General features: G+C 44.1%; 1 protein-coding gene across 3 annotated transcripts; it reads right to left on the bottom strand.

Moving 5' to 3' along the window:
- Positions 1–181724: 181724 nt before the first annotated feature.
- On the bottom strand, positions 181725–576176 carry col12a1a (collagen, type XII, alpha 1a). Of its 3 annotated transcripts, none has more exons than XM_063055440.1 (65): positions 576047–576176; positions 559200–559307; positions 548151–548267; positions 535415–535558; positions 533135–533191; positions 529364–529627; positions 527891–528055; positions 525446–525619; positions 522378–522668; positions 519896–520498; positions 517562–517834; positions 507862–508134; positions 485512–485781; positions 478279–478545; positions 474418–474610; positions 466561–466685; positions 458554–458703; positions 457818–457937; positions 455940–456104; positions 453187–453333; positions 447782–447921; positions 444392–444521; positions 442101–442246; positions 426838–426967; positions 423393–423532; positions 419123–419252; positions 415483–415622; positions 410984–411116; positions 408660–408686; positions 404619–404761; positions 391362–391491; positions 385495–385637; positions 376455–376584; positions 369100–369242; positions 367743–367872; positions 362781–362923; positions 357934–358063; positions 349962–350081; positions 346833–346979; positions 346084–346200; positions 335897–336049; positions 328030–328104; positions 326636–326775; positions 322876–322999; positions 318217–318360; positions 306720–306884; positions 306159–306197; positions 302906–303044; positions 289649–289791; positions 289172–289281; positions 254178–254336; positions 250095–250172; positions 247339–247425; positions 246802–246855; positions 239867–239962; positions 233578–233631; positions 232962–233015; positions 231102–231155; positions 227405–227476; positions 225672–225707; positions 213991–214057; positions 210655–210843; positions 206948–207025; positions 198675–198839; positions 181725–185148 (listed from the first exon to the last, which is right to left on the bottom strand). In XM_063055440.1, the coding sequence occupies exons 2-65, from the start codon at positions 559270–559272 to the stop codon at positions 185138–185140; spliced, it is 8949 nt and encodes a 2982-aa protein (XP_062911510.1). In that variant the 5' UTR covers positions 559273–559307; positions 576047–576176; the 3' UTR covers positions 181725–185137. The 3 variants fall into 3 exon arrangements, with proteins under 3 accessions (XP_062911510.1, XP_062911509.1, XP_062911511.1); XM_063055439.1 differs by having other exon boundaries at positions 181725–183391; XM_063055441.1 differs by lacking the exons at positions 466561–466685; positions 474418–474610; positions 478279–478545; ... (9 more) ...; positions 535415–535558; positions 548151–548267 and having other exon boundaries at positions 181725–183391.
- Positions 576177–576716: the final 540 nt, after the last annotated feature.

Below are 576716 nucleotides of genomic sequence, written 5' to 3'. Positions count from 1 at the left end.
GTTTGATTCCCACCACTGATTTGACCTATAGTATACATTTTACTTTACATCTTGATGTGCATTGACAAAAAAAAACACTAATCTTTACCTTTAAGTTTTCCCTAAGATTCTCTCTTCATAGCTGCTGCCCGACAGACTTTTTCGGTTTCTAATTTGGATTTCCAGCATTTGGAGGGTTTTTCATGCTTTTTGTGAAAGGGTGAGCATTCTAACTGGTTGCATCACCATCTGGTTTGGAGGGGCCACGGCACAGGATCAGAAAAAGCTGCAGAAAGTTGCTAACTCAGCCAGCTCCATCATGGGCACCAGCCTCCTCAGCTTCAAGGACATCTTCAAAAGCTGATGCCTCAGAAAGGTGGCATCCATCATTAAGAACCCCCATCACCCAGGACATGTCCTCGTGTCAGTACTTCAATCATGGAAGAGGTACAGGAGTCTGAAGGCACACGCTCAACGTTTTAGGAGCAGCTTCTTCCCCTCCACCATCAGATTTCTGTATGGACAATGAACACATGAACACTACTCACTAGTTCTGGCACTCTTCTTGCATTACTTATTCAAGTTAATTTCTTTTTATAATTTATAGCTTTTTTATGCATTGCACTGTACCACTGCCGCAAAACAACAAATTACACAACATCTGCCAGTGATGTTAAACCTGATTCTGACCTTGCAATGTTTAATTGACCTAAAGCCGCCGTAGCATAGCAGCTATCATGACATTATTACAGATTGGTCGTCAGAGTGCAGAGTTCAATTCCAACGTCCTCTGTAAGGAGTCTCCACATCCTCCCTGCAAACCGTGCAGGTTTCCTCCAGGTACTCCAGTTTCCTCCCATTGTCTAAAGATGTACCAGTTAGTAAGCGAATTGGTCATTGTAAATTGCCCTGTGATTAGGTTAGGGTTGAATCAGGCATTGTTGGGATGTTGCAGCTCGAAAGTCTGGAAGTGCCTGCTCTGTGCTGTATCTCTAATTAAATAAATAAAGGCACTAAATAGATTGAAATGTTTGTTGTTATAAATTCGCTTTTACTTTGTACAACTGCATGGAAGACTTCCTGTTGAGTTTTATCTGGCCTGACTCAAAGTTTCCACTCTAGAAGTTATTTGCCAGGTATCACACTCAATTACCGACACAGAGATTCTTTTGCATTTACGTTGTTGTCAATGACTTTGGAATCTGAAAGTTCAAAGTAGTTTTCTGACCCTTAGCTGACTTCAGATACAATTAGAATTTGAGTCTTACAAATGCCTTTAATTATCTGGAATTCCTCAGGAGAATACTGAGAAGTGCCTTTAAAAGAAGTGCCAAGCTAGGAAAGAAATAGAGAGCTGGAAATTCTTCAATGTGTGAAAACATATGTTGAAGTTCATTACTTTGGGACCTGCCTAGTTAACTTTGGGGCAAGGTTGTACAGGCTGATATTTTGTGACAAACAAGGGTCATTTGGAATAGAAGATTGTGTAAGAATACCAAGGGAGGGGATCACTAAGTAAGGGATAATGAGGAACAACGGTTCTGGAGATATGCTTGGTGATGAGGAAAATACTCTGCTATGGGGTGGGTGGCTACTGCACAGGATTGAAGAAAGCTGCAGAGAGTTGTAAACATAATCAGCTCCATCATGGGCACTGGCCTCCGTAGTATCCAGGACATCGTCAAGGAGCAGTGCCTCAAAAACTTACTTAATTTAACTATTTTGCATGTAATACACACACACACACACACACACACACACACACACACTCACACACTTGCACATATGCTTACTGCAATTCACGTTTTTTTTCTCTATTATATTTTGCGATGTACTGCTGCTGCAAACATATGCCAGTAATATTAAACCCGATGCTGATAATTTGGGGTTAGATTTCCAAGTACGTAATTAGAAGTCCTATAGCCACAGATACAAAGAGTGATCAGCTTTAAAATAGGCCCTTTGGCTTGCCACACCCATGCTAATTAATTTGCCAATGTACTCTCATCCTCTTTATCTACATAAAGCCTTTATCCTTCATCATCTCAGCCAGAAGCAGTAACTGTTTATTCGATACTGCCTGACCAGCTGAATTCTTCCAGCATCCTGAGGGCATTGCTCAAGATTTCCTGCATCTGCTGAATCTCTCCTTTTTTCCTTTTATGTATTGCTTATTCAAGTTCCTGTGTAAATATTATCGTATCGGTGTTATCATATAAGGAGCGTTTGATGGCTCTGGGCCTATACTCACTGGAGTTTAGAAGAATGACAAGGGGGATCTCAGTGAAACCTATTGGATGTTGAAAGGACACGATAGAGTGGACATGGAGAGGGTATTTCCTGTAGTGGAGGAGTCTAAGACCAGAGGGTGCAGCCTCAGAATAGAGGGACGTCCATTCAGAACGGAGATGAGGAGGAATTTCTTTAGCCGGAGGGTAGTGAATCTGTGGAATCTGTTTCCACAGGTGGTTGTGAAGGTCAAGTCATTGGGTATATTTAAGGTGGAGGTTGATCAGTTCTTGATTAGCCAGGGGATGAAAGGTTATGGAGAGAAGGCAAGAGAATGGGTTTGAGAGGGTTAATAAATCAGCCATGATGGAATAGCACAGCAGAATTAATGGGCCAAAGAACCTATAAAATATCCTCTTCCTCTGGCAGCAAGTTCTGGATAGCTCTTAATTAATGGCTCCGTCTGTCTAGGTAGACAATGGATGCACCCTCGGGGGGCATGTGTAAAAATAATACTTCCCTTTTCATATCTCCTCAAAACTCCTTCTCACCCTGAAGCCTTTCTTTGATAGGCTTCCTATGGGGAAAAAAAACACTTCTATCTACCTATCTATATTTTTCACCATTTCATATGTCTCTGTCAAGTCAAAGTTGAAAGTTCAAAGTAAATTTATTATCAAAGTACATACAAGTCACCATATAAAACCCTGAGGTTCATTTCCTTGTGGGCATACTCAGGAAGTCCAAGAACCATAATAGAATAAATAAAAGACCACACACCACAGGATGGACAAGCACATAATTGTTCAATAGACAACAAATTGTAAAATAAGCAATAAATATCAAGAATATGAGGTGTAAAGCCTTCATCGTGGGAACAGTTCAGTGATGGGTTAAGTGAAGTTGAATGAAATTATCCCCACTGGTTCAAAAACGTGATGTTTGAGGGGTAATAACTGTTCCTGAACCTGGTGGTGTGAGTCCTGAGGCTCCTGTACGTCCTTCCTGATGGTAGCAGCGAGAAGAGAGCCTGACCTGGGTGGTGGGGGTCCCTGATGATGGTTGCTGCTTTCCTGTGACAGCACTCCATGTAGACAAATGTGGACTATACAATTTCTACCCACAACTAAAATCCTCCAGTCCAGACGCTATACAGATGAACAGGTCGATGGGGCTAGCAGAGTAGCTGGTCAGCATGGACTAGATGGGCCAAAGTACCTGTTAGTGCTATAGTCCTCCTTGACTATGAATCTGCCCTGCACTCTCTCCAGAACAGTCGCATCCACATACAATACTGGGGTTGAGAAGGAAAACGAATCAGCCATGATGGAATGGAAGAGCAGATTCAATCAGCAGAACGGACTAATTCTGCTCCTGTGTCTCTGGTCTTCTGTCTAGTACTCTAAATGCAATTTAACAAGTGTTTCATAACTTTCCACATAATGTCTCGGCTCTTATACTCTGTGCCCCAAACCTATCAAGGCAAGTCCTCATCACATTCTCTACCAAGATGAGGCTACCCTTAAGGTAGAGGAGCAACACCAAATATTCCATCTGGGTAGCCTCCAACCTGGTGGCGTGAATATCAATTCCTCCTTCTAGTAAGAACATTTTCCCTCCCCTCTTCTTTTATTCACTACTCTGGCCTCTTACCTCTTCTCACCCGTCTTTCACCTTCCCCTAGGAATTTTCCTCCTTTTTCTCCTGTGGTTCACTCTCCTTTCCTATCAGATTCCTTCCTCTCCAGCCATTTACCTTTCCCACCCAGCTGGCTTCACCCATCAGCTTCCATCTATCCTCCATCCCTTCCCCCCACCTCTTTACGCTGGCATCTTCCCCCTTCCTTTCCAGTCCTGAAGAAGGGTCTCGGCCTGAAACATTGACTGTTTATTAATTGCCTGACCTGCCCAGTTCCTCGAGCATTTTATGTGTGTTGCTCTACCTTTGCTGTCGTTTTCAGGGAACGATGGAATTCGACTCACCTTGACCCCCTTTCCCCCTCCCCTTATCTTTTTACTCTGGCTTCTTCCCCATTCCTTCGCAGACCCAAGGAAGGGCCTTTTCCTGAAACATCAACGGTTTATTCCCCTCCATCGATTCTGCTTGACATGCTGAGTTCCTTGCATATGCCTCTTCCTCTCTTGTCCCTAATACACTCATTGCAGAAGAATAGTATCTTTCAATGTCCCAACAGCAAAAGACCATGAAGTTGGAAACATTTTAGGAATGAATAATTACTTTCAGTGTTATGGCTGGAAAATAGAGTTGGAAGAGAAATTCATGAAAGCTTCCATATTTTTTTAATGATTTATTCGTTTAAACTCATTCCCTCATCTCTGTTTGTGATTTCTCCTGCAACCAGAAAAGCCAAAGGGCACACAATGCAAGATTTAAAGCTGAAGAGAATGTAGTATTTGTCCGTGGGATAAATATGTTTCTGCATAAACAGTTTCGTTGTGAGCACAGCGATCCAGCTGGTCGGGCTCCCGCCTCACTTTGAACTTTGGATGGACGATAGGGGTATGGAAGGCTATGGTCCCAGTGTGGATCGATGCGCGTGGGCAATTTAAGTAGTTTTGGAATGGACTAGATGGGCTAAAGGGCCTGTTTCTGTGCTGTTCTTCTCTATGTCTCTATGAATCACTTCTCCAGTGACGTAGGTTCGATCTTGAGCACGTGGAGTTTGCACATTCTCCTGATTTCCAACACAATATTCTCCGCAACCTCCGTCACTTCCAAAGGGATCCTACCACTAAACATGTATTTATCTCCCCAACAACACGACTTTCTGCAGGGATCACTCCTGCTATGATTCCTTATGCATTTGTCCCCCCTCACTAATCTCCCTCCTTGTACTTCCTGCAAGCAACTAAAGTGCTACACCTGCCCATACACCTCCTCCCTCACCTCCATTCAGGGCCCAGACGGTCCTTCCGGGTGAGGCAACATTTCACCTGCAAATCTGCTGGGGTCGTCTGTTGTGTCCGGTGCTCCACTACATTGGTGAAACCTGTCGTAAGTTGTCCACTCTCCTCTCCGGTCAGGTCCTTTCTTTTCCAGCCCTTGACCTTTCCCGTCCACTTTACCTGTCACCTTCCAGCTAGTCTCTTTCCCCAACCTCCACCTTTTTATTCAGGCATCTCCTCCCTTACTCCTCAATCCCGAAGAAGGGTCTCAGACCAAGGCATCGACTGTTTACTCTTTTCCATGGATCCTGCCTGGCCAGCTCAGTAACTCCAGCATTTAGTGTGTGCTGCTCCATATTTGTTTATTTACCTGTTTGTTTGTTTGTTTGTTTATTTATTTAGTGATGCAGCACAGAGTAGGTCCTTTCAATCCTTCGAACTGTGCTGCCCCTGAAAACCCCTGACAAGCTCAATTAACCCTAATCTACTCACGGGACAATCCACAATGACCATTGAACCTAACTAGTACACCTTTGGACTGTGGAGGGACACCAGAACAGCAGGAGAAAATCCTCCCATGTCCCATAGAAGGACATATAGACTCCTCACAGAGGGTGCTGAAGATGAACTCCACACTCCAGGACGTTCTGAGTAGGCATGATAACCTTTGTGGTGCGTGGGCTTCTTTCAGGAGCTTCAGTTTGCTTCTGCATCCCAAACGTGTGTGGATTGGTAACTTAACTGTCGAAGCAACAGTTAGTGTGATGCTATTTAGCGTCAGAGTTCAGTGACTGGGGTTCGATTCCTGCCACTGCCTGTAAGCAGTTTGTACATTCTTCCCGTGACGGCGTGGGTTTCCTCCGGGTGCTCTGGTTTCCTCCCCCAGTCCAAAGATGTATGGGTTAAAGTTAGTGAATTTTGCCAGAAGCATGGCAACACTTGGGGGCTGAACCCGGCACAGCCTTGGACTGTGTTGGTCATTGATGCAGCCAATGCATTTCACTGTGAGTCTCCATGTTTCAATGTACATGTGATGAATAAAGCTAATATTGCAAAAGTCAAGATTAGTTGAGAATATCAACTAAATGCGATGAAAAACTTCAGTGCAGCAGCAACACAAGCGCACAGCACCAGATAAACATCATTCACCAAAACATAAATTAAACATCAATGCAATTTTTACAAGAAAGAACACAATTAGAATTAAAAAATGAACACTTCACATCGAAGTGTTCAAACTGGTCGTAGCGTAGCCTAACATAAACACAAAATACTCTGCAGATGCTGGGGTCAAAACAACACTCACAACACTCTGGAGGAACCCAGCAGGTCGGGCAGCATCTGTGGAAAAGATCGGTCGACGTTTCGGGCTGGAACCCTTCGTCAGGACTGAAGGGGGAGGGGGCAGAGGCCCTATAAAGAAGGTGGGGAGAGGGTGGGAAGGAGAAGGCTGGTAGGTTCCAAGTGAAGAACCAGTAAGGGGAAAGATAAAGGAGTGGGGGTGGAGATGCAGGGAGGGGATAGGCAGGAAAGGTGAAGAAGGAATAGGGGAAAAGCACATTGGGTAGTAGAGGGAGGTGGAACCAAGAGGGAGGTGACTGGCAGCTGGGGGAGGGGGCAGAGTGACATAGGGATAGGGGAAGGGAGGGGGAGGGAATTACCAGAAGTTGGAGAATTCTATGTTCATACTAAGGGGCTGGAGACTTCCTAGACAGTATATGAGGTGTTGCTCCTCCAACCTGAGTTTAGCCTCATCATGGCGGTAGAGGAGGCCATGTATGGACATATCTGAATGGGAATGGGAAGCAGAGTTGAAGTGGGTGGCTACTGGGAGATCCTGTCTGTTTTGGCAGACGGAGCGGAGGTGCTCGATGAAGCGGTCCCCCAATCTGCGTCGGGTTTCACCGATGTAGAGGAGGCTGCAGAAGGAACACCGGATGCAATAGATGACCCCAACAGACTCACAATTGAAGTGTTGCCTCACTTGGAAGTACTGTTTGGGGCCCTGAATGGTGGCAAGAGAGGAGGTGTAGGGACAGGTGTAGCACTGCACTTACAGAGATAAGTGCCAGGTGGGAGATCCATGGGGAGGGACGTGTGGACCAGGGAATCACGGAGGGATAGATCCCTGCGGAAGGCAGAAAGGGGTGGAGAGGGAAAGATGTGCTTAGTGGTGGGGACCTGCTGAAGGTGGCGGAAGTTGCGGAGGATAATGTGTTGGATCCGGAGGCTAGTGGGGTGGTAGGTGAGGACAAGGGGAACTCTGTCTCTGTTGTGGTGGCGGAAGGATGGGGTGAGAGCCGAAGTGCGGGAAATGGAGGAGATGCGATCTTTTTATCTCCAACTGTCGCCGAGACATCAACCATCTCAACTTCACCATTCTTCTCTCCTGTTCCAACCTCACTCCCTCTGAACGCACTGCCCTCCACTCTCTCCACACTAATCCCAACCTCACCATCAAACCCGCTAACAAAGGTGGTGCTGTAGTAGTCTGGCCAACGGACCTCTACCTCACTGAGGCCAAACAGCAGCTCTCTGACACCGCCTCTTATTTACCCCTGGAACAGGACCCCAACAAATAACATCAAACCATTGTCTCCCGTACCATCACCGACCTTATCAACTCCGGAGACCTTCCATCCTCAGCCACTAAACTCATCATTCCCACACCCCGCACCGCTCGGTTTTACCTCCTCCCCAAGATCCACAAGCCTGACTGTCCCGGCAGACCCATCGTTTCTGCCTGCTCCTGTCCCACCGAACTTGTATCTGTCTACCTGGACTCCATTTTGTCACCCATAGTTCAGTCTCTTCCCACCTACATCCAGGATACATCCTATGCCCTCCACCTCTTCAATAACTTCCAGTTCCCCGGTCCCAAATGCTTCATTTTCACTATGGGTATCGAATCCCTATACACCTCCATTCCCCATGAAGAAGGCCTCAAAGCCCTCCGCTACTTTCTGGATAATAGACCTCACCAGTTCCCCACCACCACTACCCTCCTCCGGCTGGCAGAACTGGTTCTCACACTTAATAACTTCTCTTTTGGCTCTTCCCACTTTCTTCAGACCAAGGGTGTAGCTGTGGGAAGTCACATGGGCCTTAGCTATGCCTGCCTCTTCGTTGGTTATGTGGAACAGTCTGTGCTCCAAACCTATTCTGGTATGCTCCCCAACTTTTCCTTCAGTACATTGACGACTACATTGGTGCTGCTTCCTGCACCCATGCTGAGCTCGTCAATTTCATCGACTTTACTTCTAACTTCCACCCAGCCCTCAAGTTCACTTGGTCTATCTCGGACACTTCTTTCCCCTTTCTCGATCTCTCGGTCTCCATCTCTGGAGACAGACTGTCCACTGACATCATCTACAAGCCCACTGACTCTCATAACTACCTCGACTATACATCTTCCCACCCTGCCACATGCAAAAATGCCATTCCCTATTCCCAGTTCCTCCGTCTCCACCGTATCTGCTCCAAGGATGAGGTTTTCCATTCCAGGACATCTCAAATGTCCTCTTTCTTTAAGGATCGTGGTTTCCCTTCTGCTGTCATCAATGATGCCCTCACCCACATCTCCTCCATTTCCCGCACTTCCGCTCTCACCCCATCCTCCCGCCACCACAACAGGGACAGAGTTCCCCTTGTCCTCACCTACCACTCCCCTAGCCACTGGATCCAACACATTATCCTCCGCAACTTCCGCCACCTTCAACAGGACCCCACCACTAAGCACATCTTTCCCTCTCCGCCCCTCTCCGCCTTCCGCAGGGATCAGTCCCTCCGCGACTCCCTGGTCCATATGTCCCTCCCCGTGGATCTCCCACCTGGCACTTATCTCTGTAAGCGCAATGCTACACCTGTCCCTACACCTCCTCTCTTGCCACCATTCAGGGCCCCAAACAGTACTTCCAAGTGAGGCAACACTTCACTCGTGAGTCTGTTGGGGTCATCTATTGCATCCGGTGTTCCCGGTGCGGCCTCCTCTACATCGGTGAAACCCGACGCAGATTGTTGGTTCTTGGTATTATCCTAATCACTAGAGTCAGGCTACGCTACACTCACAACACGCTGGAGGAACACAGCAGATCGGGCAGCATCCGTGGAAAAGATCGGTCGACGTTTCGGGCCAGAACCCTTCGTCAGGACTGTAGGGGGAAGGGGCAGAGGCCCTATAAAGAAGGTGGGGGGAGGGTGGGAAGGAGAAGGCTGGTAGGTTCCAGGTGAAAAACCAGTAAGGGTTTTTCGTCGAGCACCTCCGCTCCGTCTGCCAAAACAGACAGGATCTCCCAGTAGCCACCCACTTCAACTCTGCTTCCCATTCTCATTCAGATATGTCCATACATGGCCTCCTCTACTGCCATGATGAGGCTAAACTCAGATTGGAGGAGCAACACCTCATATACCGTCTAGGTAGTCTCCAGCCCCTAGGTATGGACATAGAATTCTCCAACTTCCGGTAATTCTCTCCCCCTCCCTTCCCCTATCCCTATTTCACCCTGCCCCCTTCCCCAGCTGCCTACCACCTCCCTCATGGTTCCGCCTCCTTCTACTACCCATTGTGTTTTCCCCTATCCTTTCTTCACCTTTCCTGCCTTTCCCCTCCCTGCCTTCCTTCCCCCACCCCTTTATCTTTCCCCTTACTGGTTTTTCACCTGGAACCTACCAGCCTTCTCCTTCCCACCCTCCCCCCACCTTCTTTATAGGGCCTCTGCCCCTTCCCCCTACAGTCCTGACGAAGGGTTCTGGCCCGAAACGTCGACCGATCTTTTCCACGGATGCTGCCCGATCTGCTGTGTTCCTCCAGCGTGTTGTGAGTGTAGCGTAGCCTGACTCTAGTGATTAGGATAATACCAAGAACCAACAGGGGGCTGATCCTGAGCCTGGTGGTGTGGGGACTTCAGGCTTCGGGCATAACGGTAACCGTGAGAAGATGGCTTGGCCTGGTTGGCAGAAATGTTTGATGATGCATGTTGCCTTTTGAGACAGTGTCTCCTGCAAGTGTACTGAAAATGGAGAGGCATGTTCAAAGTTCAGATTAAATTTATAATCAAATTGCACATATGTCACCATATACTACCCTGAGATTCATTTTCTTGTGGACATACTCAGTAAATCCAAGAACCAATGAAAGACCACACTCAACAGGGCGGAAGACAACAACTGTGCAAAGTCAACAAACTGCACAAATATAAAAGGGAGTAAAAATATATCAACACATTTTGGATTTTATCAACCGTGGGATTGAGCTCAAGAGCCGAGAGGTAATGTTGCAGCTATATAGGACCCTGGTCAGACCCCACTTGGAGTACTGTGCTCAGTTCTGGTCACCTCACTACAGGAAGGACGTGGAAACCATAGAAAGGGTGCAGAGGAGATTTACAAGGATGTTGCCTGAATTGGGGAGCATGTCTTTTGAGAATAGGTTGAGTGAACTCGGCCTTTTCCCCTTGGAGTGATGCAGGATGAGAGCTGGCCTGATAGAGGTGTGTAAGATGATTAGGAGCATTGATTGTGTGGATAGCCAGACGCTTTTCCCCAGGGCTGAAATGGCTAATTCGAGAGGTTTTAGTTTTAAGGTGCTTGGAAGAAGGTACAGAGGAGATATCAGGGGTAAGTTTTTTACACAGAGAGTGGTGAGTGCGTGGAATGGGCTGCCGGCAACGGTAGTGGAGGCGGAAATGATAAGGTCTTTTAAGAGACTCCTGGATAGGTACATGGAGATTAGAAAAAAAGAGGGCTATGGGTAACCCTATGTAATTTCTAAAGTAAGTACATGTTCGGTACAGCATTGTGGGCTGAAGGGCCTGTATTGTGCTGTAGGTTTTCTATATTTCTACATACATACATATATACATAAAAAAATATATGTGCAATAATGTCAAGAAGACGTGATGAAGAATCCTCGAAAGTGAGTGCACAGTTTGTGGGAAAGTTCAATGTTGGGGTAAGTGAACTTCAGTGAAGTTATCCTCTCTGATTCAAGAGCCTGATGATTGAGGCGTAGTAATTAGCTATGAACCTGGTGGTGTGAGTCGTAAGGCTCCTGTACCTTATTTCTGAATGTCAGCAGTGAGAAGACACAATGAGGAGGGATGTGATACTAAGTTACCCTTTGTGTAGCTGAGTGGTGGAGTTGCTAATGAGAATATAGAGAGAATGAAATATATTTGAGTAGAATAAGATCATTAGGCTATTAGATCGGAGCAGAATTAGGTCATTTGGACTATCGAGTCTTCTCTGCCATTTCACCATGGCTGATCCATTTTTCCTCTCAGCCCTAATCTCCTCCTATCTCCCCAAACCCCTTCATGCCCTGACCAATCAAGAATCTAAAGAACTCTGGACTAAATATACATAAAGACTTAGCCTACACAACTACCCGTGCCACTCCAAAAGGACGACCCTATATTCTGAGGCTGTGTCCTCTATCTTCAACTCTCCCACCAAAGGAAACATCCTCTCCACAACCACTCCAACAAAGCCTATCAATAGGTTTCAACAAGGTCACCCTCAATTTTCTGCGATCTAGTGAATACAGTCCCAGAGCCATCAAACACTCTTCATGTGACAAGCCATTCTATCCTGGAGTAATTTTTGTGAACCTCCTTTGAACCCTCTCCAGTTTCAGCACATCCTTTCTAAGAAAGGTGCTTGATGGTTAGTGCAGACACTGTGGACTCTTTTCTTGCTGTGTCTTTTAATGACTCCATCACTCCCAAGCAGAATAAAAAAGGTAAACAGACTTCTTTATCTTTTGGTCCTCATAAAGGGTCTCGGTCCGAAACATCAGCTCTTTATTCCTTACCATGGAACATATCTCTGGGCCTATGCTCACTGGAGTTTAGAAGAATGTGGGGATAACTCATTGAAACTTATCGAATATTGAAAAGCCTAGATAAAGTGTATGTGGAGAGAGTACTGGGGAGACTAGGGCCAGCGGCCACAGCTTCAAAATTTAAGGATGTCTATTTAGAACAGAGATGGGGAGGAGTTTATTTAGCCAGAGGGTTGTGAATCTGTGGAATCCACTACTGCAAGTAGAGGTTCATAGGTTTTTGATTAGTCAGGGCATCAAAGATTACGGGTGAAGTCAGGAAAATGGAGTTGAGAAGGGTAATAAATCAGCCATGATCAACTGACTGAGCATACTCAAGGAGACGGAAAGTCTAGTTCTGCTCCTACATTTTGTGGTCTTAAGGTTTCTATGTGTGCATCATGTGCAAATAATTAAGTGTATATGGTAATCAAACTCTCATGTATTAGAGCACAATATCAATGAGTTACTTCGAGACTGCAGAGATAAAAAAATAGCTTTATTTGTCACATGTGTATCAAAACATCAGAACAAACAATGAAATGCGTCGTTTTTGATCAACCAACGGAGTCTGGTGATTGCACTGGGGGCAGCCCACAAGTGTTACCACCAACGTAGCACGCCCACAACTGACTAACCCTTATCCCAGTTGTACATCTTTGGGAGGGGAAAAGGGCACCAGAGCACTCAGAGGAGACCCACATGGGAATGGGGAGAACATACACACTCCTTACAGTGGGAACTGAATCCTGGTGGTGAAAAATATTGTGCGTATCACTACAGGTAGGCCTCACAAAAAAATTTTCACTGCTCCTTGCAGCACAACTCTCTAGTCTGTTATTCATTGCTAATTTTACTCACCTCTCCTTGGAATCAGAGATTCTCATCTCTGGGATTAGTTTAACTCTTCCTTCCTTCCAATATTTTCAATATAGTACTAATTATCCAGTCCTTTATGGGTAAAGCCCACCAGAGAATACCGGAGGACAAAACAGGAGGAATTGAAGGATTCACTCTCCATATAACCATATAACAATTACAGCACGAAAACAGGCCATCTCAGCCCTTCTAGTCCATGCCGAGCTCTTACTCTCACCTAGTCCCACCGACCTGCGCTCAGCCCATAACCCTCCATTCCTTTCCTGTCCATATAGCTATCCAATTTACTTTAAATGACAACATCGAACCTGCCTCAACCACTTCTGCTGGAAGCTCGTTCCACACAGCTACCACTCTCTGAGCAAAGAAGTTCCCCCTCATGTTACCCCTAAACTTTTGTCCTTTAACTCTCAACTCACGTCCTCTTGTTTGAATCTCTCCCACTCTCAATGGAAAAAGCCTATCCACGTCAACTCTATCTATCCCCCTCATAATCTTAAATACCTCTATCAAGTCCCCCCTCAACCTTCCACGCTCCAAAGAATAAAGACCTAACTTGTTCAACCTTTCTCTGTAACTTAGGAGATGAAACCCAGGCAACATTTTAGTAAATCTCCTCTGTACTCTCTCAATTTTATTGACATCTTTCCTATAATTCGGTGACCAGAACTGTACTCAATACTCCAAATTTGGCCTCACCAATGCCATATACAATTTCAACATTACATCCCAACTCCTATACTCAATACTCTGATTCATAAAGGTCAGCATACCAAAAGCTTTCTTCACCACCCTATTCACATTAGATTCCACCTTCAGGGAACTATGCACCATTATTCCTAGATCCCTCTGTTCTACTGCATTCTTCAATGCCCTACCATTTACCATGTATGCCCTATTTTGATTAGTCCTACCGAAATGTAGCACCTTTTTGAGACCTCTCCGCCTTTGAGAAGTCAGATCAGTGAGTACAATCCGTTTTCACATTTGAAGCCCCCTTAGCTGATCAAAATGACGTTTAAATGTGCAAGGCGTGAAACAGTAGGTACAATATATCAATCCTCCATGGGATTATAGCCAAGCCTGTTTAAAGCCAACAATTTTCAATGTGTGGGCTTACTGAGGAAGCAAAGCATCTAATTTCATGAGGCACCAAGAATCAGCTGTGTGGGAACTACTGTACTACTCAAGTATTTTGCTGTTTCCAGATGTTTAATAGAAAAAAATGCCAATGAATTAAATGCATGTCTGCCCATTTACCGAGCAGACTAAATTGTATTCAACTATGATTATTTATGATATTTCAGTCTATATGTACAGAACCCTGAATTCTCAGTCAACAATTAAAAAACAGATTCTTCAACTCAGCAATCAGATTTCAGAATGGTCCATAAAGATTTCAAGTTTTGTAAGATGAGCTAGTTTCAATAAAGGGCCTGGGCCCAAAACTTCGACTGTTCATTCTTTTCCATAGTGCTGCCCAGCCTGCTGAGCTGCCCCAATATTTTATGTGTGTTGCTCTGGATTTCCAGCAGCTGCAGAATCTCATCTTAAAGATTAACTTTGTACATCGAAACATTGAAACATACAGTGAAATGCAAGTAAATTGCCAAGGTTGGAGAACAACTCAACCCAACCATCAACCACCCGAGCCACACATTATCCAAATTATTTCCAATTAACACAGAGTGGCGGGCAGCCCACAAGAGTCCGGTGCCAATATAACATGTCCCCAACTAACTAAGACTACTTAGATTAGATTATGAGGACGCGCAGTCCTCTTTTATTGTCATTTAATAATGCATGCATTAAGAAATAATACAATGTTTCTCCAGAACGATATCACAGAAAGGCATGACAAACCGACTGAAAAACTGACAAAAACCACATAATTATAACATATAGTTACAACAGTGCAAAGTAATACTGTAATTTGATAAAGAACAGACCATGGGCACAGTAAGAAGTCTCAAAGTCTCTCGAAAGTCCCGTCATCTCACACAGACGGTGAACCTCCAGCACTGCAAACTTGCCGATGCAGCATCCTGGAAGCATCCGACCACAGTCCGACTCCGAGTCCGTCTGAAAACACTGAGCCTCCGACCAGCTCTCCGACACCGAGCACCGAGCATCATCTCTGCCGAGTGCTTCGACCCCGCCCCCGGCAGCAGGCAATAGGCAAAGCCGAGGATTTTGGGGCCTTCCCCTCCGGAGATTCTCGATCGCACAGTGGCAGCAGCAGCGAAGCGGGCATTTCAGAAGTTTCTCCAGGTGTTCCTCCGTGCTTCTCACGGCTGTCTCCATCAAATCAGGATTGTGCACGGCCCCTAGTTAACACATACGATATCATTCGGAACGGCTGCGCGCGCTGTGTCGCGCCGCCATCTTCTCCTCCCCCCAGGCTACTATATGTCTACTTGTATGTCTTTCTAGAATGTGGGAAGAAAGCAGCACACCTGGACGAATTCCAACTGAACACAGGAAGAAAGCACAGACTCCTTACAGACAGTAGTAGGGATTGAACCCCATCTCACAGCTGGTGCTGTGGAAGTGTTAGGATAACCTCCATTATTTTGCTTCCTTTTCATTTGTACTGTTTATATATTTTGTAGCTTATAGTAATTTTATGTCTTTGCACTGTGCTTTCACCGCATAAGAGTAAATTTCATGTCAGAACACAAGAGATCCTGCAGATTCTGCAGATGCTCAGCCCAAAACATTCACTCTTTATTCCTTTCCATAGGTGCTGCCTGACCTGCTAAGTTCCTCCAGCATTTTGCCTGTGACATTTCATGTCTGCTCGGGATTTCCGACATCTGTAGAATGTCTTGTGTTTAAAATTTCATTTCTTATAAGTCAGCAATAATAAATCTGATTTTGTAATATATACAATCCATTTAGTGAGTTCAAAGAATTCAAAGTAAATTTATTATCAAAGTACTTAAATGTCACCAATACTTTCCTGAGTCCTAATGAAGGGTCTTGGCCCAAAACATTGACTGTTTACTCTTTTCCATAGATGCTGTCTGGCAGGCTGAGTTCCTCCAACATTTTGTGCGTACTGCTCTGGATTTCCAGCATCTGCAGAATTTCCTGTGTTTGCACTCTCCTGAGATTCATTTTCTTGCATGCATTCACAGCAAAATGATGAAATTACAATGGAGTCAATGGAAAACTACACACAAAGTCTGACAGACATCCAATGTGCAGAAGAAGACAAAATGTGCAAATATCAAAACAAGTAATAATAAAAATAAATACAGTATGTAAATAAATAACACTGACAACATGAGTTGTCGGGTCCTTGAAAGTGAGTCCAGAGGTTGTGTTCAGTGATCAGTTCAGCATTGTGTGAGTGAACTTATCCACACTGGGTCAGGAGCCCGACAGTTGAAGGGTAATAATTGTTCCTAAACCTGGATGTGTGGGACCTAAGGCTCCTGTACCTCCTTCGCGATGGCAACAGAGAGAAGAGGGCATGGCATGAATGGTGGGGGTCCGTGATGATGGATGCTGCTATCTTGTTGCAGTGCTCTTTATACAGCAGATGTGTGTGTTGGTGGGAAGGGTTTTTCCTGTGATGGACTAGGCTGCATTGAGAGAAGTATTTTCTTCTGGCAAAACCAGACCAGAGCAAGAAAGCAAATCATATTAATATAGACCATTCAGGGTGATCTGGAAGCACATGTTCATGAAGAGAGTAGAAACCTGAAATCATCTCCCACCAAAAAATGATTGAGTGTTTAGCTGAAAATGTCATCACTGTGCCAGATGGTACTGAAGCAAAATGGAGTGTAAACTGGTGAGAGATGGTCATGAGACCACATATATGTCACTGCAAAATTTAACGGAAGGACAGACTACTGCCTTCTCAGGAGGTTGACAGGGTTGCAAATGTTTTGGATACAGCACACAGCGGTACATGAAACATTTATGTAAGATTTGGATAACTGCATGGATGAAAGGGGACAGAGGGAAATGGTCCAGGTATGGGTTGATGGGACTAGGCCAATTAACAGTTTGGCACATAGGTCGAGGGGCCTGTTTCCGTGCTCTATGACTTTTTGGCTCTAAGTGTGATCATTTTGAAACAACCTTTGCTGCAGACATTGCAGCTCTTCAGGAAGGCATTCGTAGTAATAGTAATTCAAGATCAACTATAGATGAGCAATGAATCATATCAGTGAATAAAAACATACCCCCATCAAACGATGAAAAACATTTATTCAATGATGTTTGCAATTTATCGTGACTCAAGATAATTCATGGGAGAATTATAATTTACCAGTTTTGAAGACTCTATTGTTATGACATGTGAGAAATTACAATAGCATGTAATGCTCTGTTTGGGATTTTTACTGCTAATGTTTTAGGGTATTTCACTTCACAAACACGAGGAATTCTGCAGATGCTGGAAATTCAAGCAACACACATCACAGTTACTGTGTGTTTCATTTCATTTAGTAGCTTTCTGTAAAAGCAGTGTGTCCTGCTGATGGCATGTTTGGGTTTCTAGCTGAAGATAAGGGGCTATGATGTTCAGTTTAGGAACGTTACGTCAGCCAATCAGGATGGCGGAATTGGGAGGAAGCTGGAAAGTTCAAAAGAGATTTGTGATGGATAGTGGGGTTTGCGTTTTTTTTTGGTGGGAGCCGCGGAGAGGACAGGAGGGAAGATGGCTGATAATGGTGTGGGAAGGAGCGTCCCCACTCACAAGGTGCTTTGTGCAGATGAATGGCTCCAAGGAGGACGGGCCCATACTTACAAGAAAGAGCCCGTTGGTTTGAGCTGGATTTCGAGTGAAGTTTGGAATGTGGTGTGTGCCTTCACACAGATTGTAGGTCCAGAGCATGACTAAAAGACAACTTTAGGAGAGCCCCACCGATGTGCACCCATGTAAGTGGGCCCTTTTTTTCCCTTACTTTTTCCTACTAATTGTTCGATAAAGCTGAAATTTGTAAATGTACTTTCTTTATAATTTTATGTGGTATATCATCTGTTATTTTTTGCCAGTCGACAATTGTGTATGGGCAGTATTTGTGCAGCCTTCGACCAAATCAAGGTTTCTTTAATTGGAGAATCATGACATTCCTGTTTAGTTGAACCCCAGACCATACCGATCCTAGATGCCTATGGGTTAGGAAAGGTGGCCTTCTCACCACTCAGTCCTGTGGCTGTTAGCGGGGCTGGCAATGAGCCAAGTTTCCCTATGAGCCTGGTGAGGGGGCTTCAAGCATTAAGTACAATACCATGACCTGCTGATATTTTCTTTAAAAAAATGGGAAAAACCTCAGTGATTTGTCACATTACTGGTCCTTTTGAAAGATATTGAAATGTTTCTCTTTTACCACATTTTAGCCACATTGGATGATAAAGACAGACAAACAGGAATAAAAATATAAAAAGTAAAGGCATCCGTTAGTCTTGTGAGACCATGGATCTGCACTTGGAAAGTCTTCACTCTCCAGGGCGCAGGCCTGGCAAGATTGCCCATGCTGCAAGTCTCCCCTCTCCACGACACCAATATTGTCCAAGGGAAGGGCATTAGGACCCATACAGCTTGGCACCAGTGTCGTCGCAGAGCAATGCGTGATTAACTGCCTTGCTCAAGCACACAACACGTTGCCTCGGCTGGGGCTTGAACTCACGACCTTCAGGTCGCTAGTCCAATGCCTTAACCACTTGACCGTGTGCCCACACAATATAGAAAATATAGGTTTGCTAAATTTGTCTTTTCGATATGTATACAGAGTCTATATATAGAATATATTCTACTATTTTACAGAATCCATGTAGATTGTTTGGGTGGCAGGGTGAAGATATGTCCCTAGCAAAGGAGGTGTAAGGTACTGTACTCCTTCCCTCCACTAGTCTGCAGGTAACCACTGAGCAAGGTGTAGCACCTGCTTACCCCCTCCACCCCCAGCAGGGTCACGTGAAGCCATGGGAGCAGGTGGTGGATGGTCGTATGAGCAGCTGGTGCACATCACAAGTCAGCTATGTGACCACTGACACCAGGGAGTCAATCTCCGCAAAGTATCGATAATTAGTGGCGTCACCCGTCTTTGTAAGGACGCTTCCCAGAAGAAGTCAACGGCAAATCACTTCTGTAAAAAAAATTGCCAAGAACAATCATGGTCACAAGACAATGATTGCCCACGTCCATTGACATGGCAAATAATGACGATGATGATGAATGTACTTCACTTTTGTTGGCGTCTTAAATCTTAACAAAAGAAACTAAGAAGGCATGAGCTGTGAATTCACAATAGTATTTGAAAAACCACATCAAGATGTACTGTATAAATGTTAGCTATCATTTAATCAATAGCTCATAGCAAAAATCTATTTTCTCATTTGGACACGAGAAATGCTATAGGGAATGTGGTCAAACCGTGGCCAACAAGAGAGCTTATAAGATCAAAGAAGGGGCTGAATAATGTTGCCAAAAAGTTGATTCCTGAGGATGTGGACACTATCAAAGTTCAGCAAAAGAGACACAGAACACTGACAAGAGAAGAGCAGTGGAGTTTCAGAGGCACTTAGTGGGAACCATACAGTGTAAAGAGAAAAATCTTAGCAAACGTTCTTGTGAATACAGATTGTGACAGGAGAAATTATATTGGGTAATAAGGAGAAACTGATGGAATTGAAAGACAACTAGCCCTCACACAATACCGATCTGCATCCTAAAAGAGACTCCTGTTGTCCATTGTGACACTGGATGATCTAGAATGGTTCTAGGACATCCAGTGTCACAGTAGGCAATCTAGAATATTCTAGATGTTCTAAAATGCCCTTCACCTCCGCTGGAACATGAAACATTTTATTCAGGCATAAAAGGTTACGGGGAGAATGGGATTGAGAGGGATAATAAATCAGACATGATGAAATGGTGGAGCAGATTCGATGGGATAAATGGCCTAATTCTGCTTCGATTTCTTATGGTCTTACAGTCTTTTCAACACCCCCTTCCCCTCATCATACAGATCAGTTAGACAGTGAGGTAATCACTAGAATCTATTAAATAAGCAGTTATTTATTGCTTATTTATTTAACGATAAAATGCAGAGAGGGCCCTTCTGGTCCTTCAGATCATGTCACCCGAGCAAACTCTGACAAACAGAAATAACTCTAACCTAATCGTGGGACAATTTACAATGAGCAATTAACCCACCCAGTATGTCTTTGGACTGTGGGAGGAAACCAGAGGATCCGGAGAAAACCCAGAGACTCCATACAGAATGGCACAAAAATTGAACACCGATCTCCAGAATGTGGCGAGCTGTAATAGCGCCGCGCTAACCACCACGTTACCAAGGCGCCCAGAGAAGTTTGGAGCGGTACATGGATGAGGGAGGTATGGAGGCCGGAGGTCAAGCTGCAGGTAAATGTGACTAGGCTGCCATGGATTAGATGGACCAAAAGGCCTGCTCCGGTGCTGCAGTTCTCTATGACTCCATCTCCCCGTTCACTTGAGAAAGGAACGTGCAAGGTAACAGGATAGAAAAGAAACTACGCGAGGTTCAGTGGACTGGAAAATATGAAAGGAAACAAGGGAGTCTGCTCCATTTTTCTGATCTTTTTTATTGTTCCTTCGTTGGACAGATTCCTTTTTAAAATGCCCCAAATGTCTCTCTGTCTTACAATGAGTAATGGCTGGATTAACAGTAATAGGAACTCCCAGAAGCAAGGAATGAATCTGGCGTTTAGCTTAGGACTTGCAAGTGGTTAGAGAGTCATGTGTTTTTTGAAAGGATACGAATAGTTGTTACATGTGATATATTTGCCATCTGCTATGTTTCGCTGAACTTTGACTCTGCATTTTGGTGAACTCACTTCTGGCAGTAATCTTCAAAGTAACTGCCTATCAAGAGGCTAAGTCCCCATTAACACATGGACAAGAACATCTCTGAATCAATGATTACCCATCTCTCAAAGTTCAAAATAAAATTTATTGTCAAAGTACATATATTTACCACAGGCAAATTGAGATTCATGTTTTATTTTTAATATTTTCTTTTTATTAAGATACAGTGCAGAACAGACCCTTCCGATCCAATGAGCTGCACTGTGAAGCAGTCCATGTATTTAACCCTAGCATAATCACAGGACTGGTTCCTTAAGGTTGTTATGACTGGTGGTGGTAATGGGAACAAGCTCCCAATTAACTACCTATTAAATGCTCCCAATGGCATACATCTCAAATAGCCTCTGACAAGCAAGCCCAGCTACTGGGCCTCACAGGTGACTTTACTCCTAAACCTTGCAAAGCTGCTTCTACGGACAGAAGAGGGAGCAAAGGTAGGTTTGCTGGCACTTCACAGCCAGTCGCTTCAGGCATACGCGGCTTGTCGGCCGTGGCTGGCAGCTCGTCGAGGAAAAGAAAAATGTTGATCTCAAATCTCTGCTGCTTTGCCGCTATGCCCACTCATGGAGAGGGAAACGTATGGAGCTGGAGTCTCTAAGGCAGTCTTACATTGAGATCAACGCTGACTCGCAACTCTTCCGATGCTGCTGGTGCTAATTGTATTGGTCTCTGCTGTTCCTTTGGGTTCATCAGATGCATGGAGAGGGGGAGCTTGCTACATGAGCAACAGCTTGCTCTCCATATTGTACTGCCCAGGCTTGTGTATCTAGACAGCTAGGACACAACATCCATGGTCAATCCTGACCAAGAGAGGCCTCAATCATAGACGATTATAAATTTACCAACTAACCTACTTACCAGTATGTCTTTGGACTGTGGGAGGAACCCGGAGCACCTGGAGGAACCTACATGGTCAAGGGAAGGACATACAAACTACTTACAGATAGCACTGGGATTGAATTCTGATCTCCAGCACCCTGAGCTGTGATGGCATTGAACTAACTTGCTGCACTACCATGGCGTAATTTTGCAGGGAAATAAAGAAACACAACGGAATTTAAGAAATAACTGAACATAAATAAAGATTGACTTCACCCAATGTGCAAAAGGAGATAAATTTGCAAATAAAAAATAGTACTGGGACAATGAGCTATAAACAGTCCTTGAAAGCGAGTTATACACACAAAATGCTGGAAAATCTCAGCAGGCCATGCTAAATCTGCAGAGAGAAGTAAACAGCCGACGTTTCAGGCCAAGACCATCCATCAGGACAACATGAGACCTGGTGAATGGTCCCAGCCCGAAATATTGAACGTTTATTCCCCTCCATAACATGCTGCCCGACCTGCTGAGTTCTTCCAGCATTTTGTGAATGTTGCTCTGTATTTCCAGAATCTGCAGAATCTCTTGCGCTCTTGAAAATGGAGCTCATTGGTTGTGGAATCAGTTCAGAGTTTAGGTGGGTGAAGTTGTCCATGCTGGTTCAAGAGCCTGATGGTGAAAGGATAATAACTGTTCCTGAACCTGATGGTGTAGGACCTAAGGCTGCTGTACCTCCTTCCTGATGGTAGCAGAGGGAAGAGAGTTTAATCGATTTTCCCACATGGAAAATACATTTGTCCAGGAATTTCATTGCATGTAATAGAAAATGAGTTTTCCATAGATTGGATGGCCATTGTCATATAATTCCAGAAATCTGACCCAGGCACTACAGTCTTCAGTGCACCAAATTATATCAGTGGATGTGCAAAGTGCTCCCAGTATAAACTGAATTTACCAGGTACAAGTATCAACTGTCAGTTCAGAGGCACTAATAACAATCGCAATCATAAGACCATAAACCAATTAGACATAGGAACAAAATTAGGCCACTCAGCCTATCAAGTCTGCTCTGCCATTCTATCATGGATGATTTATTATCCTCTTCAACACCATTCACCTGCCTTCTCCCTTTAACATCTGATGCCCTGACTAATCAAGAACTTATCAAGTTTTTCTTTAAATACACTCAATGACTTGGCCTCCAGGGCCATCTGTGGCAATGAATTCCACAGATTCACCAGCCCAGTGGACTCACAGAGATTCAGATTCAGGTCTCAGGTCGAAGGTTCTCACCTTCCAGATTTCAGGTTCAATACTCAAGCCTCAAAATAGTAACCTTGAACCTAAGCTATTAGCTCCCTTTCTGGGCCCACTGATGCATTATTTTACGTTTGTATTATAGGATGGTAGTGCCGTGGTTAGCGCTAACTATTACTGCTTGGGGGCGTTGGAGTTTGGAGTTCAATCCTGTTGTCCTTTGTAAACAGGCTTGTATGTTCCTTCCTATGTTACATGCTCAATGCATTCCACAAGACATAGGAGCAGAATTAGGCCATTCGACCCATCATGTCTGCCCTACTATTCATTTTCCCTCTCAATCCCATTCTCCTGCTTTCTCCCCGTAACCTTCGACACCCTGACTAATCAAGAACTTATCAACCTCTACATCAGTGACTAGGTCTCCACAGCTGCCCGTGGCAATGAGGTCCACAGATTTACCACCCGCTGGCTAAAGAAGTTGCTCCCTCTAATGTGGGGGGGGGGGTTCCAAAATTTTTTGCGCCATGGACCAACACCATTAAACAAGGAGTCCACGGACCCCAGGTTAGGGACCCCTGCTCTAATGGGACTCCTCCTAGTGTGAGTCTGTGCCCTTTGGTCCTAGACTCACCCACACCAGGAAGCATCCTTTCCACATCCACTCTGTTTAAGCCTTTCAATAACGCTGCATGGTTATTTGGAAGTGTTGTGTATTCAATATTTCAGTAATATTTGAGTAATCTTGTAACTGTGTATTAGTTGAATAAGCATCCTTGCTTGTTTAGATAATTCATTGTGAGCTATATGTATAAATACTTGAACTGCATCGTGCACAGCATGGCACTACCACACGATGCTACATACGTGCCTGGCGTAAAGTAAGCACAAAGTTAGCCTCATATTCCAGACTCCTGTGTCTTCCTTTGAATTAGTTTAATGTTTTGAAGTTACAAAACGTAACAAGTAAGGCCACATATGTTACAATGACAACACTGAGACCTCCCCAGAGCCACTTAGAGTTCCCAAAGCCACTACAGATGCCTTTATTATCTTAAAAAATTGCCATCTGCTGACCATGGGTGCTCTGTGGATTTCACTGTCAGCATGTTTATGAATCGGAACTTCAGGAATTTGGAACAGCCTTCCAGATGCTGTGGTTGGAAACCACATGCACCTAAACACAGGAGATGGCGCAGATGCTGGAAAATCTTGAACAGCACATGCAGAATCCTGAAGGAACTTACCAAGTCAGTCAGCATCCATGGAGGGGAATAAACGGTCGATGTTTCGGGCTGAGACTCTTCATCAGTACTGCAGAGGAAGTGGGTGAAGCAAGACGAAGACGGTGGAGGGAGGGGGAGGAGCACAAGCTAGCAGGCGAGACCAGATATGGGGGGGTGGGGTTGGGGATGGGGGAAGCTGGGAGAGGATAGGTGGAGGAGGTAAAGGGCTGAATAAGAAGGAATTTAATAGGGGAGGATGGTGAACCATTCCGAGAAAGGGAAAGAGGAAGTGAACTAGCAGGAGGCAAGGAGAAGAGCAGTGGTGAGAGGATAACTGTAATGGAGAATAGAAAAAAAAAAGAGGGGGGAGCAGTTATCAGAAATTAGAGAAATTGATGTCACTATTAAATTAACATCTCTTATGAGAGACGGCGCACCACACGATCAAGTTTATCTGTGCCTGCTCATGCTGTTTCTATGCCTGATGCGAGAACCTACACACTGGATAGAAGCTTCCTTCACTGTGCTATCAGAATTTGGAACAGCCTTCCAGATGCTGTGGTTGGAAACATCTGCGCCGATGGGGTCCAAGCCTTCAACAGTCGAGTGCACAAACACCTATCATCTCTGGGAGGGAAGTCACTTGCTTCTTCATAAGCTATCATGAAGGGGACTAGGACGGCAATGCTCGGTTGTTGGTAGGTAGGGTTAATATCTGACTTTCAAGAGCACTTGTGAGTTATGTTCCGGCTGGACTTAGTCCTTAAACTGCTGGAGAACAGTACGGAAAGAACTGGTACTGTTTTCTCCGGGTAGGGATTAGTTTTTAGTTCCAAGTGCTCCTGCTACGTTTTGTCACCCTGCAAACTTATCCTTCAATCTCTTTGAATTATGGAGGACAGCATGTGCATAAATGTCTCTCTCCAGCAGAATTCATCATGATCATCACGACTCCAGTATCTCTACTATTTGTGTTCTATCATTGAGCAGCAGTGAACCATCTGATTGGCCTATCAGAGTTCTCTTTGGGAACTAGTTGACTTGATCAGCGTTTCTGATCTGGCTATTGTTCATGATTGCATTTAATAATAAAAAAAATGGCATCAAGTCGGAGGCTACCAAGATGGACAATAAGCTGTTACTCCTCCAACCTGAGCTTAGACTCATCGTGGCAGTAGAAGGGGTTATGGACAGAAATGTTAGACTAGGACTGGGACATCAAAGTGAAATGAGTGGTCAACGGGGGATCCTGTCTTCCGCTGCAGACAGGGAAAAGGTGCTTGACAAAGCAAGGGAAGAGGCAAAAAAGTCCACGTGGTTGAAGACCCTTTATCAAGAAATCATTGATAAAGTATCAATGATACTTTACCGATTACTAAGCGATCAGTAAAACATCATTTTTACTGATACTTACCTATTATCTATTAGGACTAGTTTTGAAAAGCTTAAGGCCGAGCTTGTCAAACTATTGTGGAGTAAGCTTCTTAAAAATGTCTGACTTTACTGTTTTTTTATTTCAACCTTGCTGACGAGTTCTACTAAATCAGCATTTATCAAATTTGTCAGTGGCTCTCCAGTCACATATGTTTGGATTTCTTTGCTGATTAAGATCAAGGTCATTGTCGCTCCCGGTTTCCCAGTCTGATAGTCAATTCTGGCCCCTCCTGCTGGGTAATTTCACATATTATGGTTTACTGCTCATCACAGCATTAAGGAGATTACTGATGCCTGGCGTGGTGGCTCTGATGCGCAGGATTGCAAGGGGATGCAGGGAAGTCGTAAACTCAGCCAGTTCCACCATGGGCACAATCCTCCTCACCATTCAAAAGATGATGCCTCAGGAAGGCATCGTCCATCATGAAGGAACCACACCTTCCAGTACATGCCGTCTTTTTATTGCTACCATCATGGAGGAGGTACAGGAGTCTGAAGGCACACACTCAACTTTTTGGAAACAACTTCTTCCCCATCACAAAAAAGAGAAAATCTGAAGATGCTGGAAATCCAAGCAGCACACAAAAAATGCTGGTGGAACTCAGCAGGCCAAGCAACATCTATAGAAAAAAGTACAGTCGGTGATTTGGGCCTAGACCCTTCAGCAGGACAGACACAAAATCCCCACCAACATCAGATCTCTGAATGGTCCATGAACCCGTGAGCACTACCTCACTGTTCAGTTCTCTTTTTCCACTACCTATTTTTATGTCATATTTTAACTTTGAGTAATTTTTATATGCATCGCATTGCAAATCAACAAATGTCACATTTGTCAGTGATGATAAACCTGATTGTGATTCTGGTCGTGAAACAACCTCAGAACAGACTCCAGCAATTCTCAATTAAAAGACAGAGGGTTAAATGTACAAAAACACATGATATTCACCTACTACCTTGCATTTCTTCCTTCCCTCCCCTCACCATCTTCTTCTGACTTCAGGAGTGCTCATGAAGGGTCTCGGCCCGAAACGTCAACTGTTTACTCTTTTCCAGAGCCACTGCCTGACCTGCTGAGTTCCTACTGCAATTTTTGTGTGTTGCTTGGATTTCCAGCATCTGCAGATTTTCTCTTGTTTGAGATAGTCCGCAGATGCTGGCAATCCAGAGCAACACACGCAAAATGCTGGAGGAACTCAGCAGGTTAGGCAGCATCTCTGGAAAAGAATAAACGGTTCAGCGTTTCAGGGTGAGACCCTTCATCAGGAGCTCCCCCAGCATCTTGTCTGTGTTGCTCTGTTGAATATGCAATTTGGCCAGTGATTCAGAGCTAAGTGCTTCAAGGGTGATGCAAAATATTTTATAATAGATATGGGCACATGAAGGGAGAGGGCAAGAAGGTTAGAGATGAAGTATAATATGTGAAAATATAAGCTTACTCATGCTGGCATCCAAGAAACAGAACAAAACACATAATGTGCTGGAGGAACTCAGCAGGTCAGGCAGCATCTATGGAAATGAATTAACAGTCGATATTTTTGACCAGAATCCCTCATCAGGACTGGAAGGGAAGAAGGAAGAAGATTGGAGGAGAGGAGGGAGTGATAGATGAAGCCAGGTGAGGAGAAAGGTAAATGAGTGGGGAAGGGCATGAGGTGAGAAGCTGGGAGTTGATAGGTGGAAAAGTAAAGGGCTAGAGAAGAAGGAATCTGATAGGGTAAAAAGGTGGGGGGAGGGGAAGAAGGGCAAGCTACTAGGTAATACATGAGGCCAAGTGGGTGGGAAAGGCAAAGGGCTGGAGAAGGAGGACTCTGACAGGAGAGGAGAGTGGACTATATGAGAAAAGGAAGAAGGAGTGACACCAGGGGGTGGTGACAGGTAATGAGACAAAAAGCTAAGAAGCCATAGTAAGGAATAGAAGAAAAAGGAAGGGGATGGGAAAAATTACCAGGAGGAGAAATCGATGTTCATGTTCTTCAGGACTGAAAAGAAGGAATAGAATACTTTGGCAAGAACGGAAGATTCTCTTAAACAAGAAAAAGCTGATATATGTTACTGTTTAGTGATGCGATGATTCAGAAGAAGCACAAAGTAAATATAAAGGTATCATTAATCATGAAGATGACAATAATGCCATGATGTGAGATGGTTTATTTGCCTCCATTGCAAGACAGCTTGCTGAGACTGTACAGAGCTTTGGGAAAGCCAAATTTGGAATTATATATGTACATTCAGCGGCCAGTTTATTTGATACCTCCTGTACCGTATGAAGTGGCCATGAAGTGTATGTCTGTGGTCTTCTGCTGCTGTACCCCACCCACCTCAAGGTTTGACATGTTGTGCATTTAGAAATGCTCTTTTGCACACCGCTGTTGTAACGTGTGGTTATTTGAGTTACTGTCACCTTCCTGTCAGAATATTTTCCTCTGACCACTCTCATTAACAACGTGTTCTCATCCATATAACTGCTGCTCACTGGATGTTCTTTTTTTGTTTACCTCTCTATTCTCTGTAAACTGTAGAGACTGTCGTGCAAGGACGTCCCAGGAAATCTGCAGTTCCTGAGATGCTCAAACCACCCTGTCTGGCACCAACAATCATTCCACGGTCAAAGTCATTTAGATGACATTTCTTCCTCATTTTGGATGTTTGGCCTGAACACCAACTGAACCCCTGGACCATGTCTGCATGCTTTTATGCATTCAGTTAATGTGATGTGATTGGCTGATTAGATATTCGCATTAACAAGCAGGTGTATAGGTGTACCTAATAAAGTGGCCACTGAGTGAATATTCACTCGAGGGTATAGGCTTCACAGGCAGAGCCAGCATTTAATTGCCAATCGCTAGGTAGCCATAAGAAAGTGGTGGTGAGTTGGCTGCAGTCCTCGAGTCCTTGAGGAAGGGAGTTCCAGGATTTTCCAGGAGGTTCTAGGAGCCGATGCTTTGGCTGTTGCTTGTGTGAAGCGAGGGCGAGGGATAGGCTTCAGCTCTGTGATGTTTCTATCCTTCATTCTATGGATTTTTCTGTTTCATAGCTATCTGTGCAGAGTACAAACTTCACGTTGTATTCAGTATACATACTCTGATATTAAATGAACATTTGAACATTTTTGAACTTTGTTGACCCTGTGACGGCGAAGGAGTGGCGATGTATTTGCTGAGTCAGGAAGTTGATGTGGATACTATAGAAAGGGTGCAGAGGAGATCTACAAGGATGTTACCTAGATTGGAGGGCATGCCATATGAGAATAGGTTGCGTGAACTTGGCTTATTCTCCTTGGAGCGATGGAGGATGAGAGGTGACCTGATAGAGGTGTATAAGCTGATGAGAGGCATTGATCGTGTGAGTAGTCAAAGGTTTTTATCCCCAGGGTGAAATGGCTAGCATGAGGGGGCATAGTTTTAAGGTGCTTGGAAGTAGGTACAAGGGGGATATGAGAGGTAAGTTTTTCACACAGAGAGTGGTGGGTGTGTGGCATAGCTTAAATACCATCTATAAATTTGATGATGATACAACCATCGTTGGTAGAATCTCAGATGGAGATGAGAGGGCATTCAGGAACAAGATATACCAGCTAGTGGAGTAGTGCCCTTTCACTCAACATCAGTAAGACAAAAGAGCTGATTGTGGACTTCAGGAAGGGTAAGATGAAGGAACACATACCAATCCTCATGGAGGTGTCAGAAGTGGAGAGAGTGAGCAGTTTCAAGTTCCTGGGTGTCAAGATCTCTGAGGATCTGACCTGGTCCCAACGTATCGATGCAGCCATAAAGAAGGCAAGACAGCGGCTGTACTTCATTAGGAGTTTGAAGAGATTTGGTATGTCAACAAATACACTCAAAAACTTCTATAGATGTACTGTGGAGAGCATTCTGACAGTCTGCATCGCTGTCTGGTATGGGGGGGCGGGGGCGGCTACTGCACGGGACCGAAAAAAGCTGCAGAGGATCAAAAATTTAGTCGTCTCCATCTTGGGTACTAGCCTACAAAGTACCTAGGACATTGTAAAGGAGCGGTGTCTCAGAAAGATAGCATCCATTATTAAGGAACCCCAGCACACAGGGAGTACACTTTTCTCATCAGGGAGGAGGTGCAGAAGCCTGAAGGCACACACTCAGTGATTCAGGAACAGCTTCTTCCCCTCTGCAACCTGATTCCTAAATGGACATTGAACCTGCGAATCCTACCTCACTTATTAATATATATTATTTCTGTTTTTGCATGATTTTTAATCTATTCAACATACATATACTGTAATTTATTTATTTATTTATTTATTCTTCTATATTATGTATTGCATTGTACTGCTGCTGCCAAGATAACAAATTTCACGACACATGTGGGTGATAATAAACCTGATTCTGATTCTGAATCCATTGCCAGTGAAAGTGGTGGAGGCAGATACAATAGGGTCTTTTAAGAGACTCTTAGACAGATACACGGAGCTTAGAAAAATAGAAATCTATCCAGTAGGGAAAATCTAGGCAGTTTCTAGAGTAGGTTACGTGGTCAGCACAACATTGTAGGCCAAAGCGCCTGTAATGTGCTTTAGGTTTCTATATTTCTATGTTAGGTTTCTATGTTGTGTGGCTTGGATGGCATCTTCCACATGGTGCTGTTCCCCATACTTTTGCTTCCATTACTAGAACATAGAACAGTACGGGCTCTACAGCCCACAAAGTTGTGCTGACCTTTTAATCTACTGCAAGATTAATCTATTCTAACCCTTCCCTCACACGTAACAAACCATTTTTTCTATCATTCATGTGCCTATTAAAAAGTCTCTTAAATGTTCCTAATGTATCTACCTCTACCAACATCCCAGCAATGCATTTCAACACTGTGTAAGAAAATGCCCTCTGACATTCCCCTATACTTTCCTTCAATCACATTAAAATGATTTCCCCTCGTATTAGCCGTTTCCACCCTGGGAAAAAAAATCACTGCCTATCCACTCTATCTATGCCTCCTATTATCTTTCACACCTCTATCAAGCCACCTCTCATACTCCTTCAGTCTAAAGAGAAACGCCCTAGTCCACTCAACCTTTCCTGAGAAGACATGATCTCCCACCCAGGTGATATCCTGGTAAATCTCCTCTGCATATTCAATAAAGTTTCCATTGCCTTCCTATAAGGAAGCAACTATTCAACTCCCACCATGGTCTGTAAGGAATTTGTACATTCTCCCTGTGTCCACATGGGTTTCTTCCAGGTGCTCCTGTTTCCTCCCACATCCCAAAGACATTCCGGTTAATAAGGGTTAGTAAGTTGTGGGCACGTTATGTTGTTGCCAGAAGCCTAGTGACGCTTGTGGGCTGCCCCCAGCACATACTCGGACCGTGTTGGTGGTTGATGCAAACGATGCATTTCACTGTATGTTTCGATGTTTTGATGTACATATGACAAATAACTCTAATCTAATCAACTTGTTGTACAACTTCTTTACCACTCCATCTGTCCATGTGTGTTCTCATTTTCAGGACTATGTACTTACATCTCAAGATCTGTCAGAAACTCCCGGTTTAAAATGGCACTACCGAACACGTGTGACAACTTACTGACAGTTCAAAAGGCAAGAAATTTGACTAAAAACATTACTAGTAACACCTTTCCAAAGTAAATTGTGGTAAATTATCACTGCAGACAATGAAGAGGCGAGCGAAGGTGAAGCGAATTCGAGTGATGAACTGTGCTGGGACGTTGCAGAATCGACACAGAAGAAGTGAGCCATTTGGAGAGGAGAGGTTCCAATGCCTGTACAACTGGCCGAGGCACAAGGTTAGATCGCTCTGGGCACCGAGCCATTTTGGAGAAGTTGAGAGCAGCTTTGGACTGAGTGGTGAAATCTAGGTCCAAACGATTTGCTTCCTGAATACTTTCGGGTGTATCTTATGGATTTGGGCAGCTGAGCATGTAATTTGCCATGAAATTTCCCTATCATGCAACATTTTTTTGAAATTACCTCTATTTGTTACACGGCAGGACAGGTTTTAGAAAGGCTGTAAAAACAACATGCACATAATTTTTTGAGAGCTATTGACTCATTTTTGCCATCTGAGAGATTTTATTTGTATGTTGGGTGTTTCATGTACTCTTTGGGCAGGTTCCATGGTGTTTTCTGTTTTGTGGTTGTCTGCAGGAAGATGAACCACATGGTTGTATTCTGCATACTATAAGACCATAAGATATAGGGGCAGAATTAGGCTATTTGGCCCATCGAGTCTGCTCTGCCATTTCATCATGGCTGATCCAATATTCCTCTCAGCCCCAATCTCTTGCATTCTCCCCATATCCCTTCATGCCCTGACATATCAAGAATCTATCAACATCTGTCTTAAAGAAACATAAAGACTTGCCCTCCACAGCTGCCTGTGGCAACGAATTCCACAGATTCACCATTCCCTGGATAAAGAAATTCCTCCTCATCTCCATTCTGAAAGGACGCCCCTCTATTCTGAGCATATGTCCTCTAGCCTTAGACTCTCCTGCAATAGGAAATATCCTCTCCACATCCACGCTATCAAGTCTTTTCAGCATTTGATAGGTTTCAATGAGGTCATCCCTCATTCTTCTGAATTCCAGTGAATACAGACCCAGAGTCATCATACGCTTTTCATATGATGAGCCATTTAACACTGGAACCATTTGTGTGAACCTCCTTTAAACCCTTCAGCACATCATTTCTAAGATAAGGGTCCCAAACTTCCAAGTGAGGCCTCACTAGTGCTTTAAAAAGTTTCAGGATTACATCCTTGTTTTTATATTCTACTGCTCTTGAAATGAATGCTAACATTGCATTTGTATTCCTCTCCATAGACTCAACTTGCAACTTAACCTTCAGGGAATCCTGCACAAGGACTCCCAAATCTCTTTGCACCTGTTCTTTTTAGTACTTTTGCTCCATTTAGAAAATAGTCAACCCTTTCATTTTTTCTACCAAAGTGCATGACCATACACTTGCCGACACTGTATTCCATCTGCCACTTCTTTGCCCATTTTCCTAATCTATTTAAGTCCTTCTACTTCCTCAGAACTACCAGCCCCTCCACTTATTTTCATATCGCCTGCAAACTTTGCAACAAAACCATCAGTTTTATCACCTAAATCATTGACAGAAAATGTAAAAATAATCGGTGGAACAACATTAGTTACTGGCAGGCAACCAGAAAAGGTTCTCTTTATTCCCATTCTTCGAATTATTCCCTTCTTCCAATCAGCCACTGCTTTATCCAAGTTAGAATCTTTCCTGAGGTACCATAGGCTACAGCTTGCTGAGCAACCTCAAGTGAGGGGCTGTCAAAGGCCTTCTGAAAATCCAAGTACACAATATCAACCAGACGTCCTTTATTTATCCTGCTTGTTATTTCTTCAAAGAATTCCAACAGATTTATCAGTTAAGATTTACTCTTAAGGAAACATGACCTATGTTATCATGAGCCTCCAAGTGCCCTGAGACCTGATCCTTAACAATTAACTCCAACATCTTCCCAGCCACTGAGGTCAGACGAACTGGCCTATAGTTTCTACCTATCTCCCTTCTTGAAGAGTGGAGTGACATTTGTAATTTTCCAGTCTTCCAGAACTATTCCAGAATCTAGTGATTCTCTTGAAAGATCGTTATTAATGCCTCCACAATCTCTTCAGCCACCTCTTTCAGAACACTGGGATGTACACCATTTGGTCCAGGTGATTTATCTACCTTCAGACTTTCCAGTTTCCCAAGAACCTTCTCTCTAATAAAGGTAACTTCACACATTTCATGCCCCCTGGCACCTGGAACTTCCACCACACTGCTAGTGTCTTCCACAATGTAGACTGATGCAAAATACTTATTCAGTTCATCTGCCATTTTCCGGGCACCCATTACTACCTCTCTGGCCTCGATTTCCAAAGGTCCGATATTCACTCTTACCTCTCTTTTACACTTTATGTATCTGAAGAAACTTTTGGTATCCTCTTTAATATTAGTAGCTAGCTTACTTTTGTATTATATCTTTACCTATTTAATGACTTTTTAGTTGCTTTTTGTTGGTTTTTAGTCCTCTAAGTTCCCACTAATTTTTGCTCTATTATATGACCTCTCTGGCTTTACTGTTGGCTTTGACTTCTGTTGCTGTGTCATGTTTCCTTTAGAATACTTTTTCCACTTTGGAATGTATACATCCTGTGCCTTCTGAATTGCTCCTGATAGTCCAGCCATTGCTGCTCTGCCATCATCCCCATCAGTGTACTTTTCCAATCAATTCTGGCCAACTCCTCTCTCATGCCTCTGTGATTCCCTTTACGCCACTGTAATACTGATACATCTGTCTTTAGCCTCTTCTCAAATTTCAGGGTGAATTGGATCATGTAATGGTCAATTGCCCCAAGAACCTAAGCTCTCTAATCAATTCTGATTCATTGCACAACACCCCATCCAGAATAGCTGATCCTCCAATGGGCTCAACCACGAGCTGCTCTGAAAAGCCATCTTGTAGGTAGTCTAGAAATTCCTCCTCCTGGAACCTAAACTAATGTTTCCAATCTATTTGCATATTGACTATTGTTACATTGACTAATGTAACATTGCCCTTTTAGCATGCATTTTCCATCTCCCATTGTAATTTGTAGACCACATTCTTACTATTGTTTGGTCTGTATACAACTCCCATCAGGGTCTTTTTACCCTTGCGTTTCCTAAACTCTGTCCACAACAATTCAACACCTTCCAACCTTATGTCTCCTCTTTCTAATGACTTGATTTCATTTTTTACCATCAGAGCTACATTGCCCCCTCTATCTTCCTACGTGCCCTTTTGATACAATGTGGATCCTTGGACATTAAGCTCCCAGTTGTAATCTTTCAGCCATACTTTGATAATAAATGTATTTTGAATCTTTGAATCCTTATGGACATCTGTACATATCAAAGAGCTGACGATGAATTCTAGACTTGATAAAAATCCTTGAGAAAATTTGAAACAAGTTTTGAAATTTGGAACTCCATCTTCAGTCATGGAAACACTCTTCCATCAACCCCCTCTGTCTTCTATGAGCAAGCTGATTTTAAGTCCAACTTACCATTTCACTGTGTGTCAGAGAAGATTTACCAGAATGTCACCTGGGTTTCAGCACCTGAGTTACAGAGAAAGGTTAAACAAGTTAGGTCTTTACTCCTTGGAGCGTAGAAGGTTGAGGGGGGACTTGATAGAGGTATTTAAAATTATGAGGGGGATAGATAAGAGTTGACGTGGATAGGCTTTTTCCATTGAGAGTAAGGGAGATTCAAATAAGAGGTCATGAGTTGAGAGTTAGGGGGCAAAAGTTTAGGGGTAACATGAGGGGGAACTTCTTTACTCAGAGAGTGGTAGCTGTGTGGAATGAGCTTCCAGCAGAAGTGGTTGAGACAGGTTCGATGTTGTCGTTTAAAGTTAAATTGAATAAGTATATGGAGAGGAGAGGAAAGGAATGGAGGATTATGGGCTGAGTGCAGGTCAGTGGGATTAGGTGAGAGTAAGCGTTCGGCACGGACTAGAAGGGCCGAGATGGCCTGTTTCCGTGCTGTAATTGTTATATGGTTATATCTCATGAGACTGTTTCTTGTAATAGCTGTTCGATCTCTGAAGCAATTAAAGCAGAAAATACTAAAAACACTCAGCAGACCAGGGAATGTTGAAAAAAGAGAAACAGATGTGAAACCTTAAACCTGCTTCACTTTACAAACGTGCTGTCTGACCTGCTGAGCATTTCTCAGTTTAGCACCAGCAACCGATGATCAGGGCTTCCTTCCCTCCGCTGTCTGTAAGGAGCTCGTATATTGTCCCTGTGACGGTGTGGCTTTCCTCTGGGTGCTCCAGCTTCCTCCCACAGTCCAAAGACGTACCGCTTTAGGTTAGTAAGTCATGGGCAGGCTATGCTGGCATCAGAAGAGTGATGGTGCAGGTGGGCTACCCACCACACAATCTTTGATGATTTGCTTTGAAGCAAGTGACGCATTTGCCTGAATGTCATTGTTGTATTTTTTTTTTGTTTATTAGGTTCATAGGGATGGTTTTGCAGACAGAGAGTGACAGGGGCAGGGATGTGGGTGGGTAAGAGTGACAGGCCAGAGTCTAAACCTCTGCTCCGTATTCAAAGGCCAGTGAAGTGGATGTGGCCAATTGTCAGGCCAGCAGTTCATTTGGGGGAAGAGTGTGGGGGGGGGGGCGCAGTTGAAGTCAACCCTAGATACGTGAGTCAGTGAGTCCAGAGGTAGAAGCCTCATGCCTAGTGTCCTGTCATCGGTGAGTCCAGAGTTGAAGGCCTCATGCCTGAGGTCCTGCCATCGGTGAATCCAGAGTTAGAGGCCTCATGCTTAGGGTCCTGTCATCGGTGAGTCCAGAGGTAGAGACCTTGTGCCTTGGGGGTCCTGTCATCGGTTGCCAGAGTTAGAGGCCTCGTGTCTTGGGGTCCTGTCATCGCTGAATCCAGAGTTCAAGGCCTCGTGCCTGGGGTCCTGTCATCGGTGAGTCCAGAATTAGAGGCCTTGTGCCTTGGGGGTCCTGTCACCAGTGAGGCTAGAGTTAGAGGCCTCGTGCTTGGGGTAAAACTGTCAGAAAACCTGTTATTAATTTAATCACTCACTTATTAAGCAAACACAACTGGACTGACTGAGGCAAATGACTTTTGATATGTTACAGTCCAGTGTAAGTAAATGGAAAATAGAAATAATGAAGTAATAATTTTTTAATTTGGATTTTCATTGTATAAAAATCACTAGCAGCTGAGATCTGTATGAGTCCCACCATATGGATAAGCTCCTATCAGATCTTCTTTCCAGTCCTGATGAAGGGTATTGGCCTGAAACATCAACTTTGTATTCCTATCTATCTGGACCTGCAGTTTCTCCAGCGTTTTGTGCCTGTTATATATGGTCCAATTAGCCTTTATTACTTTTGTAAACTTACCTGTCAATTCAATGATTGATTCCTCATAATTAAATACCTTTGAATCCCTTTTACCCTTTCCAGAGACAATCACTCAGTGGCCACTTTATTAGGTACAGCTGCTCATTAATGCGATTATCTAATCAGCCAATCATGTTGTAGCAGCTCAATGCATCAAAGCATGCAGACATGGGCAAGAGGTTCACTTGTAGTTGAAACCAAACAACAGAATGAGGGAAAAATGTGATCTAATTTACTTTGACTGCAGAATGACTGCTGGTGCCAGATGGGGTGGTTTGAGTATCTCAGACACCGCAGACCTCCTGGGACTTTCACAAACAACAGTCTCTAGAGTTTACAGAGAATCGTGCATTAAATAAACACAACCTGTGAGTGGCAGTTCTATGTGTTAAGACACCTTGTAATGAGAGAGATCAGAGAAGAATGGCTAGAATACTTCAAACTGACAGGAAAGTGACAGTAATTCAAATAAACACATGTTACAACAGTGGTGTGCAGAAGAAAACTATGAACACAAAACACGTTGTACTTTGAAGTAGATGGGCTACAGCAGTATAAGACCACAAACGTACTCTCAGTAGAAACTTTATTAGGTACAGGAGGTGTATCTTGTCATATGAAGGTGATTGATGGCTCTGGCTCTGGGCATGTACTTGTTTGAATTCCGAAGAGTGAAGTGCGACCTTATTGAAACCTATTGAACATTGAAAGGCCTCAACAGAGTGGATGTGGAGAGGACGGTTCCTCTGGTGGGGAGTCTAAGACCAGAGGGCACAGCCTCAGAATAGAGGGGAGTCCTTTTAGAACAGAGATGAGGAGGAATTTATTTAGCCAGAGGGTGGTGAATCTATGGAATTTATTGCCACAGTAGGCTATGGAGGTCAAGTCACTGGGGATATTTAAGGCAGAGATCGATAGATACTTGATTAGTCAAGACATGAAGGGATATGAGGAGAAGGCAGGAGATTGGGGCTGAGAGAGATAACGAATTAGCCATGATGAAATAATAGTAATCGATGGGCCAAATGGCCTGATTCCACTCCTATATCTTATCATCTAATGTATATTGAGCATATGTCACTTTGAAGACTCCAGATTTGACTCCTACACATAGCATGTGCAATGTTCCCTTCAATCTGTTTCAAATGTATGATCAAAGGTCTTCAAGATGCTTTCCTGTATTTGATTAGGCTTATCAGTATGAGCTTTTCATTTCAAAGACCCAGTGTGAACAGATGTTTCCTCTTTGTGAGTCCATTACTTCACATTTAACTCCATCTGTTATATCTTAGCCTTATTACCTCGATCAAATTGTTAATACTCTTCCACTTTTCAGCTGGACAAAATAAGTTTGGATCATATGAAAGATAAGTAATTGGATAGTTATTGACTTTTTCTACCATTTGAGAAATGTCTAAGGGATTAGAGCTTGAACCATTAAACCAGGAGATTAAGGCCCATAGTGAGAGAGCAGCAGGTGGAAAGATGGAAATTCATGGAGAAAATAGAGCAGGAAGGCCAAATGGGCAGAAGATACAAGCACAGATCAGGAAGCCCGAGAGAGATGGTGCAGTCATAGAGTCACAGTACACTACAGCACAGAAATAGGCCCTTCGATCCATCTAGTTTGTGCCGAATGGTTATGCTTTCTCTAAATGGACAGAAATTTCAGAAATCTGAGGTGCAATGGGACTTGGGAGCCCTTCTGTAGGATTTCCTAAAGGTTAATTTGCAGGTTGAGTCGGAAGCGAGAAAGACCACCACCGTTCATTTCAAGAGGACTGGAATATAAAAGCAAGGATGTAATGTTAAGGCTTTATGAAGCACTGGTGAGGCCTCTCTTGGAGTATTGTGAGCAGTTTTGGGCTCTTTATCTGAGAAGATATGTGCTGACATTAAAGAAGGTTCAAAGAAGACTCACAAAAATTATTCCAGGATTGAAAGGCTTGTCATGTCAAGAGTGTTTGATGGCTCTGGGCCTCTACTCACTGGAATTCAGAAAAATAAGGGGTTAACTCATTGGAACTTATTGAATGTTGAAAGACCTTGATAGAGTTGAGGTGGAGAGGATGCTTCCGATGGTGAGGAAGTTTAAGACCAGAGGACACATCCTCAGGATAGAGGGGCATCCTTTTATAATGTTGGTGAGGCGGAATTTCTTTAGCCAGAAGGTGTTGAATTTGTGGAATTTGTTGCCATACGCGGATGTGGAGGCCAAAGCAGAGGCTGATAGATTCTTGATTGGTCATGGCATGAAGGGATACAGGGAGAAAGCGGGTGGTTGGGACTGAGAGGGAAAATGGATCAGCCATGATGAAATGGCGGAGCAGACTAGATGGGCCAAATGGCCCAATTCTGCTCCTGTATCTTATGGCCCTAGTGCCATCAACCTGCACCAGGATGGTAACACTCCATACCCCTCCCATCCATGTACCTATCCAAACTCCTCTTAAAGGTTACCATCAAACCCGCATCCACTTCTTCTACTGGTAGCACCCTCTCAGTGAAAAAGTTCCCACTCATGTTCCCCTTAAACATTTCACCTTTCACCCTTAACCCACAACCTCTAGTTTCAGCCTCACCCAACCTCAGTTTAAAAAGCCTGATTGCATTATCCCTATTTCTATACCTCATAATTTTCTATACCTCTAAGAATGATCTTCCCTCATTCTTCTACACACCAGGGAATAAAATCCTGACTAATTCCACTGTACCTTTCCCTATAACTCAGGTCCTCAGTCCTGGCAACTTCCTTGTAATTATTTTTTTCTGTGTTCTTTCAATCTTCTTGCTATCTTTCCTGCCAGTATGAGGCCAGTAATGTCACCAGAGCTGCACTCAATATTCCAAATATAGCGTCACTAAATTTGGAGTATATAATTTCAACATAATGTCCCTACTCCTGTACTCAATACTTCGATTTATGAAGGCCAATGAGCCAAAAGCTCTGTTTATGGCCCTATCAACCTGTAATGCCAGTTTAAAGGAATTATGGATTTGTATTCCTAGATCCCTCTGCTCCACTGCTCTCCCATTCACTATGTAAGATCTACTCTGGTTGGTCCATCCAAACTGCAACACCTCACACTTGTCTGCAGTAAATTCCATCTGCCAATTTTCAGCCAATTTCTACAGCTTACATGCACTTACCTTAATGCAAAGAGCCTTGCAGTCAAGACATTTGCCCTGTGGCATGGATCAGAACAAAGGTTTATGACATAACTGCATTCATAGAAATGTGTCTGAGAGATAGGCAGAACTATCAGGTCAATGTTCTGGAGGATAGAATTTTCCCACATGACAGAGACAGGTACAAAAGTAAGAGGTGTTACGCTACCAATCGGGGAATGCATATGGCAGTAGTCAGGGAGGGTATCACTACCCACATCATGCTCTCTTCTCGCTGCTGTCATTAGGAAGCAGGTACAGGAAGCCTTCGGACTCACACCACCCAGTCCAGGAACAATTATTGCCCCTCATCCATCAGGTTCCCATCAGCCAGAGGGGAAAACGCCACTCATCACAACACTAAAATGTTCTTAAAAACTATGGAATCACTTTCATGGAGTCTTCAACTCATATTCTTGATATTTATTGTTTGTTTGTTTGTTTGTTTATTTATTTTCTCAGCTCAATCTGGTAAATTCTGAGTTCCAGGCGTAGCAAAGCTCACATTTTTCTCAATTGGTTGCAACTTTTGGTCTATTCTAGTGATATTTATTATTGTGGTTTTCTGAAGATTTAGATATTGTAAATATTGCTGTGTAGCCCTAATTGATTAATGCTATTGTGCAGTGACTTTGGGATGACACCAGCTGTAGATATTACTGTTGGGGCAATGTATATATACCTTGTTCATGTCCCAAAATCTTTCAACTTCCTCTTTTAATTCAACATTTTTCTGGTGTTTTTCACATTGATTTCTGGATGTTATGCGTGTTTGGAATGCCTATATCTATGATGTAAGTTGTTCTTGCTTGTTTAGTCTCTAATATTACATCCAGACATTTATTATGAATTATCCTATCTGTACTAATGGATTGGTCATAATATAATTTGTGGGACTCAGACTCTAAACTTGGATCAGGCTTGTATTTACAGTGAAGTATGGTGTTTTTTATGAGTTCGTATTTTAAAGCAAGATTTTGGTGAATGATGTTTGCCACTTGATTATGCCTGTGAGTTAAACTGCTACAGAATCAGATTGAGATAAACTGCTACGGAATCCTATAGTATATTGGATTGTTTCTGATTATGATGATTATTATTACTGTTATTATCTTTTTTCATTTGCACCATTTTTATCTTATGTACATTGGTTGTTTGTCCATCCTGTTGGTGCAGTCTTATATTGATTCTATTGTGTTTCTTGTATTTACTGTGAATGCCCACAAGAAAATGAATATATATATAAAAAATACACACACACACACACACACACACACACACGGTACTGTGCAAATGTCTTAGATATTTAGATATCTAGGGTGCCTAAGGCTTCTGCACAGTACTGCATTTGTCAAGATGGAGCAGAGAGCACGTTTGTAAATCTGGTGGGAGCAAAGGATGTTGGGAATGCTGAGGGTAGGGTAGATGCCATAGGAGGTGTATGGGACAGGTGGCAGAGAAGGAGTGCAGGGAGAGGTGGATGGTGGGGCTACAAACACACCCAGCCTTGAGACACCAGGCAAGGTCATTTGATTCCAAACAACTGGTTTATTGATCATTACAGAACATCGCTCTGATGTTTCGCATTCCCTCCCCTCTCCCTTCCCCTTTTCCCAACTATGATCCCCCTCTCCCTGCCCCCTTCCCACTCTCAGTCCGCAATAGAGACCCATATCAGAATCATGCTTATCATTGCTTACGTGTTATAAAATTTGTTTTTTTGTGGCAGCAGTACAGTGCAATACATAAAATTAATGCAGTACTATGCAAAAGACTTAAACAACCTAGCTGTTATAAGACTTTTTCACAATTCAGTACTTCACTAATAAATTTAACATCATAGGAAAGTACAGCAGAGCCCTTTGAACTTTGATAAGGAAACCCACACAGTCACAGGGAGAACATGCAAACTCCTTACAGACAGGGGTGGGAGTTGAACTGGGATCACTGCTGCTGTAGAGCTTCATGGTAGCCATTACACTACCTTGCCACCCCCTTCGATGAAACAAAAAAGGCTGAGTCATCAGGCAAGAACCAATGATGATAAGGAAAGGGAACCTTGGTTAATAAAAGGAAAATGGAGGTTTGGTCAGGAAAAAGGAGGAAACATATTGGAATCAAATGGGTCCTTTGAAGTGTGTAAGGATTTAGGAGGGCATTAAAGAAAGAAATTAGGAGAGCAAAGAAGGGATGCCAATTGGCTTTGACAAGCAGGGAAGAAATTTAAAGGAGATCTCAGGGACAGGTTTTCACACGGAGGTTATATGAGGTGGTTAGAAACAGAGTAGAGGTTCAAAGCGTGTGGCAGGTGAGAAGTGAGGGATGTAGCCCTAATCCAAGAAAGTGGAATTAGCAGACGTAGATATCACAACCATCATGGACAAATTGGGACCCAAGCTCCTTTGACTCTACACACTCAGCGAGCACTCCTTCTCCTTCTTCTATGGTTTTTTATTGGCGGTTGCCAGACTAACAAAAAAGATACATTAGGACCAGCTTCTGAAGTGGAGGGTAGGAGAATTCAGGAGGTTGGTCCTAACATGCACTTCCATGACTCCCAAGACAAAATAATGCTAATAAAAATAAAATATAAACATTGCTTAAGTTTACCTTAAATATGCTTACCAAGTCTAAACAATATGGCATTTAAACCAGTATTATGGCCAAGTCTAAGGCTAGTAATTCTAACTTTCTCCCTTCCAGGCCCTCCTCTCCTCCAAAGTGCAGTAAACTTTTACTGAATTTCATATAAATGTCTCCTTTTCAATTGTATGTCCCATAGCCCCTTCCAAACAGAGAAACCATGAGTCTTAATTAAAACCTCTGCCCACTGGTCATTTCATTAAGTACACCTGTGTGATTGCTTGTTAATATATAAAGCTAATCAGCCAATCATGTGGCAGCAACTCAATGCATGCAATGCTGATTAAGAGGGTCATATGGATAGGAGTTTGGATGATAATAGCTCCATAAGTTTGTTTTTCTCCCTTTGGGAATTGCAGGAAGCTGTCTAATCAGGTTCAAACACTTCTCCTGGTAGGGATGGACTGTGTTATGAATTGCTTAAGCATTTGGATAACTCTATTAATAGAAATACTAGTATTGTTTCATTCAGTGTGGAAAGAAGGGAAATTACCAGTAGAATGGAAGCATATGGTGGTAGTTCCAGTTTTGAAGCCAGGTAAGGATGGCCTATAGCTTTAATATCAGTGCTTTGTAAGCATATTTAAGGTAAACTTAAGTAATGTTTATATTTTATTATTATTTGTATTGGCCTATAGCTTTAATGTTAGTGCTTTATAAAATGATGGAATGAATGGTTGCTAACAGACTTGTTTATTGTTTGGAAAATAAAAGACATTTTGCTGCCTATCAAAATGGTTTTAGAACTGGAAGATTAACAATGGAATCTATTGACCTTTTAGATATTAAAAAAACATTTCAAAATAGGGAAGTAATGGTAAGTGTGTTTCCAGATAGTGAATCATATGCTCTTTCAATATGAAAGGATGACTTATTAATTAAACTCTGATGTGGGAATTAGAGGTAGAATATTTAATTGGATCAAAGATTTCCTTAAGGAAAGGACAATACAAGTAAGAGTAGGTGGAAAAAGCTCCAAGTCAGTTAAAATACCTAATGGTACCCCTCAAGGAAGTGTCATTAGTCCAGTTCTTTTTAATGTCATGATAAATGATATCTTTGATCAGGTAGGGACAGGATTTGGCAAATCATTGTTTGCAGATGATGGTGCAATCTGGAAAAGAGGAAGAAATGTTAAGTATATATTAAGGTAGGTACAAAAAGCTTCAAGATTAGTTGAAAACTGGGCTAATAAATGGGGTTTCAGGATTTCTGCTTCTAAGTCTAAATATGATTTTTCGTTTTAGAAGAAAGATTCCTGATTGTGAATTGTGTCTATATGATTCTCTACTACAAAAAGTCAAGGTATTCCAGTTTTTAGGTGTCTGGTTTGATGAAAGACTTACTTGGAGGTTTCATATAGATAAAACAATTGGAAAGTCTGAGAAAGTTTTAAATGTTTTGAGAAGTATTGCTGGATGTGACTGGGGAGTAGGGTGGGAAACTATGTACTTGTATATCTAGCTATGATTGGGTCATTATAGATCATGGTTGTATTGCTTATGGTTCTGCTGCTACAGCAGTGCTTGGAAAACTAGACACTGCAGTCCAACACACTTAGACTCTGTTGTGGAGCTTTTAGAACAACATCAGTTCTGGCATTATGTGTGGAGATGGGAGAAGTGCCTCTACATATAAGATGAATTCAGTTGGGCCTGCTATATTGGGCAAAACTAAATGGATTCAATCACAGCTGCCTGCCAGTGTCTTTTGTAGGGGAAGTCAGAGTGCCAAAGTGCAAAGTAAAATTAAAAGATATCCATTTTTAGATTTGGTTAATAACTGGGCTGTGAAATTGAAACTGACTGAGGAAGACATAGTTGACCAAATTTGCTTGCCACTCATCCCTTTTTGGCTCTTGCCGCAACCAGAAGTAGACCTATTCCTCTGTTTTTTCAGCTTCGAGGAAGCAGAGCAATTTCATCAGTGTTGATCACAAATGAATATTTAAATAATAAATGGGGATTTTTATCTGAGGATTTTTACTGATGGCTCAGTGGACCCAGAGAGCAGTAGGGCAGGATTTGGGATGAATGTGTCTTGTCTTGGAGTTAAGATTGGTCACCGGGTTTCAGATGGTGCTTCTGTCTTTGAAACAATTATTAGCAATCCTCTGGGCCTTGTGGATAAAAGCGCTCGACCATGTTGGGTTATCGTCTGTTTGGATTCTGCTGCTGCCTTAGAGGCTATAAAAGGGATTAAATCAAAAGCTCGTCCTGACATAGTTATTGAGATTCGCTTAGTGTTGTTTAGATTAGGGAAGATGGGTTGTGCGGTTAGATCTTCATGGATACCTGGGCTGCTGGGGTGGAGGGGAGTGAAATTGTGGATGGCATCACAGTCTTCCTTGCAGAGCAGGCAAGTAGAAATTGGAGTTCCCCTAGGCAGAGCAGTATTAAGAAGCAAGATTTAAAAAAGTAGAGAAGAAGTGGCAGGAGGATTGGAAAAATGAATTAAAGGACAGGCATTATTTTTCTAGTCATCCACCAATTAAAAAGGTCTCAGACTGTTACCTTTTAAATTGTAGAGATGTGGTGAAATTAACAAGACTTGGGTTGAGGCATTATGGGATAAACTATTATTTAAAGATGATAGGAAAATATCCTACTGGATTATGTGACCGTGGTAGTCCAGAGACAGTCCAGCATGTTTTGCTGAGCTGTAATCGATACAAAATTGAAAGAAGCATGTTGTTCAAGAGGCCATCTGGCTCAAATGTATTTTGGTTTTCTATGAAGTCTTTGGCCATCAAGAGAACCAACATCAGATTGAAGAGTTTATTATTCAGTTTATACATGAGACTAGGTCGTATTCCAGAATTTGAGTTCCTTGAAGTTCTATAATTAATTATACATCCTGTGGAGGGCAGTAATACGCCTAGATGTTTCTAAACTGCCAGAAATAGAAGAAGGAGGTCACATGTTGGTCAGAGCATGCATCAGAATAGGGAAGAAATTTGATCCAAGTGACTTTGCCTGTGTGATGATTGTTGGTTCCAAATGGTATGGTTTGAGTATCGCATAAAACTGCTGATCCCCTGGGATTTTGACACACAACAGCCTGTATAGTTTACAGAGAATGGTGTGAAAAGTGAATAAACATTCAGTGAGCATCAGTTCTGGGAGTGAAAATGACTTGTTAATGAGAGAGGCTAGACTGTTTCAATCTGGTAGGAAGGTGACTAACTCAAATAACCACACATTATGACAATGGTGTGCAGAAGGGCATCTCTGAATGTACAACACATTAAACCTTGAAGAGGATGGGCTACAGCTGCAGATCAGACATGCACTCAGTGGCCACTTTATTGGGTACAGGAGGTATCTAATAAAGTTCTCATTGTGTCGATCAAGTGGACTGCTAAAGATATTTTTCTGAGTCGAAATCGGTAATACGAGGGGGCATACAAGAAGGGAGGTTAGAGGGAAGAATAGTGGGATGTCAGAGGTAAGTTTATTTTACACAGAACGATGGTTGTGTGGAACACTCTGCCAGGGTGGTGGTGGCAGATACATTATGGGCATTCAAGAATCTCTGAGATGGCTCTCCATTTTTCTGTCATCCATGAGCCTATGTGTGAGGGAAGGGCTAGATTGATCTTGCAGTAGGTTAAAAGGTTGGCATAACATTTGTGTGCTGAACTTGCTGTTCTACTTCCTGTGTTCTTTGCATAAATTGCTTCATATCTACTTTACAAATTCTAGGGAGTAATATCACACAAAATGCTGCAATATTAGTTGCAGGCTTTTGGCCCCAATCTCATGCCTCCTCTCCACACCCCCCCCCACCCCCCGGTATTACTTCATGCCCTGACCAATTAAGAATCTATTACCAATCTCTGCCTTAAATATGTTAAGACATGGCCTCCACAGCCACCTGTGGCAACAAATTAACAGATTCACCACTTTATAGCTAAAGAAATTCCTTCTCATCTCTAATCTTAAAAAGATGCCCCTCAATTCTGAGGCTGTGTTCTCTGGTTCTAGACTCTCCCACCACAGGAAACATCCTCTCCACATCCACTCTATCTAGGCCCTTTCACCATTCAATAGGTTTCAATGAGGTCACCCCCTCATTCTTCTGAATTCATAGAAACATAGACAATAGGTGCAGGAGTAGGCCATTCGGCCCTTCGAGCCTGCACCGCCATTTATTATGATCATGGCTGATCATCCAACTCAAACCCCGCCCCAGCCTTCCCTCCAGACCCCCTGACCCCTGTAGCCACAAGGGCCATATCTAACTCCCTCTTAAACATAGCCAATGAACAGGCCTCAACAGTTTGCTGTGGCAGAGAATTCCACAGATTCACCACTCTCTGTGTGAAGAAGTTTTTCCTAATCTCGGTCCTAAAAGGCTTCCCCTCTATCCTCAAACTGTGACCCCTCGTTCTGGACTTCCCCAACATCAGGAACAATCTTCCTGCATCTAGCCTGTCCAATCCCTTTAGGATCTTTTACGTTCAGAGCCATCAAACATTCTTTATACGATAAGCTGTTCAATCCTGGAATAATTTTCGTGAGCCTCCTTTTAACCCTCTCCAATGTCAGCACATCCTTTCTAAGATAAGGAGCCCAAAACTGCTCACAATACTACAAGTGAGGCCTCACCAGTGTTTTATAAAACCTCAACATTACATCCTTGTATGGAAGTTGTCCTGTCCAAGACTGAAAGAAGCTGCAGAAGATCGTGAACATGACACAGCACATCTCACAAACCAATCTTCCATTCGTGGACTCACTTTACACCGCACGCTGTTGGAGCAGTGCTGCCAGGGTAATCAAGGACACGACCCACCCAGTCAATGGACTTTTTGCTCTCCTTCCCTCCGGGAGAAGGTTCAGGAGCTTGAAGACTTGTACGGCCAGATTTGGGAACAGCTTCTTTCCAACTGTGATAAGACTGCTGAACGGATCCTGACCCGGATCTGGGCCGTACCCTTCAAATATCCGGACCTGCCTCTCGGTTTTTTTGCACTACCTTACTTCCCATTTTTCTATTTTCTATTTATGATTTATAATTTTTTAATATCTACTAATTTTAACTTTTTAATAGCTTTAATATTTGTAATCCAGGGAGTGTGAAGTGTAGAATCAAATATCGCTGTGATGATTGTACATTGTAGGACCAATTGTCTGGCGACAGTAAGGTATAATCTAGTCCTCTTGAATCGAATGCTAACATCCCACTTGCCGCCTTCATCTCTAACTCAACCTTCAAATTAACCTTTAGGGAATCCTGCACAATGACTCTCAAACCCTTTTGCATCTGTTTTTTGTATTTTCTCCATTTTGAAATTAGTCAACCCTTCCATTTCTTCTGCCAAAGTGCATAACCATACACTTCCCAACAGTGTATTCCATCTGCTGCTTCTTTGCCCATTCTCCTAATCTAAGTTCTTCTGTATCCTCTGTACTTAAAACTACCTGCCCCTCCACCTATCTTTGTATCATCCATAAACTTGCAAGAAAACTGTCAATTCCATCATCCAAATCATCAACATATAACTTGCGAAGAATTGGTCCCAACACAGATGCCTCTGGAACATCACTAGTCATGTGCAGCCAACCAGAAAAGACTTAAATTCACACTCTTTGCCTCCTGCCAATCAGCCACTGCTTCATCCATAATACTATCTTTTCTGTAATACTATGGGCTCTTAATTTGTTAAGCAGCATCGTATGTCACACCCTGTTACAGGCCTTCTGAAAATCCAAATACAGTTAGAGCCACGGTAGAAAATAGGGTCATGAACAAAAATGAAAATTCGGAAGCTGCTGTGCTTTCTCATTCCCAGGTATTCCTATTCGTAGAGGATGAGGCAGTTTTAATAGTTCAGCTTGAACTAGATGGGCCAAAGGTCCTGTTTCTGTGCTGCAGCTTTCTATGACCCTATATTTGGACATTCCTCTCTATTGCCCAGCAGTTGCAGATGGACAGCTGGTAAGAAAATCAAACCTGTGAACCTCGTAGTGAATCCCAATTATTATTATTTTTTTTTTACTAACAAGTTATTTTTCACGGGTTTTGTTTCATGCGTCCTACTAAAAGTGGTGCTCTACAAGATTCCTTGCAGTAGGGAAGCATGTTCTTTCAGCACTAGGTGGTGCAGTTGATTCAAACTCTGCCCCTGTTGTTTGAATCTGCTCCAAACCAATGAAGTGATGTCATTTTCCTTCCGCTGATTGCAAGAGTTAAGGTTTCTCATAATTATTTTGACCAGATGCAAACCAACTCCTGGGTAGTCTGTAGTATTAACCACAGACCTATGCAAGTTTCTTGGTAGTCCATTATATTTACTGCTAATTGGCTCGCCTTTTCCAATCACGCAGCTGGCCTAAGAATGGAAACTATCTCAATGATGAAGAAGGGAGTGTTCTGAGGAAGATCACACTAAGACAATTTGTTGAGGCTACGTGGAGGAAGTTTTGTGCTCTAACTCATCAGGAATGTACCTGGACTTGCACTATTTGACCTGTGATCAAATCAAGGGCCTTCTATTCCCTGGGTCTGCATAACTCTCATTTTGATTGATGCTTTAAAATAGTTCTATAATTCTGAAGTTTGCTTCTAATTTATGTCGTGACTCCAAAGTGCCATTTCTGCTCTGCTATCAGTTAACAATATGTGAGCTTCTTTGAAGTCTGTGCAATCTGGTGTTGAAAGATCAAAGGAGTCGGTAGAATCCGCGCATCAGAAGAGCTTTGACCAATTTATTGTTTTTCAGCACTTGCATTCTTTCTCTAATTATTTCTATACCACATGTCTGGGCTGCTTGGTGAGGGATGGGTCACCGAGTGCAAATAAATCTTGCAGTGGGTATTGGAGTGCTTTGCAAAAATTCACTTTTAGTTCACTTGCACAGTTATAATAAGCCCTGAGAGTGGAAGCAATGCACGTGGTGTAGGCAATTAAGCTCACATGGTGCACTTCAAATGTTATAATACATCTCTGAGCAATTATTTGGTCACTTGCGTAATATTACTAATACCTAATAGTACTTGAGCAAGGCACTTAACCACACATTGCTCTGTAACAACACTGGTGCAAGGCTGTCTCAGCCCTAGTGCCCTTCCCTTGGACAACATTGGTGGCGTGGAGAGATCACAAGACAAAGGAGCAGAAGTAGGCCATTCAGCCCATCGAGTCTGCTCCGCAGCTCCCCCATGAGCTAAACTATTCATCCATCTAGTTCCAATTTATGGATTTTTCCCCATATCCCTTGATACCCTGACTAATTAGATACCTGTCAATCTCCTCCTTAAACACCCTGAATGATCAGGCCTCCACAGCTGTATGTGGCAACGAATTCCACAAATTCATGACCCTCTGGCTAAAAAAATTCTCATCTGTTTTAATTGGGTACCCTCTAATTCTAAGACTATGGCCTCTTGTCCTGGACTCGCCCACCAAGGGAAACAACTTTTCCACATCTACTCTGTCCAACCCTTTCAACATTGCTGCATGGGCAACTGCCGGTCTTCTATACAACCTTGCCCAGGCCTGCGCCATAGAACCGTAGAAACTACAGCACAGAAACAGGCCCTTTGGCCCTTCTTGGCTGTGCTGAACCATTTTCTGCCTAGTCCCACTGACCTGCACACAGACCATATACCTCCATACAGCTCCCATCCATGTATCTGTCCAATTTATTCTTAAGTGTTAAAGAACCTGCATTTACCACCTTGTCTGGCAGCTCATTCCATACTCCCACCACTCTCTGTGAAGAAGCCCCCCCTAATGTTCCCTTTAAACTTTTCCCCCCTCACCCTTAACCCATGTCCTCTGGTTTTTTTTCTCCCCTTGCCTCAGTGGAAAAAGCCTGCTTGCATTCACTCTATCTATACCCATCATAATTTTATATACCTCTATCAAATCTCCCCTCATTCTTCTACACTCTAGGGAATAAAGTCCTAACCTATTCAACCTTTCTCTGTAACTGAGTTTCTCAAGTCCCGGCAACATCCTTGTAAACCTTCTCTGCACTCTTTCAACCTTAGTTATATCCTTCCTGTAATTTGGTAACCAAAACTGAACACAATACTCCAGATTCGGCCTCACCAATGCCTTATACAACCTTATCATAACATTCCAGCTCTTGTACTCCATACTTTGTACAGTGGTCTTTATTAATCAAAAGCTCTCTTTACGACCCTATCTACCTGTGACGACACTTTTAGGGAATTTTGTATCTGTATTCCCAGATCCCTCTGTTCCACTGCACTCCTCAGTGCCTTACCATTAACCCTGTATGTTCTACCTTGGTTTGTCCTTCCAACGTGCAATACCTCACACTTGTCAGTATTAAACTCCATCTGCCATTTTTCAGCCCATTTTTTCAGCTGGTCCAAGTCCCTCTGCAGGCTCTGAAAACCTTCCTCACTGTCTACTACACCTCCGATCTTTGTATCATCAGCAAACTTGCTGATCCAATTTACCACATTATCATCCAGATCATTGATATAGATGACAACTAACAATGGACCCAGCACTGATCCCTGTGCCACACCACTAGTCACAGGCCTCCACTCAGAGAAGCAATTTTCTACCACCACTCTCTGGCTTCTTCCATCAAGCCAATGTCTAATCCAATTTACCACCTCTCCATGTATACCTAGCGACTGAATTTTCCTAACTAACCTCCCATGCGGGACCTTGTCAAAGGCCTTACTGAAGTCCATGTAGACAATATCCACTGCCTTCCCTTCATCCACTTTCCTGGTAACTTCCTCGAAAAACTCCAACAGGTTGTTCAAACATGGCCTACCACACACAAAGCCATGTTGACTCTCCCTAATAAGCCCCTGTCTATCCAAATGCTTGTAGATTCTGTCTCTTAGTACTCCCTCCAATAAGTTACCTACTACTGACGTTAAACTCACCGGCCTATAATTTCCTGGATTACTTTTCGATCCTTTTTTAAACAACGGAACAACATGAGCCACTCTAATCCTCCGGCACTTCACCCGTAGACAGCAACATTTTAAATATTTCTGCCAGGGCCCCCGCAATTTCAACACTAGTCTCCTTCAAGGTCTGAGGGAACACTCTGTCAGGTCCCAGGGATTTGTCCACTTTAATTTTCCTCAAGACAGCAAGCACCTCCTCCTTTTCAATCTGTACAGTTTCCATGGTCTCACTACCTGATTCCCTCAATTCCATAGGTTTCATGCCAGCTTCCTTAGTAAATACAGATGCAAAAAACCTATTTAAGATCTCTATTTCCTTTGGTTCCGCACAAAGCCGACCTCTCTGATCTTCAAGAGGACCAATTTTATCCCTTGCAATCCTTTTGCTCTTAATATACTTGTAAAAGCTCTTTGGATTATCCTTCACCTTTGACTGCCAAGGCAACCTCATGTCTTCTTTTAGCCCTCCTGTTTCTTTCTTAAGTGTTTTCTTGCACTACTTGTACTCAAGCACCTGATTTACCCCCTGTTTCCTATACATTTCATACAACTCCCTCTTCTTTATCAGAGTTGCAATATCCCTTGAGAACCAAGGTTCCTTATTCCTATTCAATTTGCCTTTAATCCTGACAGGAACATGCAAACTCTGCACTCTCAAAATTTCCCCTTTGAAGGCTTCCCACCTACCAATCACATCTTTGCCAGAGAACAACCTGTCCCAATCCACGCTTTTTAGATCCTTTCTCATTTCTTCAAATTTGGCCGCCTTCCAGTTCAGAACCTCAACCCTGGGACCAGATCTATCCTTGTCCATGATCAAATTGAAACTAATGGTGTTATGATCACTGGAACGAAAGTGCTCCCCTACACAGACTTCTGTCACTTGCCCTAATTTGTTTCCTAACAGGTGATCCAATATTGCATCCCCTCTAGTTGGTCCCTCTATATACTGATTTAGAAAACTTTCCTGAACACATTTTACAAACTCTAAACCATCTAGACCCCTAACAGTATGGGAGTCCCAATCAATGTATGGGAAAAATTAAAATTCTCTACCACCACAACTGTTTCCTGCAGTTGCCTGCTATCTCTCTGCAGATTTGTTCTTCCAAGTCTCGATGACTATTGGGTGGTCTGTAATACAATCCCACTAATGTGGCCATACCTTTCCTGTTTCTCAGCTCCACCCATAGGACTCAGTAGACAAGCCCTCTAATCTGTCCTGCCTGAGCAGTGCTGTAATATTTTCCCTAACAAGCAATGCTACTCCCCCACCTTTCATTGCTCTGCCTCGATCACATCTGAAACATCGGAACCCTGGAATATTAAGCTGCCAGTTCTGCCCCTCCTGTAGCCAAGTTTCACTAATTGCTACAACGTCATAATTCCACGTGTCAATCCACGCCCTCAACTCATCCGCCTTCCCCGCAATACTCCTAGCATTGAAATATATACTCCTCAGAAACCTTCCAAGGCACACATCCATGGTCTCATGAGACTTGATGGATGCCTGAAAATAATAGTACTGAACTGTATTGAAACATGTTTTTACTGTTTCATATATTGTTTCTAATCGTTTTCTTTTTGTTGCTGTTTGTGCCTTTTTTTTGAGCAAGAGGAGAGAGGGGTTGATGTTTTCTTTTGAACAGGTTTCCTTAATGTTTCTTCTTTGTTTCATGAATGTCTGTGGGGAGGCAAATTTCAGGGTTGCATACTGCATACATACTTTGATAGTTAACTTTGAACTATAATATTATCTGGGGACTTGTATTTTAAATGTGCTTAGAAACATTGTCAATGCTTGCTGTTGGAGCTTTGGCTCCAGGATGACGTCCCATGCACCCTCTTCATTAAGGATCCCCATTACCCAGATCATGCCCTCTTCTCATCAGGGAGGAGGTACAGGAGGCAGAAGGCACACACTCAATGATTCATGAACAGTTTCTTCCCCTCTGCCATTGGATTTCTGAATGGACATTGAATCCATGAACACCACCTCTGATTATATTTATTTGTGTGTGTATATATATATTACTGTAATTCTGTTCTTTATATTTCATGTTCTGCTGCAAAACAACAAATTTCACGATGTATGCCAGTGATAGTAAACCTGATTCTGATCAGAAATGCACAAGCCATGACAGTCGAGACCTTGGGCTGTATCTTTTTTATGGCTAGATATTTTACTGCTATTGTAACTGAGTGTACCTTGTGCTGTGTGTGACAGTTGGTGCTGTTTTGCAGCTTGGCTTCAGAGAAATGCCATGTCCCTTGCCTTTACTCATGAGTATGGCTGAATGACAATTGAACTTGAACAGTCAAGATAAAGATTAGCAGGCAATACTTGCAGATGGTATTTGAATATCAGGGGAGAGGGAGCAAGGATACGCAAGAGTCAAAGTGTAATCTAATTAAATGACTGAAAGACGTTCCTGTTTCCATAGTTCAGATTACATAAAGGGAAGCAGAGTGAAAATGTGCCATTTAAAAGAAGTTAAAGATTATAAGAAATAGCTACTCCATGTGGAAGAAATGGTTGTTAAATAATTAATTTTGTTTCTAAAATAATAGTGTTGAAATATTACTTCAGTTGTGAAGCTCTGGAACCAGTGGGCATATCTTCACTCACCCCTATGCTGAACTGTTCCCGCAACCTATGGACACACTTTCAAAGACACTTCATCTCACGTTCTCTAATTTATTTATTGTTATTTTTCTCTTTTTACATTTGCACAGTGTCTTTTGCACATTAGTTTTTTGCCTGTCCTGGTGGGTGTGGTCTTTTATTGATTTTATTGTTTCTTGCATTTACTGTAGATTGCCTGCAAGAGAATAATCTGTATATGATAACGTGTATGTATTTTGATAATAAATTTGAACTTTGGCAAATTGAACTCCACCACAGACTGTGCAAGCCTGGCTGTGTCAGGAGGATTGGGCATGGGCTAGCAACCACATCCAGTTAAAAATCCACTGCTTCAGAAACCAGCAGAAGGTCAAAGACCTCGAGGATTGCAGAGAGCTGCAGTCAGTGACCTATACCCTAGAAGGGGAGATGGGCTGAAGAAAATATAAAGAACGTTTGATAGGTCTAGTCCTGTACACTAGAGCTTAAAACAATTTTGGGGGATATCATTGAAACCCATCAAATATGAAAAGGCCTAGGTAGGGTGTATATGGAGAGGATAGTCTAGGACCAGAGAGCACAGCCTCGGAATAGAAGGATGTCCATTTAGAGCTGAGACAAGGAGGGTTTTTTCAAGCAAAAGGGTAGTGAATCTGAGGAATTCATTATCACAAACAGCTGTGGAGGCCAACTCATTTCATTTATTTAAAGTGGAGGATGATAGGTTCTTGATTAGTCAGGGCAGTGAAAGTTACAAGAAGAAGGCAGGAGAATGAAGTTGAGATGATAAATCAGCCATGAGAGAATAGTGGAGAAGACTTGATGGGCTGAATGGCCTAGTTCTGCTTGTATGCCTTATGGTCTTGGTGTATTTAATGTTTCAGTAATATTGTTTGAGTAAGCATCCTTCATATTTGTAAATAATTCATTACAGGTTGTATGTAGAACTGCATATATCGTGATGCTTCTGTCATACGTGCACCTCACAGAAGTGAAAATACAATATGCAGGTTTATCTCCTGGCTCCTTGTTCATGCTTGCAATTAGATTTAAGTTTTTGAGTTACAAAACTTAAGCCTTATGGTCTTAAACTGTAGAAATTGAGCTTTTACATTCACATTTTTTGCACAACTTAATTTTTATTGTAACATAGTAATATTTGTATTGCACTGTACTGCTGTAAAATAACAAATTTCATAACATGAGCCCTCTGTCAGGGTCAACCATAATGTTGCATCCCAACTATTTAGATACACAGACTAGGGCAGTAGGATGTGAAGGGCAAGCTGTTGCCCACATAGCAAGCTCCTCCTCTCCACGCATCTGCTGAACCCAAAGGAACGACAGAGACCAATACTGTTTTTCACCAGCAACATCACAGGAGTTACCAGTCAGTGTTGAACTCGGCGTAGGAAACCAGCTCCAGATTTTTCCTCGGGGTTTACTCCTGAAGCAAGGCAGCTGAGTTTTGCTGCTCCTAGATGAGCTGCCGACCACGGCTGACGAGCCCCATCTGCCCAAAGCAACTGGTTTTAAGGTGCCAGTAACCCATCTTTGCCCCTTCTGCTGTCAGTAGAAATGGTTCTGCTGGGCTTAGTAACTAAGCCAAGTGTGAAGACCAGGAGCTGGACTTGGCTGTCAGAGGCTATTTGAAGCCCACACTATTGGAGAATTTAGTAGGTAGTGGCAGCATATTTCACCTACCACTTCTGGCTATAACAACCTGAAGGAACATGACATCAGTCAGTGATAATAAGGCCAGTTCTGGTTCTGATTCGGCTTTAGTTCTGGTCATATTATCTGCTGAATGAATCAATACAGGAAGGATGGCAACATTAAAAGAAGCACAGATGTATGGAAGAAATTGTCACGACAGTTTTATAGGGTTGGATGCACGAAACAGCTAAATATTGCCAGAAGTGCTTCTAACTTGTATCTCAGTGTTTCATGCCCAACAATGTACTGTAGTGCATTAGTGCCATATAAAGAAGGATGAAACGAGGAACAAGACATTCTGCAGATGTTGGAAATCCAGAGCAACACATGGAATATGCTGGAGGAACAACATCTGTGGAGAGCAATAAAAGGTCAATGTTTCAGTCCGAGACCCTTCATCAGAACTGGAAGGAAAGTGGCGGGGGGGGGGGGCAGGGAAGAAGCCAGAATAAAAGGATTGGGGAGGGGAAGGAGCACGAGTTAGAAGGTGATGGGTGAACCCCGGTGAGGGGGGAGGTGGGATGAAGTGAGAGGCTGGAAGATAAATGGGAAAGGTAAAGGGTTGGCAAAGAAGCAATCTGAGAGGAGCAGAGAGTAGACCATGGCAGAAAGGACAAGAGGAGGGAATCGAGACTGCGGTGATGGACAGGTGAGAAGAGAACAGATGAGTGGGGAGCTGTAGATGTGGCCTGACCTGCTGGGTTCCTCCAGCATCTTGAGTATGATTCTCAGTCTGATTATGCAAAGTCCTTGCACTTCCTATTTATTTGTTACCGTAAAATCCCTTTTTCACTCTCCTCCACCATGACATCATCAGATTCTCCATCCTCCATCTGCTTCACACCCTTCTTCCCATGGATTCCCTTGGTCAGCTGGTGCTCCAGCCCTTCCCCTCACCTCTTTCTACAGGCAATCTTCCCTCTAAACTTCAGTCTGGTTGAAGTATCTTGAGTTGAAATATCAACTGTTTATTTCATGGTTTTTTTTATCACATGTGCACCAAAACATACAGTGCAATGCGTCATTTGTGTTTGCAACCAACGCACCCAAGGATGTGCTGTCACTACAGACCATAGGTGCTGCCACACATTCCAAAGCCAACATGGCATGACCACAATGCTTGGTAGTAGAACACAGAATGCAACACACAACAATATAATAACTATATAACAACAGTATAATAATAAGTATAATAAAATAAGCCCAGACCCACCCACACACACACACAGTCCTCTAACCGCAAGATAGTCCATCTTGTTCAGCCTCCAGCCTACAGCGGACTCAGATTTGGCCTCGGATTTAGATGCGAGCACACAGATATTGGACCCTCGACCGCCCCAGGGAAGTTGCAGAGATTCTCCTTCAAACTTCCGATTTGACTCGCAAGCCTCAATTATTTGCATCAGCCACAGGACCACCTGATCACCGAACAATGGGGCTCAAACTCCAGACTTGCTGATGATAGGATCCTGAGCACTATGCCTCAAACTCTGTTCTCACTTATTCATGAGCCCAGGGGGTAATCAAAACTCATTCCTCCTGCCCACATAGAATTCTGACTCTGTGACCAGCTGACTACTCTCTAACCCTGGAGTAGCCACCAGCCTTTGTCTGTGCTGGTCTGCCAGCCTGACATCCAGCTTGACCCTTCCAACCCTGTTCATAGATGTCTCTGTCACTGTTCTTCAAACGTGAAATGGAGACTTAAGGCTCTGGCCTGTCAGCTAATTCAACCCCCATCCCTGTACCTAATACCCTAATGTGACCCCCTAACTCCCCTCTTGGTCCCCCAAGACATCCACACAAACCCAACAATGCATTTTTTTTTTTAAAAAAAAGGAAAACTGAGCCACAACCTCAATGGAATTCACAGTTCGACACCACCTTAAGCCATACTTCCACCTATAGATCAATAAGCACAAAATGTTGAAGGAACATTGGAGAGGAATAGCCAGTTGACATTTCAGCCCAAGACATAGAACATAGAACAGTACAGTACAGCACAGTACAGGCCCTTTGGCCCACAATGTTGTGCCAACCCTCAAACCCTGCCTCCCATATAAGACCCCACCTTAGATTCCTCCATATACCTGTCTAGTAGTCTCTTAAACTTCACTAGTGCATCTGCCTCCACCACTGACTCAGGCAGTGCATTCCACGCTCTGAGTATGTTTATATAATAAAAAAAACTTCCTCTAATATTCCCCTTGAACTTCCCACCCCTTACCCTAAAGCCATGTCCTCTTGTATTGAGCAGTGGGGCCCTGGGGAAGAGGTGCTGGCTATCCACTCTATCTATTCCTCTTATTATCTTGTACACCTCTATCATGTCTCCTCTCATCCTCCTCTCCAAAGAGTACAGCCCTAGCTCCCTTAATCTCTGATCATAATGCATACTCTCTAAACTAGGCAGCGTCCTGGTAAATCTCCTCTGTACCCTTTCCAATGCTTCCACATCCTTCCTATAGTGAGGTGACCAGAACTGGACACAATACTACAAGTGTGGCCGAACCAGAGTTTTATAGAGCTGCATCATTACATCGTGACTCTTAAACTCTATTCTTCGACTTATGAAAGCTAACACTCCATAAGCTTTCTTAACTACCCTATCTACCTGTGAGGCAACTTTCAGGGATCTGTGGACATGTACCCCAAGATCCCTCTGCTCCTCCACACTACCAAGTATCCTGCCATTTACTTTGTACTCTGCCTTGGAGTTTGTCCTTCCAAAGTGTACCACCTCACACTTCTCTGGGTTGAACTCCATCTGCCACTTCTCAGCCCACTTCTGCATCCTATCAATGTGTCTCTGCAATCTTTGACAATCCTCTACACTATCTACAACACCACCAACCTTTGTGTCGTCTGCAAACTTGCCAACCCACCCTCCTACCCCCACATCCAGGTCATTAATAAAAATCATGAAAAGTAGAAGTCCCAGAACAGATCCTTGTGGGACACCACTAGTCACAATCCTCCAATCTGAATGTACTCCCTCCTCCACCACCCTCTGCCTTCTGCAGGCAAGCCAATTCTGAATCCACTTGGCCAAACTTCCCCGGATCGCATGCCTTCTAACTTTCTGAATAAGCCTACCATTTGGAACCTTGTCAAAAGCCTTACTAAAATCCATATAGATCACATCCACTGCACTACCCTCATCTATATGCCTGGTCACCTCCTCAGAATTCTATCAGGCTTGTTAGACACGATCTGCCCTTCACAAAGCCATGCTGACTGTCCCTGATCAGACCATGATTCTCTAAATGCCTATAGATCCTATCTCTAAGAATCTTTTCCAACAGCTTTCCCACCACAGATGTAAGGCTCACTGCTCTATAATTACCTGGACTATCCCTACTACCTTTTTTGAATGAGGGAACAACATTCGCCTCCCTCCAATCCTCCGGTACCATTCCCGTGGACAACGAGGACATAAAGATCCTAGCCAGAGGCTCAGCAATCTCTTCTCTCACCTCGTGGAGCAGCCTGGGGAATATTCCGTCAGGTCCTGGGGACTTATCTGTCTTAATGTATTTTAACAACTCCAACACCTCCTCTCCCTTAATATCAACATGCTCCAAAACATCAACCTCACTTATTGTCCTCACCATCATCAAGTTCCCTCTCATTGGTGAATACCGAAGAGAAGTATTCATTGAGGACCTCGCTCACTTCCATAGCCTCCAGGCACATTTTCCCACCTTTATCTCTAATCAGTCCTACCTTCACTCCTGTCATCCTTTTTTTCTTCACATAATTGAAGAATGCCTTGGGGTTTTCCTTTACCCTACTCACCAAGGCCTTCTCATGCCCCCTTCTTGCTCTTCTCAGCCCCTTAAGCTCCTTTCTTGCTTCCCTATATTCCTCAATAGACCCATCTGATCCTTGCTTCCTAAACCTCATGTATGCTGCCTTCTTCCACCTCACTGGTCACCCATGGTTCCTTCACCCTACCATTCTTTATCTTCCTCACTGGGACAAATTTATCCCTTGCATCCCGCAAGCGATCTCTAAACATCGACCACATGTCCATAGTACATTTCCCTGCAAAAACATCATCCCAATTCACACCCGCAAGTTCTAGCCTTATAGCCTCATAATTTGCCTTTCCCCAATTAAAAATTTTCCTGTCCTCTTTGATTCTATCCTTTTCCATGATAATTATAAAGGCTAGGGAGCGGTGGTCACTGTCCCCTAGATGCTCACCCACTGAGAGATCTGTGACCTGACCCGGTTCATTACCTAGTACTAGATCTAGTATGGCATTCCTCTGGGTTGGCCTGTCCACATACTGTGCCAGGAATCCATCCTGGACATACTTAACAAATTCTGCCCCATCTAAATTCTTCATTCTAAGATCCTTTATCAAAAATGAAATTGTATACTGTGTAATACATCATTTGGAGATATGTGGGGACAAATTGCAGAATTTTAACCCAGCCTAAATGTGAAGAGTTGTACCTGAGTAGGTCAAATGTAAAGAGATAATACACTGTTAAGGGCAAAATCCTTAAGTGTTGATAAACAGTTGGATCTTGGGGTCCAAGTTCATAGCTTCCTGAAAGTGGCTACATAGGTTGATAGGGTGTTTGATAAGGCCTATGATATGCTCGCCATTATTAGTTGAGGGACTGAGTTCAAAAGTCAGGAAGTTATGTTGCAGCTTTATAAACTCTAGTTGGGCTACATGCAGTTCTGCTTTCCCCATTACAGGAAGAATGTTGAGCCTTTGGAGAGCGTGCAGAAGAGGTTTACCAGGATGCTGCCTGGATTAGAGGGTATGTACTTTAATGAGAGATTGAACAAAATTGGGTTGTTTTCTCTGTGGTGGAGGCAAAGACAAAAATCTGATAGAGGTTATAAGACTGAGAAGCATAGTTAGAGTAGACAGACAGTATCTGTTTCCCGGGGTTGAAATTTCTAATATCAGAGGGTATACATTTAAGGTGAGAGGGGGTAATTGTAAGGAGTCGTGAAGGGCAAGTTTTTTTTTAGAGTGGTGGCTGCCTTGGATGTGCTCCTTGGGGTGGTGGTAGTGGCAGATACATTAGGGATATTTAAGAGACATCTAGTGAATGTGAGGAGAATGGAAGGATATGGACATTGTGTAGGCAGAAGGGATTAGTTTAGTTGGCCATTTGATTACTAAGTTAATTGGTTCAGCACAACATTGTGAGCTGAAGGGCCTGTTCCTGCCGTACTGTTCTATGTTCTAATGTGTGTTGTAGATACGTTGCAAAAGAACAGCATTTATTGTCCATTTCTCAGTAAGAGGATCAGATGAGCTGCTGCAGAACTTTTGGTGGAAGTGAATGGCTGTTGTGTCTGGACAGTGCTGATGACTGGTTTTGCCTCTGTCTGGAAATGGAGAAGCCACTGCACAGGATCAGAAAAAGCAGCAAAGGGTTGTAAACTCAGCCATGGGTACTAGCCTCCTGAGCATCCAGGAGATCTTCAAAGGATGGTACCTAAAGAAGGCAGCATCCATCATCAAGGACACCCATCACCCAGGACACATCCTCTTCTCATCGCTAACATCAGGGAGAAGGTGCAAAAGCCTGAAGACGCACTCAACATTCTGTGAACAATTCCTTCCCTTCTGCCACCATAATTTATAAACAGACCATGAATCTGTGAACACTTCATCACAATTTGCTCTCTTTGCACCGTTTATCTATGTATCCATTTTATGTATGGTTTTTCTTAAAACATGCTAATTTGTGTTGCACTGTACTGCCAAAAAACAAAAAAAATGTCATGACAATTGTCAGTGATGCTAAACCTGATTCTGGAGGAAAATGTGTAGGAACTATTGCACCTCCTACTGTTGTCACAGGACAGGAGGGTTGAGTGGAGAGGAGGGAAGGAGAAGACGACCAGGGCGTCACAGTTCTTCCTGCAGTAAACAAGAGTGTGTGTTGGGGGTGGGTGTTTGCCACAGAAACACAGTAGTTAATGTGACACTGTAAAAGCTCTAGGCATCGGAGTGGAGTTCAGAGTTCAATTGTAGCACCATCTGTAAAGAGTTTGTACGTCCTCATAGACAGCATGTATTTCCTGTGACTGCCCTGGTTTCCTTCCACAGTCCAAACATGTACCAGTCAGTAGGTTAGTTGGTCACTGTAAATTGTCCTGTGAATAGGCTGGGGTTAAATCGGCAGTGTGGCTTGTTGGGCCCAATGGGCCTGTTCTGCATTGCATCTCTAAATAAACACAAATATGAGACTGGTGTAGTTGCTGGAAATGATGAAGGTTGGTAAGGAAGACAAATGTAATGTTAGTGTTCATTTCAAGACAACTAGAATGAAAAAACAAGGATGTAATACTGAGACTTTATAGGCATAGGTCAGACTGCATGTAGAGTATTGCCAGCAGTTTTGGGGCTCTTGTAAGAAAAGATGTGCTGGAATTGGAGACATATAGCTCCTCTGCACTGAGAATGATCCCGAAAATGAAAAGGTTAATGTATGACTAGTGTCTGTTTGCTCTGGGGACCTATGCTCACTGGAATTTATAATAATGAGTGCAGGTCTCTTTAAATACTATTGAATATCGAAAGGCCTAGAGAGTGTGGATGTGGAGAGGATGTTTCCTATAGTGGGGGAGCCTAGGACCAAAGGGTACAGCCTCAGAATAGAGGGACATCCCTTTAGAACAGAGAGGAGGAGGAATTTCTTTAGCTAGAGGATGGTGAATCTGTGAAATTTGTTGCCAGAGACGGTTATGGAGGCCAAGTCATTAGACGTATCTAAAGTGGAGTTTGGTAGTTTCTTGATTAGTCAGGGCATCAAATGTTACAGGAAGATAGCAGGAGAATAGGGTTGAGAGGGCTAATAAATCAGCCATTATGGAATGGTGGAGCAGAGTCACTGGACCGAATGGCCTAATTTTTTTTTCTGTGTCTTATGGTCTTATCCCAGGCACTCACCATTCTGTCCTCAGTAAGAGGCCTCACCTTAGTCCTCCAGTGCCCATACCTCAGTGAATTCTGCACCCACCAAGACACTCAGCTCTTCTTCCACCAGCTCTGTCTCTGTGCCTAATTTGGCAAGGACTCTCCACCCCACACTAATGACCCCTTCTCCCATCCTCTTCATCTTCCTGCACATGCTGCTCTGGATCTTTTCATTGATAAATGCCAACAGGACATCAACCACCTCCATTCACCATTCCTCTTTCCAATTCCGACCTCACTCATTCTGAATGCGCTACTCTCCACTCTCTCTGCACTGATCCTAACACCATCAAACCTGCAGATAGGGGTGGGGGGGGGGTGTTGCTGGAGTAGTCTGGCCGACTGACTGAGGCCAGGCGATATCTGTCAAACACCACCTCCTACTTACTCCTTGAACAAGACCCTACTAAGAAGCACCAGCCCATTGTCTCCCATACCATCACCAACCTAATTAACTCTGGGGACCTTCCCTCCACTGCTACCAAACTCATAGTTCCCTCACCCCACTCCTCCCATCTGCAGATCCACAAACCTGCATGTCCAGGTAGATCTGTTGTTTCTGCTTGTTCCTTCCCCACCAAACTTGTGTCTGCATACTTCAACTCAGTTTTATCCCCCTGGTTCAGTCCCTTCCTACCTATGTCCATGACACTTCACATGCTCTTGACCTTTTCAATGATTTCAAGTTCTCTGGCCCTGATCATATTTTCACTGTCAATGTTCAGTCCCTATGCACATCCATCCCCCATTAAGAAAGCCTCTAAGCTCTCCATTTCTTTCTGGACACCAGACCCAACTAGTTCTCCTCCACCACCACTCTCCTCTATTTGACAGAACTGGTCCTCACTCTCAATAATTTCTCCTTTGGCACTTCCCACTTCTGTGAAACAAAGGGTTTAGCCATGGCCATTTGCATGGGTCCCAACTATGGCTGCCTGTTTGTCAGCTATGTGGAACAGTTTGTTTCAACCCTACACTGTTAACTATTCCTAACTTTTCCTATGCTGCATTGATGATTGCATTGATGCTGCTTCCTGCACCCATGCAGATCCTGTTGACTTCATCAACTTTGCCTTCAAATTCCACCCTGCGCACAAATTTACCTGGTCCATTTCTGACACCTCCCTTCCCTCTCGGTCTCTCTGCCTCTATCTCTGGAGACAGACATCAGTAAATAAGCTATTATAGACCCACAGACTCTTGCAGCTACCTGGACTATACTTCTTCCTACACTGTTACTTGTAGAAACATCAACCCCTTCTCTCAATTCCTCCATCTCCATCACATCTGCTCTCAGGATGAGGCTTTTCCATTCGAACTAAAGAGATGTCCTCGTTCATCATAGAAAGGGGCTACCTTTTGTCTACCATCAACGCCACCCTCACTGCATCTCTACTATTTCGTACATGTATGCCCTCACCCTATCCTCCCAATATCCCACCAGGGATGTGGTTCCTCTTGTCCTCACCTGTCACCCCACTAGCGTCCACGTCCAGCGCATAATTCTCCATAACTTCTATCTCCAACAAGAACCCACCAAGCACATCTTTCCCTCTTCCCCCACTTTCTGCTTTGGGGATTGCTCCCTATGCAATTCTCTTGTCCATTCATTCCTCTTCTTTCCCCCCCCCCCCCCCCGGACTGATCTCTCTCCTGGCACTTGCATTTGCAAGCAGAACAAGTGCTACACCTGCCCCTACACCACCACCCCTCACTACCATTCAGGGCCCCAAACAGTCCTTCCAGGTGAGGTGACACTTCACCTGCGAGTCTGTTGGGGTCAAACACTGTATCTAGTGCTCCCAGTGTGGCCTCCTGTATGTTGGAGAGACCCAACGTAGATTGGGAGACTGCTTTGCCAAGCACCTACATTCCATCCGCCAGAAATTGTGGGATCTCCCAGTGGCCAGCCATTTTAATTTCACTTCCCCTTCCCATTCCAATATGGCAGTCCATGGCGTCCTCTACTGCCACGATGAGGCCACACTCAGGTTGGAAGAGCAACACTTTGTATTCCATCCGGGTAGCCCCCAACCTGATGATATGAACATCGATTTCTCAAAATTCCAGTAATTTTCCCTTGCCGTTCCCCATTCCTATTTCCCTCTTTCACCTTATCTCCTTACCTGCCCATCACCTCCCCCCTTCTTCCCCCTTCCCTTTATTCCATGGCCTTCTGTCCTCTCCTATCAGGTTCTCTCTTCTCCTGCCCATTAGTTTCACCTATTGACTTCCCAGCTCTTTACTTCACCATTCACCCTCTTCTAGTTTCACCTATCACCTACTACCTTGTATTTGTTTATTTCTCCCTTTTCCCCCACCTTCTTACCCTGACCTCACATCTTTTTTGTCCTGTTTTGATGAAGGGTCTCAGACTGAAACGTTGACTATTTTATTCTTCTCCATAGATGCTGCCTGGCTTGCTGAATTCCTCCAGCATTTTGTGTGTGATGGCTGAACTTGCACCCCCACGTAGCTTTTTCCAGTCCTGTGCAGCGGCCCCTCTGTACCAGATGGTGATGTGACCAGTCAAAATGCTGTCTATAATAGTAGAAATCCATTGGAGTGTCTGGTGACATAACAAATCTCCTCAAACTCCAATGAAATATAGCTGCTGTCATGCCTTCTTTTTCCCATCTCGTGCTGGCACTAGTTTGATCTGTATTTAACTCAAAATAACTATCTATTTTAGTTCCCACAAATTTAACAAAGTCTGGGTTTTGTAGCCATCTCACCTGAAATCGCCAGTTACGGGGACTGTGAATAAATTTCTCTATAAATGCTTAATGAAATAGCATGGTCGCTTATCACTAAGCTACTTTTAATCTTTGATAAGAGCTCTTTCGAGACCAGAAAATAATCAATATGAGAATGAGATTTACATGTACTTCAATGACAAGAGTATTCTATTTTGCCAGGGTTTTGTTCTCTCCATACTTCAACCAAATCTATATCCATGACGTATTGTTTTAGTAATTTTCTAGTTCCTGCCTTATCACAGCAAGTAGAAAGATCCATTGCTGGGTTTAAAGTGCAATTTTTTTTTGAAGTTTTTTCCTGCTGTGTCCACTTTACAAGGCTTTTATATCATTAGAGGCATACCTTGTAATTGCATCAATATGTTCAACCCAGGATAGATCCTCAGAGCGCCAGAGCAGATAGTGAAGTGGTTGTGAGAAAGATGTTGTTCAGCCAACATACAAAATCAGGAATTGGAAGTTTGAACATGATGTAACTAATGTCCTGAGTTGTGTATCTTTCAGTGCAAGGAGTGTGGTAGGAAAGGTGGATGAGTTTAGGGCATGGATCAGCATATGGATTTATGACATTGTAGCCATTAGTGAGACTTGGTTTCAGGAGGAGCAGGACTCTCAGCCCAATGTTCCGGGGTGTTGCTGTTTTAGTTGTGACAGAGCAGGAGGGTTGGCATTGCTATTTAGGGAAAATGTCATGGCAGTCCTCAGTCAGGACAGACTGGAGAACTCGCTTAGTGAGGTGTTGTGGGTGGAAATGAGAAATAAGAAAAGGATAAAACAAGGTTGTGATAATAGATGATTGTAACCTTGCAGATATTGACTGGGAAACCCATACTCTAGAAGGACTAGATGGGATAGAGTTTGTCAAATGCGTCCACACACACTTTTGAATGATATGCAGTTGCACGGACACAACAGATAAGGCTGTAAATAAGGCTTTTGCCATATTGGCATTTATTGAAGTTTTGCATACAGGAGTTGGGATGTTATGTTGAAATTGTATAATAGTGATGAGGCCTAACTTGGAGTATGCATGTGGTTTTGGCCAACTACCTACAAAGAAGATGTCAATAAGATTGAAAGACATTGCCAGGATTTGAGGACCTAAGTTATAGGGAAAGGTTGAATATTTAGGACTTTATTCTATAGAGCATAGAATAATGAGGGGAATTTTGACAGGGTATACAAAACTGAGGAGTTTAGATAAGGTAAATGAAAGCAGCTTTTTCCACTGAGGTGAGACTAGAACTAGAGGTCATGGGTTAAGGGTGAACCATGAAATGTTATGACTCTAGATGTTGGCACCCTTGAACTTGAAGCAGTTCACCCTTTCCTCTGCTGTCCCCTCGATGAGGACTGCTATGAGTTTTCCCAACTTCCTGAGGTCCACAAACAATTCCTTGGTCTTACTGACATTAATTTCAGGGTTGTTGTCACAACACCACTCAACCGTCTGATCTATCTCTCCTGTACATCTCTTCCAGTTCTCTGGTAACATGTCAGAGTCCAATGATTTTTGAAAGATCATTGCTTCTGCCACCACAGTCTAAGGCTTCCTCTTTCAGAGCCCTAGGGTGCAGTTCATCTGGTCTGGGTGACTTGTGTACCTTTAGGTCTTTCAGCTTTTTGAGCACCTGGTAATAGTAACTGCACTCACTTCTGTTCCTTCACATACTACAACATCTGGAACACTGCTGGTGTCTTCCACAGTGTAGACTGATGTAAAATACTTAGTTAGTTCATCTGCCATCTTCTTGCCCCCCTTATTATTTCTCTGGCCTCATTTTCCAGCATCCGATATCCATTCTCATCTCTTTTTAGATACTTAAAAGCTTTTACTATCCATGTTGATAAAGCTTGCTTGCTAGCTTGCTTTCATATTTCACCTTTTCCCTTCTATTGATTCTTCTAGATTCTCTTTGTAGGTTTTTGAAAGCTTCTCAATCCTCTATCTCCCCACTAATTTTTGCTTTGTGTGCCCTCTCTTTTGTTTTTACATTAGCTTTGATTTCACTTGTCAGCCTCAGTTGTGCTATCTTGCCATCTGAGTATCTCTTCATTTTTGGAATACATCTGTCCTGCACCTCCCTCATTTTTCCCAGAAACTCTCACCATTGCTGCTCTGCTGTCATCCCTGCCAAGCAGTTCCTTCCAATTTAATTTGGCCAACTCCTCTCTCATATCACTAACTTTCCTCATTCCACTGAAATACTGCTACGTCGACTTTCTCCCTATCAAATTAAGTTGAACTCGATCACTTTGTGATCACTGTCTCCTAAAGGTTCTTTTACCTTAAGCTACCAAATCACCTCTGGTTCATTACATAACATCCAATGCAGCATTGTTGATCCCCCAGCAGGCTCAACAACAAGCTGCTGTAAAAAGCCACCTTGTAGGCATTCAACAAACTCACTCCCTCCCTTAAGATCCATTACCAACCTGGTTTTCCCAGTTAACCTGCATGTTGAAATCTCCCATGACTATCATAACATTGCCCTTCTGACGCATCTTTTCTATTTTCTGTTGCAATCTGTGGTCCATTACCTAAACAAAGAATACTTCAAATGATATATTTACAATATTACTCAAATATTACTGAAATAAATGAGCAGCACTGTAGTGTACTGGTTAGCACAATGGTTTACAGTTCCAGTGGCCTGGGTTCAATACCTGCAGCTGCCTGTAAGGAGTTTGTATGTTCTCCCCGTGACCACATTGATCTCCAGTTGCTCCAATTTCCTTCAAGAGCCCAAAGACATACCAGTTGCAGGTTAATTGCTTATTTAACTTGTCCCGTGATTGACACTGCAATGCAAAGGGCCTATTCTGTGCTGCATGTCAATAAACAATAATAAAATGAAATATTAAATATACTACAGTTCCCTTCAATTGCAAAACTGAGAGAAAACAATCCAAGTTTCTTCTCCCTCTTATAGCTAGCACACTCATTATGCTGGTGAACCTCTCAAGTCTCTCCAAAGCCCCCAGATTCAAACTGCTGTGTAGCTACAAGATGCACCAAAGTGGCCAAATCAGTGCAATGTAGAATATAGAACAACTAACATTACAGTACAGGCCCTTTTGGTCGGCTGGTGGCTCAGTGAGATCAGCGCCGGGCTCGAGAACAGAGGTTCCCGAGTTCGATCCAGTGACGGACCACCCCCGTGCGCACTCTCTGTCTGTGCCGGGTTGGTGTCGAGCTCACAACTCGGCCTCGTAAAATAATACTGTGAAATGTCTGCGAGGAGTGGAGCCCCAGACAGGCTTTCAAACTGTGCCTTGTAAAGCATGAAAATGCCCGACGTTGGCCTCTCAGGTCTGAGTCGACGTCGACATCATCATCATCACAGGCCCTTTGGCCCACAATGCTGTGCTGACCTTTTAACCTGCTCTAATTTCAATCTACCCCTTCCCTCCCACATAGCCCTCCACTTTTCTATCCTCCCTGTGCCTACTTAAGAATCTCCCAAGTGCCCCCTAATGAATCTGCTTCTACCACCATCCCTGGCAGTGTGCTTCAAGCACCCTCTACTCTGTAATGTGGAGGGTTAGTTTACTTGTTGTTCAAAGGCTGTTTCTGCTGTGAGAGTCATCGATTGGCCCAATCAAAGAATGCAGCAACTCTTTCCCATTGATTAGCTTGTGTGCCACAGCACCGGTGTCTGGTTGCAAGTGTCTCAGGGGTATATGAATAGCATGTGTGAGATGCTGGCCTGCTTTCCTGTATCTCCAGGGGCTGCTTGTCACACTGAGGCTGTGACCAGTGCTGAAGAGCCTTTGGGACCATGTGGTTCAGATATAGGAGAGTCCATCCGCACCACTTATCTGTTGAAAGTTTAGTTTTGTAATTGTGGAACTTAGGGAAAACTTAATAAGGTACCTGTTAAGTTTGAAGTGTTACTGAATGTTTAGTGTTGTTTTTTGTAACTTAGGAAGACTTAGACGTTTGGTTGAATGTTTTACTGTTTGAAAATAAATGGTTAATGTGCTTATTCATAAACTGTGTTCTCTGTGTCACTTACCGAACCTGTGAACCTGCTTCTTCATAGCACACACTGTCAAAAATCTACCTACAGTCTCCACCCCTCCCATACTTTCCTCCAATCACTTTAAAATTATTAAAATAAATTATGATTTCCACCCTGGGAATATGTCTCTGGCTGTCCACCTGATCTATACCTCTTATCGTCTGTTGCACTCTATCTTGTCATCTCTCATGCCCCAATTACTGATGGCACGAATAATGTATGGCTTCTTTACCACATACAGTTGTGTTGCTACTTTCAGGGAATTATGGGCTTGTATCCCAATACCACTCTGTTAATGTATCTAAAGATCCTTCCTTTTGCTCCATCATCTCCTCCTGCATTTGTTCTCCCAAAGTGCAACCTCTTGCATGTGTTTGAGGTGTTCCACAGATGCCATGTTGGAATGTTAACTTGCACAACTTGGATTGTTAGTCCTGGCCTCTCACTTAGCAAATTACCAGGCAGGCCACGGTTCCCTGCTCTTTGCAATATTGAACAAACTTCAAAATATCCTCATTATTTTTGCTGACAAATTTAAATGGAAATGTATACCCCCCATTTAACCTTTCTTTCAAACAGAACCAGCTGCAGGCTTCTTCAATCCATTGTTAAAACCTCTGGATCAGAGCCCAGGAACCAGCCATAATTTTCTTTGATCTGCCTCCTCCAAAACATGCTTTAATGTCTTGTACACATGTCCTCTTGCAATCCCGAACAACAGAGCAATCCAAATTTAAAGTAATTAATTACAGGAAGACCATTTTCAGTGGGATGAAAGTGGATCTGATGGGACTGCTACTAGAATATTGTGCACAGCTTTGGTGTCACAACCTAAGGATTTATTTTCAATAGAAGGACTGTCACGGATGATCATCAAGTTCTCTTTTGCCATGATGAGGCCACTCTCAAAGTGGAGCAGCAATACCTCATATTCCACCTGGGTAGCTTCCAACCCAATAGCATGAACATCAACTTCCCCTTCTAGTAATTTTTTCCCTCACCCTTCCCTCTTCTTTTCCACACTCAGGCCTCTTACCTCTTCTCTGCACCTACCTATCACCTTCCCCTAGTGCCCCTCCTCCTCCCCTTCTCCCATGGTTCACTATCCTCTCCGATCAGATTCCTTCTTCTCCAGCCTCTTTCTTTTTTCACCTATTAAGTACAGTTTCTTATTTCTTTTTCCTCCCCCTCTGCCCCCCACCTTTTCATTCTGGTATGCTCCCCCTTCCTTTCTCTCTTGGTGAAGGGTCTTGACCCGAACTGTTGACTATTTATTCATTGCTGCCTGATCTGCTGAGTTCCTCCATCAAACTTATGGGATAGCATAGCAGAGGGTGGACTGTGATTTGGCCGATGATCAAAAATAAGTGGACTTTTAATAATTAATTATGAATAAATGTCCAGAATCAGGAGCAACAGACTCACTACAAGCTGTTTTAAAAATTCAGGAGAGAGTTGAGAATTAGAACTGGAATTGTTTTATTATTGTCAAGTGTCCAGAGGCTGCCCTCATCATCTCCGGTGACTTTAATCGAGCGTCGCTGATAAAAGTCTCAAGTTTTGTCAGCACATCCAGGTGAGCACTCGTGGAGATAACACACATGACTGCTGTTACACTCCCTTCCGCAACACATACAAAGCTCTCCTCCACTCAGCTTTTGGAAAATCAGATCACTCTTCAATCCTGCTTTTGCCGACGTACAGGCCGAAGCTGAAACAAGAGGCGGCCATAGTTAAAGCCGTCCACTGCTGGTCTGACCAATCGTTCTCCATGCTGCAGGACTGCTTTGATGATGTTGACTGGAATGTCTTCCATGATGAGGATGTCTCCAAGTTTACTGATGGAGTAACGTGCTTCATCGGGAAGTGCATCAACAATGTTGTCCCCCCAAAATCGGTCAGGGTCTTCCCGCACTCCTCCCTTGGAGGGTTAATAGGCTGTCCTGGACTTATTTCATAATTTACAGGCATAATTTACATATTACTATTTATGATTCTATTACTATTATTTATGGAGCAACTGTAATGAAAACCAATTTCTCCTAGGATTAATAAAGTATGACTATGAACCAGAAACCCTGGATCAATAGTTCAGTGCGAGCATCACTTCCAGTGCAACATTGAGCTTACATCACTGGAGATCAACTTGAGCTCAAGAAAAACAGTTATGATCTGTGCAAAGCTATCAAGGCTGCGAAACAACAATATAGGGAGAAGACTGAGTCAAGATTCACAACGAATAGCGCACGTGATTTGTGGCGAGGGCTGCGTACCATCGCAGACTTCAAAGCCAAACGTTGTGGTGCCACCAACTTCGCGGCCTCTCTCCCAGATGAGCTCAGTCACTTTCACGCTCGGTTCGATGTCACTAACTCTGAGTCTCCGAGGAAAGCCACCGCTACAACCTGCAACCTGGTCATCCCTCAGGCTGAGGTACGCAGATGTTTCCAACCAGTGGACAGTCACAAGGCTGCGGGACCAGACGGCTTCCCAGGGCTAGTAGTCAGGATGTGTGCAGCACAACTGGCAGGTGTATTTACAGACATTTTTAATCTCTCCCTCTCCCAGTGTAGAGTGCCCTCCTGCTTCAAATTATCCACCATTGTCCCTGAACCAAAAAAGACCAAGGTAATATGTCTGAACGACTGGCGTCCTGTCGCACTCACCTCAATAATGCTTTGAGAGGCTGGTCAAGGATTACATCTGCAGCTTGTTACCACCCACACTGGACCCCCTACAATTCACCTCCCGACACAACCAATCAGCAGATGACACAATAGCCACAGCTCTACATACTGTCCTTACACATCTGGAGAAGAAGGATGCTTATGTGAAAATTCTGTTCTTGGACTACAGTTCAGCATTCAACACCATAGTTCCATCCAGGCTCTACAAGAAGCTCAGAGACCTTAGTCTTGACCCTGCCTTGTATAGCTGGATCCTGGACTTTGTCAGCTGGCCAGCCCGTTATAAGAGTGGACTCCCTCACCTCCAACCCTCTGATGCAGGAGCCCCTCAGGGCTATGTACTGAGTCCCCTCCTTTACTCCCTGTATATCCATGACTGTATCACCACCCACAGCTCTAATCTGCTAATTAAATTTGCCGACAACACTACATTAATTGGCCTAATCTCAAACAATAATGAGGTGGCCTACAGGGAAGAAGTCATCTCTTTGCACAGTGGTGTCAAGAAAACAACCTCTCCCTCAATGTCATGAAAACAATGGAGCTGGTCGTGGACTACAGGAGGAATGGAGAATGGCTAACCCCTATTGACATCAATGGATCTGGGGTTGAGAGGGTGAACTGCTTTAAGTTCCTCAGCATAAACATCCCTGAGGATCTCACGTGGTCTGTACATACCGGCTGTGTGGTGGAAAAAAGCACAACAGCACCTCTTTCACCTCAGATGGTTGAGGAAGTTTGGTATCGGCCCTGAAATCCTAAGAACTTTCTGCAGGGGCACAACTGAGAGCATCCTGACCGGCTGCATCACTGACTGGTATGGGAACTGTACCTCCCTCAATCGCAGGACTCTGCAGAGAGTGGTGCGGACAGCCCAGCGCATCTATAGATGTGAACTTCCCGTGATTCAGGACATTTACAAGGACAGGTGTGTAAAAAGGGCCTGAAGGATCACTGGGGACCAAAGCCATCCCAACTACAATCTACTCCAGCTGCTACCATCTGGAAAATGGTGCCGCAGCATAAAAGCCAGGACCAACAGGCTCTGGGACAGCTTCTTCCACCAGGCCATCAGACTGATGAACTCACGCTGATTTGAGTGTACTCTATATTACATTGATTGTTCTATTCAGTATAAATCACTATGATTGCACATTTAGATGAAGACGTAATGTAAAGACTTTTACTCCTTGTATCTGAAGGATGTAAGAAATGAAGTTAATTCAATTGAATTCAAGTGTACTCAAAAACAGTGAAAAGCTTCTGTTGTGCACACTGTCCATACAGATCAGATCATTACACAGTGAATGGTAGGGCACTGAGGAGTGTAGTAGAACAAAGGGATCTGGAATCTTACTCGGGTAGGACAATATAAAACAATAATTTGCCTGGATTGGGGAACATGCCTTATGAGAATAGGTTGAGTGAACTTGGCCTTTTCTCCTCGGAGCATCGGAGGATGAGAGGTGACCTGATAGAGGTGTATAAGATGATGAGAGGCATTGATCGTGTGGATAGTCAGAGGCTTTTTCCCAGGGCTGAAGTGGTTGCCACAAGAGGACACGGGTTTAAGATGCTGGGGCAAACATGAGGAAATCTGCAGATACTGGAATTTCAGGCAACACACATCAAAGTTGCTGGTGAACGCAGCAGGCCAGGCAGCATCTCTAGGAAGAGGTACAGTCGACGTTTCAGGCCGAGACCCTTCGTCAGGACTAACTGAAAGAGCTAGTAAGAGATTTGAAAGTGGGAGGGGGAGATCCAAAATAATAGAAGACAGGAGGGGGAGAGATGAAGCCAAGAGCTGGACAGTTGATTTTAATGCCCCACCTCCCCCTCGTACCCCATCTGTTATTTATTTATATACACACATTCTTTTTCTTTTTCTCTCTCTCTTTCTCTCTCTGTCCCTCTCTATACCCCTTGCCCATCCTCTGGGTTTTTCCCCCCTTCCCCCTTTTCCTTCTCCCTGGGCCTCCTGTCCCATGATCCTCTCATATCCCTTTTGCCAATCAACTGTCCAACTCTTGGCTCCATCCCTCCCCCTCCTGTCTTCTATCATTTTGGATCTCCCCCTCCCCCTCCCACTTTCAAATCTCTTACTAGCTCTTCTTTCAGTTAGTCCTGACGAAGGGTCTCAGCCTGAAACATCAACTGTACATCATCCTAGAGATGCTGCCTGGCCTGCTGCGTTCACCAGCAACTTTTATGTGTGTTGCTTAAACAAAAATGGTAACTGTTTTATAAATAGAGCTGTGTGAATATTCAATCGACTGACTGATATTGTCTATGGATACACAACATATTTCCTGGTATCCCCATCTCCGATTGCTGTCTGTTTATCTGTTCACTACGTGTAAGGAGATGAAAATCTTGCACCACTCTGGTTCATTCCAGGAACTCCAGAAGTAAACCAGGTAATTACAGGCCTGTGAGCCTGACATCAGTAGTAGGTAAATTATTGGAAGGTGTTCTGTGAGATCGGATATACAAGTATTTGGACAGCTTTGTGCATGGTAGATTGTGTTTAACAAAACTTAGATTATGAGGACACTCAGTCCTCATTTATTGTCATTTAGAAATGCATGTATTAAAAAATGATACAATGTTGCTCCAGAAAGATATCACAGAAAACACAGGACAAACCAAGACTAAAACTGACAAAATCTTAATTTGATAAAGAGCAGACCATGGGCACGGTTTAGAAAAAAAGTCTCAAGGCCCGATAGCCCCATCATCTCACACAGACGGAAGTGCCGCAAACTTTTAGATAGGTACATGGAGCTTAGTAAAATAGAGGGCTAGGTAAGCCTAGTAATTTCTAAGGCAGGGACATGTTCGGCACAACTCTGTGGGCCAAAGGGCCTGTATTGTGCTGTAGGGTTTCTATGTTTCTATTTCAATAGGTTTCAATAGGTACATTTAATGTCAGAGAAATGTATACAATACAAATCCTGAGATTCTTTTTCTTTGCAAACATCCATGAAAACAGAGGAGTGTCCCAAAGAATGAATGACAGTTAAATATTAGAACCGCAAAGCCCTCCCCTGCCTCCCCCCTTCCCCGCACAAGCAGCAGCAAAGCAATGATCTCCCCCACCACCAACCCCACCAGCAAAAAGCATCCGAACCCTCCAGCAAGTCAAGTGTGCAGCAGGGCATCAGTAAAGACACAGACTTGCAGTACCCCAGAAACTACTCGTTCACCCTGTATTCGACACACCACAGGCTCTCTCTCTCTCTCTCTCCCTAATAAGGGAAAAAGAGATGTCCCCATTTCATAGCGAGAGGGGACACATAACAACTCGCTGATTAAAAAAATAACAATGCAGAGATAAAATTTCTTTATCCAGAGGTTCTGTTGATCAGTATATTAAACCCAAAATTCAAAAGGTTTTTTCTTCTTGGGTACTGATAGAATCTATGAATATGAAGTTAGTGTAGGCTCCAAGTGTGGCCTCACCAGTGTCCTGCCAGCCATATCATGGCTCCTAACATTTAACCTGAGTGCTCTGATTTAGAAAGGCCAGTTTGCCAAAAGCCTCCTTCCCAACCCTGTCTACCTCGGGTGTCACTTTCGAGAAAGCATGTACTTATACTCGTGCGTCTTTCTGTTCTACAACACTCTTCAGGGACTACTGTCCACTGTGAATGTTCTTGCCTGATTTCACTTCCCAAAATGCAATATCTAACACTTATTTGAACTAAACTCCACTTGCCAATCCTCAGTCCACTTAGCTTATCAAGATCTCCCTGTATTTTGTGATAACCTTCTACACTGTCCACAATATCATCTTTTTTATGTTAAAATTGTTCTGTTATTTAAGAGGGGCAGTAGAGGTGGGTTCCTTAAGATTGTCTTAGCCGGGGGAGGTGGTTAGGAAAAGTTCCCACTGCCTATTAAATGCTTCCAATGGCGTTAGTCTCAAACAGACTGAGACAACCAGATAGAGCTCCGGGCCTTCACATGTGGCTTAGCTTCGAAGTCTGGCAGAGCGGTTTCTACCGACAGGAGAACTGGGGCCTTAAAACCAGTCACTTTGGGTAGATGGGGCTCGTCAGCTGTGGTTGGCAACTCATCTAGGAGAAGTAAAGCTCTGATTTCAACCTCCACTGCCTTGTGGCTACAGTCACTCACTGGGGAGGCTTCAAAAGTACACCCTGAGGAAAAATCGAGCTAGTGCCCCCAAGTTCCAGGCTGACTGGCAACTCCTGTAATGTCACTAGTGCCAAACCGTATCAGTCTCTGACATTCCTTTAGATTCATCAACCGTGTGGAGAGGGGGAGCCTGCAGCATGGGCACAGCTTGTTCTTCATATCACACTGCCTTTGCTAGCTTATTGGCTTGTGTACCACGTGGACACATAGGTTGCAATATCCATGGTCAACCCCAACCAACGGAGTGCCACAGTAGAGATACTCTAGGTAACTGGAGGCTCGTGAGCCTTACATTGTGGTAAAGGAATTGTTGGAGAAAACCCAAGGAGATGGGATTTAGTACATTTGGAAAGGCAATGACACTATCTGAAAGTGCAAGGGACATCTTAGTCTGGACAAGCTAGGGTTGAAGGGCCTGTGTCTATGTTGCAAAACTCTATACTCCATAATTGACTAATAATAAGAAATGAGACATCTGCTCAATTTATTCCCATGGGAATTCATCCATCCATCGTTTCACAAGCTCTTGTAGTTCAAAGAATCCAAAGCAACCAAATTAATGGTTATTTTCCCTGTTTGATTATCTGCTCAGAGAAAATTCCATTGAGCTTGTCCTTAAAGGACCTGCATTCTCATTCTGTGATGATGACTGTCAGAATCAAGTTTAATGTCACAGCAGCAGTACAATGCATACTTAAAATATTACTATAAATTATGAAAAAGGTATATAAAAATATTAGTGCAAAATGGAGGCAAGCATACTGAGGTACATGGATTCACACTCCATTCAGAAATCTAATGGTAGAATGAAAGGAGCTGTTCCTGAATCATTGAGTGTGTCTTCAGGCTCCTGTACATCCTCCCTGATGGTAGCAATGAGAAAAGAGCATGATCTGGATGCAGTTCGGGTGGTTTCTTGTGAGGATCTCTGGTCATTTAACTGTACTACAGTAACGCACATTTTAAACCTTTTAAAAGATATGTTCAATCCTACAGAAGGCTAAGATTTTTTATACACATTTCTAGATCAGTTTTTTAACTAAAAATAGAAGTGGAAAAATATTCATTATTATTCAAAGTTACAAGTTAGGGAATACATGAAAAGTGTTTAATTATGTACAGTGGCATGCAAAAGTTTGGGCACCCCTGGTCAAAATTTCTGTTACTGTGAATAGCTAAGCGAGTAAAAGATGAACTGATTTCCAAAAGGCATAAAGTTAAAGATGACACATTTCTTTAATATTTTAAGCAGAACTACTTTTTTATTTCCATCTTTTACAGTTTCAAAATAACAAAAAAGGAAAAGGACCCAAGGCAAAAGTTTGGGCACCCTGCATGGTCAGTACTTAGTAATACCCCCTTTGGCAAGTATCACAGCTTGTAAACACTTTCTGTGGCCAGCTAAGAGTCCTTCAATTCTTGTTTAGGGGATTTTCACCCATTCTTCCTTGCAAAAGGCTTCTAGTTCTGTGAGATTCTTGGGCTGTATGGCATGCTCTGCTGTTTTGAGGTCTATCCACAGATTTTTCGATGCTTTATACTTTATTGTCGCCAAACAATTGATACCAGAGCGTACAATCATCACAACAATATTTGATTCTGTGCTTCCTGCTCAATGATGTACAATGATGGTTAGGTCGGGGGACTGTGAGGGCCATGGTAAAACCTTCAGCTTGCGCCTCTTGAGGTAGTCCATTGTGGATTTTGAGGTGTGTTTAGGATCATTATCCTGTTGTAGAAGCCATCCTCTTTTCATCTTCAGCTTTTTCACAGACGGTGTGATGTTTGCTTTTAGAATTTGCTGGTATTTATTTGAATTCATTCTTCCCTCTACCAGTGAAATGTTCCCTGTGCCACTGGCTCCAACACCAGCCCAAAGCATGATCAACATCCCCGTGCTTAACAGCTGGAGAGGTATTCTTTCCATGAAATTCTGCACCCTTTTTTCTCTAAGCATACCTCTGCTCATTGTGGCCAAAAAGTTCTATTTTAACTTCATCAGTCCACAGGACTTACGGGAAAGTTACACACATGGATAGAGCATTGGCTGATTGGCAGGAAACAGAGTGGGAATAAAGGGATCCTATTCTGGTTGGCTGCTGGTTACCAGTGGTGTTCCACAGGGGTCTGTGTTGGGACCGCTTCTTTTTACATTGTACATAACGATTTGGATTATGGAATAGATGGCTTTGTGGCTAAGTTTGCTGATGATACAAAGATAGGTGGAAGGGCCAGTAGTGCTGAGGAAACAGAGTCTGCAGAGAGACTTGGATAGATTGGGAGAATGGGCAAAAAAGTGGCAAATGAAATAAATGTTGCAAAGTGTATGGTTATGCACTTTGACAGAAGAAACAAATGGGCAGACTATTATTTAAATAGGGAGGGAATTCAAAGTTCTAAGATGCAACGGGACTTGGGAGTCCTCATACAGGATACCCTTAAGGTTAACCTCCAGGTTGAGTCGGTGGTGAAGAAGGCGAATGCAATGTTGGCATTCATTTCTAGAGGAATAGAGTATAGGAGCAGGGACGTGATGTTGAGGCTCTATAAGGCACTGGTGAGACCTCACTTGGAGTACTGTGGGCAGTTTTGGGCTCCTTATTTGAGAAAGGATGTGCTGACGTTGGAGAGAGTACAGAGAAGATTCACTAGAATGATTCCGGGAATGAGGGTTAACATATGAGGAAAGTTTGTCCGCTCTTGGACTGTATTCCTTGGAGTTTAGAAGAATGAGGGGGGACCTCATGGAAACATTTCGAATGATGAAAGGCATGGACAGAGTGGTTGTGGCAAAGTTGTTTCCCATGATGGGGGAGTCTAGTCCGAGAGGGCATGACTTCAGGATTGAAGGGCGACCATTCAGAACAGAAATGCAAAGAAAATGTTTAGTCAGAGGGTGGTGAATCTATGGAATTTGTTGCCACAGGCAGCAGTGGAGGCCAAGTCATTGGGTGTATTTAAGGCAGAGATTGATGGGTATCTGAGTAGCTAGGGCATCAAAGGTTGTGGTGAGAAGGCACGGAGTGGGACTAAATGGGAGAATGGATCAGCTCATGATAAAATGACGGAGCAGACTCAATGGACCAAATGGCCGACTTCTGCTCCTTTGCCTTATGGTCTTATGGACTTGTTTCCAAAATGCATCAGGATTGTTTAGATGTTCCTTTGCAAACCTCTGACGCTGAATTTTGTGGTGAGGATGCAGGAAAGGTTTTCTTCTGATGACTCTTCCATGAAGGTCATATTTGTGCAGGTGTCACTGCACAGTAGACCAGTGCACCACCACTCCAGAGTCTGTTAAATCTTCCTGAAGGTCTTTTGCAGGGGTTTTTGATTTGCCTTTCTAGCAATCCTATGAGCAGTTCTCTCGGAAAGTTTTCTTGGTCTTCCAGACCTTAACTTAACCTCCACTGCTCCTGTTAACTGCCGTTTCTTAATTACATTATGAACTGAGGAAATGACTACCTGAAAACACTTTGCTACCTTCTTATAGCCTTCTCCTGCTTTGTTGGCATCATTTATTTTAATTTTCAGAGTGCTAGGCAGCTACGTAGAGGAGCCCATGGCTGCTGATTGTTGGGACAAGGTTTGAGGAGTCAGGGTATTTGCAAATTTCAAAGCTTTATATCACGTGGCCTTTCCTAACGATGACTATGAACAAGCCATAGCCCTAACAAGCTAATTAAAATCCGAGACCTTGGTAAAAGTTATCTGAGAGCTCAAATCTCTTGGGGTGCCCAAACTTTTGCATGGTGCTCCTTTCCTTTTTTTTTCCACTCTAAAATTGTACAAAACAAAAATAGTACCCTAATTTTGCTTAAAATGTTGAAAAGAATGTTTCACTTTAAATTTATGACTTTTGGAGATCAGTTCATCTTCTACTCACTTAACCATTCACAGTAACAGAAATTTTGACCAGGGGTGCTCAAACTTTTGCATGCCACTGTAGGCAATAATCTCTCAGTAGAACATAAAACATTAAACATTACTGCATAGTGCAGGTGCTTTGGCCTATAGTGTTGTGCTGACATTTTACCATATTCTAAGGTCACTCTAATCCTTTCCTCCTGTATAACCCTCATTTTTCTATCATCCATGAAACTATTTAAGAGTCTCTTAAATGTGTCTAATGAATCTACGTCCACTACCAGCCCAGCAGTGTGTTTCACAGAATCACCACTCTGTGTGTGTGGGGGGGGGGGGGTACTATCTCTGACATACCCCCTACACTTTCTGCCAATTGCCTTAAAATTTTGCCCCTCATATTAGCCATTTCTGCCTATGAAATATCAAAATACTTCACTAAAACCTCAAAAGCAACAAACTATTACAAATAAGAGTAGCTATTAGCTATCTTAGCCCAACCATTCAGAAGTGTTTGGAAGTTATCCTTTTTTTTTAGAGATATAGTAGGGGTGGCCGAGTGGAAAATATGCCTCTACCAAAGGAGGTGTAAGGTGCTCCTTCCATCCATTAGCCTAGAGGTCACCATTGGGCAAGGTGTAGTCCCTGCTTAGCCCCCGATCAGGGTCACGTGAAGCCATGGGAGCAGGCGGTGGATGGTCGTACGAGCAGCTGGTGCATATTGCAAGTCCTGGGTATATGACCACTGACACTGAGCAGACAATCTCTGAATAATATTGATAGTGGCGGGGGTCACCCATCTTGTAAAGAACACTACCCAGAAGAGTGCCATGGCAAGCCACTTCTGTAGAAAAAAACTGTCAAGAGCAATCATGGTAATGGGGCCATGATTGCCCATGTCATATTAGACGGCACATAATGATGATGTCATATGACACGGCACACGATGATGTCATATGACATGGCACACAACGGTACAGTAACAGACCCTTCTGTCTCAATAAGCCCACATCACCCAGTTAAACGCTTGTGACCAATTAAACTACTCTTTGGACTGTAGGAGGAGATTGAAGTACCTGGTGGAAACCCACATGGTCATGGGGAAAGTATATAAACTCCTTACAGACAGCAGTACAAATTGAATCCAGCTCACTGGTGCTACAGTAGCATTGTGCTAACCACCACACTATCAGCCACAACTTGGCAAGAGTTACACACCCAGACCCACGAACAACTATTTGCTGCCTGGGAGCATAGCGAAAGCAGATATGATGGCAACGTTTAAGAGGTGCAAGTCTGAGTGAACCAGCCAATCTCACCCAGTTGCTCCTAACCTTCAGTTACCTTGAGTTAAGTATCTGTTTTCTCTTTTTTTTATATATAGCAATTTGGGGCTTGTTATTTTGCATTTTATTATTACAGTTGTCGCTCACCGCTAAATTGTCTCTGCTGTTCTGTGTTTGTAATGCAAGCCTCCTCTACATTTTCTGACAGGATGAGTGAACCAGGATTGTGAATGAGAACTGGGTTTAAATAGGCTGCGGGTGATCAGTTGGAAGTGAGTGACAGATGACTCCTGTTGGTTTGGTAGAGACTGGGAGGTGCCTGTCTGTGCAGACCTGTCATGTGCAGGCAGATGGAATCAGTTTAAACTAGCATCATGTTTGGTGAAGACAAAGGGGCTTGTTCCTCTTCTCTATTTAATGTTATATACACCTGTTTCTAAACTTATTCCAAATATTATCTCCAGACAGATCTATTCTTTTTTGTTCTTTATAAATGGTGGTAATTTTAATGGTAGATTAAGATGAGTGATATGAAACAATCTACTTCAATAAATAATGCACATATACACAGCCTGTTCTCATATCTGAATGTTATAAATTATGGTAAATATGGCATCCATGGTCAATATCTTCTGAAGAAGTCACACATGCAAAATGATCACAATAACCAAATGTGTGAAGTAATGAAACACATTCTGTTAATTTTTGATTGGAAGGAAACCATGTCAATTGAGATATGAGATTTGTAATATACTGGAGGTCTTTTGTTTTTTTTTGATTCACCATGGAGTGCCACAGTAGCCTAGTGGTTAGCACAGTGAGTTACAGTATCAGCGACTAGGGTTCAAATCCCACTGCTGACTGGGAATTTTTACATTCTTCCCCTGGCACCAGGGGGTTCCTCTGGGTGCTCCAACTTCCTCCCACAGTCCAAAGATGTCACAGTTAATTGGTGATTTAAATTGTCTCATGATTAGGCTAGGGTTAAATTGAGTTTTGCTGTGTGATGCAATTAGTAAGAGCCTGTTCTTCACTCTCTCTCAACTAGTACATAAATTCCATACTATTCAATAAACTGGGGTTACAATCCTACTCAACCATTTTTCCCTGATAAGTTCAAAGTTTAAAAATTCTCAGGAAGTATAATGCAAAATTCAAAAGGAAACCTACCATGGAAAAACAGAACATCACGCTGACCTTTGAATTGAATGACCTTAGAACCCCCACAAAGGATTGCGAGGACTGTGGAGTGGATTATTGGGGTCTCTCTCATCCATCGATTAGAGATACTTATCAGAAGAGATGCATTCACAGTGTCCTTAGCATTATCAATGTTCCCTCCCATCCATCCAACAATCTCTCTGATGCCCTTACTTCAGGCAGGAGGTATCATAGCATTAGGATAAGGACTGTTAAGGTGGGAAGCAGTTTCTTCCCCAGGCTGTAAGGCTACTGAACTACTGCTGTCACTTAAGAATCTCTTTATACAGTCTCATTATGTATGGAACAGTCTTACAGTGTTGGCGTATGGCCAAGTGGTTAAAGCATTCGTCTAGTGATCTGAAGGCCGCTAGTTCGAGCCTTGGCTGAGGCAGCGTGTGTGTCCTTGAGCAAGGCACTTAACCACACATTGTTCTGCGACGACACCAGTACCAATCTGTGTGGGCCCTAATGCCCTTCCCTTGGACAACATCAGTGTCGTGGAGAGGGGAGACTTGCAGCATGGGCAACTGCTGGTCTTCCGTACAACCTTGCCCAGGCCTGCACCCTGGAAACCTTCCAAGGCGCAAATCCATGGTCTCACAAGACTAACGGATGCCTAGATGTATGGAACACCAGTAGTGTTATACAGTTTACTTTTTAATTTGTACCTTACATGCACTTTATGAATTGTTTGTTTATATGTGTTAATATTACTTAATGTGTTGTGTGTGTGAGTTCTATGCACTGTGTTGTGAACCTTGCTCCAGAGGAACATTGTCTTGTTTGGTGGTATATATGTGCACAGTTGAATAACAACATACTGAACTTGAATTTCAGAATGGATGTTAGTCACAATATTGAACGAACATTATTATTTACATCAGAATTTAAACATAAGTTCTGAGTTTCTTCAATGCTTACCTATAATTCAGAACTTTCAAAGAGTAACGTTGCCATATACCTATTAATTCATTTGTTATGTGCCCATGTCATAAGGCCTGGGCAATCATAAGACCATTAGATCATAAGATGTAGGAGCATAATTAGTCAATTTGGCCCATCGAATGTGCACCGCTATCTCATCATGGCTGATGCAATTTTCCGCTCAACCCCAGTCTCCTGCCTTCTCCTCGAATAACTTCGTGCCCTGACCAATTAAGAATCGATCAACCTCTGCCTTAAATATACATAAAGACTTGCCCTCCACAGCTGCCTGTGGCAAAGAATTCACAAGTCTCGAGTTAAAGAAATTCCTCCTCATCTCCATTCTAAATGGACACCCCTCTATTCTCAGACTGTGTCCTCTGGTCTTGGACTCTGCCACCACAGGAAACAACCTCTCCACATCCACTCTATCAAGGCCTTTCACCATTCAATAGGTTTCAATGAGGTAACACCTCATTCTTCTGAATTCCAGCAAATACTGGCCTAGAGCCATCAAACTCTCTACAAGCCATTCAATCCTGGAATCCTTTTCGTCAATTCCTTTTGACCCTCTCCAGTTTTAGCACATCCTATTCTAAGACAAGGGGCCCAAAACTGCTCACAATACTCCATGTGAGGCCTCACCAGTGCTTTATAAAATCTCAACATGTCCTTGCTTTTAAATTCTAGTCCTCTTGAAATCCATACTAACTTTGCATTTGTGTTCCTTGCTTCAGACTCAATCTGAAAATTAACCTTTAGGGAATCCTGCACAAGGTTTCCCAAGTCCCTTTATGTTTCAGTTTTTGTATTTTCTCTCCATTTAGAAAATAGTTAAGCTTTTCATTTCTTCGACCAAACTACATGAACATACACTTCCCAACATGGTATTCCATCTGCCATTTCTTTGTCCATTCTACTAATTTGTCTAAGTCCTTCTACTTCCTCAAAACTACCTGGCCTTCCAGTTATCTTCATATCACCTGCAAACTTTGCAACAATGCCATCAATTCTATCATCCAAATCATTGACTTACAACGTAAAAAAATCGGTCCCAACATAGACCCCTGTGGAACACCGCTAATCACTGGCAGCCAGTCAGAAAACACTCCATTTATTCCCACTTTCTGCCTCCTGCCAATCAGCCACTGCTGTATTAATGCTAGAATCTTTCCTGTAATACCATGGGCTCATAGCTTGTTAAGTAGCCTCATGTGTGGCACATTGTCAATGGCCTTCTGAAAATGCAAGTGCACAACATCAATTGATTCTCCTTTGTCTATTCTGCTTGTTATTTCTTCAAAGAATTCCAACCGATTTATCAGGCAAGATTTTCCCTTGAAGAAACCATGCATTCTGTGGCCTATTTCATCATGTGCCTCCAAATACACTTAGACCTCATCCTTAATAATCGACTCCAATGTCTTCCCAACCAATGAGATCAGACTAACTGGCTTATAGTTTCCTTTCTTCTGCCTCTCTCCCTTCTTGAAGAGTGAAGTGATATTTGAAAATTTCCTGTCTTTCGAAACCATTCCAGAGTCTAGTGATTATTGAAAGATCATGACTAATGTCTCCATGATCTCTTCAGCCATCTCTTTCAGAACACTGATATGTACACCATCTGATCAAGGTGATTTATCTACCTTCAGACCTTTCAGTTTCCCAAGGACCTTTTCTCACACACTTCATGCCATCTGACAACAGGAACTTCCACCATACTGATGGTGTTTCCAACAGTGAAGGCTGATGCAAATTTCTTATTCATTTCTTCTGCATTTCCTTGTCCTCCATTACTACCTCTCCAGCATCATTTTCCAGTGGTCCAAAATCCACTCTTGCCCCTCTTTTACATTTTATGTATCTGAAGAAACTTTTGATATCCTCTTTAATACCACTGGCTAGCTTACTTTCATATTCCATCTTTACGTTCTTAATGATATTTTTACTTGCCTTCTGTTGGTTTTTAAAAGTTTCCCAATCCTCCAACTTCCCACTAATCTACTCTATTATATGCCCTCTCTTTGGCTTTTATGTTGTCTTTGACTTCTCTCATTAGCCACGGTTGTGTCAACTTTCCTTAAGTATACTTCCTCCTCTTTGGGATTTAGATATATCCTGTGCCTTCCAAATTGCTTCCAGAAATTCCAGCCATTGCTGCTCTGCCGTCATCCCAGCCAGTGTTCTTTTCCAATTAATTCTGGCCATCTCCTCTCTCATGTCTCTATAAATCCCTTCACTGTAATACTGATACATAGTCTTTCCGTGACCATGAATGTTCTTGGCAAATTTTTCTACGCAAAAGGTTTGCCTTTGCCTTCTGGGCAGTGTCTTTACAAGAAATGTGACTCCAGCCATTATCAATACTTTTCAGAGATTGTCAACATAGTGTCAGCGCACAACCAGGACTTGAGATACATACCAGCTGCTCATACCACCACCCACTACCTGCTCCCATGTCTTCACATAACCCTGATTCGGGGTGGGGGTGGGTTACTAAGCAGGTACCACACCTTGCCCAAGGATGATCTGCAGGCTAGCAGAAGGAAGGAGCACCTTCCATCTCCTTTGTTAGAGAGGTATCTCCACCCCGCCACCATGTATACCTATTACATCCTCCAAAATTCAGCTCCTACGAATCACAAAATATTTTTCTGAGTGGCGGATATTAAACAAAAAGCGCCTAAAACCAGAGCCACAGGTGCAGGAAAGTTGGTAGTTGTCATGGAGCTTCTAACTTAATTAGAAATAAGGGATATTGTATTTGTTATCAATCTTCATTACCATTATGAGAGTAGTGATGATGTGCCATCTTTTTAAACACTATTGCAAAGGCTTTCTCAGAATGTTCTGAGATCTTGACCCATCAATGATGAAGCAATACACAGTGCCTATCAAAAGTATTCACCCCCTGCCCTTTTGAAGTTTTCATGTTTTATTGATTTACAACATTGAATCACATAGATTTAATTTGGCTTTTTTGACACTGACAGGAAAAAGACACTTTTGTGTCAAAGTAAAAGCAGATTTCTACAAAGTGATCTAAATTAATTACACATATAAAACAAAAAATAATTGATTCACTCCCCTTTTTTAATATGACACATCAAATCATCGCTGGTGCAGCCAATTGGTTTTAGAAGTCACATAAATGGAGATCTGTTCTTGGAGACCTATGTGCTGTCCATTGATTATAGTAAAAGTACACCTGTATCTGGAAAGTCCAACTGTTGGCAAGTCAGAATCATGACAAAAAACTACACCAAAGAGCATTCCAAGCAACTCTACAAAGAGATTATTGAAAAGGACAAGTCAGGAGATGGATACAAGAAAATTTCCAGTTGACTGAATATTCCTTGTACAGTTCAGTCGATCATCAAGAAATGGAAAGAATACAGCACAGCTGGAAATCTGCCTCGAGCAGGAAATGTTGAAAAACAGAGTGACCGTGCGAGAAGGGGACTAGCAAGGGAAGCCACCAAGAGACCTATGACAATTCTGGAGGAGTTATAAGTTTCAGTGGCTGAGATGGAAGAGATTGCACATACAACTGTTGCTGGGTGCTTCATCAGTTTCAGCTTTATGGGAAAATGGGAAAGAGAAAGCTACTGTTTGAAAACAAAAACTTACATGAAATCTCAGCTAGAGTTTGCCAGAAGGCATGTGGGAGACTGAAGTCAGCTGGAAGAAGGTTCTGATGAAATAAAAATTGAGATTTTTGGCCATCAGACTAAACACTGTTTGGCATAAGCCAAGCACCGCACTTCATCAAAAACACACCATCTCTACTGTGAAGCATGGTGATGGCTGCATCATGCTGTGGGAACGCTTCACTGCGGCAGGCCCTGGAAGGCTTGTGAAGGTAGAGGGTAAAATGAAAGCAGCAAAATACAGGGAATTCCTGGAGGAAAACTTGATGCAGTCTGCTAGAGAACTGTGACTTGGGAGATTTTTTTCCCCACCAAGACAATGACCCCAAGCATAAAGCCAAAGCTACACAGAAATGGTTAAGTACAACAAAGTTAACGTCCGGGAGTGGCCAAGTCAGAATCCAGACCTCAATCCCAATTATGAGTTTATGTCTGGATCTGAAAAGGAATGTTCACTCACAATCTCCAGGCAATCTGACAGAGTTTGAGTAGTTTTGTAAAGAAGAATGTGGAAGAATTGCAGTGTCCAGATGTGCAAAGCTGATGGAGACCTATCCATACAGACGAAAGGCTGTAATTACTGCCAAAGTTACATCCACTAAATACTGATTTAAAGGTGGTGAATACTTAAGCAATTAATTATTTTGTGTTTTATATTTGTAATTAATTCAGATCACTTTGTAGAGATCTGTTTGCACTTTGACATGAAAGAGCCTTTTTCTGTTGATCAGTGCAAAAAAAAAGGCCAAATTAAATATACTGTGATTCAATGTTGTAAAACAATAAAACAGGAAAGCTTCCAAGAAGGATGAATGCAGTTCACGGGCACTGTACATCTTGCTCATTTGAGCAAAAGCAATGAAAAAGATCTGAACTTCAACAATGAATAAGACTTTTCCTTCAGATCATAGGGCTGGTATAGGAGGCGTTTAACACTTCCAATCATGTTCTTAAAAAGATCTTGGTCGTCTTTTGCCTACTACATCCAGCTAAAACTCTAGTGTGTTTATGTGACCTCCCTTTCATAAAGAACCATCTTCATGCATCAGTGTGGGCAAGGCCTTCTGGCCACCTGGGAGCATTCTCTGAGCTCACTATAATAACCGTAGTGCTAGTTCCTTCATTTGTCATAGATGGGGGCCGTTATGTGGATAAGTTCACACTACCTGTTAAATGTTCCAAATGACGTGCATCTCAAATAGCCTCTGACAACAAAGTCCAGCTCTTGGCTTTCACGTGTGGCATAGCTACTGACAGGAGAAGGGGCAACAGCAGGTTACTGGCGCCTTAAAACCAGTCGCTTTGGGCAGATGGGGCTCATCAACTATGGTTTGCTGCTCATCTAGGAGAAGGAAAACTCTGATCTCAAACCTCTGCTGCCTTGCGGCTGTACCCACTCATGGGGAAGTCTTTGGGAGTAAATCCCAGGGGAAAAATCCAAGGCTGGAGTCCACTGACTGGCAACTCCTGTCACACAAACCAATCTTCTGTCCTTGGACTCACTTTACACCGCACGCTGTCAGAGCAGTGCTGCCAAGATAATCAAGGGCACGACCCACCCAGCCAACAGACTTTTCATCCCTCTTCCCTCCGGGAAAAGGCTCAGGAGCTTGAAGACTCATACGGCCAGATTTGGGAACAGCTTCTTTCCAACTGTGATAAGACTGCTGAACGGATCCTGACCCGGATCTGGGCCGTACCCTCCAAATATCCAGACCTGCCGCTCGTTTTTTTTGCACTAACTTACTTTCCCTTTTCTATTTTCTACTTATGATTTATAATTTAATTTTTTAATATTTACTAGCGATTTGTAATCCAGGGAGCGGGAAGCACAGAATCAAATATCGCTGTGATGGTTGTACATTCTAGTATCAATTGTTTGGCGACAATGAAGTATAAAGTATGCTGCTATGCCATATTATATCAAACTCTGTGGTTCCTTTGGGTTCATCAGATGCGTGGAGAGGGGGCAGCTTGCTATGTGGACACAGCTTTCTCTCCATATTGTACTGTCCTGGTTTGTGTATCTAGACAGCTAGGACACAACATCCATGGTAGATCCTGGCTTACGAAGGCCTCAGGTTCATTACCAGTTGCAATATTACTGTAGCTTGTTTCATGGTCTGTGCCCTATAATAGATACTGTGAGTCATGGAAGGTTTATAAGTGGAAATGAGGGACCTAGAGGATTGTGGAAAGAATGTTCTCTTTTTTACGCAAATAGGAGCAAACACACCTGATGAAGGGTCTCGGCCTGAAATGCTGACTGTTTATTCCTTTCCAAAAATGCTGCCTGCCCTGCTGAGTTCCTCCAGCATTTTGTGTGTGTACCTCTGAATCTCTTGCTCCTATTTTAAAATAATTCCATAGTCTGCAGGCAATCTAAAGCTGCTGATGTTGGATTATCTCGTTGATGAGGGCGTGTTGGTAATCTGTTGTAACAACATTGAATGTTTACACCAAATCACTAGGGAATGCCATGCTAAAAATGCCAACATCAGTTTTCAATGGTTACTCAGGGAAACCCAACAACACTCTTTTATGGACCTTGCCTGTTAAGTTTCATTTTTAATGTGATGTTCTGCAGACCCACGATGTTGACTTGACACCCAAAAAAAAAAGGAGAAATTTCTTGGCCATGATTTCTTAACCTCAAATAATGCTAGTGACTGGCATGGTTAAAAAAGATGTCGTTAATCCACCAGATGTCAGCAAAGACACAAAAATGATGGTGCAGGTATTTATTTGACAAAGTCAAAGGTCAAAATAAATTTATTATCAAAGTACCTATATGTCACCATGATAAAATTAATTTATTATCAAAGGAACTATATCTCACCTTGCTATTAATTTTCTTGTAGGCATTCACAGTTGAACTGCAACAGTCCATAAAAAGCTATTCACAAAGACTGACAAACATCCAATGTGCAAAATTAGAGAAACTGTGCAAATTAAAAATAATAGTACTATATAATATACTGATAACGGTTGGTTCATAGGTTGTGAAAGCAGTTTGTTTATTTATTTGGAATAGGTTCTTCCAACCCTTCAAGCAGCACCATCCAGCAACCCCTGAAGACCCTAATTTAACCCTAAACTAAGCATGGGTCACTTTACAATGCCCATGTCTTTGAAGTGCAGGAGGAAACGGGAGGACCCGAAGAAAGCCTACGGGGAGGACTTACAGACCTTTTCAGAGGATTCCAAGATTAAACTCTGAATTCCAGAATGCCCCAAGCTGTAATAGCATTGCACGAACCACTTACACTACCACGAAACACAGCCGTGGCATGATGCCCAGTTTAGTGTTGAGCTGAGTGAAGTTATTTGCGCTGGGTCGGGAGCTTGATGGTTGGTGGCTGGATGCATTTAGAGCAATTATAAGAGAAAAAGGTAATTGTAAATGATTATCAGATCATAAGACCATAGGAACAGAATTAAGCCATTTGGCCCGTTGAGTTTGCTCTGCCATTCAAACATGACTGATCCATTTTTCCCCTCCTCAGCCCCACTCCCCAGGTCTTCTCCCCATAACATTCAGTGCCATATCCAATCAAGAATTTATCAAGCTCAGCCTTAAATACACTCAATGACCTGGCCTCCACAGCTGCCTATGGTAATAAATTTCACAAATTGACCACTCTCTGGCTAAAGAAATTTCTTAACATCTCTGTTTTAAATGGATGCTCCTCTATCCTGAGGCTGTGCCGTCTTGTCCCAGACTTCCCCTACCATGGGAAACATCCTTTCTATACCTACACAGTCCAGACCTTTCAGCATTTGAAATGTTTCAGTGAGATCCCCACTCATCCTTCTAAATTCCAGCAAATACAGACACTTGGCAACAAAATAATCTATTCCATCATCTAAATCATTAATATACATCATAAAAAGAAGTGGTCCCAACACTGACCCCGAAGGGCACCACTAGTCACTGGCAGCCAATCAGAAAAGGATCCTTTTATTCCCACTCACTGCCTCCTATCAATCAGCCAATGCTCTAACCATGATAGTAAATTTCCTGTAATACCATGAGTTCTTAACTTGGTAAGCAGCCTCGTGTGGCACCTTGTTAAAGGCCTTCTGAAAGTCCAAATATACAATATCCACGCATTCCCTTTGTCTATCCAACTTGTAATCTCCTCAAAGAATTCCAACAGGTTTGTCTGGCAAGATTTTCCCTGAAGGAAAGCATGCTGATTTTGCCCTATCTTGTCCTGCGTCACCAAGTACTCCATTACCTCATTCTTACCATTTGACTCCAACATCTTCCCAATGACTGAGGTCAGGCTAGCTGGTCTATAATTTCCATTCTGCGGCCTTTGTCCTTTCTTAAAGTGTGGAGTGACTTTTGCAATTTTCCAGTCCTCTGGCACCATGCCAGAGTCTGATAATTTTACTTATTACTTGTGCCTTCACAATCTCTACTGCTGTCTCTTTCAGAACCCTAGGGTGCAGTTCATCTGGTCCAGGTGACTGATGTACCCTCAGGTTTTTCAGCTTTTTTAGCACCTTCTCCCTTTTAATAGTAACTGCACTCACTTCTCTTCCCTCACACCCTGCAACATTTAGCACACTGCTAGTGTCTTCCACAGTGAAGACTAAGGCAAAATACTTATTTAGTTCACCTGCCATCTCCTTGACCCCAGATATTTTTTCTCTGACCTCATTTTTTAGCTGTCCTATATCCACTCTCATCTCTTTTAATTTTTTACATACTTGAAAAACCTTTTACTATTCACTTTAATACTAGCTTGCTTTCATATTTTATCTTTCCCCTTTAATAATTCTTTTAGTTGCTCTCTGCAGGATTTTAAAAGCTTCCCAATCCTTTGTCTTCCCACTAATTTCTGATTTGTTGTATAACGCTCTTTTAATTTTACATTATCTTTGACTTCCTTTGTCAGCCACAGTTGTACTACTTTGTCATTTGAGTATTTCTTTGTGTTTGGAATACATCTATGCTGCACCTTCCTCATTTTTCCCAGAAACTCAAGCCATTGCTGCTCTGCTGTCATCCCTGCCAGCAACTCTTTGCAATTTACTTTAGCCAACTCCTCTCTCATTTCACTGTAATTTTCCTTACTCCATTGAAATACTGCTACATCAACTTTGCTTTCTCCCTATCAAATTTCAAGTTGAACTCAATCATTATTGTGATCACTGGTTCCTAAAGGTTCTTTCCCTTAAGTTCCCTACTCGCCTCCGGTTTATTGCATAATACCCAATCCAGTATAGTTGATCCCCTAGTAGGCTCAATGACAAACTGCTCAAAAAATCTAGCTCTTAGGCATTCAACAAACTCACTCTCTTGAGGTCCATTTCCAAACTGATTTTCCCAATTGACCTGCATGTTGAAATCTCCCATGACTATCACAATATTGCTCTTTTGACACACCTTTTGTATTTCCTGTTGTAATCTGTGGTCCGCATCCCAGCTACTGTTGGGGGGCCTGTATATAACTGCCATCAGGGTCCTTTTACCTTTGCAGTTTCTTAACTCAACCCACAAGGATTCAACATCTTCTGATCCTATGTCACATCTTTCATAGTCATACTTTATTGGTCCCGAGGGAAATTGTGTTTCGTTACAGTTGCACCAACCAAGAATAGAGTATAGATATAGCAATATAAAACCATAAATATTTAAATAGTAATATGTAAATTATGCCAGTAAATTATGAAATAAGTCCAGGACCAGCCTATTGGCTCAGGATGTCTGACCCTCCAAGGGAGGAGTTGTAAAGTTTGATGGCCACAGGCAGGAATGACTTCCTATGACACTCTGTGCTGCATCTCGGTGGAATGAGTCTCTGGCTGAATGTACTCCTGTGCCCACCCAGTACATTATGTAGTGAATGGGAGACATTGTCCAAGATGGCATGTAACTTGGACAGCATCCTCTCTTCAGACCCCACTGTGAGAGAGTCCAGTTCCATCCCCACAAAATCACTGGCCTTATGAATGAGTTTGTTGATGCTGTTGGTGTCTGCTACCCTCAGCCTGCTGCCCCAGCACGCAACAGCAAACATGATACTGATTTGCTGCCATTCTTTACCAGCAGAGCCATGCCACTCTCTCTGCCTACCTTCCTATCCTTTCAAAACAACATGGAACCTTGGACGTTCAGCTCCCAACTTCAACCATCCTTCAGCCGCGATTCAGTGATGGCCACAACATCATACCTGGCAATCTGTCAGTGTGCAACAAGATCATCCATCTTATTTCTTATACTCTGTGCATTGAGGTACAACTCTTTGAGTGCTGCATTTGCTATCCTTTTTGATTCTGTCTCCCTAATGCACTGATACTCATCCTGCTGGCTACAATTTTGTCCTATCATTTGCCTATTCTTCCTGGTAGTCTGACTGCACATCATCTTTGCTTTTTCTTAACCAGACAGCCAGGATGCAACATCCATGGTCATCCCTGACTGACAGAGGCCTCACTCACTTACTCATTTACTCATTTACTCATGCACTATCAATAGGTCTGAAGAGATGTCATAGATTCAACATTGTTTAACGCTAATTCCTGTGCACAAGTGTAAGGAGTACAAAATAATGGTTACTCTGGATCTGACGCAGTACAAAAAAAAACACAATCACAAAGTCACTACACAACAGCATTAAACAACTAGGCCTGCACAGTAGTATTTATATAAATCCCCAGAAAGCCACAATACTAATCACCATAAGAACACTCCAAAAGTTGCTAGCAAATGAGAAATGAGTCTGTATATATATAAGGCCTTAAGACCATAAGATATAGGAACAGAATTAGGGCATTTGGCCCATCGGCTCTGCTCCACCATTTCATCATGGCCGATCCAATTTTCTTTACAGCCCTTCTCCTGCCTTCTCCCCATATCCCTTCATGCCCTGACTAATCAAGAACCTATCAACAAACTGCTTTAAATGTAATTAAGACTTGGCCTCCAGAGCTGCCTGTGGCAAAGAATTCCACAGATTCACCACTGGCAAAAGAAATTCCTCCTCATCTCCATTCTAAAAAGGGCACCCCCCCCCCATTCGAGGCTGTGCCCTCTGATCTTAGACTTTCCCACAATAGGAAATATTCTCTCCACATTACATCCTCGCTTTTATATTCTAGTTCTCTTGAAATGAATGCTAATTTTGCATTTGCCTTCCTCACCACAGACTCAACCTTCAAATTAAACTTTAGGGAATCGTGCACAAGAACTCCCAAATCTCTTTACATCTCATTTTTTGTATTTTCTCTCCATTTAGAAAATACTCATCTTTCATTTCTTCTCCCAAAGTGCATGAGCATACACTTCCCGACACTGTATTCCACCTGCCACTTCTATGCCCATTCTCCTGATCTCTCTAACTCCTTCTGTGGCCTCTTTACTTCCTCAACATTACCTGCCACTCCAGCTTTCTTCATGTCATCTGCAAACTTTGCAACAAAGCCATCAATTCCATCACCTAAATATTTGACATGTAATGTAAAAAGAATCAGTCCCAACACAGACCCCTGTGGAACACCACCAGTCACCGGCAGCCAGTCAGAAAAGGCTCCCTTTATTCCCACTCTCTGCCTCCTGCCAATCAGCCACCGCTTTATCCATGCTAGAATCTTCACTGATATACCAGGGGCTCACAGCTTTTTAAGCGGGCTCATGTGTGGCACCTTGTCAAAGGCCTTCTGAAAATCCAAGCACACAGTGTCAACTGATTCTCCTTTGTCTATCCTGTTTGTTACTTCAAAGAATTCCAATAGATTTGTCAGTCAAAATTTTCCCTTGAGGAAACCATGCTGACTACGGCCTATCTTATCAGATGCTTCCAAGAAAACTGAGACTGAATCCTTAATAATTGACTCCAACGTCTTCCCAACCATGAGGTCAGACTAACTGACCTATAGTTCCCTTTCTTCTGTCTCTCTCCCTTCTTGAAGAGTGGAGTGACACTTGCAATTTTCCAGTCTTCCAGAACCATTCTAGAATCTAGTAATTCTTGAAGGATTATTACTAATGCCTCCACGATCTCTTCATCCATCTCTTTCAAAACTCAAGGGTGTACACCATCTGGTACAGGTGACTTATCTGCTTCCAGATATTTTAGTTTCCCAAGAACTTTCTCTCTAGTTATAGCCCCTGACACCTGAAACTTCCATAGTGAAGACTAATGCAAAATAGTGGCTCTGTTCATCCGCTATTTTGTTGTTCCCCCATTACTACCTCTCCAGCATCATTTTCCAGCAGTCTGATATCCATTCTCACCGCTCTGAAGAAACTTTTGGTATCTATTTTAATATTATTGGCTACCTTATCTTTGTACTTCATCCTTACCTTAATGACTTTTTTAGTTGGCTTCTGCTGGTTTTTAAAAGCTTCCCAGTCCTCTAACTTCCCATTAATTTTTGCCCTATTATATGCCCTCTCTTTGGCTTTTATGTTGTCTTCAGCTTTTCATGTTAGCCACGGTTGTGTCATCTTACCTTCAGAACACTTCTTCCACTTTGGGATGTATATATCCCATGCCTTCCAAATTGCTTCTGGAAATTCCAGCTATTTCTGCTCTGCCATCATCCCTGCCAGTGTTCTTCTCCAAACAATTCTTGCTAACTCCTCTCACACGCCTCTGTAGTTCCCTTTACTCCACTGTATTACTGATACATCTGTCTTTAGTTCCTCTTTCTCAAATTTCACTTATGATTACTTGCCCCTCAGCATTCTTCTACTTTCTTTCTAATCAGTTCTGGCTGACCATTCCAGGGGGTCTCCAAAGGAGAGATTTGTCCTTCAGGACAGATTTATTTACTTATTTTATTGAGATACAGTGCAGAATAGGCCCTTCCAGCCCTTCGAACCACACTGCCCTGATGTAACCCTAGCCTAATCACAGGACAATTTACAAAGACCAATTACCCTACTAACTGGTACGTCTTAGGACAGTGGGAGGAAGCTGGAGCACCCAGAGGAAATGGAAAGAATGTATAAACTCCTTACAGGCAGCAGTAGGAATTGAACCCATGTCCTCTAAACTGTAAATTGTTGTGCTAACCACTACACTACCATGGCACAGTAACTCATCTAACATGAATCACTTCCCCAACAGGAAAGAGATCAGGGACCAAATATACAAGATTTGAAAAGTTATACAATTTTGCAAATCTTTGTCAGGCAATAAATCTAAAGTTCATACTTGTTATGTTTAGTTATATTAAATCATGCAAAATCAAAAATGGTGGTAGAGGCAGATACATTACTGACATGTAGAAACCTGTCAGGTACGTGGGTGGGAGAAAAATGGAGGGCTCCATGGGAATGAAGGGTGAGATGGATCTTGTTGTAGGTTAAAGGGCTGGCACAGCATTGTGGGCCAAAGGGCCCATACTATTCCGTACTGTTCTATGTTAGGGTGTTAGTTTTTTGGGGCAACAGGGATAATTTCCTGTCTTGTGTTTGTTGTTCTCTTTACTGGAGATTCAGCCTCATTAGACCCTCTCACTTTGACATGGCCCTTACCTTCATCCCCTGCTCCAGCCCCACTCGCCTTCATCGAGATCCACGCTTTGTTCTTTATCTTCATTGAGAGGATAGGAGTCGCAAGTGTTGAGGACTGTGGGAGGGGTGGTGAAGATTGGGACCGGGGTGTGCATGTGACGATATGTTTGTGGTGATAGGGTTACGGAATCGTAGACACTTGAATATACAGAGAATGGAAGGATATGGACGTTGTGAAGGCAGAAGTGGTTAGCTTTGTTACTCATTTAATGATGAGTTTCATAGTTCATTGTGTGCTGATGTCCAGCATTGGAACAGGCCCAATGATCTATGTTGTATGTTCTTGCCTCCTCGCTCTCTGCCCCATAACTATGACATTCACTATCCCTTTCCCTCTCACTCTTCCTCCTCCATTTCCTGTTCCTTCTCTCTGCCTCTCGCTCTCCCTTCCTTCCCTAATTCCTATTCCCTCCCTCCCTCTCTCTCCATCTCTGGGATGACCTGTGGGGTGAAGATAGACAATAGGTGCAGGAGATTCGGTCCTTCGAGCCAGCACCGCCATTCACTGTGATCATGACTGATCATCCACTATCAGTATCCAGTTCCTGCCTTATCCCCATAACCTTTGATTCCGCTATCTTTAAGAGCTCTATCCATCTCTTTTTTGAAAGCATCCAGAGACTTGGCCTCCACAGCCTTCTGGGGCAGAGCATTCCATATATCCACCACTCTCTGGGTGAAGATGTTCCAGTCTGGGGCCCAGTTTTTGGGTCTTCATCTCATTGCATTGTAACATTAGTGCCTACTCCATCCATTGGGAATACCCTGGAATGCTGACATTTCTGTCACCACAACGCCTCTCCCTAGTGACCGCAGGAGGGGACTGGATTCTTTTCATAGATATATTTGGTTTCACCGCAATGCTGATTATCTGGGACATATTCATCACCTCAGTTTAGTTCTGCCCCTTTCTCTCTGATCCACTTGGGCATGGGAAGGGGGGGGGGGAGAATTGTCCACTTCCTACCCTCACCCCTCACTTCTCCCTCACTATTTACAGGGGAGAGGGAGGATCACTTAGTGCTTGCCCATGGTTGACTGGTGACCAAGAGGGAAGGAGGAGGAGGGAGGAGGCAGCCAGGAAAGAGGGAGCACCTCAGGAATGACAGGGAGGGAGGTGGGAGTGCCGCGGAAGAAGCTGGATGAAGAAAGGGGTGGGAAAGTTATAAACATTCAACTCTGAGACAAAAGGCAAGGTTTTTTGTTCAAAACAATTACTTTATTGTTTAGTACAGATCTCCCATTCCCATCTCCAACCCACCTTTCTGCCACTTCTTCCCTTCTCCTCGCCCTCCTGTTCCCTCTCCCCTCCATCTCCCTTCTCCCTACCTCTCCAACACCACTGCACCTCTTCCCTCTTCATCCCCGTTGCAGCTCCTTCCCCCTTTCTGCTATATCTTCTGTCTTCATCACTACTACTACTCCCTCCCCTTCCCACTATACCTCCCCGTCCCATTGCTATTACCACTCCCTCTCCCTTCTCGCTGCCTCTCCCCTTTCCATCACCTTCCCACTATATCTCCCCTCTTTATCACCACTACCACCCCCTCTGCCCTCTCCATCCCCCTCTGCTTTATCTTCCCTCTCTAACTCCCCTCTCCCTCCACATTCCTGCTATGTCCTGTTTCTCCATCTCCACTATTGCTCGCTCCCCCTTCCAACCTGGCTTTCAACTCTTTAGATTATGAAGATACACAGTCCTCTTTTATTGTCACTTAGTAATGCATGCATTAAGAAATTATACAGTATTTCCTCCGGTGTGATATCACAAAACACAGGACAGACCAAGACTGGAAAAAAAAGTAACAAAACCACATAATTATAACACATAGTTACAACAGTGCAACAATACCATAACTTGATGAAGAAGTCCATGAGCACAGTAAAAGTTCAAAGTCTCTCCAATGTCCCACATCTCATGCAGACGGGAGAAGGAAGAAAAACTCTCCCCGCCATACCCGACCACGGTCCGACTCTGAGTCATCCGAAAACTTCGAGCTCTGATCAGCTGTCCGGCACAGAGTACTGAGCGCCATCTCTATCCGAGCGATTTGACCTCCATCTCGGTCACCAACAGCAGGCAAAGCCCGGGATTTTGAGGCCTTCCCTCTGGAAGATTCCCGACCTCGCAGTAACGACAGTAGCAAACAAGCGTTTCAGAAATTTTTCCAGATGTTCCTCTGTGCTTTCACGTCCATCTCCATCAAATCAGAATTGTCCATGGCCCCTATTTAATGGATACAATATCATTTTTCACAGGAGGGCTGTGCATGCACAGCATGCTGCTTCTCTCTCCCCTCCCGCCTACAGCATCCGCGCTCTTAAAATCTACACAGGATCACTAGGAATAGAGAGAAGCCTTGTACTAGGCTGGGCCTATAGACTTGGCTGACTCCGGTGTCAGATGGGGCCTGACGCTGGCACTTCATTTCGCCATCCTACATCAGTCCTATTCGTTCTCTGCAACAGCCCCCTAATGACTGGACTCCACGGTGACCTGTGGTTTTGGCAGCCTGCCGGGGGGCTGTGGCCTTCAGCCAGCATTCCCTCAGCGACCTCCACGAAGCCTCCATTCCTCTGGCGAGGTAGAAGATGGCCCAGTATTCAAGATTGTTTTCGGGCACGCAGACCAGCTGAATGTACAGAAGTGGGGAGGGAGAGGAGTTGGATTCAGCCTCCTGGCCCTCCCCCTTGCATTTCAGTAGGACCTCTCCCATTACGTGGCAGGAGTCAAAGACCAGTTCCCATGACAACGGCAGACAGGTATTGGACCTCCAGCAGTATGTGAGTGCACTTTGTAGGGGAATTTGCTGAGGATCATGATGAAGACGAAAGCATACAGAGACTTGGTCTGCCGTATTGTCAATATTGTCCTTACCACCAAGACCTAGGAGCCAATTAGAAACGCTGTCCTCCTCACCACCAGGGCATGGGATGGGATCCCAGCAGCACCACAGTGCGATCCAAAACCATGATCTGGATGCACCCACTGACAAAATAGCCACCCAGCAGCAGCCTGAAGGGAGTGTCAAGTTGAGTTGGAGGATGATCCCACACCGTGGGTCTTGAGGATGGGCCAAGTAGCAATTTCTATCCTGAGGGGGAGGAGAGGACAGCAAGGTTAGAATGTCTAAACAAAAGTAAGTTATTCCAAAACTCCCACAAGTGAATGGTACTCCTGGTGTGGTTTTGACCCAGGGGACATGGAGACAGGATCAGTGTGCAGCACTACAGTGTGGTTCTGAACCAGGGATACAGAGTTGGTAACCATGCAATAGTCTCCCACAAAATACTGGAGGAACTCAACAAGTCAGGCAGCATCAATGGAAATGAATAAACAGTTGACATTTCTGGCTGAGATGCTTCTGGACCAGAAAGGAAGGGGGGAAATGCCAGAATAAAGAGGTGGGAGGAGGGGAAGGAGGCTAGCTAGAAGATGAAAAGGAAGCCGGGGGCGGGGAGAGGTCAAAGGCTGGAGAAGAAGTAATCTGAATCGAGAGAAGAATGGACCATAGGAGAAAGGGAAGGAGAAGAAGACCCGCAGAGAAGGATAGGGAGGTGAGAAGAGGTAAGAGGCCAGAATGGGGAACAGAAGAAGAGGAGAGATGTAGGGATTATTTTTTACCAGAAGAAGAAATCAATATTCATGCTATCAGGTTGGAGGGTACCCAGATGAAATATAAGTTGTTGCTTCTCCACTCTGAAGATGGCCTCGTCTTGGTACACATCAGAATGGGAATGGGAGTCAGAATTAAAATGTTTGGCTTGTTTAAATTAAGTTTAATAAAGATATTAAAATGTTTGGTTCTCTAATGGGTCAGAATCAGGTTTTTGGAGGCTGGAACCATGCATGATACTCACTGTGTTGGAGTGACTGAAGGATTCAGAGATGGGAACTGTGTGTGGTACTCTTGGCATTGGTTTAATCCAGACCTTTCTGGAGTTAGCTCACATTTGACACTCCCACTGTCCAGCTCTCAGTATCTGGAACAGATATGCAATGGGCGTGCACGTTCCTCTGTTCCTCATGATAATACATGTTCCTTGCTCATCCTGGTTAACTGCAGATGGACAACTTACTGGGCAACAGCACTGGGAACCCTGTGGGAAGAGGTTGGAAAGTTTCTGAATCATTACACTGACCGAGACTGTGCTCCTGGCGTGGTCTGACCCAGGGATACGGGGATCAGTGTGCACAGTGTTCTCAGAAGCACAGGTTTGGCATTGGTTGGAGAGCTGGTATTATCTCAAATCTCACAAGGGAAGATTAAAGAGAAAATTGGGGAAATATATAAAAATAGGCAGAAGCCAGAAATGATGTAGTAAAGCAGACTGGTTTTACTGAGTGCTGTTCACTGGATGTCAGAGGGCAGGGCACAATTTCTCAGTGTGTTGAATCTTTGTAGGGAGTTGAGTGGGATCCGGGATCAGTCATGATGGAATGGCAAAGCAGACTCAATGGGCTGAATGGCCTAATTCTGATCCTATGTCTTATGGTTTTATAATTCAATCCCAAATCCCCATCGTAAATTAGGGCACTGCTTCATCGAGCACCTCCGCTCCATCCGCCAAAAGCGGAACTTCATGGTGAACAAACATTTTAATTCTGATTCCTATTACTGTTCCAACATGTCAGTCGATGGCCTCCTCTTGTGCCAAGATGAGACCACCCTCAGGATATAGGAGAAACACCTTATATTCCGTCTGTCAAAGTTGCTGGTGAACGCAGCAGGCCAAGCAGCATCTATAGGAAGAGGCGCAGTCGACGTTTCAGGCCGAGACCCTTCGTCAGGACTAACTGAAGGAAGAGTGAGTAAGGGATTTGAAAGCTGGAGGGGGAGGGGGAGATGCAAAAGGATAGGAGAAGACAGGAGGGGGAGGGATAGAGCCGAGAGCTGGACAGGTGATAGGCAAAAGGGGATACGAGAGGATCATGGGACAGGAGGCCTAGGGAGAAAGACGGGGGGGGGTGACCCAGAGGATGGGCAAGAGGTATATTCAGAGGGACAGAGGGAGAAAAAGGAGAGTGAGAGAAAGAATGTGTGCATAAAAATGAGTAACAGCTGGGGTACGAGGGGGAGGTGGGGCCTAGCGGAAGTTAGAGAAGTCAATGTTCATGCCATCAGGTTGGAGGCTACCCAGACGGAATATAAGGTGTTGTTCCTCCAACCTGAGTGTGGCTTCATCTCTACAGTAGAGGAGGCCGTGGATAGACATGTCAGAATGGGAATGGGATGTGGAATTAAAATGTGTGGCCACTGGGAGATCCTGCTTTCTCTGGCGGACAGAGCGTAGATGTTCAGCAAAGCGGTCTCCCAGTCTGCGTCGGGTCTCACCAATATATAAAAGGCCACATCGGGAGCACCGGATGCAGTATATCACCCCAGTCGACTCACAGGTGAAGTGATGCCTCACCTGGAAGGACTGTTTGGGGCCCTGAATGGTGGTAAGGGAGGAAGTGTAAGGGCATGTGTAGCACTTGTTCCGCTTACACGGATAAGTGCCAGGAGGGAGATCAGTGGGGAGGGATGGGGGGGACGAATGGACAAGGGAGTTGTGTAGGGAGGGATCCCGTAACTTCCGCCACCTCCAACGGGATCCCACCACTAAGCACATCTTTCCCTCCCCCCCTCTCTCTGCATTCCGCAGGGATCGCTCCCTACACAACTCCCTTGTCCATTCGTCCCCCCCATCCCTCCCCACTGATCTCCCTCCTGGCACTTATCCATGTAAGCGGAACAAGTGCTACACATGCCCTTACACTTCCTCCCTTACCACCATTCAGGGCCCCAAACAGTCCTTCCAGGTGAGGCATCACTTCACCTGTGAGTCGACTGGGGTGATATACTGCGTCCAGTGCTCCCGATGTGGCCTTTTATATATTGGTGAGACCCGACGCAGACTGGGAGACCGCTTTGCTGAACATCTACGCTCTGTCCGCCAGAGAAAGCAGGATCTCCCAGTGGCCACACATTTTAATTCCACATCCCATTCCCATTCTGACATGTCTATCCACGGCCTCCTCTACTGTAAAGATGAAGCCACACTCAGGTTGGAGGAACAACACCTTATATTCCGTCTGGGTAGCCTCCAACATGATGGCATGAACATTGACTTCTCTAACTTCCGCTAGGCCCCACCTCCCCCTCGTACCCCAGCTGTTACTCCTTTTTATGCACACATTCTTTCTCTCACTCTCCTTTTTCTCCCTCTGTCCCTCTGAATATACCTCTTGCCCATCCTCTGGGTCACCCCCCCCCGTCTTTCTCCCTAGGCCTCCTGTCCCATGATCCTCTCGTATCCCCTTTTGCCTATCACCTGTCCAGCTCTCGGCTCTATCCCTCCCCCTCCTGTCTTCTCCTATCCTTTTGCATCTCCCCCTCCCCCTCCAGCTTTCAAATCCCTTACTCACTCTTCCTTCAGTTAGTCCTGACGAAGGGTCTCGGCCTGAAACGTCGACTGCGCCTCTTCCTATAGATGCTGCTTGGCCTGCTGCGTTCACCAGCGACTTTGATGTATGTTGCTTGAATTTCCAGCATCTGCAGAATTCCTGTTGTTTATATTCCGTCTGCGTAGCCTCCAATTTGATGGCATGATTATCAATTTCACCTTCCAATAAAAATATTTTTCACTCATTCTTCCTTCTTCTATTCCTCACTCTGGCTTCTTACCTCTTCTCCTCATCCACCTATCACCTCACCCTGGGGTTCCTTTCTCCTGGAGTCCACTCTCCTCACCCATCAGATTCCTTCCTCTGCAGCCCTTTACCTTTCTCACCCACCTGGCTTTACCTATCATCTTCTAGTTAGCCTCCTTCCCCCTCAGCCCACCTGTTTATTCTGGCATTTTCCCCCTTCTTTTCTAGTCCTGATGAAGGGTCTCGGCCCGAAACGTCGAATGTTTATTTCTATGGATGTTACTTGACCTGCTGAGTTCCTCCAGCATTTTGTGTGTGTTAATTTAATCCCAGTGTCCCTTTAGAGGACATCAAACAGCAACAGGGCCCTTCAGCCCATGATGTTATATTGAACTAATTCAACTATAGTAACTGAACAACTAACTAACTAATCCCTTCAGCCTGAACAGTGTCCATATCCCTCCATTCTCTGCACATTCATGTTCATATTTATGAGTTTTCATCACCTGTCATAATCATATAAATTTCTTTCTGGTATCTCCTCAGCCTTCGTCGCTCCAGAGAGAAAACCCAAGTTGTCCAATATTTCCTGATGGATAATACCCTCTAGTCCAGACAGCAACCTGGTGAACCTCTTCCGCACCCTCTCCAAAGCCTCTGCATCCTTCCTACAAAGGGATGGGCAGAAATGAACGATCTGTCCAAGCAGAATTTTCTACCACTGTTCTGTAACTTTTTGGCCTTGGAACAGAACTCAGGTAAGCCTGTAGTAAAGTCAGGCTTTAGAGTGCATGCAAATCAGTCCAGATGTGTTGACAGTTCCTTTGTGGGGTGGAGTTAGTTATCTAGATGAGTTGTGGTTGGGGGAGGATGATTAGAATCGCAAAGAGTGTAGGAGAGGGGATGGGCAATGTCAAGGGGATGAAGTTCTTCCTCCTGCTCTTATTTCCCCACAAAGTTTAGTCTTGGTTGAGAACTCACTGACAAACAGCATGATCAGCAAAAGAGAAATATTCCTTAATGCATTGGAGAATGAGGTGACAGGTGAAGGGATCTGCCGTCCTCCTGAATCACTGGTTCTGTGCGTGGTGTCGTTTTAGTCTAACTGAGATGAGCTTTGTTTGTTGAAGAACGAGGCGACAGGTGAAGGGATCTGTCATCTTCCTGAATGACTACACAGTTTCATATTTGGTCTAATAGAGAGAAGTTTGCTTGCTGTCTAATATGGTGATATCCAAGCTGGGTCCTCAGCTGGATGAAGAGAGGCTCTCAGGTTCTCCTCACTCTCCGGGTTGTCTCTGAAAATGTCTGTCCCGAACTTCACCTCACTGCCAACTGCTAGGGCATGGCAGCTGTGTGACATTGCAGAGAGGTGGACACTCCTTTGTAAATCATCAGCGGTGGGGTTGGCTGAGCTTGTAAGGGGGGGGGAAGGATACCAACAGGAATGCCCAGGAGCCTCAGGACTCACACCACCAGGCTCAGGAACGGTTATTACCCCTCAGCCCTCAGGCTGTTAAACCAAAAAAGGGATATTTTCACTTAATTTCACTTGCCCGATCATTGAAAGTTTCCCAGAACCAATGGACTCACTTTCAAGGGCACTTCATCTTACGTTCTTAATATTTATGTATTACAGTACTATTATGTCTATTTCTATTTGCACCGTTTTTTGTCTTCTGAATCTGGTTGAACACCGAAGTTAGTGTGGCCTTTCATTGATTCTGATACGGTTATTATTCTATAGATTCATTGCGTATGCCCACAAGAAAATGAATCTCAGAATTGTACATGGTAAATTCATAATAAATTTTCTTTGAACTTTGTACACCTCTCCCTCCCCTTAAAATATTGTCTGGACCTGCCCTTTGCTCCCCGACCTCATTCATCACCCCCTCCCCATGTTCTCTGCCTTACTCATCCCAGAACAAAGCAACACACACACACAAAATGCTGAAGGAACTCAGCAGGCCAAGCAGCATCTATAGAAAAAAAGCACAGTTGAAGTTTCAGAGAAAGACCCTTTTTTTTCCCCCCATAGATGCTGCCTGGTGTGCTGAGTTCCTGCAGCATTTTGTGTGGGTTGCTTGGATTTCCAGCATCTGCAGATTTTCTCTGGTTTGTTTCGGAACAAGGGCACATCATTCTCCCTTCTCTCTCCCCCGATGGGCTGAAGATAAAGAACCCTGAAAACACATGCTACAAAGCTCAAGGACAGCCTCTATCCTACTGTTATAACATTATCCAACTGTCCTCAGCACAGTAAGATAGACTTAACCTCACAATCATGACTCTTACAACTCATTGTCTGACTGGGGTGCATTTCATCTCCTTGTCTGTGATAGTAATATTTTATTCTGCATTTTGTTATTGTTTTTCCTTGTACTACCTCAAGGTACTGTTGTAATGAAATGATCTCCATGGATAGTACACACCAAGTTCACTGGACCTCAGTACATGTAACAGTAAGAAGTCATTCTATATGGATGTTGTGTGGGAAGAAGGAACTGGTCTACTGAAGACATTTGGGGTTGAAGAGTCTGTTCCTGCACCATTCGTTTCTGTGTTCAATAACTTGTGTTATATTGCTATTTTACTTGTGAATGCTGCTTATCTGATGCTATGTGCCTTTGATGCAGCTGTAAGTAGGACTTACATTACACTTGTACACTACTGGACCCGGTATAGACCATAATTTCAACTTTGCCCGCCAATGTCCTGTCCAGTTGGAACGGAATATCCTAACTCGTGCACTCTGACACCAGCACCCCTCTTACATCCAGCGTCCAAGAGAACCATCCTTGGAGCAAGACATCCCAGAACATTCCTGAGTGAATCTTGCCCCAGATTATCCAGCTCCCCACTGGAACGTTCTGTCTAGATGGCACATGAACAGGAGTTTGTCCATGTCGGGTGACAATAATAACCAGATTCACAAGTTGTTGGTCACTCCAGGTTCCCTCTTCTGCTGTCACATCTGCTTCCGGATAATTAGCGGTTCTGGGGAAGAGGGGATGGATAGGGAGGTGGAAATGATTGATAAGGATGTGAGAAGTGCGCGGGACTGGCAGATCATAAACAGCCAGAGATTCTGCAGATGCTGGACATCTTTAGCAACACATATCAATTTCTGGAGGAACTCAGCAGATCAGGCAGCATCTATGGAAATGGGTGAACAGTTGACGTTTCCAACTGAGAACCTTTATCGTTGTCAATGGACAGAGTCCAGAGGGTCACAAGGATGAAAGGGTTAACATATGCAGAGCGTTTGGCAGCTTTGGGCCTGTGCTCACTGGAATTTAGAAGAATGTGCAGGGTTGTCGTTGAGACCTAGCGAATGTTGAAAGGACTAGATAGGGTGGATGTGGAGAGAATGTTTCCTATGGTGGGGGTATCCAGAACAAGAGGGCACGGCCTCAAAATTAAGGGGCAACCCTTAGACACTACCTTACTTTTCCAATATATAGTATTTCTGTTTTTGCACAATTTTTAATCTATTCAATATACATATTCTCTATAAAGTATACTGAATAAGATTTATTTATTGCTATTATTAATTTTTCTTCTATATTATGTATTGCATTGAACAGCTGCTGCTAAGTTAACAAATTTCACATCACATGCCAGTGCTAATAAACCGGATTCTGATTCTGATAGAATTGAGGGAAGGAGTAATGAATCTGTGAATGCCCTGCCACAGACTGTGGTGGAGGCCAAGTCCATGGGTCTATTTAAGGTGAATGTTGATCGCTCAGGACATCAGAAGATATGGCGAGAAGGCAGGTGTATGAGGTTGAGTGGGATCTGGGATCAGCCATGATGGAATGGTGGAACAGACTCGAAGGGCTGAATGGCCTAATTCTGTTCCTATGTCTTATGGTCTTGTCAAGATGGGAAAAGAAGGGGTAGAAGCCAGATAAGAAGGTGGAAGGAGGGGGCGGGAAGGAGTACAAGCTGGCTAGAGATGGGTGACACCTGGTGTGGGGAAGGAGAATGCTATGCTCACATTCACTTTGAGGGCTAGAATATAAAAGCAAAGATGTAATGGTGAGGCTTTGGTCAGACCGTACTTGGAGTACTGTGAGCTGTTTTAGGCCCCTTATCTAAGAAAGGATGTGCTGGTGAGAATTATCTTGGGAATGAAATGGTTAACATATGAGGAGCACTTGATAGCTCTGGCCTGTACTTACTGAAGTTTAGAAGAAAGAGGGGGGATCTCATTGAACCCTATCGAATATTGAAAGGTCTCAACAGAGCGGATATGGAGAGAATGCTTCCTATAGTGGGCAGTATAAGACCAGATGGTGCAGCTTCAGAATAGAAGAACAACCCTTTAAAACAGAGATGAGGAGGAATTTCTTAAGCCAGAGGTTGATGAATCTGTGGAATTCATTGCCAGAGATTGCTGTTGAAGCCAAGTGACTGGGCACGTTTAAAGTAGAGCTTGATAGGTTCTTGATTAGTAAATTCATCAAATTTTAGAGGGAGAATGTGGAATGAGTTGATAATGGGATAATAAATGGCCGAATTCTTCTCCCATATCTTATGGTCTAATAACTGTTACCTTTAATGTCCATGATACTAAGAGAGGTACATGTAGATTCAAGAATTGATGTTAGTACAGCCTTCTTTCAAGGATAAGGCCAGTAGGATGCTATTATCTGGATAATAACTATTTTAAAAAGCAAATTGTGCTTAACTTGTTAATAAGACAATGAAGATTGGTGAGGACAATGAAGTTGTTCCAGAAATGGGCAGATCCTGGAAACACAAACACGAGAATATCTGCAGTTACTGGAAATCCAAAGCGGCACACACAAAATGCTGGAGGAACTCAGCAGGTCAGGCAGCGTCTATGGAAATAAATAGGCAGTTGTCATTTTAGGCTGAGGCTCTTCTTCAGGACGTAGAGGGAAGGGGTGAGACCCTTGAATTAGAAGGTGAGGGGAGGGGAAAGGGGATAGCTAGAAGGTGATGGGTGAAGCCAGGTGGATGGGAAAGGTCAAGAGCTACAGAAGAAAGAATCTGCTTGGAGAGGAGAGTGAACAATAGGAGAAAGGCAGTGAGGAAGGGACATGGGGAAAGTAATAGGCAGGTGAGAAGAACTAAAAGGTCGGAGTGGGGAATAGAGGAAGGGGGGGAGTTTTTGTTCATCGGAAGGAGAAATCGATATTCATGCCATCAACCAACACACATCAAAGTTGCTGGTGAACGCAGCAGTCCAGGCAGCAATTCATGCCATCAGTTTGGAGGATACCCAACGGAATATAAGATATTGTTCCTGGAACCTGAGGGTGGCCTCATCTTGGCACAAGAGGAGATCATGGACTGAAAGGTCGGACCTTAGAAACATGAGCATTTCTGCGACTTCTTATCAGAAGTGGCAAATGGAGAAAACCAGCTTTTCTTAATGATAGGAAAAGGCAATGTTTCTGATAAGATAAGTCTGGGTTTGCTGTGGGTTGTAGTTGTTCACTTGCTTTTGAAAGAAGAGCTGGTTGAGGGAAGACAATGGGATCAATTGACCTTTTGTGCTGGAGAAACTCAGCAAGTCAGGCAGCATCTATTGAAGATGTTTGATGTTTGTTTACACAGATTTTCTCCCAGCTTCTCACTTTATCCTTCTAACTCACCTATCACTTGCCTATCTTGTAATCCTCCCCCTCCCCACCCCCCACCTTCCTATTTTGGCTTCTTTCCCCTTCTTTTCCAGTCCTGATGAAGGTTTTCAACATGAAATATCAACTGTTTATTTCCCTCCATAGACGCTGCCTGATCTGCTGGGTTCCTCTAGCAGTATGTGTGTGTTGTTCTGGATTTCCAGCATTTTCAGCACCTCTTCTGTTTGTACTGAAAAATACTTATTGCTGTAGAGAACATTTTGTTGTCTGTCCCTACATCAAGTAGTCAAAACTGCCCAACGCATCACCCGCTATCAAGGACACGTATACAAAAAGGTGTCAGAAAAGGGCCAGTAACATGGGCCACCCACCCTACTCATGGACTGTTTGTCCCACTCCCATCAGGGAGGAGGCTACATAGCATCCACACTAGGACCACCAGAAAACAGGTACTTTCCCCAAGCAGTAAGCCTGATCAACACCTCCACCCATGAACTCCACCACTACTTTATTATTTCCTGTCAGTCACTCAATTTACAGCCTTCCATCTCTTTATGGGCATACAATCAATCTATGTATATAAGCTGTCTTATGTAGTTGTATTTATTATGGGCTTATAAAATTATTATTATTATTGTGTTCTTTATCTTCTGTGTGTGTTTTTTGTGCTGCATCAGATCCAAAGTAACAATTATTTTGTTCTCCTTACATTTATGCACTGGAACTGACATTAAACAATCTTGAATCTCTCGAATTGTTCATGCACTAAATAGTATGTGATACTATCAGGAACATTCTTTAGTGAACAGAACTGCTTGAGATCACAAATTGTGAAGCATCCAACTTCACTTTCCATCAGGTCATGTTCCTCAAGTTCTTTCTGTTTGATTTTTGATCAAAGACAAGCAAACAACTGTAATCACGGCCTCCGGAACCACTAGTGATGCAGAGTAGGAGACCAGCATGTTCTGATGCTTTACTCACAGTTTCCTCAGCTGCAGCTGGAGCAGACTTTTCCGAGTCCCATGGGGGTCAGATGTCAGGGCTGCGTGATCATTTAATAATTTGACAGAATTTCCTGCCCTGGGATTAACGTTCACAGCAGATGAATGAGATTCAGATTTATTTATCCAGTGTGCATGGAAACACACAGTGAAATGTGTTGGTTGTGTTAGCACAACCAACACACCCTGAGGATGTGCTGGGGGCAGCCCGCAAGTGTCGCCGCAGTTTCTGGCGCTAACATAGTGTAGCATGCCCACAAAGCTCAGCAGAACAACACAGAACACAACAAAGCAATATCAGTGAAACAAGCCCCGTTCCTCACTCCCACCCTGCACATCCATGGACAGTTCTCCAACTCTATGGGGGATGGCAGTAGAAGGCTGCCTTTCTGACTGGAGGCCTGTGATGAGTGGAGTGCCACAGGGATCAGTGCTGGGTCCTTCATTCTTTATCATTCAGATCATTGATATAGATGACAATGTGGTTAACTGGATTTGAAGATGACACCAAGACTTCGAGAGTGGGGGGACAACGAGGAAGACTATCACGGCTTGCAGTAGTATCTGGACTGGCTGGAAAAATAGGCTAATAAATGTCAGATGGAAATTAATGCAGGAAAGTGCAAGGTGTTGCAGCTTGGTAGGGCCAATCGGGGTGCATCTTACATAGTGAATCTTAGGGCACTGAGGAGTGCTGTAGGACAAAGGGATCTCGGAATACAGATCTGGGACTCACTTTACACCGCACGCTGTCGGAGCAGTGCTGCCAGGATAATCAAGGACATGACCCACCCAGCCAACACACTTTTCGTCCCTCTTCCCTCCGGGAGAAGGCTCAGGAGCTTGAAGACTCGTGCGGCCAGATTTGGGAACAGCTTCTTTCCAACTGTGATAAGACTGCTGAACGGATCCTGACCCGGATCTGGGCCGTACCCTCCAAATATCCAGACCTGCATCTCGGTTTTTTTGCACTACCTTACTTCCCATTTTTCTATTTTCTATTTATGATTTATAATTTAAATTTTTAATATTTACTACTGATTTGTAATCCAGGGAGCGGGAAGCGCAGAATCAAATATCTATATGATGATTGTGTTCTAGTATCAATTATTTAGCGACTATAAAGAGTAAAGTAATTCATTGAAAGTAGCCTCATAGGTAGATAGGGTCATAAGAAAGCTTTTGGCACATCAGCCTTCATAAATCAAAATACTGAGTACAGGAGATGAGATGTCATGTTGAAGTTGTATAAGATGTTGATGAGGCCTAATTTGGAGTATTGTGTGGCGTTTTGGTCACCTGCCTCGGGAAAAATGTAAGCACGGTTGAAAGAGTACAGAGAAAATCTAAAGTGAAGTTGGTTGGTCTTAAAAAAAGGAGTCTATAAAATTAAGAGGGTGTAAGGGTAAATGCAAGCAGGCTTTTTCCACTGAAGTTAGGTCGGACTACAACTAGAGACCATGAGTTAAGGGTGAAAGGTAAAAAGTTTGAGGGAAACATGAGGAGAAACTTTTTTTCACTCAGGGAATCTTGTGAGTGTGGAATGAGGTGCCAGTGCAAGTGGTGCATACAAGCTTGATTTTAATGGTTAAGAGAAATTTGGAGAGGTACATGTATGGTGGGGGTATGGAGGACTATCGTCCAGTGCAGCTCAATGGGAGCAGTCTAAATGGTTCAGCATGGACTAGATGATCCGAATGGCCTGTTTCTATGCTGTATTTTTCTATGAATCTATGACTCTAGAGCCATCTAGATCCATCTACAGCATTCCTCAGGATCCTACCATTCGCTGTGAATGCCCTATCCTAGTTTGACTTTGCAACAGCTTGTCCCAAATACCCAACAAATCAAAGTCATCCTGTCATTCTTAACAACATTCTTCAAGTCTATGATTCTGACATAAACTGCAAAAATTATTAATCATGACTTATATATTCTCATCCAAATCACAAAACGATGATCTAGACAAAGAACAACAATCACCAAACTTTTATACACACTGTAGTCGAGTAAAGCAGAACAGCAATCTGGCAGTTTATCCAGTTCATACATTATTGAATCCACAAGCAATTTAAACATCTTTAAGAAAAGCAGAATACCAAATAACTGCAAGCGATAATGCAGATGCTGCAAATCCAGAGAAACACGGACAAAAGCTGGAGGAACTCAGACTGCATCTATAAGAAATAATGATATTTCAGGATGAGACTTCTTCAGGACTGGAAGGGAAGGAGGACGAAGCCAGAATAAGAAGATGAGAGAGTGGAAGAAGTACAAGCTAGCAGGTGATAGGTAAGACCAGGTGAGGGGGAAGATGGGTGCGTGACAGGTGATTAAGTGGGAAGCGAGGCAGGAATAGGTGGAAAAAGTAAAGGGCTGAAGAGATTCTACTTCAATTTTCAATCCACTAAAGGTCCTTAAGGTTGCCAAAGCTGGGGGTGGTAGTGGGGATAAGCTTCCACTACCTATTAACTGCTCCCAATGGTATTATCTCACATAAGCTCTGACAACCAAGCCCAGCTCCTGCCCTTCACATTTGGCTTTGCTACTAAACCAGGAAAAACCAGGAGAAGGGGGAAAGGTGGGTTGCTGGCACCTTAAAACCAATTATTAGAGCAGATGGGGCTCATCAGGTGTCACCTAGGAGAAGGAAAGCTCTAATCTCCAATCTCCACTGTGCTACGGATATACTCCACTGATGGGGAAGGTTTCAGGGATAATCCCCAAGGAAAAATCCAGAGCTGAAGTCCATAAACAAGAGAAAATCTGCAGATGCTAGAAATCAAAGTAATTACACAAAATGCTGGAGGAGCTCAGCAGATCGGGCAGCACCTATGGAAAAGAGTAAACAGTTGACGTTTCAGGCTGAGATCCGTAGATGCTGCCTGGCCTGCTGAGTTCCTCCAGCATTTTGTCCAAAGTCCATAAGGCAGTCCTACGTTGAATTCAGTGCTGACAGACAATTCCTGCAGTGTGCCATTGCAAACCGTATTCGTCTCTGCTGTTCCTTTGCGTTCATCAGCTGTGTGGGGAGTGTGAGCCTGCTGCATGGACAACAGCTTGTTCTTCATATTTGACCTGCTGTAGAGATTCAAATTCAGATTACTTATCAATGTATATTAAACCATACGGTGAAATACCTATTGTCTCAGCTTGCTCCTGCCCCACCGAACTCGTTTCTGCATACCTCGACACTGTTTTATCACCCCTTGTTCAATCCCTTCCGACCTATGTTCGTGACACTTCTCACGCTCTTAAACTTTTCGATGATTTTAAGTTCCCTGGCCCCCACCGCTTTATTTTCACCATGGATGTCCAGTCCTTATATACTTCCATCCCCCATCAGGAAGGTCTCAAAGCTCTACGCTTCTTTTTGGATTCCAGACCTAATCAGTTCCCCTCTTCCACCACTCTGCTCCGTCTAGCGGAATTAGTCCTTACTCTTAATAATTTCTCCTTTTGCTCCTCCCATTTCCTCCAAACTAAGGTGTAGCTATGGGCACCCGTATGGGTCCTAGCTATGCCTGCCTTTTTGTTGGGTTTGTGGAACAATCTATGTTCCGTGCCTATTCTGGTATCTGTCCCCCACTTTTCCTTCGCTACATCGACGACTGCATTGGCGCTGCTTCCTGCACGCATGCAGAACTCGTTGACTTTATTAACTTTGCCTCCAACTTTCACCCTGCCCTCAAGTTTACCTGGTCCATTTCCGACACCTCCCTCCCCTTTCTAGATCTTTCTGTCTCTGTCTCTGGAGACAGCTTATCCACTGATGTCTACTATAAGCCTACTGACTCTCACAGCTATCTGGACTATTCCTCTTCTCACCCTGTCTCTTGCAAAAACGCCATCCCCTTCTCCCAATTCCTCCGTCTCCGCCGCATCTGCTCTCAGGATGAGGCTTTTCATTCTAGGACGAGGGAGATGTCTTCATTTTTTAAAGAAAGGGGCTTCCCTTCCTCCACTATCAACTCTGCTCTTAAACGCATCTCCCCCATTTCACGTACATCTGCTCTCACTCCATCCTCCCACCACCCCACTAGGAATAGGGTTCCCCTGGTCCTCACCTACCACCCCACCAGCCTCCGGGTCCAACATATTATTCTCCGTAACTTCCGCCACCTCCAACGGGATCCCACCACTAAGCACATCTTTCCCTCCCCCCCCCCTGCATTCCGCAGGGATCGCTCCCTACACAACTCCCTTGTCCATTCGTCCCCCCCATCCCTTCCTACTGATCTCCCTCCTGGCACTTATCCATGTAAGCGGAACAAGTGCTACACATGCCCTTACACTTCCTCCCTTACCACCATTCAGGGCCCCAAACAGTCCTTCCAGGTGAGGCATCACTTCACCTGTGAGTCGACTGGGGTGATATACTGCGTCCGGTGCTCCCGATGTGGCCTTTTATATATTGGTGAGACCCGACACAGACTGGGAGACCGCTTTGCTGAACATCTACGCTCTGTCCGCCAGAGAAAGCAGGATCTCCCAGTGGCCACACATTTTAATTCCACATCCCATTCCCATTCTGACATGTCTATCCACGGCCTCCTCTACTGTAAAGATGAAGCCACACTCAGGTTGGAGGAACAACACCTTATATTCCGTCTGGGTAGCCTCCAACCTGATGGCATGAACATTGACTTCTCTAACTTCCGCTAGGCCCCACCTCCCCCTCGTACCCCAGCTGTTACTCATTTTTATGCACACATTCTTTCTCTCACTCTCCTTTTTCTCCCTCTGTCCCTCTGAATATACCTCTTGCTCATCCTCTGGGTCACCCCCCCCCCCGTCTTTCTTCCCGGACCTCCTGTCCCATGATCCTCTCGTATCCCCTTTTGCCTATCACCTGTCCAGCTCTCGGCTCTATCCCTCCCCCTCCTGTCTTCTCCTATCATTTTGCATCTCCCCCTCCCCCTCCAGCTTTCAAATCCCTTACTCACTCGTCCTTCAGTTAGTCCTGACGAAGGGTCTCGGCCTGAAACGTCGACTGCACCTCTTCCTACAGATGCTGCCTGGTCTGCTGCGTTCACCAGCAACTTTGATGTGTGTTGGTGAAATACATTGTTGGCATTAACAATTAACACACCCAAGGATGTACTGAGGCAGCCGGCAAATGTTGTCACACATTCTGGCACCAAGATAGCTTAACCATAATGTCACAGCCTCAACCCTACCATTTAGTTCTTTATAGATCTTCAGGCAGAGAACAGTGCAGCACAGGAACCGGCCCTTTGGCCCACAATGCTGTGCTGAAACAAATAAATTAGCAATCAAACTAATCCCTTATGTGTACATAGTGCCATATTGTTGGAAACCACTGTTTTTTTTAATAATACACTTTATAAAATGTGTTCTTTTTAATAAATGCTATGTATTTTTCACACTCACTGGCGGAAAGCAATATGGCAGCTAAGCTAACAGTTTATCACATTTCTAATTTTTCAATGGCTCAGTATTAGCACAATAACCATGAGATGTAATCGTTTTAATTAACTATTAAATAGTGTATTCCTATCTAAGGAATTTCCCTTATCTATAAAAGTGATGGATTTTTCAGAGGCATCTTGTCTTCTTGGCATCTTCTTTATTCTTTTGTCTTCATGTCTATTCAACTCATAGCATCATGACCATAAGACAAAGGAGCAGAAGTCAGCCATTCGGCCCATCGAGTCTGCTCCGCCATTTTATCATGAGATGATCCATTCTCCCATTTAGTCCCACTCCGTGCCTTCTCACCATAACCTTTGATGCCCTGGCTACTCAGATACCTATGAATCTCTGCCTTAAATACACCCAATGACTTGGCCTCCACTGCTGCCCGTGGCAACAAATTCCACAGATTCACCACCCTCTGGCTCAAAAAATTTCTTCCCATTTCTGTTCTGAATGGGCGCCCTTCAATCCTTAAGTCATGCCCTCTCATACTAGACTCCCTCAGCATGGGAAACAATTTTGCCACATCCACTCTGTCCATGCCTTTCAACATTCGAAATGTTTCTATGAGGTCCCCCCTCATTCTTCTAAACTCCAAGGAGTACAATCCAAGAGCGGTCAAACGTTCCTCATATGTTAACTCTCTCATTTCCGAAATCATTCCAGTGAATCTTCTCTGAACCCTCTCCAACGTCAGCACATCCTTTCTTAACTAAGGAGACCAAAACTGCCCACAGTACTCCAAGTGAGGTCTCACCAGCGCCTTATAGAGCCTCAACATCACATCCCTGCTCCTATACTCTATTCCTCTAGAAATGAATGCCAACATTGCATTCGCCTTCTTCACCACTGACTCAACCTGGGGGTTAACCTTAAGGGTATCCTGCACGTGGACTCCCAAGTCCCGTTGCATCTCAGAACTTTGAATTCTCTCCCCATTTAAATAATAGTCTGCACGTTTATTTCTTCTACCAAAGTGCATGACCATACACTTTCCGACATTGTATTTCATTTGCCACTTCTTTGCCCATTCTTCCAATCTATCCAAGTCTCTCTGCAGACTCTCCATTTCCTCAGCACTACCGGCCCCTCCACCTATCTTTGTAGCATCAGCAAACTTAGCCACAAAGCCATCTATTCCATCATGCAAATCGTTGATGTACAATGTAAAAAGAAGCCGCACCAAAATGGACCCCTGTGGAACACAACTGGTAACCAGCAGCCAATCAGAATGGGATCCCTTTATTCCCACTTTCCGTTTCCTGCCAATTAGCCAACACTCTATCCACGTATGTAATTTTCCCGTAATTCCACGGGTTCTTATCTTGTTTAACAGCTTCATGTGCGGCACCTTGTCAAAGGCCTTCTGAAAATCCAAATACACAATATCCACTGTATCTCCCTTGTCTAGCCTACTGGTAAATTTCCTCAAAAAATTGCAATAGGTTTGTCAGGCTGGATTTTCCTTTAAGGAAACCATGCTGAGTTCTGACTATCTTGTCATATGCCTCCAGGTACTCCATAACCTCATCCTTGACAATCGACTCCAACAACTTCCCAACCACCGATGTCAAGCTAACAGGTCTATAATTTCCTTTTTGCTTCCTTGCTCCCTTCTTAAATAGCGGAGTGACGTTTGCAATCTTCCAGTCCTCCGGAACCATGCCAGAATCTATCGACTTTTGAAAGCTCATCGCTAATGCCCCCGCAATCTCCGCAGCTACTTCCTTCAGAACACGAGGGTGCATTCCATCTGTACCGGGAGACTTATCTACCCTTAGACTTATCTACCCTTAGACTATTCGGCCTTCCTGAGTACTTTCTCTGTCATAATTGTAACTGCATGCACCTCTCTTCCCTGACTCCCTTGAGTGTCCGGTATACTGCTGATGTCTTCCTCGGTGAAGATTGATGCAAAATGCTCGTTCAGTTCCTCCGCCATCTCCTTATCTCCCATTACAATTTCTCCAGCATCATTTTCTATTGGTCTTATATCCACTCTCATCTGTCTTTGACTCTTTATATACTTGAGAAAGCTTTTAGTATCCTCTTTGATATTATTTGCCAGCTTCCTTTCATAATTCATCTTTTCCCTCTTAATGACCTTCTTAGTTTCCTTTTGTAAGCTCTTTAAAAACTTCCCAATTCTCTGCCTTCCCACTAATTTTGTTCCCTTGTGTGCCCTCTCCTTTGCTTTTACTTTGGCTTTGACTTCTCGTCAGCCACGGTTGCATCCTTTTTCCATTTGAAAATGTCTTCTTTTTTGGAATATACCTGTCTTGCACCTTCCTCACTTCTCACATAAACTCCAGTCATTGCTGCTCTGCTGTCCTTCCCGCCAGTGTGCTTTTCCAGTCAACCTTGACCAATTCCTCTCTCATGCCACTGTAATTTCCTTTACTCCACTGAAATACCAACACATCAGATTTCGGCTTCTCTTCCTCAAATTTCACAGTGAACTCAATCATGTTATGATCACTGTCTCCGAAGGGTTCCTTCACCTCAATCTCTCTAATCACCTCTGGTTCATTACACAATACCCAATCCAGTACAGCCGATCCCCTAGTGGGCTCAACAACAAGCTGTTCTAAAAAGCCATCTCGCAGACATTCTACAAATTCTCTCTCTTGAGATCCAGTGCCGACCTGATTTTCCCAATCCACTCGCAGGTTAAAATCCCCCACAATTATCATAACACTACCCTTCTGACAAGCCTTTTCTATTTCCTGTTGTAATTTGTAGTCCACATCACTGCAGCTGTTTGGAGGCCTGTATATAACTGCCATCAGGGTCCTTTTACCTCTGCAATTTCTCAGCTCAACCCATGAAGATTTGACACCTTCCGTTCCTATATTACCTTTCTAATGATTTAATATCATTTCTTACCAATAAAGCCACACCTCCCCCTCTGCCTAACTGCCTATCCTTCTGGTACACCGTGCATCCTTGGACGTTCAGCTCCCAGAGACATGCATCCTTTAGCCAGGTCTCAGTGATGGCCACAATATCATACCTGCCAATCTGTGGCTGTATGACAAGGTCATCCACCTTATTCCTTATGCTGCATGCATTTAAGTATAACACCTTAAGTCCAGTATTTGGTACGTTTTGCTTTGATTGCACTGCAACTTTATTGCACTGCAATTCATCCCAACGGCTGCAAATTTGCCCCATCACTTGCCTGTCCTTCCTGACATCTTTACTGCCCACTATCTTAGATTTATTTCTGTTTTCCCCCTCCTACGCTCTGTCATTCCAGTTCCCATCTCCCTGCCAAATTAGTTTAAGCCCTCCCTAACGGCTCTATTAAACCTTCCCACCAGGATATTGGTCCCCTTCGGGTTCAGTTGTTTCCCGTCCTTTTTGAACAGGTCATACTTCCCCCAGAAGAGATCCCAATTATCCAAGAATCTGAAGCCCTGCCCACTACACCAGTCTCTCAGCCACGCATTCATCTGCCTGATCCTACTATACTTGCCCTCGCTGGCACGTGGCACAGGTAGCAATCCCAAGATTATTACCCTGGAGGTCCTGCTTCTCAGCTTCCTTCCTAACTCCCGGAAATCTCTCTTCAGGACCTCTTCCCTTTTCCTATCTATGTCATTGATACCAACATGTACCAAGACAACTGGCTGCTCACCCTCCCCCTTTAGAATATTCTGGACCCCGATCCTAGACATCCCGTACCTTGGCACCTGGGAGGCAACACACCATGTGGGTATCTCTATCAGGCTCTCAGAATCTCCTGTCTGTTCCCCTGACTATGGAATCCCCTATGACTACTGCATTCCTCTTCCTCCTTCCCTCCTGCACAACAGTGCCAGGCTCAGTGCCAGAGACCCGGTCACCGTGGCCATCTCCTGTCAGGTCATCACCATCAACAGCATCCAAAACGAGATACTTGTTACTGAGGGGGGCAGCCACAGGTGTGCTCTCCACTATCCTGGCATTTCCCTTCCCTCTCTTGACAGTCACCCAGTTTTCTGACCCCTGTAGCCTAGGGATGACTACCTCCCTGTAGCTCCTGTCGATCACCTCTTCACTTTCCCTGATAAGCAGTAGGTCATCAAGCTGCAGCTCCAGATCCCTAACACAGTCTCTGAGGAGCTGCATCTCGGTGCACCTGGCGCAGATGTGACCATCAGGGAGGCTGGAGATCTCCCAGGATTCCCACATCTGACACCCTGAACAAAGCACTAACCCTGCAGATATGCTACCTAATTCTACAGAAATGAAACAAGGAAAAATAAATCTACTCAACCACTTACCTTGCCAAACACACGAACTTTTTAAACTGTTAGCTCGTACCATTAGCTGTGTGAGCCCTGCTGTTCTTCTGTCTGTCTGGGCCGATTCGCCAAGGGGAAAAAGAAAGAGTTGGTGCCTCTCTCTTGCCTCTTCCCGTTACCGCCTAAGCCCGTTGAGCCAAAGCCCTACACTCTGCTGCCCTCTCCGACCGCTGCCCGCTATATAAAGTGGTCTCCTTTTTAAACTCTCCACACGGTCCTGTCTATATCACATGCCTGCACAGTCTCATCCTTCTTGTACTCGACAAACTTCTTTATTTAGTTTGCTTAGTATTTGTATGTTTGTTTGTACTCTAAAATAAACTGAAATCTTGGAATTAAGACTGGTTATCATTCCTGACCTGAGGAAGAACCCTAAGAATCAAAAAATAAATGGATCCAACAATATCCTCCCATTTTCCTCACATCCATGTGCCTACTTAAACGTCCCTTAAAAGTCCATAATTTATGTGCCTTCACAACCCGCCAGGCAGTGCATTCCAAGCAATCTCTGTGTAAAAATTCTTACCCCTTGTATCTCTTTAAATTACCCTCTCTCACCTTAAACCATGCCCACTCATATTAGACATTTTAACTCTGGGGAAAAATATATTGTCTTCTGACTCTGTCTGTGCTTCTGATAATCTTATAAAGCTCTATCAGATCTCCCCTCAACCTCTGTCACTCCAGGAAAAGAAATGAAATACATCCATCCTCTGTAGCACAAGTCCTCTAATCTAGGCAACATCTTCTTCTGCATCTTCTCCAAAGCCTGAACATCCTTCCTATTATGGGGTGACCAGAACTGTAATGAAGACCATAAGACAGAGGAGAAGAATTATGCCATTTGGCCCATTGAATCTATTCCACGATTTCATCATGACTGATCTATTTTCCTTTGTAGCTTAAATCTCCCGCCTTCTCTCCGCAGCCCTTCATGCCCCAACTAATCAAAAATCTACCACAGGTCATCAACCTGAAAATTTGTTCCTCACTCCAAATGATGTGTTGAGAATATTTATTTTTCTGTTTTTCCCACATTTTGCTTCTAAATTACGTTTGTAGTTTTTGAGCTGCTCTAAGTCCAAGTTTAGAATTTTCTTCAAGGCTGACAACATTGCAATTAATTAGAGAATCCTAGCAATTATTATAAATTAGAAGCAATAATGGCCTTTGCCATTGAATTCTATGTCAGTCTACTCAGTGCCTGCTCCACCCTGATATAAATAAATCCTTGTTTGTTTTTTCCATTGAGGTTTGTATTTGGATCTGGCTGGCTGTCCTTTCTTCTGCCTTCCTCCCTTCTTAAAGAATGAAATGACATGTGCAATTTTCCATTCCTCTGGAACCATTCCAGAATCTAGTGATTCTTAAGAGATCATTACTGATGTTTCCACAATCTCTTCAGTTGCCTTTTTCAGAGCCCTGGGGTGTAGTCCACTGGTCCCGGTGACTTATCTACCTTTAGATCTTTCAGCTTCCCAAGCACTTTCTCCTTAGTAATAACAACTGCGTTATCCATTTCAATTGTAAGCCTCTTATCATCTTGTACATTTCTACTGTTACCTCTCATGCTCCTGCACTCCAAAGAGTTCATACGACCTACCCTCTCATAAGACAAGCTCTCTAATCCAGGCAGCATCCTGGTAATTCTCCTCTGCACCCTCTCTAAAGCTTCCACATGCTTCCCACAATGGGGCAATCATAACTGAACACAATTCTGAGTAAAGATGCAAGATTAACAGCAGCTTGTTGAATTAAACTTTATTTGTGTTTATCTAAGTCCTGCAGATAGCTTTACAATAGAAGTTTGTGGTTAAATTGTCCCTGAGTTGGTGCTGGTCCTGCCTTTGTTTAAACAACACTTTCTCCTGTTGCCTCAGCTTGCAGTCAATTTAAAATTCCTTTGAAAAGTCATGTGGCTACTCGTGGTGTGCTGGGGTAGTCAAGTTAGTCAATTTTAGGTGTAAAGGTAACAATTGCCAGCTGTAATATTGATTTACATTGAGATAATTTTTTCCTGCAGGTTTAACTACAGTGCATAATTTACAAAAGAATGCTGGTGAGCTGACGTAACCTACCCTGGAAATTAGCTACCCTACTTTCCTAATTTTTAAGATTCCATAAACTGCTGTGTATACAAATATTGTTGTAACCAAGGCAATGGTGTTTCAGACACTACAAAAAAGACAAGTAAACAACTGCATTATCCAGAAAAGTAAATATTTTAATTGAATCATAAGCACTAAATCTCATTTACAATTTTTCATTCTGGATTTTACCAGAGTGAAATCCTATGCTGCAACATTTGCACTGAATGTCGCGTCGTATCTATCATCTCAGATCCAACCCCCACTTACGGCTTTGATCCTTGGTCAAGTGTGCAGAAGTCGTCAGGCTCATGGAAGTTACCAACAGTATCAATAACATAATAAATCATGCTGAGAGAGACATTATCTCAATCTATTATGGTTAGTTGTGGAAGGGAAAATCACTATTCTGCCACTTATACTACTGAGCAGTTAAACATAGCAGCAGGCAAGAACTGAAAAGAATCTTATTTCTGTCTGGAATTCATTTGAGTGATGACATTTAGATAAAGATGCTGGTTTTGGATGTGAGTCAAGTGAAGAGAATTGGAGTGAATATGATGCCCTGTCATTTCGGTCTGCACTCAAATTCTGAGGAACGTTACTAACCCTAGCAATCAGAATAATTTGATGATGTATCTCATTTAATTTTAGGGATACCCTTCATCCCAGTTTTGCTGGATTGCTTTGCTAAATATTTATATAGCTTGAAGGCTACTCCTGAAAGCAGAGAGTTAGCCATATGTTCTCGGCTTGAATTTGTCCAGATAGACTAAGCGGTTGAGAGAATGGTTATTACTATGGTAACACAACAATTAGTGTGAAGCTATTACAGCTTGGGGCACCGGAGTTCAGAGTTCAATTTTGGCACGTTCTGTATGGAGTCTCCGTGCATCCTCCATGTGGAATGCATGGGATTTCCCCAATGCCCCAGTTTTCTTCCACACTCCAAATATTTACCACGTAGGTTAATGGGTCAATGTAAATTGTCCCATGATTAGGCCAGGGCTCAACGGGGTTGTTGGTGGTTGCTTGAAAGGCCAGAAGGGCCTACTCCACACTGTATCACGGCCAAGTCAGTGGGTATATTTAAAGCCGAAGTTGATAGGTTCTTGATTAGTCCAGGCATCAGAGGTTACAGGGAGAAAACAGGAAAATGGGGTTGAAAGGGATAACAGATCAGCCATGATGGAACTGTTGAGCAGATTCGATGGGCTGAATGGCCTAATTCTGCTCCCATGGCTTATGGGCTTGGAGCCTACCTAATTTAATTAATCCCATCTGCCTTTTTTTTTATCCCTCTACCACTATCTTTAAAATTTTCAAATTTACTGAATTAATTTTTATAATTTGGAGACATTTGAAATTAAGAACTTTGGTTTGACTAATCGCTAACAGGATAACCGCACTGCAGGGTAAACTGGAGCATGTTCTGAGAAGCAGCTGCCATCATAATGTCACAGATTCATAGTTATACAACTGGGGCTGTGGGCAGAAAGTGTGGTGTATTCAATAACTTAGTAATATTTGAGTAATACTGTGAATATATTGTTTGATTAAGCATGCTCTGGTTCATTGTTTCACTCTGAGTTATCTGTAAGAAGTACATGCATGGCATACATCATTAACATGGCACTGTGTTATATGGGAGCTCCTGGATTCTGGTTACTCTTTTTGCATTACTGAACTGAACTATACTGAATGTCAATGAACTCCTGGTTTGATGGTTAGAGCCTCCTCTACTGTAAAGATGAAGCCACACTCAGGTTGGAGGAACAACACCTTATATTCCGTCTGGGTAGCCTCCAACCTGATGGCATGAACATCGACTTCTCTAACTTCCGCTAATGCCCCACCTCCCCCTCGTACTCCATCTGTTATTTATTTTTATACACACATTCTTTCTCTCACTCTCCTTTTTCTCCCTCTGTCCCTCTGAATATACCCCTTGCCCATCCTCTGGGTTTTCCTCCCCCCCTTGTCTTTCTTCCTGGACCTCCTGTCCCATGATCCTCTCGTATCCCTTTTGCCAATCACTTGTCCAGCTCTCGGCTCCATCCCTCCCCCTCCTGTCTTCTCCTATCATTTTGCATCTCCCCCTCCCCCTCCAACTTTCAAATCCCTTACTCACTCTTCCTTCAGTTAGTCCTGACGAAGGGTCTCGGCCTGAAACGTCAACCGCACCTCTTCCTAGGGATGCTGCCTGGCCTGCTGCGTTCACCAGCAACTTTTATGTGTGTTCCTGGTTTGATGTTTCATTTACTTTTTGTTTTTGATCTGCTTTGAGCTGTTTGTGCAATTTCTTTTTTCCCACACTTTGGGTGTTTGATGTTTTCTTGAATGGGTACCATGGTGTTCCTTTGTTTCATGGTTGCCAGCAGGGGGACACTTCGCAGGGATGTATACTGTAGACATACCTTGATAATAAATGTGCTTTGAATCACTGAATCTTAAACCATAAGACACTGGAGCAGAATTAGGCTATTCGGCCCATTGAGTCTGCTCCGCAATTTCATTACGCCAAATCCAATTCCCTCTCTGCCCCATTCTCCTGCTTTCTTCCCATAACCTTTCATGTCCTGAGTTACCAGGAATCTATTAAGCTCTGCTTTAAATACACTCAATGACTTGTCCTCCTCGGCCGTCTGTGGCAATGAATTCCACAGATTTACCTCCCTCTGGCTAAAGAAATTCCTCCTCGTCTCTGTTCTAAATGTATGTTCCTCTACTCTATAAGAAATATCCTCTCCACATGCACTCTATCTCAGACTTTTTCAAAACCATCCCCATTCATTCTTCTAAATTCCAGCAAGTAAAGGCCCAGAGCCATCAAACACTCCATATATGAAAAGCCTTTAAATCTTAGAGTCATTTTTGTGAACCTCCTTTGAGTGCTCTCCAATTCTTTCTTAGATACGGGGCCTAAAATTGTTCACAGTACTCTGAGGCCGCACTAGAACCTTACAAAGCCTGAACATCACATCCTTCCTCTTATATCCTAGTCCTCTCAAAATGAATGCTAACATTGAATTTGCCTTCCTCACCACCAACTCAACCTGCAAGTTAACCTTTAGGGAATTCTACACGAGGATTCCTAAGTCCCCTGACACCTCAGGTTTCTTTAATTTTCTCTTCCCCATTTAGAAAATAGTCAATGCTTTTATTCCTTCTACCAAAATGCATGACCACACACTTCCAGACACTGTATTCCATCTGCCACTTCTTTGCCCATTCTCCTAATCTGTCTAAGTGCTTCTGCAGCCTCCCTACTTCCTCAAAGCTCCCTGTCCCTCTACGTATCTTTGTATTGTCCGCGTACTTTGCTGCAAAGCCATCAACGTTGACATCCAAACCATTGACGTACAATATAGTGAGAAGTTTCCAAATGCCATTTAAGTGTTACGAGTGTATTCAGCTTGACAACTTCCTTTGGCAACTTGTTCCAGCTTCTCACTATCCTCTGTGTGAAAAAAAGCTCTCGGGAGTCTTTCAGCTCTCTCCCCTCTTACCTTCTGTTTGGAATGAAGCAGGGTAAGAGGTCTCTTGACAGAGATGTACAAGATGATAAGAAGCATTGAGAAGCAAAGACACTTTCCCAAGCAGGAAAGCCTAATACAAGGGGTCATCATTTTAAGGTGACTGGACAAAAGTATAGAGGTAAGTGTTTTTTTTACACAGAGTATGGTGCTTGTATGGGGACACATTGCCAGGGGAGGTGACAGAGGCAGACACGTTAGGAATATTTATGAAGCTCTTAGATAAGCACATGGATGATAGAAAAATGCAGGCCGATGTAGGAGGGAAGGGTTAGATTGATCTTGGAGAAGATTAGCGTGACGATATTACACTTCAAGGTATCAGTGTACAGAGTTCAATTCTGGCATCCTCCGTAAGACAGTTTGTAATTAAAGGTCAGCACAACATAACAGGTTGAAAGGCCAGCACTGTGCTGTAGTGTTCTGTGTATGTGTGTGGTGTATATGTGGTGTTTGTGTGTGTGCATGCGCACATTTGTGAATGTGTGGGTGTGTGTGCGTGTATATACGTATATATATGTGTGTGCATGCCCGTGTGTTTGTGTGTGTGTATATACATGTCTGTGTGTGTGGATGTGTGCATGTATATATGTGTGTGTGCATGCCCGTGTGTGATTGTGCGCGTGTGTTGGGGGGAGTTTGGAGGGAACAACAGGGTTTCTTTTGCTGATGTTGATTTGTCGCTCAGTATGTTCTGTTTCCTTCTGTTTGGTGCCATTTTCTGAGCATTGTAGACATGCTATGCTGGTGCTGCTTTGTGTGGTGACACTTGCAGGCCACACACAGTACATCCTTGGTTGTATGTGGTGTTAGCGCAAATGACACAGTTCACTGTGTGTTTCGATATACTGTACATGTAATAAATAAATCTGAATCCAAGGATAGATTGGACATGCTCCTTGCATAACCTACAAGGTTTTCAGGAGGATGCCAGCTCAAGTTACTTTGTTAGGACTCTTATTTTAAAATCCAAAGCAAAGAAGTAAAAGGAACTTTGAAGATCTTAAGCCAAAGAAGGTATTGTTTTGTATTCTATCGAAGGACAAAGCACAGCAGCTGGAATTCAACAATAAGTTTCAACAAAATTAAAAGGCAATGTCACTGTGACCTGCTCTTATCCTCCGCATATCTCCTTCAAAAGACATGTATTTAGGAATGTTTGCAATAACAAGGACCAATGTCAACCATCTGCCAGACTATAATATCCGGTTCTCTAGTTCCACTTAAACGAAAAAGTTAAGCATTCAGGAGTTGCTCTCAGTTTGCCAATTATCAAAATAACAAAGTTCAGAATCAGGTTTAATATCGAAGTTCAAAGTACATTTATTATCAAAGTATGCATACTGTGAGCATGATGCCAACAATTAGGTGTAGTCTGGATAGGTACATGGATGGTAAAAGTATGGAGGGCTATGGTCCTGGTGCAGGTCTATGGGAGTAGTCAGTTTAAATGGTTTTGGCACGGACTAGATGGGCCAAAGGGCCTTTTCCTGTGTTGCACCTCTCTATGACTCTAGAACCTTTTTATACAACCTTGAGATTCGTCTCTTTACAGGCAAGCACAAAACAAAGAAACCCAATGTTGTGTTTTTTATATTCATACGTACCGTGGGTTACTAATAAAGAACCATCTTCTGGAAGAAATAGAACTTTTACTTAACAACAATTGCAACGTGCTTTACAATACCATGTTTCTTGATCTTTCTATCTCTCTGCACATGCTCAGAACTCTCTCCAATCACGTTCTTACAGCTCATACCACCACATCTTCCTTTCCTTAAAATAAAAAAAACAATTAGCAACATTGACCAGAGCAAATGCATAAGTTAGCATGTCCCTATCAGTCTCTCTGGGGTTTTACGAACATGAGTAGACCTTCCAAGTGGTTCACACAGTTCTTGTGTTTCATTGTTATTTCCATGTTCTGTCTGATCTGCATCAGTTAACTGAAACTCTGAAATTGGCTCTTTCTTAAGGTCTTTGCGATTTCTTCTTAACACTGTTCCTTCTGTTTGGACCATATATGATCTGGGTTGTATTTCTTCAAATACTGTAGCTTTCTGTGTCCATGTGTTCATTTTGTCTTGTGTCATTACTTCATCTCCTTGTGCAGTTCAGGTCGTGGACGAGAACATCTGTAAAGTGTATTTTCTGCTTTGCTTTGTGTTCATCTTTCCATCTTTTCACTTGTTCACCTCCCTCTGTTCTCAGAAGGCTCTCATCTATTAGCAGATTTGATCTCAAACAGCATCCCATCAAGAGCTGAGCAGATGAAAGTCCACATTCAAGTGGAGTACTGTGATAGGCTAACAAAGCTTTATAAAAATCACCTCCACTATCTTTTGCCTTGTTCATCAGTTTCTTGATAATTCCTACCGACTTCTCAACTCATCCATTGGATTGAGGGAAAAATGGACTAGATGTTGTATGAACAAAGCCCCATTCATGAGCAAAACGACTTGTGCATTCACCATTGAATTGTGGACCACTGTCAGTGAAAACTTCATCAGGTACACCCACGTACACCTACCTTCTGATAAAGTCTCTGAGGACTAGGATGTGGATGCAGTGGCTCCTTAGGGTTGCTAGGTTGGTATTTAAGACATATTTGACAAGAACACACCAGCTCTGCAATTTCTTGATTCACCCTGGGCCAAAACATCACTTCCCGTGCCCTTCTCTTACATTTTTCAATATCTAGGTGGCCTTCATGAATTTTCCCAAGCATTTCTTTTCGGAGACTTTTAGGAATCACAATTCTGCTACCTTTGTACAATACTCCATCCACAACAGAAAGTTCTGATCTGTGGTTCCAATATTCTTGTACTTCTGAGGTACAGTTATGCTTATTATTTGGCCATTCATCCATCACCACGTGTATTACCTGGCTGAGGATTTTGTCCTTCTCTGTCTCAAGATGCAACAGTTCCAACTTTTCGGGAGCAACAAGTACAGTCTGTATGATCATATCAACAGCGTCCATGTGGCTGTCTTTTGTTGCTGGATCCACAGCTCTGGAAAGTGTGTCAGCCGTGTACATGAATTTTCCAGATGTGTATGACACATTCAATACATATCTTTGCAATTTGATCATTATTCACTGATTTCGCAAAGGGCAGTCACTTAAAGGTTTGTGAAACAATGCAATCAAAGGCTTATGATCAGTTTCAATATCAATAGTTTGCCCTGACACAAACTGATGAAATCTATTGCAAGCAAACATAATGCTGAGAAATTCATTTTCTATTAGCTGCCTCAACGGAGCAAGCTGTTCCGAAGGATTGGGTATGAATTTTCCCAGGTGGTTGACCATTCCCATGAACCTTTGAACATCCTTTTTACATTGCGGTCTTGGTATGTTCTCAATAGCAGAAATCTTCAATGGATCAGGGCGCACACCTTCATTGCTGATGATATCACCCACAGAGGTAAGTTCAGTCACTCCTAGCTGACATTTGTCTTTATTCAACTTCAGGTTTGCCTTGTGTGTTGCCTCAAAGACTTGTCCGAGTCTGGCATCATGTCCTTGTTTAGATGATCTCCAAACAATAATATCATCCATGGATGTATCCACGCCCTCAGTGTGCTCATATAACATGTGAATGGTTTCATGGTACACTTCAGGAGCTGACGCAATTCCAAACGGAAGCTGTAGAAAACGGTATCTGGCAAGAGGAGTGTTAAAGGTACACAACTTTGAACCCGGTTCATCTAGTTTAAGTTGCCAGAATCCAGAGGATGCATCTAATTTACTAAAGTACTTTGCATTAGCAAACTGTGACATAATTTCTTCATGAGTAGGCAATTTAAAATGCTCTCTTTTAATGGCTCGATTCAAGTCTCTTGGATCTAAGCAAATCCTCAGTTTTCCATTTTTCTTATCAACAACGACAAGCAAATTGACCCATTCAGTCGGTTCATCAATTTTTTTTACAACTCGTAGCCTTTCCGTTCTGTCAAGCTTTGTTTTCAGCTGATGACATAATGCACTTTTCTACATGGATGTACTACGGGTGGCACTGTGTTGTCAATTTTAATCGTGTGCTGTCCTAGAAGACAACCAAGCCCTTTGAACAAGTCCTCATACTTTTTCATCAAGTCACTGTATTCTGACTCTGTGTCACTGTCCAGGACTAAGACTCTTTTCACCAAATTCAGTCTCTCACAGGCAGATAAACTCAGTATTGACTGTACATTCCTTGGCACTACCACAAATGAAAGTGTGTGCTCAATATCTTTGTGTGATACTTTTGCCACACATGTTCCTTCAACTGGAATGTCTGCACATGAATACCCAGTCACTTTTATATTTGTCTTATGGAACTTTGGTTTTGGCTTTAATGCATTACACTCAGATTCTGCAAGAAAACTTACTTGTGCTCCAGTATCAAGTTTAAACAGAATATTGTTTTGGTTCACTTGCAGTGGAATAGTCCAGTCATTCTTACTTCGTTTGTTTTCACAAAGCACATAAAACTCCTCAAGTTCATCTTCAAGCACTGCATTTACTTGTTTTAGTTTCTTTCTACTTCTGCAACAGCGTTAAAACTGATTACTCTTACCGCAGTTGTTGCACATTTTCCCATACGCTGGACACTGTTTTGGCCGATGTTGCTGCCCACAGCGATCACGTAGCTTTTTTCTCCCAGATGACATTTTGTTCTCTGTTGGTTTTGTTATTGTTTTATTATTTTTTCTAATATGTTCCCGCTTCCTCACAGCGTCTCCCTTGCAGTTCTCAATGAAAAGTTCTTTACCCTGTGACGTCACGGTTTCCGAAGCTTTGCAGACATCAAAGCTTTTTCCAAGTCTAAATCTTGTTCTCTTAACAGTCTTTCTCTCAGACCATTATCCAGAATGCCACAAACAATTCTGTCTTTAATGAGAGAGTCTGTCAGTTCTCCAAACTCGCATGTTTTAATCCAGTGTGTCATCTCAGTAACATATTGATCAATAGTTTCACCAGCTCTCTGCGTACATGTAAAAAAATCTATGCCGCTCATACGTCAGATTACACTTCGGTATACAAAATGCTTCAAATTTGTCCATTATCGATTTTAACTTTAAATTTTTTCCATTTTCAAAAATAAAATGATTATATACGTCAATTGTGTTGTCACCTATTATGTGGAGTAGAAGCGCAGCTTTTGTTTTCTCCGGTTTTCGATCCGCATCGATCACCGATAAATACAATTCAAAATGTTGCTTAAATTTTCTCCAGTTCTCAGCTATGTTCCCAGACAATTGAAGTGTCAATGGAGGCTGCTGCAAACCTTCCATTTGTAAAACTGTTAGCAACACCAAAACAGTTCGAACTCTTTTTTCAGAAAATTATCTTTGATTCTCCCGTGTTAGGAAACGTATTATTCTTCCAGACGGACTTCAGACACCATGTTTTTATAGGCATCCATTAGTCTTGTGAGACAATGGATTTGTGCCTTGGAAGGTTTCCAGGGCACAGGCCTGGGCAAGGTTGTATGGAAGACCGGCAGTTGCCCGTTCTGCAAGTCTCCCCTCTCCATGCCACTGATGTTGTCCAAGGGAAGGGCACTAGGGCCGATACAGCTTGACACCAGTGTCGTCACAGGGTAATATGTGGTTAAGTGCCTTGCTCAAGGACACAACACGTTGCCTCAGCTGAGGCTCCAACTACCGATCTTCAGCTCACCAGACCGACGCCTTAACCACTTGGCCACTTGCCAACACATGTTGTGTTCTTTATACGTACCGTGGGTTACTAATAAAGAACCATCTTCTTGAAGAAATAGAACTTTTATTTAACAACAACCACGACGTGTTTTACAATACCATGTTTTTCAGTCTTTGTATCATCTCTGTGCAGGCTCAGAACTCTCTCCAATCACGTTCTTACATATCATATCACCACACCCAAAAGAGCCCATTTAAAACGAAAGAGCGACAAACACCCAGCGTGCAGAGAGAGAGAAAAACACAAAATCATGCAAACGATAAAAGTAAATAGTATTCAGAAGAAAATTGAGTGCATAGGCACGAAGCCTGCAGCAACCGTGGTAGGCCGCCAGTCATTGCAATACATAATCATAGAAACTATAAATTACAATACTTATATATTTTTAAAAAATTATTTAAATAAGTAGTGCCTAACGGCAGGGAGTCAAAGAGTTATTGGACTGATGGGAGACATTACTGACAATGCTGAGGTCTTTGCGTGTTCTTTTTATATTTATTGTTTTCTTTTATTTTATTAAGATACAACATGGAATAGGCCCTTCCAGCCCTTCAAGCTGTGCTGCCCAGCAACCCCCTGATATTGTCCCTGTCTAATCACAGGACAATTTACAATGACTAATTAACCTACTAACTGGTATGGCTTTGGATTGTGGGAGGAAACCAGAGCACACAGGCGAAACCCACATGGTCACTGGGAGAATTTACAAACTCCTTACAGCAGCAGTGGGAATTGCTGTGGTAACCACTGCGCTATTGTGCCACCTATATGCAGCGCTCCTGGTAAATATCTCCAATGGGACGATCTTTTCAACAGTCCTCACGATCCTTTGTAGGGTCTTGCGGTCCGATGCCTTGCGGTTCCCATACCAGGCAATGATGCAATTTGTCAGGACAACTGACGACGATGCAGCTGGTCACGATATCCTCAATGGTGGTCTTGTAACAATTGGTTAGAAGGTGGAGGGAAAGCCTTGATCACCTCAATCTCCTCAGGAAGTGGAAGTGCTGCTGTGCTTTCTTAACTAACGAAGTGGTGTTGAAGGATCAGGTGATATTGTCCACTATGTGTACTTCCAGGAGTTTCAGGCAGCATCCATGGTAATGAATAAACAGCCAAGACCACTGATACAAGTGGTCTTGGCTGTTTATTCTTTACCATGAATGATGCCTGATATTTAAGCAAGCGGTTAATGTAAGTTATAATGAAGTAGGAATATGATCCTTCTGTTCATCAACACAGCTAAGGATCTTGCCCTTAACAGTGTACTGTCTCTTTACATCTAATCTACCAAGGTGCAACACTTCACATCTGGGTGGGTTAAGTTGCATCTGCCAGTTCTTCACTCATATCTGCAACAGATTTATATCGCACTCTATTCATTGCCAGTCATTTACGCTATTCACACCACCATCAATCTTCATATCATCTGCAAACTTACTAATTCACCCATCTACATTTTCATCCAGGTTATCTACATATATCACAAAAAGCAGAAGTCCCAGTACAGATCCTTGTGATTGCTAATCACAGACCTACAGCTAGAATAAGTCCCTTTGACCACCAACCTCCGTCTTCAATATGTAACCCAGGTCTGGATCCAAGTGCCCAATTCATTAGGAATCCAAAGTATTTCAGTCCTCTGGATGAGCTTCCCATAAGGGACCTTGTCAAACACCTTTGCTACAATTCATGTAGACAACATCTACAGTTCAGCTTTCATCAGTCACCCTCATCACCTCATCAAAAAACTCAATCAAGTTAGTAAGACACAACTTCCCTGCACAAAGCCATGCTGGCTCTCCCTAATTAGGATATGGTTTTCCAAATGCTTATAAATCCTATCCCTAAAAATTGTCTCCAATAGCTTCCTTAGCACTGACTCACTGGTCTGTAGGTTCCAGGATTACTCGTAAATCCCATCATGAATAATTGAACAGCATTAACTACTTGCCTCGATAAAATGGAAGTTAAGAGGATGTTTGTAATATTGGGAGAGTCTGGGAGCAGAGGGCACAGCCTCAGAATAGAACAGCATCCCCATAGAACAGAGATGAGGAATTTCTTTAGCCAGAGGGTGGTGAATCTGTGGAATTCATTCCCACAGACAGCAGTGGAGGCCAATTCATTGAGCGTATTTAAAGCAGAGGTTGATAGGTTCTCAATTAGTCAGAGTGTCAACAGTTACTGGGAGAAGGCAGGAGAATGGGACTGTGAGGGGAAAATAAATCAGCCATGATGGAATGGAGGAACAGACTCCGAGCCAAATGGCCTAATCCTGCTCCATTTCCTTATGGTCTTATGACCTTGAATTTCTGTCTTGATCATAGATCTTGACTTTCCAAAACACATTTGATTTACATCTAGGGCTGTATCTGTTTCCTCACTGTCGACGCTTTCTGTCATCCAGACTTGAAGCTCATGCACGAAACATTTTCCCTAATTGCCTAAATAAAAGCTTCCCTCACAAGATTCAGAAAATATTTTAATGCGCACGCTAGGTGACAATAAACAAGAAAACAGAGAGGCTTGGTAATAAACTGCTTCCAGACTTCAGTAATCCATGCTTCCAAAAATGGAAATACTGTACTGAAGACTGAACTGCGCTTTTCAAAAAAGTCCTTGAATTCATCACTAGATTCCAGCTAGCAAGATTTATTTGAATCCCTGCATTGCAAATGTGTGGACTTGCCCTTGGCATTTTACAATGAAGTTCAGATGGACCTATTATTCACGACGTAAAAGATGGACTTGGACTTTAATCTTATGATTAGAGCGTTTTACTGTTTTGAATTACTAGGCAACTTAATATGACATAGACAGCAGGAGTTCCTGTTTCCCTATGAACTAATGTGAACCAATGGTTTATTCATTTACTTTTTCTGCTTAACTATATAAAGTGGCCTTGTAAGCAGGAAATCATGTTAAACAGTTTTAATAACTAGAAACTTGTTATTTGTTGATCAAATTTATAGTGTGAAACTCAACTGCATTCAGTAGCTGCCTTATTAAGTACCACCTGTATACCTGTTTATTAATAAAAATATTTCATCAGCCAATCATGTGGCAGCAATCAGTCTATAAAAGCATGGTCAAGAAGTTCAGCTGTTGTTCAGCCCAAAGGTCGGAATGGGGAAGAAATGTGATGCATGTGACTTTGACCGTGGACTGGTGCCACACGGGGTGGTGTGAGTATCTCAGAAACTGCTAATCTCCTATGATTTTCACACATAACCCGTTTCTAGAGCAGGGGTTCCCAATCTTTTTTTTATGACATGGAGTATTATCATTAATCGAGTCCATGACCCCTGCTCAGAGAATGGGGTGCGAGAAAACAAAGACATGCAGTGAGTGGCAGTTTGTGGGTCAAAACTCCTTGTTAATGAGAGAGGTCAGAGGACAATGGCCAGACTGGTTCAAGCTGACAGGAAGACGACAGTAACTCAAATAACCACGTGTTACAACAATCATGTACAGAAAGCATCTATGAAACACAACATGTCAAACCTTGAAGTGGATGGGTTACAGCAGCAGAAGACCATGAGCGTACACTCAGTGGCCACTTTATCAGGTACAGATGTCCCTGATAAGCTTAGCCCTTTGATCAGCTTTATGTGAAGCCATGGGAGCAGGTGGTGGATGGTCGTATGAGCAGCTGGTGCATATCACAAGTCCTGATTATGTGACCACTGATACCAGGCAGATGACCTCTGAAGAGTATTGATAATCAATGGGGTCACTCATCTTGTAAAGCTACTGCCCAGAAGAAGGCAATGGCAAATTGGTTCTGTTGGAAAAACTAGCTGTGAACAATCATGGCCATGGAGAGACCATGATCGTACACGTTATATGACACAGCACATAACAAACTAACAAACTGAGTGTAAAACGAACCAATCTGTGGTTCTGAATCAGATGAAGATAAATGCTGTTGGTAATTGTTGCATTTGGATGATCTGCACTACAATTGGCGGTCCCTGACTAAACTATTACATCAATGTTTGCTGAACATGCCTTGACTTGGGTGAAAATCTGACACCCACTAATCCCACAAACCTGTAGCTAAATATTGGCCCTGGAAGGACATTTCCGTATTTTAATTAATTTATTTTTATTTAAAGATAACCATATTTTATATGGTTATACAGCACTGTAACAATCATTTTTGGCCCAACAAGCTGGTGCCAGCCAGTTATATCCATTGAGCAATTAGTCTAGTAACCCGTATGTCTTTGGAATCTAACAAGAATCCAGACCTCCCAGAGGAAACCCACACAGTCACGGGGAGAACACAAAACCTCCTTACGGACAGTGGCAGGAATGGATCAATGGCACTGTAATAGTGTTATGCCAACCACTACACTGCCGATTTCTCCAGAGGTATCTCACCTTACACTACTAGCATGGGTAAAATCTGTTTCTGTCTGTCCTACAAAGTCCAGTGTTATTCTGCTGGGCATTAAGCCACATGATTCAACATGCTTTGCAATCTATTGCAAAACTATGAGTGAAAATTCCGTAGTTGCCTGCAAGGAATTTGTGCATTCTTCCCATGACTGCGTGTTTTCCAAGGACACGTGTTAGAGTTAATGAGTTGTTGGTACTGCTAAGCTGGTGCTGGAAGAGGGGCAAAACTTGTAGGCTGCCCCAGCACAATCCTTGCAATTTGATTTGATGCAAACAACACATTTAGAAACATAGGAACATAGAAAACATACAGCTCAATACAGGTCTTTCGGCTCACAAAGCTGTGCTGAACATGTCCCTACCTTAGAACTACCAAGGCTTTACCCATAGCCCTCTATTTTTCTAAGCTCCATGTACCCATCCAAGAGTCTCTTATAAGACCCTATCGTATCTGCCTCCACCACCACTGCTGGCAGCCCATTCCATGCGCTCACCACTCTCTGTGTAAAAAAAACTTACTCCTGACATCTCCTCTGTACCTACTTCCAAGCACCTTAGAACTATGCCCTCTTATGCTAGCCATTTCAACCCTGGGGAAAAGCCTCTGACTATCCACATGATCAATACCTCTCATTATCTTGTACACCTCTGTCAAGTCACCTCTCAACCTCTGTCACTCCAAGGAGAAAAGGCTGAGTTCACTCAACCTATTCTCATAAGGCATGCTCCCCAATCCAGGCAACATCCTCTCCTCTGCACCCTTTCTATGGTTTCCACATCCTTCCTGTAGTGACGCAACCAGAATTGAGCACAGTACTCCAGGTGGGGTCTGACCAGGGTCCTATATAGCTGCAACATTACCTCTTGGCTCTTAAACTGTGTGTTTTGATGTTCACAAGATAAACAAACCTTATGTTATTCCCTCACTCTTTCTCATAGCATTTCACATTATTTTCCCTTAATGCCAATACAATTTCTTTGATAATCCCTAATGAGCTCTGGTTTCACACCACCAGGTTCAGGAACAGTTATTGTCCTTCAACCATCAGGCTGTTGAACCAGAGGGTATAACTTCACTCAAATTCACTTGCCCCATCATGGAAATGTCCCCATAACCTATGGACTCACTTTCAAGGACTCTTCATCTCATGTTCTTGATATTCAATGCTTACTTATCTATTATTTTTTATTTCTTCTTTTTATATTTGCACAGTTTGCTGTCTTCTGCACTCTGCTTGAAAGCCCTAGTTGGATGACTATTTATTAATTCTGTTATGGTTATTTTTCTATAGATTTATTGAGTATGCCCACAAGAAAATGAACCCCAGGGTTGCATACGGAGACATATACGTATATATATATATATATATACTGTATATATTGATAATACGATTTACTTTGAACTTTGATTTCACAGGCAAGCAGATCTAGAGTTCTTCATCCCTTTGTTAAAACAAGTGTCTTCGTATGTTCTATATATCCACTGTGTTCTAAGCCATCCACTAATGGGAACAGCTTCAATCTAAATTAGTTATGATCTTCTACATCTCTGCTAAATCTCTTCTCAAACTATTTTTCTCCAAGGGAGCAAACCATTTTTTTTTCAGACGAACCTTGCAGCTGAATTCCATCATTCTCTATAAATCTCTTCTTCACCCTCTCTAGGCCCCTCACATACTTCCTCAAGTGTGGTGACCAGAATAGGATGGTTAATCATTGCTTGGTCTGGGTTAACCACTTTACTTTTACACTTGCTCCTTCTGTTATGAGTTCAGGGTTCCATGTGCATTATTAATCACTCACTTTACAGGCCCTGCTGCCTTTGAAGATGTGTGTGAATGCACATCCAGGTTTTTCCGTTCTGGTCCCCTGTTCAGAACTGAGCCAGTTTTGTCAAACTATAAGATATTTATGACTCAGATGTTGAAAAAGTACTATCCAAAATAGTCCCAACACTAGGTCCAATATTCAGAAGAGACTTCGAGTATACATCCAAGTATTGTTTACATGTGGTGTCTCTCCCTTTCAACTTTCCACTTCAATACTCCATACAACCCTTTGCATGAAAACATATTTTCTACATCATTTTTTAATTGTCCTGTGAGTTACATAACATAATACCCCTGGCTATAGCCACATTTTTATGGAAATAGATCCTTCCTATTTAATCTATCAAGGCCTCTAATAATTTTATGCTGCTTTCTAATTTGTTTTAATTTGCAGAGGTTCCCATCCCGGGGTCCATGGAAAATCCAGTCAATGATAAGTGTCCATTGCATAAAAAATGGTTGGGAAACGCTGGTCTAGAGATACAGCATGGCAACAGGCTCTCCACACCCAACAGGCCTATGCCGCCCAATTATACCCATGTGGCCAATTAACCTACTGACTGGTACATGTTTGGGATATGGGAGGAAACCCACCCAATCATAGGGAGAATGTAAATTCTTTGCAGTCAGTGGCAGAATTGAGCATAATAGCATAACACTAATTGCTACGCTACTATACCATCCCAATCTTGATACAGTTGCAGTGACATATTCTTAAGTATCCTCAGTACCCTCTTCTTAAGCTCTTCCTCAGACTGGAGAATGGCCTGATTCCATTCAAGTTCTATGGGTCGTAAGGGGCCAATGAAGCTAATGGGGCACATGGACTGTCACAGGTACATCAGGAGATGTCTGGCAGGGGAAGTGGTTGAGTAGTTTGAGAGAAGATACTCCTCTTTTCTGTGTTTCTGAAGCCGGGACTTGAATTGCTCAAAGCCAACCCAGCAGATCAGAGCTCAAAAACTGTATTCCCTGTAAAGCGGAAGGACAAAAGTTCAAAATAAATTTATGCCTATGTCTATGTCACCATATCTACCCGCAGATTCATTTTCTTACAGGTACTTACAGTAGGACAAGGAAGTAAAATAGAATCAATAAAAAACTATGGCACACAAAAGCTTACATTGTGCAGATTTAAAGAGAAACAAATAATAATAAATAAGTAAGTAAATAGCAACATTTCCATTATTTTTTTACAGCTGCATGGACCAACCATTGGACTGAGCAGGAAATATTTATGTGGCTTGAAATCTGTGTGTATTTTAAATATTTATAAAAAGAAAAATTCCTTAAGATTGTTATAGCCAGGGCTGGTAATGGGGATGATCTCCCACTACATCTCACCTGCCTGCTTGTACCCCTTCCCGTCCTTCAATCCTCCACAAAATTCTGGTTTCTTCCCCATTTCTTTCCAGTCCTGGTGAAGATCTTAGCCCAAAACATTGACTGTTTATTCCCCTCCATATAGGTTTCCTGACCTGCTGAGTTCCTCCAGCATTTTGTATGTGTTCTCAGAATTTCCAGCATCTGCAGAATCTCATGTGCTTGTGTTATCTATCTATCTATAGACTGCACTAAAGTACATTGTTGGGAATGAAACACTTTGAGATACAAGTTAGAAACACTTCTGGTAATATTTAGCTGTTTCATGCATCCAACCCTATAAAACTGTCATGACAATTTCTTCTGTACATCTGTGCTTCTATTCACATTGCATCCTTCCTGTAATGATTTATCTAGCAGATAATATGACCAGAACTAAAGATGAATCTGGACCAGAATTGGCTTTATTATCACTGACTAATGTAGTGTTCCTTAAGATTGTTATAGCCGGGGTGGGGGGGGGGGGTAGTAGGGGTAATCTCCCACTACCTATTAAACAATCTCAATAGCATGCAACTGAAATAACCTTTGACAACCAAGTTCAACTCCTGGCCTTCAAGTGTGGGCTTGCTATTAAGCCCAGCAGAACCGTTTCTGATGACAGGAGAAGGAGCAAAGGTGGGTTTACTGGTGACTTAAAACCAGTCTCTTCGGGCAGATGGGACTCGTCAGCCATGTTTGGCAGCTCATCTAGAAGAAGGATAATGCTGATCTCAAACCTCTGCTACCTTGTGGCTATATCTACTTAACGGGGAAGGCTTCAGGAGTAAAGCCCAAGGGAAAAATCCAGAGTGTGAGTCCCTAAGACAGTCCTACACTGAGTTCAATACTGACTGGTAACTTCTGCGACGCTGCTGGTGTCAAATTGTATCAGTCTCAGTCAACAAGCAGCAATGTCATGGAACATATAGAGATTAAAGAGGAGGAGGTGCTGCCTTACAGCCAATAAAGGTAGATAAATCCCCCGGGACTGGCATGATATTTCCTCAGACCTTGAGAGAGACTAGTGTAGAAATTGCAGGGACCCTGGCAGAAATATTTAAAATATCCTTAGCCACGGGTGCTGTGCCGGAGGATTGGAGGGTAGCTCATGTTGTTCCATTGTTTAAAAAAGGCTCCAAAAGTAAACCAGGTAATTACAGGCCGGTGAGCTTGACATCAGTAGTAGGTAAATTATTGGACGGTGTTCTGAGAGATCGAATATACAAGTATTTGGACAGCCAAGGGCTGATTAAGGATAGTCAGCATGGCTTTGTGTGTGGTAGATTGTGTTTAACAAATCTTGTAGGGTTTTTCAAGGAGGTTACCAAGAAAGTAGATGAAGGAAAGGCTGTGGATGTTGTCTACATGGACTTTAGTAAGGCCTTTGTCAAGGTCCCACATGAGAGGTTAGTTCAGAAGGTTCAGACACTAGGTATCCATGGTTGTAAATTGGATTCAAAATTGACTGTGTGGGAGAAGACAGAGAGTGGTAGTGGATGATTGCTTATCAGACTGGAGGCCTGTGACTAGTGGTGTGCCTCAGGGATCTGTGCTGGGACCATTGTTGTTTGTTGTCTATATCAATGATCTAGATGATAATGTGGTAAATTGGATCAGCAAGTTTGCTGATGACACCAAGATTGGAGGAGTTGTGGACAGCGAGGAAGGCTTTCAAAGCTTGCAGAGGGATCTGGAATTTAATGCAAGTGTGAGGTGTTGCATTTTGGAAGGACAGATTAAGGTAGAACATATACAGTAAATGGTAGGGCACTGAGGAGTGCAGATGCATAATTCCCTGAAAGTGGTGTCACAGGTAGACAGGGTTGTAAAGAAAGCCTTTGGCATCCTTGCATTCATAAATCAAAGTATTGTGTATAGAAGTTGAGATGTTATGGGGAGGTTATATAAGACATTGGTGAGGCCAAATTTGGAGTGTTGTGTACAGTTCTGGTCTTACTGATAGGATATCAGTAAGATTGAAAGAGTGCAGAGAAGATTTACTAGGATGTTGCCGAGTCTTCAGGAGTTTAGTTACAGGAAAAGATTGAACAGGTTAGGACTTTATTCCTTGGAGCATAGAAGAATGAGGGGATATTTGATAGAGGTTTACAAAACTTTCCACTTAGATTAGGAGAGATAAATACGAGAGGATATAGCTTTAGGGTGAAAGGGGAAAGGTTTAGGGGGAACTTCTTCACTCAGAGAGTGGTGGGAGTGTGGAACGAGCTGCCATCTGACATGGTAAATGCAAGCTCACTCAAGTTTTAAGAATAAATTGGATAGGTCATGGATGGGAGAGGTCTGGAGGGTTATGGACTGGATGCAGGTCAATGGGACTAGAAGAATAATGTTTTGCACAGACTAGAAAGGCCGAATGGCCTGTTTTCTGTGCTGTAGTGTTCTATGGTTCTCTGCTATTCCTTTGGTTCTATCATATACATGGAGTGTTACATGCTGAAGGAGATCTGGTTTTTTGTGAGAATGATGTAGTGGTCTTTTGGAGGTCACCTGATGTGATTTTCCTGCCAATGTGAGGTCACGTGATGACGTGCCCCATGACTATATAAGGGTCGACCCAGGTGACGCAGTTAGTTTTTAAGTTTGTAGATTTCCAGGTAGAACATGCTGTATCTCTGTTTCTGTTGCGTGTTTGTTTTTGTGATGCAGTTCCATTTTTAAAATGGGGTGTGCATTCTTTTGAGGGATTCCATATTATTTGGACTGGGAATTTATGGCTGGATGTGCTAATTTACTCAATTCCAACAGTTGAAGGGAGAGTGAAGAATTTATCGAAGGATCGAGAGAAGTCGGCATCGTTTGGCAGTTTAATAAAGAATCGACCTTATTGAGTCTTCATTGGAGGAGTACCTGCATCGAGATAACTCTTGCCAGAAAGAGCAATGAGTTCATGCAAAAAGGTTCGTGTTCTCTCTCTCTCTCTCTCTCCCTCTCTCCCTCTCTCCCTCTCTCCCTCTCTCCCTCTCTCTCTCTCTCCCTCACTCACTCACTCTCTCACTCTCTCACTCTCTCACTCTCACTCACACAACTGTTTAGTTTCGGCATCCTGAATCCTGTGGACAGAACCAGCAGTAAGGGTGCGTCTGTGAAGAAGTCCTTCTCCAGAGAAGTCTCTCCCAATTGAACGTGTAAAACTGTTGGACTTTCCAAGTTATCGCTTTAAGAACTGTTTCGCATTTAACGCTTTAAGAACCAGGATGGCCGAGTGGCGAGTTGGTGAACAACTACATATCTGTTAACTTCCGGCTAAAGTTTTTGTTTGTTTTCTTTTTTCCCGTATCGTTTATCGGTGTTTAATAAATGTTTCATTATTTTTATATAACCTGTCTCGATTGATATTCATTGTTGCCGTTTACGTAACAGGAGAGAGTGCCCTTGATGATGGATGCTGCTTTCTTCTGACAATGTGTTTTGTAGATGTGATTGATGGTGAGGAGGGCTGTTTCTTTTTCTGTTTTTTTTTCTGGCAGTGTGCATGGTCCCAACAGCCACTTCAGGTCTAATCAAAGGTACAATTGTTCGTCCATTATGTCTTTTTTACAATCACAAGACTCTGCTGATTATCAAGAACATCAAGTTCTACTGGTGTACTCTATCAGTGAGTTGTTTGGCAGCGATGAATCTGGACTTGATGCGGACCATTGCTGCGTGCTACAGGAAGGCATGAGAGTTGGTGCACAAAGGTGGTGCGCACACCAGCAAACAGAGCAAGTGCTTGCCTTGGACCCTGTTGGACATTGGTAACGTAGAAGACTGCAAGTCCAATTCAGTGTTTTATTGGCGAGACCGATAGTAAGGGAGCTGCGTGGCTTCAGTTGTAGCACAGACTACAACCCCCCGGGGTCACCTGCTGCACCCACCCAAGGGAGAGATGCTGAAGACGGTGTGGGAGAGACCAGAGATAAGACAGGAGCACTGAAATCCATGGTGGTTGAGGTCTGGCTTCTCCCAAAATTGCTGCTCATTCTACAGAAGACAAGCTGGATTGCATAAGTCTGTGGATTGCTGCAGGCTTGTTCTTGCCGACAACATTGAGGCAACAGCAATCTAAAGGACATGACACTTGGGCAAGAGCTGTACTTTTGAGTGTGACTGAACCTTTCTTTACCGCAATCTTGTATATGCCATATGTGCCTTGTGCTCTGTGTGACTGTTGATACTGTGTTCTGCAGGGTAAAGCGTTTTGGTTTGGCTGTATTCATGGGTGTTTGTGTATGTTTGAAAGACAATTAAATTTGAACTTGAACTTCTCCTGTGATCAATTGGGCCATATCCATGACATTTTTGTAAATGTTTCTGTTCTTGGGCACTGGTGTTTTCATACCCCCCTGTGACCAATTAACTTGCTAACCCATATGTTGTTGGAGTGTGGGAAGAAACTAGAGTCCCAAAAGGAAACCCTTGTGATCACAGGGAGAACACACCGACTTCTTACAGACAGCAACAGGAATTGAACCCTGATCATACAGCAGGGTACGTATTAATGTTACGCTAACTGCTGCGTTTCTGTGCTGCCCATGAAATGTCCTTACTGCCTGCTGGCGTTTAGGGCAGCAGTGAAGGTCCTTCACCTGTCTGTCCTTGGCCACTCCGATGTCAAAGGACTCTTCATTGCTGTTTCCATAACAGTTTTGTTTTTACCAGTCAGGTTGTTCGTCCTGAGCTGAACCCTGAACCCGGAGGACCGGTGGAAACACCTGGATTTTTCCATAATATGACTTCGATGAAAACGTAGACGTGTGCATCAGCAGTTTTGCAGGTGACCCAAAGACTGATGGACTTGTGGGCAGAACGCATGGTCATTAAAGGATATGGCAGGATATAGATCAGTTACAGATATGGGCAGAGAAATGGCAGATGGAGTTTAAACACAAGAAATTCCGCAAATGCTGGAAGTCCAAAGCAACACTTACAAATTGCTGGAGGAACTCAGCAAGTCAGGCAGCATCCATGGAAATGAACAGTCGATGTTGCAGGCCAAGACCTTCATCATGACTGGTATGGAATAGGGAAGATGCCAGAATAAAAAGGTGCAGGTGGGGAGGGGACAGAGGACGTACTAGAAGGTGATAGATGAAGCCAAGAGAGTGGGAAGGGTCAAGGGCTGGAGATGAAGGACTCTAATGGCAGAGGTGGGTGGACCACAGGAGAAAGGAAGGAGGAGGAGACCTAGGGGGCGGTGATAGGTAGATAGAGAAGAGCTAAGAGACAAGAGTGGGAATAGAAGAAGAGGAGAGGGGGAGGGAAAACATTTTTCCCAGCAGGAAAAATTGTTATTCATGCCATCAGGTTGGAGGCTACCCAAATGGAATAAAAGATGTTTCTCCTCTAACTTGAAGGGGGCCTCATCTTCGCACAAGAGGAGCCTGGACCGATATGTCGGAGCAGGACTGGGAACTGGCATTAAAATGTTTGGCTACCAGGAGGTCCTGCTGGTGGCAGATGAAGAGGAGGTGCTCGACGAAGCAGTCCCCCAATTTACAATGAGTCTCACCAGTGCAGAAGAGGCCCCATCAGGAGCATCAGAGACAACAGATGACCCCAACAAATTTGCAAGTGAAACATTGCCTCAGCTGGAAGAAATGATTAGGACCCTGAATGGAGGTGAGGGTGGTGTAACACTTGAACTACTTGCAGGGATAAGTTCCAGGAGGGAGATTAGTGGGGAGGGATGAATGGACAAGGGGATCATGGAAGCAGCAAATCCATTTGGAAAGTGGACGGTGGGGAGTAAATATATGTTTGTTTGAAGGGTTCCTACCCAGATGGCGGAAGTTACAGAGAATGACATGTTGGATGTGGACCCTCATGGGGTGGTAGGTGAGGACAAGAGGAACGATCACTGTACAGACTGGATGGTTTAAACTGTGCAAGGGTAAAGGTATTACTCTTTGGCAAGTCAAATCTAAGCAGAGAGTATAGATTTACCAACAGGACCTTAAGCGACATTAGTGTGCAGTGGGATCTTAAGGTCAAAGTCCGTAGCTGTAAGATGGCCAGACCAACCACTACGTTTAGAAAATCAAATTTTGTGTCATATCTGAGTGCAGATAAACCTGATTCTGAGATGAGCCTCTATTCTGCGACAAGAGAAGGGAGAGTCACCACACTCCCACAACTGACCCTCCTCTACACCCCTTCCACACTCCCACTACTAACCCTCCTCTACACCCCTCCCACAACAACACTACTGACCCTCCTCTACACCCCTCCCATACCCCCACTACACACCCTCCTCTACACCCCTCCCACACCCCCAACATTAACCCTCCTCTACACCCCTCCCACACCCGCACTACTGACCCTCCTCTACGACCCTCCCACACCCCCACTACAGACCCTCCTCTACACCCCTCCCACAACCACACTACTGACCCTCCTCTACACCCCTCACACACCCCACTACACACCCTCCTCTACACCCCTCCCACACCCCCACTACTGACCCTCCTCTACACCCCTCCCACAACCCCACTACAGACCCTCCTCCACACGCCTCCCACACCCCCACTACAGACCCTCCTCTACACCCGTCCCACACCCCCACTACTGACCCTCCTCTACACCGCTCCAACACCCCCACTACAGACCCTCCTCTACACCCCTCCCACACTCCCACTACAGACCCTCCTCTACACCCCTCCCACACCCCCAAAACCGACCCTCCTCGACACCCCTCCCACACCCCCACTGCACACCCTCCTCTACACCCCTCCCACACCCCCACTACTGACCATCCTCTACACCACTCCCACACACCCACTGCACACCCTCCTCTACACCCCTCCCACACCCCCACTACTGACCCTCCTCTACACCCCTCCCACACACCCACCACTGAACCTCCTCTACACCCCTCCCACACCACCACTACAGACCCTCATCTACACCCCTCCCACACCCCAATACAGACCCTCCTCTACACCACTCCCACACCCCTACTACAAATCCTCCTCTACACCCCTCCCACACCCCCAGAACAGAGCACCCTCTACACCCCTCCCACACTCCCACTACTGACCCTCCTCTGCACCCCTCCCAAGCCCCCACTACTGACCCTCATCTACACCCCTCCCTCACCCCCACTAGTGACCCTCCTCTACACCCCTCCCACACCCACACTACTGACCCTCCTCTACACCCCTCCCACACCCCCACTACAAACCCTCCTCTACACCCCTCCCACACCCCCACTACAAACCCTCCTCTACACTCCTCCCACACCCCCACTACGGACCCACCTCTACACCCCTCCCACACCCCCACTACTGACCCTCCTCTACACCCCTCCCACACCCCCATTACTGACCCTCCTCTGCACCCCTCCAACACCCCTAGTACAGATCCTCCTCTACACCCCTCCCACACACCCAGAAAAGACCATCCTCTACACCCCTCCCACACTCCCACGACTGACACTCCTCTACACCCCTCCCATACCCCCACTACTGACCCTCCTCTACACCCCTCCCACACCCCCACTACTGACCCTCCTCTACACCCCTCCATCACCCCCACTAGTAACCCTCCTCTACACCCCTCCCACACCCCCACTACTGACCCTCCTCTGCACCCCTCCAACACCCCTAGTACAGATCCTCCTCACCCCCACTACAGACCATCCTCTACACCATACTGACCTTCCTCTGCACCCCACCCACACCCCCACTACAGACCCTCCTCTACACCCCTCCCACACCCCGACTACAGAGCCTCCTCTACACCCCTCCCACACCCCCACTACGGACCCTCCTCTACACCACTCCCACACCCCCACTACAGACCATCCTCTACACCACTCCCACACCCCCACTACTGACCTTCCTCTGCACCCCACCCACACCCCTACTACAAACACTCCTCTGCACCCCTCCCACACCTGCACTACAGACCCTCCTCTACACCCCTCCCACACCCCTACTACAAATTCTCCTCTATACCCCTCCCACACCCCCAGAACAGACCATCCTCTACACCCCTCCCACACTCCCACTACTGACCCTCCTCTGCACCCCTCCCAAACCCCCACTACTGACCCTCCTCTACAATCCTCCCACACCCCCACGACTGACCCTCCTCTACACCCCGCCCTCACCCCCACTAGTAACCCTCCTCTACACCCCTCCCACACCCCTACTACAAACCCTCCTCTGCACCCCTCCCACACCCCTACTACAGACCCTCCTCTACACCCCTCCCACACCCCCACTACTGACCCTCCTCTACACCCCTCCAACACCCCCACTACAGACCCTCCTCTACACCCCTCGCACACCCCCACTACAGACCCTCCTCTACACCCCTCCCACACCCCCACTACAGACCCTCCTCTACACCCCTCCCACACCCCCACTGCACACCCTCCTCGACACCCCTCCCACACCCCCAGTACTGACGCTCCTCTACACCCCTCCCACACTCCCACCACTGACCCTCCACTGCACCCCTCCCACACCCCCACTACTGACACTCCTCTACACCCCTCCCACACCCCCACTACTGACCCTCCTCTACACCCCTCCAACACCCCCACTACAGACCCTCCTCTACACCCCTCCCACACCCCCACTACTGACCCTCCTCTACACCGCTCCCACACCCCCACTACAGACCCTCCTCCACACCCCTCCCACACCCCCACTACACACCCTCCTCTACACCCCTCCCACACCCCCACTACTGACCCTCCTCTACACCCCTCCCACACCCCCACTACTGACCCTCCTCTACACCCCTCCCACACCCCCACTGCACAACCTCCTCTACACCCCTCCCTCACCCCCACTAGTAACCCTCCTCTACACCCCTCCCACACCAACACTACTGACCCTCCTCTACACCCCTCCCACACCCCCACTACAAACCCTCCTCTACACACCTCCCACACCCCCACTACAGACCCTCCTCTACACCCCTCCCACACCCCCACTATAGACCCTCCTCTACACACCTCCCACACCTCCACTACGGACCCTCCTCTACACCCCTCCCACACCCCCACTACTGAACCTCCTCAGCACCCCTCCAACACCCCTAGTACAGATCCTCCTCTACACCCCTCCCACACACCCAGAACAGACCATCCTCTACACCCCTCCCACACTCCCACGACTAACACTCCTCTGCACCCCTCCCAAAGCCCCACGACTGACCCTCCTCTACACCCCTCCCATACCCCCACTACTGACCCTCTACACCCCTCCCACACCCCCACTACTGACCCTCCTCTACACACCTCCCACACCCCCACTACGGACCCTCCTCTACACCCCTCCCACACCCCCACTACTGACCCTCCTCTGCACCCCACCCACACCCCTACTACAAATCCTCCTCTACACCCCTCCCACACCCACAGAACAGACCATCCTCTACACCCCTCCCAAACCCCCACGACTGACCCTCCTCTACACCCCTCCCACACCCCCACTACTGACCCTCCTCTACACCCCTCCCTCACCCCCACTAGTAACCCTCCTCTACACCTCTCAGACACCCCTACTACGAACCCTCCTCTGCACCCCTCCCACACCCCCACTACAGACCCTCCTCTACACCCCTCCCACGCCCCCACTAGAGACCATCCTCTACGCCCCTCCCACACTCCCACTACTGACCTTCCTCTGTACCCCTCCCACACCCCCACTACTGACCCTCCTCTACACCCCTCGCACATCCCCACTACAGACCCTCCTCTACACACCTCCCACACCCCCACTAATAACCCTCCTCTACACCACTCCCACACCCCCACTACTAACACCTCTCGACACTCCTCCCACACCCCCACTACTGACCCTCCTCTACACCCCTCCCACACCCCCACTACTTACCCTCCTCTACAACCCTCCGACACCCCAATACAGACCCTCCACTGCACCCCTCCCACACCCCCACTACTAACACCTCTCGACACCCCTCCCACACCCCCACTACTGACCCTCCTCTACACCCCTCCCACACCCCCACTACTGACCATCCTCTACACCCCTCCCACACCCCCACAACAGACGCTTCTCTACACCACTCCCACACACCCACTACTGACTGTCCTCTACACCCCTCCCACACGCCCCCACATCAGACCGTCCTCTACACCCCTCCCACACCCCCACAACTGACCCTCCTCTACACCCCTCCCACACCCCAACTACTGACCCTCCTCTACACCCCTCCCACACCCCCACTACTGACCCTCCTCTACACCCCTCCCACACACCCACGACTGACACTCCTCCACACCCCTCCCACACCCCCACTACGGACCGTCCTCTACACCCCTCCCACACGCCCCCACTACAGACCCTCCTCTACACCCCTCTCACACCCGCACTACAGACCCTCCCCTACACCTCTCCCACACCCCCACTACAGACCCTCTTCTACACCCCTCCCACACCCCCACTACGGACCCTCCTCTACATCCCTCCCACACCCCCACTACTGACCCTCCTCTACACCCCTCCCACATACCCACTACTGTCCCTCCTCTGCACCCCTCCCACACCGCCACGACTGACCCTCGTCTACACCCCTGCCAAGCCACCACTACTGACCCTCCTCTACACCCCTCCCACACTCCTACTAACCTTCCTCTACACCTCTCCCACACCCCCACTACAGACCCTCCTCTACACACCTCCCCCACCCCCACTACTAACCCTCCTCTACACACCCCCACACCCCCACTACAGACCCTCCTCTACACCCCTCCCACACCCCCACTACTGACCCTCCTCTACACCCCTCCCACACCCCCACTACTGACCCTCCTCTACACCCCTCCCACACCCCCACTACTGACCCTCCTCTACACTCCTCCCACACCCCCATGACTGACACTCCTCTACACCCCTCCCACACACCCACTACTGACCCCCTCTACACCCCTCCCACACCCCCACTACTAACCCTCCTCTACACCCCTCCCACACCCCCACTGCAGAACCTCCTCTACACCCCTCCCACACCCCCACGACGGACCCTCCTCTACACCACTCCCACACCCCCACTACAGAACCTCCTCTACACCCCTCCCACACTCCTACAACTGACCCTCCTCTACACCCCTCCCACACCCCCACTACAGACCCTCCTCTACACCCCTCGCACACCCCCACTACAGACCCTCCTCTACACCCCTCGCACACCCCCACTACAGACACTCCTCTACACCCCTCCCAATCCCCATGACGGACCCTCCTCTACACCTCTCCCACACCCCCACGACTGACACTCCTCTACACCCCTCACACAGCCCCACTACTGACTCTCCTGTGCACCCCTCCCACACCCCCACTACTGACCCTCCTCTGCACCCCTCCCACACCCCCACTTCTGAGCCTGCTCTACACCCCTCCCACACCCCCATTACTGACCCTCCTCTGCATCCGTCCCACACCCCCACTACTAACCCTCCTCTGTACCCCTCCCAGACCCCCACTACTAATCCTACTCTACATCCCTCCCACACCCCCAATACTGACCCTCCTCTACACCCCTCCCACAGCTCCACTACTGACCCTCCTCGACACCCCTCCAATAGCCCCACGACTGACCCTCCTCTACACCCCTCCCACACCACCACTACAGACCCTCATCTACACCCCTCCCACACCCTGAATACAGACCCTCCTCTACACCCCTCCCACACCCCTACTACAAATCCTCCTCTACACCCCTCCCACACCCCCAGAACAGACTATCCTCTACACCCCTCCCAAAACCCCACTACTGACCCTCCTCTACACCCCTCCCAAAACCCCACTACTGACCCTCCTCTACACCCCTCCCTCACCCCCACTAGTAACCCTCCTCTACACCCCTCCCACACCCACACTACTTACCCTCCTCTACACACCTCCCACACCCCCACTACTGACCCTCTTCTACACCCCTCCCACACCCCCACTACGGACCCTCCTCTACATCCCTCCCACACCCCCCCTACTGACCCTCCTCTACACCCCTCCCACACCCCCACTACTGACCCTCCTCTACACCCTTCCCACATACCCACTACTGTCCCTCCTCTGCACCCCTCCCACACCCCCACTACAGACCCTCCTCTACACCCCTCCCACACCCCCACTACTGACCCTCCTCTACACCCTTCCCACATACCCACTACTGTCCCTCCTCTGCACCCCTCCCACACCGCCACAACTGACCCTCGTCTACACCCCTGCCAAGCCACCACTACTGACCCTCCTCTACACCCCTCCCACACTCCTACTAACCTTCCTCTGCACCTCTCCCAGACCCCCACTACTGACCCTCCTCTACACACCTCCCCCACCCCCACTACTAACCCTCCTCTACACACGCCCACACCCCCACTACAGACCCTCCTCTACACCCCTCCCACACCCCCACTACTGACCCTCCTCTACACCCCTCCCACACTCCTACTAACCTTCCTCTACACCATTCCCACACCCCCACTACTGACCCTCCTCTACACACCTCCCACACCCCCACTACTGACCCTCCTCTACACCCCTCCCACACCCCCACTACTGACCCTCCTCTACACCCCTCCCACACCCCCACTACTGACCCTCCTCTACACCCCTCCCACAGCCCCACTACTGACCCTCCTCTACACCCCTCCCACACCCCCACTACTGACCCTCCTCGACACCCCTCCCACACACCCACTACTGACCCTCCTCTACACTCCTCCCACACCCCCACTACTGAACCCTCCTCTGCACCCCTCCCACACCCCCACTACGGACCCTCCTCTACACCCCTCCCACACCCCAACTACAAACCCTCCTCTGCAGCCCTCCCACACCCCCACTACTGACCCTCCTCTGCACCCTCCAACACCCCTAGTACATATCCTCCTCTACACCCCTCCCTCACACCCAGAACAGACCATCCTCTACACTCCTCCCACACTCCCACGACTGACACTCCTCTGCACCCCTCCCAAACCCCCACGACTGACCCTCCTCTACACCCCTCCCAAACCCCCACGACTGACCCTCCTCTACACCCCTCCCACACCCCCACTACTGACCCTCCTCTACACCCCTCCCACACCCCCACTACTGACCCTCCTCTACACCCCTCCCACACCCCCACTACTGACCCTCCTCTACACTCCTCCCACACCCCCATGACTGACACTCCTCTACACCCCTCCCACACACCCACTACTGACCCCCTCTACACCCCTCCCACACCCCCACTACTAACCCTCCTCTACACCCCTCCCACACCCCCACTACAGAACCTCCTCTACCCCCCTCCCACACCCCCACGACGGACCCTCCTCTACACCACTCCCACACCCCCACTACAGAACCTCCTCTACACCCCTCCCACACTCCTACAACTGACCCTCCTCTACACCCCTCCCACACCCCCACGACAGACCCTCCTCTACACCCCTCGCACACCCCCACTACAGACCCTCCTCTACACCCCTCGCACACCCCCACTACAGACACTCCTCTACACCCCTCCCAATCCCCATGACGGACCCTCCTCTACACCTCTCCCACACCCCCACGACTGACACTCCTCTACACCCCTCACACAGCCCCACTACTGACTCTCCTGTGCACCCCTCCCACACCCCCACTACTGACCCTCCTCTGCACCCCTCCCACACCCCCACTTCTGAGCCTGCTCTACACCCCTCCCACACCCCCATTACTGACCCTCCTCTGCATCCGTCCCACACCCCCACTACTAACCCTCCTCTGTACCCCTCCCAGACCCCCACTACTAATCCTACTCTACATCCCTCCCACACCCCCAATACTGACCCTCCTCTACACCCCTCCCACAGCTCCACTACTAACCCTCCTCGACACCCCTCCAATAGCCCCACGACTGACCCTCCTCTACACCCCTCCCACACCACCACTACAGACCCTCATCTACACCCCTCCCACACCCTGAATACAGACCCTCCTCTACACCCCTCCCACACCCCCACTACAAATCCTCCTCTACACCCCTCCCACACCCCCAGAACAGACTATCCTCTACACCCCTCCCAAAACCCCACTACTGACCCTCCTCTACACCCCTCCCAAAACCCCACTACTGACCCTCCTCTACACCCCTCCCTCACCCCCACTAGTAACCCTCCTCTACACCCCTCCCACACCCACACTACTTACCCTCCTCTACACACCTCCCACACCCCCACTACTGACCCTCTTCTACACCCCTCCCACACCCCCACTACGGACCCTCCTCTACATCCCTCCCACACCCCCCCTACTGACCCTCCTCTACACCCCTCCCACACCCCCACTACTGACCCTCCTCTACACCCTTCCCACATACCCACTACTGTCCCTCCTCTGCACCCCTCCCACACCCCCACTACTGACCCTCCTCTACACCCCTCCCACACCCCCACTACTGACCCTCCTCTACACCCTTCCCACATACCCACTACTGTCCCTCCTCTGCACCCCTCCCACACCGCCACGACTGACCCTCGTCTACACCCCTGCCAAGCCACCACTACTGACCCTCCTCTACACCCCTCCCACACTCCTACTAACCTTCCTCTGCACCTCTCCCAGACCCCCACTACTGACCCTCCTCTACACACCTCCCCCACCCCCACTACTAACCCTCCTCTACACACGCCCACACCCCCACTACTGACCCTCCTCTACACCCCTCCCACACCCCCACTACTGACCCTCCTCTACACCCCTCCCACACTCCTACTAACCTTCCTCTACACCATTCCCACACCCCCACTACTGACCCTCCTCTACACACCTCCCACACCCCCACTACTGACCCTCCTCTACACCCCTCCCACACCCCCACTACTGACCCTCCTCTACACCCCTCCCACACCCCCACTACTGACCCTCCTCTACACCCCTCCCACACCCCCACTACTGACCCTCCTCGACACCCCTCCCACACACCCACTACTGACCCTCCTCTACACTCCTCCCACACCCCCACTACTGAACCCTCCTCTGCACCCCTCCCACACCCCCACTACGGACCCTCCTCTACACCCCTCCCACACCCCAACTACAAACCCTCCTCTGCAGCCCTCCCACACCCCCACTACTGACCCTCCTCTGCACCCTTCAACACCCCTAGTACATATCCTCCTCTACACCCCTCCCTCACACCCAGAACAGACCATCCTCTACACTCCTCCCACACTCCCACGACTGACACTCCTCTGCACCCCTCCCAAACCCCCACGACTGACCCTCCTCTACACCCCTCCTAAACCCCCACGACTGACCCTCCTCTACACCCCTCCCACACCCCCACTACTGACCCTCCTCTACACACCTCCCACACCCCCACAACAGACCCTCCTCTACACCACTCCCACACCCCCACTACTGACCGTCCTCTACACCCCTCCCACACGCCCCCACCTCAGACCGTCCTCTACACTCCTCCCACACCCCCACAAATGACCCTCCTCTACACCCCTCCCACACCCCAACTACTGACCCTCCTCTACACCCCTCCCACACCCCCACTACTGACCCTCCTCTACACCCCTCCCACACCCCCACTACAGACCCTCCTCTACACCTCTCCCACACCCCCACTACAGACCCTCTTCTACACCTCTCCCACACCCCAACTACTGACCCTCCTCTACACCCCTCCCACACCCCCACTACTGACCCTCCTCTACACCCCTCCCACACCCCCACTACAGACCCTCCTCTACACCTCTCCCACACCCCCACTACAGACCCTCTTCTACACCCCTCCCACACCCCCACTACGGACCCTCCTCTACACCCCTCCCACACCCCCACTACTGACCCTCCTCTACACCCCTGCCAAGCCACGACTACTGAACCTCCTCTACACCCCTCCCACACCCCCACGACGGACCCTCCTCTACACCCCTCCCACACTCCTACTAACCTTCCTCTACACCTCTCCCAGACCCCCACTACAGACCCTCCTCTACACACCTCCCCCACCCCCACTACTGACCCTCCTCTACACACCCCCACACCCCCACTACTGAACCTCTTCTACACCCCTCCCACTCCCCCACTACTGACCCTCCTCTACACACCTCCCCCACCCCCACTACTAACCCTCCTCTACACACCTCCCCCACCCCCACTACTAACCCTCCTCTACACACCCCCACACCCCCCCTACTGAACCTCTTCTACACCCCTCCCACACCCCCACTACTGACCCTCCTCTACACCCCTCCCACACCCCCACGACTGAACCCACCTCTGCACCACTCCCACACCCCCACTGCTGACCCTCATCTGCACCCTAGCACACCCCCACTACTGACCCTCCTCTACACCCCTCCCACACCCCCACTACTGACCCTCCTCTACACCCCTCCCACACCCCCACTAATGACCTTGCTCTACACACTTCCCCCACCCCCACTACTAACCCTCCTCTACACACCCCCACACCCCCACTACTGACCCTCCTCTACACCCCTCCCACATCCCCACGACTGAACCCACCTCTGCACCCCTCCCACACCCCCACTGCTGACCCTGCTCTACACACCTCCCCCACCCCCACTACTAACCCTCCTCTACACACCCCCACACCCCCACTACTGACCCTCCTCTACACCCCTCCCACATCCCCACGACTAAACCCACCTCTGCACCCCTCCCACACCCCCACTGCTGACCCTCATCTGCACCCCTCCCACACCCCCACTACTGACCCCCTCTACACCCCTCCCACACCCCCACTACTAACCCTCTTCTACACCCCTCCCACACCCCAACTAGAGACCATCCTCTACACCCCTCCCACACTCCCACTACTGAAATTCCTCTGCACCCCCCCACACCCCTACTACTGACCCTCCTCTACACCCCTCCCACACCCCCACTACGGACCCTCCTCTACACCCCTCCCACACCCCAACTACAAACCCTCCTCTGCAGCCCTCCCACACCCCCACTACTGACCCTCCTCTGCACCCCTCCAACACCCCTAGTACATATCCTCCTCTACACCCCTCCCTAACACCCAGAACAGACCATCCTCTACACTCCTCCCACACTCCCACGACTGACACTCCTCTGCACCCCTCCCAAACCCCCACGACTGACCCTCCTCTACACCCCTCCCACACCCCCACGACTGACCCTCCTCTACACCCCTCCCACACCCCCACTACTGACCCTCCTCTACACACCTCCCACACCCCCACAACAGACCCTCCTCTACACCACTCCCACACCCCCACTACAGACCGTCCTCTACACCCCTCCCACACGCCCCCACCTCAGACCGTCCTCTACACTCCTCCCACACCCCCACAACTGACCCTCCTCTACACCCCTCCCACACCCCAACTACTGACCCTCCTCTACACCCCTCCCACACCCCCACTACTGACCCTCCTCTACACCCCTCCCACACCCCCACTACTGACCCTCCTCTACACCCCTCCCACACCCCCACTACGGACCGTCCTCTACACCCCTCCAACACGCCCCCACTACAGACCCTCTTCTACACCCCTCCCACACCCCCACTACGGACCCTCCTCTACACCCCTCGCACACCCCCACTACAGACACCCCTCTACACCCCTCGCACACCCCCACTACAGACCCTCCTCTACACCCCTCCCACACCCCCACGACGGACCCTCCTCTACACACCTCCCACACCCCCACTACAGACCCTCCTCTACACACCCCCACACCCCCACTACTGAACCTCTTCTACACCCCTCCCACACCCCCACTACTGACCCTCCTCTACACACCTCCCCCACCCCCACTACTAACCCTCCTCTACACACCACCCCCACCCCCACTACTAACCCTCCTCTACACACCCCCACACCCCCCCACTGAACCTCTTCTACACCCCTCCCACACCCCCACTACTGACCCTCCTCTACACCCCTCCCACACCCCCACGACTGAACCCACCTCTGCACCACTCCCACACCCCCACTGCTGACCCTCATCTGCACCCCTAGCACACCCCCACTACTGACCCTCCTCTACACCCCACCCACACCCCCACTACTGACCCTCCGCTACACCCCTCCCACACACTTACTAACCTTCCTCTACACCTGTCCCACACCCCCACTACAGACCCTCCTCTACACACCTCCCACACCCCCACTGCAGACCCTCCTCTACACCCCTCCCACACCCCCACTACTGACCTTGCTCTACACACCTCCCCCACCCCCACTACTAACCCTCCTCTACACACCCCCACACCCCCACTACTGACCCTCCTCTACACCCCTCCCACATCCCCACGACTGAACCCACCTCTGCACCCCTCCCACACCCCCACTGCTGACCCTGCTCTACACACCTCCCCCACCCCCACTACTAACCCTCCTCTACACACCCCCACACCCCCACTACTGACCCTCCTCTACACCCCTCCCACATCCCCACGACTAAACCCACCTCTGCACCCCTCCCACACCCCCACTGCTGACCCTCATCTGCACCCCTCCCACACCCCCACTACTGACCCCCTCTACACCCCTCCCACACCCCCACTACTAACCCTCTTCTACACCCCTCCCACACCCCAACTAGAGACCATCCTCTACACCCCTCCCACACTCCCACTACTGAAATTCCTCTGCACCCCCCCACACCCCCACTACTGACCCTCCTCTACACCCCTCCCACACACCCACTACAGACCCCCCTCTACACCCCTCGCACACCCCCACTACAGACACCCCTCTACACCCCTCGCACACCCCCACTACAGACCCTCCTCTACACCCCTCCCACACCCCCATGACGGACCCTCCTCTACACCTCTCCCACACCCCCACTACTGACCCTCCTCTACACCCTTCCCGTACCCCCACTACAGACCCTCCTCTACACCCCTCGCACACCCCCACTACAGACCCTCCTCTACACCCCTCGCACACCCCCACTACAGACCCTCCTCTACACTCCTACCACACCCCCACTACTAACCCTGGTCTACACCCGTCACACACCCCCACTACAGACCCTCCTCTACAACCCTCCCACACCCCCACGACTGACACTCCTCTACACCCCTCCCACACCCCCACTACTAACCCTCCTCTACACCCCTCCCACACCCCCACTACTGACCCTCCTCTGCACCCGTCCCACACCCCCACTACTGATCATCCTCTACACCCCTCCCACACCCCCACTACTGACCCTCCTCTACACTCCTCGCACTGCCCCACTACTGACCCTCCTGTGCACCCCTCCCACACCCCCACTACTAACCCTCCTCTGCACCCCTCCCACACCCCCACTACTAATCCTACTCTACATCCCTCCCACACCCCCAATACTGACCCTCCTCTACACCCCTCCGACGCCCCTACTACTGACCCTCCTCTACACCCCTCCCACAGCTCCACTACTGACCCTCCTCTACACCCCTCCAATAGCCCCACGACTGACCCTCCTCTACACCCCTCCCACACACCCACTACTGACCCCCTTCTGCACCCCTCCCACACCCCCACTACTGACCCTCCTTTGCACCCCTCCTACACCCCCACTACTAACCCTCCTCTGCACCCCTCCCTCACCCCCACTACTAATCCTACTCTACATGCCTCCCACACCCCCAATACTGACCCTCCTCTACACCCCTCCGACGCCCCTACTACTGACCCTCCTCTACACCCCTCCCACAGCTCCACTACTGACCCTCCTCTACACCCCTCCAATAGCCCCACGACTGACGCTCCTCTACACCCCTCCCACACACCCACTACTGACCCCCTCTGCACCCCTTCCACACCCCCACTACTGACCCTCCTCTGCACCCCTCCCACACCCGCACTACTGACACTCCTCTGCACCCCTCCCACACCCCCACTTCTGACCCTGCTCTACACCCCTCCCACACCCCCACGGCTGACCCTCCTCTACACCCCTCCCACACTCCCACCACTGACCCTCCACTGCACCCCTCCCACACCCCCACTACTGACCCTCCTCTACACCCCTCCCACACCACCACTACAGACCCTCATCTACACCCCTCCCACACCCCCAATACAGACCCTCTTCTACACCCCTCCCACACCCCTACTACAAATCCTCCTCTACACCCCTCCCACACCCCCAGAACAGACCATCCTCTACACCCCTCCCACACTCCCACTACTGACCCTCCTCTGCACCCCTCCCAAACCCGCACTGCTGACCCTCCTCTACACCCCTCCCTCACCCCCACTAGTAACCCTCCTCTGCACCCCTCCCACACCCACACTACTGACCCTCCTCTACACCCCTCCCACACCCCCACTACAAACCCTCCTCTACACACCTCCCACACCCCCAGTACAGACCCACCCTCTACACCCCTCCCACACCCCCTCTATAGACCCTCCTCTACACCCCTCCCACACCCCCACTACTGACCCTCCTCTGCACCCCTCCAACACCCCTAGTACAGATCCTCCTCTACACCCCTCCCACACACCCAGAACAGACCATCCTCTACACCCCTCCCACACTCCGACGACTGACACTCCTCTGCACCCCTCCCAAACCCCCACGACTGACCCTGCTCTACACCCCTCCCATACCCCCACTACTGACCCTCCTCTACACCCCTCCCACACCCCCACTATTGACCCTCCTCTACACACCTCCCACACCCCTACTACGGACCCTCCTCTACACCCCTCCCACACCCCCACTACGGACCCTCCTCTACACCCCTCCCACACCCCAACTACAAACCCTCCTCTGCAGCCCTCCCACACCCCCACTACTGACCCTCCTCTGCACCCCTCCAACACCCCTAGTACATATCCTCCTCTACACCCCTCCCTAACACCCAGAACAGACCATCCTCTACACTCCTCCCACACCCCCACTACTGACTGTCCTCTACTCGCCTCCCACACACCCCCACCTCAGACCGTCCTCTACACCCCTCCCACACCCCCACAACTGACCCTCCTCTACACCCCTCCCACACCCCCACTACTGACCCTCCTCTACACCCCTCCCACACCCCCACTACGGACCGTCCTCTACACCCCTCCCACACGCCCCCACTACAGACCCTCCTCTACACCCCTCCCACACCCCCACTACTGACTCTCCTCTACACACCTCCCACACCCCCACTACCGACCCTCCTCTACACACCTCCCCCACCCCCACTACAGACCCTCCTCTACACCCCTCGCACACCCCCACTACAGACCCTCCTCTACACTCCTCCCACACCCCCACTACTAACCCTGCTCTACACCCGTCACACACCCCCACTACAGACCCTGCTCTACACCCCTCCCACACCCCCACGACTGACACTCCTCTGCACCCCTCCCACACCCCCACTACTAACCCTCCTCTTCACCCCTCCCACACCCCCACTACTGACCCTCCTCTGCACCCGTCCCACACCCCCACTACTGATCCTCCTCTACACCCCTCCCACACCCCCACTACTGACCCTCCTCTACACTCCTCGCACAGCCCCACTACTGACCCTCCTGTGCACCCCTCCCACACCCCCACTACTGACCCTCCTCTACACCCCTCCCACACCCCCACTACTGACCCTCCTCTGCACCCCTCCCACACCCCCACTTCTGACCCTCCTCTACACCCCTCCCACACCCCCACTACTGACCCTCCTCTACACCCCTCCCACACCCCCACTACTGACCCTCCTCTACACCCCTCCCACACCCCCACTACTAACCCTCCTCTACACCCCTCCCACACCCCCACTATTGACCATCCTCTACACTCCTCCCACACCCCCACTACTGACCCTCCTCTACACCCCTCCCACACCCCCACAACAGACCCTCCTCTACACCACTCCCACACCCCCACTACTGACCGTCCTCTACACCCCTCCCACACGCCCCCACCTCAGACCGTCCTCTACACCCCTCCCACACCCCCCACAACTGACCCTCCTCTACACCCCTCCCACACCCCAACTACTGACCCTCCTCTACACCCCTCCCACACCCCCACTACTGACCCTCCTCTACACCCCTCCCACACCCCATTACTGACCCTCCTCTGCACCCGTCCTACACCCCCACTACTGATCCTTCTCTACACCCCTCCCACACCCCAACTACTGACCCTCCTCTACACCCCTCCCACATCCCCACTACTAACCCTCCTCTGCACCCCTCCCACACCCCCACTACTAACCCTCCTCTGCACCCCTCCCACACCCCCAATACTGACCCTCGTCTACACCCCTCCCACACCCCAACTACTGACCGTCCTCTACACCCCTCCCACACGCCCCCACCTCAGACCGTCCTCTACACCCCTCCCACACCCCCACAACCTACCCTCCTCTACACCCCTCCCACACCCTCACTACTGACCCTCCTCTCCAGCCTTCCCACACCCCCACTACTGACCCTCCTCTACACCCCTCCCACACCCCCACTACAGACCCTCCTCTGCACCCCTCCCACACCCGCACTACTGACCCTCCTCTACACCCCTCCCACACCTCCACTACTGACCCCCTCTACACCCCTCTCACACCCCCACTACAGACCCTCCTCTGCACCCGTCCTGCACCCCCACTACTTATCCTTCTCTGCACCCCTCCCACACCCCAACTACTAACCCTCCTCTGCACCCCTCCCACACCCCCATTACTAATCCTAATCTACATCCCTCCCACACCCCCAATACTGACTCTCCTCTACACCCCTCCCACGCCCCCACCCCTGACCCTCCTCTACACCCCTCCAATAGCCCCACTACTGACCCTCCTCTACACCCCTCCTGCACCCCCACTACTGACCCTCCTCTACACCCCTCCCACATCCCCACTACTGACCCTCCTCTACACCCCTCCCACACCCCGACTTCTGACCCTCCTCTGCACCTGTCCCACACCCCCACTACAGACCCTCCCCTACACCCCTCCCACACCCCCACTACAGACCCTCCTCTACACCCCTCCCACACCCCCACTACTGACCCTCCTCTACACCCCTCCCACTCCCCCACTACTGACCCTCCTCTACACCCCTCCCACATCCCCACTACTGACCCTCCTCTACACCCCTCCCACACCCCGACTTCTGACCCTCCTCTGCACCTGTCCCACACCCCCACTACAGATCCTCCCCTACACCCCCCCACACCCCCACTACAGACCCTCCTCTACACCCCTCCCACACCCCCACTACTGACCCTCCTCTACACCCCTCCCACTCCCCCACTACTGTTCCTCCTCTGTACCTGTCCCACACTCCTCCCACAGCGCTCAACCTTGCAGTTCCCAACATTCTTTCCTCCCACCACATTTACAAATTCGCTCACTGCTGCAAGCTGACAAATACAGGGCAGAAGTCTTAGGCACCTTAGTGATCTATATGTGCCTGAGAGTTGAACACAGTTCTGTGTATTTAGTGATTTAAGTGATAATGCGAGAAACGGGATCAGCAAATTTGTTGATGGTGAGCTCACAGTATGAACTTGACCAACTGGGATAATGAGCTGAAATATGGTGGATGGAATTTAATGCAGGCCAGCGTGCGGTGTTACACTTCCGCAAAACAGACAGGGGTGAGTGAAAGAGATGAGAGGGGACTAGTTTAGTTATGCTAGTTTAATTAGTTTGGCATAATATCATACAAACATAGAAACATAGAAAATAGGTGCAGGAGTAGGCCATTCGGCCCTTCGAGCCTGCACCGCCATTTATTATGATCATGGCTGATCATCCAACTCAGAACCCCGCCCCAGCCTTCCCTCCATACCCCTTGACCCCTGTAACCACAAGGGCCATATCTAACTCCCTCTTAAACATAGCCAATGAACCGGCCTCAACAGTTTGCTGTGGCAGAGAATTCCACAGATTCACCACTCTCTGTGTGAAGAAGTTTTTCCTAATCTCGGTCCTAAAAGGCTTCCCCTCTATCCTCAAACTGTGACCCCTCGTTCTGGACTTCCCCAACATCGGGAACAATCTTCCTGCATCTAGCCTGTCCAATTCCTTTAGGATCTTATACGTTTCAATCAGATCCCCCCTCAATCTTCTAAATTCCAACGAGTACAAGCCCAGTTCATCCAGTCTTTCTTCATATGAAAGTCCTGCCATCCCAGGAATCAATCTGGTGAACCTTCTTTGTACTCCCTCTATGGCAAAGATGTCTTTCCTCAGATTAGGGGACCAAAACTGCACACAATACTCCAGTTGTGGTCTCACCAAGGCCTTGTACAACTGCAGTAGTACCTCCCTGCTCCTGTACTCGAATCCTCTCGCTATAAATGCCAGCATACCATTCGCCTTTTTCACCGCCTGCTGTACCTGCATGCCCACTTTCAATGACTGGTGTATAATAACACCCAGGTCTCGTTGCACCTCCCCTTTTCCTAATCGGCCACCATTCAGATAATAATCTGTTTTCCTATTTTTGCCACCAAAGTGGATAACTTCACATTTATCCACATTAAATTGCATCTGCCATGAGTTTGCCCACTCACCCAACCTATCCAAGTCACCCTGCATCCTCTTAGCATCCTCCTCACTGCTAACACTGCCACCCAGCTTCGTGTCATCCGCAAACTTGGAGATGCTGCATTTAATTCCCTCATCCAAGTCATTAATATATATTGTAAACAACTGGGGTCCCAGCACTGAGCCTTGCGGTACCCCACTAGTCACCGCCTGCCATTCTGAAAAGGTCCCGTTTATTCCCACTCTTTGCTTCCTGTCTGCTAACCAATTCTCCACCCACACCAATACCTTACCCCCAATACCGTGTGCTTTAAGTTTGCACACTAATCTCCTGTGTGGGACCTTGTCAAAAGCCTTTTGAAAATCCAAATATACCACATCCACTGGTTCTCCCCTATCCACTCTACTAGTTACATCCTCAAAAAATTCTATGAGATTCGTCAGACATGATTTTCCTTTCACAAATCCATGCTGACTTTGTCTGATCATTTCTCCGCTTTCCAAATGTGCTGTTATCACATCCTTGATAACTGACTCCAGCAGTTTCCCCACCACCGACGTTAGGCTAACCGGTCTATAATTCCCCGGTTTCTCTCTCCCTCCTTTTTTAAAAAGTGGGGTTACATTAGCCACCCTCCAATCCTCAGGAACTCGTCCAGAATCTAACGAGTTTTGAAAAATTATCACTAATGCATCCACTATTTCTTGGGCTACTTCCTTAAGCACTCTGGATGCAGACCATCTGGCCTTGGGGATTTATCTGCCTTCAATCCCTTCAATTTACCTAACACCACTTCCCTACTAACATGTATTTCACTCAGTTCCTCCATCTCACTGGACCCTCTGTCCCTTACTATTTCTGGAAGATTATTTATGTCCTCCTTAGTGAAGACAGAACCAAAGTAATTATTCAATTGGTCTGCCATGTCCTTGCTCCCCATAATCAATTCACCTGTTTCTGTCTGCAGGGGACCTACATTTGTCTTTACCAGTCTTTTCCTTTTTACATATCTATAAAAGCTTTTACAGTCCGTTTTTATGTTCTCTGCCAGTTTTCTCTCATAATCTTTTTCCCCTTTCCTAATTAAGCCCTTTGTCCTCCTCTGCTGAACTCTGAATTTCTCCCAGTCCTCAGGTGAGCCACTTTCTCTGGCTAATTTGTATGCTACTTCTTTGGAATTGATACTATCCCTAATTTCTCTTGTCAGCCACGGGTGCACTACCTTCCTTGATTTATTCTTTTGCCAAACTGGGATGAACAATTGTTGTAGTTCATCCATGCAACCTTTAAATGCTTGCCATTGCAATCCACCGTCAATTCATGTGCCAAAGGTGTGTGGTGGAACAAAGGGATCCATAATTCAGTGAGAGTTGCATCACAGGTAAATAGGGTCATAAATAGAGGTTCTGGCACTGTGGGTTTCATAATTCTAAGTATTGAGTGTAGGAGATGAGATGTTATGCTGAAATTGTACAAAACGTTGATGAGGCTGAATTTGGAGTATTGTGTGCAGTTCCGTTCACTTCCCTACGGGAAAGGTATCAATAAGCTTGAAAGATCGCAGAGAAAATTTAGTCATAGTCATACTTTATAGATCCCAGGGGAAATTGGTTTTTGTTACAGTTGCACCATAAATAATAAATAGTAATAGAACCATAAATAGTTAAATAATAATATGTAAATTATACCAGTAAATTATGAAATAAGTCCAGGACCAGCCTATTGGCTCAGGGTGTCTGACCCTCCAAGGGAGGAGTTGTAAAGTTTGATGGCCACAGGCAGGAATGACTTCCTATGATGCTCTGTGTTGCATCTCGGTGGAATGAATCTCTGGCTGAATGTACTCCTGTACCCACCCAGTACATTATGTAGTGGATGGGAGAGATTGTCCAAGATGGCATGCAACTTAGACAGCATCCTCTTTTCAAACACCACCGTCAGAGAGTCCAGTTCCATCCCAACAACATCACTGGCCTTACGAATGAGTTTGTTGATTCTGTTGGTGTCATTTGCTATGATGTGGCCGGGACCCAAGGACTGAATATGGGGAAGGGTTGATTAGGTTAGGACTTTATTTTCTAGAGCACAGGGGAATGAGAGGAGATATCGAAATATACAAAATTATGAGGGAGAATAGACAGAATGAATGCATACAGGTATTTTCCCCTCGGGTTGGGTGAGAAATGAACTACAGGTTTCAGGTGAAGGTGAAAGGTAAGGTGTTTAAAGGTAACATGAGGGGAGTTTCTTCACTCAGAGGGTGATGAGAGTGCAGAATGAGCTGCCAGGGGAAGTGGTGAATTTGAGTTCAATTGTAAAATTTAAGAGAAGTGTGGATCAGTACGTGGATGGGAAAGGTTTGTTGGGATATGGTTTGGTGCAGATGGAACGGTCAAGGCAAAAGATAGGTCAGCAAGTATATATGGACTGAAGGTCTAGTTTCTGTGCTGTTGACACTATGAAAGAAACAAGGAAGGAGTAGTTTAGTTATGCTAGTTTAATTAGTTTGGAATAACCTTATGAGCCAAAGGGTCTGTTCTTATGCAGGTGTTTTTCTGTTTTAAGACCATAGACCATAAGACATAGGAGCAGAATTAGGCCATCTGGCCCATCGAGTCTGCTCTGCCATTCAATCATGGCTGATCCTTCTCTTTCTCTCCTCCTCAATCCCAGTTCCCGGCCTTCTCCCTGTAACCTTTGATGCCATGTCCAATCAAGAAACTATCAATCTCTGCCTTAAATACACCCAAAGACCTGGCCTCCACAGCTGCATGTGGCAAAAAATTCCACATATTTACCACCCTCTGGCTAAAGAAATTTCTCTACATCGCTGTTTTGCAAGGGTGCCCCACTATCCTGAGGCTGTGCCCTCTTGTCCTAGACTCTCCCACCATGGGAAATATCCTTTCCACATCTACTCGGTCTAGGCCTTTCAACATTCAAAAAGTTTCAATGAGATCCCCTTCATCCTTCTAAATTCCAGCAAGTACGGATCCAGAGCCATCAAATGTTCCTCATACGATAACCCTTCCATTCCTGGAATCATCCTTGTGAACCTCCTCTGGACCCTGTCCAATGCCAGCACATCTTTACTAAGATGAGGGGCCCAAAACTGTTACTCAAGGTGAGGACTCACCAGTGCCTTTTAAAGCCTCAGCATCGCATCCTTGCTCTTGTATTCTAGACCTCTTGAAATGAATACTAACATGGCATTTGCCTTCCTCACCACTGACTCAACATGCAAGTTAACCTTCAGGGAGTTCTGCACAAAGACTCCCAAGTCCCTCTGCATCTGAGATTCCTGGATTTTCTCCCCATTTAGAAAATAGTTCTTTGAGCTGCAGCAAACTTGATCTATTTGTGTTTATTTATTTATAGGTTCAGCACCCTAACAGGCACTTCCCGCCCAACGAGCCCACACCCAAGTGACTAATTAACCTAATAACCCATATGCAACTGGAATGTGGGAGGAAACCAGAGCACCCACAGAAACCCCACATGGTCACTTTTTGAAATTGCTGACGAATAAAAAGGTAAGAGTTTCCTTAAGGTTGTTAGAGCCGGGATCGTACAGAAAACAAGATCCCACTATCTATTAAATGTTCCCAATAGCATGCGTCTCAAATAGCCTCTGCCAACCAAGCCCAACTCCTGGCTGTAGAAACAGTTCAGCTTGGCTTAGTAACTAAGGTGTGTTTCTGGTGCCTTAAAACCAGTCACCAGGCAGATGGGGCTTGGTGACTCTGATCTCAACCTCTGTGACATTGTGGCTATGCCCACTGATGGGGAAGGTTTTGGGAGTAAACGCTGAGGAACAAAGTTTGGACCTGGGTCCCCAAGGCCGTCCTATGTTGAGTTCAGTGTTGACTGGCAACTCCTGTGACATTGCTGGTGCCAAACTGCATCAAACACTGCTGTCCCTTTGGGTTCATCAGATGCATGCAGAGGGGAGCTTGCTCCAAGGACAATACCATGTTCTCCACTTTGTCCTGCCCAGGCGTGTGTAGGTAGACAGCTAAACACAACAGCCATAGTCGACCCTGACAATTTGAGGCATCAAAGTGAGTTGATGAGCTGGTGACAAATGCAATATAATATAGGAAAAATCTGAGGTAATTCACTTGAAAAGGTGAATGAAAAAAACAGCTTTTACAGAAATGGATGTCGTCTATGAAAATGAATCCAATCAGATGCAATGTCCTGCAGGTGCAGTGATAAATTAGGAAGGCAATTAAATGTTGAATATGTAGTATATTGGAGAGAATGTTTTGAAGTTGAATATGTAGTGTATTCGAGTGGATGTTTTGATGATATATATGTAGTGTATTGGAGGGGATGTTTTGATTTTCGATATGTAATTGGATATTAAAAAACTCCAGTTTAAGACGAGGCTGGCAAAGACTCGTGACTACTTACTGACAGCAAACTAAACAACAAATACAACTAAATACATTATTATCAACACTTTTTCTTGGAAAATTTATGGTAAATAACTACCAAATGGTGGAGAGGTGAGCGAATGCGTGGCTGAGTCAAGGGTTGAAGCATGCAGGTGCGAGACGAGGTTGAAGCAAGGTAACGGACTATTCGAGGCAAAGTCAAGACGGGGTCAAGGCATATCAAGGAAAAGTTGTGGCGAACGGAATGGAGGTAAGGCAGATTTAAGGCATGTCCACCTAAACCGAGCACGAGGTTTGATTTATTTAAGTGCCAGGCTGATTTGGAGAGTTCAGATACAGGCCTACAAGTGGAAGCTGTATCCAGGCCTAGAGCTTATCGACGCGACAGGGCCCAGGTCCTAGTGAAAGGAATGACCCAATGTTTGGTCGATTTAAACACGGAGCCAGAATACTTGTAAAGGCATGTTGAGGGTCTGGTTGGTTCTAATAGCTGCTCCGCGATGTTTACTTGGCTCTGCGCTGAATTGAAGCTGAGGCTTTAGGCCTGCTCCAGCTGCTCCAGGATTCATGTCTGTGGATTCACTTCTGTTCTAAATGCTATTTGTTTACTTTTATTATTTGCATGATTTGTACTTTCTCTCTACACATTCTGGGTTTGGCAATCTTTTTTTGTTTTTAATGGGTTCTTTTGGGTTCCTTTGATTATGGCTGCCTGTAAGGAGATGAATCTCAAGTTTGTGTGATGTATACATACTGTGATGATAAATACAATTTGACCTTAGTGTATTGGTGGGAATCTTTTGATGTTGTCTTACCGATGGAAAATGGCTGCACCTGGAGTACTGTGGACAGGTTTGGTTTCTACCTTCATGGATGAATAAATTTTCATTGAGGGAAAGTAAAGAAGGTTTAATTAGTTGATTCCTAAGCTGAAAAGAGAATGAGAAGGATGATCAAATGGCAGTGGAAACTTGATGGGCCGAATGGCATAATTCTGCTTCTGCGTCTTATGGTATTAAGGTTGGGGGGTATTTACATTGGAGTTTAGGAGAATGATGTGATCTTCTTGAAAGTTATCTTCTGAAGATCCCAAGGTAGATTCAAAGATTCAAAGTACAGTTATTATCAAAGTATGAATAGGGAATACAACTCTGCGATTCATCCTCCTGCAGGAAGCCATAAAACAAAGAAACAGCATGGAACCCGTTCAAGAAAACATCAAAAACCAAATGTGCGAGAAAAAGAACTAATTGCGCAAACAGCAAAAAGTGATTGAAGACAGATAGAATCTCAAACATCAAACCAGGAGCCGAGTAGCATTCAATTTAGTTCAGTTCAGTGCCATGCTACTTACCAATGTAGGCCACACGCAGAGCCATTCTTCACTGAAGCACCCCAGTCTGCATTAAGCTGCACAAAAACAGCAAAAAAAGTAACCACAAGGAGTTCATAGCCTCACTGTTCATTCCTGGCATCGTGGATCCCAAGATCCAAAGGCTAGAAGCTAACAGGATGTTTCCTCTATTAACTATACATTCAATGGCCAGTTTTTGTTAGGTACAAGAATGTAACCCAGTCTGGTCTTCTGTTGCTAAAGCCCCTCCACCTCAGTGTTTGAGGTGTTGTGCATTCATCGATGCTCTTCTGGAATGTGTGCTTATTTCAGTTACTGTTGCCTTCCTATCAGCTTGAATCAGTCCGGCCATTCTCCTTGGACCACCCCATCAACAAGGCATTTTTACCCACTGAACTGTTGCCCACTGGATTTTTTTTTGTTTATCGCACCATTCTTTATAAATTCTGAACATTGTTGTGGGTGAAAATCCCAGGAGTTCAACAGTTTCCTAGATAAACAAACCACCCCGTCTGGTGCCAACTATCATTCCAGGTGAAAGTTACTTAATCACATTTCTTTCCCATCCTAATGCTTGGTCTGAACAACAACTGAACCTCTTGACCATGTCTGCATGCTTTGATGTGTTGAGTTGCTGCCACGTGATTGGCTAATTAGATATTTTCATTAGTGAGCAGGCATTAAGGTGTACCTAATAAAGTGACCACTAAGTATTTGTAGAGCTTGAGAGCATATTTACAGAATATAAAGTGGAGTTAAGGAGAATTTTGTCTTTCAGAGTTGTGTCTTAGAATTCTCCATCCCATAGGGTTGTGCGGGTGGAATCACTGAATTTATTCAAGGCAAAGTTGGAGGCAGCCATCGATCCCAGGGGATCACCTTGTGATCTGGTGGTGCAAGCCTGGGTGGGAAGATCTGAAGAACCAGCTGTTGCCCATGCAGCGGGTTCCCCCTCTCCACATCACTGACCCAAGGGAAGGGCAAGTGCCAGTACAGCTTAGCACCAGTGTCATCGCAGAGGTTGCCAGAGTGAAGTTGTAAACAACATCAAACTGCCTTAGGGACCCCGGCTCCAGATTCCTTCTTCGAGGTTTACTCCTGAAGTCTTTCCCATGGGTGGGTATGGCCGCTAGGCAGCAGAGGTTTAAAATCAGAGTTTTCCTTCTAGGCGGGCTGCTGTCTAAGGCTGATGAGCCCCACCTGCCCAAAGCAACTGGTTTTGAGGCACCAGTGGTCTGCCTTTGCCCCTTCTCTTGTCAGTGGAAACAGTTCCACCAGGTCTAGTAGCTAAGCCACACGTGAAGCCCAAGGGTTGGACATGGTCGTCAGAGGCTGTTAGAGATACAGGCCATTTGGAGCACTTTATAGATACTGGGAGCTTATCCCCACTACCACCCCCGGCTATGACAACCTTAGGAACCTGGAGCAATATATGGAGTTTAATTTTGTACATCTTCAAAGCAGCACACACAAAATGCTGGAGGAACTCAGCAGATCAGGCAGCACCGATGTAAATAAATCAACAGGCAATGTTTGTTTATTATTTATTATGATGGGAAGCATTGATCATGTGGATAGTCAGAGGCTTTTTCCCAGGGCTGAAATGGCTAGCACAAGAGGGCACAATTTTAAGGTGCTTGGAAGCAGGTACAGAGGAGATGTCAGGGGTAAGTTTTTTACATGGAGAGTGCTGAGTGTGTGGAATGGGCTGCTGGCGACGGTGGTGGAGGCAGACTTGATAGGGTCTTTTAAGAGACTCCTGGACAGGTACATGGAGCTCAGAAAAATAGAGGACTATGGGTAATTTCTAAGGTAAGGACATGTTCGGCACAGCTTTGTGGGCCGAAGGGCCTGTATTGTGCTGTAGGTTTGCTATGTTTCGGGCCAAGACCCTTCATTAGGATTAGAAAGGAAGCGGGATGACCCCAAAATAGAAATGTGGGGGGGGAGAAGATGATAGGTAAAGCCAGATGGGTGGAAAAGATAAAGGGCTAGAGAGGAAGGAATCTGATAGGAGAGGAGAGTGGACCATAGGGGAAAGGGAAGGAGGAATACATACATCTTCACTTTATTCCTTCACCATATTTTCAAATGAGGTTTTGTCTGTTTACTGGATTATATTTAAACAAGTTTAGAAAAAGTGCTAGAAAATTTGGCTTGAAATTTCTCAAAGGGATTTAAATAATCAATCCAGACAGTTTTCAGTTCTTTTCTCATAAAAGGTATTGAAGTGAAACCGTGGCATTGTTGCTTTCAAAAGGAGATGACCTCATTTTTTCTCATTATATTCCATCTGCCTTGTCCTCGCCTATTCTCACAGCCTGTATATACGCGCCTGATGTCTCTTTGGATCATATTCACAACTTCCAGTGCCAACCAACTTTCTGTCATCAGCAACAGATATATTACTTCTAGTCCCTGTATTCAAATCATTAATAGAGATTGTGAACAATCAGTTTCACAGCAGTGATCCCTGCAACACCCAACATCCGAGCCTCCCAAACCAAAAATGACTCCGCAGTGGATTCCGGTGAACTGAACCATAGAGAAACTAGCTGGGATTTCCTTGTTTATTTGGGACACTATACCACTTAATTGGGACTGGCAGCTGTTGCCGAACAGTTTCTGACATGTGTCAGGCACGTGCAGTTGTGTGGCCATTAGCCACTGCAGCGTGCTTAGAGTAAAGAGTTTTTAAATTGTGCCAGTTGCATGCGCTCTTATTCAAAGAGTAGTGATTTTTGTCACTGATTTTAGGCAAGAAATAACCAGTAAGATAATTGTGAACTGTATTCTTCACTGCGTTTTCAAACATTCAGGCTTGGAGATGACAGAAATGACCAGGAGTGAAAATAAAACAATTTCACTGCTTCAACAAGTTGGGAACTAATAATTTGAAGGGGTTGACAATCATCCTAAATGTTACTGTGAAGATGATGACTTGGAGGGTGCAGTTGTTTAAAGCATTATGTGAAGGAAGTCCATTATCTACACTAGGTGTCTGCATTAATTTTGTTCATTTACAGTTAAACAAAAGAACACTTGCACTGCATGAATTCCTCCGTCAATAACTATAAGGCATTGATAGAGTTCTGTATTTCATTTAAATACTTAATTTGTTACTCAGTTAAATGGTAGCTTTTCTTTTTTATACCTTTTTAATTATTTCCATGAAACTTCCATTAATTGGGGCAGCCACTTAATTGGGCCAAAATGTATTAGTCCCAACATGTCCCAATTAGCTGGCTTCCACTGAATTCTGTTTTGGCCTGGCAAGCTATCAGTAGATGCAAATTCATTACTATCAGTTCCATGTGCCTATTTTGTTTTCTAACCAAGTATGTACCACCTTTGCAAAGGTCTTCATATGATTACTTAACTTTTAAAGGATTTCCTTTATGCCAAGGTTTAATAGATCACTCGACCCTTGTTTCCTACCCTCAAATAAATGTTAAAATTAGAAATGTTTGAAGCACAGATGTAAACTCTTAATCTAGATCATATTGATTGGATACTTGTGGAAATTTGTTGTATTGCAATGTACTGTGGCCACATAACAGCAAATTTCACAACACATGCCAGTGATATTAATTCTGATTTGAACCTTGAAATGTTGCTTAACTAAAATGGATGCTTTGACTGTGTTCAAAAGATCAACTCGGTATGAGTTTAGATGGAAAATTATTTGTAAGAAACTGAACTGAAATTCAGATGCACAAGCAAGGAGCATCTGGTTGCTTGTGTTGAATTTAGGAACGGCATTGGCAGGAGTACAGTGATGCCCCAAGTGCAGAGAGAGAAATAGAGATGGAATGAACAGTTTGCTGAGATTTAATTAGAATTGTACAGAACAAAGGAAAATAATAAACATTAGGCCTACAGAGCAGCTAACTAAATTCTTTGAAAACTAACACCATCACTGCGGCTTGAAAGCAGTAACCAAGAATTAAATTAATACCGCTCCTTTAGCAGTGTCTATCTGAATCACTAATCTTGGTTCCTGGAACGTGGATGAAGGTAAGCAGTGAGTGTTGTTCTTGGTGAGCTTCAACGAAGACTTGACAAGATTGAAATAAAAGGAAGGAAGTAAATGCAATTACAAAGAAACTCTATTTGGCTGGAATGTGGTCATTCTCACGTGTGGGATTGCCATCTTCTTTCAGCTGCCCGCCTGCGAGGGTGCCCTGTCTCCGCGGCAGTGTCAACGGTTGTGACAAGCGTAGATCAAATTGTACTCTTGCATTAAGTATTGAATTTAACTGACCTGGTCTTGATGGCTTGTTTGCTTTAATCAATTACTTGTTATTTAGAGATATAGCATGGAACGAGCCAGTCTGCCCCTTCGAACCTCACATTCCAGCAACGCCTGATTTAACCCTCGCCTAATCACGGGACAATTTACAATGATCAATTAACTTTACCAACCGCTATGTGTTTTGACTGTGGAAGGAAACTGGAAGACCTGGAGAAAACCCACACATTCCACGGGGATGACGTACAGACTCCTTACAGGTGAGCAAAATTGAACTCTGAACTCTGACGCCTCGACCTGTAATAATGACATGCTAACTGCTGCATGACTGTGTGTTGGTGTTTGACTGCTGGGCCTGACAATGTCAGGAAAGCTGTGCGGGGGAGTGTTTCAAGAGGGAAAGCTGTTGTACTGGGGCAGTTCTGCTCTGTTGACCACTGAAGTACAAGTACAGTGGTACGAGCAAGCATCACAACTGAGGTCTTCCTTGGTTGCCGTGGATGACCATGACGTATTCTGTGCCTTCTCATGCCCTTCGCTCTCCACGGAGTGCTGCAGAACCATCTTCTTGGTCATTGGATCTCACTGTAGATCCCAGCCGCCCAGTCGGCTAGAGCTGACTTCTCAATCTGGGTCATAGTCATACTTTATTGATCCCGGGGGAAATTGGTTTTCGTTACAGTTGCACCATAACTAATAAGTAGTAATAGAACCATAAATAGTTAAATAGTAATATATAAATTATGCCAGTAAATTGTGAAATAAGTCCAGGACCAGCCTATTGGCTCAGGGTGTCTGACCCTCCAAGGGAGGAGTTGTAAAGTTCGATGGCCATAGGCAGGAATGACTTCCTATGACGCTCTGTGCTGCATCTCAGTGGAATGAGTCTCTGGCTGAATGTACTCCTGTGCCCACTCAGTACATTATGTAGTGGATGGGAAACATCAGATATGTCTCTAACTTTATGAGGGTTGCCAGCCAACTTCACCTGGTTTAGCCAGCCTGTCAAATCGGTGCACCAGGGTATAGCTGCTACTTGGAGCTGCAGGTGAGAACTGAGTATCCAGTGGGGAAACAAAACTATTGCGTGTAAGGAAATATTAAATAGATGGAAAGTTCAGAGTGAGAGACAGTGATGCTCTAGAGCAGGGGTTCCCAACTTTTCTTAATCCATGGATTCTTACCATTGTAAGACCCTGGGAAAGGTTTCATTGCTAATGTAATGGACTTTCTGTAGGAGCAGTGTTTGGGTTATGGTTAGAGATAACGGGTGCTTTGGAATGTGAGGAGGGTGTTTTCGTGCCACGTGCCTGACAGCAGGGTGATCTGGTCTTTGGTTCGGTGGGAGAAGAAGAGAGAAGATGCCGGAGCGGAGCCGAGACCCGACGAAGGCCGGGGAGATCAAAGGAAGATCGGCGAAGGGGAAGCCGTGAGCTCCAACTTGTGCACACTAGACTGTTCCATTAAAATGGGCCCTTTTCTTTTTTTGCTTTTTCTTCACTAACCTTGTAGTCAAATTAAGAATTATAAAGCTAAATCCTTTAGTGTGTGATGTACCATCTGTTATTTTGTGGTACTGATTTGTAACAGGGTAACAAATCACACAGCATCCACACAGACAGGGGGTTTCAGGGTGGACTTGCATCTCAATCTCACCCGTTTGGCGGGGCCAGAGATTGTCCTCCCTAGACTCACACAGCCGGCGGAACCTGAGGTTTACACCATTAACCAGGTGCTCCATGTCTGTGTTGGGAACCCCTGTTTGACAGCATATTAGCAAAAAAAGAGGAGATGGTAGATGCTTTTGAACCCTAAAGATAGATAAATCACTAAGGACCTGATGAGACATGTCCTGAGCTTCTGTGGGTAGCAAGAGTTGGGGCTCTGGAGATTTTTACATCTACATTAACCGCACATGATTGGAGAGAGTAAACTGGTTCACTTATTCAAGAGGGCAGCAGGGATAAGCCATATGATTGTAGACCTGTATACCCTACCTCAATGGTTAACGGGCTATTGTAAAATGGTGATCACATAACCAGGACTTGTGTTATATACCTGCTGCTCGTACGACCATCCACCTCCTGCTCCCATGGCTTCACGTGACCCTGATCGGGGGCTAAGTAGGTCTACTCCTTGCCCAAGGGTGGCCTAAGGCTAGCAGAGGGAAGGAGTGCCTTACACCTCCCTTGGTAGAGACATATCCCCACCCCACTACCCAAAAGAACAAATAATAATAAATTTTGAAACTACAATATATATAAATACATAGCAGTGAGTGGCCCACTCAGAGGAGAAGATCATTATCTGACAGCTACTGACATTAAAAGACCTGTTCATTGCCAGAGGCAGGAAAATTGGAACATCACTGCTGACTCCACCCACCTTAGCAGTCACCTATTCGCCAAGTTGCCTACAGTCCATCGCCACCAGGACTACACGTCATCTCCAGTCGCTATCCAGCTTCTGAACAAAACTCACTCAGGTGTGATACCCTCACTGTCCCTGCAGAACATCCGTTAGGTGGTCTTTCCTGCTCTCCTTGTTCTGTGATAGTTACTGAGTCTGTTCATATGTTCTCATTTATTTAAGTTTGATTATTGATGTTGGCAATGTGAATTGTTGATTGCTCATGGCTGTTTGCACTATTGTCTTGTAAATTGTCGGGTGCTATTGTGTTGTCTGTTATGATATTGTCCTGTGTTTTATGCTTGGCACCGAACCACAGTCAGTTCTGCTATGTTTCACACATTGGCAATAGAGTGATTCTGATTTCTGTCCATAGGCTGCACATAGGGTGACTGACAGGAAATAATAAAGTAGTACTGGAGGTGTTGATCAGCCTTACTGCTTGGGGAAAGTACTTGTTTTTAAGTCTGGTGGTCCTGGCATCGATGTGGTGTAGCCCCCTCCCTGATGGGAGTGGGACAAACAGTCCGTAAGCAGGGTGGGTGGGATCCTTCATACCGGCCCTTTTCTATATAGATGTCCTTGGTGGCAGGTGGACTGGTGCCAGTGATGCGTGTGTGGTTTTGACTACCCATTGCAGAGCTGTCCTGTCTGCCACAGTGCAGCTTCCATACCAAGCAGTGGTGCAGCTTGTGAAGATGCTCTCTGATTCATTAATTCACACTTGGACTATGGCACGCTATTTTTTTGGGCCATCGCATAGGGAGGATGTGATAGTACAGGAGCGGGTGCAGAGAAGATCTGCCAGAACGTTGCCTGGGCTGGAGCATTTCAGTTATGAGAAATTGGTTAGACTGTGTTACTTTGCACAAGACGGGAGGTTATTAGTCAATATCTCATCCCTGGGTCCCTGTGCCAGGGTCAGTTGGGTACTTGGTCTGAGGCCTGTCTTTGAATGAACACTGAGGCCCTTGTCAGGAGAGCCCGATGATCCAGATTTGGCATGGAGAGGGTTCCCAGGACCAAGCTCAGATATGTTTAGGCATTGTGGATGTCCCGAGCACCAGGGAGATCGTGGTAGGAAGTCAATCTGCACTGTACCTTGAATTTTCAGCCTTCTCGTCCCCTAATAATGATATCATGGCCTGTCCCTCTTAAAAAGTTATGGCCTTCTTCATGGATTCCCAGAGACTATTGCCAAGCCTTTGGGTCTCATTGGAATCCCATCAGGTGAAAATAAGCCTCATTCCATACGATTGACATTCCAAAAATGTAACCGGAGTAAGAGTATCTGTCCTAGATTAATTATTTGACTATCTATCTACCTCTACCTACAGTGTGAAACAGGTCCTTCTGGTCCTTGAAGCCACGCCACCCGGCAACCCCCAATTTAACCCTAGCCTAATCACAGGACAATTTACAATGGCCAATTAACTTACTAACTATCTTTGGACTGTGGGAAGAAACCAGAGCACCCAGAAAAAGCTCACACGTTGCAGAGGGAGAATGTACAGACTCCTTACGGATGACATCAGAATTGTACTCTGAACTCCAACGCCTCGCTCTGTTAGAGTGTCACGCTAACTGCTACGCAACCATGGCAACCAGTTAGCTGATTGGTTCATTTAAGTGCCACACTGGCCTCTTCATTATTAACAAAATAGTTATATGGGGGAGGGCGCTCAATGAAAAGTTTATAATTCTCTTCCACCATATTACTTGGCATGGCCCATTAACACACAATAACCAAGAGATCTTGACTTCCTTTCATGCCATTGTTGTTTGAAAAAGTCTGTTCCATGTTTGCTACGCAAAATAAAATTGAACACTCTTAAAGGATCTTCCCATTGGAACAAATAGCTTCTGTAGCAATAATTTCTGTTGGAGCTACTTCAATGTTTGGTATTTGTTCTAAAGTTTAGAAGCTAAAACCTGTTTTTTTATTTATTTAATGATACAGCTCAGAGTAGGCCCTTAAGGCCCTTCAAGTCATACTACCCCAGCAACCCCTCACACCCCTGATTAATACTAACCTAATCATGGGACAATTTACAACGACCAATTAACCCACCAGGTACTCTGGATTGTGGGCGGAAACTGGAGGACCTGGAGAAAACCTACACATTCCACAGGGTGTATGTACAGACTCCTTAGTGAGGACATAGAACATAGAATAGTACAGCACAGTACAGGCACCAACCACTCTCTGAGTAAAAAAACCTTCCTCTCATATCCCCCTTGAACTTCCCACCCCTTACCTTAAAGCCATGTCCTCTTGTATTGAGCAGTGGTGCCCTGGGGAAGAGGCGCTGGCTATCCACTCTATCTATTCCTCTTATTATCTTGTACACCTCTATCATGTCTCCTCTCATCCTCCTTCTCTCCAAAGAGTAAAGTCCTAGCTCCCTTAATCTCTGATCATAATGCATACTCTCTAAACCAGGCAGCATCCTGGTAAATCTCCTCTGTACCCTTTTCAATGCTTCCACATCCTTCCTATAGTGAGGTGACCAGAACTGGACACAGTACTCCAAGTGTGGCCTAACCTGAGTTTTATAGAGCTGCATCATTACATCGCGACTCTTACACTCTATCCCTCGACTTATGAAACCTAACACCCCATACGCTTTCTTAACTACCCTATCTGATGTAAGGCAACTTTCAGGGATCTGTGGACATGTACCCCGAGATCCCTCTGCTCCTTCACACTACCAAATATCCTGCCATTTACTTTGTACTCTGCCTTGGAGTTTGTCCTTCCAAAGTGTACCACCTCACACTTCTCCAGGTTGAACTCCATCTGCCACTTCTCAGCCCACTTCTGCATTGGAAATGAACTCCAAGCTCCAATACCCCGACCTGTAATAGTGTTGCACTAACTACTTTGCTGCCCAGTTGTGCAGAATGAAGGCGAAATTTAGAGAAGACAAATGAGGAGATTATATCTGACCATAGGCTTGAATCAGAAGATGTTTTATAAAGAGGGTTAACTGAATGATGATTTACCCAATGTAAATAGTGGGGCGTTTTGTCAAACACCTCCACTCCATCTGCCGAAACTGGAATTTTCTGGTGGGCAAACATATTAATGCCAGTCCCCACAATGAGGCCACCCTCAGAGTGGAGGAGTAACACTTCATATTTTGTCTAGGTAGCCTTAAACCTGATAGCATGAACTTTGATTTCTCCTTCCTGTATTTTTCCCTACCTCTTTCCTCTTCTTCTATTCCCCTCTTTGGCCCCTTACCTCTTCTCCTCACCCATCTATCACCTCCCTCTGGTGCCCCTCCTCTTTCCATAGAAACCATAGGAACTACAGCACAGAAACAGGCCTTTTGGCCCTTCTTGACTGTGCCGAACCATTTTCTGCCTAGTCCCACTGACCTGCACGTGGACCATGTCCCTCCACACACCTCCCATCCATGTATCTGTCCAATTTATTCTTAAATGTTAAAAAAGAACCTGCATTTATCGCCTTGTCTGGCAGCTCATTCCATACTCCCACCACTGTGGGAAGAATCCCCCCTAATGTTCCCTTTAAACTTTTCCCCCCTCACCCTTAACCCATGTCCTCTGGTTTTTTTCTCCCCTTACCTCAGTGGAAAAAGCCTGCTTGCATTCACTCTATCTATACCCATCATAATTTTATATACCTCTATCAAATCTTCCCTCATTCTTCTACGCTCCAGGGAATAAAGTCCTCACCTATTCAACCTTTCTCTGTAACTGAGTTTCTCAATTCCCGGCAACATCCTTGTAAACTTTCTTTGCACTCTTTCAACCTTATCTATATCCTTCCTGTAATTTGGTAACCAAAACTGAACACAATACTCCAGATTCGGCCTCACCAATGCCTTATACAACCTCATCATAACATTCCAGCTCTTATACTCAATACTTTCATTAATAAAGGCCAATGATTAATAAAGACCTTTCTCCTATGGTCCACTCTCCTCTCTTATCTGATTAATTCTTCTCCAGCCTTTTACCTTTCCCACCTACTTGGCTTTATCTATCACTTTTCAGCTATCCTCCTTCCCCTCCACCCCACCTTTTTATTCTGGCATCTTCCCCCTTCTTCCCCAGTTCTGAAGAAGGGTGTTGGCCAAAACATCGGTCGTTCGTTCCCATAGGTACTGCCTGACCTGCTGAGCTCCTCCACCATTTTCTGTGCGTTGCTCTGGATTTCCAGCATCTGCAGATTTTGTGTCTTTATAAGGTGTATTCGACCAGCTTTTTGGAACTTTCTGAAGATGTGATGGGCAGAATAGATAAGGTAAAACCACACAAACTGCTGGAGGAACAGAGCAGGTCAGACAGCACCCAAGGTAAGGAATAGAGAGTTGATGTTTCAGGCCGAGATGCTTCATCTGGACTAGAGAACCAGTGCACATGATCCAGGTCTTTGATAAAAATCCCATCTGCAAGTTAATATCTAAAATTAAAGCATATGGGATTGAAGATAATTTCCTGACACAGATTGTACATTATTCTTGTCTATTTATAGATAAAGCATGGAACAGGCCCTTCTGCACCCCCCAGCAACCCACCTATTTAACCCTAGCCTAATCATAGGACAATTTTCAATGATCTTTGGACCAAGGGATTGAAACCAGAACAGCTGGAGGAAACCCACAAGCAGAAGGGAAGAACATACAAACTTACTTACAGAGGAAGCTGAATTGAACTCTGAACTGTGGCTCCCCCAGGCTGCAATAGCATTGCACTAACTGTTATGCCGCCAAGGCACCCCATTAATTATTAGACATGATAGTCATGAAGAGAAGAATAGAAATGAATGTTTTTTTTTTAAATCGCAGGTTACAACTCACCATTTGGGAAAAAAAAAATCACCTTTCTTCTGATCATTTTCCCAGGTTTTCCCAAAATCCTAACTGGCACTCCACTCTTTAGGAAGGGATGGAGGCAAAAGACAGGAAATTGTAGGCCAGTTAGCCTGACTTCCGTGATTGGGATGGGGTTAGATTAAGGATGAGGTTACAGGGGTACTTGGAGGCACATGATAAAATAAGCCAAATTCAGCATGGTTTCCTTTAGGAATTTTTCCTGTCATTGGAACTCACTGAAGAAATAACAGGCAGGATAGACAAAGGGGTCAGTGGATGTGTTTACTTGGATTTTCAAAAGATGCTGCACTTGAGGCTGCGAAAGAAGCTAAGAGCCCATGGTTTTATAGGAAAGATACAAGCATGGATAAAAGATTAGGTGACTGGCAGAAAGCAAAGAGTGGGAATAAAGTGGGGGGGTCATTTCTGGTTGCCTACTGGTGATAAAGGGGTCAGTGTTAGGCCTGCTACCTTGTGCATTTTTTTGCTAATGGTCTGGCTTTGTGGTCACGTTTGTGGATGAAACAAAGATAAGTAGAGGGCAGGTAATGTTGAGAAAGCAGGAGTCTGCAGAAGGACTTAAACAGATTAGGAGAATGGGCAAAGAAATGGCAAATGGAATATAGCACATCTTTTCTTAGATATGTAGTAGGAAAGTGTATCTCATACATTTTGGTAGAAGAAATAAAGGCTTAGACCATTTTCTAAACAGGGAGTGAATTTTAAATCAGAGGTGCAAAGAAACTTGGGAGTCCCAATGCAGGATTTTCTAAAGGTTAACTTGCAGGTTGAGTTGGTGGTCAGGAACGCAAATGCAATATTAGCATTTTGAGAGGACTAGAATATAAAAGCAAGGATGTAATGCTGAGACCTTGTAAGGCACTGGTGAGACTGCACTTGGAGCATTGTGAGCAGTTTTGGGCCCCGTATCTAGGAAAGGATGTGCTGGCATTGGAGAGGGTCCAGAGGAGGTTCACAAGAATGATTTGGGGATGGAAAAGGTTAACACACAAGGAGCTCTAGGCCTGTACTCTCTAGAGTTTAGAAGAATGAGGGAGAAAGTTATTGAAACCTATTGCATATTGAACGGCCTAGACAGAGTGGACGTAGAGAGAATGTTTCCGGTAGTGGGGGAGTCTAGAACCGGAGATGAGGAGGAATTCCTTTAGCCAAAGGGTGGTGAATCTGTGGAACTCAATGCCACAGACAGTTGTGGAGGTCAAGACATTGGGTATATTTAGAAGGGAGGTTGGTAGGTTAGTAAGGTAATCAAAAGTTATGGGGAGAAGGCAGGAGAGCGGTGTTGAGGGTGAAAATAAATCAGCCATGATAGAGTAGTGGAGCAGATTCTGTGGCTGAATTACTTAATTCTGCTCCTTTGTCTTATTTCTGATTAGTGCTGCTTGGGTCAGCAAAAGTAGTTTCTCCCTATTCCTAGCAAAACCCCTGATAATGTAATAACTTTGAATAAGTCTCTTAATCTCCTCTTGAGCTTTGATCTTCAAGGATGATCGGACCGTCCTGACATGGCTTTAGCCTCTCATCCTCCTAATTACCTCTTCAAGAAAAAGCGTTAAAAGAAAACTAGAGACCAATTAGTTTAATTTCAGTAGTTTTATTGAAAAATGCCTCTTTTGTTTCAGAAATAAATAGGAAATTTAGGCTGTGAAATTCACAATCTGCAGTTACAAATACGAAGCAGCAAATCTATATCCATAGGCTTGCAAAGATTCCAACTGCATTCTAGTTTCCGAAAACACTATATTCTGGTAGAAGTTCCATACTAAATATACATCAGACATGCTTTTCCATCATCTTTTGTAACAATTCTGCTGAGAACCAGCACATTTACACTTAAAAGTATTAAAGTCTTAATGTAACAAATAGTTGTAAGCAGTGTTAAGTACTGTGTCTGGTAGGTACAATGAATCTATTAGTACCCTCTTTAAGAGTGTGTTGCTCTTAACTTTTGATGTAACCAGCCGATACACTTGTAAGATAAAGTAAAATATTCCTATAAGCTTATAACTTAAAATACAGGTGCACTATATAATTACTGGAATGTATTGACAAGCTTGTCTTTAGCTAATTGTCGCTATTGTTCGAACAGCACTTGAGAAGTGCTAACAGTGGGGTAAAGGCTCATAGTAACCATTGTGGATGTGGGCATAATGGGGGCAGTTGAAAATGGGAAAGAGACTATGGCGTGGATTGATGAGGGAAAATGCTTTGGATTTTTAAAAAATATTTTGAGAAAACTTTTTTGGGGTGTTTTTGGGTGATTTAGAATGAACGGGGATGCAGTTAAAATCAATCTATGTAGACTGAGAATAACAGCAAGGATGTGTTAGAAGGCAAAAGCATATACACAGTTAGATGAAAGTAACAGGTGAGTGTGCAAAAAGTGTGTTTGTTTGCTAGTCTTGTGTATAGGAATGCCGCTTTACAAATGATGACAAGGAGGATAGGGAGGGCTAATATCATTGCCATAGTTACAACATAATAAGAAAGCTTACCATTGTTTTTAACAATATGATTTTTAGAGTAAGCTTTAATGCATTTTATGTAGTGGAAATTATTGTGTGGATTCCAACTACTCCAACGCCATAATGTTACATGATGTCACGTAAAACAGTCCCATATTTGACATATAGGGTGATATATATGTCACATGATGCTGATAACAACACGTTGGTCCGTAGTTCTGGAGGCCACATCATTGGGTACATTTAAAGCGGAGATTGATAGGTACTTGGTTAGTCAGGGTGTCAAAGGTTACCGTGAGAGGGCAGAGAAGTGGAGTCAAAAGGGATAATAAATCAGCCATGATGGAATGGCAGGGAAGACTTGATGGGCTGAAGGGACTAATTCTGCTCCTATACCTTATGGTCTTATGATTTATGATGTATCTACTATTTTCAATAAGGCAGAATTCTTTCCTTTCTTTGTGAAATAATTTTATGTCAGATATAAACCTATTACTGAACATTCATAAATCAAGCCATGAATACTCTCTAGCTAATCATTCAAAAATTAAATGATCAAAAACACAGAAGCTTCTGCAGATGTGGTTGTGGTAATAAGGCACAGATTGTAAATTCAACCAGATTTAATGCCTCTTCATGCCTCTCCCTTCTTTTGGAACAAAGATGAACGGTCCTCATGATTGCATTCGACTAAATCCAGGCGACTGAATTTCACTTTCAATTTGGTCGATCTCTTCATCCTCTCCCCTTGCTATGGGAACAACATGGGTTTCTGGACGGTAAGGTTGTCCGTATTGTCCTGGTTGGAAATATGGGTCTCATATATCAAACACTATAATTGGCAGCCTACCAGTCCTCACACTTACATGTGTACACAACATGTTGGATACAAAATCTTACAACACATTCATTTTTTTATATATATATGTTTACATTTTTTTGCACATTTTGATTTACATCCCTTGAAAATGAGTCTTTTGCACAATTATACTATTTTCTCACAAAACACTGGGGAATAATAGAATTGCTTTTTAAAAAATCATCGGTAAGATTTGTTAAGACATTTCTTTCTTGCAGGATAAATGAATTTGTGGAAACAGGAACTGAACATGAAGCATAACCAATGCTACACTTTTAAGCTAGGGCAGCTTAAATCATGCAATGCAGTATTAGATCTTGGAAGTTAACCATTTTACATACGTCTCAGCATAGTCAATGCTAATAACAAATAGTCTGATTTGAACTGCCCAAAGCTATTGAAGAAGACCCAATAACAGCAACATGAAAATGATAGCACTTTTAAATAATGACTCTCATGGGGAAAATGGTTGGGGGGGGGAGGGAGGTGGAAAGAAACGCGAGGTAGCTGTGAAAAAAGAGCGGACAGAAAGTAGGAACAGTGTTGGATCCTTTGCTAAAATCTGGGGGTATAAATTCACAAATCCTGCTATCCAGTGAGAACTTGGCTCAACTGGAACATAGATGAGAGGAAGGAGTGACTGCGGATGGCTCCCTACCAGCAAGCAGGAATTGAAAATTCAGACTGAGGATTTGTGGTACGTTGCTAGATTATTACCAACTGTGCAGCTGGAAAAACCACAACAGCAAAGCCACCTGATTTCTTTTCCCTGTTGATCTTGTGAGCGGCACCTACAAGTATGCAAACTTTATCTAGCTAAACCATAACATTTTAAATACATATATATATATAGTGACGTTCATGAAGTCTGAAATAAGTTATTTTTACCTCACTCCCACTGCACCCCCACCCCCTTGTGCCCCCAGGTCCATCATCCACTCACAGAAAGATTTTGATACGAAATTTGTCTAGGCCAGGAACGAATACTGACATTAACTGATCGGCTGACTGTTTTATATTCCATCCAAAGTTCTCTTGCACCAGAACCGACAGCCGATATGCGATTGCGCATCATGGACTACCAAAGACAAATTTCACAAACCCTCTATAGTTCTATGATTCTTTCCATTTTTGCATCATTTTTTGGGCGATGTCCTTTAATACAAAAGATGGTTACTTTCTAAAGCTGATAGCATGTAGTAGGCCTAAACATTTAATACACGACACAGCTCGTGTTGGACGTGATTCAGTTTGAACCATTTAAATGCCACAATTAGTTATTTACAGAAACAATACGACAAAATAGTTTGAACATTCCGAGCTAAGAAACTGTGTTTTTTTTGTTTGTTGCTTGGAAAATAATACAACCCCCATTGGGTTAGTTGTAAGTTTAAGCCTTGTTCGTGTGTGAAATTTCTTTGTTTTTTGTTTGCTTCACGATGAAACAGTCTTAAATGGGCAGGCATCTCTGGCGTCTGTTTCATGTATAGGACTGCGAGCTCGCTTAGTTTAGTAGGTGTGTTTTTCTCTCTCTCTCCTTATGAAGAACTGGTGGTCAACAGAGTTCGTTAAATCAACTCCTGGTGAATTTTCCAAAAAGGCTCATTTCTTATTAAGATCGGGAACAAATATTTCAGAAACAGGACTTTTCGGTTTTTTGTAAGCATCATGAGTATCTAGTAAAATTTATCCGGAACCTGAAACAGGTTAAGAATGAAGTTAGTTTTGGGAAAAAGAACTAGATATATATCCATATATTGTTTTCTCTTTTTATTTTGCAGTGGTGAATAAACAAGCTATTTCTAATTTATTATTCAGAAAAAAATGAAACACATCACTTTCACAACATTTAGACCTTTATCACATTTGGGAGGAGGATTAATTTTCTCTGTGGGTGATAATTCCAGTCAGTCCTTTATCTGCACTGATTGGGTTGTATCACAAAACTCAGTAGAAGTACTGCACTGAGAAAATTAAAATCCCTTTTATTGATGTTTTAATTGTATTTATTTCCTAAATTGCAATCTTTTTTTTGTTATTGATATTACATGAAAAAGTTGCCAACTTGGTTAGATCTATTTTTAGTGAAATTATAGAATTAATTTGTTTTCAATATCTGGTTATATTTTAGTTATACTTTTAAAAACACAGACTTTGCTACTTCTGTGTTAAATTTATTATTCTTAGGAGTGATTATAGTTGTAAGGCGAATATATTTTAATGTCTGTTTGGGGATTTACCTGCAAAGTTTCATAATATAGTACCATTTATTTTTTCACAATGAATGTGGCTTTCTTTGATGAATAGATCACATTCAGCCCAATCTATCAATCTGTCTATCTACATGTCTGTCTATCTATTTACAGATACAGTGCAGAATAGGTCCCTCTGGCCATGTCACCCAGCAACCACCGATTTAACCCTAACATAACTACAAGACGATTTCAATGACCAATTAGCCTACCAGCTCTTATGTTTTTTGGACTGTGGGCCAAAACCAGAGCACAGAAGAAAACCCATGCCTTCATTGGGGAGAATTTACAAACTCCTTACAGGGGACACAGGGACTGAACTCTGACGCCCCGAGCTGTAAGAGCTTCACGCTACAGTGGTGCCCTCTTTGACCTAGAGCATCACCATTTGTCTGCTTGAGGGAGGTCAGGCATCGGGGAAACAAAAGTCCTGAACTGAGTGGACAGGGAAGGGAAAATTCTTAACATGTTTAAGTCTGTGGGTCCAGGCTTTTAGAATTGAGGAGAGGAGAACTGCTTTCACTCAGAGGGTTGTCAGTTCTGGAATTTTCTACTCCAGGGAATATTCCTCTTACAGAACCAACATCAAGAGCCCCTTGGACCCTAAGGGAAACCAAGTTATTTGGGAAAGACTGCTTGAAGAATCTGCCATGCTCATATAGAAAGAGGACTGCTACCTCTTACATATTTACTTCTAAAGCCTTAACAGGAAATTAATTGAATCTTAATTTGGAGATAGGATGATGAGAAACAGAAAGACCTATTTGGATAGTAGTGTAAGGAAGTCCTTTATGCATAGAATTAGCAGGGGAGGAGACGCTCTGTATACAAATATTTTGCGGTGAGGGAAACTTTGTACCCATGGAACTTGCAGGGGAGGAGCACATGGTCAGTAGGAGTAAGGTAGCAATGAGAAAGTACTGCACTGAGTTGATGATGGGAAGATATTAAGTTGTCACCTATTTTCACTTTCTATCATTGACTTAAAGGAACAAGATAGCTGAAACCCATTATCGTTGGAGCTTGGGAAAAAGAGAGGTGACCTTATTGAATCGTAGTGGGGCTGCTGGTAAGTGGATGCGGCTGGAACGAGCTGACAGCACAAGTGGTGCATGTGAGCACAATTTCAATGTTTGAAAGAAGTTTGGATAGGTACATGGATAGTAGGTTTAAGGAGGTCTCTGGTCTGGGTGCAGGTCAATAGAGTAGGCACAGGCTAGATGGGCCAAAGGGCCTGTTTCAGAGCTGTACTTTTCTATGATTCTAAATCTGAAACCTGCTGTTGGAAGTTGATGTAGTACAGCATTTCAGACGCATCTATACAGATACTTGGGTAAATAAGAGAGAGGCATAGAAGGATATGTAACTTGCACAAGCAAATGGGATTAGCGAAGATGTACACAAAGGTCAGTAGGGATCTATTGAGCTGAAAAGCCTGTTTCTGTGCTGGCTAACTTTATAACTCTATCAATCGCTGATGCTTCACTTCATCAGGGAATCTAGAATTAGGGAGCATAGTTTCCAAACTGTATGGGGAAAGGCTAACTTTGACTCCTAATATTAAAAAGAGATAGCAAAAATTCAGGGCCACCATGTTCTGGTAAGGGTGCAAGTTTAGGGAACTTTGGTAAGCAAACGTTATTGACCTGGGAAAAAGTTTTAAAGAGCTTGGAAGTAGGTACAGAGGAGATGTTTTTTTACACAGAGAGTGGTGAGTGCGTGGAATGGGCTGCCGGCAACGGTGGTGGAGGTGGATACGATAGGGTCATTTAAGAGACTCCTGGATAGGTAGATGGAGCTTAGAAAAACAGGGCTGTGGGTAACACTAGGTAATTTCTAAAGTAAGTACATGTTCAGCACAGCATTGTGGGCCGAAGGGCCTGTAATGTGCTGTAGGCTTTCTATGTTTCTATATGACATTGATAGGCAAATACAACCATGAGATTCTCTTGATGAGGAAAGATGGTGGACATTAGGAAGAAATCAGAAGGACAAAAGGAGACCTCAACAGGTGGGGCATTGTGTGGTAAGTAAATTTATGAGCGGCAGATAAAAGGTGGACAGCCAAAATTCCTTTTTTCTCTCAGAATGGGTGCATCTAAAACAAGAGCCCCTTGGTTTATTGTGAGATTTAAGGAGATTCTGAGAGAAAAGGTGTTTCTTCTCCCCCCCCCACCCCCACACACAATTTGTGGTTGATCTGGAACACGTCAGAGGAAGTAATAAGGACCATTTAGATCAAGTTCCAACCCCCTTTCTCTATTCCTACTCTAACCTTTCACCTCTTCTTACCTGCCTATCACTTCCCCTTGGGTTCCCTCCTCCTTCCTTTGCTCCTATCGTCCACTCTTTGGTCCTATCAGATTCTTTCTTCTCCGGCCCTTGACCTTTCTCACCCACCTGGCTTCACCTATCACCTTCCAGCTAGCCTCCTTCCCCTCCCCCTACCTTTTTAGTCGGGCTTCTTCCCCCTTCCTCCTTGGTCCTGAAGAAGGGTCTCAGCCCAAAATGTCGAATGTTTATTCTTTTTCATAGATGCTGCCTGACCTGCTGAGTTTCTCCAGCTTTTGTGCGTGTTGCCCTGGATTTCCAGCCTCTGCAGGCTTTCTCATGTTTGTCATTTAGATCAGGCATTCCCAACCTTTTATTATGCCATGGAGTTTTACCATTAACCAAGGGGTCCATAGAGCAGAAGTTGGGAACTCCTGATTTAGACCGACACTTAAAAAGGCAGTTACAGAAGGAACACACACAAAAAGTTCAGCAGGACAGGCGGTATCTATGGAAATGAATAAACAGTTCATGTTTCAGGACAAGCCCCTTCATCAGGACAGGACAGGAGGAAGACGCCAGAATAAAAAGATGGTGGGGGGGGTGGAGGAAAAAGAGAAAGAGGGTAGACAGAATGTGATAGGTGATGTCAGGTGGCTAGGATCTAAAAGGATATGAATGTAATGTGGGCAATGGGGATTACTGTAAATGGGGAAAAAAAGACTGGTACAGATACACCTTATATTCATTGGATAGGGGCATTGGGGCAAGGGGAGTCAAGAATGAAATATATTGATTTCACCGAAAGCACAATTTATGTTACTTAATAATGCACTTGTATACCAAAGCGGGTGGGGGTGGAGATGCCAAGCATTTACTTTAGAAAGCCACTCCTGTCCTAATCATAAAGTTAAATACATATCAGATTTGGTGTAATGAGCATTTTATTAGCTCAAAGAAGCAATACAGATTAACTTGTTAAGTTGCTGTGGTGTGATCTCTTGTTGGTCCTCCCTCTAATTTGCTAAAAATAATAAATTATTGTTTAAATGAATTTAAGTTAGGCTCAGTTTAAACCAGTATTTATATTTCATTAAATTTAGTAAGGTTAGAATTATTTCTGGTTAAGGAATATGAAATCTGCATTTCTGAAAATATTTAATTGAGGCTTTGGTTAAAAGAATTTTAACATTACAATTAAATCTTTACTAATTTGGGAGCAATCAAAAACAAATACGGGATGTGAAAAATCAGAAATAAAAACAAACTGTTGGAAATAAGAACAGAAAAGATTGTGTAGTTGCTGGAAATCCAAAACAGCACACACAAAATGCTGGAGGAACTCAGCAGCTCAGGCAGCGTCTATGGAGATGAATAACCAGTCCTGATAAAGGATCTCAGCCAAAAACGTCAACTTTATTCATTGCCATAGATGTTGACTGACCTTCTGAGTTCCTCCAGCATTTTGTGGGTGTTGTCAGAAGTAAGGTGATGCACGTGTAGAAGAGGAGGATGCTTTGGTTTGATGGGGTACTTAAGACCAACAGAATTTGGAAAAGTTAGAAATCAAGTTGTCTTAAGTTACAGGAAAATAAAAACACTGCAGAGGACAAAAGTAATGGGAGGAGAGCAGGTGATGGTGCCAGCTGAGAGCAAGTATAGGAAGCAATAAAAATAGAAAATGAATGAGAATGGAAGATAATAGAAAATAAATGTTTAATCTTTGAGGTGCAAAACACTGCAGTTGTTAGAAATTTGAAACCAAAGAGAATATTGCATGTACTCAGCAGGTCAGACAACAACACTGTTAAAGTTGGTTAATGTCCTTTCAGCAAGACTGGCCAGTTATGTTACAGACTGGACAGACTTTCTCTACGAAAGGGGTTCCCAACCTTTTTTTATGCCATGGATCAATACCATTAAGCAAGGGGTCCATGGACCCCATGTTGAAATCCCTGATGGCTAGAACGAGATGCTTGGTATTTTAATTTTCCATCCATTCCCACTTTATGGCTTGGACCTCTCATTTTTATAATGAAACCTACCATGACCTTGAGGAGCATCGCCACATCATTTGATTAGGCATATTACAACTCCCCAGGCTCAATTCTCAGATCTTCAGAATCAGATCTGCCTGTATCCTTCCATTCCCTGTCTGTGCATGCACCTTCATGTCTGGTTCAGTGTATTCTTAAAACGATGGGCCCTCATTCTTGACATTTCAACCCGTCTCGCAATTTTATATACTTCTATCACATTGTCACCATAGCCTCTGGCACTTCAGTAAAAACAGTCCAAGTTCGTATGGTTGTTCACTGAGCTTGGAAGTTAGATCTCAGGTGTTTCATCACCAGCTGAGGTGATATCATCAGTGCACAAATTGAGTGTTGTTTCTGCAAAGAGCTCATGTTTATGTTGGTCTGACTCATCCAATATAAACACAAGCTCTCTGCAGAAACCACACTCCACTGATAATGGCACCTCAACTGGTGATGAATGTTCGCAATAATCTTCAGGCTCTGTGAACAACTCTAAAAATAAGCAGCCAACCTGAGCAACCAGTCTTCCCTTTCACGTCAAACAATCCAAGCTTATGCAACCTCTCATTGTACTTAGTAGCCTGCAATCCAAGCAGCCTCCTGGTGAACCTCTTCTGCACCTTCTCCAAAGCCTCAACATCTTCCTTACAGTGACCAGGATGCTTTGGGGATCATCTCTCTGGCCAGCATGAAGAGATGGTTGAGAGGAACCAGTGGCAGACAGCAAAGAGACTACTCTGCAGATACTTCATTTGGATTGGTCCCTTTTCTTGAAGGCAGTAATGATTCTGACATTTATGAGGCCCTCTGATATATCCTCCTCATGGGAGAATAGGTTGTAAAATAATGCCACTTCCCATCTCTCATGTTTTAGAACTTCAAGGAATACCATCTACTCCCAAGACCCTCTATTTCTGTTGGCACCTTACTTCAATCATGTTTTGCTGGTCTGTTTTGGGAATGTGGCTAGTGTTTGTTATCGAACAGACTCAAGGACACTCATGTCCAGCAGCTTGAAGTGCGCCTTTCACTCTTATTGACTCATTTTCTGTTCCTGTTTTTCAACAGAGTTGGCGTCTTGTGTGTTTGGGCAGTAGATATTTTTGTTATGGCGTGCATACGAGTCTGCAATGTATTGCAGGTTATTAGGAAGTTGCTAGATTTTACATATTATTTTCATCAACTATCTGTTCCTTGGGTCACGAAAGATGATATCTGTAACAAGAACATGCTCCAAGCATTTTATCAGCAGGAAGAGACCTGTTGGAGTTCACTTCCCCTATTCCCATCTTGCCAGTCATCTCTTTCCAGAGATTACATCTTTTTTTGTCCTTGGCTTTGAAGTCACGCATGAGGGCCAGTTTGCCTTTCTCTTGGGTAAAAGTCAAAAGGTTTTTCAAAGTTGAGGTAGGTATCCTCCTTTGCGTTAGCCCTGCCTTTCAGCAGTTAAGCACATACACTGATAAACATAGTCTGCCGGGTCCACGTTAGAGTAAGTCACAACTTGTCCAATAGGAGAGTCACTAAGGTGCTAGACAGGGGTTCACAACCTTTTTTTATGCCATGGACCAATACCATTAAGCAAGGAGTCTGTGGACCCCAGGCTGGTAACCCCTGTGCTGGACAAACCACAGCAAGCCCCTCCCACACCAATCCATGAAGATGGAATTCCTCTTTCAGTTCATCCTTACAGAAGAAGGGTTACCCTCCAGCATTTAGTGTGTTGTTCATGGGATACCCCAGCCTTGTTCATTAACCTGGCCATAAACTATCCATCATGGCTTATTTAGGGCAGAATTGTCAACACTAAATCATTTGACTTCCCAGGCTGGTTACCAGAGGAATAATGATTCTGTTCATTTTTGAAATGACCATAAATGTCCCAATATTCTAGTTTCCAAACTTCATATTGTGAAAGGAGATTACCGGTCCCAAATGTCCCAATACTCTAGTTCCCGAACTTCATAATGAGGAATGGAGATTACCTGGGCGGTATAAAAATCTAAATAAAGCTCTGCAAGTAATTTATAAGATTTAGATTACTAAAGCTTCTAGCTTACCTGAAACGCGATGATTGTTTCTGAAACTATTTCATTCTTGATGCAAACTACAAATGTAAAGATCCTGAATGCTGCCAAAAGGCTGGATTTGAAAAAGTGCCTCTCAGAATAAGACCCCATCCAGGAATGGGAAGGGAGTGAGGATTAATGAGTAACCACAAGTTAGCAGATAAGATAGGTAACTGAAGTTTGTGGGAGTATCTTTGATGCAAGTTGTGGCAGCGCAGAGACCAGGAGGGATTTCTGGCACAAAGAATGTTACCAGGAGACCTTTTCAGGTGGCTAAACAGGGCAGCGGTAAGGTGTGTCACTGTGCAGCAGTTTGAAAATCAGATCAGTAGTCAGGACATTGCCTAAGTGAGGCATGGGTTTTATGTGGCTACCGAGGGGTGCGGAGGGCAGTCAGTGGATTGGAGGATTGAAAGCATTGTTGTATCTGGGTGGTCACTGGATCAGGATTCAGTATGTTAAGGACCAGAGCCTTGGGACAAGATAGTAAGGGTTGGGGGTAAGTCAAGTAGGGAAGGAGTGGGTGCAGCCTGAAGAATCAAAGGAATTACTAAGACCTTAATGAGAAAGTAGAAGTGGAGAGCGTGTCTCCTACAGTGGGAGAGTCTAGCACCAGAGGGCACAGCCTCAGAATACAAAGCTTTCCCTTTAGACCACAGAAGAGAAGGAATTTCTTTAGCAGAGGGTGTTGAATCTACTGAATTCATTGTCGTAGACGATTGTGGATGTCATGTCATTAAGTATATTCAGAGGGAGGTTGATAAGTTCTTGATTAGTAAGGTCACTAAAGGTTACTTTGAGAAGACAGGACAATAGGGTTTAGTTAATAAATCAGCCATTATGGAATGGGGGAACAGACTCAATGGGCCAAATAGCCTAATTTCTGCTTCTATGTCTTATGGTCTTATGAATTGTTGCTCATCAGTAGCTGACTGACACCTTTTTTCACACAAGGAATGTTCTGTAGGTGAACTCTTATGCAGAACAGGTCGAGAGGAGATTGGTGGGTCAGTGGAATTAAAAATCTGTGATGCCACTGCAAGCAACCAAGGAGCAAAATCAACCATTCTCCTTTGTAAACATTTTACTCCTCTGGAGTATTTAGTTTACAACGAAACAACAAGCTCTTTAGTTCTTACTGCCTTGGTAGTCAGGGTTGGCACTGAATTACTTTAGCCCTGATGAGACTTCTCATACACAACCCTCGATTCGGTAGTGCATTGCTTCATCCTGATTGACCTGGAAATACTCAACAATAGTTTCTACCAACACCTTGCTCCAGTTTTGTACATGGTGTTCCCAAAAAGGTGCACTGCATTCACAATGAGATCATTGCTTGCAAAAGTGCTCTGGAAATCATGAATGGAGCTACAGACTGAATCACTCCAGGAAGTGCCTGGTTCAGTTTCGAGACTGACCTGATATGATCCTGAAATGAATGACGTCACTTTTTATACTAATCATCTTTCAGTCACATACTCTAAAGTAAAAGCCCACAATAATGTGATTGAATTTCTAGTGTAGAATTCTTTGCCATGACACTCTTGTAGCACAGCCCTTTGTGTCATTGGAGAGGTACAAAGGAATATACAATCGATTCCGGTTAATTGGGCCATCACTTCGTTATGGCAACAGCTTATTTGGGATAATTCTTAAAGAACAAAAATTAATCAAAAAAATAGCTGGGATTTCCTTTGTTTATTTGGGACATTATGTCTCTTAATTAGAAGAGTGGACTGCGACCGAACAACTTCTAACTGGCTTCAGACATGTGCACTTGTGTGGCTGTTAGACACTTCACCATGCTTAGACCTAACAGTTTTTAAATAGTGCCATTCGTGTGCATTTCTGTTCAAAGATCAGTGATTTTTGTCACTGACAGGTGGCAAGAAATAAGCATGAAGACAATTCAGAACTGTTTTGCTCACTGCAGTTTCAAGCATTCAGGCTTGGAGATGCACAAAGCAGCCAGAAGTGAAAATTAAACAATTTCACACCTTCGACAAGTTAGGCACTATGAGGAATTTGAAGGTATCGATAATCATTTTGAATCTCAAAATGAAAATAAAAATTTGGAGGATGCAATTATAAACATAGAAATATAGAAAACCTACAGCACAATACAGGCCCTTCAGCCCACAATGCTGTGCTGAACACGTACTTACTTTAGAAATTACCTGGGGTTACACATAGCCCTCCATTTTTCTAAGCTCCATGTACCTACCCAGTAGCCTCTTAAAAGACCCTATCATATCTGCCTCCACCAGCATTGCCGGCAACCCATTCCACGCACTCACCACTCTCTGCATAAAAAAACTTAACCCTGACATCTCCTCTGTACCTACTTCCAAGCACCTTAAAACTGTGCCCTCTCACGTTAGCCATTTCAGCCCTGGGAAAAAGCCTCTGACTATCCACACGATCAATGCCTCTCATCATCTTATACACCTCTACCAGGTCACCTCTCATCCTCTGTCGCTTCAAGGAGAAAAAGGCCAAGTTCAGTAAACCTATTCTCATAAGGCATGCTCCCCAATCCAGGTACCATCCTTGTAAATCTCCTCTGCACCTTTTCGATAGTTTCCACATCTTTCCTGTAGTGAGGTGACCAGAAATAAGCACAGTACTCCGAGTGGGGTCTGACCAAGGTCCTATATAGCTGCAACATTACCTCTTGGCTAAAACTCAATTCCACAATTGTCTTCTTAACCACAGAGTCAACCTGCGTAGCAGCTTTGAGTGTCCTATGGACTCGGACCCCAAGATCCCTCTGATCCTCCACACCGCCAAGAGTTTTACCATTAATACTATATTCTGCCATCATATTTGACCTACCAAAATGTACCACTTCACACTTAATTGGGTTGAACTTCTCAGCTCAGTTTTGCATTCTATCAATGTCCCGATGTAACCTCTGACAGCCCTCCACACTATCCACAACACCTCCAACCTTTGTGTCATCAGCAAACTTACTAACCCGTCATTCAGGTCATTTATAAAAATCACAAAGAGAAGGGGTCCCAGCACAGATACCTGAGGCACACCACTGGTCACCATCCTCCATGCAGAATATGACCCGTCTACAACCACTTCTGTGGGCAAGCCAATTCTGGATCTACAAAGCAATGTCCCCTTGGATCCCATGCCTTACTTTCTCTATAAGCCTTGCATGGGGTACCTTATCAAATGCCTTGCTGAAATCCATATACACTACATCTACGGCTCTACCTTCATCAATGTTGTTTAGTCACATCCTCAAAAAAAATTCAATCAGGCTTGTAAGGCACGACCTGCCTTTGACAAAGCCATGCTGACTATTCCTAATCATATTATGCCTCTCCAAACATTCATAAATCCTGCCTTTCAGGATCTTTTCCATCAACTTACCAACCACTGAAGTAAGACTCACTGGTTTATAATTTCCTGGGCTATCCCTACTCCCCTTCTAGAAAAAGGGAACAACATCTGCAACCCTCCAATCCTCTGGAACCTCTCCCGACCCCATTGATGATGCAAAGATCATTGCCAGAGGCTCAGCAATCTCCTTCCTCGCCTCCCACAGTAGCCTGTGGTACATCTCGTCCAGTCGCAGAGACTTATCCAACTTGATGCCTTCCAAAAGCTGCAGCACACCCTCTTTCTTAATGTCTATATTTTCAAGCTTTTCAATCCGCTGTAAGTTACCCCTACAATCGCCAAGATCCTTTTAGTATAGTGAATACTGCAGCAGAGTATTCATTAAGTACCTCTGCTACCTCCTCCGGTTCCATACACACTTTTCCACTGTCACACTTGACTGGTCCTATTCTTTCATGTCTTATCCTCTTGCTCTTCACATTCTTGTAGAATGCCTTGGGGTTTCCTTTAATCCTTCTCGCCATGGCTTTCTCATTTGTTGATAGCATTGTATGAAGGCAATCCAATATCTACCCTAGGTGCCTGTGCTGACTTTCTTCATTTACAGTCAATCATAAGAATGCACCAGTGTACACTGGACGAATTCCTCATCGATAACTATTAGGAACTAATACACAGTCTTGTAGTACTGTAGTAGTATTGGTAGTGTTCTCATTTGTTCTGTATTTCCTTTCACTATTTCATTTAAATACGTAATCTGTTACTCAGCTAAATGGTCTTTTTTCTACCTTTTTGAAAATTTGGCTAATTGGGGCAACTGCTTAATTATACATATAAAATAACAGAGCATCAATCCTTACTGAATGGTACAGATACACCTCAGTCCCTCAGTCAGAGTAAGATCCCTGCACTACTATATTCTGTCTTCCCTGGCCAAGCCAGTTTGATCCAATCTACCAAGTCACCATGGATTCCAAGTACCTTAATCTTCTGAATCATCCTAGTTTGAGCGACCTTGTGAAAATGTTTACTACAGTCTATATAAGCATCATCTACTACCTGCCTTAGTTCATTATCTTTGTTACCTGCTCAAAAATATCAGGTTTTGACGATGTGATTCCCCCGCAAACAAACATGTTGATTATCCACAATAAGTCAATGCTTCTCCAGATGTGAGTAAATCCTGTCTCTAAGAGGTTTCTCCAATAATTCCTCCACCACTGAACTGAGTCCCACTGGCCTATAATTTCCTGATCAATCTACAATATACTGCTCCTTTTAAACAGAGGAACAACATTGGCTATTCTGCAGACCAATGAGTCTTGCCTGTCACTAAAGAGGATGCAAACATCTCAGTCAGGGCCTCAGAAATCTCTTTCTTCTCTCTCTAACCTGGGTCCCATCAGGGGCCTTGATGCTCTTCACCGGACCCAACAACATCTCCTCTGTCTTAATATCAACTTGCCCTAGAATACCAACATATTTGATTATGGACATGTGATAATCATTTCACCAAACAGACCAGTACAGACCAGTTTAGACCCTTTGGCACACAACGTTGTGCTGACCTTTTAACCCTTCCCTGCTACATAACCGTCCATTTTATATCGCCATGGTTACTGAATTATGATAAATGTAAATTTGAAGTACATTTACTATAGTTGTGTGAATGTATCCAAGGTATAACTACTTAAAGTTGTTACAGCCAGCGGTGGTAGTGGGGATAACTCCCAATGGAGTGCATCTCAAATGTCCTCTAACGGCCAAGTCCAACTCTTGGCCTTTATGTGTGTCTAACTACTAAGCCTGGCAGAACCCTTTCTACTGACAGCAGAAGGGGCAAACGCAGATTACTGGCGCCTTAAAACCAGTCGCCTCAGGCAGGTGGGACACATCAGCTGTGTTAGGCAGTGCATCCAGAAGAAGGAAAACTCTGATCTCAAATCTCCACTGCCTAGCGGCTATACTCACTCATGGGGAAGGCTTCGAGGGTAAACTCCAAGGGAAAATCCGGAGCTGGAGTCCCTGAGGCAGTCCTACATTGAGTTCAACGCTGACTGACAACTCCCGTGACACTGCTGGTGCCAAACTGTAACAGTCTCTGCTACTCCATTGGATTGATCATCTGCATGGAGAGGGGAGCCTGTTGTGTGGGCAACAGTTTGCACTCCATATTACAGTGCCCTGGCTTGTGTATCACATTTATTTATTTATTGAGAATAGGCGTGGAATAGGCTCTTCAAACTATGCCACCCAGCAATCTCCTGATTTAATCCTAGCATAATCACAGGACAATTTACAATGCCAGTCCGCGTCGAGAATTGGGACGCAGCCTCCATGGTCAGCACCGACCAACAAAGGGCCCAATAATAATCCAAGCTACAGTACATTGCACTAACATTTATTAATATTACTAGATATAGACATACCAGTAGCTAGTCTATACTTTCAACTGAATAATACTGACTTAACCACACATTTCCTTATCAAAAGAAAACAGTATATTCAGCTGGGCATTTTGATTTTTATTCCTCCACTATTCGCCCTCAAGCAATCTGAGAGCCATAATCAATTTTAAAACCTACGTGGTCACAGGGAGAATATACAAACTCCTTACAGGCAGCGGTGGGAATCCAACCCATGTCACTGGTGCTGTAAAGTGATGTGCTAACCGTGAGGCTACCATGTCACCATGGCAACCCTCACTGTGGTCTGCATTCTCCCTCAGGCCGTATAATCAACCCTGGTATAAAAGTAACTTACGGTATGTGTTGCTTCATTTACTTATTGGTTTAGTCATCTGTTTAAACTCAGAAATGGAGTATTTAGAAAATAGTTCAGTCATTTCTTATGTTTAAAAAATTGTTATTGATCTTATAGCACTTTGCAATGGATATTTGTACGTTCTGACCAACTAACATTAAATACATTGCAAAGTACAAGACAGAAGGTAAACGTTAATTTGTCAACTGAATGGTTAGTTTACAAGCTACACAAGCAGCTGATTAGTTTTTAGCACCTTCATTTAAATCATGTTAATTACTATGTTAAAATTATTTTAATATAAAAGATATATTTTAAAATTGTTTATAATATAATTATAAAAGCAGTTAAAAAGGTCTAAATGTACCACAACAGCAGGGATTTATCACTTTAGCAGATGTTTAAAATATGTCAGTTATATGATGTTAAAACTCAGTAAACTGCACAATTGATTCTGGAAAGTATAACCTACTTGGATATCCGTTGTAAGGTATGCCTGCACACATTGAGGTATCGCAGTAACCAGGAGGGCCAACTGGACCTCGGCTCCCATAATGTCCTTGACGACCAGGTGGCCCTAGTGGTCCCCTTGGACCTGGGGCTCCTGCTGGGCCAGTCCTTGATTCCCCTGGCGGGCCTGTAAAGTGAAGATAAAGAAATTACGTATTAATATTAATTCCAGTGCACAGGTTCGCAAAAGGCTGCAGTGGGTTGTCGACTCAACTGGTTCAGTCAGAGGCATAATCCTCCCTGCCACTGAGGACATCCTCAAGAGGCAGTTCCTTAGAAGGTGGCGTCCATCAGCATCCAAGACATGCCCTATTTGTGCTTCTACCATCAAGGAAGAGGTACAAGAGCCTGAAGACCCACACTCAATGTTTTAAGAACTGCTTCTTCCCCACTGCTATAGATTTCTGAACTGCCATGAACCTGGGAACAATATTTATTCATCTTTTCTGCTATTCATATTTGTAACTTAAAGACATTTCTTTTTAGTCTTGCACTGAACTACTGCTGCAAAAGATAAACAGATTTCACAACATTTATCGGTGATAGTAAAACTGATTACGATTGTGATTTTTTAAATTCCGATTTCATTTGATCGCTGTTTTAACTCGCCCCTTAATAGCTCTGCAAGTACACCACACCCATGTTGCCTTTCCCTCTATAAGAACCTGGATTTTGAGAGACTGCTGGACACTGCACAGGAGGAAAGATTGTTGTATGCCTGTCCTCAGACACGCCTTACTCTATCCACTGTCACACACTCAGAAACATATGAATGCTAGGGTGCCTAAGACCTTTGCACAGAACTATAGCAATTTTATGCATTGCACTGTACTGCTGTGCAAAACAAACAAATTTCATGATGTATGGGAGCGTTGATAAACCTGATTCTGATCTGGGTCTCTATTGTGGACTGAGAGTGGGAAGGGGACAGGGAGAGGGAAATCATGGTTAGGAAAAGGGGAGGGGAGCGGGGAGCACCAGAGAGGCATTTGGCAATGATCAATAAATCAATGGTTTCAAATCAAATGATTTTGCCTGGTGTCTCAGGGCTGAGTGCATCTATCCCTCACCCCTTGCACTCCTTCTCCGCCACCTGTCCCACACACCCTCGCCATTCCTAACATCCTTTGCTCCCGCCAGATTTACAAATCTGCTCTCTGTTCCACGTTGGCAAATACAGTACTGTGCAAAGGACTTAGGAACCCTAGCTATACATATGCACCTAGGACTTTTGTGCAGTACTATACAGAATAACTCACTTCTTAATATAGCACTGTAATGTTATTAATTGAGTACTTATGTACAGGTCGCAAACTCACACGTAACCTGTAATATTCCTGATTAAGCACTGGATAGAATACAAGAGCCACTAACAATAATGATCTTATTTTAACCTGTTAAAGCAAATCATCATTCTCTTAAACTTTTGCCGTAAAGGGTAATGTCAAATCCAGAACAGCAAACGAAATCTATGGTCGTGTGCATTGAAACTGCAGTGGTTTGCAATATTTTCTCTTCCTCTTTTGTTCACTAACTTGAAAAACTCATATCTAACCCCAGAACTGTTTGGCAGCTGTTACTTTTAGTGTCTAGACTGTCTCCATGTAATTCAAGAACTGTCTTCTGTCACTTTCCACACGTGTTTCAAATGAAACCACAAAATTAGCAAACCTTCCCCCGACCCCCCATGGGGACTCCCCCTACGGCATTGCTTCTGAAAAGAAAAGTGATTTTTGTTAACACCGGTTTTAAGGTGACTCATTGTTTGCTTTTCTTCCTTTCTTGAGATCAAATGACTCCCACTTAATGATCAAATTGTTCTCCCTGGGCATGGAAGCTTGGTGCTACTAATTAATACCTGCCAAACCGAAATCTCTTAATAGCTGGAAGGTGCAAGCAAATTAAAGTGTGCACTATGGCCCGAAGGAGTCTTCATTGCTGTTTCTGTAACAATTTTTTTTTGACCATTCAGGGTAGTTAGCGCTGAGCTGAACGGCAAGAGAGACTTACAGGAAGATGTTGTTTCCTGCTTGGCATTGCTGCTTGCTGCACCTCCAACAGTGCCCTTAAGTCCGCTGCAGGGTCGTCAGTCAGGGAGCATCAGTCATTGATGTTTCCCCCCCTTAGCCCCGCTACATCTCCTGGTGGCAGGGACGTCTCCCTGTCACCCCTTGCCGCTTTCAGTGGGTTTAGTCAGTACCCCGAAATCTGTCCTTCCTGCTCAGCCAGAAACAAACCTGCCCTCTTCTGCCTCTTAAGCCAGCTCTCTGGTGGTAGGCAAGTGTGGCCTGAGAGCACACCATCAACATCTCAGGAACGTTTCTGAATGGACAATGAACCTACAAACCAGCTGCAGTGCTGTCCACAAAAAAAGCCTTGCAGAGGGTGGTTAGGGGAGCAGAGAAGGTTATTGGGGTCTCCCTACCTTCTGTCCAAGACCTCTTTCAGAGTCGATGCCTCCAGAAGACACGGTACATCATTAAAGACCCCTCACACCCTCTCCGTGAACTGTTTGCTCTTCTGCCATCAGGCAAACATTACAGGAGCATCAAAACTAAAACCACAAGGCTACTAAACGGCTTCCTCCCACAGGCAGTCAGACTGCTAAATAGCTGCTCTACCTGACTCTGCTTTGGACACTTTTAACTTGCACTGGACACTTATAACTTGATTTTAACTGACATGTGGCTGTTGTGTTTTACTATTTATTGTTATGTTTATTATTTAGTGTTGCGTTTGTTAATGTTATGATTGCACTGCTCCTGAGGAACGCTGTCTCATTCTGCCCTGCAGAGCTGATGTAGGTTAGAATGACAATAAAGATTTTTGATTCTTGAATCTTGAACACCAGTTCAGTATTTTCCCTCTCGTTGCACGACTTATTTAATTTAATTTTCTTTTTTATATATACTTGTTTTAATGTATAGTTTTTATTATTATGTATTGTAATGTATGGCTGCCACAAAACAACAAATTTCTTGACATATGCCAGTGACATTAAACCCAATTCTGATACTTTAGTTGATGGGCCAATTTAAATAAGTACACCAAGCTGCTACTGCTGCCATCCAAGAGTCAAAAGGGGTGATGTAATATTTGTGTTGGACTCATGGATAACTTAATGAATAACTCAACTTCTTCCTGCTGAAGACTGAGCAAGCCATATGGATTATAGATCTTGTGTTCTCATCACAAAGAATAACTCCAGGATTGAAAGGCTTGTCATATGAGGAGAGTTTGATGGCTCTGAGCCTCTACTCAATGGAATTCAGAGGATTAAGGGGGTGATCTCATTGAAACCTATTGAGTGTTGAAAGGCCTTGATAGAGTGGATGTGGAGAGGATGTTTCCTATGGTGTGAGAGTCTAAGACCAGAGGGACCAGCCTCGGTAGAGAGGGGGGTGTTTTTAGAATGGAAATGAGGAGGAATTTCTTTAGCCAGAGAGTGGTGAATCTGTGCAATTTGTTGCCACAGGTGGCTGTGGAGGGCAAAGGCATTGGGTACATTTAAGGCAGACGTTGATAGATTCTTGATTGGTTAAGGGATGAAGGGACACAGGGTGGAAGGCAGGAGATTGGGTCTGAGGGGGAAATTGGATCAGCCATGATGAAATGGCGGATCAGACTCCATGCACCAAATGGCCTATTTCAGCTCCTGTATCTTATGGTCTGACCAAGAGAATTAGAACTCCGAATTCACAGTGTGCTTCATTGCTGTATTGAGGGGTGATCTCATTGAAACCTATCAAATATTGAAAGGTCTAGATAGAGTAGAGACTGAGAAGATATTTCTTACAGTGGAGGAATCTAGGATCAGAGAACGCAGCCTAAGAATAGAAGGGTGTCCCTTCAGAACAGAAATGAGGAGGAATACTCTCATGGAATATGAATCCTCCTCAGCTGTCGAGAACAAGTCATTGGGTTTATTAAAGGTGAGGTTGATAAGTTCACATTTCATATTTCAAATTTAATTGTCATTCAACCATATATGAATACCCATGAATACAGCCAGATGAAATAGCATTACTCTGGGGCCAAGGTGTAAATCATACTACAACAGTCACATGCAGACCACATGTAAGATAGCAAGCACACTTAATGTATCAGTAAAACACTGTCACACAAAAAATATAGTCCAAATCCGAGGTTCTTGATTAGTCAGGGTGTCAGAGGTTATGAGGGAAGGCAGGAGAATGGGGTTGAGAAGGATAATAAATCAGTCATGATGGAACAGTGGAGCAGACTTAATGGGCCAAATGCCTACTTTTGCTCCTATGTCTTGTGGTCTTATGAATTGTTGCTCATCAGTGCACAATCCTTCCTTCCCACAAGGAACGTTGCGCAGGTGAAGTTTTATGAAGAACAGATTGACAGGGGATTGGAGGGTCAGTGGAATTAAACATTTGTATGAGGGGAAGGATAGGCAGGTGATAGAGAAGGGTTGCGCTCAGACTGATGGTTTGAGATGTGTCTATTTTGATGCAAGGAGTATCATGAACCAGCAGATGAGCCTAGAGCGTGGATCAGTACTTGGAGCTGTGATGTTGTGGCCATTACAGAGACTTGGATGGCTCAGGGGCAGAAATGGCTACTTAGAGTACCAGTCTTAGATGTTTCAGAAAGGACGGGGAGGGAGGCAAAAGAGGTGGGGGCGTGGCACTGATCAGAGATAGTGTCACAGCTGCAGAAAAGGAGGAAGTCATGGAGGGGTTGTCTACTGAGTCTCTGTGGGTAGAAGTTAGAAACAGGAAGGGGTCAATCATTCTACTGAGTGTTTTTTTATAGACCACCCAATAGTAACAGGGACATCGAAGAACAGATAGGGAGAGAAATTCTGGAATAGTGCAAGAATAACAGGGTTGTTGTGCTGGGAGATTTCAATTTCCCCGATATTGATTAGCATCTCCCTAGAGCAAAGGGTTTAGATGGGATGGAGTTTGTTAGGTGTGCTCAGGAAGGATTCCTGACACAATATGTAGATAAGCCTACAAGAGGAGAGGCTGTACTTGATCTGGTATTGGGAAATGAACCTGGTCAGGTGTCAGGTCTCTCAGTGGGAGAGCATTTTGGAGATAGTGATCACAATTCTATCTCCTTTACCATAGCATTCGAGAGGGATGGGAGCAGACAAGTTAGGAAAACATTTAATTGGAGTAAGGGGAGATATGAAGCCACCAGGCAGGAACTTGGAGGTACAAATTGAGAGCAGATGTTCTCAGGGAAATGTACGGCAGAAATGTGGCAAATGTTCAGGGGAGATTTGTATGGTGTTCTGCATAGGTATGTTCCAATGAGATGGTAGGGTACAGGAACTATGGTGTACAAAGGCTGTTAAAAATCTAGTCAAGAAGAAAAGAAAAGCTTGCGAAAGGTTCAAAAAACTAGGTAATGATAGAGTTCTAGAAAATTATAAGGCTAGCAGGAAGGAACTTAAGAATGAAACGAGGAGAGCCAGAAGGGACCATGAGAAGGCCTTGGTGGACAGGATTAAGGAAAACCCCAAGGCATTCTACAAGTATGTGAAGAGCAAGAGGATAAGATGTGAGAGAATAGGACATACCGAGTGTGACAGTGGAGAAATGTGTACGGAACCCGAGGAGATAGCAGAGGTACTCAATGAATTCTTGCTTCAATATTCACTACAGAAAAGGACCTTGGCAATTGTAGGGATGACTTACAGCGGACTGAAAAGTTTGAGCATATAGACATTAAGAAAGATGATGTGCTGGAGCTTTTGGAAAGCATCACGTTGGATAAGTCACCAGGACCGGATGAGATGTAACCCAGGCTACTGTGGGAGGTGAGGGAGGAGATTGCTGAGCCTCTGGCAATGATCTTTGCATCATCAATGGGGACAGGAAAGTTTCTGGAGGATTGGAGGTTTGCAGATGTAGTTCCCTTATTCAGGAAAAGGAATAGAGATAGCCCTGAAAAGTATAGACCAGTGAGTCTTACTTCAGTGGTTGGTAAGTTGATGGAGAAGATCCTGAGAGGCAGGGTTTAGGAACATTTGGAGAGGCATATCATGATTAGGAATAGTCAGCATGGCTTTGTCAAAGGCAGGTCATGCCTTACGAGCCTGATTGAATTTTTTGAGGATGTGAATAAACACATTGAAGGTAGTGCTGTAGATGCAGTGTATATGGATTTCAGCAAGGCATTAGCTAAGGTACCCCATGCAAGGCTTATTGAGAAAGTAAGAAGGCGTGGGATCCAAGGGGACCTTGCTTTGTGGATCCAGAATTGGCTTGCCCACAGAAGGTAAGGAGTGGTTGTAGACAGGTCATATTCTACATGGAGGTCGGTGACCAGTGCTGTGCCTCAGGGATCTGTTCTGGGACCCCTTCTCTTCGTGATTTTTATAAATGACCTGGATGAGGAAGTGGAGGGATGTGTTAGTAAATTTGCTGATGACACAAAGGTTGGGGTGTTGTGGATAGTGTGGAGGGCTGTCAGAGGTTACAGCGGGACATTGAGCTGAGAAGTGGCAGATGGATTTCAACCCAGATAAGTGTGAGGTGGTTCATTTTGGCAGGTGAAATATGATGGCAGAATATAGTATTAATGATAAGACCCTTGGCAGTGTGGAGGATCAGAGGGCTCTTGGGATCTGATTCCATAGCATACGCAAAACTGCTGGGCAGGTTGACTGTGTGGTTAAGAAGTCATACAGTGTATTGGCATTAATTAACCGTGGGATTGAGTCAAGAGCCAAGAGGTAATGTTACAGCTATATAGGACCCTGGTCAGACCCCACTTGGAGTACTGTGCTCAATTCTGGTCACCTCACTATAGGAAGGATGTGGAAACTATAGGAAGGGTGCAGAGAGTTACAAGGATGTTGTCTGGATTGGGGAGCATGTGAAAATAGGTTGAGTGAACTTAGCCTTTTCTCCTTGGAGTGATGGAGGATCAGAGGTGACCTGATAGAGGTGTATAAGATGATGAGAGGCATTTATCATGTGCATGGTCTAAGGCTTTATCCTAGGGCTGAAATGGCTAACATGAGAGGACACAGTTTTAAGGTGCTTGGATGTAGGTACAGAGGAGATGTCAGGGGTAAGGTTTTTATGCAGAAAGTGGTGAGTGAGTGGAATGGGCTGCTGGCGATGGTGGTGGAGGCGGATACGATAGGGTCTTTTAAGAGACTGCTGGATAGGTACATGGAGCTTAGAAAAATGGAGGGCTATGGGTAATCCTAGGTAATTTGTAAAGTAAGTACATGTTTGGCACAGCATTGTGGGCCGAAGGGCCAGTATTGTGTTGTAGGTTTTCTATGTTTCTATCTGGGAAGCTGCTGAAAGCATCCAAGGAGAAAAATCAGGTAAATACCATTCTCCTTTGTAAACATTCTACTCCTTTGGAGAAGTTAGTTTTCAGTGAAACAACAAGCTCTTTAGTTTTTTTTTAACTACCTCGATGGTCAAGACTGGCACTGAGTTGTTTCGGTCTTGACAAAATGAATCTTTGTTAATTATGAGGTGGGAAATATTCAGATAGGAATTTAGGGCTAACTGCAGCGGTTACTTCAAAAACAAGACAAAACTGCTGACAGACTGAATGAGAGACTGGGCACTGTATGACACACTTCCGAACAACTGAGTTCCAAGTTGAAAAAAGTACGTTCCAACCTGATCCTTTATTACAAGACCAGCAAAGTCGAATGATCTTGTAGTGATAATAAACTAACAAAACTAGCAATACTGAAATCAGTGAAACAAGTGAAATAAGCAAAGTTAGTGGCCCACATCCCTGCCAAGTCTCTCTCAAACTAAAACTAGCAGCGCAAAGTATGAATACGTAACTATACTCATTTGTTTCTACCACATGACAAATTTCCATTATCCATAGTAAAAACACGCAACACAAAATACAATACAGACAGATAGAAAATAGATACATGGCTCCTACACTATCGTTAGGAAAAATGGGAATACCATGCCAAAAGTTCCTTGTGCAATGGCTCTAAACTGAAAATAAAATTTTCCAAAATTTAATTGATGTTGAATCAGATTCATACAGGGCACATGAAGGCAAGCCAAATCACTGTTACCCATTTTACACAAACTCCCAAAGTAGAGGCAATTCGATGATATTGGCACCAGAATCAAGTCCGGTAGAACAATCTGATTTTAATTCTCGATTCCCCAACCAATGTGGAGCAGTAAAATCTGCATTATGTGAACTGCATTCCTTCCTCAATGAAAATATTTGCAAAAGAATAAAACCACATACCAGGAGGTCCAGGTAAACCTGGTGATCCTTGCTTCCCAATACCAGGACTACCTCGTTCGCCCTTTTCTCCTGGAGGTCCTGTCAAAGAGAAAAGGCTCGGTTTTACACCACTGCAAGATTCAGACACACATTAAATTATTACACAGTAGAAATGTATATTTCACTCAATGATTCCTTCCTTGACATGTTCTTTGGCATGGACTAGATGGGCAGAAGGGCCTGCTTTTGTGCTGTACTCTTCTATGACTCTATACTACCAAAAAAGCTGAAAACACTATCAGCAACACCCAGAAAATGCTGGAGGAACTCAGCAAGTCAGGCAGTATGTATGGAGGGAGATAAACAGTCAATCTTTGTAGGACGAGGACATAGATTGCGAATCGTCTGATGTGTGTAGCTAGGATTGACCATAGGGCAACATAGTGACCAAGTACATGGGTACATGACCTTCAGCACGTACCACCATATAGTATATATGACCTTGAACATGTAACCATCTAACCACACCCCTTCACTGAGAGGTATAAACCCCCCCCGAGCGATGAGCAGTGGTGGGGGTTGGGCAGTGTTGGGGGGATTGTTTGGGTTTCCCCTCTAGGCTGGGCTGCAGCCAGCTCCATGGATCAGAACAAAAGGACAGACATGCTGATGTATAGAAAGCTCTAGCTGTATTCATCTATCTAGATGAGTATTATACATATTTTTGTCACTCAATAAACTTTGAATTGATTCTACACTGATAATGTTAGTATCTTTCTGCAATACCCCTTGCACCCTCGAAACATGAGTCTAACAAAGTTTCAGGCTGAGACCCATCTTCAGGGCTCCGTCTGAAATTCTGACTGTTTAGTCCTCTCCTTCGATGCTCCCTGACCTGAAGAGTTCCTCCAGCATTTTTGTGGATGTTGCTTTAGATTTCCAGCATCTATAGAATCTTCTGTGTTGATAATACGATCAGCAACTGGACCAAAGTGTCATGGCAAAAGGTGAAATGTTTAAAGGGAACATGAGGGTGAACGTCTTCACTCAGGGAGTGGTGACAGTGTGGAACGAGCTGCGGGGGAAGTGGTATACGTGGGTTTGATTGCAACACTGAAGAGAAGTTTGGATAAGTACATGGATGGGAGGGGTGTGGAGAGCTGTGCTCCAGGTGTGTGTCAGTGGTACTAGAATAATAGCTCATCACAGACGAGATAGGTCAAAAGGCCTTTTTTTCTGTGGTGTAATGCTCTATCATTCAATACAATAAAATGTTCTCAACAAGTTCCTATTTTACCGTAAAAATGTTATCGTTGACTCTGGATCAATGGATTCTTTAGTGCTTGTGCGGCTGTTTGCACGGAGTGCTTTAAAGTGTTGGTGCTTGGGCTGGGGCTGGTGTGGGTGAGGGGGGAGGGTCAAAGCTTATGCTGCTACTTCTGCTTTGGGGTTTTGATGTTTCTATTGTTCTATGGGGTTTCTTTGTGTAGTGGGTCTTTCTTTTTTTGTATGTTAAATTTAAAATGGCTTCTTTGTTATGTTATACTGGGGAATGCTGAGAAAGTCTCTAGCTAGACGTTTGCTTGGGTTAATACAGAGAGCAGGGTGCTGTTAACCAATGGGTGGTCATGTATCGTTTTGTTTTCGGATAAATGCTGTCTCATATGACTGAGGACGGTGGAGAGACGGGGAGGACGGTGGAGAGACGGGGAGTCGGAGGAGAGACGGGGAGGAAGGTGGACGTGCGGGGGTTTTTGGGGGGAGTTGGAGGAGAGACGGGGAGGACGGAGGAGAGACGGGGAGGACGGTGGACTGTGGACGGGGATTTTGGCGGGGAGTCGGAGGAGAGACGGGGAGGACGGTGGAGAGACAGGGAGTCGGAGGAGAGATGGGGAGTCGGTGGAGAGACGGAGAGGACGGAGGAGAGACGGGGAGGACGGTGGAGAGACGGGGAGGACGGTGGAGAGACAGGGAGTCGGAGGAGAGATGGGGAGTCGGTGGAGAGACGGGGAGGACGGTGGACTGTGGACGGGGATTTTGGCGGGGAGTCGGAGGAGAGACAGGGAGGACGGCGGACTGTGGATGGGGTTTTTGGCGGGGAGTCGGAGGAGAGACGGGAAGGACGGTGGAGAGACGGGGAGGATGGCAGACATGCGAAAGGCTCCGGTCGATCACTCCGGGTGGTCCCGAGCCGTGAGCCGACAGGATCCAGGTGGTCGGCAGGAATCAACTGAGCTCCAACGGTTGTGCACGAAGACTTGGACTTTGATAAGTCTGGCGCCTCTTTTTTTTCCATTACTTCCTTTTCTGTATCGAATTTATATTAATTTCATAGACTTAGTAATATCTACAAAGTGTACTTGTTAAAACGTACTGGGTGTGCTGGCTGATGATTGATGTTTGGGATTGATTCGGGCAGCAACCGACTCCGTGGGAAGTGTTGAGGCAGGTGCTGGGTGGGATTTCCCCTAGACATATATGAGCCAATATAACTGAGCATTACATTTGTTTTGTGGATGTCCGAAGAAGACGAATTTTAGGTTGTATACTGTATACATACTCTGATCTTAACTGTGGTTTGGAATGTACTTTGAAACTTTAAGTTTAAAGTTAAAGGCCCATCAAAGGGTTCATGTGTTATATAATCATTGTCTTTTGAAAGCTAGAGGTCCACAAATTCTCCTTGTTATCATGTAACCCAAAATCTCAGCAGCACTAATGGGTCATGCTCTTGCTGGTACTGTTGTATGCATGGGAGTCTGTGCATTTTGCTGCCTCTGAGCTCTGGGATATGCACATCTTGAAACCCTCATGAACCCAGGCACTATAACTCTTGGCGTGAGATGATAATGCATGTCAGAGGATTTGTGTTTCTAGTCAAGGATTAACAGATGGAAGTTCCAGTTGGAGACACTTGTCAGCTACAGCCTAAGACATTTAATGCTGAACAGTATTGACATTGTGGTTTATTGGAAATATTCCAAAGAAGATGGACAGCCTCACAGCTGTCAACAAATATAGAAAGTGAGCTGGAGTGCCTCAGGCTCAGAGTGATCCAACCCAACTCCTGTAGGTAGTTAGCAACATTGCAGGAGGTGTCAAATAGGACAAAGAAAAGCAGAGCCCTTTGTTCAAGCTTATTGTATATTTTTCAAATTCCTATCAGTAGTTTGGAAGAAACTTGGTACGTTCTTTTTGTGTGCGTGTGAGTTTCCTCTAGGTCCGCTGGTTTCCTCCCACATTCCAAAGACATGTCGATCAATAGGTTAACTGGCCATTGTAAATCGTCCCGTAATTGGGCTAAGGTTAAATAGACGGGTTGCTGGGCAGCATGGCTCGTTGAGCTGGAAGGGCCTGTTCCATGCTATATCTCTAAATAAAACAAGTGATCGTACCAGCTTCCACTCATTTCAAGACCCAGCAACCAACTGTCACACAAATGAAGGCCTTCTCCTGCCCACCCTCCCCCCACCTTCTTTATAGGGCCTCTGCTCCTTCCCCCTACAGTCCTGACGGAGGGTTCCGGCCCGAAACGTCGACCGATCTTCTCCACGGATGCTGCCCGACCTGCTGAGTTCCTCCAGCGTGTTGTGAGTGTTACACAAATGAAATGTTGAGTCTTTTAACGCTCATCCCTAAATTATGACCATCTGTTATATTAACTGGAATATGCTGAAATGGGAAAGACATTGAGTGCAATTGAAAAGTACAGAAATAACAATCCATACCTCTTTCACCAACTCTTCCTTGAACTCCAGGTGAGCCTGGGAAACCTGCTGGACCAGGGGGTCCTCTTTCTCCTACTGCTCCAGGGTTACCTGGTGGTCCGGGTGGGCCAGGTGGTCCAGGTTCTGCACGGTTACTCTGGTAACCATTAGGAATCTGGTTTATCAGTGAGTTCACTCTTCTCATTTGGTCTGTAAAAAAAAAAAGACATTTTTTTCATAGTAGTATATATATTGTTTATATTATCTCCAATATTCCTGATAGCTTAGACAGCAATTGTGTAGAATCAGTCTCAAGATATCAGACTACCAGGATGGGTTGTGCCGTTAATCCAGTTAAGGCTTATAAAAGCAAAATACTTCTCATACCGTCATGTCTCCAGTCCAGTGTTAGAAGAGAGAAAACTCAATATTAAACTAAACATAACATTACTATCTGTTTTTTTCTCACAATAATCATTAGATTATTATTGTCCAAAATTGGCACTTACCTCAAATATACTTCATAATTAATTTATGAACCTTTATCAATATAGAGTCATAGAAACATAGAAAAGTACAGCACTAAAACAGGCCCATTAGCCTATCTAATGCATGCTGAACCACTTAATTTGCCTAGTCCCATTAACCTGCACCGGGACCATAGCCCTCCATACCCCTACCATAAATGTACCTATCTAAACTTCTCTTAAACATTGAAGCACTACTTGTGCTGGCAGCTCATTCCAAACTCAACACCCTCTGAGTGAAGAAGTTTCTCCTCATGTTCCCCTTAAACCTTTCACCTTTCACCGTTAACCCATGACCTTTGGTCGTAGTTCCACCCAACCTCAGTGGAAAAAGTGTGCTTGCATTTACCTTCATAATTTTCTATACCTCTATTAAATCTTCCCTCAATCTTCTACGTTCTAAGGAATAAAGTCCTAACCTGTTCAATCTTTTCTTGTAACTCAGGTCCTCCAGACCCAGCAACATTCTTCTAAATTTTCTCTATACTCTTTCAACCTTATTTACATCTTTCCTGTAAGTAGGTGACCAAAACTGCACACAATACTCCAAATTAGGCCACACCAATGTCCTACACAACTTCTGCATGACATCCCATCTCCTGTACCCAATAGACTGATTTATGAAGGGTGTGCCAAAAACTTTCTTTATGAGCTTATCTACTTGTCACCCCACTTTCAATGAATTATGAACCTGTATTCCCAGATCCCTTTATATGGTACATGGATAGCCCTTTTCAACATTAAAATGTTCTCTTTTGAAGTTCTACAATGGACTGACTGCAGAAATACTTTGAAGAGTTGTACAATAAAATGTGTTTAGATTGGGTTTCTATCTTTCCAGCAGGTCTTTGGTTTTGCTTAGGAATGTTGTTAGTAGCGTCAACAATGCAGGGATGGTGACCGACCCGCTGGCATTACAGCAAGGTTGAGGTTAGGAGGTACAGGAGCCTCAGGTCCCACATCCCCAGGTTCAGGAATAGTTATTATCCCTCAACTATCAGGCTCTTAAACCAGTGCGGATTACTTCACTTAACTTAATTTGCCCCATCATTGAACTGTTCCCAAAACCACTATGAGCTTCCTTTTAAGGATTCTTCATCTCATGTTCTTGATATTGATGGTTTATTTATTTCCTATTATTATTTTATTGAATGTTACAATGAAAAAGACTTGGAGGATGCAATCATTGATAGCATTGTATGAAGGCAATCTGTTATCCACACCATGTCTATGCTGATTTTGTAAATTTAATCAACCAAATGAACATGCCAACGTACAACTGGAAGAATTGCTCTCTTGATGACTATTAGGAACTAATTATAGGCATCCGTTAGTCTCGTGAAACCATGGATTTGTGCCTTGGAAGGTTTCCAGGGCGCAGGCCTGGGCAAGGTTGTATGGAAGACCAGCAGTTGCCCATGCTGCAAGTCTCCCCTCTCCACGCCACTGATGTTGTCCAAGGGAAGGCCATTAGGACCTATACAGCTTGGCACTGGTGTCATCGCAGAGCAATGTGGTTAAGTGCCTTGCTCAAAGACACAACATGTTTCCTCAGCCAAGGCTCGAACTAGCCACCTTCAAATCACTAGACGAACGCCTTAACCACTTGGCTACGTGCCAACACTAGGAACTAATACACAGTTTTATAGTACTGTAGTAGTATTGGTAGTGTTGTAATTTGTTCTGTATTTCATTCAAATACATAATTTGTTATTCAGTTAAATGATAACTTGTCTTTTTTACTATTTCCTTGCAACTTTGGCTAATAGGGAGAGCCGCTTAATTGAACAAAAATGTATTGGTCCCAATGTGTACCAATTAATCAGAATCCACCGTACTTTTCAAAAGTACAATGTATGCATTTTTTCACCTCTTCCCTAGTATAGCTGTTGACAATGTACAATATCAATCTGCACATGGAAAAACAAAAATTACCCCTGACCTATCAGGTGCTGGCATTGGAGAGGGTCCAGAGGAGGTTCACAAGGATGATTCAAGAAATGAAAGGATTATCATACAAGGAATGTTTGATGGCTGTGGGTCTGTACTCGCTGGAATTCAGAAGGATGAGCGGGGGATCTCATTGAAACCTTTTGAATGTTGAAAGGCCTAGACAGAGCAGATGTAGAAAAGATGTTTCTCATGGTGGGAGAGTCTAGTACAAGAGGGCACAGCCTCAGGATAGAGGGGCTCCCTTTCAAAACAGAGATGCGGAGAAATTTCTTTAGCTGAAGGGTGGTGAATTTGTAGAATTTGTTGCCACATGCAGCTGTGGAGGACAGGTCATTGGGTGTATTAAAGGCAGAGATTGATTGGTTCTTGATTGGACATGGCATCGAAGCTTACGGGGAGAAAGCCAGGAACTGGGGTTGAGGAGGAGAAAGAAAAAGGATCAGCCATGATCGAATGGTGGAGCAGGCTTGATGGGCCAGATGGCCTAATTCTGCTCCTATGTCTTATCGTAATTGCTTTCAGGGAAGGGTTCCCACCATTGAACTCTGGTCGGAAAAGCTTCAGCCATTAGCAAGAATGACATAACTGGTTTGAGTGGCGTCAGTTTAGTAAGATTACTGCCAATGTTCCCTTTAGAAGACCAGCAGTAAATCTTTGTCACATGGCAATGAAGGTGGAAAGTCTGAGCCCAACTGGTGATTGATGTATACTTCACTGCTTCCCCCACTCCAATCAGTCAAGCATGAGAAAGTGCATCAAATAGGAGACTTAATACTCATTGCTGTCTCAAATGCAGGAACCTAAGAGCACTGCAAATCACTCGCTTCCCACTACCAAAGTCCTATATTTGCCCATGGTAACTTGCAGGCTTACTCACTGTTCATCATCTGTTCACAGACTTGTCTTGAAATTGCTCTCATCATGTTCTGAGAGGCAAAGTCTCCCTGGAAAGATAGAACAAAATGTTAATAATTTACTTAAATAAAGGCAAAAATCAAAGGAAGGCATCTGTATCTATAAAATCTTCCAAAACCTAAAAGAAAATCACAAGTGTTTTGCTGCCAGGATGTACTTCTGCAATAAAGTCATGGTTGGTCGTAATACAAGATTGAAGATTATTTAATGCCATTTCCAGTACACAAGTGTAAAGGAGAATAGAGTAAATGTTACCCTGGATGCAATGCAGAACAAAAAAAGAAACACAAGATAAAGAACATGGTAGTGGATAGGAAGGCTCTACAATGGGAAGCCAAAACAGCCCAATGCATCTTTGGCATCAGCCCACATGCCATAAAGGACATGTATACAGAAGGGTGCCAGAGAAGGGCCAGTATCATCATGAAGGATCCCACTCACCCTGCTCATGGACTGTTGTCCCACTCCCGTCGGGGAGGAGTCTATATAGCATCCATGCCAGGACCACCAGAATCAAAAGCAGTTACTTTCCCCAAGCAATATGGCCAATCAACACCCCCGCCCACTATCTCCACCACTACTTTATTTCCCGTCAGTCACCTTATGTCCAGTCTAGTGTCACTTTATGGACATACAATAAATCTATGTATAGAAGTAATATTATGTATTTCTTAATTTTGTGTTTTTTTCATTATTGTGTTATTTATCGTCTGTTATTTTCTAGAGTAATAATTATTTCATTCTCCTTTACACCTGTGTACTGGAAATGACATTACACAATCGTAAACAATCTTGAATTTGTGCTCCGGGTCTCCTTTTTCTTATTGGTTGAAAGATAAATTTAAATTCCAGCAAGAAGTCCAGTACTATTGTTCAATAATATTCTGAGATGTTTTACATCCTCCTGAGAGAATTAAGAAATAATAACTGAATGCTCTGGATGCAGCCGTCTTCAGTTATTTCATCAATGTTATTCCTTCCTTGATATCACACTGTTATTGCATAACTCCTACCTACTGTGCATTGGCTTCCTGTAACTTTTAGAATTGATTTTAAAGTTCTCTTACTTATTTTTAAAGCTCCCAATGGCCTGGGACCAGACATTACGGAATCAAGCAACACACATAAAAGTTGCTGGTGAACGCAGCAGGCCAGGCAGCATCTCTAGGACGAGGTACAGTTGACGTTTCAGGCTGAGACCCTTTGTCAGGACTAACTGAAGGAAGAGCTAGTAAGAGATTTGAAAGTAGGAGGGGGAGGGGGAGATCCGAAATGATAGGAGAAGACAGGAGGGGGAGGGATGGAGCCAAGAGCTGGACAGGTGATTGGCAAAAGGGATATGAGAGGATCATGGGACAGGAGACCCAGGGAGAAAGAAAAGGGGGAAGGGGGGGAAAACCCAGAGGATGGGCATGGGGTATAGTGAGAAAAAGGAGAGAGAGAAAAAGAATGTGTATATAAATAAGTAACGGATGGGGTACGAGGGGGAGGTGGGGCATTAGCGGAAGTTTGAGAAGTCAATGTTCATGCCATCAGGCTGGAGGCTACCCAGACAGAATATAAGGTGTTGTTCCTCCAACTTGAGTGTGGCTCAAAACAAAAATCATTTTTGTTTTATAAGCCTGCTCGAGCTCTCAGGTCTTCCTCTACCAGTCTCTTAAATTTAAACAATCGCCCCCAAAAGATAATTGGCAGGTCAGCTTTTTTAAACTACGCTCCTAAACTATGGAATTCAATACCTGAAACTATAAGGGATGCGGACTCAGTCGACACTTTTAAAAGCCAGCTCAGAACCTATTTATTTAAACTTGCTTTTAATTAATGTCCTTTTGTCTTTTATTTTCATGTTTATTTTTATTTTTAATTTTATTTTCATGTTTGTCCTTTATCCCATTGTGAAGCATTTTGAACTGCATCATCAGTCCAAAAAGAACTCTATGAGTAAATTATTATTATGTCCATTTGCCACTAGTCCTATGTGGATAGGAAGAAGGAGGAGGTCCTGCAAAGAGAGTTTAGGGAGTTAGGTGCAAAGTTGAAGGACAGGACCTCCAGGGTTGCAATCTCAGGATTGCTACCCGTGCCACGTACTAGTGAGGCTAGAAACAGGAAAATAATACAGCTAAGTAGATGGCTAAGGAGTTGGTGCAGGACGGAGGGCTTCATGTTTCTGGACATTTGAGCCTTGTTCCAGGGAAGGTGGGACCTGTTCTGACAGGACAGGTTGCACCTGAACTGTGGGGGGACTAACATCCTTGCGGGAAGGTTTGCTAGTGCTGCTCCGGGGGGGTGGGGGTGGGGGAGAGGTTAAACTAGATTTGCAGGGGGAGGGGAACCAGAGCGTTAGGGCAGATAGTGAGGTGGAGGAGAATAAAGGTCATGTGAGAACTGCAAGTATAGTGCATGGAGTAAAGCCAGATCTAACACATAGAGAGGCTTTGAGGAAAGAGAAGCAGAATAAAGGGTGTAAAGACAGCAAGGTAGAAGGGCTAAAGTGTGTGTACTTCAATGCAAGAAGCATCAGGAACAAAGGTGATGAACTGAGAGCTTGGATACATAAATGGAATTATGATGTAGTGGTCATTACAGGGACTTGCCTGGCACCAGGGCAGGAATGGATTCTCAATATTCCTGGATTTCAGTGCTTTAAAAGGGATGGGGGGGGCGGTGGAAGGGGATGAGGGGTGGCATTACTGGTCAGGGATACTATTACAACTACAGAAAGGGTGGGTAATGTAACAGGATCCTCTTTTGAGTTAGTATGGGTGGAAGTCAGGAGCAGGAAGGTGGATTCAGAATTGGCTTGCCTGCAGAAGGCAGAGGGTCATGGTGGAGGGAGTACATTCGGATTGGAGGATTGTGACTAGTGGTGTCCCACAAGGATCGGTTCTGGGACCTCTGCATTTCATGATTTTTATTAACGACCTGGATGTGGGGGTAGAAGGGTGGGTTGGCAAGTTTGCAGATGACACAAAGGTTGGTGGTGTTGTGGATAGTGTAAAGGATTGTCGAAGATTGTAGAGAGACATTGATAGGATGCAGAAGTGGGCTGAGGAGTGGCAGATGGAGTTCAACCCGGAGAAGTGTGAGGTGGTACACTTTGGAAGGACAAACTCCAAGGCAGAGTACAAAGTAAATGGCAGGATACTTGGTAGTGTGGAGGAGCAGAGGTATCTGGGGGTACATGTCCACAGATCCCTGAAAGTTGCCTCACAGGTAGATAGGGTAGTTAAGAAAGCTTATGGGGTGTTAGCTTTCATAAGTTGAGGGATAGAGTTTAAGAGTCGCGGGGTAATGATGCAGCTGTATAAAACTCTGGTTAGGCCACACTTGGAGTACTGTGTCCAGCTCTGGTCGCCTCACTATAGGAAGGATGTGGAAGCATTGGAAAGGGTTCAGAGGGGATTTACCAGGATGCTGCCTGGTTTAGAGAGTATGCATTATGATCAGAGATTAAGGGAGCTAGGGCTTTACTCTTTGGAGAGAAGGAGGATGAGAGGAGACATGATAGAGGTGTATAAGATATTAAGAGGAATAGATAGAGTGGATAGCCAGCGCCTCTTCCCCAGGGCACCACTGCTCAATACAAGAGGACCTGGCTTTAAGGTAAGGGGTGGGAATTTCAAGGGGGATATTAGAGGAAGGTTTTTTACTCAGAGAGTGGTAGGTGCATGGAATGCACTGCCTGAGTCAGTGGTGGAGGCAGATACACTAGTGAAATTTAAGAGACTACTAGACAGGTATATGGAGGAATTTAAGGTGGGGGGTCATATGGGAGGCAGGGTTTGAAGGTCGGCACAACATTGTGGGCCGAAGGGCCTGTACTGTGCTGTACTATTCTATGTTCTATTCACATAGTAAATCAGCTCAATAAGACACAAGAGACTGCAGATGCTGGAAATCTGGAGCAAGCGTCCTGATGAAAGGTCTCAATGGGAAAAATTGACAGTCCATTTCCCTCTGTAGATTGCCTCATGGCCTGCTGATTGTCCATTTCCCTCTGTAGATTGCCTCATGGCCTGCTGACTGTCTATTTCCCTCTGTAGATTGCCTCATGGCCTGCTGATTGTCCATTTCCCTCTGTAGATTGCCTCTTGGTCTGCTGATTGTCTATTTCCCTCTGTAGATTGCCTCATGGCCTGCTGATTGTCCATTTCCCTCTGTAGATTGCCTCATGGCCTGCTGATTGTCTATTTCTCTCCATAGATAATTCCATGTCTTACGGATTGTCTATTTCTCTCCCCAGATGGTTCCATGACCTGCTGACAGTCCATTTCCCTCCTCAGATAGATCCATGACCTGTTGATTTTTCATTTCTCTCCACAGATAGTTCCAATACATGCTGAATGTCGATTCTTCTCCACTGATAGCCCATGATCTTCTGACTGGCCATTTCTCTCTATAGATAGTTCCATGACCTGCTGATTCTCTACTTCTCTCCATAGATGTGTGGATGATTTGCTGGCTGCCCATTTCCTTCCATTGACAGTTTCATGACCTGTCCATTTCTCTTCATAGATAATTCCATGACCTACTGACTGCCCATTTCTCTCCATAGAAAGTTCATGACCTGTCCATTTCCCTCTGCAGATATTTCCATGAACTGCTGATTGTCCATTTCGCTCTTCAGATAGTTTCATGACCTATCCATTTCAGTCCATACAAAGTTCCACTTCTCTCCGTGCGTAGTTCCATGACCTGCCCATCGCTCTGTCTCGATCATACCATGTCCTGGTAACTGTCCATTTCCTTCCATAAGTAGATTTTGACCATATCACTTTCCATTTCTCTCCACAGTGAGTTCCAAGACATGTCCATTTCTCTCAATATAAAGTTCCATGACCTACTAACTGCACATTTCTCTCCACAGATAGTCATGATCTGTCCAATTCCTTCCACAGTTAGATCTATTACTTCTGATCTTTAATTTCTCTCAACAGATGGTTCCAATGACATGCTGACTGTCCATTTCCTTCCATAGAAAGTTTCATGACCTTGTCATTTCTTGCCATAGAAATTTACAAGACCTATCAATTTCTCTCCTTAGAAATAGACCTGTCCATTTCCGTGCATAGATAGATCCATGAACTACTGACAGTCCATTTCCCTCCATAGATAGCTGCATTAACCTTTTGACTCTCCACTTCTCTCCATGACCTGTCCATTTCTCTTCACCAATAGTCCCATGACCCGCTGACAGTTTATATCTCCATAGATAGTTCCTTGGCCTGTACACTTTTCTTGATGGATAGTTCCATGACCTGTATATTTCCCTCCATAGATAGCTCCATCATCTGTCCATTTTCATGCATAGATAGATCCATGAACTATTGACAGTCTATTTCTCTCCATAGATAGTTCCATAACTTATCTATTTTCATGCACAGATAGATCCATAACCTGCTGACAGTCCATTTCCCTCCACAGATAGTTCCATGACTTGTTGACAATCCATTTCTCTCCATAAGTAGTTGGATGACTCATCGATAGTCTATTTCCCTCCATAGTTAGTTCCATGACTTATCCATTTCCATGCATTGTTAGATCCATCACCTGCTGACTCTCCATTTCTCACAACAGATAGTTCCATCACTTGCAGAAAGTCCATTTCTCTCCATAGGTGATTCCATGATCTGCTGACTCTCCATTTCCCTCCATAGATTGTTCCATAACTTCCTGACAGTCCATTTCTCTCCATCGATAGGTAGATCCATGACCTATCCAAGAGAACCTCTCCAAGATAATATGTAGTTCACTCAGGTTCACCAATTGAGTACATAATGCTTCTATTTGTAGCAGTTTGGTGTTTTGTATCGCAGCAAACCAGTGACCTGAAGCATGAGAAGCTCGCTGAAGTTCACCACTTGAGTATATAAGGCATCAGTTCACGGCATTTTCCTGTTTTGAGCAGCGGCCAACCAGTGATTGGGTTTGATTGGCAAGAACAAATTGAAACAAGGCAGCGACAAGCCGAACAAGCTTTGTTGGAGTGGGCATTACAAGAAGTGGACAGATCTATCATGAAGATGTTGAGGCTTCAGTCAGAGAAGTTGAAAAAGCTGTAGGTAGAATTTTTTCCCTACAGTTTATTTATTGTTTTCTTCCTTATACGTGCACAGTTAGAGCAACTAACATGTCAGGCAGGACAGACGAATGCTCTCTTTACGGGATGTGGTAAGGCAGGGAGACCTCCAGTTTGCCCAGCGACTACAACTGTGAGAAGTGCATCCAGCTGCAGCTTCTAACAATCAACAGTAAGGAGTTGGATGAACTCTGGATCATTTGGGAGGCTGAGGGGGTAATAGATAGGAAATATAGAGAGGTAGTTACACCCAAGGTGCAGGATACAGGAAACTGGGTGACATTCAGGAAGGGGAAAGGGGCCAGTGTAGAGTACCTGTGGCCATCCCCCTCAACAGGTATGCCACTTTGGATGCTTTTGGGGGTGATGACCCAGCACTGAAAGGTCACAGCAGTCAGGCCCCTGGTACTGAGTCTGGCTCTGTGACTGAGAAGGAAAGGGGAGAAATGTTGAGCTGAGGTGATAGGGGATTCGTTAGTTAGGGGAGTAGAAGGGAGGTTCTGTGGATAAGAATGAGATTCCTGGATAGTATGATGTTTCACAGGTGCTGGGGTCCGAGACATCTCAGATGGAGTCCTCAGCATTCTTAGGTGGGAGGGTGAACAGCCAGAGTTCATGGTCCATGTATGTATTCGTTAGGGAGGAAGAGTATCGAGGTTCTGCAAAGGGAATTAGGGGCTAAGTTAAAGGGCAGACACTGCAGGGTTGTGATCTCAGGATGCCATGTGCAAGCGAGGCTAGAACTGGAAGAATCATGCAGTTTAACACGTAGTTAAGGAGTTGTAGGAGGGAGATTTTTGGATTTTTGGATCATTGTGCTCTCCTCTAAGGAAGGTGGGACTTGTACAAAGGAGACAAGTTTGCACCTGATCTGGAAGGGGACTAATATCTTAGCGGGAAGGTTTGCTGGTGCTGCACAGGGGTGGGGAGGTGTTTAAACTGGAGTTGCAGGGGGTTGGGAACCAGAGTTGCAGAACAGAAAGTGGAGAGACTGTGGAGACAGATGTTGTTAAGACCTCAAATAAAGTCAGGAATGAAAAGATTGAGTGTGGTGTGACTGATGTCCTGAGTTGCTGATTGTCCATAGGTAGTTCCATTACCTGCTGACTTCTTTACCCGTGTGTTGTAGTGAGTCAGCCTATCATCCCCTCTTGTTGATTGATAACTCCGCTATGGGAAAAAAATGTTTTGACTACCTACCCTATCTATCTATGCCAGTCATGATCTTTTATACTTTATCTGGTCACCCTCAGCATCCTTCACTCCAGGGAAAATGAGGTATGGACAGAAAAGCTGTGAATGTATTTTCTTTCTGACTGAAAATCAGTACTCCTCTGCAACAAGGGAATGTCTCCCTCCCCATCCATGATGTTCATCATTTACAAGTTCTCCACCACCAACATCCTGCTTCATATTTGTAAGCACTGTGTGCCCTTCCAAATTGTTTCGTTTGTTTGTTTGTTTATTTGTTTATTGATTGATTCATCGGCCAGCAATACACCAATTTAACACTAGGCTAACTACAGGACAATTTACAATGACTAGTTAACTTGCTAACCAGTATTGTCCATGGAATGTGCGATGAAACCGGAGCACCTGGAGGAAAACTTGTTCGGTCACAGGGAGAAGGTGCAAACTCCTCACAGAGGGTGCTGGAACTAACCTCTGACCTTCGCCGGCCGAGCTGTAATGGTGTCACGCTAATTATTATGCCCTCATGACACGAGTGCACTGGAGAAGATGCAGAGGAGATTGGGGGACTTTAGTTCTGAGGAGAGACTGGACAGGCTGGCTTTGTTTTGCCTAGCGTGAGGGGGCTGAGGGATGACCAGACCGAAGTATACAGGCTCAATTTGCCAGGGAGGCGATGACTGATACAAAGGGGCATAACTTTAATTTATAGGGCGGCTGTCAGGGGTCTCTGGGGTGTGACTTTGTGCTGAAGAGTGCCCCAGCACCGGCAGAGGTTGAATGCCTTGTGGTGAAGGGTGATTCTGCTCCGCTTACAGATTGGGGTGGGTGGAATGTCCTGCCAGGGATGGTGGTAGAGGCAGATACCATAGGGGTATTTAAGAAATCTTAGATAGGCATGTTGGTGATGCAGGGCTACGTAGGTGAGATTGACCTTAGAGTAGGTTAGATTCGACAGAGTTTTGTCGGCCAAATGGCCGGTAATGTGCCTTCATGTTCTTTGTCAGTGTTTTGCCATGACTGGCACAAGGGTAATCAAAACCCTTTATCCCATGACAGGGATATCAATAAACAAGAGCACAGGTTTAAGGTGAGAGCTAAATCGAATCTGAGGGCAACTTCTTCATTTACACAGATTGCGATTGGTCACTGGAGATGATGGAATCAGATACAACCCATAAGATTGCGCACTTCTTCCAATTTCCAATGAGCGAGCAGTGCAATCGGGTGCAGTAGTTTCTCTGGGGCCAACCCAAGGTGTTTTTGTCTTCTTTAAACATCTTCTTTATGATAGTAGGACAATGCTGGACGTTAAGAACTGGTACTGCAGGTCAACCTCATCAGTGAGCTGCTCGATCGTGGAGGGGCTGGGTGCGGTCCTTGTTACTGCCTGCTACAGGAGTTGGAATCGGTGTGCAAAAGCCTGGTGTAGTCTAACAGTAAGTGAACGTCTTTGATGCTTCTCTTGTGATCGCAAGACCCTGTTGGACATTGATAATGTAAAATCCTGTAAATCTGTTTCCCCTTCTTTACTGGCGCAAGGGACAGCGGGGAAGCTGTATGGCCTCGGTTGTAGTGGGCTTGCTTGTTGCAGCAGTTCAGGGGAAGAGATGCCAGTGGCAGTGTAGCAATGCATCCACTCTCAGCTGGGAGCTGGTCCCATCAGTGCTGCCCTCTGCTGTTCGATCACATCCAGAAGCCATCAATTTTCAGATATGTCACTCAGGGACTTGGGTTATACAGTACATTTTTTTTGCCTGACTTTATGTTTACTTGCTGCCTTGTCTGTGCTATATGTGCCTCGTGCTGTGTGCTGTTGGTACTGTGTTTTGCACCTTGGCCCCGGAGAAAAACTATTTCATTGGGCTGTATTTGTGTATGGTTGAATGATGATTAAACTTGAATTTGAACTACTACATTTCAGCAAACGTTTAAACAGACACAACACAGCTGAATGTGGTCCTAATGCCAGCAAACCAAGTAGACGGGCAAAGGACATAATGGGCTAAGTTGTACAAGGCCATGACTTTAAATAAGCATTCACAATTACCAAGAGATGCAAAGCTTCACAAACAGTTACTTTCTCCAAGCAGTAAGGCTGATCAATACCTCCACCCACTAAGCTACTTCATCCCCCACCACCACTACTTTGCTATCTTATGTATATGTATTTATTGTGTTTTTATTATTAATATGATTTTTATCTTATTGTTTTTTGTGCTGCATCCCATCTGGAGTAACAATTATTTCATTCTCCATTTGTGTACGGGAAATTACATTAAACGATCTTGATCCTTGAATCTTTTTACTCTGGAATTATTCATCTTGGGAGATGAATTTTGCCGTGGATAAACATTTGGTTTTATCCCTGATTTACTTCGCTTTTGTCCCTGAGTCAGTGGTTGAGATTTCAAAGCCTGCTTGGGAGATCTGGGAAATTACTTAATGCTGACACTATTTCTCAAATTTATTAACGAGGTGTGGGGACATCGGCAAAGTTAATGTTCTTTACTTGCCCCTCATAATTTTGAGACGTTGTTGAGCTGCCATTCAGTTTATGTGTTTTCTTCTAGTAAAAGCATTCTGAACTGCTTTGGGACAGCAAGTTTCAAATTTTTAACCTGGCAGCAAAGGCTTTCTCTCACTGAGGGAAAATAGAGTGACCAGCTGACAAACAGAAAACAGCTGTCATTATAAACACGAGAGATTTTGCAGATGCTGGAAGTCCAGAGCAACATGTACAAAATGCTGGAGGAACAGTCAACATTTTGGGCTGAGACCCTTCATCCGGACTGGAGAGGAAAGGGGAAAATCTAGAAGGAGAAGGTGGCGGGAGTGGAAGGAGGAGATGCTAGAAGATGATAGGTGAAGCCAGGTGGGTGGAGGGAGGGATGAAGTAAGAAGCTGGGAGGTGAGATGTGGAAAAGCAGAGGGCAGGAGAGGAGAAGAGGTGAGAGGCTGTGATTAGTGTGTTACCACACGGATGTCAAGGGAACCTGTGTGGGAGGGTTTTTAACATTGAAAGGCCAATGCACTGCAGCAGTTCCATTCTCCAGGTCTCAGGAGTCTGAGGCCAGTGGTACAAACAAGAGTCACTAACTGGTGTTTTCCTTGCTTGCAGTGGATGCCCATGACGTCTTCTGTGTCTTGTCCTGCTCTTTGCTTTGCATGGAGCATTGCAGCACCACATTCCTGGCCATTGGGTCTCACTTGAGATGTGATCCACCCAGTCTACTAGGGCTGACTTCACGTGCTAGGACAGGTATGTCCCCATCTCACTGGGGTATGAGGCCTGCCGGCTACCCTCACCTGGTTTAGCGTGCCTGTCAAAGCAGTTTACAGGGATGTGGGCACTATTGCATGCAAACCGCTTACTTGGAGACATAGGTGAGAGCTGCACATGAGTGAGAACCAAAGGTGGGTGAGCTGCCCCAGAATGGACATGACAAGCCCCTTCACCAGAGGTGCTCCCCTCCCTGGACGCTCCGTTCGGATCCCAACCTATTGACGTAGCTATAAAGAAGGCAAGACAGTGGCTATACTTCATTAGCAGTTTGAGGAGATTTGATATGTCAACAAATGCACTTAAAAACTTCTATGGATGTACCGTGGAGAGCATTCTGACAGGCTGCATCACTGTCTGGTATGGGGGAGCTACTGCACAGGACCGAAAGAAGCTGCAGAGGGTTGTAAATTTAGTCGGCTCCATCTTGGGTACTAGCCTACAAAGTACCCAGGACATCCTCAGGGAGCGGCGTCTCAGAAAGGCAGCGTCCATTATTAAGGACCTCCAGCATCCAGGGTATGCCCTTTTCTCACTGTTGCCATCAGGTAGGAGATACAGAAGCCTGGAGGCACACACTCAGTGATTCAGGAACAGCTTCTTCCCCTCTGCCATCCGATTCCTAAATGGACATTGAACCCTTGGACACTACCTCACTTTTTTAATATATATTCTGTTTTTTGCACAATTTTTAATCTCTTCAATATACAGATACTGTAATTTATTTATTATTATTATTTTGTTTTTTTTTCTTCTATATATTATGAATTGCATTGAACTGCTGCTGCTAAGTTATCTCCACGTCACATGCCGGAGATAATAATTCTGATTCTGATCAGTGTTGGGACTAATAACAACTATTAACATATGGCTTTCAATAGCTCTTGTGATGAGGCAACACAATGTTTAAGCTTACAGCTCATCCCAGCCTATCCTTTTCATTAAGATATTGCCCATAACCACGTTCTGAGGTACTCTACTCATAAAGCTGTGTCAGACGCTGCAGCAGACTCAGTAGAAATGAGCAGTCAGCTTTCAAGATGTTGCAATTTAAATGTTTGAGATACAATACTCAGTTGGCACTTACCCGGTCGCCTTTATCGCCCTTTGGTCCCATTTTTCCCTGAAAGGCAAAGAGAAACTCATTTGAAGGTCATTATATGAGGTACAGAGGAAACATAGAGAGGACAGCCAGAGCAGAGATGGCTAATACGATGGGGCATAATTGGGAAGAAAGTATAGCAGGGATGTCGGAGGTAGATTTTTTACACTGAGAGTGGTGGATCCGTGGAACACGCTGCTAGGGGTAGTGGTACAGGCAGATACATTAGGGAAATTTAAGAGACTCTTAGACTGTCTGCGATTTCTCTTCAAACTTGTTCATCTAAATCCTGTGGACTATTAGATGGTCTATAATATAGCCCCATTAATGTGGTCATACCTTTCTGATTCCTCACTTCCACCCACAACATCTCACTAGACAAGTTCTCCAGACTGTCCTGTTGAGCACTGCCATGATATTTTCCCCAACTAATAATGCCACCCCTCCTCCTTTAATCCCTCCCGGCTTGTCTTGTCTAAAGCAATGGAATTCCAGAATATTGAGCTGCCAGCCCTGCCCTCCTGCAACCAAGTCTCACTAGTGGTTACAATATCATAATTCCAGGTGTTGATCCATGCCCTGAGCTCATCCACCTTTCCTACGATACTTCTTGCACTGAAATATATGCAGCTCAGGGCACTTGTCACAACATGCTCAACCTTTTGATTCCTGACTTCGAATGAGGTATTACCAACGTCTGTTTCCATAACCTCTCCACTATCTCTGGTTCCCATTCCCCTGCAACTCTAATTTAAACCCCACCGTGCAGCATTAGCAAACCTTCCCACTAGGATATTAGTTCCCTTCCAGTTCAGGTGCAAACTGCCACTTTCGTACAGGTCCCACCTTCCCTGGAAAAGAGTGCAATGATCCAACCATGTCAAGCTACCAAGAATAACTTGAAACAGTTTGAAAACACACACACACACACACACACACACATATGTTGAAACTGTGAAAGGCGAGAATCATAAAGGCTTTGGAATTATTTTCAGTATTGGAGTGGAGCCTTTAGTGAATTGGTCCAACATTTCCACATATATAGAAATCTAAAGCTAACACCCAGACTGAAATACCAGGCAGTGAAAATACATGGAGAATATTTAACTATTTGAACAGATCGGGTTTAATGTTCTATTTCAAAATGATTTCCCCTTTATTGTACTTAACATTAAATATTAAGCTTTTAAATCATTATAATCACAGAATTATAGCTAAATATTTAATTTGGGAGAAATGCATATTAGAAAATGTTTAAATGTCAGCAGGGACTTTGAGAATTTCAAATAAAATACCACAGAGGTTAGTGGGAGAAGGCAGGAGAATGGGGTTGAAAGGGAAAATGAATCAGCCACGATGGAATGGCAGAGCGGACTCAATTATCTAAATGACCCAATTCTGTTCCTTTGTCTTCTGAACACACAACAAATATCTGAATGTCCACAAAATACCTTGAACTCCGTGTTAAGTTCAATCTCTTGCCACTTGACACAAGAAAAGACTAAATCAATAATTCTTTCATGTCTGTCTGCTACAAGTACAGAGAGCTCTGGGATGTTTGTAAGATGTTACCTATGCTTAGGTCTCCACTTTAAGCATAGAATTTGAGTAAAGTTGTTGAAGACAGAAGATTCACAGTTCCTATATAGCAAGCCTGCTGCAAATGAGTTAGGCTTAGTCTGGGCCAGGATATTGAATTACTTAAGAGGACCACTTACCGGCACTCCTGTGACACCTTGCTTTCCTTGAATACCAGGTTGACCAGGGGGACCTTGGTTACCTGGAGTTCCCTGAAATACAAAGAAGCAGTGAACTTTAGCAGTCTGGAATGAAGATGGTTGCTCTGTTCAAGGTAGTTCAGTATGTGCAAGTAATTAGAATGTGAAGTTATGAACAGCAAAATCACAGATTTAAAGATTATCCTAACTGATAGCATCACGGTCCGGTATGGACACTCCAATGCCCAGGAATGGAAACGTCTACAGAGAGTGGTAGATAAAGCCCAGTCCATCACAGGCAAAGCCCACCCCTTCATTGAGCAGATCGACAAGGGGTGCTGCCACAAGAAAGGAGCATTCATCATCAAAGAACCTCACTATCCAGGCCATGCTCTCTTCTCACTACTACGATCAGGCAGGAGATACTGGAACCTCAGTCCCACAGCACCAGAGCACCAGGTAGAGGAGCAGTAACTAGCCTACAACCATCAGCCTCCTGAATGGGCATGGATAACTTCACTCACCTCAACACTGAACTGAACCCACAAGCTACAGACTCACTTTCGAGGACTCTACAACTCATGCTCTCAGTATTATTTATTTATTATTAAATTTCCACAACGTATCTTCTTTTGCACATATGTTGTCCATCAGTCTCTGTTTATGTACAGTTTTTAATACGTTCCATTGTATCTCTTTACTTTCCTGTAAATGTCGACACAAAAATAAATCTCAGGGCAGTATATGGTAAATATAATTTGACTTTTACTTTCAAAATTTATTATCAGATCATAGAGGGTCTAGTGAGGCATAGCTGGCTGCATTTCTTAATGGAAAATTGAATAGATATTTGAGGTTTAATTGAGAGCCGTGGGAATAATGTGGTACAGAATGGTTAATCATGGATTTTGCTTGGCAGATTGGTTCAGTCAGGATATTCTATATAGATACCAGAGAAAGACTGCAGATGGAGTAACCCAGAGCAAAGAGAAATGGTAGGGCTTCAACCCAAAATATTAACCATCCCTCTGCCTCCACAGATACTGCCTTATCTGCTGAGTTCTTCCAGTGGTACGATATGCTCAAAACTTCTTTTTTTTCTGTAGACTTACTGTGTTCGAGATTCTACCAAGCAGCGAGGCATTTTATGGATATTAATGAAAAGGAAATTGGCTTCCATCTGGAAGCAATCAGAGGTTGAAGGCCTGCTCCTGCATTAAAGTGTCGGCCCTACCTGGACTATTCCTGAGGAGAGCAGCGGTGAAGATGTGTCCAAGTTCACACTTTGAAAAATTAGCTTGTTTTCTTTGGTAGAGGCTGATACATGACAGACGTTTAAGGGACTCTTAGATATCCACATGGATGTAAGAAAAGTGGAGGGGTTTGTAGGAGGGAAAGGTTAGGTTAATCTTGGAGCAGGTTAAGGGACAGCACAACATCATGGCCAAAGGGCCTGTATTGAAATGTTTTAAGGTAGAAGATAGGAGGTCAACAGTGGATCAACATACTTCCCTGGAAATTGGATCATGTAGTTTATTTTCTACGCTGCAGGGGGTGGTGGAAGAATCTGATACAATAAGGACGTTGAACAGACTCTTAGATATGTACATAGATGAAAGAGAAGTGGAGGGTTTTGGGCTGTGTCAGAGAGAAAGATTAGATTGATTGTGGAGTAGGTTAAAAGCACAGCACCACACTGTGGGCCAAAAGGCCTGTACCGTACAGTTCTATATGTCCTATGTTCTTTACCTCTTTGTGTGTGTGGTGGGTGGTACCATTTCCTGACAGAAGTGCATGGTGCACCAGCATTCCCGTGCCCAGATTCCTCACTCTCCCACCAGTACTACACAGGTTTTTCCATTGACTCTTCCAGCTCCAACAGCAAATTGCACTATCTGAGAGCCAAGCCGCCTTTAGCAATCCCACTCATTTCACATGCAAATTTCCGAACAAGATTCAGGATTCCTGATATCAACACATGCACTGGATTTTGAGAATGCTAGAGGATCATTTATTCCCTTGGTGTTAAATAAAACTGGTGTGGATTCACCCACAGTATGGCACAAGGAAAGGTTTCCAGACCATTGTCCTCACAAACTACCTCCATTTCCTGAGGAGGCTGAAGACAGTTCGACTTTGCACATCCATACTCACATCATTCTATAGATAGGCAGTAGAGAGCATCCTAACAAACTGCATCGCTGCTTGGTACGGAAGCTACAATGTGGCAGACAGAAAGGCTCTCCAATGGGTATTCAAAACTGCCCAACGCATCCCTGGTGCCAGCCTACCTGCCATCAAGGACAGGTACACAGAGAGATACTGGACAGGGGCAGTAACATCATGAAGGCTCCCACCCACCCTGCTCATGGACTTTTTATCTCACTTCCATCAAAGAAATGGTTGTGTAGCATCCATGCTAGAACCACCAGACTCAAGAAGTTCCTTTCCCCAAGCAGTAAGACTGGTCAACACCTCCACCCACTAACTCACTCTTCCATACCCCCAGCCACCACTACTTTATCATTTCCTGTCAGTCACGGTAAGTACAAACACTCCTGTGTCTGGTCTCATTTTATGGACATATAATTAATCTATGTATATAAGCTATCTCATGGATTTATACTTACTGTGTTTTTGGTATTATTATTCTGTTGTTTATATTTTCTGCTGCATCAGATCCAAAGGAAACAAGTGTTTCCTTTACACTTATGTACAGGGAATGATATTAAACAATTTTGAAATACCATCAAACAACACACACAAAATGCTGGAGGAACTCAGCAGGCCAGGCAGCATCTATGGAAAAGAGTAAACAGTCGACATTTAGGGCCCAGACCCTTCATCAGGACTGCAAAGGAAGGGGGAAGTTGCCTGAGTAAAACGATAGGGGGGAGGACAAGGAGGATAGCTAGCACGTGATAGGTGAAGCCAGGTGGGTGGGAAAGGTAAAGGGTTGTAGAAGAAGGAATCTGAAGGCAAAGGAGAGTGGACCATAGGAGAAAGAGAAGGAGAAAAGGACCCAGGGGGAAGTGGCTGGCAAGCGAGGAGGTAAGAGGCCAGCATGGGAAATAGAAGAAGAGGGGAGGGGGGATTTTTTTTTAACTGGAAGGAGAAATTGATATTCATGCCATTAGGACAGAGGCTATCCAGACAGAATATAAGGTGTTACTCCTCCACCCTGAGGGTGGCCTCATCTTGGCACAAGAGGCAGCCAAGGACCCACATATCAGAATGGGAATAGGAAACAGAATTAAAATGTTTGGCCACTGGGAAATTCTGCTTTTGGTGAAGTACTGCAACCATTTATTCTACTCGTTGCTCACTGCCACATTCTGAACTGCCCGGACGAACATCTCTACTGCCAATCACATGAACAATCTTTGATCAGAAACACAGCTTCACCTTCTATGGATGCTGCCTGACCTGCTGAGGTTTTCCAGCACTTTCTGTTTTTGTTTCCTATTTTCAGCATCTGCGACTTTGTTTTAACTTACTTTTCACCAAAACAATTCACCATATGTCTCCAATGTACGTAGAGGTATGGGCTGTGGATTTACATGGATGGATTGAGGTAAGGCAGACACACTTGGCTAACTGTTCATTACAACATGAAATGTTTTAATGTGAACCACATTGTCAGTGTGTAATGTAAAGACATTAAACAACTGTAGTTAATTCTTAAGGCATGACTTACGATTGGCCCTGGTGGTCCACGTGGACCAATTGGTCCGTCTTTACCTGGGAAGCCCTAAGGAATAGAAATATATATAATTTGAATAATACCAAAATAAGATCTTTCACCATTTTAGCATCAAGTACCCACTAAAAGTAGAGTCACAGGGAATTACAGCACAGAAACAGGTCCTTTGGCTCATTTAGTCCATGCCAAACTGTTTTTCTGCCTAACTCATCAACCCGCTCTTGGAGAATCACCCTCCATCCACTTCCCATCCATGTACTTATCCAAGTTTCTCTTAAATTTAGCAATGAAACCCAGATCCACAACTTCTGCTGGTGGCTCGGTCCACATACGCACCACCCTCTGAGTGAAGAAGTTGCCCCTAAAAATTACACCCTTCACCCTTAACCCATGATCTCTAGTTCTCCTTTCACCCAACCTCAGCAGAAAAAGCCTGCTTATATTTACTCTATCTACAACCCTCATAATCCTGTATTTAGTAAAGGCACAAAAATTTATTTTTTTGGTGAAATTGGATATACATTAAAAAGAACCACGATTTTTTTGAAGAATTGTATTGGATCTTATAGCTACTTGTCTTATTACCCAAGACAAAGGAAAGGGATAGACTTAGGCAGACAGGGTCAGTTAGCAGGTGGACACATACTTAGATAGGTTTAGTAAATCTATTACTTCAGTGGGAACTACGAAGGCCACCTGTAGATTGCTGACATAGAGATCCAATCAAAATCAGAGCAACAACACTTCTTCATGATGCTGAGATACATCCTAGGATGTGTTGGGATACAACTTCAGTGATGCAACCTTGGGTCATTGGGGGTTTAGGGTCTTTCACCATCAGAAACCATCGCCCATGCGACTCAGCCATGGTTGATCAGACCCTGGCATGTGTCCCAGCAGCACTGATCCACGGGTAACACTTCTTGATCCATGGCCGTCTGGAGGCTCACTCAGCAGCTCTGTAATGGTCCTGACACTCTTTTCTTTGCAGCCTCCGTAGTACTAGGGAGAGAGTAGGTTCTGCACAGCCAGCAGCTAGCAAAAACTCCACACTCCACCTCTCGATAGAGTGGACATGGAGCAGATACTTCCTATTGTGGGGGAGTCTATGACCAGAGGATATAGCCTCAGAGTAGAGGGGCATCCTTTTAGAACAGAGATGAGGAGGAATTTCTTTAACAATATGAATCTGTGGAATTCATTGCTGCAGGCAGCTTTGGAGGCCAAGATATTTGGGTGCATTTAAGGCAGAGGTTGATAGATTCTTGATTACTCGGGGCATGAAGGGATACGGGGAGAAGGCAGGAGACTGGGGCTGAGAGGAATAATGGATCAGCCATGATGAAATGGCAGAGCTGATTCAATGGGCCGAATGGCCTAATTCAGCTCCTGTATCTAATGGTCTGATGGTCTATAGGCCCGCACTGTCCCCTCCACCCCATCATAGCTTGTTCTTGAAGCCAAATGGCCCCATTCAAAAGCAACTCCTTTAGTCCCTCTTCTTCCCAGCCTCCCTTGATTGATGCCTAGAAACTAGCATTGAAGTGATTAAGCTTTCCATCATTAATACCATTCAGATCTACTTTGACCAGAAGTTCAGATGTGTTGGAAGCACCTAGGATGTTGGCAGTAATGTGCAGATGCAGAAACGATGCAGGAGCAAATAAAGAAATCTGAGACCCTTATTTGCCTCATGGCTGTCTCTTCTTTCCTGGTCAGTGCCTCTTACACTTATCAATTGGATTAAATCCTGGAGAAAATCTGAGCACTCCCATTATGTAATGACTTCAACAAATAATCTGGAACAGCGAGTTAACATTCGGAGTGTTTTTAATGAACTGCAGAGGTACGTACCCGTGGGCCGTCTGATCCTGGTGTACCTGCTGGGCCGGACCGGCCAGTTAATCCCTATTAACAAACAAATGCTTCAATCAATCTTTGCCAGTAAAGTAAACCCTAATTTTTTTTAAAAAGTAGTTCCTGTACTCCCTATTATTCATCTGATATAAAGCATAAGACTATAGAAGTAATACAGTGCATTATACCTTCCTTCTTCAACACTGACACCACCTTTTCTCACAAACTGAATGCCTGAGGATATGGTCCCTTTGTATTGTTCCACCTCCAACCTTCACAGGTGTACAGTGAGTGGTCAATAAACTTATTTAAAATATTCTAGTGCTCTCTATGTTGTGTACAATGCATTTCAAGCTGTTTCATGAACTCAGCTTTGCAATGGATTGTAATATGTTAGGGGATGTGTGGATGTAAGAGTTCAGCAATAACTTAGACTGTGGCTGTTGAGCAATACTGAACTATTGCACCCGCTAGGCCGTACAGAAGTTCTTAACTTGAAATAACTTCATGCAAAGATTACTAAGTACTTCTATTTTGTCAGTGGTCCTGTGTTACAGGCTCACCAGCTTTTGCATAATTAGGACCAAATGAAGGAGAGATAGAAAATACTCACTGGTCGTCCTGCCAACCCTGGTTCACCTGCGTCTCCTTTCATTCCAGGACGTCCCTGTTACAGATAGAAAATCACATCAGTAAGAAAAACAAAATCGCCCTGAATTGGTCCTTGCAGTCACTGTGTTCCCACTAGTAAACACTATAGGAAGGGGTTTGATAGAATTAACAAGGATGAGATTCACCCAATCAAATCTGTCCCTTCATTCAGTTTGACCATGGCTGGTCTCTATCTACAATCCGTTTATTTGACTTGCCTTTAAACCTCTTACTAAGATTACAATTCTCATCATGAAAGTTTAGTACAACACTGCTCAAGCAACTCAGCACATCTCAGGAATCAGCCTCCCCTCAACGGACTCTGCCTACACTTGTCACTGCCTCAGTGAAGCAGCCAGCATGATCAAAGACCCCACCCACCTAGGACGCTCTCTCTTCTCCCGTCTCCCATCGGGCAGAAGATACAAAAACCCGAAAGCACGTACCATCAGGCTCAAGGGCAGATTCAATCCCACTGTTATCATTCTCTTAAACAGACCTCTTCTACAATAAGATGTACTCTTTGGTTCACAATCTACCTCATTATAATCTTGCACCTTATTGTCTAGCTGCACTGCACTTTCTCTGTAACACGTCATTCTGTATTGTTTTTGTTTAACCTTGTTCTGCCTCGAAGGACTGTGTAATGATCTGATCTGTATGAACACTATGCAAGACAAACTTTTCACTCTATCTCAGTACATATGACAATAATAAACCAATTCCAATACCAATACCAATCCCAAATGTTTCAGTATTGTCACTAGTTTTTGGAGATAAGAGCTCTGAATTGCCTTATTGTTTCCAGAATTGCTTCTAAAATTGCTTCCAAATGCCTTATGCGAATTTTAATATTCTGTATCCTGCCTTGGGATTTTATCATCAGAAAAAAATAATTCAATTTAATAAAGGCTACATAATAAGTTTTGTTTAGTTGCTAATCATGCAGTCAGTCAATATATTATCTACTATCATTCTGTCATATCCTTTTGAAACATCTGGCAATGGTTTACAAACTTAAAGACACTTTCCAAATGCGAGTTTGCTGCTTCTATTTACATAATGGTTTAAACTATGATCATATTTACAGTTTGAGTGCTGCTTCCCCCGCCATCAAATTTCTGAACAGACAATGAACCCATGAACGCTACCTTGGTATTTGTCTCCCTCCCTTTTTGCACAGCTTAAGTATTTTACTTTTCTTTTTTTTTGATATAAGCTTCTTAATGTATTTTTTTTATTATTCTATATTGCAATGTACTGCTGCTACAAAGCAACAAATTTCATGACATCGAGTATGCCAATGATATTAAACCTGATTCTGCCTTGCTTTACAAGAGACATTGAAAAGTACAGCTTTTGTTGTAAAATGCTATGTCAACATTTTAACCTACTCTAAGATCTTCCCTCCTACATAACCCTCCATTTTTCTATCATCCATGTGCCTAAGAGTCTCTCCAATGTCCCTAATGTACCTGCCTCGAACACCAGCTCAGCAGCAGGTGCCACCACTTTCTGTGTGAAGAACTTAATGATTGAAGAAATTCCTCCTCATGTTCCCCTTAAATATTTCACCTTTCACGCTTAACCTCTGGCTTCTAGTTCTAGTCTCACCCATTCGTAGTGGAAAAAGCCTGCTTGCATTTACCCGAGCTATGCGCACGTAATTTTGTATACAATCTCCCCTCATTCTCCTATGCTCCAGAGAATAACGTCCTAACCTACTCAACTTTTCCCAAAAAATCAAGTCCTCAAGATCCAACAACATCCTTGTAAATTTTCTCTCTACAGTTTCAGTCTTATTGATTCACTATCTTTCCTGGAGCTAGGTGACCAGAACTCCACACAGTACTCCAAATTCGGCCTTACCAATATCTTCAACATTAACACCCCAACTCCTGTACTCAATATTTCGAATTGTAGAGGAGACTAAAATAATCCGTTCTATAAAGTTGAAAGTTCAAAGTAAATTTATTATGAAAAGTACTTGCTGTATATGTCACCATTTACTTCCCTGAGATTTGCTTTCAGGTGGTCACTCAAAGATTCAAAGTACATTTCTTATCAAATGCATGCAGTGTACAACCCTGAGATTCCCCTGCCCGCAGACAGCCATCAAACAAAGTACTACCATGGAGCCCGTCCAAAGAAAACATCAAACATCCAATGAGCAAAATATAGATCAAGTTGCACATTTATAGTAAATACAAAGAAACATAATAGAATCAATGAAAAACTGCACATAGCAAAGACAGACAAGCAACCAATGTGCAAAAGGCAAACTGTACAAATAAAAATACAAACAAAATAATAATATAAATAACTGATATGTAAATATTGAGAATGTGTTGTAGAGTCCTTTAAAGTGAGTCCATACTGAAGGTTGTGGGAAGAGTACTTTAAAATAAATGGTGGAGGCCATAACGTTTTGAACATACTTGTTATGATTTCTCAGATAAAAAGCTTCTCTGCTTGTGAATGCACTATTCCCTTTATTCTATTCTTGCCTGTTCAAATGGCCTCATACGGTAACATCCCAAAGTTGGTATAAAGACAAATCTGTTCCAGATTGTTAGAAATGATTCTGTTTAAAGAGAAGGAGGGTTGATAATGCTGGGGTAAAGATAAGTATTACGACCTTTAAAAATAATGTTGTATATCAAATTTCTTAAGATTGATTTCAGGACTGCTTGCATCACCGTCTGGTATGGAGGGAGGGGCCACTGCACAGGTCGGGAAAAGATGCAGAAAGCTGTACACTCAGTCGGCTCCATCACTGCACGAGCCTCCCCAACATCCAGGACATCTTCAAAAGGCAATGTCTCAAAAAGGCAACATCCATCATTAAGGAACCCCACTGGCCGGAAGATGCCCTTTTCTCATTGCTACCATCAAGGAAGAGGTGCAGAAGCCTGAAGGTACACACTCAATACTTTAGGAACAGCTTCTTCTGAGTGGACAATGAACCCATGTACACTACCTCACTATTTTTCCTCTGTTTTAGCAGCACTTATTTAACTTAATTTTTACACACACATATTTACTTGTATTTATTTATTTATTACTGTAACTTATAGTGCTCATTATTATGCATTGCAATGTATTTCTGCTGCAAAACAGATTTCATGACATATACCAGTGATATTGAGCCTGATTCTAGTTAACATGTATGGTCACTTTAGGCAAGCCAGTCAGTCTCTACCTAACTTATTATTGCTACACTTGTGAGAAGTTAGCAATCAGAATAAGCCGCTCTGATCTTTGAGATTAGCTTGTTGGCTTGGCTCACTTGTGTCTTTCATTGCCAACAGATCTTGTCTCACTAAAGCCTCAAAGCCCATGGAGCAGAGCCATGGATGAAGTAGCAGATTGTTGAAAGATTAACTGAAGCTCTGGGGTAAATTAGTCAAGACTCAGCCAAGCTCTACCTTACAAAGTTGCTAAAAAGCCAAAGGCAGCAGAACATTTTCTTCTGCAGGGGATGGAGCGAAGACTTGACATACTGTAAAATCCACCCTGAAGTCAATCTTTCTTTTAAAATTTATTTGCAACTCACTACATTCAAGGTACATAGGGAAAGGTTGACTAGGTTAAGAGTGACACAAGAAATTCTGTAGATGCTGGAAATCCAGAGGAACACACACAGAATGCTGAAGGAACGCAGCAGGCCAGGCAGCATCTATGGAAAAGAGTGAACAGTTGACATTTTGGGTTGAGACCCTTCATCAGGACTGGAAAGAAAGGATGAGGAGGAAGGTGGGGGGGAGGGGTGGAAGAAGAACAAGGTGGCAGGTAATAGGTGAAACTGGAAGGAGTGACGTAGAGGTGGGAGGTTGATTGGTGAAAGAGATAAAGGGCTGGAGAAGGAGGAATCTGATAGGCAAGGGTAGAAGACCATGGAAGAAAGGGACAGGGAGGAGCACCAGAGGGAGATGAGGGTAGGACTGTATTCCCTGGAGGTATACGGAATGAAGGGAGATTTGACAGATGGAAACACCAATGCCCTTGAATGGAAAACTCTTACAAATTTGTGGACATGGTCCAATCCATTGCAGGTAAATCCCTCCCCACCACTGAGCACATCTACATGAAGCATTGTTGCAGGAAAGCAGATCATCAGAAATCCCCACCACCCAGGACATGCTCTCTTCTCGCTGCTGCCATCAGGAAGAAGGTACAGGAACCTCAGAACTCAGAGCACCAGGTCCAGAAACAGTTATTACTCCTATACCATCAAGCTCTTAAACCAAAGGGGATATAGTCACTCAATTTCACTTGCCCCATCATTGAAAGTTTTCCAGAAACAATGGACTCACTTTCAAGGACTCTTCATCTCACATCCTCAATATTTATCACTTATCTATCTATCTATTTATTTATGTATTTATTATTTATTTATTTTTGTATTTGCACAATTTTTTGAATTTTGCACACTGGTTGAACACCCAGGTTGGTGCGGTCTTTCATTGATTCTATTATGGTTATTATTCCATTGTGGATTTATTGCGTAAGCCCACATGACAATGACTTTCAGGGTTGTATCTGGTGACATATATGTAATTTGATAATAAATTTACTTTGAACTTTGAGCTATCTTAGTTTGGCTGGTGGCATCATGCCAGCTGCTGGTTGGGGAAATCCCCTTTTAAGTCAGGTGGACTTCAGAGGAATCAAACTTCTTTGGCAACTCCAGTGCAAGTACAGAGTATCTTCTCCTCGGCCATCAGATTTCCAAACGGTCCATGTACACCACTGCACTATTTTGCTCTCTTTTTGCACAACCTTATACATACATACACACACACACACACACACATACATATATATATATATATATATACACACACACACACACACACACATACACATATATATTATACACACACACACACACACACACACACACATACATACCCACACACACACACATATATAATTGTAGGAAGGATTTCTACAGAATAGGGCTTTTCTCTTTGGAGCAGAGGAGGATGAAAGATATCTTGATAGAGTTTGCAGGACAATAAGAGAATAAGATCCATGGATTGAGTCGACAGCCAGAGACTTTTATCCAGGGTGGAAATGGCTAACAGAAGGGGGTCATAATCTTAAGGAGAGTGGAGGGAAGCACAGGGGGACGTCAGCAGCAAGTTCATTGTACAGAGTGGTGGGTGTGTCGAACACCTTGTCAGGGTGGTGTTAGAGGCAAATATATTAGCGGCATTTCGGCACATGGTTGATAGAAAAATGGAGGACTATGTAGCGGGGAATGGTTAGATTGACGTTAGAGTTCATTAAAAGTTCTCAAAGCATTGTGGATTGAAGGGTCTATTCTGTGCTGTACTGTATTCTTTGTAGCTTACAGTAACACAATACATTTCACATAATATTCAAGATTCGAAACTGTTTAATGTCATTTCCAGTACACCAGTGTAAAGGAGAATGAAATAACTGTTACTCTGGATCCAAAGCAGAACAGAAAAAAACATAATAAGGTAAAGAACAGAATAATAAAAAGACAGAATAAATATAAATACATAAGGTAGCTTCTATATGTAGACTAATTGTATGTCCACAAACTGAATGCAGGCACAGGAGTGTGTATATAAGGTGAGGGGCAGGAAATGATAAAGTAGTGGTGGTTGGGGTGTGGAGGGGTGGGTTAGTGAATGGGGATGTTAATCAGCCTCATTGCTTGGGGGAAGTAACTATTTTTGAATCGGGTAGCCCTGGTGTAGATACTACTCAGCTGCTTCTCTGATGGGAATGGAACAAGCTGTCCATGGGCAGGGTGGGTGGGATCCTTTATGATGTTACTGGCTTTTTTCTGGCACTGTTCTGTATATACTGTAGATCTTTGATGGTAGATAGGCTAGTTCTGATTCTGAATGCCCCTGTGTATGGTTGTAATTCTTCACTCGTTAGTCACCATGTAAATGAACTAATCCAAAATTGAAATTGTGGTCTTCACAAGTCACACGATAAGTCCACGATTTTCATTCCAAATTTATATTTTATCAACATTTTATCACAGAAAAATGTGCAGTCACACATTTGAATTTCTGGACAATATTTCAATTTGAACATTTGCGACATCAACAAAGATTGTAATATCTTTCCAAGGCTGGTGAGTTTTGAAAGCAAACTCTATTACAAGTAATGGCATTGATACAATAATGCAGATTTAATCAGTTTACAACATTATAAGCTGCCAAAAATCTCTAAATGAGGTGGGAATAGGAAAGAAGACTTACTGGTTCTCCTGGGAGTGACAGTCCATTAGGACCCTGAGGACCTGGCAGCCCTTGTGGACCTGGAGGGCCTGGCTCACCACGAGGACCTAATGGACCCTGTGGAAAGATAGACAAGAATTTTATTATTTTTGAATTCTGAATGGCAAACAAAAATAAATCTGTTGTTGTTATTGCAGCCATCTGTATCCATTACATAATTGCATAAATTGATCCAAAGCAAACAGGCATAAATTTCACCCAGCTATCCATCAGGCGCATAGAAATTCTAATGGCTCAGGAGGAAAATATGTCAATCAATGCAGAACAGAACCAGCTAACCAGAATCAATCCATGATCTGTGTTGAGTTCACTGATTGGCTTATATTGTTGGAAAATGCATAAAGAAACTCAGGAGCATCAATTTTCTGGGGGTACACGTCACAGATGATTTCACCTGGTCCCTCAATGCCACTTCTTTAGTCAAGAAAGCCCAGCAGCATCTCCCTCCACTTCCTGAGTAGATTGAGGCTCCAACACCCTCCCCAACCAATCTTTACAGGAGCACCATAGAGCTGCAGCTGCATCACCACTTGGCATGGGAATTCAAGACATCTAAGTGCAAGACTCTACTAAGGATTGCAAGGACTGCAGGGTCTCTCTTCCACCCTTCCGAGATATTTATCAGTAGTGCAGCATACACAGGGTCCTTAGCATTGTCAAGTATCCCTTCCCACCCATCCAACAATCTCTTTGACCCCCTACCGCCAGGTAGGAGGTACCGTAGCATTAGAACAAAACTATTAAGATGGGAAATAGCTTCTTCCCCAGTCTGTGAGACTACTGAACTCCCTGCCACATCAGGTATGAAGCACCAGACTACTGTATACATTTTGACTTGCGTCACAAATGCACCTTATGCTATTTGTCAATCTTCCACAATATCATTTTTTGTTAGTTTATTCATGGTAATATAATTTTAAATGTTGTGTGCGATGTTTATATGTACTGTGTTGTTCACCATGGCCCAGAAGAATGTTATCTCATTCAGTGGTATTCATGTGGACAGTTGAATGACAATAAACTTGAACTTGTTCTACTACAAGCAAACAGTTGTTTTGTTTTCATGACTTAATTAGGGAATAAATATCAGCCAAGCCACCAAAGGGAATAGCTGGCTTTCCTTTGGACAGCATTGTGAAATCTCTTACATCTCACTGAGAGAGATTCAGATTTATTTATTACACATAAGACCATAAGATATTGAAGCAGAATCAGGCCATTCAGCCCATCGAGTCTACTCCGCCATTTCATCATGGCTCACACATTTCCCTCTCAACCTCATTCTCCTACCTTTTCCCCATAACATTTCATGCCCTCTGCTTTTTATCTACCTTTGCTTTAAATATACCCAATGTCTTGCCCTCCACAGCTGCCTGTGGCAACGAATTCCGCAGATTCGCCAGCTTCCGACCAAGGAAATTCCTCCTCATCTCTGTTTTAAATGGACGCCTCTCTATTTTACAGCTGTGCCCTCTGGTCCAAGACTCTTTGACCCAAGGAAACATCCTCTGACTAGCCTTTCAACATTCAAGAGGTTTCAATGAGATCCCCCCTCAGTACATTGAAACTTACAGTGAAATGTGTCTGTGTGAACAACCAAGGATGTGATCGGGGCAGCCCGAAAGTGTCAGTACGCAATCCGGTGCCAACGTAGCACACCAAAATGCTCGGCAGAACAACACGGAGCACAACAACAGCAAAACAAGACCCATTCCTCCCTCCCACCACCTAAATATGCACGCACATACGCAGAGCTCCAAACCCCAGGACAGCTGTATTCAGCCTCCAGCCTCCAGTGAAGACAGCAGCCTTAGATTGGCCTAATGCCTCAACCAATGATCTAATTAGTGGCACTTCCAGCAGCGTGGTATTAATTTGTTCTTCTGTTCTCCCGATGATGTCAAGAGAAACCGATGATGAACTTCCACTTTCTCCCAGGGCAGAAATGGTTAACACAAGGGGCATAATTTTAGGGTGATTGGAGGAAAGTGTCCGGTGGATATCAGAGTTAAGTACTTTTTACACAGAGTGGTGGGTGTGCGGAACACCCTGCAGGGGGTGCTGGTAGAGGTAGAGACATTTAAGTAACTCTTAGACTGGCATATGCATGATATAAAATGGAGGGCTATGTAGGAGGGAAGGGTTATATTGCTCGTGAAGTAGGCTATAATGTTGGCACAACATCTTGGGCCAAAGGGCCAGTACTGTTCTACACTCAGGAGCCACTTTATTAGGTATATCTCTACACCTGCTCGTTAATGCAAATATTTAATCAGCCAATCATGTGGCAGCATCTCAATGAATAAAAGCACGCAGGCATGGTCAAGAGGTTCAGTTATTGTTCAGACAAAACATCAGAATGGGGAAGAAATGTGATCCAAGTGACTTTGATCATGGATGGAATGATTGTTGGTGCCAGATGGGGTGGTCTGAGTATTTAAGGAACTGCTGATCTCCTGGGATTTGCACACACAACAGTCTCTAGAGTTTAGAGAGAATGGTGTGAGAAATGAAAATCATCCCGTAAGCAGCAGTTCTGTGGGTAAAAATGCCCTGTTAACCAGAGAGGTCAGGAAAATGGCCAGAGTGGTTCAAGCTGACAGGAAGACAACAGTAACTCAGATAACCACGTATTATAGCAGTGGTGTGCCGAAAAGCATCTCTGAACACACGGCACGTTAAGCCTTGAAGTGGATGGGCTACAACAGCAGAAGTCCATGAACATATGTCCAATGGCCCCTTTATTAGGTTTAGGAGTATTCTAATAAAGTGGCTACTGAGTGTAATTTGTGATTTGGTCTTCACTGCCTTCTGTGGTAGAGAGTTCAAAGGGTTCACCATATTCTGGGTGAAGACATTTCTCCTGATCTTAGTTCTAGGTTCAATGACTGGGGAAGATAGCCGCCTTAACCGCAGATTACACTCCATGGATCATGTAAAAAAATATGTTGCTTATTAACTTATTCCTGATTGCTGGTGCTAATCATGGAATTATATAATTCCTTGGCATCACAAGTAGATAGGGTCATCAAGAGAGCTTTTGGAACACTGGCCTTCATAAATCAATGTACTGAGTACAGAAGTTGGGATATTATGCTGAAGTTGTATAAGACATTGGCGAGGCCTAATTTGCAGTACTGTGTCCAGTTCTGGTCGGCTAGCTACAGGAAAAATATCAATCAGGTTGAAAGAGTATTGAGAAAATTTACAAGGATATTGCCAGGACTTGAGGATATGAGTAATAGGAAACTGTTAGGAACTTATTCCTTGGAGCATAGGAGAATGAGGGGAGGTTTGACAGAGGTATACAAAAATATGAGGGGTATAAATAGGGAAAATGCATGCTTTTCCCACTGAAAAGTTGGATGAGTCTAGAACCAGGGGTTAAGAGTGAAAGGTGAAATGTTTGAGGGAAACATGAGAAGTTCACTCAGAGGATGATGGAAGTGCGGAATGAACTGCCAGCAGAAGTGGTGGACGCAGGTTTGATTTTTAACATTTGAGACAAATTTGGATAAGTATATGGATGGAGGGGGTATGGAGGGCTATGGGGTTGGGGTGAGTCAGTGGGACTAGGTAGAAGAGGAGTTCGGTATGAATTTGATGCCCTATGACAATGACTCTATGGAGTCAATTTTGGACAACACTGAGGCAGGCCCTTCAGCCCATCATGTCAATCTGACCATCACACCTATCTTTTCCAATCCTACTTTCCATCTTTAATTCCACATCCCTCTATGCCCTGATCATGCAAGTACCTGTCTAGATGCCTCTTAAATGTGGTTACTGTTCCTACCTCCACCATGTCTGAAACTTTACACCATTGAATTATGGAGGAAGACTAGAAACCACATCTGCCTCTGTATAACATTAATAGACCTACTGGTTCAGTTCAAGCCCGAGCTTATTGTTGTCTAATTGTTCATATATACAACCAAATGAAACCATGGTGTACCCACACAACATACACCACACACAGTACATAAAACAAAATATTATACCACAAATAGATTAATAAAATATAATTCAAAATGCATGGAGCAAAGTGAACTCATCGGTACAGTGAACAGCTCGCTGTCCTAGTGACGAGTCGTCAGTGGTGACAGGATATTCATTAGACTCACAGCCTGAGGGAGGAAGCTGTCACCGAGTCTGGTAGTCCCTGTCCTGATGCTCGGCTTCTTCCTTCCTGACAGTAGTGGGTCAAAGAGATTGCGGGATAGGTGGTAGAGATCCTCAAAAATGTTTTAGGCTCTTCCTACTAAAATCTGAATCTTGGCTGGGTTGGAATTTGTATTTTTGGTATTCACTCTGCAGGATTTGGCCTTTGCTGACAAGGCTGGTAGTCGCTGGTCATATCTATTCGCAGTTGAGAAGGTGGTGGTATGTCACCCACAACTGAATAGTGTACTCAGCTATATTCAGGAGGCAGGTCGAAGTTAATCATGGCAGTGGATCTGGAGTCACATATAGGACAGATAACATAAGATCCAAAGACACAGGGAGTTAGGTTTAGTAAGTTGTGGGTATGCTTAGTCGGTGCCAAAACACGGCAACACTTGGACATCCTCAGTGGACTCAAAAAGCACACTCTACTGTATATTTCGATGTTTCGATGTACATATGGTCATAGAGTACCACAGCACAGAAACAGGCCCTTCAGTTTGGTCTGTGCCACACTGTTACTCTGCCTCGTCCCATTGACCCACACTTAAACCACGGCCCTCCACACCTCTCCCATACATGCATCTATCCAACTTCTCCTAAATGTTGAAATCAAACCGGCATCCAATACTTTTGCTCATTCCACACTCTCACCACCCTCTGGGTGAAGAAGCTCCCCCTCATGTTCCCCTTTAGCATTTTTCCTTTTACCCTTAACCTATCACCTCTAGATCCAGTCTCACCCAACCTCAGTGAAAAAAAAACTGTTTGCATTTACCCGATCAATGCCCCTCGTTATTTTGTATACCTTCCCCTCATTCTCCTGTGCTCCAGGGAATAAGGTCTTAATCCTACCCAACCTTTCCCTATAACCCGGCAACATCTTTGTAAATTTTTTCTGCTCCCTTACAATCTTATTGCTATCCTTCCTGAGGGTAGCTGATCAAAACTGCACGTGACAAATAAAGCTGGTCTTTAATATTTGTGGAGGATAATGAACCAGATGGGTTCTCACGAAAGCGCCACAGACAGCATCTTCCAACCCAACCAGCTCTAATAGCTCGAAGGATAAGGATAGCCAAAGCCCCCTAGAAGTTGCCTTCCGAGCCATAGAGATATACCATCAGAAATATACCATCATTCCTTCACTGTTACCGGGTCAAGACACTGGAATTCCCTCCCTAACCAAATGTAATCTGTACTCTTTCAATCTGATCGATATCTTTCTTGCAGATTTTACCACTATTTTCTACTAGTATAATTTCTTTTTCATAACTTATCCTATGATTAGTACCATCTACCTGGGATAAATTTCTAGGCAATGTACATAGTTTCTATCCGGTCCAGCAGACAGGGATCTGGATTGGAATCTGCAGTTGGGGCTCCCATCTTCCCCACAATGACTGCAGTGGCCGAAGAAAGCAGATCACCACTACCTTATCAATGGGAACTAGGAATGAGCAATTAAACACTGGCTCAGGCTGTAAAGCCTTCATCCTTTAAAGGAATAATAAGACCATTTGACCGAATGATTGTGTTCTGCCATCCCATCATGGCTGATTTGTTATCCCTCTCACCCCATTTTCCAGCTTTCTCCCCATAACATTTGAACTGCTGACTAATTATGAACCTATCATTCTCTTCTTTAAATATACTCAAAGACATGTCCTTCACAGCTGCCCATGGGAATGAATTCCACAGATTCATCACCCTCTTGCTAAAGAACTTCCTCCTCTTACACTTTTATTTGGAGGCTGTGTCACCTGGTCCTTGACTTCCTCAGTATTGCAAACCTCCTCTCCACATCCACTCCATCTGGGCATTTCATATTTGACACGTTTCATTGAGATCCTCCATCATTTTTCTAAACTCTAGCAAATACAGGCCCAGAGCCATCAAACGCTCCTCATATTTTAATCATCTAATAAAAAATGAGAATCTGTGACATTATGTGGTCATGGTTACTCAAATTAGTGGCTGTTTCCCCAAAATCCAGATTATTGGCTGAAGTTAAATTCACAGCTATCGTAAAGGGATTGGGATTTGCATCTAGATTATTAAACCAAATTCTTAGATTATCAGTGATATCAATCAACCACAGTTACATGGAGCTAGGTGGTAAAGTAATGGTCTGTTGATGCCCAGGGTCAAGATACCAGATGCCTGAATCTGATGTTTTTAATCCCAGGTTGTTTCAGAAGTCAGGAGAGAGGCACAAAACCTGTTGCTTTATAAATGTTTTATTAAGGGCTAATAGAACAAAAAGAATTGGATTAGGGGAATAATGGGATCATCTTTTCTTATACCCCATAGATAAGAGACATTCTGTTCAACTTTTCAGATAAGAGTTAACCAATTAGTTAGCCCCTATTCAAATTTTGCAGCACCAGAGAAGCTCCCAGAATCACACAAAGAACTGTAACCACAAGAGGACACACTGAGCAATTGTGTGTGTGTGTGTGTGTATATATATATATATATATATATATATATATACATATACATACTGTGATACTGTGACCACTAAGGAACATACTAAACAGTTATATGTATATTGGTAGTTATATAAAATACATGCAGGAATAAATTGTTAATCTGCAAAGAAAATAACAATGACGCATTCTAATACAACACAGAAGACTCTTGAGTGCCCTGGAACTAAAGTCAGGCATCATTTGATATCTGAAGCAGAGAGTTGAAAAGAAAGATAGAAGTTTTTTTTTAATACCTACAGGTAATCCATTTAAGCCTCTTTCTCCTCTTGGTCCTTTGCTACCAACTTGACCCTGTCAATGAGAGAAAACATAACAAAATAATTCATCTTTTATTTTTCTCTCTTAGAATCTCTATTAGATTCCCAGTAAAGGGAACACTTGAAATAGTAAGTTTGATATGTTAGATGAAAGTCTATTTCTTTACACAGCAGGACAATTAATAACTGCAGACATACTGTATATCTAAAACTGCTGTATCAATATATTCATTTTATTTAACTATAGAATTATTATGGTTAATACTCTCCCCATTTAAATTTAAGTTAAGTTCAATGCTGTATCTATTTTTCTCTAGAAATTCTTACAAGATATTTCTCGTGATAATTCTGTTGGAAATCTCTCCGCACTCTCTTTGCCCCATGTGCTCTCTCTCTCTCTCTCTCCCCTCTTCCCCCCCCCCTCCACCCCCTCTCTTTGTCTTCCCATGTATCGTCAGGATTACGTGAGATTTTCTGATATGTAAGGAGGACAGGAAATGAACAAATATTTTCTTACAGATGGTCCGGGCGGTCCTGGAGGCCCAATGCTATCTTGAGAACACGTGCAGGCATGAGGAAGGGGCGGGCACTTTGCCTCATCTCGCTGTAAAATAAAATAGACACCATTCAAATATGGTATTAAGCATTGCAAAACAATAAGTTTCACAAAAATAATCAAGTTGATGGTGACCATTTGGTTGTGAAACTTTGAAAATAATTTGGAGTGCAGTATGACTGAAAATAAATAAAGTATTGATGTTCAGGTACGTTCAGATACATTCCTGAGCATTTTCTGATCGTTCTTAATCAGTAGTTTCATTTGCACATGCACTTGTTGACAAAATAAGTGATGATAAACCTCTAATTTAACCATGGCCTAATCACGGGACAATCGACGATGACAAATTAACCTATCAACTGGTACGTCTTTGGACCTTGGGACGAAATACCTTGTGGTCACGGGGAGAACATACAAGATCTTTACAGACAACTCCTTACAGATACATTAAGGACATATGAGATTGACATTCATGTGTCAATCTTCTATGTCCCTAATGCATCTGTTTCTATCACCATCCCGGTAGCGCATGTTACCAGCACCAGAAGAAAATCTTACAGCAACAAAGTGCAGAAGCAGGCCATTCAGCCCATCTAGTCTGTGCTAAACTTTTATTCTGCTTAGTCCTATTGACCCAGACTTGGTCCATAGCCCCTCATAACCCTCCCATTCATATATCTTTCAAAACTTCTCTTCAATGTTGTAATTGAACCCACATCCTTCAATTCTGCTGGCAGCTCTTCCTGCACTTGCACCACCTTCTGAGTTCCCTTAAATATTTCACCTTTCACCCTTAACCTGTGACCTCTAGTTCTAGCTAACAGACCTATAATAGCATAAAATGGACTAAATCCACCAGCAAGATTAACATCCAAGGTCAAAATACTTTCTGATGTAGACCATCATCTCTGAGGAACGGACCACATATCTGAATGCCTGACACCAAACTCACAAAACACGCAGCCCACTCAAAGGTAACCACAAAGTCCCACTGAAAAACTATTATGTCATCACAGGAATTCCTGGCCCAGGACTGCTCATACTGATGTAGAAGTATGCAGGAATTTCTTCACATTGATTTGCATTCTCTTACTGTTTTCCCTTGTACGACCTCAATGCACCATTGTAATGAATTGACCTGTATGCACTGTAGGTGAGACAAATTTTTCACTGAACCTTGGTACAAAGATCAAGTTTAAAAGTCATTCACTTATACACATGAATACAGCTAAACGAAACAGCATTCCTCCAGGGCCATAGGACCATAAGGCCATAAGACATTGGAAGCAGGATTAGGCCATTCAGTCCATCAAGTCTGCTCCACCATTTCATCATGGCTGATTTATTACCCCTGTCAATTCCATTCTCCACGTAATCTTTGCCACCCTGACTAATCAAGAACCTATAAATCTCTGCTTTAAATATACCTAATGACTTGGCCTTCACAGCCATCTGTGGCAATGAATTCCACAGATTCACCACCCTCTGGCTAAAGAAACTCCTCCTCATCTCTGTTCTAAATGGATGTCCCTCCATTCTGGGGTTGTGCCCTCTGATCCTAGATTCACCCACTACAGGAAATATTCTCTCCACATCTGCTCTATCTAGTCCTTTCAATATTCGCTAAGTTTCAGTAAGATATTCCCAATTCTTCTAAACCCCAGTGAGTACAGTGAAAATAATAAGCCAACAGCAGTTTAAGAAGGTACCGGGCATGGGATCATGAGTGAATCAAACAGCCACTTGAAGAAGCGTGCACAATGCTGGACGACACATCAGTTAGCTTCACCCCCGCCCTGCCTGTGGCTAAGCTTGTGGATCCTCCATAATGCTTTAATCACTTACAAAACCACAGAACCAAGTCATCCTTAACCACAATGAAAATACTAAGGTCAACACTATCACAGAACCAACGACAATTATGCCATTGTCAGCTAATTCCTCCTCTAGATTCTATTCAAGATGGCGCCAAGACGGTGGTCTCCATCAACATTGTGCTTCACAATTAGTACACAGGGAAGCTTCCTTATGGGTGTTATAGCTGAGATAGGGGGTGGCTGTGAGGATAAGCTCTCTCTACCTATTAAACGCTCCCAGTGGCATGTAACTTAAATAGCCTCTGACAACCAAGTCCAGCTCCTGGCCTTCGCGAGTGGCTTAGCTACTAAGCCTGGTTGGAACAGTTTCTACTGACAGGAGAAGGGGCAAAGGCAGGTTACTGGCACCTTATAACCAGTTGCTTCAGGCAGATGGGTCTCATCAGCTGTGGTTGGCAGCTCACCTAGGAAATGGAAAACTCTGATCTCAAATCTCTGCTGGCTTGCGGCCAGACACTCCCATGGGGAAAACTTTGGGAATAAACCGGGAGGAAAAGCCCAGAGCTGGAGTCCCTAAGGCACTCCTATGTTGAGTTCAATTCTGACTGGCAACTCCTGTGACGCTGCTACTGCCAGAATGTGCTGGCCTCTGCTGTTCCCTTGGATTCATCAGCCGTGTGGAGAGGGGGAGCCCGCTACATGGGCAACGGCTGGCTCTCCATATCGTACTGCCCTCGCTTCAGGGATGGTTTCAGGGACAGAGAGGGGAATTAGGTATTAGGTTGGGGTTTAGGGACAGGGATGTGGGCGAGTTAGAGATCAGATTAGGATAATGTTGGTCTGTAGAAATCAGAAGTGGCAGCAAGCAACCATGCTTGTATGTTAGCAGCTACTTACCATAGATGGGATGTCACAGCATTTGTCTCTCATGGCCCAACCCAGACTGCAGATGATGTCAAAACTTTGGATCTCAAACTAGAATTTAGAGAGATAAAAATTATTTTTAATGACATCAAACACAGTTGTTATAGCTCTATAAAATGTGTTTATTTATACAAAGTAGATACAGTGCAGAATAACCCTTTCCAGGCCAAGGAGCTGTGCTGCCCAGCAACCCACCTATTTAAACCTAGCCTAATCACAGGTCAATTTACAATTCTTGTAGGTGAATTAACTTACTAAACCATAGGTTCTTGGACTGCGTGGAAGGAAACTCGATCTCCTGGAGAAAACCCACGCAGTCAGGGGGAGAACACACAGACTCCTTACAGATGATGGAAATGAACTCCAAACTCTGACACCGTGAGCTGTAATAACATCCAGCTAACCTCTACACTGTGTTGTAGAGCCAAAACACTGTGTTGGCGCGTGGCCAAGTGGTTAAGGCGTTCGTCTAGTGATCTGAAGGTTGCTAGTTCGAGCCTTGGCTGAGGCAGCGTGTTGTGTCACTTAACCACACGTTGCTCTGCGACGACACCGGTGCCAAGCTGAATGGGTCCTAATGCTCTTCCCTTGCACAACATCGGTGGTGTGGAAAGGGGAGACTTGCAGCATGGGCAACTGCCAGTCTTCCAGACAACCTTGCCCAGGCCTGCGCCCTGGAAAACTTCCAAGGCACAAATCCATGGTCTCATGAGACTAACAGATGCCTATATAAAAAACCTCTACACTGCTGTGGTGCCCCAAATTGCAGCTTTGCTTAGTCCACCTTTGGAGTATTGTGTGCAGCTCTGATCACAACGTTATAAAACGTTGAATGTGGACGTTGGTGGGGAGTTCAGGAAAGGAACATTTTCTGCTGTGAAATAAAAGGACGTCATGGTAACATAACGGCTAGCGTAATGCTGCACAGCGCTGACGATTAGGGTTCAATTCCTGTTGCTCTCTGTGAGGAGTTTGTACGTTTTCCCCATGGGTTTTTTCCGGGTGCTCGGCTTTGTCCCATATTGAAAAGACATACGCTTTGGTAAGGTGAGGACAGGTGTACAAGTTGATATGTGCCATAGATCAAGTTCCCCAGGGCAAAAATGGCTAAGACGAACGGCAGAGTTTGAAGGTGATTGGAGGAAAGTATAAGGGGGATGTCAGAGATAAGTGAGTGATGGGCCGGTGGAACTCCCTGCCATGGGTGGTGGCAGAGGCAGGCACATTAGCAGCATTTAGGAGACTCTTGAATAGGCACATGAATAATAGAAAATCACAGGGCTAGGTGGGAAGGGTTAGATTCCCCTTAGAGTAGGTTTAAAGGTTGGCACTACATTGTGGGCTGAAGGGCCTGTGTTGTACTGTTCTATGTTCTATGTCAGCACTGGAAGCACAGTGCCCCAGCGTCTCAGACTGTGTTAGTGATTGATGCAAATGACGATTTCATTATATGTTTCGGTGTGACAAATGAAGATAATCTAATCTAAAAAAATTTCTACACATATAATATGACCACCCATTACCACTAATGCATAGAGGCACATTGTAAGTCTGCTCCATCACCTCTTGGTTTTATCTGTGGATATTGAGTAAGCTAACAGCAAAGAGATAAGGCAAGAAAGCTTTGACAGAAAGAGTAGAGAGTTGTAGAGTTGTGTTGCATCCTGATACCTATACGAAGAATGAGGCAGAAAACTTGTTGCTTAAGATGAAGTGATACAGAGCAGCAAATGAAGAAGAAAAGGGAGCCAAGAGAACAAAGAAAAAGAAAGAAAAAGCTATCCTGGTCGTCTCATACGCAAACTTGAGATAACAAAAATTCCTCTGATAACAACCAACCTATAAGAAGAGTCAGATTCAAGTGGTATGACTTGGGGGGATCTTATTGAAACATATAAAATCCTAAAGGGATTGGTCAGTCTAGATGCAGGAAGATTGTTCCCGATGTTGGGGAAGTCCAGAACGAGGGGTCACAGTTTGAGGATAAGGGGGAAGCCTTTTAGGACCGAGATTAGGAAAAACTTCTTCACACAGAGAGTGGTGAATCTGTGGAATTCTCTGCCACAGGAAACAGTTGAGGCCAGTTCATTGGCTATGTTTAAGAGGGAGTTAGATATGGCCCTTGTGGCTAAAGGGATCAGAGGGTATGGAGAAAAGGCAGGTACAGGGTTCTGAGTTGGATGATCAGCCATGATCATACTGAATGGCGGTGCAGGCTCGAAGGGCCAAATGGCCTACTCCTGCACCTATTTTCTATGTTTCTATGAATATTGGAAACTAAGAAGCTTCTAGTAAAATAAATACAGAAGCAACTATACCTTAATTGTTCACCGGCATCTTGGTGATGAAATAAAAGTACAAGCAAGAGAATGAAGTTTAAACTATAGGGAAAATAACAATTCCAAACCCCAATCCAGCCTTTATTTTTATTCTAGATGTCCCAATTTTCTGAAAGTAACATCTCAAATTCTTGGTCAACACACACAAACTGCTGGAGGAACCCAGCAGGTCAGGCAGCATCTATGGAGGGGAATAAACAGTCGACATATTGTGCGGAGAACCTTCATCAGAAATGAAAAGGAAGGGAGAAGGTGCCAGAATAAGAAGCTGGTGAAGGGGATGGAGACAAGATTGGGGGTGGGGGGTGGGGGTTGGGGTCAAGCAGAAAGAAGTAAGAAACTGGGAAGCGATAATTGGAAAAGGTAAAGGGCTGGAAAAGAAGGAATCTGATCGGAGAGGAGAGTGGAACACGGGAGAAAGGGGAGAGGAGGGGCAACAGGGAGTGGTGACAGGCAAGTGAGTTAAGAACCAGGTTGGAGAATAGAAGAGAGAAAGGGGGAAAACTACAGGAAGGTAAAACTGATATTCATGCCATCAGGTTGGAGGCTACCTCGAAGGAATATGAGCTGTTGCTCCTCCACCCTGAGGGTGGCCTCATCGTGGGAGAAGAGATGGTTATGGACTGACATTTCACAACTGGTATGGGGATAGGAATTAAAATAGTTGGCCGCCAGGAATTCTAGGCTAATACAGTGTGAGCCACAGGGAGAAATGAGAGTGATGAAGAAGACATGAGTGATCATGGTCCTTGACCATGATTGTTCTTGGCAAATTTTTCTAAAAATGTTTTGCCGTTGTCTTTTTCTGGGCAGTGTCTGCACAAAACGGGTGACCCCAGCCATTATCAATACTCTTCAAAGATTCACACGCAAATTGCTGGAGGAACCCAGCAGGTCAAGCAGCATCTATGGAAATGACAAAACAGTTTTGGGCCGATACTTTCTTCAGGACTGAGAAGGAAGGGGGACGATGCGCATTAAAATGATGGGGAAAGGGGAAAGGGACTAGCTGGAAGGTGATTGGTGAAGCCAGTTGAGTGGGAAAGGCCAAGGGCTGAGAACAGAGAATCTGATAGGAGAGGAGAGCTAACAATAGGAGAATTGGAAAGAGGAGGGAAGCCAGGGTGAAGTAATAGGCAGGTGAGAAGAAGTGAAAGGTCAGAGTGGGGAATAGAGGAAGGGGCAGGGATTGTTCACTGGAAGGAGAAATCGATCAGGTTGGAGGGTACCCAGACAGAAGATAAGTTGTTGCTCCTCCACCCTGGGGCTGGCCTCATCTTGGCACAAGAGGAGGCCATGGATTGACATGTCGGAACATCTTCAGAGATTGTCTGACTTCTGTCAGTGGTCGCATATCCTGGTCTTGTGATGTGCACCAGCTGCTCATCCGACTCCCAAGGCTTCCTGTGACCCTGACTTGGGGGCTAAGCAGGCAAGTGGGGGGAAGGAGCACCTTACACATCCTTCAGTAGAGGTGCACTGCATCTTCATCCTACCACCCAGTGCTTTTAACACTGAAATTTACATTACATTACAGCAGCAGCACAAACTAAAGACAGGAGGTTTGGAATGATCAGTCAATGTGTCAGGTCGAGACCCTTCATCAGGATTCGGCCCAAAGGTTTGCCTGTTTATTTCCCTGCCTGAACTGCTGGGACGCTCCAGTATTTTGTTGCGTATTTTTCTGAATTTCTAGCTTGGTGTGATTGTGACTTACAGCAGCAGACTTGCCCTTTGGACCTCTGGCTTTAGCCATTTTCCCGAGGTTTTCATATCCACTGATTGATATATTGCCGGGAGGATTTGCCAGTTTCTCTTCGATCTCTTGACAGTCCACAACCAATTTAACGCTGTTTTGATTTACCAGAATATGAACCTGTGCAGGAGATATTAAAGAATAAAGTTAGTTGGGTACATCATCCACATTGTTAATTGGAAAATTTTCTTGCAGTTACAAGATGACAGATTAATTGAAGTCTAAGTTCCTTTCATCCCATGGGCTTTTAATTTTCAGCAGCTAATCATTCTTTGCCCTGAGCTCTGCAATTACAATATCATATTTCGCTTTTGTAGCCACAGATTTCTTTTGCTCCACCACTGGTAAATTTATTTTATTTTTAAAATTTTATTCAGAGATTCAGAGCGGCAACAGCCCTTTTGGCCTGACAATCCCACACAGCCCAATTGCAGCCATGTGACCAATTCACCTTCTAACCTATAAGACATCAGGCACTGGAGCACAACTGGGCCATTCAGGCCATCGAGTTGGCTCCACTGTTTGATCGTGGCTGATCCATTTCCCTCTCAACCTCACTCCCCAGCCTTATCTCCCTAAACTTTCATGCCCTGACTCATCAAGAACCTATTAACCTCTACCTTCGATACAGTCAATAACTTGGCAACGAATTCCACCTATTTACCACCCTCTGGCTAACAAAACTCTTCCTCATCTCCATTCTAAATGAACATCCCTCTATTCAGAGGCTGTGCCCTTTGATGCCAGACTCCTCCACTATAGGAGACATCCTCTGCACATTTGCTCTATAGAGGCCTTTCAAAGTCTGATAGGTTTCAATGAGGTCCCCCCATTCTTCTAAATTCCAATGAGTACAGGCCCAGAGCCATCAATCATTCACATGATAAGCCTACCAATCCCAGAATAATTTTCCTGAACCTCCATTGAACCCCCTCCAATATCAACACATCCTTAGTTAGATAAAGTACCCAAAACCGCTCACAATACTCCAAGTGAGGCCCCACCAGTGACTTTAAAAACTTAAGCATTACATCCTTGCTTTTCTATTCCAGTCCTCTAGAAATGAATGCTAACTTTGCATTTGCCTTCATCACCACAGACTCAATTTGCAAATTAACCTTTAGGGAATCCTGCACAAGAACTCCCAGTCCTTTTGTACCTTGGAGTTTTGAATTTTCTCCCCATTCAGAAAATAGTTAATGCTTTTATTCCTTCTTCCAAAGTGCATGACCGTACACTTCCTGACGCTGTATTCCATCTGCCACTTCTGTGCCCAGTCCCCTAATCTGTCTAATTCCTTCTGTAGCCTCCTTGCTTCCTCAACACTACCTGCCCCTCCACCTATTTTCATATTGTCTTCAAACCTGGCCACAAAGCCATCAATTCCATCATTTAAATCATTGACATACATTGTAATAAGAAACGATTCCAACACTGACCCCTGTGGAATGCCACCTGTCACCAGCAGCAAACCAGAGGGGCTCCTTTTATTCCCACTCTTTGCTTCATGCCAATCAGCCAATGCTCTGTCCATGCTAGTATATTTCTTATAATACCACAGGCTGTTATCTAACTAAACAGCCTCATGTGCAGCACCTTGTCAAGGGGCTTTTGAATTATCTATTGCCTATCCTGCTTATTATTTCCTTAAAGCCCAAAGATCTTCAGACTATGGGAGGTAACCAGAGCACCTGGAGGAAACCCACACAGTCACGGGGAGAATGTACAAACTCCTTACGGACAATGGCGGGAATTGAACCTGGGTTGTTGGTGTTGTAACAGTGTTACAGTGTTACACGAACATACTGCCCCAAATCTGCTTTTACTTCTCGTTTCTGAATGTGTTTAAGATCATTATTCTTAACCCAACAGTCGTTGAACAACTTTTTTTAGACCATAAGACCACAGGAGGAGAATTAGGCCATTTGGCCCATCGAGTCTGCTCTGCCATGTCATCATGGCTGATCCATTTCCCTCTCAGCCCTAATCTCCTGCCTTCTCCCTGTATCCTTTCATGTTCGTGCTGTGACCAATCAAGAATCTGTCAATCTCTGCCTTAAATATCTGTAAAGACTTGGCCTCCACAGCTGCCTGTGGCAACGAATTCCACAGATTCACCACTCTCCTCATCTCTGTTCTAAAAGGATGCCCCTCTATTCTGGTCTTAGACTCACCCACCAGAGGAAACTTTCTCTCCAAATCCGCTCTATCAAGTCCTCTCAGCATATGATCGGTTCCAATTAGGCCATCCCTCATTCTTCTGAATTCCAGTGAACACAGGCCCAGAGCCATCAAACGTTCTTCATATGTCAAGCTATTCAATCCTGGAATCATTTTCCTGAGCCTTTACATCCTTTCTAAGATAAGGGGCCCAAAACTGCACACAGTACTTCAAGTGAGCTTCACCAGTGTTTTACAAAGTCTCAAAGTTACATCCTTGCTTTTATCATCTAGTCCCTTTGAAATGAATCCTAACATTACATTTGCCTTCCTCCCCACAGACTTTTCCTTACTTGCTTTTTCAAGTTTATCTCCCTTTGCCCTTGGTTCATGAAAGTTCTCATAGCCAAGGGGTGTGAGATAACTTCACACTACCCATTAAATGTTCCCAATGGCATGTGGGTCAAATAGCCTTTGACAGCCAAGTCCATTTCCTGGCTTTCAAATGTGGCTTAGCTACTGAGCCTAGCGGAACCATTTCTACTGACAGGAGAAGGGGCAATGGTGGGTTACTGGCACCTTAAAACCAGTTGTTCAGGCAGATGGGCCTCATCAGCTGTGGTCCACAGCTCAGCTGGGAGAAGAAAACCTCTGATCTCAGAACTCCACTGCCTTGTGAATATACCAACTCGTTGAGAAGGCTTTGGGAGTAAATCCAGGGGACAAGTCCCGAAGGCAGTGCTATGTTGAGTTCAAAGCTGACTGGCACATCAAGCGACATTATTGGTGCCAAACTGTATCGGTCTCTGCCGTTCCTTTTGATTCATCAGCTGTGTGGAGAGGAGGAGGTTACTGCGTGGGCAACAGCTTGCTCTCCATATCATACTGCCTGGGCTTGTGTACTAGTTTGCGTATAAACTGTATAGAGAGAGCTAGGGTGTAACATCCATGGTCGACCCTGACCAGTGGAATATCTCTCTCTCTCTCTCTCTCCCTTAAGACCATAAGACATAGGAGCAGAATGAGGCAATTTGGCCATCAGGCCCATCAAATCTGCTCCACCATTCAATCATCGCTGATCCCTTTTTCCCCTCCTCAGCCCCAGTCTCTGGGCTTCTGCCTATAAAATACCTTTGATGCCATGTCCAGTGAAGAACCTATCAATCTCTGTCTTAAATACTCTCAACAACCTGGCCTCCACTAGCTGCCTGTGGTAACAAATTCCACAGATTCTCCACCCTCTGGCTAAAGAAACTTCTCCACATCTCTGTTTTAGATGGACGACCTTCTATCCCCCTCATCCTTCTAAATTCCAGCAAGTTCAGACCCAGAGCCATAACCAATGATAATCCCTTCATTCCCAGAATCATCCTTGAGGACTTCCTCTGAATCCTCTCCAATGCAAGCACATCCTTTCTTAGATCAGGAGCCCAAATCTGTTCATGATACTCAAGGTGAGGCTTCACCAGTGCCTTATAAAGCTTTCGCATCACAGCCCTGCTCTTATATTTTAGACCTCTTGAAATGAATGCTACATGAACACTGCAGTTGCCTTCCTCACCACTGACTCAACCTGCAAGCTAACCTTCAGGGTGTTCTGTACAAGGACTCCCAAGTCTCTTTGCATCTCAGATTTTTGGATTTTCTCCCCATTTAGAAAATAGTCTGCACATTTATTTTTATTACCAAAGTGTATGACCGTGCATTTTGCAACATTGTATTTGGCACTTTCTTGCCCATTCATCTAATCTAAGTCCCGCTGCAGCCTATCTGTTTCCTCAATACTGTACTCTCTGCCCCTCCACCAATCTTTGTATCAGCTGCAAACGTGGCAGCAAAGCCATCTATTCCATCACCTAAATCAGTAATATACAGCATAAAAAGAAGTGGTCCCAGCACTAACCCCCGAGGAACACCACTAGTCACTGGCAGCCAACCAGAAAAGGGTTCTTTTATTCCCACTCGCTGCCTTCTACCAAGCAGCCAATGCTCTCACCATGTTTAGTAACTTTCCTGTAAACCCTGGTCCCTTATATTGGTAAGCAGCCTCATTTGTGGCACCTTGTCAAATGCCTTCTGAAAGTCCAAATATACAACATCCATTACATCCTCTTTATCTATCCCACTTGTAATCTCCTCAAAGGATTCCAACAAGCTCATCAGGCAAGATAATTCTTTAAGGAAAACATGCTGATGTCCTATATTTTCCTGTGTCACCAAGTACTCCATAACCTCATCTTTAACAATTGACTCCAACATCTTCCCAACCACTGAGGTCAGGCTAGCTGGTCTATAATTCCCTTTCTGCGGCCTTCGTCCTTTCTACAGAGTGGACTGACATTTGCAATTTTCCAGTCCTCTGGCACCATGCAAGAGTCCAATGATTTTTGAAGGAACATTACTAATTCTCCCACAATCTCCACTGCTACCTCTTTCAGAACCCTAGCATGCAGTTCATCTGGTCCAAGGGACTTATGTACCCTCAGGTCTATCAGCTTTTTGAACATCTTCTCCCTTGTAATAGTAACTGCACTCACTTATCCTCCCTCACACCCTTCAATATCTGGCTCACTGCTGGTGTCTTCCACAGTGAAGTCTGATGCTAAATATAGTTCATCTGCTATCTCCTCGTCACCTGTTATTATTTCTCTGACCTCATTTTCTAGCAATACTATATCCACTCTCATCTCTGGAAAAAACTTTTACTGTCCAGTTTGATATTTGCTAGCTTGCTTTCATATTTCATCTTTTCCATCCTAATGATTCATTTAATTGCTCTCTGTAGGTTTTAAAAACTTCCCAATCCTCTTATGTTCCCACTAAGTTTTGCTTTGTTGTATGCTGTAAACACCCTCAATGGGTGACTTCAATCTACATGTAGACTGGGTGAACCAAATTGGTAAAGGTGCTGAGGAAGAGGATTTCTTGGAATGTATACAGGATGGTTTTTTGAACCAACATGTCGAGGAACCGACTAGAGAGCAGGCTATTCTAGACTGGGTTTTGAGCAATGAGGAAGGATTAATTAGCAATCTTGTCGTGAGAGGCCTCTTGGGTAAGAGTGACCATAATATGGTGGAATTCTTCATTAAGATGGAGAGTGACATAGTTAATTCAGAAACAAAGGTTCTGAACTTAAAGAGGGGTAACTTTGAAGGTATGAGACATGAATTAGCTAAGATAGACTGGCAAATGACACTTAAAGGATTGACGGTGGATATGCAATGGCAAGCATTTAAAGGTTGCATGGATGAACTACAACAATTGTTCATCCCAGTTTGGCAAAAGAATAAATCAAGGAAGGTAGTGCACCCGTGGCTGACAAGAGAAATTAGGGATAGTATCAATTCCAAAGAAGAAACATACAAATTAGCCAGAAAAAGTGGCTCACCTGAGGACTGGGAGAAATTCAGAGTTCAGCAGAGGAGGACAAAGGGCTTAATTAGGAAGGGGAGAAAAGATTATGAGAGAAAACTGGCAGGGAACATAAAAACAGACTGTAAAAGCTTTTATAGATATGTAAAAAGGAAAAGACTGGTAAAGACAAATGTAGGTCCCCTGCAGACAGAAACAGGTGAATTGATTATGGGGAGCAAGGACATGGCAGACCAATTGAATAATTACTTTGGTTCTGTCTTCACTAAGGAGGACATAAATAATCTTCCAGAAATAGTAAGGGACAGAGGGTCCAGTGAGATGGAGGAACTGAGCGAAATACATGTTAGTAGGGAAGTGGTGTTAGGTAAATTGAAGGGATTGAAGGCAGATAAATCCCCAGGGCCAGATGGTCTGCATCCTAGAGTGCTTAAGGAAGTAGCCCAAGAAATAGTGGATGCATTAGTGATAATTTTTCAAAACTCGTTAGATTCTGGGCTAGTTCCTGAGGATTGGAGGGTGGCTAATGTAACCCCACTTTTTAAAAAAGGAGGGAGAGAGAAACCGGGGAATTATAGACCGGTTGTCTATAACGTCGGAGGTGGGGAAACTGCTGGAGTCAGTTATCAAGGATGTGATAACAGCACATTTGGAAAGCGGTGAAATGATCGGACAAAGTCAGCATGGATTTGTGAAAGGAAAATCATGTCTGACGAATCTCATAGAATTTTTTGAGGATGTAACTAGTAGAGTGGATAGGGGAGAACCAGTGGATGTGGTATATTTAGATTTTCAAAAGGCTTTTGACAAGGTCCCACACAGGAGATTAGTGTGCAAACTTAAAGCACACGGTATTGGGGGTAAGGTATTGGTGTGGGTGGAGAATTGGTTAGCAGACAGGAAGCAAAGAGTGGGAATAAACGGGACCTTTTCAGAATGGCAGGCGGTGACTAGTGGGGTACTGCAAGGCTCAGTGCTGGGACCCCAGTTGTTTACAATATATATTAATGACTTGGATGAGGGAATTAAATGCAGCATCTCCAAGTTTGCGGATGACACAAAGCTGGGTGGCAGTGTTAGCAGTGAGGAGGATGCTAAGAGGATGCAGGGTGACTTGGATAGGTTGGGTGAGTGGGCAAATTCATGGCAGATGCAATTTAATGTGGATAAATGTGAAGTTATCCACTTCGGTGGCAAAAATAGGAAAACAGATTATTATCTGAATGGTGGCCGATTAGGAAAAGGGGAGGTGCAACGAGACCTGGGTGTCATTATACAGTCATTGAAAGTGGGCATGCAGGTACAGCAGGCGGTGAAAAAGGCGAATGGTATGCTGGCATTTATAGCGAGAGGATTCGAGTACAGGAGCAGGGAGGTACTACTGCAGTTGTACAAGGCCTTGGTGAGACCACACCTGGAGTATTGTGTGCAGTTTTGGTCCCCTAATCTGAGGAAAGACATCTTTGCCATAGAGGGAGTACAAAGAAGGTTCACCAGATTGATTCCTGGGATGGCAGGACTTTCATATGAAGAAAGACTGGATGAACTGGGCTTGTACTCGTTGGAATTTAGAAGATTGAGGGGGGATCTGATTGAAACGTATAAGATCCTAAAGGGATTGGACAGGCTAGATGCAGGAAGATTGTTCCCTATGTTGGTGAAGTCCAGAATGAGGGGCCACCGTTTGAGGATAGAGGGGAAGCCTTTTAGGACCGAGATTAGGAAAAACTTCTTCACACAGAGAGTGGTGAATCTGTGGAATTCTCTGCCACAGGAAACTGTTGAGGCCAGTTCATTGGCTATATTTAAGAGGGAGTTAGATATGGCCCTTGTGGCTACGGGGGTCAGGGGGTATGGAGGGAAGGCTGGTGCGGGGTTCTGAGTTGGATGATCAGCCATGATCATAATAAATGGCGGTGCAGGCTTGAAGGGCCGAATGGCCTACTCCTGCACCTATTTTCTATGTTTCTATGTCTCTTTTGATTTTACGTTAGATTTGACCTTCTTCGTCAGCCACGGTTGTACTATTTTCCCATTTGAGTATTTCTTCATTTTTGGAATACATCTATTCTGCACCATCCTCATTTTTTCCAGAAGCTCACGCTATTGCTGCTCTTCTGTCATCCCAGTCAGCATCTGCTTCCAAATGACTTTGGTCAACTACCTTCTCATACCACTGTAATTTTCTTTACTCCACTGAAATACTGCTATGTCAGACTTTACTTTCTCCTTATCAAATTTCAAGTTGAATTTCAAATTTCAATCATATTGCGATCTCTGGCTCCCAAAGGTTTCTTTTCCTTAAAGACCAAATCACAAGATCACAAGACAAAGGAGCAGAAGTCGGCCATTCGGCCCATCAAGTCTGCTTCGCCACTCCACCATGAGCTAAACTATTCTCCCATCTAGTTCCAATTTCCGGCTTTTTCCCCATATCCCTTGATACTCTGACTAATTAGATACGTATCAATCTCCTCCTTAAACACCCTCAATGATCGGGCCTCCACAGCTCTATGTGGCAACGAATTCCATAAATCCACAACCCTCTGGCTAAAAAAAATTCTCCTCATCTCTGTTTTATATGGGTACCCTTTAATTCTAAGACTATGGCCTCTTGTCCTGGACTCACCCACCAAGGAAAACAACCTTTCCACATCTACTCTGTCCAACCCTTTCAACATTCAAAATGTTTCTATGAGATCCCCTATCATTCTTCTATACTCTAATGAATACAGTCCAAGAGCTGACAAACGCTCCTCATAAGTTAGCCCCTGCATTCCAGGAATCATCCTCGTAAATCTTCTCTGAACTCTCTCCAACATCAGAACATCCCTTCTAAGATAGGGGGCCCAAAACTGCACACAGTATTCCAAATGAGGTTTCACTAATACCCCATAGAGCCTCAGCAACACCTCCTTACTCTTATACACTAATCCTCTTGAAATGAAAGCTAACATAGCATTCGCTTTCCTTACTGCCGATCCAACCTGGTGGTTAACCTTTAGGGTATCCTGCTCGAGGACCCCCAAGTCCCTTTGCACTTCCGATTTTTGAATTTTCTCCCCATCTAAATAATAATCTGCCTGATTATTTCTTCTTCCAAAATGTACAACCGTATATTTCTCAACATTGTATCTCATTTGCCATTTCTTTGCCCATTCTCCTAAACTGACCAAGTCTCTTTGCAACCTTTCTGTTTCTTCAACACTTCAGTGAAATGTTACATTTTACTGCAAGTTCACGTTTAGGGAATCCTGCACTAGGATTCACAAGTCCATTTCTGAATTTTGCCCCCATTTAGAAAATAATCCACTCTTTCATCTCTTCTATCAAAGTGCATGACACTATACGACACCGTATTCCACCTGCTACTTCTTTACCCTTTCTCCTAATCTGTCTACGTGCTTCTGCAGACTCCCTGCTTCCTCAGAAATACCAGCCCCACTGCTTATCTTGGTATCATCTGTTAGCTTGACCACAGATCCATCCATAATGTCTGGATGCAAGGCAAACAAAACCGTTCACTCTACCTTGGTACATGCAAAAAGAACAAAGAAATTCCAAAACCAATTCCACAGAGTGAACAAAGTTGGCTGAGCTTTGACAAAAGTAGAAACAATTAACAGATCAACAACCATATCACAGCAATCTGGTATGGAAACACCAACAGCCTTAAACAGAAAATCCTACAAAAAGTTGTAGATATGACCCAGTCCATCGTGGGTAAAGTCCTCCCAACCACTGAGCACATCTATGTGAAATACTGTTGCAGAAAAGCAGCAACCATCATCAAGGACCCCCACCACACACAGGTCATGCTCTCTTCTTGCTGCTGCCTTCAGGAAGAAGGTACAGGAGCCCCAGAACTCACACCACCAGGTTCAGGTACAGTTATTACCCCTCAACACTGAAACATACCCTTTCACTTTCAAGGAGGCTTTATTTCATGTTCTCAATATTTTATTGCTTATTTATTGATATTATTGCTGCTTCTTTTTGCATTTGCACAATTTGTTTTCTTCTTCACTCTGGATGAGTACCCTAGTTGGGTGCTCTTTCATTGTTACTATTTTAAAGATTTGCTGAGTATTCCCACAGGAAAATGAATCTCATGGTTGTATATGGTGACATACTGCATATGGACTTTGATAATAAATTTTCTTTGCCCCTGAAGAAAAGCAAGGTAAACAGGATGCAGAATCTGGCATTTATGCTTACAGAGAAAGTGCAGAGCACGTGGGGAAATAAAGTACAAGTGTCACGGAGAGGTTGAACAAGGTAAAATGTCCCTTCTGAAGCCCTCAAAGCACAACACAAAAGACAACGCCAAAGACAGAATGCTAAAGAGATGATGGAGAAAAATTGCAAAGAATTGGACCAAGAGACCAAAACATCTTCTTGTTAACACCATTGGGGAGGGGGAACAGGAGCATAAAGGCCCACACTCGTTTTGCCCCTCCATCTGAGTGGTTCATGAATTCAGGAACACTACAACATGATTCCTCCTTCTGTACAGTCTATCTATCAGTTTAATTATTTGTAACTCTAAGTAATTTTTATGTCTGCCACAAAACAACAAATTTCACAACATATACTCAGTGGCCACTTTATCTCCTGTACATCAAAAGTGGGCACAGAATGTATATTGGTCCTCTTCTGCTGTTGTAACCCATTCACTTCAAGGTTTGAGAGATGCTGTTCTGCACATCACTGTTGTAATCTGTGGATATTCGAGTTACTGCCACCTTTCTGTCAGCTGAACCAAGCTGGCCATTCTCCTCTGACCTCTCTCATTAACCAGGCATTTTTATGCACAGTGCTGCCAATCACTGAACATTTTTTTTATTTTTCACACCATTCTCTGTACATTCTTGAGATAGTTGTGCATGAAAACCCTAGGAGATCAGCAGTTTCTGATACTCAAACCACCCCATCTGGCACCTACAATTATACTGAGTTCGAAGTCACTTAGATCATATTTCTTCCCCATTCTGATGTTTGGTCTGAATAACAACTGAACCACTTGACCATGTCTGCATGATTTTATGCATTAATTGCTGCCACATGAGTTACTGATTAGGCATTTACATTAGCGAGCAGCTGTACAGGTGTAACTAAAAAGGTTGCTACAGAGTGCATGCGGGTGCCATGGTAGTGTAGTGATTAGTGTGACACTACTACAGCTCCTGGTGTTCCAGAGTTCAGAGCTTAATTCTAGTGTCATTCTGTATGTAGTCCCTGTATGCAATGCATGTGTTTTCTGTATGTAGTCCCTGTATGGAATGCACGTGTTTTCCGTATGTAGTCCCTGTATGGAATGCATGTGTTTTCTGTATGTAGTCCCTGTATGGAATGCATGTGTTTTCCGTATATAGTCCCCGTATGGAATGCGTGTATTTTCTGTATGTAGTCCCTGTATGGAATGCGTGTATTTTCCGTATGTAGTCCCTGTATGGAATGCGTGTATTTTCCGTATGTAGTCCCTGTATGGAATGCATGCATTTTCCATATGTAGTCCCTGTATAGAATGCATGTGTTTTCTGTATGTACTCCCTGTATGGAATGCCTGTGTTTTCCATATGTAGTCCCTGTATGGAATGCATGTGTTTTCTGTATGTAGTCCCTGTATGGAATGCATGTGTTTTCCGTATATAGTCCCCATATGGAATGCGTGTATTTTCTGTATGTAGTCCCTGTATGGAATGCGTGTATTTTCCGTATGTAGTCCCTGTATGGAATGCATGTGTTTTCCATATGTAGTCCCTGTATGGAATGCGTGTATTTTCTGTATGTAGTCCCTGTATGGAATGCATGTGTTTTCCGTATGTAGTCCCTGTATGGAATGCATGTGTTTTGTCTGGGTGCTCTGGATTCCTCCTATAGGCTAAATTAACCGGGCAGATGAATTGGTCATTGTAAATTGTCCTGTGATTATGTTCGGGTTAATTGGGGTGGTGTGGCTTAAAGGGTTGGAAGAGCCTACTCCATGTTGTATCACAAAATAAATTAATTATCAGTGATCCTGATTCTGAATGTGATTGAACAGACCTTGTGGAAGTTCTCTGAAAGCAGCCAACAGGGCATTGGGTGAATTGGATTAGTCACAGGCCATAAGTATTAGGTCTGTTCAAAGGTCATGTAACAACTCTGTTTAAGAAAAGTAGAGCCTGAATTCAGACCCCATCAAAGTCAGTCACTGATGAAACATCAGCCAGTTTGTGTTAATCACAGAGGCTGCAGAAGGAAAATTATCCGTGGGCATTGAGGGAAAAAGATGGCGAAATTAATCATTGTTTATTGTTTGTTTTCTGAGGAGTGCCATCAGAATACATCCCTATTCTTTCCAATTCTACAAAGGAATGATTAACCAACTTTATTCTTCTGGCTTCAATCCTGAAGGCTGTTAAAGCCGGTGGGGTGGGGGGGGGGGGGTGGTGGTGGTGGTGGTGGTGTAATGGGGATAAGCGCTTTATTAACTGCTCCCAGTGGTGTGCATCTTAAGTAGCCTCTGACAACCAAGCTCAGCTCCTGGCCTTCACGTGTGGCTTAGCTACTAAACCAGGCGGAACCGTTTCTACTGACAGAAGAAGGGCAAAAGCATGTTACTGGCACCTTAAAACCAGTTGCTTCGGGTCAACGGGGCTTGTCAACCATGGCTGGCAGCACATCCAGAAGGAAAACTCCGATCACTGCCTTCCGACTACACCCATTCATGGCGAAAGCATCAGGAGTAAATCCTGGGGGAGAAATCTGCAGCTGGAGCCCCTAAGGCTGTCCTTAGTTGAGTTCAATTCTAACTGATAACTCATGCACTGCTGCTAGTGCCAAACTGTTGTGGTCTCTGCTGTTCCGTGGGGTTCATCAAATGAGTGGGAGAGGGGGAGCACCACCTTGCTCTTCATATCGTACAGCACAGGCTTGCATATTTAGACAGTTAGGATGCAACATCCATGGTCGACTCTAACTGATGGAGGCCTCATCATTTTTCTGGCTTGAAGCCTCTTAATCAAAGTCAAAATCCAGGAATAAATGAACGGTTAATCCTGGGATTTGGTTTAAGACCGCAATGGGTGAAGGAGCCTGCAATTTTCAAAACTCTCAAAAAACAAAATGCCTCACAGGCACTGAATTTGTTTAACCAGTCCACTAGCTTGACTATTTCAACACTCCACACTCACATTCTCTTATCGACATTACTATTAGTCTTTTTATGTTCTCTGCTTTTCAACTAAGCCTTCTTCAAACAATTCTTTACCCAATATGTTCTCATTGTTTTTCCTCAGCAGTTTTTGTTTGTTTAAACTTCAATTTTTTTTTAACTAACTTTGGCTAGTTTTTCAATATGTGAATGCTTTAAATGTTTCACAGCTGATGACTTCTTAATCCGCTCTGTCAGCACTCAGACAACGAGGGTTTTTAAGTCATTGCTTTTATCTAGCTCGTCCTCAACAAGATGCTTATTCGATTGGCTTCCAACCGTCACAACGTCCTTTTAAGCTTGAGAGCCTTGAAACGCCAGCAGGTCTTGCCAAAGGGCTTGTACTGTGCTGTATTGTTCTGTGTTCTATGTTCTATGTTCTTATCACTTGCTGTCTCCTGAAAACTTCAGGACCTATGATCAGCATTATTCACCATATACATTTACATGTATTAGGAATTTGCTGAGGTGTGTTGGTCAGGGTGTGACATTCAACAAAGAGCAGCACATTCAGCAATTATAACAAATGTAGAATTATACTAAAATACAGTTAGGCATGGTTCCTTAAGGTTGTCATAGCTGGGGGGGGGGGGGGGAGTAATGGGAACTGGTTCCCACTACCTATTAAATGCTTCCAGTGGTGTGTGCCTCTGACGACCAAGTCCAGCTCCTGGCCTTCATGTGTGACCTAGTTACTAAGCCTGGCAAACTCACATCGACTGATGGGAGATGGGGCAAGGCGAGTTACTGGTGTCTTAAAACCAGTCACTTTGGTCAGATGGGGCTTGTCAGCTGTGTTTGACAGCTCATCTAGGAGAAGGAAGAGTCTGATCTCAAACCAACCTCCACTGCCTTAAGAGTATACCCACTCATGGGGAAGGCTTTGGGAGTAAACCCCAAGGAAAAATCTGGAGCTGGAGTCCCTAAGGCAGTCTTACGTTGAGTTCAACGCTGACTGGCGACTCCTACGATGCCGCTGGTGCCGCACTGGATCGGTCTCTGCCGTTCCGTTGGGTTCATCAAATGTGTGAAGTTGGGGAGCCTGCTACATAGGCAACAGCTTGCTCTCCATTTCGTACTGCCCAGGCTTGTGGCTCGTGTACCTAGGCAGATAGGATGCAACATCTATGGTTGACCCTGACCAGTGCAGCACGGTGATAGAGGTAATAGACAGATGGGGTGGGGAGGGGTCCAACGAGAATCGTTGATCAGATTAACAGCCTGCTGGTTGGAATGGTGTGATGTTTTTGTTTTAATAGCCCTATAGCAATTTCCAGAAGCCAGCTTTTGGAAAAGGCTTTCTGCAGGGTGGATAGAGTCTGCAATTACTTTTTTTTTCCTGTCCTCATTCATTTATTTCCTGCCAGCCTTTTTTGTCCCGGACACATGCAGGCCCTGGATTGAAGGTCTTCCTTTCCTGAAGGACTGAGGAAATGTGTAGCTTTTGGATACTGTGAGAGGCTGCTGGCCCAAAGTAGACAGTAATGGCCGATGTGAGGTTATTTATGATTCCTCATTCATTATGTGCTGTGTCGTATGACATGGGCCATCGTGGTCTTGACAATCTCTAGACTGTCTCTACAGTGCAGTGCAGAATTACATCAATATATTCTGGAAGCCTTAGAACTTTACCAACTCCCTCAAGAAGTTCATCCTCTGCTGAGATCTTTTGTTAATGAGTGAGATATAGGAAGAGGAATAATGAAAAATAAACAAGAACATTCAGACAAAGTAGTTTCTATCTGAAGTGGATTTCCCGTTGATGTTGTTTTGCAGACTGTTGCTGAGTTTCATAGCTCTCGACCTGATTCCCTGAAGCAACCCCTCATTAAAATGCAAATATCAGGACTGCCAGCGCACAATTTGGCAGCTTCGCTCCCTACAGCTAGAACAGTCACTGCACTTCCACTGCAGGACTTCGTTGAGGCAACCTGAGGTTGTCAGAGAGTCGTAGAGCACTGCAGCACAGTAACAGGCCATTCAGCCCATCTGATCCATGCTGAACTGTTATTCTGCTTAGTCCCATTGGCCCACACCTGGACCACAGCCCTCGACCTCCCTCCCATCCAGGTACAGTACTTATCCAAACTTCACTTAAATGTTGCATTCAAACCCACACCCACTACTTCTGCTGGCAGCTTGTTCCGTACTCTCACCACCCCCTAAGTGAAGCTCCCCCTCATGTTCCCTTAAATATTTCACCTTTCACCCTTAACCAACGACAGTTCTAGTCTCACCCAACCTCAGTGGAAAAAGCCTGTTTGCATTTACCCTATCCAGACCCCCCAAAATTGAGAGGGACTCTATGTAAATACTGTTAGGTATCCATAGAGCAAGAATGATAACTGAGCAGTAAGACGACATTTTTAGTGAGTCGTGTTGGCCACTGTACACGCTGGGCAACTTCCACTGTACCAGGCCCACCAAGATGGAAAACATGCATACACAACAGCTGGCACAAAAAGTGAGGGCCCACGGCACGTAGGTGGCCTAACTGCTTCGCTGCACAGTCAATCAGCCCACATGCGCAAGTGACATAGTTTTGCGATCGATCTGATACAGCTCAAAGGCAACTCCTTCTTTTAAGGTGTTATCGCACTGAACCATAAAATGAAAACAGAAGCAGCTGATTAGCTTTGTTCTAGAGTAGAAATCTGTAACACATTTTCAAGCTGCTCCTCAGTAATTTTCTGTCCATCTCTGACACACAATCTTATAAAATCCCATCGGGAACATTTGGAAATGATTCCAAAGACATCATTACTCATACAGGCATAAATCCATGGTATCTCCAATCTCCAAACAAACAATTAATGTTTCCCTCCATTCTACCCATTCTGCCAAGACTTACTGCATTGGTGACATAATGTTTGGAATGAAACCAACAGGGATATAACATTTTTTCTTAAAACAAATATTTCCTATGATGTCTATCACGAGTGGCCTGATGAGCAAACACAAAGTTTGCCACTGAACCTATAAACACTGAATCTATAAACATCTTTGGGGATGAGGGTGACTTCATCCAATTCAGCTCTGTGGGATCCAGGCTGGATCCAATGAGTTAGTAATTTGGTTTATTATTGTCACATGTACCGAGATTAAGGGGAAAATCTATCTTGCATGCTGTTCATACTCACCAATCCATCACAACAGTGAATTGAGTTAGGACGAGGTGAAAGGTTAGACACATAAGTGTGAGGGAAATGGAAGGATATGGACAGTGTGTAGGCAGAAGGAATTAGTTTAGTTGGTCATTTGATAATTAATTTAGTTCGTTCAGCACGACAAAGGGCCTGTTCCTGTGCTGTTATGTTCTATGATGCAAAATAATAATAGAATGCAGAATAAAGTGTTACGGCTGCAGAGAAAGGGCAGTGTTCTATGTTTTATGTTCTGAAAGTTTGGCAAAACATTATGGGCCAAAGGTCCTGCTCCTGAGCTGTCATGTTCTATGTTGTAAAATAATAGCAGAATGCAGGATAAAGTGTTAGAGCTGCACAGAAAGGGCAGTGCAGGTAGCCAGTAAGGTGCAAGATCATAATGAGGTAGATTGCAAAGTAAAGATTCCACCTTATTGATCGAAGGAACCATTCAATAGTCTTACAACAGTGGAACAGAAGATGATCTACAGCCTGTTGGTACATGCTTCATGTTTTTCTTATCTTCTGGAAGATGGAAGAAGAGCAGATATCTGGGCAGGCTGGGGGGGCTGCTTTATCCAGACATGGAGACGTGCAGGTAAGAGTAGTATATGGACACAATGAACTTGTTTCCACATCTACAACCCTCTGCAGCTTTTTTTGCAATCAGTTGCCATATCAAGCTGTGATGTACCCGGATCAGATTGATAAAACTTGGTGAAGGACAGAGTGCTGAATTTCTTTAGCCTCCTGGTGAAGTAGAGGTGCTGGTCAGCTTTCTTGGCCATGGCATCTAGGTGGTTGGGCCAGGACAGAGCTTAGCTGGATATATTGAGTGTAAGGGCAGTTTGGGAGGTAGGACTTTTTCAGGCAGGCTTTGAGAGCATCCTTGAAGCATTACCACCTTGGAGCAAATTTTAGTGCTGGACATGAGAATGAGCAGCCAACCCACTGGAGAAATTCTCAAGAATGAGAATGTTGGCATGGGAAAGGATGCTAGTTTATCCTGGTAGTGGATTTGTGGGATTTTACAGAGACAGCATTGGTAGTAATGTTGTAGAGCTTTAAGATGCTTTTGTTGGCATCCTTATCTCTGAGGTGCACAGGACAGAGTCACTTCTTCTACCTGGTAACCATGGGCTTTGTGGCAGGTTTAATGAAACAAATACAGAATAACACTAGTACTGAGACAGTCAGCTTCACCTGTGACTCAGTTAGGGTTGTCTACTGTATGCAGTGCTCCCAATGCAGCCTCCTCTACAGTGGTTGAGACCTGACGTAAACTGGGGGACCGCTTCATCAGGCACCTTTGCTCCATCCATCAAAAGCGGAATTTCATGGTGACCAACCATTTTAATTCTAATCCCCATTCCCATTCTGACAGGTCCATGGCCTCCTCTTTTACCCCAATAAGGCCACTCTTAGGATGGAGGAACAACACTTCATATTCCGTCCAGGTAGCCTCCAACCTAATGGCACGAACATTGATTTCTCCTGGTATTTTTCAACTTTTCTCCTTTTTTAACTTTTCCATCCCCCTTCCCTCCTTTTCTATTCTTCACTCCAGACTTTCATCCTTTCTTATCGCCTGCCTGTCACCTTTCTTTGGTGCCCCTCCTTCTTCCCTTTCTCTCATGGACCACTATCCTCTCCCATCAGATTCCTTCTTCTCCAGCCCTTTACCTTTCTCGCCCTCCTGGCTTCACCTATCACCTTCCAGCTGCCCTCCTTCCCCTTTTCCACACTGTATTCTGGCATCTTCCCCCTTCCTTTCCTGTCCAGATGAAGGGTCTCGGCCTGAAAATTCAACTGTTTATTGATTTTCATAGATGCTGCCTGACCTGCTGAGTTCCTCCAGCATTTAGAGTGTGACTCTGAGACAAACATTTATACATATTTGGACCTTGAGAGCTAGTTTAGTTTTAATTTGTTTTATTACTTAAGTTCAATAGTTTTCTGATAAGTTTATAGGACAGTTGAAGTTACATCAGCTCCAAGTCTGGCTACTGTAACTGACAAAGTTGAGAATTCTGTAACCTTCCTGATTCTTGGAAAATTATTGGATAGCACTTGACCAAACCGGGAGCCTTGGGTTCATAAATATTGTTTTCCTTGACAGATAAATAATAGCAATTTACTGAGTGTTTATAATGTACAGAATAAAAATTATTAACCTCAAGCATTTGTGCTCAAGCACCATTGAAAGAGCCCTGACGAGCTGCATCTGAAATCTAGTCCCTTTAACGGTTTGGAGGACTGCTGAGAGGATCATCGAAGTCTCTCTCCCACCCATTAGGGATAGCAATGCATAAGCAGGGCCATTAGTATTGTCAATAATGAAACAGGAGCAGGAGTAGGCCATCTAGCCCGTCAATACAACAATCTCTTTTACCACCACCCCCCCCACCCTACCATCAGGCAAGAGGTACCCAAAGCATCAGTACAAGGCTGTTAAGATGGGAAACAGCTTCTTCCCCCAGGTACTAAGACTACTGAACTCAATGCCAGCACCCAGTTCTCGTCACTTTTGAAGACCAGTAGCATTATACTGTTCACTTTTTAACTTGTATTGTATGTGCACTTTATTAATTGCTGATTTATTTGTGGTAACACTACTTTATGTGTTGTGTGTCAGTTAGGATTGTTGTTTCCTTTGGCTGTACACACATGTACAGTTGAATGACAATGAACTGAACTTGAACCGTAGCTTGTGCTGGTTCTACTGAAGAAGGAGCATTCTAAACAGGCAGACCCACAAAAGCTTTCAGACACTGCTAAAGGGATTCCAGATCTGACAAAATTTTATTGACCTGAGTTTCTGCTGAACCCCTTCCATCATCAAAGACCACACCATCCAGGCTATTCTCTCTTCTCACTGCAGCCATCAAGGAGAAAGTACAGGAGTGTCAAATCCCTCATCACCAGTTTCAGGAACTGTTACTACTCCTCAACCATCAGGCTTTTGAACCAGAGAGGATAACTTCACTCATCCCAACACTATGGACAACCTATGCATTCCACAACTGATGGACTCACTTTTTTTAAGAACTCTACAACTCGTGTTCTCAATATATATTTTTTGTTTGTTTATTTATTGTACTTGCAGTTTGTTGTCTTTTGTACATTGGTTGTTTGTTTGTCTCTGCTATGTGTTGTTTTTTTTATTGATTCTATTGTGTTTCTTTGTATTTACTATGAATGCCCACAAGAAGATGAGTCTCAGGGGTGCATGTGGTGGCAAATATGTACTTTGAACTTGGAACTTTTTACAAGAGCAACACTCACAAAATGCTGGAGGAACTCAGCAGGTCAGGCAGCATCTATAGGGGGAAATAAATAGTCCACATTTCAGTCCAAGGCCCCTTATCGGGACTGTAAAGAAAGTGGGGCAGAAGCCAGAAAAAGGTAGTGAGGCAGGGGAAGGCAAAGAGTCAGAGAGCAGCAGAGATGACAGTGGGGGAGCAGTGAGAGAGGGGCTCACTGAACTCATGTTGAAGCGAGGAGTTACACGGTAGCACACACAGAATGCTAGAGTCACTCAGAAGGTCAGGCAGCGTCTTCGGAGGGGAACGAACAGTTGACATTTTGGGCAAAGGCACTTCATTCGCACCGGGGGCAGAAGTCTGAATAAGCAGGTGGTAGTATGGGAAGAAGCACACGCTGGAAGGTGAGAGCAGGTGAGGGGGGATGCGGATTGGCGGGGGAGGCGGGGATGAAGTGAGAAGCTGGGACGTGATGGGTGGAAGAGGTAAAAGGGTTGAAGAAGAGGGAATCTGATCAGAGAGAAAAGTGTACTGTACTATGGGAGAAAGGGGAGGGAGAGGGGCACCAGACTGAGGTGACGGGCAGGTGAGGAGAAGGGAAGCAGTAAAGGGGGGGGGGCCATAATGAGGAAAGGAAAAGAGAGAAGAGGAGGGTGAAAAATTGCCTGAAGTTGGAGGAATCGATGTTCATGCTGTCAGGTTGGAGACTATCCAGACAGAATATGAAGTGTTGTGCCAGTCTGAGAGTGGACTCATTGCAGCAGTAGAGGTGGGTGTGGATCGACACGTCAGAATCGGGATGAAAAGCAGAATTAAAATGGGTGATCACTGGGAAATCCTGCCTGTTGTGGCTGATGGGAGAGAAGGTGCTTGACGAAGTGGATCCCAATGTATTTGTGTTATTTATTTATATAGAGAAAGAGTGAGGAACAGGTTCTACCAGCCCAATGAGCCGCACTGTTCAGCTACCCACCGATTTAACCCTAGCCTAATCACTGGACGATTTACAATGACCAAATAACATACTAACCGGTATGTCTTTGGACTGTGGGAGGAAACCGGAGCACCCGTTAAAACCCACACACTCACAGGAAGGAACGTACAAACTCCTTACAGAGGGCTGCATAACTAAACTCCGAGCTCCGATGCCCCGAGCTGTAATAGCATCACATAACCGCTACGTTACTCTGGCGTCCCGTTAATTCGTCAGTTTGCTTTTCAGTTTCGCACAACTATCTGAATAAGTTCAACTTGTTGTGGCAAATCATGTCTGTGATTCAAGTGTGCTTTTGAAGAAATAGAGGGAAAATGAGTCAGAGAGAAAAAAGAGCAAACTTTCATTCACATCTCCTTCATCAATCTGCAATAGTTCTTACAATGAACATTCCAGGCTGATTCCCCATGCAACTTGCTCCCTGCAGGCATTCACAAATAACAATGAGTTAATGGTCATCACATCTGTTTTGATATTTCTACAGGTACAATGTACCTCCTTAAGGTTGTTACAACTGGGGGTGATGGTGGAGATAAGCTCCCACTACTTATTAGATGCTCCCAATGATGTGCGTCTGAAATAGCCTCTGACAACTAAGTCCAGCTCCTGGCCTTCACATGTAGTTTAGCCACTAAGCCCAGCAGAACTGTTTCTTCTGAAGGGGCAAAGGTGGGTTACTGCTGCCTTAAAATCAGTCATTTCAGGCTGGTGGGGCCCATCAGCCGTGGTTGGCAGCTCATCTAGGAGAAGGAAAACTCTGATCCCAAACCTCCACTGCCTTGCGGCTGTACCTATTTATGGGGGAAGCTTTGGGAATAAACCCTGAAGAATAATCCGGAGCTGGAGTGCCAAAGGCACTCCTATATTGAGTTCAACGACGACTGGCAACTGCAACGCCACTGGAGCCGTATTGTATCAGTCTCTGCCATTCGTTTGGGTTCATCAGCTATGTGGAGGAAGGCAGTTTGCTGCATGGGCAACAGCTTGCACGCCATATTGTACTGCTCGGGCTTGCACATCATGTAGACAGCTAGGACACAATACCCCCAGCCGGCCTGACCAATGGAGGGCCTCAAGAGGTAGGCGTATTGACAGAGACGGTTGGAAATCATTCCTGTTCTTGTTCAGACAGTGTTGTGGGATCTTTTGCTAAGGAGGGATACTTTAATGTCTCATCCAAAAGACAGTCAGTCTGGCTTTGCACTCTCCTCTCTGCACAACTGTCATCAGGTCCATGGAGAAGGACAAACCCATAACCCTCAAAGTGTTCTCTCCACGATCCTCGATTGGCACATGGATTTAACATGCAGTAGGGGCAGATACCATCAGAAAATACAAAGTAACTAATTATTTTCTGAATCCCCTCAGTTGGCACCATGTGCTGTTAATCAATTCTTGGCAATCCATTATTCAAAACAGAAAATATTGGACGCATGTATTACAAGCTCTTAAATCTTTTATACTTAAATGCAACAGACTTTCCTGCACACAACTTGATAGATTCCCTGTTAATACCACAAAATATTGTAGTTGAATTAGGCCATTCAGCCCATCAAGTCTGCTCTGCCATTCAAGCCCAATACATGTACATCGAGGTGAGTTATCCACGATGGCTCAGGAGCCTGAAGGTTGAAGGGTAATAGCTATTCCTGAACCTGGTGGTGTGGGTCCTAAGGCTCCTGTACCTCCTGCCCAATGGTAGTAGTGAGGAGAGAGCCTGGCCTGGATTGTGGAGATCCGTGATGATGGATGCTGCTTTCCTGTGACAGCGCTACATGTAAATGCGCTCAGTGGAGGGAGGGCTTTGTCTTGGATGGACTGGGCTGTGTCGACACTTTTTAGTAATCTTTCTCAGATGTTGATCACTCTTTGTGTAAAGAAACTACACAGTTGTGAGCTTCAAATGATGTAGTAACTAGACTAAGCTTGGCTTAAGAGTATACTTTCAGGGTTCCTACAAAGCCAGCAACACCCTACTGATCTGAGAAGGTTTGAAAAGCAAATGTATTACATTTTATTGCTCACATATTTGAAAGGCACGGCCAAGTTTCAGAATAAAAGTTAAACCGCATCGATATTTTCCAACTACGGATCTTCCAGGAAAACAATAACATGGAATTTGTCTCCAACTACAAGAATGATGGAATTAGTAATTCATAATCAGCCGATAAAGGTAATGTCTGCTTATTGCCCTAGCAGATAAGGTGAAGGAGAATCCTATAGTGAGAGAAAATGGATTTCAAGGGTCAAAATTGGTCCGAGGAAGATCAGAATGGTAAGCTACGCATGGAGCCTAAAGAGATGGAGGAGATCTTAAATGGATTGTTTGCATCTGTAATTACTTGGAAGATGATCACAGAGACTACAGAAGTGAGACAAAGGCACTGGACAAGGTCCCGCATGAGTGGTTGATTAAAAAGGTTCAGTTGCTTGGCATTCAAGATGAGGTAGCAATTGAAGTAGATATTGGCTTTGCGGGAAAAGCCAGAGAGTGGTAGGAGATGGTTGCCTCTCTGACTGGAGGCCTGTGGCTAGTGGTGTTCTGCAGGGATCAGTGCTGGGTCCTTTGTTATTTGTCATCGATATCGATGATCTGGATGATAATGTGTTTTTATGGATCAGCAAATCTGCAGATGACACCAAGCCTAGGGGTGCAATGGACAGCTGGAAAAATGGGTTGAAAAATGGCAGACAGAATTTAATGCAGGCGAGTGCAAGTTTTTGCACGTCAGTAAGACCAACCAGGGTAGGTCTTACACAGTGAAAGGGAGAGCACTGGGGAGCAGTAGAGCAAAGGGATCATTGAAAAGGACATCACAGGTAGACAGGATCATAAAGAAAGCTTTTAGCACATTGGCCTCAAGTATTGGTACAGAAAATGGGGTGCTATGTTGAAGTTGTTTAAGATGTTGATGCGGCCTAATGTGGATAATTTTATGCAGTTTTGGTCACCTACCTACAGGAAAAAGTACAGAGAAAATATGCAAGGGTGTTGCCAGGATTGGAGGGCATGAGTTAGAAGGAAGATTGTATAGGTTAGGAAATTATTCCTCGGAATGTAGAAGATTCAGGGGAGATTTGATAGAGATATACAAAATTATGAGTGGCATACATAGGGTAAATGCAAGCAGGCTTTTTCCACTGAGGTTGTGTGGGACTAAAACCAAAGGTTATGGGTTGTGAAAGGTGAGATGTTTAAAGGAACATGAGGGAAACTTCTTCACTAGAGGGTCGTGAGAGTGTGGAATGAGCTGCCAACACAAGTGGTGTATACAAGCTCGATTTCAACATTTAAGGAAAGTTTGGATAGGTACATGGATGATAGGGGCATGGAGATTTATTGTCTGGGTGCAAGTTGATGGGACTAGGGAGTTGAAATGCGTTAGCGTGGTACAGATAGACCAAAGGGCCTGTTCCTGTGCTGTACTTCTCTATGATTCTATGACTCACTTCTCAAATTTTAAAATTTCCAGCTCAAATTTCCACCTATTCCAATAGGAATTGTTTCATCTTAATGTTTAAACTTGCTTCATATGTACCATGCACTCAGAAACCCTGATTCTGTTTCTGAATTCTGCACTGTGTTTCTGTCACTCACATTATATCCGTAGACTTCTGTTGAGTTTGTGAACTTGCACAGCATCTGCGAGCAAGATTCACAAGTCAGGAATGAAGTCCAGGACCAGAGGGCATAGCCTCAGAATACAAGGACATCCCTTTGGAACAGAGATGAGGCATTTGACAAGGAACCCCATGCAAGGCTTATTGAGAAAGTAAGGAGGAATGGCATCCAAGGAGAAATTGTTTTGCGGATCCAGAACTGGCTTGCCCACAGAAGGCAAAGAGTGGTTGTAGATGGGTCATATTCTGCTTGGAGTTTTGTCACCAGTGGTGTGTCTCAGGGATCTGTTCTGGGACCCCTTCTCTTTGTGATTTTTATAAATGACTTGGATGAAGAAGTGGAGGGATGGGTTAGTAATTTTGCTGATGACACAAAGGTTGGGGGTGTTTTGGATAGTGTGGAGAGCTGTCAGAAGTTACAGTGGGACATTGATAGAATGCAAAACTGGGCTGAGAAGGGGCAGATAGAGTTCAACCCAGATAAATGTGAGGTGGTTCATTTTGGTAGGTCAAATATGATGACAGATTATAGTATTAATGGAAAGACTCTCGACAGTGTGGAAGATCAGAGGGATCTTGGGGTCCAAGTCCTTAGGACACACAAAGCTGCTGCACAGGTTGACTCTGTGGTTGAGAAGGCGTACGGTGCATTGGTCTTCATCAACCATGGGACTGAGTTTAGGAGCCGAGAGGTAATGCTACAGCTATAAAGGACCCTCGTCAGACTCCACTTGGAGTACTGTGCTCAGTTCTGGTCACCTCACTACAGGAAGGATGTGGAAACTATAGAAAGGGTGCAGAGGAGATTTACAAGGATGTTGCCTGGATTGGGGAGCATGCCTCTTCTCCTGGACAGACTGGTCAAGTTATAGGATCAGCAACCAGATGTTAGCCTGACCCTCGATCTGCCCTCTCAGATGGACATAAAAGAGAAAGTTCTCCTTGATATTAAAGTATCTTGATTGTCCCTGAAGAAAATGACTTGAACATAAAGCAAACGAGCCGTGTACAGCCCACGATGCTGTGCCAGTGGGAACGTGGAGAGGATTTTTCCAATAGTGGGGCGTCGAGGACCAGAGGGCACAACCTTGGGATAGAAGGGCATCCACAGGTTCACCACTTTCTTTAGCCAGAGGTGGTGAACCTGTTGAATGCATTGGGTATATTTAAAGCAGAGTTTGATGGGTTCTTGATTAGTGAAGGTGTCAAAAGTTACAAGGAAGATGGGGATTGAGAGGAATAATAAATCAGCCATGATAGAATGGTGGAGCAGATTCGATGGGTTAAATCGCCCAATTCTGCTCCCATGTCTTATGATCTCTTTGGGACTCAATAATGCAGAATCTGATACAATAAGGAGAGCTTTGAGTAAATATCTCATGCAGATTTGATGGCCCCTGGCATTAGCTTTTTCTGCTCTGGAGGAAAGTCTCTGTCTTTTTATTCAATGTACACCTTTTATCATCTTGTATACTTGGTCAGCAGCATGCAGAGTTTGTAGAAGCTTGCTGTGTCTGAATCTGCGGCTTCTAGTAGTGACTATATTTCAGAAATGTTTCATTACTTGGGATCAACTGAAGAAATGAATGGTCCTATTTATTGTGTATCTAATTAATACCTTGACAAATATTGTGGGTTTCAGGAAGGGGAACGCAAGGGAACACACACCAGTTCTCATCGAAGGGTCAGCAGTGGAAAGTTTCAAGTTGCTGGGCATCAACATCCCTGAAGAACTACCCTGAGCCCAACGTACTGATGCAATCATGAAGAAGGCATGACAGTGGCTATATTTCATTGGGAGATTGAAGAGACTTGGTATATCACCAAAGGCTCCTGAAAATTTTTACAGCTGTACCGTGGAGAGCATTTCAGTTGGTTGCAGCACCGTCTGGTATTGTGGTGCCACTACACAGTATCAGAAAAAGTAGCAGAGGACTGTAAACTCAGCCAGCTTCATCATGGGCATTAGCCTCCCCACCATCAAGGACATCTTCAGAAGGCGATGCCTTGAAAAAGTAGCACCTATCATTAAGAACCTCCATCAGCCATGACATGTCCTCTTCTCATTGTAAGATCAAGAAGGAGGTACAGGAGCCTCAGGACCCACACTCAACATTTTGGGAACAGCTTCTTGAACCTATGAACACTATCTCACTATATTTACACGATTTTATATATAGGCACAATAATGTAGACTTCAGCACAACGCTTTACAGGGGGAGGACAAACCTCAGGGTTGCATACTGCATACAGGGTACTAATAGATTCCGAATCAGAATCAGGTTTATTGTCACCAGCATGTGTTGTGAAATTTGTTAACTTAGCAGCAGCAGTAAAAAGCAATAAGGGATAACATAGAAAAATAAATAAGTAAATAACTCAGTTATAGCAATTTATATATGTATATTGAATAGATTATAAAATAGTGCAAAACAGAAATAATATGTATTAAAAAAGTGAGGTAGTGTTCATGGATTCAATGCCCACTTAGGAATCGTATGGCAGAGGGGAAGAAGCTGTTCCTGAATTGCTGAGTGTGTGCCAATGGAATTGTGCAAACAAGTAGTTAATATATTGCCACAACTGTCTTTCTACATAATATATACAGCAATACCTGTGCTATTAATTTACATTTGGCATTGTAAGTGTCCAGTGGGAGGAAAATCAAGTAACCGTATAAAGATTGGTATTAAAACTTCGAAAGATGCATAACAGTGGGCTCTTTGTTTTGCAAGTAGTGTGTCCAAAATTCACAGCTACTTAATAACATTGATTCCTGATCCTTGTTCTGAAGACTACATGGGGGATTAATTCGTCTCTGAGCTATTTCTAGCGAAAATGCAAGCCCATATTAATACTCTTTTATATTTCATCATCAGCTTGTAAGTGAGAGTTTACAAAGTCAGCCAGAATTTTTTTGGTTCAGTGGGGATGAAGGAAGCTGTTTGCTGGGGGGAGCTGGACAGGGGCCAGAGATCTGAGCTTGAGGACCAGGAAATGACATGAAGTTAAATTCAGTCAGCTGCTCAACTGTTTCATAAGACCATAAGATCGTACGATATAGGAGCAGAGTGAGGCCATTCAGCCCACTGAGTCTGTTCCACCATTCCATCATGGCTGATTTATTATTCCTCCAAATCCCATTCCCCTGCCTTCTCCCCATAACGTTTGACACCCTAACTAATCAGGAACCTTAAACCTGCGCTTTAAACCTGCACTTTAAATATACCCAATGACTTGGCCTCCACAGTCATCCGTGGTCATGTATTCCACAAATTCACACATTCTGCTAAAGAAATTCTTCCTCAACTCTATTCTAAACAGATGTCCTTTTACTCTGAGGCTGTGCCATCTGCTCCTAAGCTCCTCCATTACAGGAAGCATCCTCTCCATATCCACTCTATCAAGGCCTTTCCGTGTTCGATAGGTTTCAATGAGATCCCTGCGCACCCCCCCCCCCCCGCCTCCGCTATGCTTCTAAACTCTAGCGAGTACAGGCCTAGAGTAATCAAATACTCTTCATATGTTAATCCTTTCACCTTTGGAATTATTCTAGTGAACCTCCCCGGACTGGGGGTTCACAACCTGGGTCCATGGACCCCTCGGTTAATGGCAGGGGTCCATTGCACAAGAAAGTTTGGGCACCCCTGGTCTGGACCATCTCCAATGCCAGCATATGATTTCTTAGGTAAGGGACCTAAAACTGCTCACAATACTCCAGATGCAGTCTGACCAATGCCCTATAAAGCCTCAGCCAATAGGTCAATTTTAATTCCTGTTAGGACTGTGTAGACGTATATTAAGGGAAGCATTTCCATTAATGACACTAGATACAGTGGAAGAGTGGAGATGGAAATGTTTATATCGCACGTTATTCCATGATGGGTTTGAATCTGTAACAAGGAGAGAAGTATTTGTGAACTTTAACCTGAGGCAGGGTTTTGGACAGCCAAAGAAGAGGCAAGTCTGAAATCCACTCCCTGGTATTATAGTGTTCAATTACACTTCCAAAGGACAAGGTCTACAGAGGGATCTGGAAAGTAGAACAAAGGGTTTGATGGCTCTGGGCCTGTTCTCCAGGAGTTTACAGGAATGGGGGAGGGGGATCTCAATTATACTTAATGAATATTAAAAGATCTAGATAGAGTGGATGTGGAGAGGATGTTTCCTGTAAGTGGGAGAGTCTAAGAGCAGAATGCACAGCCTCAGAATACAAGTCCCTTTAGAACAGAGTGAGGAGGAAAATCTTAAGCCAGAATGTGGTGAATCTATGGAATTCATTACCACAGACAGCTGTGGAAGCCAAGCCATCGGGTATATTTAAGGTGGAGGTTGATAGGCTCTTAATTAGTCAGGGCATGGAAAAAGCGAATGGAGTTGAGAGAGATAATAAATCAGCCATGATAGAATGGCAGAGCAGACTTGGTGGATCAAATGGCCTAATTCTACTACTATATCCAATGGCCTTATTGATCTGGGAATACAGATCTATAATACCTTGAATGTGGTGCCACAGGCAAAGAGAGCTTTTGGCACATCGGCCTTCATAAGTCAAAGTATTGAGTACAGGAGTTGGGATGTTATGTTGAAGTTGTATAAAGTGTTGTTGAGGCCTAATTTGGAGTATTATGTGCAGTTCTGGTCACCTACCTGCAGGAAAGATACCAATAAATTTTAAAGAATGTAGAGAAAATTTACAAGGATGTCGTCAGATGCAAGTAACTGAGTTATAGGGAAATGCTGAGTGAGTTAGGATTTTATTCCCTGGAGCATAGGAGAATTGATAGAGGTATACAAAATCAAGAGGGGTTTAGATAGGGTAAATGCATGAAGGCTTTTTCCAGAGGTTGGGTGAGAATGGAACTAGAGGTCCTATGTTGAGAGTGAAAGGTGAAATATTTAAGAGGAACCTGAGGGGGAACTTCACTCAGAGGGTGATGTGAAAGTGGAATGAGTTGCCACTGGAAGCAGTGGATGCAGGTATGATTTCATTAGTTAAGGGAAGTTTGGGTAGGTACACCGATGCGAGGTATAGAGGGGTATGGTCCGGGTACAGGTTGATGGGAATAACAGCAGATTCAGCATGGACTAGATGGGCCTACAGGCCTATTTCTATATTGTAGTGCTTTGTGTCTCGTATGGTGACCTATCTTCTTTTGACTATGAGTCATGATGTCAAAGCCAGTGTAATAATTCTCTGATCTAATGCCTGTTCCTGGATGTCACTTGGATATTCTGGCAAATAAATTGGAATATGTGTCCATCACCTTTGAGTTCTGACAGTTGGCCGTTGGCATGAAATGTTAGTCTTACTTCTCACTCCACAGGCAGTGTGTATGTTTATGCCAATGTCCTCAGTCAGTATTTAAAGTTTTCAACAGCCACAATACTTAGCTTTGTTTGTGATCAATGACAATCCTATATCTTACTTTTTGAGAGCTCATTCAACTGTTGATAAGAACCACAAGTAGAAGCAAAGGGGAAGCAAAAGTATTAACAGTAAACTGCCCAACAGAGAAGAGTTTGAAGAGATTTAGTATGTCACCAAAGGTGCTCACAAATTTCCATAACTGTACCACGAAGACCGTTCTGACTGGTTGCATCACAATCTTGTGCAGAGTGGCCACTGCACACGATCAAAAATAGCTGCAGAAAATTGAAAAGTGAGCCAGCTCCATCCCCAGCCTCGAGAACATCTTCAAAAGGCAATGTCTCAAGATGGTAGCATCCATCATTAAGGACCATCTATCATCCAGGGAATACCCTCTTCTAATTGCTACCATTGGAAAGGAAGTACAAGATTCTGAAGACACACACTCAATATTTCAGGAACAGCTTCTTCCTCTCCACCATCAGATTTCTGAATGGACACTGAACCTATGTACACGACCTCAACATAATTTTATTTGCTCTCTTTTTGTGCTACTTATTTAATTATATATCGAGAGAGATTGTAAGTCATGGAATGATAGGAAAGTACAGTGCAGAAACTGGCCCATCAACCCATCTAGTCCATGTCAAACCATTTAAAATGCCCAGTCCCATCGACTTGTACCCAAGCCACAGCCCTCATTACCCCTACCATCCATGTACCTATCTGAACCTCTCTTAAACATTAAAATCAAGGTCACATGCACACTTGCACTAGCAGTTTGTTCCACACTCTAATGATTCTCTGAGTGAAGTTTCCCATCCTGTTCCCCTTAAAGATACAACCATTGTTGGTACAATCTCAGGTGGTGACGAGAGGGCATACAGGAGTGAGATATGCCAACTAGTGGAATGGTGCTGTAGCAACAACCTGGCACTCAACGTTAGTAAGACGAAATAGCTGATTGTGGACTTCTGGAAGGGTAAGACGAAGGGGCACATACCAATCCTCATAGAGGGATCAGAAGTGCAGAGAGTGAGCAGCTTAAAGTTCCTGGGAGTCTGAGGATCTAACCTGGTCCCAACATATTGATGCACTTATAAAGGAGGCAAGACAGCGGCTATACTTCATTAGGAGTATGAAGAGATTTGGTATGTCAACAAGTACATTGACAAACCTCTATAGGTGTACCATGGAGAGCATTCTGACAGGCTGCATCACTGTCTGGTGGGGGGGGGGTGCAACTGCACAGGACTGAAAGAAGCTGTAGAGAGTTGTAAATTTAGTCAGCTCCATCTTGGGTACTAGCCTACAAAGTACCCAGAACATGTTCAAGGAACAGTGTCTCAGAAAGGGAGCGTCCATTATTAAGGACCTCCAGCACCCAGGGCATGCCCTTTTCTCACTGTTATCATCAGGTCGGAGGTACAGAAGCCTGAAGGCACACACTCAGAGATTCAGGAACAGCTCCTTCCCCTCTGTCATCCGATTCCTAAATGGACATTGAACCCTTGGACACCACCTCACTTTTGTTTAATATTTTATTTATTTCTGCTTTTTTTTGCACTATTTTTAATCTATTCAATATATGTATACTGTAATTGATTGACTTCTTTATTTATTATTAATATTAATTAATTTTGTTTTTTTTCTTCTATACCTGTCTTATGTATTGTATTGAACTGCTGCTGCGAAGGTAACAAATTTCATGTCACATGCCGGTGACATTTTGACCTTGTGTCCTTAACCAGGACCTCTAATTGTCCCACCCAATCTCAATGGAAAAAGCCTGCTTGCATTTACCTTATCTGTACCCCTCATAATTTTGTATACCTTTATCAAATCACCCCGAAAAGACCATAAGACATAGGAGCAGAATTGGCCATCTGGCCCATCGAGTCTGCTCTGCCATTCCATCATGACTGATCCTTCTTTTTTCACCTCCTCAACCCCAGTTCCCAGCCTTCTTCCCGTAACCTTTGATGCCATGTCCAATCAAGAATATATCAATCTCCGCCTTAAATACACCCAGTGACCTGGCCTCCACAGCTGCACGTGGCAACAAACTCCACAAATTCACCACCATTTGGCAAAAGAAATTTCTCCGCATCTCTGTTTTGAAAGGGCGCCCCTCTATCCTGAGGCTGTGTCCTCTTCTCCTAGACTCTCCCACCATGGGAAACATCCTTTCCACTTCTATTCTGTCTAGGCCTTTCAACATTCGAAAGGTTTCAATGAGATCCCGCCTCGGATTGAGGACATGATTTTAAGTTTTTTTAACTCTGCTTGGTTCCAAGTTAGCTCATTGCTTTGCTTTGCTTTTAGTTAGTTGCACGGTGGTTTTTTTGGGTTTTTTTTTTTTTCCTTTCTCTATTGATATATATATATATATATAAATTAGTATACTATTATGTTACCTTAGTATGTTATGTTTAAATTACATTGTTTGTATCATTTTTTTTTGTATTAATATCTCCTGTAATTTTATTATATTCTAACAGTGTATTAGTGCCTATATGGCTTACCTTTTTGTATACTTATTCAATAAAAAGATTTAAAAAGAAAGAGATCCCGCCTCATCCTTATGAATTCCAGCGAGTACAGACCCAGAGCCATCAAACATTCCTTGTATGATAACTCTTTCATTCCTTGAATCATCCTTGTGAACCTCCTCTGGACCCTCTCCAATGCCAGCACATCTCTTCTAAGGTGAGTAATTGAGTTACTCGTTATGTAATTGATTTACTTGTTTATTCATTATTATTATGTTGTATTTTATTTATTTTTCCCTCTGCTAGATTATGCATTGCATTGAACCGCTTCTGCTAAGTTAACAAATTTATGTCACATGCCAGTGATAATAAACCTGATTCTGATTCAAAACTGTTCACGATACTCAAGGTGAGGCCTCACCAGTGCCTTATAAAGACTCAGCATCACATCCTTGCTCTTGTATTCTAGACCTCTTGAAATGAATGATAACATTGCAGTTGCCTTCCTCACCACTGACTCAACCTGCAAGTTAACCTTCTGGGTGTTCTGCACAAGGACTCCCAAGTCCCTTTGCTTCTCAGATTCCTGGATTTTCTCCTCGGTTAGGAAATAGACCACACATTTATTTCTACTGCCAAAGTGCATGGCCATGCATTTTCAAACATTGTATTTCATTTGCCACTTTCTTGCCTCTTCTCTTAATCTGTCTAAGTACTTCTGCACCCTACCTGTTTCCTCAACACTACCTAACCCTCTACCAATTTTCATATCAACTGCAAACTTGGCAACAAAGCCATCTATTCAATCATCTAACTCATTGATATACAGCATAAAAATAAGTGGGCCCAACACCGACCCCTGCGGAACACCACTAGTCACTGGTAGCCAGCCAGACAAGGATCCTTTTATTCCCACTCGCTGCCTCCTACCAATGAGCCAACGCTCTAACCACGTTAGTAACTTTCCTGTAATACCATGGGCTCTTAACTCGGTAAGCAGCCCATGTGTGGCACCATCTACATTCTTCTACCATCTTCTACATTCCAAGGACTAATATCCTAACCTGTTCAGTCTTTCCTCATACTTGTTCTCCAGTCCTTGCAATATTCTTGTTCTTGTAAATTTTCTGTGTACTCTTTCAAAGTTATTTGCATCTTTCCTGCAGGTAGGTGGCCAAAACTATACAGAATACTCCAGTGCTGCAGTACTAGCCGGAGCACACCGGAGCGTGTCGGGCACATCTTTAAGAAAAAAGCCGAAATAAACAAGCTAGTTAATTAGGTGCTGCCCAGGGTGATTTGAGTATCTCAGAAACAGCTGATCTTCTGGGATTTTTACGCACAACAGACTCTGGAGTTTACAAAGAATGGTGCCAAAAACAAAAAACATCCAGCGAGTGGCTGTTCTGTGAGCGAAAACATCTTGTTAAATCCATTCATTGGATTTTTTTTTTGTTTTTGGCACCATTCTTTGTAAATTCCAGAGTCTGTTATGCATGAAAATCCCAGGAGATCAGCAGTTTCTGAGATGCTCAGATCACCCTGGGCGGCACCTAATTAATTATCTTCTTTATTTCAGCTTTTTTCTTAAAGATGCGCCAGACGCACTCCAGTGCACTCCAGCTAGCACTGCACCACTGGAATAGTCGAAGTTAGGCCTCACCATACAAAATACAATATATTTCTCATTATAATTTATACTTCTTTTTATTATGTATTGCAATATACGGCTGCCACAAAACAACAGATTTCATGACATATGCCAGTAATATTAAAGCTGATTTGGACATAACGGTGTTCACTTGCATGAAACAGATCAGGCCTTTGGGTAAAAAGCAGGTTGCACCTCTTTACTACATGTCTACGTCTGTATAACTGGTTGTTAAACTGAGGTGTCATTGTAGTTGATCAGGATTCCTTCACCCATTGTGACCCTGTACTGGTGCTTGATGTCTCTGACAGGACATAATGAGAACTTCCTCACTGACAGGTAGATTGAAAGTCAAAGAAATCAAGTCAAACATCCTTCAAAGTTACTGTGCTAGTTGATAGGGTTGTTATTAAGGCGGCTTATGGTGTGCTGGCCTTCATTAGTCAGGGGATTGCGCTCAAGAGCTGCAAGATAGTATTGCAACTCTATAAAACCCTGGCAAGACCACACTTGGAGTTTTGTGTTCAGTTCTGGTCGCCTCTTTATAGGAAGGATGTGGAAGCTTTAGAGAGAGTGCAGAGGAGATCTACCAGGATGTTGCTTGGATTCGAGAGCACGACTGAGCAAGCAAGTCCTTTTCTCTTTGGAGTAAAGGAGGATGAGAGGTGACTTGATAGAGGTGTTCAAAATAATATGAGTTTCAAACAGAGTGGACAGCCAGAGACTTCTCCCAGGGCAGAAATGACTAATTCAAGGGAACATAATTTTAAAATGATTGGAGGAGTGTACAGGGGGATGTTAGAGATAAGTTCTTTATGCAGAGACTAGTGAGTGTGCAGAAGGTTATTGGGGTCTCCCTACCTTCTGTCTAAGACCTCTTTCAGAGTCGATGCCTCCAGAAGACACGGTACATCATTAAAGACCCCTCACACCCTCTCCATGAACTGTTTGTTCTTCTACCATCAGGCAAACATTACAGGAGCATCAAAACTAAAACCACAAGGCTACTAAACAGCTTCCTCCCACAGGCAGTCAGACTGCGAAATAGCTACTCTACCTGACTCTGCTTTGGACACTTATAACTTGATTTTAACTGACATGTGGCTGTTGTGTTTTACTATTTATCGTTATGTTTATTATTTAGTGTTGCATTTGTTATGTTATGATTGCACTGCTCCTGGGAAACGTCGTCTCATTCTGCCCTGCAGAGCTGATGTACGGTTAGAATGACAATAACGTTTTTTGAATCTTTGAATCTTGAATGGACTGTAGGGGATGGTGAAAGAGCCACATACATTAGGAGCACTTAAGAGACTCTAAGATAGGCACATGGATGATAGAAAATGGAGGGCTATGTAGGAAGGAAGGGTTAGTCTGATCTTAGAGTAGGTTAAAGGTTGGCATAACAACGTGAGCCAATGGCCCTAATGTATTATGTTCTATTAAAGTATAACCTTGAAATGGCCTATGCCATTGCTCTAGAGCAGGGGTTTGTAACATAGGATCTACGGACCCCTCTGTTAATGGATAAGCGTCCATGGCATAAAAAGTGATGAGAATCCCTGCCCGAGAGGCTGCATTCCTGCAAACACTGCCTTCCCAACGTCTCAAGGACCAAGTAGCCCAACAAGAGACATGTTTTATCCACGAGGAAATAAAAATCCATTAAAAATAAAACAACACTGACCTTATGGAAGTTTCCATAAAATAGTTTCTTTACATCTTCGTTATCAAATGTGATAGTCTGAGATTCTCCTCTCTCATCCTTGTTAAAGTATGATAGTGTTTGGCTGTTACCTGTAACATGAGGAATCAAATGATTACTAGGTGTAGTTCATTGATGAAATACACAGTACACTCCATTAATTTGGAGTGTCAAAATCATCAGGACTAGCCTCACCAGCAAAAGGTGATGCCTCAAAAAGGCGGCATCCATCATTAAGGACCACTATCACCCAGAATATGCTCTCTTCTCATTGCTGCCATCAAGGAGGTGGTACAGGAGCCTGAATACACACACTCAAATGCTTTAGGAACAGCTGCTGCCCCCGTGCCATCAGATTTCTGAATGGCCAATGAACCTATGTACACTACCTTACTAATTTTCCCCCTCTCTTGCTCTTACAGGTTATTCTTGCAACTTACAATGAGAAATGCAACTTACCATCTAGAAGAACTCCAACTTCTGGCTTGTAGTCTTCGTCGACTATCTGCCAGATGAGAAAGGGCTCAGAAGAGGTGGTTGGGAGAATGCGGAAAAGCATCATAATGGTGTAGGTTGATGGCAAACCACTCGGATGGATGTCTCTGTTGGACAATAAACAGAGTTAATTGGCCATCCAGAACCTAACTGATCAAAAGGAAGCATGGTTGCCCTCTGATGTTTGCTTTATGTTGCCTTCCAGTGTTTACTCAGTGGAAGATCAAACTGGACCACAACAACATACCATCAATCTACTCGTGTCTCACAGGGACTCGAGCCATGTTATTATTTTTTTCTCTCTTTGTGACTGTGTATTTTTTTTCTGAAATTGGATACCAGATGTTCTACTTGTCCTACGTGCAGTGTGCTCTGTGCCTTTGGTAATGTATTTTGCAGCTTGGCTCCAGAGGAAAGATATTTCATTTGGCTATAGTTCTGAATGGTTGCATAGTAATTAAACTTGAACTTGAATTTGGATAAAACCAGCACAGAAGACACTGAAAATGCACTGCATAACACAGCTGGAGTCCATTCATTCCATCTTATTTCTTCTGACCAAAAAAATATTCTTCAACCTAAATCATACATCCAGCAATAGAACAATAGATGCACAGGTTACAGGCCCTTCAGGTATGCCCATGTATTGTTTAAACATAATGAAAGTTTCTGTCTTCTTCTCCTTCTCAGGTAATGAGATCCAGACCTCATCAATCCCCAAGCTGAAAACACAGTTTTTCATCTCCACTCTAACTTTTTTCCAAAACAGTTTTTGGCCCTTCTGCTGAAGGAAAAATATACTTCCTGCTTACTTTATTAAGGCTCCTCTAAGTTGAGAAAAGTCAATTAAATTCTCCCTTAAGCCTCCTCTCTTCTAAAGAAAATAATCCATAAACTGCAAGTTTATGTAGAGCGAGCGGGTGAATGAGACCAGCTGGATCACTGATCTTACTCAAGAAATACTTGGAAGATTGCAGCACAGTGGTTATGGCAAAGTGGCACAGAAGAGTGAAGAGGTTAGCTATGATTATATTTAACAGTGTCTTGACGGGCCGAGCACCTAATCATGCTCCTACTTTCTTATGAAGACATACTGGTCACAGTGGTATTACCATTCTGTGATTCTGCTTGCTGATGTATCTCAAGGATTGCAAGCAAATGCTTCTACTATCCCTCAGTGATGGAAGAGGCACAAGGGATTGCAGAGGCTGCAGTCTGATCTAACAGTCCTCTGGGAAAGGAGCAGCCTTCATGGAGGAAGGGAAATGTCAATGTTTTGGACTGAAACCCTGGAAGGTGCACCTTTGCTCCCTCAAATACTGCTCAACCCATTGATTCTGTTTTGCCATTCAATCATGGCTGATTAGTTATCCCTCTCAACCCCCTTCTCCCCATAACCTTTGATTCCCTGACTAATCAAGAACCTATCAAATTCTGCTTTAAATACAATGGATTACAGTTAATTGGGGCATAGCGGGACCAGCACAATTAAGTGGCTGCCCCAATTAGCCAAAATTTCATGGAAATAGTTAAAAATGTATAAAAAAAAGATAAACCACCATTTAACTGAGTAACAAATTGTGTATTAAAAATTAAATACTATACAGAACAAATTAGAACACTGCTAATAACATTACAGTACCATAAAACTATGTATTAGTTCCTGATTGTTAACAGAGGAACTCATCTAAAGTACACTGTTGTGTTCTTTTGATACTGTAAATGAACAAAATCAGTGCAGATAATCGATTGCCTTCATACAATGCTATCAAAGATTACATTTTCCAAATCTTCATTCAAGATGAGTTACGATATCTTCAAATTCTTTGTAATTTCTAACTCGTTGAAGTAGTGAAATCATTTCATTTTCATTCCCGGCCATTTCAGGCAACTCCAAGCCTGAATGCTCAAAGCCATAGTGAGCAAAACAGTTCTGAATTGTCTTACTGCTTATTTCTTGCCAACATCTGTGACAAAAATCAGTGCTTTTTGAACAGAAACACAGACAACTGACGCTATTTAAAAACTATTCACTCTAAGCACGGTGTGGTGTCTAACAGCCACACAAATGCACGTGACTGATGCTCATTAGAAGCTGCTCAGCAACAGCCTCTTGTCCCAATTACGTGTTATAGTGTCCCTAACAAAGGAAATCCCAGCTATTTTGTTGAATAGGTTTTGTTCTTTAAGAGCTGTCTCAACTTAGTGGAGGCCCTGATTAACAGATGGCCCAATTAACCAAATTCACTGTGTCCCAGTGACTAGGTTCTCCACATGCAATCCGTGGCAATGAATTCCACAGATTCACCACTCTAAAGAAATTCCTCCTCATATGTGTTCTAAAGGGATGTCCTTGTATTCTGAGGCTGTACCCTCTGGTCCTAGGCTCACCCACTTCAGGAAACGTCTAGGCCTCCAGGAGATTGTTTGATGTAGACACCTTCATTTCCCTTCAGAAAAAAACTGACATCACCTGATTGAGTTCCCAGTCTGTCTTGCTTTGCTCTTTGTAGTTTACCTTTCCAAGTTTGAACTGGAGGTTAAAGTTAGACAGTAATACTACACTGACCAAGATCCATTTTAAGTACTGTTCACATCTACAAAATGTAAATTCAGTTCTCTATAAACAGCTCAGAAATTTAACCCTTCATTTCATCACACCTTTTCCATCGATTTTGCCAAAGTTCCCTGATATCCAGATGAAAGTTGGAAAGTTTAAGGGTAACCTGAGGGAAAACTTTTTCACTCAGAGGGTTGTGAGAGTGTGGAACGAGCTGCCAGAACAAGTGGTGCATACAAGCTTGATTTCAATGTTTGGAAGTTTGGATAGGTAAACTGATGGGAGGGGAATGGAGGCTATGGTCCAGGTGCAGGTCGATGGGAGTAGGCAGTTTAAATAGATCACTATGGACTAGATGGGCTGAAGGGCCTGCTTCTTTCCTGTACTTTTCTGTGACTCTAGTCATGTTTGGACTCGCATTGTACTACAGACTAGTTTTAAACAAATTATTCTACACCTAGATTTAGAAAAAATTGTAATGAGATAGAACCTCTCTTTTCATTAGGAGCGTGAAGTGTGCTTGCATTGGAGAGCATCCAGAGGAGGTTCGTGAAAATGATCTCAGGAATGAAAAAGTTAATTTATGAGGAGAATTTGGTGGTTCTACACCTGTACTTGCTCAAGTTCAGAAGAAAGAGGAAGGCTCTTATTGAAATCTATCAAATGTTGAAAGGTCTAGATAGAATGGATGTGGAGAGATTTTTCATCTAGTGATATAGCAGGTGTTCTGCATGTCACCGTAAGAAACTGCTCAGAGTTGTGGACAAGCTCAGCACATCACAAGAACCAGCCTTCCCTCCATGGTCTCTGTTCTCAGTAAATCACCCAGACATTCCCTCTTATACCTCCTCCCACAGCCAGAAGCTACAAAGGCCTGAAATCCCATACCAACAGGCTCAAAGACAGTTTTCATCTCGCAGTCATCAGACTCTTGAAAGGACTTCTTGTACAAAAAGGGAGATTTTTGGCCTCACAGCCTACCTCGTTATGATCTTACACCTTATTGTTTACCTGCACAGCACCCTCTCCGTATCTGTCTCACTTTAGTCTGCACTATTACTATTTTACCTTCTTCTACCTCAATGCACTGTGTAATGATCTGATCTGTATGAACAGTATGCGAGACAAGTTTTTCATGGTATCTCGGAACATGTCACAATAATAAACCAGTTCCAATTCTAATACCAAATGTTGGAAAGACTGAGAAAGGCACCATTATTAGTATCTATAAAACATTCAGTGTTTGTGCCAGTACTCTGAAAGAGATTTCAGTTAATCCTGACTCCCCACTTCACCAAGTATGACAATTTTTCCTTTTGAATTCCTTCGCCAACTCTCTCAGAAAGTTTGTATTTCATCTGTGTCCACTCTCCTTTCAGTTCACAACAAACAAGTTATTTATGTCCTTTTTATCTGAAACCTCCTCTGTTGGATAGAGCACCATCCAGCACTACAGAGCTTTGAATAGCCTCCTCTCTTTTTTTTTTACTTTAAAAAAGCGTCGTGATTTCCAGCACATCTGTCCATAAGACCGTAAGACGCATCTGTCCATAAGACTGTAAGTCAAAAGAGCAGAACTTGGCCGTTTGCCCATCAGTCTGCTCCACCATTCCACCATGGCTGATTTATTTTCCCTCTCAAATCCTGCCTTCTCCCTGTAACCTTTAACACCCTGACTGATCAGCAACTATCATCCTCTGCTTTAAATATACCCAACAGCTTGGTCTCCAGAGCCGTTTATGGCAATGAATTCCACAGATTTAGCACTCTCATGCTAAAAAAATTCCTCCTCATCTCTGTTCCAAAGGGACATCCTTCTATTCTGAGACTGCAGCCTCTGGACCTAGCCTCCCTCACTATAGAAAACATCCTCTGCACATCCACTCTATCTGAGCCTTTCAATATTTAATAGGTTTCAATGACATCCCCCTCATTCTTCTAAACTCTGGCAACTGTAGCCATCAAATGCTCCTCATACATTAACCATTTCATTCCCAGGATCATTCTCGAGAATCTCCTCTGGACCCTCTCTTGTCACCTGCTTTTTACACTCTCTCCTCTGGTAGATAACGGTCTTTCACAAAACGATCTTCGTGAAGGAGGTCAGCAGAACCTGACGGACTGAAGGCCCATACTGTGCTGTACTGTTCTATAATCCTCGTACTATGTTCACTTAAATAACATATGGCTTGCTGGGTCACTTTGGAGGGAAGGTATGAATTAGCCATTTTAGTTTTAATTTATTTAGAGCTACAGCATGTAACAATCCCATCCAGCCCAAGCCCGCACCTAACCGGTTGCACACGTGACTAATTAGCCTACTAACCCGTATGTCTTTGGAATGTGGGAGGAGACCAGAGCACTTGGAAGAAACACACAGGGTCACAGGGAAAATATACAAACACTGAGCAGGCAGTGGTGGAAATTGAATTCTGATCTTAGAGCTAATGCTATAAAGTACCGTGCTAGCCGCTATGCTACCACGCCACCATGTGAACTTGTATTTGCTTCCTCCTAATATATGAGGCCTGACCTGAGAATCCATGATTGGTTGAAAGCAGAGCCGTGATTGGTGGTTTAGAAATCAACCAATGCGGTTCTACTGGTGGTGGATGTCCTTCCCTCACAGACGTCGGTGCCTCAGTTGGGTCTTTACAACACCCAATACCTTCACTGTCACTGATCTTGTCATTCCGATTCAAATTCCAGATCATCCTCATCATCAGAACTTAGCTCCTGACAGGACACGACCTAATGTCTCCAGATCAATAGTCCAGACAGTTGAATATCAATCCAGTAATCTGAAGAGAATCACAGAGCACCACAGCAATAGAAACAGGCCCTTTGGCCCATCTAGTCCATGCCAAACTATTTATCTGCCTATTCCCATCAACCTGCATCCAAGACCATAGCCCTTCATCTCCCTTCCATTCATGTACTTATCCAAATTTTTCTGAAATCTTGAAATCAAATCCACATTTCACAGGCATTTCGTTTTCGTTCCACTCTCTCACCACCCTACGAGTGAAGAAGCTTCCCTTCATGTCCCCCCCTAAATATTTCACCTTTCACCCTTAATCCATGACCAGTAGTCCTAGTCTCACCCAAACTCAGTGGAAAAAGCCTGCTTGCACTTACTCTATCTATACCCCTCATAATTTTGTATGCGTCTATCAAATCTCTCCTTAACTTCCTACACACTAGTGAATTAAGTCCTAACCTTATCAACCTTGCCTTATACCGTAACTCCGGTCCGCAAGTCTTGGTAACATCCTTTTAAATTTTCCCTGTTTTCTTTCAACCTTACTGATTTAGCTACCACTTCCCAAGTGGGATCAATAATCAGCTTTATTCACCATATACATTTAGCTGCATTGGGAATTTGCTGTGAAATGTTGGTGCAACATACAACTAAAAACAACATCCAATAAATAGAAAGAATGAAGAACTTTATAAAAATAAGTTAGATGTTGAAGTATAGGTATCACCGGAGACTGGAAAAAAAACCTCTTCCCTGACACAACTCCAATCAATCTTCTCTGTAGCTTTTTCTGTGAGTGGACATAGTTCAAAGTAAATTTATTATCTAAGTCCACATATAGAACCCTGTGAACACTTTCTTGCGAGTATTTTGAACACAACAGATTCTGTAGATGCTGGAAATCCAGAGCAACACACACAAAGTGCTGGAGGAACTCAGCAGATCAAGCAGCCTCTATGGAGGGGAATAAAGAGCTGACGTTACAGGCTGATACTCTTCGACAGGATTGGAAAAGAAGGGCCAAAAGCCAGAAAAATGGTGGGGCGGAGGGGAAGGAGGAGTTTGGATGAGTACTATAGTCAAAGAGTTAGAGAGCAGCAGAGACTCTCTGACGGTGGTGTCTGAAAAGAGGATGCTGTCCAAGTTGCATGCCATCTTGGACAATGTCTCCTATCCACTACATAATGGACTGGTCGGGCACAGGAGTACATTCAGCCAGAGACTCATTCCACCGAGATGCAACACAGAGCGTCATAGGAAGTCATTCCTGCCTGTGGCCATCAAACTTTACAACTGCTCCCTTGGAGGGTCAGACACCCTGAGCCAATAGGCTGGTCCTGGACTTATTTCCTGGCATAACATTACTATTTAATTATTTATGGTGCAACTGTAACGAAAACCAATTTCCCCCCGGATAAATAAAGTATGACTATGACTAAGACCACAGAGGGGGAAGCAATGAGAGGGGCTGTCACTGAACCCCTGTCATAGAGAAGACTTAAACTTCTTCAGGGAGCAGAAAATCATAAACACAAGAGATTCTTTCTTGGGAAATGTGGAAAATGCAAGCTCCTGGGGTGGATTGGGCTCCAGAGTTCTAGTTTGTCAGATCCTGTTAGAATTTTATGTTTCTACTTGATTCGCTCTTGTTTTCTTGCAGTTCTAATAATATAGAAAATCTGTCAGTTCAGTGGGAGGGCAAGATGTAAACTTTGGGCAATAAACTCTCATTTGTTGAAAAACCACGTTGAAACTACAAAGTCTCCCAACTATATTTGGAAAAAACTGTAGCCCATTCTGATATACTCTTTTTACACAGTTAAATTAAGTCATCGAATGGAAATATAAATCAGTCACTGGAAAATGAGAACATGTCTTGCTGCCGAAATAAATCAGAAAAGGCACTTCCTTCAGGCAGTCAGCAAAGTGAGTGAAAATTTAATTTTGTGTGCCTACCAGTAGCATTTACTAATGGTCTGTATTGCCTTAAAACTCAGTAACTGTATCTGTCTCCACCCATTCTCTGGCAGCACGTTCCAGGTAGTCATCGTGAAAAATGGGCCCCTCAGAGCTCCTTCTTCTGTTATGGAAGGTGCACTGTGACGGTCAGGAAGGCTCTACAACCAGTAGTCAAAACAGCCCAACACATCACCGGCACTAGTCTACCCACCACCAAGAACATATATACAGACAGGTACCAGGAAAGGACCAGTAACTTCTCAAAGGATCCCAGCCAGCCCGCTGATGGACTGTTTGTCCCATTCCCATCAGGGAGGGAGGAAGGAAGCTACGTAGCTTCCACACCCAGATCACCAGACTCCAAAACAGTTACTTTCCCCAGGCAGTAAGGCTGATCAACACCTCCACTAACTAACTCACCCCTCCACAAGCCCAACCACCACTACTTTATCGTTTCCTATCAGAGTCACCTTATGTATAGACACTCCCGTGCCTAGTGTCACTTTATGGGCATACAATCAACCAGTGAATATAAGCTAACTTAAGTATTTATATTTATTGTGTTTTTATCATTATTATGTGTGGGCACGTGGCCAAGTGGTTAAGGCATTGGACTAGCAACCTGAAGGTCGTGAGTTCAAGCCCCAGCCAAGCGAACGTGTTGTGTACTTGAGCAAGGCACTTAACCACACATTGCTCTGCGACGACGCTGGTGCCAAGCTGTATGGGTCCTAATGCCCTTCCCTTGGACAACATTGGTGTCGTGGAGAGGGGAGAATGGCAGCATGGGCAACTGTTGGTCTTCCATACAGCCTGGCCCAGGCCTGCGCCCTGGAGAGTGAAGACTTTCCAGGTGCAGATCCATGGTCTCGCAAGAATAACGGATGCCTTTTATGTGCTTTATATTATGTGGTCTTTTTTGTGCTGCATCGAATCAAGAGTAACAATTATTTTGTTCTCCTTTACACTTGTGTATTGGAAATTACATTAAACAATCTTGGATCTTGAATCTCACCTTGAAAATGCCCTAAAAATTTTAGGCTTGAAGAACTCAGCAGGTCAGGCAGCATCTAAGGAGGGGAATAAACGGACACTGCTTCAGATCGACTGTTTATTGCCCTCCATAGATGCTGCTTGACCTGCTCAGTTTTTTGTGTGTGTTGCAGGCTAATCCAGCTGCTTCACTTTCAAGGAAGCTTATGTTATAGTTTTACTTGCTAGACAACTACTTTTCGGTACAGCAGATAATACTGGAATTCAGACTTGAGTTTATAACTCCCTCAGGGATCTCAACATTGCACCAAGGTGCCATCTTTAATTCTTTATTCCAGTCTCTGAGGTGGTTCCTGAATCCACAACTTTCACATACAGAGACAGAAGCTTCACTGCTGAACTATGGCCAACAGGGATTTCAAACAGTGATATCAATTTCCAACCAAGGGATATCTATTTGGGCCGCACGTCTAAGGAGGGATATGCTGGCATTGGAGAGGATCCAAAGGAGGTTCATAAGAATGATTCTGGGAATGAAAGGATTAATGCATGAGAAGTGTTTGAAGGCTATGGGCCTGTACTCGCTGGAGTTTAGAAGAATGGCCTAATGATTCCACAGGATAGATACAGAAAGAGGTTTTCTCAGGACCAACTACAAAATAGAGCTTTGACCAGTGGCCAACCCTGGGCTTCCTTTAATTTTCACTAATTAATCCCAAACACTGACTGACACTGGTCAAAGCTCTATCACGCTGCCGTGAACTGCTCCCGCATTTTATCCTCGGGGCCTTTTTGATGTCCCCTCCTCTTCAAACTTTCAATCAGCGTTTGGGATTAATTAGAAAAAGAAAATTAAAGGAGACCAGGAGCAAGCCCAGCAGCCATCGCCTGAGTGGACACATTCAGAGTGGTAATCTTAAGGCTTTAGCTCTTTTGAGACTTTGGCAAAGAGAGGCTTCACTCAGGGAAAGCAAAGGAAAGAAAAGCTCAAGTTTTTTTTCCTTCTCTTCTTTATATCTGCACAGCTAGGATAGCAGAGATGCCAGATAGGATTAGTGCAATGTTCCTCTCGCGGGATGTGGGAAGGCAGGGAGATCTCCAGTGTCCCTGACCACGACAACTGCAAGAAGTGCATCCAGCTGCAGCTTCTAACAGTCCACATTAAGGAGTTGGAACTGGCATCGGATGAACTCCAGATCATTCAGGAGGCTAAAAGAGTGATAGATAACACATACAGGGAGGTAGTTACATCTAAGGTGCAGGACACGGGAAACTGGGTGAGTTAGGAAGGGGAAAGGGGTTAAGGAGCCAGTGCAGAGTAGCCCTGTGGCCATCCCCCTCAACAACAGGTATATCACATTTGGACACTGTCGGCGGGGGGTGGGGGGTGGGGGAACCTAACAGAGGAAAGTCACAGTGGTCTGGTCTCTGGCACTGAGTCTACCTCTGTAAACCAGAAGCGAAGGGGGAAGAAGAGGAACGTTGTGCTGATAGTGGATTCATTAGTTAGGGGAACGGAGAAGAGGTTCTGTGGGTCAGAATGAGATTCCCGGAGGGAATGTTGCCTCCTGGTTGCTAGGATCCGGGAAATCCTGGATCAAGTCCTCAGCATTCTTAAGTGGGAGGGTAAACAGCTGGAAGTGGTGGTCCACGTAAGTACCAATGATGTGGGTAGGACAAATGATGAAGTTCTGAATAGGGAGTTTGGAGCTAAGTTAAAGAGCAGCACATCCAGGGTTGTGATCTCAGGATTGCTACATGTGCCATATGCTAGTGAGGCTACAACTAGGAAGATTATATGTGGCTAAGGAGTTGGTGTAGGAGGGAGGGCATAAGAATTTTGGATCATTGGGCTCTCTTCCAGGAAAAGCAGGAGCTGCACAGAAGGGATGGCTTGCACCCGAACTGAACGGGGACTAATATCCTAGCAGGAAGGTTTGTTAATGCTCACAATTGTGTTTAAACTAAAGATGCAGAGGGATGGGAATCACAGCGCCAGAACAGTTGGCGGAGAGGTTGTGCAGGTGGATGTTGGTAAGACTTCAGGCAAAGCAGGAATCAAAAGGTTGAGCACGGTGCGACAAAATGGAAATAGGTGAATACAGGACTGAATTTGAATGCGGGCACCATATGGAATAAGGTAGATGAACTTGCAACATAGTTGCAGATTGGCAGGTATTATGTTGTGGAAATCACGAAATCATGGCTGAGAGATTAGAGCTGGGAGCTTAATATCCAAGAATACACATCGTATCGAAAGAATAGACAGGAAGGCAGAGGGGGCGGGATTGCTCTGTTGGCATAAAATGAAATTAAATCATTACAAAGAGGTGACTTCGGGTCAGAAGGTGTTGAATCATTGTGGATTGAGCTAAGGAACTGCAAGGGTAAAAAGACACTGATGGGAGTTGCATACAGACTCACAGACAGCAGTAAGGATGTAGCCTACAAATTACAATGGGAAATAGAAAATGCATACCAAAAGGGCAATGTCATGGGGGATTTCAATATGCAGGTAGATTGGGGAAATCAGGTTGGTGCGGGATTTCAAGAGGGAGAATTTCTAGGATGCCTACGAGATGGCTTTTAGAGCAGCTCATGGTTGAGCTGATGAAAGGATCAGGTATTCTGGATTGGGTGTTGTGCAATGAACCAGAATTGATTAGAGAGCTTAAGGTAAAGAACCCTTAGGGGCAAGTGATCCTAATATGATCAAATTCACCTGGAAATTTGAGAAGGAGAAGCTAAAGTCAGAGGTACCAGTATTGCAATGGACTAAAGAGGCATGAGAGAATTGGCCAGAATTGACTGGCAGGGATGACGGCAGAGTAGCAATGGCTGGAATTTCTGAAAGCAATTCAGAAGGGACAGGATACATACATCCCAAAGAGAAAGAAATATTCTAAAGGCAAAATGACACAACCGTGGCGAACAAGAGTAGTCAAAGCCAACATAAAAGCCAAAGAGAGGGTATATAATGGAGCAAAAATTAGTGGGAAGTTAGAGGATTGGGAAGCATTTAAAAACCAACAGAAGACAATAATAAAAGTCATTAAAAAGGTAAAAATGGAATATGAAAGTAAGCTAGTCAATAATATTAAAGAGGTTACCACAGGTTTCTTCAGGTACATAAAGTGTAAAAGAAAGGTGGGAGTGGATATCAGACTGCTGGAAAATGATGCTGGAGAGGTAGTAGTGGGGGATAATGAAATGACAGACGAACTGAATAAGTATTTTCATCAATCTTCACTATCGAGGTTCGAGGCGCCAGGGAATTAAGTGCCTGAAATTGCCATAACTATACAGAAGGTTCTTGGGAAACTGAAAGGTCTGAAGGTAGATAAGTCAACTGGAGCAGATGGTGAACATTCCAAAGTTTTGAAAGAGGTGGCTGAAGAGATCATGGAGGCATTAGCAATGATCTTTCAAGAATTACTTGATTCTGGAATGGTTCCAGAAGATTGGAAAATTGCAAATGTCACTCCACTCTTCAAGAAGGGAGAGAGGCAGAAGAACTGAAAATATAGGCCAGTTAGTCTGACCTCAGTGGTTGGGAAGATGTTGGATTCAATTATTAAGGATGAGGTCCCAGGGTTCTTGGAGGCACATGATAAAATAAGCCGTAGTCAGCATGGTTTCCTCAAGGGAAAATCTTGTCTGACAAATCTGCTGGAATTACTTGAAGAAATAACAAAAAGAATAGACAAAGAAGAATTGCTTGATGTTGTGTACTTGGATTTTCAGAAAGCCTTTGACAAGGTGCCACACATGAGGCTGCTTAACAAGCTACGAGCCCACTGTATTATGGGAGAGATTCTAATATGGAGAAAACTGTGGCTGATTGGCTGGAGGCACAAAGAGTGAGAATAAAGGGAAACCTTTCAGGCTGGCTGCTGGTGACTAGTGGTGTGCCACAGGGGTCTGTGTTGGGGCTGATTTTTTTTATGTTATATGTCAATGTTTTGGATGATGGAATTGATGGCTTTGTTACGAAGTTTGCATGAGATACGAAGATAGGTGGAGGGGCAGGCGACTTTGAAGATGTAGGTCTTAGACAGATTGGGAGAACAGGCAAAAAAATGGCAGATGGAATATAGTGTTGGGAAGTGTGTGGTCATGCACTTTGGTGGAAGAAATGAAAGGGTTGACTATTTTCTAAATGGAGAGAAAATACAAAATAAAAATGAAGTGCTAAGGGATTTGGGAGTCCTTGTGCAGGATTCCCTAAAGGTTAATTTTCAGGTTGAGTCCGTGGCGAGGAAGGTTAATGCAATGTTAGCATTCATTTCAAGAGGACTGGAATGTAAAGGCAAGGATGTAATGTTGAGACATTATAAAACACTGGTGAGGCCTTACTTGGAGTATTGTGAGCAGGTTTGGGCCCCACAATTTAGAATGGATATGTTGAAACTGGAGAGGGCTCAAAGGAAGTTCATGAAAATGATTCCAGGATTGAATGACTTGTCATATGAAGAGCGTTTGACAGCTCTGAGCCTGTACTCACTGGAATTCAGAAGAATGAGGAGTGACCTCATTGAAACCCATCAAATGTTGAAAGGCCTTGATAGGTGGATGTGGAGAGGATGTTTCCTGTGGTGGGAGAGTCTACCAGAGCACCCAGCCTCCTAATAGATGGGTGTCTTTTTAGAGCGGAGATAAGAAGGAATTTCTTTAGCCAGAGAGTGGTGAATCTATGGAATTCTTTACCACAGGCAGCTGTTGAGGCCAAGTCTTTATGTATATTTAAGGCAGTGGTTGATAGATTTTTGACTGGTCAGGGCACAAAGGGACGCGGGGAGAAGCAGGAGATTGCGGCTGAGAGGAAAATTGGATCAGCCTTGATGAGATTGCACAGCAGACTCGATGGGCCAAACGGCCTAATCCTGCTCTTCCATCTTATGGTCTTATAGTCTAAAATGTAACCAAGCTGTGAGCACTGATAACTTACACTGTAGGTTGCTGAAGGTTTGCATCCTTATGAATCCTGTAAGACGTAAAGCTGTTGAAAGACCCTGGCTCCATAGACACTCCAGGGACAGCTGCGGCATCTCTCACTGTCATATTGAACGCCTCCAGCATTCTGAAACCTTCAAAAAAGACCATAAAAACTTTATATTAGACATCCAGTCTCCTATGTAATGTAAACTCTATCATATAATGGCAGAGTATTGAAATCCTGTTGGATTTGCATTCTGTGTTCTTATGCCAAGCTTTGCGGGCACACTTTGTTGACACCGGAATGTGTGTTATTTATTATTTATTTACTATTCAAATCTTCAGCCAGAGGGTGGCGAATCTGTGGAATTCGGTGCCACAGTCAGTTGTGGAGGCGAAGTCACTGCTTTTATTTAAGGCAGAGGTTGATAGATTCTTGATTCATCAGGGCATGAAGGGATACGGGGCGAAGGCAGGAGATTGGGGCTGAGAGGGAAAATGGATCAGCCATGATGAAATGGCAGAACAGACTCGATGGGCCAAATGGCCTATTTTACTATGGTCTTATGGTCTGTCAGTTGAGTGACATGCTGACTCAAGTTGACTGCTCTTCCTGTGCAGTAAAAGGAGTTAACTGCCACCTGGGGTAAGTGACAGGATTCAAACTCAGATTTATTTAACACAGGTACATAAAAGGAATACAACATCTCTATTAACAACCAACAAGACCTACTAACAAACAATCAGCACAAACTGGGTGGGTCTACAACCAGAAGTCAGAGGTTAAGGACGAAAGATGAAAAGTTTAAGGGGAACACAAGGGGGGATTTCTTCACTCAGGGTGTCGTGAGAGTGTGGAATGAGCTGTAGCACAACTTTTAAGAGAAGTTTGGATTGGTACATGGACGGTAGGGGTATGGAAGGCTCTGGTCCTGGTGCAGGTTGATGGGAGTAGGCAGTTTAAATGGTTTCAGCATGGACTAGATGGGCCGAAGTGCCTGTGTCTGTGCTGTACTTCTCTATGACTGTATGACCCAAGGAAATCCTGGGGGCAGCCCACATGTGTCACCACACATTCCGATGCCAACTTAACATGTGTACGGTGCCTGGTAGGACCGCAGAGAACACAGCAGGCAACAAAGCGACAGTGAAACAAACCCCATTCCTCCCTCCATTTGCTCTCATTTCACTGTAAGTTTCGATGTAGATGTGATAAGTAAATCTGTATCCGGATCTTCCACCCTCCCACACACATTGACACAGAGCCCAAAGACACATATACACGCAACAGTTTAGGAACAGTTTCTTCCCCTCCGCTATCAGATTTCTGAGTGGTCCATGAACACTACCTTGCCATTTCGCTCTCTTTTTGCACGGTTTATTTATTTACTTTATTGTATATTTTTATTGTACCTTCGAGCATAATTTTATCCTTCCACTGTGCTGGTATCACAAAAGAACAATTTTTATGACACAGACCAGTGAGAATGAACGTGATTCTGATCAATTCACTGAGCTGCCAGACCATGTCTGGAAATGATCACACACATCTTAAACTTTTTCATTCTGGAGGGTAGAAAGGGAGAGGAAGAGGAAGCGGGGGGGAGGGGGAGAGGGGAGAGGGGGGGAGAGAGGGGAGGGGGAGAGAGGGGGAGAGGGGAGAGAGGGGGAGAGGGGAGAGAGGGGGAGAGGGGAGAGAGGGGGAGAGGGAGTGGGGAGAGAGGGGAAGGGGAGAGGGCAAGAGGGAGGGGGGACAGTGGAGAGAGCGGGGATACGGTGAGATGGAAGGGGAGAGTGGGAGATGGAGGGGAGAGGGGAGATGGAGGGAAGAGGGGAGATGGAGGGAAGAGGGGAGATGGAGGGAAGGGGAGATGGAGGGAAGGGGGAGATGGAGGGAAGAGGAGGAGATGGAGGGAAGAGGAGGAGATGGAGGGAAGAGGAGGAGGAGAAGGAGGGAAGAGGGGGAGAAGGAGGGAAGAGGGGAGAAGGAGAGAAGAGGGGAGAAGGAGAGAAGAGGGGGAGAAGGAGAGAAGAGGGGGAGAAGGAGAGAAGAGGGGGAGAAGGAGAGAAGAGGGGGAGAAGGAGAGAAGAGGGGGAGAAGGAGAGAAGAGGGGGAGAAGGAGAGAAGAGGGGGGAAGGAGAGAAGAGGGGAGAAGGAGAGAAGAGGGGAGAAGGAGAGAAGAGGGGAGGAGGAGGGAAGAGGGGGAGATGGAGGGGAAGAGGAGTGAGGGGAAAGAGGGAGGGAGGGGAGCTGGAAGGGAGAAAGGGAGGAGAGCAGGGAGGGAGGAAGGGTTAGAGGTGCAGATGGGGAGAGGAGGAGGAAGTAAGAGAGGGTGAGGGACGGGGGAGATGGAGGGAGAGAAGGGGAGACAAGGAAAGAGGGAGGGAGGGGGAGGAGAGAGGGAGACAAGGAAAAAGAGGGAAGGGGAGAGGGGATAGAGGGGAGGGGGAGAGGGGATAGAGGGGAGGGGGAGAGGGGATAGAGGGGAGGGAGGGGAGGGGGAGGGGGAGGAGGAGAGGAAGGGAGGAGGGATTGGGTGGGAGAAGGAGGGGAGAGAAGGGGTGTGAGGGACAGAGGGAGGGAGAAGGGCAGGGGAGAGAGAGGGAGAAAGTGAGAGTGGGAGAGTGGGAGGGAGAGAAAAAAATAGGAAGGGGTGCAGGGATGGGTAGTTGATCAATATGACTAATATGCAAGAGGAGCTTTTCACTGAAATATGTGACAACAATAACGATAATGAGGAAGACTCTTGAGGGGTAGTTCCAATGTGCAGTGGAAAGATGACCTCTGATGACAGCCTTACAAGGCTTTAATTTTAAGAAGAATATTATATAAACAATAATTTAACCAAATTTTGAAAGCCGCACTCCAGTATCAGATCACATTTACCTCGAGATACAGCACGGTAATATACACTTCTCATCCAATGAGCCCTCATCGCCAATTACAACCCTATGACTCATTAACCTACTAACTTGTGCATCTTTGGAATGTGGCCAGAGGAAACCTTAACGATCACGGAGAGGATACACAAACTCCTTATTGACAGTGGCAGGAATTGCACCCAGCTTGTTGGAACCACACGGAACTGCTACATTACCTTGTCACCCCCCTTCTCAGTAATGGCGGTCTCATAGTACATAAGACAGAGGAACAGAATTAGGCCACTCGGCTCATCGAGTCTGCACTGCCTTTCCACCATGACTGATTTATTATCCATCTCAACCTTTTCGGTGAGGAAACAAAAATCAAACCAATGTCCCCTTACCTGGTGTTGTGAATCCATTGAGATATATCAGTGGGCAAGCTGCAATAAGACAAAAAAAATGGACGTTAATAGGAAACGAAATACACAAGAGATTCTGCAGATGATGGAAATCGAGAGCAACATGCACAAAATGCTGAAGGAACCCAGCAGGTCAGGCAACATCTTTAGGTCAGGACCCTTCTTCAGGTCTCCTTCCTGTGAAGGGTCTCAGCCTGAAATTCCAACTCATTTTCATAGATACTATCTGACCTACTGAATTAATAGGAAAATTTCACTCTTACACCAGCATTGTCTGCGTCATCTAGCATTTTTGGACATCCCTTTAGAGACATCCCCTTTGTCCACACCAACCTGTTCATCTGCAGTCTTCCTTCCCCACATTTTCCAGTTATAAATGTCACTGAACTGAAATGTTAACTCTGTTTCTCTCTCCACAGATGCTGCCTGACCTGCTAAATATCTCTGGGATTTTGTGTTTTCATTTCATATCTCCAGCATCCGAAGTATTTCATCAGAAGAGGGAAGTGATGACCGTCAGTGACAGGGAGAGGAACAACTCACTTGAAGTTGCTGTTTCACAAAGGAAGGTGATGAGCTGATCCTGAATCTTCGCGAAGGCATCAAAGTCATCCACAAAGAGGAGATGCCTCTCACTGGGCTTGCTGCCAATGTTTTTCAACTCATTGATGTCAATGTCAGCGACCCCCACGACAAACACACTGTAACCTGCATGGAAAAGACAACATTGTGAGAAAGATGTCAAGGGAAATGGGAAATGAGCCAAACTCAGGCAAATAGGACAAGATTAGATGGCTATCTCGGTCAGTGCGGACAATTTGAGATGACAGGCCTGTTTCCATGGAGTATTGCTTTTTTTCCCTCACCCTCTCCCTCCCCCTCTCTCTCTCTCCCTCTCTCTCTCCCTCTCCCCAGTTTAAAAACACTGCCAGCATTTGTCAGAAACAGAATCAAAATCCAGTTTAATACCACCAGCACACATTGTGAAGTGTCTTTTCTTTGTGGCAGTCGTACAATGTAATGCATAATAATAGAGAAAAAAGCTGTGAATTACAGTAAGTATATACGTATAAAATAGTTACATTAAATAAATAGTGCAAAAAGAGAAAAAAAAAAGTCGTGAGGTAGTGTCCATGGGTCCAATGACCATTCAGAAATCTGATGGCAGAGCGGAAGAACCTGCTCCTCAATTGTTGAGTGTGTGTCTTCAGGCTCCTGTACTTCCTCCCTGATGGTAGCAATGAGAAGAGGGCACGTCCCGGGTGATGGGGGTCCTTAATGACGGACGCAGCCATTTTGCGCCATTGCTTCTTGAAGATGTCTGGACACTTACCCAGCAGTCCTCAACGGGGAACAACTTGTATAACAAAACACCCATTTCAAATCACACGCAGTGCTCCATCACAGACACAACCCTCTCCCACTGAGGACATCTTCAGTAGGTGATACATCCAGAATCTAGTTTCCATCAATAAAGACCCTCACCATCCAGGTCATGACTTGTTCTCATTGTTACTATCAAGGAGGAAGTACAGGAGCCTGAAGACACACACTCAACCCTTTAGGAACAGTTTCTTTTCCTCTGCAATCAGATTGCTGACTGGACAATCAACCCATGCACACTATGTTGTTATTCTCTTTTTTGCAACATTTATTTATTTTCTAACTTATTGCAAAGGTATCCCTTTGTACTGTACTGCTGCTGCAGAATAAGAAATTTCATATCCTAAAAGATAGTAATAATAAACTTGATTCTGATCAGAGATCCTCACCACCTAGGTCAGTGTCTTTTCTCGCTGCTGCCATCACGTAGATTGCACAGGTACCACCTCTCAACCATCAGTCTCTTGAACAAAGGGGTTAACTACACTCACTTGCCCATCCATTCAGATGTTCCCACAATCAATGATCTCACTTTAAGGACTCTATCACGTTATCTCATGTTCTCATTATTTATTGCTTCTTATTATTTGCATTTGCAGTCTGTTGTCTTCTGCACTCTGGCTGATCTTTCACTGGTCCTGCTATAGTTGCTATTCTATAGATTTGCTGAGTACGCCCACAGGAAAATGAATCTCAGAGTTTAATAAGGTGACAAATATGTACTTTGATAATAAAATTTACTTTGAACTTTGACAGCTGTGTTCTTAACTATAATGAATTACTGATTGATCCGTTCAATAAATCTTCACATCTGATCTCTGAGAACTGAGACGAGGCTGAGAATGTTCTCAGTGGTAGAGACACTGGTCAGCCATGAACCTGGTACTAAGTAGCTTGTGTAAACTAATCAACGTCGGTAGCTCAATATGTTTAAATAAAACTCATGAGCTACAACATGGGTTGTATCCACACTAGACTTGAAGGTAGAATAAAGGGTTAATGGCAGAATTCTTGGCAGTGTGGAGGGATCTTGGGGTCCCCGTTCAGAGATCCCTTAAAGCTGCTGGGCAATTTGATAGGATTGTTACGAAGGTGTATGGTGTGTTGGCCCTCATTGTCAGAAGACTGAGTTCAAGAGCCGTGAGGTAATTTTACAGCTCTTTCAAACCCTGCTTCGACCACACTTGGAATATAGTGTCCGATTCAGATTGCCTCATTATAAATAAGATGCTTTCGAGAGGGTGCAGAGAAGATTTACCAGGATGCTGCCTGGATTAGAGAATGTGTCTTATGAGGATAGGCTGACTGAGCTAGGGCTTTTTTCTTGGGAGTGAAGGAGAATGAGAGGTAACTTGACAGAGGTGTACAAGATAATAAGAGGAGTATACAGAGTAGACACTTTCTAACGGCAGAAATGGCTAATATGAGGCAACTTAATTTTGTGATTGGAGCAAAGTATGGGGGGGGAGGTCAGAGGTAAGTTTTTGACAGAAAGTTGTGGGTGAATGGAATGCTTTGATGGGGATGGGGACATTTAAGAGACCCTTAGGTAGGTGCACGATTGAAAAGAATGGAAGGCTCTGTAGGAAGGAAGGGTTAGGTTGATCTTAGAGACAGTTAAAAAGTCAGCACAACATCATGGGCTGTACTGTGCCATACTGTTCTGTGTTCAATACTCTGTAGTCATTGGATCAATGTGGATGAGTCAGTGCTCTATGTTGTTTGACTTGGTCAGGAATGTGGTATCCCACACTAACAGAGCATTTACACTGTGGTGACTGCGGGAAACTACGTGTATCATTGTGCATAAATGGACTCACCATGGATCACTTCAACCCATGAACCACTGATGTGGGAAGAATGTTGGTAATGGCTAAATTGGCCCTCCCATGTTCGTAATTTAATTGCGGTTAAATAATGACATCTTTCAGTAGAGACCTGGCAACATAATTAAATGGAAAGTCTGGAAATCCAAGGTCAGTCTTCTGAGACAGAATGCACTAAAATAGGTTAAGGCACACAACTTGGAAATCCCTACAATTTTTTCCTGAATTCTATTGCGTTTCTTTGTTTTCCTGAATGTCCCCACAAGTAAATGAAACTGAAGGTATAATTTCAAGGTGACATAGACTCAGTGGCCACTTTATTAGGTACGCTTGTGGTCTTCTGCTGCTGTAGCCCATCCACTTCAAGGTTTGACACGTTATGCATTCAAAGATGTTCTTCTGCCCATTACTCTTGTATTGCATGGTTATTTGAGTTACTGTCACCTTCCAATCAGCTTAAACCAGTCTGGCTGTTCTCCTCTGACCTCTCTCATTAACAAGGTGTTTTCTCCCACAGAACTGATGCTCACTGGATGTTGTTTTTTTTATTTTTCGCACCATTCTCTGTAAAGTCTGATAAAATCCCAGAAGATAAGCAGTTGCTAAGATTCTCGAACCACCCCATCTGGCACCAGCAATCATTCCACGGTCAAAGTTACTTAGATTACATTTTTTCCCACTCTTATATTTGGGCTATACAATAAACGAACCTCTTGGTCACATCTGTTTTTATGCATTGACTTGCTGGCACATGATTGACTGATTAGATATTCGCACTAACGAGCAGGTATACAGCATACCTAATAAAGTGATCACTGAATATAATCTGAGTTTACCAGACTGTAGTTGGAGACTGCTTTTGTTCATTCTACCAAAGTGCACAACCACACACTGCCACTTCTTTGCCCATTCTCCCAATCTATGTCTTTCTCAAAACTCCAGGTTTGCGGACGATGCAAAGCCATCAATTACATCATCTGAGGGGCTCTTGGGGAGCCTAAACGGTAGTGAGGGAGGAGGTGTAAGGCCAGGCAGTCTCCCGATTCAATCCTAGCACAATCATGGGACAATGGCCAACTGGAATGCCTTTGGATTGTGGGAGGAAACTGGAGCACCTGCAGGAAACCCACATGGTCGTGGGCAGCAGTGGCAAATGAACTTCGGTTGCTGGTGTTGTAAAGTGTTGTGCTAACCACTATGCTACTGTGCCGCCCCCTTGCCTTGCTTAGCAGCTTCACGTGCAGCTCTTTGTCAGAGGACTTCTTAATATACAAGTAAACAACATCCACTGCCTCTCCTTTGTCTATCCTGTCTGTCCTTTCCTCAAAGAATTCCAACAGATTTGTCGGGCAGATTTCCCCTCTCGGAATCCAAACTGACTATAGCCTATTTTACCATACGTCTCTAAGTACCCCAAAACCTTAATAATGAACTCCAAAATCTTTCCAACCACTGAAGTCAGACGAACTAGCCAGTAATTTCCTTTCTTCTGCCTCTCTCTCAAAGAGTGGAATGATATTTTTAATTTAGTTAAGTTATTGATCATGTGATTTATTCATCAGTATGCAATCTGATGCTTAGTTATTTATCACACTGTATTTAACCTCACCACACCTCCAGTTTAATACACACCATCCCATCGTCTGAGAATAATCAGTGGATCAAAGTCTGTTTGTGAAGGACTTGCCAGCAGACCGGGCTTAAATTTGACTCCTCATACTCAGGCAGCCATTTGATACCCATTGCCAAGAATGCTTCAGCATTTTAGTCCATTTGCTATTGTCTGTTTGCTGATTGGAGTGAATGGTAATTCAATGATTATAAGTCAGACTGAATAATTTAGGAAAATAGACATTCTAATTCCCAGCTCCAACTTCTTGTGTGGGAGCTGAGAAGCAGGTTTGTGATCAAATTTAGCACACAAACCTCCCACGATGATAAACAGTTAACCCTTGTCCAAGAGTGCATGAAATGGGAATGACCTGAGCTACATAGATGATCAGTGTTGCCCATGTGGCCCGACAGTAAAAATATGTTTCATTTCACTGCTGTGGTTACAGGGCATGGTCTGCAACAGTCAATCACATCACAAACCAGGAACTCTGCCAGAGCACAATCAATTCCAGTGGCTGTGAAAGGGTGGACACATAGAGTCATAGGGCACCACAGCACAGAAACAGGCCCTTCAGCCCATCTAATCCAGGCCAAAACTGCTATCCTGCCTAGTCCCGTCAACCTGCACCTAGACCATACCCCTCCCATTCATGTACTTATCCAAACTATTCTTCAAAGTTGACATTGAAACTTCATCCACGGCATCTGCAGGCTACTCATTCCACAGTCGCACCACCCTCTGATTCAATAAGTTCTTCCTCATGTTCACCTTTCACCCTTGACCCATGGCCTCTACATCCAGTCTCACCCATCCTTAGTGGAGAAAGCCAGTTTGCATTCACCGTATCTATACCTGTGTCAGGATGATAGGACATTTCACTCATGTTTTCAGAGAAATTAGTTTGGCCAGTAAATTTTAACATATCTATTGTGATTCAGGGAGGGGCAGGGAGACCTAATTTGGAGTATTGTGTGCAGTTATGGTTACCTACCTACTGGAGTGTTATCAATAGGATTGAAAGAATGCAGAGAAAATTTACAAGGATGTTGCCAAAACTTGAGGACATGAGTAATAGGGAAAGGTAGAATAGGTTAGGACTTAATTCCCTGGAATGTTGGAGGATGATGAGTCATTTGATAGAGGTATGCAAAATTATAAGGGAGATAGATAGGGTAAATGCAAGCAGGCTTTATCCACTGAGGTTGAGTAAGACCACAACTAAAGGTTACAGTTTAAGGGTAAAAGGTGAAATGTCTCAGAAGAACATGAAGGTGAATTTCTTTACTCAGAGGGTAGTGAGAGTGTGGAACAAGCTGTCAGTGGAAGTGGTGGATGTGGGTTCGATTGCAACATTTAAGAGAAGTGATGGGGGTATAGAGGTCTACGGTTCAGATGTAGGCCAATGGGACTAGGCAGATTAATAGTTCAGTACAGGCTAGATGGGCTGAAGGGTCTGCTTCTGTACCGTAGTGTTCTATGACTATGACATTTTGGCCCATCAGATCCATGCTCAGTAATCACGTCTGTTCCATTACTTCTCTTATTATTTCCTTGATGGTTGGTTGCAGACAACCATCACTGCAGGACAATTCTTTATTCTTTTTAACTGTTGAATGCTGCTTCTTGTTACATGTGCACTGACTAAGACACTGCAGCAAATTCCAAACACATGGATAGGTACCATACCGTGAATAAAATTAGAACAGACTAAAGAACAGTGCAGCGCAGTACAGGCCCTTCAGCCCATGATGTTGTGCTGACCCTTTAATCTACTATAAAATCAATCTAACCCTCCCCTCCCACACAGCCCTCCATTTTCCGATCATCTATGTGCTGATCTAAGAATGTGTTATATGACCTTAACGTATCTACCTCTCCCACCACCCCTGGCAGGCTGTTCCATCTCCCCCCCACCCCCCACTGTTCTCTATGAGAACTAATTACCTCTGACAACATTCTCCAGAGTGAAGGCAGTTTTACTACTCGGGGTGAAAGAGAGGCAAGACTGCACAGGCGCATGATGCCAACCAGTAGAGTGGGAAAAATTTAAAAAGGCAAGAAGTCTTCAGCAGTTTTTGAATCGGAGCAAGAAGGCTGCGGGTGAACGGCTAAGGATTTCCGGAGCGAAGGCAGTTTTACTACTCGGGGTAAAAGAGAGGGAAGACTGCGCAGGCGCATGACATCAGCCAGTAGAACGGGAAAAGTTTAAAAAGACAGCCATGTCCAGCGGGCAGCCGAGTGTGAGGTGGCAGAGTGATAGGGCTTTGGCTCAATGGGCTTAGGCGGTAATGGGACGAGGCAAGGTAGGTTTACCTGTATTAATTGCGGAAAGGAGGAAGTATGTGTGTGAGGCTAGTTTTCTGTGCTCGGTGTCAGATGTGGGAGGTCCTGGAGTCTGCCAGCCTCCCGGATGGCCATATCTGCACCAGGTGTGTCGAGCTGCAGCTCCTAAGGGACCGAGTTAGGGAACTGGAGGTGCAGCTCGATGACCTTCGTCTGGTCAGGGAGAGCAAGGAGGTGATAGAAAGGAGTTACAGGCAGGTGGTCACACCAGGGCCAGGGGAGACAGACAAGTGGGTCACAGTCAGGAGGGGGAAGGGGAAGAGTCAGGTACTAGAGAGTACCCCTGTGGCTGTACCCCTTGACAATAAGTACTCCTGTTTGAGTACTGTGGGGGGGGGGGGAACAGCCTACCTGGGGAAGCGACAGTGTCCATGCTTCTGGCACAGAGTCCGGCCCTGTGGCTCAGAAGGGTAGGGACAGGAAGAGGAAGACAGTAGTAATAGGGGACTCTATAGTTAGGGGGTCAGACAGGCGATTTGTGGATGCAGGAAATAAACTCGGATGGTAGTTTGCCTCCCAGATGTCAGGGTCCGGGATGTTTCAGATCGCGTCCAAGATATCCTGGAGTGGGAGGGAGAACAGCCAGAGCTCATGGTACGTATTGGTACCAATGACATAGGTAGGAAAAGGGAAGAAGTCCTGAAAAAAGACAACCAGGAGTTAGGAAGGAAGTTGAAAAGCAGGACCTCAAAGGTAGTAATCTCGGGATTACTGCCTGTGCCATGTGACAGTGAGTATAGGAATAGAATGAGGTGGAGGATAAATGCGTGGCTGAGGGATTGGAGCAGGGGGCAGGAATTCTGATTTCTGGATCATTGGAAACTCTTCAGGTGTGACCTGTACAAAAAGGACGGGTTGCACTTGAATCCCAGAGGGACCAATATCCTGGCAGGGAGGTTTGCTAAGGCTACTGGGGAAAGTTTAAACTAGAGATGTTGGGGAGTGGGAACTGAACTGAAGAGACTGGGAAGAGGCCTTTGGCTCACAAATGGAGAAAACTTGTAGACAGTGCAAGAGGGAGGATAGGCAGGTGATAGAGAAGGGACGCGCTCAGACGGAAGGTTTGAGATGTGTCTATTTTAATGCAAGGAGTATTGTGAACAAAGCGGATGAGCTTAGAGCGTGGATCAGAACTTGGAGCCATGATGTGGTGGCCATTACAGAGACTTGGATGGCTCAGGGACAGGAATGGTTACTTCATGCCGGGTTTTTGATGTTTCAGAAAGGAAGGGAAGGAGGCAAAAGAGGTGGGGGCATGGCACTGTTTATCAGAGATAGTGTCACGGCTGCAGAAAAGGTGGACTTGGTGGAGGGATTGTCTACGGAGTCTCTCTGGGTGGAGGTTAGGACGGGAGGGGGTCAATAACTTTACTGGGTGTTTTTTATAGGCCGCCCAATAGTAACAGGGATATCGAGGAGCAGATAGGGAAACAGATCCTGGAAAGGTGTAATAATAACAGAGCTGTCATGACGGGAGATTTTAATTTCCCAAATATCGATTGGTGTCTCCCTACAGCAAGGGGTTTCGATGGGGTGGAGTTTGTTTGGTGTGTTCAGGAAGGTTTCTTGACACAATATGTAGACAAGCATACAAGAGGAGAGGCTGTACTTGATTTGGTATTGGGAAATGAACCTGGTCAGGTGTCAGATCTCTCAGTGGGAGAGCGTTTTGGAGATAGTCATCATAATTCTATCTCCTTTGCAATAGCATTGGAGAGAGATAGGAACAGACAAGTTAGAAAAGCGTTTAACTGGAGTAAGGGGAATTATGAGGCTATCAGGCAGGAAATTGGAAGCTTAAATTGGGAACAGATGTTCTTAGGGAAAAGTACGGAAGAAATGTGGCAAATGATCGGGGGTATTTGTGTGCAGTTCTGCTGCATAGATACATTCCAATGAGACAGGAAAGTTATGGTAGGGTACAGGAACCATGGTGTACAAAGGCTGTAGTAAATCTAGTCAAGAAGAAAAGAAAAGTTTACAAAAGGTTCAGAAAGCTAGGTAATGTTAGAGATCTAGAAGATTATAAGACTAACAGGAAGGAGTACAGTAGATGTAGTGTATATGGATTTCAGCAAGGCATTTGATAAGGTATTGAGAAAGTAAGGAGGCATGGGATCTAAGGGGACATTGCTTTGTGGATCCAGAACTGGCTTGCCCACAGAAGGCAAAGAGTGGTTGTAGATGGGTCATTTTCTGCATTGAGGTTGGTGATCAGTAGTGTGCCTCAGGGATCTGTTCTGGGACCCTTATTCTTCATAATTTTTATAAATGACCTGGATGAGGAAGTGGAGGGATGGGTTAGTAAGTTTACTAATGACACAAAGGTTGGAGGTTTTCCAGATAGTGTGGAGGGCTGTCAGAAGTTACAGCGGGACATTGATAGGATGCAAAACTGGGCTGAGAAGTGGCAGATGGAGTTCAACCCAGATAAGTGTGAGGTGGTTTAGTTTGGTAGATCAAATACGATGGCAGAATATAGTATGAATGGTAAGACTCTTGGCAGTGTGGAGGATCAGAGGGATCTTGTGATCCATAGGACGCTCAAAGCAGCTGTGCAGGTTGACTCTGTGGTTAAGAAGGTATACGGTGTATTGGCTTTCATCAATCATGGAACTGAATTTAGGAGCCGAGAGGTAATGTTGCAGCTATATAGGACCTTGGTCAGACCTCACTTGGAATACTGTGCTCAGTTCTGGTCGCCTCACTACAGGAAGAATGTGGAAGCCATAGAAAGGGTGCAGAGGAGAATTACAAGAATGTTGCCTGGATTGGGGAGCATGCCTTATGAAAACAGGTTGAGTGAACTCGGCCTTTTCTCCTTGGAGCGATGGAAGATGAGAGGTGACCTGATAGAGGTGTATAAGACGATGAGAGGCATTGATCATGAGGATAGTCAGAGGCTTTTTCCCAGGGCTGAAATGGTTGCCACTAGAGGACACAGGTTTAAGGTGCTGGGGAGGAGATGTCAGGGGTAAGTTTTTTATTCAGAGGGTAGTGAGTGTATGTAATGGGCTACCGGCAATGGTGGTGGAGGCGGATACGATAGGTTCTTTTAAGAGACTTTTGGATAGGTACATGGAGCTTAGAAAAATAGAGGGCTATGGGTAACCCTAGTAATTTCTAAGGTAAGAACATGTTCAGCACAACTTTGCGGGCCAAAGGGCCTGTATTGTGCTGTAGGTTTTCTCTGTTTCTAACCTCCCTATACTTCCTTCCAAACACCTTAAAATTATGCCCCCCCTGCATTAACCATCGCCACCCTGAGAAAATGTCTCTGGATAGGTATTCAATCTGTTCCTCTTTTCACCTTGTTCAGCTCCAACAAATCATCTCTCATCCTCCTTTGCCCCAAAGGGAAAAGCTCTGGGTCACTCAACCTGTCCTTAAATCCTACATAAGCTATCCTCAGCCTAACCCTGTGCACCACACGGATGTGTGCTTCGCCCCCCTGCTTTACACCTATGTCTGTGTGGCTAAGTACATCTCTAACACCATATACAAGTTTGCTGATGACACCACTGTTGTGGGCCATATCAAGGGTGGTGTTGAATCAGCATACAGGAGGGAGATTGGCTAATAACAACAAACTCTCACTCAGTGTCAATGAGACCAAGGAAACAATGTAGACTTCAGGGGAGGGAAACCAGCGGTCTATGAGCCAGTACTCATCGGAGGAGCAGAGATAAAGCAGGTCAGTACTTCAAACTCCTGTGTGTCACTATCTCAGAAGACCTGTCCTGGACCCTTCATATAAATGCGGTTACAAACAAAGCACAACAGAGGCTCTACTTCCTCAGGGGTCAGCAGAGATTCAACATAACATCAAAAACCTCGACAAACTTCTATAGATGTGTGGCGGAAAGTGTGCTGACTGGCTGCATAATGGCCTGGTATCAGATCACCAATGCCTTTGAGGGTAAACTCCTACAAAAGTAGTATGTTGGGCCCATACATCACGGGTAAAGCCTTCCCACCCACTGAGCCGACCTACATGAAACATTAGTATAGAAAAGCAGCATCCATCATCAGTGACCCTCACCACCCAGGTCATGCTCCTTTCTCGCTACTGCCGTCAGCAAGAAGGTACAAGAGCCTCAGGACTCACACCACCAGGTTCAAGAACAGTTACCTCCCTTCAGCCATCTGGCTTTTCAACAAAAGAGGATAACTACCTGGTAGAGGCAGAGACATCAGGCATTTCTTTAGCCAGAGGGCAGTGAATCTGTGGAATTCATTGCCACAGACAGCTGTGGAGGTCAAGTTATTGGGTATATTTAAAGCAGAGGTTGATAAGTTCACGATTAATCAGGGCATCAAAGGTTACTGGGAGAAGGCAGGAGAATGGGGATGAGAGGGATAAATCAGGCATGATGGAATGGCAGAGCCGATTCGATGGACAGAATGGCTTAATTCTGCTCCTATGTCTTGTGGCATTTCAGAAAGTCTTCAATAGGCACAAGGCTGAAAGACGGATTGAGCAAGGTTTGAGGTTTGTGAGTTCTGTTCATTTTTCTTTTTTGTGGAGGGGGGGTTGATGTCTATTCTTTCAAAGACTTCATGCTTTTTCTGTATTTCATGGCTATCCGGTGAAGACGAATCTCAGAGTTGTATTCTGCGTGCATACTTTGAACCTTTGAAAGGAAAATGGAGGACTATGTGTGAGGGAAAGGCCAGATTGACCTTGAAGTAAGTTAAAAGTTCACAAGAACATTGTGAGCCGGAGGGCCTGTACTTCGCTGTAATATTCTATGTCCTATGTTTTAAAGTGGAAGGAAACTTTCTATTGAGATGGGAACATGCAAATTTAGCTGACACACGGTAAAATGAAGTAAAACCTTTACCATGAAGATCCTCTAAATGTGGTACTCACCAGCTTCCTGCAACGCAAGTGCAGGTTTCTTAACCTCATCCTGTGAACGTCCGTCGGTCACCGCAACAATCACCTTGGGCACACCCTTCCTCATGCCATTCGAGCGAATCAAGACGTTGTCGTTCATATATTTGAGAGCTCGGCCTGGAATATAAAAGGTAAATCTAGTGAGTCTGTACCTTGCTAAACCAAACAGCAAGTTTCCTCAGCGCTTCGTCTCATTGTGCGGGTCACAGATGAGATGTGATGGGAAAGCCTACAGAGAGTAGTGGATATAGCGCGGCCCATCACAGGAAAAGACCTTCCCACCATAGAGCACCTCCACAAGAAGTGCTACCACAGGAAAGCAGCATCCATCATCGAGGACCCTACCATCCAGGCCATGCTCACTTATTGCCATTACCAGCAGGCAGGAGGTTTAGAAGCCTTAGGTCCCACACCACCAAGTTCAGGAACAATTATTACTCTTCAACCATCGGGTTCCTGAACTTCCTGGATAACTTCACTCACCACAACACTGAAGTGACTCCACAAACTATGGATTCACTTTCAACAACATGTTCTCAGTGTTATTTATTCATCTACCTGCTTTATTTATTTATTTATGTGCTTGTTTGTTTGTTTATTATTTATCCAATATTTTGTAGCTGCACTGTTTGTCCTCTTTTGCACATTGACTGTTGTCTGTCTTTGTGCGTGGTTTTTCAATTAATTTTATTGTACTTCTTTGATCTGCTGTGAATGCCCACAAGAAAATGAATCTCAGGGTTGCGTACAGTGACACATACATACTCCGAAAATAAACTTACTGTGAAATTCGAACCCAAAGTTGACATCAAAGCACACTGCTGAGGTCAGAGGTTAAAGGAGAGATTGAGTATGGATTAGAGAGTGTTGATTGTTTTCTGGCCTGTATATTAGTACAGAAGGTCTATGACCCTCTGAGGCCTTTTGAAATCCTGTGCATTGGAGCCTCCATACCAATCTGTTGTACAGAATACTCTCCACATAAAAGGTCTGTCTATATATTATTTATTAAGGTCTGTTGCCCAGATTGAAGAGCATACTTTATGAGGATAGGTGGAGCAAGCTTGTGTTTTCCCTTCGAAGCTGAGGAGGACAAGAGGTGACTTGATAGAGGTGTACGAAGATGCCAAGAGGCATAGATAGAGTGGACAGCCAGTGTGTTTTTCCAAAGGTGGAAACAGCTAATACGAGACAGCATATTTTTAATGTAATTGGAGGAAGGCAGACAGATAGGTTCTTTACAAAGAGAGTGGCAGGTGTGTAGCGTGTCCTGCCAGGGGTGGAGGTAGAGGCAGGTACATTAGGGGCATTTAAAAGACTCTTAGATAGACTCACAGGTGATAGAAAAATAGAGGGCTGTGTAAGAGGGAAGGGTCAGATTGGTCTCGGAGGAGGGTAAAATGTCAGCACTAAATTTATTTTATTTTATTTTATTTTATTTGGGGATACAGCTCAAAATAGGCCCTTCCAGCCCTTCATGCCACATATCCCCCAGAAACCCCCAACAACCCTGATGGAACCCAAAGCTCTTCACGGGACAATATATGATGACCAGTTAAACTACTAGATATGCCTTTGGACTGTGGGAGAAAACCCACACATTCTACAGAGAGGGCATACAGAGACTCCTGACAGAAGACGCTGGGATGGAACTCTGTCACCCCAAGCTCTAACAGCATTGCGCTGACTGCTACATTATCATAATTTAAATGATATCAGTAATTTCATCCAGAAAAATAGACATTTGCAGCTGCCAGCATTTGATAAATTTCAACATACAAACGTTTGTAGATAAGATCTCACTTTGGAAACATTAGAGGAAGTGACTAAGAGATTCTGTCTTTGCAAATGCCTCCATGGATACCAAGTATGCTCTGTTTTGAATAGTGTCTTTCAAAAGAGGATTACCCTCAAGATATGAATGAAAAGACTGTTTTCATTGTTGGCAAAATCAGGTTAAAACAACAGGTTCATTATTTTAAAAATTATGGTACCAGAGGACATTTTGTATACAGTATGTGTACTCTGATAAAGCCATGTGGCAGTCTAAGGCGCTACATTAAGGCTCCAGTCTCCATGGACCCCACCACTGTCTTCATGTGTATACCCCACCACTGTCTTCGTGTGCATACCCCACCACCGTCTTCATGTATCTACCCCACCACTGTCTCTGTGTATCTACCCCACCACTGTCTTCGTGTGCATACCCCACCACTGTCTTCATGTATCTACCCCACCACTGTCTTCGTGTGTATACCCCACCACTGTCTTCGTGTATCTACCCCACCACTGTCTTCGTGTGTATACCCCACCACTGTCTTCATGTATCTACCCCACCACTGTCTTCGTGTGTATACCCCACCACTGTCTTCATGTATCTACCCCACCACTGTCTTCATGTATCTACCCCACCACTGTCTTCGTGTGTATACCCCACCACTGGCTCTGTGTATCTACCCCATCACTGTCTTCCTGTGTATACCCCACCACTGCCTTCGTGTGTATACCCCACCACTGCCTTCGTGTGTATACCCCACCACTGCCTTCGTGTGTATACCCCACCACTGCCTTCGTGTGTATACCCCATCACTGTCTTCGTGTGTATGCCCCACCACTGTCTTCATGTATCTACCCCACCACTGTCTTCGTGTGTATACCCCACCACTGCCTTCGTGTGTATACCCCACCACTGTCTTCGTGTGTATACCCCACCACTGTCTTCGTGTGTATATCTGCCATTCCCCTTTGTACAGCGGCACAGTAGAATAGTGGTTTGCATCACATTTCACTGCGCCAGTGATGGGGGTTCAAGTCCCACCGTTACCTGTAAGGTGTTTGTATGTTCACCCTGTGACTGTGCGGCTTCCCTCCCACATTCCATAGACGTACAGATTAGGCTTAATCAATTGTAGGCTTGCTATGTTGGCGCTGGAAGCATGGCGACACCTGGGGGCTGCCGCCATCACACCTCGGACTGGGTTGTTTGTTGATACAAACACCACATTTCACTGTATGTTTCAATGTCCTAATGTACTTAAAGGACTGAGAAAGAAGTGGGGAGATGAGGCTTTGATCTTTCCCACGCACCTGTCTTCATCTATCACCTTCCAGCTAGCCTCTTTCACCTCTCCCCACACTTTATTTTGGCATCTTCCCCGTTCCTTTCCTGCACTAAAGAAGTGTCTCTGCCTGAAACGTCGACTGTTTATTCACTTCCATAGATGCTGCCTGATCTGCTGTTCCTCCAGCATTTTATGTGTATTACTTTAGATTTCCAGCCTCTGCAGAATCTCTTGTGTTTATAATCTTGATTTCATACTTTTTAAAAAATATATACATTTTCCCTTTAACAGTAGCATTGGAGAAACAGTCTGTTTAATGAGACCCATGTTCCCAGGCCAGAAATTCTCCACTTGCAGGATGTGGAAAGTAAACTCAAAGCCCATGGGGAGTTGGTGTTTCTAGTCTGCCACACAAATATTCAGACATAATACTTTGGTGACTCACTCTACAAAGGGCGGGATATGTGAGCCCTAATACTAATGACCTCCATTCAGATTACATGAGAGCTCTGTGACTGGTTGCAAACACACATGAAGACTTGTATCCCTGTGTCTCCTTAAGATAGGAAAGTTGATGTAATTTGTCAGTGGAGCACTGGAAATAATGGATAATTGTCCCTTGACACCCCCTGCTCAGTGTTGACATTTCCGCTTGATATTATGCTGGACAAAGACGTGCATCGTGAATGTTTTCAAGAATGGTTACAATCAAAGGAGGTGGAACACACATTACAGAACAGATACCTTGAATTTCGAAAGGCCGAGATACAGCAGATGTGGAAATGATGGGAGAAACTTGGACCAGAGGGCACTGCTTCAGATTAGATCAATTTAGAACAGAGATGAAAAGGAATTTCTTTAGCAGCTGGTAATGAATCTGTGGAATTCATTGCTACAGATTGCTGTGGAGGCCAAGTTATTGATTATGTTTTAAGTAGAGGTTGATAGGTTCTTGATTAGTAAAGGTGTCAAAGTTTATGGGGAGAAGACTGGGGAACTGGGGCGGTTGAGCAGACTTAATGACCCAAATGGCCTCATTCTGCTCCAATACCTTGTAGTCTTATACAAAACTGGGAAGGGGTCTTTGACTGGGCTGGCTGCTTTACTGAAGCAGTGAGAAGTGTAGACAGAGTCCATGAAGGAGAGGCTGGCTTCTGCAAGGTAAAAACAGGAAATTCAGCAGATGTTCGAAATCCAGAGTAACACACACACACAATGTGCTGGAGGAACTCAACAGGTCAGGTAGCATCTATGGAGGGGAATAAACAGTCAACATTTCAGACAGAGACTCTTCAATGGGACCAGGCATTTCTGCAACATGCCTTCTTCAGACTTGATAGATGCTGCGGCACTTGCTGAGTTCCTCCAGCTGTGTGTGTGTGTGTGTGTGTTGCTCAAGATTTCAGATATCTACAGAATCTCCTGTGTTTACAAAGCAGGGAGCTCTGAACCTGTTGCCATCCTTGCCCCACTCCAATCATAACCCAGGTTTAAAAACAATGTAAACCTCAATACACATGCATAATGCAGAAAGCTCTTGAGAAAAATAAAGAGCAGTGTTAATCTGTACCTGTCCTTGTGTTTCCTCCTTTGTACTGGATCATCTGCAGAGCAGCAAGAACTGTTCCTTTGTCATGGTAAGTGTTCAATTTAAACTCCGCTTTCGCATCATCACTGAACTGAACAAGTGAAATCTGTACAGAGAGAGAAACCATATTTTAAATTGCCAGGAATGCACAATAAAGGCCAGTATCATCATGAAGGCTCCTGCCCACCCTGCTCATGGACTGTTTGTCCAACTCCCATCAGGGAGAAAATGGTGTAGCATCCACACCAGGACCACCAGTCTCAAAAACAGTTACTTTCCCTAAATAGTAAGGCTGATCAACACCTCCACCCACTAATCCACCACTACTTTATTATTCCCTGTCAGTCACCTTATGTACAGCCTGGAGTCACTTTATGGATATACAATCGATCCATGAATATAAACTATCTTACCTTTTATATTTTTGTGTGTTTTTAATTATTATTGTGTTCTTTATCTTTTGTAATTTTTTTGTGCTGCATCAGATCTACAGCAACAATTATTTTGTTCTCCTTCACACTCGGGAAAATACATTAAACAATCCTGAGTCTTGACCAATGTATTTTACACAAATATTTTAAAACATCTTTCAGAACATCTCATATTTAATGATGTGCACTGCTGTTGCATGATTATAATGTGGTGACCACTTCATACAAGCTAGCTTATAAAACACTAGTGACTTACCACCTACATTAGAAACTACAAGACACCCAGAACGTATACAGACAGAGCACATAGAATAGTACTGTGCAGCACTGGCCCTTTGGCCCTCAAAATTGTGCCAGGCATTTTAGAATATAGAAACATAGAAACATAGAAACATAGAAAATAGGTGCAGGAGTAGGCCATTCGGCCCTTCGAGCCTGCACCGCCATTTATTATGATCATGGCTGATCATCCAACTCAGAACCCAGCCTTCCCTCCATACCCCGTGACCCCTGTAGCCACAAGGGCCATATCTAACTTCCTTTTAAACATAGCTAATGAACTGGCCTCAACAGTTTGCTGTGGCAGAGAATTCCACAGATTCACCACTCTCTGTGTGAAGAAGTTTTTCCTAACCTCGGTCCTAAAAGGCTTCCCCTCTATCCTCAAACTGTGACCCCTCGTTCTAGACCTCCCCAACATCGGGAACAATCTTCCCGCATCTAGCCTGTCCAATCCCTTTAGGATCTTATACGTTTCAATCAGATCCCCCCTCAATCTTCTAAATTCCAACGAGTACAAGCCCAGTTCATCCAGTCTTTCTTCATATGAAAGACCTGCCATCCCAGGAATCAATCTGGTGAACCTTCTTTGTACTCCCTCTATGGCAAGGATGTCTTTCCTCAGATTAGGGGACCAAAACTGCACACAATACTCCAGGTGTGGTCTCACCAAGGCCTTGTACAACTGCAGTAGTACCTCCCTGCTCCTGTACTCGAATCCTCTCGCTATAAATGCCAGCATACCGTTCGCCTTTTTCACCGCCTGCTGTACCTGCATGCCCACTTTCAATGACTGGTGTATAATGACACCCAGGTCTCGTTGCACCTCCCCTTTTCCTAATCGGCCACCATTCAGATAATAATCTGTTTTCCTATTTTTGCCACCAAAGTGGATAACTTCACATTTATCCACATTAAATTGCAAATAAAACAGTACAGCACAAGAACAAACCTTTGGCCCACAATATTGTGTCAGACCTCGTAAATTAGTAATCAAGTTATTATTGCAACTTACTTTCTCTCAGCTCAAGCTGGTAAAACCTGAGGCACGGGCACAGCCAAGCACACTAAATTACTAGGCACTTTCGGACTATTCTAGTTTCTGCAGTTTTGCATCGATATTGCTATGTAGGCCTAATTGTTTAATGTTGTTATGTAGTGACTTTGGGATTGTAATGGTTGTCAATATTACTATCAGGAGAATGTGTACTCTTTCAATTTCCTCTTTTAATTCAGCATATTTCTGGTGTTTTCACTTATTAATTTCTGTAAGATGTGTGTTTCGAATTATTATCATTATTGCCACCCAGCAATCCCGCAATTTAAACCTGGCCTAATCATGAGATAATTTACAATAACCAATTAACCTACCTACAAGTACACCCAGAGGAAACCCATGTGGTCACGGGGAGAACATACAAACTCCTCACAGGCAGTGGCTGGAATTGAACCCCGGTCGCTGGTACTGTAAACCATTGTGCTAACCACTACACTACTGTGCTGCCCATTTTCCTCACATTCTTGTGCCTATCTAAATGCCTGTCAAAATCTCTAATAAAGGGGTTCCCAACCTGGTTCATAGACCCCTTGGCTTAATGGTATTGGTCTAAGGCATAAAAGAACAGTTGGGAACTCCTGCTTTAATATTTCTGCCTCTACCCTCTCCCCAGGCAGCACATTTCAGGCACCTACCTGTGTAGAAAACTTGCCCCTCACATCTCGTTTGCAATTAATCCCCTCACCTTAAAGGTACTTTTAACCTACTCTGAGATCAATCTTATTCTTCACTCCCACATAGCCTTATATAATCATCTCTTAAAAGTCCCTAATATATTTGTGTCTGTCTCAATTACCACCATGGCAGTGCATTCTAATCACCCACCACCCCCATCGTCTTCATTATCATCAGGTGCCTTTTCATGATCTCATACATTATTTCTCTTTTTGTGCTTGCTCTGTTCATGACATCCTCGTTAGATATTCGTTTCGTCCAAGATCTTCTTTGCATCCTCCTCAAAAACCACATCTCTGCTGCTACAATTTGTTTCCTCATGTTACTAGATATTGTCCAACATTCTAGGCCATATAACATAACTGAATAAATCATCCACCACTCTCTGTATAAAAAACCTACCTCTGACATACCCCTATGCTTTCCTTCAATCACCTGAAAATCATGTTTTCTCATATTAGCTATTTCCACTCTGCTGAGGGCTGTCCCCTCTACTTCTGCCTCTTATCATCTTGTACATCTCTATCAAGTCACCTAACATCCTCCTTCAGTCCAGAGAGGCAAAGGCCTATCTTGTTCACCCTATAGTCATAAGATATGCTCTCTAACCCAGGAAGCAAACTTTAATAAATAATATGCATGCAGGCCTCTTACGTGAAGAGTATTCTGACTGTTTGCATCACAGCCTAGAATGGAGACTCCAATACACAGGATTGCACGAGGCTGCAGAGGGTCTGGACTCAGTCATCTCCATTAAGGGCACTTCAAGGACATCTTCAAGGGCTGATGTCTCAGGAAGACACCATCCATCATGAAGTATCCTCGCTGTCCGGGACATACCCTCTTCTCATTACTACAAATAGCATGGAACTACAGGAGCTTGGAGAGACACACTCAACAATTCAGGAACAGCTTCTTCCCCTCACCAGCAGATTTCTGAATGGTCCATGGCCACTCCTCCCAATAGATAACATCTCTAATGGGGAAATATTTCAATGTCTCATTCCTGTCCAGCATTAAGTCTTGAATCTATTCTTGACTTTTTTTTTAATGTTCACTCCTCTCTTATGTATGCTATATGTGCCTTGTGCTGTGTGTGACTGCTGGCATTACGTTTTGCCCCTTGGCCCCAGAGTAACACTGTTTCATTTGGCTGTAATCATGGGTATGGTTGAATGACAAACTTGAACTTGAACATGAAGTTACCATCTCTTACACAATGGTGGTAGTACTTGACTGAATGAGAAACAAAGTCAATTTTGTTTTTCAAGACAGTGATGGAGTGAAGTCTCACACGCACCTGCATTCCATTTGGGCTGATCTCATCGAGAGCCCCAATAGTGTCGAAACAGAATTGCAAGACCTTGTGGAAGTTTTCGTCCCCAATACTCCAAGAGCCGTCAACCAAGAACACCAGGTCGGCCTTTGCACCCAGGCAGACTGATGGTTAAACAAAAAAAGCACAACAAAAAATCAACATTAGCTCTTCCCCCCATCGTCCTCTGTACAAATATTTTAAAGGTTCATTGGAAAATTTCTATTGAAAGATACGTGCTTCAAAAAACAGATGGTGAAGATGCTCATTGGAAATAGAACCTGTAGCTTGGCAAACGGCCAAGGGAGTACACAACATCAGTAAAACCGAAGAGCAGATTATTGACTACAGGTTGAAGAAACCACGGTCCATGAGCCAATCCTCATATGGGGATCAGAGGTGAAGAAGGTCAATAACTTTAAATCCAAGGCATTATTATATCAGAATGGCTGCTTTGGGACCAGCATGCAAGAAGGCACAACAGCGCATCTAGTTTCTTAGAAGTTTGTGCAGATTTGGCATGTCAGCTAAAACTTTGACAAATTTCTATCAATGCACAGCGGAGATGATCCGAACAGGTTACTTCATGGCCTGGTAAGGAAACACCAATGTCCAGGAATGGAAATGTCTACAGAAGTTGGTGGATACAGCCCAGTCCATCATAGGGAATGCCCTCCCCACTTTGGAGCACATTTACAAGAAGAGCTGTCACAAGAAAATAGCATCCACCATCAAGGATTCCCACCATCCAGGGCATGCTCTCTTCTTGCTACTACCACCAGGAAGGAGGTACAGGAACCTTAGGTCCCACACCACCATGTTCAGGAACCACTATTACCCTACAAACATCAGTATCCTGAATCAGTGTGGATAATTTCACTCACCTCAATGCTCAACTAACTCCACAACACATGGACTCATTTTCAAGGACTCTACAACACATGTTCTCAGTATTATTTATTTACTTTTTAAAAATTATTTGCATGATTTGTCTTCTTTTGCACATTGGCTGTTTGCCAGTCTTTATTATATATAGATTTTCATAAACTCTATCACATTTCTTTATTTTCCTGTAAAAGCCTGCACAAAAATGAATCCCTAAGCACCAAACTCAATGGTAGGTCCTGTTGTAAATGGTCTGGAACGTGTCTTGTAATATAATATCCAGAATAAAGTCTAACCAGAGTTAACAAGCTTTTTGTCTTGGAAGCTTGAACCTATTTTTCTTTGTTCAGATATTTTTGACCTGTTGTATTTTTGTCTGGACAAAATACAGAATTCAATATCTCTCCTCCATGATCAGCCACTGAAATACAATCTTTTGCTTTTGCATGTGTACATGGGCTGCCGGTACAGACAAAGTTGAAAAAAAAACTCACCTTCCTGAGCAGGTGGGATAGTCGGTGGTGGGGGAGGAGAAGGTGGTTCTGTTGGAGGAGTTGTTGGACGGATCACTGCAAAGGAATCAGATAGGCGTTTGTGAATTATATTAAACTTAAACAGGTCATAAAATGAACAGTTTTACATGGCAGTTTCTGGGTCGAGTCACAAAGTCCAGAGAGACACCAAGTACAAACGATGAAGTACCATGTAATGGCCACTCGGAGTTGGAGGAGATGCTCTTTCCTTCTACCGGTCGTCAACAGTGGTTTCAGTAGCAGAAGATCATTATGGAAAACATGGCATTCTTTCTCCGTAAGATCATACAGAAAATACCAGTCATTTCAAGAAAGTATATTCACAGTCATACCTACATCTGCCCTTCTGTAAGGGAAACCAGAAACCCTAAGGATAGGGTTAACATATAGAGGACAAGTTATTGGGTATTTTTAAAGTGGAGGTTGCTAGGTTCTTGGTGAGACAGAGCATCAAAAGTTATGAGGGATTGACACGGATAATAAATCAGATATGATGGAATGGCGGAACAAAAACAATGGGCTGAATGGCCTAATTCTGTTCTGATGTGTTATGGGCTTATAGTGTCCTCCAATAGGAATATTTTCTTTTTTTCAGTACATTGGTGGGTTGGTAGAAGACCCAACTACACCCCTTATTCTTGGACCAGTGGGACAGATTTACATCGGTACAGGAACGTTTCCACCCCTCCAGCCCCCTGTTACCTCCCCTCCTCCACTCACTCTATCTTGCCCATCACGCATATACCCTTCCCACTGGGTCCCCATTCCCCACTGTTCCTATTTGCCCACCCCACCTCCCTCACTCGTTTCCATGCTGCACCTCCTCTCCCATCAGATTTCTCCATCTGCAGCCTCTTGTCACCATCATTCTCACTTCCTGACCTCCTTCATTATTTATACTCCTCCCTCCTTCACCTTTCCTCACCAAGTTCATCTTTTTGCTTGCCAGCTCTTGCTCCATCCCTTCATCCCACCTCATTATAGACTGGCCACCTTCCCTCTACCATAAAACTATAAGACATAAGAGCAGAATTAAGCCATTTGGCTCATTGAATCTGCTTTGCCATTCCATCATGGCTGATTTATTATCTCTCCAAACCCCATTTTCCTGCCTTCCCATAGCCTTTGATGCCCTGATAGATCAAGAACCTATACCTTCTGCCATAAATATACCCAACGATTTGGCCTTCACAGCCATCTGTGGTAATGAATTTTACAGATTCACTGACTAAAGAATTCCTCATCTCTGTTCAAAAGGAATGTCCCTCTATTCTGAGGTTGTGCCCTGTGGTCCTAGAATCATCCACTATAGGAAAGAATCTCTCCACATCCACTCTATCTAGTCCTTTCTATATTCAATAGGTTTCAGTGAGATCCCATTCATTCTTCTAAAATCCAGCGAGTACAGGCCCAGAGCTAACAAGAGCTCCTCATACATACATTAACACTTTTATTCCTGGAATAATTCTTTAACCATTGCCAGCATAGCCCTTTTTTAGATAAGGAGCTCAAAACCCCTCTCTGTTCCAGATGACGTGAAGGGTCTCAACTCGAAACGTTGACCGTCCATTCCTCTCCACACTTGTTGCCCGATATGTAGAGTTCTTCCAACTGCTTGTTGCCTAGTTCAAACTTCATCACCTGCTCACTCCTCTGACTCTAAAGATGTAAAGCTGGATCTTCTCAATTCAATAGCGACTGATCTGTCCCTTCACTCTGGAGACACAGGAGACTGCAGATGCTGGATCTTGCAGTGAAACATCAGACTGCTGGAGAAACTCAGCAGGTTTAGCAATGGGCGAAATATCCTACATCTATTTACTAGTTTCATTCCTAAATCATGATACTTCCATAATCCATTAGGAAGGCACAGTTCAACCACTCTTGGTGGTGAGGAAGGAGAATGCGTTGTTAGCATTCATTTCAAAAGAACTGCAATGTAAAAGCAAGGATATATTGTTGAGGCTTTATAAAGCACTGGAGAGACCTTACTTGAAGTATTGTGAGCAGTTTTTGGCTCCTTATTTAGCTAATAAGGGATGTGCTGACATTGGAGAGGGTTCAGAAGAGATTTGTGAGAATGATTCTGTGAATGAAAGGGTTATCATTTGAGCATTGATGGAAGGCTCTGGGCCTGTACTCGCTGTAATTTAGAAGATTGAGGGGGGATCTCATTGAAACCTATTGAATATTGAAAGGCCTAGATAGAGTGGATGTGAAGAGGATGTTTCCTATTGTAGGTGAGCCTAGGACCAGAGGGCACAGCCTCAGAATAGAGGGATGTCCATTTAGAACAGAAATGAGGCGGAATTTTTTTAGCCAGTGGGTGGTGAACATGGAGAATCCATTGTCTCTGATGACTATAGAGCCCAAGTTACTGGGTGCATTTAAGGTGGAGGTTGATAGGTTCTTGATCAGTCAGGGCATGAAAGGTCATGGGGAGAAGGCAGGACAATGGGGTTGAGAGGGAAATGGATCAGCCATGATGAAATGGTAAAGCAGACTCAGTAGGCCAAAGGGCCGAATTCTGCTCCTGTGTCTCGTGGATTTTGGTGTCTCCATTGCACATCAATGACTCCGCTGTGAAGAACACAAGTCACTTTGGTGTACTAATAATGGAAATTGTCACCTGGGCCCACAACACCTCCTCATTAGTCATGAAAGCCCTGCACTGTCTATCCTTTCTGAGGAGACTGAGACTTGCAAGGCTCCCTGCCCCCATTCTAACAACTTGCTACAGGAGCACCATTGAGAGTGCCTTGTCTGGCTACATCATTGTGTGGTATGGAAGCAGCAAGGCATCAAGCCACAGGACCCTACTGAGGACAGTAAAAGTCACCGAGAGGATCACCAGTGTCTCTTCCCCACCCCCACCTATTTGTGATATTTACTGGGACCATTGTAGATGAAGGGTCTAAAGCATGGTTAAGGATCCCGACCACCCATCCCACAATCTCTCTGACCCACTGCTGTCAGGCAGGAGATACAGGAGGATCAGGTCTGCAACTCCACACTGGGAAACAGCTTCTTCCTTCAGGCTGTGAGACTAATGAGTACCCTGCCACCACCGAGGTCTCATCACTGGGACTCGGATCTGTTTACCTGTGCTGCACATTTCACATGCATTTTGAATTATATTAACTTATTTGATGCCCTCTTTTCATTACTACCATCAGGGAGGAGGTACAGGAGCCTGAAGGCACTCTCTGAATGAGTCAGGAACAGCTGAATCTGATTTCTGAATGGACATTGAATCCATGAACACTATTCTTTTTTTCGCACTACTTATTTAATTTAACTATATATATGTATATATTTACTGTAATCCATGTTTTTCTCTACATTATTATTATTAATTGCCTTGTACAGCTGCTGCTAAGTTAACAGATTTCATGACATATGCCGGTGATATTAAACTTGATTCTGATTTTATGTGCTGTGTCGTATTTATTCTAAGTGCACATGATCTGCAGGAATGTTGTTTCATTTGGTTGTAAATATGTACAGTCGGATGACAATAAGCTTGAACTTGAATACAAACAAAATCCAGTTTTGAAATATTCAGCTGACCCCAGCCTGAATAACTGATTTGACCCGTGAGTTTGACTTCATTACCTTCTGCTCATCTCATACAAAGTTGGCTGCTGTCCAGCTCCCTGTAGCTACACATTTACATACAGTCACAGTGTCATAGAACACTTCAGTGCAAAAACAGGCCCTTCAACCCATTTAGTCAGTGCTGAACTCTTAATCTGCTGAGTACCATTGACAGCCCCCGGACTATAGCCCTCTATACCCCTTCCATCCATGTATTTACCCAAACTACTCTTAAATGTTGAACTCAAACCCATATCCACCACTTCCACTGGCAGTTCATTTACAACTGTACCACCTTCTGAGTAAAGAAGTTTCCCTTCATGTTCCCTGACAACATTTCACCTTTCACCCTTAACCCATGCTATCTAGTTATAGTCTCACCCAACATCTGGATGCTTACATCCAACTCATTGACCCCGACTGACACATCCAGACAAAGACAACAACACGCACAAAACGCTGGAGGGACTCAGCAGGTCGGGCAGCATCCGTGGAAATGAACAGTCAACGTTTCGGGCTGAGACCCTTCGTCAGGACATACGAAGGGTCTCGGCTCGAAACGTTGGCTGTTCATTTCCACAGATGCTGCCCGACCTGCTGAGTTCCTCCAGCGTTTTGTGCGTGTTGCTTTGACCCCAGCCTCTGCAGAATATTTTGTGTTCAGATAAAGACAGCACTAGGCAAGGTCGAGCATGAGAATGCAATAGCAAATCTGGTAGCCCGAACACTTGACAGTCCAGTTCTTCTACCTCAGAGAAAAGTCTCACTCCCACCACTTAATGTGCCAGACCATTTGGCTGTCTTTGAATCAGCAATGCAAAGGTGCAAAGTGTCATGGCTGGTAGATCAATGCTGGAAGTCCTACACTGATGACTCCATAAAATGTCTCCATATCTTTGATATAGTACAGTTCTTAAACTATTTGCTGATAGACATAGAACACCAAGGGAACCACAACTGCGCCATGGTTTGGAGGCTTGCATACCTCAATGACCTGGAGAGCTGTGTTAGCCGAAGTCAGGGCTTTATCCTCTGGCTCTTGGTCACGTCACTCGTGCCAAACAGGTCAAAGGTAGAGGCCAGACCCAGAGTGATCCAACGGTTCTCCAGGTTCAGGGGTTCAGCTCAGGGCTAACAACCCTGACTGGAAAAACAAAACTGTTATGGAAACTGCAATGAAGAATCCTTCTACATCTCAGTGTGACAGTATTCCTGAGACTCCACTATTGTGCGCAGTTTTGGTCTCCAAATTTGAGGAAGGACATTCTAGCTGTTGAGGGAGTGCAGTGTAGGTTCACGAGGTTAATTCCCGGGATGGCGGGACTGTCATATTTTGAAAGATTGGAGCAATTGGGCTTGTATACACTGAAATTTAGAAGGCTGAGAGGGGATCTGATTGAAACATATAAGATTATTAAGGGATTGGACACGCTAGAGGCAGGAAACATGTTCCCGATGTTGGGGGAGTCCAGAACCAGAGGCCACAATTTGAGAATAAGGGATAGGCCATTTAGAACGGAGTTGAGGAAAAACTTTTTCACCCAGAGACTTGTGGATCTGTGGAATGCTCTGCTTCAGAAGGCAGTGGAGGCCAATTATCTGGATGCTTTCAAGAAAGAATTAAATAGAGCTCTTAAAGATAGTGGAGTCAAGGGATATGGGGAGAAGGCAGGAACGGGGTACTGATTGTGAATGATCAGCCATGATCACAGTGAATGGCGGAGCTGGCTCAAAGGGCCGAATGGCCTACTCCTGCACCTATTGTCTATTGTCTTGCATGACTCACAGTAGTGAAAACCAAGCCACTGACACAATAAAGGAAGTCCTGGGCTCCACCAGAGATGATAGACCTTTATTGTTGCCCTAAATGCCAGTGACGTAATGGACAGTAGGTAGGTTGTGCCAAACCTGCTCCAAGATCAATCTAACCCTTCCCTCCTACATAACCCTCTATTTCTCTTTCACCAATGCACCTATCGAAGAGAATCTTAAATGCTCGTAATATATCTGCCTCTACCACCACCGATGTCAGGGCATTTCATATACCAACCATTCTCTGTGTGGAAGATCTACCTCTAACATCCCTTCTATACTTTCCTCCAATCACCTTGTATTAGCTGTTACCACCCTGGCTGTCATCTCGATCTATGCCTCTTATCATCTTATCAACCCTTGACAAGTCGCTTCTTATTCTCCTTTGCTCAAATCATGCGACGTTCAGATTGGGATGCCACAGTAATGCCTGTTGCAAATGTGCAATGGTCCAGACCGTGTATCAGGAGCAGTTTATTGCTCAGGGGCTAGTTGACAGGACTAAGCATCAAGCCTGTTTTCATTTCAACATGGAGGGGCCACTACTGTCTGGTATGGAGGGGCCACTGCACAGGATTGAAAAAAGCTGCAGAAAGCTTTGAACACTGCCAGCTGTGTCATGGGCACTAGCCTCCCAGCGTCAAGGACTTATTCAAAAGACAATGCCTTAAGATGTGGCATCTTTCATTACAGAACCCCATCACCCAGGACATGCCCTCTTCTTATTGCTACCATCAAGGAGGAAGTACAGGAGCCTGAAGACACACATGCAAAGTTTTAGAAACAGCTTCTTCCTCACTGCCTTCAGATTTCTGAATGGACAATGAACACATCTACACTACCCCACTATTTTTGTTACTTTTCCTTGCTCTCTTTTTGCACTAGTTATTGTAATATATACATCTTACTGAAATTTATAGGGCTTTTTTATTTTTATGTATTGCATTGTAATACTACCGCAAAGTAACAAAATCATGACATATGCCAGTGATATTTAACCTGATTCTGATTCCGATTACCCACTCTGATAGAGAAATGCTTCCTACCACCACCGTTGCTTTGTCCCGTTCTGAATTTGTCTGGTCTCTTTATTTTGGGACAGCCCTTCGAGAGCTCAGTCGTGGAGAACTCCCATCCTTTTTTTTTTAAACAAAATTATAAAATGTATTCACACAGAAAACACACAAAATACAAGCATCACGGATTTACAAATTTCAAATTAAAATATAGTTGGTATTACCTATAAAACACTTAAATCCCTTGGGGGTAGGGTACCACCGTTCCTGGAAATCCTCCACTGTATCAAAGTGACCACATGCTCCCTCGCTAAGGACACCCGGGCATGAATGAGAAAACCCCACCCTTGCACACACCATGCTGGCTGCTACAATAACTGATCTAGGAAGCCATGGTAGTGCAAGGCTACGCAACAAATGCAAGTTGTCCGGTACCACACGTCAAAATATTAATAAGTACTCAAGCAAAAGGGCTGCAGTCTCAGCCAGCTCCACCACCACGTAGCCCTCCCTACCATCGAGGACTTTTCGAAAGGAAATGCCTCAAGAAGGTGGCATCCTTCAGTAAAGACCCTCACCATCCAACACGTTGTCTTTTCTCATTACCACCATCACAGCGGAGGTGCAGGAGCCTGAAGACACACATTCAGTGCTTTAGAAACAACTTCTCCCCTCTGCTATCAGGTTTTTGAATGGACCATGAATACTATCTCACCATCTTACCATTCCTCTTTCCGTCTATTTATTTATTTTAATTTTTATTTCAAGTTGTAGTAAGTTTTTATATACTTCTGCCCCAATACGGTTTCTGCAGATGCTGGAAATCCAGAGTAACACACAGAAAATACTTGAGGAACTCAGCAGGTCAGGCAGCATCCATGGAGGCATCATAAAGGGTCTCTGTTTATTTATCTATAAACAAAGACATTTTTATGAGGTCTTGTTGAGTTATAAGAACTTCATGACATATGTCAGTGATGATGAATCTGATTCTTATTCTGAATGGAGTCCTTTGTACAGATCATAACTTTACTGACAGTGGTCCATTGTTTTCATACTGTCAATCAGTAATCACTTTCCCTTTGCAGCAAGTATCCAAGTTCAAGTTTATCGTTATCTGACTGTTAATATATACAATCAATGTGCTTCCAAACCACAGTGCAACTTTAATGCATAAATCACACAAAGTAATCAAACAAAATAATACCACAAATAAGTTAATAAAATTTGATTCAAATTTCATGTGAAGTGCACAGCACAATTAAACAGTAATCAGTTCGCTGTCCTAGTGATACCCCTTACTGAATCTTTACTGACACTAATCCAATTCCCACCTTTAACCTGATAGCTTATTGGCTCATCCGTTCGCTGACGTCTGCTGAACTATGCATCCGTGTACTCACATGTACGCTCTTGCACATTGACTCCAGGACCCTCCAGGTTTGGAAGCTGAGTGTATACGACGGCATCGTAGAGAGTGTACGGGGAGAGACCAGTGAAGCAGTAACTAGAATCAGCACCATTGATCGTAATGTCCTGATGTCCACCAGCGTAAACTGCAGAAACAAAATGGAGCAAAGAATGATCACTCACTGTATCAGGAGTGCAAAAGCACTCAAGACAGCAAGAATTGATAAGGATGCTGCCAGGACTCGTGGACCTAAGTTGTAGGGAAGGATTGAACAGGTTTGGACTTCATTCCCCGAAGCACAGGAAAATTAGAGGAGATTAGACAGAGGTATACAAAATTAATAAGGGATATAGAGCGGGCAAGTGTATGTAGGTTTTTTCCATTGAGGTTAGGTGAGACTAGAACTAATGGTCATATGTCAAGGGTGAAAGGTGAAATACTTAAGGGGAACCTGAGTTGGAACTTGTTCAACTAGATTGTGGTGCAAGTGTGGAACAAGATACCTGTGAAAGTGATGGAAAGTTAGGGAGAGTCAACATGGCTTTGTGCGTGGTAGGTCATGTTTGACCAATTTGTTGGAGTTTTTCACGAGGTTACCAGGAAAGTGGATGAAGGGAAGGCAGTGGATATTGTCTACATGGTTTTCAGTAAGGCCTTTGACAAGGTTCCGCATGGGAGGTTAGTTAGGAAAATTCAGTCGCTAGGTATACATGGAGAGGTGGTAAATTGGATTAGACATTGGCTCAATGGAAGAAGCCAAAGAGTGGTGGTAGAGAATTGCTTCTCCAAGTGGAGGCCTGTGACTAGTGGTGTGCCACAGGGATCAGTGCTGGGTCCATTGTTATTTGTCATCTATATCAATGATCTGGATGATAATATGGTAAATTGGATCAGCAAATTTGCTGATGATACAAAGATTGGAGGTGTAGTAGACGGTGAGGAAGGTTTTCAGAGCCTGCAGAGGGACTTGAACCAGCTGGAAAAATGGGTTGAAAAATGGCAGATGGAGCTTAATACAGACAAGTGTGAGGTATTGCACGTTGCAAGGACAAACCAAGGTAGAACATACAGGGTTAATGGTAAGGCACTGAGGAGTGCAGTAGGACAGAGGGATCTGGGAATACAGATACAAAATTCCCTAAAGGTGGCGTCACAGGTAGATAGGGTCGTAAAGGGAGCTTTTGGTACATTGGCCTTTATTAATCAAAGTATTGAGTATAAGAGCTGGAATGTTATGATGAGGTTGTATAAGGCATTGGTGAGGCCAAATCTGGAGTATTGTGTTCAGTTTTGGTCACCAAATTACAGGAAGGATATAAATAAGGTTGAAAGAGTGCAGAGAAGGTTTACAAGGATGTTGCCAGGACTTGAGAAACTCAGTTACAGAGAAAGGTTGAATAGGTTAGAACTTTATTCCCTGGAGCGTAGAAGGATGAGGGGAGATTTGATAGAGGTATATAAAATTATGATGGGTATAGGTAGAGTGAATGCAAGCAGGCTTTTTCCACTGAGGCAAGGGGAGAAAAAAACCAGAGGACATGGGTTAACTGTGAGGGGGGAAAAGTTTAAATGGAGGGGGGGCTTCTTCACACAGAGTGTGGTGGGAGTATGGAATGAGCTGCCAGACAAGGTGGTAAATGCGGGTTCTTTTTTAACATTTAAGAATAAATTGGACAGATACATGGATGGGAGGTGTATGGAGGGATATGGTCCGTGTGCAGGTCAGTAGGACTAGGCAGAAAATGGTTCGGCACAGCCAAGAAGGGCCAAAAGGCCTGTTTCTGTGCTGTAGTTTTTCTATGGTTTCTATATGGGTTTGGATAAGTACATGGATGGGAGGGGTGCAGAGGACTATATTCCAGGTGTGGGCTGATGAGACTAGGCAAACTGAGAGTTCAACATGGACTAGATTATCCAAAGGGCCTATTTCTGTGCTCTGGTACTCCGTGACTCTACACGTTATGGTAAAATATATCTGCTTCTTAACAAATCCATAATCAATGACAAGGAGAGGACTGGTCCAGTTTTCTTTCATGTGACAAGACTGCAGGCTCATAATTGTATGTAGTATCCTATATCAAATCCACAGGGTTGTATATATTAGTTACAAAATTGGGTCTTTATTACTTTGCAGTCAGTCCTTAGTCAATGGTGAGGTGCCGGAGGACTGGAGGATGGCTAATATTCCCTTTATCGTGTAAGGCTCTGAAAGTATGCTGGGAAATTATAGGCCGCTGAGCCTGAAGTTAGTACCGGGTAAATTATTGGAAAGCGTTCTAAGGGACAGGACGTATAGGTATTTGGTTTGACAGGGATTGACTTGGGAAAGTCAACATGGCTTTATGTATGGGAGGCTGTGTTTAACCAAGCTTATAGTTATTTTTCGTGGAGTTTACCAGGAAAGCAGATAAAGGAAAGGCAGTGGATATTGTCTATATGGACTTTAACATGGCCTTTGATGGTCCCAAATGGAAGGCTGATCAAGAATGTTCAGTTGCTTGGCATTCAGGACTAGTTAGTAAATTGGATTAGACCAGGGGTTCCCAACCTGGGGTGCTCAGACTCCTCGATTAAAGGTGGGATTCCAGGGCAGAAAAAAGGTTGGGAACCCTTGCAATAGACATTTGCTTCACGGGAGAAGCCGGAGAGTGGCCTCTCTGACTGGAGACCTGTGACGAATAGTGTACTGCGGGAATCAGCGCTGGGTCCTTTGTTGTTTGTCATTTATATCAACAAACTGAATCAGCAAATCTGCAGCTTTTTTTTGAATCACATTTAAGTCAGGGTATGAAGATATATATATATAAAATAAATACTCTAAGATCATTAGGTATATTTGGCACACTTTGAGAAAGCTGGGTTATGAATCCAGGGCTCCAGATAACTGTTCTACAACATACTCCATGAATCATCTCTGTATATACAGGTATTTGTTACTAAACATTCTGTGTAATTGTATGTGTACTTGGAGAGATGTCTGCTTCATCTGCATGTAAATCCTTGTAAATTTTCTCTGTACTCTTAAACTTTATATGGATCCTTCTTGCAGGCAGGTGACCAAAACTGCACACAGTACTCCAAATTAGGCTTCACCAATGTCTTGCACAAATTCAACATAACATCCGAAGTCTATTTACACCTCGGACTTCAACTACTGCACAGAGTCTTCTCATCTTCAGAATTTTTCTGATTACTCTGCCATAGTTGGATGCACTAGCAAGGGAGATGAGGCTGAGTACAGGGCTACGGTAGGAAACTCTGTTCCATGGTGTGAGCAGAATTATCTGCAGCTTAATGTGAAAAAGACTAAGGAGCTGGTGGTAGACCTGAGGAGGGCTAAGGCACCGGTGACCCCTGTTTCCATCCAGGGGGTCAGTGTGGACATGGTGGAGGATACGAATTGACAATAAACTGGACTGGTCGAAGAACACTGAGGCTGTCTACAAGAAGGGTCAGAGCCGTCTCTATTTCCTGAGGAGACTGAGGTCCTTTAACATCTGTCGGACGATGCTGAGGATGTCCTACGAGTCTGTGGAGGCCAGTGCGATCATGTTTGCTGTTGTGTGCTGGGGCAGCAGGCTGAGGGTAGCAGACACCAACAGAATCAATAAACTCATTCGTAAGGCCAGTGATGTTGTGGGGATGGAACTGGACTCTCTCACGGTGGTGTCTGAAAAGAGGATGCTGTCCAAGTTGCATGCCATCTTGGACAATGTCTCCCATCCACTACATAATGTACTGGGTGGGCACAGGAGTACATTCAGCCAGAGACTCATTCCACTGAGATGCAACACAGAGCGTCATAGGAAGTCATTCCTGCCTGTGGCCATCAAACTTTACAACTCTTCCCTTGGAGGGTCAGACACCCTGAGCCAATAGGCTGGTCCTGGACTTATTTCCTGGCATAATTTACATATTACTATTTAATTATTTATGAGCAACTGTGACGAAAACCAATTTCCCCCAGGATCAATAAAATATGACTATGACTATTCCTGATATCCTGGGATTTTCACATATGAAAGTCTCTAGGGCTCACAGAGAACTGATCAAAAAACAGAATAACATCCAGTGAGCAGCAGTTCAGTTGGCAAAAACACATTAATGAGAACGGCCAGACTGTTGGCGCTGACAGGAAGGCGACATTAACTCCAATAACCACGTGTGACACTGGTGATGCGCAGAAGAGCATCTCTGAATGCACAACATGTCATACCTTGAAGTGGATAGGCTACAACAGCAGAAGATCTTGAACATACATCCAGTGGCCACTTTATTAGGTACATGAGGTAACTGATAAAGTCTCCACTGAGTATATATGTCCACACATGTTAATTGATTGTTTCAGATGGAAGCCCAAAATGAAACATTCTTTTCTGATACTATTAGAATTTTTCCTTTATATTGGTTAACAAGTTAGTTGGCAAAAGTCAAAAAACTACGTAAATGAAAGCTAATATAATTATAGCTTTCAGGGAACAGTTCATCTTCCTGTTTGGAATGTTCCATAGGCTTTTTTGTAAATTGAGACCATATGGAAATAACATAACTCTCCAGACATTCCAAGTGCATATGAAGATAATATAGGTTTATTGAAGTTTGAGTTTCCATTTACTGCCTGAGAGTTACATCTTCGTCCAGGTCATTTTCAGTTTAGCATACAAATACTAAACAGCCAATTATTTGGAATGGAGTGTATGGGATGTCTAGAGAGGGGCTAGTACCTCTGGTTAAAGGGTTTGTCGTGTCGCCATCAGGATTTCTCATCCGTTTTTGGCCCTCACATGCATGCCACAGCAGTCACACCCCGGTACATAGCTTTGACAGGCATGCTAAACCAGCTGAAGGTAGAAACTTAGAAACATAGAAACCTAGAAAACCTACAGCACAATACAGGCTCTTCAGCCCACAAAGCTGTGCCGAACGTGTCCTTGCTTTTGAGATTACCTAGGGATATCTATAGCCCTCTATTTTTCTGAGCTCCATGTACCTGTCCAGGAGTCTCTTAAAAGACCCTATTGTATCCGCCTCCACCACCGTCGCCAGCAGCCCATTCCACGCACTCACCACTCTCCATGTAAAAAACTTACCCCTGACATCTCCTCTGTACCCATTTCCAAGCACCTTAAACCTGTGCCCTTTCAGCCCTGGGAAAAAGCCTCTGACTATTTACACGATCAATGCCTCTCATCATGCTATACACCTCTATCAGGTCACCTCTCATCCTCCAGGGACAGTAAACTTCATACCCCAGTGAGATAGGAACATGCCTCAGCTAATCTGGTCTCGTAAAACAATTTTAATGCACTGGAACAAAGATGCTGCAGAGAGTGGTGGACTTTGCCTAATGCACATCACTCTCCAACAATGGTGGTACTCTACAGGAGGTGCTGCTTCAAGAGGACAACATCCATCTTCAAAGACCCCTGCCATCTGGGCCATGCCACCATCTCACAGCTTCCTTTGGGCAGGAGGCGCAGAAGCCTGAAGTCTCACACCACCAGGTTCAAAAACAGCTACTTCCCCTCAACCACTTGGATCCTCACTGGAGGTTTGAGGCCCGCACGTAGCTTGACTGAAGCCCACCGAAAACTTTACTGCCTGAGTTCTAACATTCACCGAATCCCAATTAATGTCATTCTGCTCAAACACTCTTTGTGGCCACTTTATTAGGTACAGGGAAAGTAAAGTAAAGGCATCCGTTAGTCTTGCGAGACCATGGATCTGCGCCTAGAAAGTCTTCACTCTCCAGGGCACAGGCCTGGGCAAGGTTGTATGGAAGACCAACAGTCGCCCATGTTGCAAGTCTCCCCTCTCCACGACACCAATGTTGTCCAAGGGAAGGGCATTAGGACCCATACAGCTTGGCACCAGTGTCATCGCAGAGCAATGTGTGATTAAGTGCCTTGCTCAAGGACACAACACGTAGCCTCGGCTGGGGCTCGGACTCACGACCTTCAGGTCGCTAGTCCAATGCCTTAACCACGGCCACGTGCCCACACTAGGTACAGGAGATACTTAATAAAGTGGTCAGGGGGTATGTCTATGGTCTCCTGCTGTTGTAGCCCATCCATTTCAAGGTTTAACATGTTGTGCATTCATTGGTGCTCTTCTGCACGCCACTGTTGTAACGCGTGGTTATTTGAGTTACTGTCGCCCTCCTGTCAGCCTGAACCAGACAGTCAATTCTCCTCTGCCCTCTCTCATTAACAAGGCATTTTCACCCACAGACCTGCTGCTCACTGGATTTTTTTTTTTTTGTTTCTTTTTTGCACCATTCTCTGTAAACTCTGGAGACTGTTATTCATGAGAATCGCAGGAGATCAGCAGTTTCTGAGGTACTAACACCTCCCCGTCTAGCATCAGCAATCAACCCACAGTTAAAGTCACATAGATCACATTTCTTCCTCATTCTGTTGTTTGGCCTGAAGAGTAACTGAACCTCTTGACCACACCTGCCTGCTTTTATGTTTCATGTTGCCGCTACATGATTGGCTGATTAGGTATTTGTATTAACAAGCAGATTTACAGGTATGCCCAAATAAAGTGGCCGCTGATTGGTCACTAGTCGTGTAGCATAAATTTGATCTCAGAAGAACTGTTCAAGTTGTATCCGTGAAATTCTGTGGCACTGTCTGTTTAATACTAATTCAGGACACATTTAACACAATCATTTAAGGCGCATCAGAGGCCGAACAAATTTTTCCAGACTGGTTTCACGTCGAAGGGTACGCACAGAAAAAAACAAAGTTAACTGGCCCAGTGTTTAGCCTTGCTCTTGGAACAGTATCTTCAATTTGTCCTACTCCCCAGTCCTTCCCCAGGGGCCAACAGACTTATTCTGCTAGAACATGGAAACAGTCTACTTGACCCAACAAAATCTGTGGTTCTGATTACTCGCACGTAATTATTTTGATCCAATTGAATTCCTCAACCTCCTCCCAAATTATTTGTGGTTTTCTTTTATTTATGTATTTAATTTAATAAACTTTGATTCGGTTTCCACAAATCCATCTGCGTAAGCTGATCATTTATAACTTCGCTGACAGTTTAATGCCTTTAAAGCTCCGTACTGGGCAGGAACTAATTTTAATGTCAAACTCTTAGTTGCAGGAACAAGGTTAAGTTATTCAGGCACTTTAAACTAGATGAAAAAGGTTAAGGGTGAAAGATGAAATATTTAAGTGGGAGCTGAGGGGGAACTTCTTCACTCAGCAGGTGGGTGAGAGTGTTGATCAAGTTGCCAGCAGAAATGATGGAAGCAGGTTCAATTTCAATATTTGAAAGGCATTTGTATAAGTACAAGGATGAGAGGGGTAAAGAGATCTGTGGTCCGGGTGCAGGTTGATGGGACTGGACAGAATAATAGGCACGGTAGTGTAGTGGTTAGCACAATGCTTTAATTCCTTGCTGCTGCCTGTAAGGTGTTTTCATGCTGTCCCCGTGACCACATGGTTTCCTCCGGATGCTCTGGTTTCCTCCCACGGTCCAAAGATGTGCCAGTTGGTAGGTTCATTGGTAGTTGTAATTTATCTCATGATTAGACTAGGATTAAGCTGGTGGCGCGGCTCAAGGGGCTGGAAGGGCCTGTTCCACACCATATCTCAATACAGATAACAGTTTGACATTAATTAGACGTGCCAAAGGACCTGTTTCTCTGCTGTTGCTCTGAATGACTCTACGATTCTACCTCATATGGTAATATTTATTGAGCATTTCAATGGATGCAACATTTCTCATGGTCTGTGACTCAACAATTAATTGCCATAACATCCACACGATTCCGAAGTGGACCCACTTATGTGAGTCACCACCTTAGCCTTCAAATTTTGTACGATCCTCTTGATGGACTCAAAGGTTGGAAGTCTTTCTAGCGCAGAATTTTTATATTTATTCCTTGTCAGTCGTGGTGACTGGACTTGGACAGGTGCCAGCAGTAACTGTCCTATGGGTGGTTGAGATAGCATTGAGAGAGGAGATGCTAAAATTAGTTGCATGCTGGAATTTCTTTTATTTAAGTATACTTAATTTTTCTCTTGTGAAAGTGGCTACTGTGATGGAGTGAGTCCAGATGCACAGGCATCCAAACTGCCCATGGGACTTCACCCAGCTAAGGAACATATCATATATGGGCAAAGAAGATTTTCAGCTGGTTTGGAGTCAAGCCATGGTCCCTGGGAATGAAAAGTGGCACCAGAACTTAATCTATTTGATCCTCTTTCTTTTACTTCCACTATAGGAATATTTTATTAGTCTGTTTCAGTTATGTTGAGTCACTGTCAAAACATAATGCTCAGCTTGAGCAAAATGATAAAAATAATGATTGTCATTTTATGACATTAGATCGCACAATGATTTATGGTGGAGCAGCAAATCATAAACACAAAAGGTTCTGCAGATACCAGAGATCAAGACCAAAACCCACACACACACAAAATGCTCAAAGAGCACAGCAGGTCAGGTGGCAAGTTTGGATAGGTAAGTGGATGGAAGGGGTGTGGAAGGCTATGATTTGTGTATAGGTCAATAGACCGAGGTTGAGTAACTGTTCAGCACAGACTAAATGGGCTGAAGGGCCGTTTCTGTGCTGCTGTAATGCTCTAGGATTCTATGACAAAGAAGGAAGGTGAGGTCTAGAATAAAAGAGCAGGAATGTGATGCTGAGGCTTTATAAGGCACTGGTGAGGCCTCACCTTGAGTATTGTGAACAGATTTGGGAAGATGTGCTGGTATTACAGAGGGTCCAGAGGAGGTTAACAAGCATGATTCCAGGAATTAAAGGATTATCATACGAGGAACTTTTGGTAGCTCTGGGTCTGTACTTGCTGGAACTTAGAAGGATGAGGGGGGGATCTCATTGAAACCTTTTGAACGTTGAAAGGCCTAGACAGAGTAGATGTGGAAAGGATGTTTCCCATGGTGGGAGAGTCTAGAACAAGGGGGCACAGCCTCAGGATAAAGGGGCGTCCATTCAAAACAAAGATGTAGAGAAATTTCTTTAGCCGGAGGGTGGTGAATTTGTGGGATCTGTTGCCACATGCAGCTGTGGAAGCCAGGTCTTTGGGTGTATTTAAGGCAGAGATTGATATGTTCTTGATTGGACACGGCATCAAAGGTTACGGGGAGAAGGCTGGGAACTGGGTTGAGGAGATGAAAAAAGAAGGATCAGCTGTGATTGAATGGTGGAGCAGACTTGATGGGCTAGATGGCCTAATTCTGCTCCTATGTCTTATGGTGAGTTCAAAGATCCAACGCTTTCCCTGCAGTGAGAGGCAATGTCTGCTGCAGGATGATCACAGACCATGAGAACTGGATAAGTAAAAATATGCAGGGTTGTGAGTGGGGGAGTGAGATCCATGGATTCCTTTTATATCAGGTTAGTGCAGGCTGAACAATCAAAAATTGTCTCTATTCTATTCTGTACCCTTCCTGCCAGTCTGCTCATTTGGCTGTAGTAGGGGGATCCATGGCACTTACACTCCGACTGTGTCTCCATATGCCCTGCTGCTACCTAGAGGAGTTCCTCTTATCAAGAGTCACTTTTTCACTTTATCAGTTCCTGTCAGAGTCACTTTATGTAGATACTCCCACATCCAGTGTCACCTTACTTAGATAAAATCAGTCTATGGATATAAGCTAATCTGATGTATATACGGCTACACTCAATTACTTTATATTGAATTTTATAGGATTGCTTCTATATTCATACTTACTTTGTTTTTCCATGCTTATAGTGTTTTTTTAATGCTGTCTGAGATCCAGAGTAACAATCATTTCATTCTCCTTTACGCTTGTGCACGAAAGAATGACAATAAAGAATCTTGAATCAAAAACACAAGCAAGAATTTTCAACAGAATTTTTCACTGGGTCAAGACACTGTACAGTTCAGATTGTTGGAGATAATTCGGAAGATGTGTAACTCGGGCGGTTGATGGTTGGGTTGAGTTGTTCTCCAATCTTGGCAAATTATTTGCAAACTTATCGTAGTGACAATGTCTACTCGTATGGTGATGAAATGATTGCAAGTAATTTGGCAAGATCAGAGCACAACTCAACCCAGGCCAGAATGTATTCTTCTACTGAATGGTTGTACATCCAGGGGAGCTCTTGATACTGTAGAATTCGACTTTTAAATAATTGTTAAAATTAAGAATACTTTCATGTTTGGTTATAATTACCATCGACAGGTCGCAGCTTTATTCGGTAGGAAGTAGCTTCCCTGTGAGGGTTCCACCGGATACAGAAGGAGTCCCAGTCGGTATTGTACGTATTTATTCCTGTCACGTTCAGGTACACTAGTCAAAGAGAGAAAGATTTTTTTTTATAAAATTCATCATTTTCTTCCTTGTCAAGGCAAAATCAAATGCAGTTGATGTATTACCGACCAGATGAAGATTTGTATTGAAGCCTTGTTGGACGTTTTGAAAAAGGCAGTGGCTGGAGGAAGCTGTGTTCTGTATTGTTCTGCTGAGCACTGTGTGCATGCTACGTTGGAGTAGGAATGTGTGGTGACACGTGCAGGCTGTCTCCATCACATCTTCACCAAACTTCACCAAAATATTGCATCATTTCTTAATGCATGCATTACTAAATGACAATAAAAGAGGACTGCGTGTCTTTATAATCTAATCTAATACATGTAAATGTATTTGCAAATAAACTTGATCTTTGAATCCTTGCAACCCACCCTTGTGATATTAATCACCTTTAACTTTACAAGGTGAAGCCCTAGACCCATGAGACCCTTGCTGAAAACTGTTAATGTGGCTGCAACCAGCCTTGTATACATCACCTTCCAATCTTCAATGTCAAAGTACTTCACTGTTATTGAGCAGTACTGTATAAAACACAGAAAGTGAACATGGACCTAGATGGAATAAAGCCAAGGGATCCGCTGGCTGTTGTCAGTAAAATGTTATCAACTCACAGGTAGTTCCTTGGCCTGTCAAAGCTTCACTGGTTCCAGATTCATAGGTGGCATAGACCTTGACATCATACGTTGTGCCAGGCTTCAGGTTTTGTGGTGTGTAGGATGTCATGTCTCCCACAAACACTTCCATTTTCTCGTTGGTGCCTGAAAGAGTCAATTGTTGCCCATGTCAAATTTCACTTCACATCTGTCTGCCTTGCTTTTATTACCTTTCTCCACTGTGTCTCAGAACAGACTTTGCAAGCAATCGAGAAGGTGTAGGATAGATTCTGGGAGCAATTTGAAAGGTGCAGGATAGATTCATCCCAAAGAAGTATTCTAAAGGGAGGACGCGGCAACTGTGGGTGACAAGGGAAGTTAAGGGCACCATAAAACACAGCAATAAGAATATCAATAAGGAGGGTAAAGTAAGCATAAGGAAGCTTATTCAGTATATTTGGTTGAAATAGAATTACCATGCAGGGAAACAACTGTTTGAATTTGCTGAAAATCTATGTTACAACCTTGGACTGGTGAAAATTAGTCTAGGTGCATCTACAGGAAGCTTAAAGGTCAGCCTCAAACCGAACCTAAACTTATACTGTGATGGATATTCACTTTATGGGTCAAGGACATCCTCCTCTTTTGCTCAGCTCAGCTTTCACTTCTAATCAGCTGACACTTTTAGAGATCAAAAGATTGCATTTGAATAAGATAAACTTCAAGCTCATATTCTTTGTTTAGTTTCTGGTTGTAAGTGGGAGCCAGTCTTCAGGTTTTTAATGTAAATGACAAGCAATAATCCATTTGAAGTTGAAAGCACAGTTTTGCAAATAGGTGCACTGCCTAGAGAAAGCAGGATGTTGGGTTATAGCACCTGGACTGGTTTCTCAAGAGGTGCAGTCTAAGACAACTCGTATGTTAACTGGGCTAGTTTCAAGTAGGGTGGCATGGTAGCATAGTTGTTAGCACAACGTTTTACAGTACCAGCGACCCACCGGTCAATTCCCACCGCTGTCTGTAAGGAGTTCGTACGTTCTTCCTGTGACCGTGTGGGTTTCTTCTGGGTGCTCCAGTTTCCATCTACAGTCCAAAAACGTACTGGTTCACAGGTTAATTGTTCATTATAAACTTCCCATGATTAGGCTAGGGTTAAATCGGGGGGGGGGGCTGAATTAATGGGCCTGTTCCACGCTGTATCTCGATAATTAAATTAAATAAAACAGACAATGCTGGCTAAGTCATTTAGTTCAAGGAAGCTTGCAGACCATTTGGACAATATCACTCAGTATATCAAATGGCTGATGCTTTAATAGTTGGAATGTTCACAGCATTAGCTGTTGGCGCCCGGGAGCTATGTATCCAAGAAGGTTTTAGACCACTTGTGTAAATAAGGGCATCTGAGGAAATGTATATCTGTGAAGTCAGCCAAGTGTAGAAAAATAAGGTACATATGTAAGGAGAAGCTCAGGCTTTTTAAGAATAGTTAAAGAACTCCAAGAAAAATGATAGAAACATGGGGTGAACTAGAATCCATTCCTCTAGCTTCAGTTTCTGTGCTGGCAATTCATTCACCTGTACCATTGTTATGTCCTTTTAACTTATAGAATTGCACCTGCATTTTGGAAATCCTCTGTGTTTTATAAATGCTTTGTTATTTGGAAATTTGTTTGGATTTTTTTATTTAAGAAATGTATAACTGAAGATAAATGAACTGTGATTGATATCTTCTCCTTGGTAGCAAGGGGACCCACCACTCAAATTGTGAGTATTGGCAGCTAAATTCACTGTGGTCATTAAATAGTGAAGTGAACTAGTCTTTGAAGATTGGGTAGTTACAGTATAGCCCCCCTTTAGTGAGGGCACTCATGGCTATTAATATCCAATAGGGCTAAGGTCTTCGTTTGAATTTATAACTTTGCAGACAACAAACCCAATTCCATCACGGTGCTTGATGTATTAGCTCTATTTCATTGGAAATTGCACTGAATGTGGTACCACATCCCTTCAATTTTCCTTAATGAATCCTCCAACATCCCATTCAGTTGCAAGCACAGGAGATTCTGCAGATTCTGGAAATCTTGAGCAACACAGTAATCAGTCCCATTCCCATTCTGACATGTCTATCCACAGCCTCCTCTGCTGCCACGATGAGAACACATTCAGGTTAGGGGAGCAACATCTGGGTAGCTTCCAAACTGATGGCATAAACATGGAGCTCTCTAACTTCTGATCATTTCTCCTCCCTTTCTCTTCCCTCTTTTTTCCATTCCCCATTTTCCTCTTTTACATCTTCTCTTCTCCTCACCTACCCATAATTCCCTCTGGTGGCCACACCCCTTCCCCTTTTCTCCATGGTCCACTGTCCTCTCCTATTAGACTCCTCCTTCTCCAGCCATTTACCTCTTCCACCAATCACCTTCAGGCTTCATCGCCTCCACCTCACCCATCCACCTGCCCCCTCACCTGGTTTCACCTATCACCTGTCAGCCTGTGCTCCTTCCCCTCTCCCACCTTCTTTATTCTGAAATTTGCCACTTCACTTTCAGTCCAATGAAGGGTCTCGGCCCAAAACGGCGACTGTCTATTTTCCTCCACAGCCGCTGTCTGACATGTTCAGGTCCTCCAGTATAACATTTCTGTATACAAGACTTGCTACAACAACTGTTGGGTAGGCACAGGAGAGGGATAAAAATGAAAAGACAGACACAGGAGAGGGACAAAAATGCATTTAAAAGGTATAAGGATAAATTGAATACATTGAGGGGACACAATGGTAGTGTAGTGGTTAGCACAACGCTCTTACAGCTCGGGGCATCAGAGTTTGGAGTTCAATTCCAGCGTCCTCTCTAGAAAAGATTGTACATACATCCTGAGTGCATATGGGTTTCCCCCGAATGCTCCGGTTTCCTCCTACGGTCCAAAGATGTCCCGGTTAGTAGGTCAATTGGTCATTGTAAATTGCCCTGTGATTAGGCTAGGGTTAAATCAGTGCGTTGCAGGGTGGTTGGACTAGGTAGTGGTGCCTTAAGGGCCTGTTCTGCACTGTAAATCTAAATAAATGGATAGGTAGGTAGATAGACAAATAGGTGCCACAACTCTGAGGAGCTTGAGGTGCATAGAGCACAGAAGTTCTCATTTACTTACCTGTGGGCTGGTAAACAAGTTTGTACCCCAGGACTGGTGATGGTGCAGGGTCCCATGTGACGCGGAAACGTGTGTACCACTCGTCGGACACCCGAAGATTGCGAGGTTCCAGCAGGCCCACTGAAGAGCAGAAGCAAATTAGATTAATTCATTTTGAGCATTCATTTCAAGAGGACTTGAAGTTAAAGGCAAAGCCCTAATGCCAAGGCTTTGTAAGGCATTAGGTTCTGCACTTGGAGTAGTGTGAGCAATTTTGGGCCCGTTATCTAAGAAAGGATGTGCTGACATTGGAAAGGGTTCGGGGAGGTTCAGGAAAATTATCCTGCAAATGAAGGGGTTAATATATGAGGAGCATTTGATGGTCCTGGGCCTGAACTGGCTTGATTTTAGAAGTATGAGGGAAAATCTCATTAAAACCTATCACATACTGAAAGGCCTAGAGACAGAGGACATGCGGATGATGTTTAGAACAGAGATATGGAGGAATTTCTTTAGCCAGAGGACAGTGAATCTGGGAAATTGATTGTCACAGATGGCTGTGGAGACCAAGTCTTTGGGTATATTCAAGTGGAGGTTGATAGGCTCCTGATTAGTCAGGGTGTCAAAGGTTACAGGGAGAAGGCGGGAGAATGTGGTTGAGAGGGATAATAAATCAATCTCGTTGAAATGTCAGAGCAGACTCGACAGGCAAAATGGCTGTATACTGCTCCAAATGTCTTAGAGTGGGTGGACATCCTGGCAAGAAAGTATCACCCCTTACACAGAAAGTGATCTGTATCTCAATATTTATTGATCTACATTTGTTAAACATTTAAAATCACAAAACAGGAAGACAAAATGACACATAGAATCCAACAAACCTAGAAAACATATTCCACCTATGTCTTAACACTGGAAAATATTGCTATGGTTACCATAACAGAGGTTATGAGATCAAAAGCTTCCTTGCACCGAAGAGGCTGCCTACGAGAACTAACTCGGGATCTTCTAACCTCACCTGAGAGGACTGAGTAAGCCACATTTTGACATCACATCCAAAAGATCAAAGTCTGAAATAAACAATATCAAAGTACATGTACAACCCTGAGGTTCATTTTCTTGCAGGCATTCACAGCAAATACAAAGAAACAAAAAAAAAACAAAGAAGTAATAATAAAAATTAAGCAGTAAATATCAAGAATATGAGGTGAAGAGCCCTTGAAAGTGCATCCATAGTTTGTGGGAACAGTTCAGTGTTGGGGTGAGTGAAATTGAGTGAAGATATCCCCCTCTGGTTCAAAAACCTGATAGCTGAGGAGGAACAATTGTTCTTGAACCTGGTGGTGTAGGTCCTGAGGCTCTTGTACCTCCTTCCTGATGGCAGCTGCATGGCCAGAATGATGGGGGAGTTTAATGATGGATGCAGCTTTCCTGTGACAGAGCTTCATGTAGAGATGCTCAATGGTGGGGAGGCCTTTGCCCACGACGGACTGGGACCTATCCACTACTCTTTGTAGGCTTTCCCATTCAAGGGCATTGGTATTTTGGTATTTTCATACCAGCCCATGATGCAGAGAGCCTCTGAACTGCATCTTGAATCTTTGACGTTCTGCTCTAGGGCGAAGACAAATTGGCTTGAGGCAGGACTCATAACTAGCTACAATGTGGATGGATTCATCTACATGTTTTCTTGATCACTGAAATTAAACTAATCCTCTGCAAGTAAGCTTACAGATTTGAGGTTTGGTGATAGAGGCCAATTCCTGATTTTCTTTTCTTGGCCAGATTTTAAAACGTAGGACTGTACTACTTATTGGCTATAAACTAATAGAAATAATCCTAGAAGATCTGGGTTAATGAAAAGTCAACTGCCAGCAGTTAGTTGATCTCAACAGAAGGCAGCTTTTGGAGACTTTACAATTAACTTCAATGCCAACAGGCTCAGCAGGACAATGTGGTATTGAAGTAGTTATGTAACTGGCCTGGTAATCCAGACCTGTAGATTTACACTCACTGGCCACTTTATTAGGTACAGAAGGTACTTAATAAAATGGCCAGAGTGTATGCTTATGGTCTGCTGCTGTAGACCATCTACTTCAAGTTTCGACATGTTATGCATTAACGGAAGCTCTTCTGTACACCACTGTTGTAACACATGGTTATATGAGTTATTGTTGCCTTCCTGTCAGCTTGAACCACACTGGTTATTCTCCTCTGACCTCTCTCATTAACAAAGCATTTTTGCCTACAGAACTGCCACTCACTGGATGTTTTTTGTTTCTCTCACCATTCTCTGTAAATTCTAGAGACTGTTGTGCATGAAAATCCCAGGAAGATCAGCAGACTCTGATACTCAAACCATCCCATCTGGCACCAATAATCATTCCAGAGTCACATTTCTTCCCTATTCTTCAGTTTGGTCTGAACAACAAGTGATCCTCTTGACCACGACAGCACACTTTTATGCCTTGAAGTGCTGCCACATGATTAGCTGAAGAAATATTTGCATTAATGAGCAAGTACACTAGTGTACCAAATAAAGTGGCTGCTGAATGTGTCATCCAGTTCTGATGCAAGCTCTGAATCTATTAAAGCAATATGAGAAATCACACTTCATCATGATATATGGATTTCTTGCAGAGCCAGAGATATCGCTCTAAAACCAAATTCACCCATGGTCTTAAGCAAAGGGCACTTAAGCAGCTCTATCCATGTGGAAAAGCTTCAATAGAGTGGATGTGCAAATGATGTTTCCTAGGGTTGAGGAGTCTAAGACCAAAGGGCACAGACTCAGAACAGAGGGACAACCATTTAGAACGGAGCTAAGGAGGAATTTCTTTAGCCAGAGAGTGGTGAATCTGTGGAATTTGTTGCCACAGGCAGCAGTGGAGGCCAAGTCATTGGGTATATTTAAAGAATAGTTTGATAGATTCTTGATTAGGCAGGGCATGAAGGCATTTACGGAGAAGGAAGGAGATTAGAGCTGAGATAGAAATGGATTAGCCGCAATAAAACTGCAGAGAAGACTTGATGGGCCGAATGGCTTAATTCTGTTCCTATATCTTCTGGTCTTATGGTTCTCTAGTATCACTGCGATAATTGTATGTTCTAGTATCAATTCTTTGGTGACAATAAAGTATAAAGTATCTGCTTCACTTTTATCAGCTCTGGGTCACGTCCAACTTGAGCCCTATTCAATTAGGCTGTAAACTTGTTATTTACTTTACAGCCTAACTTTTATGCCTGCTTGCATTTTGTATTACTATCTATGTACATGAATCTGCTTAGTATGTTTCCTAGTGGTCACAGTATGTATATGCAGTTGTTCAATGTGTCCCATTGTGGTTCCAATTCTGTACGATTCTAGAAAGTTCTCTAGTATTGCATTATTTGAATGGGAGCTGCATATAAAAAGAGCTGAACATATTGCCCAGCCATCTTTCTTTATTCTATTTTTGTTATTAGCTACTGGACTTTTGTAGTTCTATGTTTACAATTCCCTTTGTTCTATTAGCACTTATTAAAATGATCATGAAGCAACAAGTTCTGTGCCTCTTTCTTGACTTCCAAAAGAACCCAGTCCGTTTGCAGTTCAGCACTGCAAAGTATGAACAGAATTTTCACCTCAAGCAAAAGTGGTAGATGCAAGTTCAATGGTAATATCTAAATGAAGTTTGGATAGGTACATGGATGAGACCATAAGACATAAGACACAGCAGCAGAATTCTTCTCATGTCGCCTGGGCTGGCGTACCCCGCAACTCAACAGTGACTGTACCCAAATGGACAATCACATGGGCACCATCTCACCAACTCTTCCCAACTTTTAATGATGCACCATAAAAAACCATTCCATATGGATGCAACTGCCCTGCCCATGACCACAAGAATCTGTGCTCAGCACAACACAGAAACCAGCCTCCCTCCATGCACTCTATCTATACTTCGTATTGCCTCAGTTAAGTAGCCAGCATAATCGAAGACCCCACCCATCCCAGGCATTCTCTCTTATCCCCTCCTCCATTTGGCAAAAGATACAAAAGCTTGAAAGCATTTACCATCAGGATCCAGGGCAGCTTCTACCCCACTGTTACAAGATGACTGAATGGTCGCCAAGTACGAAAGAATAGACACGGTCTCCCACTAAACCTTGTTCTGATCTTGCACCTCATCATCTGTCTGCACTGTACTGTCTCTGTAGCTGCTACACTTTATTCTGCATTGTCATTGTTTTCCCTTGTTCTACTTCAATGTACTGTGTAATGAAATGATCTGTATGAATAGTATGTAAGACAAATTTTTCACGGTAACTTGGTATATCTGACAATAATAAACCAATTCCATTCCCAGCATGTTTTGAGACAAAAGCAGTGCAATTGCAAGGACTGCGGAGTAGACTTGATGGGCTCAATGGCCTAATTCTGCTCCTATGCCTTATGGTCTTGAAGAGGCAGTAAGGAGAAAAGTCAGGTTCGGGATAACATTGGAGAAGTTCTTCAATGCTCTGGCAAAGGGGCTGTGAGCTGAATGTCCCCTCCTATGCTGGATGTGTTCATGCTGCATAATTCTGCGGAGGAGACCTTTTACATAGAGAGCCTTGATACTTATGAAACATACCGCAGGAAAGAGACCTTCAAAAGGAAATTGCATAAGTACTTGGAAAAAGTACAGGAAGGAGCAGAATGTGGAAGTAATTGAGTTGTTCTTTCAAAGAACCAAACAAGTGGCCTCTTCCCATGGTTCACTGATACGATGATTAAATACACATGCATCTTGACAAGAGGAATAAATAACAAAAGCAAAAGAAAATTTTGCACTCAACGTTTTAGGAACAGTTTCTTCCCCTCTGCCACCAGATTTCCAATCAGTCACAGAGTCATAGAACACTGCAGCACAGAAGCACGCCATTCAGCATATCTAGTCTAGTCCCATTGGCTTGCACCCAGACTGTACCCCTCCCATCCATGTACCTGTGTAATAATTCCATGCTCTAAGCTCATCCATCTTTCCCACAATACTCCTTGCGTTGAAATATACACAACTCCGATCGTTAGTCCTACCATGCTCGACTTTTTGACTCCTGACTTTGCATGTAGGCTTACAACGCCTTTCCCCCAACCACTGGCCCTCTGGACCCCATCCCCCTGCAACTCTAGTTTAAACCCCTGCGCAGCACAAACAAACTTTCTTACAAGGATACTGTATTAGTTTCCCCCCAGTCCATGCGCAAACCGTCCCTTCGGTACAAGTCCCACCTTCCCTGGAAGAGAGTCCAATCATCCAAAACACTGCAGCCCTCCCTCCTACACCAACTGCTTAGCCACGTGTCAAACTGTATACTCTTCCTATTTATGGCCTCACGAGCACGTGGCATGGGTAGCAATCCTGAGATCACAGCCCTGGAGGTCCTGTCCTTTAACTTAGCGCCTAACTCGCTGAATTCACGTTGCAGGACCTCGTCACCCTTCCTACCCATGTCATTTGTACTGACTTGGACCACTACCTCTGGCTGCTCACCCTCCCACTTAAGAATGTGTGGATTCAATCCAAGATGTCACGGGCCCCAACACCTGAGAGTTCATTAACACCATCTCACTATCTTAATCTCTTTTTGCACTAATTTAATTATTTGATACATATTTCTTAAGATAATATATAGCATTGCACTATTTTTTGCTGCAAAACAAAAAACTTCACGACATATGTCAGTGGCAATAAACCCGATTATGATATGTTAAGCTACAAAAGTAAGGAATGCAATGAAATATCAGTAGAACTAAAGAGGGCGAATGAGGAAGACAGTTTATCCCCAACATATATACTGTTTATCCCGCATAAACTGGGGGACTACTTTGTCGAGCACCTCTCTCCTTGCCCTGACTAATCCAGAATCTATCAACCTCTGCCTTAAATATAAACAATGACTTGGCCTCCACAGCCTCTGTTGCAACAAATTCCACAGATTCAATACTCTCTTTTCTGAGGCTGTGTCCTCTGGACTTTGACTCCCCCACAATTTATAACCTAACAACTGACAAAGACCTATCATTCATTTCTCCTGATCAGAGGATTAGAAGCAAAACTGCAAGACAGATCAGAGAATCTATCCTGGACCCAATCACAAAGACGTGGCTCTACTTCGTTAGGAGTTTGAGTTTATGTCAGTGGTCCCCAACCTCCGGGCCGCGGACCGATACCGGGCCGCGAAGCATGCAGGGGGGCAGTTGTAGACGGAGCGCGCCCAGCACATCTTCAAGAAAAAAGCCGAAATAAACAAGCTAATTAATTAGGTGCCGCCCAGAAGCCAGTCTTCATTAGAGAAACTGAGGTGGAGAGGGTCAATAACTTTAAATTCTTCGGCATTAAGGATCAACGTTTCTCTTTCTGAAAAGTGTCAGAGGATCTGTCCTGGGACCAGCATGTAACTGTCATTACAAAGAAAGCACAGCAGTGCCTATACTTTATTAGAAGTTTGTGTAGATTCAACATGTCACCTCGATCCTGACAGCCCCGTCTTTTCAGCCTGTCTGGGCTGGAGTTTAAATTGACCAAACAATGGAACGAAGAGCAAGTGAAATCGGCAATCGCCTCTGATCTGGGCCAACATTTACGTGCCGGGCGGCACCTAATTAATTAGCTTGTTTACTTCGGCTTTTTTCTTAAAGATGTGCTGGGTGCGCTCCAGCTACCGCTGCACCCCTGCACTCTTCGCGGCCCGGTATCGGTCCGCGGCCTGGAGGTTGGGGACTACAGGTTTATGTCATCAAAGAGTCTTGCAAATTTCTATGGATGTATGGTGGTTGCATCATCGCCTGGGATGGTGGGCCACTGCACAGGATCGGAAAAAGCTGCAGCAGGTTACAAGCTCAGCCACCTCCAACATGGGCACGAGCTTCCGCACCGTCAAGGGCAGCTTCAAAAGCTGACACCTCAAGAAACTGGGATCCATTAAGGACCCAGGCAACCCGGGATATGCCCTCTTCTCTTTTAAATTTCTAGAGATGTACCATGGAGAGCATTCTGAGTGGTTGCATCAGCACCTGGCATGGAGAATCCAATATGCATGATCAAAAGAGGCCAAAGAGGCTGGTAGACTCAGCCAATTCCATCACAGGAACAACCCTCTCCTCCATCGAGGACAACTCCAGGAAGTAGTGATCAAGAAAGCACGCATCTGTCACTCAGCACCGAGGAGGTGACCTCTTATTAGGGGAAAGGTACAAGAGCCCAAAGAACCACACTGAAAGATCCAAGATCCAAGGATTGTGTGCAGTTTTGATCACCAAATTACAGCAAGGATATTAATAAGGTTGAAAGAGTGCAAAGAAGGTTTACAAGGGACTTGTTGCTGGGACTTGAGAAACTGAGTTACAGAGAAAGGTTGAATAATTTAGGACTTTATTCCCTGGAGCGTAGAAGAATGAGGGGAGATTTGATAGAGGTATATAAAATTATGATGGGTATAGATAGAGTGAATACAAGCAGGCTTTTTCCACTGAGGCTAGGGGAGAAAAAAACCAGAGGACATGGGTTAAGGGTGAAGGGAGAAACGTTTAAAGGGAACATTAGGGGGGCTTCTTCACACAGAGAGTGGTGGGAGTGTGGAATGAGCTGCCAGATGAAGTGGTAAATGCGGGCTCACTTTTAACATTTAAGAAAAACTTGGACAGGTACATGGATGGGAGGTGTATGGAGGGATATGGTCCAGGTGCGGGTCCATGGGGCTAGGCAGAAAAATGGTTCGGCACAGCCAAGAAGGGCCAAAAGGCCTGTTTCTGTGCTGTAATGTACTATGGTTCTATAGTTCTAATAGTTTCTTCCCCTCAGCCATCAGATTTCAGACTGGTACCTCACTACCTCATTATTCCTCTCCCATACAATTGAAACATTCTTGTCTTGAAACTGAACTGCTGTAACATAATAACAAAGTCACAGCATATGTCAGTGATGATACACTGGTTCTGGCTCTGCACCATTAAATAGAAGGTGATCACCTGTCCTGCCATCTCCTGTCAGCTGTCCTCCATCCCCATCATCGTACATGGCCACCACATTGATTCTGTATGGAGTGTCAGGCATGAGAGAGTGTAGGATCACGTTGTTTCTTCTTCCAGGAACATAGGTCTGAAACAAGAACAGAGCAAGACTTTTCTTTAACAAACAACAAGGCAGATCAGAGTCACAACCTCTTAGTGAATACAGAGGCTCATTGGCAGGAGGCAAAGAGTGGGAATGTAGGGAGCCTTTTCTGACTGACTGCCAGCAACTAGTATTATATATCAATGATTTGGCTGATGGAATTAGTGGCTTTGTTGCAAAGTTTGCAAACGAAATGAAGATGGATGGAGAGAAAGATAGTTTTGAGGAAGTAGAGAGGCTACAGAAGGGCAGACATTTTAGGAGAATGGGCAATAAAATGGCAGATGGAACACAGTGCATGGTCATGCACTTTGGTAGAAGAAATGAAAGGCTTGACTATTCTCTAAATGAAGAGAAAATACAAAAAAATGAGGTGCAAAAGGACTTGGGGGTCCTTGTGCAGGATTCCCTAAAGGTTAATTTGCAGGTTGAGTCTACAGTGAGGAAGGCAAATGCAATGTTAGCATTCATTGCAAGAGTACATTGTGAGGTAATGTTGGAGATCTAGAAGATTATCAGGCTAACAGGAAGTAGTTTAAGAAGGAAATTAGGAGAGGCAGAAGGGGCCATGAGAAGGCCTTGGTAGGCAGGATTAAGGAAAACCCCAAGGCATTCTACAAGTATGTGAAGAGCAAGAGGATAAGACATGAAAGAACAGGACCTATCAAGTGTGACAGTGGGAAAGTGTGTATGGAACCGGAGGGAATAGCAGAGGTACTTAATGAATACTTTAATTCAGTGTTCACTACCAAAAAGGATCTTGGTGATTGTAGTAATGACTTGCAGCGGATTGAAAAGCTTGAGCATTAGATATTAAGAAAGAGAATGCGTGGGAGCTTTTGGAAAGTATCAAGTTGGATAAGTCGCCAGGACCGGATGGGATGTACTCCAGGCTATTGTAGGAGGCGAGGGAAGAGATTGCTGAGCCTCTGGCAATGATCTTTGCACCATCAATGGGGATGGGAGAGGTTCCGGAGGATTGGAAGGTTGCGGATGTTGTTCCCTTATTCAAGAAAGGGAGTAGAGATAGCCCAGGAAATTATAGACCAGTGAGTCTTACTTCAGGGGTTGGTAAGTTGATGGAGAAGATGCTTAGAGGCAGGATTTATGAACATTTGGAGAGGTATAATATGATTAGGAATAGTCAGCATGGCTTTGTCAAGGGCAGGTTGTGCCTTACAAGCCTGATTGAATTTTTTGAGGATGGGACTAAACACATTGATGAAGGAAGAGCAGTAGATCTAGTGTATATGGATTGTAGCAAGGCATTTGATAAGGTACCCCATTCCAGGCTTATTGAGAAAGTAAGGAGGCATGGGATCCAAGGAGAAACTGCTTTGTGAATCCAGAACTGGCTTGCCCACAGAAAGCAAAGAGTGGTTGTAGATGGGTCATACTCTGCATGGAGGTCAGTGACCAGTGGTGTGCCACATGGATCTGTTCTGGGACCCTTACTCTTCATGATTTTTATAAATGACCTGGATGAGGAAGTGGAGGGATGGGTTAGTAAGTTTGCTGATGACACAAAGGTTGGAGATGTTGTGGATAGTGTGGAGGGTTGTCAGAGGTTACAGTGGGACATTGATAGGTTGCAAAACTGGGCTGAGAAGTCGCAGATGGAGTTCAACCCAGATAAGTGTGAAGTGGTTCATTTTGGTAGGTCAAATATTATGGCAGAATACAGTATTAAGGGTAAGATTCTTGGTAGTGTAGAGGATCAGAGGGATCTTGGGGTCTGAGTCCACAGGACGCTCAAAGCAGCTGCACAGGTTGACTCTGTGGTTAAGAAGGCATATGGTGCATTGGCCTTCATCAATCATTGGATTGAGTTTAAGAGCTGAGAGGTAATTTTGCAGCTATATAGGACCCTGATCAGACCCCACTTGGAGTACTGTGCTCAGTTCTGGTCACCTCACCACAGGAAGAATGTGGAAACCATAGAAAGGGTGCAGAGGAGATTTACAAGGATGTTGCCTGGATTGGGGAGCATGCCTTATAAAAACAGGTTGAGTGAACTCGGCCTTTTCTCCTTGAAGCGACGGAGGATGAGAGGTGACCTGATAGACGTGTATTAGATGATGAGAGGCATTGATCATGTGGATAGTCAGAGGCCTTTTCCCAGGGCTGAAATGGCTGCCACAAGAGGACACAGGTTTAAGGTGCTGGGGAGTAGGTACAGAGGAGATGTCAGGGGTAAGTTTTTTACTCAGAGAGTGGTGAGTGCGTGAAACGGGCTGCCGGCAATGGTGGTGGAGGCAGATACCATAGGGTCTTCTAAGAGACTTTTGGATAGGTACATGGAGCTTAAAAAATAGAGGGCTGTGGGTAAGCCTAGTAATTTCTAAGGTAGGGACATGTTCAGCACAACTTTCTGGGCCAAAAGGACCGTATTGTGCTGTAGGTTTTCTATGTTTCTATGTTAGTACTAGAATATAAAAGCAAGGATGTAATGCTGAGACTTTTAAAGCACTGGTGATGTCTCACTTGAAGTACTGTGGGCAGGTTTGGGCCCCTTATCTTAGAAAGGATGTGTTGAAACTGGAGCGGGTTCAAAGGAGGTTCATGAAAATGATGCTAGGTTTGATGGGTTGTGATATGAAGTGCACTTGATGGTTCTGGGCCTGTATTCACTCGAATCCAGGAGAACGAGGGGTGACCTCAATGAAACCTATCAAATGGTGAAAGGTCTTGATAGAGTGGATGTGGAGAGGACGTCTCCTTTGTTGGGAGGGTGTAAGAACAGAGGACACAGCCTCAGAATAGTGAGGCATCCTTTTAGAATGGAGATGAGAAGGAATTTCTTTAGCCAGAGAGTGGTATGTCTGTGGAATTCATTGCTACAGGCAGCTGTGGAGACCAACTCCTCATGTACATTCAAGGCAGCGGTTGATAGATTCCTGATTGGTCATGGCATGAAGGGATACAGGGAGAGAGCAGGAGATTGGGGTTGAGAGGAAAATTGGATCAGCCATGATGAAATGGTGGAGCAACTTGACGGGCCAAATGGCCTAATTCTGCTCCTATATCTAATAATCTTATGGTCTAATACCAAGCACTGCAAGCAAATAATAAGGTGCAAGGATATTACGAGGTAAAAGAGTCCATCTTATCAAACTAGAGGACGTCAATGCTCTTGTAACAGCAGGATAGAAGCTGCCCTTGAGCCTAGCGATCATGATCTCAGGATTTTGTTTTTCCTGCCTGTTGGGAATGGGGAAGAAGAGAGGACGTCCAAGGTGGATTGGGCCCTTGTTTAAGTTGGCTGCTTTACTCAGACAGCTGGAAGTATATACAGAGATCACATTGAGATAACTTGAGAAATTTAAGGTTCGACTCATCTATAAAAAGTCAGTTCGGGTCTCTGATCACAGGATAGAAGCTGTCCTTGACCTTGAACATGTTATATTCCATCTGTCACATCTTTGCCCTTTCCCTTAGCCTGTTAATATGACCCTTGAAGCACCTCCAAATTCCCCTCACAGAGCTAGTTGCCACCTAGCTTTATAATGGCAGCAAACATCAGTATATTACCCATAACTTCCCCTTAATAATTAACAGTATTGACTAAGAATAGATATAGCCCAAATATTGATCCCAATAATATCCTGCTGTTCACTGCCTCAGACTACTCTTTCTGTCTGTAAGTATATAAACATGAATTTACGCCAGTATCTTACCCCTAACACAGTCAGTCATCGAGCTACAGAATAATGCATGCTAGTCAGCTCAATTTACCATGCCAATCATTGCAAGCTCCGATTGCCCACTTCTGCCCAGAACTCTACAAGCCCCTGCTCTCCATGCATCTCTTCAAATGTCTCTTAACTGTGCAATTGTACCAGCCGCAAACACTTCCTACAGCAGCTTGTTCCAAGTACTCAACACCCTCTGGGTAAAGAAGCTACCTCTCAGCACCCTTTCAAATCTCTCTGCTCTTATCTTGTATCTGTGCCCACTCAATTTTGACTCCCCAACCCTGGGGAATACACTATGACCATTCACCTTATCCATACCCCTCATGATTTTATGAATTCCTTTGAGAATGTTGTGCTGGATGCAGAAGGTTATGGGGTGGTAGGTGAGGACAAGAGAAACTCTATCCCTTTTGAGGTGGCACTAAAATTGGATGAGGGTGAATGCCTGGGGAATGGAAGACAGCATCAATAGTGGAAGTCTGTTCTTTGAAGAAGGCATCTCAGATGTTCTGGGAAAAAAAAAATCTCATCCTATTAACAGATGCAGTGAAGATAAAGGAACTGAGAAAAAGGAATAACTTTTTTACAGGAGAAGAAGTGGGAAGAGTCCAGATAGTTGTGGCAGTCAGTAGGTTTATAAAAGATATCGGTAGACAGAGATTGAGAAAGGGAACGGAGGTGTCAGAAATGGACCAAGTGAATTTAATGGCAGGGTGCAAGTTGGAGGCAAAGTTGATGAGATTGATGAGCTTGGCATGGATGCATTGTCAAAGTAGATATATATGTATCTCTCTCTCTCTCTCACACACACACTTCTCCAACTTGGGGTCTGCCATCGCTGGTCCTCAGGGGACTCATAGATTCACAGACATTGTGTTTCAACTTCCTCAGTGCACTCACAGAGACTCACAGAGCCCTGTTTCTGCAGACATTCAAGCAATGGAATTTAAGCAGTCGAATTTTTATTTACAACTGAGGCTATATGCCAGATGAAAATTGATACTTACAAACTCCTCAATTGGGTCTCCGACTGTTGGGGCGTATACGATCCTGTACTGTTGGACTGGCCCTTCCGCATGGTCCCAGCTCACACTTAGGGTATTGGTGGTCGCATCATACACCCTCATGTTTCTTGGTCCACTCCGGCTTACTGCAGAGAAATAAAAATATCCATAAAACATAGAAGCAGAATTAGGTCATTGGGACTATCGAGTCTGTTCCACTGTTCCATCATAGCTGATTTCTTATCCCCTTCAACTCCATTCTCCTGTGTTCTCTCTGTAATTTCTGATGCCCTGACTAACCAAGAACCTGTTAACCTCTGCTCTAAATATACCCATTGTCATGTCCAGCACAGCTGTCCATGACAATGAATTCCACAGACTCATGACCCTCTGGCTAAAGAAATTCCATCTCATCTCTGTTCTAAAAGGGCATCCCTCTATTCTGATCTGTGCCCTCTGGTCCTAGACTCATCCACTATGAGGAAACATCCTCTCCACATCCACTCTATCTAGGCTTTTCAATATTTAGCAGGTTTCAATGAGATCCCTCATCATTATTCTAAGCTCCAGCGGATACAGGGTCAGAGTTATTAAACATTTCTCATACATTAACTCTTTCATTCCCAAAACTATTCTCCTGAGCATCCCCCGCCCCTCCAGTTCACATCAAATGCTCTCACACGGGGGACATTACGCAGAATAAACCATGTCGAAGAATTCTAACTCATCAGAGAAATATGCTGCATATTAAGTAGGAATTAGGTCTGGAAGACGCAGTCAGGCTGAATAGTTTCTTTGCAAGCATAAAAGCATCACTGGTTGAATTTTCGATGTCCACAGGTAATGACACTGCTCCCAATCAATCTCAGCCTGCTTCATCATCTCTTGGAAATAGCATCGATCGAGTGGACAGCCAGAGACTCTTCTCTAGGGCAGAAATGGCTTATGCAAGGGGGACATAACTTCAAGGTGATTGTAGGAAAGTCTAGGATGGTGGGACGTCAGAGGTAATCCTTTTACACTGAGAGTTGTGGTCAATGGAGCACACTCCCAGGGTAGTGGTAAAGGCAGATACGTCAGAGGTATTTAAGACATGAGAAGGTGGGGGAAGGGGGAAGATGGAAGGGTGAAGCCAGGCAGGTGAGAAAGCTGAATGGCAGGAGAGGAAGGAATCTGATAGGAGAGGAGAGTGGACAACAGGAGGAAGAGAAGGAGGGGGGGACCCAGGGGGAAGTAATAGATAGGTGAGAAGAAGTGAAAGGTCAGAGAGGGAAATAGAGGAGGGGGGGGAATTTGTTCACTGGAAGGAGAAGTCGATATCCATTGTGCTATGCTGCTGAGTTTTTTGTGTTCTATGTATTAACATCCACGTCCTTGTCTGAGTGAAAGATATTTCTTTGATCCACGAAGATTCAACCCCTAACTATCATCACATCAGGGTGTCTTTTGTATAGTAATTGCAGGGGATGATGCTCTTTCCATGACGTGACAATCTATTGGTTTATTATTTCAGATTTATTATATTATTGTCTCACGCACTGAGTACAGTGAAAAACTATTTTGGATAGTGATCAATAACTCGGGTTCAATTCCCGCCACTGCAAGAGCTTGTAGGTTCTCCCCACGATGGCACGGCTTTCCCGGGTGCTCCAGTTCCTCCCACGTTCCAAAGATGTACGGTTAGGGCAAGTGAGTTATGGGCATGCAGTGTTGGTGCTGGAAGCATGGCAACGTATGCGGGCTGGCCACCAGCCACGATCCTCGTAGATTTGATTTTATTGTCAACAAAGTATTTCACTATACTGTGTATTTCAATGTATATGTATCAAAAAAAGGTAATCTTTTATTTTTTATCTCTAATTTTCATCAGGACTCTGAGGATATATACTAGATGTGGGTGGGTGGGTGGGTGGGGGTGTGTGTGTGTATATATATATATATATATATATATATAAAAAAGTATGAAGACCCTTCACTTTAAATAAACTAACAGCTCAGATATATTTACCACATACCCAGACAGATTCAGAACGTGATAGGAATATTAGTCCTGAGCTCACCAATACTAACCACACCATCAGACACGCACACAAAGAGGTACTAAATTGTTTAATTGCATATGGTGTACCGTTTGTTATTTCATGGTACTGATTTGTAACAGGGTAACACATCACACAACATCCACACAAACAGGAGGTTTTGCACCTCAATCTCATATATTTGGTGGGGCCAGAGATTGTCTGATTGTCTTCCCTAATTAAGTAAGTTGCACAAAGAGAGGAAAAAATATACTGTGGTACTTTTCATGGGTTCATTGTCCATTAAGAAATCTGATGGCGGAAGGGAAGAAGCTATTCCTGAAATGTTGAGTGTGCCTCTTCAGGCTTTTGTACCTTCTCCTTGATGGTAGCAATGAGAGGAGGGCATGTCCTGGGTGACGGGGGCCCTTAATTGTGGATAACCCCTTCCTGAGGCATCACCTGTTGAAAGTACACTGATGCTGGGGAACTCAGTGCCTGAGATGGAGCTGGCTGAGTTTACAACCATCTTTCTGATCCTGCACAGTGGTCCCTCCATACCAGATGGTGAGGCAACCAGTCAGAATGGTACATCTGTAGAGATATGCGAGTGTCTTTGGTGACATACCAATTCTCCTCAAACTCCTAATGAGGTATAGCCACTGTCAAGCCTTCCTTGTAATCGCTTCAGACCATTACCCCCTGCTATTTGACCACTCAAGAGTCCTTGAGCAGTGGGGTAGAAGCTGTCCTAGAGCCTGGTGGTACATGCTTTTAGGCTTTGGTATCTTCTGCCCGACGGGAGGGGGGAGAAGAGAGCATGTCGAGGGTGGGTGGGGCCTTTGATTATGTTGGCTCTTTTACCAAGGCACTGAGAAGCACACACAGCATAACATTACCATGAAAATCCTCCCGGGCTCCGAGACCCTCCACTTTAAATAAACTAACAGCCCAGATATATTTACCACATACCCAGACAGATTCAGAATGTGATAGGAATATTAGTCCTGAGCTCGCCAATACTAACTGCACCATCAGGCATTTGGCACCTAACTGGAGACATGGAGAAGTACAGTTGGCCTGCCTAGCCACATAGACAGAGGAGAAGAGACCTGCTTGGCAGAAGTGAAACAATCACTTGCTCCCGGATATTATGAGTGCAGGTAGGGTGCAGAGAAAGCTCTCGCTATGTCTGTACTAATCTCTCTCTTAGCTCCAAGAGAGAGATTTATAGTCTGCCTGCATTTGACTGGTCTCCCTCTCCCTCTGCTGCCAGAGGAAGGTGCAGGAGTCTTGGGTCTTGGGCAAGGTTTAATCAGCTCGATTTGTGGACTGGGCTCATTTTTAGAGGACTCTGCAGTTCACCTTACCATGTGTTTCTGGTTACTCCTATTTTGTGTGATTTTTGATCAGGTCGGATTGGCTCTGCAGCCAACGAATGACAGCGCTACAATGAACTGAATTGAGCCGAACTGGATATTCCTTGACTGTCTAAAGTACCCTGCGGTTTGATATTTAATATCCTGTGTGCTACTCGCTCGCTTTTTGCCGTTTGTGATATCTGTTCTTTTTCTCGCGCGTTGGGTGTGAGATGTTTTCGTTGAACTGGTTTCCACGGTGTTTCTTTGTTCTGCGGCTGTCTGTGGGAAGTCAAATCTCAGGGTTGTATACTGCAGGCATACTTTGATAATAAACACACTTTGAATCTTTTATTTGTTCTGTTGGTCACTGGGCAAAAGTAGAAATGCACTACCTTTATTGAAAGTGAAGGGAGGACTGCGGAAATTGTACACTCTGTGCCTATTTAGATACCTCCTCTTAGATACTCCCATCTGCCAATTGTACATCGGTAACCAAGAGATTGAACAAAAGACCAGCTTTAATTACTTTGGTAGCTTTATATCACAAGATTCTAGAAGTAAAGTAGAAATAAAAAGAAGAATTGCCATTGCCGAAACCAACTTACTAACTTCCAAAAAATGAAACCCATTTTTACCAACAGACACATTTCTATAACGACAAGGCTTAGGCTACTAAAATGTTACATCTGGTCAATCTTGCTGTATGCTTCCGAAACATGGACTATAACACCAGAACTCCATAAGACCGTAAGACAAAGGAGCAGAAGTCGGCCATTCGGCCCATCGAGTCTGCTCTGCCATTTTATCATGAGCTGATCCATTCTCCCATTTAGTACCACTCCCCCGCCTTCTCACCATAACCTTTGATGCCCTGGCTACTCAGATACCTATCAATCTCTGCCTTAAATACACCCAATGACTTGGCCTCCACTGCTGCCCGTGGCAACAAATTCCATAGATTCACCACCCTCTGACTAAAAAAATTTCTTCGTATTTCTGTTCTGAATGGGCGCCTTAACAATCCTTAAGTCATGCCGTCTCGTACTAGACTCCCCTATCATGGGAAACAACTTTGCCACATCCATTCTGTCCATGCCTTTCAACATTCGAAATGTTTCTATGAGATCTCCCCTCACTCTTCTAAACTCCAAAGAATACAGTCCAGAGCGGACAAACGTTCCTCACATGTTAACCCTCTCATCCCCAGAATCATTCTAGTGAATCTTCTCTGAACTCTTTCCAACGTCAGCACATATATAAAAATTCATGATCTATGTGAGTGATGATAAACTTGATTCTGATATGGGTCTCTATTGTGGACTGAGAGTGGGATGGGGCAAGCTGAAAGTAATCATAGTTTGGAAAAGGGAAGGGAAAGAGGAGGGAGCAGAAAGCATCAGAAAGACATTCTGTAATAATCAATAAACCATTTAGAATCAAATATATATATATGTGTGTGTGTGTGTGTGTGTATACCTAAGAATTTTGCACAGTCTGCCCGTCAGTGATAATAAACCAGAATCCTGATGTTCGCACATTAGTGCAGACCCTGCACTCACACATTCTATTACTGGTACTCAACCTACATGTTCGGCCATCGCTGGAGAGCTGGCCTCCTTCCCCGTCCGAGTACAGGGCCACCACGTTCACAGAGTATGGCGTGTCTGGCTGCAGGCGTTCCAGAAGCACGTTGTTGGCATTCCCTGGTACCACCATCTGCTCGACAGAAAAATGCATCCACGTCAGCACGTTCAAGATTTTTTTTTTGATTTTGAGATACAGTGCAGAATAGGTCCTCCCAACCCTCCGAGCCATTCTGGCCACTAACCCCTAGCCGAATCACAGGACAATTTGCAATGACCATTTAACACACTAACCAATATGTCTTGGGACTGTGAAGAAACCGGAACACTCAGCAGAGGCCAGCATGCACACAGTAAAGGACGTATGAAATTGCTTACAGAGGATGCTGGAATTGAACTACAAACTCCAATGCCCCAAGCTGTAACAGCATCACAGTAACCGCTACACTACTATGAACCCTTTTTCTTGTTGGCCAGCCTGTGGGTGAAATTACTTGCAATTTACAATAAAAACTGAAGACTACTTCCTGCTTGAATTAATATCTGCTATATTTAAATAACTCCAGAGTGCTCTCTATAGCAGGCCTCTTCACCCTATTGCCTGTACTGTGCTGTACTGACCTGCTATGTTCCTTCACTCAGCAGATCAAGCAACAGCTATGGCGGGGAATAAATAGACGATGCTTTGGGTTGAGACCCCTCATCAGGATGGAAAAGGGAAAGAAGCCAGAATAAGAGGGAGGAGGGGAAGGAGTACAAGCTGGCAGATGATGGGTGAGACCAGGTAAGGGGGAAGGTGGGTGGGTGGGGCAGGGCAATGGAGTGAGAAGCTGACAGGCGATAGATGGAAAAAATAAACGGCTGAAGAAGGAGAAATCTGATAGAAGAGGGACCATGGGAGAAAGGGAAGGAGGAGAGTCAACTGAGAGAGGTGATGGGCAGATGAGGAAAAGGGGTGAGAGAAGAGCCAGTGGATGACAGATGTTATGTTTTAATCTCAAGAGATTCTGCAATGCTGGAAATCCAGAGCAACATACAAAATGCAGAAGGAGCTCAGCAGGTCAGGTAGCATCTACAGAAATGAATAAACGTTCGATGTGTTAGGCCAAAATCCTCCATCAGGACTGGAAAGTGAGGTGGGAGCTCTTTACCCTTTTCCTTTCTAGTCTTGAAGGGTCTCAGCCCAAAACGTCAACTGTTTATTAAATTCCATAGATGTTGCCTGACCTGCTGAGTTCCTCCAGATGTTATGTTTTGTGTAGATACACTTCAGTTAGCCAAAGCTTTCCATAAAGCTACAAGATAATCAGTTGGAAGTATTTATTACAGGATCGATATAGGCTGGAATATAGAGACTTACGTATTGTGAGGGTCGAGTCCCAGTCAGAGGTGCATAAACCACCCTATACTGCTGAACGGGACCTGGAGCGCTGGTCCAGCGGACGTTCAGGCTGTTCGGTGATGGGTTGTAGACTTGAACGTTACCAGGTGACCCACGGATTACTGAGCATGGAACACAAGGAGAGACTCCATTACGTTCTCAGAGAAAGCGACAGATAGATGCAACAAAGCCAGCATTCACACCCCCCATCCCAACAAAACCTTCTGAATACAACGCTTGGTGTAGAGTTAATTGACGCATCAGATTGAAGAATATTTGGAGGACAAATCAATTCAGCAAAAGTGTTATATAGTAGAGTAAGATAACGAAATTATGGTTATATGTCACAGGTACATCAAAACATGTAGTGAAACGTGCAATTTGCATCAACAAGCAGCATAGTCCGAGGATGTGCTGAGGGCAGCCCATGATTGTCTCATTGTTTCTGGGCTAGCTTCGCAGGCCCATATGATAGTAACGGGAGGTGATTTTTTTGGGGGGACATGGGAGGAAACCAGTGCACCCGGATGAATCCCACATGGTCATGGGGAGAATGTACAAACTCGTTACAGATAGCAACAGGAATTGAACCCAGGTCACTGATACTGTCGAATGTTACACAACTGTGCCAGATCAGAGATCTCGACACCCAAGAACTTGAAATTGAGCACTCTCTCCACTTCTGAGTCCCTTATGAGGATTGGTTTATGTTCCCTTGTCCTACCATTTCTGAAAGCCCACAATCAGCACTTTGGTCTTACTGATATTGAGCGCAAGATTGTTACTGCAACATCAGTCAACTAGCTGATATATCTCACTCCCGTACGCCCTCTCATCTCCATCTGAGATTCTGCCAACAATGGATGTATCATCAGCAAGTGTATAGATGACACTTCAGCTGTGCCTAGCCACACAGTCATGGGTGTAGACAGAGTAGAGCAGTGGGCTAAGCGCACACCCGAGGTGCCCCAGTACTAATCATCAGCAAGGAGCAGATATTATTACCAATCTGCACAGACTGTGGTCTTCCAGTTAGGAAGTCAAGGATCCAATTGCAGAGGGTGGTACAGAGGCTCAAATTCTGTAGCTTATCAATCAGGACTGTAGGAATGATGGTATTAAATGCTGAGCTATAGTCAACTAACAGCATCCTAACACTGGTGTTTGTATTGGTTAAGGGTGAACGGTGAAAAGTTTAAGGGGAACACAAGGGGAAACTTCTTCACTCAGAGGGTCGTGAGAGTGTGAAACGATTAGCCAGCACAAAAGGTACATGCGAGCTTGATCTCAATATTTCAGAGAAGTTTGGATAGGTACATGGATGATAGTGTTATGGAGGGCTATGGTCCTGGTGCAGTTGATGGGAGTCGGCAGTTTAAATGCTTTGGCATGGACTAGATGGGCAAAGGGTATGTTCCTGTGCTATATTTTTCTATGATTCAAAGAACAGAATGCAGAACAACAAGTTACAGAGAAAGTACACTGCAGGCAGACAGTAAGGTCACAATGTCAAAATTCCATTTTATTTAACTAGGAGACAGTCCAAGAGTCTGCTAACAATGGGATAGAAGCTGTCCTTCGGCCAGGTGGTAAGTGCTTTCAGGCTTTTGTATCTTCTGCCTGATGGGGACCTCTTTTGGGGCAGGCAAGACCTGTAGAAAAAGGACGGGTTGTACTTGAATCTGAGGGGGACCAATATCCTGGCAGGGAGGTTTGCTGAGGCAATCGGAGAGAGTTTAAACTAGAATTGCTGGGGGTGGGAATCGAACTGAAGAGACGGAGGAAGGGGTGGTTGGCTCACAAATAGAGAAAGCTCGGAGACAGAGCAAGAGGGAGGATAGGTAGGTGACAGAGAAGGGATATGCTTAGAGCAATGGTTTGAGGTGTGTCCATTTTAATGCAAGAAGCATCATGAACAAAACAGATGAGCAGAGAGCATGGATCAGTACTTTGAGCTATGATGTTGTGGCCATTACAGAGACTTGGATGACTCAGGGGCAGGAATGCTTATTTTGAGTGCCAGGCTTCAGATGTTTCAGCAAGGACAGGGAGGGAGGCAAAAGAGGTGGGGGCATAGCACTGCTGATCAGAGATAGTGTCACGGCTGCAGAAAAGGAGGAAGTCTTGGAGGAATTGTCTACCGAGTCTCTGTGGGTGGAAATTTGAAACAGGAGGGATCAATGACTCTACTGGGTGTTTTTTATAGATCACCCAATAGTAACAGGGACATCAAGGAACAGATAGGGAGACAAGTTCTGGAAAGGTGTAATAATAACAAGGTTGACATGGTGGAAGATTTTAATTTCCCAAATATTGATTGGCATCTCCCTAAAGCAAGGGGTTTAGATGGGGAGGAGTTTGTTAGGTGTGTTCAGGAAGGTTTCCTGACACAATATATAGATAAGCCTACAAGAGGAGAAGCTGTACTTGATCTGGTATTGGGAAATGAACCTGGTCAGGTGTCAGGTCTCTCAGTGGGAGAGCATTCTGGAGATAGTGATCACAATTCTATCTCCTTTACTATAGCATTGAAGAGGGATAGGAACAGACAAGTTAGGAAAAAGCATTTAACTGGAGTAAAGGGAAATATGAAGCTATCGGGCAGGAACTTGGAAGCATAAATTGGGAACAGATGTTCTCAAGGAAATGAACGGCAGAAATGTGGCAAATTTTCAGAGGATATTTGAGTGGCATTCTGCATAGGTACGATCTAATGAGACAGGGAAAGGATGGTAGGATACAGGAACCATGGTGTACAAAGGCTGTTGTAAGTCTAGTCAAGAAGAAAAGTTTACAGAAGGTTCAAAAAGCTACATAATGATAGAGATCTAGAAGATTATAAGGCTAGCAGGAAGGAGCTTAAAAATGAAATTAGGAGAGCCAGAAGAGGCCATGAGAAGGCCTTGGTGAGCTGGATTAAGGAAAACCCCAAGGCATTCTACAAGAATGTGAAGAGCAAGAGGATAATACATGAGAGAATAGGACCAGTCAAGTGTGACAGTGGAAAGGTGTGTATGGAACCGGAGGAGATAGCAGAGGTACTTAATGAATACTTTGCTTCAGTATTCACCACAGAAAAGGACCTTGGTGATTGTAGGGATGACTTACAGCGGACTGAAAAGCTTGAGCATATAGACATAAAGAAAGAGGATGCGCTTGAGCTTTTGGAGAGCATCAATTTGGATCAGTCTCCAGGATCGGACGAGATGTAAAGATGCACCCCAGGCTACCGTGGAAGATGAGGGAGGAGATTGCTGAGCCTCTGGCGATGATCTTTGCATTATCAATGGGGTTGGAAGAGGTTCCGGAGGATTGGAAGGTTGGCAGATTTTGTTCCCTTATTCAAGAAAGGGAGTAGAGATAGCCCAGGAAATTATAGACCAGTGAGCCTTACTTCAGTGGTTGGTATATTGACGGAAAAGTTCTCAATAGGCAAGATTTATGAACATTTGGTTCATTTTGGTAGGTCAAATATAATGGCAGAATATCGTATTAATGGTAAGACTCTTGGCAGTGTGGAGGATCAGAGGGATCTTGGAGTCCGAGTTCATAGGACACTCAAAGCTGCTGCGCAGGTGGACTCCATGGTTAAGAAGGCATACGGTGCACTAGCCTTTATCAACCGTGGGATTGAGTTTACGAGCCAAGAGGTAATGTTGAAGCTATAAAGGATGCTGGTCTGACCCCACTTGGAGTACTATGCTCAGTTCTGGTCACCTCACTACAGGAAGGATGTGGAAACCATAGAAAGGGTGCAGAGGAGATTTACAAAGATGTTGCCTGGATTGGGGAGCATGCCTTATGAGATTAGGTTGAGTGAACTTGGCCTTTTGTCCTAAGAGCAGCGGAGGATGAGAGGTGACCTGATAGAGGTGTATATGATGATGAGAGGCATTGATCGTGTGGATAGTCAGAGGCTTTTTCCTAGGGCTGAAACAGCTAATGTGAGAGGGCACAGTTTTAAGGTACTTGGTAGTAGGTACAGAGGAAATGTCAGGGGTAAGTTTTTTACGCAGAGAATGGTGAGTGTGTGGAATGGGCTGCCAGTAACGGTGGTGGAGGTGAATACGATAGGGTCTTTTAAGAGACTTCTGGATAGGTACATGGAGCATAGAAAAATAGAGGGCTATGGGTAATCCTAGGTAATTTCTACAGTAAGTTCATTTTCGGCACAGTATTGTGGGCCAAGTGCCTGTATTGTGTTGCAAGGTTTCTATGATTCGATGATGGGATGGGGTTAAAAAGAAAATGTTAGGAGTGGGTGGGGTCCTTGATTATGCATCAAAGTTTAAAGCAAATTTATTATCAAGCTACATATATGACCATAGGATATAGGGAAAGAAGTAGGCCATTTGGCCCATCAAGTCTGCTCCACCATTCAATCATGGCTGATCCAATTCTTCCAGTCATCCCCACTCCCCTGCCCTCTCCCCAGACCCTTTGATGCCCTGGCTAATCAAGAACGTATCAATCTCTGCCTTAAATGCACCCAATGACTTGGCCTCCACAGCTGCTTGTGGCAACAAATTCCACAGATTTACCACCCTCTGACTAAAGTAATTTCTCCGCATCTTTGGTCTAAATGGACGTCCTTCAATCCTAAAGTTGTGCCCTCGTTTCCTAGACTCACCTAACATGGGAAATAACTTTGCCATATCCAACCTGTTCAGGCCTTTTAACATTCAGAATGTTTCTATGAGATCCTCCCTCATTCTCCTGAACTCCAGGAAATACAGCCCAAGAGCTGTCAGACGTTCCTCATACGGTAATCCTTTCACTCCTGGAATCGTGCTCATGAATCTTCTCTGAATCCTCTCCAATGTCAGTATATCCTTTCTAAAATAAGGAGCCCAAAACTGCACACAATACTCCAAGTGTGGTCTCATGAGTGCCTTACAGAGCCTCAACATCACATCCCTGCTCTTATATTCTATACCTCTAGAAATGAATGCCAACATTGCATTCGCCTTCTTCACCACTGACTCAACCTGGAGGTTAACATTTAGGGTATCCTGCACAAGGACTCCCAAGTCCCTTTGCATCTCTACATTTTGAATTCTCTCCCCATCTAAATAATAGTATTCCCATTTATTTCTTCCACCAAAGAGCATGACCATACACTTTCCAACACTGTATTTCATTTGCCACTTCTTTGCCCATTTCCCTAAACTATCTAAGTCTCTCTGCAGGCTCGCTGTTTCCTCAACAGTACCCGCTCCTCCACCTATCTTTGTATCTTCGGCAAATTTAGCCACAAATCCATTAATCCCATCGTCCAATCATTGACATACGTCGTAAAAGGCAGCGGTCCCAATACCGAACCCTGTGGAACTCCACTGGTAACTGGCAGCCAGCTAGGATAGGATCCCTTTATTCCCACTCTCTGGTTTCTTCCAATTAGTCAATGCTCCACCCATGCTAGTAACTCCCCTGTAATTCCACGGGGTCTTATCTTGCTAAGTAGCCTCATGTGTGGCACCTTGTCAAAGGCCTTCTGCAATTCCAAGTTCACCACATCTACTGCATCTCCTTTGTCTACCCTGCTCATAATTTCCTCAAAAACTTGCAGTACATTTGTCAGGCAGGATCTTCCTTTCAGGAAATCATGCTGGCTTTGGCCTATCTTATCATGTGCCTCCAGGTACTCTATAATCTTATCCCTAACAATTGATTGCAACAGCTTGCTAACCACTGATGTCAGGATAACTGGTCTATAGTTTCCTTTCTGCTTCCTCCCACCCTTCTTAAATAGCAGAGTAATATTTGCAATTCTCCATTCATCCAGTACAATGCCAGAATCTATCGATTCTTGGAAGATCATTGTTAATGCCTCCGCAATTGTGCCAGCTACTTCCTTCAGAACCCAGGGTGCATTCCATCAGGTCCAAGACATTTATCCACCCTCAGACCATTAAACTTCCTGAGCACCTTCTCATTTTGTTCCCTGCCATCTGTGTCTCTCATTACAATATCTCCAGCATCATTTTCTATTCGTTGCATATCTGCCTTCAACTCTCTTTTATCCTTTATATACTTAAAAAAGATTTTAGTATCTTCTTTGATATTAGTCACCAGTTTCCTTTCATAATTCATCTTTTCCTTCCTAATGACCTTCTTAGTTTCCTTCTGCAAGTTTTTAAAAGATTCCCAATCCTCTACCTTCCCACTTATTTTGGTTTCCTTGTATACCTCTCTTTTGCTTTTACTTTGGCTCTGACTTCACTTGTCAGCTACAGTAGTGACCTTCTTCCATTCGAAAATTTCTTCTTATTTGGAATATATCTGTCTTGCACTTCCCTCATTTTTCGCAGAAACTCCAGTTATTGTTGCTCTGCTGACCTTCCTACTAGTGTCCCTTTCCAATCAATTTGTAATTTCCTTTATTCCACTGAAATACTGACAACATTGGAATTTAGTTTCTCCTCAAATTTCAAAGTGAACTCGATCATATTGTGATCTCTGTTCCCCAAGGGTTCCTTAATCTTAAACTCTCTTATCACCTCCGGTTCATTACATAATACCCAATCCAGTACAGCCGATCCCCTAGTGGGCTCAACAACAAGCTGTTCTAAAAAGCCATCCCTTAGACATTCTACAAATACTCGCCCTTGAGGTCCAGTACTGGCCTTGTTTTCCCAATCCACTTTCATGTTAAAATCTCCAACGATTATCATGACATTGCCGTTCTGACACGCCTTTTCTATCTCCTGGTGTAATTTATAATCCACATCCCAAATGCTGTTTAGCTGCCATTAGGGTCCTTTTACCCTTGCCATTTCTTGACTCAACCCATAGAGACTCTACACCTTCCGATCCTATGTCATCCCTTTGTAATGATTTAATATTATTTCTTATACACAGAGCCACACCACCCCCTCTGCCTACTAACCTATCTTTCCGATACACTGTATATCCTTGGACTTTCATCTCCCAATGGCAGCCATCCTTTATCCAAGTTTCAGAGATGGCTACAACGTCATACTTGCCCAATTTGTAGCTGAATTTCAAGATCATCACCACATTTCAAGCTGTCACCAAATGCTACTCTGAGATTCATTTTCTTACGGGCATTCACAGTAGAACAAAGAAATACAATCGAGTCAATGAAAACCTACGCACAAAGACTGACAAGCAGCCAGTGTTCAAAAGAAGACAAACTGTGCAAATACAAAAAAAAATAATAATAGCAACAAATAAATGAATAAATAACCTGCTGGCTGCTTTACCATGTAGACGAGAAGTTGAGATGGAGTTCTTTGGATTAAAATAGCTTTGATTCTTATGGAGCTAATGAAGACCCTATAATTTAAATGCTCTTCTTACTGAGGACTTACATGTTCTTCCACTGCTGGACTTTGGAGCCCCATCACCTTCCCGGAACACAGGGACCACTGAAATATCATAAGGCGTATCAGGATGCAGACTCTTGAGGACTGTATGGTGTGTGTTTCCTGAGACCATGACCTGTCAATAAAAATCCAAAACATCTCATTATCTGGCAATCCTTTGAGATGGACTACAATATCACACTGGTAAAGATATCGGTAAAGATAGTGAGCACGTGGCCAAGTGGTTAAGGCATCGGACGAGCTACCTGAAGGTCATGAGTTCGAGCCCCAGCCAAGGGAACGTGTTGTGTCCTTGAGCAAGGCACTTAATCACACATCGCTCTGCGACGACACTGGTGCCAAGCTGTATGGGTCCTAATGCCCTCCCCTTGGACAACGTTGGTGTCATGGAGAGGGGAGACTTGCAGCATGGGCAACTGCTGGTCTTCCATACAACCTTGCCCAGGCCTGTGCCCTGGAGAGTGAAGACTTTCCAGGCACAGATCCATGGTCTCACAAGACTAACGGATGCCTTTATTATTATTATTAAAGATATTGGTTCAATAATCTGATGGTCTGGACTGAGCATCTACTTGAGCACAAGTTCAAATACCACAATGAATTATTTCACAACCACTTAAAGCTAAAATCTGGTGGACTGCTGGAGACCAGAGGTTTCCTCCAGAGGTTGGTATTGGGACTTCTACTTCTCACGGAATATGTCAATGACTTGGGTGGTGGAATTGATGGCTTTATAGCCAGGTTTGTGGACGATACTAAGTTAAGTAGAGGGGCAGGTAGTTTTGAGGAAGAAGGACCAAGACAGATTAGGAGAATGGGCAAAGAAATGGAAGATAGTGTGGGGAAGGAATAAAGGCATAGGGTATTTTCTAAACAGGGGGGAAAATTCAGAAATCAGAAGTGCAAAGGGACTTGGGGGTCCTTGTGTGAGATTCCCGAAAGGTTTACTTGCAGATTGAGTTGGTGGTGAGGAAGGCAAATGCAATGTTGGTATTCATTTCGAGATGGCTAAAATATAAAAGGAAGGATGTAATGTTGAGACTTTATAAGGCATTGGTCAGACTGTACTTGGAGTATTATGAGCAGTTTTAGGCCCTTATCTGAGAAAATATGTGCTAGAATTAGAGAGAGTACAGAGGAGGATCACAAGAATGATTCTGGGAATTAAGGGATAATATACGAGGAGCATTTAATGGGCCTGGACTTGCTGGAGTTTAGAAGAATGAAGGGGGATGTCATTGAAACCTATCAAATATTGAATGGCCTAGAGAGTGGATGTGGAGAGGATGTTTCCTATCATGGGGGAGTCTAGGATTAGAGGGCATAGCCTCAGAATACAGGAGGAGTGTGGTGAATCTGTGGAATTCATTGTGGAGGCCGTCATTGAGTATACTTAAAATTATATATATACATATATACACACACACACATACATATAAGGTTCTTGATTAGTAAGGGCATCAAATATTATGGGGAGAAGGCAAGAGAACGTGCTTCTGAGGGATAACAAATTAGCTATGATAGAATGGTGGACCAGACTCAATGGGCCAAATAGCTTAATTCTGCTCCTATGTCTTAAGGTCTTATGGTGTAAAAATGGAAATTAGAAGGTTGTGTCAGTAAAATTGATCATGTCAGTGTCATATTATCATCAGGCATCCCAAACAGCTCACTAAAGCGTTTTGGAAAGAACCCCATCGTTATGTAGTAGGAGTGTGGTCACTCAAGTCAAGTATGACATTCTCCTGAGGGGTTGTCTATGGTGGGTCCTCAGTTGGCTGTAGAAGCTGATCCGAGATCCACAAATTCAGCTGCAATGTGGGTACAAGTAAGTGGTTAGTGGTCGGGTCTTTTGGTTGTTCAGTCTTTCCTTTTGCAGCTGCTGCTTGTTCTCTGCAGTAAAGCGGAGCTCAGTCTCACGCAGTGCAGCTCCCGCTCAAACAGATTTCCTCCAAGCGTATGCATTGAGTACAATATCTTCCCAGTTTTTACAGGTGATGTTGAATTTCTTCAGGCTGATTTTGATGTTATCTTTGAGCCACTTCTTTTCTCCTGTACAGACTCGATGACCTTTCTTCAACTGGGAGTGACGGATTTCTTTAGCGAGATGTGCGTTAGGCATCGGGCTGACATGAGCTATCCGTCAACGTTGGTGTTGCTTTATCATGGTGGAGATGCTCTTCATGTTGGTCTCATCCAGTATGCTTGCGTTAGTGCATCTTTCCTTCCAGCTGATCCTCAAAATCTTTCATAAGATTCTTTGGTGTTATTTTTCCAGGGCTTTCAGCTGTCTCCTGTAAGTGGTCCATGATTCAGCTCCACACAGCAATGCAGCAAGATTGGCTGCTCTATACACCAAAAGGTTTGCTCGTACCTGTTAGGTCACAGTCTTCAAATGTAACTCCTGTCATCTTGCTTCATTCTTAATTACTCTCTAAGGCAACGCTGCTTACCAACTAGCTCCATTGTTCAGAATCAAAATTAAATACCAGCCTCTCCAGCGATAGGTGCAGAGCCAAGTGGAAAGCAAGCCTTTCTGATAGAGAAGAGCTTTCAAATAAAGTAAACAAATAAAGCAAGGTGGCAGATCAAATGCAGTTGGGAACAGGAAAGAGCCTGCATTCAATCTTCAGGAGGTTCAGGATTGTTTCACGTCATTACCAGTACTCAAGTGTAAAGGAGAACGAAATAATTGTAACTCCAGGATATTTTGGAAAAAATTTGAGGTTTAGATCCTTGTCAGAAAAGTGTAATAGCAAACATTTATAATATAATTATGAGAATACGTCCAGACGTATCTAATATAGTTAAAACCGATTGGGAAAGGGAACTTAAGATTACTTTACCTAGTGAAAAATGGGAAAAAATTCTTCAATTAGTTAATTCATCCTCTATATGTGCTAAACATGTGTTGATACAGTTTAAAGTAGTGCATAAGGCTCATATGTCCAAGGATAAATTAGCTCATTATTACTCTCATGTGTGGGCACGTGGCCAAGTGGTTAAGGCATTGGACTAGCTACCTGAAGGTTGTGAGTTCGAGTCCCAGCCAAGGCAGCGTGTTGTATCCTTGAGCAAGGCACTTAATCACACATTGCTCTGCGACGACACCGTTGCCAAGCTGTATGGGTCCTAATGCCCTTCCCTTGGACAGCATCAGTGTCGTGGAGAGGGGAAATATGCAGCATGGACAACTGCTGGTCTTTCATATAACCTTGCCCAGGCCTGCGCCCTGGAGAGGGAAGACTTTCCAGGCGCAGATCCATGGTCTCGCATCACTAACGGATGCCTTTATTTTTATTATTACTCTCATATAAATCCTATATGTGATAGATGTCATTCCGAGATATTTTCTTTAACTCACATGTTTTGGTCTTTTAAAAAAATACTGGAAAGATACCTTTGATATTATTTCAACTGTTTTGAGTATTGATTTACAACCCCACCCTATTACTGCAATTTTTGGTTTGCCGATGATAGAACCAAATCTTTTAATATCTTCAGCTTGTCAGATGATTGCATTCCTTACACTAAAGGCCAGAAGATCCATTTTGCTGAATTGGAAAAAGATCAATCCCCCACCACATTTCACTGGTTCTCTCAAACTACGTTGTGTTTAAATTTAGAAAAAAAATAGAAGTGTTATTTATGATCCCTCTATTAAACTTGAAAAGATTTGGAGGCCATTTATTCAATACTTCCATATGATGTAATTTGACCTTTTCCAAACTTCTATTTCTTTTTAGTTCATGTTGAGAGGAGTGGAGTCAACAACACTAATAGTTCTTTTTTTAATATATTTCACAACAGCCCATGTCTTTTTCTTTTCTGTAGTTTAGTTGGTCTATTTTGTAGATTAGTTTTTTTTGGGGTATATATATTTTTTTCCTTTTTCATGTTAATTTTCTATGTATAATATTTGTATCCTGTAAGATTGGATGTTAATATCCATGTATTAACTGGGTTTATACTTATATATAATTACAACAATATAATCTCAATAACTTTGTATGATTACTATGTTATGTTAATCTTTATCATTATGATACTAATAAAAAGATTGAAAAAGAAATAATTGTTACTCCAAAAACACAATAAGATAAAAACACAATAAAAAAAATACAATCATAAATGTAATTCCTCTGATCGTATGCAGTGTGCTGTCTGTTGTTCCATGAGTTGTAACAGGGTTGCAAACTACACAAACCAGGGTTTGGGGTGGGATGCTGTCTCACTCCCTCGGTTTGACAGGACCAGAGTGTGTCTTCCCCAGGCTTATGCAGCCGAGGAAGCCAGTGGGGTTTCACTTTCATGTAACACAAAAGGATTTTTTGACTGTTTATTTAGAGATACAGCAGAGTAACAAGCCCTTCCAGCCCAATGAGCCTGTGCTGCCCAATTACACCATGTGACCAATTAACCTACTAAACCTGCACGTCCCTGGAATGTGTGAGGAAGACCATGTGGTCACGGGGAGACTGTAAAATCTCCTCACAGACTGCAGCGGGAATTGAACCTGGGTCACTGGTGCTGTAATAGCGTTAACGTTAACTGTAACGCTACTTGTGCCACCCATAGCTTCTTTCATACTACACAGTAAGTTTCTTCTATCTTACCTTTGTGAATCAAAACCTGTGGGGCATAATTTCTCTTCAAGATTCAAGATTCAAAAAACTTTATTGTCATTCTAACCGTACATCAGCTCTGCAGGGCAGAATGAGACAGCGTTTCTCAGGGGCAGTGCAATCATAACATAACAAACGCAACACTAAATAATGAACATAACAATAAATAGTAAAACACAACAGCCACATGTCAGTTAAAATCAGTAATAAGTGTCCAGTGCAAGTTAAAAGTGTCCAAAGCAGAGTCAGGTAGAGCAGCTATTTAGCAGTCTGACTGCCTGTGGGAGGAAGCTGTTTAGTAACCTTGTGGTTTTAGTTTTGATGCTCCTGTAACGTTTGCCTGATGGCAGAAGAACAAACAGTTCATGGAGAGAGTGTGAGGGGTCTTTACTGATGTACCGTGTCTTCTGGAGGCATCAACTCTGAATTCCAACTAGCCTGGCTGCAGTCTAATTGAGGTCTAGAGGAGCAGGTGGGCAACAGCTGGATAAACACAAAGTCTGCAGATGCTGCAAATCCAAATCAACACACACAAAATGCTGGAGGAACTCAGAGATCGATATGAACACTGCCTGAATATATCTCCTAACCAGAGAACTGGTGTTGATATGGCCTGAATGTAGCACTCTGTCTGAACCCAACACTTAAAACTATTTCAAAAGAATATAACATTTTTAAGTTTCTGTCACCTTAGCGTTAATTACCTGGGGAAGCCTGTGCTGTCAGTGTAATGTTGACTTAATTCACATATGCCGTGGACAGTAGTGGGCTATTTCTCATTGCTTACTGCTTTATTTCTTTGCAACTCTCAATTATTGGCACAAGGGTAGGCTTTAGCCGCAAGTAGAAACCTCAACGGCAATTTCTATTCCGCTGATATTAGACATCCTTGCTCCAACCCAATTGTTTTTTAAATTAACACAGTGTTGCTGGTGGTGCGCCTTCAGTCAATTTAACCCTGACTTCTAAATTCTCTCCGAAACCCTGATCAAAACACACACAAAATGCTGGAGCCAACTGAGCAGCTCAGGCTTCTCTGGAGGGGAAGACACAGTCAATGTTTTGGGCCAAGACTCTTCATCAGGACCAGAAAGGAAAGAGGGCAGAAGCCTGAATGAGTAGGCTGGGGGAGGGGAAGGAGGACAGAAGGTGATAGGTGAAGTCAGATTGGTGGAGGAAGGGTATGAAGTAAGAAGCTGGGAGGTGATAAGTGGAAAAGGTAAAAGGCTGAAGAAAAAGGAATCTGACAGGAGTAGAGAATTGGATCATGAAAGGAAAGGAGGAAGGGCACCGGGGAAGGTGACAGGCATCTGGTTAGAAGAGAAGAGGTAAAAGTCGAGGCAGAGTGGGAAATGGAAGTAAAGGAAAGGGGAAGGGGGAAAAATACTAAGAAATCGATATTCATGTCATCAGGTCAGAGGCTACCCAGACGGAATATGAAGTGTTGCCCATCCAGCCTGAGAGTAGCCTTATCAGGGCAGAAGAAGACACCATGGACTGACATGTCTGGATGGGAATGGAGATTGGAATTAAAATGGCTGGCCACCAGGAAATCTTGCTGGTTGCAAACAGAGCAAAAATCCCTTAACCTACATCAGGTCTCACCAATGTAGAGGAGGTTGCATCGGAAGCACTGGATATAGAAGGTGACTCCAACAGACTCGCAGGTGGAGTTTTGCCTCACTCAGAAGAACTGATTGGGCCCTGAATAGAGGTGAGGGAGGAGGTGAATGGGCAAGTGTAGCACTTCTTCGACCTGCAGGGATAAGAGCTAGGTGGATTAGTGGGGAAGGACGAGTGGACAAGAGAATCACAGACAGAGCAATCCCTGTGGAAAGTGGGGAGAGTGGAAGAGAGGTAAAACTTGTCTGCTCCTACATATTTTCCTTCTCCTTCAGGGCAACCCCTAAAAATGACCATTTTCCCACATTTTAATCACCTCCCCAAAAACTCTAAGTCTCTCCACATCAATAGGGTGCTGGATCTCTATTCTTTGGGGCATAAAAGAATGAGGGTGATCTCTAAAAAAAAACATGAGATCCTCAGGGGCACAGTAGAGTAGACGTTGTGATCTGTCCACTAGTGAGAAGGTCTCAGACAAGGAGACATGGCTGTAACTAATAGGGACTGTCATTTTAAAACTGAAGTGTGTAGGGACGTCTGGTGAATCTCAGGAAGTCTCTACCCCAGAGGTTGGGGGTATTTAACGAGGAGGTAGAAACATCTTTGAAAGATCAGGAAATGGATAATTTCACTCAGCTTCACTTGCCTCATCATTGGGGTGTCCCTGCAACCTGCAGACTCACTTCCAAAGAATCTTCATCTCATGTTGTCGATATTTATTGCTTGCTTATTTATTATTATTATTTCTTTCTTTCTGTGTGTGTTTGCACACTGGTTGAACGCCCAGTTTAGTGTGATCTTTCATTGATTCTATTATGGATTTATTGAGTATGCCCACAAAAAATTAATCTCAGGGTTGTATAAGGTGATATGTGTACTTTGGTAATAAATTTACTTTGAATATGTTTTTGTAGGGGAAACAATAGTGAGGGCTACTATGTGATAAATAGGGAGTAGATAGAACTAGTAAGTAGTCCTGATGAAGGGTTTCGGCACGAAATGTCAACTGTTTATTCCTTTGCATAGATGCTGACTGATCTACTGAGTTCCCTCAGCATTTTGTAAGTGTTCCTCCAGATTTCCAGCATCTGCAGAATCTCTTGTGTTCAATAAAGAGGAATGTGGATTTTGGAACCGCAGTCGAAGGCTAGAAGTGGAGAAATGGAATGCAGCAGCAACGACTCCCAAGAACACAGAACATTGAACACTACAATACAGTACAGGCCCTTCTGCCAGTAATGCTGTGCCAAACTTTTAACCTAATCTAGCCCTTCCCTCCCACCTAGCCCTCAATTTTTCTATCATCCATATGCCTAACTAAGAGTTTCTTAAATCCCCCTAATGCATCTGCCTCTACCACCACCCCTGGCAGGGCATTCCATGGACCCACCTCTCTCTGTATAAAAAAACTTACCTCTGACATTCCCCACTCCCCATATGCTTCTTCAATAAACTTAAAATTATGCCTCCTAGTATTAGCCATTTCCACCCTAGGAAAAAGCCTCTGGCTGTCCACTTGATCTATGCCTCTGATCAACCTTCATCAAGTCACCTCTCATCCTACTTCGGTCTAAAGAGAAAAGCCCTGGCTCACTCTATCTGTCCTTATAAGACATGTCCACGTTTCAGTAACTTCTTAAATTATGTTTTAGCATGCACCCACTGTTGTAATGGAAAATTGGATTTGCTGTTAGACCTAGTCTTTTACTAAATTAAGTCTTTCTAAAAACAAAGTTCATCAACTGAGACTGTAAAAGCTGTACCAAATTCATGCTCAGGTAGATCAGATTTTGCTGTTCTCCTGGTGTGCAACAGTGTTTGAATAAATTGCCCTCTATTTTGAACACCAACTCTGTGTAATCGTTTAGCTTGCTCCCACAAAGAACTGGCGCAGAAGAGATGTTTACAAAAAGTAGTGGATACAGCCCAGACCATGACAAAAAAAAAGCCCTCCCCACCATTGAATACATCTATATGGAGTGCAGTCATCAGAAAGCAACATCCCTCATCAAGGACCCCTACCATCCAGGCCAGGCTCTCTTGTAGCTGCTGCCATCAGGACCCATAGGACACCCACCGCCAGGTTTAGGAACGATTATTACCTTTCAACCATCAAGCTCTTGAACCAAATGGGATAACTTCACTCACCCCAAACAAACTGTTCCCATTTCCCACAGCCTCTGGATTCACCTTCAAGGATTTGACAACTCATGTTCTCGATATTTATTACTTATATATATATTTTTTTCATTTTGTATTTGCACAGCTTGCTGTTTTTTGCACATTGTTTGCTGTGTGTAGTTTCTCACTGATTCTGTTGTACTTCTTTGTATTTACTGTGAATGCCCACAAGAAAGTGAATCTCAGGGTAGTATGGGATGACTACTCATAATCATCACATGTTCTATGTTCTTGTGAGTCGTCACTGTTGCACTCCATGACTCCACATCTAGGCTTTGACTGCAGTTCCAAAATCCACATTTCTATTTCCTGTACACAAGAGATTCTGCAGATGTTGGAAATCCAGAGGAACACACGCAGAATTTGGTTTGAACTTTGAAAAGTACATTGAGATTAGACCCACAGCAGATCACCCATGACAAGATGAAACGGTGAGGCAGGCTTGTTGAGCCCAATGGCCTGCTCTTAGCTTTGCATTTTTGCGCACATTCCTTGGGACATCGTTGCGTAACTACAAGCTGCTGTTGTTGGCTCCCACTGCACCAAATCTCAGGTAACACTGGATTTCGTTCAAGAGCAAATGCAGGAAAACTCACCTCTTCCTCATTTCCAGGCCCTGTGGATGGAACGTAACGAATCTTGTAGCGTCGTACGATACCTTCGGCGGGATCCCAGCTCACAGTCAGTGAACTAGTTGTTGGGTTGTACACCCTTAGATTGCGGACCGAAGCAAGTGGCTCTGGAAGACAATAAGCAGAAAGCTCTATTAAATGCTGTCTCAGTGGTCACCACGCAGGCTCAACTCCTGATCAGTTAGTACATTTTCCAAACCCAACTTTACCCTCTGAATCAGGTTTTTTTTTTAAACCACTGAGTGTATGTTCATGGTCTTCTGCTGCTGTAGACCATCTACTTCAAGGTTTGAGATGCTCTTCTGCACACCACTGTTGTAACACATACTTATCTGAGTTATTGTCACCTTCCTGTCAGCTAGAACCAGTCTGTCTGTTCCCCTCTGACCTCCTTCATTAATAAGGAATTGTTCGCCATAGAACTGAAATATTAGACATTTTTTGTTGCTCCCCATATTCTCTGTAAACTCTAGTTTTGCATGAAAGTTCAGAAGATCAGCAGTTTCTGAGACATTCAGACCACCCCGTCAAACCACCAACAACCATTCCATGGTCAAAGTCACTTGGATTACATTTCTTCTCCATTTTGATGTTTGGTCTGAACAACAACTGAACCTCTAGACCATGTCTGCATGCTTTTATGCATTGAGTTGTTGTCACATGATTGGCTGATTAGATATTTGTCATTCCGCTCCTTAAGAAGAGAAGGAGATAACAGACAAGACATTATAGGCCAGATAGTCCAACCTCAGTGGTTGGGAAGATGTTGGAATCCATTATTAAGGACGAGGTTTTGGAGTACTTGGAGGCACATGGTAAAAATGGGCCAAAGTCAGTATGTCTCACTTAAGGAGAAATCTTGCCTGACATATCTGTTGGAATTATTTGAGAAAATAACAGGCTGAGGGTAGCAGATGCCAACAGAATCAACAAACTCATTCATAAGGCCAGTGATGTTGTGGGGATGGAACTGGACTCTCTGATGGTAGTGTCTGAAAAGAGGATGCTGTCCAAGTTGCATGCCATCTTGGACAATGTCTCCCATCCACTACATAATGGACTGGCTGGGCACAGGAGTACATTCAGCCAGAGACTCATTCCACCAAGATGCAACACAGAGCATCATAAAAAGTCATTCCTACCTGTGGCCATCAAACTTTACAACTCCTCCCTTGGAGGGTCAGACACCTTGAGCCAATAGGCTGGTCCTGGAATTATTTCCTGGCATAATTCACATATTATTATTTAATTTTTTATGGTTTTATGTTGCTATACTTATACTCTATTCTTGGTTGGTGCAACTGTAACGAAACCCAATTTCCCTCGGGATCAATAAAGTATGACTATGACTATGAGAGTCAGTGAATGTTGTTTACCTAGATTTTCTAAAGGCCTTTGAAAAGGTGCCACAAGGTTGCTTAGCAAGGTAGGAGCCCATGGTATTATAGGAAAGATGCTAGCATGGATAGAACATCAGCTGATTGGCAGGAGGCAAAGAATGGGGAATAAAAGGAGCTTTTTCTGATTGGCTGCCAGTGACTGGTGGTGTTCTACAGGGGTCACTATTGGGTCCAATTCTTTTCACATGTTTGTCAATGATTTGAATGATGGAATTGACGGCTTTGTGGCCAAGTTTGCAGATGATATGAAAATGGGTAGAGGGGCAGGTAGTGTTGAGGAAGCAGAGTGTGTGCAGAAAGACTTAGACAGATTAGGAGAATGGGTAAAGAAGTGCCAGATGGAATACAGTGTCGGGAAATGCACAGTCCTTCACCTGCTAGGAGGAACAAAGGGATAGACTATTTTATAAATAGGGAGAAAATTCAGAAATCTGAGTTGGATAGGGACTTGGGAATCCTCATACAGGATTCCCTCAATGTTAATTTACATGCTGAGTAAGGAAAACAAATGCAAAGTTAGCAGTCATTTCAAGAGGACTAGAATATAAGAGCAAGAATGTAATGCTGAGGCTTTATAAGGCAATGTTCCTGCTAAGGTGTACATGTGTGTACATTTTTAGCTATTAGCACACAAATGAATTTAAACTGCACACAAAAGGTTGTCACCCGCTTCCTTGTCGGCATGTTAAGTATATTTCATGACGGTACACAATCACATTTCCTTTTCCAATTTCTGATGCAGACAGTGTTGGCATTGTGGATTTTGCAATGATTTGTCTTCAGATATTGGAACTGGCTTATTTATACTGCTTTATTGAAGAAATTATTCAGTGCACATGTTGCTGTCACTGGGCAAAAAACTGCATAGCACAAGATTTTTCTGCAAACTGGTCATTACAAATTTAAGGGAACATTGTTGGCCAGACTGTATTTGGAGTACTGTGAGTAGTTTTAGGACCATATCTAAGAAAGGACGTGTTGGGATTGAAAAGGGTCCAGAGGAGGTTCATAAGAATGATCCCAAGGAATGAAAGTGTTAATGTATAAGGAGCATCTCTGCATACGCATTATGGCCTGTACTCACTGGAACTTAGAAGAACAATGGAAGATCTCATTGAAACCTACTGAATTTTGATAGGCCTAAACAGCGTAGATGTGAAAAGTGTGCTTCCAGTGATGAAGCTGCGGAATTCTTTTCCACAGATTGCTGTGCAGGCCAAGTCATTGAAGCATGGGTTGATTAATGAGGGCATCAAATTTACATGGAGAAGGCAGGAGAATGGGATTGAGGGAGTAATAAATCAGCCATGATGGAATGGTGGAGCAGACTGATAGACTGAATCACCTAATACTGCTCCTGTCTTATGGTCTTATGTTTTTTTTTTGAGGTCGTGATACTGTTGAGGAATGTTGTTTCTTTCCTCTCTGAAAGCAACCGAGCGGCAAGCGAGTGATTTCAAAGCCTTTTCCACAATAATCCCTGAATCCCTTTCCCAATCAGTTCACTCAACCACTGAACTTTTCAAAGTACATTCTGGTTTTCTTCTATTTTCCTTCTTGCTCCCAAGCCAATCAGTTCTGCATTTTTCAAATAAATTATTTTCTTGTTGTCTCTTTGAAGGAGGTTGAGATGTTCAGGCCAAATTACTAATTGTATGATGGATTTCCACCCTGTTGGAAGTATATTTCAACAGTTCCAAACTCAGTGCACTGGCGGACAATAGAGAAAGGGGAATTGCATTTTGCTAGCCTACTTTGAACTAAAAGCTAAAACAGACATTTTTGGAAACACTCAACAGGTCCAAACCAAATTGAATGGGTTACATTAACATTGGGTTAAAGGTAAATTGACACATTGGTTTATTCTGGGCACAAGTACCAAGGTACAATGAAATTTATCTCGCACGCATTCCATACAGATAATGTCATTCCACCGTACATTGATGTAGCACAAGGGAAAACAATAACAGAATGCAGAATAAAGTGAACAAAAACAGCTGCAGAAGGTTGTAGACCTGGCCCGTTCCATCATAGCAAGAACATTCTCTACCATCAGGATATCTTCAAAAGGCAGACCCTCAAAAAGGCAGCATCCATCATCAATAGAGACATGCCCTCTTCTCTTTATGATTGTTCCCGATGTTGGGGAGGTCCAGAACGAGGGGTCACAGTTTGAGGATAGAGGGTAAGCCTTTTAGGACCGAGATTAGGAAAAACTTCTTCACACAGAGAGTGGTGAATCTGTGGAATTCTCTGCCACAGCAAACTGTTGAGGCCAGTTCATTAGCTATGTTTAAAAGGAAGTTAGATATGGCCCTTGTGGCTACAGGGGTCAGGGGGTATGGAGGGAAGGCTGGGTTCTGAGTTGGATGATCAGCCATGATCATAATAAATGGCGGTGCAGGCTCGAAGGGCCGAATGGCCTACTCCTGCACCTATTTTCTATGTTTCTATGTTTACTACCTCAGAGGAGGTTTCTTAAGGTTGTTATAGCCAGGGCTGGTAGTGGGGATATGCTCCCACTACCGCTGAATGCTCCTAATGATGTGCATCTGATATAGCCTCTGACAACCAAGTCCAGCTCCTGGCCTTCGTATGCGGCTTAGCTACTAAGCCCAGTGAAAGTTTTGACTGACAGGAAAATGGGCAAAGGTGGGTTACTAGCACCTTAAAAACCACTTGCTTTCAGCAGATGGGCTCGTCAGCTGTGGTTGGCAGCTCTTCTAGGTGAAGGAAAATTCTGATCTCAAACCTCTGCTGCCTTGTGGCTACCCACTCACGGGGAATGCTTCGGGAGTAAACCACAAGGAAAAATCTGGAGCTGGAGTCCCAAAGGCAGTCCTTCATTGAGTTCAACGCTGACTGGCGACTCCTGTGAAGCCTTTGGTGCCGAACTGTATCGGTCTCTGCCGTTCCTTTGGGTTCATCAGATGGGTGGAGAGCGGGAGCTTGCTACATGGGTAACAGCTTGCTCTCCATATCATACTGCCCTGGCTTGCTTATCGTGTAGACTGCTGGGACACATCCACGGTCAACCCCAACCAACGGAAAGCCTCAGCATAGGGGAGGAGATGGGGGAAAGTGATGACACACACTCAGCATTTTAGGAACACCTCATCAGACATCAGAACGGACATGAACCCATCAACACTTCCTCACAATTTGATGCCTACACCGAAGAAGTTTAGATCCTCTCTTCGACGGGAGTTCAGTGAAACCATCTCTCACTGCTCCCCATCTGTAATTTCTTCGGCTCTTCAACTTTTCGACCACAAGTTAGTCCTGACGAAGGGTCTCGGCCTGAAACGTCGACTGTGCCTCTTCCTATAGATGCTGCTTGGCCTGCTGCGTTCACCAGCAACTTTGATGTATGTTGCTCACAATTTTGCTCTATTTTTGCACTTCTTATTTATTTTCATATTTCTTACTGTAACTTACAGCATTTTTATTCACTACATTATACCGCTACTACAAAGAGACATGATATATGTCAGGGATAATAAAGCTGATTCTGATTCCATTGTTAGGGGCATTTAGAGCATCTTTTGGGCTATTATGTGAGGCCAAGAGTCTAGAAATGATTACCAAGGCTAACAAAGAGGTGGAGCAGGACTGGCAGCTTGTACGGCTTCCGTGTCTAGGCCGCCCTACCAAGCAGTGTAACTGCAGGAGAGTCGTGGACACAGCCCAGCGTGACACGGAAACCAGCCCCCCCTACACTTGTCACCGCCTCAGTAAAACAGCTGGCATAATCAACAACCACACCCACCCCCAAGATGCTCTCTTCTCCCATCTCCCATCAGGCTGAAGGTACAAAAGTCTCGGAGCACGGAACACCAGGCTTTTAAGCTTTAATACACTGTTATAAGATTATTGAATGGTTCCCTAGAAGATTGACTTCGACTTCAAATCTACCTCATAATGATCTTGCATCTAATTGCTCTACATTTCTGTGTAACTGTGACACTTTATTCTGCATTCTGTTATTGCTTTATTTTCTTGTACTACCTCAATGCAGTGCTGTAATGAACTGATTGTTATAAAAGGAATGAAAGATGTTTTTGACTGTAATCAATGCGTGACAATAATAAATTAGTTGACCATGTCGTTCAGAATTCATTCATTTAGAGATACAGCATGGAGTAGGCGATTCCAAACCTTCCAGCAACCCACCAATTTAGCCCCAGCCTAACCATGGAACAATTTACCATGATCAATTAGCCTACCAACTGGTATGCCTTTGCACTGAGGGAGGAAACCCACGCATTCCACCGGGAGGGCGTACGGACTCTTCACAGACAATGCCAGGATTGAACTCCGAAGTCCACCAGCCCGACCTGTAATGGCATCACGCTCACCGCTACTCTACTGCAATGCTCCACAATCACAATTAATAACGTTAACAAAAACAGAACGGGACATCAAACCTACTTGTTCTGCCATTGCCAGTTATCTGTCCACCATCTCCGGTTCTGGAAACGGACACAACTCTGATTAAGTACGGTGTATCGGGATCCAGCTTCTGCAACACCACACTGTTCATTCTTGAGCCCACTGTGACCTTGAAGGAAAAAAAGCATTTTGTTAAGTAATAGGTGGACAGAACCAGATAAAGATTTGCATTTCCAGAGCATCAATCCTTTCCCTATTGATATAAACCTATAAGACATTTATTTATTGAGCATGAGGAAGCCCTTCCAGCCCTTTGAGCCGTACAGCTCAGCAATCCCACCAAATCATGGGGCAATTAACACTGACCAATTAACTTGCTGGTACATCTTTAGACTTTGGGCAGAAACCAGAGCACCCAGAGGAAACCCACATGTGCCAGGGGAGGACATATAAATGACATGGGAATTAAACTCCAAACTCTGATGCCCCTTGCTATAACGGCATTGCGCCAACTGCTATACTACTATAGTGCCCTTGGTAGCAGAGATAGGCCATTCAGCCCATCAAGTCTGCTCTTCCTTTCCATAATGGCCGATTCATTACCCCTCTCAACCCTATTCTGACTTCTCCACGTAGCCTCCTCGCCCTTACCAATCAAGTACCTAGTAAGATCATTAGAGATAGGAGCAGTACCCAGTAAGACCATTAGAAATAGGGGCAGAATTAGGCCATTCAGCCTATCAAGTCAATTCTCAACTTTATAGCTAATAAGGTGACTTTGCAGACTTGCTACAGATGTGATGTCAGAAACAGAGTAAATTGGCTGGGAAAGCTCACAACAAGAGCAATGTGATCAGTTAATCATAATAAAATGATTGAATAATCCTCACGAAATATATTTTGTCTGCGTCTGAAAGGAAGAGTTGGTTGGAGTGGAAGAAATTTGGTTACTGATTTTTTTTAATATACTAGTTTCACTGGTACATCCAAAAAAAAAACAGAGAAATGTGTCATTTGAATCAACACAATGCAATTGTTGTCCCGAGGGATGCTCACAAGTGTCGTCATGCCTCTGGCACCAATGTACAATGTTCACAACTTACTCACCTTAACCTGTAGGTCTTTAGAATGTGGGAGAAAGCAAAGCACGTGGAGGAAACCCGCGTGGTCAGGGGAGAACTCCTTCCACACAGCCACAGTAATTGAACCCACAGGAACTTCATTAGCCTTCAACCATCAGGCTCCTGAACCAGTGTGGATAACTTCACTCACCTCAACTCCAAACTGATTCCACAACCTGTAGACTCACTTTTCAACTCATGCTCTTATTATTTATTTACTTGGTGATTTATTATGATTATTATTTATTTTTTTGTATTTTCACATTTTGTCTTCTTTTACACATTGGTTGTCCATCTTTGTGTGCATTTTTTCATTGATTCTACTGTATCTCTTTGCTCTACTCTGAATGCCGGCGAGAAAATGAATCTCAGGGTACATAAACATACCTTGATAATAAATTTATTTTGAATATAGAACTAATTGATGGTGGTGTTAAGCGTTATGTTAACCGCTGCACTACGGTGCCGCACATAAGCTGAGTATAGACCAGAACGCATGCGATAACCGCCTGCTCTTCTGCTGTGGATTGCAAAGACTGCCTTGCACTGTCCATATTCTCTTAGGACTTCGAGAATGCTTAAGAGAAGAACTCATGACAGCAGGTGCAGGAATCATCTTCATTATGTGTTTTGTCATATGACATCATCATTATGTGCCCTGTCATATGACATCATCATTATGTGCTGTGTCATATGACATGGGCAATCCTGGACTTTAACCATGATTGACCATGGCAAACCTTTCGACAGAAGTAGCTTGCCATTGCCTTCTTCTGGGCAGTGTCTTTACCAGACGGGTGACCCCCAGCCATTATCAATCCTCTTCAGAGATTGTCTTCCTGGTGTTAGTGGTCCCATAACCAGAACTTGTGATATGCACTGGCTGCTCGTAGGACCATCCACCACCTGCTCCCATGGATTCACATGGCCCTGAAGCTAAGTAGGGGGGAGCTAAGCAGGTGCTACACCTTGCCTAAGGGTGACCTACAGGCTAGTGGAGGGAAGAAGCACCTTACATCTCCTTTGGTGGAGGTATATCTCGACCCCACCATCTGGAATCTACAGAGCAAAATAAGATACTGCAAGGACTCAGTGGGTCAGGCAGCCCCTGTGGAAGCAAAAGCTGAACTCTATATTTCAAGGTGCAGAAGATGGCCATGTGGCCTATTAATGCTCTGAGGGTATTCCCTGGTATCCTTCCCCACACTATTTTACATGATCTCTCTCATGTGCCTATCAGCTCTCCCTGGTCATCCAAATACATGAGGGGCAACTTACAAAATGAAAGGGTTAATGTACAAGAAACATTTGATGACCCTAGGCCTGTACTCACTGGCGTTTAGAAGAATGAGGAAGAGGATCTCATTGAAATCTATCAAATATTGAAAGGCCTAAATAGAGTGGAAGTGGAAAGGATGTTTCTGATAATGGAGGACTCTAGGACAGCCTCAGAATAGAAGACATCCCTTTAGAACAGAGATGAGGAGAAATTTCTTCAGCCGGAGGGTGGAGAACCTGTGGAATTTATTGTCACAGGCAGCTGTGGAGGCCAAGTGATTGATTATATTTAAGGCAGAGATTGACAGGTTCTTGGTTAATAAGGGCATCAAACGTTACATTGAGAAAACTGGAGAATGGGGTTGAGAGGGATAATAAATCAGCCATAATCAATATCTATGCTTCTATGTCTTATTAAACCAAACTTGGGAGGATATCAGAGTACCCACAGGAAAAAGGGTTCTTTGATTAGATTGACTTGACTGCCACAGTTGTCTATGGCAATGAATTCCACAGATTCACAATCCTCTGACTAAAGAAATTCTCCTCATCTCTGTTCTAAATGGATGTCTTACTCAGAGACTTGCCCTCTGATTCTAGACTCTCTCACTTTAGGAAACATCCTCTCTGTTGACGCCTTTCAATATTTGGTAGGTTTCAATGAGATCCCCTTTCATTCATCTAAACAGTGAATACAGGCCCAGCGCCATCAAATACTCCTCATACATTAACCTTTCATTCCCGGGATAAGGTACAAGTGAAAGGTCGGAAATGGTTTTTGATGAAATAAGAACTTAAGAAATAGGAGCAGGAGTAGGCCATCCGACCCATTGAGCCTGCCCCGCCATTCAATAGGATTATGGGTGATCTGTCTGTAAATTCAGCTCCACCTATCTACCTTTTCCCCATAACCCTTAATTCCCTTACTATGTAAAAACCTATCTAACTATTTCTTAAATATATTTAGTAAAGAAGCCTCAACTGCTTCCCTGGGCAGAGAATTCCATAGATTCACCACTCTCTGGGAGAAACAGTTTCTCCTCATCTCCATCCTAAATCTTCTCCCCTGAACCTTGAGGCAATGTCCCCTAGTTCTAGTCTCACCTACCAATGGAAACAACTTTCCTACTTCTAACTTATCTATCCCTTTCAAAATTTTGTATGTTTCTATAAGATCCCCTCTCATACTTCTGAACTCCAGAGAGTATAGTCCCAGGCGACTCAATCTCTCCTCATAGGTTAACCCCTTCATACTTGGAATCAAACTGGTGAACCTCCTCTGCACTGCCTCCAAAGCCAGTATATTCTTCCTCAAGTATGGAGAGCAGAACTGCACGCAGTACTCCAGGTGCAGCCTCACCAGTACCCTGTATAGTTGCTGCATGACCTCCCTGCTCTTGAATTCAATCCCTCTAGCAATGAAGGCCAACATTCCGTTTGCCTTCTTAATAACCTGTTGTACCTGCAAGCCAACTTTTTGCGATTCATGAACAAGCACTTCCAAGTCCCTCTGCACAACAGCATGTTGCAATCTTTCACCATTTAAATAATAATAAGACTTAGAACAAAGAATAGTATAGCACAGTACAGGCCGTTCGGCCCGCATTGTTGTGCCAACCCTCAAATCTTGCCTCCCATATAAGCTCCCACCTTAAATTCCTCCATATACCTGTCTAGCAGTCTCTTAAATTTCACTAGTGTATCTGCCTCCACCACTAACTCAGGCAGGGCATTCCACGCACCAACCACTCTCTGAGTAAAAAACCTTCCTCTAATATCCCCCTTGAATTTCCCACCCCTTACCTTACAGCCATGTTCCCTTGTATTGAGCAGTGGTGCCCTGGGGAAGAGGCGCTGGCTATCCACTCTATTCCTCTTAATATCTTGTATACCTCTATCATGTCTCCTCTCATCCTCCTCCTCTCCAAAGAGTACAGCCCTAGCTCCCTTAATCTCTGAACATAATGCATACTTTCTAAACCAGGCAGCATCCTGGTAAATCTCCTCTGTACCCTTTCCAATGCTTCCACATCCTTCCTATAGTGAGGCGACCAGAACTGGACACAGTACTCCAAGTGTGGCCTAACCAGAGTTTTATAGAGCTGCATCCAAAGTGGATGATCTCGCATTTACCAACACTGTATTCCATCTGCCAGACTTTGGCCCACTCGCTTAACCTATCTCTATCCCTCTGCAAACTCTCCACATCCTCTGTACAATTTGCTTTCCCACTCAGTTTAGTGATATCAGCATATTTTGCTACGCTACACTCAGTCCCCTCTTCCAAATCATCAGTGTAAATGGTAAACAGCTGCGGACCAGCACCGACCCCTGCGGTTCCCCGCTCACCACTGACTACCGACCACAGAAACACCCATTTACACCAACTCTCTGCCTTCTATTGGTTAACCAATCCACTATCCATGCCAATACACTTCCTCCGACTCTATGCAACCGTATCTTATTTATAAGTCTCTTGTGCAGCACCTTATCAAATGCCTTCTGGAAATCTAAGTATACGACATCCACCTATTCCCCTCTATCCACTGCACTCATTACATCCTCAAAGATCTCCAGCATGTTTGTCAAACAGGACCTGCCCTTTCTGAATCCAAATAGAATATTAAGACAAAAACTCCAGAGGAGGGGCAAAAGTATTTAGGGTGGGATTGTAGCATAGCTCCTAACGTAACACTATTACAACACCAGCAACCTGGGTTTACTTCCGCTGTTGCACGTAAGGAGTTTGTACATTCTCCCCATGACCACCTGGGTTTCCTTGGGTGCTCCAGTTTCATCCCACATTCCAAAGATGTACCAGTTAGTGCAACACTTTAAAGTACCACTGATCAGAACATTTGGGTTCAATCCCTGTCACAGTCTGAGAGGAGTTTGTACATTCTCCCCATGACCATGCGGGTTTCCTCCAGTTGCTACGGTTTCCCCCCCACAGTCCAGAGTTGTACGGAGCAGTGTTCGTGAGTTGTGGGCATGTCACATTACCGCCGGAAGCATGGCGACACTTGTGAGCTACCCCCAGCACAATCCTTGCACTCTCAGATAAATCACTCTGCTGGTCAAGCCACATCTGGCCATAAGCCGCTAAGATGTAGGAGCAGAATTAGGCCATTTGGCCCATCGAGTCTGCTTCACCATTTCATCATGGCTGATCCATTTCCCTCCCAGCCCCAGTCTCCTCTATTCTTCCGTAACCCCTTATGGCCTGGCCAACCAAGAATCTATCAGCCTCTGCTAAATCAATACCAATGACTCAGCCTCCTGTGAAAATGAACTCCACAGATTCTCCACTCTCTAGTGCAAGAGATTCCTCCTCACTTCCGTTCTATAGAAACCTCTACTCTGAGGCTGTCCCCTCTGGTTTTAGACTCCCCCTGCCCCAATTCTTCTGAATTCCAGTGAGTACAGGCCCAGAGCCATCAAACGATCCTCACATGACAAGCCTTTTTATCCTGGAATCAGTTTCATGAACCTCTTTTGCAGCCTCACCAATGTCAGCACATCTTTTCTTAGATAAGGGGCCCAAAACGGCTCACAGTACTCCAAATAAGGCATAGTCAGTGCCTTATAAAGCCTCAATATTGACAAATAAAGCTAAGCATTAAAGATCTTGAATTGGTCACATGTGTGTCATAGGGTGGGGCAGGCTTGTTAGGCCAGTAGGACCTGTAACCATGAGGAATCTCTAAAGAAAATTTGAGATATATCTGACCTGAGGACTATCCATTGCAATATTAATACTGAAATCATTTGTATTCTTCATTTTTCAGTCCAGGTGCAGGTCACCAACCTGGGGCGTGAACTATCGACTTCTGACAGATGTGGCTTGAGTACCTACAGCCACCTTTGCTTTATCTCGGATTGCCAGCAATGTTTTGCTTTTATATTTATTTAACATCATAAATATTTATGAAGAAATGAGTTTCTCAAAGGCTGAGCAGAAATATATTAATCAGTTTAATGGCAATTACAGAAGATTTTAAACAAATATTTTGGATGGGTTTACTTACAACAAAAGTAGTCTGCTTCTAATTTATAGCTTTCATTTGTTTAGAAATACAGCACTGTAGCAGGTCCTTCTGACCCAATGAGCCTTTGCAACCCAATTAAATCCCTGAGACCAATTAAACTAATTGCACTATGGGAACAAACCAGAGCACCCAGAGGAGAACCTGGGTCATGGGGAGAACATACACTCTCCTTACAGATGGTAGCAGAACTGAGCCCAGTTTTCTGGTGATGTAATAGCATTACATTAACCGCTACGGTACTATGCCACTTGTACTTTCTTCGTATACTTTTAATTGTGGCGCCTTATCCAGGAGAAGGAAAACTTTTACTTCAAACCTCTGCCGCCTTGCAGCTATACCCCCTCATCAGTCTCCCTGGGTTCCTCTGGGTTCATCAGATGTGTGGCGAGGGGGAGCTTGCTCTCAATAGACAATAGGTGCAGGAGTAGGCCATTCAGCCCTTCGAGTCAGCACCGCCATTCACTGTGATCATGGCTGATCATCCACAATCAGTACCCTTTTCCTGCTTTCTCCCCATATCCCTTCACTCCGCTATCTTTAAGAGCTCTTTCTAACTCTTTTGAAAGAATCCAGAGAATTGGCCTCCACTGCCTTCTGAGGCAGAGCATTCCACAGAACCACAACCCTCTGTGCGAAGATGTTTTTCCTCAACTCCGTTCTAAATTGTCTACTCCTTATTCTTAAACTGTTGCCTCTGGTTCTGGACTCCCCCAACATTGGGAACATGTTTCCTGCCTCTAGCTTCTCCAATCCCCTAATAATCTTATATATTTCAATCAGATCCCCTCTCATCCTTCTAAATTCCAGTGTCTACAACCCCAGTTGCTCCAATCTTTCAAAATATGACAGTCCCGCCATCCCGGGAATTAACCTTGTGAACCTACGCTGCACTCCCTCAATAGCTAGAATGTCCTTCCTCAAATTTGGAGACCACAACTGTACACAATATTCCAGGTGTGGTCTCGCCAGGGCCCTGTACAGCTGCAGAAGGACCTCTTTGCTCCTATACTCAATTCCCCTTGTTATGAAGGGGAAGAACATATTGTACTGCCCTGGCTTGCATATCTAGACAGCTTGGTCACAACATCTACAGTCAACCCTGACCGATGGAGGCATCAGTTCCTCCACAGAAAGGACGTGTTTAAATGCAGCTCAGAATATTCCTCCTTTGTCCTAAATGTGTGGAATTAAATTTTCACCAACAATGGCAGAATACAATAAAAGTACATTGTAAATATTTTCAAAGAAATAAGTTTTTCAATTAGCAGTGCAGATACATTTTTATAGCAATTGGCGATTACAAAACTTTTGGATGACTTTGTTTACAACAAAAAAAGTCTGTTTCTGATAAAGTAACAGAAACCAGGACAAAAGATCAATGAAAATCAATAAAAATGTCTCTATTCATCTTCACAGATTAGGCACTGGTTAAAGGAACTTGCCAAAAGGGTCAACCACAGCAAAGGAACTACTATTTAATTTAATCAAAAATATTTTATTGGCAGGCAGCAGGTGTTTTGTATTCTTAGTGTGAGCCGACTTAAACTGCAACCAAGAAATGCAATTTTTTTAATGTTAGAACACAGAGCGTTACAGCACAGTAAAGGCCCTTCAGCCCACAAAGTTGTGCCAAACTTTTAACCTACTCTAAAATCCATCTAACTCTTGCCTTCCAAATAGCTCTCCATTTGTCCACCATCCATGTGCATATCTAAGAGTTTCTAATGTACCATCACCCCAGCAGGGTGTTCCATGCACCCACCACTCTCTGCGTAAAGAACATACCTCTGACATTGCCCCCTCCCCCCATACTTGCGTCCAATCACTTAAAATTATGTCCCCTGGTGTTAGCCATTTCTGCCCTGGGAAATAAGTCTCTGGCTGTCCAGTCGATCTTTGCCTTTTACCATCTCTACAAATTTCTTCTCTGTACTGTAATGGATAGAATAAAATCCCACTTTCCATTCATATTGGACTCCTTCCAGTTTACCTATCATTCAAGCTGGTCTATTGATATTCCCATAGCCTCGGCCCTCTACTCCATCCTGTTCCACCTAGAAACCCAGAATGTTGTTCGTCAGCTTCAGCTCAGCGTTTAATATGATCATCCCTCAGAGGCAGGTGGGTCAACTGTCCTCGCTCTGATTCAGCACCCCTCTCTAAAGCTGGATATTGGGCTTCTGGACGGTAAGACCCAGTTAGTCCGAATTGGCAGCAACATCTCAAGCTCCATCACGCTGAGCACTGGCACCAACCTCAGGGCTGACGGTGGCCACACTGCTGGCTCACGACTGCACTGCCACATCCAGCTCAAACCACATCATCAAGTTCGCTGATGACACTACAGTGGCTGGCCTCATCAGCAACAACGACGAGTCGGCATACAGCGAGGAGGGTGAGTGTCTTGTCAAACGGTGTGACCTTGTCACGACAGTGCAGGGGGCCATGGATGGACGTATTGGAATGGGAATGGGAAGTGGCGTTAAAACGGGTGGTCACTGGGTTTGTGGGGGTGTGGGGGGGGGGGCTGGAGAATGGAGAATGATGTACTGAAGCAAGATCCAGTCTGGATGTTTGCAGTCTGATTTGAAATGTGTTCTGGCAGCAAAGAGTTAAAGCTTGCAGTCGGATACCCCCTCACTCAAATATCCCCACAGGGCATGAGTGCGTGTGTGAATGGACGTGAGCACATTACACTCATGGAAACAGTTTCACTCTCAAAACTATCTGCAGCTGCTTTAACGTTCAAAAAAAAACAACAACTCTTGCCACTGCTTGGAATTTTTAACCTGACCTTCAGTACAGACCTCATTGTGAAATTCTGGAGTTTGTTAATGGTCTGCTAATATAAGGTTTCAATGTAATTACTCAAAAATATTCAAAGCAAAACTGTTGGCACTATTGTTGAGTGGATACTTAACACATCTGCATCAGGTTTCTGTATTTTCACAGATGTTCCCGTCTCGGTTAACAAAGCAGAAAAGGTTGCTGTAAGCATGTTGCATGAGAGTCCTATTTGACAGACCACATTTCCAGCCACCTCTCTTAATTTATATGGCTTTGTGGGGGATATTAACAACATCAAGATACCCAGTAGATGTAAACTTACGAGTTATGGATTTTTTTTTTAAGATTGGCTTTATTTGTCACACACACATCGAAACGTACAGTGAAACACTTCGTTGCATCAATGACCAACGCAGTCCGAGGATGTGCCAGGGGCAACCTGCAAGTGTCACCACACTTCCTGCATCAACATAGCATGCCCACGACTCACTAGCCCTGACCTGTACACCTTTGAAACGTGGGAGGAAACCAGAGCACCTGGAGGAAATCCACAGGGTCATGAAAAGAAAGCTTTTGCCACGTTGGGCCTCATAAATCAAAATACTGAGTGCAGGAGGCGGGATGTTATGTTGAAGTTGTCCAAGCCATTTGAGAGGCCTAATTTGGATTATCATGTGCAGTTTTGGTCATCTACCTACAGGAAAGATGTAAATAAGTTTAAAAGAGTACAGAGAAAATTTACAAGGATGTTGCTGGGACTGGAGGACCAGAGTTACAAGGAAAGAATGAATAGGTTAGTACTTTATTCCTTGAAATGTAGAATATTGAGAGGAGATTTGATCGAGGTATACAAAATTATGAGGGTTATAGGTAGAGTAAATGCAAGCAGGCTTTTTCCACTGAAGTGGGGTGGGACTACCATCAGAGGTTATGGGTTAAAGGTGAATGGTGAAATGTTTAAGCAGAACCTGAGGGGAAATTTCATCACTCAGAAGGTCGGAAGAGGGTGGAACAAGCTGCCAGCACAAATGATGCATGCGAGGCTGATTTCAACGTTTAAGAGAAGTTTGTATAGGTACATGGATGGTAGGGGTGTTGGACAGCTGGTCATTTATATGTTTCAGTATGCACGGGATGGGCCGAGTGGCCTGTTTCTGTGCTGTACTTTTCTATGACTCTATGATCCTACATACAAATTCTTTACATACAGCAGTGGGAAGTGAACCTAGATCTTACGAATGGAGCAAGTTTTTTCTATCCTCCTATCCAATGAGTTCTCACCATCAACTAACAAAATATTGTGATCAAAAAGAATCAGATGGTGAAATCTGTAGTTAACTAAGGAAATGCTGAAAATAGCCAGCAGGTCAGGCAGCATCTGTGGAGGGAGAGACTGTGTTTATAATAATGAGAGCAAGAGATTCTGCAGATGCTGGAAATCCAGAGCGAGACACATAAAATGCTGGAGGTCAGGTAGTATCTGATGAAGGGGCTGATGTCCTGATGAAAGGTCTCAGCCCAAAATAGCAACTGTTTATTCCCCTCCATGGACGCTGCCTGATCTGCTAAGTTCCTCCAGCACTTTGTGTGTGCTGCTCTGAAAAAGTTCTGAGCTGTCATCAGTATCATTCTGTGGAAAGGTTAGTAACTCCGTTTATCTCTTCACAGAAGTTGCCTGAAGTTTGTGACAATTTTTCTGATATTACTTTAAAAAACAATTCTGCGGCTCACCTCTCTATCCGGTGATGATTCCGTGCAGAAATGCCCGGATCTTTTGATGATATAGATCTACTGGTCTGTCAACTGAGAAAACCAAAACAGAAAAATAGGACAGAATGTTGGGGAGCGAGTTTTACTATGGGAGAGACCAGGACTCGAAGACACAGCCTCAGGAACAGAAGGACATAGCATTAGAAAAAAGATGAGGAGGAATTTCTTCAGCCAGGGGGTGGCAAATCTGTGGAATTTATTGTCACAGATGGTAGCGGAGGCCAAATCACTGGGTATATTTAAAGTGCAATCGCTTTATACAGCCAGTGATAACCACCCAGGGTTTCACCCCCGTCACTGTTCTCCCCCATAATCATATGGGTTTTCTCTAGGTGCCCTGGCTTCCTATCGTATTCCCAAAAAGACGTATGGATCAGGGTTAGTACGCTGGTGCTGGGAGCATGGCGACACTTGCAGGCTGCCCCCAGCACCTCCTCAGACTGTGCTGGTCATTAATGCAAACAGCACATTTCACCATACATTTCAATGTACTTGTGACAAATAAAGATCATCTTTTTAAAAAAAAAAATCTACAACTCATTATTTGACATCTGTTGGGTATCTTGAAGCTGTTTTTATCTCCCACAAAGCCGTGTAACTTAAGAGAGGAGGCTGGAGACATGGTCTGACGGAAATGGCTCTCACGCAACATGATTACAGCAACCCTTTCTGTACCAGTCTTTGACGCAAATGATCCATTTCACTGTATTTTTCAATATACACATGACAATTAAATTTAATCTTTAAAACATTAAGTATTCCATGGGTCTGTTTCAAAGAGAGGTGGGATAGTGCTTATCAGCATCCTGGCTGATACCAGTCCTTCAATAAACATCAGTAAAATGCGTTATCGTATTTATCACACTTTGCCGACAGCCAGTTGCCCCAGCACATGTCAGACTGTGTTGGTTTTTGATGCAAATAATGCATTTGTTCGTATGTTTCGATGCACTTGTGACAAGTAAAGCTAATCCTTAATCTTCATCTTTGGCATGAACATTCACTGTTCTTCCCACCGATGTCGCCTGGCTTGCTGATTGTTTCTGGCATTTTCTGTTATTGTTTACAAATTTCTGTGCCCTGATAATCAACTTAGAAAAACAGTAAAAGGGCTGCTGATCAACTCTAACATTCCAGTTCTGATGGAGAAACAACACTTCATATTCCATCAGGGTAGCCATCAATCTGATTTCTCTAACTTCTGGTAATTTCTCCCACTCCCCTTTTCTCTCTCTCCATTCACCATTCTTAGTTATCCTCTCACCACATCCCTACTCCTCACCAGCTGATCACCTCCCTCTGGTCCTCAGCCCAAAACATTGACGGCTTATCCCCTTCCATAGGGGTGTCTGACCTGCTGAATTTCTCAACTATTTTTTGTGTGTGTTTCTGTCTCTGGTTTCCCTCCTCCTTCCCTTTCTTCCATGATCCACGTTCCTCTCCTAACACATTCTTTCTTCTGCCCTTCACCTCTTTCATCTATCTCCTCCCAACCTCTTCTGTCATTGCTCCCCCACACACCCACCTTCCCCCTTACCTGATCTCAGCTATCACATGCCATCTTGGACCCTTCCCCCTCTCTCACGTTGAATCTCTGCCTTCTGCTTCCTTTCCTTCAAGTCCTGGGGAAGGGTCTCGGCCTGAAACATCAACTGTTTATTCCCCTCCATAGATGCTGCCTGACGTAGGTACATTTAAAGTGGAGCCTGATAGATTCTTGATCAGAAAGGGCTTTACACATTGCAGAGAGAAAGCAAGAGAATGGGTTTGGGAGGGATTGAATGGTGAAGACTCAATGGGCTGAATGGCTTGATTCTGCTCCGATCTTATGGACTTGCTGAGTTCCTCCAGCATTTCCATGCATCCACCTGTGTGAGCTGGTCTACAGTGGAGCCAGGCCAAGTGTCTAGTTGGGATTGTACGCTTCTTGTTCCTCATTGGCGCTTACAGACATATTGCAAACGACCCCAATCCTTGATCTTGGTAACTTTTATCGATGCACACCTAATAAGCAGGTTAAAATATTCTAAAACGAGATATGACTAAACACACTGATGAGGGTAGAGCAATGGCTGTGGATGTGGTATATATGGATTTTCATAAGCCATTTGTTAAGATTCCCCATGGTAGGGCCATTCAGAAGATCAAGAGGCATCGGATGCAGGGAAACTTGGCTGTGTGGATTCAGAACTCGCTAAACATTTTAAAGAAACCAGATCCGGACACTGGCTTCTGTTAAATATGTACAACAGTACAAGATAAAACAGTGGCTTCAAAATAATTTAGATTACCGTTTCTTCGATGGGGTCCCCGGTCATTGGAGCATAGATAACCCTGTATCCTCGGACTCGACCACTGGCGGGATCCCATTTCACAGTTAGGCTGTGTGAGGTGGCATTGTACACTTGGAGGTTGCGAGGAGGTGTCAAGGGAACTGAAGATTAAAGAACATTATCAGAAGAGCCAATTCCTTCTAATAAGGCATGCACAGAAAGTAGATTCCACTTCTATATAATATCTCTTGCTTAATTTTTTTTCAGGGTCAGAATATCATTACTATTTCAAAAGGCAGAGCCTCAAGAAGGCAGCATCCATCACTAAGGACCCTCACTATCCTGGATACACTCTCCTCTCATTACTACCATCGGGGAGGGGTACAAGAACCTGAAGACCCAAACTCAACATTTAGAAACAGCTTCTCCCCCCCCCCTCCACCATCAGATTACTAAATGGTCCGTGAACCTGCAAATACTATGTTGGTGTTTATTCTCACACTCTAGCTTATTTTTGTAACTTGGAGTAATTTTTATGTCTTGCTCGTACTGCTGCTGCAAAAGAATAAATTTTACAGCAAATGTCAGAGACAGTAAACCCAATCACCGCTGCAGTCCTGATCACCTACCAACAGGAAAGATGTCAACAAGACTGAAGAAGTACACAGATATTTTACAAGGAATTTGCCAGGATTTGAGAACTTGACTTATAGGGAATGCGATAATGTTAACACTGCGACAGTGTGGTGCTCCTTCATTCTAGTTGTTTTGTTAACGTCAGTTGGATTAAGGGCACAGTGACGAAGCACTATTTCTCATTGCCAGCTCTGTCTCAAGGCAGGCCTCATCAGCAATTTTTCCATGCTGCCATCATCATGGGGACACTGAAGAGATGACATCTGATCTACCTACCCTGGATGGTAGGGCGATACAGTACTTTGGTCCAAGTGTAGGTCAATGGGACTGAGTAAAAATAATAGCTCAGCATGGACGGTGGGCTGAAAGGCCTTTTCTGTACTGTAGGGCTCTATGGCTCCATGATCATCTCAAAACTGATCCATGCAAATCTTATGCCTCCTTAAGCAGCATCATTCACAGAGTCAGAGCTCCTTCATTCCACTGGATGGTGTCAGCACTGACTCAGATCTCCCTCATTCTATTGGACAATGTCCTCACTGACGGTCAAAGCTCCTTCATTCTATTGGACGGTGTCATCACTGATGGTCAGAGCTCCTTCATTCTATTGGACAATGTCCTCACTGACGGTCAAAGCTCCTTCATTCTATTGGACGGTGTCATCACTGATGGTCAGAGCTCCCTCATTCTATTGGACAGTGCCATCACTGACAGAGCTCCCTCAATCCATGGCTTTATTAACACCACTCTATGTGCTCCACGATGGCGATTTCCAATCACATCTGTCAGTTTCCACGGGTCATCAGCAGTTCCTCCGTTGTGCCATCATAGCACTCCACCCATCTCTGTGGCACATCTAATAGTCTGTGGCTGAATTTTGTGCCAAACTAAAAGGATTTATTATGCAAGAGGATCGTGCTCATTGGCAACAAGACTGCAGCCAGATGAACTTACTTGCATTAGCCTTTCTCATCCAACAGATCCCTGGCTACCTCTCAACCCACCAAACCATTCCCTCCCCTAGAGACCACTAGTAATAAAATTTCAGCAATAACTGTTATTAAGAGCATTTGAGGGATTTGAATATTTAAATTCATGGAGGGCAACTTAATAAAGTTTAATTTTGGTTCTGGAAGGCCGATGTGATATCGTTCGTTCACTCATTACGTGCCGCATTGTATGGCGTTGGCAATCGTGGTCTTCCCATGACCACAAATGTTCATGGAAAATGTTTCTAAAGAAGTGGTTTGTCTTTGCTTCCTTCTGGGCAGCATCTCTACAAGATGGGTCACCCCAGGCATTATCAATACTCTTCCGAGATTGTCTGTCTGGCAACAGTGGTCGCAAAACCAGGAATTGTGATCTGCACCAGCTGCTCATACGACCATCTACCAGCTGTTCCCATGGTTTCACAAAGCTCTGATTGAGGGGCTAAGCAGGGGCTACACCTTGCCCAAGGGTGACCTGCTGGCTAGCGGACAGAGGAATGCCTCACACCTCCCTTGATAGTGACGCATCTCCACCTCTCCACCCAAATGTGATACATTGAGCTCATAACAAATAGGTAGAGGCTCTTTGAGTTGTTAAGACAACTTTGTTATTTTGCTAGAATATTTTATGCATTTAAAATTGCCTAGATATCTAAAGGATAGAACATTGAAAGCTATATACAGACAAATACAGAAATGGGAACATCTTACAAAGGTCTTTAAAACAGCTGATGAAGGCAAAATAATCCAAATGATGCTCCAAATGTCCATGACTTTAGAATCAGATTTATTATAATGACAGACAGTATGTTGTGAAATTTGTTGTTTTGTGGGAGCAGTACAGTGCAATAAAATAACAATAAATTCTAATAATAAATTACAAAATGTGAGATACTGTGAGGAGTGAAAATGTGAGATACTGTTCATGGACCATTCAGAAACCTGATGGCAGAAGGGAAAAAGCTGTTCCTAAAACTTTGACTGTGCGTCTTCAGGCTTCTGTATCTCTTCCTTGATGGTATTAATTGGGCGGTATGAGTGTAGTGGTTAGCATAACACTTTACAGTACCAGCGACCCAGGTTCAATTCCCACTGCTGTCTGTCTGGAGTTTGTACATTCTCCCTGTCACCGTGTGGGTTTCTTCCAGATGCTCTGGGTTCCTCCCATAGTCCAAAAATGTACCAGTAGGTAAGTTAATTGGCCATTGTCTACTGCCCCATGATTAGGCTAGGGTTAAATCAGGGATTGCTGGGGTGGGGGGTGGGGCAGAGGTCAAAGGATTAGGAGGGCATGTCCCAGATGGCAAGGGTCCTTAATGATGAATGCTGCCTTTATGAGGCATTGCTTTTGAAGGTGTCCTTGGTGGTGGGGAAGCTATTGCCATGATGGAGCTGATTGAGTTTACAACCCTCTGCAGACTTTTCCGATGCTGCATATTGGAGACCCTATACCAGACAGTGATGTAACCAGTCAGAATGCTCTCCACATATATCAGAAGAAATTTGCCACAGTTGTTGGTTATTCCCTCTCACTGGCAGTTCCATCATGTACTGCGTACTTACTGAAGGAAAGGTTGCAAATACTTCCGCACAATGTCAGAGCCTCCATTTTGAGAAGGGCTTCTCTTGGTCAACACATTCAATCGAAGGGTGAAGTTAAGTTTTTTTTAAGATAGAGCACAGTATCAGGCCCCAGCAGGCCCACACTGCCCAATTACACCCGTGTGACCAATTAACTACTAACTGGTATGCCTTTGGAATGTGGGAGGAAACCAGAGCACCCGGAGGAAACTCACACGGTCATGGGAAGAACATCAGAATCAGGCTCATCATCACCGGCATGAAATTTGTTTACTTAGCAGCAGCAGTTCAATGCAATACATAATATAGAAGAAAATAATAATAAATAAATTGCAGTATACATATATTGACTAAATTAAAAATTATGCAAAAAACAGAAATAATATATTTAAAAAGTGAGGTCGACTCTTTCGACGGAGGTGGGAATTGCAGATAGGTCACTGGCATTGTACTAGGGTGACGCTAACTGCTATATCACCGTGTCGCCCAGGGTGAACCCAAGAAGGCACTCAAAATTCAGAGAAAGAATAGGGGTAGGTCAGAGGTATACAGAGAGTGGTGGGTGCATAGAATGCCCCGACAGGGGTGGTGGTAAAGGTAGATACAGTAGGGACATTTAAGAGATAAGCACATGGATGATAGAAAAATGGAGACTTATGTGGAAGGTAAGGGTTGGATTAATCTGAGAATAGGTTAAAAGGACGGCACAACATCATGGGCCACTGTGCGCTGTAATTTTCTATGTTCCATGTTCCTTATAGCAGTATGCATAAATACTGGAAACAGCAAAGTCTAACCTCATTTATTTATGCGTAGGGATTTCCCACAAGGAATATCAGAAGCATACACTTACCTGGAGTGGTCGGAACTACCTTGGCCACTGGAAAATTAAAACAAGAGAAGCATTAGTAGAGAAGATTGACTAAAGTGGATTCCTTCACAGACTCAAATTCATGCATATACAAAGTTGAAAGTAAATTTATTATAAAAGTACATGCATATCACCATATACAACCCTGAGATTCATTTTCTTGTGGGCATACTCAAGAAATCATATAGAATAATTACCAAAACAGAGTCAATGAAAGACCACCAACTTGGGAGCTCAACTCAACCAGTGTGCAAAGGACAATAAACTATGCAACTACAAAAAGAAACAAATAATAATAATAAAATATAAGCAATAAATATGGAGAACATGAGATGAAGAGTCCATAGGTTGTGGGAACATTTCAGTGATGAGGTGTGTGAAGATGAGTGAAGTTATCACCTTTTATTCAAGAGCCTGATGGTTGAGGGGTAATTACTGTTCCTGAACCTGGTGGTGTGAGTCCTGAGGCTCCTATATCTTCTTATTGAAGGCACCAGCGACAACAGACCATGTCCTGGGTAGTGGGAGTCCCTGATCATGGATGCTGGTTTTCTGCAGCAGTGTTTCATGTAGATGCACTCAGTGATGGGGAGGGCTTTACCCATGATGGACTGTTTGCTTTTTGACTTGCACCTTGTTATTTGTTAATTTATTTGTGGTAATATTATTTTACGTGCTGTGTGTGAGTTATATGCACTGTGTTGTGCACCTTGGCCCAGATGAATGTTGTCTCACTTGGCACTATACATGTATATGGTTAAGTGACAATAAATTTGAACGACTTTTGACTTGGAGTGAATTTCTGCTGCTGTTTGTTTAGTTGAGACAAGGATTGATTCAACATTCATCCCCAACAAAGATAGGGAAAAAACTTGATCAAGCTGTGGATTTTGAACCAGGAACGTAAGCACAGGTTTGAGGGGGGACGCTGTGATTCAGTGGGTACACAAAATTTCAAAGAAGTTTAGCAATTTAAGAAATAGCTGAAAAAAACTTATCAGGTTAGGAAGCAGCTGTGGAGAGAGAAGCAGAGTCTTCAGCTTGAACCCTTATCTGTTTCTCTCATCATGGATGCTGACTGACCTGCTGAGTGTTCCCAGCAATTTCTCGCCTTAATAAGAAACATAAAACTATGGAAAGGGTAGATAACATAGAGGCAGGAAAGTCATTTCCACTGGTATGTGAGACTGGAACTAAGGGACAAAGCCTCAGGATTTGGGGGAGTAGATTTAGGATGGAGATGAGGAGAACCTGCTTTTCCCAGAGAGCAGTGAATCAAATATATTTAAGACATGGTTAGATAGGTGTTTGCATAGCAGAGGAATTAAGAGTTATGGGGAAATAGTAAATAGGTGGAATTGAGTCCACGGCCATATCAGTCATGATCTTATGAGTGGTGGACCAGGCTCGCTGGGCCAGATGGTCGAATGGTGTTCCTGGTTCTTAGGTTCTGTGAGATGTGATCCAAAAACACTATAATTCTCATCACTTCTGATTACCTTATTTTATGATTGAGTATATTCTTCAACGTTTAAGAACAAAAAAATCTATTACACTTGTTTCAATAATCAGCAGGCATCCCGCACTACCTACAAGAGAGGTTCCATTATTCAGTCAATTTCATTTATATTGCAGGCAGTTTACAAAACAGGTGTGAATGGCATTCCCAACACTAGCATAATATCGTCAGTTCCGTGTAGAAGAGTGAGTGGGTATCTTAACTAAATCTACCGAGTATTGGAAGGTCCCGGTAGTAAGGACATGGAGAGGATGCTTTCTGTCGTGGGGCAGTCTCACAGACTCAGAATGCAAGGACGTACCTTTAGAACAGAGCTGAAGAGGAATTTCTTTAGCCAGAGGGCGGTGAATCTGTGGATTTTTTGCTGCAGACGGCTGTAGAGGCCAAGTCATTGGGTATATTTAAAGCAGAGCTCGGGTAGGTCCTTGCTTAGTCAGAGTGTAAAAAGTTATGCGGAGAAGCCAGGAGAATAGGGTTGAGAGGGAAAATAAATCTGTTATGATGAAATGGCAGAGTAGATTTGACGGGCCAAATGGCATAATTCTGCTCCTGCGTCTGATGCCTTATTTGATCTTGTTGTCCAATATAGACTCAGCTAACAGTACATCTTGAAATTGTACAACATTGGAAAGTCCCCAAGACCCAATCCTCAGAAGGACACATAAATCTACTGCATATTCAGAATGTAAGTTTTTCATTGGATTTCAGCGTTCTTTCAACGTTTAAAGACAATGGAGTTTGGGTTGGGAAAGAAAAGATTGATGGAATGAAGCAAATATACACTCACATGTACGCTGGGAACCGAAGAGATCTTCACTTTCCATTTCATCTGGATAAATGGCTGTCACAGATACATCATAAACTGTGTCGGGATTCAGGCCCTCTAACAGATGGTTGGTATCTTGGCCATTTAAGATCACCTGAGTAGAATACGCATAAAGCTGTGGTCAAAGAGGGGTTAGTGCCCGAAATCAGACTGTATTCTTAAACAAAAATATTATCTAAGAAAATTGTAAACCTTGAACAATGTAGCGAGCAATTGGCATGAAATAAGTGTTTTCACAAAAATGATTCCAAAATTAAACGGCTTGTCATATGAAGAGCATTTGGCAGCTCTGGGCCTGTGTTCACTGGAACTCAGAAGAATGAGGGGTGACCTCATTGAGACCTATTGACTGGATAGAGTAGATGTGGGGAGGATGTTTCCTCTCGTGGTAAAGTCTGAGACCAGAAAACACAATTGAGAATAGAGGGGCATCCTTATAGAACAGAGATGAGGAGGAATTTCTTTAGCCAGACAGTGGTGACTCTGTGGAACTCTTTACCACAGGCAGCTGTGGAGGCCAAGTCTTTAAGCATATTTAAGGCAGAGGTTGATAGATTCTTGATTGGTCAGGGCATGAAGGGATCCGGGAAAAAGGCTGAGATTTGGACTGAGAGGAAAATTGGATCAACCATGATGAAATGGTAGAGAAGACTCGATGGGCCAAATGGCCAAATTCTGCTCCTATCTTACTGTCTACGTGCTGAGCTGACAGTTAAATTGTTATTTTCTTTGCAGTTTAACAATTAATTATCCACTTGTTTCTTATGCAAGTTTAATGTGCCTCTAGTGATTATAGGGTATAATTTTGGAAAGCTCTGGAAGCTCCTATGTTCTGCATTTCTTGATTTATGCTTTCTCATTAATCAAATTAGTAATTCAGTACTGAATAAGTACTTTCTAATTGGTTAATTCTTATCCATAGATTTGAATGGAATTTTTCATATCTCTGTGGGTATAAAATAACACCATCTTAATCTTCTTAGTTCTTTAATCTTAGAGTTCTCTATCACTGTCTATTCAACTTTACTCTGTTCTGTCAACACTTAATAAAACTATCATGAAGCAACAAGTTTTATGCCTCTTTCCTGATTTCTGAAAGAACCTTATATCAAAAACAACAAAATCCAACACAAGAAAACTCAATCCCACAAGTTCAACACCGGCTAGCTATAGTCACACTTGCTTGTGTCATTTCTTGATGCCCGTGTTGAATGTTTCTGCAGTAAATTTAATAAAAGGTATCTAATCATGATTGAATGTCACTATAGGAAGGACGCAAGGCTTTGGAGAAGGTGCAAAGAGGTTTACTCTTTGCCTGGATTAGAGTGCATGTGCTATAATGACAAACTTGGGTTGTTTACTTTGGAGCAGTGGAGGTTGAAGGGGAGGTCTGATAGAGGTTTGTAAGATTATAGAATAGACCTTTTTTTCCCCCAGGGTTTAAATGTACAATACCAGAGAGCATACATTTAAGTTGAGAGGGGGCAATTTCAAAGGAGCTGTTATTTTTTTTTCCACAAAGTAGTGGGTGCCTGGACTGCATGGCCTGGAATGGTGGTAACGGCAGAAAAATTAAGCACTTTTAAGGGACGTTCAGATAGGCACATGAATGTGAGGAAAATGGAAGGATATGGACATTGTGTAGGCAAAGGGTATTAATTTAGTTGGCCATTTGATTACTAATTTAATTGATTCTGCACAACACTGTGGGCCCAAGGGCCTGTTGCTGTGCTGTACTGTTCTATGTTCTCTCTCTATTTTGGAATAGCAGTGTTGTGCTTCAATTGGGTTAATTAATTAATCCCAGCAGCTCAATACCATGTGTTTGAATTGCCAGTCCTCATTAGGGGAAAGGAGGTGACGAGGTCAGTAGGTTTAAATTTTTTGGCGTCAGTGTATGACAGGATCTGCCCTGGGAGCAACAGGCAAGTGCCGTCACAAAGGAGGCACAACAGCACCTCTAATTTCTTACAGGCTTGCACATATTCAGCACTTCACCTAAAACTTTGACAAACTTCTGTGGATGTGTGTTGGAGATGATCCTGACTGGTTGTATCATCACCTGGTATGGAAACACCAATGCCCAGGGATGGAAAAGGCTACTGAAAGTGGTGGATACAGCCTGGTCCTTCACAGGCAAAGTCCTCCCCACCATTGGGACATTTACAAGGAGCACTGCCACTAATAAACAGAATCCACCATCAAACAACGCCCACCATCTTTCTTCTCACTGCTACCATTCACACAGGAGGTACAGAGCCTTAGGTCCCACACCACCAGGTTGAGGAACAGTTACCAGGCTCCTGAACTGGCATGGATAACTTCACTCATAACTACTCTGAACTGAAGAAGTACTTTAATCAACATCTACCATCTACCTACAAGGGGAGACCAGGCCAGACATATGGCCTACAGTTTGGACGAAGCACTTTTCCTTGAGGGAGGAGAAGCGAAGGGTGAGGTGGAGGAGAGACAGTGGACCACATCATAATTAGAATGTCTACAGCAAAAATATTGGTTCTTAAAACTACTCATCATGTTTTACCACCTTGGTGAGGCTATATTTGGATTTTGCAGTTCTGACTTCCCGACTACGGGAAAAACATGCAGAGGCTTTGGAGAGAGTTCACCAGGGCATTGCTGGGATTAGAGCGTATGAGAGACAGGGAGAGTTTGGATACACTTGGGTTGTTTTCTCTGGAGTGTCGAAGGCCAAGGGGAGATTGGATAGAAGTTTATAAAAATCTGAGAGGTATCTAACAGTCAGAGTCTTCTTCCCAGGGTTGAAAAATTTTAACAGCACAGTTGAGGGGAGAAAGTTGAAGGAGATGTGTGGGCCCAGATTTTTTAAAATACAGAGGGACGTGAGTGCCTGAAAGGTGGAAACAGCATTTAAGAAGTTAGTCAGGCACATGAATATAAGGTATAGACATAGGAACAGAATTAGGCCATTCAGCCCATTCAGTTTGCTCTGCAGGGGAAGATACAGAGCATTTGTAGTTTAATCTGGCATCCTGAGCTATTGGGCTGTTTGCAATCAAATGATCTGAAGAAGGGTCTCGGCCTGAAACATCTCCATAGATGCTGCCTGACCTGCTGAGCTCCTCCAGCATTTTGTGTGTGTTACTCTGGATTTCCAGCATCTGCAGAACCTCTTGTATATATGATGTTGCACTGAACTTTACTTTTGCTCTGATTGTGCTTTCTTTCTTGGAGAAATTGTGTGTGCATAATTTATGTTTTTTTTCTTGTTATCTGATGCTGTGTGCCTGTGATGATGGTGCAGTGAGCTTTTCATTGCCAATATCGACAATCAAAGCCCAAAGGCCAATTGGTTGTCTGGAAATTGGCAGTTGAATAAGGACTGTGGGGAATAATAAATTAGGCATAATGGAATGGGGGAGCAGACTCAATGGGCCACATGGCCTAATCCTGCTCCAAATGTCATATGGCCTACATCAAGGCCCAATGGCAGAAGCCTGGAAACTGGAGGCTCAGATGCCTGTTGTGTGTGTAAGTGCACGCGAGTGTGAGTCAGAGTGTGGAGAGGGTCTTGTTTGTTGTGTACTGTGTTGTGTTCTGTTTCATTATGTTTTGTGTTATTCTGCCAGACTCATCTCACTGGATGTTTCAATGTCATCGTTATCATCATGTGCCATGTCGTATGACATGGGCAATCATGGTTTTTCTCATGACTATGATTGTTCTTGGCAAATTTTTTCTACAGAAGTGGTTTATCATTGCCTTCTTCTGGGCCATGTCTTCACAAGACGGGTGACCCCAGCCATTATCAATACTCTTCAGAGATTGTCTGCCTGGCATCAGTATTCATATAAGCAGGACTGGTGATATTCACCACCATCCACCACCTGCTCCCATGGCTTCACATGACCCTAACTGAGGGGGCTAACCTTGCCCAAGGGTGACCTGGAGATTACTGGAGCGAAGGAGCACCTTACACCTCCTTTGATAGAGACGTATCTCCAGCCTGCCACCCTATATGATAAATAAAGCTGAAAATAATTCTGAATCTGACAGCAAACCTGACTTTGATTGTTTCTGTGTTCTGTGTTCTAATATCATCTGAGATGCTATGATGGTTTAAAAATTAAAGCCATTGGCTTTTTTCCAAAGCTCCAGTGAGATTCCGTGTATACCAGAAATCCATCTTGGCCTCTGCTGGATACCAACTAATCTCAGAGAATGAAAGAGGAGGGGATTTCCCATTCTTAATCTTGTCAGAAATCTAGGGATGTGGACTTGAAGTAGAAAAATCATTCAAATACATCATAATATCATCTATTTAAGTGGACCAATTAGCAATGTCAGCAAGAGGTGGAAGGGATGACAGTTGAATTGGAAGACAAAGAAAATATCAGATTCCATATAGGCAGGTCAGTTTGACAATGACATGCTTCACATGCTCTTTTTACAAGAATTAAAATGGCAGTTTCCTGTACCTCCTCTTTGTTGCTTCTACCCGATGGAACCCAGGTCAGTCTGTAGAGGGCCACATCTTGTGCTCCATGTTTCCAGTGGACACGGAACCGCGTCTCCCCGACGTTACTGAAGCGAAGATCCGTTGGTGCTGGGACCACCTCTGCAGAAGGAGAAGGAAGAAAGCAGAATGAAGCTACTGTACACAGAAACACGTCATTAACACCACAGCACACTGCCCTGCAGAAATAGTGGGGAAAATCTCAGACAGATACCAGATCCAATTGACGTATGAGGAGTGCTTGATGGCTCTGGGCCTACACTCATTGGAGTTCAGAGGAATGAAGGATGACCTCATTGAAACCTATCCAATATTGAAAGGTTTCAATAGAGTGCATGTGTAGAGGATGTTTCCTACGGTGGGGGAGTCTAGAACCAAAATAGAGGAGTGCCCTTTTAGAACGGAGATCAGGAGGAATTTCTTTAGCCAGAGAGTGTGGAATTGGTTTCCACAAGAGGCCGTGGAGGCCAAGTCTTTTCATATGTATTTAGGGCAGAGGTTAATAGATTCTTGATTATCCAGGGCATGAAGGGATATTGGAGAGAAGGCAGGAGAGTAGGGCTGAGAGGGAAAATTGATCAGGCATGATTAAATGGTGGAGCAGATTCAATGGGCCGAATGGCCAAATTCTGCTCTGATGTCTTATGGCCTTATATACAAGAAGTAACAGAATGAGGGATTCTGAGTGGTCTCCCTTCCCACATCCCAGATGGTTGATGCGCAGAGCACTTTTTCTGAAGTCATTGACTGTGCCTGAGTTGAATGAGTGGGCTTTTCCCAGATTAACAGCAAGTTCCATCGGAAGGAGCAGACCTCTTATCAGAATCGCCAGATTTCAATGACCAGATCACTGCCATTTTGAGTATTGTGTAAAGTGAAATATTTTGGGCCCCATATCTAAGAAAAGACTTGCTATCACTAGAGAGGGTACAGAGGAGGTTAATGAGACTGAGTCCAGGAACAAAATGGTTAATGTATTAAGAGTGTTAGATGGCTCAGAGCCTGTACTCACTGGAGGAAAATATAACTCTTCCTTACTACAGAGCCCTCCATTTTTCTTTTATCCATGTGCCATTTAATCAAATTGATTTATAATTGTGCATTGCTGAACCATCCGAGGCAATTCTTAATCTCTGTAGGAAAGGCTACACTATCCTCTCTTAGCTGGCCCGCAAGACATCGTAAGCAATTAAATACTGTGTTTCATCTCTTGCCTTGACTCTTTGCAGACCGTCTGGCAAGCTTTTTAGGGTCTGGTTCCGGTCTCCATCTTACACTTTATTTCCTAGCTGTAGTGAATCTGATATCACCACATATCTGGATGAATACCAAAACCTTTAATGGACATCTTTATTGCGTTTAATGCCCTTCAGGGATAGACACAATGTCACACACATCATACAGTTACTCTGCACCCTCTTTGCTCTGAATACTTTCCATTCTCTGTTGGGAAAGTCTGCATGTTTGCTTAAAGCAGGGAATTATTTTTCCTGAAAGCACTGTCATCTCAGCGTTTATTTTGCATAACTCGAAAGAAATGATGGTTGAAACAGGAAAATGGAATCGTTAGACATTCCAAGCACCTAATTTAAACCGTGTGTATTTCTTTTGGCGCTGAGATGGAGTACAGATGTGGTTTGAAACTTGCTGTGCTGCACCAACTTGCACAGAATATTACCTGCTGAGTCAGTGAAGCAGGCTCCAAGAGACAAAACAGATCACAGAATCAGTAACTCTCAAAAGGTATGCCGTTAAATGCAATTAAAAAGAGAGTTGCGTATAATAATTCATTTTTTTTTTAAATACAAGACATTCTGCACACGCTGGAATCATTGAACAACGACACACACAAAATGCTGGAGGAACCGAGCAAGTCAGACAGCATCTGCGGAGGGGATGTTGTGGGCCGAGACCCTTCATCGGGACTGAAAAGGAAGAGGGAAGGTGTAAGAATAAGAAGGGGGAAGGGAAGGAGTAAGAGGGTGAGACCAGCTGAGGGGGAAGATGGGTGGGCGGGGGAGAGGGGATGGAGCTGGCAAAAGGTAAGGGGCTAAGGAAGGAGGAATATGAATAGAGAGGACAGTGGACCATGGGAGAAAGGGAAGGAGGAAATCAACCAAAGTTCAAAGTAAATTTATTATCAATGAACATATACGTCACCATATACTACCCAAAGGTTTAGTTTTTGCATAGATTCTCAGTAGAACAAAGGAATGCAATAACATTTATGAAAAACTATAATGGAAGTGTGTCAGTACCTCCAGTTGAACTGTCTTCTTGTGTGCTTCCCCCTAGCAGTCTGTCTGTGGTTTTGTATTGCCATGTATTCTGTCCCCACTCCTACTCTGCTCCAGCCCCTGTATTACTGAGTACTCCGTCTCTCACCTGTTTCTCATTGTTACCTGTATTGCTGCCACCTGTGTCTCATTGTGCTCCTCCTATCATCTGCCTCTCGGTTTATTGCTCAGTCCTGTGTTTTCACTTGTTTGTTGCCAGATTGTGCCAATGAATTTTCAGCATTTGTATCTGTACTCTGTCCGTCTGAATATCAACTCTACCTGTTTCCCAATTCTGGTTTTTTGGATTTCTCTGGATGTTTTGATCTCTGCCTGAACTTTGACACCGACTTTGTTTGCACCTCGGGATTTGTTACTCAATTAATATCACTGTGTGCACGGTACTGGGTCTGCGATTGGATCCCTGCTCCAGTGTCCTGAGATACTGACAGTAGGCCAGATGGTACTGTCGGGACAGAGCACAGATACGAATGCTGGAAGGGCTCAGGGAAAATTCACTGGCAGAATCTGGCAACAAACAGGTGAAAACAGAGGACTGAAATACACTGAGCAATAAACAGAGAAGCAGATGATGGGTGGAGCACAATGAGACACAGGTGCAGCAATACAGGTAACAATGAGAAACAGGTGAGAGACGGGGTACTCAGTAATACAGGGGCCAGCGTAGAGCAGGAGCAGGGACAGGAGCACATGGCAATACAAAACCACAGACTGACTGCTCGGGGAAAACACACAAAAAGACAGAGTTCAACTGGAAGCACTGACAAAGTGAGTGTATAGGCTGTGGAATCAGTTGTGGTGAGTGAACCTACCCACGCTGGTTCAGGAACATGATGGGTGAGGGATAACAACTGATCCTGAAGCTGGTGGTATGGGACTTAAGGCCCCTGTACCTCCTGCTGAATAGTAGAAGTGAGAGGAGAACAGGGCCTGGATGGTGGGGGTCACTAGAGGGAGGTGATGGGCAGGTGAAGAGAGGATAATCAGAATGGGGATTGGAAAAAGAGGTTAGAGCAATCAATGTTCATGCCATCAGGTAGGAGGCTACCTGAATATGAAGTCATTCCAAATTACATATTATTATGACTCTACATCTAGTTCCATGCTGCCCCGCATGGAAATCATGGAATATTACAGTATAGAAGGGGGCCATTTTGCCCACCGAGGGCAGGCAGACAGCACTTCGCTTCATCCATTTCACCATTATTTCTCCAGGCTCTGCAATCTCTCCACATTACCACGGTTTTGAGGTTGAGTGACACACAAAAGTGAAGCAGTGAACACAAGATGAAACATCCTACTTACTGGTGCTTTCCCGGCCAGTCAGAGGAATGGACACCCCTTCATCGTACACGGCTGACACTGAAATATCATACTCTGTCTGGGACACCAGCCCTGTGAGGGGGACCGAGGTATCGCTGCCAGGCACCTCCAGCTGTCAAGTTAGAAAAAAAAGTATAGTTTGTATGGATAATGAAGTATATTTCTTCTAAACTATAATAGTAAGATTAAAGATTCTGGAATGGTTCCAGAGGCCTGGAAATTTGCAAATATCTCTCCACTTTAAATAAGAGAGAAGCAAAAGACAGGAAATTATAGGCTAGCTGGCTTGACTTTGTTTGGAAGACATTGGAATCCATTATTAAAGATGAGGTTTCAGGGTACTTGGAGGCACATGATGAACAGGGCACAGTCACCATGGTTTCCTTAAGGAGAAATCTTGCCTGATAAATCTCTTGGATTGCTTTGTGGAAATTTCAGGCAGGATAGACAAAGGAGAGTCTGTGGATGTTGTTTACTTGGATTTTCAGAAGGCCTTCACAAGGTGCCCCTCATGAGATTGCTAAACAAGACAAAAGCCCATGGTATTCCAGGAAAGATACTAGCATAGATAGAAGATGACGGTGGAGTCCTAGTCATTGAGTGTATTTAAATTGGAGGTTGAGGGGTTCTTGATTCATAAGATTACAGAGAGAAGGAGGAGAATGAGTAGGAAAGGGATAAAAGTTCAGCCTTAATGGAACAGCAGAGCAGAATTAGAGTGGTCTAATTCTGCTCCTATGTCTTATTGTCTCACCATTCTATTGCCATTCATCATTGCACAACAAAATAAGGGGTAGGCCATTTAGAACGGAGTTGAAGAAAAACTTTTTCACCCAGAGAGTGGTGGATATATGGAATGCTCTGCCCCAGAAGGCTGTCGAGGCCAAGTCTCTGGATGCTTTCAAGAAAGAGATGGATAGAGCTCTTAAAGATAGCGGAATCAAAGGTTATGGGGATAAGGCAGGAACTGGATACTGATTGTGGATGATCAGCCATGATCACAGTGAATGGCGGTGCTGGCTCGAAGGGCCGAATGGCCTACTCCTGCACCAATTGTCTATAAAATGATTGTTACTCCAGATCTGAAGCAGCACAATAACAAAAGATGTCAATAAGACAGAAAGAGTGCAGAGAAAATTTACAAGGATGTTGCCAGGACACAGCAGATTGAGGGCAGATTTGATAGAGGTATACAAAATTCTGAGGGGTATAGATAGGGCTTTTTCCACTGAGATTGGGTGGGAGGTCATGGGTTGAGGGTGAAAGGGAAAATGTTTAATGGGAACCTGAGGGGAAACCTCTTCACTCAGAGGATGGTAGGAGTATGGAACGAGCTGCCAGCTCTACTGGCAGATGCAATTTCAATACTTACGATAAGTTTGGATGGGTACTTGGATGAGAGGAGTATGGAGGGCTACGGTCTGCATGCTGGTCAATGGGACTAGGCAGATCAATTGGTTCAGCACAAACTAGATGTTTCTGTGCTGTAGTTTTCTGACTCTATGACTCAAATATAAAAGCATTCCTATAAGACAGAATGTACAAGTAACTGAGGCCGATTGTACATACATAAAGTGATGCTAGGTGATGTGTATGTAGTGGTGGTGGGGTGGGTTAATGGCTGGAGGTGTTAATCTGCCTAACAGCTTGAAGGAAGTAAAAAAGGCATCCGTTAGTCTTGCGAGACCATGGATCTGTGCCTGGACAGTCTTCACTGTCCAGGGCGCAGGCCTGGGCAAGGTTGTATGGAAGACCAGCAGTTGCCCATGTTGCAAGTCTCCCCTCTGCACGACACCAATGTTGTTCAAGGGAAGGGCATTAGGACCCATACAGTTTGGCACCAGTGTCGTCGCAGAGCAATGTGTGATTAAGTGTGGGTGCTGCAAGAGTAAATGTTCTGAGAAAGACGATCCAAGCCTTTGATGCTCAACCTTCTGTTAAGACCACTGTTCTTTAATTTTTTTAATTGGCCAGCAACCAACCTATTTAACCCCTGCCTAATCACAGGACAATTTACAGTGACCAATTAAGCTACTAACTCGTAACTTTTTGGTCAGCGGGAGGAAAGCAGAGCACCCAGAGGAAACGTATGCATTCATGGAGAGCACATACTAACTCTTTACAGAAGATGCTGGAATTGAACTCCTGAACTCCAGTGCCCCAAACTCTATTGGCTGATATTATAAGTACAAGAGATTCTGCCAACGCAGTAACACGCATCAAATGCTGGAGAAACTCAGTAGGTCAGGCAGATGGGGAGGGGTGACCCAGATATTAGATTCTTTCTTCTTCAACCCTTTACCACTTCCATCTACTACCTCCCAGCTTTTCACTTCATTCCCCCTCCCCCCAAGCCCACCCACCTTCCCTCTCACCTGATCTCACCTATAACCTACCAACTTGTACTCCTTCCCCTCCTTCTTACTCTGGTTTCTCTCCTCTTTCCTTTCCAGTCTTGATGAAAGGTCTCAGTCCAAAAGCTCAACTCTTTATTCATAGATGCTGCCTGACCTGTTGAGTTCCTCTAGCATTCTGTGTGTGTGTTGCTCAATATTTCTTGCCTCTACAGAATCTCTTGTGTTTACCATCATTTACAGTATATTACTGAGACGTAGCAATGTGGATCTCATCTGCTGGGATGCTACCTCCCCTCAGGATAACCTGTTTCTGAAACCTTCCCAACATTTCAATGCCTTCCAGATCGGAATAATGTTGAAAGGCATGGACAAGAGTGGATGTGGCAAAGTTGTTTCCCATGATGGGGGAGTCTAGTACGAGAGGGTATGATTTAAGGATTGAAGGGCACCCATTCAGAACAGAAATGCGATGAAATTTTTTTAGCCAGAGGGTGGTGAATCTATGGAATTTGTTGCCACGGGCAGCAGTGGAGGCCAAGTCATTGGGTGTATTCAAGGCAGAGATTGATAGGTATCTGAGTAGCCAGGGCATCAAAGGTTATGGTGAGAAGGCAGGGGAGTGGGACTAAATGGGAGAATGGATCAGCTCATGATAAAATGGCGGAGCAGACTCGATGGGCTGAATGGCCGACTTCTGCTCCTTTGTCTTATGGTTATGGTCTTATGGAATAAGAATCAGGTTTAATATCACTGTCATATCATGAAAATTGTTTTGTGGCAAAGTAATTACAGTGTAATACATAAAATAGACTATATATTACACAATAATATATAGGCTCGAAGGGCCGAATGGCCTACTCCTGCACCTATTTTCTATGTTTCTATGTTTAATAAATGTACATGTAAGTAAATAAGTAGCACAAGGAAGGGAGCAAAAATAGTGAGGTGGTGTTCTTGGGGTTCAGGGACTGAATGGAATTTGAATGGTGGAGTGGAAGCAGCTGAGTGTGGGTCTTCGGGCTCCTGTACCTCCACCCACCCACCCCCAGATGGCAGCAATGAGTAGAGAACATGTCCTGGGTACTGGGCGTCCTTCTCGAGGCATTGCCTGTTGCCTGTTGACAATGTCCTCAACGGTCAGACCACATTTGGAATCTGGTGAGCAGCCTTGAGCCCCTTATCTAAGAAAGGAAATGCTGGCATTGGAACAGATCCAGACAGAAATCACAAGAATGATCTCAGGGATAAAAAGGTTAATGTACAAAGAGCATTTGATGACCCTTGCCTATATTCACTGGAGTTTAGAAGAATAAGAAGGTTCTCATTGAAACTTATCAAACACTGAAAGGCCTAGATAGAGTGGACATAGAGAGGATGTTTCCTATAGTGGGTGAGTTGAGGACCAGAGGGCACAACCTCAACATATGTCCATTTCAAACAGAGATGAGGAGGAATTTCTTTAGCCAGTGGGTGATGAACATGTGAAATTCATTGCCATGGATAGCTCTGAAGCCCAAGCCACTGGATGTGATTAAAGCTGTGGTTGATAGGTTCTTGATGAATAAGGGTACCAAAGGTAACAGGTGGAAGGCAGAGGAATGGGGTTGAGAGGGATAATAAATCAGCTATGATAGAATGCTGGGGCAGACTTGGGCTGAAAAGCCTAATTCTGCTCTGATGCTATATGGCGTGGAGGCTAGGACCTATGATAGAGCTGGCTGCATTTACAACAGTTTAGGGCTTTCAAAGCCGATGTGACTGCTCTACGAAAGAGCTGAACGAGCCACTCAGTTCAGTTCTTCCAATGCTCATACTCCGTGAAATTTATTCATTAAAGGTGTTGAAAATGAGGACTAGGTCATGTTTCTCATTCTGCAATGGACAAGTAAGCTCACCTCCTTGGTGACCTCATCTCCCACTTCAGCGTAGCGGATGATGTACTTCAGGACCCTGCCTGGAGCTCGATCCCAGTGAGGCCTCATGCTGCTGTGAGTGACATCGGAGAAGCGGATATTCCTGGGTCCACGCAGAGGCACTGTCCAGCAGAATGAAACAAAAGATCTCAGCAAGAGACACAGATGCAAAATAAACTCCATTAATTCAGTTGTGAGGATGAGATTTACAAGGATGTTGTCTGGATTGGGGAGCATGCTTTATGAGAATAGGTTGAGTGAACTCGGCCTTTTCTCCCTGGAGCGACGGAGGATGAGAGGTGACCTGATAGAGGTGTATAAGATGATGAGGGGCATTGATCGTGTGGATAGTCAGAGGCTTTTTCCCAGGGCTGAAATGGCTAACATGATGGGGCATAGTTTTAAGGTGCTTGGAAGCAGGTACAAGGGGGATGCCAGGGTAAGTTTTTCCACACAGAGAGTGGTGGGTGCATGGAATGCACTGCCAGCAGTTGTGGTAGAGGCAGATACAATAGTCTTTTACTCTTAGATAGGTACACAGAGATTAGAAAAATAGAGGGCTATGCAGTAGGAAAACTCTAGGCAGTTCCTAGAGTGGGTTACATGATCGGCACAACATTGTGGGCTGAAGGGCCAGTAATGTGCTGTAGATTTCTGTGTTTCTAAGTGAAGTGAAATTTGAAAATGATGCTCGTTGTGACTTGTCATTGGTTTGAATATCTCCTGGGAGTGCAAGTCTTGTACAACCTATCATGGTCTCAGAACATATCTTACACAGTCAGGAAAACTCACCAGTGCCTCTACTTTTTGGGGAGGCTCAAGAGAGCTAGACTATGCAGATCTATACTCACATCCTTCTACAGACGTGCAGTAGAGAGCATCCAAACATGCTGTATCACTGCACTGTGGCAGACTGGAAAGCTCTACAGTTGGTTGTCTAAACTGTGCAATGCATCACTGGCACCAGCCTACTCACCATCGAGGACATACATAAGAAAGTTCTTGGAAAAGGGCCAGTAACTTCATGAAGGATCCCACCTACCCTGCTCACGGACTGTTTGTCCCACTCCCGTCAGGGAGGAGGCTATGTAGCATCCACGCCAGGACCACCAGACCCAAAAACTGTTACTTTCCCCAAGCAGTATGGCTGATCAACACCTTGACCCATTAACCCATCCCTCCACATTCCCAACCACTACTCTTTATCATTTCCTGGCAGAGTCACCCTATGTACAGACACCCCTGTGCCTAGTGTCACTTTATAGACATACAATCAATCTATGAATATACACTATCGTATGTATTTATATTTATTGTGCCTTTAGTATTATGATCATTATTGTGACCTTTATCTTATTGTGGTTTTTTATGCTGCATTGGAACCAGAGTAACAATTATTTCATTCTCGCTTGTGTACTGGAATTGACATTAAACAATCCTGAATCCAACTTAAAACCTCCAGGATAACAATGAAATCATCTTTTTTCCCACGGTCCGATTCTTTCCAAAATATACTTTCCTCCCACAGGAATTTGCTTTGGCCTTTGCAAATTATTATTTCTTTGTAATAATAATCATATTTACTAACTTGTGCGTCGAGCTGAAGACACATCTCTACCAAAGGAGGTGTAAGGAGCACCTTTCCATTGGCAAGGTGTAGCATCTGCTTAGTCCCCCAATCAGTGTCATATGAATCCTTGGGAGCAGATAGTGGATGGTTGTACGAGCTGCTGGTGCATATCACAAGTTCTGGTTATGCGACCGCAGACATCAGGCAGACAACCTCTGAAGAGTATTGATAATGGCTAGGGTCTGTCTTGTGAAGACACTGCCCAGAAGGTGGCAATGGCAAACCAGATCTGTAGAAAAATTTGCCAACAATTATCATGGTCAAAGACCATGATTGTCCTCGTCATACGACACAGCACATAATGATGATGATGATTTTTTTAATATTTTCTTTATTTAGAGATAGAACACGGTCACATGCCCTTCTGGTCTATTGAGCCTAATTACATAACGTGACCCACTAACCTGTACATTTTAGGAATGTGTGAGGGAAATAGAGGAAACACACATGGATCGGTCACAGGGAGAACGTACAAACTCCTTACAGATAGTGGCAGGAAATAATATCTTATTCTAAGAAGGTTGAAGAAATCAAAAACAAATTGATTTCTCCACTTTCAAAGCTTGAAGTAAATTTATTATAAAGTATATATATGACATCATATACTACCTTGAGTATTGTTTTCTTGCAGGAATTTACAGGAACATAAAGAAATAAAATAGAATTTATGAAAAACTATAAATAACCAAGACTGACAAACAACCAATGTGTAAAAGAAGAAAAATTGTACAAATAATAAATATGTAAATAAATAATTTTGTGTTGTGGAGTACTTGAAAGTGAGTGTATCAAGTGTAGAATCAGTGCGGAGTTGAGGTGAGTGACGTTATCCACGTTGGTTCAGGAGCCTGTGGTTGAAGGTAATAACTGTTCCTGAAACTCCAAGATCAATCTAACCCTTCCCTCCCACATAGCCTTCCATTTTTCTATCATCCACATGCCTTTCTCAGAATCTCTTAAATGCCCCTAATGTATCTGCCTCTACCACCAACCCGGCTGTGTGTTCCACGCACCCACGACTTTGTGTGTATACTTTCCTCCTGTCACGTTAAAATTATGCCCCCTCATATTAGCCATTAGTCGACCTTCAGTTTCGCCTCTCAACACCTTTTTTACCTTCAGAGCAAACATCTACTGGCTCCTTTGCCACAACCTACAAGTGACTGACCTCACAATCCACCTTGCCGTGACCCTCACTACTTATTGTCTGCCCGCACGATATCTCAGGGCATACAATATCCTGCTGAGTTTTTACTCAGCTGTCATTGAGAATGTTGTGACCAGGTCTCTCACCATCTGGTTTCCTGCTGCCTCCTCCCTCTCCAAGTTCAGGTTGCAGCAAGCAGTCCACTTGGTGGAGAAGATCACCTCCTGCCAGGCCTTTTTTTTTACAATTTCAATTCACCCACTTATTGTGAATTTGTTCTAAGGGGTGCAATGATGATGTAGTTGTTAGAGTGATGCTTCTATAGCTCGGGGTGTTCTGACAACGTCCATATGAGGTCGTATGCTCTCCCCGTGACTGCATGAGTTTCCTCCACATTTCCTGCTAAAATATACCGGTTAGTAGGTTCACTGGTCATTGTAAATTGTCTTGTGATTAGGCTAGGGTTAAGTCGTGGCCTTGCTGGGGGGTAGAGCTCATTGGTCCGGAAGGAGCTGTTCCACACTCTATCTCAAAATAAATTAAAGCTGTTGAGTTAGATTCAACCCCTTTGATCTCACACTTTCCCTCAGCAAAGTTCAAAGATGAGTATGAAAGTGAATAATTCCGGAAGCATTGAGAAAATTTCTTACGGGTAACTTCTTGCATGCTCAGTGGGTCACTAAGGACATCACCATACAAGGCATGAACTGTAAGCGTGTACTCGGTATTTGGAAATAATTCAGTCAGCCTTACATCAGTAACATCTGCGCCAACCTTCACCTGAAAGAAAAGAAACATTTGTAAGTAAAAGTGAACCGTTGTTGCTGCAAATATCACGACCATCATACAATGAAACAGATCAGAGTCAAATCTTTATCTACAATGGTCTTGTTGTGACAAATTGCATATGCTCATAAGAAATATTTACCTCGACCCCCAACGACACTTGTCAAAAATAAAGTAAGTTCTTATAAAGGGTGACCTACATAAAACATTAACCCTGCTTCTCTCTCATGCAAGCGGTACAATAGCTTAGTGCTTTAGTAGTGTTCAATTCCCACCTCTGTCAGTAAGGAGCTTATACATTCTCCCCGTGACTGTGTGGGTTTCCTCCAGGTGCTCTGGTTTACTCCTACATTCCAAACAAGGTATGGCTTAGGGTTAGCAAGGTGGGCTTGCTACTCTGGCACTGGAAGCCCGGCAACACATGCTGGCTGCCCAGCACAGTCTTTGCTGTTACAGTGCTGTAAAGTGACTGCGTTAAGCTCCACACTACCCTGCCATTCTTGTGTTGGCACATGGCCAAGTGGTTAAGGCGTTGGTCTGGTGATCTGAAGGTCGTGAGTTCGAGCCTCAGCTGAGGCAGCATGTTGTGTCCTTGAGCAAGGCACTTAACCACACATTGCTCTGTGACGACACCGGTGCCAAGCTGTATGGGTCCTAATGCCCTTCCCTTGGACAACATTGGTGGTGTGGAGAGGGGAGACTTGCAGCATGGGCAACTGCCGGTCTTCCGTACAACCTTGCCCAGGCCTGCACCCAGGAAACCTTCCAAGGCACAAATCCATGGTCTCATGAGACAAACGGATGCCTATAATTACCCTGCCAGAATCAAAGTGTAACTGGGTGTTTTAAGGCTGATATTGATAGTTTCTTGATTGCTACGGAGAGGATGGGTGGGTTAAAAGTTCCAAGACAGTGGCAAGAGATTGGGGTTGATAGAAATCAGCCGCGTTAAAGTGGTGAAGCAGAACTGACAGGTCAATTGACCTAATCCTGCTCATATATCTTATGGCTTCTTTCTACACACCGCCATTTTAAATGACACAATAGAAACTCAACTCTGATCTCACCTTTCATTACATTTGGCCTTTTTAAAGATTAAAGATTAGTTTTATTTGTTACATGCATATCAAAGCATACAGTGAACTATGTCGTTTGTATCAAATCAAATCAGCAATGTTTGTGCGAGAGACAACCTGCAAATGTTACTAAACTTCCATAAGACCAGAAGACATTAAGACTTAGGAACAGAATTAAGCCACTTGGTCCATTGAGTCTGATCTGCCATTCCATCATGGCTGATTTATTATCCCTCTCAACCCCATTCTCCTGCCTTCTCCCAATAACCTTTGACACCCCATCTAATCAAGAAATTATCTACTTCTGCTTTACTCAAAGATGTGGCCGCAACAGTTGTCTGTGGCAAAGAATTCCACCAATTCACCACCCTCTTTCGAAGGAAATTCCTCCATATCTCTGTTCTAAATAGACGTCCCTCTATTCAGAGGCCATGCCCTCTGGTCCTAGACTCACCCACTATCAGAAACATCCTCTCCACATCCACTACGGCTTTCAAGATATCATGGGTTTCAGTAAGGTTACCCCTCATTCTTCAGAGAGCACAGGCCCAGAGCCATCAAATGCCATCAAATGCATTAACCATGCAATTCACAGAATCATTCTAATGAACCTCCTCAGGACTCTCTCCAATGCCAGGACATCTTTGTTCAGATAAGGGGCCCAAAACTGCTCATAATACTCCAAGTGTGGTCTGACCAATGCCTTATAAAGCCTCAACATTACATCCTTGTCTTGTATTCTAGTCCTCTCAAAATGAATTTGAACATTGCATTTTCCTTCCTTACCACAAACTCAACCTACAAATTAACCTGTAGGGCAGCAGTCCCCAACCACTGGGCCGCAAAGCATGTGCTACCGGGCCGTGAGGAAACGATACGAGTCAGCTGCACCTTTCCTCATTCCCTGTCACGCACTGTTGAACTTGAACTTAGGGTTGCCAACTGTCCCGTATTTGCCGGGACATCCCAAATATTGGGCTAAATTGGTTTGTCCCATATTTCTCCCGCTAAGGTAGAGAGTTCCTATGAAACCTTTCGTACTGAAATGGAAAGCGAAGAAGCAATTACCATAAATTTATGTAGGAAAAATTTTTGAGCGTTTCCAGACCCAAAAAATAACCTACCAAATAACACATAAAACCTAAAATAACACTAACATATAGTAAAAGCAGGAATTATATGATAAAATACACAGCCTATATAAAGTAGAAATAACGTGTGTTTAGTGTAGTCAGGAAGATTAAGCCAAAACCGATTATTTGGGAAAAAAAATCAGCACCTACGCGCATGCGCACACAGGTGCCCACGCAAGGCTTCATGGTCATGGTAGTCTTTCCTGGGGTAAACACAAGTGGCCCGGGATTTGACTACTACTTTTGTCCATTATTTGGGAGTGAGGAAGTTGGCAACCCTAACTGTGAAAGACATGTTGAGGTGAGTTTAACCCTACTTCAACACCGCCCCCCAACCCCAGCCCCCCAGTCGGCCGGTCCGCAAGATTATTGTCAATATTAAAGCGGCCCTGATGCAAAAAAGGTTGGGGACCCCTGCTGTAGGGAACCCACACAAAGACACCGAAATCCCTTTGCACTACTGATTTTGAATTTTCTCCTCCTTTGGAAAGTAGTCTATGCCTTTATTTCTTCTACCAAAGTGCATGACCATACAATCTTTACACTATATTCAATCTGTCTCTTCTTTGCCCATTCTCCCAATCTAAGTCCTTCTGCAGACTCCCTGTTACGTCAACACTACCTGCCCCTCCCCCTAGCTTCATATCATCTGTAAAATTCCACAAAGCTATCAATCCATCCAAATCATTGACATAGACATGAAAAGCAGTCCCAATTCTGACCCCTGCAGAATACCACAATTTACTGGAAGTTAACAAAAAAAAAGCTCCCTTTATTCCCACTTCCTGCTTCCTGCCAGTCAACTAATCTTCTATCCATACTAGTATCTTTCCTGTAATACCACGGGCTCCTACTTTATTAAGCAGCCTCAACGTGCAGCACTTTGTCAATGGGTTTCCGAAAATCCAAGCAAACAACATCCACTGACTCTCCTTTGTCTACCCTGCCTGTTATTTCTAAAAAGAATTCCAAAAGATTTGTCAGACAAGATTTCCCCTTGAGGAAACCATGCTGACTATGACCTATTTTACAGTGTGCCCCCAAGGTACTCCAAAACCTCATCCTTAATAATCGACTTCAACATCCTCTCAACCACAGAGGTCAGACCAACTGGCTATGATTTCCTTTCTTCAGCCTCCTTTTCTTATTGAAGAGTGGAGTGACATTTGCAATTTTGAGTCCTCCATAACCATTTCCAAATCTAGTGATTCTTGAAAGATGCTCCACAATCTCTGTGGCTACCTCTTTCAGAACCCTGGGATGTAATCCATCTGGTTCAGGTGATATTGACTTCTGTTGCCAGTAAAACAAGCACACAAGTTACTCACCCTAACTGCTTGACTTTGGAATATAGGAGGAAACAGGGCCACCAAGAGCAAACCCACATGATCAGAAGGAGAATGTACAAACCCCCTAGAATCTGAAAGAGATTTGGCATGTCACCAAATACTTGACCAAGTATCCTGACTGGTTGCATCACATTCTGGCATGGCAGGTCCAATGCATAGGAACGCAAGAGGCCGAAGAGTCATGGACACAGCCTGGCCCACCATGGGCACTGCCATCTCCACCATCTAGAGGAGACAGTGCCTCAAGAAGGTGGCAGTTATCTGTCTATTGTCAAATATCCCCACCATCCAGGTCATGCCCTTTCCTCTCTGCTGCCATCAGGCATGAAAAAGTCTGCAGCACCAAGTTCAGGAACAGCTACGTTCCTACAACCACAAGTTTCTCAAACCAAATGGCATAACCCAACCCTACTTCAGCAATGGAATACTACAGACCATCTCTGGCATTACAATGAACTGGTCTCTGTTTGTCTTGCACATTGTTACAAATTCCAACCTATTTCAACAGTCGTTAATTACTAAATTAAATGTACATCAAAAAGTTATCGCGTATGAGAATGAACGTGTATGAAACTTAATAGTATTGGTATTGGCTACCACTATCATGATTTCTTTGGGAAGATGGGAGTCAACGGCCATGGTTGGCAACTCATCCAGGAGAAGGAAACCTCTGATCTCAAATCTCCTTTAACTTACAGCTGTACCCACTCATGGGGAAGGCAAAGAAAAAAAGTACTGAGAACATGAGTTGTAGAGGCCTTGAAAGTGAGTTGTAGGTAGTAGGATCAGTTCAGAGTTGAGTGAAGTTATCTACGGAGCCTGATGAATGAAAAATAATAACTGTTCCTGAACCTGGTGATGTGGGACCTAAGGCTCGTACACCTCCTGCCTGATGGTAGTAGTGAGAAGAGAGCAGGGTCTGGATGGCTGAGGTCTTTGATGATGGATGCTCACTGAGCTTCCTTGTGGCAGCTCTCCTGGTAAATGTGTTCAGTGGTGGTGTGGGAGGGGGCTTTGTCTATAATGTGTCCACCACACTCTGTAGACTTCTCTCTGAGCACAGATGAAAACATGGCTCAAGACAGATGAGCTGACCACTCTGGAAGGTCACTCTCGCTTCTATCTGCCTCTTGTTCTTCCCCCCCTTAATGAAGAATCATTGCAAGAATCATGGCTGCTTCTCAAGAGTTTTTCCAAAGCACTTCCCACACATTCAGTACCATGCAAACGCCTTATGCACATAAATATAGCAAGGGTACCCGAGAATTCTGCACAGTACTGTAGTGATTTTATGTATTGCACTGTACTGCTGCAAAAAAAAACAACACAAATGTCATGACATATGAGTGACGATATTACTGATTGGGATACGAGTCTCTCTTGTGGACTGAGAGTGGGAAGGGTGAAGGGAGGGAATCATGGCTGGGAAAAGGGGAAGGGAGAGGAGTCGGAGCAGGAAGCACCAGGGAGACATTCTGTAATGAGCAATAAACTCATGATTTGGAATCAAATGACCTTGGCCTGGTGACTTTTAAACTGATAATTTTGATTAGGGTTATGGCTGCATAACGGGATAGACCCTTAAATATTTCTCACTTCTTGACTTTTGCAGGTTATGTCTCTCAAAACCTCCTTGTAGCTCATTCTAGAGATCACATCGGGGGAAATTCTCAGTGCTCACCTCTAGCATTTCACGAACAACTCTATACAAATTCTCAGTCACCCTGGGTTATGTCTCATGGAGTCTTAAAAAATTATAGCACAGAAGTAGGCCTTTCAGCCCGTTCAGTCTGTGCTGGCCTATTTTCCTGCCTAGTCCCCTCAACCTACACCCAGATCATAGCCCTCCACACCCCTCTCATCCACGTACTTATCCAAACTTCTCTTAAATGGTACGATTGAATCTAGCATTTCTCTGGCAGTTCATTCCACACTCGCACCATCCACTGAGTAAAGGAGTTTCCCCCTCAGGTTCCCCTTGAACATTTCACCTTTCACCCTCAACCTATGACCTCTAGTTTTAGCCCTACCCAAGCTGAGGAGAGAAAAGCCTGCATGCATTCACTATCTCTACACTTCAGCCCCCCACTGAGTTCAACGCCGACTGGCAACTCCTGCGACACCGCTGGCGCCAAACTGCATCGGTCTCCGCCGTTCCATGGGATTCATCAGCCGTGTGGAGAGGGGGAGCCTGCCGCACAGGCAACAGCTTGCTCTCCCTATCGTACTGCCCGGGCTTGGATCCTGGCTTCATATCACATAGACAGCTGGGACACAGCATCCACGGCCAACCCACACCAGTGGAGGTCCTCACTGATATCTAATTACAAGCTTATGAGTAAACAACTTCTAATCTGATTCTCCATATTTCCTGACAGATACCATGGGTTTGTATCACATCACTGAGTTTGAGAGCAGAAAATTATCAGTAAATAGGGCTTTCCTTTGTGGAATCCACAGCTTAAATGAGTCACTTCAAGTTCACTTTATTTATGAATGGATTTGAACAGGGCAGCCAGAGCTGAAGAACCCGCTAAATCAACATACTTGGGAAAAGAGCTAACTTACTGGTTCAGCTTGACTTTAATGCTGAACTGATTCCAGTCCCTACAGACTCGCTCTCAAAGGCTCAACAACTCATATTTCAGTATTATCTATCTAACCATCTATCTACATACAAAGTCAGGAATCGAAACGGTGAGTAGAGTGGGACTAAAATTCTGAGCTGTGTACGAGAGGTGATTGATAAGTTCGTGGCCTACGATAGGAGTCGATTTTAGAAAACAATAGACAATACGGGCAGGAGTAGGCCATTTGGCCCTTCGAGCCAGCACCACCATTCACTGTGATCATGGCTGATCATCCACTATCAGTATCCAGTTCCTGCCTCATCCCCATAACCTTTGATTCCGCTATCTTTAAGAGCTCTATCCATCTCTTTCTTGAAAGCATCCAGAGACTTGGCCTCCACAGCCTTCTGGGGCAGAGCATTCCATATATCCACCACTCTCTGGGTGAAAAAGTTTTTCTTCAACTCCGTTCTAAATGGCCTACCTCTTATTCTTAAACTGTGGCCTCTGGTTCTGGACTCACCCATCAGCAGGAACATGCTTCCTGCCTCCAGCATGTCCAATCCCTTAATAATCTTATATGTTTCAATCAGGTCCCCTCTCATCCTTCTAAATTCCAGTGTTTACAAGCCCAGTCGCTCCAATCTTTCAACATATGACAGTCCCGCCATCCCGGGAATTAACCTTGTGAACCTACGCTGCACTCCCTCAAAAAACCCAGCGCATTTAATTTTCAACATAGTCCCCTCCTACATTTACACACTCAGTCCAGCGGTCGTGGAGCATACGGGTCTTGGGCCTCCAGCAAGTGTCCACACAGGAGTGATTGATATGTTCATGGCCTAAGATAGAGGAGATGAGTTATATAACTCTAGTTACATGCACATGCAGTTCAACTCCTTGAGTGATTATACAGAAAGTTTGAAGTTAATAACTCATCTCCTACCTTAGGCCACGAACGTATCAATCACCACGTATGCTCCACGACCGCTGGACTAAGTGTGTAAACGTAGGAGGGGACTACATTGAAAAATAAATGTGCTAGGTTTTCTAAAATTGACTCCTTCTACCTTAGGGCATGAAGTTATCAATCACCCCTCGTATATTTCAACGAAAGGAGTATTATAGGAAAAGTGGATGAGCTTAAGCCGTAGGTCAGCACAAAGGATTATGACACTGTCGCCATTAGTGAGACTTGGTTGCAGGAGGGGCAGGACTGGCAGCTCAATATTCTGGAGTTCTGTAGAATTAGATGTGAAAGGGCTATGGGCCGGGTGCAAGTTGATGGGACAGAGCAGAGTAATAGTTTAGACTAGATGGGCCAAAGGGCCTGCTCCTGTCCTGTACTGTTCTATAGCTTTATGAAGCTATTGCACAATTTGTCTTCTTTTGCACATGGATGGTTTGTCAGTCTTAGTTTGTGTAGTTTTTCATAAACTCTATAGTATTTCTTTATTTTCCTGTAAATGCCTGTAAGAAAATGAATCTCAGGGTAGTATATGGTGACAATAAATATGGTGGGATAATAAATTTACTTTGGCTTTACAATAGATAGCAAATCTGAGGATTGGTCCAGTCTTTTGAATATCCTTTTCAAAAGACATCTGTGAATGCCTTCTATAGCTTTTCTTGAGTTATGGCCAGCAATGGATAACGTTCCTTTTGTCCTTTTCAAAAGGCATCATAGAGTACAAGACCCTAAGATATGGGAGCAGAATTAGGCCATTCAACCCATCGAGTCTGCTCCATCTTTCCATCATGGCTGATTTATTATCCCTCTTAAACCCATTCTCCTGCCTTCTCCCTGTAACGTTTGAAATTCCCCAACTATCAACCTCCGCTTTAAATACACCCAATGACTTGGCCTCTACAGCAGTCCATGACAATGAATTCCACAAATTCGCCACCCTTCTGGCTAAATAAGTTCCTCCTCATCTCCCTTCTAGAGGGAAGTCCTTCTATTCCGAGGTTGTGGTCTCTGGTCCTAGAGTCCCCCACTATAGGAAACGTTCTCTCTACGTCCACTCTATCCACACCTGTCAATATTCAATAGGCTTCAGTGAGATTCTTCTAAGCCCCACTGAGTACAGGCCTAGAGCCATCAAATGCTCCTTATACATTAACCCTTTCATTCCTGGAATCATTCTCGTGAATATCCTCTGGGTCCTTGCCAATGCTAGCACACCTTTCCTTAGAAGTACAAGGAGGGTAAGGGAATACTGCACTAAAATAAAGGGCTGTTCATCATATCGGATGGTGTAGCAGAGCTGAAGGGCTGAATGCTCTATTCCTACTGTTACTTTTCATTGCTATTGTCCCTCATGGGTCAGCAAACCCCAAGAAGGGCAGAACCAGAGAAGTTATTGGAAGTGATAAAATGGGATGTGTGTAGGAATGACACTCATGAATTTCTATAGATATACCATGGAGAGTATTCTGACTGGTTGCATCACTGTCTGGTACGGAAGGGCCACTGCACAGGATTGGAAAAAGGGGCAGAAGTTTGCAAACTTAACCAGCTCCATCATGGGCACCTTCAAAAGGTGGTGTCCATCACTAAGGACCCCCATCATCCAGGACAAGTCTACTCTCAAGGAGGAGGTACGGGAGCCTAAGGACACACACTCAACATTTCACAAATGGTTTCTGGGGGTCCTTGGTAGACAGCAGAGGTCTGTGATGTGCGACTCCATCGCCAAGTATGGTCAGTGCTGATGCTGAAGCAAGTGACTCTCCTATAACAATCAACACAAGAAAGATTGCAGATAGATAGAATATAGAGGGGTTACTGTACAGTATGGGCCCTTCAACTTATTGGTCTAACCTTTAGAAACCATGATCAATCTAACCCTTCACTCCTACGTGGCCCACAATCCTCAACTTTTCTTTCATCCATGCACCTATCTAAGAGTCTCTTAAATATCCCTATTATATCAGACTCTACCACCACCCCGAAACCCACCATTCCCTGTGTAAAAAACCTGCCTCTCACATGTTCCTTAAACTTTGTTCCACTCATCTGAAGCAGATTTTGTTTTGGTACTGGCCATTTTTGGCCTTGGGAAAAAGTCCACTCTGTCTATGCCTCTCATAATCTGGTGGGAAGACGACGGCGCGACGCAGCTCGCAGCGGCCACTCCGGTGGTGATGTCTGTTATTTGTCAAGTAGGAGGCCGTGCACAATCCTGATTTGATGGAGACAGACGTGAGAGCACGGAGGAACATCTGGAGAAACTTCTGAAATGCCTGCTTCACTGCTGCTGCTGCTACTGTGTGGTCCAGAGTCTCCGGAGGAGATCCCGAGTCCTCGGCTTTGCTTGTTGCTCGGCGGCCGGGGCAGGGTCGAAGCGCTCGCAGAGGATGGTGCTCAAAGAGGCTGTGTCAGAGGGGCTGGTCGGAGGCTCGAAGATTTCGGACAGACTCAGAGTCGGCTGCGGTCGGGTGCTTCCAATGGTGCTGCATCGGCGAGTTGGCGGTGTTTGGAGGTTCATGGTGGGGAAGAGTTTCTCCCTTCTGCCACCTGTGTGAGATGATGAGTCCATCGGGACTTTGAGACTTTCGTTTACCATGCTCATGGTCTGCTCTTTATCAAATCATGGTATTGCTTTGCACTGTTGTAACTATATATTATAATTATGTGGTTTTGTCAGTTTTAGTCTTGGTTTGTCCTGTGTTTTCTTGTGATATCATTCTGGAGGAACGTTATATCATTTTTTAATGCATGCATTTCTAAATGACAATAAACGAGGACTGAGGGTCCTCATAATCTAATCTTCTACCCCTCTATCAAGTCACTTCTCATCATCCTTCTCTCCAAAGTGAAAGATCACACTTTGAGTATTGTGTTCTATTCTAGTTGCTTCATTACAGGAAGGGAGTGCAATCTTTAAAGAGGGTGCAGAGGAGATTTACCAGGATGCTTCCTGGACTAGAGAGCACCTCTTATGAGGGTAGGCTGAGTGATCTATTAGAAGGACAAAAGGTCAGCACACCATTGTGGGTCAAAGGGCCAGTACTATGCTGTAATGTTGTGTTCTAAAGAATGGTCTTTGAGGCTGCCTGTTGATTATAATCTTGTTTAACCACTGAGTGTTAATACAATGCTGCTGTCCATGTGTGCCAGCAATATTCTGCTGACTAATTTTTATTGGTGACAAGCCCAGAATCAGTGTCACCCTTTGCAAATCTTTTGGCACTGGTTACATACACAGAAGTAAATAACACAAGGACTCCCCAGTGTTTCAGTCCATCCGAGAGTCTTCATTTGTCAAGCCCTTTTAAACACAAGCTGAAGTTTTCAATCAACAGATCAGGCAAAACCCAGCCAATTATTCAGTAATCTTAACACTTAACCAAGAAAAATAAGTAACTCTCTAAGATTTATTTTCAAATAAACAGCTAGGATTAATAAAAATAAACAACCACAGAGATAAGACAAGAAATTATTGAGTAGCTTTGTGCATGTCGGCATGCACATCAGTAAGTACATTTCAGCAACAGCTTCTTCACTTTCGACAGCACATTTCTGAACGGACAATTAACCCATGGACACTAACTCTTCGTTTTTTTTCTCCGTTCTCTTTTTGCACTTCTTCCTTATGCTTAACATGTATATCTTATTGCACTGTGGGCACGTGGCCAAGTGGTTAAGGCATTGGACTAGCGACCTGAAGGTCATGAGTTTGAGCCCCAGCCGAGGCAGTGTGTTGTGTCCTTGAGCGAGGCACTTAATCACACATTGCTCTGCGACGACACTGGTGCCAAGCTGTATGGGTCCTAATGCCCTTCCCTTGGACAACATTGGTGTCGTGGAGAGGGGAGACTTGCAGCATGGGCAACTGCTGGTCTTCCATACAACCTTGCCCAGGCCTGTGCCCTGGAAAGTGAAGACTTTCCAGGCACAGATCCATGGTCTCACAAGGCTGACGGATGCCTTGATCTTATTGTAATTTATAGATTTTTTTAAAATTGTTATTACTTTGTTTCACTTTCTTTTTGTACAGTTTGCTGGGTTTTTTTGCACCTTTGTTGTAAGTCTGTCATGCTGGGTGTGGAATTTCACTGATTCTATTCACTGCGAATGCCTGCAAGAAAATCTCAGGGTTGCATATGGTGACATACATGTACATTTTGGGCAGCGGGATGGAGACGTGTCTCTACCAAAGGAGGTGTAAGGTGCTCCTTCCCTCCACTAGCCTGCAGGTCACCCTCGGGCAAGGTGTGGCACCTGCTTAGCCCCCAGTCAGGGTCACATGAAGCCATGGGAGCAGGTGGTGGACGGTCGTACAAGCAGCCGGTGCACATCACCAGTCCTGTTTATGCAACCACTGACACCAGGCAGACAATCTCTGAAGAGTATTGATAATGGCTGGGGTCACCTGTCTTGTAAAGACACTGCCCAGAAGAAGGCAATGCTAAACCACTTTTGTAGAAAAACTTGCCAAAAGAAATCATGGTCATGGGACCATGATGCCCACATTATATGACACAGCATATAATGATGATGAGAGAGAGCCTGTGCTATGTCGAACACCATGTGAACAATATCATCTTTGGGGTAACTGCGTCTTTACTATTGCTTTGTTCACGCTTGAGTGCTCGGTGATGGGGGCCGATGTTTGTTTTTTGCCGGTGGGGGGAGGGGAGGGTCGTTGCTGGCTGCCGCTTACATGCCGGAGGGAGGGCACTTTGGGGTTCTAACATTTAACTGTCGTTTATTCTTTGGGACATTCCTCTGTTTTCGTGGATATTTACGAAGAAAGAAGCATTTCAGGATGTATATTATGTACATTTATCTGACATTAAATGTACCTTTGAAACCTTTGATGACAATATGTACTTGAATAATAAATTTACTTTGAACTCCGAATTTTTGATGTATTGCAATGTATCGCTACCACAAAACACATTTCATGACATATGGCAGTGATATTAAACCTGATTTTGAGTCTCATTTTGCACCTTACTCTCCCACCACCTTCTTATTTTGACTTCTGCCTGCTTCCTCTCCAGTCCCGATAAGGGTTCTCAGACCAACTCTATTACTCTCCATAAATGCTTCCTCTCCAGTCCCGATAAGGGTTCTCAGACCAACTCTATTACTCTCCATAAATGCTTCCTCTCCAGTCCCGATAAGGGTTCTCAGACCAACTCTATTACTCTCCATAAATGCTTCCTCTCCAGTCCCGATAAGGGTTCTCAGACCAACTCTATTACTCTCCATAAATGCTTCCTCTCCAGTCCCGATAAGGGTTCTCAGACCAACTCTATTACTCTCCATAAATGCTGCCTGTCCTGCTGAGTTCCTCTAGCATCTTGTGCGTGTTAATGGCTACATTATTCAACTTGTGACCCAGAAGCCTAAATCAATATGCTAATTAAATTCCAACATTCCAGTGTGGATTGAATTTGGTTTACACAATCTGGAAGCTGCCAGTGGGTTGTAAAATTCATCTGGTCCTATGAGCTCCTCCAGGGAAAGAAATCTGACATTCTTACTCAATTGGCCTGCCTTATAAATGACCCAGGTCACACACCGATGTGATTAATATGTCACTGCCTCCCTGTTACAGAGGGAAAGAATGGTGAGAGGTAATAACGAGTGGATTGTGCTAATGTGGTAAGAGGGGAGCTGCAGACAAAGCCTGAAAATGGAGACATGGAATACAGCAGTGATAACACCCAAATTTCAGGACTTCGTTAATTATGGTGTGCACCTACTTTTGTAATACAAAACTGGATTTACTGTTGGACCCATGGATAATCACGTTATTGTCATCAGGGCCTAGTCAGTTCCTTAATTGGCAGACTCAATGCTGAATGTTTCTGGGAATGAAAGGGTTAACGTATGAGGAGTTGTCTCTGGATCTGTTTTCACTCAATTTTAGAAGAATGTGGAGTGGGGGGATATCTCATTGAACCCTATCAGACACTGAAAGGCCGAGAGAGGGTGGATATTGAGGTGGATAATTCCTAGAGTGGAGGAGTCTAAGATCAGAGGGCACAGCCTCAGAATAGAGGGACATCCACCTAGAACAGAGCTGAGGAGGAATTTCTTCAGCCAAGGAGTGGTGAATGTGTGACATTTTTTGCCACAGGCAGTTGTGAAGGCTGGATCATTGGGTATATTTAAGGCAGAAGTTGATAGATTCTTGACTAGTCAGAGCATGAAGGGATACGGGGAAAAGGCAGGAGAATGGGGTTGAGAGGGAAAATGAATCAGCCATGATGAAATAGCAGAGCAGATTCGATGGGCCAAAGATGTGCTGGCATTGGAGAGGATCAAGAGAATGTTCACGAGAACGAATCTGAGAAGGAAAAGGTTGATGTATCAGGAGTGTGTGATGGCTCTGGGGCTGAGCTTACTGGAGTTTAGAAAAATGAGAAGGGGATCTCGTTGAAGCCTGTCAAATATTGAAAGGCCGCAATAGAGTGGATGTGAAGAGGATGTTTCCTATGATGGCAGAGTCTAGAACCAACGGACACAACCTCAGTATATTGGGACATCCACTTACAACAGAGATAAGCAGGAATTTATTTAGCCAGATGTTGGAGAATCTGTAGAATTTATTGTAACAGATGGTTGTGGAGGCCAAGACATTGACTATATTTAAAGTGGAGGTTGATAGGTTCCTGATTAGTAAGGACATCAAAGGTTATGGGGAGAAGGCAGGAGAATGGGCTTGAGAGGGATAATAAATCAGCCATGATGGAATGGCAGAATAAACTCAAAGGGCCGAGTGGCCTAATCCTGCTCCTATGCCTTACGCCTCTCATATCCATGGACTTATCCAAACTTCTTTCAATTGTTGCAATCATACTTACATCCACCACTTCTACTGGTAGCTCATTCCACACTCTCGCCATCCTCTGAGTGAAGAAATTCCCCTCAGGCTCCCATTAAGCATTTCATCTTTCATCCTTAACACATGACTTCTAGTTCTAGTCTCAAAAAACCTCAGAAGAAGAAAGCCTGCTTGCATTTACCCCATCTATACCCCTCATCATTTTGTATACCTCTATTCCCTGCAGCACAGGAGCATGAGGGGAGATTTGATAAAGTCCTAACCTATTCAAACTTTCTCTATAACTCAAGTCTTGGCAACATCCTTGCAAATTCCAGGAAAAATTCTCACCACCCAACATCGCTATGTCAGTCGGGGCACAGGCAACACATATTGGTTTTGCCCTTAGTGATGACATTTTGGGAAGCAACAATAACCAGACTTTTCATCATGGACAGCCAAATCAGAATGAAAAGTTCAGCACAACATGATGGGGCAAAGGGCCTGAACTGTGCTCTCTTGTTCTGTGTTCTACAATTTGGAGAATCAGTTTTAAATAATCTTAAAATTAATAAATATAACCAATCACAGATCTTTAAGCCTAATTTTTAACGTTAATGTGGAAGTTGATTTGTTGTCAAAAGGGATAGGAAGCCAATTGAAATGTTTTGTAATGTCCAGGGATGAGAAAATAGTCTGGCAATAATTTCTTAAGCACAAGAGGTTCTGCAGATGCTGGAAATCCAGAGCAACACACAAAAAATGCCGGTCAGGCAGCATCCACGGAAATGAATGAACCGTTGACCTTTCAGGGTAGATCCTTCTTCAGGACTGGAAAGGAAGGGGGAAGACACCAGAATAAAAAGGAGGTTGGGGTGGGGTGGGGTGGCAGGGGAAGGAAGATAGCTAGAAGGTGAGAGGTGAAGCCAGGTAGGTGGAAAGGTAACGAGCTGGGGAGGAAGGAATCCGATAGGAGAGTAAGGTGGACTATAGAAGAAAGGAAGACAAAAGAGGTAAGGGGGGGGGGGCTAGACTGCAGAACTGAAGAGGGGAGGGGATCGGAAAAAAAACGACAGAAAAATCGATGTTCATGCCATCAGGTTGGAAGCTACTGAGATGGAATACAAGGTGTTGCTCCTTCACCTTGAGCGTCTTTAATTCTCATAATGGCATTTAAAAATAAATAAAATTAAAAATGAAATATTTTCCCATTACCTCTTTCTCTGCAGTAGGTGTGGTGGCATTAACCGGTGCATACAGCAACATATATCCTGAGGCTCCGCTGGTTGGTTCCCATCTGACGTTCATCGTGGTTGGAGTAATGGCGTAAGTGTTAATGTTCCTGATGGAAGGGATGGGGACTGCCAGAAGAAAATCATTGAAAATTATAATCAAACAACAGATCTGTAAACAATATCTTCCAGTTTCCTGGTCAGCAAAGTGAAGGGTTGAGAGGGTTAATAAATCAGCCATGATAGAACGATAGAGCAGATGCGATGGGCCAAATGGCCTAATTATGCTCCTATATCTTATGGTCTTAAATTACAATAAATATATTAAAAATATGTATAATCTGTCCAGAATAAACCGAAGAGACGCCATCTAACCCACTGAGTCACCCAACAGGTACAAGCAGTGATCTTGGTCTGTTGATCCATGAACTCGCAGTCAGGATAAAAGGATGTTGCCAGGCCTAGGGAGGCTGAGTAAAAGGGAGATTTTGGCCAGACCAGGACTTTTCTCCCCCTTTGGAACATAGGAGAATGAGAGACGACCTTAGAGAAGAATTTTAAATTAGGACAGGCTTAGATAAGGTGGAGGGTAACATGCACCAAAAATTTCTGGGCCCAAAACGTCGACTGTTTATTCATTCTATAGACGCTGCCTGACCTGCTGAATTCCCCGCACCACCCCCCCCCCAAGCATTTTGTGTGTGTAGCTCTGGGTTTCAAACATCTGCAGAATCTCCTGTGTTGAAGGTGGATGGTAACAGTTTTTTCTCTGTCGGGGTAGTGAAGTCCAAAACCAGAACACAGAGGTTTAGGGAGAGAGCAGAAAGATTTAAGAGGAGCCTAAGGCCAGAGACGGCCTGTCCTGGGATTGGAGGACTGAGTATACATGTAGGTGGGTGTGGGGGTGCGGGGGGGAAGAATGGGGCTTGTTTAACTCTTCTTGTTCAGTTGCTAGTTGTGTTCTGTGTTGTTCTGCTGAGCGTTGTAGGCATGCAACACATTTAACTTCCCTCACAGCCCAGCCTCAGCTTGTTCTGGTTGTATTTCATGGTATGTTTCAATGTATGTACATATGAAAAATAAATTACAATCAATGAATGAAATGAGAAGCAATCGTTTTTTTTCCCTTTTTTTTTCAAAAAAGCAGATGGTGGGTACATGGACCAAATTTCTAGAGGAAGTGTTTGAGCTAGCTATCTTTATTTTATTTTAATTTGATTTAGAGATACGGTGCAGGGCAGGCCCTTCTGGCCAAGCAGCTGCACCACCCAGCAACCCATGATTTAACTCTTGCCTAACTACGGGAGCTTGAGGAGATCTTGTATGCCACCAAAGACACAAGTCAATTTCTACAGATGTACCATGCAAAGCATTCCAACTGGCTGCATCAGAATCTGGTATGGGGGGGGGGGTACTGCACAGGATCGAAATAAGCTGCAGAGAGATGGAAACTTAGTCAGCTCCATTACGGGCACTAGCCCACGTAGATTCCAGGACATCTTCAAGGAGCAATGCTTCAGAAAGTTGGCATTCATCATTAAGGACCCGCATCACCCACGTCATGCCTTGTTCTCATTGCTGCCATCAGGAAGGAGATACAGGAGCCTGAGGCGATACACTTAACAATTCTGTAACAGCTCCTTCCCCTCTGCCATCTGATTTCTGAATGGCCATTGAGCCCATGAACACCATCTCACTAATTTTTTTAATTTTGATCTTTGCACTACTTATTTAACTATTTAATATATACATATATATATTTATTGTAATTCAGTTTTTTTCTCTATTATTATGTATTGCATTGTAGTGCTGCCACAAAGTTAATAAATTTCACAACGTATGCCGGTGATATTAAACCTAATTCTGATTCTTATTCTGATCAGAATCAGAATTGGTCACAATAACCAATTAACCTAATGACCAGTACGTCTTTGGACTGTGGGAGGAAACTGAAGCGCCCAGTGGAAACCCACATTCACACAGGAAGGAATGTACAAATTTGCTTACAGAGGACATTGGAATTGAACTCTGAACCCCAACGCCCTGAGCTGTAACAGCATCGTGCTAACTGCTACACTATCATGGTGCCTTCAAACATTGCAGAAACACTCGTTAAGTGGACAAGAGGGGTTTAGGGTGCTATGGGTCAAATGTGATTAAATGGGACTGCTCTCTGGGAACACAGTCAGTACGGAGAAGTAGGGCCGAAGGGCCTGTTTCTGTGCTGTATGACTCTACGATTCAACACAAGAAAGAAGAGAGTGGATGACTCACGAGTGGTTTCTACCCCTTCCAGTGGTTCGCTGATTTCACCCTCCAGCAGTCCGTACACTCTAACCACGTACTCCTTGTTTGGTTGCAGATTCGTCAGCACCGCAGTCCTTGTTCTCCCACTTACAAGAACCTGCAACAGCACGTCGGCACAATTATAGTATCAAGATTCAAGGACGAAGATAGTTTATGGCCATTCTCCAGTACGCAAGTGTAAAGGAGAACAAAGTGATTGTTACTCCAGATCTGATGCAGCACAAATCACAACCGGCATAAATAACACAATAAAAACTTAGTAAATACACAAGGTCAGCTTATACACGGTACATCGATTTATCCGCAACGTTATCGCGAGGAGATCTGGAGGACTGTCCATGTCCGTGTGTGTACGGGGGTGGGTGGGACGGAGGAAAGGGGCTTGTTTTGCTGTTGTTATTTCATGTATGTTTCCGTGTTTATGTGATAAATGAATCTGAATGTGAGTCTGAAACTTTACAAGATACCGGAGCATAGTGCACAGCCCCGGCTGCCACACTAAACAAAGATGAGGTTGCACTGGTGAGGTTGCAGAGGAGGTTCACCACAAGGTTGCATACAGCAGGGCATTACAGTTATAAGGGGACACTGGACAGGCTGAGCTTGTTCTCCCTGGAGTGGAGGAAATTCCGAGGAAAAGAAAGGTACGTAGTAGGAGGTGAGAAGTGAGAGCTTTTGAGGGGATCCAAGAGAGATTTTCTTCACATAGAAGGTGGTCCAAGATTCAAATCGATTATTGTCAGTCTTCAGTACATGAGAGTAAAGGAGAACAGAAGTTACTGTGGGGTCCGATGCAGCATAAAAGCACACAATAAGCATAATGAACCCAATAAAAACATTAAATACAAAAGTAATTTTATAAAACACAATCTACAAGTGAATGTTGAACTTGGCCACATATAAATAGGATTGATTAACATACAAAATACTGGAAGAACTCAGCAGGTCGGACAGCATCTGTGGAAGGAAGTAAAGAGCTGATGTCTGAGGTGGAGACCCTTCACCAGTGAAGGAGGAGGAGATGTGACTCGATAGAGGTGTACAGGATGATAAGAGGCATAGACTGAGTGGTAGGAAGGGGAAAGATGCTAGAGTAAAAAGGTGGGGCAAGGGGAAGGGGAAAGAGGACAAGCTAGAAAGTGATAGGTGAAGCCACCTAAGTGGAGGAGGAGGAACCTGACAGGAGAGGAGACTGGACCATAGGAGAAAGGGAAGGAGGGGACCCAGGGGGAGATGATAGGAAGGTTGATTCACTGATGTACTGTAGAAATAGAAATTCTAAAGGACTGAATAATGCATAGACAGGATGAAGGTTGTATAATTCATTCCCCCCCCCCGCACAACCGCCACTCAAAAAACTTTTATCAGTAGAATGTAGATAGCCAATGCACCTCCACAACATTTCAGAGTGTGCAGCTTGTTAAGAAACCATTTGAATGCCTTCAGTGAAATTTGACACAAATGTCTGGTGTATCCATTACCAATGACCTAATGTAAAACCAACCACTGAAGATTCATTTATTTAATTAACATTTCCAGAGGACCAAGACATAAAACCAGGAATGTAACGCTGAGGCTTTATGAGGTGTTGGTCAGACCACATGTCATAGGTGCAATGAAAAACTTACTCGCCGCAGCATCCCAGGCACGTAGCATCAGATAAGCAGCATTTATGAGAAAAACAAATGCACAATTTTTTAAAGAACAATTAGACAAAAAGGAAGTCGTTTTTAGTGCAAAGTACTCCAAGTAATCAATAGTTTCTAAACAGTAGTGATTTGGGTTTTACCAGTTGGTATACATGAGATAGATTGGGAACCCTAGAGACCATCTTAACGTAAAAGAGGTCTGTTCTACTGTCTAATAAGAGAGGTAGAAACTGCCCTTGAACCTGGTGTACGTGCTTTCAGGATTTATTTTTAATCTTAACATTTGAGTACCATAGATTTATCGTCACACGTAAAATGTATTTGGTAGGTCTCAGGCAGCACACAAAGCTGATGGGACCTTAAGTTGTGATGGCAACCAAAACATCTGCAAAAGGGTGTAGACAGACTGAGTGGACATAAAGGACACCACAGTAGCACAAGTAGTTAGCATGACTATTACAGATCGGGGTGTTGGAGTTCAGAGTTGAATTCTGGCACTGTCTGAGGATTCTGTACGTCCTCCCTGAGGATTGCGTGGGTTCTCCCCAGGTGTTCCAGTTTCCTCCCACAGTCCAAAAACACACCGGGTAGGTTAATCGTAGATTGTTCAGTGATTAGGTTAGGGTTAAACTTGGAGTTGTCAGGGGTTACTGGGGCAGCGTGGTTCAAATGGCCAGAAAGTTCACACTGTATCACACAAAAAAATAATCTGAGAGATAATCCACTTTGCTGGATAAAAAGAAAAGCAGTGTATTGTGCGGGCCTAGTTACTTTACACAGAGCAGTGGGTATCTGGAATGTCCTGCCAGGAGTGGTGATACAGTTAAGTATAAGAGAGGCTCATAACTATGCAGGGAATGGAGGGATAACCAATATTGTGTAGGCAGAAGGGTGTTTAATTACGAATTATATTAGTTTGATGGGCCGAAGGGCCTGTTCTTGTGCTATACTGTTCTACACACAGTGGCCATCTGTTCACTTATGCAAATATCTAATCAGCCAATCATGTGACAGCAATTCAACGCATAAAAGCATGCAGACATGGTCAAGAGGTTCAGTTGTTGTTCAAACTAAATCTTAGAATGGGAAAGAGATGTGATCCAAGTGATTTTGACCACTGACGGGATGGTTTGAGTATCACAGAAACTGCTGATCTCCTGGGATTTTCACACTCAGAGTCAACGTGGTGCGAAAAACAAAAAAAAATCCAGTGAATGGCGATTCTGTACGTGAAAATTCCTTGTTAATAAGAGAGCTCAGAGGAGAATGGCCAGACTGGTTCAAGCTGGCAGGAAGGTGACAGCAACTCAAATACCTATGCGTTACAACAGTGATGTGCAGAAGAATGTCTCAACATGTCAAACCTTGAAGTAGATGGGCTACAGCAGCAGAAGACCATAAAAATACAGTCAGTGGCCACTTTATTAGGTACAGGAGGTGTTTAATACAGTAACCACCAAGTGTAGCTTCATTATTATCCTATAATGCAGGTTAAGATCTGGAAAGTTGATGGGTTATTTTAGACAGTGACTTGAATGTATGTCTGGAGTCACATACAAGCCTCCAGAAGTAAAGACAGAAACACAGTTACATGCTTCATACTTTGGTCGGATTCTTTAGATCAATGACACCCTGCCTCTAGTTACTTCTTATGCAAGTTAATCATGCCAAGAAGCCCACACAATGGAGACAGAAGGAAGCCACACACCTCTTCTGTCCTGCTTCCGCCCACAGGATGGTACTCCACTCTGTACCGATCCACGCTCGAGTCGGAGTGCTCCCACGTCACACGGAAGGACTGATGGGTAGCTTCAGAGGTCACCAGGTTTCTTGGAGGATCCACTCCACCTACAGCAACAAAGTCAAAGATCATAGTAAATTTATTATCCAAGTACAGAAGCATCACCATATACTACCCTGAGATTCACTTTCTTGCAGGCATTTACAGAAAATAAAGAAATACAACAGAATTTGTGAAAGACCATATATAAAGAAAAATTGACACACAACAGATGTGTCAAAGAAAACAAATTGTGCTAAAAAAATACTGAGGGCAGTTAGAAGTTGTAGAGCCCTTGAAAGTCTGTCAGGGGGTTGTAGAATCAGGGAGATGAGTGAAATTATCCATGCTGGATCAGGAGCCTGATGGATAAGGAGTAATAACTGTTCCTGAACTTGGTGATGTGGGACCTAAGGCTCGTACACCTCCTGCCCGATGGTAGTAGTGAGAAGAGAGCAGGGTCTGGATGGTTAAGGTCTTTGATGATGGATGCTGCTTCCTTGTGGCAGCTCTCCTTGTTAATGTGCTGTGTGGTGAGGAGGGCTTTGCCTATAATGGACTGGGCTGTGTCCACCACACTCCGTAGAGTTTTCTCTGAGTACAGATGAAGACATGGCTCAAGACACATGAACTGACCACTCTGGAAGGTCACTCCCACTTCTATCTGCCTCTTGTTCTTCCCCCCCCTTAAATGAGGAATCATTCCAAGAATCATGGGTGCTTCTCAAGAGTTTTTCCAAAGCACTTCCCACACATTCAGTACCATGCAAAAGCCTTATGCACATAAATTTAGCAAGGGTACTCGAGACTTTTGCACAGAACAGTAGTAATTTTATGTTTTGCACTGGAGAAAAAAACAACACAAATTTCATGACATATATGATTCTGATACAAGTCTCTATTGTGGACTTAGAGTGGGAAGGGGACAGGGAGAGGGGTTGGAGTGGAAAGCAGGAAGCACCAAAGGGACATTTTGTAATGAGCAATAAACCAATCATTTGGAATCAAATGCCCTTGGCCTGGTGTCTCAGGGCTGGGTGTTAAATTCCCTATATACTTTTAAACTGATAATTTTGATCAAAATAATATTTTAGGGTTATGGCTACATAACGGGATAGACCTTTACATATTTCTCACTTGACTTTTGCAGGTTATGTCTCAAAACCTCCTTGTAGCTCATTTCAGACATCACTTCAGGGGAAATTCTCAGTGCTTACCTCTAGCGTTTTACCAACCACTCCATACAAACTCTCAGTCACCCTTGCGTTATGTCACATGGAGTTAGAAAACTACGGCACAGAAACAGGCCTTCCCGCCCATTCAGACTATGCTGGCCTATTTTCCTGCCTTGTTCCCTTAACCTGCACCCAGAACATAGCCCCCCTATACCCCTCCCATCCATGTACTTATCCAAACTTCACTTAAATGTTACAATTGAATCTACCATTTCTATGGCAGTTCATTCATTCCACACTATCACCACCCTCTGAGTGAAGAAGTTCCCCCTCAGGTTCCCCTTGAACATTTCACCTTTCACCCTAAACCTATGACCTCGTGTTTTAGTCATACCCAAGAGGGGAAAAAATCTGCATGCACTCACTATCTATACATTTATTAATTTTTTTGGGGGAGGGAAGGGACAGAAAGTCAATTAATTTAAAATAGTAAATCATGTTTAATTCATTGAGTACAAGTTTTGGAGCATTATGTTGCAGTTGTACAAGATGTTGATGAGGTCACACCGAGATGATGAGGTTCATTTTTGTTTGCCCTGCCATAGGGAAGACTCCATTGAGCTGGAAAGAGTGCAGAGCTGATTTACAAGGCTGTTGCTGGTCTGAAGTGAGTGAGTTACCAAGCAGTTGGGACTTTATTGAATGCAGCATGGGAGAATGTAGGATGATATTACATATGTGAACTTCACCCAGAGGTTGGTCACTAAATGGAATTTGCTGTCGGAAGATGTGGTTGAGGTGACTGCAGTAGCAATACTTATGAAACACTTGGATAGGTACAGTGCATGGATAAGGAAATGTTCAGTGGGATATGGACAAATCACATCACTTTCTCGTTATTTATCTATTTACAGATATAATGTGGAACAGGCTCTTCCTGCCTAATGGGCTGTGCCATCCAGCAACACACCCATTTAACCCCAGCCAAATCACAGGACAATTTTCAAGGACCAATTAACCCACTAACCAGTACGTTCTTTGGATTGTGGGAGGAAACTCGTGCAATTACAGGGAGAATGTACAAATTCCTTACAGACAGCGGCAGGAATTGAACCTGTCATTGGTGCTGTAAAGTCATAGTCATACTTTATTGATCCCCGGGGAAATTGGTTTTCGTTACAGTTGCACCATAATTAGTAATAGAACCATAAATAGTTAAATATTAGTATGTAAATTATGCCAGTAAATTATGAAATAAGCCCAGGACCAGCCTATTGGCTCAGAGTGTCTGACCCTCCAAGGGAGGAGTTGTAAAGTTTGATGGCCACAGGCAGGAATGACTTCCTATGATGCTCTGTGCTGCATCTCGGTGGAATGAGTCTCTGGCTGAATGTACTCCTGTGCCCAACCAGTACATTATGTAGTGGATGGGAGACATTGACCAAGATGGCATGCAACTTAGACAGCATCCTCTTTTCAGACACCACCGTCAGAGAGTCCAGTTCCATCCCCACAACATCACTGGCCTTACGAATGAGTTTGTTGATTCTGTTGGTGTCTGCTACCCTCAGCCTGCTGCCCCAGCACACAACGGCAAACATGATCGCACTGGCCGCCGCAGACTCAGAACATCCTCAGCATCGTCTGGCAGATGTTAAAGGACCTCAGTCTCCTCAGGAAATAGAGACAGAAGCATTGTGCTAACCACTATGCTACTGTGCTGCCCCAACTCGCGAGCCCCAATATGAAGCATATTGCCACAGTTCTGTGAACATTTGATTATAAAGTGACCCCATTCCTAATAGTGACTCTTTACACATGAGGAAGCATTCTCTACACCTCCATCTTGTCCTGGGGGCAGAAACAAGTGGTCAAATTTCACGTGGGGCACTCACTGTGTTTCCAGTTGCCACGGAAACACAGAATTCTCCAATACAGAAAACACGGCTTGGAAAGATTCTGACTGCAGAGGCTGCGAGCTGAGACTCAAAAATTTACAAAAAGCAGAAAGCCGATGAATTGGCTCTTGTTAAAGCAAAATGGCCCCCACTTGAAGAACACAGGTGTGTGTTCTGGCAACCAACTACCTTCCTGTCCTCCTCTGCACCCCCCACCGGCCTTCCCAGAGGAAAGAGCAGTCTGCGGTCACGCAGGGACCACTGATTGAGTCCAGGCTGCAGACCGGTTTTAATGCTGGGTAACCTGAGACAAACTATAAATCCTGCTCTTGGAAAGTATGTGAAGTAACAAGATACTGTTTTCCCATCAGTCTCCTCTCCTGGGATTACAGCAGCAGAATTCTAAACCAGATAGATGCAGCTTCAACATGGATAGCAGGCTAGAATGCTGAGCGAGGTTCTAATTGCAAAATAGATCTTTTTTTTCATGGGTGTATCAGTTGGAACGGAGTAGGAGACAGTGCAGCTACTGCTTTTGAGCAATGGACATAGCATTTCCTCAACATCTATATCTAATGGGTTCTATAAGGTTGCCATAGCAGGGGTGGGGTTTACTGGTGATATGCCCCATTATCCATTAAATGCTTCCAAAGGCATGCATCTGAAAGCCTCAGATAACAAGTCCAGCTCCTGGTCTTCAAATGGGCTTAGCTACCAAGCCCAATGGAACCATTTCTACTGACAGGAGAAGGGGCAAAAGCAGGTTACTGGCACCCTAAACCAGCCTCTCCAGGCAGATGGGGCTGATCAGTCGTGGTTGCCAGCTCATGTAGAAGGAGAAAAGCCCTGATTTCAAACCTCAGTTGCCTTGTGGCCATACTCAGTCATGGGAAAGGCTACGGGAAAATCCAAAGCTACAGTGTCTAAAGCAGTGCTACGTTGAGTTCATTGTTGACTGGCAAACCCTACAATGCCACTGGTGCCACACTCTATTGGTCTCTGCCGTTACTTTGGGTTCATCCACTGCAAGGAAGAGGAGAGCCTGCTGTGTGGCCAACAGCTTGCTCTCCGTATCGTACTTGCATATCAATAAGATCGACAGATAGGATGCAATGGTCAGTCCCAACCAACAGAGGGTCCTGTGGCCAATGAGAGCATGGCAGAAAGAAATGAAGAAAGCACTGAAAAGATCAGCAGTTTTGCCTCTGGGTCCAAGTACCATTTGAGGATCAAGCCAGGCATGGGACAGCTCAGAAATGGATCTGGGAGTCCTCGTGCAGAATTCCCTAAGGGATAACTTACAGGTTGAGTCGATGATAAGGAGGACAAATGCAATGTAAGCATTCATTTTTGAGAGGATTAGAGTATAAAAACGAGGATATAATGCTGAAGTTTTACAAGACATTGGTCAGGCTGCTCTTGGGGTATTGTGAATAATTTTCGTCCCCCATCTAACAAAGGGTGTGCTGGCATTGGAGATGGTCCGAGGAGGTTCGTGAGAATCTCAGGAATAAAAGGGTTAACAGATGAAGTGTTTGATGGCTCCGGGCCTGGACTTACTGCAGTTTAGAAAATGGGAATCTTATTGAAACCTATCGAATATTGAAAAGCCTAGATACAGTGGATGTGGAGAGAATGTTTCCTACAGTGAGGAATTTTCGGGCTAGAGTGCACAGTTTCAGAATACAAGGGTATTCATTTTGAAAAGAGATGAGGAGGAATTTTTTTCTGCTAAGTGATGAATCTGTGGAATTCATTGCCACAGACAGCTGTGGGGGCCAAGTCATTCGGTATACCAAAAGCAGAGGTTGATATGTCCTTTGTTAGTAATGGTGTCAATGGTTATGAGGAGAAGAAAGGAGAATGACATGCTCTCTTCTCGTTGCTACCATCAGGGGGGAGGTACAGGAGCCTGAGGGGACAGACTCAACATTTCAGGAACAGCTTCTTCCCCTCTGTCGTCAGATTTCTGAATGGACAATGAATCCATGAGTACTACCTCAGCACTTCCCTCTCTCTTTTTGCTTTACTTATTTAATTTAATTTTCTGTTGTATATATACTTCTGGTCATTTGCAGTTTATTATTATTATGTATTGCAATGTTCTGCTGCCACAAAAAGTTTCTCAACATATCTCTGTGACATTAGACCTGATTCGGATTCTGAATTGCTAAGCTAGTGACCCATTGTTAATGGGCTTCATTAATACTGCTCCTATGTGCAGTGCCAATTAAAGAAGAGACCAAAAAGTGTTTCGTACTTGGTCCTTTCACGCTGTTGCAAAGGTTAATGCTGAGGTCATCAACGATTTCGGACAGCAGGGAGAAATCAGCCACGTTGTACATGTGAATGTTGTCTGGATCGGAGGCGATCTGTTTCAGTTCAGCTTCATCCGCATTCTTAATACCTAAAAAAAAAATCAGAATTAACAAGATTCAGCAAGTACTGGAAAATTCAACCAATTGGCAAGACCCTGCAATGGACTTCCGCAATGTAATCTTTTTAATATACATATTTCTTACTATTGTTTAGTTTTTATTATTATGTATTGCAATGTATTGCTGCCACATAACGATAAATTTCACAACATATGCCAGTGATATTACACCTGATTCTGGACACTGAGGACAACTTAAAACGTCATCAGGGTCTCTCTACCCCACCCCCATTCAAAAGTGCTCTATTCACAGTGTTTCCAGTATTGTCAAAGACCCCTCCCATCCTTCCCACAATCTCCTTGACCTCCTGCCATCAGGCAGAAGGTACCACAGCGCAAGAACTCTCAGGCTGGGTAACAGCCTGACTTCTTAACACCCAGCACATATGGACACTCTGCCTCCTCCTCCCACCAACTCAGACACACTCTCATCACTTTTCATCTTTTATTGCTGCTGTCCTACATATTTATATGGCTGCTTGTTTTATTATAATAGTGTCAGTAACATTATACTGTCTTACATACGCATGAACCTCACACTTTATGCCAACCAAGTCATGCCAGTCAGGGACTTGCAGTAATTAATATTAATTAGCTCATATTAATTGTTGTGACTGCATGCACAGGATCATAACGATGTGCGCTGTGTGTGACTGTATGTTCTGTGTTTTGCACCTTGGCCCCAGGGGAACAAAGTTTCATTTAGCTGTATACATGTGTGTGGTTGAATGGCAATAAACTTGAATTGTCCTTTCTCACCAAAAACTCCTCTATTATCTTTCAGCTCTATATAACCTGCAGCTCTGTCCAATCCAGCTCTCCCCATGTCTTGCAATTCTGGCCTACTCTGCGTTATATCTCTCTATTTGCCCACATAGAATGAAAAACAGTGAAAAACAGCAGCAGGCCCTGAAGTACACGATGTTGTGGCTAAATTATTTAACTAGTAATTAAATGGCTAACTAAAGTAATCCCTTCAACAAAAAAGCCACATCCCTCCATTCTCTGACCCAAGAATCTTTTAAAAACCTCTATATTTGCCTCTACCAACACCACATTCAGAACTTTCTGGGGACTCTGCAAAAAAAAAAAATAGCTCCATGCATCTCCTTTGAAGAGTCAACGTTTCTGACCAAGGCATCCTGATGAAAGGTCTCAGCTGAAAAGGTTGACTGTTCATTTCCCTCCATTGAAGCAACCTGAACTACTGATTTCCTTCAGCATACTCCAACATACATGAGACACAGGAGCAGAATTAGGCCATGAGGCCCTTCGAGTCTGCTCCACCATTCCTTCATGGCTGATTTATCTTCCCTCCGAGTCCCGTTCTCATTCTCCTGCCTTCTCCCTGTAGCCTTAGGTTCTTGATTAGTCAGGGCATCAAACAACCACCACTTTAAATATACCCAATGACGGCCTCCACAGCCATCTGTAGCAAAGAACTGCACAGATTCACGGCCCTCTGGTTAAAGAAATTCTTCCTCATCTCTGTCCTAAAGGGATATCCAATTAATATTATGGCAGACTGCAGGCCATTTGGCCCACAATATTCTACGGACCTTTCAACCTACTCCAAGATCAATCTAACCCTTCCTTCCCGCATAGCCCTCTATTTTCATATCATCCATGAGAGCCTATCTAAGAATCTCTTAATGTCCACAAGGTATCTGCCTCTACCACAACCCCTCACAGGGCATTCCATGCACTCACTACTCTCTGTGCAAAGAATTTAACTCTGACATCCACTCTATACTTTCCTCCATTAGGAAATTTGTATTCAGTTTTACAAAAGTGGAAATGAAAAGTCACAACTAATTAAAGTACCCAATAGACTTAAACGTCTAATAGATTTGCTAATCTTAAGTGATTACATTAATTTGGAATTGGTCTTGTGACAAAAGTTTCACATTAATAGCTGTCCTTATGGAATGGTTGGCCACTCATACAGACTGCAAGGCTCAGTTGGCCTTGAATACCCAGTCTACACTCAGTGGCCACTTTATTAGGTACACCTACTCATTAACGCAAATATCTAATCAGCCAGCAATGTGGCAGCAACTCAATGCATAAAAGCACACAGCCATGGTCAAGAGGTTCAGTTGTTGTTCAAATCAAACATCAGAATGGGAAAGAAATGTGATCTAAGTGACTTTGACCGTGGAATGATTGTCGGATCTAGGCAGAGTGGGTTGAGTATCTCAGAAACTGGCGATTTCCTGGGATTTTCACACAAAATAGTCTCTAGAGTTTACAGAGATAGTGCAAAGAAAACATTCAGTGAGCAGCAGTCCTGTGGGTAAAAATGCCTTGTTAATGAGAGCAGTTAGAGGAGAATGATCTGACTGGTTCCAGTTGTCAGGAAGGTAAGAGTAACTTAAATAACCAAGTGTTACAGCAGTGGTGTGCAGAAGAGCATCTCTAAATGCAAAACACATCAAACCTTGAGGAGGATGAGCTACGGTATTGAAAGGCCACACTGGGCCCCACGCCTGTACCTAATAAAGTGAATCTGAGTGTATTTACTATCCCTTTTCCAGTTTCTCAATGTCTCAGTTTCACTTGGCAAGTCAACCTACCGACAGCATAGAGCTCCACCCCAATGTTACGCAGAGTCTCCGAAGGACTAATGACATCATCTTGCGATTTCCCGTCAGTGATGAGGACACCGATCTTCCGTGCATTTGGTCGGGCGCCAGCGTCGTCCTTGAAGTTGTTTTGCAAAATGTAGTTGAGAGCCATGCCTTCGAATTACAGTGGGGAAAAAGAAATTTAACAGATCAGTTACCAAAGACAATTTCCTTGGGAAATAAAGTCAGTAACAGGAGAGAGAGTTCTTGGTTGTATTCCAAATCAGCCAATCCCAACCTCCCCACCCAATATGTGGAGTCTGAAACTGACCCTCAGTGAGGAACTCACCCAAATGGAATGACCACAAGATGGGGGGTAGAATTGGCAGAAGAGCTGCAGTCATGCCCAAAGCCACTCATACAGGAGACTGGGACAGGGTATAGGATCCATTCGCAATTATCATTTCCTCCAATTGATTACAGCTGGCTATATTGTTGATAATCAGTCATGAACCACAATCACCAATTGCTGATGATCAATTATCAACCACAACCACTGTTTGTGGATGATTAATTATAATCATCAATTGGGATGACGAGTCATCAAACACTCATCAGTTGTAACTATCAATCATCATCACAATCATCAGCTGTTATGGTCAATCATCAATCTCAATCATTATTTGAGATGGTCAATCATCAATTAATATGTCTGATTGACTCAGATGTCTAATTAATTCTCTAATCTTTAATGGTGACGTAACCTTGGAAATGGGCTTGTGATAAGAGTTTCACATTAAGAGTTGACCTAATGGAGTGGTTGGCCTTTCATACAGACAGCAGGGCTCAGTTGGCTTTGAGCAGCCAATCTTTTTGGTTACTCAATAGCAGTCTCAAATGATCAAATTCCTTATTGTTGCATCCAACCTTGGAGAAGATACAACTAAGATATAACAAAATGGAGGCAACGGAAAACCATTGGAACTACCCACTCCTGTGTTGTATTGTCAGACTTCAAAATTTCAACCACGCACTTCACATTTCATTCCCAGTACACAAGTGTAGAGGAGAATGAAATAATTGTTACTCCGGATCCGAAGCAGCACAAAAATACAAGAAGATAAAAATGCAATAATAAAAATACAATAAATTATATAGATAGATCGATTGTATAAGGTGACTATGCACAGGAGTGTTTGTACCTAAAGTGACTCTGACAGGAAATGTTAAGTAGTAGGGGTTCAGTTAGTTGGGTGGAGGTGCTGATCAGCCTTACTGCTTGGGGAAAGTAACTGGTTCGGAGTCTGCAGGTCCTGGTGTGGATGCCACATAGCTTCCTCACTGAGAGGAGTGGGACAAACAGTCCATGTACGACACCTTGGTAGTGTAATGGTTAGCATGATACGTTTGCAGCTCAGTGAGTTCAATTCCGGCGCTGTTCTGTTAGTCCTCCCTGTGGAACGCGTGTGTTTTCTCTGGGTCTCTAGCTTATTCCCCCAGTCCAAAACGGGTCATTGTATATTGTCCCGTGATTTAGATTAGGGTTAATCCAGTTTGACAGAGTCTGTTCATATGTTCACATTTATTTAAGTATGATTATTGACGTTTGTGCATGTGACCATTCTGCTAATTGTTGATTGCTCATGGCTGTTTGCACTGTTGTCTTGTAACTTGTTGGTTGCTATTGTGCTGTCTGTTATGGTATTGTCCTGTGTTTTATGCTTGGCACCCAACCACAGTCAGTTCTGGTGTGTTTCACATATTGGCAGTAAAGTGACTCCAACCTTGACCTTTGAATTTGGACTGTAACATTGGACCTTTGACTTTTGACTTTGAGGTTGAGGGAACTGTATGACCTAGTCTGACACAGCAGGTAAAAGAGCCTACCTGTTAAGGTGTTGCCACCCTTGTAAGGTAAGGAAGACACAGCGTCCAGTAAGCTCCTCTTGTCCTTGTATTGATTAAGGTTCCACTCGGTCCTTGGATCTCCACTGTACTGTGCCAGACCTTAACAATTGAAAAACCAATGAGTAAGTAACAACAGAAGCTAGGAAAATGAAACAACAACACAAGAGATTCTGCAGATGCTGGAAATCCAGCGTAACACATGCAAAATACTGCAGGAAGCCAATAGATCAGACAGCATCAATGGAGAGTCGACATTTTGGGCCGAGTCTTCATCAGAACTGGAAAGGAAGGGGGCAGAAACCCGAATAAGAAGGTAGGGGGGAGGGGTATGAGTACAAGTCGGCAGGTGATAGGTAAGACCAGGTGAGTGGAAGGTGGGTGGGTGGATGAAGTAAGAGGCTGGGAAGTGATAGGTGGAAGAGGTAAAGGGCTGAAGAAGGAGGAATCTGGCAGGAGGGGAGAGTGGACAATGGGAGAAAGAGAAGGAGAGGCTCCAGACTGAGGTGACAGGTGAGGAGAAAAGAAGGGGTAAGAGGGGAGCGGGGGAGGGGGGGGGGAAGAGAAGAAAAGAGAGAAATTATCGGAAGTTGGAGAAAACAGAATAGGAGGTGTTGCTCCTCCAACCTGAGGATGGCTTCATCATGGCAGCAGAAATGAAGGAGTAAATAAAACCACACATCCCACTGAAGCCTCGCCACATATCACTAAAACTCACCGAATTGCACTCTTCGCGGGCCAATCTCAAACACCTGGATCAACTTGCCGATGAAGCTTCTGATCTGGCGGAAGTTTAGCCTCCCAATACTCCAGGAGCCATCTACCAGCAGCACGATGTCTGCGGCCGCTGTTGTGGTACACTGCAGCCCTGCCACAATCAGAAAAGAGTCAGTGTGGAGGACCAGACCTTCAAACAAACCTTCGTGCTTACTGTTATGAAGGAGCCCTGTGCTTTAAGGAGCAACTGAAGTTCCGATTATTTACCGATGAGATGCGACAGAAAAAAACATAATTTGTTCTGGAATAAAATGAACTTTGAAGCCTCCCTGTAATACTCACCTAAGTGACCTTCCTTAGGTAGTAACCCTGCAGAAAAGTATCACTGAACATAAAGGGTATTCGTGCAACTTCATCACAGGAAAGGTGAAAGAGATGAAATTGCACACAACGTGTTAAGAGACAATGGCTTCTTACAAATTTCCTTACTTATACTGAGTAGAAACAGAATTGAGCCAATTGTATGTCTCTGACTGAGTCCAATTTCACCTCATGCCTTTGTCTTTCATCTTGTGCCCATTTATTTTGCTCGTCTGACTCTCGCCAGTTGCTGAGACACAAATCACTATAGGAACAATATTTTAAACTCAGCACCTGAAGCATTTCTCTGTGTTTGGAGACATAATACAAAAACTTATCAACTTAAAGGAACAGTGGTTGTTTGACCAAACGACTCTTTTAGTTTGAAGGAGAAAAGTCAGAAAGGACTTTTTTTTCCCCTACATCCTTTTTTATTTGGATGCTGTGATGTTCAAGATATCTTTGTAAAAGGTAACAAAGATACCTCTTGTACGTGATAACAATATCTTTCCACATAGTTTACTACCTTTATATAGGTAAATTGTTTTTTAAACCAATTTGTACTATGGTACATTAACAATAATAGGTTACATCAGTTATTGTTATAGAAGCAAAAAGAAAAGTTTGGCAACAACGATTTAGATGAAGTTTGTTCCTTCTTAATGCTGGATAAAGCAAGTTCAAGCACTTAGTTATAACATTGCACTCTAAGATTAATTTAGTTGATTAATTAGAAAAAGAATTATTAACACAAAAGTACAGGAATATTATCAGATAAGCAAATTACCATCAAGCCTGTGTTTCCTCTTGCCTGAAGTGCATATTTATGATTCAAAGTAGTTTAAGATAAATACACTTGGATTGTCATTTGCCAAGTCATTCTGGATTAAGTGCTTTACTTTTGTCAGGATTCGGTATCATTTATTATCTAAAGAGCCCAACATTTCTGAAGATCCTTCAAATTCAGACATCCAATACCAAACGAAATGTTGTGAGGACTCTGGAGAAGTAGTCTGGAAGAGCGATGACTGAGACACCATACTTTCAACACTGGTCAATCAAGCATCAACTTAACATCATCACACAAACATTTCAGGGTTGAGAATAAAGTAAAAGTTATAAACTGAAAATATTGCACAGATACTTCTCAATCTTGATCAATCTACCTATGTAAAAATATTGTACAAACTCTTATAGCAAGGGTAGGGAGCACCAATACAAATAAAGAAACTGTGGAAGACCACACTGCGCAAGATCTGAAATACCAAAGACCACAGTACACAGGCAAGACTTGAAAAGAGTCTTTATTTAAATGTGCAGAGTGCTTGCGTCTGTCTGAACATAACTGATATTTAATTTTAGCAGATCTCATGGAAATCCGTGCAGATGCTGGCTTTGTACCAAGCCATGACTCTTTGGCGATTTCCAGAGGAGTCCTTTCTGCGACTTGGTGTGTTTCTCTCATGCGTGTTAAGGCGCCTGCTTTAAATGGGCAAAATACATTAAGCAGGCATACAGTTCTGAATGCAGAGTAAAACATGAGGGGAGAGGGGTAAAAGAGAATAGAAAGCTTCTTCCATATTAACACAAGAGATTCTGCAGATGCTGGAAATCCATACACACAAACACACAAAACGTTTGGAGGAAATCAGCAGGTCAGGTAGTATCAATGGAGAGAAATGAAGGGTCTCAGCCAGAACCATCAACTGTTTATTCATCTCCGTAGATGCTGACTTCCTCCAGTATTTTGTGTGTGTGTTGCTCTCTATAAATATCCAAAATTGATATTTGAGGCAAACAGTCATATGAGTCATAATCAATAATCATTAAGCTTTATACACAATTAAGTGCTATTTATGACCACCAATGCAAAAATAGTCAGGCTTATTTGAGTCAACAGCAGGCATCCTTAAAAAAGTGCATGCAGGGAACATGAAAATAACTGCACTTAAACCCAGCAACAGTGCAATTGAAGATCTCAAATGAAGACTTAACACACTCAGATCTCTCTAACCTGTTTAAACTCATTTAAATAGATGGGCTCAATGCAGACATGTAAACGGAACACTTGAAGCCAGAGATGTTGTACTTTACAACAAACATTCCAATTAGTCTTGCTTCCATTCACTGGGAATGTCTAAACTGATTCAAATCTACATGCAAGGCGAGTAGTTAAAGAACCGACCCTTATCCATGAAAGGATGCGCTGGCATTGGAGAGGGGGCAGGGGATGTTCATGAAAACAACTCCAGGAAAGAAGGGGTTAATTTGTGAGGAGTGTTTGATGGCTCTGTGCCTGTGCTCACTGGAGCTTAGAAAGAACGAGGGAATCTCATTGAAACCTATCGAATATTGAAAGGCCTAGATAGACTGGATGCAGAGAGGATGTTTCCTATAGTGGGTGATTCTAGTAGCGGAGAGCACAGCCTCAGAATAAAAGGATGTCCCTGTAGACAGAAAGGTGGAGGAATTTCTTCATTTCTTTATCCAGAGAGTAGTGAATCCGTGGAATTCATTGCCACCAACAGCTTGAGGCCAAGTTACTGGGTATATTACTTAAATATTTAAGTAATATTTAATACTTAAATATTAAAGTGGGTATATTTAAAGTAGATCAGGGACAGATCTACAAAAGGGGAATCATGATTAAGAAACCAACCTGGCTTTTCTTGTGGAATAGGTAAGTGAGAGCCAATGAATCTGATGCATTAGGATTTTCAGAAAGCCTTTGATATTGTCTGACGTTAGGCACTACAGTGCATAATGCGACTTATTTAGAGATACAGTGCAGAACAAACCCCTTTGGCCCACTGAGCTGTACCACACAGTAACCCACCCGTTTAACTGTAGCATGATCACAGGACAATTTGCAATCACCAATCAACCTTAACCGATTGTGGGAGGAATGTGGGAGGAAACTGAAGCTCCTGGAGGAAAGCCGTGCAGTCACAGGGAGAACATATCAGCTCCTTACAGACGGCATTGGAGTTGAACTCGGCACTCTGGAACGCTCCGATCTGTAGTAGAGTCAAGCTAACCACTACGTTACAGTGGCGGGCCTTGGGATTAGGAGCACTATTCTGGTATGGATTAAAAATTGGTTAATAGACAGGAAACTGAAAGCAGGAATACACAGGCCTTTCACAAGGTGCCAGACAGGCAAGCAGGTAGCACAGTGATCAGTGCTGGGCTCTAGTTATTTGCAGTATAGACCAATGACTTGGATGAGGGAATATTGCTAGAGAAACTGAACAGTTCAGGCAGCATCTGTGGAGGGACATGGACACAAAATAACCTGCAGATGCTGGAAATCCAGAGGAACACACACAAAATGCTGGAGGAACTCAACAGTCAGGCAGCATTGATGGAGAAGAATGAAGAGCTGACGTTTCATGCTAAGATCCTTCTTTAGAGCTGAGTCGATGTTTCTGTAATGATTCTAATTTGCTGACATTATGAAACTGGCTCGCCTTGTGAGTTGTGAGGAGATGCAAAGAGGCTCTTAGACAAAATAGCAAGGCTGAATATGTGGCTGATGCAATGGGAACCACAGTGGCGTAGTGATTAGCACAAAGTTATAACAGCTTGGGGCATCAGAGCCTGAGTTCAATTCTGGCATCCTCTGTAAGAAGGTTATATGTCCTCCCGTGAATGCATGCATTTCCTCTCACAGTCCGAAGACATACTGGTTAGTACATTGTCCTGTGACTAGGCTAAGGTTAAGTAGGGGGTTGCTGGGTGGGGTGGCTCGTTGGGCTAGAAGGGGAAGGATGGAGGGAAGAATGAAAGAAGGAAAGAGGGAAAAAAAGCAAAGAAAGAAAAGAAATAAATAAAGAGAGAAACAAAACGAATGAAAAAGAAAAAGGAAAGAAAGAAAGAAGAAAAGAAGGAAGAAAGAAAGACAGACGGGGACAATTGTGATGTTACCCACTTTGGTCAAGAAAAGGGCAAGTTGGATTTGATGGGTAATTGGAAGTCTATAGGAATATGGCATTGTGACAGGAGGCTCAATCATGCTGTATAAGGGTCAAACAGCCTGTTTCTGCTCGCACTTCACTACATTTCTCTATTCTAGCTACTTGGTGCTATCTTCTGAAATAGATCTGCATTGCTCTTACACTATTATAATATAATCCCTCTCTAATAGTCTTCAAACGCAGTTTCAGATTTATTTATCACGTGTATATTGCAACATACAGTGAAACGTGTCATTTGCGTGAGCAGCCAACACAACCTAAGGAGGTGTGAGGGCTGCCCTCAAGTGTAGCCACACATTCCAGTGCCAACATAGCATACCTGCCGTGCACGAACATAGCATGCCCACAATCCTCATCAATTTTTGTCGTTCGTGTGGCGAGAGCAGCCATGATCTTATTGAATGGCGGCGCAAGCTCAACAGGCCAGATGATAAGTAACTTAGTTCGTAGTTCTTAGGAGTCTTAGAACTAAGACTCCTGCTCTGAGTTCTTTGGTCTCTGGTATAGAAGGCAGCATGATAGGGTAGTGCTTTATTGTACCAGCGACCTGGGTTCAATTCCCACCGCTGCCTGTAAGGAGTTTGTACGCTCTCCCCATGACCACATTGGTTTCCTCTGGGTGCTCCAGTTTCCTCTCACAGTCGATAGGCGTACCGGTTGTTACGTTAGTTGGTTATTGTAAATTGTCCTGTGACTTGGCTAGGTTTAAATCAGGGGATTGTGGCATGGTTCAATGGGCCAGAAGGGCCTATTTCACATTATGTCTCCATAAAATAAAGAATATATATTATAGTTTAGAATGCTCTTGATAAAACATTACAGAGGAGCCCACTAGTTGGCATGGACATAGTGGGCCGAACGGCCAGTTTCAGTGCTCCATGACTCGGTAACAAAATTATTTTATAAATAATTTTAAGATGCCAGTCAGTGACACAATTCTGCAACTGCACCGAAACTATTTTCCAAGCACAATATTTCTTTTTAAAATATGGCTTTTCATATACTAGAATTAACATAGACTGAGTTTACGGTCAGAACAGCCATCATCTTACTGAATGGTGGAGCAAGTTCAACAGGCCCAATGGCTTCTCCTGCTTCAATTTCTTAGGTACTTGTGTTCTTACCTCTCTGGATTATCAGAGAGGAGATGGTAATTTCTGCAGAGGAAACTGCTTGACAATGCCCATTGCTCTCTTTCTGCAGTCCCTCAGAGTCAAAACAAATGTGTTAAATTTTTGGAGCCTTTGTCTTAACCTAGATAAGGACTGAAGTTGTATCTGGCAATCTCATTAGACAGTGTTTCCACACTTACAGGTTACACCACCGTCTATTATGGAAGGGCACAGAACTGGAAAAAGCTGGAGAAAGTTACAAACTCAGTCAGTCCCATCATGGGCGGTAGCCTCCCCAGCATCCGGGATATCTCCAAAATGCAATGCCTCACAAAGGACCCCCCCCCGCATCACCCATGACCCCCATCACCCAGGACATGCCCTCTTCTCATTGCAATCATCGGGGAACAGGTACAGAAGCCTAAAGACTCATACTCAATGTTTTAGGATCAGCTTCTTCGCCTCAGTCATCAAATTTCTGAATGGACAATGAACCCATTTTCACTACCTCACTCTTTCTTTTTGTACTACTTTTTGAATTGAATTTTAATTTAATTTTTTTTAAATTTCCAATTGTAATTTATAGTTTTTTTTAAATTATTATGTATTGCAATGCCTTCTGCTTCAAAACAACAAATTTCATGACATCTTCTGGTGAAATTATTTCATGATGTACCTGATTCTGATTCTGGTTCTAATTCTGATTTAGGCATTATAGACTTACTTCAGGACTTTTGAGAAAGACAGTAGGATTGAAGAGTTAAATCCCAGAACTTAATTTATTATTTGATCCAAAGCCTTTCAACCCGAAATATTCTCTTCTCACGGGTGCTCCCTCACCCGCTGGCGGTTCCCAGCATCTAATGTTTTGATTTGAATTTAATTAAGTGATTGGACAATAAGTGAAGAGTCAATCAAGAATTATAATAGGAAAAAATATTTAATGCACTGACTGTTTAGGGTCTGATAACTCTTCCTCCTATGTAGCGGGGGCAGATTTCACTGTAATGATCTAGGAGATCTGAATAGGCAATTTGAAAGGGAAGAATTTACAGAGACATTGGGAAGGGGTGGAGAGATTGAAACAAGCTGGAATGCTCCTATAAACAGCCAATACAAATCCTACAGTCTATACAGAGCCTCCAACACTGCTGCCACTCTCTGAACACCCTCAAGAGAGTTGGGGACAGAAAAGACATCCAAAGATGTACTGGTTAGTAGGTTAATTGGTCACTGTAAATTGTTCTGTTACCCTAATGGGTTAAGTACGAGAGTCAGTGGACATTCTGGCTCATTGGGTCAATAGGGTTTGTTCCACACTGTATCTCTAAATAAATAAAATGAAGATATATAATTTATTCTAACATCAGTGTTAGCTACAAATAAATGGACTGGTAGGAAATATAACCATTGTGACAGGCATCAAAAGGTAGTCGTTTACAGGAATAAGTCTAATGCTGGTGATTATTAATGTTGCTAAGGCAGGGCATTATTTGAAAATTTGTTCTGTTCGTTCAGGGTTTTAAGGTATGCTATGAATCAGATAATTTAACTGAATGCAGGTTTAAATGAGTGTGCAACAGGTTTCAAAGACTGAGTGTTCATTTCTATGTGCTTAGAGCATTTCCTTCTACAATCTCTTCCTATAAGCAATTCCATCTACGTTGCTGTTATCTTGACCTTCTACATTGCTATAATCTCTAGATTCTACGTTGCTGTAATCTCAACCTTCTATGTTGCTGTTATCTGTAAATTCTACATTGCTGTTACCTCTGCCTTCTACGTTACTGTAAGCACTTCCTCCTATTATTGATATCATCTCTTTATTTTCCATATTGCTCTAAGCTCTTCCTGCTGTAGGTCCTGATAAACTCTTCCTTCTATGTCTTCAAGTCTTCACAGCTCTTCGTGTCTTGTGAGGATAGGTTGAGCGAGCTCGGGCTTACCTCTTTGAAGCAATGGTGGATGATATGCAACACGATGGAGGTGTACAAGATGACAAGTGGAATAGACCAAATGGATGGTCAGAGACTTTTTCCATGATGGAAGGGGCTAATACAAAGGGCATAATTTGAAGGTGATTAGAGGAAATTATGGGGGAGGGGGGATGTCAGACATAGGTGTTTTCACAGACTAGTGTTGCATGAAGCATGCTGCCAGAAGTAATGGTAAAGGCAGGTATATTAAGGACATTTTATAGATAGGCGCTGAAGGCCATACAGAAGGGAAGGATGAAATAGATCTTAGAGTCGATTGAAAGATTGGCAGAACATCCTGGATTTAAGGACCTCTGCTGTGCTGTACATTTTTTGTGTCCCAGTTCTATCTTCTTTCTTGTCTGTTGCAGTAAGCTCTACCTCTATGTAGCTATAAACTCTTAGTCCTACGTTGAGATCAACTGTACCCTCTATGTTGCTCTTGTATCCTTGTTTGATTCTGTAAGCTCCTCTATCTATGTTGTGATAATCTCTACCTCTATTTTGCTGTAAGCACCAATGTCCCATATGTCACTGGCTGGAGAAAAAACACATTCTACTCATTGGACAATGGACTGGTTACCTGGAGGTCCCAAAGGCAACTCTGGATTAACGTCATACAATGTTGTTTGTTCTTCCCCCAGTAACGGCACACTTTCACCATCTTCGAACATCCCAGACACAGCCACTTTGTAGGTGGTGCCAGCCCTGAAAGATGAAAAAGCACAGTGACATCATCATTAGACAAAGTAATTCCTTAAAATCAAAATGAGGGATGCAGCTTCTCTATTGTGAAATGACGTTAATGCGGGAGAAATTTATCATTTGCCCAGTGAGATGAGAGCATCAGCTGCTCAATATTCTCACCTACATCCACTGAAATCAATGCAACTTAACCCCCTCCAAGGTCAATAAAACATTTCCCTCTTACACAGTCTTCCGCCTATCCATATGCCTACCTAAGAGTCAACTTAACCCTTCCCTCCCATGCAGTGCTCCACTTTTCTGTCATCAATAAGACCAGAAGACCATAAAATACAGGAGCAGAATTAGACCACTTGGCCTAGTGTGTCTGCTCCGCCATTTCGTCATGGCACCAATCTCCTGCCTTCACCCCATAACCCTTCATGCCCTGACTAATCAAGAATCTATCAACCTCTACCTTAAATATGCCCAATGACTTGGCATCCACAGATTTGCCACTCTGGCTGAAGAAATTCCTCCTCATCTCTGTTTTAAAAGGACATCCCCTCCCCTATACTGAAGCTGTGTCCTCTGGTCTTGCACTCTCCCACCATGCGAAACATCCACTCTATCGAGGCCTTTCAACATTCAGTAGGTTTCAATAAGGTCACTACTCATTCTTCTGAATTCCAGTGAGTGCAGACCCAGAGTCATCAAACATTCCTCCTATATTAACCCTTTCATTCTCATGAGCCTCCTCTGGACCCTCTGCAATGCCAGTACATCCTTTCTTAGATAAGGTTCCTGAAACAGCTCACATCCAGTCTGACAAATGCCTTATAAAATCTATTTTATAAGGCTGTCCCTCCTCTCTTTATCTCTAATCCAGACAGCATCTTGGTGAGCTTCTTCTGCACCCTTTCCAAGTTCTCAAGTTTGTTGTCAGTCAACCGTTCAGTTTTATACAGCTAAACAAAACATCATTCCTCTGGATAGTTGCCAAAGAATTCCCACTGTAAAGAGTTAATACCTTTTCCCCATGCAAAGACTGTTTCCACCATGGAACCTGCAACCTGTCCCCTTGACATTGTCCCCACTGCCCTCCTGAAGGATGTCTTTGACATAGCCAGTCACAGCATCCTCTCTATTATCAAAGGCTCCCTGGCCACTGGTACTGTTCCAACCTGCTTCAAGCGTGCTGTGGTCCAGCCCCTCCTGAAAAATCTCAGTTTCGACCCTACCTTACCTAGTAACCTAATAATTACAGACCTATTTCTAAACTTCCATTCCTGTCAACGGTTCTCGAAAAGGTTATTCTTAGTCGATTGCTGCCCTACCTACACCAAAACAAATCTTGGAAGGTTTTAAGGCTTATCATAGCACAGAGTCTGCCCTGCTGAAAGTGTACAATGATCTCCTCCTCTCTACCAACTCAGGTGACTCTGCCATCCTAATTCATCTTGACCTCAGCGCAGCATTCGATACTGTGGATCATGCCACTTTAATAGACTGTCTCCAATACGGGGTTGGTGTTGATGGCACTGCTTTGAATTGGTTTATATCCTACCTCAAAAATAGAAGCCTCTCCATCAACATAGACAAATTTTCCTCTTCTACAGCCAGTTTCTCCTGCAGAGTCCCACAAGGCTCCATCCTAGGTCCCATTCTTTTCTCTATATACAGGCTTCCCCTCGGTCAAATCATTCAAAAACAGGACATTTCCTCCCATTGTTATGCTGATGACACACAGCTTTATCTCCCCTTGAAACCAAATGACCAGTCAAATCTAGTCAGCCTCTTGAACTGCCTTGAGGACATAAAGTGTTGGATGGCACAAAACTTCCTACAGCTGAATGAAGGCAAGTCTGAAGTTGTCCTATTTGGCCCCCCCGACTCCATCCGTGATTACCAACAGTCTTGGTAACCTGTCCACCCTTGTCAAACCCCATGTCAAAAACCTTGGTGTGATATTTGATTCCGCTTTTAAGTTTGACAAGCAAGTTAATGCAGTAGTAAAAGCCAGTTTTTTTCCAGCTTCGTACTATTGCCAAAATCAAGTCATTTCTCTCTTTCAAAGATCTCGAGAAAGTCATCCACGCCCTTATATCCTCCCGCTTGGACTACTCCAACTCCCTGTATACTGGGATTAGTCAGTCGTCCCTGTCCCGTCTGCAACTGGTCCAGAACGCCGCAGCCAGGCTCCTGACAGGTGCCCAGAAGAGGGACCATATTACTTCAATCCTGGCTTCTCTCCACTGGCTACCAGTACAGTTTAGAATTGATTTTAAGGTTCTCCTGTTTGTTTATAAAGCCCTATGTGAGCTGGCCCCTCCTATACCGCAGACCTTCTAACCCCTTCCAGATCCCTCAGGTTGGCTGACTTGGGGCTCCTGGCTGTCCCGCAATCTAAATTTAAGTTCAGGGGTGACCGCGGCCTTTGCTGTTGTAGCCCCTAGACTGTGGAACAGCATTCCCCTCCCTATCAGATCTGCCCCATCCATTGACTCTTTAAGTCCAGGCTCAAAACTTACCTTTATTCACTAGCGTTTGAATCTTCCTGATGTGGCTGATTTTTGGCTTGTGCCTCGGCTCATGTGTTGTTTATTTTGTGCCTATAAGCTGAGTGCCTTGTTATTTATATCTGTGATTCTTGTATTTGTGATTTTAGCTATCTGTTATGGTTTGTACAGCACTTTGGTCAACATGGGTTGTTTTTAAATGTGCTTTATAAATGAATCTGACTTGACTTGACCATTTGGGTTTCCTCCAGATGCTCCGATTTCCTCACACAGTCCAAAGAGGTACCGGTTGATAGGTTAATTGGTCATTATAAATTGTCACATGATTAGGATAGGGTTAAATCGGGGATTGCTGGACAGCACCTTGAAGGACCGGAAAAGCCTATTCTGCACTATAACTCAAAAAATAAATAAATAAGACGAAGGAAAATGCCAGCAACACCAAGCAGGCTCACTCTATCTGGTTACCTGTTCACTGACAACCAAAACTGCGTGAAGTAGTCACCAAGGTAACGTAGTAGTTGGCTCGGAGAATTCCGGAGTTCAGAATTCAGACCTGGTATCCTCTGTAAGGAGTCTCTGTACATCCTCCCCGTGAAACACATGGGTTTTCTCCCAGTCCCCTGTTTTTGTTCCCAATCTAAAGATGTACTGGGTAGGTTAATTGGTTGTTGCAAAAATTGTCCCGTGATTGTGCAAAAGACAAATACAAAAAAGGAAAAATGAATTAATAATAATAATAAATAAATATTGATAAAAGGAGTTGTAGAATCCTTGAAAGTAAATCTGTAGTTTGTGGCATCATGGGGTAAATTACGTTATCCCTTCTGGTCAAGAATCTGATAGTTGAGGGGTAATAACTTTCCCTGAACCTAGTGGTGTGGAACCTAAGGCTCTTGTTCGTCCTACTGGATGGCAAGTGAAAAGAGAGCAGTGCCTAGATGGTGGGGATCCTTGATGATGGATGCTGCTTTCTTGTGACAGCACCCCTTGTAGATATGCTCAGTGGTGGGGAAGGGTTTTTTATGTGACGGACTGGGTTGTATCCGCCACTTTTTGAAGGCTATTCCATTCAAGGTCATTGGCATTTCCATACCAGGCTGTGATGCTCTCCACCCTACATCTATACAAGTTTGACAAAGTTTTAGAGTACATGCCGAATCTTTCTAAGAAAGTGGTAAATTTTATGTATTGCACTGTACTGCTGCCATAAAACAACAAATTTCATGACAAACAAGAAAAAATCTGCAGATGCTGGAAGTACAAAGCAACGCACACAAAATGCTGGAGGAACTCTGCAGGTCAGGCAACGTCTATGGAAAAAGGTACAGTTGACGTTTCAGCGCGAGACCCTTCTTCAGACAAATAACATACATCAGTGATAATGAACCTGGCTCTAAATGATGATGGAAAGGTCCGTAATGTATGAAAACAGCCTCATCATGGCTTAATAAGCAACAGATAAAGCAATCTGCAGAGATTTCTTTCTGACTCAAACAGAAGGAAACTACATCAGATGGTAATCCCTCAGCTTCACTCTGACTTGGGCTCAGTGAGCGATGCAGGGAAATATTGGGCACTCATGGGCAGGTGGACGGACAACAAACGTCTGGTCGAGGGGCCTCTCAGTCAGTCAGATCGTAATGAGAAGAAGATGTGCCTGCAGAGCAAGTAATGCAAAGCAGCCACCACAAACCCCAGGCTGGCCTGTAACCAAACTTTCATCACACTGACTCCACTCCAAGCAGTGATGACATTTCTGATTGGATTCAATCCATTGCTGTTGTTGCTAATTTACCATCAAAAAATTAACTCTTCCAAAACTTCCTAATTTTATTTGAATATTTGTTTTTTTTTCCCCCAGAATCAGACACCAACTTCTCAGGAAAATTACTTTCTTCATGGAAATCATTGTGAGCACAGCCTTCATTGTGAGCAGCTTTTTGTCCCTTATCTCAGAAAAGATGTGCTGACATTGGAGAAAGTCCAGAGGAGGTTAATGAGAATGATCCCAGGAGTGAAAGGGTTAACGTATCAGTAGCCTTTGATGACTCTGGGCCTGTACTCACTGGAGTTTAGAAGAATGAGGGGAGATCTCACTGAAACCTATTGACTGCCAAAAGGCCCAGGCAGAGTGGATGTGGAGAGGATGTTTCCTGTAGTGGAAGAGACTAGGACCAGAGGGCACAGCATCAGAATACAAAGCAATCCTTTGAGATCAGAGGTGAAGAGGAATTTTTTTTTTAGCCAGAGGGTGGCTGTAGAGGCCAAGTCATAGGGTATATTTTAAAAGGAGGTTGGTAGTTTCTTAATTAGTCCGAACATCAAAGTTTACGGGGAGAAGGCAGGAGAATGGGGTTGAGAGGGACAATAAATCAGACATAATGGAATAGCGGAGCAGACTCGATGTGCTGAATGGCCTAATTTGTTCCAATATCTTATGGTCCTCAAGTCCCAAAACCATTGGATCTTGCTCTTTCAATCTCACTCAAGCTTGATGTCCTTCAAGGATCAAGGATCAATTTTATCCACCATATACAAACGTATTAGGAATTTGCTCTAATATGTTGGCATGCAATGAAAAACAACTTCCAACAGTTATAACGAATAAAGAATTATATAAAAATAAAGTATGAGGTTAAAGTAAGGACATGGAATAAAATGTGCTTAAATATATAAATACCGGCATGATCTATACTTACAATGTAAACAACATTATGAAAAGTGGTTACAGTAACACGAGTAATAAAGAGAGAGAGAAAGATGTGGATGTGGGGGTATATCTAGAATGGTTGATTAGATTATTAGTCTGTGGGAAGAAGCATGTAAGATGGTGTAAAGATTTTGTTTCAATACCCCTATAGCGCTCTCCAGTAGGGAGCTTGAAGAAAGGGCAGTTTGCAGGACAGGTAGTGTCCAGAATGCTTTCTCCTGTCCATTTCTTTGTCCTGCAGTGATGATGGACTGCAGCCAGTGACATTTTCTGCCGACCCGATAGTTTCGTATATTTTGAGAGGATGCTGCTCTGAACCGGACAGTAATGGCAGATGTGAGGGTGCCCTCTATGATGGCAGTGTAGAATTGCCCCAGTATGCTCTGGGCAAGATGAAATTTTACCAACTGACCCAAGAAGTACATCCCCCACTGAGTCTTTTCTGTGAACTGCTATCTCCCATACTCTGTCTAATCACTCCTTTCCAACCTCACCCAAGTTTGTCCTTAAACTACCACACACCCAGGCTTGCTCCATTGCAATCCTTGGCCCCGGACCTAACTTTCTCCACAATAACTACATTTTTCTCAAGAAAATTATAGAAGTTCTGTTTTTTTTTATGATGACAGACTTCACAGACTTTTGGAAGAATTTGGAAAGCAAAAGGCTCAGAGGTTCAAAGACTTGCTTAAGTAAACAGAAGTCAGGGCAAAAAGTCAATCATTTTTATTAAGACAAATGAACGTATCAGTTCGCAGTTGAGGGAGAAAACTTGCTTTTTCCCATATCAGTATCAACTTCCAAAACTTGTTCCATTAAGACTGGGAAATAAATCCTACCAGAAAAGGCCGGGGGGCGGGGGTGCTAGAAAACAAGGTTTCAAGTAGGCTAATCGTGGAATAGTGGAGTAGGAGTAGGTTACAGGCTGGAATGAGATTGTGTTCAAATGATTTATATGGAGAATAATGGATCTGTATCACAATGGACACCAGGGAATGTGGCAATCAAGAAACAAACTGAGGGATTCAAATGTCTTAAATGGACTTGGAGACACCGAGGAGTGAGGTAGTTGGAATCTAGTCAAGGAGTTCAGATGATTTATTTATAATTCGGACAATAGATGTTTAGAACTAAATTTCAAATGCTCGGGACGAACAGATGAGTGCAATTTCCGTGTGACATGTTTACATGGACAGTTTACATTATAAATTCTAGGCACAGGAATTGATAATGAAAATGGAAAATAAATCCAGCATATTTAGGCATTTCCCCCACTCATTCCCTACAGCAGAAAGAGGAGGAAATCTTGGGAGAACAAAGCAAGCAGAGCTTACACTGCTTTTCCACGGATTCGGTGCCTCTCTCAGCAGATAAACATTTATTCTATTATTTTTCATTGATTCTATTGTTCTTTTTGTTCTGCTGTGACTGTCTGCAGGGAAGTGAATCCCAGGGTAGTACCTGATGACATACTGCTTATGTCCTTCGATAAGAAATTTACTTTGGCCATTTGTCTTCCACTGACCAGGATAGAATCGACCTTTGAGCTACAAATATTGAAAGGCCTAAATAGAGTGAATATGGGGAGAATGTTTCCTATAGTGGGAGAGTCTCGGATCAGAGGGCACAGCTTCAGAATAGAGGGACATCCATTAGAATGGAGATGAGGAGGAATTTCTTTAGCCAGAGAGTGGCGAGTCTGAAGAATTTATTGCGACGGATGGCTGTGCAGGCCAAGCCGTTGGATATTTTTAAAGCAAAGTTTCTTGATTAGCAAGGGCATTGAAGGTTACGAGGAGAAGACAGGAGAATGGGGTTGAGAGCAATAATAAATCAGCCATGATGAAATGGCAGAACAGACCCTATGGTCCGAATCGCCTAATTCTGCTCCTATGTCTTATGCTCTTATGGTAGCACATGATTTTGGTCTATAAATCTCCTGATTCATAACGTGTCACTACGGGGTTGGGAAGTCAAAGCTTCTCACCAAGAAAGAAGATTGACCATCCTTGGCTGTCTATGACCCATGTTTATTAATGATAACTTCACTCACTTCAACACTATGGACTTGCTTTCAAGGACTCTACAACTCATGTTCTCAGTATTATTCACTGACCTATTTAGATATCTTTTCTTTGTACTTGCACAGTTTGTCTTCTTTTGCACACTGGTGGTTTGTCACATTTTGTGTGTAGTTTTTCATTGATTCATTGATCCCTGTTGTGAATGCCCACAAGAATATGAATCTTAGGACATTATATGGTGACATGCACTCAGTGTCCACTTTATTTATTAAGTAAGGAGGTACCTAATAAAGTGGTTATTGAGTCTCTATGTGCTTTGGTGATAAATTTACCCTGAACTTTGAAAGTTTCCAAACTGTAAAGGGCCAGGTAGGGATGGTTATTTGAGGAAGACGAACCAGTCTGTTGAACTAAAAGTCAATCAGATTTGTTCAAACTCATGTTTCTCACTCCCCCTGATAAGAAAGTAATATTATCCAGTTCAGTGCTTAACACCTTACCTCAGCTCTTCCAGGACCACGGTAGTATCATAAGGACCTACTACCAATTCTCCCTGCTGTTCTTCTCTTCCTCTTGGATGGTAGATGACTTTATATCCTGTTACCTCCCCGGGGGAAGGCTCCCACGTCACTCTGAAACTTGTTCTTGCTGCATCGGAGGTTGTTAAGTTTTGGGGAGGTTTATATAGTGAAGCTGGTGGGGAAGAACAGAAATATCACAACTGAGGCTTCAACACATGAACATCGGTGAACGCAGATATAAATACAGGTGAGAAGTAGTTCATTATTCAACTAATAACATTACATTGGCTCCACATGGCTGGGTCATCTAATGAACACAATACAGATGTTCCTTGTTCATCCTAAAACCACACGATCCGGGAGAATAGAGAAACAAGCAGAAACCAATTTCATTTAATTATGACTGAGCCAACATGTGGCTGAGCATTCTACACTGTTTAGACTTCAGCTTCATAGTTTTCCAGTGTGGACAGTGACCTGGTTACAGTTCATTGTCTTCAGAAACAGTAATGGGCGAGTTATGCAGGCAAATTAGTAACAGATTTTGGCAGTACTCCAAACTCAAGTAAGATAAACCAAAGAACCAATGAAGGGTCTCAGCCCAAAACATCGACTGTCCATTCATTTTCATAGATGCTGCCTGACCTGCTGAGTTCCTCTAGAATTTTGTGCGCGTTATATTAATGCATTGGCTGCCAGCATAAGGAAAAAATATGAATTTCTGTAACACATTAGACATAGGGCACCACAGCACAGAAATAAAACCTTCAGTCCATCTAGCCCATGCTGAACCATTATTCTGCCAAGTCCCATTGACCTGCAGCTGGACCATAGCCTTCTATACCCTCACATCCATGTATTTATCCAAATTTCTCTTAAATCTTGCAATTGACCTCGCATCCACCACTTCTGCTGGCAGCTCATTCCTCACTCGCACCTCCATCTGAGTGAAGATGTTCCCCCCACCTTAAGTATTTTGCTTTTCACCCTTAACCTGTCTCACCCAACCTCAGTGGAAAAAGTCTGCTTGCATTTACCCTATCTATACCCCTCATCAATAGGTTTCAATAGGTGCATTTAGTGTCGGAGAAATGTACACAATACACATCCTGAAATTCTTCCAGATCATTTCCAAGAGCACTGTGATTGAAGAAAGTTCCCATGGCAAGACAGGGAAACCAATGTTTGTGCCTTCTGCCCAATGGGACAGGGGAGATGAGAGATGATCGGGGTGGTTGGCGATTAAATATTGGCTATGACATGGGGAAACTCCACCATGGACAGTCCCAAGCCCGGCTGTGAAAGGCGGAGTGTTGGGCTTCTGGCTAGCAACCCCACCCTGTAAAGACCCTGAGATACAGAAACGCCAACAGAAGCTCCACTGCCCACACTCCTGGGAGAGGAAAGATTTTCGAAGCTGGACACAACTGGGGGCTGCTTGATAGATTGGCCCAGAGCAGGGAACTCTGGTGAGCTGCTGTTGGCAGCCTATGCCCCAGTAAGGGTGATGAGCTTAAGTAAATAAGTACAGGTCGACCTTCACTAATCCGACTACCTGTAATCCGGTTCCTTCGATAATCCGGCCCTGATTATGCTTAATGTGATTCTTCTGTAATTCGGCAGTTTCACTAATCCGGCACTCCTCAGGTCCCAGTGGTGCCAGATTAGTGAAGGTCAATTTGTACCTTGGGAGAGCTCTCCCATTTCCCTTCCAAAATGGTACCTTTGGGTCTGTTGCAACCACCCTGGACAGCCAAGTCTGTATGTCAGATTAATGGCTTACTCGAAAGCAGGCACTTCTGATTAGACATCATGTCCACAAAACTGCACTGAGCTGTCATATGGGGCTACCCAGTCAACTGGCATCACATTTTCTTGCGGCACAGATTGGTGAATCTGTGAAATTCATTGCCACAGAGAGCACTGAAGTCATTGGGTATATTTAAGACTGATGTTGATAGGTTCTTGATTAGTCAGGGCATCAAAGATTACCGGGAGAAGGCAGGAGAATAGGGTTGAGATGGCTAATAAATCAGCCGTGATGGAATGGCAGAGAAGACTCAATGAATTGAATTGACTTTATTTCTTACATCCTTCACATACATGAGGAGTAAAAACCTTTACGTTACGTCTCCATCTAAGTGTGCAATGTGCAATCATAGTCAAATGGCCTAATTCTGCTCCTATGTTTTATGGTCTTAAGTTCTTATAATGGTATGCAAATCCAGTATTATGTTCAGTTCTGGGTGCCTCATTACAGAAAGCTTGTGGAAGCTTTAGAAATGGTGCAAAGGAGATCTACCAGCACGTTGTCTGGATTAGAGAGCATGCCTTATGAGGAGATGTTGAGTGACTAGGGCTTTTCTGTTTGGAGTGCAGGAGGATGAGAGGTGACTTGAAAGAGGTGCACAAGATGATAAGAACAATAAAGAGGACAGTCGGAGACATTTCTCCAGGGCAAGATTTGCTGACACGAAGGAGCATAATTTTAAGGTGACTGAAGGAAAGTACAGTGAGGATATCAGAGATATGTTTTTTTCCAGAGTGTGGTGGGTGCATGGAATGCCCTGCCAGGGGCAGTGGGAGAGGCAGATATATTAGGGACATTTAAGGGACTCTTACAGAGGCACAAGGATGATGGAAAAATGGAGAGTCATGTTGGAGGGAAGGGCTAGATTAATATTGGAGAAGGTTAAAAGATCTTCATGGCATCATGGACTCTGCTGTAATGTTCTACATTCTATATTCTATGGTAGTATATGCTATCAAACTGTATGTGCACCTTGATAATAAATTTATGTTGAACTTTTGAACTTTGAACTTTGGGCAGCCATTCTACCTGTTGTGCATCACACCACCTCTATATGATATGATATGAAATGGCTAAAATGGCTAACACAAGAGGGCCCAGGTTTAAGAAGCTTGGAAGTAGGTACAGGGGTGATGTCAGGGGTAAGTTTTTTTACGCAGAGAGTGGTGAGTGTGTGGAATGGGCTGCCAGCAACGGTGGTGGAGGTGGATACGATAGGGACTTTTAAGAGACTCCTGGACAGGTACATGGAGCTTAGATAAATAGAGGACTATGGGTAACCCCAGGTAATTTCTAAAGTAAGGACATGTTCAGCACGGCATTATGGGCCAAAGGGCCTGTATTGTGCTGTAGGTTTTCTATGTTTCTATGTCTATATTATTATTAGTAGTAGTAGTAGTATAAAGTGCACTGGTTGCTTTATTAAGCACAACTGCACACCTGTACACCTGCTCAGTAATGCTACTACCTAATCAGCCAATCATGTGGCAGCAACGCAATGCAGAAAAGCATGCAGACATGGTCAAGAGGTTCAGTGCTGTTCAGAACAAACATCAGAAATGTGGAAGAAATGTGATCTAAATTAGTTTGACTATGTAATGGTCATTGGTGCTAGACAGAGTGACATCTCAGAAATTGATAATCTGCCGAGATTTTCACGCACAACAGTCTCTCGAGTTTACAGAGAATGGTGCGAAAGATAAAAGATAGCCAGTGAGTGATAGTTCAGTGGGTGAAAACACCTTGTTAATGAGAGAGTGTAGAGGGGAATGGCCAGATTTGTTCAAGCTGACTGGGAGGCAACAATAACTCAAATAACCACACGTTACAACAGTGGTGTGTAGAAGAATGCACAACACGTTAAAATTTGAAGTGGATGGGCTACAGAAGCAGAAGACCATGAACATACACTCAACGTATTTTACACTTTAAAATTCAATGAAACAGCAAAACAGAAGAGACTTATGTTTTGATTAAGAATAAAAAATATTGAAATCTCAGCAGATGTTTCACAAGTATCATAACCTCACCTGTAGTTCCTTGTCCCCGTCTTGCTTTGCCTTCACCTTTCCTGTAAAAGGGAATGACAGAGACATTGTACGTTGTCTGGGGACTGAGCCGTCGGAGGACAGCGCTGGTCAGATGGCCTGCAATCTTGGTGATAATTTGTCGACCTCCAGTTGTGGGCCTGTAAGTGACACGGTAGTTCACTACCTTGCCTGGAGCGGGCTTCCAATGCACTCGAAAACTGTTGAGCCTTTCATCCGTTACCACCAGTGCCTTGCCCTCTGGGGTAGCTGCACAACAATGGAAGAGAACAATCACTTTTCCTCCCCATCCTTGACAATTTTGAGTAGATTAGATTACCTTGTCAAATGTACACCCAAACATTCGAACACACAGTCAAATGTGTTATTTGCATCAACGACCAACACAGTTCAAGGATGTGGCCCCCAAGTGCCACCATGCTTCCGGACCCAACGTGGCATGCTACATAACAGACAATGAACCAACCCATGAACACTTTTTTACTATTCATGCTCTCTTTTTCCATTACTTACTTAGTTTAATTTTTAGGTACAGTAATGTGTAAACTCTTGGGCCGCTGTAGGCACTTATGCCCCAAAAGGGATGATGGACGAAGAAGGAACATATAGAGTATTGTGCAAAAGTCTTGGGCACATATTCATATATAGCTAGGGTGCCTAAAACTTTTGCACAGTACTGTATTTGTCAAGGTGGAGAAAGGAGGCAGTTTGTAAATCTGCTGGGTGCAAAGGAAGTTGGGAATGGTGAGGGTGGAGCACTGCGGGAAGGGTGTTGGACAGGTGACAGAGAAGGAGTGCTGGGGCAAAGGGTGGTGTGGGTGGAGACACCCCAGCTCCAGGACACCAGACAAGGTCATTTGATTCCAAACAATTGACTTATTGATCAGTGCCGAGTGTCTTTCTGGTGCTTCCTGCTCCCTCTCCTCTCTCTTCCTCTTTTCCCAACCATGATCCCCCATCTCCCTGCCCCCTTCCAACTCTAAGTGCACAATAGAGACCCATATTAGAATCAGGTTTATCATCACTCATGTATATCATGACATTTGTTTTTTTGTGTTAGCAGTACATTGCAATACATAAAATTACTACAGTACTGAGCAAAAGTCTTAGGCACCTTATCTATATATATGTATACAGTACTGTATAGACATAATACAAGCAGAGTCCACTGCCAAGAAGGCCCACCAGCACCTTTACTTCCTGAAAAAACTAAAGAAATTTGGCCTATCCCCTAAAACCCTCACTAATTTCTATAGATGCACCATAGAAAGCATTCTTCTACGGTGCATGACAACCTGGTATGGAAGTTGTCCTGTCCAAGACCGGAAGAAGCTGCAGAAGATCGTGAACACAGCGCAGCACATCACACAAACCAATCTTCCGTCCGTGGACTCACCTTACACCGCACGCTGTCGGAGCAGTGCTGCCAGGATAATCAAGGACACGACCCACCCAGCCAACACACTTTTCGTCCCTCTACCCTCCGGGAGAAGGCTCAGGAGCTTGAAGACTCGTATGGCCAGATTTGGGAACAGCTTCTTTCCAACTGTGATAAGACTGCTGAACGGATCCTGACCCGGAGCTGGACCGTACCCTCCAAATATCCAGACCTGCCTCTCGGTTTTTTTGTACTACCTTACTTCCCATTTTTCTATTTTCTATTTATGATTTATAATTTAAATTTTTAATATTTACTATCGATTTGTAATCCAGGGAGCGGGAAGCGCAGAATCAAATATCGCTGTGATGATTGTATCAATTGTTTGGCGACAATAAAGTATAAAGTATAATTGTAATTGATAGCATTTTTTATGTATTGCACTCTAATTCAGCCAGAAAACAACAAACGTCATGACAGATGTCAGTGATATTAATCCTGATTCTATTTCTGATGTCCACAACTCATTAATCCTAACCCTTACATTTTTGGAATGTGGGAGGTAATCCACAAGGTCACGTGGAGAACATACAAACTCCTTGCAGACAGCATTGAGAATTGAACCCCGATCACATTACACTAACCATCACACTGCTGTTCCAACCCACTTCTGCAAATCAGAGGAAAAGCAGCAACTCAGCTGTACAACCTGCTGTTGGATCCAACTGTTTAATTTTTAGATTCAGCTATTTAATTATTATTTTATTTCCAGTTTAACAATTAATTATGTGCTTGTAGTTTACATAATTACTTGTATACAAGTAACTGTTTATTATGATTCCTAGTAGCTAGAGTCTGCACATAATAGGTTACTATGCCTCTAGTGGTTATACAAAATATAATTCTGGAAAACTCTGGGAATTTTTCTATTCTGCACTAGGTGAACAAGTGCTTTTTCAATGGTTAACTTGTCATAGCAGTATTTGAATGACTACTTTCTAATTGGTTGTCTCTTAATCTGCAGATTTGAATGGAATTTTTCTTATCTTGTTAGTATAAAAATAGCTCTTTTGTGCCAGGTGCCATTTTTAGTTTCTTTCTTTTGATCAGCTAGTTGATCCCCATCACTCTGTGTTTCAATTGCCCTTTGTTCTATCAACTCTTAATAAAACAATCACAAAGAAACAACTTTATGCCTTGTTCGTGACTTCTATGAGACAATAAGACCATAAGACATAGGAGCAGATTTGGGCAATTCGGCCCACTAAATCTGCTCTGCCAAACCATCATGGCTGACTTATTATCCCTCTCAACTCCATTCTGCTGCCTTCTCCCTGTAACCTTTGACACCCTGATTAAGCAAACACCTCCCAACCATCACCTTAAATATATGCAAAGACTTGAACTGGACAGCCATGTGTGGCAATGAGAGTTGCAAACTCATTTTGGCTGTATTGGTGCATGACAAATTGTGCTATGCAATGACAAGAAAGATATTTCATTTCATTTCATTTCAGAATTCCACAGATTCACCATTTTTTCCCTCATCTCTTTTCTAAATAATGTCCCTCAATTCTGAGGCTGTGCCCTCTGATCAGAGACTCCCCCACTATAGGAACTATCCAGCCCACGTCCACTCTATCTAGGCCTTTAAATATTCTATTCAATAGGTTGCAAAGAGATCCCCCCCCCAAATTCTTCTAAACTCCAGTTGAGTACGAGCCCAGAGCCAACAAACGCTCATGTTAACACTTTCATTCCTGTGATTACTCCCGTGAACCTCCTCTGGACCCTCTCCAATGCCAGCACCTCGTTCCTTAGATAAGGGGCTCAAAACTGCTCACATATTCCAAGTGCAGGCTGACAAATGCCATACAAAGCCCCAGCATTACATCCTTGCTTTTGTCTTTTAGTCCTCTCAAAATGAATGATAGCATTGCATTTGCCTGCAGAGAATCCTGCACAAGGACACCCAAGACCCTTTGCACCTCTGATTTTTAAATTTTCTCCCCACTTAGGTAAAAGTCTACACCTTTGTTCCATCTGCCAAAGTGCATGATCATGCACTTCCCTACACTATATTCCACCTGCCACTTCTTTGCCCTTTCCCCCAATCTAAGTCCTATATCAGCCTCCCTGATTCCTCAACCCTACCTGCGCTCACATATCTTCATATCGACCCGAAAACCTGGCCACAAAGCCATCAATTCCTTCATCCAAATCATTGACATACAACGTGAAAAGAAGACGTCCCAACACCATCCCCTGTTGCACACCACTTGTCACTGGCAACCAATGTCTCCTGCCAGTGAACCAATCTTATGTCCATGCTAGTATCTTTTCTGTAATACCGCGGGCTCTTATCTGCCTGATATTTCCATTAGCAATTCTAACAGATTTAGCAGGCAAGATTTCCTTTTCAAAAAACCATAATGACTTGGCCTATTTTATCATGTCCCTCCAAGCACTCCAAAACTTCATCCTTAATAATGGACTGCAGCATCTTTCCAACCACTGAAGTCAGGCTAACTGCCCTATAATTTCATTTCTTCTGGCCCCCTCCCTTCTTAAAGAGTGGAGTGTCATTTTCAATTTTCCAGTCCTCTTTTATATTATTGGCTAACATATTTTCATATTTCATCTTACCTCTGTGGCTTTTTCTGTTGCCTTCTGTTGGATTTTTGAAAGCTTTCCAATCCTCTAACTTCCCACTCAATGGCACTCATATGCCTTCTCTTTAGCATTTGTACTGTCATTGACTTCCCTTGTCAATACGGTTGAATCATTCTTCCTTTAGAATACTTCTTCAACTTTGGGATGTTGTATCTTTCTAGGACCTTCCGTATTTCCCCTCGAACCACCAACTATTACTGTTCTGCCATCACTCCTGCCAGTGTCCCCTTCCAACCCAGTTTGGCCAGTTCCTCTCTCATGCCTCTGTAATTCCCTCTGCTCCACTGTATCACTGATACATCTGATTTTAGCTTGCCCTTCTCAAACTGCAGGGTGAATTCTATCAGATTATGATCATTGTATCCTAAGAGTTCCTTTACCTTAAGCTCTCTAATCACATCTAACACCCAATCCAGAATTGCAATTCCCCTTGTGGGCTCAACCTCAAGCTGCTCTAAAAGCCATCTCATAAACATTACAAATTCACTCTCTTGGGATCCAGCACCAACCTGATTTTCCCAATCTACCTACATATTAAAATCCTCCATGATTATCACAACATTGCTCTTTTTACATGCCTTTTCTATCCCCTGTTGTAATTTGTACCCCACATTTTGGCTATTGTTTGGAGACCTGTATTTAACTCCCATCAGGGTCTCCTTACCCTCAAGAATTTTACATCTTCTGATCTTATGTCACCTGTTTCTAAGAACTTGGTTTAATTTCTATACCATTAGAAACACCCCATCCCCTCTGCCTACCTGCCTGAACTTTTGATAAGCTCCCAACTATGACCTTCTTTCAGTCATGACTCAGACCCATAACATCGTACCTGCCAATCTCTAACTCAGACGTTCCCATCCTGGGATCCGTCGATCCCTCAATCAATGGTAAGGGTCCACACCATTAAAAAGATTGAGAAGTCCTGGTCTAGCTGCACAGAGTACTCAGAATCCACAAGGATCAGCTGGTTGGATTATCTAACCAGCACCAATTGGGAGTCAAATGAATTAGCACAACACTTTATAGCACCAGCGACCTGTATTCAGTTCCACCACTGTCTGTAAGGAGTTTGTATGTTCTCCCTGTGACCACATAGAATTCCTCTAGGGGTAATTCAGTGGTGCAGGTTCATTGGGCCAGAAGAACCTGTTACCATGCCGTATCTTGAGTGATGAGGCTTAGTGACTGGTTGATAATTATAAGTTTTTTCTCTTTTACTACATTATGAGCCATTTTTATTTCTTTCTGTATTTTATTCTTGACATAGTATAATATAAAGGAATGGGTCAGTAATGCAGCGGTTAGCGTAAAGCTATTTCAGAGCCAGCAACCCAGGGTTCAATTCCCAGTACTGTCTGAAAGGAGATTTATGTTCTCCCTGTGAATTTCCTTCGGGTGGGCGCTGGTTTGCTCTCAAATTGCAAAGATGTACGAGATTAGTAGGTTAATTGGTCACATGGGTGTAGTTGGGCGGCACAGGCTTGTTGGCCTGTTACTGCGCTGTATCACTAAATAAAAATAAAAGAGCTGGAGGATTAGAAAAATCTGCAGCTGTTGGAAATTGTAAATAAAAACAGGTAATGCCAGAAATATTCCACAGGGAGGAGAAGCAGAATTAAAGTTTAAATAGTAAAATGATCAGACCTGGGGGAGTGGGACTAAATGGGAGAAAGGATCAGCTCATGATAAAATGGCGGAGCAGACTCGAATGGGCCGAATGGCCAACTTTTGCTCCTTTGTCTTATGGTCTAATAAGACCATAGACCATAAGACATAGGAGCAGAATTAGGCCGTGTGCCCCATTGAGTCTGCTCTGCCATTTCATCATGGCCAATCCATTTTCCTTCTCAGCTCCAATCTACTGCCTTCCTCCTGTATCCCCTCATGCCCTGACCAATCAAGAATCTATCAACATTTGTCTTAAATATACTTACAGATTTGGCCTCCTCAGCTGCCTGTGGCAACGAAGTCCACAGATTCACCACTCTCTGGCTAAAGAAATTCCTCCTCATCTCCATTCTAGAAAGATGCTCCTCTATTCTAAGGCCGTATCCTCTGGTCTTAGACTCTCCCACCATTGGAAACATCCTCTCCACATCCACTCTATCAAGGGCTTTCAATATTAGATAGGTTTCAATGAGATGACCCCTCTTGCTTCTGAATCTCAGTGAGTACAGGCCCAGAACCATCATCGTTCCTCATGCACTAACCATTTCGTTCCCGGGATCATTCTCATCAAATGCTCTTCATATGACAAGCCATTCAATCCTGGAATCATTTTCGTGAACCTCCTTTGAACCCTCTCCAGTTTCAGCACATTCTTTCTAAGGGGCTCAGAATTGCTCACAATATTCCAAGTTGGGCCTCATCAGTGTTCTATAAAGCCTCAGCATTACATTCTTGCTTTTATATTATATTCTTTTTGAAATGAATGCTAACATCACATTTGCCTTCCTCACTGAAGATGCAAACTGCAAATTAAACTTTAGGGAATCCTGCACAAGGACTCCCAAGTCCCTTTGACCCTCAGGTTTTTTTTGTATCTTCTCTCCATTTAGAAATTAGTCAACCCTTTCATTTCTTCTACCAAAGTGCAAGACCATACACTTTACGACACTGTTCTCCATCTGCCACTTCTTTACCCATTTTATTAATCTGTCTAAGTCCTTCTGTAGTCTCTCTACTTCCTCAAAGCTACCTGGAGCTCCACCTATCTTCATATTGTCTGTAAACCTTGCAACAAAGCCATAAGGTGAGGGGGAAGATGGGAGAGTTGGGGAGAGGGGATGAACTGAGTAGCTGGGAAGTGATAGGTGGAAGAGGTCAAAGGCTGAAGAAAAAGGAACCTGATAGGAGAGGAGAGTAGCCAATGGAAGAATGGGAAGGAGGAAAGGAACTAAAGGGATGTGATGGGCATGTGAGGAGAAGACAAGGGGCAAAAAGGTAACCAGAATGGGGAATGGAAAAAGTGAAAAACGAGAGGGGGAGAAATGACCAAAAGTTAAGAGAAATCACTGTTCATGCCATCAGCCTGGAGACTACACAAAGTCAGACTTAACACTTGCTTATGATATCACAACCAGGCCTTGTCCTCTAAGTATAACAAAACTGCCTTTATGTCATAGAAAGTGTGGTGCCTGTTTTTAATGGGACTACATTACCGTCAGTGATCTGCTCTCCTTCCAGTGGGTCTCCTTCCCCACTAGCGTAAGTGGCATAGACGAGGATTTGGTATTTGGTTTCTGGCTGCAGATTGTCCAGCGTTGTATACGGAGTGTCGCTATAGACCAGCTTTTCTCCTCTGTCATCACCAAAGAGCGACTTCCAGGTGATGCGGTAACTCTGCACATTGCCCGGGGCTGGTGTCCACGAAGCATCGATTGTGGTGGGTGTGATATTTCTGGTCACAAGGTCACGAGGAGAACCACGTTCTGGCAACAGAAAGAACAGAGTAATTGGAGGCTTTCAGTTCGTCAGTCTTTTGTAACTTTATAAGGTGTTGGTCAGACAGCACTTGGAATGTTTTGAGCAGTTTGGGCAGAAAGGATGCACTGTTATTGGAGTGTCCAGAGGAGATAAATGAGAATGCTCCCGGGAGTGATAGGGTTAACATACAAGGAGCGTTTGATAGCTCTGGGCCTGTCCTCGCTGGAGTTTAAAAGAATGATGGAGGATCTCACTGAAATCTATCGAATATTAAAAGACCTAGATAGAGTGGACACGGAGAGTATATTTGCTATAGTGGAGGCGGGGGGCGGGGGGCGGTGGTCTAGGACCAGAGGGCACAGACTCTGCAAATTAATTGCCATAGAGAGAACCGTGGAGGTCAAGTCACTGGGTATATTGGTTAGTCAGGACATCAGACGTTAGTGGAAAAGGCAGGAGAATGGGGCTGGGAGGGAAAATAAATCAGCCACGATGAAATGGCGGAACAGGATCGATTTTCCAAATAGCGTAATTCTGCTCCTTTGTCTTATGGCCTAATCTTCTATTGGGATCTTATATCATGAAGTTATAGAGTCATAGAGCACGGAAACAACCCCTTCAGCCCATCTAGCCCATGCCAAACCGTGTCATATTAGGAAAGGTTGAGTGAGATGGACAGCAGCTGTCCTCCATCGTGTCACCCACTTGATTCAGTCTCACTCTGAACCAACTTTTTCTACTGCCGTTACATTGACTTTCATGAAAAATCTACAAAAGCCCAATTGGACCACACTTGTATTGTGTTCAGTTCTGACCATCTCATTCTAGGAAGGAGGTGACAGCTTTAGGGACGGTGCAGAGGAGATTTACCAGGACACTGCCTGGACGAGAAAGCATGTCTCATGGGGATTGGCTGAGCAAGCACAAGGTTTTTTCTCTTTGAAGTGAAGGAGGATGAAAGGTGACTCGACAGAGATGTACAAAGTGATAAGCAGCATAAATTGAGTGGACAGCCAACACCTGCTGGGAGTGATGGTAGAGGCTGAAAAAATTGGCATGCTTAAAAAACCCTTAAACCGGCAGTGGTGTAGTGGCATCAGCACCAGACTTCAAGGCAAATGGGCCCGGGCCGGCCTCATGAAAAAAGACAGACAAACGCTAAGGAGATGGCAAAAATATCACCCGATACGCCACAAGGCACAAGAAGGAACAACAACAAAAGACTCTTAGATAGGTACATGGAAGTATGAAAATTAGAGGATTATGGTTTGTGTATGAGGGAAGGTTTAGATCAGTTGTGGAGTACATTTGTATAGGTCAGTACAACATCAGGGGCAAAGAGGCCCACACTATGCTGTACTGTTCTACAGTATGTTCTTATCAGTAGGATTTGGAAGCCTAGGGATCCCATTTTAACTGTAAGTGCTAAAATATTATCAGCTTGTCATTCCTCCCTCTATTTCCTATAGAATTGTCAATATCTCTTGGGATCTAACCAGGTCCCAACATTTCAATGCAGCAACAAAGAAGGCACGACAACCGCTATATTTCATCAGGAGTTTGAGGAGACTTGGTATCTCACCAAAGACTCTCACAAATTTCTACAGATGTACCATGGCCAGCATTCTGGTATGCTACGATGGGGGGTGGGGGGGGGTGCACTGCACAGGATCGAAATAAGCTGCAGAGAGTTGTGAACTCAGTCAGCTCCATCATGGGCACCAGCCTCCCCAGCATCCCGGACATCTCCCAGGAACGATCATTCAAAAAGGTGGCGCTCACCATTAAGGATCCCCGCCACCCAGGTCAGGCCTTGTTCTCATCACTACTGTTAGGAACGAGGTACAGAACCCTGAAGGTATGCACTCAACGGTTCAGGAACAGCTTCTTCCATCTGCTATCTGATTTCTGAAAGAACCATGAACCCATGACCACCTCACTACATTTTTATTTCTAATTTTTAGATTTAACTATTATAGAACATAGAACAGTACAGCACAGTACAGGCCCTTCGGCCCACAATGTTGTGCTGACCCTCAAACCCTGCCTCCCATATAACCCCCCACCTTAAATTCCTCCATATACCTGTCTAGTAGTCTCTTAAACTTCACCAGTGTATCTGCCTCCACCACTGACTCAGGCAGTGCATTCCACGCACCAACCACTCTCTGAGTAAAAAACCTTCCTCTAATATCTCCCTTGAACTTCCCACCCCTCACCTTAAAGCTATGTCCTCTTGTATTGAGCAGTGGTGCTCTGGGGAGGAGGCGCTGGCTATCCACTCTATCTATTCCTCTTATTATCTTGTACACCTCTATCATGTCTCCTCTCATCCTCCTTCTCTCCAAAGAGTAAAGCCCTAGCTCCCTTAATCTCTGATCATAATGCATACTCTCTAAACCAGGCAGCATCCTGGTAAATCTCCTCTGTACCCTTTCCAATGCTTCCACATCCTTCCTATAGTGAGGAGACCAGAACTGGACACAGTACTCCAAGTGTGGCCTAACAAGAGTTTTATAGAGCTGCATCATTACCCCGCAGCTCTTAAACTCTAGTATACATACATACTTCCTGTAATTCACAGTTCTTTTTCTCTAATATTATGTTTGCATTGTACCACTGCCACAAAGACATGAAATTTCATGACATATGCCGCTGTGATTAAACCTACTTCTGATTCTGAAGTACCCTTCCGAGTACCTCTCAAACGTTGGCAATGGGAAGAAGGGGTAAGGACAAATACGGGAAAAGTGAGACTTAGTGTAAATAGTCTCTTCATGTCTATGAGGACTCAGTGTTATGGAGGAAAGCAGCTTGGTTTGCCGTTGCTCTTTCTTTCCTGCTGTTGTTAGAACATAGGCCCTTCAAGCCTATGATGTTGGGCCAAATTTTAACTGACTCTAGGATCAATCTAACCTACCCTCCCACATAGCCCTCTATTTTTCTGCCATTCATGGGCCTATCTAAAGTTCTTTAAATGCCCTCAGGTATCTGCCTCTATCACTACCACTGGTAGGGTGTTCCACACGCTGACTGCTCTCTGTGTGAAAAACCTATCTCTAACAACCCCGCCATACTTTCCTCCAATCACATTTTAATTATGCCCTCCTGTATTAGCTTCTTCCACTCCGGGAAAACGTTTCACTGTCCACTCAACCAACGCTTCTTATCATCTTCAAATCACCTCTCATTTTCCCTCACTCCTAAAGAAAAGAGCTCACTCAACCCGCCCTCATAAGACGTCCTCTCTAATCCAGACAGCATCCTGTTGCTTGTGTTGTTCTGCAGTGCATTGTGGGACATGCTCCGTTGGTGCTGGAATGTGTGGTGACTCTTGCAGGCTGCCCCCTGCACATCCTTAGGTCATCAACGCAAATGCCATATTTCACTCGCAAACACGAGGAATTCTGCAGATGCTGGAAATTCAAGCAACACACATCAAAGTTGCTGGTGGACGCAGCAAGCCAGGCAGCATCTCTAGGAGGAGGTACAGTCGACATCAGTCCTGACGAAGGGTCTCGGCCTGAAACGTCGACTGTACCTCTTCCTACAGATGCTGCCTGGCCTGCTGCGTTCACCAGCAACTTTGATGTGTGTTGCCATATTTCACTGTACATTTTGATGTACCTATGATAAATAAATGAATCTGAATCTATGACTGAAATCCCACAACACAGCAGCCTCATGGTAAATCATAAGCACAAGAGTTTCAACAGATGCTGGAACACACACACACACACACACACACACACAGTGCTGGAGGAACTCAGCAGGTCAGGCAGCATCTGTGGAAGTGAATGAACAGTCCACATTTCAGGACAAGAACCTTCATCAAGACTAGAGAGGGAGGGGGCAGAAGCCAGAATAAGGTGGTGGAGGAGGGAAGGTGTACAAGCTGGAAGGTGATAGGTGAGACCAGGTGGGTGGGAGAGTGGGGATTGATGTAAGAAGCTGGGTGGTGATAGGTAGGAAAGATAAAAGGCTGAAGAAGGAGGAATCTGATAGGAGAGGATTGTGGACCGCAGGATAAATGAAAGGAAGAGGGGCACCCAGGGGAGTAATCCTCACAGTCGCCCTGGGCTATCTTTTACTGTACCACTAAATGCCAGCAGTATCATGTTTACTCCAGTAAAGCTGGTGAGCAGTGCTTTATATCAGTTCTGACCCTGCTCGAAACCGTGTCAATTTTTAAAGGCACCTTTTGTCCTTGCCAACATTATGTCAGAGCCAGGATAAAAGATAGGCATTCTTTTCTTTAAATAATGATCCAGGAATGTTCTGGAAAATGGGCTACTGGCTGATTTTTGATTTAGTTGACAAAAAAAGGCAGCCAAGTAGTATTTCAGTTACTGATATAATCTCAGTAGCCCAGGAATTCAATCCCATAAAACTGCTTTTTGTCAGAGATTAAAAACTAGCTTAGTCCAGAGTAAAACTAATACTAATATGAAGAGACATAAGTTAAAGGTATTTGGATAAAAGCTCAGGGGGGATGTCAGAGATACACAAAATGGTGGATGTATAGAATGCTCTGTCAGGGATGGTGGCAGACGCAGATAGTCATAGTGTCATAGAAAGGTACAGTGCAGAACAGGCCCTTTGGCCCATCTAGCCAATGCTGAAACATTTAAACTACCTACTCCCATCGACTTGCACCGGGACCATAGTCCTCCATACCCCTACTGTCTAAAATTCGCTTAAACATTGAAATTGACTTGCATGCACCACTTGCGCTGGCAGCTCGCTCACACTCTCATTACACTCAGAGCGAAGAAGTTTCCCCTCCTGCTCCCCTTAAACTTTTCACCTTTCACCCTTAACCCATGACCTCTGGTTGTAGTCCCACCCAACCTCAGTGGAAAAAGCCTGCTTTCATTTACCCTCTTTATACCCCTCATAATTTTGTATACTTCCACCAAAACTCCCCTCCTTCTTCTACATTCCAAGAAATGAAGGTCTAACCTTTTCAAACTGTCCTTGTAACTCAGACCCAGCAACATCCTTGTAAATTTTCTCTGCACTCTTTCAAATGTATTTACATCTGTCCTGTAGGTGGATGGCCAAAACTGCACACAACACTCACCAATGTCTTGTAATACTTCAATATATTAGGGACCTTTCAGAAATTCTCAGATAAGCACATGAATGGTGAGAAAAACTGGAGGACCATGTAGGACAGAAGGGTAAGATTGATCATAGAGTAGGTAAAGGAGACAGCACAACATTGTGTGCAGAATGGCCAGTACTATGCTGTACTGTTCTATACTCTCTGCTCTAAAATCGAACGCAACCACTTACAGTCACAGAGTTGCACCACGCACAAGCAGATCCTTTGGCCATTCTAACTCATACTCACCATCTCATGCACATATACCCAGTGTCCACTTTATTAGCTACAGCTAACTTAGCATAGTTAAATTAGGCAGTATTATAGTATTACAGATAGTATTAGTTAATTAACCTGTTTTCTTATACAAATATCTAATCAGCCAGACATGTGACAACAACTCAATGCATAAGAGCACGCAGGCATGGTCATGAGCTTCAGTTGTTGTTCAGACCAAACAGCAGAATGGGGAAGAAGTGTGACCTCAGTGACTTTGACCGTGGAATGATCGGTGGTGCCAAACGGGGTGGTTTGAGTATCTTAGAAACTGCTGAGCTCCTGGAATTTTCGCACACACAACAGTCTCCAGAGTTTACAGAGAACGGTGTGAAAAACAAAAAAAAACAGTGATCAGCAGTTCTGTGGGTGAAAACACCTTGATAATGAGAGGTCAGGGGAGAATGGCCAGACTGGTTCAAGCTGACAGGAAGGTGATAGTAACTTAAATAACCATGTGTCACAACAGTGATGTGCAGAAGAGCATCCTGAACACACAACATGTCGAACCATGAAGTGGATGGGCTACAGCAGCAGAAGACCACAAACGTACACTCAGTGGCGCCTAGATTAGGTACAGCAGATAACTAATAACGTGGCCACAGAGTGTATACAATAATTCTAGTCTAGCCCCTTACTTATTCTTCCCACTTTCCCCTCAATTCCCTCCAGAGTATCCGCACAATACGAGTGCTCTAGAATTTTTTGGCCCTCGGTTATGAGATGGAAACAATAGTTTATTGAATAAAGCAGTTCTGATGTTCTTCAGCTAATATTCTTTGGCGCTGATATAAATCACTTGCCTCAGCTGGAAGGATATCAAGGACTTTAGCAGACCAAAGATAAGCATCTTCATCTATATGGGCAGAAGCTGATGTTTGGCTTGTATGTCCTGGGTTAGGAGATTGGGAATGATTGCCCAGTGAGTCCAAATGGAATTAATCAAATTCACGAGTAGAAAATTCGAAAATCGAAGTTGCAAAGAGATTTGGGAGTCCTCATGCAGGATTCCCTAGTGGTTGCGTCAGATGTGAGGAAGGTAAAAGCAATGATAGCAATCATTTTGAGAGGACTGGAATATAAAAGTAAGATATGATGCTGAGACTTTATAAGGCATTGGTCAGACTTATCTAAGAAAAGATGTGCTGGTACTGGAGAGGACCCAGGGGAGATTCACAGGTATGAGTCTGGGAATGAACTGCTTAACATATGAGGAGCTCTTGATGGCTCTGGGCCTGTTCTCACTGGAGTTTAGAAGAATGAGGGTGAATCTCATTAAAACTTATTGAACATTGAACGGCCGGGATTGAGTGGATGTTTCGAATAGTGGAGGAGTTTGAGACTAGAGGGCAAAACCTCAGAACAAAGGACGTCTCCTTAGAACAGAGATGAGGAGGAATTTCAGTAGCCACAGGGTGGAGAGTCTGCGGAATTCATTGCCACAGACAGCTATGGAGGACAATTCACTGGGTATATTAAAAGCAGAGGTTGACAGGTTCATGATTACTAAGGGTGTGAAAGTGTATTGGGAGAAGGCAGGAGCATGGGGTTGAGAAAGATGTTAAGTTAACGGTGGAACAGTTCGATGGGCTGATTGATCTAATTCTGTTCCTGTGTCTTACGACCTTATGGAATTGTTCTCAGAGGTTCTCAAAATAATGCATGGCTTTGACAGAATAAATATGGAGCAATTTTATTCCCTGATAACCTACCAGGGAAGATAGCTTTAGCATAAACACAAGAGATTATGCAAATGCTGGAAGTCCAGAGTTAGACACACAAAATGCTGCAGGAAATTCAGTTGATCAGGCAGCATCTATGGAAAGAAATAACAGTCCACATTTCAGGAACTCAGTAGGAAATTTCTGACTGTCCATGACTGGTAGCAGGGAAGATTTCCTTCTTCTTCTGCCTCTAAAATTCCAGCTTCTCACTATGTCCCCCCAACCCCACCCAACCACCTCACCTGGTCTCACCTGTCACCGGCTAGCTTGTCCTCCTTCCCCTCGCCCTATCTTCTTATTCCTGCTTCTGTCCCCTGCCTTTCCAGTCCTGATGAAATGGCTCAGCTCGAAATATTGGCTGTTTATTCCTCTTCCTCAGCTTGGCCTTCTGAATTCCTCCGGCATATTGGGATTATGAAAACAAACTGCTTTTGTGCCACAAACTGAGACGGATTGGAATGCAATTTTTAATACTGAAATAGGCTAAAAACATCAGGAGGGTCCAACATTTCAATTCCTGGCTGATATACCTTCAACTGATATCCTAGTCACTGCTGTAAGGACAATCAAAACTAAAACTGGAAACACGAGAGATTCTGCAGATGCTGGTAACACCCACAAAATGCTGGAGGAACTTAGCAGGTCATTCAGCATCTATATGGAAAGGAATAAACAGTTGACATTTCAGGCTGAGGCCCTTTTTCAGAAATACTGAAATTTCTTAATGAAATCATCGACTATCCGTTTTCCTCCACAGATGCAGCCTGGCCCACGAAGTCTTCGAGTCATAGAGTCATAGAACACTACAGCACAGAAAAAGGTCCTTTGGCCCATCTAGTTCATGTTGAACTCTTAATCTGCCTAGTCCAATTGACCTGCACCCAGACCATTGCCCTCCATACCCGCCTCATCCATGTACTTATCCAAATTTCTATTAAATGTTGAAATCAAACCCATATCCACTACTTGCACTGGCAGCTTATTCCACACTCTCACCACCTTCTGAGTGAAGAAATTCCCCTTCACGTTCCCCTTAAATGTTTCACCAGCTTTTTGTGTGCTGTTCCACGGCTAAAAATAGATGGAACTGTTCAGAAAGGTCAGGAACCCTGGGCTGCAACTAACTGGATTAGATATGAACTGAGTACAGAGTCTGATCATCAGTGGTTTCTGGTACCAGAGTTCCATGAAGAGAGGAGGAATGAGGGCCAGTGAACCCCTAGGTATGCAAGTCAGAGAAGGCTGGAATTCAAAGCCTAATGTTCAGGGACATGGTTATCCGACAGCCCCCTATTTTTGGGGTATGGAGTTCTTGGTCCTCATTCGTTGTCATGGGCTAGTCCTGGGTTGACACTAAAGATTGAAGTCTGAAGGTCAGCTTGAGGCCCGATTGCTGGAGCCCTGAGTCTGCAAGCCCGCGATTCCACTTGAGGCCGTAGGCCGGTAGACCTGTCCCGGGTTTAGAGGACTCTCAGTGTGTGTGGGCAGGTGGGTTGGTGGGAAGAATGGGGGCTTGTTTCGCTGTTGCTGCTTTGCTGCTGCTGTTGTTGTCGTTGTTTGTGTTATTCTGTGAACATTGTGGGCCTGCTACGTTGGCTCTAGAATGTATGGCGACATTTTTGTTGGCTGACCCCAGCACAAGATTTATGATAAAATATTCAAGATTCACGTTTATCTATCCTGTTGAAACATACAGTGTAATGCGTCATTTACGTTAACAGCCGTCACAACCGAAGGATGTGCAGGGGGCTGCCCGTAAACATTGGTACACATTCCAGCGCCAACACAGCATCTCCACAATTGTTCAGTAGAACAACACATGCTACAAGCAACAAAACAACAGCAAAACAATCCCTGATCCTCCCACAGTCCTCTAACCCCAAGACAGGCTGCACTTTTTGGCCTCCGGTGTCCAGCCGACTCAAATTTGGACGAGGACTCCCCGGCACACAGCTTTTGACTTCCTCGGCAGACGGACAGAGATTCGCAGACTCGCGGCTCCAGCCAACGGACCTCAGCTTCCAGACGTCCAATTCGTCCTTCGGGCCTCCAACCTTAGCATCCAACCCGGGAATCGCTGATCACTGAACACCAGGCCTTGAACCCCAGGCTCAGCAATGACGGGACCCCGAACAACAGGCCTCAAGCCTTAGGTTGTGTTGTAAATGACGCATTTCTCTGTATGTTTCAATATACATGTGGTAAATTAATGAACCTGGTTCTGAATCTGGTTCACCAGTGAGGCTTCCTCTGAATATAATTTAACACTACATGGCCAATATCCTTGGGACATAGCAGGATGGTGGGGGAGGATGAACTGTGAGATCCAATTTACTCCCCCTCCAATTATCTGCTCTGCTACATGGTTTAAAAGAAAGAAGGAAGAGTCCCATGGAGCGTACTCCCTGGGGCCAACATCTGCCAGCAGAAGATGAGAGAAACAGGGGAACAGGGTGGGGGAGAAGCAGGTCGCATGACTGCTGCTACTTGTTGGAGTCTTGACCTTAGACTCCCCCATGTGTGAGTGAGTACATTCCATCCCTGGGGCTGTAGGGTTTTTGTTTTCCTGACGTAACTCATCACCAACATCCCCGCACAAAGGGAAAAGAGAATTTGGAAATCCTTAGCCATGCATCTGTCCCTCAGAGGGATGGAAATGGCAGCTGTGGGTAGGTGGCATGGTGGGGGGGCCGAGAGGAGGAAGTGAGATCAGGATTGTGAGCAACTAGAACAGCAGCCAAAACCTTCAGAATATCTTCTCGAGAGATGAGAAAAGAACTTGTAAAATCCATTTATTGGACTATTGCAGTATCATCAGTCAAAACAAAGACCTCCTAAAGATAATAGTCATATTCATAGTCATAGTCATAGTCATACTTTATTGATCCCCGGGGAAATTGGCTAATAGAGTGGAGCAGGCAAATTGTAAGATTCTGCCACATTCCACAGCCAAATTTTCAGCCCTAAAGATGTGTCAACCACCTCCCACCTAACAGCCACCATTCCCAAAGAGTGATAAACAGAATACGCAAAGAATGTATTTGGGACAGAGGTTAGACCCCACGGTTACTGCATTGTGGTCTGCAGGCCATCTGCAGCCTGAGACAGGAGCAAACAGCTCTGTGCTAAAGGGAATCTGAGCAGTGTAATAATCATGTGTTCTGTGAATACTCCTTGGAAGTTACTGGTATAGAAATTCCTTGGTAGATTTAGATCAGTTAGGTTCCTTAAGGTTGGGCGGTGAGGTGGAGATACGTCTCTACCAAAGGAGGTGTAAGGTGCTCCTTCGCTCTACTACCCTGCAGGTCACCCTTGGGCAAGGTGTAGCACCTGCATCAGGGTCACGTGAAGCACAGGAGCAGGTGGTGGATGGTCATACAAGCAGCTGGTGCATATCACAAGTCCAGGTTATGCGACCAATGACGGCAGGCAGACAATCTCTGAAGAGTATTGATAATGGTGGGGCTCACCAGAAGAAGGCAATGGCAAACCACTTCTGTAGATAAATTTGCCAAGAACAATCATGGTCATGAGACCACGATAGCCTAAGTGAAGATTGTTATAGCCAGGGGCGGGAGTGGGGAATAAGCTCCCACTACCTATTTAATACCACCAATAGCACACATGTCAAATAGCCTCTGGCAACAAAGTCCAGCTCATGGCATTCATGTGCGGCTCAACTACTAAGCCTGGGTGAACAGTTTCTACTGACACAAAAAGGGGCAAAGGCATATTACTGGCACCTTAAAATCAGTTGGGGCTCGTCAACTGTGGTTGCCAGTTCATCTAGGAGAAGGAAAACTCTGATTTCAAACCTCCCAGTGCTTTGTGACTATACCCACTCAAAGGGAAAGCTTCTGGACTAAACACCAAGAAAAAATACGTAGCCAGAGTCCCTAAGGAGTCTTACATAAAGTTCAATGCTGACTGGTGATTCCTGCCATGACGCTGGTGCCAAACAGTATCAGTCTCTGTTGTTCCTTTGGGTTCATCAGTTGCATGGAGGGGGACGGGTGGGTCCTGCTACATGGGTAACAGATTGCTCTCCATATCGTCTACCCTGGCTTCCGTATCACGTAGGCAACTGGGATGCAACATCATTGCTTGGTCTTGACCAATGGAGGACCTCTATAATCCTATACAGCACAGTGTAAAAAAATTCCCTTTGACGCTCACAGAGGAAATATTGTATATAGCAATTATAAATCAAAGATTACTGCACAGGAATTGTTGTGCCAAACTTGAATTTGTTGTGCCTGATTGAATTTTTTGAGGATGTGACTAAACACATTGATGAAAGAAGAGCAGTAGATGTAGTGTATATGGATTTCAGCAAGGCATTTGGTAAGGTACCCCATGTCAGGCTTGTTGAGAAAGTCAGAACGCATGGGATTCAAGGGGACATTGCTTTGTGGATCCAGAACTGGCTTGCCCACAGAAGGCAAAGAGTGGTTGTAGACGGGTCATATTCTGCATGGAGGTCGGTGACCAGTGGTGTACCTCACGGATCTGTTCTAGGACTTACTCGTCATGATTTTTATAAATGACCTGGATGAGGAAGTGGAGGGATGGGTTAGTAAATTTGCTGATGACACAAAGGTTGAGGGTGTTGTGGATAGTGTGGAGGGCTGTCAGAGGACATTGATAGGATGCAAAACTGGGCTGAGAATTGGCAGATGGAGTTCAACCCAGATAAGTGTGAAGTGGTTCATTTTGGTAGGTCAAATATGATGACAGAATATAGTATTAATGGTAAGACTCTTGGCAGTGTGGAGGATCAGAGGGATCTTGGGATCCGAGTCCATAGGACGCTCAAAGCAGCTGCGCAGGTTGACTCTGTGGTTAAGAAGGCAAACGGTATATTGGCCTTCATCAATCGTGGGATTGAGTTTAAGAGCCAAGAGGTAATGTTGCAGCCATATAGGACCCTGGTCAGACCCCACTTGGAGTACTGTGCTCAATTCTGGTCGCCTCACTACAGGAAGGATGTGGAAACCATAGAAAGGGTGCGGAGGAGATTTACAAGGATGTTGCCTGGATTGGGGAGCACGTCTTGTGAAAACAGGTTGAGTGAACTCGGCTTTTTCTCCTTGGAGCGACGGAGGATGAGAGGGACCTGATAGAGGCGTATAAGATGATGAGAGGCATTGATCGTGTGGATAGTCAGAGGCTTTTTCCCAGGGCTGAAATGGCTGCCACAAGAGGACACAGGTTTAAGGTGCTGGGGAGTAGGTACAGAGGAGATGTCAGGAAAGTTTTTAACACAGAGAGTGGTGAGTGCTTGGAATGGGCTGCCGGCAACGATGGTGGAGGCGGATACAATAGGATCTTTTAAGAGACTTTTGGATAGGTACATGGAGCTTAGAAAAATAGAGGGCTATGGGTAACCCTAGTAATTTCTAAGGTAGGGATATGTTCAGCTCAACTTTGTAGGTTGAAGGGCCTGTATTGTGCTGTAGGTTCTCTATGTTTCTATGTTTCTAAACTTTTAACCTACTCTAAAATCAATCTAACCCTTTCTTTTTGCACGGTTTATTTAAATGGGGCAGCTCAGTGGTGTATCGGTTAGCACAATGCCTTACAGTACCCATGACCTAGTTTCAATTCTCACTGCTGTCTGTAAGGAGTTCATACGTTCTCCCCGTGACCATATGGGTTTCCTTCGGGTGCTCCGGTTTCCTCCTACAGCCCAAAGACATACGAGTTTGTAGGTTGATTGAAACATAAAAAAACTACAGCACAAAACAGGCCCTTCGGCCCACAATGCTGTGCCGAACATGTACTTACTTTAGAAATTACCCAGGGTTACCCATTGCCCTCTATTTTTCTGAGCTCTGTGTACCTATCCAGAAGTCTCTTAAATGACCCTATCATATCCGCCTCCACCACCGTTGCCGGCAGCCCATTCCACGCACTCACCACTCTGAGTAAAAAACTTACCCCTGACATCTCCTTTGTACCTACTTCCAAGCTCCTTAAAACTGTGTCCTTTCGTGTTAGCCATTTCAGCCCTGGGAAAAACCCTCTGACTATCCACACAATCAATGCTTCTCATTATCTTATACAGATCTATCAGGTCACCTCTTGTCCTCCATTGCTCCAAGGAGAAAAGGCCAAGTTCACTCAGCCTATTCTCATAAGGTATGCTTCCCAATCCAGGCAACATTCTTGTAAATCTCCTCTGCACCCTTTCTATAGTTTCCACGTCCTTCCTATCGTGAAGTGACCAGAACTGAGCACAGTACTCCAAGTGGGGTCTGACCAGGGTCCTATATAGCTGCAACATTACCTCTCGGCTCTTGAAATTATTCCTCAATTAATGAAGACCAATGCACTGTATGACTTCTTAACAACACAGTCAACCTGCGCAGCTACTTTGAGTGTCCTATGGACAGGGACGCCAAGATCCCGCTGATCCTCCACACTGCCAAGAGTCTTACCATTAATACTATATTCTGCCATCATATTTGACCTACCAAAATGAACCACCTCACACTTATCTGGGTTGAACTCCATCTGTCACTTCTCAGCCCAGTTTTGCATCCTATTGATGTCCCATTGTAACCTCTGACAGCCCTCCACACCATCCACAACACCTCCAACCTTTGTGTCATCAGCAAATTTACTAACCCATCCCTCCTCTTCCTCATCCAGGTCATTTATAAAAATCACGAAGAAAAGGGGTCCCAGAACAGATCCCTGATGCATACCGTTGGTCACTGACCTACATGCAGAATATGACCTGTCTACAACCACTCTTTGCTTTCTATGAGCAAGCCAATTCTGGATCTACAAAGCAAGGTCCCCTTGGATCCCATGACTCCTTACTTTCTTAATAAGCCTTGCATGGGGTACCTTATCAAATGCCTTGCTGAAATCCATATACACTACATCTACTGCTCTACCTTCATCAATGTGTTTAGTTACATCCTCAAAAGATTCAGTCGGGCTCATAAGGCACGACCTGCCTTTCACAAAGCCATGCTGACTATTCCTCTCCATATTATGCCTCTCCAATTGTTCATAAATCCTGCCTCTCCGGACCTTTTCTATCAACTTACCAACCACTGAAGTAAGACTCACTGGTCTATAATTTCGTGGGCTATCTCTTCTCCTTTTCTTGAATAAGGGAATAACATCTGCAACCCTCCAATCCTCCGGAACCTCCCCCGTCCCCACTGATGATGCAAAGATCATTGCCAGAAGCACAGCGATCTCCTTCCTCACCTCCTACAGTAGCCAGGAGTACATCTTGTCCGGTCCAGGTGACTTATCCAACTTGGTGCTTTCCAAAAGCTCCAGCACACCCTCTTTCTTAATATCTACATGCTCAAGCTTTTCAGTCTGCTGTAAGTCATCCCTACAATCGCCAAGATCCTTTTCCGTAGTGAATACTGAAGCAAAGTATTCATTAAGTACCTCTGCTATCTCCTCTGGTTCCATACACACTTTTCCATTATCACACTTGATTGGTCCTATTCTCTCACATCTTATCCTCTTGATCTTCACATACTTGTAGAATGCCTTGGGATTTTCCTTAATCCTGTCCGCCAAGGACTTCTCACCACCCCTTCTGGCTCTCTTCATTTCATTCTTAATCTCCTTCCTGCTAGCTTTATAATCTTCTAGATCTCTATCATTACCTAGTTTTTTGAACCTTTCATAAGCCTTTCTTTTCTTCTTGGCTAGATTTTCAACAGCCTTTGTACACCACGTTTCCTATACCCTACCATCCTTTCCCTGTCTCATTGGAACATACCTATGCAGAACGCCACGCAAATATCCCCTGAACATTTGCCACATTTCTGCCGTACATTTCTCTGAGAACATCTGTTCCCAATTCATGCTTCCAAGTTCCTGCCTGATTGCCTCATATTTCCCCTTACTCCAATTAAACGCTTTCCTAACTTGTCTGTCCCTATCCCTCTCCAATGCTATGGTAAAGGAGATAGAATTGTGATCACTATCTCCAAAACGCTCTCCAGAATTGGTCATTGTAAACTCTCCGGGATTCGGGAAGGGTTAAGTTGGGGGTTTCTGGGTGGTGCAGCTCAAAGGGCCATAAATGTTTGTTCGGCACTGTATCTGAATAAACAATAAATAAATGGATTTATATTTTTATTGTATTACAATGTACTGCTGCCACAAAAAGCATATTTTATAACGTATGTGAGAGACAATAAACCTGATTCTGATATGGGTCTCTATTGTGGACTGAGAAGGGGAAGAAGGCAGGGAGAGGGGAATCATGGCTCGGAAAAGTGGAGGGAGAAGGGAGAGAGTGGGAAGTTCCAGGGAGATATTCTGTAATGATCTATAAACCAATTGATCAATAAACAAGTGGGCATAGAACATAGAACATATAAATCTACAGCACATTACAGGCCCTTCAGCCCACAATGTTGTGCTGATCATGTAACCTACTCTAGAAACTGCCTGGAATCACCCTACCGCATAGCCCTCTATTTTTCTAAGCTCTGCGTACCTATCTAAGAGTCCCTTAAAAGCACCTATTCTATCCAAACGACCTTGCCTAGTGGGTGTGTCTGCACTCGCACCACCGCCCTCCCCTACCCCTGGCACTCCTTCTCTGCCACCTGCCCCACACCCTTCCCATGGTGCTCCACCCTCACCATCCTCAACATCCTTTGCTCCTGCCAAATTTACACACTCGCTCTCCCTTCCACGTTGACAGATACAGTGCCGGGCAAAACCCCTCAGCACCCTGGCTAGATAAATGTGCCTAAGACACTTACACAGTACTGTTTGCCAGGCGAGGAAGACCTCCACTTGGTACGGAGGTCAGTCTCTCCTCTCGCACTGTTGTAATCTGCTGAACTCGTTATGTATCCGGTGTTCCCCCAGGCACTTTCCATTCAGACATTCACTGACCTCCCAGTAAAACTGTGATAATCCCCAGGAGTATGCTTTCGAAGGATGAATTTTGGCGCGAGAATACAAACTCCCCGCATGCAACATACCCCTGTGACAAAATCAGAAACACTTATTGATTCCTGGAGATTTATATACCCTTCTGATAAGTGGAATATGCACAAAGCGTGCAGCTTCATTTGCCCAGCTTTCACTGAAGATAGAATTTCTGTTGATTTTTTTTTGGTCACAGCCTCTATGAGCCCTGATTGCATCTCCTGCAGTAACTGTATTTGCAATGGGCCACAATAGCAAGGTGGAGTAACCCTGGCACCAGCATATTGAGAAAATCATCTGGAGTTTACCGTCCCCTCTCTTCAGTCATTGCACAGCCACTTAACAGATGTATTACTTAAACATCAGTACAGGTGTCCCCCGCTTTTCGAACATTCGCTTTACGAAACCTCACTGTTACAAAAGACCTACATTAGTACTTGTTTTCGCTAACAGAAGGTGTTTTCACTGTTACAAAGAAAGGCAGCACGCGGGGAAAAGCAGCGCGCGAAAAAAATTAGCGCGCGCCGCGAGCAGCCGCTCCCCCCCCCCCCGGATTCCGAACGGCATTGCTTAAACACGTGCCTGTGAGCAGCCGTTAGCAGGATGAGTTCTATGGTATCAGAAGAGCCTAAAAGAGCTCGTAAGGGTGTTACACTTAGCGTAAAACTAGACACAGTTAAGCGTTTCAATCTTGGTGAACGAAGTAAGGACTAAGTGAGTTTGGCTTCTGGAAGCTGACGAAGATGATGTTGAAGAGGTTTTAGCATCCCATGACCAAGAACTGATAGATGAAGAGCTGATGCAATTGGAAGAGGAAAGGATAACAATCAAAACCAAATGAGTAATGATAAAGTACGACTTTAATTTTGAAAGGGTGCTCGGTTTAAGGCATATTTGCAGGATGGTTTGAGTGCTTACAAAGAACTGTATTATCTAAAAATGCACGAGGCTCAGCAAGACTTCCACATCAGCCACAGCAGACGACTAACCTCGGCCTTCAACATCGAGGCAGGCAGTCATAGGAGAAGATGAGCTGCCTGCCCTAATGGAAACAGACCACGAGGTGACACCCCAGTGTCCCACCACCCCAACCCCCAGGTCGCGGACAGATACCGATCCGCGGAGAATGCAGTGGTAGCCGAGAGGCACACAGCACATCTTTAAGAAAAAAGCCGAAATAAACATGCTAATTAATTAGGAGCCGCTCGACACGTAATTGTTGGCCCAGGTCAGAGGTGATGCAATCGGCAATCGGCACTGATCTGGGCTGACAATTATGTGCCAGGCAGTACCTAATTAATTAGCATGTTTATTTCGGCTTTTTTCTTAAAGATGTGCCGTGTGCCTCCCGGCTACCGCTGTACCCGTGTATGCTTCACAGATCGGTATCGGTTCGCTGCCCGGAGGGTGGGGGCCACTGCACCACCCAAACTCCGACAACTCAGTCTAACACACCATCATCCGTGTGCTCGGCAAGCTGTCTTCCCGATTCCCGTAAGTGATACTACACTGTACATACATTATTTCTACTTTATATTGGCTGTGTATTTTTACATGTTATTTGGTATGATTTGGCAGCTTCATAGCTTAAAGGTTACTGGAGAGCACTTGCGCCGTGTTTCTGCCAAGAGTGCTGGCGCTGTGTTTTTGCCAACGGCGCTTGCGTGAGATTTTCGCTACGGAGAACAGTGCTGGCAATGATTGTGGAAAAGTATTTCTGCTTTATATAGGCTATGTACTTGCCATATCATTCCTGCTTTTATTATACATTACTGTTATTTTAGGTTTTATGTGTTACTTGGCATGATTTGGTAGGTTATTTTTGGGTCTACGAACACTCCCAAAATTTTCCCATATAAATAAATGGTAATTGCTTCTTCGCTTTACGACATTCCAGCTTACGAACCGTGTCATAGGAACGCTGTACCTTCAGATGGCGGGGGAAACCTGTACAATGATAACACTAAAATGGTGTCACATGTGACTCAACAGGAAACATGTCCACCTCTAAGTTCGGGCAATGCATCTCAGACCATGACAAATTAATAAAGATTAAAGATCAAAGCCCAATGATGAATCAGAGATCCAAATCAGAGATTGAAGTTCATTCCTAAGTCCTAATAGGAGACTGAAGTCTGGATCGGAGCCCAAAGATCAATTGCAGATACAGATCGAACCCCGAAAGTCGATCAGAAACCCGGATCAAAGCCAGAAGGTCAATCAAAAATCTAATCAGATCGAAGCCTGAAGGATGATTGGAGATTCAGATTAAAGCCCAATAGTCAATTGGAGATCTGGATCAAAGCTTAAAGTTTGATCAGAGGTCCAGAACAGAACTGAAGGTCGATGGAGATCCAGATCAAAGCCTGAATGTCAATCAGAAGTCCAGACTGAAGCCCACTGGTCAATCAGAGATCTGGATCAAATCCGAAAGTTTAATCAGAGGTCCAGATCAGAGACTGAAGGTCGATCAGGAGTCAAAGCCCAATGGCCAGAGCCTGGGTCTGTGAAACTCCTCGAGTCTTCTGGGGAGTTAAGGCCCAGGGCCTGTGATCCATGAGTTCACTGGAGGCTGAAAAATGTTCCCTGCTTAGGATTAGTGGACTCTGTATGTGGGTGGGTGAGCGGGTGGAATGGAGAAACAAGGCTTGTTTCACTATTTTTGTTTTTTTGGCTTGGTATGTTCTGCTTTGTTGTGTCTGTGTTGTTCTGCTGAGCGTTGTGGGTACACTATGTTCACACCAGAACATGCTACGATGCTTGCAGACTGCCCACTACCCATCCTACATTCAACAGATGTAGTTTGGAGAGCATTCGAACTGGCTACATCACCAATCCTGGGCAGCATTCAGGTCGTCTTCAAGGAGCAATGCCTCAAAAAGGTGGCTCCCATCATTGTAGACCCCCATCACCCAGAACATGCCCTCTTCTCATTCCTACTATCAGGGAAGAGGTAGGGGAGCCGGAAGACACACACTCATGATTCAGGAACAGCTTCTTCCCCTCTGCCAACAGATTTCTAAGTGGCCAGTGAAAGGGCCTGTCGAGTTTCTCCAGCATTTTGTGTGTGTTTCTTGAATCCACAAACACTATCTTGCTACTTTTTTCACTGCTTTTTTACCTTCTTAAATATATACAGCTCGTACTGTAATTTACCGATGTTATTGTGTATTACCATGTACTGCTGCCACATACAACAAATTTCACAATATATGCCAGTGATATTAAACCTGATTCTCATTCCTTGGGTGTGTTGGTTGTTAATGCAAATGGTGCATTTCACTCTGGTAGAGAAATAAAGAGTCAAAATTCCTCTGCCCTCTCCATAAATGCTGCCTGACCATAAGCCTCAAAGACATTGGAGCAGAATTAGACGATGTGGCCCACCAAGTCTACGCCACTATTCCATCATAGCTTTCAACCCCATTCTCCTGTCTTCATCCCTTTGATGCCTTGACTAATCAAGAACCTATCAACCACTGCTTTAAAAGAATTCCACAGATTCACTATCCCCTGGCTAAAGAAATTCCTCCTCATCCCTGTTCTAAAAAGATGCCCCTCCATTCTGAGGCTGTGCCTTCTGGTCCTAGACTCGCCCCCTACAGGAAATATCCTCTCCACATCCACTCTATCTACACCTTTCAATATTCAAAAGGTTTAAAGAGATCCTTCCTCATTCGTCTAAACTCCATCAAGTACAAGCCCAGAGCCGTTAAATGTTCCTCATGCATTAAACTCACAAGCTCCTCCAACATTTTGTGTGTGTTCCTGGAGGAACTCCGAGGGTCGGGCAGCATCTTGGGAAGGAAATGGACTGTCATGATTAAGGTCAAGACCATCTGCCCTGATATAATTCTTTTCTTTCCCGATATCATTGTCCACATTCACATTCCAAAACTGCAGCCTGCTCCTCAGTGATGAAACTGCATCTCTTGAGAGAGAGAAAGGTTTAAAGTTCCAAATAGGCAAAAATCACTGCACATCACTCGTAACAGGCACTCATCTCAAACAACACTACATGCTGAGGAACTCAGCAGATGAGGCAGCATTCGTGGAAAGGAATAATTCATCTAAGACCATAAGGTCCGAAACATCAACTCCTTATTCCTTTCCATAAATGCCACCTGACCTGCTGAGTTCCTCCAACATTTTGTATGTGTCACTCAGGATTTCCAGCTTCTGTAGAATCTGTTGGGTTTACTCATTGCAAACAGATATCTTTCCTGCACACAAGTTACATATTGACAGATAATCACTGGATCCAGGGGATAATTCGAGTGCGGGATTCTTAATGTGGATGTGTATTTGTTGTCAGAAGGTAATTTAAATGGTGTGTAATGTCCAGGGATGAGAAAACAGTCTAGAAATAATTTCATAAACACATGATACTCTGCAGTTGCTGGAAATCCAAAGCAACACACGGAGAGTGCTGGAGGAACTCAGCAGGTCAAGCAGCATCTTGGAACGGGAATAAGCAGTCGACATTCCAGGCTGAGACGCTTCATCAGGACTGGAAAGGAAGTTGGAAGAAACCAGGATAAGGTGGTGCGGAGAAGGAGAGGGGAAGGAGTACAAGCTGGCAGGTACCAGTTGAGGGTGAAGTTGGTTGTGTGAAGGAAGGGGGGATGAAGTAAGAAGCTGGAAGGTGATAGGTGAAAAAGGTAAAGGGTTGAAGAAGAAGGAATCTGATAGAAGAGGAGAGTGGACTGTGGGAGAAATGGAAGGAGGAAGGGCACCAGAGGGAGGTGATGGGCAGGTGAGTATAAGGGAAGGACTAAAATGGGAACCAGAGTAGGGAATAGAAAAAGAGAGAAGGGGAAGGATGGCGAAATTACTGGAAGTTAGAGAAATCAACACCCATGATATCAGATTGGAGGCCAACCAGGCAGAATATGAGGTGTTGCTCCTCCAGCCTGAGAGTGGCATCATCGTGATCCTAGAAAAGGCCATAGAGAGACATACCGAAATAAGAACAGGAAGAAGAATTAAAATGGGTCGTCACAGGAAAATCCAGCTGGATGTGGGTAGAATAATTTAGTTGTTCTTTATCTCCCATGGCACTGTTTAATTCATCATGAGATTCTGATTGCAGCTGCCTGAATAGTCTTGTGCTAGTATTCTCTCGGGATCTTCAATGTCCCATTATCATGCCTACTTTCATGGGCGTTGAATGGTGAGGATGAAAACTTTGTGGTCTAACATGAATAAGATGCACTGCTAGACATTCTGCTTCATTTTCTCTTTGAGCAGCCGACTGGAGGACAAGATCTTCCAGATTTTCAAAATTCAAAGCAAACTTATTCTCAAAGAACATGCATGTCACCATATACTACCCTGAGACTTATTTTTATGTGGACATTTTTGCAAGAATTAAGATGGACAAGCAATAAGTGTGCAAATAGAACAAATTGTGCAAATACAAAATTCAACAAAATAGTAATAATAATATATAAATAAAAATTAAATATTGAGAACATTAGTTGTATAGTCATTGAAAGCGAGTTCATGCAGTAGGTTGTTGAATCAGTTCCATGTTGGACTCCAAAGAGAAAAGTCCTATCTCAGTCAACCTTTCCTCATAAGAGACCCACCACTCTGTGTAAGAAAATTACATCTGACATCTTCCCATACTTTCCTCCAATCCCCTTAAATTTATTCCCCCTTATATTAGTACTTATTGAAAATGATGCTGGCTATCCACTCTGTCTATGGCTCTATCAAGTCACCTTTCATTCTCCTTTGTTCCAAAGAGAAAAGCACTAGCTCGGTCAACTCTTCCTCATAAGACAGGCCCTCTAATCCAAGCAGCATCCTGATAAATCTCCTCTGCACTCTCTCTAAAGCTTCCACATCCTTCCTATTATGAGGTGACCAGAACTGAACATAATACTCCAAGTGCGTTGTAACCCAGGTCTGAAAGAGTTGCAACATTACCTGATATCGTATGGAACGTGACATTTGTGGGATTACTCAATGGTAGAAAAATTGATTATAACAGGATTACTGAACAGTTCTGAACTAGTTTATCAATATTTTGGTGCAAATGGTACCTTCTTTGGTTGTGCCTTCTCCAGCTAATGGTTGACCATCTAGTGTTCGATACCGTGCCAGAACCTTCACAGAGTACTTGGTGTTTGGGAGCAGGTTCTGAAGAATTGTTTCTGTCATCCTTCCATCGACGCTTGTTTCTCTGATCTCCCCGCCAAATTCCGGCACATACTGTAGCTTATACTGAAGAACGTTACCAGGCGCCGGTGACCATCTGACCCTGAAGCTGTCCATTGTTTCATCAAATATCTCCATGTTACTTGGTGGCCCAAATTCTGTGGGAGGACAAGCAAATGTACTGTATTAGCTACAATGGAAACAAAACTTGAAACCAAAGATTAACATTCTCTGGGTTCACAGTAGCGTCACAATTAGCGTGTTGCTATTACGGTTCAGGAAGTCAGAGTTCAGAGTTCAATTGCAACATCATCTGTAAGGAGTGTGTATGTCCTCCCCAAGGAACGCATGGGTTTTCTCCATGTTGTCCGGATTCCTCATGCAGTCTATAGACATACCAGTTAGTAGGTTAATATATCATTGTAAATTATCCTGGAATTAGCCTAGGGTTAAATCGGAAATTGCTAGATGTTGCAGCTCAAAGGTCTGGAAGGGCCTGTTCTGTGCAGTATCACAATACATAAAATACACTTGGAGTACTGTGTCCAGTTCTGGTTGCCTCACTATAGGAAGGATGTGGAAGCATTGGAAAGGGTACAGAGGAGATTTACCAGAATGCTGCCTGGGTTAGAGAGTATGCATTATGATCAGTGATTAAGGGAGCTAGGGCTTTACTCTTTGGAGAGAAGGAGGATGAGAGGAGACATGATAGAGGTGTACAAGATAATAAGAGGAATAGCTAGAGTGGATAGCCAGCACCTCTTCCCCAGGGCACCACTGCTCAATACAAGAGGACATGGCTTTAAGGTAAGGGGTGGGAAGTTCAAGGGGGATATTAGAGGAAGGTTTTTTACTCAGAGAGTGGTTGGTGCGTGGAATGCACTGCCTGAGTCAGTGGTGGAGGCAGATACACTAGTGAAGTTTAAGAGGCTACTAGACAGGTATATGGAGGAATTTAAGGTGGGGACTTATATGGGAGGCAGGGTTTGAGGGTCAGCACAACATTGTGGGCCAAAGGGCCTGTACTGTGCTGTACTATTCTATGTTCTATGTTTAAAGTACTCACAGACTGAGAACTTAGGCTCTGATATAAAACCAAAAACAACAACTTATATTTTACAATGTTTCAGATGAAGCAAAGAGTCAGAACTTTAACAACAAGTAAGTGTTTCTATTTTCCGTTGAATGCTACTTAGCTTTAATTCTGTATGATTGTTTCCCACTCAAGATACTCAAACATAAGACTTCAGCAAAGATCCCCTGACTCCCTAATCCAATTACCTCAACTCACAGATCTCAAGGCATTCAAATAGACTTTTAAATACATTCAAAGAAAATTGTTGCTTCCAAGACGTTGCCAATTATTCCTTCAATTGCCTAGAAGAAAATATGATCGGTATACTCAGAAACACTCCTGAACATTTCACTGTCTCAGCTTTCCACTTAGAGGTTCTGTAGATGCTGGACACACAAAATGCTGGAGGAAAGTAACAGGTCAGGCAACATCTATGGTGGGGTTGCCAACCTTTTTTTATGCCATGGACCGATACCATTAAGCAAAGGGTCCATGAACCCCAGGTTGGGAACCCCTGATCTATGGAGTGGAATAAACATTTGATAGTGTTGGCAGAGACCCTTCATCAGGACTGGAAAGGAAGGAAGAAGAAGCCAGGATAAGAAAGTGGGTGAAGGAGAAGGAGATATACAAGCTGGTAGGTGATAGATGAGACCAGCTGAGAGGGAAGGTGGGTGAATGAGGGAGTGGGGATGAAGTAAGAATTAAGAAGCATCCATAGATGGAGGCCTCAGTTATGACCTTAGGACATTACATTACACTTCTGCTGGCAGTGTGTTTGACAACTTTTCCCCTAAGGCCTTAAGAGTATCCCAGAGCTAAATTTTGTTGAAAAAAATATATTGAACAGTTTTGCCCTTGTGTCAAGGTACAGACGCCGGTGCTCAATCACTGACTGCTTCATGACTTATGTATGATACATCTCGTGATACATTTGGCAAAAATATTACGCAGACCCCCAAGATACCTAAAACTGAAGCCAAGTTAGTGTTACTTGTGCAAGAGCCAGCAGCAATAAATACTTTAACATATTTCCCTATTAAAAAACAAGAAGAGGCTCTATTGTGGTTTTTTTTCTCACTCTACAAATGGGTTTGCAAGAAACTGAATTCACTAGGTAGATTCAGGTTTATAATGAACTGCGATACCTTTGTATAAAGTTCCAGAGAAGATTTATGAGAAAATCTCAGGTATGAAAGGGTTAAATTCTGAGGATTTCTAGACCTATACTCACTGGCTTAGAAGAATGAGGGGGGAATTTCATTAAAATATTGAATATTGAAAGGCCTAAATTGAGTGGATGTAGAGAGGATGTTTCCTATAGTGGGTGGAGTCTAGGACCAGACCGCACAGCCTCAGAATAGAGGGACGTCCATTTCGAATGGGGATGAGAAGGAATCTCTTTAGCTAGAGAGTGGTGAGTCTGTGAAATTCATTTGCCACAGATGGCTGTCGAGGCCAGGTCATTGGGTATATTTAAAAAGAGATTGGTGGTTCTTGATTAGTAAGTGTGTCAAAGGTTATGTCAAAGGCAGGAGATTAGGGTTGACAGGGATAATAAATCAGCCATGATGGAATGGCAGAGCAGACTTGATGACCCGAATTCTGCTCCTATGTCCTATAAACTTATGCTCTGACGGACAGGCTGTTTCCGCAGAATGACATGTGCATTCAGTTGGGCTTCCAACTTAAGGCCTTAGGTGATTCATTGTAATGCTCTCATCTAAAACAATGGTTGTGGGATCAATAAAAAATTCAGCAAGGCAGGTGACACAACAGTGTGGGTAGCTGATTGGAGAAATCCACAAGCTATCTGTAAGTTGCTCCAATATCTGATAAATTTAGAGAACATGGAAGATAGAAGAGTACAGCATGTTGGACATTAGTAATGTAGAATACTGCAGGTCCAGTAGACTGGTTTAGGGCAAGGCCAATGCTGGGGAATTGTGTGGCCTCAGTTGTAGTACAGAGGCAGAGTGATGCACCGTCCATACTGGATTGGGAGGTAGCCCTTCCCTTCAATGCTGCCCTCCAGTGTTTGCTTAATGGAAGACGAGCTGGATTACAACGGGCTTGCTTTTGCCGACAACATCCATGGACTCAGGGACTTGGGTTATATTATACATTTATTGGTGTGAGTGCATGTTTACTGCTATTGTAGTTCTATGTACTATATGTGCCTTGTGCTGTGTGCTGTTGGTGCTGTGTTTTGCACCTTGGCCCCGGAGGGGCACTGTTTCATTTGGCTGTATTCAATGCTGTTCATACTGTATATGGTTGAATGACAAATAAACTTCAACTTGAACTTCAAATTTGACCTTTCAAAGTATATCACTTCACACTTCTGATGATGAGAGAATTTACATCTGTTCTTTCCCCAGCACCATACCTGAGCTCACTTCATTTGCAAACTTCATCCACACATCCAAAAAGAAAAGATTCATGTGTCCTGGGCACAGAGACAGGTTCCAGAACATGTGTTACTGTAATTGTACAGGTCAATACTATCTATCACAGGCTGCCAAGAGATGATTGCAGGAGACCCAGGAGACCTGACAGAGCGAGATCCAATGGTTCCCTTGACGCCAAGTTTAAGCTGGTGCCAAAATTGACAGTAAAGGAAACCAACAACAGAGATAGTAACAATGAACACTTTCTGCAATAGTCTATGAACACTAGATTGCTGACAAGATACATAGACTAGATAAAGTTGATGGTTTTACTTACACCTTAATGTATAAGTATCTCACTCAAGTTGGTAATGAGCATTAAAATTGGTCTTGGCATCTCAGGGTATCCATGGAAACACAGTAACTCATTAGCTTCCTATTGGTGGTCAATATTTAATAGATTCCAGCTGGAAAATGTGTGTGTGTGTGTGTGTGCGTATTGGTCTGATTATGTGTTTGTGTGTTGTATGCCTGTATAGACAGCACATATATATAGCTATAGTGCCTAAGATTTTTGCGTAGTACCATAGTAGTTTTATGTATTGCACTGTACTGCTGACACAAAAACAAACAAATTTCATGACATATGTGAGTGATGATAAACCTGATTCTGATATGGGTCTCTAACGTGGGAGTCAGAATGGGAAGGGGGCAGGGAGAGGGGAGGGAGTGGGAAGCACCAGAGAGACATTCTGTTTTGATCAATAAACCAATTGTTTGGAACCAAATGACCTTGCCTGGTGTCTCAGGGACGCGTGTCTCTGCAGCCGCACCACTCCCCCACCCCAGCACTCTTTCTCTGGCACCTGTCCCACACCCTTCCCGCAGCACTCCACCCTTGCCATTCCCAACTTGCTTTGCTCCCAACAGATTTAGAAGCTCGCTCTGCATTCTACAAACTCATCACGGAACAATTTAACAATGACCAATTAACCTACTTGGTACATCTTTGGTCTGTGGGAGGAAATTGGAGCACCCAGAGGAAAGCTATGCATTCCACAGGGAGAAATTGCAGAGGTAACTTGCAGAACAGCCTGGAATTGAACTCTGAACTCCAGAACGCTCCAAACTGTATTTGCATCACACTAACCATTGTGCCACCATGGTGCCCACATACACTCAGTGGCCACACACTGGAGACTTCTCCCAACAGGAAGGACACCCTGATGTAGTTTATGGTGATGAAGAAAGGTCAGAGGAATAAGCAGATGGAGCCAGAAGGACGAAGAAGAAGGTAGCTGGAAATACTTAGAGAATTCCAGTGAGCACAGGCCCAGGGCCATCAAATGCTGCTGATATGACAAGCCTTTTAATCCTGGAATCATTTTCATGAACCTCCTTTGAACCCTCTCCAATGTTAGCACATCCTTTCTTTGATAAGGGGGCCAAACCTGCTCACAATACTTCAAATGAGGCTTCACCAGTGCTTTATAAGGCTTCAACATTACATCCTTGCTTTTTTTCTCTAGTCCTTGCTAAATTACTGCCAGCATTACCTTTGTCTTCCTCACCACAACCTCAACCTACAAATTAACCTTCAGGGAACCCTACGCAAGGTCTCCAAAGTCCCTTTGCACCTCAGATATTTGAATTTTCTCTCCATTTAGAGTAGTCTACACATTTAGTTTTTCTACCAAAGTGCCATTACCATGCACTTCCCAACACCGTATTCCATCTTCCAATTTATTACCCATTCTCCAATCTAAGTTCTTCTGTAGCCTCTCTACTTCCTCTAAACTACCTGCACCTCCACCTATCTTTGTATCATCTGTAGATTTGCCCACAAAGCCGTCAATTCCATCATCAAATTTATTGACATATAACATAGAAGAAGCAGTCCCAGCACAGACCCCTGTGGAACACCACTAGCGAATGGCAGCCAATCAGCAAAGTCTCCCTTCATTCCCTCTCTTTGCCTCCTGCCAATCAGCTAATCCTCTATCCATGCAATTATCTTTCCCATAATACCATGGACTCTGATCTTGTTAAGCAGCCTCACATGTGGCACTTTGTCAAAGACCATCTGAAAATCCAAGTACTGTACACAACATCCACCAATGCTCCTGCTTGTTATTTCTTCAAAGGTTTCGAACAGATTTTTCAGGCAAGATTTTCCCTTGAGGAAATCATGTTGACTTCAGCTTATTTTATCATGTGCCTCCTAGTAACCTGAAATCACATCCTTAACAATCATCTCCAACATCTTCCCAACCACTGAGGTCAGACTAACTGCCCTATAATTTCCTTTCTTCTGCCTCTCTCCCTTCTTGACAAGTGCAGTGACATTTTCCATTTTTCACTCCTCTGGAACTATGCCAGAATCTAGTGATTTTTGAAAGATCATTACTAATGCTTCTACAATCGCTTCAGCCACCTCTTTCAGAATCCTGGGGTGTACACCATCTGTTCCAGGTGACTTATCTACCATCAGAACTTTCAGTTTCACAAGAATCTTCTTCCTTGTGAAGGGAGAACTAAACTCACTTCTGCCCCCCTGACACTCTCGAACATACTGCTTGTGTCTTCCACAGTGGAGAATGATGGAAAATACTTTTCCAGTTCATCGTTATCCCGGTTACCATCCTCATTTTCCAATGGTCCAATATCAACTCGCCTCTCTTTTACACTTTATATATCTGAAGAAACTTTTGGTATCCTCTTTAATATTATTGGCTAGCATCTTCATATTTCATCTTTTCTTTCTTTATTGCTTCTTTTAGTTGCTTTCTGCTGGTTTTTAAAAGCTTCCCAATCCTCTAACTGCTCATGAATTTTTGCTCTATTGTATATATGCCCTCTTTTTGGCTTTTATGCTGGTCTTGACTTCCCTTGTCAGCTACAATTGTGTCATCCTGCCTTTAGAATACTTTTTCTTCTTTGGGATGTATCTATCCTGTGCCTTCCAAATTACTCCCAGAAACTCCAGCCATTGTGGCTTTGCTGTCATTGCTGCTAGTGTCCCCTTCCAACTAATTTTGGCCAGCTCTTCTCTCATCCCTTTGTAATTCACCTTACTCCACTGTAATATGGATACATCTGACTTGAGCTCCTCCTTTTCAAATTGCAGGGTGAATTCTATTATAATATGATCTCTGCTCTCTGTGAGTTCATTTACCTTAAACTCTCAAATCAATTCTGATTCATTGCATAACAGCCAACCCAGAATAGCTGATCCCCTAGTAGGCTCAACCACAAGCTGCTCCAAAAAGCCATCTCATAGCCATTCTTAGAAATTCCCCCTCTTGGGATCCAACACCAACCTGAATATCCCAATCTGCCTGCATATTGAAAACCCTCATGACTATCGTATCATTGTCCTTTTGACATGCATTTTCCATTTCCTACTGTAATTTCTAGACCACTTCCTTGCTACTGTTTGGAGGCCTGTATATAACTTCCATCAGGGTCTTTCTACACTTGCAGATTCTTGGCACTACCCATAACAATTTTACACCTTCCGATCCTGTGTCACCTCTTTCTAAAATGCTGCAGGAACTCAACAGATCAGGCAGCATCCCTGAAGAGGAATAGGCAGACAATGTTTTGGGCCAAGACCTGTCATCGGGACTGGTAAGGAAGGGGGCAGAAGCCAGAATGAGATGGTGTGGGGAGGTGGTGGAGATGAAGGAGCAGAAGCCAGTAGGTGATAAGTGAAACCTAGTGGGTGTGTGGTTTAGCAATACTATACCAGAGCCAATATTCAACAGAAGCTCTGTTGACCAGCTACACATTATTCTCCAATGTGTCATCTTTCTCTTTTGCCAGACAGCTGCAGAAAATAACCTTTAATTTCACCTGCTTGCTTCTCTTGAGGCAACGCCCACTTCAAATATCACCTCCCTGGTGTAGGCAAACCAACAGCCCTACACTTCTGTTCAGAGTTGATTGGCAGAGCCTGTGCAACACACCACACCGACATTTAAAAACCGACTGTGGAGTGACAAAGGAGAGACAGACAGTCTGTGTCTCGCAGGCTGTAATTACTCACCAAGGAATAAATACTGAAATGACTCATTGATAAGATGCCAGTGTAAGATATTTTTCTAGATTATCCAGGCTTCTAAATGATGCAATCGAATCCACATCCACCACTTCCTGTGGCAGCTTGTTCCACAGTCGCATCACCCTCTGAGTGAAGCTGCCCCTCGGGTTCTCCTTAAATATTTCACCTTTCACCCTTAACCCATGACCTCTAGTTCTAGTCTTACCCAACGTCAGTCGAAAAAGCCTGTTTGAAATTAATTTAGCGGAATATTGGTAGCTCGGGTTGACTATTTGGAAGTTTGGTTGATCACTGAGCATGGCAAAATGTTTGCAAACGTTGCCAATCAAGGAGCCATCATCAGTGTGCAGTTTGCTTTACCCTGGCTCTACCCCTCATAACTTCTAAAAGCACTTCAAATCCTGAACTGAGATTGAAGAATAAAATATAGACATACACCAGACACATACACACACGCAGACAAATAGATAAACACACAAACACATATATAGACAAACACACACACACACACACACACACACACACACACATATACACACACACACACACACACACACACGCGCAAAATTTCTGTAAAGGCTTCTCGAGATGACATTCAAGAGCTTGAGAGATTCTTTGGTTCTTTGATTTGAACACTAGCCACCATTTACAGAAAGCACCCACTGTATGCCTGGCAGAAACCTACTAATGCAGAGCACCTTAATGACCATAAGACATTGGTGCAGATTTAGGCCATCTGGCCTAGTGATTCTTCTCCACCACACTATCACAGCTGACTTACCATCCCTCTCAACCCTATTTTCCTGCCTTCTTCTCATAACCTTTGAAGCCCTTGCAAATCAAGAATCTATCATCCTCTACTTTAAATAATCTCTATGATGTGTCCTTCATAGCCATCTGTGGTAATGAATTCCACAGATTCACCACCCTCTGAATTAAAAAATTCCTCCTCATCTCTGCTCTAAAGGGATGTCTCTCTAACCGGAGGCCATGACCTCTAGTCCAAACAAGCCCACCTTTGAAAAAATCCTCTCCTCATCCATTCTATTTTGGCCTTTTAATATTTGATAGGTTCAATGAGATCCACCCCCCTCATTCTTATAGAATCCAGGAAGTACAGGCCCAGAGCCATCAAATGCTCCTCAGATTAACCTTTTAACCTACTCGAAATCCTCTCTAATACCAGATATGCGGCATTCTTTCTTAGTTAAGGGGCCCACGATGCTCCAAGCATGGCCTGACCAATGCCTTATAAAACCTTAGTATTACATCCTTGCTTTTATATTCTGGTCCTCTCAAAATGAATACTAATATTGCATTTGCCTTCCTCAGCACTGACTCAGCCTGCAAGTTAGCCTTTAGGAAATCCTGCATGAGGACTCCCAAGTCCCTTTGCACCTCTGATTTTTGAATTTTCTCCCCCATTTAGAAAATAGTCCATGTCTTTATTCCTTCTAATATGGATGCAGCAATTAGGAAATATTGTTAAATATTGTTCCGTTCTGGTTGCCTCATTATAGGAAGGATGTAAAAGCTTAAGAGAGGGTGCAGAGGAGATTTACCAGCATACTGCCTGGATTTGTGAGCATATCTTTCGAGGATAGGTTGAACGAACTGGGGCTTTTCTCTTTGGACTGAAGGAGGATGAGAGGTGACTTGATAGAGGTGTACAAGATGATAAAAGGCAGGAATCGAGTGGACAGCCAGAGACTTTTTCCCAAGGCAGAAATAGCTAAAACAAGGGGTCAAGGGGTGATTGAAGGAAAGTACAGGGGAGATGTCAGAGAAGGTGGGTATGCGTTACACCAGCCCGGGGTTGGTGGTAGAGGAAGATACGGTTAAGAAGCTCATAGATAGGCACATGGATAATAGAAAAATGGAGATCTGTATTGGGGGGGAATGGGTCAGATTGATCTTAGAACAGGTTGAAAGGTTGGCACAATATCATACGCCAAAGTCTTGCAGAGTGCTGTAATATTCTATGTTCGATATTCACTTTCGGATGGGTAACCAGTGAGGTAACCACAGGTCCAGCATAACCCGCCATGATACAATACCTTCAAGGGTGGTATCCCTTCCATGCTCAGGCACACTTTTCCCATCACTGTACATTGCGACCACGCTGACGAGGTAGGGTGTATCAGGCAGGAGGTCGGTTAGCACACTGGTTGTTTGGTCGCCAGGGATCTGGATGGACATGGTGTCACCACCAGCTTCCATTTTATAGCTCAGCAGATAGGTGACAACGTCTGGGCCAGCAGCTATCCAGCTCACCCGGAAACTACGAGAGGTCACTTCGGATGTCGTCAAGTTCTTGATCGAGGAAAAGGCTGTGGTCAGGAAAATGGACACTGATTATCAGAAATTCTTCTGGGCCAGGCAATCAAGTTTCCTCTTTTAAATACCTTAACATAATCTAGTCTATCAGGAAAACTAGCCTCTCTCCTTTGACTCCAGCTACACTTCCCACTGTTTTGAGAAAGCAGCCAGCAAGAATGATAGGGTAGGTGGATTAAAAGCAATGTGCACAGAACAGTGGAGGAACCCAACAGGTCAGACAGTGTCCACGGAAAAGAGTAAACAGGAGACGTTTCGGGCTGAGACACTTGTTCAGACTGAGAAGGAAGGGGGAATACGCCTGAATAAAAAGGTGAGGGGAGGGGAAAGAAGTTGGCTGGAAGGTGGTAGGTGAAGCCAGGTGGGTGGAGAAGGTCAAGGGGTGGAGAAGAAAGAATCTGATAGGAGAGGAGAGTAGAAAAGGATTAAATGATTTTACTGAGTCATGTTAGTAAAGGTACACACTGGACAACTGCCGAGATGAAAGCCCACACCAAAAGAGAGAGCTCTGCATGCATAAGAGGCCCAGTTGATTCAAGGCGTGATCAATTGGCCATATGCAACCCCTTCACGATTGATTTAATACGGTACACCCAGACATTCTCCCATCACGCCCCTACTGTCAGGCAGAAGATACAAAATCCTGAAAGCCCGTACCACTAAACTCAAGGACAGCTTCTATCTCGCTGTTTTCAGACTTCTGAACAGACCTCTTGTCTGATAAGATGGGCTCTTGACCTCACAGTCTACCTCAGCATGACCTTTCACCTTATCACCTGCTTGCACTGCACTTTCTCTGCAATTGCAATACTTCATTCTACATTCTGCCTCTCTTTTTATCACCTCAATGCACTGATGTGGTGAAGTGATCTGTGTGGACGACGTCCAAAATGAGGTTTTATCACTTGACCTTGGTGCATGTGACAATAGAAAGCCAACTGTCCAATTTAAGTGACTTTTTGACCCATTGGTCTAATGACAGCTCCAACGAGAACTACCCCATCAGTCCCAATCTCTCGTTAAGCACTACAAATTATTCAGTCTCACATGTCCCTCAAGCCCCCCCCCCACTCCACTTTTGATCCTACACTAAGGAATTAATAGGGTGCCACGGCAGCGTGACGGTCAGCACGGTGCTGTTACAGCTCAGGGTGTTGGGGTTCGGAGTTCAATTCCGGCATCCTCTGTGAGCAAGTTTGTACGTTTCTTCCCATGTGAATGTGGGTTTCCTCCGGGTGCCTTGGTTTCCTCCCACAGTCCAAAGACGTACCGGTTAGTAGGTTGATTGGTCATTGTAAACTGTCCTGTGATTAGAGGGAAGTCGGTGGGCAGCTGGCCTGGGCGGCGTGGCTCTGAGGGTTGGAAAGGCCTGTACTGCACTGTCCCTCTAGATAAATAAAATGCATACATTACAGGCCCCAAATAACTCATTAGTCCCTCACTGGGATGAAGGAGGAAACCAGAGCTCTTGGGGTCAGGGGGAGAATGCCTCGTCGCTTGATTTCTAATTCATAGAAGCATTGGAGCAGAATTAGGCCATTTGGCCCATGGAGTCTGCACTGTCATTCCATCGAGGAAGATTTATTTCCCCTCTCAACCCCATTCTCCCGCTTCCCCTATAACTTTGATGCCCCTATGAATCAAAGGCCTGTCAACCTCCACTTTAAATATACCCCTAATGATTTGGCCTCCACAGCCGTCTGTGGCAATGAATTCCACAGATTCATCACCCTCTGGCTAAAGAAATTCTTCCTCATCTCTGTACTAAAGGGATGTCCTCCTATTCTGAGCCCTCTGGTCTCAGACTTCCTCACTATTGAAAACACCCTCTCCACATCCACTCTATCTAGGCCTTTCAATATGTGATAGGTTTCAATGAGATCTCCCCTCATTCTTCTAAACTTCAGCGAATGCACACCTCATCTGTTAATCTTTTCATTCACAGGATCATTTTGGTAAACTTCCTCTGAACCCTCTCCAACTCTAAGCTCTAAGCTTCCACTTGGAATTGAACGTGCATATGTGTTGAAAGTCCCTAGTCTCATCTTACTCACTCCGCTGCCGGATAGCCTTCACCTCCTCCTCAATCCTGAGGCACAGCGTCTGCGTGAGCTTCGTCGATACCCTCTGGAAGGAATCAAAGTCGTCCACCTGATACACGTGAGTGTTCTCAGGGGGCGTGGCGATGGCCACCAGCTCGCTGAACACGGCATCCTTGACACCCACAGCGAAGACCTCCACGCCGATGTCTCGCAACCTCTGAGCAGGGAGCTTGAAGGCATCAGAGGATTTGCCATCGGTGATTAGCACCATCACCCGTGGCACGTTGGTCCTGGCGCCACTCTCCCTGACGAAGATCCTGTCCCTCACGTAGGTCATGGCCCTACCCGTGTTGGTTGAGCCGCCGCGGTACGGGAAGGTGCGGATGGCTCGCACCACATCCTGGAGCGTTGAGTGCTTGTTCAGGGTGAACTCTGTCACTGCGTCCCGGCTATACTGCACCAGTCCAATCTGGATACGGTTCGGACCAACCTGGAAGGTCTTAACCAAGGTCCCCAGGAAATCCTTCACCTTAGCGAAGTTGCTCAGGCCAATGCTGTAGGAGCCGTCAACCAAGAGGACAACATCAGCCTGCGCGTTCTCATCCAGGGTACATTCTGTAGGAGTCAAAAGAGATAAAATATATCGTCACCTTTTAAAACAACAGCTTTATTGACCTGTAGAGTCTGATTTAACGCAACATTCTCTCACAATATACAAAGCCTACAGTGAACTGTCAGATTGACCGAATATGTTATTGACTACCCTTTATCATCACAAAGTCAGACCATTACAGCGTAGAAACAGGCCCTTCAGCCCATCTGGTCCATGTCAAATTGTTATTGTATCTAGTCCCTCAACCTGCACCTGGACCATAACCCTCCGTACCTCTCCCATCCATGTACTTATCAAAATTTCCCATAAACTGTCCGTAGCTACCACTTCCACTGGCAGCTCTTTCCACACTTCCACTAGCCTGAGTGAAAATGTTCTCCCTCAGATTCCCAGAAGTATTTCACCTTCCACTCTTAACTATGAACTCTAGTTCTAGTCTTACCCAACCCCAACAGAAAAAAAAGCCTCCTTGCATTTACCCCCAATCTTTTCACCTCATAATTTTGTATACCTCTATAAATTCTCCCCTCATTCTTCAAGGCTCCAGGGAATAAAGTCCCAACTTTACCCTATAACTCTGGTCCTCCTGTCCTTGCAACATCCTTGTAATTTTTCTCTCTGTTCTTTCAATCTTATTAATATCTTTCCTGTGGGTGGCCTGAACTGCACACAATACTCCATATAGGCCTTACCAACATCCTGTATAACTTCAACATAACTTCCCAAGAGGTCCCACCCATTCACCTCACCTGGTCACACTTATCACCTGCCAGCTTGTACATTTCCCCCACACCCCCACCCATCTTCTATTCTGACTTCTATCCCCTTCCTTTCCTGATGAAGCATCTCAACTTCATTCAGGTTCAGCTTCATCCTTTGGCCCACAATGCTGTACCCTCCTTTTCACCTACTGCAGGACCAACCTAACCCTTCCCTCCATTTTCCTTTCATCCATGTGGCTATCTAAGAGTCTCTTTGCTCTAGGTTCTAAAATGGAGGGCTATGTAGGAGGGAAGGGTCATACTGATCTTAGAGAAGGTTAAAAGGATGGCACAATATCATGCTGTAGTGTTCTATATACTGTGTTCTAGACCAGAAGACCATAAGACATTGGAGCAAAATTAGGCCTTTTGGCCCATTGAGTCTGCTCTGCTATTTCATCATGGCTGATCCATTTTCCTCTTAACCGTATTCTCCTGCCTTCTCCCCGTAACCTTTCGCGTGCTCAAGAATCTATCAACCCCTGCTTTAAATATACTCAGTGACCTGGCCTCCACAGCCACCTGTGGCAATGAATTCCATAGATTCGCTACCGACGGGTGAAAGAAATTCCTCCTCATCTCTGTTCTAAATGGACGCTTCTCTATTCTGAGGGTTGTGCCATCTGGTCCAGGAGTAGAGGGTGCCTGTAATGTCCTGCCAGGGGTTGTGGTGCAGACAAGTTCCGCAGGGGCATTTAAGAGACTGTAAAATAGACCCATGAATGGATGGATGTGGATCATGCACAGGCAGAAGGGTGATGCACTATCAATTACTCCAAAAGACTGGAAGTAGAGTAAATACTGAAAAGCTTTTATTAGCAGTAAAAGTGACCTCAACCATGCTGAGTATCTGCCCTGGACTGAGGGAGGAGCAGTAGCACAATCCCTGTGGGAGGAGCCACAGGAGCAGTCAGCAGAGGGGCGTGTCCAGACAGGTAACCCAGTTACAACATATATATATATATGGTTTACCACAAAGGGTTTAGTTTAATTTGGCAGCATGTTCATCATAGGCATCAGTGGGCCGGATGGCCTGTCCCTGTGCTATACTGTGACCTGTATTACTTGTCATTTGACCTCTGTACATATTGGAACAAGCAGGGCACTGATACCAACTTACCAACTGACACATCCATGGGCTTTGTCTTGTCCATAAGCATCACCGGATCACTGGACGTCAGCCCGCGCATGGCGTAAAGTTTAATCTGGTACGTGGTGTTGGGGGTGAGGTCTTTGACCACCACCATCCTGGTGTCAGCATTGACATTGACGCTGTGGTCTTTGATGCCAGTCACCATGGGAACGAGGTGGAGTCTGTAGCCGGTGATCTGGCCAGGCGATGAATCCCAAATGATCTTCATGAACTTTGATGCGACCTCCAAGACTTGCATGTTGGAAGGAGGTTCAACCACTGTGATTTGGGGGAAGAACAAGCCACAGGATCAAGGTTCAAGATTTTTTATGGTCATGTGTAATTGAGACAAAATAATTGTTACTTTCGATCCAATGCAGCACAAAAATACAATAAGATAAATAGCACAACAATAAAAAGCATAGCATATATACATAGATTGATTGTATGGCCATAAAGTGACTCTGGGCACAGGACTGTCACATCAGGTGATTCTGACAGGAAATGATAAAGTAGTGGTGGTCGGGGGTGTGAAGGGGTGGGTTAGTGGGTGGAGGTGTTGATCAGCCTCACTGCTTGGGGAAAGTAACTGTTTTTGAGTCCGGTGGTCCTGGTATGGATGCTACGTAGCCTCCTCCCTGATATGAGTGGGGCAAGCAGTCCATGAACAGAGTGGGTGGGAACATTTATGATGTTATTGATCCATTTCCACCCTACTTCTTGATGGTGAGAAGGCTGGTGCTGATGATGCATTGGCCAGTTCTGACTACCCATTGTGGATCCTTCCTTTCTGGCACAGTGCCGTTTCTGTATCAAGTAGAGATACAGGGAGTTATGATGCTCTCTACTGTGCATCTACAGAATGAAATGACTATAAATGTGCTTAGTTCAGTCCTTTTCAGCCTCTTCATAATGTAGAGGCATTGGTGAGCTTTCCTGATTGTGAAAAATATGTTCTGGGACCACGTAGTGGATATGGATCCGTCCATCATGTGAAAAGCACTCCTCACATTGAACAATTCTCCGAAGAGCATTGTCGCAGGAAGGCATTGTCTGTCAGCAGTGACCAACCGCGCCCCCCCACTACCCAGCTCATGCCCCCTTCTCGATGCTGCCAGCTGGAAGAAGGTACAGAAGTCTCAGGATTCACACCACCAGGTTCAGGAACAGTTATCACCCCTCACCCATCAGGCTCTTGAACCTGATGTGATAACTTCACTCAACTTCACTTGCCCCATCACTGAAATGTTCCCACAACCTGTGGGCTCACTTTCAAGGACACTTCACCTCATGTTCTCGATATTTATTGCTTATTTATTTATTACTATTTTTTCCTTTCTTTTTTGTATTTGCACAGGTTGTTGTCATTTGCTCTGGTTGTCCACCCTGTTGGTACGGTCTTTCATTAATTCTACCACGATTATTTGATTTATTGAGTATACCTGCAATAAAATTAATCTCAAGGTTGTATATGATGACATGTACGTACTTTGATAGTAAATTTACTCTGAACTTTGATTTAACTGACCGTTTAATCAGCAAAAATGATTTATCCGTGATTGAAGACAGAACATAGAACATTACAGCACCATAGTGGCCGTTTGGACCACGATGTTGTGCCAGCCTTTTAGCCTATTCTTAAGATCAATTTAACCCTTCCCTCCTACATAGCCCTCTGTTTTGCTATTATCTAAGCACCTACTAAGAGTTCTTAAATGTCCCTAACGTCTCTGTAAACGGCTAATATGAGGGGGAATAATTGAAAGGCCATTGGAGAAAATAGGGGGGCCTATGTCAGAGGTATTTTGTTTAACACAGAGAGTGGTGTGTGCTTGGAAAGCACTGCCCGGGTCAGTGATAGAGGCAGGTACATTGGGGGCACTTAAGAGACTCTCAGGCACAGCATTATGGGCTGAGGGGCCCGTACTGTGCTGTATTGTTCAATGTTCTATGTTCCATAAATACTGAAAAATGCAAAACAACATTTTTCAGTGTCTCCATACATGTAGCAATAATAAGTCAATTAATATTATTGATAATTGAGACCTACGGAATCCCTCTCAAGGACTCTAACACTCAGGTTGTCGATGTTTATTATTTATTTATTTAGTTTTCTCCTTTTTGTGTGCATTTGTGCAAGTTGTTATCATTGCACATTGGCTGTTTGTTCGTCCTTGTTTGCAGTTTTTTTGTTGATTCTATGGTGTTTCTTTGTATTTGCTGGAATGTCCACAAGAAACTGAATGTCAGGGTTGTATATGGTGACATATAAGTACTTTGATAATGAATTTATTTTGAACTTTAAATTCCAATTCATTTTGAACCATTCACAAATGAGAATTGGTTTCCTGGACTCACCATGACCTTGTGCTATCAAATCTCCTCTCAACTTTTTCTGAGGGCACAATCCACCAACCCTGGACCAGAAATAAGTTCCTGGCAAAACGTCCATCAAAGAATTGGCAAGGGACATTAATAATGACTGGGAAGATGCCTTCCTACAGATGTACCGTGGAGACCGGGGTGGGCGGGGGGGGGGGGCTGCACTGCACAGGATCGAAATAAGCTGCAGGAAGTAGTACTTTCAGTCAGCACCACCATGGGCACCAGCCTCCCCAACATCCAGGACATCTTCGAGAAGCGATGTCCCAAGAAGCAGGCATCCATCATTAAGGGCACCACCCATCACCCAGGGCATGCCCTCTTCTCACTGCCACCATCAGGTAGGAGGTACAGAAGCACTCAGCGATTCAGGAACAGCTTCTTCCCCCGAGAAGATTTCTGACAGGACATTGAACCCATGAACAACATGCCGCTACAGTTTTGTTACTATACTTGCACTATTTATTTAATTTAGTTTTATATATATATATATAAAACTGAAATTAATAAAACAAAATTAAATAAGTAGAGCAAGAATATAGTTCTTACTATATAGTTTTTTTATTATTATTATTATGTATTGCATTGAACTGTTGACACATACCAACAATTTTCCCAAAATGTGATATTAATCCTGATTCTGATTCTTATGATCCTGTTAAAAATGTTCTCACCTTCCTCTCCACTAACTATGTCACCAAGTTGTTCCTCGACACCAGAGCACACCCGGCCTATTATCTCATTCTGGACATCTTGAATCCTGTCAAAGTCTGCCACTTTGAAAACGTGCTTCTCCAAAGGAGGGGAAGCAATGGTTTGTAATTCTTCTAGTTCTGCTCCCTTTATACCTGAGGAAAGAAAAGCAAACTTTATTGAACTCTTCTCTGCACTCCTTCCAGCTTAACCAAGTTTTCGCTATAACAGGGTGACCAAGAGTGTGCACAGTACTGCAGGTGCAGCCTCATCAATTTAGCATAGCAGTTAGCACGACGTTATTACAGCTCAGGGCGTCAGAGTTCAGAGGTTAATTCTGACCTTCTCTGTAAGAAAGTCTGTACTCCCTTCCCGTGACTGGGTGGGTTTTCTCTGGATACTCCAGCTTCCTGGGTGGCAGGTTGGAGACGTCTCTACCAAGGCAGGTGCAAGACGCTCCTTCTCTCCGCTAGCCTGCTGGTCACCTTTGGGCAAGGTAGATAGATATATATAAGGGTAAGGGTATGGAGGGCTGTGGTCCCAGTGCATATCATGGGAGTAGACAGTTTAAATGGTTCAGCTTGGACTAGATGGGCCAAAGGGCCTGTTTCTGTACTGTACTTCTCCATCACTCTATTAGAGAGAGAGAAAAATCATCAAGGCTACAGGTGAAAAGAAGACCTCAAATAAGAAGAAAATCATTCTGACCAGATGTGAGGAAGAATGCCATGCCAGAAGTTCTCCCCAGATGTAGGAAGTGTATTCCATTCTTGCATAGGTTTGGACATTATAGATAAATGCCAGCTCTTGAAGCTAAGACTGAAGATACATTTTGGTTTCTTTGCTGAGGCCAGAAGTGAGATATACATTGCAGATTTTGTTCCATACAGGACCCTGAGAATATTAAAGATAGGTGGAGGGGCCGGTAGTGCTGAGGAAACAGAGAGTCTGCAGAGAGACTTGGATAGATTGGGAGAATGGACAAAGAAGTGGCAAATGAAATACAATGTTGGAAAGTGTATGGTTATGCACTTTGGCAGAAGAAATAAACGGGCAGACTATTATTTAAATGGGGAGAGAATTCAAAGTTCTGAGATGCAACAGGACTTGGGAGTCCTCGTACAGGATACCCTTAAGGTTAACCTCCAGGTTGAGTCGGTGTTGAAGAAGGTGAAAGCAATGTTGGCATTCATTTCTAGAGGAATAGAGTATAGGAGCAGGGCTGTGATGTTGAGGCCCTTTAAGGCACTGGTAAGACCTCACTTGGAGTACCGTGGGCAGCTTTGGGCTCCTTAGTTAAGAAAGGATGTGCTGACTTTGGAGAGGGTTCAGAGAAGATTCACTAGAATGATTCCGGAAATGAGAGGGTTAACATATGAGGAACGTTTGTCCGCTCTTGGACTGTATTCCTTGGAGTTCAGAAGAATTAGGGGGGACCTTATAGAAACATTTCCAAAGTTGAAAGGCATGGACAGAGTGGATGTGGCAAAATTGTTTCCTATGGTGGGGGAGTCTAGTATGAGAGGGCATGACTTAAGGATTGAAGGGCGCCCATTCAGAACAGAAATGCGAAGAAATTTTTTTAGCTGGAGGATGGTGAATCTGTGGAATTTGTTGCCACGGGCGGCAGTGGAGGCCAAGTCATTGGGTGTATTTAAGGCAGAGAATGATAGGTATCTGAGTAGCCAGGGCATCAAGGGTTATGGTGAGAAAGCGGGGGAGTGGGACTAAATGGGAGAATGGATCAGCTCATGATAAAATGGCGGAGCAGACTCGATGGGCCAAATGGCCGGCTTCTGCTCCTTTGTCTTATGGTCTTATGGTCTATTTTGGTTTGAGTTTGGGAAGGAAAGGGATTGAAGACTAGTTTTATTTGTCAAGAGTACATCAGCAAAATGTATCGTTTGTGTCAATTCAAATCAGCTGAGCATTATGCCGGGCAGCCCATTAGTGTTGCCATGTTTCCAGTGCCAGCACAGCATGTCCACAACATACTCAACCTAATCTGTACATCTTTGGAATGTGGGAGGAAACCGGAGCATCTAGAGGAAACTCACAAGGTCATGCAGAGAATGTAAAACTCCTTACAGACAGCAGAGGTAGTCAAATCCCAATCTTACAGCCAGTGTCATAACAGCATTATGCTAACCACTACACTAAATGTGCCGTGACAAGGATAAGATGGGCAAGAATACTGGTAGGACCAGATAGATAGATCTTATCCTCCCATAAATAATGAAAATTTTGCTTTATTCCTCATTAACATCATTTCTAAAGCCAAAAGTAATTTCACAAACTGATTTGTCCTTGAGAGGATGGTGGTGAACCATCTTCTTGATGATACTTAGGGGATTGAACTACTTTGAGGAGAGCACATGCATTTTCCTTCATTAAAAAAGAAAGAGCTTCGATTGAGAGTAACACACCCAAAGTAAACACTTCAACGCCAATGTTGCGAAGAATTTCAGCATTTTCTGACACTGGATCCTGGGATTTTCCATCAGTGATTATTATTGCTATTTTTGGATAAGATTTCCTTGCTCCAGCCTCTTCAGTGAAGGTATTCTTTACCAGGAAATCAATGGCATCACCTTTGGAAAGAAAAGAAACCAATTTCAATTCATTTAGTTGAACAATGGTTAATCAAACTGTTGAGATGTTTATACCTTCCTACTATTCCAGCTGTTCTATATGAACTCGGTGGCCATGTTGTTAGGTGCACCTCTGCACCTGTTCATTAATCAAGTATCAAATCAGCCAATCACATGGCAGCAACTCAATGCACAAAAGCATGCAGACATGGGCAAGAGGTTCCATTGCTGTTCAGACCAAACATCAGAATGCGGAAGAAATATGGTCCAAGTGACCTTCACTGTGGAATGATTATTGGTGCCAGAAGGGTGATTTGACTATCTCAGAAACTGCTGATCTCCTGTGATTTTCACAGACAACAGTCTCTAGAATTTACAGAGAATGGCAGTGCCTTAAAAAAATGGCAAAATCATTGTAGACCCACATTATCCAAGACATGCCCTATTCTCATTCCTACATCAAGGAACAGGTCCAGGAACATGAAGACACACACTCAATGATTCAAGAACAGCTTCTTCTCCTCTACCATCAGACTTCTGAATGGTCCATGAAACTATGACCTCTACTAGTTAAGACCATAACACCATTAGACAGGTTCAAGGTTTAAAGTAAGTTGATATTCAAAGTATATAGCTGGATGCCTCAACTAATACCATCTGCCTTCTTAATCACGCTATCAACCTGTGTAGCCACTTTCAAGGAGCTGTGAACTTGGACCCCAAGATCCCTCTGCTCATCAATACTGTTAAGGGTCTTGCCTTTAACAATGTACTGTCTCTTTGCATTTCACCTACCAAGGCGCAACATTTCACATTTATCTGGGTTAAACTCCATCTGCCATTTCTCTGCCCATATCTGCAACTGATCTATGTTGCACTGCATTCCTTGCCAGTCTTCTACAGTATGCTACCCATAACACCACCAATATTCATATCATCTGCATATTTACTAATCCACCCATCAACATTTTCATCCAGGTCATTTATATACATTATAAACAGCTGAGGTACAGTATAGAGCCCTACAAAACACCACTAATGGCAGATTCCAGCTAGAATAAGTCCTTCAACCACCACCCTCTGTCTTCTATGGGCAAGCCAATTCTGAATCCAAATGGCCACTTCACCATGGATCCCATGCATCTTAATCTTCTGGATGAGCCTCCCATGAGGGACCTTGTGAAACGTCTTACGAAAATCCATGTGGACAACATCTACAGTTCCACCTTCATCAATCACCCTACCATTCTCATGTGTGAAACGGAAATGAAGCTGTTTTGGAAGCAGAAGAGGATTGGATTCACCTACCAGTCATGGTATTTCCTCCTTTGTAGGGAAGACCGGTCACAGCATTCAGTACATCCACCTTCTGGTTGTATGTGTTCAAGTTGAACTCTGTTCTTGTGTCTGAACTGTATTGCACAATTCCAACTCTCGTCTTGTCATCTCCGATCTCGAATGCAGATACAAGGGAGTAGATGAATTCCCTGATCCTATTGAAATTGGCTCTCCCCACACTCCATGATCCATCAACCAGGAAAACCAAATCAGCCACAGCAATAGCGGAACATTCTGGAAGGACAAAACGAGGTCATTAACAGCTGGAAATAATGTGGATTGACAACAGGACGTCAAACAGCAAGCACACACAGCAGATACATATGGTACATAGGGCAGCACAACACTTCACAGCACTGGCAATAAGATAGGGGTACAATTCCCACCACTGTCTGTAAGAAATGTGTACATTCTGTCTGTGACTATGTAGGTTTCCTCCAACTGCTCCAGACTCCTCCCACATTCCAACAACATACAGGCTAGGATTAGCAAGTTGTTAGCTTGATCTGTTGGTGCCAGGAGCATGGCAACACTTGTAGGCTGCTTCAGTACAATCTCCACTGAACTGATTCGACGCAAACAATGGATTTCGCTGTATGTTTCTACGTTCCTGTGACAAATAAAGCTAATCTTTAAAGGGGTAGAACACTGTCGCTGTTAGCTTAATTAGAGACCCACAGAGTCATAGTCAGACAGTATGGAAATGGCCCTTCAGCCTATCTCATGCATGCCGACCAACATACTCATCCAAGCCAGCCCCATTCACCCACATTTGGGCCATATCCCTCTAAACACTTCCTATTCATGTACCCAGCCAAGTAACTTTTAAATATTATTAATGTACCTGCCTCAAACACTTCCTCTGGCAGCTTATTCCATATACTGAGCACTCCTCACCCCTCAGTTTCCTAGTAAATCTCTCCCCTCTCACTTTAAGCCAGGGTTCCCGATCTTTTTCTATGCCATGGACCAATACCATTAAGCAAGGGGTCCTGGACCGCAGGTTGGGAACTGCTGCTTTATACCTATGCTCTCTAGCTTTTGGTTCTCCAACCCTGGGAAAAAAAGGCATTCAACCTATTCATTCACCCACTCCTGACGAAGGGTCTTCGCCCAAAACATTGATTGTTGATTCCTTTCTGTAGATGCTGAGTTCCTCCAGCATTTTCTAAGTGTTACTCTGGATTTCCAGCATCTGTAGAAGCTTGTGTTCACCTTATCCATGCCTCACATGCTATGCACCTCTCTGAGATCTTCCCTCCGTCTCCTACGCTCCAGGGAATGAAGTCCCAGTCTGATCAACCTCACCCTTTAACGTAGTCCCATCAGTACACCCATTGAAGGATGTAATGTTGAGCCTTTATAAAGCACTGGTGAGGCCTCATTTGGAGTATTGTCAGTAGTTTTGGGCCACTTATCTTAGAAAGGATGGGCTATCATTGGAGAGGGTTTAAAAAAGGTTCACAAGAATGATTCCAGGATTGAAAGGCTTGTCATATGAGGAGCGTTTGATGGCTCTGGGAGTGTACTCACTGGAATTTTCCTTATTTCTTCCATTACCCCTCACAAAACAGACACCTAGGTGGCATCGGTGGCATCCGTTAGTCTCGCGAGGCCATGGATCTGCGCCTGGAAAGTCTTGCTTCAGTCTGTGTTAGAGCAGCGTCTGTTGTGGCTGTAGAGGCCCACACGGGAGTGACAGTCTCGACTACAGCGACTGCACTTGAAGGCGCTGTCCTCCAGTGTTGACTTGGTGCTGTTTTCCCGATGAGTGCATCTTCTTCAGCAGCAAGCCTCAGCTTCTCCTCTCCTCTTTTTAGACCTCTGCGTAGTTCCAGCCTCCAGTGAGAGCGATCGCTTGCGATGTCCTCCCACCTCTCGACATTCATTTTCAGTGACTTCATGTCTCTCTTGCAAACGTCTTTGAAATGAAGATGGGGCCGCCCTTGTGCTCTCTTGCCGGAGGCCAGTTCCCCGTACAGCAGGTCTTTCGGGATCTTCCCGTCTGACATGCGGTGTACGTGGCCCAGCCAGCGGAGACGGCGTTGTTGGAGCAGGGTGAAGAGGCTGGGTATCTGGGCGCGGGCCAGGACCTCATTGTTGGTGACTCGGTCAGTCCACATGATGTCCAGGATGCGTATCAGGCTGCGAGGGTGGAAGGTGTTAAGACGCCACTCTTGTCTGTAGTAGAGGCTCCAGGTCTCGCTGCCATAAAGCAGTGTGCTGAGGACGTAGGACCTGTAGGCTGCAACTTCGGTGCGCGTCGGCAGCCTTCTGTTCTCCCAGACTCTCTTTGTCAGCCTGGCGAATGTTGAGGCTGCCCGTCCAATCTGTCTGTTGATCTCGGGGTCTAGGTGGCATACCGGTTAGCATAATGCTTTACGGTGCAGGCAATCACGGATCAGGGGCTCAATTCCCGACAATGTCTGTACACAGTTTGTATGTTCTCCCTGTGACCACGCGGGTTTCCTCCACATGCTCCAATTCCCTCCCTCATGCCAAAAAAGTTTGGGTTAGGGTTGGTGAGTTGTGGACGTGCTGTATAGGTGCCAGAAAACTGACGATTCTCACAGGCTGGCCCCCACCGCATCTTAGATTGTGTTGGTCATTGACGCAAACACCGTGTTTCACTCTATGCTTTGATGTACATGTGACATATGACTCTAACCCATACAAAAAAGCCACTTGGTCCATTGAGTCCATGCTAGCTCACTGATCAATCCCAATTCCACCACTGATTTCTCTTCCGCTACCAGGTCATTCAAAACTTGAATTCCCAAGTAATTTCATTATCACCTTGTCTCCAACAGAATCAGAAACAGGTACAGATTAATCACATGCACGTCGAAACAGTAGACAAAATGCTAATTGCTTGTATTAACAACCAACACACCCAAGAACATGCTGGGGGGCAGCCCGCAAGTTTCACCACACCTTCTGGGGCCAGCATAGCACGCCCACAATGCTCAGTAGAACAACACACAACACAACAAGCAATAAACCAACAACAGCAAAACAAAGCCCTGGTCCTCCTTCCCAATTGGCACATACACGGTTCTCAAAGCCCCAGAACAGGCTGACTTTGACCTCCAGCAAACAGGAGGACTGATGAAGGATCAGTCGACTGGGTGTTAATCTAAATCATTGTGGACACTCGCAAATTTCTACAGATGGACCAAGGAGAGTATTCTAACTATCTGCATCACCATCTGGTATGGGCAGCGGGGGGTGGAACACTGCACAAGATCAAAATACACTGCAGAGAGTTGTAAACTAACTGGGCCCCATCATGGGCACCAGCCTCCGTAGCATCCAGGATATCTTCAAAGAGCGATGCCCCAAAAAGGCACCATCCGTTGTTAAGGACTCTCATCACCCAGGTCAAGCCTTACTCTCATTGCTGCCATCGGGGAGGAGGTACAGAAGCCTGAAGACACACACTCAATGATTCAGGAACAACTTCTTCCCCTCCGCCATATGATTTCTGAATGGGCATTGAACCCACGAACACTACCTCACTACTTTTTTATTTCTGTTTTTGCACTTACCTATTTAATTCAACTATTTCTTTTATATACTGTATATACATAATTTTTTCTATTATGTATTACATAGTACTGCTGCCGCAAAAACATCAAATTTCATGACATATGCTGGTGATATTAAACCTGATTGTGACTCTGATTTATCTATACTTCAAGCAGACAAGGGAGAGAGAAGACTTAAACACGTCACACTTACTCTGGGAAAGGTCGTCGACTTTCTCTGGCCGTCTTGTTGGTGTGCGGCCTGTCTGGACTAGGAAGGAAATAAAGAAAGTGCATCAGCCAGCAAATAAATTCATTATGATTTCAATCGTTGAGCCACAGCAGAGGGGCATGTAACAGCGCACTTTAAGAGAATGAATGAAGGGATTAGAAAGGAACTGAATGGGTCGCAATTAGCAGGTACATTTACACTGCAAGAATTACTCAGGACCACCACCTTGTTTTCTGAGGGAGATGAGAATGTCAGGCAGGGTTTTACAACAGCAACTTAAAACAAACTGCAAGTGCTGTAAACTGGAGGACAGGTTGGATGCCCTGGAGTGGAAGGCGTGTGGGATTGAAAGGGAAAATAAATCATCCATGATGGAATGGCAGAGTAGACTCGATGAGATGAATGGCCTACTTCTGCTCCTATGTCTTATGATCTTACTAAATGGGAGAGAAGACTCGAAGGTTAACATGTGAGGTGCCTTTGATGGCTCTGAGCCTGTCCTCACTGAAGCTAAGAGGAATGAGAGGAATGTCAAATACTGAAAGACTTAGATAGAGTGAATTTGGAGAGGATGTTTCCTATAATTGGGGGGGGGGTCTAGGATCAAAGGACACAGCCACAGAACAGAGTGTCGTCCATTTAGATCAGAGGTAAGCAGGAATTTCTTTAACCAAAGGGTAGATAATCTGTGGAATTCATTGCCACAAGGTGCTGTGGAGGCCAAATCACAGAGCAGATTTAAAGAGGAGGTTGATAGTTTCTTAACTGGTCAGTGTGTCAAAGGCTACAAGCAGAAGGCAGGGGAATGGGGTTGAGCGGGATAATAAATTAGCCATGATGGAACAGCAGAGCAGTTCAATGGGAGAAAAGGCTTAAATCTGTTTCTGTGCCTTATGCCTTATGGAGAACAGATCTAGAGGAAATAGAGGAACTGAGTAAGGAGAATGGTGTCCTTACAAGTGACAGTGTGGGTGGGCTAAAAATACTTCTGAGGAAGGGAAGATTTTTACAATAGACAGTTAGATACAAGGTATTTGTCTTGTTGTAGTACCAACCCAGACTTAGTTACTCCAATTATGCCAATATTGACTCTATGCCAAAACGATGCCAAAAACTAAGACCATAAGATTTAGGAGCATAATAAGGCCATTCAGCCCATCGAGTCATCTCTGCAAAGTTCACTGAAGAACGCAAGCAATGATCTTGCTGTCTCTTGCAAAGACTCTTGCAAATTTCTGCAGGTATACCACAGTTGCATCATCGTCTCTGCAGAGGCCACTGCACAGGATTGGAAATAGCTGCGGAAAGTTGTAAACACAGCCAGCTCCATCATGGGCACTAGTCTCCCTGGCATCGAGGACACCTTCAAAAGGTGACGATGCAAAAAGATGGCATCCACCATTAAGGACCCCCACCATCCAAGACATGCCCTCTTCTCAGTGCTACCAACAGAGAGGAGGTACAAGAGCCTGAAGACACACACTGAACATTTTAGGAACAGTTTCTACACCACTGTCATCAGACTTCTCAATGGACAATGAACCAACCCATGAACACTTCCTCACTATATTTGTTCCCTTTTCCACTACTTACATAATTCATTTTAATTGATATATATGCACTTCTTCTTGTAAATTTTGTTATTCTTTTGTAAATTATGGTATTTATGTATCGTATTGCACTGTACTGCTACCGCAAAACAACAAATTGCATGGCATACTGTATGAAAGAGATATTCAACCTGAACAATTGGCACAGAAGAGGATTTGAACCTGAGGCAGATATACTATTGGTCATGTGGAATGGTAGGACTGGCCTGATGGACCGAGTGGCCTTCTCCTCTTCCTACTCTAAGAACAGAGGACACAGCTTCAGAATAGAGGGGCATGGTTTTAGAACGGAGATGAGGAGGAATTTCTTTAGCCAGAGACTGGTGAATCAGTGGAATTCTATGCCACAGGCAGCTATGGAGACCTCTGTATGTATATTTAAGGCAGAGGCTGATAGATTTTTGGTTGGTCAATGCCTGAGGGATACGCAGGGGGAGGCAGGAGATTGGGGCTAAGAAAATATTTGGATCAGACATGATGAAATGGCAGAGTAAACTCGATGGGCCAAATGGCCTAATTCTTTTCCTTTATCTTATGGCCTATTACCTTCTGTAGTGCTCCTTATGCACAGGCAAGTAAAGTGTGAATGAGGAATGAGTAGAAGTTTTCAGAATCCTGTTTCAGGTATTCCTGAGATGCAGCTCATACTTACTTGTGAATTTACCATAAACTGGGTCACTATCCAATGAACCGTCAAAGGCAACCAACATTACGTTGTATTCTACTTCGGGAATAAGGTCCAATAACGTTGTTTTACTTGCACCTCGGGGTAATACACTTTCCTTAGCAGGTCCTCCTGGAGTAGAACAGAAAACAATCAGAAAGTAAAAATCCCTGCAAATGCTATTTCAAGGAACATATGATACTTAACCACTAAACTTCACTGGTTAGTTTAATCTTTGCACGCAAAAGAAAGTGCTTTGTCAAGCACCTTTGCTCTGTCTGCCACAACAAGTGGGATTTTCCAGAAAGCACCTATTTTAATTCTACTTCTCGTTCCCATTCCGACATGTTGGTCCATGGCCTCCTCTGCTGGCACTTTGAGGCCAGACCCAGGTTGGATGAGCAACACCTCATGGGTAGCTTTCAAACTGACAGCTTCAACATTGATTTCTCTAGCATAATATGTGATCTCCTGTACTCAGTATGAAGGTCAATGTGCCGAATGCTCTCCTTTTAACTCTATCTACCTGTGACACCAGTTTCTAAGTCCTGACCTATTCAACCCTTTCCTATAACTCAGGCCCTCAAGTCTTGACACCCTGGGGTGTCCAGGGAAGGGCAGCACCTCTGGTGGTGGGCTTGTCGTGCTCCGCCCAGGGGAAGCTCATCCATCTTTGTCCCCATCTACCATCCAGCTCTCAACCGAGTCTCCAAGGAACCATTTGCCAGCAACATCCTGGTCCACCACTTCGAGAGGCAGGCTAATCCCGGTGAGGGTAGCCAGGAGCCTCCATCCCCGGTGAGATAAGGACATGCCTACCCCAGCATGCGAAGCAAGTTCTGACGGACTGGGTGGATGAAATTAACTACAAGATCCAACGGCCGAGAGGGCGGTGCTGCAACTCTTCATGGAGAGCAAAGGGCGTGACAAGGCACAGAAGGCGTCACGGTTATCCACTGCAGCCAAGGAAGTCTCCAGATGTGACGATTTTTCATACCATTGGACCAAGACTTTTGAGGCCGAGAGAGCAAAACTGCCCCAGGGCAACAGCTTTTTCACTATAAAACTCCTCCCGCACAGGTTTTGGTCACTGTTGGAAAAGTCGGACGACCAACACAAGTCCTGGCAACATCATAGTAAATTTCTCTGTACTGTTTCAATCTTGTAGTGGGTTACCAGAGCCACACATTCTAACTTTTGGTAATTTTGCCCCATCCCTTTTCATCTTTTTCCTTTCTCCGTTCTGGTTCCAATTTTACCCCTTCTCTTTGCCTCATCTGCCCATCAGCTCCCTCTGGTGCCCCTCCTCCTCCCCTTTCTCCCATGGTCCACTCTGCTCTCCTGTCAGATTCCTTCTTCTTCAGCTCCTTTTCTTTCTGACCTGTCATACCCTCTCCCCCACCCACACACCCATCACTTGTCTGCTTGTACTCTTCCCATTCACCCATCTTCTTACTCGCGATTCCCCTCCAGTCCTGATGAAGGGTCTCAGCTTGAGACGTCAACATTTATTCCCCTCCATTAATGCTGCCTGACCTACTAAGTTCCTCCAGAATGTTGTGTCTGCTGATTGAGGGGATAGAGTTTCTTCCCCGTTGGATGACCTACCCGAAGTAGAAGGGGGCAGAAGGTCAAACTGTTGAGAGATTAGCAGCTTTCTAGTGGCTGAATTAGGTTAAAATGACCCAAGCTTTCAACACACAGAGAATAACACAACGAATGTTCATTATCAGTCACCTATTGTAGATGAATTACACCCAGCACACACGTACACTCCGCCTGAATGCCCAGCCACCACCCCACCCCTTCATCACTGCCCAACTCACAGACACACTCTCATCCTGCACTGGTCACGCTTCATCTTTTATTGCTGCTGCCTTACATATTTATACAACTGCTTGTTTTATCGCGATAGTGTCAGTAACGTTACACTGTCTTATACAAACGTGCGCCTCGCACTTTGTGTCAGCCCAACCAACCTCAGGCCCTACCACTCAGTGACTTGTGCTAATATTATTTTGTGACTGTATGTGCTGGGTCGTAGCTCTGTGCGCTGTGTGTACTGTATGTTCTGTGTATTGCACCTTGGTCCCGGGGAGAACAATGTTTCGTTTAGCCATATACATGTCCGTGGTTGAATGGCAATAAACCTGAACTTCAACAATCCAAATGCGTAGACTCAATGCAGTCACAGTGATATCAACAGACCAGCCTTCTGCCTGTGTTGCACAAATCCACTTCATCCACTGTGCACCAGAGCCCTTCGACCTACTGTATCTAGTCCGTGCCAAACTATCGTTCTACCTAGTCACCTGCCTCGCTGTTCAATGGTACCTCACTACTCTCACTGTTTCTGCACTACCTATTTATCGTCGACTTTAAGTCTTACACTGCACTGCAAGACAACAAATATTATGACATGTCAGTGATAACAAACCGGATTCTGCTTCTGTGTCCCACCGACCGGCACCTGGACCCTAGCCCATCCTGCCTATCTCATTGGTTAAAATATTGCTATTAAAGGTAATATCAAAAGCAACCTGATTCAACAGTACATCTAAAAGTTATGAAGTCATTGCACCTGGAGGAACTCTGTTTGAGAGGGAGCTGCACTACAAGAGAATGATCTGCGCTGTGAAAGGGCAGAACGAGCGACCAAAAGACCCAACCACTCACCACAGTCACCACTTCCTCTTCCCCACACTGTATCAGAATATGCATATCCCACTTCAATCTCTCCAGCCACCTGAGGAACCACCAGCAGACAACCCCTTAGGAGAACATTATACGCGACTCGAGTGATCACATGACTACTCTTATGTCATTAGTACGACAGGGACCATGACCATTTAAGAAGGGAGGGTGATTAAGGCCAATTTTCTCAGTATGGGTATGGCTTGTATGGCAGAAGCCAGCAGGGGAAATTTGAAAGCTACTTTTTTTTGTAGCTCTCCATAAGCAATCACTAAAAGCTAGCCAGCTTACACCAGAAATTTCCCGACAGTGTGGGTCCCCAAACACCTTGTGAGCAGAGACGGGGAAAGTCTAGGCTGGCCAAGTAACTGAGGAAGCTCTTCTGTAAGCTAAAGCATTATGGCAACCAGAGTCTGGATGTTTCTGACCAATCGGACCTTGTTGAAGCCTAACTCCAACCAGACGCTGGGCATCTCTGACTAATTGGACCTTGTTGAACATAATGGCAACCAGGCTCTAGACACTTCAGACTAATCAGACCTTGCTGAAACGTAATGCCAACCAGACACTGGACAGAGACAGTGCTGCTTTGATTAGAGGGTATGAGCCATCAGGAGAAGTTGGAAAAACATGGGTTGTTCTCCCTAGACCATCAGAGGCTGAGGAGAGACCTAATGGTGGTCTTCAAAATAATGAGTCAAACACAGAATCTTCACCCCACTGACAGAAATGTCAAACACCAGAGGCCATGCTTTCAAGGTTAGGGTGGGGGGGGGTAGTTTAAAAGTGAGGTAAGGGGCAAGTTTAATTACGCAGAAAGTCGAGGGTGCAGTAGTGGAACCAGTCAGTCTGGTGGAGTTGAAGAGGCTTTTAAATAGACACATGAATCTGAAGGGAATGGAGGGGTATGGATGAGACAAAGGAGGAGGATATTCAGTATAAATTGGCATCAAGATCTGCCATCAGGTTTCAGAATCCGTGAACACTTTCTCATTATTCCTCTTTTGCAGAATTTATGTATTTTTAATCATGTTATTATTAGAGATACAGCACAATAACAGGCCCCTCCGGCCCAACAAGCCCACACCAGCTAATTACACCCACATGACCAATTAACCCACTAACCCATAAATCTTTGCAACCATGGCAACTTACAGCAATTTTCTTATGCATTGCACTGTACTGCTACCATAAAACAACAAATTTCACGACATGTGTTAGTGATAATAAACCTGATTCTAATTCTGATTCGGAACGTCATGGACCAAATGCCCCTGTCCAGTGCTGCAATAGTCTATGTACTCAGCTCTATGAATGCTACAATCTGCATTGTATGCATCAAATCTAGAACCACATATTAAATGCTGGAAGAACTCAGCAGGTCAGGCAGCATCTATGGAAATGAATAGATGGTCCACAATCTCACCACCCTCTGAGTGAACTTCACCTTCAGGTTCCTCTTAAATATTATACCTTTCACCCTTAACCTATGACTAGTTCTAGACCCAACCAACCTCAGTGGAAAAAGCCTGCCTGCATTTACCTATCTATTTCCCTCATAATTTTGTATACCTCTATGAAATCTCCCCTCAGTCTTCTACGTTCTAGGGAATGAAGTCCAAACATGTTCAGCCTTTCTGTGTCACTCAGGTCCTCAAGTCCCAGCAACATCCTTGTACATTTTCTCTGTAATCTTCCAATCTTATTCTCATCTTTCCTGTAGCTGCAGACAACACTCCTAATTTGGCCTTGTACAACTTCAACATAACATCCCAACTCCTGTACTCAATACTTTGATTCATGAAAGCCAATGTGCCAAAAGCTCTCTTTACAACCCAATCTACCTGTGACACCGCTTTTTACATCCTAACCTAGCCAAACTATCCCTATAACTTTGGGCAGCCCAGTAATGGTTCGTGTAATGCTATTGCCCTCTAGCGATCCGGGTTGAGTTCCCACCATTGTCTATAGGGAGTTGTATGTTCTCCCTGTGACCATGTGGGATTCCTCTCACATTCCAATGACGTACAGGCGAGTAGGTTAATAGGTCACATGGGTATAAGTGGGTACCGCAGACTCATTAGGCCAGAAGGGTTAGTTATCGTGCTGCATCTCTAAATAAATTTTTTTTAATTAAATAACTCGGGTATTCAAGGCTTGGCTACATCCTTGTAAATCTTCTCTGCACTCTTTCAACCTTACTCATATCTTTCCTATAGGTACATGACCAGAGCTACGCACAATACTCCAAATCTAATGGTGCAAATATTAAGGGAGTTGACGTGGAGGAGTGAGATTCAAAGGCCAAACAGCTTCTCTCATCATTTTCTTTTGCATCTGACTACATTTCACGATGAAGACCTTTCAGTGTTTTTTTTGCCAATGCAGTGGAAAAAGTAACATCTGGAAAGGATTAGTACCTTCCCTCATCTCCACCCCCAACCAACACGGCAGCGTAGTGCTGTAAGGAATATGCATTAGGAAGGGTGATGACGGAACACTGCCAAAATTCCATTACTTCTCGTGGCTCACGCGGATCCTCACATGTAAGGCAGGCATGAAAAGAAACAGGTCCCTCAGTACATCACAGATCTCGCGTCAGTGGTGATTACCAGGATATGGCCTGCAAAGTATTTTTCCAGAGGATGATCATCCCCTGAAGTCTGTCTAGACATTGGCAGTCCTGGCTCCACCAGTGGCTGTTCCAGGCTCAGACACGATTGATGAATTTGGCAATTTTACTCCCCCCCCACCCCCACCTTTCAGACCAGGCAGAGCACGGGAAGTGCTGGCGGCTCCCATGACGCCCATGTGCCTGGGCACTGATATGCAGAGGGAGTCCTCCTGTTTCAGAGGCATTGCCAAGTACTTCGCATACGGGCAACACTTAAAACTCCAACTTTAGCCTCAGAAGAAGGGAGTTCGGTCTTGGCTTTAGGGTGCTGATTGAGGTGTAACCTCAATATGTCTCATGAGGAAAGGTGGATTGAGCTAAGGATTGTCTCTTTGGAGAGACAGAAGATGAGAGGCAACTTGACAGAGGTGTGCAAGATGATAAGAGGCCTATATCGACTGGACAGCCAGATACTGCTTCCAGGGCAGAAATGGCTAATAGAAACATAGAAAATAGGTGCAGGAGTAGGCCATTCGGCCCTTCGAGCCTGCACCGCCATTTATTATGATCATGGCTGATCATCCAACTCAGAACCCCACCCCAGCCTTTCCTCCATACCCCCTGACCCCCGTAGCCACAAGGGCCATATCTAATTCCCTCTTAAATATAGCCAATGAACTGGCCTCAACTGTTTCCTGTGGCAGAGAATTCCACAGATTCACCACTCTCTGTGTGAAGAAGTTTTTCCTAATCTCGGTCCTAAAAGGCTTCCCCTCTATCCTCAAACTGTGGCCAAACTGTAATACATACGGGTATCATTTTAAGGTGATTGGAGGAAAGTATGGGGGGGATTAGGTTTTATACACAGGGAGTGGTGGGTGCATGGAACCCACTACCAGGGGTTGTAGTAGAAGCAGATATACCAGAAACATTTAAAAGACTCTTTGGTAGGTATGTGGATGATAGAAAAATAGAGAGCTATGTCAGAGGGAAGGGTTAGATTGATCTTAGAGGAGATTAAAAGGTCGGCGCAACACCAGGTGATGAATCGCCTGTACTGTGTTGTACTGTCCTACCTTCTATGTTCTATTTATAATTATGGGATTATACACATCAAATTTTCTAATTCCCTGTAAGTTTCCTATCAATAATTTATATCCTATGTTTCTATGTCATGCAGTAAAGGAGTTTGAGGAGATTTGGTATGTCTCCAAAGACCCCAACGTATCTGTACAGATGGACCGGGGAGAGTATTCTGACCCGGTGTAGAGGATTGCAGGAGTTTTCAGAGGGTTGTAATCTCACTGATTTCCATCATGGGAACTGGGCTCCATCAAGGATGTGTTCAAAAGGCAGTGCCTCAAAATGGCAGAGTCCATCATTATGAACCCACATCACGCAGGGCGTACTCTCTTCTCATTGCTACGATCCGGAAACAGGTACAAGAGGCTGAAGACACACACTCAGCATTTTAGGAACAGCTCCTTCCCAAACACCATCAGATATCTGAACACATTTCATGACATATGCCATTAACAATAAACTTAATCCTGATTCTGTCCAGTTTTGAGTTAGAAATGATCTTCCTAAACTATTACATCAATACTGTGATAATCCCAATGGAAATTAAAGACAAGATCTTCACATTTTGTTAAGGTTTTGTTAACATTTTGGAATATTGTGAGCATCTCTGAGCCTAAATCTTTTGCACAGTACTGTAGTAATTTTATCTATTACACTGTACTGTTACTACTTTGCGGATGGATATTGACACAGCTCAAGACATAAATGAACTGACCATTCTGGGACAGCCAATCCTGACTCTATCTGTCTCTTGTTCTTCCCACCTTTAATGAGGGATCATTCCAAGAAATACGGATGCTTCCCAAGATTTTCTCCAAAGCACTTTCCACATATACGGTACCGTGTTAAAGTTTTAGGCATATATATATAGAGCTAAGGTGTCTATGACTTCTGCACAGTACCGTACTAATTTTATGTTTTGTATTGTACTGGTGCTGCTGCAAAAGGAAAACAAATTTCATGCCACGTGAGCGATGATAAACCTGATTCTGATACGGGTCTCTATTGTGAACTGAGAGGGAGGCAGAGCTGGGAAAAGGGGAAGGGAGTGGGGACTGAGAGGCACTAGAGCGACATTCTGTAATGTTCAATAAACCAGTTGTTTGGAATCAAATGACCCTGCCTGGTGTTTTGGGGCTGGGTGTGTCTGCACCTGCGCTATCCCCCCACCCCGGCACTCCTTCTCTGCCCCCTGTCCCAGGCCCCTCCATTGGTGCTCCACTCCCACCATTCTCAACATCCTTTGCTCCCACCAGATTTACAAATCTGCTCTCCGCTCCACATTGACAAGTGTAGTACTGTGCAGAAGTCTTAGACACCCTCGCTTCGGTATATAACCTGTATGTGCCTGACATTTGAACAGTATTGTACATATAAATGGGAAAATGGGAAAATGGGACTAACCTAACAGCTGCCGTGGACAAGGGACCTCCTTCCAAATTGCATTACTCTATAGATGTTCACTGAGTTAATACTTTTGGAGCTGAGAACGCTAGAATTTTAGAACATAGAACAGTACAGCACAGGAAAAGGCCTTTTGGTCCAGAGTGCTGCGCCAAACCAATTAAATAATAAAATTATGAGGGTTATGGATAGGGTAAATGTAAGCAAGCTTTTTCCCACTGAGAGTGGGTGGGACTACAACCAGAGGTCATGGGTTAGGGTGAAAGGTGAAAAGTTTAAGGGGAACATGAGGGCAATCTTCTTCACTCAGATGATGGTGCAAGTGTGGAGCAAGCTGCCGTCACAAGTGATACATGTGAGCTCGATTTTAATGGTTAAGAGAGGTTTGGAGAGGTACATGGATGGTAGGGGTATGGACGGCTATGGTCCCTAAGCAGGTCGAAGCGAGTAAGCAGTATAAAAGGTTTGGCATGAACTAGATGGGCGGAAGGTCCTGTTTCTTTTCTGGGTCTCTATGATTCTAATCCCTCTGCCAAAACAATGTCCACATCCTTCCATTTCCCTCGCATCCGTGTGCCTATCTAAGAGTCTCTTGAACACCTCTATCACGTTTGCCTCACCACCACCATGACAGCACATTCCAGGCACCCGCCACTCTCTGTGACGACCCGGGCTTCCCCTGGGTACATAGAACATAACAGCTCAGTGAGGCTCTTCATCTCACAATGTTGTGCTAGCCTTTTAACCTACCCCAAGATGAATCTAACCCTTCCCTCCAGCATAACCCTCCATTTCATCTTCATCCATGTGCGTATCAAAGAGTTCCTTAAATGTCCTCAATGTATCTGCCTCTACTGCCACCATGTTCCCACCATTTTCTGTGTAAAAACCCTACCTCTGTCATCCCCCACACACATACCTACAAGTTGTGTGCCCTCTTGTAAAAAATGTCAAGATGATCACTAGGGTCACCCTCTCTCCTATTTGTGACATTTGCCAGGAGCATTGTAGGAGCATAATGGACACGTGGCCAAGTGGTTAAGGCATTGGACTAGTGACCTGAAGGTCGTGAGTTCGAGCCCCAGCCGAGGGAACGTGTTCTGTCCTTGAGCAAGGCACTTAATCACACGTTGCTCTGCGACGACACCGGTGCCAAGCTGTATGGGTCCCTTCCCTTGGACAACATTGAGAGGGGAGACTCCCAGCATGGGCAACTGCTAGTCTTCCGTACAACCTTGCCCAGGCCTGCACCCTGGAGAGTGAAGACTTTCCAGGCACAGATCCATGGTCTCACAAGACTAACGAATGCCTTCAATTGTAGATGAAGGGTCTCAGTCCAAATGTTACCTCTTCAATCTTCTCCATAGATGCTGCCTGATCTGCTGGGTTCCTCCACTATCTGGGGATTATGAGAAGAAACTGCTCATATACAGTGAATGGATATAACTTGGAATGTGATTTTTAATATTGAAATAAGGTTGGGGAGGCCGAACATTTTCATTTCTGGCCGATATATCTTCAACAGAGAAGTAGGTGTGATGAATATCGAACATAGAACAAAGAACAGTAAAACACTGCACAGGTCTTTTGGCCCACAATATTGGGCTAAGCTTTTAACCTACTCCAAGATCAATCTACCTTTCCCCCCGACATAGACTTCCATTTTTCTAATCATTTATGTACCTACTTAAAAGTTTCTGAAATGCTGCTAATGTATCTTCCTCTGCCACCACCGGACACTCCGGAGAAAAAGAACTGCCAATAATAACAACAGCTGTGCACTAAGTCAATCTGCTTGACATATTTTTTTTAGTTAGGGGTTGTCCGCCTGAATTAATCATTTTAACACCTGCATTTAAATAGCATGGAAGCTAATACAGACAAGCAATACATTGTCCCACATCTCTCGTTAGTAGAAAAATGCTGCTGTGTGTGTTTTTTTAGACAGAAAGGCTTGAATTACTATTCCATCCTCAGGATTTTCGTGGAACATTAAGGACATGATAGAGATTCAAGATTGACTGTTTATTGTCATCCTTCAGTACACGAGTGTACAGGAAAATGAAATGATTGTTATTCCAGGTACAATGCAGTGGGAAAAAGAACACAATAGGCATAATGAACCCAATCAATATAAATATAAAAGCAATCCTATAAAACAGTCTGTGCAAGTAATTGTTGAGTGTGGCTGCATTTATTGTACATAAGATAAACTAAACTTAATGGTGGAATGAACGATGATTGGATTGCATGCGTGGACTTGTCTGCGGACTGCTGAGAACTGCATCATCAGTTTGTGGGACATGCGACTCACGGACTTGGGCGATATATACATTTTCTTGTGTGGCTGGATGCTTGCTTGCTATCTTGAATGTGCTGTGTATGTTTTGCACCTTGGCCCCAGGGGGATGCTCTTTCGTTCGGTTGTATTCCTATATGATTAAATGATAATTAAACTTGAACTTGAAGGCAAGGTAAGACAAGAAAGAGACAGGAAGGTTCTCCATCCTCTCTAAGGAACTAGCAGAGTTCTGCTTGTTGTATACTGAATATGTCGTTAGACAAGGTGGCAATGCATGCTCCCAGTGACCACATGGGTTTCCTCCCACAATTAATAGATTAATTGGTCACATGGGTGTAATTAGGAGGCTCGGGTTCATTGGGCTGGAAGGGCCCGCTACTGTGCTGTATCTAAATAATTAGTAAAAAAAAAGAAATATTTTTCACTGCACACCTTCCCTTGAGCACACCAACTAAACAAGCCAGAGATGTCTGTCTGTTGACCCCTGCTCTTCTGTGAGTTAACTATAAAGTCAGTCAGAGCAGTGGTTGTGCACAATGTGTGTATCGCAAGTCCCTGCATCAGGGGAACAAAGGGGTCCTGCGTTAGCAACAGTAGGCTACATCATCTACCCTTACTGTCAGACATCTCCTGCCCCACAACAGAGTCTACAGGTCCCGTATAGGCCTCAACTTTCCTCCAGGGCGTCAAAGGCCACAGGAAGGCAGTGGAAAAATAGCGTTGTGAGAAGATAGAATAACACCACATGCCGAACTAATTAAATTAGCAATCAGATGCCCAACCAGAAGGCGACATCCACCACGCTGGACCTTCAGCACTCAGGACATGCCTTCTTCTCAAATAGGGAGGAGGTGGAGGAGTTGAAAGACACACACTCAATATCTTAGGGACAGCATCCTCCCCTTTATCAACAGGATTCTGAACAGACACTGAACTGATGGAAACTGCTTCACTATTTTTGCTCTTGTTGTGATGCTTGTTTTTTTCTTATTTTTATAGCTCTTGTTATCAATACAGCATATTTTATGTACAGTATTACGCTATACTGCACGTGGCCAAGTGGTTAAGGCGTTCGTCTAGCGATCTGAAGCTCGCTAGTTCGAGCCTTGGCTGAGGCAGTGTGTTGTGTCCTTGAGCAAGGCACTTAACCACACATTGCTCTGCGACAACACCGGTGCCAAGCTGTATGGGTCCTAATGCCCTTCCCTTGGACAACATCGGTGCCGTGGAGAGGGGAGACTTGCAGCATGGGCAACTGCTGGTCTTCCATACAACCTTGCCCAGGCCTGCGCCCTGGAAACCTCCCAAGGCGCAAATTCATTGTCTCATGAGGCTAATGGATGCCTATTACTATTACGCTATACTGCTGCCATAAAACAAATTTCACAATGTGTGTATAACAAACCTGATTCTGATTCTGCCTACTGCCTACACAGTGTCCACACCTTCCATTTCCGACATATTACTGTGACTATTCAAGAGCCTCTTGAACGCCTCTATCATATCTGCCTTCACCACCACCCCTGGCAGCACCGCCCCACACATCTTCTTTGAAGCTACCCCCATCTCAACTTTAATGCATGCCCTTTTGGTATTAAATATTTCAATCCTGGGGAGAAACATACAGTCTGTCTACTCGATCTATGCCTCTGATAATCTTCTAAACGTCTATCAGATCTCTCCTCAGCCTCCACTATTTCAGAGGAAGTAACTCAAGCTGCCTATCCTCACAGGTAAAGCCCTCCCCGCCAATAAGCACATCTACATGGAGCATCGTCACAGGAAAGCAGCATCCATCATCACAGACTCCCACTATCCAGGATATGATTTGTTCTTACTGCTGCCATCAGGAAAGAGGTAAAAGAGCATCAGGACTCACACCACCAGGTTCAGGAACAGTTGTTACCTCTCAACCATCAGGCTCTTGAAACAGAGGGGATAACTTCATTCAACTTCACTAAAACCAACACTGAATGATTCCCACAACCTATGGACTCACTTTCAAGGGCTCTTCACCTCATGTTCTTCACATTTATTGCTTATTTATTATTATTATTTTTTTGTTTGTTTTTATTTTATAGAGTCATAGAAAAGTACAGCACAGAAACAGGCCCTTCAGCCCATCTAATCCATGCAGAGCCATTTAAACTGCCATCTGCCATTGACCTGCACCAGGACATAGCCCTCCATGCCCATGGCCCAATCATTCAGGTTCCTATCCATACCTGTCCTAAATGTTGAAACCTGGCATGGATCCACCACCTGAGCTGACAACTCAGTCCACACTTTCGGGACCCTCTGAGTCCCCAAATGTTCCCCTTAAACTCTTCACATTGGACCCTTAGCTCATGCTCTCTAGTTGTAGCCCCAACTATTCTGCTCTGTTTTTGCACAGCTTCTAATCTTCTGCACATTGGTTATTTGTCTGTCCTGTTCTGTGTGGTGTTTCTTTCCATTTACTGTAAATTCCCCCAAGAAAATAAATCTCAAGGTTGTATTAGGCGACATATATGTATCTTGATAATACATTTACTTTGAACTTTGAAATTTGATTCTGGTGTTGAATCAACCACGAACCTTCCGGCGTGGATCTTTGTTCTGCTGTAAACAAGTCAATGTTTACTCACCAGTTCCGGGCATTACTTTCAATCTGTAGCCTCCGATTCTGCCTCGCGAACGTTTCCATGACAATTGAACACTGTTTTCCGTTAAAATTTTAAACTTGAGCTGTGAGGGAGGCTCCACTGCGGAGAGAGAAGTTTGCGAAAAGTTTGTTAGTCTCGGCCCGGATCCCCGCTTGTGAATGTTTTAAAAATATTTTGTGGTAAAGTTTGTTCACGCTGCAATAGTTAAAAGCGAGAAGGTGTCGAATCAGCTAAGCGTTTGGAGATCGACATAGAATCTTTGCATAAATTTGCTTTCAACAATAGGCATTTCGAGGTTTGATGTCTATTGTTAGCAAGTGGGAACAACCATAAACACGTGTGAGAAGCTGGCGGGAACACAGATAAATCATGACGAGGGTAAATAAAGAGCACATGGCTAACACACACGCTGGACTTCCCGCCGTCTGGTCAGTGCACAGCGATAAACAAAAGGTCAAACACGATGAACAACAAACTATATACGGGCAGGAGCGGATACACAGACCAGGTGGGCAAACATCTCACAGTGAAGACGGGTTCTGATTACATCGCATGCTGTTGTCACTCAATACAAAGCCGGTCAAATTACTCTCCATGATTACGCTGTACATTACATGTCGCTGTGTCAATTCGGGAGGAGAGGGGAAATCGTGGCCCGAGCAAAAAAGAGGTCAATTAAAAAACAAAAGTTTATTTTATCGAATGTGATAAAATTATGAATTATTAATAAAATATCTGTGTTTAATTGCTTTAAAATATTTTGTATTTACTTATTTTTAAGCGGAAGTGGAAAAAGTAATTTTAAAATATCAGGGACTTAAAAACTTAGCGGCGGTGGAATTCGTCCGTATAGTTTTTATATACAAGACATCGATTTACCCAGCACGCGAACAGATTCTTCGGCGCAAGTCCGCCATGCCTAGAATATTGTGAGCAGTTTTGGGACGTTTATTTAAGAATTAATGTGCTGGCATTGGAGAGGGTTCAAAGGAGATTCACGAGAATGATCCCAGGAATTAAAGGGTTATGAGGAGCGTTAGATGGTTTTGGGCCTGTACTCGTTTGAGTTTGGAAGAATGAGGAGGGGGTCTCATAGCAACCTATCAAATATTGATAGGCCGACATGGAGTGAACTTGGAGAGAATGTTTCCTATAGTGGGGGAGTCTAGGACCAGGAGTTGCAGCGTCAGAATAGAGGGGTGCCCATTTAGAACAGAGATAAGCAGGAATTGCCTTAACCAACGGGTAGTTAATTTATGGAATTAATTGGCACAGGCCAAGTCATTGGGTATATTTAAAGTGGAGATTGATAATTTCTTAATTAGTCAGGGTGTCAAATGTCATGGGGAAAGGCGGGAGAATGGGGCTGAGAGGGATAATAAATCAGCCATGATGGAATGGTGGAACAGATCCGCTGGGCTGAATGGCCTAATTGTGCTCCTATGTCTTCTGGTCTTATAGATGTTTATATAAATGTAGTAAACAGGTAATAAAGTGTGTTGGCATTTTAGGTCCGGCTTTAAGCTGGAACATTTTTTAAAAACCTTTTAACGTCGTAGGTAAATGATATATATATTTAACCCATTGATAAAAAAAAAAGTGTGATTCGCTAACCAACCAATAGAAATTGGCTTCTGTGCTAAACCGGCAGGAAGACCTTTGAAGAAAACGCTGCGTAAAAGATCGGAGCAGGACCGCGTGGTCATCTGATAATTTGCGATAGCTTCTGTATTGAAACAAATCACGGCCATGATTTGGTTAATTTGCACACCGGGTCACTCTGGGCGATCTTCAAAACACGCACTGGTGTTTGCGTAAGATCCCAGCTGGAGTTACCGTAACAGTCACACATCTTAACGGACAAGTTCATTGTCAACGCCACAGGTAGAGACAGTGCAAGACGTTCACGGGACCTTAACAAAGAAACGGCAAGTGTTACTAGCAAACGTGCTCCTGTATAATAGTCAGAATCCACCTGTATTTCACTGTACCTATGTCGTGCTACCCCAGATTGGCTGGCTCCGTGAAAACTCGTGGGGACTGATGAAAGGTGTTGACGCGCAACTGCGTGTCCTCAAGGGAAGGTGTGAGAGTGACAGGGAAATTATCGCGCGATATCTCTGGGACTGTCATCACCGTAGAGACCAGAAACTAATGAGGAAGGATGTCGTCAAGCTAAAAAGATTACAGCGGCACGGTTGGCGTAACACCGTCACAGCGTCAGCGACATGGGATCAATCCCTGTCGCTGCCTGTAAGGAGTGTGTACGTTCTCTCCGTGACCGCGTGGGTTTCCTCCGGGCGCTCCGGTTTCCTCCCACATTCCGAAGACTGATTGGTTAGTCACATGAGTGTAATTGGGGAGCGCGGGCTCGTTGGGCCGGAAGAGCCTGTTACCGTTGTGTATCTGTAAATTTTTTTAAAAAAATTAAAATTATAAAGAAACTCACGAAGATATTACCGAGTCTAGAGGGCTTAAGCAAAAAGCAGAGGCTGGATACAGTGCAACTGTTTTCCGTGGAGTGAACGATTCTTGTAGAATTGGGTTGGAGAGGAATAATAAATCCGCCATGATATAAATGGCGAAATGGCCTAATTCTGCTCCTATTTAAAGGTTCATAAAATCACGATTCACGATGGTCATGATTCTTCGCCCCGAGATAGGGAAATCTATAACGAGACTGTATAAATTCAAGGTAAAAGGAGAAAGAATTAAAAGGGACCCGAGGGACAACTTTTCACACAGAGGATGCTGTGTTTACGGACGAGTTGCGATGGGCAGCGGTCCCCGCCTGGACAATTACAACTTTTAAAATATATTTGGAGTACGTGGATAGGAAAGTTTTAGGGGGACATGGAACAAACACGGGGAAAAGTGATCAGCCTGGATAAAGTCACAGAATACTACACCTCGTAAACAGGCCCTTTGGCCCATCTAGTCCATGCCAAACTATTACTCTACCTAGTCCCATTGACCCGCACCTGCACCGTGGTCCCCCAGACCCCACCCATCCATATTCCATCGTCCGTTATGTGCCGTGTACGACATGGGCAGTCGTGGTCTTTCCATGACCATGATTGTTGTTGGTAATTGTTTTCTATATTGCCTTCTTCTGGGCAGTGACTTTACAAGACGGGTGACCCCAGCCACTCTCAATACTCTTCAGAGATTGTCTGCCTGGCGTCAGTGGTCGCCTAACCAGGATTTGTGTTATGCACCAGCTACTGATACAACCGTCCATCAGCTGTTCCCATGGCTTCACGTGACCCTGATCGGGGATAGTCACGTGTTATACCTTTGCCCAAGGGTGACCTGCAGACTAGCAGAGGGAAGGAGCACCTTGCACCTCCTTTGATAGAGACGTATCTCCACAAAACCGAACCCGCATTCACCACTTTCGCTAGTTGCACATTAAGCACTCTGACCACCTTTTGAGTGAAGAAGTTCCCCCTCGTGTCCCGCTTAAACATTTCACCCTTTCACCCTTAACCCACGACCTCTAGTTCTAGTCACACCCAACCTCAATGGGAAAAGCCTGCTTGCATTTATCCACACCCCTCATAAAGTTAGCTGCCTAGATATCTTGGCTAGCATGGACGATTCGGGCCGAAGGGTCTGCTTATAAGCTGTGTTTCTCTAATCCACTATTATTCAAGACGTTTAATGATGAGGGCATTACAGATGGAGACATTACGATAAACGGAGGGTAAATGGAACTGGCCTTACTCCCGGGGTAAACAGCGAGCCGTAGGGAGCAAATTGACCATTTTGAATGACGGTGAGTGGTGGATTCTGGCGGGGGGTGGGGGAAAGGAGTTGATGGGAATGTAAAAGGAACGGGGTGGAGATAAAATTGGTTCAAATTGTCCACAGTGCCGAACTGTTCCCCCGAGGTAATCCAACCCACACTCATAAAATACAGGCATCCCTTTACATACAGGAGCACAGGAGTAAAACGTTCTGACACAAAAAGAAAAAAATATTTTTTTTGATTAGAGGGATGATCGGTCACAGTAATTAGTGCCTCACATATTCATGCAGATCGAAACTGAGTTGGAGCAACCCGAGTTTCCACCCTCGCACATTGAAAGCTTCGACACAAAAGACTTTTTCACCATATTTTATAATGATATTCTCGAACTTCGTGCGCATGCGTGATGTGTGGCACTTCAACTGTTACAGCTGACTGCGGTTGTTAGCTACAAAACACGCATATTCAGTTTTAGTTCATCTGTTCTAATGTTATTTTAAAATATTGGTTCTACTTTCAGCTCAAAACAAAAAAAAAGCTTGATACATAATTCTGTTATTTCCTTCTTAGTGGCAAGTTAACATGCAACCTGAAGGCGTGGAATGAATTTCTGACGGCGTTGCGAACTCTGAGCGGGAAAATTCGTTCCAAGCTTAATTTTAACTTCATGCACGAGTGAGACCGGGTTAAAATCGTAGGTAATCTAAATAAATGTCACTTGCAAATCCATTCTTGCGTTAGTGTGTCGGCACTATGGAAAGTAGAATACCATTGTAAAATATTCCTCTTGTTTCCAAGATCTGTACAAATTTAATGCAAAGTCGCACACATTGAGCAAATGTATATTTTATTTTTTATTAGCTTTTTTTTGTTTGGTTAAGATATCGTTAGGTGGAAAAAAAGGATTATTACCAACCTGGGTTTTTTTTTGGTAATAAATTGGGGAAAATGTGTCGCAGAGAGGGACGAGAGTCAGTCAGTGTATCCGAATTTTCACCGACTCCTGTCGTTGACCGGGGAGAGAGCTGGTCGCCCTCACCCCGGCCAGTTTCAATCCTGCCGAAGACCTTTCGAGTTTCCCGGCGATGGAGCGGAGTGACTGGGTCTGCGTTCCCCGGAGCGAAGGAAAATCCGGCGGATGTTTTGTGCTGGGTAAGATCGCAGTTCAATTCGCCCCGTCACCCACCCCACATAAACACACACACACACACACACACACACACACACACACACGCCACGTTCTGGTAACTAAACGCCCTCTTGAAAATCAGGGCAACTCGGCCAGCGAGTGTCTCCCTTAAGATTAGTGTCAATTGTGTTTTTTTTTAACGAATCAAGCAAAGAATTAATGTGTTGAGTGCGCCCTAGAGAAAAATAAATGATTGAATTGCTGCTGCAAGAGACTCAGTTTCTCCTACTACTGACTTCATACTGTTGCTGTGCATCACTCCGTGCATAAATTCACACGGAGAATTCTCCTTGCCCCTCACTGTGACAGGTTCGGAGTTTTCTGCCGGGATGGCCCCTGAGCAGACGTACGATTTTCCATAAGACTTCTCCAGATGTGCCGTGGAAAGCGTACTGACTGGTTGCATCACTGTCTGGTTTGGAGGGGCTACTGTACAGGTTCGGGGAAAGCTGCTGACAGTTGCAAACTCGGTCAACTCTTGCATGGAGCCTCCCCTGCATCGAGTACATCTTCGAAAGGCGATGCTTTAAAAAGGCAGCATCCGTCATCGCGGACCCCCACTACCCAGCACATGCCGTCTTCCTGTACATATAAATGGAGCTTGAAAACACACACCAAACGTTTTAGAATTTCTTCCCCGCCGACATCAGACTTCTGAATGGACAATGAATCCTCCAACACTACCTCGCTGTTTATCTTGCTCTTTTCGCACTGCTTATTTTATTTTTAATATATACAGCACATTTTATTGTAATGTATAGGTTTTTATTATATTTATACTGTACTACTGCCGCAATAGAAAACACATTTCATGACATGTGCCAATGATATTAAGACTGATTCCGATTCTAGTAACGCAGCGCCTAACTGCTCTTTAAAAAAAAATAAGGGGCTTACGACTGCGAAAATCCAACTAATCATCCGCCTATTGGGCTATTCGTTGCCGCCACACTGTACGTGCCGTGGCATTTATTTCAGTCCAAGCCGGGGCTTCCCAGCCTTTTTGATGCCATTAGCCCAGGTTGGGAACCCCTGGTCTAAGAGGCGCTACATTAAGAAACACCGGAGAAATGCAGATGCCGGAATCTAGAGCAAGAATCAAGGTGCTGGGGAACTCAGCGGGTCGGGCAGCATCTGTAGAGCAAACTTGAGCTGAACGTTTCGGGTGCAGATATTCTCCCCTGGCCATTTCCCTCCACAGATGCTGCCTGACCCGCCGAGTTCATCCAGCAACTTATTCCGTGCTTCTTCGGAAATATTTTTTGGACGAATCCTCTCACTCTCTGCCTCCACACACACTAGCTCGGACACTTTTTTTCAAGGGGGTGCCATTAACCTCTGCTGCCACAGACGGCAGTGGTTTCCATCTCTCATGCGCGTCTCCGCGATTCCGCGCGACACCAGTGGAGGATGTGTTAGGTCTTCTGAAGGTAACTTTTGATGCCTTTTCTAATCAAGAGCTTCTCATCCCCCGCTTTAATGACTTGGCTCCCACAGCTCTCTGTGACAGTAAATTCCAGCCCTGATGTAGGGTCTTGGCCCGAAACTTCGACTGTTTATTCTCCTCCATAGATGATGCCTGACCTGTTGAGATTCTCCAGCATTGTGTGTGTGTATTACTCTGAATTTCCAGCATCTGCAGAATCTCTTCTGTTTATAACCCTATTCCGGGACTCTTACAAAAAATTAAACTGTGTTTTATAAGGGGGTGGGGGAGGAGATTGCAGATACGCTCCAAATATTACATCGTGCTAAACAGTAGTGTCTTCCAAATACTCCTGCTGCCTCTGTAGCCCTGGCTGGGGATTTATTGCAACGACTTCGGCCTCCATGGGGTTACTTGTGCCTTTGTTTACTTGTTACTCATTCACTGTAGGGGAGATCAAAGAGTAAATAGGGAAAGCGTGTTCTCGGTGTGGGTTCAGCCGGATGGTCCGTAAAAGGAGGACGCAGATTGCAAAGCAGCTGGCCGAGTACTTCATAGCGATCTGACTTTGCAGTGTTTGGGAGGGGCGTGGAACCAGGCTCGAGAGCAATTTCTAAACGGGACTGTGATGCGTGTAATGGGAAACGTTCACACAAAAAAAAATGGCTTCGAAAGCTGACCGGGCACAATAAGCGAATGGTCCTCTGCTCTGTGAAATGCATTTTTTAAATATTTTCTCCTATAGAGAAACAGGCCGCTTGGCCCATCAATTCTATGACGGCTCGCAGGGTCAACAAAGCCAAATCTACCTACTTCTGGAGTTCTCTCTCTCTCCCTCTTTCACTGTCACTCCATCGTGCTTTCTCTCTCTTTCACTCTCACTCCCACCCCCACACTCCTCTGTCCCTGTCACGCACACAAACACGCTCACACCTTCCCATCAGGCTCTTCAAGGGGAGTAGGGCGCCTCCCTCTCCCCCTCTCCCACTCTATTTATATAACGCTTATTTTATTTCACTTTTGCATTGTGGAAGTTACCGGGTGATTGCATCAACCAGCCGCTTGTACAAAACGCAAATATTTTATAAAAGATCCGATTGTATAGGAACCACTAAAATCACCGAAGAGAGTAAGTGGATTACCCGATTAACCCACCAGTCAGGGCACTGTGCAAAGGTGGGATGTTCCCTGGGGTTTAACGTTTCAGCTATTATAAGGGACTGGGGAGAAGACTGGTTTTGTTGGGACGTAGGAGACAGGGGAGGGCCTATTGTAAGGGTTATGAAAGGACCCTCAAAGGACATCTTGTGCGGTTGTATGCCTTTTTGTTTTTTTAATATTGACAGATACTGCGCGGAACAGGTCCTACCGGTTCAACGAGCCGTATGCCCAGCAACCCTCTATTTAACCCTAACCTAATCAACGAGCAATTAACCTGGGAGCGTGGGAGGAAACCGGAGCACCCGGGGGAAACCCACGAAGTCACTGGAAGGACGCAGAAACTGCTCACAGACAGCGTCGGAATTGAACTCGGAACTCGGACATCCCGAGCTGTAATAGCATCGCGCTAACAGCTTACGCTACCGTGACGCCCACTGGTGAGGCCGCATTTGGAGTACTGCGCACAGTTTTGGTCGCCCTGTTATAGGAGAGACATGGCTAAACTGGAAAGAGTGCAGAGAAGAGTTCCGTGGGTGTTGCCTGGATGGGAGTGCCCGAGTTATAGAGAGGGGTTGACCAGACTGAGAAGTGACCTTACATAGGTTTATAAAATTATGAATGGGGTGGATAAGGTAACATATTTCCCCCTAGGGTAGGGGAGTCCAAAACTAGGGGGCATAGATTTAGGATGAAGGGGAAAAGATTTCAAAGTGACTTATAACCATATAACAATTACAACACGGCCCTTCTAGTCCGTGCCGAACTCTTACTCTCACCTTGTCCCACCGACCTGCACTCAGCCCATAACCCTCCATTTCTTTCCTGTCCATATAGCTGTCCAATTTAACTTTAAATGACAACATCGAACCTGCCTCAACCACTTCTACTGGAAGCTCGTTCCACACAGCTACCACTCTCTGAGTAAAGAAGTTCCCCCTCATATTACCCCTAAACTTTTGCCCTTTAACTCTCAACTCATGTCCTCTTGTTTGAATCTCCCCCACTCTCAATGGAAAATATCTATCCACGTCAACTCTATCTATCCCCCTCATAATTTTAAATACCTCTATCAAGTCCCCTCTCAACCTTCTACGCTCCAAAGAATAAAAACCCAACTTGTTCAACCTTTCTCTGTAACTTAGGAGATGAAACCCAGGTAACATTCTAGTAAATCTTCTCTGTACTCTCTCTATTTTGTTGACACCGTTCCTATAATTCGGTGACCAGAACTGTACACAATACTCCAAATTTGGCTTTACCAATGCCTTGTAGAATTTCAACATTACATCCCAACTCCTATACTCAATGCTCTGATTAATAAAGGCCAGCAAACCAAAAGCTTTCTTCATCACCCTATCCACATGAGATTCCACCTTCAGGGAACTAAGCACCATTATTCCTAGATCCCTCTGTTCTACTGCATTCTTCAATGCCCTACCATTTACCATGTATGTCCTATTTTGATTATTTTGACCTGAGAGGCACTTTCCGCGCGTTTTTCGAGAGTGGTGCGTATTTGGAACGAGTTGCTAGGAAAAGGAAGGTATCACGTAACAAGTATTTGTACAGGTACATGGGGTGGGGGGAGGACTTCGGGGAATATGGGTCGAACGCAGGGATTTGGGTCTTGCTGGGTGGCAACCCTGATCAGCATCGGCAGCTTGGACTCGATAGGGGAGATAGTGTTAATAATCGAAGATAATGATAATAACGCAAACACGAGGAAATCTGCAGATAAATTTTCTTTGAACTAGGGCACGTGCTTAAAGGGTAGGAAGTTCAGAGAGGATTGAGGAAGATGTGTTTTTTTTCAACGAAGGAAGTATTTGAAATCTGAAACCTACCGTTCCAGGAGAATGTACAGAGGGCGCCCGAAATCAGTACGGAACCCGGGTCACCGGATCTGCTCGGCGGCAGAACTACAGCACCACCGTGGCAACACCCCATCCCCGCCCGCTCTTATGGGCCGAGCGTGGGACTGTTTAATATATGTCGAGACAAATATAATTGTTAGTGATTCCTATGCAATAGAAAGCCAAAAGATACGTAGCTCAAAACAAAACGGTGTTTTAAAAACTAATTCAATCAGATGCAATCTCCCGATTCTAAGATCCAGATGAAGTTTTAACTTCACCTGTTCCCCGTGACAAGCAAAGACCTCGCTCCCTGGGTCACTGGCTGGGCGCAGGAGTCGCACCTCACAGTCTTTGGGTCGGGGTGACTTATTACTAACGAAATTAAGGCGGCAGTTTCCGTTTCCGTTTCCGTTTCCCAGCTACGGAACGCCGACGGAGAACAAAAGGTGGGGCTTCCCATGTCCAGGATTGGTCCAACCTGCTCTCCAGACGAACTCATTTCAGACTAACACTCTGCGTTTCATCTCTAGGAAACGGAAACTGCCACTTTAATTTCATTAATTATATTTTAAATGATTCATTATACCAAAGGAATATATATTTGAAGTGTCATTGAGTTGAAATAATAACTCGGTTCCTTTTTCCACAGATGCTGCCTGACCCGCTGAACATTTCTATCACTATTTATTGAACGAATCATAAAATGGCCAAATCACAGGTAATTTTCTAAAAATGCGTGCATTTCGGTCATATTTATATTCATCCCATGTACGGTATTCTATGCAGAGTTGAAATGCATCGTGAAATCCGATTCAGGAACAGCTCCTTCCCCTCTGCCATCCGATTTCTGAACGGACATTGAACCCACGAACACTACCTCACTACTGTACTTTTGAATTATTTCTGTATTTTTGCACTACTAACTGAACTATAATGTAACTCATTTTTTCTCACTATTTATTTATTATGTTTTTCATCATACTGCTACCGTAAAGTTGACAAATTTCAAGACTTATGCCGGTGATATTAAACCATATTCTGATTCGGAAATGTGCGGAAGTAAAGGCATCGGACCTGACTAAACTGTGATCCATTTGAAAAGTTTTACGCCACAACAATGCCTCCGATTTCTGTATACATTGCTTCCAGAAACTTTGCGAAGGTAAAAAAAAAATGCATTAAAATTATTTTGAAGAGTTCGACTTCTGCCCGCTCCTGTGGAATCTCTGTGATAAAATGGAGAGGAAATAAACTGCACGTCACCAAAACATCTTTTGAATGTAATTCTGAGATGGTCGCTGTATGTGGGAGCTGAAAGACCGAAGTCGCAGCATTCTCAACGCGTGAAGTGTCACGTAGTATTAACGCGATGGTATCGATGAACTGGAGATTAACACCCTGCTAGGAATAATTATATCGTCATCAAAGTTCAACCAACAGCGGAAAGATAAGCAATTCGGTTAAATCATTCAGGTATTAAGATACACGTTCCTTGTACCTATTGAGAGAAAGGTTACATAAAGCATCGTTAGTTAGCTGCCGCTCCGGAAAGAGATGACGCCAGATGTGCGGGAGGCGTTGACTCGCCAACAGCACCGGTCCTGCGCCATCTCCGTCGGGAGTGACGAGCTGGAGCAGAAAGTTTTACCTTGAGCGTCCACGGACGCGGCAAGCAGAGTTGCCAAGACAGCAGCGATCGCTAGGCACAGCCTGCTCTTCATCTTCGCCCGCTGCGCTCACGGGAGCATGAATATCTCTGAAAAGAGAAGAGGGATCGTATCAGCGACGGGTTAGAGGCAACCGGAGAGAGGAACAGCCTCAGGGGTGAGGGGTCAAAGTGGACTTCACACACACACACACACACACACACACACACACACACACACAGTATACAAACACATAACATCTACACGCAACGCACTCAACAAGCACACATATAACACAAACATAACACACTCACACAGATAACATGCATACAACATGCATAACATCCACACACAACACCCACACACATCACACGCACATGCAAACATACTGTTTATAAACAAGGCCCATTCAGGTACACACACCCACACAGAGAACACAGTCATGCACACAGCCACACATATAGGAACACAGCATATTCACAATCACGCAGACAGCGCTTTACAGTACCGGCGATCCGGGATCAATTCCCACCACTGCCTGTAAGGAGTTTGTACGTTCCCCCTGTGACCGCGTGAGTTTCCGCCGGGGTCTCCGGTTTTCTTCCACAATCCGTAGACGTTTGGCAAGTCAATTGGTCATTGTGAATTGTCCCGTGATCGGCTAGTCGGGGGATTGCCAGCCGCGCCGCTTGAGGGGTCCGAAGGGCCTATTCTGCTCTGTATCTCAATAAATAAACAGGTACACACACGCGCACCCGCATATACAACCAGATCTGTTCATAGATTGTTCAGGTGAAGGGCCTCGACCCGAAACGCGACTGATCCCCTGAGTCCCGTCAGTAGCTCGTTTTATGTTTGGTTTGAGGGTACATTGTTATAGACAGAGAGGTGCGCACTCAATACACACAGACACACACAGACACACACACACACACACACACACACACATTCTCTCACAAACAAACGTGCAAATACCCGCACGCACTCAGTCAGACCAGCATGCCCCGACGGAGCAACCATTCAAACTACAGATTAGACTGCAGTCACTAATACAGATGTACACCCCAAATATGGCCCAGGGAAAGTCACCGACCTATAAAGTCGGCACCGCTCCCCCCACCATAGATGCGAACTGACCTGCGGAAGTTTCCTGCATTCTCTATTTTAGAATGACCACCCCGCACCAAGCACAAAACCTCTCAGGGAAAAGAGAGTTGAATGGAACAATATATAAACCACATTACTTCAAGCCCACAAACGCGCTGTCCGAACTACAGACCCGAGTGCTGGGGTCAACGGCCCAATGTCCGGAGTCTGTGTGGCGAACACGAAAAGGTCTGCAAATGCTGGAAATCCAAAGCAGCACACACACAATGCCGGAGGAACTCAGCATACCGGATAGCAACTATGGAAAAGAGAAAACAGTCGACGTTTCGGGCAGGGACCCTTCTTCAGGCCTGATGAAGGGTCACGGGCCGAAACGTACCGTCCACTCTTTTTCATGGGTAGTGTCTGGTCTACTGAGTTCCGCCGGAGACTGTGTGGATTTGTACTGGAATACTGAAAGGTTGAGGGAATTTTCAATGACCAGAATTGGTTTGGGCGTGAGGAGAACTCGCATGACCTGCGCTCTCCGCTCTAATACTTGTAACCGTCCCTCGAATAACTGCGGCATCACATATATAAACATTCGGCGCACTAAAAGGTTAAATCCCTACACCTCACCTCTCCCCAGTGACTGATGAAAGGAAAGGAGGGGGCACAAGGGGACGATTGTCCATTGCCTTTGTTTTAGAACACACAAGACAATTCTGACCGTGATTCTAAGGGTCTGTCCGAGAGACACACACAAATTGCTGGAGGAACTCAGCAGGTCAGACAGCATCTATGGAAATGAATAATAAGTCGCCGAGACCCTTTAACAGGAGTGGAAAAGAAGAGGAAGGAAGCCAGGATAAGAAGCCGTGGGCGGAAATTGGGGCGCCCGAAGGAAACTCACGCAGTCACGGGAAGAATATACAAACTCCTTTCAGGCGGCCCCGGATTGAACTCCAAACTCCGCCGCCCGAGCTGTAATAGGGTCGCGCTAACCGCTACGCTGCCATCGCGCCATAGTTTAACCATTCTAATTACGTCTTTGAAGCCATTAAGCGCAGTTTCTTCTTCCACTGAATAAAATAGGAGCGTGTCCCCAAAACGCAAAATGAGCGATCTTCTCCAGAGTACATGTTCTAAAGTAAGTACGTGTTCGGCACAGCATTTTGGGCCGAAGGGCCTGTATTGTGCTGTAGGTTTTCTATGCTTCTATGACATTATGTCTCCCCTAAGAGATCCTTTACTCCAAGTCAAAGGAAGGTCGGCGAGCCCCTGGTGGGCAAAGGAAACGCTTCAAAGATCAAACATCAAAATCAGCCTGAAGAAGTTGAACATGGCTTCTGAAAACAGGCTTAGGATAGCGGGGGGCCCTCTAGAAGAGAGATGAGGAATTTTACGCAGAGGGTGCTGAATCTGTTGAATTCAGTGCCAGACAGCTGCGGGGGGGCAGGTCACTGGGTATATTTAAAGTGGAGGTTTGATATGTTCTTGATTAGTAAGAGTGTCAAAGGCTACTGGGAGAAGGCAGGAGAGCACGGTTGAGAAGTTTAGTAAGTCAGTTATGATGGAATGGTAGAGCGGACTCAATGGGCCCAATGGCCTCCCTCTGCCCCAATATCTTTTGGTTTGATGGTCCTATGTGCCTGTAAACACAAACCTGATGCTGATAGACTATGGTGCAAGACAATAACGAGACAGCTTTCTCAGTACAGTATGAGTATCCACGTCTACCTACACGTTCCATGTAGCCACCACTCTCAGTGTAAAAGAAAATATCTCTGACAACCCCTCAATACTTTTCTCCGATCACCTTAAGATATGCCGCTCATATTAGCCATTTCAGCGCAAATAATGTTCAATTTCATTTCTTAAAGCAAAAAAAAATTGTACCACTTGTGTGGCCCCCTGCGGTGATACACCGCTACAACAGTTGGCGGGCTTCCTCAGCAAACACGACCTCGATGTATGGAATGTTCTGCCTGGATAGCAGACAAACCAAAGCTCTCCACAGCAATCTCTGTACCAGTTCCAATTCCAATTGTAATTCCTGGCGTGGGAGGGGGTTCATTCCATCAGGGTCCAGCCTGTGGGTGGGAACGGAGGGGCACAACATCTGGTTTGCAGTAGGATGGGTCAGGACAACTGGAAGAATCAGCCCAAGCCCAGCTAGGAAAGGAGCAGGTAAATTGGCAAAAAATTGGAATTGGCTTATTATTGTCACATACACTGAGATACAGTGAAACCTTGTCTTGCATTTTGTTGATACAGATCGAATCAACATAAAATTACTTTTGCATCAAATCAAATTGGTGAGGATTATGCTGGATGGGGCAGCCATTTCTGCTGCCAACATAGCATGCTCACAATCACCGCTAACAATTGCCATAAGACCATAAGACATAGGAGCAGAATTAGGCCAATTGGCCCATCGAGTCTTCTCTGCTACCCCATCACAGCTGATTTATTACCTCTCTCAACCTCATTCTCCCACATTCTTCCCATAACCTTTGATGGCCTGATGAATCATGAGCCTATCAACCTCCACTTTAAATGGACCCAGTGTCTTGGCCTCCAGAGCTGTTTGTAGCAATGAGTTCCTCAGATTCACCACCCTCTGTCCAACTCATCATTTCTGTTCTAAAGGGACGTCCTTCAATTCTGAACCAGCAATGTCACCGAAATAGGTTAGCTCATTGGTCAATGGCTCTCCGTCTCAGAGAGTTTTCTGTGTGCAAATTGGCTGGCCTGTCTATATCACAAGATTGGGGAGTTTCAGCGTGTTCCAGCTGGCAGCTGCACACTATACATGAACTGCCAACTCCTCTCATTTGTACTGGAGCAACCATAAATTAATCTCTGCGGCATGGTTGCTATGCAACCGGGAAGAGTTCTTAGAAAACAGTTGGACAACTACATGGATTAGAAAGGTTTAGAAGACTATGGACCAAATAGATTGAGTTTGGAAGTGGCATCTAGGTTAGCAAAGGGCCAGTTTCCATGCTGTATAACTCCAACCTTTTAAGGATCAGCTAGGATAGATGTCCTAACACCTGGGGTTGGACAGCATTAGCAGCATCACCACCACAGTCATGAGAATGATCCCAGGTTAACGTGTGCGGAGCGTTTGATGGCTCTGGGCCTGTACTCATTGGTATTTAAAAGAATGATGGAGGATCTCATAGAAACCTGTCAAATATTGAAAGGCAAAGATAGAGTGGCAGTGGAGAGGACATTTCCTTTGCTGATCAGGGAACACAGCCTCAGAATATGATGTGCCTTTAGAAAGGAGGTACAGAATTTCAGCTGGAGGATGGTGAATCTGTGGAATTCATTGCCATAGATGGCTAGGGAGTCATTTGGCATTGGATATATTTAAAGTGGATGCCATACGTTCTTGATTACTAAGGATGTCAAAGGAAGAAGGCAGGAGAATGGGGTTGAGAGGGATAATAAATCATCCATGATGGAATGGAAAAGCTGACTCAATAGCCTAAACGACCTGATTCTGCTCATGTGCCTTATGGTCTTACACCAAGGGATGTGAAGCAACCCTAATACATTGGCAAAAGACCACTTCTCATGCAAATCCACTAGATTCTATTCTTTGCACCGTGGTGCATAATATGGAAAGAAAAAAAAACAGTAATAAGAGATATTCTCTTACAGTTTTGGTTACCTGCTATAGGAAAGATGTCACTAAGCTGTAAAGTTTGCAGAGGATATTTAGAAAATAGAACATAGAACGTAGCTGCACAATACATGTCCTTTGGCCCAAAATGTTATGCAGAACTTTTACTCTAAGACATACCGTAGCTCTCCATTTTTCCATCATCCATGTGCATATCTAAGAGTCTCTTTAATGCCCTAATGCATCTACCTCTACCACCACCTCTGGCAGAGCATTCCACGCACCCATGATTCACATCCAACATTCTCTCTCCTTTCCTCCAATCAGCTTAAAATCATCCCTCTTATATTAGCCATTTCCAACTTGGGGGAAAAAATTCTCTGGATATCCACCTAATCTTTGCCTCCTGTCATCTTGTACACCTCTATTAAATCACTTCCCACCTCCTTCACTCCACAGAGAAAAGTCCTAGCTCATTCAACCTATCCCCATAAGACATGCTCTCTAAAATAGGTGGGGTGTATGTGGTGTCTAGAGAGGGGTAGCACCTCTAGTGAAGGGGCTTGTTGTGTCCATTCCAGTGCAGCTCACTCACTTTTGGTCTCCACCGACACAGCTCTACCTATGGCTTCAAGTAGTTGCTTCCATGCAACAGCGCCCACACCACTTCGACAGGTGGGCTAAACCAGGTGAGGGTAGCTGGTGGCCTCATACCCCGACGAGTTAGGAACATGCCTGTCCTAGCATGTGAAGTCAGCTCTGGTGGACGAGGCATATGAGATCGACAGTGAGATCCAACGGCCAGGAAGGTGGTTCTGCTGTGCTCTGTGGAGAGTGATGGAAATGACAAGGCAATAGCATGGTCATCCATTGTGACCAAGGAAAAACCCAGTCTGATGCACTTGTTCGTACCACTGGACCCGGACTGCTGAGGTCAAGAGAGTGGAACTGCCCCTCTCTAGCCGCTTTTCCACTTTAAAAACTGTCCCGCACAGGTTCTGTCATCGTCACACTCGGCAGACCACCACTGCTAATCCAGGCCGCATCCTAGTATGAGGGAATGTTACTGGGGCTCTTGGGCGTGAGTTTGAGCAGGTCGGGATTGGTCTCCATCTCTGTGAAACTTTTTGGGACCTCAATATAGAGCAAGGAACTATAGCAGGCAGGACTTCCATTATCTTTACCATTACAGGAGGATGTCACTCTGAGAATTAGAATTAGAATTAGAATCAGAATAAGAATCAGAGAATTAGAGAGTGAATGCTGACAGGTGAGAGAGAATGTTGACAGGTGAGGGGTTATGCTGACAGGTGAGAGGGAATGTGGACAGGTGAGGGGTTAAGCTGACAGGTGAGAGAGAATGTAGACAGTTGAGCGGATATGCTGATAGGTGAGATAGAATGTGAACAGGTGAGAGGATAGCTGACAGTTGAGAGGGAATGTGGACAGATGAGGAAATGTGGACAAGTGAGAGGGAATGTGGACAAGTGAGCAGGGAGGCAGACAGGTGAGAGGGAACGTAGACAGGTGAGAGGAGAGGTGAGACAGAATGCTGACAGATGAGAAAGTATGTGGACAGGTGAGGGAATGCCCACAGAGGAGAGGAAAGGTGAGAGGGAATGTGGACAGGAGAGAGGGAATGTGGATAGATGAGTAGGAATGTGGACAGGTGAGTGGGAATGTGGACAGGTGAGCAGGAAGGCAGACAGGTGAGAGAGAATGTGGACAGGAGAGAGGGAATGTGGATAGGTGAGTAGGAATGTGGACAGGAGAGAGGGAATGTGGATAGGTGAGCAGGAAGGCAGACAGGTGAGAGGGAATGTGGACAGTTGAGATAGAATACTGACAGGTGAGAGGGAATGTTAGAGGAAAGTGAGAGGGAAATGTGGTCAGGTGAGGGGAAGCCACAGATGAGAGGAAAGCTGAGAGGAAATGTGGACAGGTAAGAGGAATGTGGAGAGATGTGAGAGAATACAGACAGTTGAGAGGGAAGCTGTGTAAGAACATGGACAGGCAAGAGGGAATGTGGACAGGTGAGAGGGAATGCTGACAGGTGAGAGGGACTGTGACAGGTGAGAGGAAATGTGGGGAGGTGTGAGAGAATGCAGACAGTTGAGAGGGAAGCTGTGTAAGAACATGGACAGGCGAGAGGGAATGTGGACAGGTGAGCAGGAAGGCAGACAGGCAAGAGGGAATGTGGACAGGTGAGAGAGAATGCTCTGCTGACAGGTGAGAGGGAATGTGGGTGGGAAGGAGAGAGGAAATGTGATCCATACACTCACACACATTCACAAAATGTCACATTCATACATGTCTGAATATGTACAAACACAGCTCCAACTTTCAAGCTAACATACCTCCAGATGAAACCCTGCAGTATCTGATTACACACACGTACACAACTACATATACACACCCCATGTACACACAGATCCCCCTCCACACACACCTTCATATACACATATTCCCTCTGGCCTGTCCATATTCCCTCTCACCTTCCCTGTGTGTAGTTTTGTATATGTATTATACACACATGTGTACACACACAGTTACATATACACTGACATACACAAAACCACATACGTAAGCACACTTTGCAAGGACCCCAGCACATGTGTTTAACAGACAGGCATCTGAATTCCCATCAGGAGCAGGAACTTTCCCCTCAAACCCCTGCCGGATCCTCACCCTTCTCGTTCCCAGACCTGTTCGGAGATCTGGGACACTTTGAGAGTGCCTAGATTACATGCTAATTACTAACAATTGCGTTTATATTACTTTATTCCAGGGTAGGAGCCGACGCAGCCAATTCCAGAGCGCAGTAACTATTGCAGCGTAGGAAGCACAGTGGCCAATTTAAGCACAGCAAGATTCCACAAACAACCGCGTGACGGTGGCGGGATGACCGAATGACCGCTCATCCGGGACACCAGAACTCATCAGGACCTCCGGTAAAGGTGAGTGGGGGAAGGGTTAGGGGGCTGTGCTTTACACAGATCCCCACACACTGGAGTCTGGAACACATTGCCGGAGTGGGGGCCGTGATAACAGCTGATTGAGATAAGCACTTTGATGTAGACAACGCCCCCTTTGCTCTTTCTATATTGTGTACATAAAAAAGGTGCCGGAAAAGGGGCCAGTAACATCACGAAGGATCCCACCGACTCTGCTCGTGGACAGTTTGATCTACTCCCATCAGGGAGGAGGCCACGTAGCATGCACGCCAGGACCACCAGACTCAAAAACAGTTAAGGCTCAGCAACACCTCCACCACTAACTCACTTCAACACACTCCCAACACCACTTTATCACTTCCTGTCAGCTACCTTACAGATATTCCCGTGCCTCACGTCACTTTATGGATATACACTCAATCTATGTATATAAGCTAACTTGCGGTTTTATATTTATTTGTTTTTTTTAATTATTGTTTTCTTTATCCTATTGTGTTTTTTATGCTGTATCGAATTGGGAGTAACAATTATTTCATTCTCCTTTGCACTTGTGTACTGGAAATCCCATTCCCATTCTGACATGTCTATCCACGGCCTCCTCTACTGTAAAGATGAAGCCACACTCAGGTTGGAGGAACAACACCTTATATTCCGTCTGGGTAGCCTCCAACCTGATGGCATGAACATTGACTTCTCTAACTTCCGCTAATGCCCCACCTCCCCCTCGTACCCCATCTGTTACTTATTTATATACACACATTTTTTTCTCTCTCTCTCCTTTTTCTCCCCTCTGTCACTCTCACTATACCCCTTGCCCATCCTCTGGGCTTTTACCCCCTCCCCCTTTTTCCTTCTCCCTGGGCCTCCTGTCCCATGATCCTCTCATATCCCTTTTGCCAATCACCTGTCCAGCTCTTGGCTCTATCCCTCCCCCTCCTGTCTTCTCCTATCATTTTGGATCTCCCCCTCCCCCTCCAGCTTTCAAATCCCTTACTCACTCTTCCTTCAGTTAGTTCTGACGAAGGGTCTCGGCCTGAAACGTCGACTGTACCTCTTCCTAGAGATGCTGCCTGGCCTGCTGCGTTCACCAGCAACTTTGATGTGTGTTGCTTGAATTTCCCGCATCTGCAGATTTCCTCGTGTTTGCGTCAACAATCTTGAATCGGCCATGAAGGGTTGCAAAGAAATGGGCGGAGCACTTAAGGGGACAATTCCTTCAGGGACATTGGAATAGTGAGACATCCATTTTTTTAAACGGAAGGGGGAGATTTTTCACTGGGGGGGCTATGGGCTGTGTGTGAGGGAAGGGTCAGATTGATGGTGGAGTAGGTTAAAAAGGTAGCACAGCATTGTGGGCCGAAGGGCCTGTACTGTGATGCTTTGCTCCACGTTCTGTGTAAATTCAAATAGTCCCGGAGACGTTTGCAAGCAACAGGATTCGGGTTTGGCACGGCACTGACCCTGGCGTCTCCCAGTGGAACAGTGGAGATGAAAACTTCCATCATTAAGGATCCCCATCAAATAGGACATGCCCTGTTCTCATTGCTACCATCAAGGAGGAGGTACAGGAGCCTGAAGACACAAACTCAACATTTCGGGAACAGCTTCTTCCCCTCCGCCATTAGATTTGTGAATAGACAATTGTCGTGGCATAGCCGCGAAAAGATATTAAATATCCAATATCTGACATGAAGCCTGATTCTGAAGAGCCAACCGCAGCTACTGAAGAGGCCGTAGGAAATAAATCCGCCACCCTCTCCATGGGAAATAACAGCGTGTGTGTGCAGCCTGTTCCCAGTTAATTCCGCCTTCGGCTTTAAACCCAAACCAGGTTCATTGTAACCCACAAGAAAACTTCCAGACACAAACAAGAGAAAATCTGCAGATACTGGAGATCCCAGCAACACACACAACACACAATGCTGTAGGAACTCAGCAGGCCCGGCAGCATCTATGGAAAAGAGTACAGTCGACGTTTCGGGCCGAGACTCTGCAAACTTTCACAGACTGCCCACCAAAAAATAAAGCGAATCGTGCAAGTAAGATTTAAAATGCGTTTAAATCTTATTTAAATAATATTTTAAATGTCAACGATAGGTAGGCGCCTGTTTAAATGAAGCCCAGAGACAGAAATGAATTCCCAGTGTCCCAGCTCCGCCCTCCTACCCTCTCCCCCCACCCCCGTCCGCTGGGGAGGAGTGGGGGCTACACAACGCGAGGACACAAAATTAAAAAAAACTGTTAGAGGTAGTGGAGGGTGGACAAGAGTGTATGGGAAATTGGCCATATCGGGTTCTGGAGAAATAGGGGCAGAGCTTATAAGGGAACAATTCCTTCAGGAACACCTGCATAGTGCGATTTGTCCAAACTTTTCTTTAAGCGGAAGGAGAGAAATCTTCCTTCATCAGCGGAACTTCCCTCGCGGTGTAATATGCACTCAGTGACCTCCTTATTAGGTACGCCTGTCCCCCTGCTCGTCAATTCACATATCTAATCGACCAACATTGTGGCAGCAACTCAGTGCATTCAGACATGGTCAAAAGGTTCAGTTGTTGTTCAGACCAAACATCAGAAGGGGGAAGAAATGTGATCTAAGTGACTTTGACCGTGGAATGATTGTTGATGCCAAATGGGGTGGTTTGGGTTTCTCAGAAACTGCTCGTCTCCAGGGATTTTCACGCAAATCTAGAGTTTACAAAAAATGGTGTGAAAAATCAAAATTAAAAAATATGGCATGAAGTGAATGCAGTTCTGTGGGTGAAAACACCTCGTTAATGAGAGAGGTCAGAGGAGAATGGCCAGACTGGTTCAAGCTGACAGGGAGGTGACAGTAACTCAAATAACCACGCGTTACAACAGTGGTGTGTAGAAGAGCATCTCTGAACATGTCGAACCTTGAGGTGGACGGGCTACCGCACCAGAAGACCACGAACGTACACCCAGTGTACACTTTACTAAGGACAGGAGGGACCAAATGAAGAGGCCACCCAGTGTAATTAGCTTGAAACTTATACGGAGGGGTGGGAGGGACGGTCTTAGCTCAAATATCGTTATGTGGAAAATTCTACGCTCCCTTAACCTTTGCTGTCTTTATAAATTAGCATCATTCCCCCCAAAACGCAGCCGTTTTGCTCTGTCGCCAGGGCAGGCTGTCTGAAATCGAAACCTTGCCTAGTTTCGGCGAGAGTCCGATCCGAGATGAACGGGTTGGCTGTCTCCTTGGTGCCGCCTCATCTGCACTTTAGAACGCAAACTGACTATCAGTGCGCGGATGAATTTTGGAAATAAATGCGACCGGTGCGGGATAGTATTGAAAGGACGGGCCTGTTTCTGCGCTGAGGCGCTCTACGGCTCCATGATCCAGATTTTCGGGGGCCTTGGGTGGAGAGGGGGAAGAGGTGGGGGTAATATTGAGTAAGGGGAAGGGGGCTGGACACGTTTCCAGAAAGGTCTTGCGATGCCCTGTGCTTTAAATGAACCAGTGTTGAACCACCACTGCACAACACGGCGCGTTCGGATTTGAAACAAAATCAAAACCAGAATCGGTTTGATTGTCGTTGATACACGTAGTGAAATGGTTCTGTCAGGTTGTTACAGCCGGGGGTGGTAATGGGGACAAGCTCCCTCTACCTATTAAACGCTCCCAATGGCGTGTGTCTCAAATAGTTCTGACAGCTGCTGGCCTTCACGTGTGGCTTAGCTGCTAAACCTGACAGAACCGTTTCCGCTGACAGGAGAAGGGGCAAAGGCCGATTGCTGGCGCCTTGTAGCCTGTCGCTTCGGGTAGACGAGTCTTGTCTGGCAGCTCATCTAGGAGAAGGAACGCTCTATATCCACTCATTGGGAAGGCTCCGGGAGAAATCCCCGGGGAAAACCCGGAGCTGGAGCCAGTCCTTCATTGACTTAGACGCTGACTGGCGACTCCTGTGACGCTGCTGGTACCAAACTGTATCGGTCTCTGCCGTTCCTTTGGGTTCATCAGATGCGTGGAGAGGGAGAGCTTGCTACATGGGCAACAGCTTGCTCTCCATATCGTACTGCCCAGGCTTGCGTATCTAGACTACTGGGACACAACATCCGCGGTCGGCAGAGGGCCCACGGGTCGTGAAGTGTGTGGTTTTGCGGCCGCATTGCAGTGCAATCTACACAAGTATCTATAGAGTGAGGATCATTCTAATCGCTGACATCATCGTCTGGTTCGGAGCGGCCACCGCACAGGATCGGGAAAAAAAGCTACAGAAAGTTGCACCTCAGCCGGCCCCTTCATGAGCTCCGACCTCCCCAGCACTGAGGACATCTTCAAAAGGCGGTGACTCAAAACGGCGGCATCCATCATTAAGGACCCCCATCACCCAGGACATGCCCCCTTCTCATTGCCCCCATCAGGGAGGGGGTACAGGAGCCTGAAAGACGCACACTCAACGTTTCCTCCCCTCCGCCAACGGATTTCTGAATGGGCAATGAATCCACGAACACTGTCTCACTAACATTTCCCTCTCTTTTTAGCACTACGTTATTTTTTCGGTACCGTACTTCTTATTGCAATACGTAATAAGAAAATTATAATTAGCAAAGTATTACTGTATTTATAAGACAACGGCATACCCCAATGATATTAAACTTGATTCTAATATCTATATATAAGTAATTTTCATTTAATAAGAGTGCATAAGGTAACGAGCATATATATTCTAGATATTAAACGGCGCTGTGCATCTGGTTGCACGTCCGTGTCGATGCTGTCACGGGAAATTTCTTCGATCAGTTCGGCAGGGACTTCAGGTTCCGACGCGGTCTCTCCAGGTCTCAGTCCCGTGTCTGTCCGAAAGGACCCTGGTCTCATCAGCGTTTCCGGCCCTCTCTGGTTATTATCCTGCAGGAATCGGCCAGCTGAATAGATTTTTACATCCGCTCTCAGGGACTCACGCATGTCCATAAGACCCTAAGACATAGGAGCAGAAGTAGACCATTCGGCCCATCGAGTCTGTTCTGCTATTCCATCATGGTTGATTTATTATCCCCCTCACCCCTTTCTTCCGCCTTCTTCCGGAGACCTTTGACACTGAATAATCAAGGACCTCCGCTTCAGTGACAGTTTCCACAGCCGTCTGTGGTAATGAATTTTACAGATTCCTCATCATCTCTCTCCTACTATTCTGAGACTCTCCCACTACTGGAAACATCCTCTCCACATCCACTCTGTCTAGGTCCTGAAATATTCACCAGGTTTCAATAACTATACTCCAGCGAGTACAGACCCAGAGCTAGCAAACGCTCTTCGTACGTGAAATCTTTCATTCCCGGGATCATTCTCGTGAACTTTCCCTGGATCCTCTCCAATACCAGCACATCCCTTTTCGAATAAGTGGCCCAAATCAGCTCACAGTACCTCAAGCGCAGCCTAGAATATATCAGGACCAGAATATAAAATGTCCTGCAAGCGGAGACGGGCGAATCCTTCAACATTCGCGGTCCCGCTCTGACACACTACGGCAAACCAGATCCACACAGTATCTCGGTGAAGTATCTGTTCTTTCCTGCGGGTTAAACAAAAATCTGCGCCGAGAAGACGGGGCGGACCGCTAACCGCGGCCACATCACAGGAGATGTCGTACCTTTCAGCAAAATCCATTCGTCAAAGTTGATATCAAGTGCTAAATTCTCCTCTTGGTGGTCGTTTCAAATATGCGGATATTTATTTACTTAGAGATACCGCGCGGACAAGTCCCTCCCGGCCCAACGAGTCGCAACCCATAGCCTAATCACCGAGACAATTTACAATGACCGATTAACCGCTACGTCTTTGGAGCGCGAGGGGAAACCGGAGAACCCGGGGGAAACCCACGCGGTTCACGGAGAGAACGTACCTACAGACAGGGCTAGAATTCCGGCGCCCCAGAGCGGAGCTAACCGCTACGCTCCTGTTGCGCCCTAAAGATATGCAGTACATAGCTAAATAAATCTGCCGGTTTCTAATTTGCTTTCCCCACCTCCCCCGGGACTCCCTGAAATAATTCAGTCATCAATACAACAATTCTGCAGATGCTGGAAATCCAGAGTAAGGCACACAAAAGGCCCGAGAAACTCAGCAGGTCAGGCAGCGTTTAAAGAGGGGAATAAACGGTCGACGTTTCAGCGGGACTGGGGGTCTGAAATCAGAAGGTGCAATCATTTGCGCATTGTAATGACTTCCGCAATACAACACTCTGGGGGAGTGGTGCGAAAATACCGGCTCACTCCGTCCAGCAAACAGCGCCGTGAAGGAACCGAGTCCATCCCGCACCCACCCAAGTAGGCATAGATTTAGGGGCAAGGAGAGAGGTATCGAGGGGATCTGAGGGACATCTTCCGGGTAGCTGGGGCTCCTCAGCCGTGGCTGGCAGTCCATCTAGGAGAAGGAAAAGCCTGGCCTTAAACCTCCGCTGCCTTGCGGCTGTACCCCACGCAGGAAGAAGGTTTCAGGCGTAAACCCCGAGGAAATATCCGGAGCTGGAGTCCCTCAGGCAGTCCTGCGTTGAGTTCCACGCCGACTGGCAACCCTCAGCTGCGTGGAGAGGGGGAGCCTGTTACATAGGCTTCGGTTTACTCTCCATAGCCGACTGTCCTGACCTGCCTAGACAGCGAGACCGCAACATACGTTGTCCACCCTGGCCTTCGATGTTGGGGTGAACGGTGTTCGATAGGGATCCAATAGCCCGAACAGCCTCTCAGTGATACGTGGCTCTACCCTAACACGCAAGAACAGACGCAAAACCACAAACGTGTCTACAACGACCCAGTTTATTAATTTATTTTTACATTTATTGAGCTGCAGCGCGGAATCCGATCACAGATGGGGTTCGACTCCCGCCGCAGTCTCCAAGGAGTTTTTTTTAAACTTTCTCCTCGCGAGCGCGTGGGTTTTCTCCGGGTGCACCGTTTTCCTCGCACATTTCCAAGCCCTGCCGTTAGTAGGCTGGTAGCTACTGATCATCCAGGTTAGTACGTTGGCGCCAGAAGCATAGTGACACTTGCGGGCTGCCCCCAGCAGACCCTTGGATTGCGTTGGTCGTTGACGCAAAACGGCTATTTCACTAAAAGAGAAAATCTGCAGCTACTGGAAATCCAAGTAACACACACAAAAATGCTGGAGAAACTCAGCAAGCCAGGCAGCATCTACAGTCGACCTTTCGGGCCCAGACCCTTCATCGGGACGTTTCGATGTACACTTAATAAAGAAGGCATTAGCTTTAGCTTAATGTTGGCTCAATTCGATATTTTCGCCCGAGACCCTTCATCACGGCTGGCTTCTTTTCTTCCCATTTCCTTTCCAGTCCTGATAAAGGGTATTAGCCCGAAACATCAACTCTTTACTCTTCTCCATGGATGCTGCCTGGCCCGTTGAGTTCCTGAAGCATTTTGTGTGTGTTACTCTTGTATTTAGGAAGGGAACAGATACCCAAGGAACCCATTCGGCCAATCGGTTCCACCTAGCCCATTCCCCCGCCCAAACCGTGCACTCTAGGTATTCTGCCTCTTTCCATTCCAAACTAAAAGCACTCACTGCGTTAGAAAAAAAAACTTCTTTTCCCGTCAAATAATTACTTCAGGAATTATTTAAACAATGGAAGAAGCAAACTAAGCAGAATTCCTCTTTGCCCAGTGAGAGTCGGCGCTGTGTTTCCGCTATGCTAGAGGGTGCACGTGGAAAAAAAGCCCTCAAAACTAAGAGACTACAGCCTGAGGCGAAGTCCAAAATGGAGCTAGACCGCCCCCTGGCGGTCCGATGCGTGTCTACAACCCTTGTGTGCAGCCCGAAGTACCGTACGGTAGCGTCCCTGCAATGCACATATTGCACTCTCCGCAGCCCGGGACACCAGGCGGAACCGGAGATCCATTTAAATAACTATCTCTCCCTCAAAATATACAGACTCCCCTCAACAAGGTATTTTAAGGCAATCCACTTCATTCTCCTTTTGCAGATTCAGACGAACTTTTGAAAAGTATTAATTTTATTTACTTATTTTATAAATACAGCGCGGGACAGGAGCTTCGAGCCGCGCTGTCGGTAACCCACCCACCGATTTAACCCTAGCCTGATCACGGGATAATTTGCAATGACCGATTAACCTACTAATCGGTACGCCTTTGTACTGTGGGAGGAAACCCACACGGGCAATCTCCTTACATTGGAATCCGGGACTGAACTGCAAACTCCAACGCCCCGAGCTGGTATGGCGTACCCGAACTGCTACCGTATTAAAATATATATTTAGATGCTTTAATATGGGAATTGAATATAATATATTTCTCATTATATAGGAGTCCACCCGCGACTGTGCCTATATTTCTGCCAAGGAATGTAAATGCCGGCGTGTATGCCCCTGTGGGTTTGTGTTTGGATACGTGTTTGGGTATGTGCGTGTGCGCACCTGCACATTCAGCTCTGCAGGGAGCGCGTGTGCCTATTCGTGTCTGTGTCGGATAGCCCTACGTGTGCGGGGCTTTGACAGTGAGCGCGAGTCACCACCTGCTCACGAATATGGATGCTAGTGTGCCCTACACGGCAGAGCTTTGAGCCGAGCTCTGCCGCCGTCGCCTCGCCGTCCCACCAGCCCACCCCACCCCACCCCACCCCGCCGAGGTGCAACCCTCATCACGTCCCCGCGCCCTCTGCCGCACTCTGTTCCTGCGGTGTAATTGCGGGATAGCATTGGTTCTCCGCACGCTACGTTCCACACCAGTCCTCCCCCGGGAATATCCCCAGGAAGTCTTTCTCCCAAACAGTGTGTCTGCAACTGGTTCGCAACTCCGCAGAAAATTAAACTGCGCGCCCCGAGCAGCTGAACAAACGCAACGAGTTTCTTTTAAAGCCACGAATGTGCACGGGCTAAATTTAAACGAACACGGGACAATCGACTATTGACATAAATTGACTTTGAACTTTGAGTACTTCACTGATTACAATCGGTTGTCACTATTTTCCAAAAAACAGCAATCACGCCGGTGCATAAAAACAGTCAGAATCACAAGGGGCACTCACCGAGGTTCTGTTAGAGTGTATATCAAAATGAACAATGCAACGATATTCCGTGGAAAATAGTCTAATTTTTTTTTTGTTTTCGCGTTAAACCTTACAAAAGAGAAATTCGATTACAGTACAAGTCCGGAGTTAAAAGACGTGAGTGCAAACCTGCGCTGAGAGGGGAATCCTGCCGCCCTGGGAAGTGACTGAGTCTCTGGTCTTTGGGGGGTATCCCAGTGCTAGTTAAATTGTTCCGATGTCCGCTCTCTCTCTCTCTCTCCGTGAGAGTGGGGCGATCCTAACTAGGAAAGCCCAGCTTAATACCGATCTATTCCGCAGCCCGTGTAATAGCAAAAAAATGCAGCTTTCGTAAGGTGTTACGACATGGGTCTAGAGGAGGGAGGGGGAGAGGACTGGGGGGCGGTGGACGGAAAGAGGGAAATGAATGTCATGATGTGACACATGTAATATCTCATTTGAGAGAGATCGGTGCCAGCGGCAGCATTTTTGTCTAACGTAACCACATTCCATTTCTCATAAGATCATTATATCACTCCTCTGGGAACAAAGAAATCTCGTACTCCGAAGTCACAGCTCGGATTAACGCTAAAGTCGTCGGGAGCATCCTGGGTTACAACGGGTGTCACCTCGTGGGGCAGGAGAGAGCGCGAACGCTCTTTGTTGTCCCTCTCAGCCGCCTCAATGTTACGGGGCACTTTATTCCGTCGGGGAACCCAGAGTTAACCTCACCGGGGACGCCTGACCGGGCGACGGGATCAGAATTCACTTTAACAGCCCGCTTTCTCTTTGAAGGAACCTAGCGCCCTTTTTGTGCGCG

The sequence above is a fragment of the Mobula hypostoma genome, chromosome 8 (assembly GCF_963921235.1).
Source record: "Mobula hypostoma chromosome 8, sMobHyp1.1, whole genome shotgun sequence".
Taxonomy (NCBI): domain Eukaryota; kingdom Metazoa; phylum Chordata; class Chondrichthyes; order Myliobatiformes; family Myliobatidae; genus Mobula; species Mobula hypostoma.
This window is presented reverse-complemented; position numbering and strand designations above follow the sequence as displayed.

Coding starts and splice junctions, on each gene's coding strand:
- col12a1a (XM_063055439.1), bottom strand. CDS start 559,272: ATGAAGAGCAGGCTGTGCCTAGCGATCGCTGCTGTCTTGGCAACTCTG. Junction 528,056..529,363: donor AGGAGGAAATACCATGACTG/GTAGGTGAATCC, acceptor TTCTTTCCAAAG/GTGATGCCATTGATTTCCTG. Junction 369,243..376,454: donor GTCCAGCAGTGGAAGAACAT/GTAAGTCCTCAG, acceptor TTCCATGCTCAG/TAATCCGTGGGTCACCTGGT.